General features: G+C 39.8%; 13 protein-coding genes and 1 long non-coding RNA gene across 22 annotated transcripts; 9 read left to right on the top strand and 5 right to left on the bottom strand.

Moving 5' to 3' along the window:
- Positions 1-26,963: 26,963 nt before the first annotated feature.
- On the bottom strand, positions 26,964-44,517 carry BMF (Bcl2 modifying factor). 2 transcript variants are annotated; one of them, XM_088536576.1, is made up of 4 exons: positions 44,509-44,517; positions 42,290-42,601; positions 41,173-41,336; positions 26,964-27,645 (listed from the first exon to the last, which is right to left on the bottom strand). In XM_088536576.1, the coding sequence occupies exons 2-4, from the start codon at positions 42,594-42,596 to the stop codon at positions 27,544-27,546; spliced, it is 573 nt and encodes a 190-aa protein (XP_088392702.1). In that variant the 5' UTR covers positions 42,597-42,601; positions 44,509-44,517; the 3' UTR covers positions 26,964-27,543. The 2 variants fall into 2 exon arrangements, with proteins under 2 accessions (XP_088392702.1, XP_088392701.1); XM_088536575.1 differs by lacking the exon at positions 44,509-44,517 and adding an exon at positions 43,567-43,771.
- Positions 44,518-124,788: 80,271 nt separating this feature from the next.
- GPHN (gephyrin) lies at positions 124,789-378,971 on the top strand. 8 transcript variants are annotated; one of them, XM_088536547.1, is made up of 27 exons: positions 124,789-124,909; positions 194,417-194,495; positions 218,437-218,494; positions 244,934-245,026; positions 271,150-271,244; positions 276,036-276,102; positions 284,153-284,425; positions 285,706-285,813; positions 291,365-291,499; positions 311,522-311,578; positions 313,610-313,681; positions 318,980-319,021; positions 334,040-334,102; positions 336,478-336,520; positions 341,126-341,263; positions 344,230-344,322; positions 345,901-345,956; positions 349,620-349,739; positions 352,271-352,329; positions 352,558-352,711; positions 353,592-353,713; positions 368,708-368,795; positions 370,847-370,920; positions 374,069-374,133; positions 375,034-375,137; positions 376,493-376,589; positions 378,004-378,971. In XM_088536547.1, the coding sequence occupies exons 1-27, from the start codon at positions 124,846-124,848 to the stop codon at positions 378,135-378,137; spliced, it is 2,553 nt and encodes an 850-aa protein (XP_088392673.1). In that variant the 5' UTR covers positions 124,789-124,845; the 3' UTR covers positions 378,138-378,971. The 8 variants fall into 8 exon arrangements, with proteins under 8 accessions (XP_088392673.1, XP_088392674.1, XP_088392676.1 ...); XM_088536548.1 differs by lacking the exon at positions 285,706-285,813; XM_088536550.1 differs by lacking the exons at positions 285,706-285,813; positions 313,610-313,681; positions 318,980-319,021.
- A 7,667-nt stretch (positions 378,972-386,638) lies between these two features.
- On the top strand, positions 386,639-403,777 carry GARIN2 (golgi associated RAB2 interactor family member 2). Its single transcript, XM_088536587.1, is given in 10 exon segments — positions 386,639-386,773; positions 388,121-388,323; positions 388,874-389,129; positions 391,309-391,553; positions 392,731-392,777; positions 394,639-394,667; positions 394,670-394,696; positions 400,084-400,180; positions 403,054-403,363; positions 403,456-403,777. Coding segments are annotated over 10 exon segments (1,671 nt in total).
- A 19,263-nt stretch (positions 403,778-423,040) lies between these two features.
- On the top strand, positions 423,041-452,989 carry PALS1 (protein associated with LIN7 1, MAGUK p55 family member). Its single transcript, XM_088536590.1, has 14 exons — positions 423,041-423,129; positions 429,043-429,556; positions 436,105-436,313; positions 441,008-441,085; positions 442,373-442,519; positions 443,115-443,276; positions 444,756-444,833; positions 445,657-445,840; positions 447,463-447,534; positions 447,955-448,026; positions 448,698-448,865; positions 449,245-449,447; positions 449,647-449,757; positions 451,323-452,989. Exons 2-14 carry the CDS (start codon positions 429,190-429,192, stop codon positions 451,497-451,499), a joined length of 2,028 nt encoding a protein of 675 aa, XP_088392716.1. The 5' UTR covers positions 423,041-423,129; positions 429,043-429,189; the 3' UTR covers positions 451,500-452,989.
- A 3,473-nt stretch (positions 452,990-456,462) lies between these two features.
- Positions 456,463-463,921, bottom strand: ATP6V1D (ATPase H+ transporting V1 subunit D). The gene is made up of 9 exons (XM_088536592.1): positions 463,808-463,921; positions 461,987-462,104; positions 461,265-461,344; positions 460,364-460,431; positions 459,671-459,715; positions 459,082-459,185; positions 458,616-458,682; positions 457,393-457,471; positions 456,463-456,741 (listed from the first exon to the last, which is right to left on the bottom strand). Exons 1-9 carry the CDS (start codon positions 463,846-463,848, stop codon positions 456,600-456,602), a joined length of 744 nt encoding a protein of 247 aa, XP_088392718.1. The 5' UTR covers positions 463,849-463,921; the 3' UTR covers positions 456,463-456,599.
- Positions 463,922-465,334: 1,413 nt separating this feature from the next.
- Positions 465,335-473,288, top strand: EIF2S1 (eukaryotic translation initiation factor 2 subunit alpha). Its single transcript, XM_010222834.2, has 7 exons — positions 465,335-465,598; positions 466,283-466,362; positions 467,102-467,253; positions 469,846-469,952; positions 471,790-471,887; positions 472,509-472,652; positions 472,967-473,288. The coding sequence occupies exons 1-7, from the start codon at positions 465,358-465,360 to the stop codon at positions 473,090-473,092; spliced, it is 948 nt and encodes a 315-aa protein (XP_010221136.1). The 5' UTR covers positions 465,335-465,357; the 3' UTR covers positions 473,093-473,288.
- Positions 473,289-477,165: 3,877 nt separating this feature from the next.
- PLEK2 (pleckstrin 2) lies at positions 477,166-484,710 on the top strand. Its single transcript, XM_010222824.2, has 9 exons — positions 477,166-477,271; positions 479,402-479,566; positions 480,179-480,360; positions 481,027-481,118; positions 481,223-481,410; positions 481,902-482,003; positions 482,361-482,444; positions 483,070-483,148; positions 484,296-484,710. Exons 1-9 carry the CDS (start codon positions 477,224-477,226, stop codon positions 484,421-484,423), a joined length of 1,068 nt encoding a protein of 355 aa, XP_010221126.1. The 5' UTR covers positions 477,166-477,223; the 3' UTR covers positions 484,424-484,710.
- Positions 484,711-485,875: 1,165 nt separating this feature from the next.
- On the bottom strand, positions 485,876-490,551 carry LOC104575542 (galectin-related protein A). The gene is made up of 5 exons (XM_010222883.2): positions 490,443-490,551; positions 487,892-487,980; positions 487,127-487,301; positions 486,568-486,752; positions 485,876-486,047 (listed from the first exon to the last, which is right to left on the bottom strand). The coding sequence occupies exons 1-4, from the start codon at positions 490,467-490,469 to the stop codon at positions 486,609-486,611; spliced, it is 435 nt and encodes a 144-aa protein (XP_010221185.2). The 5' UTR covers positions 490,470-490,551; the 3' UTR covers positions 485,876-486,047; positions 486,568-486,608.
- Positions 490,552-491,579: 1,028 nt separating this feature from the next.
- ZFYVE26 (zinc finger FYVE-type containing 26) lies at positions 491,580-528,985 on the top strand. The gene is given in 42 exon segments (XM_088536586.1): positions 491,580-491,764; positions 492,863-492,941; positions 493,415-493,504; positions 493,829-494,375; positions 495,326-495,456; positions 496,253-496,417; positions 497,090-497,178; positions 497,458-497,618; positions 498,559-498,765; positions 499,347-500,005; positions 500,290-500,341; positions 500,344-500,379; positions 501,016-501,084; positions 502,142-502,293; positions 503,542-503,740; positions 504,071-504,334; positions 504,518-504,637; positions 504,888-505,049; positions 505,592-505,819; positions 506,543-506,648; positions 506,971-507,710; positions 508,337-508,533; positions 509,413-509,517; positions 510,091-510,213; positions 511,558-511,734; positions 512,979-513,225; positions 514,014-514,112; positions 515,239-515,396; positions 516,280-516,449; positions 516,875-516,903; positions 518,922-519,049; positions 519,133-519,353; positions 519,949-520,096; positions 521,237-521,446; positions 522,221-522,436; positions 523,906-524,103; positions 524,431-524,633; positions 525,446-525,587; positions 526,120-526,179; positions 527,520-527,702; positions 528,125-528,169; positions 528,776-528,985. Coding segments are annotated over 42 exon segments (7,710 nt in total).
- A 4,103-nt stretch (positions 528,986-533,088) lies between these two features.
- Positions 533,089-541,652, bottom strand: LOC104575520 (retinol dehydrogenase 12). Its single transcript, XM_088536573.1, has 7 exons — positions 541,525-541,652; positions 540,267-540,385; positions 538,116-538,271; positions 537,423-537,527; positions 536,771-536,980; positions 535,729-535,918; positions 533,089-533,765 (listed from the first exon to the last, which is right to left on the bottom strand). Exons 1-7 carry the CDS (start codon positions 541,614-541,616, stop codon positions 533,663-533,665), a joined length of 975 nt encoding a protein of 324 aa, XP_088392699.1. The 5' UTR covers positions 541,617-541,652; the 3' UTR covers positions 533,089-533,662.
- A 406-nt stretch (positions 541,653-542,058) lies between these two features.
- VTI1B (vesicle transport through interaction with t-SNAREs 1B) lies at positions 542,059-551,169 on the top strand. Its single transcript, XM_088536537.1, has 6 exons — positions 542,059-542,222; positions 544,864-544,922; positions 545,978-546,169; positions 547,424-547,597; positions 549,930-549,991; positions 551,037-551,169. Exons 1-6 carry the CDS (start codon positions 542,108-542,110, stop codon positions 551,131-551,133), a joined length of 699 nt encoding a protein of 232 aa, XP_088392663.1. The 5' UTR covers positions 542,059-542,107; the 3' UTR covers positions 551,134-551,169.
- A 17-nt stretch (positions 551,170-551,186) lies between these two features.
- On the top strand, positions 551,187-551,878 carry LOC148591897 (uncharacterized). The gene is made up of 2 exons (XR_015913996.1): positions 551,187-551,306; positions 551,561-551,878. It is a non-coding gene; the product is annotated as an uncharacterized LOC148591897 (long non-coding RNA).
- On the bottom strand, positions 551,403-566,642 carry ARG2 (arginase 2). Its single transcript, XM_088536536.1, has 8 exons — positions 566,526-566,642; positions 566,346-566,418; positions 557,477-557,654; positions 556,477-556,636; positions 554,398-554,492; positions 554,153-554,257; positions 552,552-552,688; positions 551,403-551,737 (listed from the first exon to the last, which is right to left on the bottom strand). The coding sequence occupies exons 1-8, from the start codon at positions 566,640-566,642 to the stop codon at positions 551,520-551,522; spliced, it is 1,083 nt and encodes a 360-aa protein (XP_088392662.1). The 3' UTR covers positions 551,403-551,519.
- A 1,796-nt stretch (positions 566,643-568,438) lies between these two features.
- Positions 568,439-573,772, top strand: PIGH (phosphatidylinositol glycan anchor biosynthesis class H). Its single transcript, XM_088536593.1, has 4 exons — positions 568,439-568,615; positions 569,679-569,888; positions 570,668-570,751; positions 572,991-573,772. Exons 1-4 carry the CDS (start codon positions 568,439-568,441, stop codon positions 573,090-573,092), a joined length of 573 nt encoding a protein of 190 aa, XP_088392719.1. The 3' UTR covers positions 573,093-573,772.
- Positions 573,773-576,716: the final 2,944 nt, after the last annotated feature.

Below are 576,716 nucleotides of genomic sequence, written 5' to 3'. Positions count from 1 at the left end.
GCGACGGGCTCCTTCTCTGCTGTCGTAAAGCACACCAGAGCACACAGCTTGTCCTACGCCCTCTTACAACCGCCTGATCTCATCTAGCCCTCTGTAAAGTGCGGGTATAAAACCTACCTTAAAGATATGCTGAGGCTTAAATAATGCACAATTACAGGGCACTGCTGAGATCCTCAGAAGATTAAAGCCGTGGAAAATACTGCTATCAAAATAATGTGAAAGGAGCCTAGGTCTAGCGTGCTGACAAACGGGTGGAGCGGCTTGGGCGTAGCTGGCCACAGCCGGGAGTCGCCGGCCTGGGCAGCCCCGCGTGCCTGGCGCTCAGTTGGCTCACGTGTGCGTCAGCCCGTTCTGCTTCGCAGGCCGAGCCTCTGCACCAGCTGTTGCGGCCGCGATGGGAACAAGAGCCCCTTCACTGCCCAGCCGGAGTCTCGCCTAAGGCTGAGTGACCCTGGATAACGCTGAAGAAAATGGCTTGTTTACTCATTAAATGACCAACAAGGTGCCCCTGTCTGTCTCTGCTAGCATGCTATGTGCTGCTCAGCGAAGCAGAGATGCGGTCAGAGCACAGCCACCTTGTCAGGAGCTCAGGGCTGCAAGGCAGCACCACGAGAAGGGCACAAGAGCAGTGCAGTTACCAGCGGCGAGTTGTTCCCCAATTCACTCAATCTCTGTGAAACGTTTGCAGAAAGTCCATAGTGCGCAAGACGATGAAATGTGCACCTGTAAACGGACATAGCACAACACAATGTAAATTATGACTTTTCAGATGCACGCTCTCCTGCTACCTTCCCTGCTGCATCTCATCTTTGCATTTGATGAAAATATGGACAAAAAGATAGGTACAGATCACCTTTTATCCATTAGCAGGCCCCCGCTGACATAGCACGCACACTTTTTTGCACATCGCTACATATAGCCTTCCCAGTGAGCTAGACACAGCTTATGGCAGAGTGAAGTGGAGAGGCAGTGACCTTGCCCCCATGGACTAAAATTACATCCAGGTAGTGAGCAAGCTCTGGGCCCAGGTCCATATTTGCTTGTTTTTCCAGCAGGCTGCCAGGTCGTGCAGCTGCCCGCAGTGCATGCATGAGGCTGGGAAGCTCTGGCTGAGCCCGCAGGAAGGTTTCCGCCACCTAAGGTATATTTCTCAAACTGCTCAGCAGTGCACCCCAGACAACCTAAAGGTCTACATCATCACAGCAAAACTGGGGAACAATGTTGGCAATAATAAAATGGCCTTTTCTGATGGACATCACTTACTCTAAGCAGGCAACTCTGGCAGCGGTATTACATTATTAAATGACATTGGGCAAGTAGAAATGATTTGTGGGATGGATAAACTACCATACAGCCAGTGCTCTGGGGACAAAAAGTGAATTAATTTAGAAGAAAGCTGCCCTCAACCTTTTTCTGGGGTGCTGTGGCCAGGCAGGCCTGTGGCACCACTGGGGAGTCACTGAGCAGTGACTGACGGCCCCAGGCTGGGCTGCTGTGGTGGCAAGAGGGGGATAGATAGCTGCGGCAGAGAGGCTCCTCAGAGCCTGGACATCTTCCTTAACAGCTACTTTTTTTTTTTTTTTTTTTTTTTTAATGTAAGCTTTTATATTTCACGATCCATACCTCTGCACTTACAGCTTCTGGCAAGAAGCAGAAACATCAAAACGAAGTGAAGAGGGCTGTTTTCTGTGAGTTCCTGGTCAAATACGAATTGAGAACTACAGATAGCTTTTCCAGGACACTTCTAACCTGACTTTGCAAGTTCAAAGTGTTTGAGTGCAACTTCAGGTATCCATGCAAACTTTGGAGTGCTGCTCTGAGTGGAACCCCACTTTTCGTTGGTGCATGTCACACAGTTTGCTAAAAAGCCTGTGCAGTTGCAGCCGTGGGTCCCAATGGTGGTTTACCTCCTGCAGCTTGAAGGAGGCCAGCCAGGAACAGAGCAGGCTCACGCTGAAGGGAATCAGGACTGTGCTGCCTGTACACACCATCCAAGTACAATTCCTGCCATAGGGTTCTTTCAGGAAACTTTTTCTAGCATTAAGTGTTTCTAGGGTGAAATGCTTTGGGAACTGCCAAACCAAATGTCACTTAAACCTTTCTAAAACATAAGGACACACACAAAATAATAGCCCAGGAATCTTCAGATGATGTGGGAACAATTCTTGCTTGAAATGCAAACACAATTTTCTCTAACCTCAGTGTCATTATTCAGCATTTCTAAAGTAAATAATTTACAATAACAGAGGTGAAAAACTAACGGGTTTGTGTGGGATCAAGGTAAAAATGAATTTGGCAACATAAGGGAGATGAAAGGTAAATTACCATGAAAACAGGACGTCTTGATCCTACCTCTAAGAAAAAGCTGAATCCTTCACCACAAAACCTAGTCTGAGTCACTGTGTAATGAACTGAATGCTGTGCAGAGACGCTAAGCTCGGAGCTTTTTTCAGATAATAAAAACAGTGCTGATATTTTTATATTGAGTTAACAGTCCTGAAGAAGAGCCACAGAGCTGTGCTTTGCTGGTGCTCGTGCTGAAGGGTAGGAATAGATCTGAAGGGGAACAAAAACGATCTCTCTGCCAGCACTTGGGCCGCTGTGTGCTCCTAGTGGGTTACAAGGCCTGTTCGCAGGCCCAAGGAGGGGAGACACAGCCCCGCTTGCTCCTGGCCTTTGCCAGCTCCACTGACCCCAGAGAAGAGAGTGACGGCAGAGCCAAAATCTCAGCAGAGCTGCTCGTGGCGCGGGCTCCGTGGTGCAGCCCACATTGCACTGCTGGGGAAATGCATCCAAAGGCAGGAGCTGAACACCAGTGGGGCACTTCCAAGTCAGTAAGTGCCGCAGCACGGCAAGATGAGCCCTGAAGACAGCAGAAAGTCCCCCTGTCCACAGGGACCTCCGGGCAGCACTAGGGCTGCTGCTTCAGTACGTCTGGAAGGGGTTTTTACCAATGTTTTGCAAGGGTGTTTTGCCCTAGGAAGGAAAGGTAACTAAAGCCCCCATTGCCTGCCGGGCCAGGGCTGTGTGCAGACAGTTGGGCTGGGAGGCTGTCATCGCCCGTGTGTGGAAAGCGAAAGGGGGAGGCCTCTTGGAGAGCGCGCGCCTTTATTGCAGGCAGATATTACGGGAGATTGCGCCGTGGAGCACGTTCCAGGAGCAGGAGGCAGCTCAGCCCCAGAGCTTTTGATTCTTTTTGCAGCTGGAAACATGTCACAGCAGGATCCACGGCAGGTCCTAATGCTAGAAAACAACGGGAATAAATGTACTTTCTTGTACAAAAGCACCATGAAGGTGCTTTCAAATCAGGCCTTTCCCTTACATTGATAAAACGATAGGGACAGGATCAAGAGTGAATAGATGTGGCATGTAAAATAAACGTGAAATTCAGTAGTCAGTGAAGAGCCATTTAGTCGACATACATGAGCTGAGTTTGAAAGTATACCTCACCTTGCCCCCGTGTGAGCCTTTTCCTTATGCTTTGACCGGGCATTTTGAATGTTTCTGACCCACGTTTTCATACTTGCAGTCTTTCAGATACCTGCAAGCCCCCAGCGTACAGAGGAGCAGTGTGAGAGCCTGACTCCCTCACCTTGAACCTCCTTGGATGTGGTCAGCGGTGCAGGCAGCCGCTGGTGTGTGAAAGCCAGCATTTGCTGCGCTTTCAACCTCCACCCCCCATAGCCATTGAAATGTTGCTTTTGGCAGGGACCGGGGCACAGGGGAGGGACAATTACCACGAGCACTCATTGTTTGCAGAATGTTTTTCTTAATGCCTTAGGAAAAAAAAAAAAAAAAAGAGAGAGAGAGAGAGAGAAGGGTCAGGTTGGAAGGTCAGTCGACCTCTTTGTTTTCTTTGGAAAGAGAGATTCAAACCCTTCAGAAAATGTTTTATTAGCTCTTCTGAATTTCACTTTCCGCAGAGGTTTTCTCTCCAGGCAATGTTGTTTAGAGGCACCAGCAAGGAGTGTCCGCATTCATCAGGCTGGAGGTGATTTAAGGAGAAGGACAAAAAACTACAGCCTGGGTAATGGAAAGCAATTCCTTTCTTCAAATTTTGTTAGGGGAGAGTTAAAAAAAAAAAAAAAGACCAAAACAACACTTGCTGCAGAAGGAGGAGCTCAGGGAGTGAGTAAAGGGCTGAGGAGACTGTATGGGGTCAATTTTACGTCAGCCCAGGTCAGCATTCCCTGAAAGACTCCTCCATTCGACCCAATATCAGCTGTCTCATGCCAGGAGCCTTTGTGGCTCTCATTTATAGCTAACAAATGTTTGTATGACATGTCCAAACAAAGCTATGCTGCACACACTGGCCTTGGGGAGAGGTGCTGGTGCCACGGGCACCGCGCTCTGCCAAGGAAGCAGGCTGGCACCAAGCAAAGCTCCATGGCTCCCTTCCTCCATGGGGAAAATGTGGAAAACGTGGAAAATGAGATTTCTCTCCTTTGTAAAGGGCTTTGAGACCAACTGACAAAAGGCTCTTCAGAGCTGGAAACTGTTATTGTTTTCCCATTGGGGGCATTCAGCCCTGCACACATTTAGGATTCATCAGCAAGTGAAGATAAGAAATTACCATTTACTACATGAAATAAAAGATTGCATTCCCTTACGTTTAGTAACCTTACTGAACACTCTGTATTTGGTAAAGCATGTTTTTGAGGCAATCCAGGCAGTCCCATTCATGGAAAGCAGACTAAGAAATTTTGATTTTGTCCTGATTTTTATTTCCCCAGTTGCAGCCACTGTGATGTAGAAGCCCTGGGCTCCAAAGGGAGATGTTCCTGCAGCTTGGGCTTGTGCCACTGAGGCCGAGCTCACACCGCAGTCCTGCCACCCTGTGTGCAAGCAAAGAGTGGCCTAGCATAGAGGCTCCTTGCCTCAGAAGACGCTGGAAGAGACAGCATTTTTCATCCATACTTCCCGGGGGCAGCTGGCATTGCTTCCTCTCCACCTGTACCCTAGTAGGGAGGCAGGAGTTCGGAGCCAGGCCTGCCTCAGGCTCCTAACATGTTTATTGCGTGCAGAGGAGCTCTGAGCGGCAAATACTGGCATGCCCAAGCCTGGGAATGGCTCTGGGCAGGCGGGCGCCTCCGCGGAGCCCGGCCCATGCCGGCGAAGACGCCTGTCTGGCTCTTGGAAGCAGGACAAGTGTGTCAGCAGGGCGCCCGCGCTGCCCTCAGCCCCGCTGATGAGCCGCCCCGTTAAAGCTGCGGCAGCGCTCCCCGAACTTGGCTCGCGGGCTGCCCTCTCCAAGGCGGTAGTTGTGGTTGGGATCAGTTTCCTCCGCTAGGGGAGGACTCCTCTGAGCTGCCCACGGCCCTTTCTTATGTGCAGCTCTTTTCTTCAGGGCTCAGAGCGACCACCTCTGTGCAGCTGAGGAAGAGCCTCCCCAGGCAGTGGCACCAGTGTAGGCCGAGCGCTGGGCTCCCCTTCCTCAGAAGCCTCTTTAGGGCTCTCTGCCACCGACGCAAATCTGAGGGGGGCGGGTGGCACAAGCCCCTGGCTGAGCCCTCCTCGGGCCGCGCAGCCAGCGCGCGGGCAGCCCCGCAGCGCCCCGGCGCTGTTACCTAATCTCCAGCTGTGGGCCCCGCGCCGTGCCAAGTCTCCTTTGGCTCTGTCTAGTAATAATCGCTGCTGGAGGGCGGCCAGGGCCGCCTGCCAGTTCCAGTCACACTCGGCTAATGCGAGAGGCAGAGTTTATTAATTCATTGCCAAGGCCCATTGTCTGGGACACGGCCGGGCTGTTTATTTACTCCAATATGGTCTGTATTTACTCAGACAGAGCAAGCGAGGGGACTTTGTTTAACTTTGCAAGACCTTCTGCTGGAGGAGACATGTGACCTTATGCAGAACTGCAGATAAATGTTCAGTGCTCAGGAAGGGCTTTTTTCTTTTCTTTTTTTTTTTTAAAAAAGTGTGGCCTCAAATAACACCGGTAGCCAGTATTGACAAACTGTAGCTAAGTGTAATAAAGGAAAGGAAAACATAATAGCGCTCTCATTTGCAGTACATTCGCTAGTGTTTTGAAGATAAAAGGAGAAAAACAAGCACGCGCCCTGGACGTGAGGACACCCGATAGGGATCTGCAGCTCGGGGAAAGGGCTTTCTACGGAGCAAGCAGAGACGCGTTCCCTGCGGCGTCGTGCTCCCCACGGTATCGTCCTCCCTGCGGCATCGTGCTCCCAGCAGTGGCATCCCCGCTGCAGCATCGTCCTCCCTGCGGCATTGCACTCCCGGTGGCATCATCCCTCCCGTGGTATCATCCTCCCAGCCGCGGCAGCAGCTGGGCAGAGGCCTCCCCCGAGGACATGTGGGTGCCGGGTGGCAGCGCACAAGCTGCACTATGGGAGGGCACGCGAGGAGACCAGCTGCAAAGCCCTGTTTGCACCCAGGATGTGTCACTCAGGAGCTGTTTTTTTGTTTGTTGGGGTTTTTTTTGTTTGTTTTATTTTGTTTTTGGTTTTTTTTTCCAGCTGGTACTGCTATACCAGCATAACCACCGGGGTGCATTTCTGTAAAGGGATCTGCTGCTAATGCAATTTAAGCCAGTGATTAAATATTATGTTCTCTGCAACAATAAAACCTGTTTAAGAAAGTCTTGCCTTCTGGCCTTTGCTCTCACCTTCTTGCTGCTCTCCATCCTGCCCTCATTCGTAGTGACACCGTGCTGTGCCCTGGGGCTCTGCAAGGATCTCCGCTTAGGGGAAACAAAAACAGGCTACAGGTGTTATTCCCCCACAGCATGTAGGAGCTGCTGGCCTGGCTGAAGCAGCTCTGTCCCGGGGCAAAGGTACGCTGGGTTTACTCTGCTCAGACAGAGGCTATTGTGCTATTTTAATGTCCATTTTAATGCGGTGTTGTCATTTAGGGCTGGTTCGTGACAAGCATGTGCAGATGCACTCGGAGGTGCAGGTGGTTGTTTCTGGAGCTAGTCGAGTCGCGAGTGGGGCTGGGGAAAGCACCACGGCCTGAGGGCAATACACTCTTGTCCGGCTTATTTTAGGTCAGCTCCTCTCTGCTATTGTAACACGGTTTTGTATTTAATTTCCTGTGTTTGCAACTCAAGCCAACTTGCAGTGTTGCTGGTGCGAGTGTTTGTTTGGGTTTCTCTGAGGGCCTTTCTTTTGTTGGAAAGTGTGAGGATTTTAACATAGCTGTTAACACATCACTAAAAAGCCCATTCCTGTTTTCACAGGGTGGCTGCTGAAACACCCTCCTGCTTGCGGCTGGTGGCACCGGCTCCTGCCTCCTGGGGCCAGGGCTCTTAGGGCACTGGTCACATCCATCTGCCTCCGGCCCTAAGGGAGATTTTGCAGCCACTTTGGGTGCACCAGCATGGGAGACCTGCATTCCCAAGGGCAGCAGCAAGCCAGCAGTTCACAAGGGCATTTAGCTTAAGCAGGTGTGTTACAGATGTTACAGGATGGGGGGAGCAGGTTCTGCATCCCAAACCCTCAGCTGTGGCATTGGGCATCCAACCCAACACACCTCGCTGGCAGGTCAGGGCATTAGGCCCCTTCTGCGGGGTGTCTTCCACAGCCAAAAACAAGCATTTTCTTTGCAGTTATACACAGGGCTTAGATGTGTTTTCCCAAAACACCTAAAGTGAGAGGAGCAATTCTTAGAATGGGTAAAAACCTGGACTAGGCAGAGTCCAGTGCTTTTCCAAAGACCATTAGCATAGTCATGGTCCTTCAGAGAACTCATGCCAATGCTGTTAGTTTAACTAAGAAAGTGGTCTGGTGTTGACAGTGGAGGCCTAGGACTGGTATTTCTTAGTGGCCTATTCCAAGTAGCATGCAAAAAACTAGAGGATGTGTAATCTTGTGTTGATCATTGGGCTTCATTTGTGTATTTTATTAGTTAATTTTTAAACATGGACCTAGACCTCTGGATCCATTTTAAAATAATCCAAATTATAAATAAACAGACTGCCTAGCATGGCCTTGGAACAATAAATCAGGAGAAAAACAATTAAACACAACAGAAAAAAAAATTGGTCTTGAGAGAAAACAGACATTGAAAGAAGAAAAGGCACACTAACATATATCCTAGAGGGAGTGGTAAAAATAGCATGAGACTGAAAGAAAAAGAAGGAATGCTAAAGAAACTTCATGTTAAAAAAAAAAGATTGCACTCAGGCAATAAATCATCGTGTATTAGTGTGTGCATCTCTATTAGGCTTAACTGAAACAGATTGATCTTAGGGAAGAAAAAAAACGTCAATACACAGAGCAGCTCTTAATATTCACCTGCACTGCTTGTACATACAAGTGAGCACAGAGTGTAGCAAGAAGAGCCACGCACATCATGGTAAATATTATATGCAGCTCAACTCAAGATGCCTGTCTCTGCTGGGGAGGTGATGGCAGCCCCATCTGCAGCGTGCAACGGGCAGGATGGCCGGCTGCCAACCTGGGGCACCTTGGGGCGTCTGGTAGCCCATGCTGTTTGGTGGCTTTTCCTATGGCCACCTGATCTTTACTGATGAATTTGGGCAAGGGTGTTTTGTTCTCATTGCAGAAAACATATTTAGTGGTGCAGCAGACTGTAATAATTTTTTGCTACTCTGCTCACTTATGGACCTGAAATGTCACACCTGCACGCAGCCCCTCTACAGCAGTCTGCGCTCCTTCTTCTGAGAAATGCGGGAGATCTTTGAAATAATCTGTGCTAGGAAAAGCTGCTGGTTAATCCTCATTATTAAGAGCTTGATTTATGCTCTTCATATCACATCCTTTCCTATTTTAGGGTTGAACAGAGGTGTACAGAGGCATCTAGTTTTGCTTACTCACACTTTGTTCTTGTCCTCATTAGTGTTGCAGCGGATCCCATAGATCAGTTCCATGTAGCATCTGAAGGGCAAAGGCATTGCTTAGCTTTGCTCACTGGGGTGCAAGTGAAATCCCAGATAGCCCTTTCCCTTGTTAGCTGTGGTGTCCTGCCAACACAAACACCACTGTGCCACCAGCACACCGCCGCACCAGCGGCGGGGTGGTAAGAGCAGGCTGCCACCAACAGCTCTGAAGGGAGCTAAGCCACCATGGTCGCTGCTGAGATGCATGTGGTCACCACAGACGCGCTAACACCATGCCAAAATCTAGAGGTTTTGCTAGACCAGAACACATGGGATAGCTCCTTTCCCCTCTGCTTCCCCTGCCAGGACTGGCATTTTCAGAGTGTCCACCCAGCTCCTTGTAAAAGAGCATAAAGGACTTGCTTCTCTTGAGCAAAACGCACCTCGTGGCTGCTGCAGTCAACACCAGTGGGATTTGGTGTAGCACTGTCTGCAGGGCAGACTATGGCCCTGTGGCCACATGGGTCCTTGACCCGTTAAACTCATGTATCTTTCATCTAAGTGGGCTACACTACTATCCATTCCCTCACTTCTCCATCCCTTCCCCTCTCACAGAAAAAGGGCAAGTCCAGGTCTTCAGATACCTGCAGCAGCTAAGCACACCGTGTCCCAGAGCTCTAGGCTGGCCTCAGCGAACTGTTAAAATCTTCGTGGGGCATGGCCTGGATACAGCACATAACACATAGGCTTCACCCAGGACCCTAAAATAAGTACTCCTTCCTACTGATAGCACAAGGAACATACAGTCCTTGACAAGAGCAAGGGCGTCACTTGCGTATCTCCATCCCAGCTTCTCTGCATTGCAGAACAAGCCCTGCATCAGGCTCAGAAAGCAGGAGGGGGTTCAGGACCCTACTCCAGCTGCTAAGAGCTTGTCCTGGGAATTGTGAAGCCTTTCTGTGCGCTGACCCCATGGCTAAGCACACCTTGAAGCGTGTTCCCCTCCTCCCATTTCATTTCCTGCACCCGGCCCGCACTCACCTCAGGGGCTACCAGCACACCCGTGCTGCAGTTGGGTGTCTCCGCTCCCTGCCTGCAAAGGAGGAGGGGGTTTCTCCCAGCTCCAGATAAACAATGTGTCATCCCAACGATATCGCCTGTGGGAATGGCCATTTCATGTGAGCACCACACTGCTGTGCGTCGTGCCACACCTGACAGGGACGTGAAACAGCCATGGCCAGGATACCCCGTGGATTCCCCACACCCTGGGTATTCCACAAGCCCATGGCCAGGCTGCAAGCAGGGGCATTCCCTGCAGCAAGTGGGATGGAGACAGAGACATCTGTCTCCAGGTTGTCCCCAGGATAGAGGCAGTGCTTCAGCACCACAGTAATGGAAAGGGAATCGCTAGGAACTAGACCCCTTATTCTGAATGATGGCACGCAGTTGAAAGGCCAAAGCTTCAATTAAGGTATTTCTGCTGAATCCTTAGATTGGGTGAGATGAAACATGAGTTAAATATGGCTTATTTATCATAAAACGGCTTTGGGATCCCTCCTGCATTGCAGCACACCACAGAATAAATATAGTTAGCTTTCCTAAGCGTCCAGCCAACAGAATTGATAGGAGCAAAGACAGATTTCCCTACATGACACCTGCAACTCTGAGGCTACTGAGGAGCTTTGCAAGGGCCAGTAAGTGTGTACAGGGCATTGAGGGCTGTTTTCTTCTGAAAAGTAATGGCCTGCCCGTCCCAGCAGAGCACGGCATATTGGAACATCCCACAGCACGAATAGCAGCTACTCGCATCTCCAGTGTCATCACCTGTGACAGACTGCTGATCATATCGGAGTGTGTTTCCATGAGCCCCCCAGTGCAATGCATTTAACACGTTAAGTAATTAGAATGAGAGGCTTTGGCACAGGAGCCAGGGCTCTCAGACACACAAGGCATGCCTATCCTCTAGTCCGAAGGCATGTCCAAAGGTTTTGTGGATGTGCATGAGCTAGCTCTAATTAGCTACCTCATGGACTGATAATGCAGCACAGATTAACTGCTCAAATATTTACAGTTTTCAGGCCAGTTTCCATGCCATGCTCACTCCCACGTTGCTAGCTGGACTGCTTGTTCTAGCAGACCTGCCCAGAGGCTGTAGTCACACTTTGAAATCTGTCTACAACCTGTCAAGCTGTTCCCATAATATTTTTTTTTCCCCAAGCACACTCCATAAGGCCTTCGGGTGGAGTTTCCTGACCTGGGGCCACAGACAGGCTGGTGTCTGATGTTCTCCCACCTGATGGCTCTGCCTTTGCGAGGAGGCACTTGCTGAGACCGTGAGCACAACGTTCAGGGCGTTTGCAGATGTACACGAAGGCCAAGGGGTGGTGGATCAAACACCATCTGGCTGGTAGAACTGCTCTTATGTAGCTGGTTGAGTAGCTCTTACACTTCGGGGCGCTTAGTGAGGACACGGTGGCTGCTGGAGCATTCAGAGACCAAACCAGAATAATGAATAACTACTGCAGAGGGTTGAACCGGGAGCTCCGCGTGTGTTTAACAAGGTAATGTTTGGAAACAAGCAGCCCCTGGGAGCGCAGAAGGTTCAGCGGCTCCGCGTGGCAGGAAGGCCGTGAACCGCACCTGGCCGCCCAAGCAGAGGATGGAGCAAAGGCCACAGCGGCAGCGCGGCTCCTGCTGCTGGCGATGCAGCACCTGCTCTGCTGCGCCGCGCGGAGAGCGGGCAGCGCCGGGCCTTGTTCTTCCACATTGCCAACCACCTTTGCTAAGGTTGCCACTACGTCCGTTTTCTTGCACAGGCGGTGGGAAGCAGATATTTGCTGGGTCAGCTCTAGATCCCTGGCTCCTCTGAGCCTCTCGCTGGGCTACTTCTATTCTCCAAGAGCCTTCTGAATAACAGATACGGTTTCAAGCCAAAAGGGAATTACGCTGTCCAGGCAGCTGTGCTTTATTTGTGTCAAGGTGGGGGCACTAATGTGTATTTGGCCATTCAGAATCGCAATTCTTTCAACGTCTTCTAAATCTCAGCTTCATCATTCCTGCAGAAACAGTGTCTGGTAACTCTTCCAGCAGCTTAACTATTGAACTGCTGGAATTGGTCTCCCCTTTCCCTGCTTTTGGGTGTGCAGATTTCCCCCTCAATGAGTTAAAAAGTAAGCTTGCACATAATTCCCCCAACCCCAGGATCAATATGACAAAACAGACATTTTCACGTGATAACACACTTTGATGTTAAAAATTTTGGTGCAGGTTTACTTGCCTTTCAAAACTTGATGTTTCTATGCTGCTATCATTTCTCTGACTAATATTTCCTTCTGTTCTCTAAATTTTCTTTCCTTAAAGCCTTCGTTTTGTGACTCTGCCAAGTTGTCTATATTTTCTTAAATTCTCATTTCCTCTGGCACTCACTTCTTGCTTATGGTTACAGTAACTGAAAAAAAAAAAGAAAAAGAAAAAAGATTTTGCACTGAGCCCAATTTCCAGTCTGTAATCTTCAGTTTTAATATTGCTTTACCACCCTCTTTATTCTCATGTTTCTGCTTGCTGCAAGTTTACCTACTAGGTTTGGAAACCATTAATTCACTGCGCTTTCAGAGCAGCTCAAAAAGAATTAAAGCAGAAACATCCTGGTCTTACTGCTTTTATTATTTTCTGCTAGCTGTACTAAATCTGTGCTTTGCTTTGTTTAGCTTCAGATGTTGCTGGTTACCCAGTGGATCACATCTCTTCCCTCTTATGTCTTATTCTGTTGTTCACAGCATCAACATTTTAATGTTGCTCTATTCCTTACTTCCTTCCTTGCTCCACTCTAATAAAAGTTGGGGTTGGGGCATCATCAACACTTAAGGCTAATTTCTGCATTAGATGTAGAGATTTTTAGGAGCACTCATCACCTCTCAACATGCTGCTGAATTAGACATTCAGTGCACCAGGAAAGGCAGAAAGATATTTTGTGACTCAAAATTTTCTTGGGATGCAGGAGTATTCCCTGCTCATCTAGGAAGAGGCAGGAAACCAGCATTAGGGAAAACAAACAAACAAAAACCCCAAACCAAAACAACAACAGTAACAACAACAAAAATGAAGAAAGAAGCACTCCTTCCTTACAGGACACTGCAGTACTAACACCATGAATGAGGTGAACAATCAAAGATTTAATTTGTAATGGTAACAGGAGCATCAAAATCTGCCTTTAGTCCAAGAATCCCAGCACCCCTTTAGAAGGGCTCTGAACCTTCGCAACACTATGAAGAAACAAGTATTTTACTGTCATTATTTACATGGACCAAGTGAGTCATCAAGACGTTAGGGCCCAGACTTTCAAAACAAAGAGTTCATGCTTTGGGCATTGAGTTCTTCATGTGCTCACCATAATTGCAGACCTAATCACGGCAAGGAAACACGTCAGCAAGAGTCACGATTATGGGCGCTCCCATTTTCCTGAAAACCCCGTGCTGGTGCCACTGAGGGAGCAGGGACAAACCTGGGCGTTCAGCTCCCACTGGCCTCACAAATGATCTGCACTGCCCTAAGTCATTGAGCACTAAAGTCAAGATTTGTAGAAGGTCACTTTCACTTGTATCTGCCTCTTTCAACATACTAGAGAGAACAGTGAGCCTAATTGCAAACTTGAAGACTGGTTTCCCCGGACTATCCAGAGAGCCTGGGAAAAATAAGCATCAGGAAATGAGCAAGATGTCATCCTCGAGACCTTGGTGCAGTGAAGAGCAGGTGGCAAGAGGCTGCAGAGCACTACAGTCGGAACGAGACCTTGCGGCCCCTTTGAAACCGAAGCATGCGGGGAGGGTCCCTTTACTCTTGGTATCCTGTGGATTTACACTAGTGCTTGTTCCAGGGGGCTTGCTTTCCACCGCTCCATTTCCACAGCTAGTGGGAGAAGTAGTGCTCATAAAGCATGCTCTAGCTCTGTTTACTTGCTGTCAGAAAGCACTGCTTCTGTTAGGAAAGGCTGTCCTGACCAGTCACCTCCAGTCTTTTCAATAAGCTTTTCTGAGCAAGAAGTATTAAGAAACAGGCCTCAAAGCCAGAGGTGAATCAACGTGCTCTGTATAAATGTGAAGGACATGCGTTTTTGTTTTTTTTTTTTTTTTCTGTCTCCATTTTAGTATCTTTTGCTTCGGTGTGAAGGAGATGATTCTGGTATTTGGTTTTACATATATGTGTAATCTTGCTGACTTGGAATGTTTTAGAAAGAAGGAAACTCTGTGATCCAGGCAGGGAATTGCTTCTCAACATCATCTCCTCTCAGAGATGAAGCAGGAAATCCCCTTCGGGCTGGGTTAGGAGAAGATGGTCAAGCGCAAAGAGAAGACAAACATACCGGCAAAGACCCTCAGGATGAGTCCTTGACGAAGAGCTATTACTCTATATTACAATCCCAGGAGGTGCCCCTGGGTGCTGAAGTCCCTTGTGGAAGAGATGTCTCGTGGCTCTGGTGGTAGGAGCTATGGCTGCTGTGCAGGGCTCTTCCAGAGAAGGTCGAGTTTCTGGGACGTTCATGAGTCTTGATGGGGAGTGAAAGCTTTTGATAACTCTATAGGAACTTGGCCTCCGTACATTTTCCTCTCTCTCTGGATACAGTCTTGGCAGCTGCTCTGAGTCTATTTTAAACAAAACCAGTGATTTCTGGAGAGATGGAAAACACATGAAGGGCACAGTGAAAAACAAGCAGAGAACCTGACTGCAGGGTGGAGGGGAAGGGGAGCAATAATGATCGTGGCTTCCCCCTCCACTGGGGAGGCAGGAGGAAGCCCCCTTGGTGCACACCACAGCTCCGGGTCTCTCCCCGTGCTGCCAGCATGTCTCTTGCACACAACGGAGAGGTCTTCCCTAATCAGCTGCTCCCCTCTCGCTGGAGCCTTACGCAGTGTCCCTGGTAGTCCTGTAGGCCCCAGGGCTGCTGGCTGCAAGCGGTGGCGACTGCGACAGAAAAGGGGAGCAGGAGCCATGCAAAGTCCAGGCCTATGACACAAGCTCATGATACCACACCAAAAATATACTGTCTACATAGGGTGCAATTATGGTCAAAGCCATATAGTTGACCGAGGGCCAAGAAAGGGCTGTCAGTATGTGGGGAAAGAACCTGTAATTTATGTATGCTGAAATATTTTTTATCTAGATTTTGATCCAGAAGCCTCTTTTCCTGCTGAAAGCCTTGGTAACAAAGCCTTGCTTGCTCAGAGCATGTGGGATATCCTTGTGAACCCTTTAGTAATCTCCACTTAAGACATTTCATATGTGCGTCGTGGAGCCAGGGGGGCCTGCCCTTGGCAAGCAGACTGTGCAGAGCTATGTCCCTCCTGCCCCTGACATAACGTGCTCCCAGCTCCCTCCTCACGTGCCTGCTGTCCCGGTACAATTCAACCCAAGCTTGGACTGCCTAAAAATCCGTGCCCAGCTACACTTGGAGCAAGCAGTGTGTACAAGGGAGCCTGTAGGCTCAGCAGCGTGCATCTCTAACAAACAAAGATCTCACCTCCCTCTTTAGGTCCTGTTTATGCACTCCATATGAGCAACTCTGCTGATTACCTTACACCCTGCATACTGTTATTACATGCCGGGTAATCTCTGCTTGCACTGCAACCTCTCTGGGTCAGGGATGGTATCTTGACTTTGCTTTGGAAGGCACCCAGCTCACTCCCAAGCATTCAACAAGCAGTCAAGAAATGATTTAGATGGAGAAATAGAAACACAACTTGCCCAGGCTTGACAGAATTTCTTTATTGGATCCCTGTTCAAATCAAATTAGGCTGGCAATGACCAAAGTTAATGACTGTCTGGAGAGTGTTTGGTCATCCCCAAACCAGTTGTTTTGTTATTTCAGTGCAATTTTTTCAGGGGATGTCCACATTACAAAAAAACCTATCCCATCTGCTACTGGTTGGTATTCTTAGAGGCCATCCCAAAAGACAGATCAAGGACTGAATAAACATGAAAACTTTGGAGACAGGAGTAGATGATGGATAAGATATATTAGGGTTGGCAACACTATAACCTGCCCAAGTCTAAAAATCATGAGTCAGACTAAAAAGAAAACAAACACAGAGACTAGAAAAATCTTTAGAAATGCTTTTTCTTTTTTTTTCTGACTTCCCAGTCCCAGTCCTACCTGCCCACTTTGAGGGTCCTGGTCAGTTTGCTATCATGGCCGATGCTCCAGAATTTGTTGCAAATGCGATGGCTTTGCTGAAAGCCGAGCATCAGAAATCTCCGTGCTATTCTTGGCTCTGGGAGCAGATTGTGGTCTAGTGGTTACAAGCATCATGGCCAGCTGAAACACACCCATGTTTGGGTCATCTGCAAGACATGAACCACGAATGTCTTGTTATGAGAGCATGAATTTCCAACCTTAGGGCTAACAAATCAGATGCTAGTGTAGAAGTAGGAACAAGGTCAAATTGCTTCAAGAAGTTTTCTTGCTAAAGGGTGACAACATGGTTTGTAGAAGGTCCTAATTTGGCATTTCCTTTGAAAATGCCATGTAGCAAGTAGCTGAGACATAGCTTCATGTATGAGAGAGAAGGATTCAGTTCCAAGCTTTGCTTGGAGTGTTCTCAGTGTTTCTAGATGTAAAGTGCCTTGTTAACCTTCCAAACTCTTAATATGTGGCTCTGCTTACTAAAGGGTGTCATGGGCAGCATAGAGACCGTTAATGAAACAACTGCCTGACAAGACTCTGCCTGGGCCTTCCTCTTTTTTTCCTGGGCTGTGGAAAATTAGAGTTTTTTGTATCATCTTGAAAATTCCTGCAGCAAGGAACAAAACCACCTTCTTCAAGATGTCTGACAGCATGGGGGCAGCACAAGGAGGTCTGCACTTTAGCTGTCTGTGCCAGGTTGACCTGAAGATAAATAGAGATCTCCGTACTTTTTGCTGAGGTTCCAGCTCATTGCTAAATTAAAAAAAATATATTTAACACCAAAAAGGTAGCACACTTTTCCTTATGTGTTTTCAGAGCGCTAAAGACTCCAAAACAGGCATGTGATGACCCATTTTTAAACCCACTTAAGGCATGTTTTTACTCTTTACAGAGCACACATTTCTCCAGTTCCTCTGGTAAACATACAGAAAAGTGTTGAACCTTTCAGTATGGCCAGTTAATCACTAGTTGGCAAGATGAGGAAGTGCTCTGGACTTGTACCAACTCAAAAATACAAGACATTAGAAATCATATCTTATCACAGAGAAAGAAGTGCAGTGCACAGAAGTAATGTCCCTTTATAGACCCTGTGTCTATTTTGAGGCTGACAAAACACACTATTTCACACGATGTTGAATAAGTAGAAGCAGAGAGACATAAAGGGAAGTTAGCATCCTAACCTTGAACTCTGTGACACCCCACTTTTAGGCACCCAGCCACACGTCAACTCCAGCAGTCTGAACTGGGGGCCTGGGTGGTTCTTCAAGCAATGTAAGTGGTAGATGACTGAAAGCAGGGGCCTGAGGCTGGCATCCCGAGCAAGGAACCAGCTTGGAGAGCTGTTGAGGCGTTAAGAAAGTGAGGACAGGGTCCAGTGAAACATCTCATAGGATCTGAGTATCTCGCAAAGGAGTCTCTGTCAGCTCAGCGTTCAAAGACTTGACCCCACAAATCCAACTGATATCAAACTTTAACTGGAACTTGGCATTTGCATTCACCTCTCCTGCTTTTTCTAGTCTGAGACCAGAGAGAGTCATATTCACTCCCTTTTTTCTTACCTCTGACCCCCAAATATCCAAGTGTTAAAGCACTGGTAGAAGAAATTCAGAGAAGAGCAGTTGTATGTGCAGCTGTGTGCCTGGGAGCAGAGGACTAGGCTGGGATTCCTCCTGAACGCAGAACAGCAGCTCTGTCCGAGTGCTCACATCTGAGTTACTGGATGGCAGTAGGGAAAGATCTTACCACCCGTCATCCTTCTGGGTGACGGTCCCTAAATAAGCAGCCTGGGAATCCCAAAAGAGGCAGCTGGAGGAGGGCCTGCTTGCTCGCTCTCACAGGACATAGGCATGAGGTGTTTCCCGAGACGTTCAGCACTTTTGACACAATTTTAGGCATTTAGGGAACTGGAATGTGAAAAGCCCTTTCAGGATTAGGCAGCAGGTGAGTAAGACCGTGGATACAAACTCCAAGGTCAAAAGGGACAGCTAAGCACATAGGCCTCTTGCTGAATCTAGTTCTGTGTCTTACGTTACAAGTCAGCTTAAAAAACAGGAATAATAATCCCCTTCCCCATCTTCCTTGTTTCCCTGTTGCAACCATGATATTCAAGTGCCAGATGAGTTGGACAACTCCAAGCTCTCCTTTCCTTTAGCTACAGATCACAGTCCAGTGGGCTATTAGCAACAGCAGGTCACCTCTAACATGCCTGGGCTGGTCTGCAATGGGAACTCAAGCAGGGAGAAGGCCCAGGGACGAGGAAGGCTCTCCTTGCCCTCAGGGCCTGGACAAGAGGGCTGTTGTTCATGTTACGGATTCATACATAGGTTTTATAAAATGGTTTACAGAACTGCTTAGGGCCTTTTCAAAGCGCATGTGATTCGCTGCAGGGGGAGAGAAGGCAGTTGCTCCTGTGGGCGAGTGAGGCTACCTGAGGTAAAAGTACCTTGCCCGGGGATAAAGCATAAGAACTGCCCTTGCCAGGCCACCACAGGCAGGCAGGTAGGTGACTGGGCACTGCCAAAAGCCTCTGCTTACTGGAAAGTCCCCAGGGATAAGAGGTCTTGTTTCCCATCTCCTGACTGTCGCTGAACTCCTGTCAACCAGCCACGGATCAGGACCTGCACAGTGGCAGAAGGGCTTGATGCAATAGAGCCTGGCCTTGCCATGCCTTGATGGCCACAGAGACATACACCAGGGGACAGCGGCTCTTACTGCAGAGCTGCGCACAAATATGCTGAAGTCAAGAGAGTTTTTGCCAAGAAAGTCAACAAGCTCTGGAGTGCATTAGGTGTGGAAATGACTTTGGTATAGTCCCCTTGAAAAGCTTAGAAGTAGGGTAGGGGAATATAATTAAGAGAGAAAGAAGTTAGGAAAGATGTTGGGGAGAGACCTTTGGTCAGTGAGATTTATTAGGAGGCACCGCAGGCTCCCGAGGGAGAGAGCAGAAAGGCATTCACTGGGGATATTTAAAAATCAGAATAACGAAAGTGCCAGCTGAGATACTACAGGGGATATACTTGCTCTGGCAGGCAAAATGAACCCTGCAATTGCCAGATTATGACAGGAAAGGGCAAGCAGAGCAGGCGGCCACAGAGGGAAGAGCCGTGCACGTCCCCTCACTTGCTCGGCCTTCGGTGTCACCTGCTGAGGTGGCCAGGGGAGCGGAGCACCTCACGGAGAGCTACACCTCGCTCCCAGGCACGTTCTTCACCTGCTCCTATTTGCGCTGACTTCAGCCTGGCTGCTCGCTTCAGCTATTTACAAGAAAATTAACAAGTTGTTCCACATGATAAAATGTTAACTGTGTTCCTGTCCCTTTTCCTCCTGTTCCCAAGCTCCATCAGCTCCTACGTGGTCTGCTGGGTACAGCCATCTCCTATTTCAGACCTATCATCCTGACCAGCACCCGATAAAACTAAGAAATGTTAAAGTTAGCCCCAGGCACCGTATCTGTTCCCCTGCTGCCTCAGCTGGAGTTCAGATGGCCCAATACTTCAGTGGACTGTTGCAATGAATCATCTACAATAAATTAAGAAGGTGGTGAAGGAAAATGATTGAAACGAGATATTTCTTTGCAGAATCCCATTAGCCACTTCCGGCTATTTAATTTCGTTCATTTTTTTTTGCAAAAACTCATCATGCTATAAAAAGTCAAGTCTCATTGTTCACTCACTAAAAGCTAATTGTCTCCCCAAAACACGGCTTCATGGCTGCTGCTGTCGTGATTTGAACAGCAGACGTAAACAGGGTCATCTCCAGCCATAGTGGGTGGATGTTTAGTTTATAGCACTGAGGTTAAGAGTGAAAGCGTGTGACTAAGAGCAGAAAACAGAGAAGCCTTTGTATACATCAAGAGCCCTGAGGCAAAACACAGAGAAGGAGAATGCTGACACAGACTTTAATGGAGAAAGAAAAGAGTCCATTATAAATGGTACAGAGAACACAATTCATTTAAGAGAAATCAAGTTTTAAAGGACTTCTATAGGGGAATATGAATATTGACATCAGTGTGTTACGCCTGTCAGTCTCTTGTCTGATTCTGCGCCTGTGCTGGAGTGCTATGTCAGGTGGAAGTCAACCCACTGCAAGAAGTTATCATCGACTGTGCATTACATTCTTGTTGGGAGTAGGTGTCTTCTCACAAAAAACCTTTCAATGGAAACCAGCTATGCGCACAGTGAAGCATTTGCATCTCTTGCATTTTCACACCAATCTCCCAAAACACTCAAAAATTACTTTCAGGACACTTCTTTCGTAACTCCCCTCTTTCCATAAAAAGAAAAGGCTGGGGGCAAGGGGAAAGGAAAGAGGTTAAATTATTTCTGAATTATTCATCTTCAAAAGCACAATGAGAAAGCTGCTTGGGAAAGCTGCTTCCAAGTCACATATGTGACAGACCCAGCAGGCTTAGTGACCCACAGAGGAACAGGCCGAGTGCTTGAAAACATTTCCCAATCCATATGCTAGACTGGCTTCTAAACTTCAGCAGCCAGAGTCATGAAAATAGTGTGTTTTGTGCAGTAGCTTGCGCAACTGAAGACGTCCTCATCTTCCGAGTGCTTTATTATTTTTAACGAGACAGGCTGAGCAGTTCTTGACAAACATTTTCCCTTGAAGCAATAATCCTACTTAAACTTTTTACCTTGTCGCTATAGCAGGCTGCTAGAGAGTCACTTATGTTCTGTTAAAGGGCTGGCCATGTTATTATGTGAGGTGGGGGACATGCTGTGAATTCTCCTTCAGGTTGCCATAAAAGGCACCATAGCTGGACACAAACTCAGAATCCCACGTTAGTGAGCAAGCTGGTGAGGGCATAGGATTTCAAGAAGGAAACTCCTTCTCTGCACTTCATTCCTTAAGAGAACCAGTTTCTTTCAAACCAAAATAATTATATGTATTTAATGCCTCATATAACAGGAATGTTTCAGCTGTAATCTTTCATCCTGATGCCTAAACCTGACAATGTTTCTGGCCTGTGAAAGGTCAGATCAGAGACCTCAGTCTAATTTCCTAGGAGATGTCAGGAGAAGAAAAGCGGTCCATTAAACTCACTGTACACTCGCCTTGGTTTTCAGTAAGGTGCAGCATCTCCTGCTGCTTTGGCACATACTCCCGGAGTAGCTGTATGAACAGTTAAATTTTAAAAGCCCTTCTTTTCTTTGATACAAGAATTGCTACAATTTTGAGTGAGGGATTAATTAACCATAGGAAGATCAGGGAATTCGAGGCCAGCTCTCCCACCCATCTAAGTGAATCTCACTTCTGTCCCCTTATATCAGTGTGTTACAACAGGCTCTTTCATGGTCTCATGATACTGGCCAGGGGACACACTTTCCAGTAGACCTAATACAATGAAAAGAAAAACTGTCTTTTTCCCCCTGTGGTCTTAGATGCACATGTGGCTTTTCATACCACACACATCATGTGTTTTTGGAATGAAAGACCCTTTTGTAGCACGCACGCACCAGCAGAGGCAAGTTAACATCGAGTGGGATTGTTAACTCGCTTTCCTACAGACTCCACGTGAATATTGTACCAACAACATCACATGAGCAGTGCTCGCTGGGGAAAATGTGACCAACTATATTATAAATATTTTCTGATCTCCATTCCTGCTCACATCTCCATTCCTGCTTCTTTCCTACCTGGTTTAATTACTATTTCTTAATAGTGATATATTTTCTTTTTTTCCCCTGTACTAACTAGGACAGTAAAACTGAAGGACAGCCTGAAAATCATGCATCTTCCTATCACTTAGGATGGCCAAGACATTTTCAGTTTTGCACGTGATGGAGTCACTACCACTTCACATAGCCACCGTTGCCCACTGCCTTTAAGGCAGAAGCCCAGCAAGGACCGTATCTTCTTGGTAAGATCACCCAGTATCACTGTCTTTATCACGAAGGCCTGAGCACTCTGTACTTGCCCAGGCACAAGCGGGCATGACTCAAAGGTTACACTTCACACATGTGGAGGATAAAAAATGTTCAGTTCCCCGATCTGAAGCAGGAAGTCAACTGTACAGTACCACCTAGCAGCAGTCCTTTATCCAGGGGTGGGAATATTCTCGAAAGAGTATTTCATAACTCAAATGAACTATGCCCAAGGATAGCAGTCCAATCTGGAAGGAAAGTCTTTTCTTTGTGGCAGGGCTTGGAATTAGGGTGCACACTCAAGGATTTACTACATGTTTTCCAAATGGAACAACTAAAGCTGTATTGCTAATTTGGATGAACTCTAGAACTGGCTGGTTGTGGCAATGATCTCTATCCCTTAAAAAATAAAACGAACACACGCAAAGAATTTAACAATTTTATTAAAAATTGTACCAGTTATTAGAAAAAAAATCCAAGTATTAAAGTATTAAAAAGCACCAAAGAAAGAAAGCACAAAGCAAATATACTGTACAGATACAAAAGAGGAGCACTGCCCCGTCACCACTGGTACAGGCAGGAGTCCCGGAGGCACACACCCAGGATAAACAAAATGCTACATTCTCACTGGGTCTCAGTCCATGGCAAAGAAGGATGTGTGCACTTCAGGACTAATCCAGACAGAGATCTCGCAGGAGAGCATCGGGTCTAGGTCTGCAGCAGGACTGGGTAAGATACTAACTGTGGGAAAACTTTATTGAGGGTATGGAAAGTTCGTTAAGCAAATTCTACCTCTCCTCACCCCTTTGCTTTTCCAAAGGAAGGACTCCAAAGACAAAGTATCTCAGCAAAGTAGAAAAGTCACACAGGAGGGTGAGGCAGAAAATGTGAATCCACATTTTGTGGTATTCCCATCAGTACTTTTTATCTAGAAACATGGGAAACTGTACTATATCCTTGATACCACAGAAGGGAGAAGAAGAGAAGGTACATGATTAATTTTACTAAAGAAACACTCTAGATACCCAATATCCAATTTGGTATTTTCAACAGGCACACAACTCCCTTGGGGTGTTTTGAAAGTTCCCTGCTAGAAGTTTAACTTGTGACATTTATTTCAGACAGTGACTATGTCTTTACATCACACCAGTCTCTCTCCCCTTTTCATCAAAACTTCCTTCCAAAAGAGTCTGATCAAAACTAGAGCTGAGGAATGTGTGATGATGCTCTCCTGGAGCTGTGTCCACAAATCAGGGAGACTCCTTTAGATTTAAGAATAACTTTATACATGCAAAATTTTCATAATGTATTTTAAAAACAGTTTAAGAATCTACCCTTCCCACCCCTCCATTCCCCAAAGGCAGCAAAGAGTCTGAAGACAGAACTGAAACATGGCTTTAAAAAACAGCCCACAGACACTAGGTTTCACTTCCCAGAAACCAACTTCCAGCATGGGATTCACAGGAAGGGACCCTCCTTTCTGTGGCTATGGGGAGGGGGAGGCACATGGAAGAGAGAAGGGCTGGGGGTGTCAGACTGCATTCAGTTTAAAAACACCCACACAAACACACATCCACGCGTGCACACCCATATACACCCGCACACACACACGCACCCACAATTACATTCCAGTGCATTTGATGTGTTTGGTCTTTTCTGCTTGTCCTTGTGGAGAACTGGGCTGTGTGCCACCTGCGTGGACACACGCGAACCAAGGAAACAGAGAGAGCTGAAGAATTTAGGAACGGCAAAAGATTGTCCTGTGATCTCTTACCAATTCCTTGAGGTATTTCTTTGAAAAAAGGAAAAAAGAAAAAAAAAGAAAAAAAACAACAAGGCAACTGGTAGGCATTTCTGAAAATGACAGCCACAAATGCCAGTTTTGAAAGAGACTCATCTGAACAATGTTGCTGAAAATGCTTTTTGTCAAGCTCTGCTAATACTCCATAGTGCTTGGTCCATAAGCAGAGCTCCCACGAACACGAATGGGCGTCCCATGGTCCCTTTATTTAGAATCTCCCAGTAAATATTGCTGATAAGCAAGACCGCCACATTTCTGCACTCTTGCTCAGCGCCTAGCCTATCTGCTAGGAGCACTCCTTATATTTCCCTTTAAAAATACCCCCAATAGTTCACCATCCAGCATGTCCCAGTCTCACCGTTCCTAGAGCTTCAGTGGAGACATGGATCAGGACCAGTACAGGAGGATGGAATTCACTTGACAGAGTTGACAGACTCACATTGCAACAACTGCCTCAAGTAATTTTCCTTAAAAAAGAAGGGCCGGGTTCCTCTCCTCTATCCCCATGTTAATGCAGGGCTTCAAAGCAAAGGCTGATAGGGAAGTTTCTTTCTAGTAAGGCTTTTCTAATGAGAGTTTAGCCAACAAATATTTAATATCAAGCGGCTTGTGAAAGACAGACTTGGTACTATAAGAAAGTGGCTTGCAGTGGACTATGCAAACCCCATATAACCCAATAAACTCCTGGCAGCTGAGATGTGTGAGCGGTTATGCAGGATTTTGGTGCTGCCAGAGACCTTGGGAGAAGGAGAGCTACACACAGTCCCTACACAGATCCAACAGCAACCCCTTCCCGTGCTGATCCATTCTCTCCTCTGCCTTTGTTGTATCCTGCTGATGGCAATTTGCAGCAATCCCTGGGCAGTCACTTTGTGATTACTGGCTCAGCTTTCAAGAATTGCAGGAAACAAAAGTAAAACTAACTATTCCCTACTAGCACCAGGCTTACTGGATCCAGAGCTGGGTTCTGATAAAAGACACTTGACTGGTGGGAAATTGGGAAGCGATACAGAACCGAACTGTCACTGAGAATTCTCTTTCTCAAGGAAAGAGATCTGAGGTCTGGAGCTGTTTTGGAGATCTGGGAAAGGCGAGCTGGATACTTCAGCACTGCGAGTGTCAGCAGCAGCAGCTCAAGCTTTTCCGCAAGTAGGTGAGACTGTATGTCTGAAGCAGCTCCTTTGTCCCTAAGCGAATAACCAGCCTGCCCCTCAAAACCTACATGAAGCAGAATAAGCCTCTTGGGTCGACAGAGTCTATTTCCTTTCTCTAAGATAGGCAGATATGGAATAAAATTAAAATATACTATCAGTAGCTGCAAATCTCTGGCAACAGCAACCACCACACATATTGCAGGAAGTCAGTCTTTGTCTCAAATTAGCTCAATGTCTCCAGTGAAGTATTGTTGTTCACGGGGATTTTAACCTGAGACTTGGGAATGAGCAATTTCGAAAGTCTTTTGTTCCAGAGAGAATTATGGACTGGCAAAAATGTGTCTCCCCGTGAACCAAGTGATTTTGGTCAGGTAGTCAACATGACTGCAGAACAACTTCAGGTATTTATTTTAACAGGTTGAGGAAAGTCTTGTCCTAGATAGACTTGTAGGCCACAACACCAGCAACTGCCAAAGCCCAGCCTATCCTTCCAGCTTACATACCTACAGCACACACCAGGCCTTACCTGCACTTGGATTCAACCGGCCTGTTTGGCAGTCAAGTCAAGTGGGAAGGGAAGAGGGAAGCTCAGGTGGTTTTTAAGTGTCAGATGCACCTGCTGGATCTTTCCTACTTTGCAGGGCTGCTATGATGTGACTTGGATCTGCTGGTCTGTGATAGCACCTGAAAAAAGGGCCCTGCCAACCAGAAGGAAAGTACAAGCATCATCTCCCAGAGGATGCTGTGCTGGCAGACAGCCCTGCTGCATTTCTACCTGAGCTCCAGCAGTGCACTCCTGCCTCATTAACAGCCTCACTGTTAGCCACATGTTCTTCATTTGAAGAGTTATCTTCTTAATATCTAGCTTCCAAGAGGTCCCCAGCTCAGTGTCTGCTCACGCTACTCCTCAGTCTGTTCTTTAAATCCCTGCTCTCCAGCGATCAGCATTTACTCCAAGCAGAGGGTGCAAAGCAAGGTGTGGGAAGGCTGCTCTCTGTATGGTGAGAGAGGGGCTTCCACACTGCTACAGCAAAAGCAGCAACAGGTACCACTTGGGGTCCTCTGGGTAACTGTAGTGCACATGCTTAAAGAAATGGTACAAAGCCAAAAACAATTCTGCCCTCTCTCTCTAAAAAGCCCCTCCACCCCCCTGCTAAAACCCGAGCCCTAAAATATAACTCGAAATTCATTTATATGAATTCTCAATCATCCTGGACAAATGTATCACCCTAGCTCTAGCTAGAAAAATAACATAAGAGGGAAAAAAAAAGAGATTTTCTCACATTAGCCCTCATCACGCTGAAAGATGCCGAAAGTGGCTGTGAAGATAGGCAAATGAAAACCTGTTTCATAAATGAAATGAAAAGACCTGTTTCAGGGAGCTAAAGTACATTTTGCCACAGTAAAGTAGGATGCAAGTTGAGAGAACGGGGCTAGAAAAGAGGGAAAAAGTCCAAATATAACTGTGTTCAGCAAGTTGTTATCAAGACACTACAGTGCAATGATGAAATTATACAAAATAAAATATATATATATATAATAGATGTGTCCAAGTTGTTACTGGGTTTGTCAATTAACAATATTTAAGGCTGCACAGAAGTACTTCATTTGGTAGGTAATTCCCCTGTGCCGTTCTAATAGTGTCAGTCATACGGACAATCTTCTGAGCAGATGAAAAGCAAGAATTCTTAGAATTTGAAATAATATTACTGCTGCTAGTCAACAGGTGCTTACAGCAGCCTCCCAATATCATTTGATAGAGTGATGGACAGACTGCTGGTACAGTGTTTGTGTCAAACTAGTTGCTAATTGATTTCCCTGTAAAATCCTGAAGCAAATTATCAGATGCCTGGGACCTAAGCCTTCTTCACCAACCACTTTATAGTAATAGAAAAGAAACAAACAAAATAAACACCCATCATAAAACTAACAAAAACATATACATTAGCACTGCAGGAGAACGATGCTTGGGTCTTATTCCATGGTTTTCAGCTCCATGATGGCTCAGAGACGCAGCAGTCCCTGAACTGGAAGCAAACGGTTGCAGACACTGAGTAGCCACCAAGCAGGGTTTGGAAGAATCTCTTTATAGAAACAATTTTGTCTACTTAGGCAATGAGAAAGAACAGCCTCATGTGAGAGATCTGCAACTGGTATTCAATGGAAAGATTTAAGAGATCAAATTTCTTTGTGATTTTCTCTCACAAAAGATCCAAGAAAATAAGCAGTAACCCATGCAGAAAACAAGCAGCCTGCTGGATATAAGCTACTTGAATGTTACTGTCGCTAGAAGAACTTTGTTCATGGAGGAACCAAGCATCGCTATGCTGGAAGATACTCAAAGTACGTTTAGAGTCATCAGTCCCAGACATCCCTTTCTAACTAGCAGCCAAAATGACAAACTCCTGCACTTTGTTATTGACCAGCAGACAGCAGAGGAAGCCGTTAGCCTCACACCTGCCTCTCTTGCACAGAGGTCACCGGCGCGGGGAACCAGCAGCAAGCGTTACCAAACACACCCACATTCAACCTTTCCTTCAACAGTGTTGGACAAGAGCTCCCTGCCTCGCGAGGCAGCAAGCAGCAAAGAAGAGTCCATAAAAACCCCGAACTTGAAGGCGAGTAGAAGAGTTTCACAGAGTCCTCACATCCGGCCGGCGGTGTGCTTGTCTCTCCCCAAAACCAGTGTTTGTCCCGTGCTCCCTGCAGACTGGATGTGGCCTGAAGCAGGCGGGTGATGCTCACCTCTGCCCGGTGTGGTTCCTGTTCGCCTCCACGTTCAAGGCCAGGTTGTGTAGGAAGAGAAGGAGCTGCCACCACACTTGATTTCTGTTCTGCTGGTGCTGTTGGGGAGAACAGTTGAAACAAAGTTATTTATATTTCTAAAATTGCAACATACCACTTCTCTTTTCCAAAAACAACTCAGTTACACTTTTCAAGAGTAGACACTTTAATCCCATCAGCCTAGCAAGGGGGTGCACCGAGGGATGAGGGGAGAGAGGGAAATGATAAGTTCTTCAGAAATAATTGTAGCTCTAACATTACAAAAAGAAAAGAGCAGACCCTTTATGCATTGTGCACAAGAGGATTAAATTTTTTTTGCTTGTAGGATTTTGCAGAGTTTAGCCAAGTGCTGTTTTTAATCAGATTGGCTTCTGAGCCTTTCAAAAGCCCCAGCTGCATGAACAAACAACCTTTTTTTTTTTTTTTTTTTTTTTAAAGCCCCCCCCTTCACCCCAAAAGTTAAAAAAAAAAAGTTAAAAAAAAAGAAATATAACTGGTGATCCATCTGTAAGTGATTTGACACCGTGAAGGTCAAAGGGTTAATCTTCAATTTAAACCACACTGCTGAGACAGCAAAAGTCTGATTTCATCTAGCACAAGAAAACACATTCGTGCGCACACACACTCCCCCGCCCTCCCCCCACCACATTTTCCTTCCCAGCATCTCCAAGATAATACTGCCCTTTTTATAGCCACTTTTGACAGTAAGCCATAAATAATCAGCCTTGGAGCCCTTTCCTACTGACTGGAGCCAATTAAACCTTAAGCAAGAACATACTTGAAAACACACAAAAAACCCAAACCGAGAGGTTATTTCAGGTCCCATTGTCAAGGAAGAAACCCGGGAGTTGAGTTTCAGGGGGACAGCGGCCTGCATAATGCAGCTTTGGGCAGGAACACTGTCCCTCCTTTTGTTATAGGTAATCGCCTGGCTAAAAGGGGCTCCTGTTCTCCCCCACCTCCCCGCGCTTTAATGGCATCTCGCACAAACAGGTGGGTTTCTCTTCCCACTGCCCCTGCTGCGATACTATTTCACCCCAGGAACCAAGCCTCAATCAGAAGCCAGGCTCTGTTTTCTCATCCAAAATTCCGTATTTGCTAAGCAAATGATTTCACATCGTTTCTGAAACAAACCAAAACCAAAACAAACCAGCCCCAATTCCTCCCCGTCCCCTCTCAAGTCCCCAGCAGACGAGGAAAGAGAAGAGGCCTCCCAAGCACTCTGTCTCGGCGCACAGGAGTTCGCGACGGGGCGCTCAAGCACATTATGTGAACAAGGTGTTTCGACCTCGATTAGCCCAACAGGGCAGAACCACACAGTTATGAGGCGCTCTCTGTATAACCATAAATGTGATTCTGTGATAAATGAGGCAGAGGTGCGACCGTAGCTTGTATATTGGAGATAGGTCAGTGGAGAGCTCTCCAAATAACCGTCCCCAATAAACAACATATGATGCTCACACTTCAGCATAAGCAGGTCCGTGCTGTTTGAGTGTCAAGCACCCACAAGGCAGGGTGCAGAAAGCCTGCCAGAACTTGTGTCTTAGCAACTCTTCGTTCTTCTGACTCTCTAGACTTGAAAGTTGTCTTCTGGATTTAGAGCACTTCACACAGATCTAACCACACATCTCAACATCACTAAGCATAACCCACAGACAGGAACTCTAGAGACTCATATCTTTTATTTCAGAATATCCACTCCCTGGGTTCAAACTGCACTGATTTTCTATATGTTCCTAGGCTTATATAAGCACATATGCATGCATATAAGTATGTACATATACCTACATACAAACACATATGCAGAGCATTACTAGGTTTACATGTTAAAGTAGTCTTTTATAACCATTCTCTAGGTCTGGATTACGACAACCTAAATTGGTCTCAAAAAGCAAGATGTCTTTTTGTTTTGCTATTCACCTCTTAACCAGACGTTTCCTCCTTTGTCAAACTCCAGAGATTTTTCTCACCCTCCTCCTCAGAGCCACATTTCCAAACCTGCTTGAACACGCATGAGCAACCACAGTGGCCCAGTGGCATCTAGATACCAGGTTTTTCTCAAGCTATTACAGCTCAGACTCCTTAAATAGAGACCTGTGGGGTAGCACGTGAGCACACCACCTTCTCCTGGGCAGTGTCCAGAGCTAGCAAACCGTGCTGGAGAGTGCAGCGGACAAGCACGCTGCAGGTGGTGCTTTCACAGATTATTTCCTTCCACTCACAACCAAAATGGCAGCTAAGTGCCTTAAGGGGAACTAGTATCCAAGTGTAAAAGGGAATGTAAAAAGGCCTTTCCAAATTTTTATCAAAAAGATAAAATTGAAATCTATCACTGCCTCACTAGCGGCTCCTGTTCAACAGAAGCTCTCATGGGATTTTATATGAAGTGCTCCTTGGGGACAAACAAAGGGGATGCGCTAATCTGACTTATGACAAAATACGTATATGAAAAAGAAAGCCTGCATTAATATGCCACTTCATGCAGGAGGCTGTTTTGAGCTTCTCACTGTAAGAGATTTATAAATGTTCATCTCTGTCCTTCCCGCTCCTCACGTTTTCAAGGTCAATTTAGAAGCAAAAGATTACATGTGCTCTGTGTGATAGGTAAAGAAAGTCACGTTGAAAGAAAAAGGCAGAAGGATAGAGCTCCTCCTCCTGTGTTTTGCGGGGAGGAGAGGTTTTTGCTTTTGTTTTGTAAATAAGAGATTTGGATATCTTCTTCTGGAAGAGTCATGGACCTGCAAGAGACCCAGTGGGATGCAGTATCACAAGCACTAAGAAAACAAACTCTAGAGATATTTATTTTTCGTTTGAACTCTACTGTGGTTTTTTTTTTTTTTTTTTTTTCGCTTCTCCAGTTAAAAATGTTTCCCTGTATCTACCTGAGACCCTCAGTGAGATTTTTGTGCAAGGAAAAGCAGAACAGGAATTATTTCATCCCAGTTTCCTCTTTCTTATAAAAAGCATAAAGAAGATCTCAAATTATAGTATGGAGGACATGGATGTCATTAATTTTGTTTTCAAAAAATGGCAGCAGGAGGCAGTTAAATGGCAGGCTATAGGTAACTAGCAGGCCAAGAGCAGATTTCCAGGTTTTATTCCTAGATCACGGGGTTTCTGTTTTCCTGGGTGCATATTTAGCCAGCATCTCCTTCCTCTGGCTGTAGCTCCACAGGCACTCACTGGTCTGCACACTGAAAAGCCTGTTCTCATCATCGTCTCTTAACCGTAGTGTTGGAAAGCAAATGACAGCAACAAAACGATCCAGGCCAGAACCAATATGACAAAAACATTATCTTCACTACTGATCAGGTCATCCCGATCCATTTGATCCACATCATCCTGCAGTCAAACTGCTGCTTGTGCCAGCAAACCAGAAGAGCAATCTGCAAACGAGCCCTTGCCGGGCAGCCCATCTAGCAGGGCGCACAGGACCAGGGCTTCACTTCTGGGCTCCCCCGCTTTCCGAGACACTAACTCAGTGTGGGACAAGAGCCACAGAGTGGAAACAACAGATATTCTTCACAATGGAGACAGAGAAAACAGTTCACAGAAAGAACTATGCAAGCCCAAAGCAGTCCTTTTGGCAAGTTTCAGTAGCTTTTCCCTCCGTATGCCTCTGCTATGACCAATATCCTTTATATTATTTTATTTTATTGGGTGGTACAATTCAGCTGCCAGAGAGTATGGAAAACCAAGGGGAATGACTCCATGAACTCTCCATCTGATTTTTCAGATGTGATGAATTCCAAGTCAATTCTTGCTGTGTTCAGTGATTCAACCAGCATGACTGTTGTGGCCCAGTTTTATATTTTCCCTAAGCTTCACTATGTTGACTTACTCCTCACCAAAACATCTCAATTCTCAGCCTCAGTGTCGGTGAGTGAGTGTCAGAGGTGAATATTTTGCTATCTTCCTAAGATAGCAGCACAGTGAATATTTTCAACCTCCTTTCCAAGAAGGAAAAAAAGCCTCTTTGGCCCATTACCCTAAGTGTGACTAAAGCAGACTGGAGCTGTGAATACAGTAAGTCAACACAAAGCTGGAAACACATAAAACCATTTCCTATTGCAGCTGCTGCTTTTTAAAGGGGATATCCTTAAGAGACTCTGTGTCCAAGATGCTAGGATGAATGCTTCAGTGAGTCACTGGAAAGGCCGTTTTACAGGAAAAGTGTCCTATGAAACAACAGTACATTAACAAAGCCTATTCCATTAACTGTGCTGATAAAAGTCAAAATACTGGTAAATGAATGCATAAAGAAATAGCAATGACCCTGCTGGAAGCAAATGGAGGAGGAAAAAAACTGATCTGAACTTTATTCCCTCTCAATAATTAATATTCCCTCTAAATGTTTCACACCATAAGTAAGTATAAAGATACCTATCTGTCACAGATCACAGAGCACTCCAAATGTCAAAAGCATATTTAACGCCTAGCAAGCTCCTGAATGTGGTATTTTCAAGGAGATATTAGCAAAGGCAATATACACTTAGAGAAAAAGTTTGTCCCTTTGGCACAGCTCCTTGAATACTTGGGCATAAACGATTAGTAGATGAATAGAATTCACTCTGTACCTGGCAGAAGTGCTACAAATAATAAAAAATAAAGAACATGCTCATCATACAGGCCTACTGTATGTGGATGAGATATATTCCTATCACAAACACAGAAACTTGTACCTGTCACCTCTCTTAATTTCATGGGCAACTTCTGACCTGCTTCGTGGTATCCACACGTTAAGCGTCCTTATCCTATCACATCTTAAATGATCAAAATATGTCTGTAAATGGCAATACTGTAGCAAAAGAACAACACTGGCACATGTGCACATAAATGGCAATTCTTCCTTTAACGACCAATATAAGCATTAGCAATTGGTTGTTGGGATCTTACTTATTTACTGCAAGCAAAAACACTTGCAGACTGGGAGCAGTTGCTGACTCACTGTCGAAAGCCATTTTGGGTGCCAGGTGCCTGCAGGCACATTGTGCGACCATGAAACACACTCTCGAAGGGCTGGCAGAAGCCACAGCCCCCAGGGCACCCGAGGTCACACAGGGTGGCTCCAGATGGAGAAAGAAACACTCCCACGGGGCCACAGCAGGAGCAGCACGGAGCGTCCCCACGGGACAGCGGGCCCTGGGCGGCGCGCAGCTCCGCTGAGGGTGCCGGGCACGCGCCGGGCGCGCTCCGGGCTCATTCCGGGCGCGCTCCGGGCTCATTCCGGGCGCGCTCCGGGCTCGCTCTGGCAGGTGAGCCCTGGGCCGGGCTCCCGTGCTGGGAAAACAAAGTGCGTCCGCGCCGGTGCCTTCCTCTGCGGCCGGGCCTGCAGGAAGTGGAAGCAGACAGGCACCATGGCAACGGGCAGCTGACTTGCAACCTGGAGAGGGCAACTACCGGCCAGTACTTTCCCAGGCCCACAGCGCTTCCCCTATCCTACGCTCCGCAGGGCACGGGGAGTTGTTTTCCACTGGGGCGGGGGAGAAGGAGCGGAGGGTAAATACAAGCCTCGCATTTCCACACAACCGCACCTGCTTTTGCTTTCGACCCCCTCCCACGTCAGCACTGTGCCTGGGCAAGGCCCTCCTGGCACCATCGGCAGGGACGGATGAGGGTGCAGAAAAACAGATGCCCAGACCCCGCGAGGCTTCCGCCCCAGGGCTGTGGAGGGCCGGGCTGCCTCCCTGCCCGCGCTGCAGCGACCTCCCCGGCCGGCAGGAAGCAGAGGCAGATTTATTTACTCAGCACTTAAACTAACTGCGCGGGCGAAGGGGCAGCGCGGCCTCACAGCCTGCCCTGCTCCTAACTGGGCCACACGTGCCACAGGGACAGGCTGACCGGCACTGCTGCTCCCTTCCAGCCAGCAGCACCAATGCGGGGGTGCTCCCGAAGCCGGGAAACGCTCCTGAGTGATTAGAACGTACATTAACCACAAGCCGGAGGTAAAACTTCCAGGAGCTTTGCAGGAAAAATCCCAGGAGGGGAGCGCACGCACACGGGGGAAGGCAGAGGGCCCCGGCGCTGGCCGGCTCCGCGGGCAGGTGCAGCGCCGGAGCCCGCGGGCAAGGCAGCCTCTCGTCAGCAGTTCTGATGACTCAGAGGCTAAATTTAGCCGGCGATATAAACACGGCAGCCGCAGCGCAAACACTGCCCGGCAGGCCCGTTCTCACGCACGGCGCCGCAAGCGCGCTCGCCGCCGGCGCGCTCCTCGCTCTGCTCGCGGCGCGCGCGGACGCTGCTCGCTCGCGGCCCCGCGCCCACGCCGTGTGACCCGTTACATCAGAAGAGCTAATTAGGGCTCGTAGAAGTTGCCTCACTGCTTTTATTTTTAGCCTGTTGTTATTCTTTCTGCTGCCTGCCGTCCTCAAAGTTTCCTTTGCCATTGGCAAGGGGAGCTACCAAAAAAATAAAAATAAGACGCTATAAAAGGCTAGTGGGACATTCCTCCTCAAAGGCTGGGAACAAAGGAGGGCTCTGCAGTTCGGCACACGCTTTCCTGCCTTTCCACCCTAAAACTTAATTGCGCAAAATACAAACACACACACGCCTCTCCAGAAATAATCGCTCCAAACATCTCATCAGTCTCCGACAAGATGGCAGTATCTTAGCAAGATCAATCCATCCAAGCAGAGGACTGGAGGCCAAACGATTGGGTTCCCACCAGCAATCACTATGTGATCTCAGACAAGTTAAGACTTGTACTTCCTAGTCTCCATTGCTGTTTTATATATATATATATATATATATATGTACACACACATGTATATGTGTGTGTGTGTATATAAGTATAAAAATGGGATATTACTGCAATTGTTTCTTAACTGAATAACAGTTTCTCAACTGTGGCAAGGTGCTACAAGTAGAAAGCACATTGCCACTGTTCTAGCTAGCAGGGTGCTCCAGGACTCTAGGAAATGCAGCAGTCTATGAAACAGTGAGATTTTACAGGAGAAAAAAAAATAAGTACTCTAAGTTATTTATACCACTGAATGATATTGCAGGTAAAGTTAGAAATGTAGAGTATAATCAGTTCACCAATATCTCACTTGGTACTGTCCCAAATATATGTATATATAAATATATATAAAATACTGTGGAGAGTCTTTATATTTTAAGTTTGTAGCCCCTGCCCTAAAGCATTTCATTCCCTCATTTCCTGCCAAGTGAAGAATTCACAGCAGCCAGTTAGAGCAGCTCTCATGCCTCTCCTGACACCCACCAGGCTCCCTTATCCTCTGACCACTTCCTCTATCAGACCTGAGCAGGAAGCTTTGTTTTTTTAAAAATTACCCCCTATTTACTCCCTATTTTAGAGAGGCGATAAAGACATTGAAATCTTTTGTCTGCTGAAGGTGGTGAGAAAAAAAAATAGGCTAATAGAAAAGTTTTGTGGTTTTATTAAACAAATGCATAATGGTTGTACTGCGTCATATCTAGGTTCATTTAGCCCTGCCCCCAGCAGCAAGCAGCTCTGCGTTGCTGCCTCAGCTAAGCAAACACAGAGCAAGAATGTGCAAGAGCTCCCCCTAATACTCTTTCAGCATTTAGCATTAGGACTTCCTGAGCCAGACCGGGCTTCTACCTATTGAGTGACCCCTTCAAGAGTCAGAAACTTGTCCAGACTCCCCCTTAAAACCAGGTGAAGTGCTGGCATGCACAATATCCCATGGCAAGGAGTTTCACAGATTATCTACTGCACAAAAACGACCTCATTTAGACTGAGTTGGCTCCTACTAGCTTATATAGTTCTTATATCAGGAGAAATACTGAGTCTACCCACCTCCTTCAAGCCACATTTGATTTCTGTTTTCCGCCATATCCTCCTCACTTTGCATCTTTTGAGGCTTAAGAGTTCTAGCTCATTCATTCCTTTCTCACACAGAAGTTGCCCCTTCTTACATTTCTCTGAACATTTTCCAGTTTTATTGTAAAATTTTTGGAGGAAGGGAACCAGAACTGTGTTTAATGTTCAAAATATGGAAGATAGTTATGTCATTGAATAAATTATGCCACTGTCTGTGTTCTTGTTCTCCATTTCCTTGCAACGCTTCAAAGAATGTTGTTTCAGATCAGACTTGAAATTGGTCCAGGAAGTTTCTATTAATCTGTTTGTCAAGTTTGCTCCACAGCTAGCAGGACTTGGGAAAGATCAGACCAGTGGGTAGGCAAGGGGCAATAGGCCCCATGCCATTTTTAGGCATAAGAGAAGGTGCTTCCAAGCCACCTCTTCCTTCTGACAAACTATTTGCTATTTGTCAGAAATTGAAAGATCAAAGAAAACAAAAAATACATCTGTCTCCCCACTCCACTGCATGATCTTCTCAGCTTTCTATGAGCTCTATTCCTTGAGCCTGAGATCACAACTCCATAGTCCTGTAAGTACTTTGCTTTACATCTCTCCAACCTCATATCTACCCTATAATCCCTTGCCCTCCCGATCGGGCTTCCCAATCCATCCTCTGACCCATTTACAGAACTTAACCTGGTACTTTCTTCCTTGCCATACTCCTACATCCTCAGCCAGAAATTCAAGTCATGGGTCAACTGGCATCCCACAGACAGCAGAGCCAAACAGGAGATCCACTGCTTTGCACAGCAGCAGCTGGGTCTAGCAAACACCATCTAGCAGCAGAGATCTTGCTGTACTGCACTTACCAACTCAGGAAACAAGAGGATGAAAGCATTTAACAATTCTCAAAGAGGCTGCTAGTATGGGCAAAGCTAGGAGTTGCTGCTGTGAAAGGTTCAGCTGCAGGATAAATTGTGAATCTCTGCATATTACCTTTTTTTTTAGGGGGAAAAAAAAAGTTATCATAAAGTACCTTTTCCAATAAACCATTCCAGTTAAAAAGCTTTACCAAAAAATTCCCTGGATGTCCTGCGTGTCTCCCATGGAGAATGCTTGATGCATTTTGGGACAAACAACTCGCATGCAGTGCTGTGCACCCATTGCCCCACGCTGAGAACTCTTTGACAACACACACTGGCATTGTTGCATAAGCAGAAGCATCTCAGAGGAGATCTCAATAATTCTCATGAGATACACAGGGGAAAAAATATGCAAAATGCAACCAGTTTCACTTTCAGAGGAAAGTAACTTTTCCTCCCGGACATTTTCAGAGTCATTAACTTAAAGCAAATGGGTACATTTCTAGCAGGCCGCCTACACCTGATGTAAACACAGGCATTCAGAAACTGCATGCTACTTGGACCCATCATACAATGGCTGCAAGGGGCTTATTTGTTGAACAGAATAGGGAATTTCCCAAAACAAACAGTTTTCTATAGCTAGAGTCATGGTTACTTTTTGAGCATGGTCAGCATATCTAAATCAACTGCAGTATTCCTAATGTGCTGGAAAGGGGCTTTGTTGTTGTTTGTAATGCACTTATTTACTCAAGAAAGCTCCGCTCTGATTCAGCATCTGGTTCTTATTGAGCCTCAGCTTTTTTTAAACCAAGCTTTCCAGATGGGTTGACTGAAGCACAAGGAGGTCAAGAGACTTGTCTGAGGTCATACAGCAAGTCAGTGGCTCCGCTTGGACGCCAGCCCAGAACTGTTCAAGGCTACCACTCCTTAGCTCTTAAAGGGACAACATTATCCCCTGTGAAATGATCTTATCATTGCAAAGAGATCTGATAAAACTGGGCCCTCAAATTTGCAGCCTGCTTAGAGTTATTTCGAAAAAAAAAATCTGTAGTGTTTCAATGCCTTAACGGAGCAAGCTAAACTAAGAGGCGTGATACTAATGTACAGTCTGATTCTCCTCACTCATATATCCTATGTGCTCCTATAGGAGCTTTGCACTACAGCCACTGTTTAGTTCTCTATTCATGTCCCATCTAGCAGTATATCTGATCACAAAACACATTCTCAGTTCAGCACAAGTTAAAGCCCCCTCTCACAGCAAGGGAACTCGCATGCACTCAGAGCCTAAGGAGCAGCTCAAGCACTCGGCCCATGGTCTTGACACGTAGGGAAGAGGTAGCACGTTGCAGCTGACTGACCAGATACTGTAAACTCCGCTCCACCTCCCATAACCACAGAGCACATCTTTAAGATCAGCTGTAGGCTAGGACACAGCAAGCACTTCAGACAGAGAGCACAGAGCCCATGGCAAGCCCAGCCTTCTCCCCCTAGGCATACTTGTTCCAACTCAAGCACAATGTGGTTGGTACAAGGTTCTCCCTCGGGAAGTACAGTTGGGCTCCACCTTTGTTTTCTATGTGAATGGTGAGTAAAGTGTTGTGGAGAGAATACTACCTGTCAGTGTAGCTCCTGACAAGAGGTATTAAAGAGCTGGATGGCTCCCACATAGATGGGTCCCCCATATCATTCTGTGGAGCGCTTTGCAAAATGGACTAAGTGCTGCTTCACAATGCAGAGCTTTCCTCAAGTCTCTGCAATAGTAAACTCAGCACCTTAGAGATTACATCTGCAGAGCACTGGGGAAAGTTGCATTATTGTTCTAGCACTGTGCTAAGAATAAAAATGCCAGGTCTTAAGTTACTGTATTCTGTTTAATATATTAATAGGAAATGAAACCCTGAAAATTGTGTACATGCCAAAAGTAAGCATAGGTGCGGCCAACTTTCTTGTTCTTACGGATACATGCCCAAAAATCTTTTGTATGGCCAAGAACCACAAAATAAATACCACACAACTCAGGGAGCCCAGGGAAGAGATAACAGTGACTCTCCAGTGTTCCTGATGTGGGATGGGGTTAGACCAGGCGTGCAGCCTGGTCCAACGACAACTTGGTGATGTCAGACTCAGTAGCTACTGCCTGCTCTGTTCCTCTCAAAGCCAGGGATGTAGAGTAACTAGCAGCCTTAATGTCAATGTAGCCCTGCTGCTGCAGCAGGGCAGGTGCCATGCCTGAACTGCTGGAGAGCCTTGCAGAACTCCAGAACCATGTGAGGCAACTCTTGAGCTGGCTGGATGCATTAATCCAAAATTGTAAACCCTTCTGAACTCCAGCTGAAGGAGCACATACTCTTTCTATTCACAGGTTCCAACATAAAACGTTTTGCAGGCTCCAAAGAGGCAAAGCCTGGTGAGAACTGGGCTTGCTCTCTATCAGGACTTCACAAGACCACACTGGTGTGACTAACTTTGTGGTATTCTAAATCTGATTCCAGACACCACTCTGGAAAACAGTCGGTTTTGACCAAATGTTTGAGACAAGCTGGAATGGGGCACCAACTCTTGAGATTAGTTTCACAGCAAGACAAATGACAGCCCAGTTTTCCATGTCTCCAAGATTACCCTTTCCAAACCACAATGCATTGTAATCCAGTTCATGTGTCTCCAGGGGCAGACTGCTTCTTCAGCAACAAGCCGGGAAGAGTCACTGCACGCAGGACAGAGGGGCTTCTACACACGAGATCTATGCCAAAAGCCAAAGGAAATCCTCCATGTAGGGCTGGGTGGGAAGGGACCGGGCACAAGAACAAACCCCATGAGGAACAGTGCCTTGGACACCAATATGTGGCTCAGTATTCAGTTTCCCTGACAAACAAAAAAGAATCCCTTAACGGCTCCAAATGCCAAGGCCTATCCCAGGGTCAGGCTGTGGAGAACCACTGGCTGAACTATCCCATCGTTGGGTTAAATCCGATTTATTTATTTATTTAAAGGGCTGAATGGCCCCCCCTCCTTTACAACTTGCTGCTCTTCCAGTTCAAACAAAGCCAGGCGAGCTCCTCCTCTGCTGGCTGCCCAGCGGGGCAGCGCAGGCGTTTGCTTTTGTTTACTAACTCTCCCACATGCTTGGCTGACACGCGATTCGCCCGGCCCCGCAGCGCTGGCCACAGTCCTGCGCACGGTGCGCGGAGCCCCCACGGCACGCGCAGCCCGCGCCACAGCGGAGCCCCCACGAGGCCGTGGAGCCCCCACGGCACGCACAGTCCACCCGAGGCCATGCCACAGCGGAGCCCCCACAGCACATGCAGCCCGCGCCACAGCGGAGCCCCCACAGCACGCGCAGCCCGCACCACAGCGGAGCCCCCACAGCACGCGCAGCCTGCACGAGGCCGCAGAGCCCCCACAGCACACACACCTCGCCTGAGGCTGTGCCGCTGTGGAGAGCTGGAGCAAGGGCAGGTTTCTAGAGAGCATTTTTGGGGGGCATTCTTTGACGCTTTTCCCAGACATCAGATAGGTGCGTTCCCCACATGAAAGGGGTCAAGTTACAACCAGTTCCACAGCTTCACGTCAGGACTTCTCGCAGGAGGGTTAACCTTGCCTTTGTTGCGAAAATCTAGCTACACAGCGCACAACCTTCAGCTCTTGCTGGTGAAAAGGCAGCAGTGGGGAAAACCCCACTCAACTGAACACAACATATGCTAAAAAGCTTACGGGAGTCTGTTGTTTCTCAGGTTTGCAGAATGACATTCATAGCCCCAACAAGCTACATTTCTACAGATAAACTTTCTGCTACGGCTCCTTTAATCCCTCTGCTGCTTGAGGATACCCAGCAATCCCAGAGTCCCAGAACTGCCTCATCTCTTTCATGCCAAAGAGAGGACCAAAACCCTGCCGAGCACAAGCCATATTCTCCAACCAGGACAAGAGTTCCTCCCTTACCTTTGAGGAGGACTGCAACAGAGCCCATAGCTAATAGAGTGTCAAAGCCCAGAGCAACTCGCTTGGAGTGAGAGCTTTCTGTGACTTTCTGACATCAACGAGAGTGACAGCTTCTTCACAAACAAGTGGATACATCTCTCCTTGCTGGGTTTGCATAGAGTAGAGAAAGGGTTCCTTGAACTGCACTTTAACCTCCTCTGCCAAACTCTACACAAGTTGGGACTTCCATTTCTCCACTATACAACAGGGGAAGGAGGGCAAGGAAGGAAGAATCAGAGTTTTAAGGGTGTTGTTTTTGCTTTGTTTCTTTGAAAAGAACAGTTTCTTCTTTTTTAAAGAAAACAAAAACAAGATTCTGGAGTGTGGTTTTCAAACCTGATGGCATCTTACAGCTGTCTTTTGTTGTGAGGAAGTTAGTCAGAAGTCTGAGACACACTAACCAGGACTGTCTCAGAAAAGAGTTACTAGCCAGTCTTGCATGATCTAAATATACTTCTCAGCATTTCAGACTACTACCCATAGACAATATAGAGCATCAAAACAGACTCTAGGCTTTCTGCCATTGCCAAGATGAGAAGCTGAGATAAGTCAGAAAACGCCACTTGCACTACAGAAGAGAAGATGCTGAGAGTGAGGAGAGTAGAGAAGAGTAAGCACTGTGACAGAAAGCCAAGGGGAGAGTCCTGGAGAAAGCTTCAGCAATCCTGTCACTGATCAACTGCAAGAGCTGGAATAGCAAGCACAAATGTCAGATGGGATACTGTGCCAAGCAGTAAATGCAACCCCACATGTCCTCTTCCCTCTTTCCATCCATGTTTAGGAAGAGTCATCAGTCTAGCATAAACAAAATACACAGTGGCACTCCATACAATTTATTGCTGCCAGCAGTCTGCTGCCTCAGACGACAGCCTGCTTAGCTAACGCCTGGAGCCAGCCTTTTTCGAGCACGGCTCCGGGATAACTGACTCGCCACCTTCCCCCCAGAAACGCCCTACCCTCTGCATGTGGAGCCGGTGGAACTGGTCTGCAATGCACTGCAGCTTCCGTGCAATCTGCACCTCAGCACGGGCTTCCCGCTGGGCTTCCTGAGGCTCCTCTTGGAGGCGGGGATCCAATGCAAAGCCAACTGGAGGAACGTGTAAACGGTAACCAGCATTCCCTACAAAACAGGGGTACGAGGTGTCATTCTTCCAGCACAAAGAATAATCCTTCAGTACACTTCATGGAAGAAAGGACTGCACATGACCCTAGGTTTGTGACTCATGTAGAAGTCCAGCTTCTGAAGCCCAGCTTCTGAAGCTGAAAGATTGCTACGCACGCTAAGCATGCAGCAAATATTCACTCAGTTTTAAGTATCTTTATATTGATTAAATAGAGCATTTGTTTCTTCCCATAATCAAACAGCTGGCAAGATCTTACTCTCAGTTGTTTTTGCTTATTCATAGTTCAGCCAAGCACTGAGATTCTTTTTAATGACATTTTTATAGTTTTACAACATCTCTGTCTCAAGTAGTCTCCCATTAAATGTTGCTGTATCCTTTCTGTCAGACTTTCTCACTTTTCTGGCATTTAGTGGGACTGCTTTGAATTAAAGTTGAACTGGATACATAAAACTGAGTGGTGTCCCATCAGTTACTAGTAAAATACTGGACAGACATCCTACTTATCAAACAACCTTTATTCCAGGAAAGAACCTAAAAGCTGTCCCACTAAATGTAAACTTTTACATTTCCTTCTCTCCACTGAGATTTTCTAAGAGTCTTCTTATATGGAAGAGACAGCATAAGAGGTAAAGAAGATGTAGGCAAATGGCATGATACGAGGCATGACGAGCACTTAAATGTCTATCAGTAAAAAAAAAAAAAAAAAATGCAAGAGAATAGAACCAGAAAAGCATCAAAGACAGGAGAAGCAATGAGCAAGTGCCTGGTTCCTACAATGGGCAGGTAAGGGCTAGAAAGTATAAGCTGTGTTCCCCACGGAATAGGGCCACAGCAAAACAACAGGAATCCTTTAATTAAACATCCTAATGAAAGAATCTTGGCCTGAGCGGGGAAGTGCTAAATGGACAGTTTGCTTTCTGCGAAGCTGGTGACACTGGAGTGCTCTTACCATAGAAGAGTCTCCGGGGCTCTTCAGTGACTCCACAAGGCAACATAACATCCTGACTGGAAGAGGACGGGCTGAGTGTTTGAGTTGCCTTGTCCTGCTGCTCGGGATGCCTGCTACCGGGACCACAGCAGTGTGTGAGGGGGAATAGTTGAAACCTCCCCAGAAGGCAGCTGTTCTGTGTGAAAATGCCAGTTGCAGTCATCTCACCAGGCTGACCTGCAAGTCCAAAGTCATCAGAGTGAAACACGTCATCGTCCAGCCCATCCAGGCTAGAATAGTCCTCTTCCATGTAGTTGGGGCGATCCATTCCTCCTGCAATGAAAGGACATTTGAGGAAACAGCTAAGACACAACAGGAATGCAGCCCAGAAGAGAATGCCTTCCACTTCAACAGGAAAACACAGCCCTTTCTTCCATGCCCGTTTCCCTCCCAGCGCTGTCCATCCACACGAGCAGGAGAGGAGAGTGACTCAGTGATGAAGACCAGGACTTTGGGGGAAGTCCTGGAGTGCTGGGCCAGACAACACGGAAGTTACCGTGTGCCTAAGGCTGCCACTCCACAACTGGTCACGGTGCGGGAAGCAACCACCTACCGCAGCCCAGAGAAACTGGGAATACATTGTCCTAGAAACCAACCCCAGTCCCTCAGACTGAGCCGGTCCAAGGCTTCGGGATTTGTTTTGCTTTAGCCTGCTGCGTCTGAACTCTGCGGAATCCCATTCATTTTCCCCCCAATCCATTATTTATTGACGAAGCAAAGCTCTGTAATCACAAGGCTGCAATGCCAGCCTTTTAAGAAACCCTAATGGTTGCAAAACCCACAAGAGTCGGCAAAGCTGTTTCTGTCAAGCTCTCCAGAACTTTTTCCCCTGCTAAAGGGCCACATCTCCCTTCAGGTTCTCTTTTCTTCTCTCACCTCAAATAAGAAAATATCCCAAACTTGGCAACCCAATTGCTTCATCTCCCCTCTTACCTTAAAGTAAATCTGCATTATTGGTTCACCCTATTAGAAAAGAAAAAAAACTATTTGCTGGTATCAGTTTTTAAAGCAGGACAGCCAAAGTTGTCACTGCGAACTCTCCTGAGCTCTCTTACTGCACAAAATTGGACAAAAAAAATGATGGCGGAAAGAAGGAAAAAAACACCATCAACAAAACCACATCAAACCCTAAATCACAATTTCGGAGCTCTTTGCAAACATACAGTAATTAGAAGCAGATTTACAAAAAAAAAAAAAAAAAAAGAAAAAAAAAAGCCATGAGTCCCTTTACTTGTTACCTGTGCATCTAACCCAAATGGAAGACAGTCTCCTAAGAGATCCATCTCCAGGATTTCCACCCAGTTCCAAACAGGGCAGTGAAATTCAACTCTTCACGTCTCTTCCTTTGCTCTGGTTTGCGAGGCATTTAACAGAACGGAAGACTAGCGAGAGGAATTTCAGGCCTGAAGGAGACATCAACAACAGCTCGATGAGGTTGCGCGCGGCGCTCCCGGCGGTGCCCGCACGTGCGCCCAGGTGAGCGAGCTCGGCGCACCAGCGCGGGGCGGAGATGCGGGAACCGCTTGCGCGAGGCGCCAACCCCGGCACCGCAGCTAGTCAAGTTAGCGCCACTCGGCAGCTCGCTCCAGCCCCCGGGAAGAGCTTGCGGAACAGGACAGGGAGCAGCGGCTCCGCGGGACGACTCGGTGCTACCTCGGCATGCCCTTTCCCTCAGGGGCCGCAAGTTGCACAGAGGGGAGCGAGAGGCTTCTGCTGGAGCACTCGCACCTGACAGAAGGGCAGGGGGACAGCGCACGCTGCCCGTGCGCGTGTCACAGCCCCACGGGACACACGCAGCCATCGCGGCAAAGCAGCGACACGGACACGGGGCTGACAGCGGAGCACAGGGGCTTGGAAAGGGGGAAGTTGGGCTCTCCGGCGAGAGCCGCGCTTTACTCGGGGCTCCGGGGAACGACAGAGCAAGGATGCCAGAGGAAGCGTGGAGGAAAACTTACCCTGGACTTTAACTAACTCCTTCCCAGCCTCTCTCAGAGCCGCCGCAACCGAGACGCGGCCCCCCGGCGCGCCGGGAGCCCCGCGCGCCCGCGGCGCCCCCTCGCCCGGCGCCCGCGACAGCGGCCGCGCGCGCCCGGGCACCGAGGGCGCCGCTACCCCCCGCAGCCGGACACGGACACGCGCGTGGCTGCCCTGCCCGCCCCGCCGCCGCCGCCCGCACTCACCGCGAGGCGGGGCGGGCGGCGGGGCCGCCGGGAGCGGAGCCGGGCGCCCCGGGAGCGCAGCGGCCGCGGCGCCTCCTCGCCGCCAAACTGCGGCGGCGGCGCCGGGGCGCGCGAACAGCTGACGGGAGCCCCGCCCCGCCCGCGGCGTCACGGGCCCGCCCCGCCGCCCCCACCGCCCCCGGCCGCCCCCGCCAGCGGCGGCCAATGGCGCCGCGGGGACCGGGCGCGGAGCGGCGGGGGGGCCCGTGACCGCGGCGGGGGGGACGCGGAGCGCGGGCCAAGCCCGGCCCCGCCGCCGCCGCCTTGTTTATTGGCGACGGGGCCGGTGGAAACGGTGCCGCGCGGCGGGAGTCTCGGCGCCCGGAGCGTTGTCCGCCCCGCGGGGGGACACGCGGGGGAACCGAGCGCGGGAGAGCGCGGCCGGAGGCGCCGGGAGGGAAAGCGAGCCCCGCTGAGGGGGCTCCGCGGAATCGCGGACTCTGTGACACCTCCACCACGGATCTCTGTGGCGAAGGGGGTTGCTCTGTCCCGTTTCAGGTGGGAATGTGGAGGAGAAAGAAAATAAAAAAAACGCCCATTTTCATCTGTTAGTAGCCGGCGAGAGCGGTGGTGTGAGCAGAGGTTGCTTTCAGGCCCCGCAAGGCCACTCTTGGCCTGTCCCTGCTTACCTCGTAGTACCCCTGACCCACGGGGCAGGCAGGCGAGGGAGCTGGTTTAAAACTGACAGGAGACTCCAGCGACTGCTTGATATTTTCCAAAAACTCCTCTTACTTGTTAGCCTTAAATGACTCGGTAGGCTCCCTTGGTTTTTAAGAGCTGAATATTGCTGCCCTAGGGTCACGCAGCGCTCCACGGCGCCTTGTGCACGTGCCTGCGCGTGAGCCATGCGCGCAGCTACGCAGAGTAAACAAGGACAGGCTCCCACTAGCGCCTTCTACAAAGCCCGGGCGGTGGGAAGATTAAAAAGGGAAACAAAACCAAGGCTCGGGCTCCCAACAACAGCCCGCTATTGTTTTACCTGACTCTGCTGGTGTTTTTATTCCTAGGTTGCAGACTGCTTCCCGTATAATCAATAGCAATCCTCTGACTCGGGCGGCGCAGGAGCGAGCGCCCCGGCGCAGAACCGCGCTCCGGCGCACCGCGTTGTTTTTAAAGCCTGCGTAACAAGATCGCTTTAAAACCCAGCTGGCAGCTGAGTAATGTTAATTGCTGTCAAGTCTGCCACGCAGATATTGAGGTTTCTAACTCAGACGCAGGGAAGGGTTAGATTGGAAACCGATTACTGGTCAGGTGAGGCAAATGTGGCATAGCGTCTCCTGGCTGGGTTTTTGACGAGCCTCTCCAGTTAGAGGCTGCAGAGTCACTGTGATTGCCCGTGCGGCGTTCACAGGCGCCCCCAGAAGACCAACAACCCACTGACGTGGAGCCTCTCTAGAAACTTGCCTCTTTATGACTCTTGTTCCAGGGCTCACGTCTGCGCTTTTGAGGTGAGGGTTGAGCTTTTTCTATGCTAGGAGACCAGTGCATGTCTCACTTGCACATCAGTGTCAGCTGAGAAGGAAATAGAAGTGGTTTCTTTCATTTTCAGTAAACAGCTAAATCTGAAGTTACTTAAGCCTAGCTGTCCACTTTTGATAGTCCAGGGAGTGAGGAGTAAAAAGGAATGCTATGGGAAAAAAAAAAGCCATTCTGTATGTTCAAGATCTTCAAATCTGGGGACACTGATGGTCAGGCAATGGCAAAATGCCAGAGGGTTACTTCTGGTTTGATTGTGCATTGCTGTTAAAAAAAAAAAAAAAGAATGCACGACAATTCCAACAGCTTATGCTTTCCAGACTAAGTAATAATTGCCTGCTGGTTAGGCTCATTAACAATAAAAGCAATACCTGGTCAGCTTTGTTTTCATCCTGGTGAGTTGTGGTTGGGACTACACTTTATATCCCCAGAGGCTGCATTTGGGGAACTCCTACTGTGCAGAAAATGTATGGAAACTCCAATCTATGTATATAATCAGGCTGGATGGCAAAAGAGCTCAGGAAGGATATTTGTGCCTTTCAATGATTAAAAAAAAGATATGGCAGTGTTTCTAAGAGAGGGACTCAGAGGGATTCCTTGAGGAAATTAGACATTGTTAAGAAATGGCTCCGAGTAAATAGACCGAAACCAAGACAGAGACAGCGAGTCTGAAATGGAAAATTGTGAACTGAGGGCAAGTTATACTCTGACCCCTCTGCATTCTGCTGAGAGAGTTTCCATGCCAGCACAAGACAAGCCTCCTACCTGGGAACCGGAGCCCCAGGGACAGCGCCTCTGCCAGAGTTTTTTGCTCATTAATGTACTTTGATTCAAGAGATTCGTCTAAAATCATGTGCAGTGGTTTCCCAATGACATCCAAGGAGGGAGATACCGCACCAGCCCATAACCCTTATGCTAGCCTGCTGTCCTGCTCAAAAGACTGGTGAACAAAATTGCCTTTTTTATTTTGTTAGCCTCTCCATACATATCTCTGATGTATCTTCAAAACTATTTCTTCTTATTTTACTGATGAAATGCTGTTGTCAGCATTGTTCTGTAACTGAAGAATATATTGTAATCTTAGGTCTTGCAAGCTTCCCTGCCTGGGTGGGCTCCTGAGCCCCACACAGGGCCAACGATGACTTTTGTGGGGGTCAGTCTGTCTTAAAGCCCCACCTATTGGACCCAAAAGAGTGTGTCACGATCTCAGTTTTCATTTCTATTTTTCTAGCTCTCATGCTTGGAATAGGGAACTTGAGAGTAGCTTAATGGATCATAAAACAAAGTATAAACAAGGAAAACACTCTGCGTTGATTATGCTTATTTTGTTATCTTAAGAACAAGTTGCTGTTTTTTTTTCCAGGGGGCTCAATCCTTACTGAGTGCTTAGGTTAGGAAAATAACTGTATTCTGTCCTGACATCCGTCAGCAGAATTTACCAACGGTGTTCTGTCACCACAGAAACATTTTACCCTTGTATGAGGCAGAAAAAGCCCAGCTTGAATTTCAGGTTTTGACCCTCTTGCACATTCCTCGCACGAGCTAACCTTGCAGAGAAAGTTGGCCTTCACTGGGACCGAAGGGTTTGCTGCGTTCACCACGAGCTGCTGATAGGAAAAACTGCTGCATGTTATTCGAGAGCAGAATCACTTACTGAGAATATGTGAGCACTGAAAGGATGTTGCCGTTGGGCTTTTCTTCCAAAGGAAGCTAATTTTAGGGAGACTTGCTGGTGCTGGGATGGCTGCTGCTTTTTCTTTTCTTTCCTTTTTTTCTCCCCAGCTCATGGGAATGTCTTGGGCAAATGCTTTGTCCTCGGTCAGGGTGCAGCACTTGCTTTTTACTGCAAGCTCCAAAGACAGGAGTTTGCGTTTTCCGTTCAGTGCTTCTGTTCTCAATAATGCAAACTCACTGATGGCCTTGAAGGCCAATGGTTGAGTGAAACGCTAACAATTGGGGTCAAGGTGGGAACATTTGTGCATGTCACTGAACATGCTCTTCTATGATGGAGTCGTACTGATGCTTTCCTCCCTGCCTATTCGTTCTTTCCTTCCCCTCTTCCAACAAAGACTTTCTGTACAGTTTCACTTTCTGTAAGGAATTGTCCAATTCTTCAGAGACTTTACCCAGAACAGACTTTCTGCAGCATGGTAATGATTAAGGGAAAGTTCCCAGGAAGATTTCTCTTTCCTTCTATAAAAAACTCCCCAAACTGAGACCAGAAAAAGCATTTGTTCACATGCATTTTATTGGTAATGTTAAATTCACTCATTTTTTCTTGTCTCTGGCTTTCTTCCATTGGCTGTCTTTACCTTCTGATTTCATGCTTGCACACTCTGTTTTTTCCCATCTCACTTCATATGAGTTCGCTTCGACCTTTGTCACGTGTTCTCGATCCAATTCTACTCAGACATTTGACTCTGCTGTTGTGATTTCGTAAGGTGACTATACTAGATATTAAACTAAGATATGCATACAATGTTAACAGAGTTGGAGCCTTACTCTGTAAAGGCCTGATCTTGCCAAAGGAAGGCTGGTTTCAGAGGAGTAAAATCAGACTTGAAAATGCCAACTGCATTTTGAGTGTTGCTTGTAACAGACACTGAGGAAGCTCAGGGCTCCCCAGAAATACTCGAGGCCTTGCCAGATTAGGCCTCTGTTCTGTTTCAGTGCCTGGGGGGCTACTGTGCCACTAAGTGTCACAGCTACCTGGGGCCTGACACTGCACTCTTCACCTTGGCTGCATTAGGGTTTTTGATGCTCTGACTAGACATCTGTCAGAAAAGGCTGAAGTTGGAGTGATTCTTCTTTTGAAATAATGAGTTTAAAGTATCCAAGCGATACATTTTTATTAGTTTTTTTTAAAAAAATTCCACAGTCGATTTTTCCTTTTTTTTTTTTTTTTTTTTTTTCAGTTAACAGCAGTAATAAACCCTATCCTGGAGCAGATACACAGATTCTAAATTCCCTTCTTTTTGATTATTCCCAGTGCTACTCACAGGATATAAAATAGAGAAGTCTTTGCAGAATCAGGTCCTAATAAAATAAAATGCACGGCATATGGTCCCAGTAGAATAAAGATATATTATCATTCCCACCTTACAGAAGCAGAAAATCGTGTCAGTGCATTGCATGTTCTCTGTGCTGTTTCTCTAAGCATTTGCTATTGGCCCCTGTCAAAGACAGCACACTGGGCTGAGTGAACTCGCTTGGAACCTGAACAGTGTATTGCGTTTCTTTGGGTAACTGCTCAATGTTACTTCTTGAGATTTGACCTCAAAAACATTCATATTTGGATGGAAAATGGTGGAAAAATAGAGCTCGACTATCATAAATGTGAAGATAAAGCAGAGAAACTTGACCCCTGGTGCTGAGTGTTTATGTTTCCTACTGTAATATGGGACTTTTGGCGGTGTTCAGCACAGAGGAGCATTAAGTCCTAGGTGCAATAAAATTCAAACAAAGTAAGAAAGAAAAACTGGGAATACAACCAGAATTACCCAATTGTGCCAGTAATTCAAAAGGAACATCTAGTTCTCAAATCTGCCAGCTGCTTGACATTTTTATCTACTTCTTTAAGAAAATATAGAAAGAACATTGAAAGAGCTTTATATTGTTGTTCCAATCCCAAGTTTTCCTTCCAGTTTCAAGAAGAGCACACAAGATGTTAAATACTCAGCTCAGAGTACCTTTCAGGAGAGTTTCTGCCTTTAATAACTGAGTTTTAAGTTCAGATTCTCTTATTTTTGTATGTATCCTCTCTTTCACAGCCTGTAAGATATTCATAAAATACTTCTTGATGATTGTCTATTGTCTTCATTTACTGGTTTTAATAAAAACTCACATCTAAGCTTTTTTAATATAAGGCAAAAGTTAAAGATTGTTATGAAAGCAAGATAATCTGTTTCCATTGGCAGATACAGAAAAATTTCCACTTTATTTTTCCTGTATCCATTGTAAATGCATACATGCACACTCATTAGGGCTAAGATAAAAAAATGAAGACCAGATTCTTCTTCCAGTGAATTCAATGGCAAATCATCTAAAAATTCCTGTAAAACTAGGATGGAGAAACTTTACAGTTCTGGTAAAAAAAAGAAAGCAAACAACTTTCTTACAAATCTCAAAGCCTGGAAAATAAGTCTAAAAAGAAATGGCAAAAGAAACTTTACAACCTTCCTGAAGGAATGTTTGCACCCAACGATTCACAAGTTTATCCCCTGCTTATGAAAGCCCTTTTCCCACATGAGCCTGGGGAGGATAAGGAAAGAGCCTGGAAGACCAGGCAGTCTTGGGAAGAGGGTTTGCTTTGGGTTTGATTTCTGCATGTGCAGCTCAGCACTTCTTGTAGAGGGCACTTACAGGGAAACCCAACATTTTCAGTGCGATAGGTAACACACATCATAGCTCACCTGTTCTCCTCGGTGTAGTTGGATGCAGCTCTCCTAGCGCCAGGATGGCAGGAAAGCCGGCTCTGAGAAGCCACAGCCCGTTTGGTTCCTGTCCTCCTCTCCCCTTTTTAACAGCTGGTGTTTCCAAGAATGGAGTTGAAAGGCTGAGGCAGATTTTCATTTTTAATAACCGAGCTTCAGGTTCCCTGAGGGAAAATGTCCTCCATTGGAGGCAAGAAGGTCTTGTGTCACCCAAATTCTTTATTTATTAAAGAGATAGATGAGATCTTCTTACAAAACCACTGTAAAGACTCTCCTTAAATCTGGAGATTTAGTCCATCGCTGCTTTCTTACAGTTTTTTTTTTTTTTTTTTCATTTTTGTGGCCCCATCATGAAAATCCAGCAGGCCGCCTGCTGCTAGAAAGGCCAGAGAAATCACCTGAACTGCAGGGTGTGGGGAAATTAGAAAATGATGGTTGTATTCCTGGGTCTGCCAAGGACATAATAGTACAATAGAAGTCACTTAATTGCATTCTGGTTCAGGTTCTTCAGGTGTGCAAGGTGAATAATACTTGACTGAAAAACATACTGAGTTCCTTTCAAGAGCACCAGCAAATGACAAATATTATTTTTGTCCATTCTGTTAAAGGAAGATTAGCTTCCTTCAAATTTCCTTGCTGCCTGCTGCTGGGAGTGTACAAATACAGAGCAGATTTGACACAAGTGAAAAATTCATAATGGAACATGTGGAATCTGGACTGATTTTCAGTATTTGTTTCCAATTCTTTAAACAATCTGTTTTTGTGAAAAGAAAAATTAGGGGGCTGCTCACTTAAAATAAGGCAGCCTGGAACAAAAAAAAATAGCTGCTTTTTAGAGAAAGACACGAACATAATAGTTTCAAAAAATTCCATGGAAAAAGTTTGTAATTGAAAAATTGAACGCTTCATTTCAAGAACTACATTATTGGAATGTGTTAAACCCCAAAGGGTCATGTTCTCAAATGCCTGCATGTACCTTGGGTGCCAAAGTCTTGTCTGAGCATTGGCCCATATTTTAAAATCTTGCCCAGAATTTCTGGTTTGAGAGAAACCTAGTGATTTTTGTTTTTCTTTATGGGAGCAAAGACCCTTTGCAAAAAGAAAATGGGAAGGTCGAGAGCTGACTTGGTACCAATGAACCTGAAGCAATTAAAGCTTTTGTAGGGGTGTTTTGATGGGCAGCAGCTAACTGCTGGTTTCAGAGGAATCCCAGGCGAAGAAGGCAGAGAAAAGGAGAGAAACCAAAGCAGACAGAGCCATCCAGCTGGTGGAGAGCTTTGGATCCTACTTGGTGACTGTTAGTACAAGGTGAGGGAGACTTGCAGTGGCAAGAGCAAAGCAGCAATCTCTCCTGCTGCTTTTATGACTCATGTGTTTGTTCCCCTTTGGGGAAGTACCGTGGCTTCCCACTGGCCCTGCCAGGCCAGCACCTGACCTGACTCATCGCTGCCCTTCCCTGGGGACCAACCAGAAGGACTAGTTTGGTTAAATTAACTTTCATATTCTTCTTTCCCTTTCCTTCTCTCTTGCTACAATTTTTATGTTAGTTTTTCTTTCTCAGACCTCTATTTCCTATTGTTGTTTCTCTTCCTTTTCTTCATCTCTTCTGCTCCCCACTAGTTCCTTTTCTTTCTACCTGGAGACCCCCTGGTCTCCTTTTGCCTTTCTCTTACTCTCCTCTCAGGGCAGGGAACTGGGGGAACTCGTTCCCAGTACCACTGAGCCTTCATGACTGCAGTCGGTACTGGCTGCCACTGTTGTCAAAGCATTTTACCAGTGTATTGTTATGGTAATGGCGCAGGAAGGTAAGCCAGGGGCCTGTTTTATTGACAGGCAAGCTGAGACAGCTACCTTGTCTGCCCTTTTCTGATTCTGAGATGCTAGCTGGCCTCCCACTCAGGTCTAACAACTATGTCGTTTCTATCTGTGTTTTCCTTAAACATCTATTATTTCAGTATCTAATTCCTCATGCTAGCACCAGTTGCCACGCACAGGAGTGCCGAGAGGCTGGGTGGCAGCACCGAAAGGAGCTGGCATTCACTCCTGCTGCGTCCCTTTAAATGACCTCTGCCCAGTGCACACAGTGGGGCTGCCGGAGTTTCCCTCACAAGAACAGGTAATGCCACCTTTGCGGAGCCGTCTTGATAGCCCATGGACCCAGACTGCTGAGCCGTGTTATTGTGCAAGGGCTTTCCATAAAGCATCGTATTGTTCCCGAAGGGCGATCACAATGGAGGGATACAGCAGCAGCCGGGCCGGGCCCTGAGGGACGCCGGGCCCCACGAGCGCGCGCCGCTCGCCTTTGTGTCGCGCGGCTCTCCAGGAAGCCTCCAGAGCAGCAGCCCCAAAGAATGAGCAGCCTTATTCGATATTTCCTCCATTTCACTGTACCTGGGGAGCGACTACTGAGCAAAGGGGGGTGTTTCAGGGTAGGAGAAAGGTTATATCTCCTACCTTCCTGGGTATTGGCTCAGAGCTATAGCCGGAATATCCACTTTGGAAAGGGTATGCGATCCATACATATGTACAGATCCTCGAGTACAGCTGCAGAGCAGCCAGTTCTGCCAAAAGGGCCTGATCCTGAACTCCAAACTTCTGGCAAAATTAGTTGATCTGGGTATGCAGAGGCTTTCCAACCTCCAGTTCTTTGCTATGTGTCAGCCCTTTGGAGGGCTTTTTTTTTTTTTTTTTTTTAAAGAGTTAGATGAGAGCTCATGTTTAAGTGGAAGTAAAATTAGACTTAACACAAGCAGCAGCCAGACAAAAGGAGCGAAAGATCACTCGCAGTGAACCTTGGGGGAATCTTAGGCAAATCACGTTGTCCGTTTCAGGACTCAGAGTTTCTATTGCTAAAATGAAGATGTATTTCACACATCACCCTTATAACTTTGGGATTTGAAAACATATTAAAGAAGTGAAAAATACTAATATTGTGTTATTAGAACAGTGATTCATCTTTCTTTGAAACTGAACTCCAGATTATATGCTTGCTTACCTCATTTTTATGTCCATGTAACACTATCAGCTTAAAAGAAGTTCGTATTAATTTATGCTTACTGAAGACTTGAGGTCATGGGCTGAGGTTTTATCAATAAATACTGTGCCATAATAATGTCTAGTGTCTCAGTTTATTCATGTTACAAAATGCTGTCTTTCCTCCGCTAGTAAACTTCTTATGCAAATAGAAACCACCTAAATTCTAGCAGGATGTGAGAGTTTCTAATCTCAAATACTCTGTTGGCACGTGTTGCAAACCACCTGTATGTTCTTTTAGAAGTTTTTTCTTAAAATCCAGTGTTTTCTTCATGGTATTCCCAGATACAGGAGCACCCTACAAAAGATTTTGCATGTATTCATGTATTAATTTGGTATTAAAAATACCAAAACAAACAAAATCCATCCATGCTGATACACTAGCCTGAAAAGTTACATAAGATGAATTTGAATCCTTGGTGTTTGACTACTCAGGAAGAGCAAATCATTACTCTTTTTCTGAGTGCTTACACAAGAAGACTGACTAGATGAGTTACAGGAATAGAAATAGCATGGTCTTTGGCACCAAGAAAATATATCTTAAATAGAATACCCTTCAGCATGGAAAAGAGGGAATTTGGGGAAAAAAAAAGCTATGGAAAAAGTTTTTATTAAAAATCAATTGAAGTTATTGTCAGATGACCTTCCACAAAAAGGGCGAAGGCTCATTTTCTTTGCTTTAATTTGTCATGAACTCTTCTCAGCGTTTAGCAAACAGAGGTTTCAGAGAGGGCTGTCAATAATCGTTCGCAGTGAGAGGGATTGTTGGTGTCCCAAGAGCAAGTAGCCTGGAGTGGGGATCAGGGGGCTGGAAGGACCCCTGAGGGACGCTAAAGAAACAGCCACGCTACTTCACGGGCTGAAGGTGGGTTGGCCTGTGCCTGGTACAAATCTTCTAAATACGAGGAGCATGCTTACACGAGGGATAAACAGGATTTGTAAAAACAAATATAACTACAGGCAGACACATTAAGCCAAATACATTCCTAGTAAAACTCGCCTGGCTTGCACCACAGGGGTGAATTTGGCTCCACGTGTGACCTTATCTAAGACTAGAGCTGTGACATCTAATAAGTACATATATTAACACTGCATATACTTGGAGACTTTTATTTATAAATGGATTTGCAGACAAATACTTTCTGGTGTATAGAAGTTCAGATTCTCTGAATTTGCGTGCGTACGTGCCACATGGCACAATCTATACTCTCGGTCTGTGCCTATATATAGAAAGTAAATACATGCAGCAGGGCAGTGGGGGCAGGGGAGGCCTTGGCCCCGATCCATTACACCTGGCCTTTCTCGAAGACCATTAAAATTTCATGTTGTTTTCCTGCCGCGTCTCCCGCCGCCTTTGTTCCACTCAGGCCACCGCTGACCAGCCCGCTGCCTCCTGCGTGGGGCAGGGAGAAAGACAAGGGCCGGGGCTCGCATTTTGCTGCTCCTGCAACTTCTAATGAGCTGTCAGTCAGTGGCCTTGTTTCTGGGAGGCTTATCGGTGACTGCTGAGAGGGGCCGGCACCGGGGATGCAGGCGAGCGAGAAGCGAAGCCACCAACCGCACATTTAAAGTGCCTTTCGGCTTCACAACCAAGATTTCCCTCCAAATTATGGTCGTATTCAAGCTCTTACAGTAAAACACGTCACTCAGGATTGCAGCACACAAACAAACTGTTATTTTATTGTAAAGGAAGAGCAGTAATCTCTACACCTTATCAAAGTCATTGTGTAAACAGGACAAATTACCTTGCGTCAGACTGGCTTGCAGATCACCTTTTTTGGCAGAAAGAAAGGAAGCTTATTTCTAGAGATGAGTCAAAAGTGGAACCATGCTGCTAACCCACAGAAACTTGTGAGGGTGGATTAGAAAACATGATCTAGTTCTACTTTGGGTACATCTGTATAGTATTCGTAACTCAGCTGCATCACAAGACCGGAGGGAAAAGTGAAAGAAGCTGAGGTCTCTAGCAAGCTCTGAGCCAGCCTTACACAGCGTCACTGTAACAGTTCAGAGCCAGGGCTCTGTGGTTGCATTTGGACACAGCCCTCTCAGCTAAGGGTTGCAAAGCAGCCGCAGGCTGCCGGGGTCGGCACAGGCTGCGCGAGGGGGTCGCTGCCACATCGCTCCCCAGCTCGGGAGGCCCTGCAGACACGCAGAGCTATTTAACTTGAGAAGTCAAGACCTGGAGGGGTTTTCCTACTCACTCATTACATTTGATAAATTGTGAGGCCGACCTCCTTATTGTATCTTACCTGGCAACAGCTTTTTAACCCTTTTCATGTTTGTCCCTGAAGGAGAGAGAACTGAACTAAACGGAAGGCTCAGCAATTGACATTAACCAACAGCTTTGCCATATACCTAGATGAAGATGCTCATGCGGCTTCAATTTTGCAATGAGAAACACACTCTTATTTCAGAACAGCTGAAGAAGACAGACAAGCAAACTTTCTTTACAAGCTCTTGATATCATACTGTTCTGTAATTGTTTTGCATAATAATTTCCCTTGCTGAATCCAGGAAAATCCTGATTCTTTATTTCTTTGGCTTTGTAGAACATATCTTAGAAACCTTACTGCTTCCACCCAATCTCTCAAAAACCACAATATCTGATTTCATTGCTTTTAATGTATTTATTTCCCCAGCACCTCTCTGAGGTGGGGAAATACCCCACCTTTTCCTATGGGAGGAAAATGAGGCCAACAGAAGCCAAATGACTTGCCTGAGGTTGCATAGGACTGTGGCAGGTGAGGAACCATGTGAGCAAATCACTGGACCACTCCTACTTCACCACCCTTTACCCCTTTGCAAAAAGTCAACTGTCATACCATTCTGGCAATATTTTGCACCACTTCAGATTTTTATATCAACCAAGTCTAAAAGTCAGGATAGTCTGATAAGCAGCTGTACCATAATGTCAGATTATACTATTACATTGAGAGCCCCAAGATAGCTGGTGGTTTTGGCAGGCCAAGCTCCTGGGCCAATACTTCGTTGCAAACCATGGTGTGGAAGGAGAAAAGCTTGAAAGCAAAAGTCTCAATATGGAAATGCAAAAGTCAGATAGAATCATACACACTAACTGCAGTTTAAAACCGGAATTTTAAGGCAAACTCTTGCCTTTTTATGGACTTACTCATGATTTCTGGATACTTTGTGTTGCTAATACTGATATTCCCCTGTACAACCACCATGAAAACACTGTGTTTAAATTAGAGCGTCTTGAGATCAAGTCAAAACGGAGATGGGAAGAGACTTTCAGGTTCTGTGATCAGGTAATATATGAACATGAAGTGTTGCAAGTCTGTACTTTCTCTGCACATGCTAAGCAAGGCTTGGCTGGACACAGACTTGGAAAAGCAAGAAATTTGGGGAAAGTTGTCCTAAGAACTCAATTTTTCTTATACATCCTTTTGTTCAAAGTACAACTTCTCCGCAACGAGGTTGGAATAGACTTGAGAAGAGGCTTTGCACAACCAGACCAAGTAGAAAACAGAGGCGTTTTCACACACTCTTCATCCTCTGAGGCTCCTCTACACCACTGTTAATAGGCAGACCTTGTGTGGAGTTGTGAAGCAGATGTGCAGTACCAGGATTTAAGCACATTGCGCCTGTTTCTTGTCATCTACTTGGTGTGGAAGCCACCCACTAGCCGCTGAGCGGGAGCACACACCAGTTTCCTCTTTCAGCTGTTCTGTAGGAAAGTGGTTAGAATTGCTACATTTTGTGCCAAGCGCCGATGCAGTGTCAGATACATGCCCAAAGGGCCAGCTACACGTGTCCGCAGGAATGCCTACCCTTAGGAAGCGATTTCAGTCCACAAATCCCGACTCATACAGGCACCTGACTCAAGGCTACAGGTAGTGCTTAAGTCATGGCGAGGGGCAGGACTCCCCACATGCTTTCCCTGAACACAGCATCCCAGCTGCTGTGAGTCTTACTCCTGTGCGCTAGCTGGTCATCTAATTCAGGCAATGAACTCAGGGCTAAGGGCCCACACAAGAGCTGCAGAGATGCTTGGCAAAGTTAAGTCTTTAAAACTAATAAGGCTTAATAAGTCTTTGTGTATAAAAATGCACCGCTTTCAGCTAACGTATAGTTCCTGCTCTTCAGCAGGACAGAAGCATCTTACTGCTCTGAAAAAGTGCCAGCCATTACTGTTAGCTCTGGCATACACGATACCACTGAGTTATTTGTGTCTTACAAAGTTTTGTAGAATTTGAATACTGGAACGGGCAGATCTAATGTGCTGCTGACCTTATCTGACCTACCAGTCCACTGTAAAAAACCCCTGCATCCTTCCCCACACAAGTTATGGGTATTACAGGTTAGGGCAATGCAACCTTTCCAAATAGTTCTGGCTAAATCCCTTTGCATCCTTCAGCCCATCTTTCAAATCACATGCATGCAACAGCGGCAGGTCCTGCTTAAATAACTGATTATGTACAGGCACTATAGGGGTCATTCAGCTGTTGGGCCTTGTTTGCAACTAAGGCCCTAACAGCTGTTCCCCATTTCCAGCAAGGCAGAGGAATTTTCTGTGGGCAAAGTGTGGCCCTTGGGCTGCCAGTCAGACCACCCCACTTATCAGTGAAATCTGAGATGTTCTGAGACTACAATGGAAAATCCCTTTCTAAATGTCATCTCTAATTATTCTATTGCTTAATTCTTAGTAGTCCAGAAAGACTCTCTGTCTGACCATTCCTACATTTAGAAACCCCAGATGTCAACTGCCAGCTGTGTTGCTCAGAGCTGTCTGCTGCTCTTTGGGTGATGCCAGTTGTTGATCTTCTGAGATGTGTGAGCATTAGAGCAAAGCACTTAGGACAGTTCACAAGCAATGAACAGCATCCTCAGGCACAGACTTTGAACAGTTCTGTTTGGATTATCAGGGTCAAAGAAAGCAAATCCTGCAGCACAACAAAACAGCTGTACGGACACAAAGTCCTTCTGTTTTTAAAATAGAAAAAAAATGGATCCCAAGTTCCCCAAAACATGCGGGAAACACTTGGAGACTTGCCCTTATTTAGTTACCAAATCACTTGAAATGGTGCAAATTTCTCCCAATATATTTTATCAGAACGTTTTTTGGGACTGCCCCTCATACCTTACCAATTCAGGAGATTTCCTTTTTTGAAGAGCAGGATCAAGAACCACACTTGGAGTAAATACATGTCAGCTCTCAAGACCTTTGTCTGTGGTTAGAGGACAGCATGTCTTATTTAAAAGTGAGAGAGTCTATCTGAGGGGCAGATACCTCACCGCAGTCCCCGCGTGAATAATTGAAGTGGAATCTGGAATGCACACCGCCGCGCCGGGACTTCTGGAGACCACGTCTCATCGGAAGAACTGACTGTTACCGGAGAGGTAACGGAGAAGCCGCTGGCCGAAGCCTCTGGTGTCTCAGCCCGCTGTGGAAGAGACGCCAGGGTCAGACAGGGCACCCCTCGCAGCACAAAGTATACGGGATTTGAAAACTGGGCATCGGTCCAAGGCCTAAACACCAGCCCACAAAGAGATCCTTCAGAGATGCCAAGGGCAGCCAGAAGCTTGCCCCAAGGAAAGGATACCAGGATTGCTGAAACAGTGATGCCACGGGAGAGTTTAGAAATCTCTTATTCACTTCAGCACTGAGCATCCCTGAGCAAAGCTGTCTGATGGGCTATTAGAAGTGCTTGCATCCTTTTGCACTGCAGCTCTAACCTGTGACCTTTTCTATCTATTCACAAAGATTTAGATGACAATTGCCACTGAGAGAAAGATTTAAATCCTAATACAGTGATACGCTTCTGAGCTTAACTCTAATAACCTATTGACTACTTGTATTCTGTCAAGTCCATTCACTGAGACAAAATAGATACCAAATCTTTTCCAAGGCGTAGGATTATTTCACAAAACATAACGAGGTTCAACCTATTAAGAAAAGTTTCTATTTATTTATTTATTGCAAAATTTCTAATTCTCCATTCAAAGATAATGTCAATTAGAAACATCATACTTGCTAATTTTAAAAAGTGATACCAATTTTGCAATTTTTTTTTAATTTAACATGTACAAATTTTCATTTTGCTACCAACTCTGCTTAACTCTAAATGCAGTTTGCTAGCAGCCACTCCAGGCAGATGAAATAGCCAGAAATATTATACCTACTGAGCCCCAGACTGCTGCCTCTTGGGAACAGAGAAGAGTTTAATGGGATGGGGGAAAGCATTTGTAAGCTACAATTGTTGGGAAAGAGAATGGTTTACTTAGTTGCTTCTCAATGACATATCTTTCTGATATGTCATGAGGTGTTTCTAGGTTGCCCATCCCAAGTATCTGAGCTCCATCTCAACTGTCTGGAAGGTAGTAACAGAAAACTGCTATTTGATCTCATTCCTTTATCTAATCTCATCTATCAAGAGCATGCTCAGCAGGCTGGTATCTGAGCACCTCAGAGAAATTACACAAAGTCAACAACCTTTTTTGTATTGGAAAACAGCACTGCTTAACTTCAAGGAGATACAAGTGAGAACTGCGTGATTCAACTATGTGCACCCACAGGGAATGTGGTGAGGATGAGTAGAGGGGAGCATAAAAGAAGCTCCTCTTTCTATGGAAGTCTTCCAGCAGCCCCATCATCACTCATTGCCTATAACACAGTAGATACAATATTTGCACAGAACATGGAACAGACTTCTGTATGATGTTTAGCAGATGGGGAAAAGCAAATTACAGGTAAAATGTTGATCCCAGACCACTCAAGCAGATAGCAGAACAGCTGCAGGTCTTGGGCCTGAATCCAGGATAATAAATCCTCTGCACTGGACTTGAGGTAGCCTGTACTTGAGTTTAAGCCTCAGTGGACTCCCTTAACCCACAGGTTTACCACAGAGAACAACTGCTTGTCACCTCCTTTCATCCCCTTCCCTCCAAGTATAGTTAGCGAAAGCTCTATGGACCTCCATCTTACTAGGGTGTAGCACATGCCCACACCACAATATCCCAGGTTGAACGCACACTGGGAACGGGGAAGGTGGACTAGTTGCAGCTAGAAATCCTCAGCTAGCAACTTGGGTAAGCTTTGAAGCTGCCTTCAGGCTGAAAAGAGCAAAGATCCCAGGGAGTCTGAATTCTAGGACCTTATCTGATAAGGAGTACTTTCAGCAGCAGTATTGGCCAAAACAGTCCTCATGGACTGAGCAAGTGATCCTGGTTCTTCTTAAGGCATGCTGCCAGTAGAAGCTACATTGGGATAGCTAGAAAGGCAGCTCAGCAATAAGGACAAGCGGTTGAGGCTGTTTGCCACCAAAAGAAATGGCTGCCAATTTTTGCCAAAATCTAGTGCTTACATTTAAGCCCATATACTGATAAGACGGCTTGTTTCAGCTACTGTTGTTGAAGCTCCTAATACATGGCTTGCTGTTGCACAAGAAAGAAATTGCTCGTTAAGTAGATTCTAATAACTTCTACACTGCAAATTCATTTTAAAGTCAGTCCTGATAAATGTTTGCCTCTGGAGGAATAATAAAAGCCTTGATGGAAGCACTCATCATTACCTCTGTTAAGCACTCACAGTACTTAAAGAACGTAAAGTGGCTGAAGGCTTCTGTGCACCTTCAGGTCCACAGTTCACATCCTTTGTAAAACTTAACTGCCTTCCTGATCAGTCCTGCTCTGCAGTGTGCACCTTACTGCCTAACATGCTGTCAGTGCCAGCCGCAAGGACCTGGAGCCTATGCCACTAACTCAAGCCAGGCTGAACTAACGGTGCCTGGAATTAATAAGGGATCATGTGCCCAAGTTCTATAAATAAATGAAAGGGACAGAGTCATCTCTAGGAGCCTTGTCACCTTTTAGGCACTCATGCATACCTTAAGTGCACTGGGCCAGCACAACAGCTCAGGAACAAAATGAGCAATTAATTAAACAAATGTACGGTAATAGAGGTAATGGAGCAACTATCTACACAGTGGGAAGGCTTCCCAGAGCCACGTCACCTGATGAAAGGCTGTGCTAAGGGAGCAAGGAGGAAAGGAAAGAAGTGAGTTTTAAAAAGATCAGAAGTTGTGTGTGAAAACCAAGAATACCTACTTCTGTCCTCAGGGTACAGACATATTAAATCATCAAAGGATGGTGAAACTTCCAGTATGCCAGAGACGCCTTTGCACACGCTCTTAAAGAGTGAATTTCTGTTCTTTGTTAAAAGGGAGATAGTTGCATGGATGAGCTTTACTCCATGCTCAGGTGTCTCCTGTCAAATAGGGCCTACAGCAAAGCATGAGATGTTTTGTTCAAAAATTGGAATAGGCAATAGGAGCATCCTAGAGAAGTACAAGGACATCATGCTGTATGACTAAGAGCTTAATTTGTCTTCAAATAAAGTATCTCTAGGTATCATTCACTGACAACCAGTTCTAGTAGTTTCAGAAAAGCTCTGCAGGTCTCGCAGCCTAATATAAGGTGTGAGAAAACATTCACAAAGTCTTTCATTCTGAGATGAACAGCATTGACTCTGGAAGAAACACTGCAATACCAATTTCAAAAGCACTTAAGTCCCTCTAGCACTCTTAATTTGGCAGAAAAAGCCCTAATCTTTGAAATGTTCTAAGAATAATGTTTTAAGAATCCAGAACTGCTAAGTGCACTTCAAACATTTCTTCATGAAAAGTTGTTGATAACTGTTGGCTGAAATACTCAGAAGAGCACTAGTGTTAAGCAATTGTGTTAAAAACCAGCACTGGCCAGCAGCTCTAATACAAAAACACCTGAAACACTAAAATGAGCTGTGAATCTAACTCATTTCACGGTGTAGATCTGAGTACAGAACATGTGTGTATTTGTGCATATGTGGTCTTAAATAGATAGCCAAAACTAAGGAAATGTGTGATGAAACACAAAAGTTCCTAAAAATATCTGGCAAGAGGGAAAGTTAAAGAGTTAGTTTGTCTTGTAGTCTTCACCTACTGATAGGTGGATTAATGGTCAGTCTGCAAGGAAAACACTAAATAGCACCACTGGAAACTGATACAAGAGCAGAGTCTGATAAGCAGCAGACAGCGTACTGTCTGATAAGACAGAGTTTTATTCTCCTCTTATAGAAGTATCATTCCGAAATGATGCTCTTGACTTCAGTGGCATAAATCCTGAGCTGCAATGCTTTGACTCAGTGGACTAAGTCCCAAGGCATGGCATTAATATAGGATTTATTTCTTTGATCTAGTAGTAATAATGCGATGTTTACTAGAGCTGTCGAAAATCACTGGGCCGTATCTCCCATGATGGGATGTAACTAGGGTTTTGTGTTGTGCATTTGCCTCTTCAGCACAGGGGATCAAGAGAGTGTGAGAGAGCCAGATTAAAAACACAAACAGATACAGACACACTCTTCGAAATCAAAATGTTGTTTTCAGGTTTCCATGTAGGATATGGTTCCCTTGGATAACAGATTTCCCCCCACCACCACTTCCTCTGTTTTTCCAGTAATGAAATAAAACTAATCATCTCTTTTTGCTTCAGTAGTAACATACCTGTTTTGACAGTTTTCAGAGCCTTACCTAGTGCTTTATCAGTGCACAGCACAATTAGTTGACTGAATAGGGCATAGCTTATCACAAGGAGAGGCCTCCGCCCCAAGCACTGGGATGCATCGCATCACTCAGCTGCCTCTTTACTGATGGGAGAAGTTCAGCTTAGCCTAACACGCTGAGCAGAGGGAGCATCCTGGTATAGCAGTCTTCTCCATGTTTCACAACATCTTGAATATTCCTGGTGAACGCACAGCAAATTGCACAACTGCTACCCTTCATCTAAGGCTTCTAAAGGGAACATGTGTCTCTGATTTACCTTCGTTCTCACACACAAATTACTGCATGGGGGAGTAGCACGGGAAATAGGAGGCTAGACAGAAAAATTACAAAGCAGCCTTTGCTATGTCTAAAGAAGCCCTCTAAGGGAAAAATTATAAGAATGGTAGGAAAAAAATCAAGGAAGAAAGTTGCAATGTTGGATTAGGTACATGCAAAAGCAGGAAAAATGTTAGGGCAAGTCTTTGGACCTAAACATAAACAGCTGCCATAAACAGCTGTAGCTTCATTAAGTAGATGCAAGCAGGTTGATTTACACTATAGGGGATCTGTTATGGTTTTTAGTACCCTCATAATGAGCTGTATTTGTTGTTTTGGTAGTCCTAATACTTTGGCTTATTTTGGCTGCTGTGAAAGTTATTTTAATCATGAAGAGTAAGATTCAGTATTACCATCTGACATTGTCTTTTGAGCTGCAGAAAAGTACTTTTGAGGTCTGGCCTGGTAAAACACCTCAAGGCAGATCGGCATGTCTGCTTGAAAGACCTGTCTAGACTAGGAAAATGAACAGCACTTACAATGTGCTAATGAGTACATATTGCTTAACACATTTTAAAACACAGGAGAAGAGGAAGAAGGTGCCTGCTGAGAGTGTCATTCCTTCTGTAGCTAAGCTAGGCTCATGCCTTGCCCCTAAGAGCACAAGTCATGATCCCTCTTCCCTTCCTCCACACTGCTCCCTATCCTGTGTCCAGCTGTATGGTTCTGCTCCATGTTTTGCATCTGGTGACGCTTGCTAGACCTTTTCTATGAACCACTTCACTGAGCTGAGGAAGAAGCAGCCTGGATGTATGGACAGATACACAACCACTTTAATTTCACATAAACCACCATGGACTGCAGCCATGGACTGCAACTGCAACTGCTTCAAAAACTGTAAATTGGAATTAAAGCTATAAGTAACAGTTCCACTCTGTGGGACAATTTGTAGATACTTGATCAAAAGATAGTTCTTGTGCATAAAGTGTGACATTAGCCAACTGTGAAGACTCACTTCTACGGCCTGTTTTGGTGAGCCCCTGTGAGGGGTGCAACTCCTGACTGTTCATGGGTCACCCTGCTCAGCACATTTTATCCTCCTGCAGGTCACCCTCATCCTGCTTGGCCCATCTCCAGACAGCTTGAACTTTCTGCCACCCCTCTCCCTTCATGCTTCTCCCCTTCCGTTTGAGGGACCAAGAATCAGCACCTGTGGCTTTGCACTCCCTCTGAGCTTTGTGTTTGCTCCTCTCCCTTCCGGGCTTAAGTCTCTCTGCATCAGACCTGACTCTTTTTGGGCCCCTCACATTCACCTACTTCCGATCACTGTCCAACTCCTCCAGGAATTCGGATCCTCTCAGCTCCTGGCTCCTAGACTGTTGACACAGCTGTCTGTATTAATATGCTTCTTTCAGACGGATAAAAACTGATCAAGATTTGGCCCTTGGTGAATTTTTGTAAGGCACGTGGCCTATTTTTCATTATGGTAAGTGTTTGTTCTGTCCTTTGTGGGTTTGATAGGATCTCGCTTACTTGGATGCGCAGTGCTGTGCATTATGAGGGTGCCCTGTTCACTGTGGCCTAGCTATCTGTGTTCAAGCCCCCCTTTTTTTTTTTTTTTTTTGCTTGAATCAGAAAAGGAGGGGTATAAACACTTAGCCTGGGGCATGAGCTACTCGTTCAATATAAAGAGATTTAAGTAGAAGCAATGGGAGAAGGGAAGCAGGCTGAATATCAGGAAAAGCTCCTGCCAGCGAGACGTGTTTGGCTGTGAAATCTTCTCCCAGGGGAAAGAGGTCAAAGCCTCATTGTTTCGAAGTGGGGCTGGTCACAAGTGTTTTGGAGCAGCCGAGGGAGTGGTGGAGGTGACGAGAAGAGCAGCAGCTGTGCATGGCGGAGCGGCCCGTGCGGCAGGAAGTGGCTGGGTGGACAGGGAGAAGAAGCAGAAACAGGGGAGGCCCGCGGAGGAGCGGGGCACACACAGACACGGGCACAAGGGACACAACAAAAGGCCTAACAGGGGCACGGTGGGGAGCAGGGGACAAAGGGAGCAGAGAAAGCAAGGGAAGCGGAGAGGAACAGGCAGGACAGGAAGGAATGGTGGAAAACGCTAAGGGCAGCACTAAAGGAGTAAGTGGAGGGATGAATGACAATAACATGGTCTTTCTTTTGTGTGCTCAGGGGCTTTGGCTAAGCAAAGCTAAGAGATAAAGCACAGGAAAAGGACATCTTTTGGCAAGAGTTTTTTTTTTTTTAACAGATCGCTTGTCCTAGGACAGTTTCCATCTTTTTCTTGGTATAGGCTTGATATGAGCTGAAGGAGACTGTCAGTTTTAGTGTTGCACAATTTTTATTGCTACTTATTGTTTTATGTTCTGTTTTTTTATGGACTGTACAAAATTCCGCAAGTTAATGACACTTCATTCCTTTCACTGGAGTGAATTCCCCACCAAGCAAATCCTATTATATGAATTAGTTGAAATTCTTCAGGAATCCCTAGTACATCCTCTATTAAAAACTCACCATTAGTTACCTGGTGTTCCTTGACTTCTCAGAAATTCGTAGCTATCATCAAGGACATTCCCTTCAGCACAATTCCTTTGCCCGCAATAAAATCTTTCTCTCTCTTTCTCTCTCTGAAGGAGGCTGCTCATTTAATTTTGCTGAAGTTTGCTTCATAATTTCCACGTAGATCTGCAAAATCGAAAACAATTTATCACTTCAGTCTTGGCTAATCTGCCAGAAGCTTCACGTGCCTAACTTCTCCAAGAGATGAGAACACTGAGGAAAAAATACAGGGCCTTTCCCAGGACCAAGTGACATATCTCACAGCTAGAAATGCAGCACAGTCCTTTCAGGTTTTACCTGTGGTCCACATCTTGACTAGCCTTTTATATTTCCATAGCCCTGCTCAAAATGCTTATTTGCAATTCCTATAGGTTCTTTCAAGTGCCCATCTACAATATATCACATTAAATACAGGACTCACCAAGTTAATCTGATGGCTTTTTCTGATAACAGCATTAATTGCCGTCTCATTCTGCTTTTTATCTTCTTTGTTAATCCTTTCTCAGAAAGGGAGCCCTGCTTGGGTTGGGTTACTGAGTACGAACTGTTTGTTCTCCTTGTTTTTGTTGTTGTTTTGTTTTAATTGCCTTCAGAGGACTATTTTAAAAAAATACTCCAGGCGAAAGTACTAGCTGGTAAGTAGTTTTAAGATGAGGCCAGTACTATAATTTTATCTGGTACAGTGAGCAGGATCTTCACAGTAATGTACTTCATCTGCCAGTTTCATATCTAAGTTTTGTGATAGTTGAACCCAAGTGGAACCAGCCAAATGTAAATCTCTTGAAGCTACTGGAGGTTTTGTTTGTTTTGTTTTGTTTTTCCACTCCATGTTTACAGTAACTGAGATCATTATCTACTGCCACAGGTTGCATGCAGCATTCATGATTTTGAAGCGAGGGGAAAAATCTCAGTTTTGTTCAATGTGATGTTATGCTCTTGAGAACTGAGAGAAGCAGGACATGGAAATGAGACACTGTTTGCTGTCTCTAACTTAATTCAGCTTGATAAAAGTCACATTGGGGTAGTCACCATACATAATGCAAGGTTAGTCATTCTCTCTTAGATCCCAGAGAATAAATGTCCAAAGCAATTTCACAAATGGTCAGGGGAGGTAAGTTATATGTAAAAGACAAGAATTAGAAAGCAGAGTCACTTTTTCCTCTCTAGCTCTGAAACATTCATGCATATTAGAGTAGAGCAGCTTGTTTGGTTTCTGTGGAGCTGTGTACTTAGATCCTTTATACACCAGACCATTTTCCAGGGTTGCTACTTCAACCAAAGCCAACAGTGCCCCTCTGCGATGTGATCATGGTGTAGCATAGCACTTAATTTTAATTTATTTTTGCAGACAGCCCCAGGGAAATTCTGTTTGCTGTTCTATCATAGAAGGGCCCAAACAGAGAAAATAAGCAGGGGATGTCAAGAAGAAAAAGTAACCAAGCGCCATTCTGGAGAAAAGGATCTAAGCTTTCCTAGGTGATCTAGGATTTAATGTCACACAAAACCAAATGCTTGTGTTTCTTCTGCTCTCCAAATCTGGTGCTATCTTCTGCAAAGATATTGAACACACAGAATACATTTTTTGTTTAAATCCCAAGCCGAATAGCTATAAGATGCTGAATTCCAGATATAACTGCTTTCTCATGTTGGGTATGAAATTAATCAGTTTCATTAAGATACTCTGACTTTGTTGCTCAGCCTCCTCTCCACAAAAGAATGATCATCCAACTCCCTAGGTGTTGCAAGGAACATATATGGGGACACACCTCAAATCTGACAAATTCTTCCTTACAAGAATTTGAATTTGTAAGGTTTCTGTTAAAAGTTCCAGATTAGTCTTTTGTCTTTAATGTAAGACAGCCTTATAGACAGAGATTTTTTATTTATTCTCAGAACTGCCTGCAATAACCATTTTTAAAGGATTCAAGGATTAATATCAAATACTTTATTGCAAAACAAGTTTTATTCATGTTTGAATTCTAAGATATGCATTACATACATGCTTCATATCGATTCTAATTCCAGAAAAGAATCTATTTAAGCTTCTTTCCCCAGCATTTGCTTCATTCTGGTTGCCAAATCTGACCTAAAAGCCTCAGATTATTTTTCTGAACTTCACATTTTTACTGAAATAAAATACATCAGCTGCTTCAAATGCTATTTCTTAGTATTTTAGGTGTATGTATATATACACAGGTGATATCAAAGTATGTAATTACATAGAATATAAAAATGGGGATGATTGGCTAGAACTTCCAAACCATTCTACACATTTTATTTTTCTTTAAGGATTAAATTACACTATGAGTACAATGTTCTTTTTAAAGACTTACATTAGGGCAATGACCTGCAGTTCTGTACAGAGACATCTGCTAGTCTGTTAATGAATATAAACTATTTCAGTTTCTGTGGCATTATGATTCTTTGTGGTTATGTGACTAAAATTGCTGTCCTCATGTGACTCTCTAACCCATTGCAATTGTTGGTTGAAGAAAAAGCTGTACTATAGTATCACCTGGTGGCAAAAGAGGAAAATTCATAGTTATAATCCCAGTTGTTTGAAGGTAATTAATTGTTTTTCCTTAGAAGGTAAAATTCATGATTAAAAACTAAATGAACATGCTTTTCTCAGGATAAAGGACTCTTAATGAGAAAAATTAAAATTAAATATTAAAATAAAATTGTATCTATTCTTGTTTTCCATTTTCACACCATAGATCCTTTTCTTACCCAATACACCTTTCCATAAAGAGGCTGTAACTATCGCTTTAGTTTTCTGCATTAGACAGAAAAGCTTAGAGAAGTATTCCGTTAGCAACTTCTAAGCATCTAATATAGCTTGTGTTCTCATGTCACAAAATACTTGTCACAAAACATTCAATGGCATTTTCTCACAAGGTCCCAGTAGACAGGGAAAAAAATGGAAGAACAGATGCAATGCATTTCTGCCATTCTGAAGCCATGCAATATTTTCTAAAATGAGCGCTTGCAGTTTTACATAAAAATATTAGTCCTGGTCCAGATTCATAGGAACTTAGAAAGATAACTAGAGCTATATTTCTAGAGAGGAGTATAATAAAGAAGTAGAGGTACAATATAATGCAAATCATTCCTTACTCTGGAGAGGCAGTTCTCCAATTACTTAGAATGAGATCTTCAGAAACACTCAGCATAACTTTTTCTGTTCTCCTGAAAGTCAAACCTTCCATTCAGGTGATCAGAGCATTTCACTACACTTACTGCTGTTGGTAGTATTAAGAGTGGTTTAATACACTCTTGGCCATGAGAGACTAATCTCTTCTCATAGCAGGTTTTGCTTCCATGCAATGCTACAGATTTCACTTGAATTTCTTCTTTATTATGAATTTCCTCTTTATTATGAGGGCCTGTGGGAACAGGAACTTTTGTCAACTCACTTAGAAACAAAGTGCATTAAGCTCAGCATCTTCAGCTTAGTATTAAACTGAGAACTGAACTAATGCTCTCCTCAGAAATCAAGTGGCCTTAGTTCTTTATATATCAGTTACTGATGAGTTTTCCTCCCCTACCCCCATATCACCACAACCAGATGGATTTTATTTTGTTTACATCACCTTTGATGCCTTAGTTCCTCCTTTACTTTATCTCATAAATCCAATTGGACAAGCCTTGTGCAAGAGATGCATTGGGTTTATATGAGATCCCCTGAGGCCGTGGGGACAGGAAACTGCTATCTTTTGCTGTCAGCTGGGATTAGAGAGAGCATTTTACTATTTTCTTTGCTTTGCCTGCCCCTAAAGCAAATATCAATGGGGGACAGAAAGATATTTTAAGTCAAGCAGCCTGCTGGACTCAAATATATGGAATGGGGGTTCCAATTACAGCAACACATCACAAGCTGAGAGGGGCATCAACCTTAACCTGTATTATTATTATTTCATTTATAAAATGGAAGCAATATCTTGCAAGAGTAGAAACAAGTTGTAATCACTTCTATCTCGGAGAACTATTTCCATGGGAAATAATTACACCTATTATTTAATTCACAAGAATGACAATATGTTGTGAAATATGTTATCTACATCTTTGTTTAAAGCACTTCTTTGTATGCAAGGCTGAGATGTCTTCTGGGCACACTTCTGAAGTACTCATGTCCGCTACTTTATCAGACTCAAACTAACCTCATAAACATCCTTCTTGTAAGGCCTCCTGATTAAATGAAATCCTATGACTTGCTGAGCAGCATAAGATGTGGCTGAACACACACCAGCTGTGTTTATATTTATGCTTTGATCCATAAGTTGATAAGGAACCAAAATACTCATTAACTTCAATGAGCACTTCCCTTTCTTAGAAGGGCATAATCAAAGCCATGCACACTGTAGTTCAGATTTGTTCAAGTGCTTTTTATACATCTCTCTTCCATTCATAGTTTGAGTTCATCTACTTAATTCTTTTGCTCAAGTTCAGTGGTGAAGCTGTTACATTTTACTTGAAAAGAGTGTAAGTGGTAAGAAAATTATAGATGACATTTCTTTAGTAATATTCAGTAACCATAATCATCTAGGAATTAAATGTAGACTGCCCTACTCATGCACTGATCTTATGAAAAACATGTCATCTTAACTCATAAGACAGCTTGCATTGTGATGATATTCCCAACTTCAGTCTTTAACCCATCCTGAAATTGTTGCTTCTGCCATTTAGTACTTCAAGGGCAATGAAACTCCATAGCTTCTATAATGAGTTAGAGAAGAAGTGTGGCAGTGGGGTACTTTCTGGTTGCGCTGAAAAAGAAGCATTAGACTCTTCTTCCCTATTTTTCATGTTGGTGTCAGAGCAGAGCACTGAAAAATGATCAAGTTGAGCTATTACAGCTAGGAATGACAAACGAAAAGGAACCTAAACATTAAATATTTTTCGACTAGCTTTTACAGATCATATTGCAAATTGGTCAGCAGGAAAAGTCATTGTAAAAGCTACATCGTTTTCCAGTTTTTCAGCTTTAGCAAACTTAAGAGGAAAAAGCAGGACTTGTTGGAGCACTTGGCACATCCACAATCAGCATACCTAGTGATTTAACATAAGGGAAAATCTGATCTGTAAGAGATCAGCATCCACTCTAACAAATCCAAGACTCAAGTGAAGAAAACTGTTCTCTCCACGCTTGAAGAACACTTGCAGAGAATTGAGAAGCAGGTGAGCAAAGAGAACAAGCTGATGCAATGCTAAGCCAAAATGACCTACTTGTTACGCTGCACAGGGCTATGTTTCATCATGTGTTCGCATGCCCTGAATATCAATGCTAAATGTATTAGCCACTTACTATCAGCAAGGAGTCAAAGTAGTGCAGATTCAGCAATGATAGTGTTGAGCTGTAGTGACAGCAACGTATGATGAAACCTGCTGCAGGGGCCAATATATATATATATATAGGAAAGCAGGATAATTACAAAATGGAAAAAACACAGGGCCAGGAAGAAGCTCAAGGCAGGGAAATTACTATGAACACCACTTGGGGCAAGAAGCTCCTTTCCTGCACAGCTCTGACCAATTCCCTGTTGTCTTCTAGATCTCACTAAGTGTCCTGACCTTGCCTGCTGAGGAGCCTGCTGAGACCAGGTAGCTTAGGTGATCCACGTGAGCTCCATGACCAAGGCGCTCAAATGGTCTGGTCTTCTAAGTGGCTTGGTGTAAGGAGAAATGGGTGAGCGCAAAATTAACCTCCTTCTGTAAACTGAATACTTTGATCTGTCAATTGGTCACATACATACATCCTTAATGTATAGCTTCCATACCTCCTCCTCAGGTGTTTATTCTTCCAATCATTCCTACCTGTGAAGATTTTTAGCTTTAGGAAATTCAGAATACTGCTGCCTTGAGTTTTAGGTTGTACTGAACCAGTCACATAATCTTTGCTAGAAAAAAAAAAGTTTACAAAATGAGGTGGGCTCAGAATAAGATTATAGAAGAGTGAAGAGAATGAAAATGGTGCTTAGGGGATTAAAATGCATTTTAGCTAGATTTGTAGTAGCAGATGTGATGCAGTTTGTTCATCATCCAGCATACTTGTGGAAAGAGCATCCAGAGACTTCAATTCTGGCATAAATGACAATGAGTTAGAGATGTGATGCCTAGCCCAACTTGAATATGTATGGAGAAGGATGATTAATTTTTCATTACTTGAGTAAATCTGGATTCAGTCTGTAATATTAGTGTACCACCAGTTCAAACCCGAAGAAGAACCTATCTGCATATTTCTGATTAAGGCAATGTACTTCATCCTAAAAAAAAATTGGTGTACATTCTTATTTTTAGCAAAATTCCATTCTCATTATTAATTAGATAAGGGTTTAAGAGATTTGGAAACATTTACATGCACAAAACTCTAAAAAGTTTATTAAAAAAAATTACTGGTGCCTGAAACTTTCTAAATTTCCGGTGTTTCCAAGCAAGGGCAGCACGGGGCTGTCATTCAAGGACTGTGCTGATGCCCAAAGCATCCCTGGGCTCAGGTGCCTTGAGAAAGCCCCTCTGTTATGACCAGTGCTGTAACAGGAGGAAGAGGATCCTTTCTCCCGTCTGAAAGTCTAACCATGACACATGCTAAGGCATCTTTCACAACCAAAAACCAGAAATCTGTGCTGTCAAGCAACTAAATATGACATCACAACTACATCAGTCCGCAGCACGTACCTCTGCTGCCCACATATGACCTTGACAGATGGGCTGGGGTGTCACTGGAGCGGTTAGTTTGCATTTATTTGCCTTCCTCTTGCTCCTGGGGAAGGAGCAGTGGGCAATGGCTCCCCGGGGTGAGGGGTTTGCCCCAAGCTCCGCTCCCGCGCTCTGCGCCCGCTTCTGCAGCTAAAGGCGCCTCTGCGGGACAAGGAGGGATATTCTAACAGAGACAAATAAGGCACCGAATATATTCAAAATATGTATATTTCAATACATATATCTTCAAAACCCGCCTGTGCCATGTGCTCTAGGTGTCCCTGCTGGCGCAGGGAGGTTGGACTCGATGATCTCTAGAGGTCCCTTCCAACCTCAACCATTCTGTGATTCTGTGATATTTCTCCATCAGTCAGTAATGGTAAAGATATATACTGAGCATCATCTTGCCAAGTTGCCCAGGCACCCAGTTGCTCAATAAATGCAGGTTAGCATTTCCAATACTCGAATGAAATAAGCAACAAGTATGTACTATTTCCTTAAGAAATGTTCAGTGCATCTCAGCATTAGCAATGCATTGAGCAATATTGAAGCTGAAAGTAAGCATTTGGGCAGCAATGTATTAATATTTATTAATATTTTATTAATGAAATCAGATATTTGTATTCTTTTGGGAAAAAAATAATAATTTGGAGTCTATTTCCAGGATGCCTCAATAATGCATTTGAGAAAATAGCTGTTACATAGAGTAGACTAGTGGGAATATAGTAATTGCATTTTTATTATTGAACAGTGGGGGAGATATAAATCACAGATATACAATACACAGATATATAATTTACATCCCTTCATCAAAAATTTATATAAGTTAAAAATGACAACATTCCACTGTGTACTTGGTTTTTGAGTATTTATGAGAATCTATAACAGCAAGCCTGACTTCTTTAAAATTAACATTTTTTTTTTTTGTAGCATGGTTCTGGGTAGCAAATCTACATTTTAAATCTTTAGAAACTGCTTTAAATCCAGTCTTGTAAAAAAAATGTTTAGGTTCTTGTGGCACAGTAGACTGATTAAAGAAGTGGTTGCTATTGTAGCAGTATGACCACATGAGGGCATTTCACCGTTGTGAAATGCAGGGTAATAATGTCTCATGGCGCTACACTACTGCATAACAGACTTTTATTTTTACTTTTATCATCTTTTCTTGTCTTTTCCAGTCACACTGGAAATGCAATACCCTTGTTTGTTAATTAAATGCCATATTTTTATGGGTAGGTTCTTATCTAATAATTGGTTGCTCAAAGCCAATAAAATAAACGGTGGAAATTAAAGATGACCATCAATCTAAAATATATGGAGCTTGTTTTTGCTTAGAAAAGGAAGAAAGAAATGGAAGGCAAACAGTAAAAAGGATAGGAAATACCCGTGGCATAAATAAGATGATAAATTCGGGAGACAATGACAAAGAGTCATGGAAGAAGCATAACTACAGTGTTGATTTTCCTTAGTATCGTGTATGTCTTTAGATTGCCAGAGCCCACAAGAGCGGAGCTGAAGAGAAGTTCAGCAGGCAGCTTCATGTGGTGATCTTAAAGCTTCTCCTTTGAGCTCCTCTACCAGTTTTCATAGAGGCTTGGTTAGAAGCTGTGTTTTCCATGCAGATATGCAGGACTGTCTGGTCAAATTGTGGCTGACTGATCATTTCGTCTCCCCTCAAAAGTGCTTATTTCTTATTCTTCGTTTCTTTAAAGTGTTGGAAAAATGTATTACTATTTTAATTCTAATCATATGATATTCTGGAGCAACATTGCTTTGCTGGTGGAGAAGATGCCTTTTGTTGCTTCAGAAATAATTATCAGTATTGCTGATATCCATATGAGTTACAATTTTACAAGCAAATGCTATATGGTATTACGTGGAGAAGCAGAACTGGGTCACCTAGTCAGCATGTTTATAATCTAATTTAAAATGAGATTTTTGCTTAGTCGAGGGATTTTCCTCTGTGTCCTTACAGTGGAATAGTAGCCTTAAAAAGTCCTAGGCTGGTTACTGAAGCTGAGCAGAGGCAGGCAGTTAATTGGTTCTTGCTTCCCATCTCTTCTGAATTTCTTTCCCTCTCAGAGGAGGGGTGCAATCTAGAGGGAAGTGGATGCTTTACCTGACATTAGGTAGGGTTTTTGCAATCTGCAGTAGCAAGTTGGTGTGTTTTCCTCTCTCACTCACTCAATGTGGCCGCAAGATGGGGAAGGAGGGTCAAATACCGACTTAGGGAGACACTCAGGGTATATTAAGGGTTAAACACAACAGACTTCATGAAGGACTTACTTCTTACACTGCAAACTGCGTGGGGAGCCCTGGGAACCCCACGGAGGGGCTGCTGGTGGGAGCTGCTGGATGCACAGGAGGAAGGTGCAGGCAGGACTCACTGTGGTATATCCTGGGGGCCCCTTTTATCTGCAAGAGCTCTTATCTCAGCTTTGCAAAGCTGGAGTGGTTACTGCTTGCAAAGCAGCTGGAAATGGTTGGCAAAACAGATTATGCATGTCCTGCCCAGACCAGTTTTGGTTTGTTTCAAAAGAGCATCCTTGGGGGCTCCTCTCAGTGACTCTGTCAGTACCTGGGTCCTCTCCAGAGGCCCTGCAGGCATCCTGGCTGCGCTCAGGACCCGGGAGCAGCAGGAATGATGCTAGCTACCCTATACTAGCAGCGGTATTTCAGCAGTATTTACTTAAGCATATTGCTACTCAGCATCTTTCAGTAGAAAAACAAGGGACTTTTAGGGTCAGCCTAAATATAGCAAGCATGCTGAACAGAAAAAGAAAAAAAAGGTTACTGAAATCTATACTTGAAGGCATATGTCATCACATCTACATTATAATGAAGATGCACTTATACTAAATCAGATTTGCATATTCAACTTGAATTCTCAAATTTCCTAAGGTTTAAGGGCTTGACTTTGCAACCACAAAGTTATTTTAACATCGCTGCTTTTTAATTTAATGTTTAAAGTGAAACATGTAGGTAGATGGATACATATACATAAAGACATAAGCCAATTATTTGAATAAGGGACAAGAGATTCACATATTTCACTCTCTATCATCTGATCCAGTTTTCAGTTTTGGGAAGAGAACACTGTGCCTCTCCATGATGTGTTTATAGCTAAAAGATTATCTTGTCAGTGACAAGGGCTAAAAATTTTCTATTAAGTGAACAGAAATTCTGACTATGCTATGTGGGCTATTTAAATATCCCTAGTGCCTCATATGCAGCCTACGAGACCGAGCACTTGACATTTCTAATTCAGATCATTAATTCTGGGAGGAATCCTGCCTGCCAGAAGGAGGGTGTTCTGCTTTTGATGAAGTTCCTTTGAGCTATTGCTATAACAACATTTTGCAGCAAACAGGAACTTACTGTCTGTGCAAGCCTGTCCTATATCCTTCCTTGTATTGTGTGTCTCTTGTTAGGAAATACCTTACCATGAATCTTCACCTTCCCACTAAATTAAAAGAAAGAGCATTTCAAGATTCTGTCACCTGTTTATAACCCCCTTCAAAGTCAAAGCTGAGGAACTACTGTTCTGGATAAATCTTTCATTGCTGACATAAAGACAGTTCAGGTTTCTCAGCCAGCATTATGAGCAGGCCATTAATATGCAGCCTTCACCTTGGTGCAATCCCAGTCATCATCTGATCAGATGAAGGGAAGCTGTCAAAAGCCAGTTCATTTTCTAGCAGTCTATACCTGAAATCAGGTCAGTGACTTCACAGCCTGAGACATTTCTTCTTGTGTCCAAGAATTTAAGTTTGCTTTGGTTGCCAGTGTCTCCTGACAATCTTAATAAGGCTTAGTGCAGCACAGCTGCTCGGAATCTTCTTACCTCCTTTGCAAGCAAAATGCTGAATTTGCAGTTGCAGATGTTATAGCCTTCTCCAGAGGTGCAGCCTATGAAACTTCCTTTACAAAGAGCTTCTGATAAGACAGGAACCTTGTGGCAATCCTTACATGAAGTCTTTAAAGGTCATTTATGTGATTTCATGACTGTGTCAAAGTTGTCTAGTTAGTATTATGCCTCCAGCTAGATTAGCAGCCATAATGCCTTGCAAAGCAGGAGAAAACCTATCAGGAAATATTCTGTTAAAAGAAACAAACTAATAAGAGTGTAAAATTTCCTATGAGCTCTTACAAAACTTTCCAGTGCATTTTAAACGGTGCAAGGCAGAACTGCCAGAGATACATCATTCCCTTTCAGATACCTGGCAATAAATCAACTTCACCATAGCTTCAAGAACTAAAGGTATATCAGCTACTAGAACCTATAAAACTTGTCACATAAGATTCCTGATTTTCTTACTCAGCATACAAGTCTTACAAAAGGACTGCTTAGCAGACCAGCTCTGTAGTGTAGGATGAGGTAACTTGTTACATTACTTCTTATTTTTCCTCATTTGTGATGTTTAGCACAACGAAACCAGTCAGGAAGGTTTTATAGAAGGATACCTATAAACATTGATTCTGTTAAAACTATGCAAAACTTTGTGAACAAGCTATATAAGCTTTCTTCAGATGTGTGTGAAGGAAATAAACCTATATGTTATCACCTTCCTCTTCACAGAGGCAAAAGAAAGAGCAATACAAAATTTTGTCAAGGCCATGAGCACAGCAGGTTTTAATTGCCCTGATCAGCCTCAAATGGGGTCTCCACCCATACACAACCCACCCATTGGCCTTGGAGCTGCATTTAAGCTTGGGTTTTAGGGGCCTGTGTTTCTTGGTACTGTGTCTTTCTGACTGCTGGATCTTGTTTTTGCTGATCCCTGGACTGTAAGTGATTCTGACTGCCCTGGTTCTTCTCATTTGGGTATTGTCCCCTTCTCAGGGAGCTCCTGTCTTGATGTCACCTTTGTTCTGGGTTTGCATTTCCTGGGAAGAGCAGCCTGCTCTAGGCTGAGCTTTGTACCAAGATAGGCTTGACTTTCTGCTGTAAAAGATGAAGTAGTAGCTTTTGTACCGATTTCAGTCTTGGCTTCCCTGATGAAAAGGGAATACTTTGCGTGCATAACTGTGATGACTGCAAATGGATGGCAATTGTATGAAATATGGAAATGGTTGTTTAAGCCTAGATGTTATTCCACAGAAGGGAAGGAAGCTGCACAGGAGAGAGTGTGATGACTCCCTTACTGTTCTTTGTTATCCAAAATGAATTGGAAAATGCTTCTGACTGGCAGGTATGGCTGTTAAGGCAAGGAATACTTAAATATCTGGGAGTCATGTATGTGCCTTTATTTATCAATATATAGGATTACAAAATATATATAGGTCTTCCTATTCAGGAAGCAACAGAATGATTTGCATTGCAACCAAAACTGGCACATGTTTGCTTTGTTTGTGTTTTTTTGGTAAATTGCTAAGATGCTGTAATGTGTTTTTATGAGGACTTTACCTTACTGGTCAGTGGGTACAAGCTGAAATTTCTGACTAAGGGGTAGGTATCTTAAACTTTGTTAAACTTTGTGATTAGTTTTCTGTACCATTTAGTCTCCTTTTGATTATGAATTGATCTGTTTATTCTCTTCAGTAGTACTTTCTTTAAGCCTCTCTATTAGAATTTACTCTATTAACCTTTATATATAAAAAAATCCTGCAATCTGTTACCTATTCTTCAAATGCTGTTGCAGATGTTTTGTTTTCTCTGGTAATGTGTGAGTAGTAGCAAAGTAGATATACTTTACTACTATGCTATATGTAAGATATTGCTAGAATAAGTGGAAAACATTTGCAATACAGAGATAACACTCTGTACAGAGATAATAGTAAGATAATTTTAAAATTAATTTGTGCACCTTACCTCAGTAGCCTATATAGGCCAGATGGCAGTGAAGATGGGTGGTATCTTGATTAACTCATTTCAACTCATCTCCAAGTATAGTGTTTACACTACTTCAGTCAATGTAATTCTGTATAAAGGATCAGAGCTAGAAAATGGATTATCTTTCATGCATGTGTTACAGAAAAATAGGTCCATGCATTTGTGGAGCTCTGTGGCTTGTACAAGGAGGGATTTTCCTGTGGCTCTGCAACTAAAGTTGCTTTTTTTTAATGATGCTTTTAGACAGTCTTTAGCAATAATCTGCTCAGACTTTGTCTAATGGTCTGTTGAACTTTATTAGTTGTGTTGTCTGTAAAGCTAAAAACTTTTGGTGTTCTATCTTCTGTGAAAAGAACTTTTCTTGGTTTTTTTAGTAACTTCCAGTGGACATGAATACACTATGTTGAGTCTAATTTTTCTTTATTATAGTATTGTTTGATAGTCATGTTATCCCGATCCTGAACCATTTTTCATGTTTTCACTCTTTTTTTTGTAGTAGTAACAATGTCTCATTTATACTGGATAATCACCTATTTAGGCACTTCAGTTATTCTTGGTCTTATTTTGGTTTGTCACAGAGCCAAGTCCTGATTTTTCTCCTTTAATGAGAATTACATACAATCAATTCCTGCTGCCAGGTATAGAGCACTGAGTGGCAGTGACTACTTTCATTCTCCTTGTGCAGAAAGGTATTTACTTTGACCAATTGCTTTGTCATCAGAATATTTTCTTGAGAACAGTTTTAAGCCAGGCTGTTTATTACATTAGAAATTCTTGGCACCTTGAAATTGAAAGAAAGTCAATACACTTGAAAGATGCATGTTATTACAAGGCATGAATGTCATGGTGGCACAAAACCTGCTAAGGCTTCAGGAAAGTCCTGCAAATTTTTCTGCTGATGGACTACAGTTATAGGGCTCTTCTAGTAGAGGTTTGTCTCCTAGCTAAAAATTAGTTAAGACTACAAACACTATGTAGTAGTCAAAGGCTTAAGCAGGTGAGCTTTGTGAGGTCTGTACAGATGGTATAGCTTATCACAGTTCGTGCTCTCCAAGACTTTTACTAGCTCTAACCATGTCAGAATGCAATGCAGTGATGCTTCTCATGGGACACTTCCTGTGAATCCTCAAAATTGTTCCATGGGCCTCAAAGTCCTTCACTTCCTACTGCTGGCTTTCAGGTATTGTCTTTCAAGGTACTTTGGTATAAGAAATTTAAGCAGAAATTTAGCCTTAATTTCCAGTAGCAGAAATTTAAATAACCTCTAAAATTTCTTTGTGCATTTTCTATGAAAATAATTGGCTTTGAAATTAAATACTTCAGTCCTGATTAAAAAAATTGGGAATTAGATTTGCTGCATTAAACCTTTGACAAGTATCCATTCCCTGCAGCAGAACAGGAAAACTATTGGACGGAGAAATCCATCTGTGAATGGAGATAGTGATGGCACTAGTGCCTGTCTCCTGAGCAAATAAATCCCTAAATGTCATATGCTAATTGCCAAGGGTAGGATATGATTGTGGCTCATGTAGAGGTAGTATATAAGTGTGCCCACAGCACACTTGAGAGCCTTGGACAGATTGCTGTTCTTTGAGGTCCTTCAAGTGGAAGAGCTTGGCAGTAGGTACAGTGCTAAGACTTCAAGGAGATCAGATTTTTCACCTTCAGGTTAGTGGTCCTGCACTGCTAAGATGATGGAAAATCTGTTGGCAGAAAGGCATCAAACTAGAAAGGGAATAAAATGAATCAAACATGCCAACTGTGTATCATCTTGCACTAAAGCTATTCCTTTGAGGTCTCTGGTCTGACCAAGGCTATGGTGCTGGGAGATGTATTGGTTTAGCAAATGGACTTTTGGTTTATGCTGTCAGTGAAGACTGGTGCATCTACCGAACTCCAGATGATGGTATCTGGGGTGGGTTCAGTGCGTGGGGAACACATGGGTACAAATGATATAGCGAAGGACATGGCTCTAGATTCAAAATATAGGCTGCTAGAAATCTATAAAGACCAGGAAGCCTTGACAATACAATACGTGGAATCAGGCAGGAAAGTTAAAAATTAAGGTCTCTGAGAAAGATTTAAGACTAGTGGGAGCTTTGAGCCTAGATCAAGCTTGGCAGATAAGGTATCTAAACTGAAGTATAACAAAGCTGTTTTCATTTAAGATTTAAAAAAGCTATAGGGTATTTTCTTGATTGAAGCAGAGCAAAAGAGGTGTGAAAGTGTAATAAATCTGTGGGGCATGAAGTCCCATGTGCTGCCAGCAGAGATGTTGCCAGAAAGTTTGATGTCTGTTTGTACCACTTCTACAAAACTTCTTTTTCAAGCTTCTGGACCTGTGGTGTTGCCTATGGAAGTCGGAATGGATTTTCTCCATAGCTTCTGAAATGTTTGGGGTTTTTTGTGAAGTGCTGACAGTCTTAAGCTGATGTTCCTACTAGTAGTACATTTTTTTTTTCCTGGCGTTTGGCTCAAGCAGTTCCTTAAGCTTATTGAACTGAGAGATGGGAAAGATTTTCACAGGTCAGACTGGCAAGAAGCCCTTAGACATTTGCACCAGTTACTTATTTTGAAATATCTGTAGATAACAACCCTCCAAATGCAGTTTATCTGGCCCTTTAAGCAGTAGTTTAGGTTATATAACTGAACTTAAAACACTTTCTAGTCTGTAGAAACCTGACTGCCAAATTATGGCATTTCCATAGAAGTGGAAAGTGCTACTGTAATTTTCTTAAACAGCTTTTCTATAGCTGTGTCTAATGATATTTAATTTTAACTATATTTTTCCATTGTGCTAACAGCAGTTCACCTCAGAGCAGGGAGTTCTACTGTAAACAGTGCTCCAGGCAGCAGCTACCACTCAGAGCACCTCAGCTCCAGGCAGGGCCGTGTGACCCCTGTGTAAAACACCAGCAGATGGCAGGGCCTTGTTTACTTCAGCACTTCTGTGGCGGCTTCTGGCTGAGCTGCTGCTGTGGTTTGTCTGTACTTAAAATAATCAAAATGGGCATTAGGGAGTAACTGTTCTGTATAAGACTAGAGCTGTCCAAGCCCAGAGTCACCCCAGGAGCCAGTCCAAAATGTCCAAGAGTGCTAAACTTCCACTTGCAGGGAAGCTCTTAGCAGGAGTAGTGGATTCAGCAAATGCTTCTTGATGTGGAGTCTCTGCAGCAGTCTCATTCCTTGGTGTCTGCTTGCTGAGGAAGATTTTCCTTTAAATCTTGCTAAACAAGGATGAACACTGCCAACCTACCACTGAGAAGAAAAGAAGCTGAAATAACTAGGCACTATTACATATTTACCAATGGCATATTTGTGTCTTAATCTAACTGCAAGTGGATGCAAAGGTCTCCCTGGATCTCAGCAAACATGGCTGACCTCCCTACTAAACTGCAATAATAAAATAAAGCTGACCAATAGACCCAATGGAATAGCTTCAATTGGGATCTCATAAGCAACTAAGGAAGCTCCCAAATATTCCCAAAACTTGGTAATTAGAGGGAAGGGAGCTTCAGTAACAGCAGAGATTTGAAAATAGTTGGTAGGCTGCATTGTAATACAATAATTGTTTTCCTATTTTAGTGTCTATACTAAAATCTAGCCTTGTTTCTTAAAACAAAAGATCAAAGTAAATTTTAAAAAAGGAAAAGATCGCTTTTAGATATACCCCTTATTCTTTATATCCACTTGGCTTATCCTATTGATTTACACAAATATTCTCTTCCTTTGAGAACAAAAGCCATGTTTTACAGGTAGCTGTGGTATGGTAGGAAGCAAACATGGATCCTCATTCCTTACTGTGTACCTGACCTTCATTCTTAGGGTTCTAGAAAGATCAGATAGTCTGGTCTTCCATCTAAATTCCTCTGCAAGCTTTGGAACAACTACTGTAAAAGCCTATGTATAAGAACAATATGCCTTATTCTCCAGTTTGCAATGCTGTGTATTTGCTTAAAGCAATATGTTATCTATAAAACAGATCATCAAACTTAAGTCTCTTGTATATATTTTACTCATGTTGATCAGCCCCTTCTAACAAAAGCTTTTGTAGGAAAGCACAATGAAAGGATGAGAGGCAAGAGCCCCATTTGCATGGAGATGCTGAATAAATACAAAAACTTTGCAATGCAGATCAAATATTGCACTACAGGCCCAGAGAGGTTCAGCTGTGGATGAGGCCTTGAGCAGTATGAAAAATAGCCACGTTTGGAGTGAGGTGGAACATGACATCCAGAAGCCTTTTGACTGAAGTTGTTCTATGATCTATGATTCTATTTTGAAAGGAAAATTCAAGTAAATGGGTGGCAGGCAAAGCTAAAGAGGAAAATCCCTGGGACAGGCAAGGAAATGGAAGAGGACTGAGAAAGTGTGAGGAGGTTACATGAGGAAGTGGCAAAGAGCAGGAGCAGAAGGGGCTCACAGCTGCCAAAACAGCACTGTCCCCCAGAGCCTTGGGATAGCAGAGACATGGAGGAGCAGCTGGTCAGCTGGGAGGTGGCAGCCTTGGGCTCCCATTGCTGCTGCCTAGCCTGAGATTTCTGGCACCAGATTCCCTCCTGGTCTTCCAGCCAGCTTTCCTGACTGTCTCTGGCACCTGTCTTGGTGACCCTTTAATATACTTGTGCATTTCCTCTACCAGGCCATGTTCTCAGTCTTCCTTACTTTGGGAAGTGCTTAGAGACCTCAGCAACAGAAAATATTTTGTGTGAGCCTGCATTATTTTAACAGATTATACTTGGTGCAAAGTGGAAGTGAATTGACCTCCCTGTGCCCAGTTGTGCAGTAATAGCTTCTTTACTGAGAAATCCAGGTAATGGCTCATTTCTGTCAGATCTGGCATTCCAAGTACTGCAGCACTCCCAGATTTTTTTCTTAGGTAACTTTCAGGGTAACTTAAGTTACTCTCAGTAACTTAAGTAACCTGGCATTAGCTGTTACTGTAGCATGTTGAGTATCTTTTCCTCAAAACATCTGCTCAGCCATTTGTTCAAATTATTTTCCTAACCTGTTCACTTTTTTCTGTATGCCTTCTTTTTTTTATTTCAAGAGAAAGTATTACACATATACTACCCTTAAGTATTTGTGTTGTAGAACTGGTGCAGGTCAACCAATATGTAGAAAATAAGGTGCTTAGTAGAGGGCAAGAGTAGGAGTAGTGATTTTAGCTATGTGGTTTAGACCAGCTTTTGTCAGACTTGAAAGAAAACAGCTTTCAAAATGTAAGTTGAATGTCCATCAAATTCTTGGCTTTAGATGCTATCACACTTTAAGAGAATTTGGATTCAAACTGCATTTTAACCTGTTCCTGTTTCCATGAGCCACCAAAACTCTGATCTCAAATCAAAACTTGAATTCAAGTGCAGTTCAGGCCAGCAGACCAGCAATGGGATTTGTGTATCTGCACTTGGTGAGAAGCCATGTGCTGTTTCAGAAAGTCTCTGTTCACCAGAAATGGTTACCTGCAACAATATTTGCAATTCTTGTAGTGTACCAGATGGCCTGTGTCAGGCTCATCTGTGATTCTTGTCTTAGAAACTTATCCTGTGAACATCTTAGGGGATTTTCTTTCTTATTCCTGTGTCAGGTTGCTCTTTGGCTGATAGTTCAGCTCTTGGACTAACTCAAACTAATTCTATATATAGCATCCACACCAAGCAAAACAAATTCTAAATGCAGTCATTTAGAAAGAAATTCAAAACAACCATCCTACCTGTCTTGCTGTTTCCATCCCACAAATAGCTTTCAAAATATCTGTAGCAAAATGTACTAATTTGAGCTTTTCATCCAGAGAAGGAACTGCAATTTGAGAATAGGGAGGTCCCTTTTAAGAACTTTGAAAATGACAGGTAAAAAGCTGTACCCTGAAGTATATTCCTGTTCTCCTTTTTCTCTTCGCTTCATCTGAATGCGGTGTCTTTTGAGGCTGTTCCCAGCTATCCTGCTGTGCATCCTAATCAGGATAATAAATATACATATTTATTCACAAATAACCATACCAATACACCAGTCTGCAAAACTTGACTGCCAAGGTTTTTGAAAAGTTTCTTAGATCTCATTGTGTTTAATCACTCTTGCCCATACTGACAGGTGATTTCACAAGAATACATTCAAATCTTGCATTGCTACTGGGCACACTTGCCAATGTTTTCCTTCTTCAGAATTAAAGGAAACTGTCTGTTGAGAGACAGTGGAAGCTATTTCTGTTTCCTCTTGAGTGACTTGTTTTGATATTTGAAAAAAAACTTATTACTCTTCCTACTCAGTCAACTGACCTTCACAATGTAATAACCAATGTAGAGCAACCTCATCTAAATAAACTGCACTTTCTATCTTTGCTGGTTTAAAAGGCCTCAGTGCTGATTAGTTTTTGACTGGCAGCTGTTTGGTTTCTCAATTTCAGTAAAGGTTTGCTTTTTCAGGGGTCTTAGATTTTTATGGTTCACCTAATTGTGTACTAGTGGACCATCTAGCAGGAGAGTACTGAGGCTGTCAGGACTACTTGTTATACATAGATGCTAACAGTATTTTCTGTACTGGGTTGTACTGCTAGTCCCATGTAGGTTTCCAAGCATATCTTTAAAAATGTTGTGGGTTTTTTTTTGCTGCCTGTTCTGAATATTTCCATCAGAATAGCTACTTAAAGTGCAATTCTCACTGACTTTCAAAATGGAAACAAAGCAGAAACAATTGAGTCTGATTCCCTAAACATCCAGGCATCTAAACTTCAGGTTTTCTTTATGAATATCCTCTTTACTCACTAGCTTGGTAATAGAATGGTAAATAGCTTTGGACAGCTTCTCTATTTCTTTCTCCTTTTCTCTGTAGTTACATAGCTGAAAAAGGAATACAGTGGGAATGCTAGAGAGTCAACAGCAGTCTACAAATATGAGGGGAAAACACAGGGATGTGTTCTAGGGTAAGGAGACCTGTGGCAGGAGTGAATCCATGTGATGAACTAGGTGATGATGGCTGGAGTTATTTCAGTAGAGTTTTCTCACACTTCTCCTTTGCTATTTAGCCATCAGGGGGTAGCAGCTTGTCAAAGTTGCAGCATTCACTTGGTTTGTTATAAAAACATTAAATGCCAGCATTGGTTTCCCACTGGGGGTGAATGAAGTGTTCAGTAAACAAAATGTTCCCACCTAAGGCAAATTTTATATTATGTTGAGAGGTAACTGCCATTTCTCTTGCTGTCTTTCATCAGTTCACAGTATATTAAACAGTAAAGCTAGTAACAATTTACATAGCACCTTTCATCTTGAAGGATCCCAAAGGCTTTACAGGGATCACTTTCCTGCTATTGAAGTAACTCTTAAAAGCAGCTACCAATAATTGTAAATGCTATTGGTAGTATTAAAAGGTACTATTATGTAAAGGTACTATACAGTACTATTATAAATAGCACAGGACAGGAAATGGAGCAGAAACAAAAGTGCCAAGTCCAAAGTAAGCCAGAACATGGCTATATGCTTACTGAACAGGCTTTTCCTGTGGGTATAAGCTTACTTATAACCAGGATAGGTTATTCAGAGGACTTCTAACAGATCTGTCCAATCTAGATGCTTCAAAATTGTTCTAGAGAAATCCACACCTCAAACAAAAGTTCAGAGCACATAGTCCATGCTTTATGTATTCTGCCAGTAAGCTGCTTGCTTTGGTTTGCTTTGTCTTGGCTTTATGGTTCCAGGTAGTTGCTCTAGTTCAGGGTGTTGCCTAAGTAAATGATCAATCATGCTGTCAGGTGTGCTGTATAAAGGTTTTGTGCCTGAAATATGGTACTTCCCTTGCCCTAAATGCATTTTGATATAGGTAGGTTCATATAGCAATGCTAGTAAAATCAATAACATGTTCCAACTGGTAATAGGGGGTAGAGAAGCAACAAAGCTTACAAGGTGGCTGACTTAAAAATGCTTCAAACTTTTGTGTGTGCAAAGAATGAAGTACTTGTCTCTGTGCTGTTTGTAGAACCAGTTATTCTCTATCAGAAAGATGCTAAGTACTCATTAAAACTTTGCCACAACTGAACTGGCTGCTAAGTATTACTATGCTGTGCTACTCCAAGATGACTGAAGTCAAATCCCTGCTGCAAGCCTAAAGAATATCATGTTTTGAAAGAAATAACACCTGCAGTGTTGGAGATAGTGGGTGGGAAGCAGGAGGGATTCTGCAAGGTTCACAAACACCTTTCTGCTTAGATATTAACTTTCCTTTTTAAACTGGAAAAAAAGCATCCATAGCTTGCTGACTACTAGCAAAAACATACCTCTTCACTAAGGCGTTCTGGCTCAGTTTAGACTAGGTCTCTTGCTGTGGTGCAGAAACTTAAAGTACTGCTGCCATCTGCAGGGGCTCACTTGTTGTCATTTTCAGGCTTTGTTGAGCTTGCCAGAAAAACAGTTTTTTCCTGGGAACTTGCTCAGTGGGCATCATACTGTGGCCTGTGTGATGGAGTCTGTAATGATTGCCCTTGGGTCTGTGCTGCTCTCATGCAGGCCCAGAAGGCCCACACAGCTCTGAATTGAAACTTCAAAGGAACTGGACAACTTTGGGTCTCTACTTGGTGCAATACTTGGTAGCCTCATTACATTTTAGTCTATGCCCTGCTTTGTTTTGGTGCTACAGAATAGACTGCTGCTAGCTTTAAGCGAAAGCTTTGCAAGCCTTAGGGAGGTGGGGAATCCAAACTTCTGCTCTGTAATGAAAATTGTGGTTTCCTGTTAATGTGGAACCACACTGCTTCCCAACTTGATGTGAGTCTTGTACATGTTTGTGGGCTTGGACTCACATGTTCAGTTCAAAAGAAAACACTAGGTAAAGAATCTGAGTTAAGGCATGGAAAAGCTGACTGAAAGAGCAATATAGTATCTGGACACTTGTAAGAGATAATCGGGTTCCATGTGGACAGAAGGAATTATTTGTGTACGGCACCAGATGCGATCTCTGTATTGTCTGCCTAGGAAGAAAAGGAATATATCGACTGGAGTGTTGGGACTATGATGCTCCTAAGGCAGAGGGAGAGGTGTGGGCCTGAACAGAAAAGATTAAAGCAGCAATAGTGGGTATGGAGAGGATGGTGGACTCATGTAAATCAGTCATGTAGTTAGGTGTAGACCCTTAGGACCCTGGAACGAGGGAGAACTGTGCATAGTGTTCCTGGTACAGATGTACCTTCATATTCAGGAATATGAAGTTGGAGTCATGAAGTCTTTCAGATCCTGGGATTAGAGGCTAGCAGAACTTACCTGACAGTTTTTCTAGTAATTGATAACTGAAATGAAAATTCAGATCAAATGAGGGTGACTGAGGTTTAAGGTTTAAGTAAGGATGAAGACAGCTTCTGCTTCTGTCACAATTAACACTTTTGGATTTATATCTTTTGCTGCAGAAGAGGTTATAAAGAGGTTGCTGAGGTCCCATTTTTTTTCTCTGCTAAACAGCACTGAAGAAAAAAGAACTACTGACTCTGTCTAGACTTAAACTTGGCATCTAACCGATGATTGTTTCTTCCTTGAAGAGTTCAGTTTTAGGTTGCTTTCTGTCACTGCTTGATATTTTTGACAGGGTTCTGTCTACTGTACATTCAGTACAAGTTCACTTTCACATCAGATAATTAAGGCTTAGAATAGGCAGCAAAAGTTATTTCTCTGCATGAAGTGAAGATAAAATTAGAAAGCAATTCTCACCTTCAAATTTATTTCATAAGGGCTTGATTCTCAAAACAGCCTGACTTTATAAACAGTGGTTTGTGATTGTGATGAACTTTAGCTACAAGACTATTTGAAGGTAAAAAGCTTTAGAAACTAGTGCAGGAACAACCCCAGTTTTACACTTTGCAGTGTCTAGTGATTAAGTCACCAATTTTGAACCTGCTGAACAAATTGCATACCCCAGAGTCCTTCCCAGTAAACTGGGAGTAGGGACAGCAGAGTTCTGAAGTGATTGAAATAAGCCCCACAGCATCATGCCTTCATCTCAAAGGAGAAGTTCATGATTAAGTTACCTGGGTCCAAAGCAAGACTGGACTGGTTTTCATCTAACAGTTAAAGGTGAGCAGAGCACTGGTAGAGATGTATATTCTTACAGTTGTTTTATATACCTGCCTTGTGAATTTGCATGCCAGGATGAATATTTTGTAGTTGCACTCAGAATATAGAAATGCCTCAAAAGACTGTAGGTATTGAGCATTTGCCTAGGTCCTGCAGTCAGCAGGGCTTGGCCTTTACTCAAGTGTTATGTGAAGGTGCCTGGGGTTAATTCCCAAGTGGGAATAAAAGCTGCTAGAGTGCAACTGAAGCATGGCTTTCACTGTTCAGGTGGAATATGGGATAACTATACAAATTCAGGACTACTTCAGGATCAATGACAAACAATCTTTATCCCATAAAATGAAATTTATGGAGGATAAAGACCCAATTATGGATGGTCTTATCTGTCATGTAAAAAGGGATCATTGGTGATTCTTAGTCAAGAAGCCATATTTTTGTCATGCATTTACAATGTATGGTCTCCTACTTCCAGAAGATAGGGCTCTAGGGCATCACATTCTATTTTTTTTATCTGGAGGATATATGGCTCTTATCTGAGCAACCAAAGCAATACTCAGGGGCTTCTTCAATACTAAAGTACTTGTCTCTGCTAGTGCTGCTGCAGAAGAATTTTTTTTTTGCTCACAGGAAAAATGTATTCTTATCTATTTTACATATGTGTGTACATACATTTTAAGACCCTAGGCACCTGTATTAATCAGCAGAAAAAATAAGGTTCTAGAGATCTCAGAACAGAAAGAGCTGTTAAAGTCAGGGACTAGCTTCACTTGCTAGTTCCCTGGTAAATTCTTAACGGCATAAGCTGTCCCACAATATCAACAATCTTTGCCTTGGAAAAAAATCTAGGTAATGGGAAAATTGAAAGAAAATAGGGACTAAGAAAAATTTAGGTAAGCAGGACTGCAACAGCAGTGGCAGTTTTCCTGCACCTTGTTTTGAGTAGATGCCTCACTTTATAGGTGTTCTTACTAACTCTGAAGATTTATCCTTTCTAGGATAACTTTAAACTTGGTTTTGTTTTTCAACCTCTGCAAAACTACCCACTCTTTGAAAAACTAATGCATTCTGTTCATGCAGCCAAGATGCCAAATTAGCAAAGGTTTTTTTCCACAACTCTAGGATTGAGCCCTTGAGATTGCTAAGAAATCAGTGTGCCAGAGAACAGTGACTGGAGCTCTGCCAGCTTCTGTAAGGACCCTAGGGCAGATCAATGCTTCTAATCATGCCAAGTTCCACACCCAGATTTATGTTCCTTAAGTTTTGTCACCTTAAGAATTTTTTTACAGTATGCTGCCTACTGTGAACCTTGGAAATTGTTAATGGGGATTTAGGAATTACCCTCTCGATATGAGCAGTTCACCTGTAATCAGGACTTCTACGGACTGCTTCCTTGGAGCAGTACTATACCTTAGTAAGAATATACAAAAAGCTTTGCTTGTGTCTAACTGCAAGGAATAGCAACAGTAGGACACTTCATAAATTTGACCAAGCTTGTTTATGAAGTTCTTCAAAGGAGGAGGGGAAGGCAAGAAAAATGCAAATTTTTCATTACTTAAGTGCTATTTCAGTACTCTGTCTGGAAAAAAATGTGGCTACATAGACATATGTCAGCCACAGCCTAGATTATCTGAAATGGCTATGATGCTGCAGGTGTCTATGCTCCCATACAGCTACATGGAGATAAGATAGCAAAGTATGGAAATCCTGGGGATACCAGCTAAAGGGTGATGTTCAGTAGCATCATTGTCAAGTCTGTTAATGTCTGCAGTGCTGAACACTTGCTGTACTAGAGCAGCTGGCAATTTAGGACATGTGGAATGTGTCCATCAGGTTGTAACAGCCATCCAGAACTTGTGAAGTGGGAGAGCTGTTGTCTGTGTTCAGTTCTGTGGCAATTAGCAGCACAAAAACTTTGTTAGCCCCAATGGACACTCACATATGGGCTCCACAGAAAGTCCTAAAACTACAAGGTAGAGCCACCTCCGTGTACACTCAATGTGTGTAAAAAAGATGAAGGACTTCTATAGCCTTTCTTCTGACAGGGTTTGCAAATTAGACTTGCCATTAGTATTGCTAGAGCAGTCTTGTATTCAAATCGGGCCCTATTTCTGCCAATCTCCTGGTTAAATTGCTGCTGCTGAGTTGTCATGGACTTCCCCTCGAGCTTGGAAAGCACTGTCAGTTGGAAGGCAGCAGGCAAAAGGCACCACTATCTCGCAATAGGATTCCTTTAATCCTTGGCATTCCCTCACATGGTTGCTTGCTGCTTAATGAGCTGCTCCTAAGCATACAGCTAAATAGAGTTGTAAGGAACTGAAAGCTCTTGCTGCTTCAGCTGTTACTTTGGCAGAATTTTTCCATCAGTTTACCACCTTGGACAACATCTAAAATACATGCTGCTTTTCAGATGCTATTGAGTCCAGTCTGAAAATACAAGCAAAATGGTTTGAGACCAAATTTCAGCACAACCAGATACACCTCTGCCTAAGAACTAGACTTTGGAAGTTAAATCCATGTTAAATTTCAATTTAGCTTATATAAAACACCAAGTATCTGTAACATGATATACAAAATGATTTTATGCTCATTTTTTTCCCCCCTCTGTAAACCCTTCTGCTCTGGAGATCCTTCAGTTACAGCTGAGGGAGAACTGCCTGTGGGACAGCATGCCTTCTATCTTGCAGAAAAAGGACTGCAGAGAGTGATGGAAATAGGCTGAAAAAAATTCATTTCTCCAGCATGACATCTCTTAATTCCATCTCTGTGAAGTTACTAGGTGGTAGTTACTGGTCACTCAGGATGGATGACAAACTCCTTGTGCTGTGGAGATGCTTTTTCTTAAGGCCACCTATTCATGCCTGGCAATTTACTTGAATCAAATACCCAAGCAACTCTTCATTACCCACACCACTAGGTGCTTGATGTGTTCAGATATTTTAGGTGCTAAAGGATATATTAGAGTATGGGACTGAGCTACCTGGGTGGTTTTTTAGAGGGTTTACGCCTAGTGCTAGCTGAAAATCTGTTTGGTCTTGCTAGCTCTGACACAAGCCTAAAGTGCCTGTACTCAGGAGTAGGCTGTGGCTATAGCAGAGCTGTGTTTGCATGGCACTGTGCCTAAGCTAATGTGCTCTGTGGGCCCAAGCTGACTCTGCACAGTCAAATGTGCTATCTCTGAAGCTGTTAGTCTGCAACCCACGTAGAAGTCCATAGATAAGACACCTATTTCTGGTCTGTGCTGAACAGCTTGAATATCTGTTATAATATTCCACTACTTATGTCTGAGACCCCTAGTTGCTCTTGCTCTCCCACTCTTTTGACTGTTAGTTTATATAAGGAAGTAGAAAATAGAGAGCTACTTGTTCTGCTGTTATCCAGTTTTCATACCTTTCTGACAAACTCACCAGTTTCCAAGTTCAGCATTAGGTATCTCTTCCTTGCTCTGCAGAATTTCCTTGAGGTGTTCTGTTCTTTAAAAATCTCTGTTTTTCACAAATTGCCAGGTAGTAGTACCTGTTATTTGTTTAAGTGTTGCTAATAAGGCTTATAGCAGAATCAACAGAACTGCAGTACAACTGAGGTCAGAACCTGAACTTAGGGATCTCAGTTCTGTTTTTTCAAGCTTTCAGACTAGCAACTGTTTGCTTCCAAAAATATAGAAGCTGTATTTTTACCATCCATGTAGTTGGTACCAGCTGTCCAAGGAAAAACAACTCTCTCAAATTTTTGATCTATTTCAGGCAAACATAGTTTTTTTTCATGCTGGGCAGATTTCCCAACTTTTTAGTAGGTGAAATAATATTACAAATTTGCTCGTAAAACAGTAGCATAGTGTTATTTACAACATTATTTTCAAATGCAAATGACTGTCTGCAGCTGTGAAGTGGCTCCAGCTCTGAAATCACTTACTGCTTTCCTATCAACTGCAACACACATGCTTTTTTAGTAAATCCAAATGTTTATGCAAGTCCTAGGCCTAGTTTAATGAGCTGGGAAGGTTCCCAGTACATGGGTGCTAATGCTCATACTTGTTAATGATACAGCTCCATTTTCAGCAAATGTCAAGCCAATTCCATTTCTGTAGTCATCTCTGCTGGAAGAGTAAAATGAACAGCTTTGGCCTATACAACCTCAGGTTTACTGGCAAGATGAGCTGTGGATCTCATGCTTTTTGCCCTGTTCTGCTCTGACTGAACTTGAAGCATGTTTACTATGTACATTGCTTTTTGTATGTATCTTGTACATTACATATGTACCTACATGTTTTGTACATATGGCATGTACTCAATACATCCTGCCTAATCCAGAAAGAAGGGGGTGAGAGCAGGTTTCATGAATTGTTGTCATTTGTAGCCAGTTATCAGCTGCTCTGTTCCAGGAAGCACACAGGGACCTAGGTATGTGTGTACAGGTCACAAGCAGCAAGCTCAGTGTGGAGGGGAAGGAAAATCTGGGCATCCTGCCTAAACAATAGCAAGAAACAGGCTTGCACTGCCAGAAAAATTCATGTGCTCCCTATCCATGTCTCTGGTAACAGTGACAAAGAAAAATGGAACCGAAGGCCAGAACTGTTCTTGTAACTGCATGTGGGCATGAGCTTCTAAGCTAATGACCCTCAGCTGGGCAGAACAGATCTTGCAGCCCAATGGCTAAGTACAGAAAATAGCTTTTACTTTCCATGCTGCCTCCCAGAGGTAAGAGCAATTAATCCTAGTTACTGCTAGAAATAACGCTGCAAGGATGTGATCTACCCTAGGACAACAAAGAGGGTTTGCAAAGACAAGATCTCAATTGTATTCTCCTCCTAGGATGAGGTTATTGCTATGAGCTCCATGTCAAGCAAGAAGATGACAGGAGGATAGAGTTGGGAAACAGTTCCGGTATTGCCAGACTCAAGAGAACAAAGTTCCTTAGTCATATTGCAAAGAAATCAACTGTGTGCCTGCAAGTCAGAAGATGGAGTAAGCACAGTTAAGGATAAGAACAGTGCTTTCCTGATTTGTTTTTGACATGGTTTTATTCTGTACATGGAGGTATGTGGGATGCTTTGTGAAGATGTGTGTGATAAAGAATGAATTAGCATTTTCCACACACAGATGTATTCAGGAATCTGTTCAAATCAGTGTTTTCCTTAGTTACTATATTGATCCTGCTTCACATTCAGACTTCCCCTTCTCTTCACTGGGCTTCAACAGGCTGCCATGCTTCTTGGAGAGCCTCTAGGTCAACACAGGTTACAGGCCTTGTGTGCTGTGGATCCTGCCTCCTATTCTGCCTTCCTTACCTCACATGTTCCAGTGCAAGCTTTTCTGTTCACCTTCATTTGTCAAATTCCAAGCATAAACATTACTAGCCCAGTGCCATGGTCAGCTGTTGACTTATACAAATTATGAATGTGGCAATCTGCCTAATCAAAGTAGGTTCCTTTCCCATAGATGACACTCTCACAGCCAAATCTGGCCTTAGCTGTCTCTCTGCCCTCCCAGACTATTGTAGCTGATTGTTTCAGCACCTTCCATTTTCAAACTCTAATCTTGCAAGCTTGAGCTCATTCAAATGCCCTGCCCTATCCCACATCTCCCCTGGCAGCAGACTGTGTATGCAACCCTATGGCTAGCTTTAGCAGCACTGCAACACTCCCAAAACTTGTGTTCTTTCATCTTCTCAGACTTTGCAGAGTCAAATGCAAAGCTGCCCTAAACAACAGGGTAGAGGCACCTCTCCACCTTGAGCCTCAAAAGCCTCAATGCAAAGTTTTCACTGAGGAAACCCGATTTGTGAGACTTGCGCGCTGCGAGCGAGGTAGCCTAGCAACTGCCGTGCCTGCTGCTCCGCAGGGGCTCTGCTGACTCACCAGCTGAATCACGCAGGCCGGGCTGCCCTTGGCATCGGGGCGCGTGCGTGCGGCCCCTGCGCGTGCCCTGGGCACACTATATATAGCCACTTGGTCTCCCTCGGCACAGCTCACTGCTTGGTGATGTGTGCAGCCTCCAGAGGGTGAAATGAGGGTCTTCTCTTGCCCTCTGCTGAACATGTGCTACCATGGGTCCTGGGGCAATAATTAAAATGCTGCAGATGAGTAGATGCCATCCGCAAAGTTACTAACCTGAGAAGAACTCCCTGTTTCTGTTTCATTGCCAATAGCTGCTGCTGTTTGAGTCCTGTACAGATCAGACCAAGCACTATTAACTGCAGGCTCTTAGTTAAGAATAACTGACAATAGAGGTTTGTGAAATAATTTTACTAAAAATCTATAAAAGTTATCAAGAGTTTAAGCTGTAAGACGCAGGGGCAAGTGCTGCCTCAACTTAAAATATTCATGTTCATTTGGGATGTCTATTTTTCATCTTTTACCAGCTGCAAAAAAAAGATGCACGTCTGCCAGATGGGCTGGTGCTCTATGAGCACAACCAAGAGCTAGGGAAGTCCTGCAGTATAGGAGAGTTGCATGTATATTTTATTTTTATTTCTTTTTTTTCTTTGAGTTTTGTTCTACTTTTTGCTGTCTAATATTTCACCTATTTGTGACTTACATTTTTAATCTTCAGCTCAATCATATTTCTTAAACTATATGTATAGTCAATGGAGATATTTAAAATGCAGAGCTTGGTTCAGAATAGAAAGGATTAAAATAAAGGAACAGGAGGGTTAGGAGGTTAACTATGCTTCCTTGCTTTTCACTTGCTTCGTTTTGCAAATTTAACTTGCTGAGTGGCTTCTGTGTCTGTATACCCCGTGTCACTTATAGGTCCCAGTGTGTAACTGCTAACAAGCTGCATGCTAATTCAGGTGCCAGCCTTTTTCTTTTGACCTCGGTTTGTGTCTTGCTTAGAGGCTGATGGGAATGTCTGGAATATTTTCTCATCCACTTGGGAAATATGTGGGTGGTTCTTTCAGATTACAGACCTAAGCCTAACTGCAGTCAACCAAACTGCTGAGCATTGTCAAGCATTTGGATGGGATTGCCTCAGGACAAAATGAGCTAGGAAAATGCTGGAGTTCTAGTCTTTGAGTTTCTTGTATAGGAAAAAACAAAAAGGTATGGAAAAATAAAATTCATAACAATAGACTAAATTGCTAAAAGGAAACTATAGGTGTATATAAGAAAAATGAACTACTATGCATTTGTATTAGTCCTAGAAAGCAGTGTCTTGCCTAGAACCTTGGCCTTCAAAGCTGGATTTGAGCCAGCACTGGAAGACACAAACTGGGGCTGATAAAGTTGCATAAAATACCCATTGTTATATGAATAAATTGTGTATACTGAACAGTATAGATTAATCAGGAGAATTAGTTTTTGAATATTGGTTCCTCATAGATATTTTATGAATATAACATTCTTGCAAAGAGCGGTGAAGCTTAGGCTTAAGGATATAGAGAAACATTTTAGGAGAAGTTGTCTGTAAGAAGTCTGCTGTATTCTGTATCTACTAAATAAAACTAGCCACTAGCATAACTGCTTAAAAGGGTCATGGATGTCCTCTTAGAAAGACTCGATATTACTTGGTGTCTTCAGGTCCCCCCCTGGACAATTTGGGTGCATAAAATAGATTTCTGGTGAACTTCATGATTCATTCCTTATGAATAATCTGGTGGAGAAGATGATAATATGTAAGTAGGTAGATATATGAATAATGAATGATTGTGATGTTTTGTGCACCTCATTGTTGCCCTTTAAAGTTGTCTGTGTTGTGAAAACCTTTTTAGAGGGTAGGACTTTCTATTGTGTCTGCAAGATGATCAGAGCCAGATCCTTGACTAAGAGAAAATAAACCCTCTTCTGAGAGCAGAGGTTACTTAGTGTATAGCATCACTTCAGTTTTGTCTAAGTTGAATTTGAGTGGGTCCCTTTCCTCAAGAATGATCCTTTTCAGGCATTCTTGTGGCTGGTTAGGTTGGTTCCATTCTGGAAGAGTACAGGGGGATCATATTGGCAAAGAGCTGGCAGAGGTGGTTTTCTCCAGGAGGAGAATATGCAACTACAAGTATGTTATAGGAAGACATTTCTGCAGTTACAAAAATAAGCCAACCAGAAGAACTGAAATCATGAGTTTGTGCTTGGCAAAATGCACTGTTCTCCTGTAGAGGTAGATGCAGGTTGATTCATAAATGGATTTTTCTTTGAAATGATAAAATCCTCCTAGATGACAAGAAAAGGAAGTGAATGTGAGCTGAGAATGCCAGAAGAAATTTTGCTCAGGGATACACAATATTTAGCAACTCTACAATGGTGCTGATATTTGTCCACTGATGCTTTTGCTGACTATTTCTAATGTGAGATGGTAATTTGAGAATGTTGCACAAGGATAAAACTCATTCCTAATTCCCAAATGTTCTTCCATTTCGGGAATGCCTTTGACCTGGCATATTTCTCTCTGTTAAACTTTCATGGAAAATTAATCCTGTTTACTCTCTTCTCTGGCTTTCTTGCTGGTCCTTTCATCAGCAGGAATTTCAAGATGTTGTGAACTTCTGAAGAGTTGTGTTTCTTAATTGCACAGGGATAAATTAAATTAGCAGTGCTGGCCAGCAATAAACAGTTTGGGCACTGGAGAAGCAAGATGGTTCAATACACCAGTGTCCATTTTTCTACTGTGCCTTCAGGTAGAAAACCTTCCTTGATATGAATACCATCCGTCTGCATTTCCCATCTATAATCCCTAGGAACTAACCTGCTTTCAAACATTCAAGTTTGTTTAAAAAAAAAATCCACTAAATTATGAACAGCACAGCCTCTGCCCATGATCAATATTTAGAGAAGCTGCATCGAACCACTTTGTACTTCTCAAAGTACTCCTCTCAAGCACTTTATAAATAACTATATTACCCTCACAGCACTTGTAAGGAAAGAAATGTGGTGTTTGCAGATAGCCAGAAGCACAGGCACAGATGTGTTAGAGCCAACATTATCAAATGTGATTGTCCAAATAGAGCAATTTGAAGCCCTACTTATTTTAGTATTTAGTGTATGTATATCTCACCAACTTTAAAAGAACCAGAAGATGGTCTACAGGTTTGAAAAATAACTATTCTATTTAGCCATATAAATAGGTAAGCAAATGCCTAATTTTAAGCAATATATCTTTAGGTTTGATGTTTTTCACATGCATTGTAATTATAGAATAAATTCCAAGGACATATTTGATCAAAGGTTCTCATATGATTTAATGAAATACATTTCTTGGGAGTGAAACTATCTCTGGAGTGGACTGTAAAGCTACTTCACAGCCCATAGGAATTCTACACAACAGTCTGGAAAATAAAGTGAAAAAGGCTGTATTGAACTGAAACTGCAGGGAGCATCTAGGTCAGAAGAATGCAGTTACATTAGCTGATGGAGTAATGTTTTTTCAGACAAGTCCCATTAGGGATTCATTGGCGCTCAAACTATCAAGGTTTACTTTCCTCTGTAAAAATGAAGTTGCAGAGACTTGTAGTCACCAGCTGTATGTTCAAACTTGATTATTCACACTGTTTTTAATGGAAAATACATTCATAAGCTCCAAAGTAACTCTTGTGCTGAAATTGTATCACTCAAAAGATTAAGCAATACTGAAATAATGTAAAAGCTTTAATATTCATAAACTGTTCACAAGATATATAGCAAAAACATCTTCTAAATTAATTTGTGTGTATTTGAATTTGAGCAGAAAGCATTTTGAATGAATTACGTATCAAAAATCTCTATTTTGGATTATTGACAATCTCATTCTTGCAGAAAGTGTTGTGGAATTTAGTACAAGTATCAGCACCTCACTTGTGTATTTGATTTAAACTAAAACACTGGGTGATCTAAAGATCATTAAAATTCAAGCCTATCATTTTATACAGTTATCTATTGTTAATATCCTCTGGGAAGGGTAGTGCCCTAAATCCTATTCTAGGGAGAGAAGTGCTGCATGTTCTATGAGGAAGCAGATGTTTTCTTCTGTTTTGAAAAGCACTTGAACAGTGACACCCCAACTTAAATAGATATCCAAAACAGCTGAGACAAGATTCTTCATTGTGTGAAGTCTAGCTTTGGATAAAAGAGTGAACAGAACTGTGTATAGACTTCATACCTACTCAAACTATAGGATACTTCTGGTTTTGTAAAGTGACTTACTTGGTAATTATGATCTTCAGAGTATAAAATAAGACACTGTAAATAAACACTGAGTTTAAACAGGCTATGACTCCTGTTTCATTATACTGCTATATTATATTATTATATTATTATGACATTTTAGTAAATACATTCTCCCCCACAAAGCAGAGTGCTAAATTTCCCAAGAATATTTAATTTGCCTTTTTTTCATGTGTATCTGACACCCACAGATGCTGAAAGGGAATGTTACTGGCAGTTACTGTCTCGAACACTTTTGACTGGAGTACTGCCTATCAGCTGAGATCTCTCTGTATTCCTTAAGAAAAAATGAACTTCAGATTTGTGATAAAAATGGCATGTTTTAGATTAAAAAAAAAAATCTCTTCCATATGCTGTCTTTTGGAATGAAGTCAGAGGAGCCTACATCTTATTACATCAAATGTAGTCATTCACATCTGTCAATCATTCCAATGTTTTACTGTTGTAAACAGGCTAAATTTAGTGGGCTGCTTTGTTTTTTAAATATATGGATATTTTTATAGTTGGCAGATATTAAAATACAAGTAAAACAGGTATAATACCTGAGGGAAATATTTTAAGCATGCTGGCTGGTAGCTCTTTTAGTTCAGAGCATGTCATATAGGTGCCACCTAAGGCCTGAGGCCAAACTTTTCAATTTGGACAGTCAAAGCTCAAGTTAGGATTTCTGCTTCCATTTTGAGGCAGCACTATATAAATGTCAGACCTTGCAAGGTTCTGTATTGTGATGCTACTAGACAGGAGCAAAACCAGTTTAGTGATTTTGAGAATGAGAATGAAATGATTTCCTTTTGGGTCACAAAAAAATCTTAAATTTAAAAGCTAAACCTGCAGCATTCATTCTTTCTCACTTCTGGGCATTACAGTGTTGCACTTTCTGTTAATGCATGTCTAAATGAACTTGAAATAACCTCTGCTCTTCCAGTCCTAGTATGCTTCCTTGTTTCTGCTGAGCTGCTTCAGTTCTCAGCTGCTGCCTTTCTCTTACTGTGGTTCTGGACTCTCCCTGCTTGCTTCCTATTGCTTCTTTCTGTTATCCTTCTTTATTGTATAGTAGTTACTCTAATCATATTTCAGACTCTGATATTACTTTAATCTTAATTTTCAGTATCTTTCATTATTCAATGTTTGAGATGTCTTAAAGCTTTAGTTGTTAATTTAAGCAGTAGCTTCTTTATACCTGCTGTGTATTACAATAGGAATTAGCAGTAAAAATGTAGTGCTGAATTTGATTTCTATAGGTCAAGTCTGTCAGTTACCCTCATCTTAATGATGGGGCCTAAGCCCTCATCACTTTTTATGCTTGCATTTGTGCTAAACAAGATCTAAGTCTATTAGGAAATATAATTAGTAACACACATGTTTCACATCTGGATCTATAAATGCCAATGTAATACTTCATAGTAATGACGAACCAGTTTCTTTGTGAATCAGAATTTAAGAGACTTGAGAGTTTTAATCTATATTCTAGAACATTATTTCTTATTATTTATAATAGCATTTGAGTACAACTTCCTAAAATGCACAAGACTTATGATACCTTTTGGCTACATGTAGTGTTTGAGCTTCTGCAGACTACTACATACAAAAAAAAAAATCAAGTATATTGTAAGTGGAAGCTTCAAAGTTGGCAGAAAAATAAATGAGCAATACCCTGTATGCATATTCTCTCATTGATTTCAATTTAAAAGGACTACATACAAGACTATGACTAGATTCCCCTGTTAAAGTCCCGTAACACAACAGCCAAAGATGATAATTCAAGCTGCAAGGGAATACATGTCCTACCCAATAGCTGCATATTCAAGGCAGCAGAAGAGCCTAACCTCTAAAAGACAGCTGTGTAATAGAAGCAGACAGGTAGCATGCATAGGAACATAAAGACAAGGACTAAAAAAAAGAAAAAGCTTTTGCCATCAACTGACTTGACACAGGAGGGTCAAAAGAAATAAGGCTGATAAGAATACAGAAGACCAACAAGACAAGAAGGTAGCAAAGCATAGAAGCAAATCATTCTCCAACAGCAATAATACAAAGAGCAAATTAACCCTAAAATCACTGTACTTAATCCTTGAAAGAGAAGTCTGCATTAATAACTTCTGAATTTGGCACATCCAAGACTTTTGGAAAGGGTGCAAAATGCAGAATTGTCACAGCTTGCATGGAGTGTGCAGTAAGAAGCACAGGTTGCAAGAAAGGTTTGCAGTACAGGGTTGGAATAGGGTAAGTGTTAGCTTGTTTGCATCACTTTTGCAAATAGTTTATAACAATCTATTTGGTTTTATTAAGAGGAAGCTTTAACAAAATAAAGCATTTGAGTGAGTTTGGTTTTCTAGGACTGATCAGGATTTCAGAAAACTCAGGTGGAAGCTGATACACAGGTCCACTGGAGTAAGAAAAAATATAAATGTTGCAGTCACAATAAAGGAATAAAGCTGTCAATAGGCAGTAAAGTGGGGAAAAGGGAAAACGCATCATGAGAAATTAGAAATATTCATAAAAGATGTTTTCTGGCTAATGGCTATAATGCTAAGAAAGGAAATGACAAACAATTCGTAGTATAGAAACATGAGACTAGTCACAAAGCATGAACTACAGCAAAAAATGCTTTTCTTTCCCTTGTTGGGGATCTATTTTTTCAGGGCTTATGTAAAAATTTCCTTGTACCTGGAACCATATAACCATTGACCCAGTAAAACCCCGATGTTGGATCTGTAATAGCAATACCTGACTTGGCTTGAGAATTTTACTTCTGTTTTGGTTCTGAAAACTCTGAATCTGTGTTTTGTCATGTGTTATCCTTGTCCCTGCTAAAGACAAAGCTCACAGCTCTGCCTGTGTGTCAGCCTGCGGTTTAGGATACAAGGCAAGCATTGTAATTACCAAATTGGTTACTTCAGCACTCCTCAGCTTTTATTTTGTATGTGATTTAACAGCACTGTGTTGGTGGACTTGGATGCTGCTGGTTACTCCCTCTGGACCATTTGTGGACCCTTTCCCTACCCCTTTCCCTTTTATTAGCAAAGCACTGCTCTCATGGGCATAGATATTCAAGCTGATGATCCTGTGGAAAAGGTGTATTTTTGGTGGATATTCATTCAGATTTGCCCCATGCTCTGGCTGCCTGCATGGCTGTGTAAGAGCTAGTCCTGATTAAAAAAAAAAAAAAAAAAAAAAAAAAAAAGCAGGATATATATTTATATCAGGAAGGAACAGAGGGCAGAGCAGACCTTTGCTTGGTCCTCAGCAGGGTGTACTTGACAAACTACTATGAAGCCTCAGTGTTGAATAAGACTTTCTAAGTAAGCTTCTATGACTGCAAAGACAGAAGATAAGGGCTGTAAGTAATGCATAAATTATATTTATCAAAGAAAACAATTGAGCAAAAAGGATCCTCAAGGAGGATACAGGAACTGGATCCTCAAGTGAGCAGCACATAGAGCAGTTAAATGTAAAAGACTGGGGTTAAAACTCAGTGGTGTATATGCTTGCTTGTGCTGTCTTAATGTGCAAGATGGCTAGAAAGCCACTAAAAAGAATTTTCCAGTAAAGTTGTTGGACATTTTCTGCAAGACAAAGGTACTTGTTTCCATGACATTAACTAGGATTATATTTTTATGTAGAATTTAGAAAGTGACTTTAAAAGTTCTCCCTTGATATTGCCTATTTGAATGCAAAACTCTGAGATATTTTAGAAGAAATGGCTACTGGAAGTGACATTCATATTAATAGAATGTGATATTTAACCAAAGCGAAATTAATACACAAAGGATTTTGAAGGGATGTAGATGTATGGAAAATACATGGAGGACTGCTGGACATTTGAAGGGGGACAAAGTATATGTATATGTAGACAGGGGATTGTAGCCAGGAATCAGCGGATACCTAAGCATCCAGGAATACCAGTAATGTTATATATGGAGGGATTGCATAAGCTAATTCTTTTCTCACTGATTCTGATGTACTTTTCTTCTCACCACATCTTTCCCGTCTTTCCAGTTTTCAGCACTTTTTCAAGTATATCAACCATTTCCTCTAAATTCATCTGGTTGTGCCCATTCTTCTCCAGAATGGAGGGTTGTGGAATTCTTATGACCAGGGCTACCGGTTCACAAAAAGGCAACAGACACACTCTGTGCTATCTGTCCCTGTAAGGTATACCCTAGAACAAAGCAGAGAGATATGCCAATGTCACTTCTTAAGGAAGTACATCATTTGGGAATTGTGACTCAGCTTTTCTTTTGTTTTACATTATTCTTTCTTCCTCATGTTAATATAGAAAAAAATAATTCAAAATGAAAAAAGAATAATGTAAAACAAAATGGCCATATGGTATGCAGTGTAATAGAATAGTGCTTGTGTATTTTTGATTCACTTTATTTTTGAAAGTCTTACCCTCTTCCACTCAGGAATGAATTTAAAAACCTAAAAATAGATTGCATTCAGAATCTGAAATCCAGAGTTTATTTGCCACCAATGAAGTGAAAATAAAGTTACAGTATTCTAGTGATCTCCCTGTGTTGAACTGTGCTTTTTAAAACAGTATCACAGGTTCAGAGCCAGAATACTTTCAATGTTAGCACAAGTTTTGGTCCAATCTTTCCTACCCTTTCATGAGTTGAGAATTCAAAGACAAGATTTCTGAACCTGCTCTGTAAAACAATAAAATACCACAGGACACTCTTATTCCAAAAATGCCAACACCAGTAACAGCCTTACCTCAATAAGGGATGTATGGCAGCAAACATATAATGATGGTACTTTATTATCAGACTGTCACATCACAAATCACTGCCATTCATCAGGGAATGACAAAACTAGAGGAAAAACAAAATACAGAATACTTAAACATTACTGTTGCAAAGAACACACAGGCAGAATGTGAGGCCATGCTATAAAAGCAAATCCAATTATTGAGGAAATTTTTCATCTGTGTCCCAAAAATGTCATGTGGGGCTATTCTGCATCTTCTGCTATACACTTCTATACATGTCCTCAAAAACTGATGCATCTTTAAGGTTAAATAGATATACCCCTTCTTTGTTTAAAAGGACCATTAATTGGTCTTCTAGTCTATATTGGGTTGACTGTTTTGTTTTAATAGCATTCATTGAGCTCTGCTTTTAGATGAGAAAACTATATGCAGTGTTTAAAAAAAGTTTCAGAGATGATATACCACCATGAAGTGGGTGCTTGTAGAATTGTATTTTTTAATTGCCACCTTTCTTTTTATCAAGACTTCCAGGGGAAAAAAGACAAGATGTAAGGGAGCCAGTATAATTAACACAGCCTTCCATAGGGGCACATAGAGCTGTTTTAAGGGATTTGTTTAAACTACCTTTTTTTCCTTGAAAATAGAGAAAAAGATATTCACATGAGGACTCAGGCTGTATTGTAGTGAAGTGACAGACATTTCCTAAAAAGAAGCAGAAACAATTAATTTAAAAAGCTGGGAGAAACAGAGATGCAGTTTAGAGAATTGGTGCAATGCTAGGAATTTTTCCAATTTTAGTTGATAATTTGAAATCCAAGTGAAATAACAATTATTGCATTTTTATCAGAAAAAAATTGTCTTTGTTTCTGATGCGAACAATCCAGCCTGTATAAAAAGGTTCCTATAGTACAAAATTACAAGTATATTTAGTACAGCTAAGAATATTAATATTAGCAAAGAGGTCAAAGAGACTGAAATATGGAAGTTGAACTGTTTTGAAGTGGAAAATGGCATAAAAGATCCTATTTGAGTGACTATGTACCATAATGCACTTTATTTGCAGTTATAGTATTTGATCTTTACAATAGCCAATGGGGCCAATAACTTGAGCCATGTGAAAGAGATGCATTTTTGTAAAACTACATGTCTTCTGTGAGACATAAATAGAGAGAAGTCTTAAATTTTTGGGGGCCTTGTTGCTTTGGGGAGAAATTCAAGCTCAGGATTAAAAGCTCTTGTGTTTTCTTCTTCCTAATACAGCTACCAACCCATGTGTCTTTTGGTTAGTTATTACTAATTTTAACTTGTCACATGGTTTTTGCTATCCCTGAATAACTGTACCACTTTTAGTTATCTCAGAGGCCAGTGCAAATAACGCGATGTCTTTCTATCCCTAATGTTCCTATGTCACATAGGATTTGTAGCTTAAGGCAGAGTGGAATGAGGGCTAGAACCAGTTGGGTGACATATAGTAAATCCTTGGAAACTGTGTGCAACATGACCAAGTGACAGTGAGGCTGCCCCTGTCCTTCTCCCCTAGACCACAAGAAATGGCCCCCCAAATATTTTGCGTTTGTTGCAGAAAGCAGCAATGTCCTTAGACATTATGTGGGGCTTATAACTTGGTGTTATGTGAATTTATACCTTCTTTGTATACAAAAATTGATTTATTTTCATGAAATGTGATATATGGCAAATTTGATATATTGCATTGATAACTTGTATCAGTTACACAATGCCTTAATAGCCTAAATTTCAAGTAGACACAATATCATTGGTTCCCCTACTTGTTCTCTGTCTTGTCTAACCTAATATGCACACTATAACTAAATATGATTCCAAGGAGCACTGCAAACTTCACTCAAGATCACAGAGTATAAAGGTTTCTTTTCTCTTCATAGAGCCTTATAAGAATAATACAGGGTAGAATGAGTGATCTGGCATTCTCCTGTTTATGGGCCTGGCAGAAGAGACGGTGCAATGGCTCATGTTCCGTGTGAGCTTACTCTCACATGAAAAGCACAGGATTGAAAGGAACAGAAGTAAGAGAAACACTGATCCATCTTCACATAAAACGTTAGGTGTATGCAAATATTCTGCCAATACAGAGGTGATTCAGGGTTTGCAACACTGGCAAGAGTCAAGTGCAGGGCTGACTGTTCTCATCCAGCCAGACGTGGGATGTCACTTACTTTGGAGTTCTACCCTATAGACTGTATATTAGTAGATTGCACTAAGTTTGTTAGGCTGCCTTCCTTCATCCCTTGCATGCTGCCAGTCCTGTGGACAAGTCTGTTACCAGCCTATTCTGTTTCTGCTATTCAGGAATAAAACAATACACAGCAATTCCTTAACTTCCTGACCAGGACCACTGCTCATAAGTATTTCAAACAAGACTCAAAATTACTCACTAAAATTGTTTGCATGCATGATTATTATCTCTTTTCATGCAATAGGGTGATTGTTTTCAACTACTACTGGTGGTTGTTTTCATGTGTGCTTGCTTGATCTGCTCCTTGTCAACACTGCTCATAGAAATCAGAAGGCCAGTGATGTTACTAAACCTTACTTGACCTCTGAAAGTGTTCCTAGCGAGATCTTCACTTCTGCTTTGGGACTCTAACCCTTATGGAAAGGTGGATCTTGATTTTTAGCTTGAGAAAAAGCTACCAGAAAAAGTTGTCAGAATTCCACATGCTTCTTCTTTCATTTTTTCAAAGGCAAAGATAATTTCCATTAAAATGGATTTTCTACATCTTTATCTTATTTTAGTTTTCAGTTTTCCATAAGGTGGGAAGTTTAGCACTGCCGTTGTGCAGGTGCTTTCTCTGCACAGCAGCTTTCCAGTGGGCAGTAGCTGCTTTTAATGCAGAGGTGTTTAATCAATAATGGTGTCTCATACCCACTCAGTAATGTTTAGAGAAAATTACTTCCCTTTTAGGACCAGTCTTTGGTGAAACATAAATGGAAAACAAGCAATGGAGCTCTTGACCGTTTTATGAAATAGAAACCAGATGATTGCTGTATTTTTATTCAGCACATATCCTTTACTCTGACTTTTAAACAGCCACTGACATTTTAGCAATCCAGATGCTGCAGCTTTTAATCAATGATTCAGTACACAGCCCATGAGATGTGCCACAACACTTCAACAAGCAAGTTCTATCTCTCCATGGGGACAAAGGATCTGAGTTTGTGTCAGTCTCCTCTTGTCAGTTATAATTAACCATACATCCATTTACATACATAAATATTTATACACAAAGAGAAAACTTCCTAGTGCTTTATCAGATCTCTTTATCACCATGGGTTCTGACGACAGCAAAGCACAACTTGGTTTTAGAGAAGAAAAAAAAAAAAAAAAAAAAACCACTCATGGAGAATTTTGAATGTTCTCTTTATAGAAAAGAAATTTTAGCACAGATTTTAGATATTAAGTACCTACAGCTTCTGAGGCCACCTGGATATTGTGGATGCACGTATCTTGTTTTAAAACATCTTGACACTGTCTTAAGGTAGGTACAAGAAAAATAACTGACATTGTACAGAACCACAGAACTTTTAAGACTTTTGGATTTTTTGTCTCTTAAAAAGAACGAATTCATTGTGTCAGGCAGCAAGAGTGGCAGAGAAGGAAACTTATAATGGATTTTCAGAAACTACAGTACAGCCAATGTTATTGCATATTCTGTCCTTGGTGTGACCTGCTCAAGAAACTGACCAAATAGTTTATCTGCCACTAAGCCATTGGAAAAGCCCATGCAACTATTTTGCTTGGGGAAAAAAATGAGAACCATCTTTGACAGTTGCCTAGGTCACATATTTCTGCCTGAGTCCCCATACAGTCATCTAGGTAATTTGCATTTGTTTTCCAAGGCGTTGAAACCAGTATGTAGAAATGAAAGCTATTAAGAAATAATTATTTAAGGGCTTGGAAATGTGGTCTTGCTGTGAAGTGTGAACACTTCACCTGAAAAAAAAATGGAGTATGTTAGGAGTGTTCCTCTTGGAAAGAGAAGCTAAATAACTTGAACATGGCTGTTAAATTGAGGATCTTATTTAAATCTCTTGTTCATACTATTTGTTCATACTATAACTTCAACAACCATGACCACCCCAACACTATAAATAATCTTTGCTTTTTTATCATCAAAACTCCACGTTACTGCTGATGAGTTAGGTTTTGAGCAACTGAGCAAAGCAACTTGTAACAATTGCATCGTCTATTTTGCCAATGCATAATATGATTTCTACAGAAAGCTGGTAATTTAACAAGTTTAACAATGTTTGACAAGTCTTATACAAAATTTAGTAGACAGAGTTAGACTGCTAACGAGATTACAAATAAAAAAATACATGGTTTCCAATAAGAGATAATTTAAACTTAGAAAGGAAGGAAAATGTAATTGCCCTTAAGGCCAGAGCTAACAGCAAAACATGAAGTATCAATCTTTGTGTCCATGATAATCATTAGATTCTAAGGATGGGAACTCGAAGAGGGACAAGAAAAAAAAAAATGACTGAAAAATATATGAAGAGTAGCCCAGGAAATAATTCATTCCCTATGAATGGTTTTCTAGAACTGATATAAACATTCTATATGGCTGGAATGTTAAGAAAGGAGATAGCTTCCCTAGGGATTTCTTGGCTGTATTTGTAGTCTATTATAACACTTTTTGGTCTTCTATAGGATAGTAGTGCTATAAAAACAGGCTATTAGAAGCAGCACTAACAGAGAAATATTAGAGCTTTCAAAGGACTGAATGGGTTGGGGACTTGGTGCCACTGCTAGGCCTTTATATCCTCTCTTAGCAGTTATTTTAAATAATCATGCTGAACTTTTCCCAGGTTGCTTTTAATTCTGAGTGTCCTTTATTTCTTGAGAGGTTGACTATTAGCATAAAATCCCAGCCATTGCATTCTGAGATTTTTCTAGATGTCTTGATCTCCAAATTCTGGTGTGGGTAGTTACCAGTGTGCTATGTGCCAAAGCTCTGAAGCATAACATCATTCAGCCTTCTGCAGAAAAACATGCACCTGCCCCACTGAGCTGCTATTTGCAAGCAAGATGGGCTGTCAGTTTCCTAAAAATGTAGTCAAAGCCACATAGCTGTATACGAAACAGTTAATGATGACTGATATTTACATTGTAGACTTAAAAAAAAAAAATCAATTTCTCATGTTTTCAAATAATTTTGCAGTGACATAAAATGGGGTTCCAATTCAATGGACTGCTTGTCTTGGATGCAGTCATTTGATTACAGTTAGTGTTGCAGAATAAGATGCATTTCATCCCTTTGTGAAGTACAGCAGTCATCTCTCATGTGAAATAAACACAGCAACCTACTATTTTTTTTTTTCTGGAAAGCAGAAGCTATTTTTAAGAGATAAAAGGTAATAAAGGAGAATTCAGAGACAAATCCAAAAAGCAATCACAACATCTCTGATAAATGGACTTAGGTAAGCTGAAAACTAAGATGTGCAGCTGCCTAACTCTGCAGATGCACGGGCTCACCAGGGGCTGCTTTTTTTTAATCTGAGCATTACCGAGGCATCCATAATTCTGCTGTGCAGCATGACCAGAACTTTTCTCGTTCCAATAACCTGTTATCCAGGTCCTATCCAAGCTAGATTGGATCCGTTGCAATCTAGAAAGTACTTCCAGGAGCCCAATATAATAGGCATGCTTCTAGTATTCTTCACATGCATTCAGAGGATCAGCCCACATGTAGTGCAGAGGGGCACCTCTGTCTTATCAAAGCAGTGACAAACTGTCCACATTATGTTCAATCTGCAGATTCCACCTGTTAGAGAACTCCCTAACAATTCAGGTTACCCCTCCAGATCTGTTGCAGAGAGGAATATAAAAAGGAGGGCAAGTGAGAATGAGCATCTAGCCTAGCGGTGTGGTATGGCACAGGGAAGGGGAAAATATCTGCTGTGTTTTAGAAGTAAATAGCAATGGTTGCTGTATTAATTTAAATAATACTTGAAGGCATTTGAGTCTGGTATGCAGAGCTCCAGTAAAGAGTATGAGGAGATCTTTTATGGCCACAGGAGTCAAATCCCTTGAAGTTTAAAGGCATTATTCTCAAGAGAGTTTGCCCAAATTGTTGGTAGAACAACACACAAATTAATTCTGCTTCTTATACGAAAATTGTTAGTCTAATTTTGTTTAGATCATAGAGCCCTTTTACAAATGTCAGAGAGGAAGGTGCCTGCATGCACGCTTGCTGCACTAGAGGGAGTAGGAACCCCATCTCTGCCGGGGCAGCTTTACCCCACTCAGGCTGCTATAGAAAACAGGCTCTTTAGAGGCCATCAGAGCGATCAGGTTCCTGGTCACTGAAGACAGAACTGTGCAACAGAAACATTAATACAAATCAAAGCTGAAGCTCTATGTGGGGGAAAAAGGCTCCCCTAATTCTTGTATATTTTCCACTTTGAACACTGCTAGCTAGTTCAGAATATGTCTTTCATCAGAAGTCACCTGTATTTGTAATCATTTCCTCCTAATCCAGGATCCAGGTGCATGCTATTTATATGCCTCACTGATGTAGGGAATTCCTCACTTCACCATGATCCTGATCTTGCACCTCTGAACAAAATTAGTTTCCAATGTCAGCCACCCTCTGATTCACCTCTTTGTAGAGCAGACAGAGCACACCAGAAGCTTGTTACAAGCTGCTCTTCTAAAGATGAAAAAAAAAACTCACTAGATTGATAGTGTAGTCTGTTTCTGTCTATAAATTGCAGGAAAAATGACCTATGCCAGATCAGTAAAAGAGTTTTTTCTTAGCTGAGAGGCATGGTTTAATCGCTACTATAAAGCATTCTTATAGTTCCATCTAAAATGCTCTAACAAGGGTTTTTCTTAACAAAGGAAAAATCCATCAAAAGCCCTCAAGGAATCCATGAGAGATCACAATGTGTTCGTGTTCTTCCTTTGCTGCGCTAAGTGAATGGCTGCATCTGTAAAACTGTAAATGTTAAAAAGAGGAAGAGCGCAAGAAAAAGAAGGGGTAACTTATAAAAATACTGCTCATCTATTGCTGTGATAGGTGTAGAAGATTCTCCTATATCCTCAATAGGAAACAATATACTACAACCCAAAGAAGTAATATATATTGTTTATATTATATAAAACCAAAGTCAAAATTACTGTCCTGAAAAGATTCCCAGGTCTTCAGCCATGGTAGTCTCCTTCACAATTTCATTTTTCTGGATTTTAATCCTCTCCCTTTTTCTGCTTCCCTTTTAAGTCATGTTCTTGCTTCCTTCTTCAAACAAAAGATTGATATCAGAACTCTCCACTATCATTTTTTTTTTTTGCCATCTCTCAACCTCTCCCTTTACTCCAGTTTTCAGCTGTGGTTATCTGTCTTTTTTTCTTGCTCAGCCTTTTTACTGTCTGAGAGTTCCCTGTACTGTCCTTATTACTTACTTCCTTTCCTCTTGCTTATTCTTAACTCTCCTTTTCCTCTGGCTCTTTTCTTTCAACCTTCAATCATATCATAAGTTCTACTATTACAGAATAATCTTCTCTTTACTCCCACTATCTCTCCACTGCTCCCCATCTCCTTCTGTCTGTACACAAGGTATGTAATCTGTTTCCTCACTTTTAATTCTTCATAATCCATAACATTCTGCAAAAACTGAAAAAAAAAATAGTCCAGTAAGTTCAGAGATTCAAATCTTTGAAATCTTAAACAGTGGTCATCCCTTTCCAGGAAAGGGGATATGGCTATTGGAAAGCATCTAGCAAATTAAATTCCTCATAAAAATAAAAAACCTCTTGGAAAAGAATTTGATGCTTTTTGTGGTGCTGTATTGCACTTTAACAGAAACAAGCACTCATTCCACTGTGTTCCTTGCTCGTAACAGGAGAAAAAACATTCAGAAATAACTAATCTGTGTTATTTATAAGATAGGAGGAAAAGGACAACTTAAATCCCTTCAGTTCAAACTCTGATTTGGGAGCCCTCTCTCCTTTTAAAACCATAGGATATATTAAAAAAAAAAAACACCCATTTTTAAATATGTGACTTATTCTACTGCAGTAGTCTGTAGATGAGAGAAAGGAGCAGAAAAATATTTAAGTATTTCATGAATTCTGACATTCTTTATTTCTATGTCCTTGAATAAGTAACTTCTTTAGTGTTCCTTAGTTTTCTCAACTGTAAAATGAAACTAATATAGCTTGCCTACCCTTAGGATGACTGGAGAATGTGACAGCCCAGACACCTTTAGTTTCTCGGTTTGCGTACACCAGATCCTTTGTTTGCGGTGTATCAGAACTTGTGAGTTTAAGACTGCTAAACAAGTCATGCACAATCATGCATTGACATGCAGAGCAAAAATAAAAGATCTGTCAACCAACAGCTTTGTGAAAATGCTAAATGCTAAAGAAATACTGACTTTATTTTGATTTCAACCTTACTTTAAAATTTTCTTTTCCTCTTCGAGTACAGACAAAAAGTCTAAGACATTCCTTATAATCATCTAATCGTTAACCAAAGCACCCAGCTCTTTCTCCTTAATTGGTTGCAATTGACAAATGCACTTCTTAATAGCAGAAAATATGGCTGTTAGTGTCCAAATGTGTGACATTTTACTTTGCTCTACTGAATTTCTATTATCCAGTTCCCTTCCTGTGTGATATCCTGATCTTCCTATGAACTGGCATACTACCATACTGACTGCCGTTGTATCCACAGCAGACAGCATTGCTCCTGCTGCTGCATGCACACCTGTGATCCCAGGCACAGCTCCTGATATTGAGCACTGCTTCCTGCAGCCCTTTTATTCACACTGGTTCTCCTCCATCTACTTCCTCCCCAGGCTACTGTGAATAAGGTGGGAGAAAAGTGCAAGAGAAGTCTTAACCCCTCACCTACCAGAAGGAAGGATATAATCATTTCATTTCATTAATCTTGTAACCAACATTAGAATCAACTTTAGCCTTATGCCTACAGATTTCCACTACACTGCTGTTGGGCTCAGCAATCTCACCACTGCCCTAAAACTGTTTCTCAATAACTCACTGCGAGGATGGGACTGTTTTCTAAACATGGAAGGACCATTTGTGGGCTACTAATTTCCAGATTTTCAAGGTCTACTTCATAACTGTGTGCAATGAGCTAGCGCTGGCTCTATAGCAGTATATTCCTATTTCTAGTAAGCATGTATCATTCACTGCAAGTCAAGCGTACTGGACTCAAGTAGGTATATGATATAACAGTTTAATATTAGCAAGCACAGAATGTCTGCCATCATTGTAGACATGCAGGCAAGCACGCCTGTGGTGCTCTCCAGTATCAGCAAATTTGGCCACACAAGTGCTACTAGAACTCGTCCTCCATAATTCAGCCTGACTCCAGTAACAAAGTTTCAGCACAAAGTTAAACACAGAAAATTCCACTTAAACATAAGGAAAAAAAGTTGTTGTTGTTTTTGTTGTGATAGTGGTCATACACTAGAGCAGGTTTCCTAGAGAGGCCTTGGAGCCTCCATCCTTGGAGATACTCAAAACCCAGCTGGACACAACTTGCTTTGTTGGCCCTGCCTGAGCAGAGCAGCTGGACCAGATGATCTTCAGAGATGATCTTCCATCCCCAGCTAGTTTGTGATTCGAAGGGGCAGAAGATTTGAGTACAGCTGACAGGAGCCTTGCTGATTTAGGAAGGCAGATGGTGATTGCTCTGCTCAAAGGTGTAAAGAATCTCATTTTAGGATTTGAATTAAGGGAAAGTAAAGATGCTAAGGCCTTGCCAAGATCTTTAACTTTCAAGCTCTGTGAGGCAAAACAAATCTAAGGCTTGGGACCCATAATAAAAGAGATTAGAAAACCCACCACAAAGGAAAAGTGGGGTCTCAAGAGGGCAAGGGTTTAAAACAGAAAAGGTCAGAGGGACTGTATGCTGGGAGGACACAGCAACAGGGCAGCTTCATGTTACAGCAATAATTCACACAGAGTCCTTAGTTTAAAAATAACACCACTGTCACAAGGTTTAATTAGGAATAAAATTTCACCCTCGCTGCCAATGCAGGGGACAGTTCTCCTTCCTACCAACCACCCTTTTCTTTGTCTCGCCCCCGCCCCAATGATTGCAGTCATGAACTAGAGCAACTCTCTGATACAAAAGAATATTGAACTCTCAGAAGAAAAATACTAGTATTGTATGTATTGGTGCAGTTTGGTGGCTTCGATTTTGCCTTTGAACACACATTTGCTAGAGCCAATGCAAGAGAGGGGATGGGTTAAAACAACTGTGAAGGGTGGAAATAGCAGGATGATCCATTTTAACTGTACTCTCAATTGGAAGTGAGTGAAATTTATTAGACATGAAAAAGTGGATGTTATTTTAAATATTTTTGACTATGAGTGAGTTATTGGTGTAATCAGGCAGCTTGACTGCAGCGCTGCCACATACCCTGAAGGAATATGCTCTGCTCCACACCATGCAACAGAACCACTGACAATATCTACTGAAGACTCAGAGCTTCCCCGAAAACCCTAGGCAATGAAGGCCTCAAATGTACTTTCCAACTGTTGCAAATTTCAACTTTTCATTACAAAAAAAATGTCTTCCACAACAAAGAACAGGAATTTATGAATTGACACAAGTTGATGACAAAAAACTATCAATAACTCTGCGGTTACAATGAAGGAGTTCCAGATATTTGAAAATATTCCCTGAAATATATCCCCAGAAAAAGAATAATAAGCAACCTCTCCTAAATCTAAGTACAACAAAGAACTACACTGCATTCACATTTAAGAAAAGTGTAATACCAAATAGTGAGGTGGGAGCTTACAAATGTGGCTATGTTTAAATACTTTGTTCAAAGTTATATGTCAACTAGCTTTCTAGTTATTGGTGGAAAAGATGAGTGGAAAGGATGAGATCCCAATACGTCTGCAGAGGTTTTCCAGGTGGTTCCCAGAAAATTCTCTACTGGACCAGTCTACGAAGAGAAGTAAACACACTTCAAATAAAGAATTGTAGAAATTTCTGTCCTGAATATAGATAGGAAATGACTCTTCAGCTAAAATGAAGACCACTGTGTAAATGACAGAAGCAAAAAACAAATGATGAACATCAGGAGATCAGAATGTCTATCCTGTTTCCTGCTTTAAAATATTTTGTGACTTTGGGCAACTCACAGTTTCTAAATACGTCTACTGATACCAGCAGCTTCAAAGCCAAGGACTCATTTAAAGGATCGATGCTCAGTATCTCTTAAAATCATTCTTATTTTCAGGTGATCAACTTGCATCGAAAGTAATAATGGTTAGTGGAATATTTGACCATAGTTTCTTATTCCTTTGGTTCACAGTTTGTACAGTTACCGGTAATGAATATAAACCATTCTGGAGAATGCAGGAGAAAAGCTGGATGTCTTGCATATACACACACGTGGTTTTAGATGTGCATACCTCTGTGTAGAGATACTGTTTTAAATCAAAATGTCATTTGAGTCCTCAAAATAGTATTTCATAGTTCATGAAACTTCTGTTAAATAAAAAAATCAAGATGGTATTTTTGTGATAGTTGGGAGAAAAATATCTGGATTACTACTCAAGTTAAGTCACCTTTGAAATTAAGGACACTTGAAATCTGAGTAGAGTTTAAGAACAGCAAAGAAAGTAAAAGGACATCCTGCTCCTAGAACAAGTTTATTTGCTGTCTAGAACAAACTGGGAAATAAGCAACTGCTTATTCTAATATGGTCTATTATATTATTGCATAGTTAAAACAGAAATTGAAACTGACACTGCAGTTTCTTTGACTTGAGATGGGCAACGTAATAAAATATTCAGAGAGGTGCCCTTAGGGCAGATGAATTGTCCACTTATGAGCTATGCAAAGCAAAAATATACATATTTGAATAAAAAGAAATAGGGTTAAGAGCAGTTAACAGTAAACTAAAAGAGAAATGGTATTATCCAATACCAGTTTGTCATTGCTGATCTGTAATCGGTTAAGCTGTTTTATGGAAGAAAGGAAAACGGTTTATTCAATAGCCTAGAAAATGGATGTAAATCATAGATAAGTATATCCCCTAGTTTTGAATTTTGTACACAGAATATATGGGCTTTTGAGCTGTAGATTTTAAACACTGGTCTCATTTTTTTTTCAAGAATATCTTAATGCCATCTATTCTAAAGAGGATTACTGAAAAAATGGTGGAATAAAGTTGCCAAAACACTTGTTTTCTCATTCAAGTGATTTTGTAAAATGAGCAGCAGCCACTGGATGTATGTCAAACCAACATGTTACTCTCTAGATGAATAGTGCTTTTTACATTATAGCTGTGAACCCATACCTCAACGTGGGAGAACATTCATCCTCAAAAACACATGGGAACTAGACCCAAGGGAATAGTAAGATACAAGTGAATACAAGTATTATATAGGGAAACATTACAAAAACTGTATGTATACTAGATATTTATTCCACACTATTCGAGTATATAAACCTATAATTATATTCAGGATCTCCTATGTGCATAATTCTGGGTCTCAATACTAGATCTACATGATTTTTTTTAATCTGTTAAACTGTTTTAGCTAGAGGCATAATTTATGCATATATCTAAATCAAAATTATTTAAAAAGATCTGTTCTCTAGCATGGCCACATATACACTGGTACTAAAGAGTGTACGAGTGTAACTACTTCCTTCTCTTTCATGCAAATAAGCTATATGCACCTTTTAACTAGAGTGCATTGATCCATACTAGAAGATTGTACTTTTAACTATGTTGATAACTTTAAAATAGAATATTTTTGAGTGTAGAGAAAGACAAACTCTGATTATCCATGTGTCTTTCGGCCTATGATGTTTTAAGCTCCCTTGGTCCCACAGAGGTGACAGCTCAAGTAGTTCCTCTCAGAAGAGGCCCATCTTCTGGCCCTTAAAGATACCCATATTTTAGCCCAACTTGCGTTGGCTGATAGTGCAAGAACGCTGTTGAAAGCGAGGATTCTCTTTCCATGTAGTGAAGCTAGGTTTGTACATCCAGCCAGCAAAAAAGAAAAGGTTTACAAGATTTACAGTCAAGTGTAACAGCAAAAAGAGCTTAATCTTTGCCATCACAAAAGACCAGAAGAGATTGATTGGGAACAAGCAGCCCTTTTGTGAAGGGTTCGTACTGGGATTGTATATCCGCAAATAAGGAATCACATGACCTTCCCTTTATGGGGTACAAGTGGTTGGAAATAACTCAAGGTGCCAATTAAAAAACATAACTTCAAAAACATAGCGTCAATAATTTAAAAAATCTAAAATAAAGATTAGATTGTAAATTAAAAAATAGGAATGTGATAGTCACATGTAGGATTACTTAAAGCATGAGGCTGATGTGGGACACTTAAAAGCCTATTTCAGGAGCAGGCAGCTATAGGCAAATTTCAGGCAGATATATTTTCTACCTAAATCACATGCTGCAACTATTTGCAAAGTCTTATTTTTTAGAACAACTACTTAAGAAAACACTTGAGTAGGTAATATTTTGAGTAACTACCTGAAAAAGTACGGATAAAATTTCACCTAGAAGTAGAACTCATGCTATGATATAACAGCTCTACTACAAATATAGATATGTTCCTGTTACTTAAAAAGACAAATGGGACAATTATATGTACTCCCAGTAGCTTACCTACCCCAGAACAAACAAACAAACAAAAAGTACTGAACTTTAGAAAGTTTAGTTTTTTACATCCTAAAATTCCTGACCTTCTTCCTTTGCAAATCACATCCCTTTTAGCACGGAAGTTATCCGTCTAGTTAGCCAATACATTTGAAAAAGCAAATTAAGAAGGTGCTTAAATGGCATATGATCCTTAGTAATTACACTTGCTTTTTCAGAGATCATTTCCCTTTTAATGAAAATGTACGATAGCAGAGAACAATCTAAATTCCATGGAAGTCTGAAAAAGTGCAGCCCAACAAATAACACGCCTTCTGCATAATTTCCACATTATAGTTCAGTTCATTGCCTTGCTATTAGGTTATTTTTATTGTTTTGTTTTGTTTTTACATGACCTTTTTGTGACATGCTGGGAACCACTGCACTGGAATACTGACTTGCCAATACCTAACAGGCATCCTGAGCTCAAGTCTGAACGCTTTCCAGCTGCTAGGCCTGTATCCCACATGGGTGTAATGTGGGATACTGTGAACTCCCACGTCAGGTAAAGCTGGCTAACAGTTGCAGCCAGAGTATGTACCATACAGTGCTGCTCAGGTATACTTGCAGCATCAGCCCCAGCTAGTTTTGACATACAGCTCCTGCTTTATCATATGGGCCCGGATGACTTTTTCCCATCACATGACTTAACAGATTTGTCACCACGGGGAAGGGAGATAATTGGAGAAATCTCTATGTATTAGAGAGAAATATTAGAGATGATGATGATATTATACATGCAGCAATAGCCTTTTCTTCCTGACATGGTGAATATGTTCAGGAGAAAATTTCATTTGGAAAGTCATTCTGAACATAGATTTAGGTTAATGATAACAAAGGGCATGATTTTCAGCTATTGGAAAGAAGGTGTTTATCATCAGCCCTGGCAACTGTGGTTCTTAGAATGTTAATAGCACCTGCATTCACTGTAGCAAAATGCTTGGTGAATGAAAGTTAGGCTTTATTCAGACTGTGCTTCTCAAGGAAACAATCTGAAAATACAGAATAGGAAAGGGTGCCATGAAAATATACGAATGTCATTTATAATCTATACTGCAAGCTCTGTAATTAAAGTGTAAAAATAAGACCTTAAGGCCGAGGTCTCTCTTTCCCCAAGCGAGTACTTTAACTGTGCAAATAGTCAGTCACACTTGAGTATACACCCTCTGGCTTAAGAATATTTAATTATTTATTCAAAGTATTAAAACTGTGAACTTGAAAGCCTTAACCCATCAGGATAGCTGATAGGAAGCTCTCTAGCACTCTGAGAAGTGCAGTTCTAAACCCAGACTTCAGGCTAATATTTAACAAGAGTTCTGCAGCCCTTTTGCATTTCCAGGTGCCAGCTGAACGTCCTCTCCATGTTTGATTTTCTGCTGGGGTGAGACACAAGTGTAAACCCATACCGTGCTTCAGCAGGAGCCAAGGACACTGTGACCATGTCCTCAATCAAGTGGCCACAGTCCCCCAGCAGCCATGAGCAAATCAGTTTTAACAGCCTGAGTAGTTCTGCCCTCCCCTCCACTCCCTATAAAATAAGAATAGTAGCTTATCTTGCAGAAGTTGTCAGGATAAATAGATTGTGATATACTTGAGTACTATGACAATAACAGTTAGATTAGCATTTTGAATAGATAGTACAGAAGGACAGATGGAAGTTAAGCCTAAACAGGACTAGTGTGGTGTGGAAACAAAAATACAAAAAGAAAGGTCTTTTGCTGGAAAGCCTGATTTTCTATGTGTCCTTCTTATTAACAATAGACAAGGTAGATTTTTTTGTACTGACAACCTGACTATATTAGGAGTGCATGAAGAATCTTTTAATGTAAAGGAGTAACAAAGAGTTCTGGAACAAGACTAAATCAACTACCACTAAAATGAATCCAACAAATTTTGGTCTTTTCTAAAACAAAAAATATATTAAGCTCTAAAAATACACAGGATTCCCATTTGTCTTCCTGACTTTAATATGACTACGTACAATAGCTCATAAAAGTGCCATGTCATTTGGTGAGGTAATCTTTTAAGTGCATAGGTAATAAGCTTCATTTACTGAACTACAATGAAAAGATGTATAAACAGAAACAGTAAACACAGTACCAATTTTATTTCTGAGGAGCAGAAAAACAAGCAAACTCATAAAAAATGCACCAAGATTAAACCTTCTCACATCATCACTGACTAAGCACCAAAGATAGCATACAGTAGTAGTTTTTTAGACATAGTCTAAAAAAAAATACTTCCGCAGAAGGCACTGCTGCCTTCTTTTTATTGGAATTATATTTGTTATTATAGTTGCATAAATCTGAGGGCAGGGGAACCCTTTGAAACCAACTAGCAATTAGTTCAGAGCTCAAACACAATATTCTTCAATGCATGTTGGATATATTGCCTTCAGCTAAGTTGGCGGGAGTTTGAGCTGCACTTCTCTACATAGGATCCTTTTCTTCCTCAGGGCTTATAGGCACATTTTTAGAGGATATGTTCTAGTATTTTTAATGTTTCTTATTAAGAAAGATCAATTAACATAATAAGGTTTTCTGCAAAATGAACTTGCCATTTTCTCTATTTTAGCCATGATATATTTATTCTGATATACCAATTCTAAATTTACTAGTAGGTTCAAAACTAGGAGTCTTCCATATTCTTTTTTCTATCATCAGCCTTATTTAAAGTGATTTTGAAGTTGTATTTCTTGTTAATTGAAGCCAAGATTTCTTAAAGTTTTATTTCATCTCTTACCCAGAAACAAGAGAAAATACTGATAAAGGGAAATAATGTATGGAAAGAACTGATTCAGCTCATCAGAATTCTGAATTTAGTTCACATGAGATCCAAATCATTTTCCTGCTTTTCATATCCAAGTCCTTAATGAGGCAGTTTTGTCAAAGTGAAATTTCAAAAATAGAATGTTCCAGTAAGATATATTTTAAACCTATCTACTCTTTGTGTATGCTAAACTCATCGACTGCTTTTTAAAATACTATTTTGCAGCAAATGAAGCACAGACAATTGAATGTGTCAACACCGCTCATGTGGAGTCACACTAAAGATTCATTTATTTTTCTCAGGCATTCTTACTGGTAGTGAATCAACTGAACTGCAACAGTATTGCACATGTATCCCATAGTTCTTGGTTTGCGCTTAGGCTACTTGCTGGAGGGTTGTCAGGAAGGGCTGCAGTGACCCAGAAGAACTGACGATGGGGAGTGATGAGCTTCCCATTGCCTCTGCCTAAGCCCCTAGGGCTTCTCTTTGCCCACCACCATCTCCATATCATTCTGCAATAGTGGATCCCTTTGCGATGTTCTTCCCAAAAGACCTATCTTGGCAGATAAGAACAACAGCAGCAACATATCAGGTGTGTACTCTTCTGGGTGACACAGAGAAATAAGACTTGGAGGAAGTGCAGCAGAAATAGCTGAAGATGACTAGCTCAGTGGATGATGGACAATCAAAAGATAATCCTTTGCACAGGATCTGCAGGACCCCCACTGCTCATAAGGGAGAGATTCAAAACACTGGTACCAACCTGAGGGGATATCTCAGGTTGGATCTTCCCTTTTGGCACTTCTTGAATTCTTTCTGGCAAACTCTGGACAGAAATACCTACCTCTGAACACACTGGTCCCCCAGCCCTAGACAGGGATCTGCAGAACCTTCATTCTAAAACGCTTGGAACCATTTGTTCAACTGAGCTGCAAAACATCCTGTCCTGAAATCCTAGACACAGACGAGACAGACTGGCTAGATCTACTTTTTGTCTTAAACAGCTAGAAGATATCAATTTACTATGCCATTTTCCTGGACGGGGTGATGGGGAAGGAAGAATTTTTGCTTTTACAGTTTGAGCAAAGCATGAGAGAAGAAAAAGGGCTGGATTGGGTAGGAGTGAAGGGCTCGTGTTTGACACTGTCACAGAGCCACCAAAGTCATGCCATACAAGTTCAATAAACTTCCCTCTTGTCCGATGTTGCTGCTGAGAATATACCAGAGGTTATGTCCTTGTGCCATTTTGAAAGCTACAACACAACACCTAGCAGAATAGGAGGTGGCCGTGGGAGAGAGGCTGTGCACATGGATGTCTGTCAGGACCACATTTCCTTAGAAGTTGTCCACCCACCTGCCTTTGCTGCAAAACGTACATGCTGCAATTAGGCATCAATGAGCCAAGTTGTCATCTAGCTTGTTGCTGGGAGGAAGACTTAAGAGCTTCTCGCATTTTATAATCTTACAGATTTTGGGAGCCTCTTGCTCGATCAGCCAGCTCTGACTGTGTAAACATGGATGCAGCGAAAGGGCAATGCAGTTCTGGAAGTTTTTCTCCCTTTTCATGTACCATCTGTCCCTTGGCTACCAAAGGCTGCTCACTGTTATACAGTATATATACTTTAAGCAAACACATTTTGCCTCCCACTAATGGTTAAGGCTATCTCTGAAGCTGGGTTACTGCTCCAGATTGGAGTTTTAAACTGAGAAAGATTTCCCAGAAGGCTACTAAGAACAACGGTGTGGCAAGGATGGACTACAGTACAGCCCACCAGGACAGCCAGATACTTGCCTGTCTAACACAGCTAAGATGTGATGTATTTTTTGTCTTCTCTCCTAGATGCTTACTTAAGGGAAGGGACTGTTTAGAGAAATGACTTTTATCTTCCCTATTTACAGTGATGAATATTGTGATGTGTCAGTGGCTATATCAGTGGTTAGTTTATAATAAAGTCCTTTAGATTTATATACAGGAATAGAGTCTTTATCTCAATATGGATTATTAAAGCATATCAGAAAGTGATTGCGCATAATATGCTGAGTATAAACCAATAGTCGCACTAAAAAGTTTTGTATTCTAATGTCTCAAAACTTATATTTTTCTGACCATTTTTGGATTGGCATCAGTAAGCTGAAGATATAAGTTTGTCTTCTCTTACTGAATCACAACTCTCTTGACCTTACTTGAATTTGCACCAGTGGCATAGAGATAAAATGTTCTGAATTTCATTAATGATTCATTAAGGCAGCTATTTCATAACTTCAGCTGGAGCTGTACCAATGGCATCCAGATGAACAACTATGTCCCACTGTGATCCTGCTAGCCAACCAATTCAAAACAAAAAAAAACAGAGTTAAGAAATTAAATTCCCTCTCACTGCCAAAAATCAGACCTGCCTGATAACAAAATTGTCGCAATGATTTAGACACATTTTGCCCAATGACACTGGACACCTTTTCAAAGTATTTTCAAGTATCTTGCTCTGAAAACTTTCAATAATTTTGTAAATCATCCTTGCCCACAAAGTAATCAACTGAACAAAATGGTATCTTCCTTTAGTCTCAATAAACTCTCTCCTGTTTCCTTTATAAAGATTTCTGCAGGTAAGTAAGCATATCTTTCTGTACACTCGAACTATTTCACCTAAATGTGTCAATAAAATATGCCACTCTACAGTATTCATGAATTCAAGAGGAAAGTCAACTATGTCAGCCAGGAGACTTCATGGAACATAATGGCTAGAAGAGAGAGCTTAACCAGAGAGCAGTGCTTAATGGACAGTAACTGACATGCAAGAAAATGTAAACTGCTATTTCATGAGAGGTTACTCAGCTGAGTTATAATTTAGAACTAACATGATCAGAACAAACGGTTACTGTTGGTTGTGTATTGACTTTGACAAGGAAGATATGTCGTTCTCTGGACAGGCAACATGAACTCTGATATAGACCACCCATTCTCCCTGTTTGACTATTCTGAAGAAAATCTGACTGCGGAAAGCCACGCAGGTTACAGCCTTCTCTTGAGCTATTACAGTTTACACAGCAAAGCAGAAAACCTGCTGCATAGACTTGAACTTCCACTTGACTCAATCTTTTAAAATATTTGTAAACTTTTATTATTTCATTACATTCATACAAACCTTTACTATATTCTGTCCAAGAAAACCCACATATATCCCACTACTGGGCACTTGCACGTCAGTAATGTTGCCAGTGTATTTTAATTCTGCTCCTTCACAAGAGCAACAAATCAATAAGCTCCACAAAGATGCTGTGAGATGGTCTGAATAAACAATTCTGTTTTTAATGTAGGGTGTGAGAATCCTCTGCAGGAAGCTACAAAAATGTTATTTGACTGTATTTCAGATGATATCAGATATGTTAAAGAAAAAATCTTTTTGCTTTGTCTACAGCAGAACGTTCAACCCTTGGTGACTGAGCCCATGAGGGAACATCAGCATGAGCGCCAGGGAGGCAGTGTATCTTCAGTAACCAGGCTGTTTTTGGTGCAGGCTTACACCCACCCACATATGTTGTATTACACGATTGCATAACCAGTGATCTCTGGAGCCTCATTTCTCAGTCGCTATAGCTGCACACACTACAATTGCTCTGCCAGTATAAAAATACTGGTATCATATGCTGATGCACCATCCCACCAAAGTGCTACTAGTGTGACTTTTCCCATTACATATGCTATTTCTTCAAGCCTTTGTTTTTTTTGCACTAGTAATCCAGCAAAGAAAATTATATTCAAAAGAGGGAACTCCTGGATTGATTCATTAATGTCTATGCAAATTACAGATGCTTTCAATAATTGCTTGTTAGTACACAGTCAAAAGGGGAATAATCCACTGCCTGTTATCTGCTGTTTTCAAGGCAGTATTGAAATTGGACCTGGAATATCTGATAACATAAAAACAAGCTAGAGGCAGAGGGCTCGAACTTTGACCATGGGTTATCATCTGCAGTTGATCACGCTACTGATGAATGTGGAAGACACCTCTCTGCCAGTTTATTTGTGGAAAATGATTAAGAATATTTGCTTCCAAAGAGTTTCCCACATCATATACTGAAAAGCACAGTGAAATATGCTAAAGATACAATGTTGGCTTATCTTAATGGCTGTGCAACAAATGTTTTAAATTTCGAATTTCTAGGTTCAAGAGGATAGAGGATGCCTTCTTTCATGGCATCAGCCTCTTCTTGCGTGTCCCCTAAGTACAGCCTGGTCAAACAGAATGGTGAAAACATCATGATAGGGAAACCTTCCAATGTGGTCTTCAGGGGTCTTTTTAAACATACACGTTATACCTTTGTTAATCTAATATACATATACAGAATATTTCTAAATCATATGTCTACTTCTTACTGGTTAAACGCAAATATCATCTTAATGTATGCAGTATGTATTACTGCTGCAGTTATACCCTTAATATACACTATTACACCATTATTATCATAATGTAACCTGCATTGCATTTCCAACCCCAACAGTTGAACCAAGCAAACCTAACAGAAGTGTAAGGTCTCTGCATTTTAGTACAACCCTTCTGGGTGCAGGATAACAACTCCACATCAATGTAACTATAGTTCAGTTGGCTTGGGCAGCGCAAACTCATTATTTCCTACCCTAATATCTGGGAAAAGCTAAAATAAGGTCAGTGCTGTAGGATCAAGTTGGACCAAAGGAAATTTATGGAAGCGACAAGGAACGGAAGGGGCAAAAACACCCTGATGAGCCCTTGGGACTTTGAGGTTGTTAGGAAACAGGGGATTTGGGCACTTCTCCGCATTTCGGGTCCCGCTTTGCGAAAATCCTCCCGCCTCCTCACACGCTCGGCGCGCGCCGCCCCCAGGCCCGGCCGCGCCGCCGCGGGCCGCGCGCTCTCGGCGCTGGATTGGCGCTGCCTGTCCCGCGCGCGCGCGCGTAGCCGCGCCGCCCTCCGCGAGCGCCCCGCCCCCGAGCGCCGGCCCCGCCCCCCGGGCGCCGGCCCCGCCCCCCGGCGCCGGCCCCGCCCCCGCGCCGCGCCCGCACCGCCCCCCGCCCGGTGCCGTCAGTGCGGTGCGGCGCTGGGCAACATGGCGTCCGAGGGGATGATCCTAACGAACCACGACCACCAGATCCGCGTCGGCGTCCTCACAGGTAACGGCCGAGCCGCGCGGGGCCCGGCGCGGGGCGAGGCAGCCCCGGCGCCGCCGCGGCGGGACGGAGCGCGGCGGGAGCGGCGGGGAGGCCTCGGAGGCGGCGGGGCCTCCGCCAGGCACGGAGCCGCGGGCGCGGAGGCGCTCGGGGAGCGAGCGCGGCCTCGCGACCCCCCACGCTCCTCGCCGCGGGGGCACCGGCCCCTCCGCGCCGCCTCCCCGTGCGCTCCCCGCGCTCGCTGCGCGGATTTTGGGCGGTGGGGATGCGCGATGCCGCTGCTCGCCGCGCACCGAGGATCCTTCGGCCAACGCGGCCGAGAGCGGGGCCGCCGCCGCCGCTACGTGCGCGGCGGACGCCGGGGCTCCCCGCGGGCTCGCGCGGATCGCGGCCCGCCCGCCGCGCGGCCCCCAGCGCCCCGAGCGCCGCGGAGGCGCCCGCGGGCATCGCGGCGACCTCGCGCCCCGCGGGCAGCGGGAGCAGCGCGGCCGCGGGGCGCGCGGGGCGCGGGCGCTGTCCCTGAGCGCGGTGCTGAAGCGGCGCGAGGCGGCGGCGCGAGGCGGCGGCGCGCGGGCCTCGTGGGCGCGGGGCCGCCGGCAGAGCTGCGGGAGCGGGAGGTGCCGAAGTTAAAGCGGTGAGGAGCTCGCAGGAGGCTCTCTGAGGGTTTGTTGCAACTGTCTGTCTTGGGTTATTATTCTCCGTTGATCAGCAAGTTGTAAAAATCTCGTACGTGTGTTCCCAGAATGCAGTACCGGATATATCGTGGTGTTACCGCCACTTAAAGCCTGAATTCCATCATTTAGAATATGTAGGTTTGTATTTTGTACTATGGCAGTGTTAAACAGTCTTAGGCTGGACTAGCGGAGGGTTGGACTAGATGATCTCTAGAGGTCCCTTCTAACCTCAACCATTCTGTGATTCTCTGAAACACTTACACATTTGTATCAGAGATTCTAATTCCATTCTGAGTGTGGCCTCTTTTGTTTTTATATTTGGAAAGGAGAAGACCTGAACAGAGCAATATTAGCTTTTTCCCTTAATGCCATTATTTTGATCTACAAGCTAAAAATGTGCGAAGAATTTTCCCTTCTAATATGATAGAGGGCACTTAGATTTCTCATGATTTCAGTACCCCTTTTTGTCCAACCAGTGTTATATTTGTAGGCATGATACCAGTTTTGTATGCATGTGTTACTTAAATATCTTTTAATGTGTCAAGCTTCATTCTGTTTGGCTGTTCCTTTAGCCCTTGCAAAAGAATATTTGCACTTTGGGAGTTTTGACTCCCTAGTTGTTTCTCTAGCATTTACAGCTTTGGGAAGACAGTAAACTTAGTGTTCAGTCTTGTGTTTTTTTTCCTTTGTTCCCCCTCCCACCCCTCCCCGTAAAAATGAGCAATCATTTCTTGGCTAACTGATGAAATAATGAGTATAGAAAGAGGAAAGTTTCGTATAAGCACTGTTTTCTAGGTTTAGTCATTTACACAACTTCAGTAATCAGAAATTAGATAATTTAACATTTTATATCTTGTAATTATGATCATAACCATGTATTTGTTTTGTTATCAATTTATGCATATGGACATGTCAGCATAGACATATACTTTTAGGTTCTTTTTGGACTCTGTATACTCAGCTTAGAAAATATGGTTTGTGATAGTTTCATTCCAAATTAAAAGGAGTTAACTCTACAATAAGTTTAAATTCCCTCTGAATACTAAGCTGTATGTTCTTTTTTGTAACAAGGGAATTGATAAATTATGTGAGGGGTTGTTGGCTTTGCCTCTTTAAAGACTGAGGATTGCTCAAGAGTATATTGGTGATATGAAGTGAATACTATTAGATTTCACTGCATTCAGGTAGTTTTTTTTTTAAATAACTTATTGTAATTGGTTTTGCTTATAGTGGGCCTTTGCGTTTGTGTATATATTGCTACAGTTTCCTATTTTAAAATGTTCTTTTTTTTTTCTCATTTATAACAAATTAAGACAGATATAGCAGATTAGAAAAGCGGGAAAAAATAAGAGTTTGTTTACTGTTTCGTACCAAAGTGACATTTGTGTTTAAACACAAAATTATGCAAAATGCAGTGCTTTTTTTTCTTTTTTGAACATACTTGTTATCATCTCTTATATTCAACCTGTAAAAGTCTTTTAGTTTAGAGTCAATGAAAAGAATGAGGCCCATAATTAGAATTTTGTCTCACAGTGAAAGAACTGTCTTCCTCAAATCTGTAAAGTACTTGCAGATGCCATTCATGTTTATTTGAGTCTATTCAGAACGTCGTAGTGTTAAACTTATTTACAGAAATATGAAGAAATATGAACAATAACAGATTAATAAACTGTGAAAATGATTGTAGACTAGAGCATTATGTCTTATGCAAACAAAAAATCTTACTAGTTCATGGATAGACAACCGAGTCTTTGTGTATAATCATTTTAAGACATTTTGTAACTTGTGAAAAGAATGCAACTATGAAAATACTGTATTCAGTCCCAGTGTTTAATGAAGTGTTCACTTTAAAGATACTGTTGACTTAAGTGCCAAAATTCAGTTTTCTTTCTTTTACCATTGACATCTACTACAAACATGTGGATTATTAATAAAACTTCAGTGTCATGCTATCATGAGATTGTCTTCATGCTAAAACATACTTTAAAGTGATCCTTAAATGTCTCATTGGGAGATTTTTTTGGTTAGAGAATGAGCTACCATAGTTAGGTTGACAGTGGCTTAAGCTTTGCCATTTAGTAGTCTAGGTATTTTCCTTATTAAACAGAACTGTGGTAGGTGAAAGCGGAGAGGTGGAGAAAAGTGTCTAATTTTCTGCTAAAGTTTGCACTGTATGCATGCACATTCTCCCTCTCTGTGGTGCTCACCAGTGCAATCTTAAGTAAAATATTGATATTTGTGTGGAGTTATTCTCCTTTCCCTCTTTTTTTTTTTCTTTTCTTTCCCTCCCAAACATTTTGTGTTTGGGAAATCTCTCACAGGATGCTTGCTAATCAGTTATCATCAGGAGACTGAACCTGAATCGATTAGTACAAACTTTTGTAACACTGTAGTTGGCTGGGAAATAAAAGAAAATAGTGTGTGCAATGGCCAGAGATGGATCAGTGTTAGCCCATCCTTCACTGCTGTTGGCATTGGTAGAAGTCATAATCTGTGACCTTTGTTTTTAGGTGAGGGGCTAAGTGGCTCAAATAGCATTTGAGGTTTTCAGATCAGTTTGAGAATAGTAGTGAAAGCAGAAAACCTTAGCACTACTTTTGCTGCTGATACCATTTCCACAATTCTTAGACCATTTCATTTTGAGAAAAATCTTCTCTAGAACTATTCAGAGAGACTTTGGAGGCTCTCTTGGATTGGTTCTGTCTCTTATTTTGTTTTGTGCTTTTTCCTCACCAACCCCCTTTTCTTTGTCTTCTTTTGTTTTTTAACCTCTCTTTTGTGTTCAGTAAAAGTCTAGTATGTTGGGTTAAAACTTCATGTTTTGTTCTACTGAAGTTTCAGTGACAAGAGGATGGTTAGATTTTTTTTCAACTTACTCCTGATAGAAATTTGCCAAACCTTGGACTCCCTAATAAAACATTACTTTGTATTCCTCTTCTCTTAAAGGGGTCTGAAAAAACCATCACCTGAGAAAAGCAGCATTTTCTGTCTTTGCTCCTCTACTTTGATTGTTTTTATTTCTTTTGCAGAAAGCAATGTCGGATTCATTTTTCAGCATACTCATTTTCAGTATTGTCTAAAAGCTGGTGAAACAGCTTTTCCTGCATGAAACTTTTACAGTTTAAGGCAGTAAGAAGTTTTGGCAAAATGCAGTCCTTCACTGCGTGATTGATTTTTCAGCTACCTTATTCTTCCTATTTTTTCCCCTCTGCCCTTAAGTAAAAATTGAAACCTTTTGAATGTCAGTTACTGCTGTGGAATATGCAGCAAAGCAGTTAAAGACTTCTGAATGCTGAAGCTCAGACCTTGTTTGACTTCAGATCTCTTACAATTGTAATGTGAAAGGTATCAATATCTTTAGATGTGCGAGCCTCTTTAGTCCATCAAGATAACACAACACGTATCCATTATATCTGAATTTATTGATTTGTAGCAAGCATTCTTCTCAGATAGTCTGAGTGCTCTCTACTCAAACTTCCAAGCAAGGACAGTATCTGAGTAAGTCTGAAGTTCATTGATGTACATGCTTTGTAAAAATCTTTAAAAATTTTTGGTAACAAAATATTTAGGATGTCATTTTTGGTTTGTCAACCTGTTTACAAACAAGTATGGTGTTGGTCTCGGACTAAAAATTCATTTGCCCTTCTTTTGCTCTATGGACAACTCTTCCAGCGTTCTTCTTCACTTAAAGCCTGACATTTGCAAGATACTTTCTCAGTGATGATGTTACTCATAGTTTGGAAATATGTTAGAGATCATGGTAAACTTTCTCACTGAGGTGTAAGGGGAAGGCTAAGGACTGGCCTAAAGTTTGCAAGGACTTATTGTCAGATTATCTTGGCTGTCTGACTTGGTCTCTCAGAAACTACCTTGTAGGGGACACGCATCTTTCAAATATGGATCCAAGGCAGTCACTGTTCCTGGGCACCTCAGTTTTCTTCCAGAAGCGTAGTCAGGCAAGTCAGTGGTGGGAATGCATGAGCATTGCACTTCCATTCAGAGGAAAATGTTCTCGAGTGTGAGCAACGTTCACTTTCATCTTGCCTGAGTGTAAAGCTGTCATAACGTTGAGTTTATCCATAGATCTCCTTCTCTGCCATTTATAGCACTCAGCCTTCACAAAAACATTTCTTTCTCATTTTTGATACGGTTAGGATGATGAGCATTTATCTTTATTCATTGTGATCCATACCATTATCCATTTCCTTGTTATAAATTCATAGGGCTGAATAGGGACCTTTACCTGTTATGTAGTTAAAGAGGAAGAAAGTCTTGGATATATGTTTTGATTTTTTTTTTTAAATGCAGTGTAGAAAAAACAGGCTACTGGAATCTCATGGGTAAATGTCTATCTTGAAACTTATGAAATGGTCTATTTAGCTGTTGAGTAAGTTTTTCTTCACCAGTCTGTCTTGCCCAGCTGTGCCTGATCAGGCATTGCCAGCCCTTCTTAAAGGGTCATGCCCTTCCCCAGTGCTGATGTCACCTTGCCCCAGCTGTGCTTCTGGGTTAAGTGAGTGCTGCAAGGTGGGAGTGTGTCTGTGTGGAAGGAGGTGGCTCAACAGGGTGGGTTTCTGAGGTTGTGGCTAGTTCAGTGGCCTGGCCACTCAGCTGCCCAGTGCACAAGAGCTGCCCCCCATGAGCCTGAAGACAGCAGAGCGTGTCCCACCGGGGCGTAGGTGAGCTGGGACCACCACAGCCTTCCTTCTCTCTGGAAGCTGCTGCTTACGGCAGAGAGCCGTGCTGCTTGCATGCAAGAGCCAACTTCTTTCTCAAGCTACCAAAATAATGATTTTATTTTTTTTTTGTCATTTTTACTTAATGAAGTGTAATTTGGTCAAGTGATTTGCGCATATACTTTAAAAGCCTTTCTAATAGGCAAAAGTTTGTTGTGAAGTGCTTTTGTGAAGTGAGAGTGATTTTTTTTTTTTTCTGTCCTTCAAGTCAAAAAAAAATCTATATGGAAAAATATTTTTTTTCTTATAAAGTAACTGAAATGGCTATGCTGAAAGGTGTTTTGAAAGTGTTTTTTTTTATGGGCAAAAGTAGGTTTTGTGGTAATTTCTGGGAGCAAGACTGTGTAACTGCAGTATGTGGTAACTAAAAATGAGGACAAACTTTAGTTCTTGTTAGTTTTAGATGTTTGGATTAAATAAACCATTTGCATTTTCTTCCTTCATGTGGATGTAGTGATGCAGCTTTTTACCGGTTGTATTGAAATGGCCTTGTATGGGTATAGTCTTGTTTATGGCAGAGTATTTCTTGAAAGTTTAGCAGAATCTCTGAAAAAGGTGTTCTTGGAGAATAGAAAAATAATAGGCAGCATTATGTAAAATGAGAAGACAACAGACTTATATTTGGGGTTTTTATTATATAAAAGAGCATAACTTCTTTTTTTTTTTTTTTTAAATCATAAAAACAATTTAGCATAGAAGGTTGATGTTTACAGGAAATAGCAATGGCATTAAAAAGTGCTTGGAAAAACAGGCTGATTTAGGCAGTTACCTTAGAATATCTCCCTCTGCAAGAGAGATGCATGTGTGATGTGTCTTGTTTACTTGTTTCATTTTCTTATTAATATATACCTTAAATGTCAAGTAGGAAAAAATAGTAAAAGTTTCTAAGAATCATGTTCTTCTGTGTATGTTCTTCTGAACCCTGCAGAATGGGGGTCCGTACCTACCATTACAGGGTGGGTGAATGGTACTTTGTGGGGAATGCAATGCATTGCCTGCTCCTAGCAGTAGGAGATAAATGACAAAACTTCACTGGCTAACTTTGGTGATTTAGTGAATAGCTACGTGTTACAAAATTTGTTTTTGAGCAGGAAAGTGTGTGTGTGTGTTTGTGTATGCCAAGACCTGGAGTAACTGATTCGATGTCAGTTTATCACCGTATGCGAGTTAGTTACCCAATCTTGAATATTCATAATGAATTATATTTAATATTATTGACTTAATGCACAAGTTATATTAGTGGGCCAATACAGCAACATGTTCACTAATAAGTGCTGTATGACTATTTAACTGCAAATGTGGAAATCTTTGTTCTTAAAGAGTCAAATTCTAATTAAGTTATATCAATCATATAGCAGAGCAAAGAAGCCAAATGCACATGGATTTTGAAATTTAATGTATTTTGACTTTTTGAAGCACCTAATGCTTATTCTTATACCTTTCCTTTGTTATACTGTGTATTGCAGGGAAATTAAACTCTATGTGGAATTATTTTTACTTGAAAAAAAAAAAACTGCCTAGTATTTATTTTGACACTTGAATAATACGAGTTAATCAAATGGATGAACCAAACAGCTGATCTTTTTTTTTTTTTTTAAACTGTAATTCCTTAGGCATGTAGAAGAGTAATGTAATATTTCATGATCATTCAGTGAAATGTCTGTATATATGTTGAATTCTTATGTAGGATGCCTGTTTTCAAGATTTTATAAAATGTAGATAACATCTGTGGAAAATGTCATCTTGTTTTGAAACTTGACAGTTAAACTGCAAAAAAGGAGGATGGTTGAATAATAAAACACTTATTTCTCAGTATAATTTACTAATAATATTGTCACTTCAGGCAAACATTTAAAATTAGTCTGTCTTCACATGATAATAATTTACTTAGTAGTAGGGAGTAACCTGCTTTCTAGGTGAGGATTTGTTGAATTCATATTGTACCATCTAAAATTACCTGGCCCTTTTTCTTGGTTCAGGCACTTGGTTATTATCTGGTATAAATGCTTCATAAAAAAACATTTGATTATTTGTGTTAACAAGGAGGCATTTTTATGGTTCCTTTTCAGCAGGTGAATCTTGTCAAAGTTCTGAACAAAAGACAATTGTGACTTTTATTGGCAGTGTTAAAAACCTAAACCTCAGAAGTGATAATATTGGTACCCTATTTCCTCTATATTAAATGTGACTTTTGAAGACTCGGGTGGGAAACCTAGGTATGTGGGATTTTGGGGTTGGTTTGTTTTGCTTTGTGTGTGTATATATTTGAGATGTATGTTATGGGGGATTTAAGTTCACTTTGAAATCTTGAAGGTCCATGGATTTGCTTAGCTCCTTGGACATTCTTGAATTTTAAAAATACTAACATGCAGAAATATGTTTAGGTTGTACAGCTTTGGCTGCTACCATCTTTAGGAAAATCATTGTGGATTTTATGGCTGTGGTTGTTCAGAGAAGTATTAGTGGGTAAGTAGCAGTCGGCAAGATATCTCCTTATAGAAGGATGAGGGCTGCTGCCTTTTTTTTTTTTTTTTGTTGTTGTTGTTGTTGCAGACATCAATGTCAGCGTCGTGACTTGTTTCCAGGTGAGGGTGTTCCTGGGCAACAGGAAGAGCCCTGTAGCCTTCCGCAGTGATGGAAAGGCAAGACTCTACTCAGGACTTCTCACTCAGCAGGAAGCTGTATGGATGAAGAACAGCATACGTTCTGTGGGAATTAAAACAAGTTGCTGACAAGTATCCTGATCTAGAAGGGGAGGGTTCCTCTGATGCTTCACTGAATGGCAGAGTAGGCAGAGATTGCCATTAAACCAATAACATCCCCTTTTCTCCTGAGCAAGCTGCTTGAGAGGCTGCTAGACCACTTGGGAAGGGGTTGATAGCAAGGCCTGGGATGAAGTGTCACAAGTCTGCCAAGTCTTTAACCAGTGATTCCTGAATAGGCATTGAGCTATACGAGTGTGGCAATAGTAGGATTTTGGCAAACAGTTACTTGCAAATTAGATGTCCTGGGAAAGTCTGGATAGCAGTATATGTTTCTGGGGGTGGGGAAGAATTTAGACATTCAAAGAGATATTATGTTCCCACTCAAATGATTTTTTTTTTTTTTTCCCCTTATACTGAACATTAATGGTGCAGAGAGGTGTAAAGCTGGAGGGTTCCCAAAGGCTCATTTCTGAATCTTTATTTTGGAAAAGTATTTGGAAAAAGGGGCAAGGTGCCTAAAGAGAAGTACACATCTGGAAAGAAAAACTGTTGTTTCTATAACAAGCAGGAAAAGAAAGGAAGATGAATAGGCATTTCTCACTCCCTCTTTTTTTTAGCTTATTTTTTTCCATTTAGCTGTTTAAGGACTCGATAGAAGATGTTAGACCTAAAACAAGTAAGGTGTCAGAATAAGCTTTTTTGGGGGGGAGGGGGGATGGGGGGCAGGGGGTCAGGATGGGGAGAGAGGGAAAAGGAGCTTTAGGGTAAGTGTAATGAGGAGTAATGTTTTGAAACACATCTTTAAAAGGTAGTCCAGAGACTAAGAGCTTTATAGATAAATCTCAGAAAATGCCTGAGATGAAGCGGGGGGAGTGGTGACAGATGCTACTGTGTGTAGCGCTGTCTTGTTAAAAATTCAGCCCTGGTATTAAGATCTGATTTCATCCTTAAAAATATGAAAATTAGGAGAATGAGGACAAATGGTATGTAAAGGGTGTGGTGGTTTTTTTGTTGTGTGGTGTTTATTTATTTATTTATTTATTTCTGTAGTCTGTCTCTTTCCTGGCATCATGATTTCTTGAATGAATTCCTTCTCAGCTAATCTCTCATGATGTTCCTTTGCCTGGTGGTTGGATAACCTGTATCAGGGCAATGGAACTCCCAAGTCACTAGGTTTAGCTGAGTCTGTGCAATATAGATGTCAAAGTGAAAGTGGTTCTACTTACTATAAAATACGCTTGATGATAGGCTCTTCAATGATCCCTCCAATAGAACAGACTGAAAAGTCTATGTGGAATTTCCTTCCCTCCCAATCTCCCTTTGGAAGAGATTCCAAATCACTCCATGTGCCAACATTTCTATCTGCATTTATTTAGCAGAATAAGGAAAAGGGGAAACTAAGAAGAGATGCACAGAATAAAACAAGATGTAAGAGGCTGAGATTTTTTGAGAGAAATCTTCTCTTCTCTAACTCTTTTGAATAAATGTGCTGTCTGGCAGGCATGCAAGAAGGCAGATATAGGGCTATAAAAAGTTGGGAACAGCTATATTAAAGATAAGCTGAGGGTATTTGATTGAGCTGCTACAGAATCTAAGCAACAAAATTACAGACTCTTAGAAAACGCATGGATGAAGAAATGATAAACACATCTATGTTAATATGTAGCCCGAACAGCCACTCTGAATATTCAGCTGGGTTGTCTGCTAGGAAAATTTGTACCATATTTTTGTCAGGGATCTTTGTCTTCCTGCCTTCCCTCCATCTCGAGCTTCATTACTGGGAGTGTTCTCCTGGTGCAGCGTGCAGTCTTCTCTACCCGATTGCCTCCTCCTTAGAGCCTTGCAGGACTCTGTCCAGCCTTAGTCATTTCCCCCATGAAAAGTTACTCGTGGCTGTGACGGCTGCGGCCCGTGTGCTCCTGGCTGCCCTGCGCCCCTTTGTGCAGCTATGCAGTGAACCAGGCGGGCGCCGCAGCCGCTGTGACTTAACGCAGCAAAAAGACCTTCCAGCTGAATCTGTTGTGTGCTCTGGTTCAGCACAGATCTATGCAAATCCTTCTGCTCAGCAGGTGAATGGTGAGCAAGGCTGGCTTTTTTTTTTTTTTTTTTTTTTTTTAACAATGTTGTTGTTCTTTACTATTTTCCCTTTCTTTTTCCCTCCTCCAAATATGTTTATTTTGGTGGAGTTGCATGAAATAATTTAACTCAAATAAGGCTGTCTTGGAGAAACAGGGAAGGTGCTGTTGTGCTTTCTGTCCAGGCATGGTTCCCTCTCACCAACTGGTGTTACTGTGTCACCTCTTACTGTGTGTGAAACCAGCTGAACTTGTTCACCAGCAGAAAACTTTGTTGCTTTGTCAGGCCAGGTGCTTTGTCCATGGCATTTGCTAGTCTCACATGGTTCATGAGCAAAGACACTGTTTACACTGACCAGCAAGCAGGAAAGGGTGGGGAAGAGTTTTCCCATTATAGGAAAATATTAAGAGGAGAAATAAGGCAAGATCTCATTTCTCATTTTGCATGTGAACTTCTTTGATTCATGTGAACAGTAGCCAGGTGAGTGTGGAGGCTGTGCCAGATGCTTGTGCTTAATGAATAACTAAGTATTTGGAATACATTGCATATGTCTGGAAACCTAGGAAGGCTGGATAGTAGAGGTCTGTAGTATTAAAATTGGGAAGAGGCAAACAATATATTAAAGATTAACAGACAAATAAAGTTTGCTTTCTTTATATATACTAATGGTTAATAGTCAAAAATGTCTAGCAATTATTTTCTAAAAGTTACTATCTTGGCTAGAGATTAACCAAAGCAATTACACTCCTGCTAACTTACTAACTTCTGCTGTTTTAAGTGTAGAAAGCTCCAGTGATTGGGTGTTAGTGTGAATACTAGACACGTATGCCATAAACTTCATCACATTTGCCCAAAGGTGGCACTTCCACTTAGGATTATGATACAAACAAAAGTGAGTCTCTGCAAATGTAATAAACACCTGTCAGTCTTCAAGGTCTGGGAAGTTTGCACACAAGGAAAAGTTTACAATGAAATGTGCAGAATGAAAGCTTTGATTTGAAGTATGCTAGGGGAAAGAAAATGCATATTTACATGTTTTATGCATGCATGTGCACATATCTTAACCACACACATCTCATGGTATTAGATTCTTGCCAGATCTCATTTGCTACCTGTTCAAATGACTACAGGTCTTTGAGGCTAACATCTTTCTTAGCTTAGGTATAGTTTTTCTAAATATATCTTTCTCTGACCAAATAGCTAATAGGCCAACTCTGAGGGTGCTAACCTGGCACCTGGTGAGTGGTAATTGACATGCTGTTGACTGATGTTTGCTTTGCTGGGGAAGGCAGCTTTCTGTAGAGCAGCTGTTTGTCACCCGGGGGCCCTTCTGCCCTGCATGTCATCTTAATTGCTGAACAGAATCCTTATCTTTCTCTTGGATGGACTCGTAATGTGTTACCCATGCGAGCTAACTGGCACAACCAGCTACAGACATCAGCTAGCTGGCTGAGATGGACTTAGGGATTCTTGCCTCTGCCATTCTGTCACCCTATCTAAGAGAATAGCAAGGAGGATGGATAGTTTAGTTGTATAATTGTGGTCAGTGGAATCTGTGTATTCATGTAAGGCCAATTTTACTTAAAATTGGAAACCTGCAGGACCACAAGTTTGTCATGTTAGGCATTTCCATAGTCTCCGTGGATACTAAGTATGTTCTTTTGAGTCCAAATACAGTATTGGAGGTGAAGCTGACTTAATTCAGCCAGTGTCTTGTGAGCTGTGATGCAAGTGGCATCTTCAGCATTAATTAATTTTATAGTAGAAGTAAAGAGGGAATGTGGTTTAAAGTAGTGGAAAATACTAAAGACTACAGTTATGTAAAAAGTGATCCTAACATTAAAAAAGTCCTCCTTCTGGAAGCACAAATTAAAGATGAATTATAAAAACAGGAAAAAAAAAAAAAACAGGGAACTGGGAGGAAAAAACAAAGACTATGGAATACTGTTGATGGTGACGCTACATAAATGCAAAAGCATGTACTAAAGTATAGCCACTAGCAAAAAATGTAGAGATGGAGGTTATACAGATGAGACATAAAAGATGTGAGTGGAAAGCAGGCCAGCTAAACAGGGGAAAAGATTTTTGTGCTTATGGATTCATAATCATTAAGTGTCTTGGAGCATCCCATTCATTCCTTAACAAGGGCTAAATTAGAAAACCTTTTATAAAAAGATTTGTGAAATAAACTGAGTGGCAAAAGCTTTTAATTCTGTGTCTCTGCCTTTAATAATAGTAATAATAATAATAAAAAAAGAAAATCCTTACTGAGCCTTATTCAAAAAGCTGATAAATTTTGAATCCATTAGCATTTTTTGTGATAAATTCATCTCTTTGTTTTGTGAATGGTGAAACTCACCCAGCTAGGGAAGTAGTCCTGCATGTGAGCTTGTGTGCCAGTGAATGTATTTTTGCAGCTATATGGTGAACTAGACTGGGAGCTGATCCAGATGCAAATATTTTGCCAAGCTAGTTTAAAATCAATTTCTCTACCTTTACTGTGTGTAAATGTTTGTGCCCACACAGTGGAGATGGAAACAATTTGCTGTAAGTTGGAAGAAGATATGACTATTTTCTAGTAAGGATTAATGAGAAAAATCAGTCTTTGGCCAAGGCAGTGGCTTTCCTGTCAGGCTTTCAAAACTTGTGTTATGACTGCAGTGCATTTTTATTTAGTTGCTTCAGTTGGAAAAGTCGCAAGTTGGGAACTTGATCTGATCTGTTGTGAAAGAGCAAATCTCATGGCCTTTTGCACTAGTCCTAGTTCCCTGCTTGTGATTAGAGATCCAGTGGCCGGAGGCTACAGAGAGTGACAGAAAACTCATTTGTCTTCCATGCATGTGATCATGCTTGCAGAAGTATTTGTGTTTGCTCTGGAGATGGTTGTCTTTCTTGGGTACTAAACGATTGTTTTCCTGCTTTCCAAGTGATTGTGCTACTTAGTTGATTGCAGCATCAGTTTCCATTGTCCTAGTTTCTTTCTTTTAGGAGAACATTAGATTGCACTAATTTTCATTAATATTAGCTTGTTATCTACTGAGATTTCAGAGTTTGGTTATGGCTGCACAAAAGCTGTTAAGAGAAGAAGTTCTTCAAAGCAAAGACTCCCAAGGTTTTCAGCAGGTCCTCTGTCCTGTCCCCTCACCAGCTTTAAACAAAAATGCTCAAGCACACTGCTTTCTTAGTGCTTGTGGAAGAAGAAAGCATTAAATAATGAACTGACTCTTCCTGTAATAATGATGGAAGATACAGAAGTAAGGCTAACATTCCTTTGCTGACTCCTTGCCTAACCTCTCGTTTCTTTTTTGATACCTTCTGTTAGCTGCTTTTGTGGGGGGAAGCTAAGCCTTAGCACAGCCTGCTGTCAGCAAGCAATTCTTTAAAGCTTAGTGTTTCTCCTCTTTGATTCCCTGAATATCAGAGCAGCAATTTCCAACCTTTTAATAACTATCACTGCTTCTTGTGCCTTGTTCTCTAATACCCTCTGCTGCCTTTTGGTGTCCTCATACCAGGCTGCTGCTGGGGATGGCAGTGCTGGTGTCTAACTCGGGGTGGTTGTCATGTTGGGCTCTGTGTTGTGTCCTGGTTTTGATCAGCCTGAGAGGTGGACCGGTTTGTGTTGCCTTTGCCCGGGCCTTTGGTCAAATGGAACACCAGTGAGAGAATTTATAACTTGTTCCACTACTGTTTGCCCTGGTTGTTCGTGAGGAGAGGCATTTTGTAGATCTGTGCCAGGGAAGCAGTGTCCACACATCACTACTGTGCTGGGTTCTGATACATGACCTATAGGAAGAGGATTGACTTACAAGCAGCTGCTGTATTTTTTTTTTCCTTTTTTCTTTTTTTCTTTTTTTAATATTACGTGTGCACTGTTGGCTAACAGTTTTCCTAGAATTTGCAAATAGCATTGTAACTTCTCACACTAGTTAGCTTTTTATAAACACTTGGAGCCTTTGGAGATTCACCTACCTTTCCTCCATTGGAATCATAAGTGAAAATATAGCCACCATACTTTTACTCTTTCAAAGAGTTTCTTGATAGGTTTGGGGGGGGAAGAACCCTATTGCTTCAAATGTTACCTCCATTTAAGTTAATGTAATACGTATGAAATGTTTCTCTGGGCTGCAACATAGCTATCTAATGTCTGTTACTGTGCATGCATGTTAAGATGCAGGCTGAATTTTTAACCATGTTAAGTGAATGTAATTGAGGACCACTCTAACTTCCCAGGTGAGATCATTTGAGTAAGACCTTGGTTTAAAGCTATTGGAAAAGTCCATAGTACTAAATGCCCTGTTGAGTGATTTATTCAATGCTGGGTATAGTTTCAGACATTGGTTTGTGACTGATAGCTTTGCTTGCTGTATAAATCTGTATAAAGCTCGTCTGCCAGCATATGGCACTTTTGATTTATTCATTTTGCAGATTTCTCTTACCTGGGGATCTGTGAAGTATTTAAGTGTATAAAGGAAGTCCAGAAACATATGCCAGATAGACCATATGCTAAAAAGATGCCTTTTTAAATCTTTGAGGACAAGAACTATTATTATCATAGTATGTGAGGTTCTCAGATAGTTATATTACACATTTGTTGCTTATTTAACAATTACTTTAAAGGCCTAGTATAATGTCTATATTAGAGATCCCTAGAGGCCACGGTCAATCAGAGTAAAGTTAGGTGTCATATACATAATCTGTAAAAGTTCCTGCTTCAAAAGACTGTAGATTTTTTTTTTTTTAAATCAGTAGTTGAAAGATGCTCTTAGACTGTGCATAATATTCTTTTATTTGAGATTTTGAGTGTATTGAAAGAATGTTCTTTTATACTAAGTTCCTTAATGCTAAGTAACCAAAATCAACTGTCTTGAATCACTATTTGTGTGCAGCTTTGTTCTCAGGCTCATTCTCTCGGGTTGCCTGGAAGGTTTTAAATAGAATTCCTTAGTGTGGAGTTTCTTAGCTGGATAGCTGAGAGTCTGCGGATTCTTTCTTCTACAGTAAGCAAGGTTCTCTATCAATTCAGTCTGTTCAAATTATCTAACTTACAGAAGTGTCAATTAGTATATTAGAAATATAGAATATATACACTTGTAATTAACCATATGACATATGTAGTGATATATTTTGTCTTTATCTTAAATCTGAGGTTTTACTTTTGTTTGCATCCTGCCTTTCTCCAGAGAATAAGAGTTTGGGATAAGAGGTTGAACAGGCAAAGCTCCTTTAGTACGTTGAGTTTAATGTGACACTCAAAAGCAGGTTGCAGTCTCTGGTCGAATACTTGGGGTGTTGAAAGGAGCTGGTCAGCCTCACCTCAGGCCCTGGGAAGATGAAGAGCACCTGATCCAGGCTACCATTTCCAGACTTGTGAAGGATATGAAAGTTGTTAGGAATGTGACAGTAGCAGTAGAGTATGTTTTAAATACTCTTCACAATAGAATGTGGCTTCCTTTATTTGCTCTACCAAGTAGTGCTTTTAATAGCTGCATTCCTGGTCTTGCATTTCAGAAGTCAAAAAAAAAAAAAGTTTAATGGCTGAAGAGGTATCCAAATACTCTGAAAGTCTTTAGAAAAAGAGGCATAAATAGTCAATCAAATGAGTCTGTCTCATCACAGCCATGTCTCTTTTGGATCTAACCTCTCAGGTGTTACTTCAGGACCTTAAAATTAGGAGCTTGGACCATGCGGTGTAATGGAGAACAGGGTTCCCATTTTGCATATTTGACTATTGCATTTTGTTTCCTATTAGGGAGCAAGTAACAAAACAAAAATATTCCATGAAGCAGGGACTAGACCCAGGTCTCTTGTACTGGAGTATCCCAGCTGTTTGGTGACATTATGGCCCTTGCTGCTCATCATCCAAATGCCAGAGCATTTTAATTCTTTACTGGGTCAGGACCTAGGTTGGGTAGATTACCACACCTAAAGGCTGGAGGTAGACAATTATGTCTTAGGACATAAATGAATGCCTATTCATTTGGGCATTCACTGCCTTAATTGAATCCCTGGGGAGCCAACAGAGAATTAAATCCAAGTCCCCTCTGGGATACTTGTTGTACTTGATGGATCTATGTGGGAAGTTTTATGTTTGTAGCTTTCAGTTGTTCATGTTAAACATTGTTGTTTATGTTAAAACAAATATCTTCTTGAAAGAAAAACAAGTGACGCTTTCAGTTAATAGGGTTTCACGCTTCCTTGAGTTCTCTGTTGTAGTCTTATTCCTCATCCCTGCATAAGGGAAATAAACCTGATAGGATTTAAGATTTTTGACAGGCAGGTAAAAGTTTGGGAAAATTCTCCTTTTTTACATGACAATTAAAATACAAACTGTGATATCTATTCTTATCATAACTTTTCATGCTTTGCTACACAAATCTCAAGGTACTACTGAGAGTGTACTAGCTAACTACTTTACTATGTTTTAATGGATTTTTTTTTTTTTTTGTCCTCACTTTCTTGGTAGTGAAACTTCTGTGCAGAACAAAATTGACCTGAAATTACTCTGTCATTGTTGTGTGGTGTGGTGGGTGGTGGTGTGTTTGTTGTGGTGTGTTGTTGTTGGTTTTTTTTTTTTTTTTTTTTTTTTTTTTTTTTCCTGTGTGTGTGTGTGGTGGTGGTTTTGTGTGAAGCAAAACAGTCCTGAAAACCACAAGCAGTGCTGGTATGAGTCTGACCTTGTCTTACTAAAAGGTGCCTGCATCACAATTCCCTAATGAATTACAACATCCTCATGGCATGCATTCCCACTCAGATCTATTTTAAGCAATGACAGGAACACTTCTTATAATTAATTGCGTTCATAAAATACTGGAGTGAAGAAACTATACAGAGAAGATAACGGTGTTCTAGAGATCAAAGAGAACTAATGGAAAAGTAAAATAAAGAGGCTAACAGGAAAAAATGAAAATAATGATTTTTTTCCTGTCAGCGTTTGTCCATATAACAGATTTGTCACAAAAGAAATATATACAGATATATATAAATATATAGATAAATATATGACTTTTTCAAGGAAACGTGGCTCACTTGGTTAGGCAAAACTGTTTTAAGTTTAATGTTGCAATGACAGTAACAAATTGTAATGTGTGCCTTGGGAGGCCTTATTATCAAATCCTTTGTATACCACAGTATCTGATCCATTTGCTAAACGTGATCTTGTAACTCTGCAGTTTGTCAAGAGAATGTGGTTTATTTCGAGTACAGTTACTGTATGCTGCAGAGTAGCAATAATACAAGACAAAAAGACTAACAGCTAATATTTTAAGCTGGGAATCGTTAAATATTGTGGACATTCTAGAATATTTTCAACTTTTTTTTCTGCTGTTTTCCCGGAGGTTTCCCCTCCTCCAAAGAAAACTAATATCAGTGCACTATTATCATACCATTATTTTTCCCAGAATGGCTTGTGGGAAAGCAACAGAACTTGGGAAATGGAGTGCAGGGAGGTTATGTGTTTACCTCACTTAAGTTGCTTATTTTATATTAGGGAAGGGGAGGGAATTGGGAAGAGAAGGTTCATGGTTGCCAGAGAATATCATGTCATCTTAACTCCAAATCATGTAATGCAATTTTCCCCTTGAATTAGGAGTGAGATGAGCCTTTTAGAGGCATTTACAGTTTGTTTAGAAAAATGTTCCAGTATGTTTTTGGATTTGGCCTAGTTCAAAAATGCCAGATTTACTGTACTATGGTGGTTGTATGTATTCCTTTACTGATATGTCAGAACAAACCTAAAAAACCAACATCTCATGAGTTTTATGTATATATTAAATATAAAACCAAGCCATCACTACAGCTATGCCAAGAGTTTTGTGTAATGTCTTGTCAAATTTCTAGCTTTTGAGAGCTGTGGTACTGAGATTGTGGTCATGACAATGTAATTGTGAGAGCAGCATCTCGGGACTCTGCCTGTTGTTTTGTGAAGTATGAGGCTTTACTTTAGGATTAACTTCAGGTCTGCAACAAAGTAATAGATGAAGGAAAGGAGCCTTTGCAAAGGGGATTTGATTAAAAAAAGTAAAGAACCACAAACCTTATGTACAAGTAGGTGCATTTCATGGTGCATTTATGCTGCTTATAAAGGATGGATTTTCCTTCCCCTCCCAACTCCTGTCTGGACACAAAATCAGAAGTCGTTCTGACATTTTCGTTAATTTTCCTCTGTCTCCTGAGTTTCAGATCCTGTTGAAACTCATTTAAAAAACCCAACCAAAGCAAAAATTTTCTTAGAAGGTGTTTGCGACATTGAGGAGCAAAGTGCAGGATTGAGGCTTGGGATGTTCAGAGGGTGCTCTTTTCAGTTCCATGCACCTGATCTGCTTGTTGTCCTTTTGGCATTGCCCTTGGGGTGCCAAAGTCCAGTTGTAAGCATTCTGCAAGCTTAAAGGTAAGCTCTTGCAGCACAGTTTTGTGAGATTAAGAACTTTAAAATTAAATTAGCAATATTTGCTCAGCTGTCTCCACTCCTTAATGGGCCTATATAAGGGGATCAGGGTTTCTTTTATTGCAGTCCTGCTGTGCCCAAATTACCTTTGTTCACATTAGATATTTTAAAGGCTAGCTGTTTGTTCTTACTGTATGAGGGTTTTCCAGGTACTTGTATATTCTTTTTCAATTTTTTTATTTAAAATGCAACTATGTTTAACAGTAGGAAAAAAGGTGTGTGTGCTTTTTTGTTTGTTTTTTTGTTTGTTTGTTTTAACCTCAGATACTCTTTTTTTTGGGACACATTTGCGTAGTTTAAAATGCAGATACTGTCTCATTTGGTTGTATGAACAACATCAATCTCCTCTAGCATCATTTTTAGCTAACATTATGAAGTGATGGTAAGTAAAGCTGTTATATTTAGATTTTTAATGCAAACAAGAATACCAACTTCTTGTATGTGAGAATTAGTAAACAAATCTGTGCAAGTAATGGAAGAATGGCTGCCATTTCTGAAGCTATATGTCACCTTACTTGGGATAAGTAGTATATAGAATTAGGGGCATTTTGCAGTGTAGCAGTTCAGAGTCACAGACTGGTTGAGGTTGGAAGGGACCTCTTCCTGTCAGATATAAAGGAGCAGTCATGAAAAAGAAAAGATAAGAGGAAAAAAGGAAGCTTACCAAATTAGCACTTTTCGTATTTTAAATGCTTGATATTGTTTAAAATATTAGGGGAAATGTCTGTTGGGTTATCTGTAGTAGAAGGACCAGCATAGTAAAAATCAGATTGATGACATTGTTAATGAAAAACTGGTGAGTTTTGTGTCACTGGAATGCTGGAGTAGAAAGTTTGCCACTGCAAGGCTGACCTAGAGTAGGGAAGGCCATGCTTATTGGCTGGAGGGGAGAGTCGGGGATAGTGGAGTCATATTTGTATTTGATTTTGGGGTTATTTCTTTTTGGTTTAGTCAGATGTGCAAAAGTGCTTCAGTCCCAAAGAAATGTTTAAAGAGAGATTTAGAAGAAATTTTTGAGGGGACAATTCATGAAGTACTTTACATATACATAGAAATTTATGCTAGTTAAATCAAATGCATTCATGTAAGACTAAATGCATTTTGTTAGCTCAAGATAAACAGACTATTTTCATACTTTTAGCATAAATTGTGTTGAGAACTGTAATCTCTGGGTGCCTTCTCTTTAATGATTTGACAGTTTAAACATCATTCTGGGCTTATGACTCTATTAAAATGTTGATTTCTTCAATTGTTTAAGTTGTATTTGTATTGTATAAATTGTGTTGCTTGTGTGGGATAGTATTTGATTATATTGTGCAAATCTTCAGATATCTTTTAGAGGCATCTCTTATATCTGTACAAACTATTTCTATATTTGCTTCCTTCCAGTTGGAAGATATAGAATAACATGGTGCTATTGTCTGAGGTTCTTTGCTGTGTGTCTATGGGATATATGGAAGTGTTTTGAAGTTACGCGTGGAAACCCAGCTGTGGGGGTGCGTGGCTGGCCACTGGCCCCCCAGAGTGGTGCTCATATGTAGGTGTGTGGCCATGGCGTTAGCTGCTTCTGAGAACTCAGATGTCCTCTCCCTTCCTCTAAGGCAACCAAAAATGTAAAGGCTGGCATGTGAAACTTGAGGAGGAAAGAAGTCAGTAGTAATAAAAAGACATCATGCAAAAAGGGAAGATAGATCAGAGATGCTGTCAAGCTAAATGCAAAACTAAAATAAGGTGGGTCTGGAAAAAGACTGTGGAGAATAAACTTGCTAAAGGCATAATGGCTAATAATAGCCAGAGTTCATCTATGTCAGGAGTAGGAAGCCTGTCAGCCTATTGGTAAGGTGGTAGATGAGCAAGAATAAGGAGCACTTGAGGGAAATAAAGACATCATGTAAAAGATAAGCGGTGTTTGCAGCAGTGCTCAGGACAGAGGGAATGAGGGAGCTTTCTGTGCCCCCCTCCCCTTTTTCTCTTGCAAGGCATGAATCTCTAATTGAAGCATCAGAGCTTTTTTAGCAGGAGTCACCAAGTCTGAATGAGCAGACTTTGAAAGGAGATATTCACTGAAGAGGTCTGGTAGAACTGAAATCAGTAATTATAGCTGAATGCAGTTGTTAAGTGAAATGCTGAAATCGACTTTCAGATAATGGATGGAAGATATAGAATAAGGGGCTTTTTTGGGGGAGGAGGAGTGGAGAGCAGGGAAAGGGGTGGATATCGTTTTCTTTTTAAGAGAATGCTTGAGTGCATTGCAGCAACCATAGGGACGAGTAATATATATTAATGTATCTGCTAGTGTTTTGAGGAAGAGTCAAAATAGCTCTGAAAGATTAATTCTTTTCAGTCTTCTTGAGTTTTTTGTGCCTAATGATACTTTAGTAGGAGTTATTTGATATTGAAAATGCAAATTTACTATGTGCTTCAAAGAGCTCTTAAAGAAATTAAAGCATCCTGCAATAAGGAGGAAGGTTCTACCACTTTTTAATACCTGACTGATAATGAGAAAAGTGTAGGAGTAAATTGTCAGACTGTTCTGTAGAGGCATTTACCAACAGCATCATACAGGGATCCGCACTGGAAGCGTCATGACTTGAATAAGTAGGACAACACAAACCAGCTTCTCTGCTACTCACTGTTACTCATACTACATATAGTTGGAGACACAAATGAAATTATGAATTAGTAGTTTAATTATGCCTATCACTCCAGTGGCTTCAAAGTTAACCTATATTCAGATAAAATTTATGCTTTTAATCTCTGTAGGATCTCTACCTCGTAGTGATATACTTTGTCTATCAAAAAAGGTTTGCTTTCCACTTTAATTTTTATAAAAATTATGTAGAGAAATGAAAAGGCACACATTAACACACATCTAAAACAAATTTAGAAGTGCAGGAGCTTTGTGAAGACTTAGCACTTGCACATATTTCTGTTGTGAATTTTCCTATTAAATTGTACTTAGGCTGATACTTCTGGTGGGAGTGAATATGTGAGTCTTCACTGCTTTAGGTGAGAGGGCAGCAGGTGAGTGCAGTTGCTGTCCCTGCTGACAACCACACAAATGAGCATGTGCTCTGCATTTCATTTGTCTGGTCACACAGCAAGTTAACTGGAGTTCTAGGGCCAACAGCTTGTCTGTGTCTTAAACTATAAGTTGGCTTTTTTAGTTTGGTATTGTAACAGATGTGCATCTTCTGAACTGAGTCCAAATGCAGATACGTAATGCTGGCTTTGCACCACTCTTGCTGTGTTGTGGTTTTTTTTTTTTTTTTTTTTTTTTTTTTTTTTTAAGATAGTAAGCATTATATATAAGCTGTGAAAATCTTTCAGACATAAACTGCCTTAAAATGAGCTACTTCAAAACTCTTCATTTACCCAATGCAGTCTCACTTTTCTGCTACATATGTCTGATTTACCTAATAACCAATATGAACTAATTTCTCATGTGGCGTAGTTTTCATGTGGCTTTATTAAACCATGCTGCGTATGTATTGGTAACTTTTATATTCAATATTGGTGTTCATAACTCTTTATATTCAATCATCTTTAAAGTTAAAAGAACTTCCAGCTTTTAGAACTCTATTCATATAGACTATGAATAGACTATCAATAGTCTATATGAATAACTGGGTCGAAAATTGGAAGGAGCAAATGGCATGTCTGACTTCAGATTAGCTAGAGAAATAAAACCTGAGAAATGTGATCAGCAAGTAAAAGCTTGGATTTGAAAATAAAACTGTTCAGTGAAGGGAAAAGGAAGAACGGTCAGTGTGAGAATGGTGTGTGAGGATCTTAATGTAAAAAGTAGCATGTGCATCTCCGCGTCCTTTTGGCTTTTCTGGTAATGGCAGAGTCTGTGCCATACCTGACCTAAACATGAGATGCAGGTAAATAAAGCATCCAAGTTGGATGGACCTGTCAAGGCTGTTGTAGGTTGGTGTGTGCATGGGTTGGTCTCAGACTCAGTACAGGTTTTATGTGGTCTGAAATGACTGCAGATAAGTAATAACCTGGACTACAGTGTCTGTGTTACCTGTGCATGTGAGAACTCTAGGCCAGACTTTGGCTTGTCTAGTCAGTCTGGAAATCATTTTTTCATAGTATTGCATAGGAAAATTTGAGTCTTAACCACAGCAGGGTTTCACAGCATGTTGGCCATCTGTAAACACTGGCTCTTTGCCTTCTGCTACAAACTTCATCCTGTATTTGGCAAGGACGTAGAAGGGTTCAGTTTTATCTTCATTGAGTAGTAGAAATACTTGCCAGTTATAGATAGATAGAAGGGCTGGCACTATTCTTGAGACCTGTTCCCCTGCTCTCAAACTTGGCCTTGACATTTTTGGCAGTGTAAAATTCCCATACTGTATGTAACTGTCATTCTGCTGCACTTTGGTATGGTGGAAAAAAAAAATCAGAGTAGATATCAATTGTTCAATAGGCAACAGGCTTCAGTAGGTTCAAAGAAATACTTAATTTTTTTTTTAAATGAACTTGAACATTATGCTCTGCTGTACCATCAATTCAGATAACTTACCACTTTATGGTTTCCCTTCAAAGACAACAAAGTCAGCTTGGTTCTTATGCTATAAGAAATTTTGCAGGATGCCATCATAAATTTGCCAAGTCTCGGTAGTTTTGTGAAAGGCAACTGATGGGTCTTCGAGGAAAGAAGCAGCTTGCCATTATGTGTAAGAGACAAAGGGAGTTTATTTTCCTTTACAGCTTCTGTTAGAGGCTTGGGTTTTACTTTGCAATTTATTTGTCACTAACATGGTGTACTGCTACCACCTGTACTGCTATCCCCGATCTTTAATGCACAGTCGCATGGTCTAGAATATTTACAGTCAGTGAATCACCTGCACCCTCTTGACATCAGAAATGTGAGCACGTCTTATGGAAAGGGAATGCGGACACTAACCTGCTTGTGATGCTTTTTGTAAGACTTGTTTCAGGTTCTGTGCTCTACAGATAAGAGATTTGGGGTTAAAACAAACAAAACCTAAACCCTGTGTTCTGCTTATTCTGCTCTAATATTTCATAGTTAGTCTAAGAGATTATACCTGAAGAGAATCTTGGGAGATACCCATGTGTGAAATGTAAAACTTTTTCTCAGAGTGCTAAGCATGCTATTGGCTCGTTTTTGAAATATTTCATGAATATGTAGGCATTTTGCAAAGCCTTTGAATAAACTACTAAATATTACCAAGATAGCCTGAATGCTCCAAGACATAAAGGTATAATATGGTTTTTAAGAAAGAATCAATGGCAGTTTCACATCTCTACTGTTACATTCCTTAACTTTCTTACAGTTCTACAAGGCAGAACCACATGCTGCTTTCATTAATTTTTCAAGTTTTTCAGGGAAATGAGTGTCCTCATGATTCTTGATGTGTTGAATACTTCTGTGTTGTAAATGAGTTTTTCCTCTGCCAAAGCATAGCTTTATGCACTGGAAAAGACATTTTAAGGTCAATAGTTAAGAGTTGTCAGTGGAACTTTGTTAATGCTGTATCTCAAAATGTGCAACTGCAGGTTCTTGCAGAGCTCAAAACGACATGTCTAAAAGTGCTGTATAATGACTCCGAACAAGAGGAGAGTATCAGAGAAGCTTCTTGGCTCTTTAAAAACAAAACAAAACTTTGGACCACCATCAGCTACTAGAATTTTTCATAACTTGAGGGCAACGTCAGTCACGTGGGTTGACTTTTTAAGCCCCCTTAAGTGAATTCTATCTGGTCATCCAGCTACCCTAAGTATCCTTAAACTGCTGCTACATTACTGTTAGTTTCCCTGCTCTTTCCCAAACTGTGTTGATACTTGCAGTAATTTAGCAGCAGAAAGACACGTAATACTAAAGCTTTTTCTTTACCACCTTCCGCTAGGTTGTCTTCCCTTTTCCATCAGTGGAGGTTGAACTCCCTTTAGGACTAACAAGACCTTTAGAATCTTTTCTTGTGATCCTTTATCTTCTTCACTATGTTTAGCTCAAGGAGAGCTTTCACTTTTCTGATTTTTGTCACTGAGCATCTGGGCAATGTTTATACCCTCCTCCTTTCTCTTCTCTCTTTTCCACTTGGATGTTTCATTCTTGTATTTTGGTTCACTGAGGAGATAGCTCAAGTGGGTCTTCTGCCAGGATTTCTGGTCTTCCTGCAGGGTGAGATTAGTTATTTATGAGCTCTTTCTTTAAATATCATCCACCTCTCCTCAGGGCTCTTTTCCATCGTAACTGCTTCCTATGGAATTGTGCATAGCACTTTCCTGAATGAGCCTAAGTCCAGAGTCTGAAGTGGAAGGTCCTAACTTGCACAGTCATCTTCTGGACCTGGAGTGTTGTCCAGTAGTCACCTTAACCACAGCTGCCATCTGTGAATAAATTTACCACAAATTCTTCCTTGCTTGTGAGCAGCAGATCAAGCAGCTGTGTTGCCTCCAGTTGGCCCCTCTAGTATTTGCATTGGATCAGGAACAGTCTAGAAACCATCTGGATCTCTTCGCACAGTGCTGTGTCCTCCTAGTCCTGTTCTCTGAGTGGTTGAAATTCCTCATGAAGATGAGTTGCCAAAAGACTTCTGCTAGTTGTTTGCAGAAAGATTTACTTCTTTCCTCCTTCCTGCCAGACCCCTCACCACAGCATCCCCAGTATTACTTTACCTTCTGGTTTTGGCTTAGAGACTGTCTACAAGTGTTCCTCCAGTTTCGTGCTAGAAGTTTGTTCAGGGAAGGATCACATAACATGAAAATCTCTCCTCACTAGTCTTCCTAGACAGCCTGTGTCTATCTGACAGTCCAGCAGTTATGGGTGCTAGTAGCCCACTTGCCATTTGGCTGCTTGGAGTCTAATACAGAAGGGAAGAGTCACGTGTGAGGGAAGAGGGGCCCTGTGCCATATGGCAGCAAGCCAAAAGTACTTTGGCTTAAGTCAAACTGGCCCTTCTCATTTCCCTATTTCCATAGAGGTGGTTAATCAAAGTATTGTTTAGACTGTCTTGAAGGATATGCATTTTGGGACTGTGCTTAAGGAACCGAAGAGTTATAAAGTGCTTTCAGATATCTATCTACAAGGGCTTTTCTGTGTGTTTTATTGCTAAACCCTGAGTGCTGAGAAAGAATCTCCTTTAAGGAGCAGAAACCAGATGTAGCAGATCTCTAAATTATTCTCAAAACTTCATAGTTATGCTATTAGCACTATTTTTCTGAAGCCCCCTAAGGAGCTGTGTTGCACGCATATATCTCTGTCTATTGGTATCGGCACATTCCAGAGGTTTTTACTAAAACGCAGTAAAGTAGAATAAATTGTAGTTGTCTTAGAATTTGAGGGGTCTTTTGCTCTGTAAGCTGTGTTCACCTAGACAGGCTATATCAGTAGGACAAAATTCAAAAGCTGCGAATTTAAGAGTAGGATGGGGACTATTTGGAATTATATGAAAAAAGAGTTGTTCAGCAATAAAAGGCTGAAGATCTCTGGTTAAGAGAGCATCCTATCCCTAACTGTATGAACAAGGAAATATAAAATGGATATGGAAGGCGTCAGAGGGAGAAAATGTTTTCAGCGCATGTGGCATTAGTGAAACTGGATGTTGATGGTGGAGTTTTATCACAGTAGCAATTACCAAGCTTAAACTTTGTTGTTAATAAGTAAAATCAATATATTTATGCCTTTATCAATGTTCTTGGTTTCTCTGTTGGATATCATTTCAGAGAATCTTTAGAAATCAGTCTTTCTGAGAATGGTAAATGTGTGCTCTTGATTTCATCTTAAAAGCTTTAATTATCATGTCTAAGTGGAGATAAGCAATTCAGTAGTAAGTATTCCAGTTTTTAAATGTGACAAGTAACTATCTACCATGTAACAGTAGGGAACTGTATCTTTGTTTTCCAAAGTGAACTCTGCGTTCCTTATGTTCGTATTGCCTGTTCCTGTTCTCCTGTCCTTGTCTGAAGCGCCCACAGAAACTTTTGATGTGAGAACACCAGAAAATTTCAATGGACCAAACTGAAGCTTCTTTATTTTGTATTATTTGTCAGCAAAGGGCTGGAAGGTCTCAAAGGAATTTATTTTTCTCTCCATTTAAAAAAAAAAAAAAAAAAAACTGCTGTAGACTGTATCTCAGAGAAACAGTATTTATGTGGCCAGAACATGTAGTTCATGAAAGCTAAAAATGCTATCGTCATTCAGAAACACTGCTAAAAGTGCAGCTGCTTGGATCACTTCTCCCACAGAGCAGCTTCTTAAACATGACTTGTTAGTGACCACTATTAGTGGTCATCCTTTTCCTTTAATAAGTCTGAGCAGAATTTTTCCTTCCTTGCAATTCACTGCTTAAATCCCCCTGGAGAAAACATGTCTATCTTCCTGTGTGAGGAAAATATATACTTGCTCAACTGAAAAAATCTTTGTCCTAACAAGGAAGGCCACACATTATATAAACATATACACACACACACGCACGCAAGCCTTGAAGGAGAGGCTTTGAGAGTTTTAATTCCTGTTTTGAGAAGTGAAGGAAGAAAATGATTTGGGGGGAGTTAGTTTGCTTCAGTAGAGTTCCTAAATCCGCTGTAAACTAAACATGTTGTACTGCTGTGCTAGCTGGTGGTGCTTGCTGCTTACAAAAAGAGTGCCCAGTAGTCAGGTCTGAGTTTCAGGAGGATTTGAGGTGTTACGCTGCAGTTACAGATGTAATTACATTCATGATAAATGATATATAACCTCCCCCCCCCCCCCCCCATCAAATAGCTCTAGTCATTTTTGACACATTTCTAATGTCTCTTTGCTGTGTTTTGCCTCTGTCATTTGTGCCATCCTTGATGTTAGGGTATTCAGCTTCCCAGACCTGCCTTCTGCAGCAGAAACCCCTACAATAGTTTTCCCATTTCTAATGAGGGGAAAAAAGAGCAAGGTCAGGGCAGATAGCTTTCCCTCTTCCCTCCCCTTTACTGCTGGCTGGTCCAGATACTTTGCCTTTTCAGTAATTGGTAGGACAAAAATGGTGTCCTGGTCTGAGGACTTTGGAACTTTTCTAAAGGCAAAACCAGAGGCAGTGTGACTACTGGCTGTCAAGCTCTGGCAGAGCCTGCAACAGCCTTTGGTAGGTTCTCTGGCTTGCTCAGACTTTTTTTCTTTCTTTCTGAGTACCTGCAGTTTTTGCAGATGCTGCTTTTTATTATATAATATTCAAAGCAAGTAGAAGAGGGTTTGTTTATCCTGGAGATGTTACAATTAGAGCTTTCTATTCCAGGATCGTTTTCTAATGCCTGGTGTTACATCTTCACTAACATACGCAAAGCTCTAATTACAGATAGCAAATTAGGCTGCACAACCTGCAAACTGCTCCAGAGGCATGACTAATTTGTTAATGGAAATGCTACTAGAAACTGCACAACAGGGACATGAACCGGGCTCACTGAACACCAAATCGGTATTTCTGCTGTGAGTTTCCAAGTTTGCATGGCACCTTATGCAGAGTATATCCTGGGTCACTGAGTCTTATTTTAATAATAAATCCCGCTTCACACATCCCATAATAGGATAAAATAAGCCTTTGAACCCTATGTGGTTCTATAATTACAAAGATTATGGACCATTGCTTGTAGCTTGTACTACTTCTCTGAAGTGTGGTGGTATTGTGTGGTGTGGTTTTGTGTGTGTGGTTTTTTAATTTTTTTATTTTTTTTCTATGAAATTTGAGAGAGTTGCCTCAGAAAATACATTGGTGTTGTCAGGAGAGACTGAAACTGCAAGCTACAAAATTTGTTCCCTTTAGCAGCAATTGCTCTTCTCCCTCCCCACTGCTGGGTGTTTGCTCCCTTACCAAGGCTTCGCCCTTGTCTGCACTGGCACAGCAGTGTGTAGGAGCTGCAGTGTAAATTGAGTTAGTTTTCTGTTTCTGTTGTGGGTTTTCTTTTTTCTTTTCTCTTTTGCTCCGTGGCAGTGATCTGCTTATTGATTCAGTTTGCAATGTTGCTGCAGATGCCTTTCTTTTGGTACAGACAAAGGGACATTGAAGGTGGGAGTGAGAGGCTGGAATTTAAAACTCTTGTAGTCGACATTGCTACTAAACTGCAAATACTCAGTGCACTCATGAGTTCTTTGGCTTCGAAAGATGTTGCATTGAACTAACGAATAAAAGATCCTCTCCAGAAACCTGAATGTATGATAGTGCTTCTTTCCTGTGACCACCTGAGGAGACTTTATTTCTGCATGTCTCAGGAGAAAATGATTTAGGTTGTGGCCTGCATAGGTTTTGAAATGTTAAGTTCTTGTAGTTTCTCTGACCATCTTTAAATTCCTTAATGAACCGAACCTTGCATGTTTGGAGACATTAAAAGCACACGAAGAAGAGGGTGCCCTTGTTTGAATGCTGTTTTTTCTTCCAGCCAGCATAGTGGCCAACTTGGCAAAGCTGTTAGAAGCTACCTCTGTCCCTTGGATAGGGACAGACAACCTCACCGCGTTCCTCTTGTCTATGGTGTCTTCTGGTTCATACTTCTCTGTACATATTTGAGGAATATACCTGGGATTACTGTGTCCTAGTGATTGCTGGATTCCCTAAGTGACCCCTTGTTGGACAAATTTGTGCTTCCAGTGGTCCCTTATGCTTCCTTGGGAAGCGTGTGGCCACAGGAGCTGTAGGCTTGTGGCAGGGCTGCGTGCTGCCGGGGCGGAGGGCCCTGCGCGCACGCACACTTACAATGAGCAGCCTGCTCAGAAGCTGAGCTAACTTTTTAAAGGTTTCTTATGTTCCCTTGGGGAATGTTTAATACTTTTATTCCTTAATTTCAAGTGTTAAGGCTCAAGAAAACAGTAAATAAAAGGATGGAATAATTAGCTATATGTCGATGGAAATAGACATCAAAGTTGGGCTAGGTTATATTAAAGAAACTTGTTTACATATTAAGAAGATTATTTTCAACATACAACCTTGTTAAACCTAGTCTAATTACATGGTGTTTTTCCCCTCTTATTTGTGCAATGTAGGCACATAAAGTCTCTTAAGATGCTTTTAATTGGGAAGCCTTCACTATAGAATAATGTCATCTACTTCCTTGGTGATAGCGATTCCTGGGAACCATTTTGAATTGCGAGAGTTTCATAGTTTCTGTCAGGCTGTGTTTGTTACTATTAAAGCAAACCTCTCCCTTGTTTCTTCAGAGCATGTCCTATTGGATACAGGTCTCTAGCTCTGCTTGTCTGAGCTCCATCCAATGACTGATGTTTTTGAGGATGTATTACACGTAAGCCTGCAGGATCTGAGGGCTTTTAAGTCAAGAGCAAGCTAAGTCAATTTTGAATGAAACGGACTAAATACATTCCATAGTGTGTGTGTGTGTGGTTTTTTTTGTTTGTTTTTTGACACAGAGTTATCACCAGAAACTTAGCTTCAACACAGTTGTACAAAACCTTTAAAATACTTATTTCAATATTAATATTTAAGAAAGTCTGTCAACAAAATACTCCAGCAGCCTATACCTTCTCACTACTTCTCTTGGAAGCTTGTCTTGTTTTATTCGAGATATCTTCCTTCTATTGTGCTCCAGATCCACCTTTCAGATATGATTTCTTAGATGGATGTTTGAGAAGCTTTTCCATTTGCATTATTTCATTATGTTTCTTTCCAAAATATGTCTAATTCGGTCATTGCTTTGTTTTCATAAACTTTTCACATCATTATAATTTAAAGGTTCTTTTGATTTAGCAGAACTTGCTCTCTGAGGAGGAGAGAAATGAAGTCTTTATTCCTGAAGCCTATTAAAAGTACTAAGTTGCTCTTTGGCATCACTTTCTCTTCATTCCCCTTAATAGGGTTTCATCTATTGCCACTTTTTGGAATGGAAGACCTCAAGAGGAACTAGTATCCTTGCCCTCTGGCTGGGATTGAAGGAGGTTACAGGTCGGTTTTATTTTTCTTCTAGATGTTTATTTTCACAATTCTTTCTGAGCCTCTTGATCATTCTTCGCTACCTGACAGTAATCCTTAGGGTTTTTTTGTTCAAATAATCTATCTGCTGGAGCATTTTATCTTGTTGATTTATTTGGTTATGGTACATATTTCCATCGTTGCCGTACATAACAGGGGAGATGTTGTAGGAGGATGATGTTTTGTGCCAATCTGCCTGCAGGTCTGAAAGAGTCAGGGCCAGGTAGCCTATAGGATTGTCCCCAAAAATGTGAACAATGTTTTGAGTAGATAGGGCTACTTTATATATTTTTCTTTAATGTAATAGATGTTATGTTAGCAAGAACTTCTGAAATGCTCTCTTTTGAAGAAAGAGGCATCAGCATAGTTACTGCAGTAAATCTTTGCACCTATCTGAGACTTTGTCTTAATGTTTTTATTAAAACTTTGACTATATGTTAAGTACTATATAAGCTCTAGCTGTATTTTTAGTATTGCTGGTTGGTGGCCTGTGTGTATATTTAGAATGTGTTCTTAATTAGACTCTTTTTATCTAGTCTATGAGATAAAATATCCCAGGAAACTTTTGCCATCACAACTGTTTCTACGGAGATGAATTGTGATTCAGTGAATAAAATGTGAAATTCATGGTGAGTTGAGAAAGAGAACGGTTTTTATTCATTCTCACATCTTTCTGATTGGCATGATTATTGGGAAAGTGAAATCATGACTTGAACGGCAGCGTGTTAAAAACATTCAAATGATTCTGAGCCACTTCTTTCAGATTTGTCTTAAAATAGCTCAATATTTCAGAGCAAAATTGGTGTTCCTCCTAAGACAAATGTATAGTTCCAACAGCCTCTCTTCTCATCCTTGCTGGTGTGACTAAAATGCGACCTGCGGTACCCTTGTAAAAACAGTTGGGCCTCTCGTGAAGTTTGTCCTGGGCAGTGTCGATAATCCCTTTGGGGAGGGGGAGTGGAATCTAGGTAGGGAACTAGCAGGGGAATTTCAAGTTAGGTTTTGATGCATAGGAGAGGATGTGGTCATCCTCATTTCCATCCCTGTTCTTAGCCCATTTTGGTGTTTATGCAGTTTGGAAGGGCAGCCTGGTTGTCTCCAGACTGTCCACCATGTGGGTCGTGTCACACCTGCTAGCATCCAGCAGTCTGGGAAGGTTAGGAAATGGTGCTGGTAGGTGGCTTTGGAGATGGACAAGATAACTGATACACTAGTGCTGTGGAATATAACTGCTGAGCAACATTTTTCAGCTGTAGCTGTGATACCTACATCTCAACAAGAGACTAACAATGAAGTAAATCCCTCTGCCTGGCATAGTATATGTGTCTTGCTTGTTCTTTATTAATTTTGGTTGTTTCTATTGTAATGCTTTATATTTTTAGTAGTCATTGTAATAAGTTAAGCAATAATGGTATGCTTATTTGCATGACCTCCCCTCGTGCCTGAGTGGTGAAATTCAGTGATCATGGGGAAGCACTGTCTGCAATGTTTCCTATTTACTTCTGGAATAGCTTGTTTTCAAGCCTTTAAGCATTCCACCCGGATTGTAATGGAGTTGAAGTCAGTGTTGCTGTGCCAGATAGAAGGGAAAAGATAATCTCATAAATGCATAGTTTAGGATACAGCAATTGTATGGGGTGCATGCCCAGGGGCAGCTTGCAGGAGATCTGAGCGTGCCAGCAGCACTTTCTTTGCCTTGTGGCAGTTGTCAGCATTCACTCAATGCTGCACGTGGCTCTGAAAAAGAGCTGAAGTCGCTACTTGGCAAGCAAGAAGCCAAAACTTTCTGTGATTTCAGAGAACCTTCTGAGTCTTGTTCCAGGTAAGGAAATGGATGAAGGTTGCCAAGTAAAGGGAAGATCGGATCCCCCCTCAATCACAGGACATGGTTTTGGTTAAAACTCTTGGCTTTCAATGCCCTTCCTCCTGACAGGAGGATTTGTATTTCAAAGTATCCTTGTTTTAGTAGAACAAACTAAAATAAACAAAAAAGATATAGTTGTGTAGAACTTTGTGTACATACTTCAAGGAGAAAATTCAGGAAGCTACATCTTGAAGTTGGCAGATGTGGGGTCCTGCCATAGAAGTTCAGAAGCTTCCTCCCCCCCCCCCCCCATTCACATTGCTTAGAAAAACAAACTAAAACTTCCTTTATGCTTTGAGAGAACTTTTTTCATCTACAGCCAAACACTAGTCACCATTCAAGCTTTTTACATGTTTGCAGCAGTCATACCTCATATTAGCTTTGTGTCTTGTGTCTACTTAGATTTCTAGTAGCTCTCATGGTGAAAAACCCACCTCTTTTTAAAAATGCATTAATCCAGTCATGTTTGATACTCTGTTCAGGGCCTGGAACAAATTTTCAGTATTTTTGTTGTATAACTTAGTTGCTGAAAGATCACAACTCTGTCATAATTACAGAGAAAAGTTATCACACATCTGTAGAACTGTTTTTATGGAAAAAAACTTCATGATGGATCCTCTTCTGCTCCTGTCTCTCTGAGGATTGGTTATTAATAAAGCCAGGAGCCTTTGAGCTTGTAGCTCTTCATATTAACTCTTTTGTTTCAGAAATAATACTTACACCTAGTGTAACACTTGCTCCACTCGTTCTGTGTATGCCTAGAAAAAGCAAGACTGCAAATTGAACACAGAACTGCCATCAGGAGAACATGAGCCCTTGAAACGTATTTGCAGTGAGCGATCTTTCTAGCTTATTCACTTTATTAATGAGTAAATAATTGTTGAAGCAAGTTTGCACCTTTATTGTGTGTTGTGTACCTACAAGAGTAGTTGCTTCCAAGTTTTTTTTGCCATGCCATAAAACTAGGCTGTAGGAAATACATATGTCACGTGCATTCTTGGGCCTATGTGGAACTGGCTGGAGTTGGTTTGACAACTAGCAGGCTTGGGCTTAGTTTAAAAAAAAAAAAAAAAAAGTCATTAGACTTATTCATGTATTCTCTGCTGTGCAGAGAAGCACAATGACTTCAGAATAGAGCCTTCTTTAACTTTATTTCTCCCAAAATTGAGCTAAAATTTCACATAACCACCATCTGTCAGTAAGTGGCATATAATGAGTTTTCTTGTATTAAAACTTCATAGCAGCAAGGAAATAATGCCCACAGATTGTGGACATCAAGCAAATTCTCAAAATACATCATTGCAGGAGCGTTCTGTCATGTTTTTTTCTCTCCTTATATTCAGCGAGTTAGTATTATATCATTTCTTTTTTATCTTTTGTCAGCTTAGGGAATGCTCATCAAGTTCTATAGATTGGATCTGAAGTCCCTTTGTGATGCTCTAGTTATAGAGAAAGCAGTAAGACTTTGGTGACGGATCATCTCGGGAAAATTCCCCTACTACTGATGCAATCTATAGTAACTAAACCATTTTGCCCATTTCCTTTTATAGAGTAAAATTTTCTGTGTAGGCACCAGTGCAATTTGCAGATATAAGCGCCTGTAGGCGCAGCGCGTTTCCTAGCAGAGCGTGTCAATTGCTAGCTGCACTTTCTCCAATTCCTTGACAGGGATCTGTTGGCAAAAGTCTTTACTGTCAAACTGCTCTTAGTACCTAGTGTTTGAAATGCAACAACCTTTTGTCTTTTAGAGGAAAAATTACTTAATTGGTACTGTTTGTTATGGAAGCGTAAAGTTATATGATCTCCTTCACTCCTCGTTTCATATTTTCCCTTCCTCAGAGGTTACAAACAGCCATGTAATCTTAGGTTTACAGTTTACTTTGTACTTTTCCATACAGTATCTTTGTAAAAAACCAGGAGAAAAAAAAAATCCAAATATACTATTTCCCTCCTTCTGGAAGAAGAAGAAAAGGAGAGCTGGAGCTTGTTTCATTTCTGTTGTTCATTACATCATCCAAAATCAAATACCCAGCAAAACTTCATGAGCCAGTTGTTTAAGTATTTCAAGTTCTGAAAGAAATTCTGCAAAAAGAACCGTTCAAACTCTGGCCTCGCTTCTCTTAAATGTCAATATGATCAAAAAACAATTTTCTACTTTATGAATTGCTGTCTGTCACATTACTCTTGTGATTCTCTTCTACTTTCTTAGAATTCCTCCAGGTGATTTGTTGATCTTTTACTCCCCTGATTTGTAATGCCTTCTTTCAATTTTTTTTGAAAGTGTTTTTGGACAGTATTATTAATTTATTTCCAAATACTTGTACCTACTATCCTTATGCTCCTAGTTTTGAAAATATTTCACTATTGATGAACAGACTCCATCTAAATTAATAATCTGGTCTCCCCAGTATCTCCTTGTGACTGTCCAGTCATTGCTTGAAGTAGACACTTGTGGTTTTTATGTAGCAGACTGGGTAGTACTCCATTAAAGTGCTTTTGTTGCTAAGTAGCACAATTCACAAGTTAAGCAGAACCCAAGAGCTCATGTTCTACTTTTCTAGAATTGTAGCAAAAGTTTTCTAGCTAATGGTTGTAATTTTTGTAATACTCAGTAAAGCGTGGTAGTCGGCAGGCATTATACAGTTTAATGGTATAGAAAGCATAAAGTGTTTGTGAAGCATATCTCTGTTTATAAGCTAAGCCATCTCACTTGCATATTTTGTTTCTTAATATATTTGGGGATCTTACCTTTTTAGTTGTAGCTTATTTTGATACTGATGTTTGTGTTGTCTATGCCAACAGCATTTGTTTTTACTACTCTGCAGGGAGATTGTCTCAAACACCTTTGCTGTGTGAGTTTTTTGGGTTTGGTTTTCTCCTGCCAGTTATGCATTGGAGGAGAATCTAGTCACTGCCTTTACCTCAACTTCCTCTCCAAAAAGTGATAATGGAATTTAATAATCATGTTGGGAGGTGTCAAGTACTTCCCCATGACTTCTCCCTCATGTTACTGTTTGGTTTATTTTCCTGTCTCTATAGCCTAGCTTTACATATTGTATGTGAATGCTGGAAAAATAGCAATGCTTTTTGAAATATTTATTTCTGCGGAAGAAAAAGGCTTCCTATTCTTGGTTTAGCAGAGTCAGTGGGGAAAATATGTTGAAGGAACAGGGTTGCCTTGGTGCTACATGCTGCTTTGTCTTGGCTGTTCAGCGGGAATCCCAGCTGTGGGGTCTTCTCTGCCTGTGTCCCCACTGCCATGAGCTTCTGTGTGCTCATGTCATGGTCCTCAAGGCCCCAGTGCTCTAGTCTAGTTTCCTAAGACAACAGCTCAGGCTTCCATCTGACTTCAGATGTCTATTTTTGCTGCATTTGGAAAGTATATTTGCCTTGCTTATGTGAGAATTTCCATCCTAAATGTCACAGAACATGGTTGTTTATATAAATGATAAAAGAAAATGTAGCGCTCTGTTTAAGGCTGATTAATCATTCTTTCAGTGTGGTGTAAAAGTCCTGTCTTCTAGTTCTGTTTTTCTTGCTCCTTTGGACTATGACCACTTTATCATACTGTTTAGCGGTGTTTCCTTCTTGATGCAGGAAAGTGGTCTAGCTGGTATTTCCTGTGGCAGAGCCCTGAATGTGAGAACAGGCTCTGCAACCTCTTCTGCCTCTGCCTGGCTGCCTGTATCCAAGCTGCAGCTCTGCAACCTGGGATGAGGCTGCAGTGAGAGGGAGCTGCCTCCCTGCTGCCTCCAGCCCCTCCTGGCTGCAGAACTGCATTTCCACGGGTCCCTGTCTGTGGACTTGGCCCGGCCTTGTGCTGTGCTGATGTTGCCCTTGTTTTGCTCGGTTGGTCTCCTGGCCTGACCTCAGACCTGCATTGCTGCTCCAGACTTCTCTGGCAACTACTGAGCTGTGTCTTTCCTTGGCTCCGGTCACCAGACCCACTCTGCTCTTGCTTGACTGCTATGTGTCTGCCTCCTTTGGGGAGGCTGCTGCCCAGCCTGTGTTGTACGACCTCTCTTGCCACAAGAACCACGCACCATCAGGTAAAATGAGGATCCAGCATGCTCAAATCAAAGGGAATGATTCTGCATACACAGAATAATTTAACTATGGGACTTCTTGCTGCAGGCTGCTGTGGATGCTAAGTGTTCTTAATGCATCTTCAGTATCTTGTGTTTGCCACTGCGAGAAACAGGATCCTGTCAGGATTTGTCTGAGCCAGCAACAAGCGCTCTCATGTCCTTATATAAGGTTATTGAGATACCTGGGGAACAGTGATGGCATTGGTGATGTGGAGTGCTTGATCTGGCATTAAAGAAGTCGTAGAGAAGCTCTTACTGTCATTATCACACTATTTCTGGTACAGTTTATTTAGCAACAGCAATAAGACCTTTCTCCTGCAACTAACAGGTGATGATCCTTCACTCCCTTCAGTTTCTACACTGTGACAGATGAAGACATGACATGGAGCATTAACTCGGGAGCTGTTGCACATTCATCGGAGTTTCCTTGCAGTGCTTTCCTTTACAAGGTTTTCTACCAGTGCAATATTAAAATCCTCGCACTTTTTATTTAAAAATAAAGCATTAGTTAACCAGTTGCTGTCTACAGGAATGAGCATTCTTTTTCTTTTTTCTGCTCCTACAAATCTATTTGATTTATATGGTCAAACATTCAAACAGCAAGAACAAACCATAATAAAGATGATGGATCTAGAAAGGGAAAAGGAAGGCTTGAATCAAGATTCAGTTCTAGGTGAAGTGTGAAAGTCTTAAATCTTCTTGGAACACATTCCCAGTAAGGTAGCCTTTCATTTGAAAGACATGTTTTCCTTTTTCCTGCTTTTTTCCTTAGAGCCTTGTCCAGGAGAAACACTTGTATGCTGTTGATGTGCTGCCTACATGTAGTTGAACTTTAAAAGGAAATATATTAAATCTGTTTGGTGATTCAAGAGAGGAATGGTCCTCTTAAACTAGCATTTTAAGATGGATAAATGTAATTTTGCATACAGCATGGCTGTAACCATTTTGGTTTAAACAGCTGGAGTGTCTAGCTTACATGCAACACTTAAATAAATAGAATAAAATCTTAGCTACTGGTAAGATGCGAGTCTCACACATACCCTTTTTTCTTTCCCAGGCACTTCAGCGAATTTAAGAAAGGGGAGAAATATAATTCATTCTTGTAAGGAAACCTTTCTGTGTCTTTTCCTGTGTAGTAGGATATAGGTATATTGTACATTATGATCAGCATGCCTGAGAGCAGTAAGCTATTTTGAGGAATAAAGCTAATTTTTTTTAGATAAAGTTTTACAGTTTCTGAAGTAGATGCCTGCCTGTTTTGACACCCCTTTCTTCACCCCCCACTGCCCTTGTTTCTGAAATTGGCTGAATGACTGAGGCTGGTTAAACATCTTATTCCCATTTAAGATGGGCTCTGGGAAGAGAGTGGAAAGAACTGTAATCTGCCTGTCCTTTTCTGTTTTTTGTTTGTTTTTGTTTTGTTTTAATGGATCTCTCTTCCCACTATTAAGCAAGCTATTAAAAAAATAATAAAAATAAAATAAAATAAAATTTTCAGCTTTGATAAATGCTTATCGGTGATAACACCATGAAATTAGTTTTTTAAACTATGGTCTCTGGTGAAAGACTTAAATGTGAAGGTTGGGAGTTTCACTTTGAAAAGATGGAAGCTTGGAGAGTTGCGATGGTGGTGTGGGTGGAGGGGGAAGTCTTTGTGCTAAAATAAACAGCAAAGTCTGTTGAGCTGCAAAACTGTCCAATGGGGGAAAAAATAAAGTACTGTCTAGAGAAGCTAACTTTAATATAGATACTATTTTTCAGTAATGGTTCCTAAGACCTTAACTGAATACTAATAACATCATATATGTTGTAATTGAACTGTGCAACTTATATATAATTCCATAATTTAGCTCTGTGTTTCAATTTGAGTTAGTTTTCAGATATTTTATCCTTTGTATTAGACCATTTTATTTATGTATCTGGTTAGTCTCTAGTAACCTCTAATCTACTTTTGTTTAGATAATGTATTTAAATATCAAGTTTAGTTTTCACACTTACCAGAGTAATAGTTGTCTTCAAAAATTGTGGGTTTTAGGATTCTTTGCAGCCCAAATCAGCATTTTTCAAGTAGAAGTACTTAAGAGAACACATTCTTGTCATGCAGTTACAGAACAGAGCATCTTGAAGAATGACCTCTTGTTACCAATTTGGTCTAGCTTGACAGCCAGACTGCTGACACCTGGACAAGGCCTGTCAGTCAGCTATTGCTGGGAGTCTTACCCACACACAAGCAACAACTAGAAGGTCATTCATTTGCAGAGGGATTATGATATTTAACAACAGGGAACTCTTCAGCTTGATTCCCTTGCATAGTAGGGCACTTTATTTGTCAACTCTAGTAGTGCCTTTGTTAGCTAAATAGCAATGCTTTAATCACTTTTATTTGCTTACCCTTAATTAGTGTTTGCAGTTAATGAAAGTAATGCAGAACCAAGGATGCAAAAACAATTTAGGAGTGCCTCTGGGAAGAGGAGATCACATACAGCCCACTTGTGTGGGCTTGGTGGCCCTTTCCAAAGATACAGGGAAACAAAAAGGTTACTTGGAAGTTGACTGTTTCGCATGGGATAATCCATTGGTAAATTGGTGGATTTGGGGTCTCTTCAGCTCTTCTGCTAAGGATGTTTTGTAAAAGTGAGTAATAAATCCTCAAAAAGGGCACTTGAAGTTTAGTCTCCAGCATCTTGGTCAGTGTAGGAGTGAGCGCCATTAGTTAACCAATCTTAGTCTATGCCCCCGATGAGTATTTAACCCGCAGCACAAGTGTGATGTGTAGCTGTGATGCAAAAGTTAAATATGTTAGTTAGTTGATATCCCACTGTCCTAGTCTGAGAATAAAAAACATCATTATGTAAGCTCTTTTTGATTGAAAACAGAATGAGCATTTCCACACCAAATCTGCTCTCCAGTTTTCATCTACTTCATGATAGGCAGTTATTTCTAGGTAACAAATATCTTCCATTGCAGTTGAGAAAATCTAGGAAGAATTTATTCTTTTCCTGTGAAGGGGACCTCAGCTGTAGTTTCTGGTAGGTGGGAGGCTGTCACTTTCAAGCTGCCACCCCCCTCCTTGATCAGGTACAAAGCCAAGGGGAGGACTCTTCAGCTACATGTTTACATGAACTTAAGTATTTAAGTGGTAGTTGAGTGCTGGAAGTTAATAGGTCAACATGCAGAATTTTAGCATAGAGTCCAGGAGAAGGTAAATTTGACTAGAATTGCAGTATGAGGACACCCTGATCTAACACAATGGCAAAGATGTGTATTTCTTCCATTTCAACAGGGGCTTTCCTTCAGAAGAAGATTCCCTTCCCATGATTTCCATGATTTTTCCCATGAAAATGATTTTTTGATAATATTCTGAAAACAGCTTTGTTTAAATTTTAGAGGAATTGTGAGAATTCAAGGCTTCTGTAGGTGCAGACTTAAGTGTTTCTGGTTGGTGGGGGGTGGGCAGGAATCTCTCTGGTGCCTCAAAGAGGAAAGTTTTGCAACATTTGTTGCGTTTTTGAATATTTTTTTCAAGTGGGATACCTGTGAAATATTCTTTTAAAATTATATGAAGTTGAATATTAGAAATCTACGATAGAAGATTCTTAATGCCATGTAACAATAATATTTTCATAGTACTTTGATAGTATAAAGCATATGTTAATTAGAAAGAGTGGTTCCTGTTTTATCTGAAGCAGATGCAAGCTTGTGATTCACATCTGAGATTTTCTTCCATTTTTGGAAGGCTCAGCTTGTAACAGTTTGATATTTGAAACAATGTTCACAATTGCCATACAGAATTTTAGTAAAAGGGACTTTTTAGGTCATTTTTCTGTAACTTTTTTCAGTAGACTCTTTCAAATAAATGACTGTAGGGGGAAAAATATTTCTTGTTCTTTCTCTTTTTTTTCTTTCCAATATTATGAATATTTATTATGGTGTCCCTCAAAGTCATTCAAATCAAACCTACTTTGTCCTTACCTATCTAAAGGTTTGTATTACTCTTATAACTGGTGCTAATCAAAATCCAGTAATAAACTTCATATTTTAATCCATGTGCAAGTTTGTATAAAGTATGGTTGTCAGTATATATGACATATAAGATTTTATATATTTAAACCATGTAAGGTTTATATGTTTGTAGATAAAAATGAAATATATGAAACCTAAGAAACTACACTGCGGAAAAACTATGCACTGAAATTTGAATATTGCTATTTTTCTTCCCTATTAACTCACTAGTTCGTATCAGGGGACTTGTGGAAGGGTTCCATAGTGATTGCAGGTGGATTTTGAAAAGGTAAAAATAATTCTAAAATGGCAGAGTGACTCACAAATCCAGAAGAGGAATCTTGAGCAGGTGTGTGTGTTTTTTTTTTTTTTTTTTAAACAGCAACAACAAAAACAAAAAACCACAACAAAACTCTCTACTAATGTTCAATAATTTGGGGGAAAACAGGATGAAGGTTTGAATTGAAATGTAAGGGTCAACATGTGTTTATCACCACTTCAAAAATCCTCTCCTAACCTAAAGAGTAGGTCTTGCCTAACTTGGGTCTCCGCTTCCCTGGGCGGTGAGCAGCTTCATCTGACTCGGCAGAGAGCGGGAGTTGTCTGGAAATGCAGTCCTGAGATGAGTCCTCCTATCGTAGATGTAAGCATCTTTGGCCTAGTGCTAATCTATCTCTGTAACCCTTGGAATGGTGATGTCTTCATTGGGAATATCGCAAATAAATTGTTTGCTTCTGTTGTCCTAAGGGTGTGCTCAGGAGAAATTAAATGCCTTCTTTGTGAGACATCTTGATGTGGCAGTTCTTAAAGCAGAACTGTTGAACTGTTTTTGAAATATTTGCCCTTGTTGTTCAGTTCTCCAGGGTATGCACAAGATGAGAACAGAAACTGCAAAAAGTTGCTAGTTACAGTGGAGGAGCTGAGAAATAGAGGTCTCTCTGGAACAAAATCTGCTGATTACTGTTAAAAGTGGAGGTATTGAAGAAGATAATGGCAGAAATGTTTATGCCCTGAAGACATTTGTAGCAAAGGCTTTTAATTGGTGCTTTTATGATACAACTGTCTTTTTCAGGACATGGATAGGAATTTGGCAGTAGATAATAGATGTTTAGGAACCACATTGCTTTTTTTCTTAGCTATTCTTGTCTTAAACTCATACCTCTGCTCACACCTCTGCTGTGGGTTGCGAAGGGGAAATTTTTACCACGTCATGTCAAATTTGCAGAATTTTAAAGCAGAATTCAGCACAGATAATGTGAAAATGAATATTCACATTTTCTTCAGGAAAAAATGGAGTGACTATTTCTACAGAATATATAGAACATATATAGAACATAGAGCTCTTTGCACTATAAAGTGCACTTGATTCACATTTACGAGGTCAACATTTTAGGCAAAAAAGGTGATAATAGAAGAGATGTTTAAAATGCAATGTTGAGCCCATTCTCTAGTTTAAGCATATGAAACTTATCCCAGGAGTTTACTTTGGATTAGAGTAACAATTTTTTTCTGAATTGTCCAGTCTTGTAAGCTAGATAGCAGGGATATTTATTGGTCTGATTCTATTTTTCTGTTAAAATCAAGCTTAGTATTTATCTTTAGGAAAGAATGGAATTACTAGGTGTTTTAATGTGACTAAAGGGCAGTAGTCTTCAAGTATTAATGAAAAAATAGTTCAAAATGCGGGCAAAAAAGCATGAAATTTAGCATTGATTTCCCTTAAGTAGATTATGCTGAGGATAATTTTTAAGTAGACTGTATCTCTTTGGCTTTGGGGTATGTAGGTGTTGTTTTGTGTGTGTGTGTGTTGTTTTTTGTTGTTGTTGTTTTGTTTTTGTTTTCTTTTCTTTTCCTGCAAAGTGAATGTAAACTTAATATGGAAGATCTTCAGCCAAAAAGATGTCACTTCTGGAACTTAGTTAAATTGGTCAGGTTTAAACCACTGCCATTTACCCTGCAGAACTCCTTAGTTACTGTATCTTAGTTAATACAAAATGGTTAAATGCAAATTTGAAAGTTAATATCATAACTGAACATGGTTGATAGTACTTTACTTGTACTCTGGAAAACCATTAAGCATAGAATGGACAGTGGAAAATTGGAAGGACACCTGGGCAGTAGTGACTGGAAACCATCACTGAGGCAGAGGTCAGTGGATTATGCCAAAAAAAAAAAAAAAAGTGGATGCTCTTGGAGTGACATAGTAGAATTAGGTTAAGGTATTACAGTGTGCAGCGTGGTCTTATTGCAATACTTTTCTAGATATCCAGTGCATAAATTTCTTTTATCAGTTGAAATAAGCAAAGTGAAAATGTGCTAATTGTGAGGTAACTATAACTACTGGTGTGATGGGGCTATGAACAATGAACATGTAAAATTAAGTTGCTTCGAGCAACAAAAATAAAGGAAGGATTCAGGTAATTGTACAGGATGTTGGTGAAAATTTAAGCAATTATTCGGTTTAGAAGATCTAAGTTTCTGGAATATATTTCTAACATGAAATTGTTGAGCAAGGAAGTCCATGTCATTAAGTTGGAATTTGGCTTGTTGATGGGGAGTACATGTGGCCTGGGAATTTGTGATTATGGGAGACTGGCAGGAGGCTCCTTGTGTCCCAGTGATTCTGCAGTTGATAATTAACTCCCTCCCTTGTGTTTTATTTTTAAGCCTTGAGAAGCAGTCTCTGCTTCCAAGGTTGTAGCCATTTGCATTGGCCTGGTGTCTCAGAAGGGAAAAAGCCCAAAAATAAACAGTTGACACTTATGCTGAGCACGGTAATGGAAATCCTACTGCATTAGTATTTCCAAATTCCTTTCCAGGTTTCCTTCTGTGTAGATAGGCTGTGGAGCAGGAATCTGCCTAACCAAACACTGAATAAATTTGTGTAAACAATGAGATGCAGAAGTCTGACAGTGTATTTGATACTGGAATAACTTGTGAGAACAGGACAGAGACTGTTTAGGGAAAAGTAAACCACTCCATCAAGAGTGGTGGTTCTTTAGCTGCTGTAGGAGCCAGGTTAAGGGGAGGGGATTTTTCATTTGCTCAGGCAACACTCATCATTGTTGAGACAACTGTTTTCCATCTGTTCTGGAATGTCTGGGACAGACTGTGCGGCCTGGTCAGTTGATCTGTGCTGACAGCTGATGAGAGTTCCTGGGTGAGATTCTTTGGAATGGATCATTAAATGGTCAAACTAGATGATACAAAATGATACAGAATCAGAAATGACAGTGACTCCAAGTCCTATTCTGTAGAATCATTTATTTCAGAAGCAGCAGAGATAGGAGCTGTTCTTCAGCTATTGCCAAAACCCAGAATGTTTTTTTGCGGCATGTGAGTAACAGGCAGCTGACTTAGGATGACCATCAGAATACCAACTCCTGTTCCTTAGGAGGACAGTATGGGCACAGGAGAGCATTTTTTTTCACTGGAATAAGATAAGGTTTTAAGGCAAAGTCTGTTAGTGCTTTCCCTTTACTTCAGGACTGATTGAGTTTCTCAGTAGCATCTGTGAAATCTCTTTTAAATCAGAAATCCATTTTGTCCATGGTGCTGGGAGAAACATTTTTAACTACCTTTTTAGTCAGAAAATTTTCTCTTCCTGGACCTTCAGGAATTTGATCAAAATTGGTTTAGAAAGAGGATATCACTGGTGGCTGGTGACACAGAGTATGGTGGCCTTTCTGTGTACAGTTTTATATGCTTCCAGATGACAGGTTAAAACATCAGATATATTTGTGCTTAAGGTGGCAGCTCTTCATCTTGTTTCCATATTTTCTTTCTAAGAGTGGGTGATTATGTGACTCACTCTATTAAATGGAAATTGGTATCTTCCCTTGTTCAGATTTTCTGGCTATGCAAGAACATCCCTCTAGAAATGCACATCATGAGACTGAAAGAGTCAACTTAAATCCAGCAATTGGTCTCTAAAAATCCATAAAGCTCAAGTTCAAATTGGGGTATAACTCCTTGTGGGGAAGGAATAGAAATTGAGCACTAATGATTTGGACTGCTTGTGTATGATGACTGGGCTAGAACTGTTTGGGTGCCTGGTGTCCTCAAAGGTACTATCAAATTGCCTCTTGGAGAGGTGTAGAGTAGCAGCGACAGCCTAAAGACAGTCTACCTGATTTGACCTTAAAGAGACCAAATAGAGCTCCTCTACCACTTCTGAGAAGCTGGTAGTCCTCCTTAAATGCCCTCATTTAGGGGAAGGTTAGAGAATTAAAATTTCTGAGACTTGAAATACACAAGGAGGGTCTTGGCTGATGGGTTACCAAAGACAAACGAGTATGGCATGTGTGCTATGGTGGAAACTTTAAATATGGCCATGGGTTTTGGCATATTTCTGGTCATGATCTCCTTAGCTGAAGAAGACACAGGTGTAGATACTGGTCTATGCTGGATTTTTATGAGTGACTTTTGAGTTGCCATTCAGTGAGCAAAGCCTCTAGTCCAAGGAAAATGAAAATTACTCCTCAGTCTGGAAACCATTCATTTTCTGTTGTAGCATTACAAATAGATGGCACTAGTAAGAAAGTCTTCATGGTAACGTTACCAAGGCAAACATCACCTACAGCATGAGATCCTAGATAAATTTATGGGGCAGTTTATGGTGTAAATATTGGTTATCTGTGTTGCAGCAACACCTAGTGGTTCAAATGGAGATCAGGAGTGAACCTGGCACATGACCTGTGCTGGAAAAGCTTACATTGAAAACAGATAAAAGAGAAAGGGTTGAGTGGAGCCAAGGCAGAGAGCAGGGAAATGGCTCATCCACAGCAGAGGAGAGGTGGACCAAGAGAGACTTGAGTCACCTGGAGTGTCTAACTTCCTCCTTGTGCAGAACACTCTGGTCTGCAAGCAGCCCCCCTTGATAACTTACTACCTCTGGAAAATGGACTTCAGTAGAAGTATACATGTTTGCTTTAAGCCGTGGTCTGTGATCCTTGTAGTTTGGCTGGCTTTGGACAAGCATCTGAGCCCTGTTGCCATATGCTGCCCTATGAAATTGAGTGGGGCACTGAGAGGGTTACTCATCGCTCGCTGATGTGCAATGCTCCTTGCACTTGGCATCCTGAAGGCAGAACTTCATGGATCTCTGCTGTACATTAGGGAGCATCCAGGCTACATTATCTTCCAGACCTTCCCTTCCTGGAAGGGAATCTGTAAAGAGAGTTTAAGTGAAGTAGTATGATCTTCTTGAACTGGTCTCTCTTTTATGAACTTATTTATTTAAATAGGCAGTTCATAAGATAATATTTTTATTTCCATGGAAAGTTGGAATAGCTATTGGAGTTCTTGGGAAATAGGCTTGGCATTTTATTGCTGTCTTGACAATATTTTCTTTTCTGAAAGAAAGAAGAAAAAAGACAAGTGTGAGGAGAGTTCACTCATGATTCACCAGCCTTCTTGTTCAAACATTTATATCTCATCTTGTGCTACATTCAAGGTATATTTAAAAAAAAAAAGTGGGGAGAAATAAGATACAAATTCAACTTGCATTTCCATCCTTCATAATAAGAATTGTGTCTAGCACCTTCTTCTAAGGATATCCTCAATAAAAGAAATGGTATTTTCTGTTGAAATAACTTTGTGTGGTTAATGCCAAATGCCTGAAATAAATCACCTTTTTAGAAAGTTGACAGAACACCAATGGCTTTTAATACTACACTAGTAGTAGGTGTTTTTTTTATTTTTTATTTTTAAAAAAAAAGCATCTGAGAAATTACAGAAGTTCAACTACATCATGGAAGAAAATACATAACTTTGTCTTTCTACTTATGTTTCTCTTGTCAAGCTTCCTGCCCACTTGTTTGTCAGCTTTTTCATGCTCACCTTTTGCTTTCTGCTGAGCAGCAGCAGTGCATGACACATCAACAAGGATTCATCTGCTAGCTCTCCTATAGCCCTTGCCTTCTGTCTTACCATGTTTTCCTCTAACAGGCCAGCTTTTGCCATGCTGCCTATCATGATTTTAATTGTTCTGTTGGACTCTTATTTTCTTCTCCCTAACCTCTGTCTGCTTGCCTGTCTGTCTTTAGAGTGTGAGCTCCTTGGGGCATGGACCATCCTTTCTTGAATGTCTGGAAAACACTAGCACATTGTGGCTGCTACCATTAACACAAAATAATCTCTGGCAAGCAAAGAGTAAGAGGAAGACTGAGATGAATAACTGTCTGGAAGATGTGAACTTTGTTGGTGGAAATGCAGATGTGTTGGGTCAACACTTAAACTGTAGCAACATTTTGTGGCTTAAGGGCAGGAAGAAGAGCTCACTTTTGCTGAATTTAGCTTTAATAGCTGTGTCTTCTTCTGGGATGATTACTGAACATACGTATCTGAACTCATTTTCTCCTCTTGTTACTACTTGCTGAATCACTGACATATATAATGGAGCCAACTTTATGATAAGGAGAAAAATATATGCAGTGACATATTTAGATATCTTGGTTTTGCAAAAAAAAAAAAAAATGCATAACATGCTTCTTTTTTTCTTTAAGATCAAAATTCAGTCTTAGTGCATCCCCAGTGTAAATCCAAAAGGCATTTTTCTTTAGTTTGAAAAAAGTGTTAATTTCATTGCAATCAAACTTCTGTTTTTTACTGCAAACACTCTTCCACTCTCTCTTCAGAAAACTGAAATCCTTAAATGCACTACGGTGTGTATAAACTTGTAATACACCTGCAACTATTGCAACTACTGCCATTCAACAAACTTTTTGCACTTCTATTGCACTTTCTTTCCCGATAATTTGTATTCATATCCCATAAGAATGGGCATGCATGTGAGTGTATGAGAGGTTATGCATTATTTCAGGAAGAGGATTGAAAATATTGTAAGATGAAGTTAACTTTTTGTTCAATGAACTATATTAAATCTCCATTCTTATATAATCTTTTGCTACGTATTAAAAATAACTCGTGTATGGAAATGTCATTATTACATGATTTCTTTTTTACTTTAAACCTGAATTTAAATAGAATAAATAAAATGGCCTAAATTTGGTTGTGTGTGTGAAGAATAGAAGAGTCCTAATGCCATTCTTATGTTTGATTTGTATTTGAATTTTATAAAGTCTAAATTCTATAAAGTTTCTTGCTTTCTTTCAGTCCTATGAAGAACTAATATGTGCCAGTCCTTAAAAAAACAGTTAGGAACAGCATCCATTTTTAATAATAAATTTACATTACACGTTTTGGTTTTGCCAATGATGTTTCCAGATGGGTGTATTTAAAATGTGCTGTACTTATTTGTATTTACAGTAAATCTAAATTTTTTTAAAAAGGAAGACCTTTACTTGAGCAGTAACCAATTTATTATTAGTTGAATTTCATAGGCCACTTGTTTCCAGCCTTTGTTACCCAAATAACTTGCTCAGATAATTCCAGAGGCTCCTCTGATTCATCAGTTGACATGGGCTAGGACTGTTACCCTTACCGTTTAGGGAATTGGTATTACTATACACCAAAGATTCTTTTGGTTTAAATCAAAGGTGGTTGTTGTTGCTGGGTTTTCAAAGGCAAAACCAAGGTTTCAAAGACAAAACCATGTGTGTGAGCGCATGTGTGTAGGAGCTGATGGCAAAGAAAGCAAAGATTTTCATTATGAAGTACTAAAAACTATCGTGCAACTAAAACGATCAGACACACTCTTTTCTTTGTGTTTTCTTGGAGGTAGAAACATTGATTTAACTTTGTCAGTGATAATGCTGTGGCGGCCAAAACATGAATGTGATAAATTGCTTCTGTGGTTGTTTAATTGTTGAAACTTGTTTGAAAATCTTGAAAACAGTGCAACAGATGCCAAATCATTTTAAATGAACTTTTTAAGTGAACTTTTTAACCAAATCCTGGATTGATCTATTAGTTTTTCTGACTCTGCTCATATGCAGAGATGGACATTGGATGGTATGCTCAGTGTAATAAGCTATTGAAATATTTCAGTTTCTTTACCTGCCTAGGCCGAGATTTGCAGTGTTATATTGGGATTTTTAAAACTAGTGCATTTCTAGCTGTTGGTGTTGTGAAGAAAAGATTGACGTTTAAGACTTCAAAGGCTCAAAACTCAACAGGTAGGAACATTCTGTAATTAAGTTTAAAAGCAAAAAAGGAGGGGGGGAAGGAAGGGTCGAATTAAAGTGCTTGAGGACTGGGTCGTGAGTTTGAGGCTAGGATTCAATGCTATGGCTGATGTAAGCAGTCTGGTCTGTCTTGTGGGCACAAGCTGGACAACTTGGGCCAAGGATTTGCTCTAAAGCAGGCTCTTTAAAATTATTTTTAGGACAATTAGGAAGGGTGTACTTTGTGTACAGTAATTCTTGCAATTTTTCCTTGGTGTTGCTACATGTGAATACCTTAACTTTGTTCTTTGTTTCCCTGCAAGTTGTTCCAGGACAGTTACCAGTGGAGTTGAAACTTTATTCCAAATGGTTTATCCAATGTATTACTTTGCATTTAGTGTGAAAGGAATCAGTTTTCACTTCTGAACCAATCCTTTACCTTAAAAGCTTCATGTTTTTACTTCACTTGGGATTTGCCCAAGGGTTCTTGAGGTTTGTGTGACATTCGGAATTTTTAAGCAGATGGTAATATCCACTATCTGTTTGTGGGATGGAATGAACTTGAGTGGTCCTGAAGTGGTGGTATTATGGGGATACGATGAAGTAATAACCAAAAGATAAGTTGGAAACTGCTAGGCCTGTTTTTTCATACAAAATTCTTAAAAATACTGTACCGCTAGAAGTGTATTACCAAGATGTAACTTCTTTGTTTTCTGAAACATTCGTTAAGATAAGTGTTTGAATCCTTAGTCTGTTCTTAAGTAATCTTAAGTATAAACCTATAAAATTGGTTTGTGTGATTCATCTTAGAGCTGAATAGAGCAGTTATGTTGACTTCAGTGGGATAGTTCATGCAAGTGAAGATTATAAGTGTTGTCATTCATCCAGGGTATGAGTTAGAAAAACAGCTCAGATCTTATTTTGAGTAGGTATAGAAGGGAGAGTTTTTGTGCAAAAATAGCTTCTGGTGTTGATTTACCCATCTATCCACTTACATTTGCCTTTCCTATGCCTTTTCTCAGTATCTTCTTCCAGAAGTGTATTTTCAGAAACTGATGTATTTTTAGTGCTGCTGTCTGTCCCCTTTATTTTTTAATTCTGTATCTCTTCAATTATTAGGCACTTCTGGAGTGTCACAAATTGCTTCAGTGCTTAGAATTTAAGAGCCAAGTTGCTGAAGCAAGTATAGTCTGAGACAGCTGAGTTATCTTTCATTTAAATACAGGTACATCCATACCTGTTCAGCTTATTAAGCTGAGAATTAGTTGTCAAACTAGGAGTGTATGAGCTGCAACTTGTTCATTGATATAAATGATGAAAGATTTGGCCAGTGAGTCCTTCTAAAAATAAAAACTCAAATGTTTGTGTGGAGCTTTAAGTCCAAACTGTGCAGAGATTCTTGTGGCTGTGGTGAGCCCCACTGAAGAGAAAGGTCAGAACCAAGAGCTTTCTGCATGGCTGAAAGGTAGAGCTGGGACACAGCTGGGCTCTGAAAGGTTCAGAAATGAAAATGAGAGTAAATTGAAGTTTAAACTCTAATTTCTAAGATGTCTGCTACCACTGCAGTTCTTTGCATTGGTATAATATCTTCCTTTCTGAGGAATACACACAATAACCCCTTTTCGCTTTTCAAGGAAGAAATGTTACAAGTGATCCGTGAAATGTTGTTTAGTTCTGCATTTGATCATCCTAATGGAATAAAAATGAGTGAAAGTTGAAAACAATTTCAAGAGATTGCTTGGCTTGCAGTCATGCTCCACAACATTGTGCAGGAGTGAAACAAACAATGTAGCAGAGTAACATTGGCTCTAAGGTTTGTAGTTTAAAATAAAAAAGGCATATTTGCAATAATTTGCTTAAAAACCATCTACGTGCCAAGTGATTATATTTGAGACATACAGCTTAGAGTATAAGAATAGGAAACTTCTATTGCAAAATCATCTATTTCTTTCATCTTTGAATCTGTTATGGAGGGGGGGAAAAAGTCATAGATTCCCATATATTGTTGTACTATAGCTCTAGACTTGGACTTAACATTAGGGATTCTAGAATTCAAATTTGATTGCTAGTTTTGTTGTTTTTTTCTAATCTATTAGTACGAGAGCATTTGTGTGGGCACATTCATTATGCGAAGTCTGGCAGCTTTTAGAGGCAAAAACAGCCCAGTGTTCCTGGTCTTTCCTTTAGCTTCATACCTTGAGATAATTTTGCATTTGTCTTGTATTTTATTTTTGAGATTTTCACTGAACCTAGACTCCTTAAATAGATTTTAAATTAATATAATTCATAGTCTTCTAGAATATTATGGGAATGTAAAATGAGATGAAGAAACCTGGCTTCTAAAAGCTGTGTGTGCGCCTGTGTGTGTGCACCTGTGTAAGGGGTGGTAGTGTATGTATATATGCTCACACATATATCTGTCTGGAACAGGTTATTTTTAAGCTCTTTCTCAATTCAGATCCTACCTAAAAGGCAATAGCTCTGTAGACTATTTTTCTAATCACGTAACTTTCAACTATGGTATTGCATAAGTAACAGGAAAAGTGTTCCTTGAAAGATGGTATTTTCTCTCTTTTAGTGGTTCATGTCTATTTACTTTGAACTGTGCCTTTTGCAGCCTCCTTTGTAAATGAAGCATTTGTTCCATAATTCCTGAATGCTTCTGAACAATTCCTGCGTTAATTAGAAAAGGGAGGGGTATTAGAAAGCGTTAGAAAACCACCAGATTTGTAGCTCACTCTGCTGACTCTCAGGTATGCTGATAAAGCTGTATTCATGTTTAAATGATAGAATGTATACAAATGTATATACAGCTGTAATATATAAGTCTTAACCATTTTAAAGGTGTATTTGTTTGCAATAAAACATTTGCTAGGACCCTGGAAGAACAGATAGCATCAAAATAGCAAGATGACTTTTAGCAAATTGTATTTTATCTTTTAAGATAACAGAAATCAATAAGTTTCGGATAATATCCTGGGAATGTTATTCTAGTGCCTTTTGGGACTCGGGTTGTAATAATATTTTTGGTCGCAGATTTCACTTCTGTGAGGACTGAATCTCAAGTGTTAGCTGCACCAGCTTGTTTCTTGAAGGGCCTATAAATTCAGAAGCTCTCAATGGAGGTGTGACCTCTACTTTCAGAATCAGTGCTTTCAATTTTTTTGATGTACTTTTGATCCAAGTTTCTGTTATAATTAAACAAAAGTGTTGGTTCCTCCCTTCCCACCAGTATTTTGGTTTTTTGCCATACTGCTAAATGTTTCTGTCCCTCTGAAGAGCATTTTTATGCTGCAAACACTAACTCCATGTAGAATCACTGATGGTCTCCAAGCAGTCACCAAGAACTGAATAAATAACTTGAGCTGAAGATTTAACATAACAAACATAATTTTTAGAGTAGGTATGTTATGGAAAAGTTTGATATTGAGAGTAGCTGTTCACAACATGCAGCAGAAGAAACAGCTTCTCTAACTCTGGCTGTAAGGCGCAAGCATGATATGTTGGATTTAGAAATCTGTCTATTTTTCTCCATTGCTAGCTTAAGTGGTAACTTCAGACTTCCATTTTAACAGCAAAGAATTCAATGTTTTATGAATTCTCTTTTAACAAAGCACACTTCTTACTGTAACTTTTTATAGTTTATGGTTATAATAACTTCTTTAAAAATACTTTATATTCAGGGTAATCATGATAAGTTCTCCTTCCCACTTCATTCATTTGTTGGATTTAAACACTGCTGTGGTACAGGAAGATCTAACCAATCAATCTATATCAATTAATATAGCTATATATAAAGTGGTAAATAAAGCTAAACTATATGGCTTAAAGACTTTCTATGTGTACATAACTCAAAGAGAATGCATATGAGGGAAGATCTAATGACTGTTGAGTGCAAACCAGCCATATTTCATGTGTTTCACAGTTTAATTTTGCAGTGGATTGGTAATATGTTTATTGGGGAATTAAAAAGCCTCTTTCTCTACATTTTATTTCAGTCTTTGATTCTTATGGTCATTGGTAGACATCTAGTTCAAGGAGTTGTGACTATTCATTGCACCTACGTTCATCTAGACAAGCAGTGACTGAAATAGGTATTTCACATCTTCCCTTTTCTAGACTGTTTACCACAGTTGACAATTTGGAAAGACCTAGTGAACATCAAGCGCTGTTGAAATGTTGCTACTTCTGCTCCTCAAATACTACAGGGACAATATTTCAATCCTTGTAAATTATCTTATTATACATATTTTTTTGGGAAAAAAAAATCAAACTTGAGCCGCACTATTTCAGCAGTGTGTTTCGTTGATCCTCTTCTTTCTTTACCTTACATTTTTTGAAAATGCCAAGTTCCTTCTTCCTTGCAGGTTCTCCTTGAACTTGTTACTGCAGATTAGTAGCCCATTAGCTACAGTAGCTCTTGCAAGTGCAAACTCTTATTAGATCTAGGCGAATGTACAGCTGAGGTGGGATTACAGCAGACCAGTAGCTGCTTAAAACAGAACACAGGAAATATGGAGATATACAAGTTGGCTGTGGCAAACACTTTTGAGGAGCCTACTGCTGGAACAGAGATGTCCTTGTTTGGGGGTACACATACAGAACTGGTTAGATATGAGAATTCTCTGGATTTTACTGTGTTCCTTATACTGTTACCCGCTGTTGTAAGATGACTGTTGAATCCCCGTAGCTTTTGTAGAATTACCTACCTTTTGGCTCCATAACAGGATTGCATTAATTACAGAGCAGTTGGGCAAAAGCCCTTGCAGGCTGCTTAAAACATTTTAATAATGCAGGTAAGGTTGTGAGAAGCACTCACTCTTTTGTCTCATATTCTTCTCAGAAATAAATTCCCTTCCACCCTCCCATCAAATTCAGGGCCTTAGTCCCTTTAGCACCTTGAAGACCTTGAGTTCAGCAGCTGTAGTCTGTTGTTTGCACTTTGGAGGTGATATGTGTGGTCAGGAGCTGATTCTTTGACCCTGGGGCTTCTCTGTAAAGGCAACTTTGTGTGCAGGGGCAGGCTGGTCACTGGTGCTGGTCCAGGGCTGCAAAGCAGAATGCTAAATGAGGGGAGCAAACACGGACACCACTTTCTGTTCTGACTGGGAAGGGTTTTTCTTCCTTCTATAAAGAAGCTGAAGGACAAAGAGCAGTGCAGTCTGAAAAATACTTAAAACTTCATATATCTGCAGTAGGGGAAAAATAGAAATCTGGTTTCAGAGAGGAAGAATCTGAAGCAGCTCACTTTAGTTACTTTTGGAAGGTGACTAGATGTTACAGGAATTGAGGGTTTTTTCTTTTGGTTTCAGCTTAGAGTTGGTACTTGCTCTTTCCGTCTAGAGGAGTTGTTTAATGATTTCAGGTTCTCCGGGTGTCTCTTCACAGCACGCTGCCATCACCTTGCCTTTGGCCCTCAAGGCTGAGGAGCCTTCCAAAAATAATTGGGAAAGCCAGAAGCTGTCTCCTCGGCTCAGTGTTTCCTGTTAGCTGTGCTTAGCGGCACAATGTTGTTGTGTTTGTTCTGTGAACGGTGCTGGCCCCACGTGAGCCTCCTCTGGCAGGCGAGATCTGCTGGCTCCTGAAACCCGCAGCTCCCTGAAAACGCATGGGCTGGAGAATAAGGAGAAATGCTTTCCTTCCTTCCGAGAACTGATGTGCCATGGGAGTCAGAGGGGTAGGATAAGCATGTTTTTCTATAAGGCAAAGTGGGAATACTTTGCTGCAGGGAGGGGAAAAATCCTCCATGGTGAAACAATATGAGCTTATTTTGGGGGCTATATGACACAGCTGTCTGATCAGTTGAATCCTGAATTTTCCTGCTGGGTAAATTTAGGTTGCTATTTGTTGACACACCTGAGCTGTCTTGCCTGTGCGTCAGCCTCGCTAGCTCACGGGAAGGCCGCTCCGCAGGGCAGCCTCGCGGCTCTGCTCAGCCACGTCCCGGGGAGAGCGGCCACCCGGCTCGGGGCCTGCGGGAAGCCTAGGCCTTCCTGCAGGTTTGTTGGTCTTCTCTGCTTTTAGTTTTGCTTTGTTGGTAGGGAGCTTTTGCAGGTCTGTATATACCAATTTAGAGCTGCAGAGCACAGCAGTGCATAAATGTAACAACTGTTTTTAATGCTCTTTCTTTAAAAAATGGTAAGACTTTCATAATCCCAAGGAAAGCCCTCTCCTCTCTCAGTAGAATGTTTAATCTTGGTAAATTGCTAACATTTCAGAAGACATCTGTAAAAAGCTTTCAGAAAGTGTGCAGGGCTCATAACTGATTCTGCTTCAAACATACCTCTCTCTGGAGTTTGCCTCTCTTTGGGATTATGGGATAAAATTGACTGGTGGTGAAGCACCAAAGAGGATTGATGGGTCTAGACCTATGTGCCAGAGGAATTTTGTATTTAGCCACATGGAAATGTTTCTTTGAATAAATTATGTAATCTCTTCCATTCTCTACTGAAGCGATTATACTGATACTTTGAAAGCAGCCATTTTCTTTTACTTGTTTCTGATTCTTAATAAGAGAAAAATGGCTCTCTTTTCCCTCCTAAGAAGACATAAGGATGTGTATAGCCATCCCTTACCCAAACTTTCTGTAATAGAAATGCTCATGTTGTTAATATGTGGGAGTTCCCCAGTTTTGAGCAGTAGTCCTATCTCCAGGCAATTCAGACCATCACTGGCTATAGGATGAAGGATTCTTGGAGTATTTTTGTCGTTGGTCTGAGATTAAATGAAAACAATAGTCCTTTTCTGCTGCAGATAAATGTGTATCTATTTGTTAATTTTGCATGAGAACTGTGGTTGTTAGTCTTGGCCTCTAGTTGTAGTGCTAACTGGTATATGCAGAGACTTTTCCACTACCCCAGTGAAGAGCTGCTGAAACCCCTGTGCTCTTTGCTTATGAATGATGCTATATTAAAGACTTAGTAATTTAAAATAATCTTCATCATTTGTGTTGTTTATTAGTAATATTTTTTGTACCTTATAAAATAGATGCAAAAAGTATTTCAAGAGATGGATTTCTTAGGTTAAATAGTTTGGCAAGCCAAAGTCTTCAGTGTTGTGAATCCGAGTGGCTCTAAAGAGCAAACTTCCTGGGGGAAGCCCTGCAGGACAATTAGACCATAAGAAATTTTTTAAAAAAGCTAAAAGATGCTTCAGGAGAGCATGAACTTCAGGAACGTTAAAGTTTATGACCATTATAACCATTGAAGTGTGGTTTGTGAATTGCTATAGTAAGCACTTACTGGAAAGATGGAACAGAAACAACTTGGCCACTATTTATGGAAGGCAAGGTTGTTACTGCAGTAATAACTGCCACTTCCTGTTATCAGAGAGATACGGTTTATGAGGCACTGTGCAAATAACTTGTGCATCTAATCTACACTTAAAAAAAGTGGGGGAGGAAGTTGATAAACATTTTTTGCTTATGGTGGGGATAGTCTGCTAGGTAGACCTTTGAACTTGACGAAGTGCAGTGAGGTGGTCTCCGAAGGCAGAATGCTTTTGCAGACTTCTACAATGCTTTGGGGGAAGACCTGCTAGAACGTGTCTGATACAGCTCTTAAACTGCATCGATCTCATAAGTGTGAGCAAAGGCATTACTGTTAGGCTGATACAAGTAAGCAACACAAAACAACAAAAATAATTCCCTTTCTTAGGCAAAAGTAAATTTGAATTACTGAGATTTTATACAAAATCAGTTGCCTCCTGCATGAGGAGAGGCAGAAGCCCTGGCTCTATCTGCTTATTTGGGAATAAGACCAGAGCCTTTTGTCCTTGCAAATAAGAGAAGATTGAGTGTTTTGGTTTGGGAGACTTTTATTGATTTTTTTTTTTTTTTTGCATTGATTTGTTGCTTCTTGTGAATTTTTAAGGTCTCTAATTACAGAGATCATAGTGGGTCAAAAATCTAGTATACTTTTAAGAAGGTCATATGCGGTATTTTGGTTTAAATAATTTATTAAACACATTTTAGGAGTTTGTTAAACATTTCTTAACTAACAGTTATCACAGTAAATAAGCTATGCTTTAGAACTATAACTTTATAGTTTTCCTGTTACTTCTAGCACAATAGGTGCAGTAGTGAGATTGTGTAATGACTGTGTAAGAATCTAGAGAGACAGAGGAGGGAAGAAGTGAAAGCCAAAACCTTCAGCGAGTCACTGATATAAATGGAAGTGTAATCCAGGTTTTTTCTATTTTAGATTTCTAGTGTCTTGAGCTTATCAGAAAATTTACGCAATAAAACAGGAAAACAGAGTTCTCAAGTTCTACCTTATTACAGCACCCTGCTCTGACTCCCTCTTTTGTTCTCAATTTCTGGGTCAGCTTTTCTGTAGCCATCTGTTCACTTCCCAAAATAGCTCTGCTTGTCTGTCAGTTTAGAATTTTGCTTGTTATCTGTAATGCATTTTAACTTCCCTCTGAATGAAACTTATTTCAATACTGCTTTCTCTTTCAAAATATATTACTGTGCCTTCATATAATACATAATTTTACACCAACATTGAAGTTTGTGATTATGTCCCTATGTTTTGGGATATTGAACATTATGAAGAACCTGAGTTTTTCTGTGTTTTCTGTTCACTTGTTTTTGTTTTGTTCTAAGTATTTTGCCCTTACTTTGAAATTAATGACATACTAAGTCATAATTATGCTAGTTAACTGAAAAGCTGTTCCACACACAGTCACGCAGTAGGTAAATGCAGACCTGTGTGGGGTTCACAATCATCTAAGGCTGCCCCTCTTCACTTGCTGCCCCCAGCACTCCCATGCTCAAATGTTGAATAACTTGTCATCTTGGACATTTCCAGTTTCTGTAAAATTTGCTTGAAATTGAACATGAGGTCCAGAAAATATTTGGAAGGAAACCTGAGGTAAGGAGAAAGGGAGATGGGCACACAGAATGGAGGAATGAAAGGATGGTGTTCTAGTTTTCCTGCCTTAGGCAGATGTGCACTTCTTTACTGAAGAGTTGAGATACTGTTGAGGTTAGTGTGTATGTCTGGTAGTGACAATATTTCTGTGATAGCAATGCTTAAAGCTTTGTGTACTCTCTTAGTTTGTAAATGTTGATGCTTGGAAGACTCTAGCTGCCTATATTCTTACTCTTTAAAAAATTCTGTAGAGGATCAAAATGGCCTTTCTCAATGAACTGGCTAAGATGCCAATGTGGCCATGAGTCATTTAATAGTGATGGCATTAATGTTTTCTAACAAACTTGCAAACACTTTCTGGCAAGTAGGAAGGTGCTTGCCTCTATGGGGCACTTGGGCATATTACAGCAATTGGGTTTTTCAGGACACACATTTGTAACTGGATTTTGTTCCCCAAGCTTTCATTGGCGAAGTAGAGCAGACAGCCCAAATAACCCACAGTCCAGTGGCAAGACAAAATGAATGGTATTCTACATCACTGCCATGCAAATCTTCTGGTGTGGACTTTTTATTCATTTTATTTTCTTCTCTGCTATAAAGCCAAGTTGATTTTTGTCTTATTTGGTTAGATGAGCTGTGGCAGTCTGTCTGTGTCAGAACAGTTAAGACCAAATTCGGGGCAAAAATATAGAATGTTTCAAATTTCAAGCCTTTCAAGACAAAATGAGAAAGGAAGAAGAATTTAGTTGCTCTTAAGTGTGGTTTCATACATCACTTATGCACAACAGTTTTCTTGTGCCCTTGAATGGCCTCTAAACGTTGGTGTTGAGACCTGAGGAGCAGCTGCTTGTGGATAAGTGTGTTGAAACCGGGAGGAATCGACCAGAATAAGTGGTGGGGGACCCATCTTCCTGCAGCATCAGGAATGTCCTTCTCTTGCTCGTCTGCCCTCTCTGAACAGCAATGTGGGATAATCGTGCCTGAGAGGCCGGGAGGGTAGTGAGGCTGTCTCTCTGCACAGATAGCATGGACTGTAGCAACATATGAGGAAAGCTTGGGCATTTGTGTAGAACTTGGAAATTTAAAAATGTTATAGCTGTTTCTAAAAATATTGGGAAAATTAAACATGTTTCAGATATTAGGGTTATACTTAAGTGGTACAACTGAAATGTTGTTTTCATCCAGGGCAGGTTATTTTAAATCCATGCCCCAGGGGGTGTTTTGCACCTTTTTCTCAACCATCTTGTGCGGTCTGCTGCTAGAAATAGGCACTGCCTGCCTTCGTCACCAGGCTGAGCCACCATCATAGTATTTTGAGCAATTTGCAGACTTGAGAATTGGTTCAGGTGCCTGTGTCCTGGCACTGTTGAAGCAAGGAAAGGTTTGGCTGGGGCTGGGTACAGCTCTGCTGCTGTGGTTGTAGCCATTGCGCTGTGAATGCTCTTCTGTCCTGGGCCTCCTTGTACAGGCTGTAGGTATCAGCTGATTTCCGTGTTCATCTGCTACCTGCTTTGCTATCATCTAATGCAGAAGTCTGAAGTTTGACATAGCTTCGATATTAGGCTTTTCCCTGCTTACAATACTAGGCTGTGGCCCTGTTCTCCATATGATGCAACAGTGCAGTCTCCTTCCTCTATGGCTGTTTTACATTCCACAGGAAGAGGATAGGAAATGTGGCTGTGTTTTTTCCAGCTCCTTACTTATTTGGGGGCTGCCCCATTTCTTCGTTAGATTAAATTCTAGTTCTAAGCAACACATGCCTAAAAAGAACAGTGTTTGGTTATGGAAATCTATTCGTGCTGTGAGTCAATGAATGAGCAGGTGGAAATAGTTCTGCTGGAATGTTGTGTAGTCTTTTCCATGTTGAAATATGCAGCTAGTAAAGAAATTTCTGTCAGCAATCTATGACTGACTTGGTGTGCTCCACTAGAAAACTGCAGCAAAGTGTGTGTGGTTTTTTTTTTTTTTTTTTTTTTTAGCTGTTTTAAAAGATTATGTCCTTTCTATATCCTTTCTATGGAAACAAGAAGTTTATTTACCACGTAAGATAAATACAGCATGTGGTCAACAGGCTAAGATGTGTTTGATTTTAAATTCAGATAAAGTTGTGTCAGTGATTGAGACAAACTATATTGCATTGTTAATAGTCAAACTTGTGGTACATGGCAAATAGAAGCCAAGTCAAGAGATTAAATGAAAAAAATTACATTCTAGCATTACAGACAATACAATGGCCACTCTATGGCTTACAGTACGTAAAGCATCAAAATGTAACCCAGAGTTTTTTAAGGCAATGAACAAACAGTGTCTTATTTGGATATTGGATACATAGTTAGCCTTTTCTTGTTTTTCCTTTTTATATTTAGGGTAAAAAGGTACAAAATTTATGTAGTCTCAAAAAGATACATGAATTGGATATAGGCAACCCGATCCTTTTCCAGATTCTTTCATATTGTTGAATTGGTGTATATTTTTTTCTCTTTTTTTTTTTTCTTTTTCTTTTTTTTTTTTTACATTTTTATGTCATTCCAACAAAAACTGCACAAATGCATTAGTCAGCAAAATGGAAAGAACTTGAATGTTAACTCAGTAGAAATTATTTTTAATATACTGCAGATAATTTCTAACTACTAGGCTGAAGGTTTCTTCATTTAAGAGAAAATCAATGAATTCTGAGGCCATGACTCTAAAATCGACCCCAAACTGTACCGTAGGTTTCTTCATTCATAAAGCCCGATTAGTGTTTCATTGTCACATGCCCAAATTCTCCGTACATGCCACCGTTTTCATGGGCTGCACATTGCAGGCAGGGGCTGTTAGCAGATGCTCTTATTGAGACTGCCTAACACTTCCCTTCTGTAAAAGACTCTCTTCATTCCCCCTCTCTGCACCCGCCCCCACCCCCCAGTTGATGTTTTCCTTACATTGCCTCAGGCCAGATTATTTTTGGAAGTCCGTGCATGTGCGTGTCTATATATGTGTGTGTCCTATATATGTGTGTGTATAGGACACACACACATATATATATATAGGATGAGGAAGAACTAACAATTTGGTGCAGTGTTGAGTCACAAGGGTCCCTGGAGAGGACTGGCATGGGCCTTGGGTCTGTTGGTGTTCACAGATGGTCTAAAGACTTGCCTGAGCTACAGGTACCTTTGAGGCAGGGTTGTAATGCAGCTGTGGAAAACTTTCATTATGCAAGTATTTACATCAGGAAATGATTTTTTTTGTATGTACACGCCATTTTTTATGTGTTCTTCAGGAATTTCTTTGAATGAACAAAAATCACCTTTCAATGTATTTTACTGACTGTTTTCTCATGCCTTTCTCTCTGTCTTTTTTCCTTTTAACTACATGCTGCTCCAAGGAGACCGGGACTAGTTGATATTCCAGACTTCTTTTATCCACAGGATTGATCATTCCTAGATCCCATGAAGAATATTAGTGACCATCGATTTCTTCAGCAGCTTCATGGCTGCATTTAAAAAATATTATTATAAAGTCTTAGTTGCATCTACATTATTGTTGGCTGGTAGGATGACTTTGGCAGTAGAAAATTTCCCATCTTTCTGAATTATTGATCGTGACACAAGCACGTTATGTCTGTAATGTTATATCAAAGATAATTAATTCGATCAGGAAAAGCTTGTAGGCCCTCTTTGAATACAAGTGTGAAAAAGAGATGCTCTGCCATTAAATCTTCTGGGGAGTATATGTGAGGTTTCAGTAGGGTTTAGGCTATGGGCAAATGCCGACTGCTCTGTTTTGCTGGCCAGGAAATGCTGTTTGCCTTGCAGCTTGCTCTGCTGGTAAAAGATGTACCAGATACATGCACAACATTTGAGCCTGGCTAGCTACAGTGCACTAGGATAGATAACAGGGGTGCTTGTGCAATGTTTGATTTGTTTGTTTAGCACAAGACTATAGTGGCAGTAGTAGCAATGTGCTGCTCTCTGGTTTGGCGGTGGATTTTGTTTTTCCTTTTCTCTCTCTCTCTCTCTCTCTCTCTCTCTCTCTCTTTTTTTTTTTTTTTTTTTTTTTTTTTTTTTTTTTTTGCCAGTGGCTTTAGCTATCAGTTAGCATCAGTGAGATGTTATATAAGAGCCAATATCTAAAATATATTTTAAGACAGATTTATTCTTGCAAATCATCATATTTAGTGAGTTGGAAGAAAATCTTGGTTTTTTTTGTCCTTGGAATGTTGTTGTTTTAAAACATGGTTCAGTGATTAGATCTCTTCTCCTTATTCTTCCTCCTCCCACTTAAGGGTGTTGCAGATAAGCTTCGTCAGAAAATCCACATCAAAATACAGATGATAATGCAATCTGATGCGCGTCTTTGTTGTTCACGTTGTTATTTTTGTAGTGCGAAAGTGCTCACTGTGTTCAAATCTGTTCACAGCAGATTATGATGTGTTGATAATTCTATTCAAGGCAGCTTTGTTCTTTTGCATTCAAATCTTTTGCAACGTGAAGAGCAGGAATACTCTTTTCACCTGGTGAGATGTTAGAAAGTGAAACTATTTTAACACGGTTGTAAGCTGCTGTAAGGGTGGAATTTTAAAATATTTTAAAATATTTCCCTGGCTGGATCTATGTATCTCTATGGAACTGACTGTTTTATAGCCATGACCATCAGAACTGGTTTCTATGAGTTTTGTATTGAAGTGAAAGGGACAACCTTGGGAGCCTGGCAAAAACATTGTCTTTGTATACTCATTACACTGATGTCATGTTTATGCTAAATTTTTATGAATTTGAATTTTAATTGCAAAGGTACAGGATTGAATTCTTGGAATTGTTAGGGCTAATCCTAAGCTCTGTTACTAGCTTTCACTGACATTGCCATGCTCCTGTGGGGATTTTTTTCTGTTCTTTTCTTAGAAGGTAGCACGTAGAAATGAATAGGTGGGATGAATGGAGAACCTCCGAACCATTCCTTACACGAATGAGAACTTCTTAAATTGTTACATGCCAGATTGTGTTCTCTGTAGTTGTCTGAGATACATTATCCCCCTCATATTTTATATATTAGGTTAGTGAAAGGATTAAAAAGGGAAATGCATAGCAAGCAAAGAGTAGCCAAGAGAGCAGTCGCCAAGTTTACCATGTTCCTCCATAGCTTTTCATTGGTTTTGAACAGGCTTTCTGAATAATTTTTTTTTGCGTGCAAATTACATTACACTTGGAAAAAGCTGGAGTAACTATTTGTTATGGGGCACTGCATTATTTTTGAATCTATAGAAGAACCCTCTATTTGATGCCTTTCAACTCTGGTCTCCGCTCAGATAAACAGGTCACAATCGGTCCTCAGCTGGAAACAGGGAAGTGTTGGCTTAGCCGCATGTGTAGGGCAGGAGCTAGGGAGAGGGTCACCCTGTTGAGCTACTCTGGGCTGCTGTGTGTTACAGGTGCGGGACTCTTGGGTTTCCTAGGAGCTGCAGGATTTGGGAATGGAGGATGCAGTGAGGAGAGGAACAACTGTGAATAGGGAGTATCATTCTCCCACAGATGCCCAAGTGTCTTCCTTTGGTCCTGACAGTTGATTGATTTATTCGATTCATTGCCTGTAGAGACAAACTTATTAGACATGACAGGCTGTATAGGTTGTAAAGTCTTCTCCCATTTCTTTGCTTGCTGTAGGCTAAGAGTTAAATATTGCTGAAGACTTGAAATCAGCCAAGAGAGGGAACTAATGGCTAAGAATAGGCAGTCAAGTATCAGCATGACAAGATTATCTCCAGAGGATATAATTTTCTGTTTAGGGGGGAAAAAAGATGTTGTTGTACAAAATAGGGACAGCAGTGAGATGACAACATTTGTACACTGCAAAAATGTGTTTAAGAGTAGCAGAGGCTATGAGTCACTGAAAGGAGACAGAGCAAGTTAGGTAAGTAATATGATTATGAGAAAAATCGCATTTAGTTAGCTAAAACAAATGGGAAGAATAATCTAGGTTGCTTATCACATTAGCAATTCTAAATTGATTGCAAGTAATAAGTAATAAAAATTTGAGCATGGCTAAAATCCTGATAGTTCAAAAAGAATAAAGTAAGAATAGGATGTTAGGAAAGAGCTCCTTTCCCAGCCTACTTTAACGCATGGAGGAAGGGTGGTGGGAAAAAAACATCACACTGGAATTCTCATGACTGCAGTTGAGTGAGGGTTGTACTGAACTAAAAGGCACTCCCATCTACTGCTTTCCTAATAGGTTGACAAGGTACGATTAAAGTAAGCAAACTTTAGACTGATACAATAATTTTTCTTACAGAACTCAAAAATCTGTCTTTGAGATAATTGTTCTAAAATACCTGATGGTGAGAGCGCAGCAAGGTCCCAGAGCGCCAATGGGTCATCCCTGGCATTTTGCCCTGCAGCCAGGACTTGTGTTCACCAGAGAGTACTGAGTGGTGCAATACCAAAAGTCAGCTGTAAACACAAAGATATGGAATTGTAAAGCTTACTCCTGTTGTTTTCATAGTGTGTTTTTATGTCCTATATTTTTGCATTCTGTCTATTAGGTTTCATAAAGTACTGTATCTTAAGTCGTGTGCAAAACATGATTTTTAGAACCTAACATGAATTGAGATTGTAGTTTCAATATATTGGTTGAATGAGTCTACTTAGGTGATGGGCAGTAAAACTGCTAACATTTAGCTTTTTAACTCATTATTAGGTTTTTCACAGCTTGCTGAGATAAATTGGTCTGTTCCAACTTTCTAAAGTATTATTTTCAGGATCTTTCCAGTTTGAAGAAATGGCAAGAGACATTGGTTCACTTTTCAGTGTTACAAAAAGCCATTGAGAAAGGATATTTGGGAACTAAGGAGTCTTTGCAGTGTTAATGTGAAGTACCAGTTCTGTGGCAAATAGCCATTACTTGGCTGCCTAGAATAGGCAGTGTTCAAGACAAACCCACAATAGAAAAAACAGTTATAGGGAGAAAGTTAAAACCTCACTCTCTTTGAGTTAGGTTCAGAGGGGAAGGAGTAGAGTTTTTGTTTCATAAGACACATGTTTTTGGGTCACCCCTCTCTGCAGTAGAGGGATATCTGGCTCAAGTTGCCTGTTTCCCAGCCAGCTGCTTCCTTCTTCTCTGGATGAGAGTGGCAAAGAAAGGCTGATGCTCTTCTCCTTAACTACTTGGGAAAAGTCCCCATGGAAGATTGACATAACCACTCCAGCTATGCTGGAAGCTGGGTTAGAAGTCAATTAAATTAAATTCTTGTCAGTATCTCAGGATTAGGTATTTGCAGTCTGTTGCATGATTGTGTCCTCTCCTTCTGTGGCAACTTAGTAGAACTTGATTCCAGGAAAGAATCAGTGTCACTAAAATTGTCACCAGTGACATCGGGAAAGACAGCAGTGAAGAAAATAGAAACTTTCTTGAAAATCCTGTATTTTAGAACTTGTTCTTCTGTTTATAGGATCCAGTATCAGCACTTGTTCAGAGATAGGTATAGCTGAGTCTCTGATCTACTCCAGAGTAGCAGTTTATATTCTGAAAAGCTCTGTGCCACATTGGTGGAGCACTGTTAAAAAACAAACAAAAAACCACACCCCAGATTCCCACAGTTAGTGTTATTTTAAGCATATTGGCACATTAAACCTGTTAATAGTGCCCAACTTCTCCAATAATTTCACTTTAGGAGAAATGTAGGAATTCTGTTTCAATTATGGTTTGATTGCATTGCGAAGCCCTGGGAAGGGAGCAAGATCCTGTTAGGATTTTCTAGGACAGTGTCCTGTGGATATGACTGTAGTTCTTCCAAGACCTGGAGAGTGCTTCAAATGCCTTTGCACTGCTGCAAATCTGAACTAATAAATTCTGCTATGTTTGAGGTAGCACCATGTAAAGTGGGTTTACACCTATCTGTCTGGTGTCTCCTGACTTAAGCTTGTGTTGTGGTGCTTGGTAAAGCTTCATGAAGACTTGCATGGGACTCGGTTCTACTCCTGCCATAGCCAAGCTGGCACTGATGGTGTTAGGGTCTGGCTTCAGGAGGGCTCCTGAGCCCGGAGTAGGGCTCCCAAGCACTGTAAAGCAGTCTGTGCTGCATCTGGCAAAGGAAGAGCTACTGGAAACAGTGCATGAGAGCCTGTCTCAAAACTTGTCAACCCAGATTGACTCCATCCAGTTTGGCCTGTTACCTTGTGTGGCTGGTAATAAATAGTGTCAGCTATTTGACACGGGGGATGGTCAAGCTTGGAGTTGTTGCCTTCTGCTTTACAACAGGGATTTGGGTTTTCAGGGTATATCCAATGTAACATTTTTTTCTCCTTTTTTGCCATGTAATTTTGATTTTTGTTTGAACAGACTTTGACAGATTAGGTTGAGCTGTGGAGAAAATGGATCAAGTTCCTTGAGGGTACTAAGATCCTTAAATGCTAGTGATCTGTGTGTAGTTACCCGATTTCTTCTATATGAGGATGTATGAGAAATGAGTAGAAGAAAAAGAATTAGACACCGAGGCCCTTTGGAGTGTAGCTCAGATCTGAAGGATTTTTCAAGTATCGGAAAATTTGTGTGCATTTAGCTGTGCAACAGTAACAGAGGGGTAATGGTACGTGCCATGATGTGAAATGTGGTTTCCTAGATCATATCACCAACTGATCGTGCAGACCTTGGCACACAGATCTTTAATAAACTCTCTACACTATGGGGGCAGAGGAAAGGGAGAGGTCGCAGGAGGTGTTTGGCAGAAGAAACATGATGTTTGCAGATAGAGTGAATCTTAGGGAAATGGATAGTGCATTAATTCGGGTGACAAGGAATGAAATACAGGCTAGCACCTAGCATGGGCCCACCTTATCTTTAGAAGTGGTCTAGGTGACACTGATGACAAAATTGATTGGCACATGGTATAACCAAAAATCCATGAAAGCTGTAAAGCTGTGCCTGTGTAAATGCTGCAGAGTGCTTCAGGTGTTAGCCAATAAATTAAACGAGTTATTTTCCCAAACTAAATAACGCACAAGAAAACTAAGGCTTGGGATAAGATTTTGTTTATTATTTACAGTAATGAAAACTCTTAGGCTTCCCCTAAAGACATGAGGAAAGCTGAAAAGCAATTACAAGACCTCTTTGAAAAGACTGTCCTTTAAAAGTGTCTTTTTTTGTCATCTGCTGTAAATGGAGCTATTGGAACCTCTGATAGAACTAATAATTTCAGAGGTCCGTAAAAGAGGGGTTACTCTCAAAAGCATTAAAAACTTTAGTGCTTGCTTGCTCTTTTCCCCCATCCAAGAGTTTGTTAGTGTTCACAAGCAAGGAAGCTGCTCTTGAATGTGACTGTATTTGGGCAGGGAGCAGAAAAAAATGAATTTCCGATGAAAATGAATGACTCCAAGATGCATCTCCTGAAACACTTAGTGTTCTTGGCTCAAAAAATTAGGATCATTTTTAAAGGGAGGCAAACAGTTATAAGTCCTGATGCTTTTTCTCCAGGGATTTGAATGCCTTTCATGGCTTGGTGTTTTCTTTTTGAAGTGATGAGCAGGCAGTGTGACTAAGCCGAAGCCCAAGCTTGTTAGACATGAAATGGATAGATGGAAGTTTAGTACAGATTTTCTAGCTCAAGGCCACACACATAGTGCAAATTTGAATGGTAAATCATTAAAAGGCCTCACACACATTCATGTAGTGAATACACAGAATAAATGGCTCATTTAATTTGGGTTAAAAAGTGAGGATTTGGGGAGTGGGGAGGTGGTTAGAGGTTCACAGCCTTCAGAGAGGCTCTAACATAAATTTTGCAGCTTTAGCAACCAAAATGGAGACTTTCTTTGAGTCATCAAGAACAATTCTTCTGTTGTTTATTCTGGAAGTTGAGGGCCACCTTCTCCAGTTTCATCACTGTTCTTGCAGAAAGATGATTTATGAGGCAGTGTGGTTTTTGTCTCTTTATTTTTCTTTTTTTTTAATAGCAACATATATCCCTGCCCTGTGCAACATGCTCAAGGAATAGAAGGTACTGACGTTTACTGATGTGGCAGAGAAACACACGACCTCTCTTGAAGGTTGGGTGAGGAGAGGCTGTTTTTAGGCCTCGGGTGGATTGAAATAAAATTGAGTGCTGTTTGCTTGTGTGATGTGTGTGCCACACTGCTCAGAGCGGTGCTAGGATTGCGTCCCCTGGCCCGTGTTAACCTGGGTGCTGCACAGCCTGCCTGGTTGTTAGTACATGCTGCGAGATACTTGCTTGTTAACCCAGCAAGTGTTGCCACTTTGTAATTTTACTCTTGTGTCTCTTTTAAGTAGAAGGAAACGTAAGAGGGGAATGAAGAGAGAAGGAGACTTGAAAGATTGATAACAAGCTAATAGGAAAGGAACAGTAGTGTAGCAATGCAAGATTGTTTGAAGATACTGTTATACAAGTTAACTGAAAATTAGCAACCAGGCAAAGAGAAGGAGATTCAAGTCTTAGACTTAGTACTGCAGCTGAGGAAAAGGCATTTGGTAATGGCTGGTGCTTTTGTGTTAATGGCTTTGGATTAGCATTCATCCTCTCCCTTGGATGTCAAAGGGAATCTAGATTTATTATGGTGAGTGCGAATAGTACTGAGGGAACAAAGCGCACATTCCTAGGAAACCAGCTGGCATTAGTCCTGGCACTCATGGGCAAGCTATTTTCTTTGCTGGCAAAAGCATTTGGAGTGGCAGGCCCCCGAGTCCTCCTACTGTGCGGATCCATCGTGGGAAAGCCTGCGCGTGGCCACACAGGAAGGCACATGCTGCCCTTGGAGCAGCTGTGCTGAGCCGGGCCGCGCGTGTGGGAAGGTGCCGTGGGAAGCCCCAGGGTGCCCGGAGTCGTGCGGGGGCCTCGTGGTGCCAGGTGCCGCAGGTAGCTTCTGTTAAAGCTGAAGACCTGTGGTGACTGTCTCAAAGCAGGAGCTCTCTTGGGGACTGTGGCACACCGTATCTGTGTTTCAGCGCTCACCCGGGGCAAACAACAGTTGCTGTGAACATTTTCTGTGGCAGGTATGAAAAGTTTAGGGTAACTCTGGGCTACTAAAGTGCTGAAGTGCAAAGCAGATAAAGAGCAAGGAGCAGGGACACTTGCTTTTGCAGAGGGTTTTCCCTGCATTCTATTTTCTCCAGTGCAAGCGGATGCATGCCCCATTTTGGGCATGGAACAGGACACCTTCCCTCCTGAGCCTGCCCCTGGCTGGCCGAAGATGCCGCCAATGCCGTGAATTGCTCTTTATGTTGACTTCTGCCTTGTCACCACCTTGGTGTCCTTCATCAAGTTTGACGTACTTGGAAATAACTGCAGTTCCTTGGTGCTTGCGCTGACGTTCAAAGTCATTCATGCCAATGTTCCTTTCCTATCTAACTGACTATAGCAGTGTGTAAGAGAAATGAGCCCATGCGAGTGAGTGGAGTTCATGTGCTAAGAGCATTAGTAAAGAAAAAGAACTTGGCCTTTCAGATTCAAAACATGGTGTATGTCATGGTGTATCTCTGTTTTTATATAGTGAAGAAAATGAAAGCACATTAATACTCTTAAACTTCTGTAAAGTTATTTACTATAAAAATTGAAAAACTGTCATATAAATCTAGCTTTTTTATATACATTTTATAAATTAATTATAAGCTGTTTGAATAACTTGATTCTCCAAACTGTTTGCTTTGGCTGTTGCTTAGATTAAACATCTATCCTAACCCATGAACAATCTATGAGCTTAAATGTTAAATGTGTGCAATACCTGCTGTTGCTGAGTTTGTTTTTACTGATATCTCTGCATGCATAAGCATTCAGTGTTGAGTTTGAGATTTTCTGTAGCCACAGAAGGCTTAGAAATATTAAGGATAGTAGCTGAAACTGATTATTCCCATGTTATCTGTGATAAATTTTTATTCCATTCTACTGAATTAATTTAATCTGCAAATCAGCTAAAGCCTCATTCAAAAATCAGGATATTTATATGAATGGTCTTGTGAATGACACCAAATAAACATTATTACTTAACAAAACTGCATACTGTTCTTAAATTTCCACCTCTTTTGTTTCTCTGTTTTTTTTTTTTTTTTTTTTAATTTTATTTTTATTTTTTTAGTGAGTGACAGTTGCTTCAGGAACCTTGCCGAGGATCGTAGTGGAATTAACCTTAAAGATCTGGTCCAGGACCCTTCTTTGTGAGTATCTGGCTCTTTTTGCTAAGTAAAGAAAAACTTCTTCATGATATCCTTATGAGTAGCTTTGTAATTGCATAAAGATTTAGTATGATGAAGTGCACTTAGCGCTTTAGTGGGGGTATGCTTGCCAGGACACTATATTGCTTGCTAATACAGACAGATATGATTAAAACCACGTTGTGTTCTGCCTGCTTCTGTTCACAAACTGACACCCAGTGAGTACGTATAGTAAAATGTGACTTAGTACAAGAGCAGTCATTAGAGGTAATGGATTCTGCCTGCTGCTATTTCAATGGAGGAACTGCATGCAAAATGTTACCCGTCCTTGTTTAAGGTGCACTGCACAGACATTAGGAGATTAAACTTAATTTATTTAATTATCCTAATTTTTCGTGACCTATGGCTTTTTTTTTTTTTTTACAGCTGATATTTTGAACATTTATTTCTATCAGTAGTTCATGTGTTAATTCAAGTGTAGAGCAGATCTAATTTTTACATCATGGCAAGTCTGGTGGTCTTCCTTTTCAGCTGATTTTGTGCAGAAGCTCAGTATTAAAAAAAGTCTTATGAGCTCTGAGATGATTTTGAAATCATATCTAACTTGCATTGCTGTTTTTTAATTTGGAGTGTTTTTCCACTTGTGTTCTTCAGTTAACTTCAATACTGGTATAAAATGTTTTTGCTAGCATGGAGAAGCAAGCAAATATAGCATGTATTGCGGTGGAAAGAGAAGGGGGAGGCGGGGGGGGAAGAAAGTGCTTCTCTAACAAGAATGGTTGCACACCCCACAGCGAGTCTGTGTGATGAGCCTTTCTGATAACGGGGATAAATGTTTCAGTAGTTGTTGGAAAGCAGCAGAAAGTACAATATGCAAGTAAGTATAATCAACGCTTGAGGTTCACAGAATGAATGCGGTAGCAAATATTTCAGTAATGACTATGTAAATTTAAGTGTACAAATTGAGGCTATTTAAAAGAAATTAATTTTCAACCGAAACTTGCCTTTCTGGTGGCTTTTCCTTCTGAGAATTATTTATGCTGTTTTCAGCTGATAGTATGTTCCCAAGCATACAGTAAATACTGGTGATAAATCAGAAATGGTGTATTTATCATTTCTGGAGATTGCTTTCAAAAAGAATGAATTACATTTGCTATAGAATGATGATCTTCCTTGCCATTTACACAAAGTAGAGTAGTGAAAACTTGTAGTTTCTTCTCTTATCTCATCATTTATGTGAAGATTGTAATCCGTTAATGTAATCTACAGAAGTTAAATGGATTTCTGTTGCTTGTAGTGTAAGCAACTGCAGAGGAGTTCCTCTTCTATCATTTTGAAAGATTGAATAAAATCTTCAAACATCTGTTACTTCTCAAGGATTTTTCATGACGTGTCTGTTATATGACAGATTATAATGCAAGAAAAGTCTGTTTCTTTTGGCCTTGCGATAGGAAAGTATATACTTTGTTTTGTCTTCCTAAATTGATATGCTTGGAAATGTGGAATTTAGTGCTTATTGGGAGTGTGAGTTGGTGGTGTTTGTTTTTGGTGTGCGCGCGTGTGTGTGTGTGTGTTTTAAGTGCAACTGTGTGGGGAGCCTTAAGTAAGTCATGATCCAACATATATAGTTGTATTGTTCAGCTCAGCTTTTTGTTCCTGGCTCCCTAGGTGCTGTGGTTTCCAAATCCCTTACAATGCAAGACAAATGCAACACAACAATATGGGGCTAAAAACTGGCAGTGTTGATCAAGGAGGTGTTTTAATCATTTTGAGGTGGGGGGGGAGGAATAAAGTTTGATTTTATTTTTTCAAGGTATTCAGCTCTAATGTTACCTGAAAGAGCAGCATAACATTTGGTTTGTCCTCTTTCCAGTTTAATATTTACATTTTTGCAATGAGATTTACACGAGATTTTCTTCATGCCTATTTGATCTCTAAACAAACTTTTTCTCTTTGGGGGGAATCTAGTATTAGATATCAAGGTCATTTTATGTAAAAACTTTTGATGTTTTCTCTGTGAATGGCTCTGTCATTCTAAAGATATTCAACACATTCTAATGTATGACACTAATAAAATAATTTAAGACAGTTTGAGAATTTTTAGGCTAATTAGCATGTAAATATGCAATCAGTGTATACTTTTAACCGGAGTTCACATTTTCAGCAATTGATGGTTTAAAAGGTAGGAGTATAATAGACTAAACGGTAGCATCAAAAAAGTTTAAGCGTATTTTATAATAGAACAATATGATATATTCTTTGAAATGTGTTTTGAATATCGTCTATGTCTTGCGAATCTTAGCTTGTTGATACAGTTCCCGAGCTCCTTTGGAGTCTCTGTTTATCTCCATTGTAGACGGAACTTCTTTCATTATTGCAGAGAGCTATAAAACCAATGATTGTGTTCCAAGGTTGAAATCAGCACTGTAGGGTATTCTGATTAGTGTCTCTTTAATATCAGGTGTGCTTAGTTACCAGGAGATTGAAGCTGGTTTTAGTACCTGTGTATTGCAGAAAAGTTCTCTCGTACAAGCTGTTAGAATAAAGTGAAGTTTGAATTCCATTTGTCTCTGAACTGATAGAAGTAGTATTTTTGTCGCTGCCTTATATTACAAAATCAGAGGTCAAGAAGGTAGATGCTATTTCTGGAAGTAATTAAAAGATTTTTTTATAATCTCTCACTTAAGGACTGAAAATCAGTCTGCTGAAGGTGATGAAAGAAATTTTGAGAAGGTTTTTTTTTTTTTCCTTCCCCAAAACAAAAGCTATACTGTAGATTTGAAGACCTCATAGATGCAATACTAATGTGAAGGAAGCTAGTGAAGTCTAGCACTGAAATTATCATAGATGATCCTTTTTGAGTTTTGCTCATCATTTGGAAGTCACTAGTACATTCTTCCTTGGTAAAGATTATAAAACCCGTGTAGGTAATTATAGTAATAAGTAAATGAGAAAGTTAAGCCCAAGTATCTCATTAGAAGTCATTGCTTAATCCTTCATAAACTGTATAACTTTTGTGCAGCTTTTCTGGTTTTCTAGTGTCTGTTATATGTCAATGCATGGGCATATATATATGTATAATTTCCCTTCATTGCTGGTTACAATAAGTCAGAGCTGAGACAAAATCTTTCTCCTCTAATTCTGCCCACCGATGTCTTGTTTTGTTGCACCACTCAAGTGGGACTTTATACTAATTTTTTTCCCATTGTTTGACTGGATTACCATGTGTTTTCTTGAATAGCCATGTCTTAACTATTTCCCTTGCTTCTTGCTTATTATGCAGTGATCTTTGCAAGGACTCATAGTATTATCGTAGTACGAAGTATGTTTCTGTGCAAAGGCAGTACTCATGAGGAACAGAAGGGCAGTCTATTTTTAGTACAGCATCTAATGGAAAAGTTGTACATGGCAAACTTCCAGAGATCTGGCACCTTCCTAAAGTAATTGATCATGATGAGCCAGCTCTATTAAGCACTTCTTAAAGTTGTTATAAATACAGTTGGCCCCTTGCCATCTAGATGGATTTATGATTTGAACGAGACAACCATTATATACTTTGACTGCAGGCAGTTTGCAACTGCTTGCCAAATTTGTCATATACCCAACAAGATCATCTTGCTCAAAGACTGAGTCTACCCCATTTCTTAGCAAGCTATTCCATTTATTGGAGTTATTATTTAGTTATCAATTTGTATATGTTAATCCCAGTCTGGATTTATCTAACCACTGGAGACCTGTTTGTGCTACTCAGTTAAACTCTGGATGTACTTGCATACTGTGTTAAATAACTTCTAAAAAGGGCCTAAATATGGATCATAAGATTAAGCAGAGACTTGAAATAAATTCCACTCAAGGGGAAATTAAACAGACTAGAACTTTTCACGTAACAAGAGAAAATTTGTGATGGAGGTACGCAAAATGATTATCATGGGGGGGGGAAGGCAAAAAGACAATTACACATCTTTTCACCATTTAGAAACTGTGATAGGGAGAAAAAAAATCAGACATGAGGCTTAAAATGACTAAAGTCAAGTGTATTCAAGTGTAGCAGAACTGAATATTGCATAATTGATAAAAGATCCTGTGGAATTGTCAAGTATAAATAACTGATAGAAGAAAGGGTTGAGACTGATGGGACCCAGCAGCCATGAAGCTATGGCTCTTCTGTGTGATGATCTCCTTGCAGCTTCTAGCTCAATAAGCTCTGAAACTGAAGGTACTGATGCAGGCGGTGTGACCAGAAGACAACCCGTGCTCTGTATCATGAATTTACTCACTGGCATTTCTTGCTTCTCAACATCAGAACCAATGTATTGAGATGTAGGGACCTTTGGGCTGAGCTGGTGTGGCAGTTCCTATATTTGTTTTGCAGGAATAGTGATTTCATGAATAATGGAATCCATGTTCGCTTAGAACATTTTTTCCACAGGGTCAGCAAAGATTTGTCCTTGAAAGTAGAGCAGGCTTCTCTGACACGACTGAATTTAAATTTGGTAGCCCTAGTAATGGAAGCACAAAAGCCTCTCAGCAAGGGAGTTGTAATAATTTATTACACAGGAGAAACTTTCCTCTAATCTCACTCTTAAAAATGACTAAATGCTCTTCTGAAGCCTTCTTCCAGAAATCAATCCTGAGCTGACCTCCAGACATGAGACTTCTTGTAGGAGACAGGATAAATTTTGTCAAAGCTATAAATAATTGAAAGAGTCTCTTAATTAGGGAAGGCTTCTATGTAATTTGCCTATGTATTTGCAGTGTAGATTAAGTTGTCAGAGGAAATGGATGTTCTAGTACAGCAAAATTGTAATAGAGAACCTAGCCACAATGTGTACCTGGGGTGCACCTTCCTGAACTGCACAGCTGACGGGGCCTGGGCAGCTGGGCAATAGTCCTGGCACTGCTGCCTGGAGGTGTATTTGAGGCTTTACACAGCACTACACACTCTATTTGAATTCAAAGTCACTTTTGAATTAGAAAGAATTGTGCTGTGTTTATTGTGGGGGTGGATCTTCACAATATCTTTAGGGTTGTTCATCCTGTAGAATGTAGATGTATGCAGACAGTATAGGAAGTATAATGACCTCATGATAACTCTTGTATTGCTTTCAGGGTCCCTTTTTTCACTCTCCCTGCCTGTAACTTGAGTTTCACCGTGGATTCTCTTTCACTTGTTAGCATGGAAAAAGGGACAAAGTACATGAACAGCATAAGAGCATAACCACAACATAAGTATATTTTTTTTTATGGATGACATCCTTGAAGTTAAAAACTTGACACATCAAGGATTCAAAAATTACCCGAAGTCATGTTCTGCAGACAGGCATTTCAAAGAACCATGGTTATACTGCAACATTAAATGTTTCCCTTTAAACTTAATAATTCTATTTTAAGCCTTTTGCTCTTTCTTTAGTTACCACACATCTCTTCATACCTCCAATTTCATCCCCTGGAATTCTGGATTGAATATGTATGAAATCAGAAATTGAATTTTCTTTTGGTTGTTGGATTTTGGATACGAGAACACTTTCTAATAAATGATTTTTTTTGAGTTGGAATCGAACTGTCCCCATGAAATTTAATCTAGATGAGATTTTCAGAGGTGAATGTCATAGGGAATACAAGATGCTCTAGAGTATCATTTCACTGATGTGATTGAATTATATATTTAAAGGATGCATACACTGAGAGGTCTTTTCCTGCCACAGTGCCTTTTAATTTACTATTTTTTTCCTTGTCATTAAGATGCTGTACAATAAACACCCTGTAAATATGTGAAGCTATTCAGTAGGGAAAAGTTAAGCAAAAGAATAAATGATGACGAGACAATATATACCTAGAATGTTTCTTTTTTGTATTTTAACAAAGTTCTAAATGGCAAATCTTTTTTTTTTTTTTTTTTTTATATATACAGATATAAAAGCTATTGGGCTTTCCCCTTGCCTCCTTTTATTATCTGCATCCATTTTTTCCAAGGAATGCACTGAAAAGTACAAACCTACTTCAAAAGTAAGAATGTCTGCCATGGAGCTTTCTCTCTGCTCACATAAACTTTTCTGACAGAGCCTAGAGAGCCACTCACTGTGCACATAATCCTGTAAAAACATTAATATGCAATTGTATTTTCATATGCAGATAAAGAGAATAAAAGGCAATGTAATTTAAAGATTTTTACCCATGTTGTTTTGAGATGGAAATGAGTGTGGTAATCAAAACAGCTAACTTGCACATTTTGTTCTCAGAGCCCTAGTTGTGAGTGTATTGTACGCACATGCCCCAGGAAATTGCACTGTGCATGCTCTACCACACTTGCAGTGCTCTGAAAGTTAAGAGAACTTCCCTCCTTCTCCCCCTGCCATCATTCTCTCAAACAATAGTGTGCCAGATTAGAAGTTTATTTTCATCCAAGCCTGAATGAATTTCAGGGCAAAATGAAAGACCTCAGAAGTGTCATCCTATCATATTTCTGGTTTCTGTTCTAGGGTACAAGCCCTTAAGAAATTTTTGAGAAAAATCTACATGTTTTTACTTTTTCGTCATAAATATTTTTTTAAAAAAAACCTATTTTGTTTAATTAAAAAAATATGGCAGAGAAGTAAAGTTAAAACTGTAAGATAAAGCAATTTTTGCAAAATAAGCAACTAACCCTCAGAAAATGTTCATCCCCACAGTGGCGACCATCCAACCCCACCTACTCATGCATTCAGAGATGGATCATCTTGTATTTTGTGTGTATCAGCAATTGCAAATTTTCCTTTCCAGGCAAAAAATAGGCCCACCCAAATCATATAAAATGGAATCTGAAATTACTTTTTTAGCTATATTTATACCCTGTCTTGTAATGTCAGTTTTGAAGTTTTAGGAAAATTAATTGTATGCTATTCAGTACTCTGTGGATATAATTGGCTTTCAAATGCATTCTGTCTGGATCATTCAGCGCTGAATCTCTGCTGAAAATCAAGAATTCCCCAGCAAGAACACCAAGGAGAATAGTTAGTACATTTTTGCTGTTCATCCTCCTGGCGTAGGAATGATTGTGTCTGCCATGAGCCTTGGGCTGGCAGCTTTCAAGGGCAGCTCTGTATGTGGATGGCTAAAGCAGCAACCCTTTTGGCAGGGTGATTCTTATTGTTAATCGTAGCCTGTGAATTCCTTTTTCAGAGGTTTACGACATTAAAGATGCATCCTCAAGGAATTAATTTGTGACCAAAAGATAGGTTAGATGAAAGTCATATTCATGATCATATAGATGTACGTGTATTTCATGATCATATAGATATACCCATATGTATACTATACTTTTTTAAAAATATAGACATTAATAGTATATGAAGTATTCAAGATTGGGAGGCTTCACATTGCTTTATATTTTAAAAACTAATATGAAGACATTTACACAGATCCCTCAATTCTGCATTGTGAAAATTGTGAAATACGTTTTCAAAAAATCAGCCCTGTGAAACCTTCTCTTTCCCTTCTCTTTAGTTTGTTGGTAAGAATGAGAAGTATTTTTTCCTCTTTGCCTTCATGGCAGGGCAGATCATTTTGGAGATATTTGCGAGGCAAATGAAGATTCTCTTGAGTTTTTTTTTTTAACCCTGGTAGAAGATGACACTGAGCACAGAAATCCCAGGGTTAGCCTAGTGAGCAGTGTGCCCAGCTTGTTTTCCTCTGGGTCTCCCTTCAGGCTCCCATTTGCGGTTCCTGCGGTGCCACGTGGGCCTGGGCCTGACCCAGCCCTGCGGCCTGGCCCCGGCCTCGCGCTCTCAAGCCCTTCAATGTGTTCAGCCAGAGCATTGCCTGAGCTGCCCAAAAGGGCCTGATCCGTTTTTCTGCGGAGCCTGTGGGTACGTAGCTGGCTTAAGAGCTCTGCTACAGCGTAAAACTGTCCTTGCATCTAAACCTTTCCAGTCACCAGCTCTATTAGCTTCGATGTAATGCTCTTATTTTGATTGTGTATATAAAGGAAAAACCCTTATGTGAACTGTGCAGCAACTGCTGCATATCTGGATATGCCCAAGCTATTTTTAAAGCCGTGATGATAGCCGTGTGAATACAGCAGCAGAGCTCAGTGCAGTCTGAATGAGCAGCCAGCTTCTTGGGAAGGTTTTGTTCTGCTTTCAGTGTCCGAGCTTTTCACTAGCTTGCCAGCTTGGCTCAGGCCTGGCCGAGTTGGCAAGCTAATGTAAAGGCCTGTTGAGTAACAGGACAGACCACTGACACTTTGATGGTCAGGAAAACCTTTGCATGCTGTTCCAGAAGCATGCTGCTTCCAGAAGGGGTGCCCTATCCTTCAGGGCATCCCTTGATTATCCATTCCTGTGTGGAGAAATACAGCTGCTGTGTGGCTTGCAAAGAGCGGGCTAAATGAGATGCTTTGGAAAATGAATTCAAAGTTTGTTTATGAAACTGCAATGTTGCAGATTAATTTCAGATTTATTAGGTTTGAAAATATGCTTACTTAGCACTTTATTAGAATTCAGATCTGTGAGTGTTACAGGTAGAGTGTAGACTTCTTCTGAATCATCAAGTCAGAATTTAGAAATCATAAATTATGTATTTTTCTTTTGTCCTAAAATTCTGTGTGGAAAAAATATTGTGTAGTCATGTTTGATACATGCCAGAAAGAAATGTGATACTTAATTTTGTACTAATGTTCTTGAAAACCTTTCATAGAGGAACTTTTAAAATATTTACAATGCACAATTGTTTTAGTTTTAATTGAATTGCATGTTTTGGTGGAAAAACTTCTAGAGTCCTTGTTGATCCCTTTTTCTCTGCCAAGTGAGCACGAGCAAGGACGGAGGAGCTCTGAGCTGGCTGGTGGTGGGGTGGCTGCGCTCGGCCCAGCGCCGTTCTCCCTCCGTGCGGGGCTTGTGACTTGAGGCTCGGGCCACCCTAACTGGCATGGAGCTGGCTGTCATCTCATGTGGAGTGCTGGTGAAGCCCTCTCTGGAGGTAGACAGACCCCAAAACATGTCCTTTTCTATCTCGATGCATTTAGTAGCCTAATTATTAATAAAACCTTTGAGAAATAGGTAATAAACTTTAAAAAAAGAAGTAGCAAGCTTGCATTATAATGAATTCTTTAAGTGTTAGCCTTTAATTGTTGCTCAGGACGCTGCTAATGTTTTTAGTTACTTTCAGGAATTTCAGTGCAAAATTGTGGCGCAGACTAAACTGCTCTTTTCGAGAGAACTCTCCAATGCTATGCAAGCTTCCTGCAGTGTGTCTGCATCAGATCTTTATGGCTAGGTTTAAAAAGGGAACAGACTGGAAAAAATTGAGTGGGCTAGAGATATTTTATTCTGTGTTTGTGCTCATGCATGTTTCACTTCAGTTAGAACTGCACTGGGTGAAACTAAAATGGGCTGACTGGAACAGTGGGAGGGGAAAAAAAAAACATAAAAAAAGAGATGTCCAGCTTTAGAAGATGAAGGCATGAAAAGCTTATTGGTACTGAGCAGGAGAAAAATTTGAAGATCTCAGTTTGAAATGAGTTTTGGGCCAGAGTTGCTGGAACCAAGATCACAATGATGGGAATCATCTGATGTTTCCCTTGTATTTCTCCCTTTCCTACAGCAAAGCATGCTCATGTTGCATACTGCTTCCCCGTTTAGTGGATCTCCTTGCAGTTCCCTATGAGCCACTGACAACTGAAGAGTCATCTCTGGCATTTTGACATGTAGAGTGTCTTTAGCCTGATTTGGTTTTCATGACCTAACCCATCTTTGGCTAGGTATCCTGTTAAGATTTCAGCAAAAATCACCACTTATTTCTTAAGTTAGATGAGGTATGTGGGTGGCGGAAGTCATTTGCACAAGTTCTAATAATCTTGGAAACCAACAATGTACCTCTACTCACAGATTTACTAATCTACTAATCAGATTTACTAGTTGAAAGATCATAATCTTATGTTACCAACAGTATTTTTTTTTATTATTCCTGCTGAATCATTCAGTTTATCTTTTTATTCTCGCATACAGTTCATTTTACAAGTCAATATTTACTTTCATCTACTTGCTATGCTATCAGTGTAAACTCAACTTTGAATTTTAAAATCCACCTGCAGAGCGTCTGTCTTAATGATACCTATGGCCACACTGGATGCATTGTGTTCCCTTCTAAAGAATTGGTTCCTGTGGGAAAATAAAATAAAATAAAATAAAAGCTCAAATGTGAATTAACCAAAAGATGTGACAGATAACCATGGAGGGCACATTCTTTAGCTGTGATGTAATCAGCTTTGATTTTTCTCTTGCTTATAAACTCTGCAGGCTTCTGACACAAATATATTGTGCTTATTCCTTATAAGTAGTTTTGAATTTTCTTAGAGATGGATTTTAGACAAATTATAAGACAGGCTTACAGAGAGGGAAAGAATTGAGAGGGATGGTTCTTCAACTGAATATTTGCTTTTCCATGATTACAATGAAGGAATCTTAGATTTCATATATTTTAACATGAACAGAATCTAAGATTCATTGCGTGAGAAACCTTTAAGACATTTACTATAATTATTGTCTGGTTTATGCAGACCACTAGGTCTGCACTGCTAATGGCTTGTGTCAGCTCTGAGGAGCCCCGCTGCGTTAGAAGAAGTGCACGTTCTGCACAGCTTACGGTAGGGAGGTACTGCAGCCGGGAAACACGTCTGGACAGTTATCCAGGGCAGCAGGGTGCATCCATGAGCGTTTTGAGCCGGGTGACGTGGCTGGAGGAAATGGGAGCTAAAGCCTCGACTGCTGTTGCAAAGGGATAGCGCTGCTCTCTGTCCTGACTGAAATATTTTAAATGAAAATACAGCTGACAATACAGTTCATGTTAAGATAGCATAGTAAACTATACCCATGGTATTTTTTTTCTTCACGAAAAGAAAAAAAAATCTGGAAATTTCTGTTGTAAATGCGCTTTGGTCCACCTCCATTCTAGATCCATATTTGAGGTTTTAGGTGGAAGAGACTAGTTAGTATAGTTTTGTTTGATTTGATGGATATGTACTGTGCCTTCAGTTTGGTTTCTTGGCCTGGTGCTACTCACTTAGCTGTAAGCTTTTGATCAAAATTAAATCCAAAATAAAATCAAATATTTCAACAAGAATATAGAGCATAACAAAAATCATACCGCTTTACATCAAAAGTTCAAAAACTGTTATGAGTTGGAACCAGACTTGCTCCCCATGGAGTGCTGCAAGTACTGGCCGTTTTTTCTCGCTGCTCTCTTTTCCATTCTATCCATGACTTGGTTCCTTCAACTTGTGCTCCCTATTACTATGTTGTGTTTTCTATTTCATCTTCTCATCTCATACTTTCCTGTTTATTGTGCTGAAACAACTCCTCTGTGTTATGTAAAGTGAAAATAATCATACCTAATTTTATTTTCATTTTTTTTAAAATGACCTGTGTGCTTAAGACTTGACGTTCTCCTGATTTCTGCCTGGTCTTATAACTTTATGCTCATAATACACTGCCAATTTTATAACACTAAAGATAATGAAGGATCTTACATATGAAAGGCGTATTCAAAGATCATGAATGGCAACCAGAAATAATCAGATCTGTGCAGAGACTAGGACAGGTGGGGTCCACAGAAGATGTGCAGTCACAGCTGTGGGTTGCAAAGCCCTGGAATAAGTGCAGGCTCCTGTTAGCCTGGAACATAGGTTTTGAAGGCCCTGGATGTATGGAGATGTACTATAAAGCACTGAGTTTGTGTATGCAACAAAAACCTTCCACTCGAATGCTTTTCCTGGTAAAGTCACTAAGCAAAGTGACCCCACTTCTGTACATTAATTTGGAATGATAGAAGGGGAAGTAATTTTCTTTCTTCTCATACCTCTGTGAGAATTCATGAGTGTAAATGAGGAGAGGATATAACCTGCAGCATCTTAATGGTGCTGATGAAATGATGAAACCTGAAAAGAAAACAGGTCAGTTTGACTTTCAAATCCCCAAAGGAGTTTGGAGAGCAAGAGAGCAAACTTTTATGTGTAGTTATAATCTGAACAATTTTGAGCTTGGACTCACCAAGAAACAAACATTAAATCTAGAGTTTTTTAGATACATACATACGTAGATGGATTTTTTTTAAATAGCCAATTTGCTGCAGAGTGAATAAGCTCTTTATTTTTGGAGCTACGGGCTTCAGAGGATGGGTCCACCTGCAGATGTGGTCAGTCACGTTGGCAGAAGTGCTTCTGACTGAAGTAGAAGTTCAGCAGTAAGTTTATGCTCTGGTTTCTTTAACGTGGCCTTTTTTCTCTCTCGGTGTTATATGCATATGCATCTTAGGCATATGACCTCTGCTCTGCAGCTCCCACTTGCCATTCGCTGTCCTATTTGTACCTTGCACTGGCCGATAGCTAGGACATGTCTGCATGATGATCTCGTACAGGTTGGTTACTTCCAGGAGTGCACCCAGCCTCTGGTGTAACTGGCTTTCTGCAGGGGTTCCTAAGCTGTAGATCCACAGTAAAAGCAAACATTGATGCCAAAGCAGGTGACTACGTTCATAGGAACCATTTTAAAAAACATATAGAAAATGATAATTTTGTCATCCTTTGTAGTAAGTAAGTGAAAACAGAGTGAGGATGTTATCTTAAAAACCATAGTGTGGTAGGATCTGTATGATTTAACTACACTTGGCTGCTCGCGATTGCTCAGTGCAGGCGCCTTTACCTGTTTACAACTAAAATTGCCTTTAATTCTGATTTGAGTAAAGGCTTGAACCTCTACGTGCAGAACTGCATCAAAAGCTCTTTAACTTCCTTCCTCCTATGCTTCATGTTATCTAGGGCTAGTTATTATTGTGGTCAATTTTCATCAACTCCCATTGACCGCACCTACTACCCAGCTGCTCTGTGGAGTTAAGGGATACAATTTAGATAATTAAGTATTAGCCAAAGTAGCTTTTTTGCTTCGAAGGGGTATTTGCGAGTGATGAATTAATGTTAAAGTTGATCACATTGTTGACCTGAATATTTAGATTGTGAACAATGTTACTTCCTTTCTTTAAGTGTTTCATTTTTGTCATAATCTTACTTTTTGTTGAGGTTTATATTACCAATTCCTGAAATTTATAGTCACGGGGAAAGACAGTAGTAGTTTTTTCATTACCTGGTGTCTTCAGCAGCAGGCTCGCCCTTCCTAGGGAATGTGAGGAGCATTATTTTTCTGCCCTGCATCCCAATTCACACTTTGACCTTCAGACAGTTGTAATGGTTGCATTTGCAGAGATATGGGGAGAATCAAGTGCTCTTCTTGGATAGCAGCTTCAATTCAAACCACTGCAAGAAATGATGTTTTATGGAATTTCTCTCTGCCCACAGCCTAGTGCCTAATGCAAATCCCCACAAACCCAGTAAAGGGTCTTTGAGAAGCCACTATAATAGGCAACCTTTTACCAAGTGGAACCTGTCTTGATGTAAAGCGGTATCATCTCTGCTTATGTCTGCCACAGCAAAATGAATGGCAGCGGTTTCAGCTCGGTATGATCTGCAGGCGCCCCGGGGCTGAGGTCCTAGGATGTATTCTGCTGACATTATCTGCAGCGGTTCCTCTATCCGTTCTCTAAATGTCATCTGTTTTCTTCCCGCTCTAAATGTAAATGGTGCAGTGTAAAATCTAGATACTGCTGCAGCTCCTGATATTCATTTGGATTATTTCTGGCCTCTTCTGGGCTCATCTAACTACCTTTTAGTAGTTATTAGTATTACTTGCTATTAGTATTACTTGCTAAGACCGTATTCTCCCTCTTATATCAGTCCTTTTTATCTTTGCTTTTTGCAGGAAAAAGCTGAGGGAATGTGGAACCAGAATTCTAAAAATAAGTTTGGAAGGTACATTAAGGTGTATATATACCAGCATACACAGGGCTGCATTGATTACAGACAGATAGATCCTTGTCTGTTCCAAGTACACAGTCAGAATATAAAGAATTTATACTGCTGCCTGTGCTATAGCAGAACTTTACATTGCTACTTTAGGTATAACTTCTTTCTTGAAAAGAATTTGTTCTCAAAGATCAAATCTTTCAATATTTTAAAAGCTAAATCTTCTAGAAAAAAGGCTTCAAGGACTCCTAAGATACATTTTCTGAGATTCTTCGAAATTGTGGTCTGTGTAAGGTGTCTTTGAAAATACAAGCTGTATGCATATGGGCTGTACACATAAAATAGGATGAATCTGTGTGGTTTTCAAAATGTGTCAGAGTTGCTAATAGAACATGCCAACTGGAACCATGCCATTCTTTTATGCATCAAACACATGCTCTCTATATTTGTACATTTTTGGCAGATATTCCTTCAGAAAATATAAAATTAGAGTGGAATAGTAAGGTAAAGTTTGCTTATTCCTCACATTATGAGAGGTAGTATCCTCAGATATCTGAATGGAAGAAAATACCTTTTATTTTTTTCTCTAAATATCAAATCAGGATTTTTTTTATAGTCAAAGAAATAGACTTTATGAAATATTTTTGTCTAAATATGGTAATTATACTTAAGGTTGAATCTTTTTATTTCAGTAGAGCCTGAGTGTCTCTGCACGCGAGTTGATGTGTATTTGGGGCCATCGGTGCCTGCTGAGGCTGTGCCCATCACCGCAGCTCTGTGGCTGCAGGCGCGCAGCGTTGCAGCCTGGGGTTGGCTTTGCTCGTCCTTGTGCCCTTAGTGTCACGGCTCTGGATGTCCCGGCTGGATGATCAGCAGTGTTAGTGTCACTGGGGCTTGTCACCTGCCTCTTGGTACTTGCTGGGCAGGTATTTAGCTGCGCAGTATATGGCTGTTGTAGGGGTAAAGCAGAAGCCAACACATAAGGCATTAATTTTCCCTGGTATGGATCTGTGATAATAGTTAAGATTGGTTGTTTCAGATGCTTAGAAATATGTCCAAGCTCTTTGTGCTTTTTGCCAGTAGGACTGCAGGTTGAGTTTTTTCGTGCTTGTTCTCCAGTTCTTATGAAAATAATTTTTTAGCTAGAAAAGCGACCGCAGTGTGGGCATGCTGGGGATTGGGTGATCTCTCTTTGTTTTCAAATATTTTTGCAAACCCGGAGTTGTCATTTCTAAAGAGGCTGTTTTGTGACAGAGACTTACAAACAAAATTTCTGCTTTGGAAGAGATTTTCACCTGTCACTTATATTATTTTAATCTAGGAGAATTAACTGTGGCTCACCAGTATGGAATTTATATACATATATATATATATATATATATACATATATATATATATGCCAGCACTTGCACAGTTATTTACTTGTTTATTTTACAGAAACCTAAATTCCATAATTTACTGGAGCAGGAATGGAGGAAGAGATGGCAAGGATAGCAGGCAGCACGTTGGGGTTAGCCAGGATCTTATAGTCACCTAAAGAAGTCGGATAGTGTATGCCTTCTATCTAGCTTTTATTTTCACATTTAAAAGAACATTAGGTAAGGCTTATACCTATGGAAAGTTCCCCTATGTATCAAGAGGGATGAATTTTACATGGAGCTGTTTTATTAATATTCCATTCTGAGTCATTTAATTGATTTGATTAGTTAAATTAGCTGAACAGATTTATTTCTTTTTCCACACTACAAAACCAACAGCAAACCCTAAAAAAGCAGTTGAGTCTGGTCACTAAGTCTAAGCAAATTTTTTTTCCCATTTAGGCCCTACAGAGCCATACGTGTAAATATGCTGATGTATTAAAAAAAAATCTTGAGAAACACAAACACAAGATATTTTTCATATACGAGATTGTATACACTCTGGAGTCTGAGAGAGAAGTGAGGTTGTGAGACCTTTGGGAAAGGTGAAGTATTGTGAAGATTATTTTTGAGACATATTCAAGAACAAGAATATATAAGAATAATTAGAGATGCTGTAATTTTTGAGACATAAAGTTCATCCCATCCTTTTACAAATGCTGTAAGAAAGGGAAATGAATATGCATTTCCAATAATTTTTTTAGAATCCAAAATGCAGAAAGGAGAAAGCTTCATGAGAGAGCTGGCATTATAGTTTCATTTTGGGGCTTCAGTTTTTGATTTTTGTGCAAGGTCACAGTCCCCGTGACCTTGTACACGAGGCTTATATCTGTGTGATAGCCCCATGCATTTACTGTTTGCAACTTATAGTTAAGATTCTTTTAATTTCAGAATAGTGGATTAAAAAAAAAAAAAAAAAAAAAGTCTCTTAAAACATTCCTGTTACTCCCCAGGTTATGGAATGGTCAAATTATTTCTGTATATTCTCCACAGTTCTGTTTTTCTCACTTTGACTTATCCCACCCTAATCTTTTGATCATTACTGATATTTTTTTGGAATGAGTAAGTACTTTGCATGCTTACCTGTCTGATCATGGAATGGACAGTGATTGTGCTTTTCAGCCTATGTTCTACATTTCACTCCAGCTTATTCCCAAACATCAGAATTCCCTGTATTTCCATTACTTACTAGCTGTGTTTCTTATTAGCTGTAGGACAACTTATCTCCTAGAAGGAATTTTTTTTCCTTAAGATTCAGATAGGCTCTCATTACATGTGGGCATATAGATATCTACTGAAATGACAGAAGGGTCAGCAAAAATGGCCTTATTCCTCTATATAGGTTTCTAAAAAGTGTTAAGGTAATTTTTTAGTAGAAGCTTTCCTTTCCAGGCAGATCATTGAAATCCGTTATCATATTGCCTGAATCCTTTAATGTGCAGCGCCTTCCATCACTGACAAAAGGTCACTCTCAGGCACCCAAAAAAATTGCTTTCGGTTGAGGTTCATGAGGGTTTTGTGCCAAGCAATTGCCAGCAGGGTATGTGCAAACCCCCTGTATCTCTCCCTGGTCTGCGCTTGCAAGACAAAATGCAAATGGCCCTCATTAAAAATACTACTGTATACAGGGTTCTCAAGTCCTCAGCCTGTCAGCTAAATCCCAACATGGATATTAAAATATCTTTATTTGTCTAAATGGTGAAAGTTTGACTATTTTTATGTGAATCATTTTTGTCTGCCTCTGCATATTTTTTCTCTCAGGAAATTTAAGATCTTGCTCATGTTGTTTAATGAGCTGGCTGGTCAAGCATCTGATGCCCCGGTGGGAACTTTCAAAGTCACTGAGCACATTTTTCCTTAAATCTAGCTGACATTTCTGTCTGTTTGATTTAATGTATGATTTCCATAGTTAGATTACCAGTCCGATGGAGCATACCAAAATCATTCCTCTGTTCTGTAAATAAACATGCATCCGGCACAGAAGTGTTTTGTTGCTGCTGCTCTACATGGCAAGGCAGTTTGCAGATTTTAGTGGCATTTGGGAATGATTTAAAATGCTGTTTTATTTAGAAATTAAAAATGATACTTAATGAGAACTCAGAGTACAGAATTAGTCTTTGTGGTATTCTATTTTCAGTCAAGTTCAGAGGCTGGGCCTCTCCCTTGTGTTGTAATCTGTTGGAAGTACACTATTGTAAACCACAAAAAAGTGGTATTTCCTCTGAGGAAATATATATTTTAATGGTTAATTATTTATAGTTTTACTCTAGAGCCTACATTTTTTGATGTTGTTTCATGCACAAGTACTTAGTGTTCTGGATGCTAGATTGTCTGACAGAGTTAAATGCTGAAGTCTTAAAATAAATTTTTGAAGTTATAAATATCCACATTTTTTATACTGCAGTATTTTCTGCACAAAGATCTGAAAATGGTTGCAGTCTATGTGTCTCAGACCTATGAAGTCTGGAGATATTAATGGTAAGACTTTTAAACAATTATTAGTAAACCTGCTTAGTGAAACTTAAGACTTAGAGGTTTTGCTTCTCCTGGAAGTAAGTGCAACATTCTTCCTCCTTTTGCCTACAAAGTACCTCTCTCCAACCCGAGAGTGAAAGGTAGTACCACTGCACTGCTGAAAGGTCCATGGATTTTAAGAGTCCTCTTGATCCCCTTTCTTTTAGGGGGCAATGCCCGGCAAGCTTAGGTTTCTCTGGATTGCTGCCTTCCCCTTGCCCCTCCTGTGGGCAGTAAGGAAAATGCTAAGCATTTTCCAGAGGAGGCAGGCTTTTTATCCATCTCTTAGGTGACAGTAATAGCCCTAACTAGAATATTCGTGAAGCAGTGTCACATGTGGGTTTGTCCTATGCACACCTATATCAAAAATACTCTCTAGAAAACTATACTCAGCCTTGGACTGAAGTAGATTTTGGTAACTATATAGGAATTTCTTTTGTATTGGTACACTTTGTCATTACTGTTCAATTTCCTCAAAAAAAAAAGATCTGCTAGGAGGGGAGAGTGGCTCCTGGTCCTGTGATTGCTGAGCAATGTCCACACAGCCACTTTCCTGGGCTTTGAAATGTGCTGAGAATGAAGGCGTTTATTGCCTTGTTTCTCACTAACATGTAACAATTGAGCTGACAGTATGTTCCTACTGAGATTGCCTGAAAAGTTGGCCTATTCTAAATTATTTTTCTTTTCCTATAGAAAATTAGTTAAAAAAAAAAAAATCAAAGGGTGAAAGGGAAAAATCACCTTTTTTGCTCCCTTAAGAGTATAATGTTTTTAATATGTTTTTTTTCTTTTCAATTTGGGAAGCACTCTGAAGGCAGTGAAAAATATTTCCTTCTGCTCCTTTTAAAAACAGTGGTGAAACAGGGAATAAAAACTTTATAAGATTAGGTTGGTTTTATTTTTCCTCCATTTCCTCCCTTTGCCCCACCATCTTGCTCCCAGAGAGCTATTGATCTCAAGAGACTTGGGAGAATAAGAATATATATATCTGCAGTGATTTTGTCGCTTGTAGAGGCCTTGAGAAATAGGGGTTGAAATTAGCCTAAGGTTAGGAGAAAATTATTCAATTTATTAAAATTATTTATGAAATTAAAAGTAATTCTTTGAGCCCTTTTGAGGAAAAGAATTGTAAAAAGGCCTGCTCCTTGGCCGTGCAAGGCCCGCCGCGTGCCCCGTGCCGAGCGGCGCTGCGTCCCCGGGCGCTGCGCGGCGCAGGGCGGCAGCCCGGCACAGCCTGCCCTCTCACCACCTCGCTGCAGCCTGCTCTGGCGAGTCCTTAAAGGTCAGTAGAAGCTGGTATCAATTAAAGCAGCTTTCAGTCTGCTCTAATGTGCCTCGGTGGCTGGCTGGGAACAAAGTTACTTTGAAATGAAATTCTTGCTGCGTGTTTCCCTGGAAAATTGTGTGAAGCTGTAGCTGCGTGCGAGGAGCTGGGGCCTGGTGATCTGCAAATGCCTTGGGGGTTGAAGTTAAGTTTGCCCCGGTGGGTCAACTGCAGTCACGGGCCCTTGCCTCAACAGGGACTGAATCAGTCAAAAAGCAGAATACCGTTATGATAAGTAATAAATATACTGGGAAGAGGTCACAGGCAAAAGGTCGGCAAGGTTTTTGTGGGGGCTTCCTTTCCTCCAAAGAGAAGGCAATTCAGCGAGATGCCTAACGACAACTCGGTATCGTCTGGGCGGTGTGATCTCTCTGCAGAAAGATGAGCGTTAATTAAAGTGGCATTGGAGAGCGCGGGCAAGTGACAGCAGCCAGCCTGGGTGAGCAGCTATTTTTAGGCCGTTGACTCCATTGCGTTCAGCGTGACTCACTTATTAAGCTTAACAGATGAATCAATAGCTCAGCTTTTTATGGCAGAACTGTGTATAAAGACAGACTGTGTTCATGTCTTTGGTCAGAATTAAAATCATAGAAGCTGAACAGTATTGATTCAGTCTAAGCACTCCAAGTAAGTGTCTTACATATGCACATGAGATAATTATACCATAATAATAATAATAATATAGCGAATCTGTCTGCGCGCACACACACACATTTAGTAAATGGATTTCTGAAGAGAAAGCTAGGGGCTGATAAGGGCAGGGAAAATACAGTCAGAATTCCAGCTTCCAAAGATACAAAAAATAATTCGGTAAAAATGTTAACCCGGTACTCCAAATGTCTCTTTTAAAAATCAGAAATTTAATTTTGATTTTAGATGTGTGTTTCATGTTTCAATACTTTAAGTCTTAAAAGGATGGTATTAAAAAAAAGGAGAATTACTGCTTGTTAACATTTTTTTGAAATGGTTTAGTGTAACGATTACTGTTTACTTGGGGTCTTTTTTTTTTTTTTTTTTTTTTCCTCACGGTTTCTCTTCCACTTTATGAACAGCATGAGTTTAAGCAATAGCTCGTTAATTTCTGGCTCTCTTTGACATGTTTTCTCCTGGTTTTTAACTTTCCTTAACTTGAAAGAAATACAAGTTTTATCTCTTCAGTGGTATTCTGCTACTTAGTTGCTGAATAGTAAAGCTTCCATCTGTTCCAGTACAACTGTGTTGGCCTGGATTCAGATTATTTCCTATATTTTGCTAATTTCTTAGGTTGCTATAGGAACCTTATTTTTCAGCATTCTCCTAAGTCCTTTTTGTGAACTTCCTCTGAACCAAGTCTGTGTATTTTAAGTCACTCAGAGATGCACTTTAGTATATTTTCCCTGCCAAAAGATGCAGAGTTTGTATCCTTCCACAAACTCTTCTCCAACTAGTCAAAAAAGATTTATTATTTCCTAACTATTTTATTAAATATCCTTCTTACTTTTTCTGATTCTCACCTCAAAGGACTTTACAAGTTTAGCCCAGGACAATCTGTGGTTCTTTGCTTTATTGTGTCACTTCTGCTTTCTACATGTAGGAATAATTTCATTTATCTTCTAGAAAGGGACTAGAGAATTAGGAGAGTCTGTATCAGTTGCAGGATGTGATGCAGATTTTCCCTGATCTCTACAGAAGTCTGAATATGGTGCGTGAGATCTCTCAGAAATATTTTTATACTTGTGTAAAAAATAAATGCTAGCTAGTATTAATTTAAACTGATTTCACTATTAAATTGTTTGGCTTGCTATAGTGGAAGAATATTGCAGCTTAGAGGAGAAACAGTGTTAAGTTTCTGCTGATGAAGTTTGTGGCCATATTTTCAGTTTACTGTAAGTAGCTGGCTATATATTTGACTTTGCTCTTTGGTTGTGTGTTTATTGCAAGATGCCATTTATGTCCTAGGATACTGGATGTTACGTTGTTCAAATGGAGGAAAAAATAATAAAATCAAAAGGTGTGAATGATGAAGAGATCCTACCCAAGAATTGGGGCCTAGCTGAACTGAGTTCTGCCCTTTTAGCATGCTCTTTGCTGTATTATATTCAAGTGTACAAAACCTGCGGTAGTTACTGTGTGCTTGTACTACCTGATCCTCTGCCTCTCTGATTGCAGTGTAATCACTTATTTGAAACACTGTGATGAAAAGCTCAAAAAGTTAATAGAAAATCTTGGGGTAGTCTGTGAACAAAATCAACCTGCAAAGAGAGATTGCTCCCACGAAAATGAAAACAGTGTGTGCCAAGTGCAAGTGCTCGGCCACCCTGGTGTGTGCCCTTCTGCAGGTTCCTTCTGTAATTAAAAGCTGCTGTGTACCATGCGGTGATTGCTCTTATTTAAATTGTGAGCGTTCAGATCTAAGTTTTGCAAAATAAAAAGTGTTTTAGAAATACAAAGATTTTCTTAGATTGGGCATGCTGATTAATGCATTGAATTTTTGGCTTGGTTTCTTTTCTGCTGCCCTTCAGATGTACTCTTTTCTTACCGTTGATCACAGTGTTTTAGCTGTCCTCAGTAACTTTTGTGTGTGTGAGTGATGCTGTGTAGGCCTTTCTGTTTTGTGGGAGGTTTGTACTGACAATAGGGTGACACCAAACGGAACATTTTCTTTTGAGAACTTCTTACCGTGAGGCTGGAGTAGACTGGGTTGTATGATTTTTGAGTGAAGATTATACATTATGATCACAAACTAACAAAGTTAGTTTGCCAAGTGAATTATGCAGTGTAAGCATTTTGTGCATGAAAGTGTAACTAGTATTCTTCCAGAAAAAAAATACTGTTTAGTGTATGTGTATGTTATTGTTACACTGCTCATGGTTACCAAACAGGCAGCTTAAGTCTTTTGTTCTCATAGATGTATTAGTATATAATAAAAATAAAAATGTCACTCCTCACATATTGTATGTGTATGATCGTTAGAAGAGTTCATGCTGTGTTATCTGCATTTTCTTACCATGGTCTTATCTGCATTTTCTTACCATGTGGTAATCTGCTACGGTGGCTTGCCCTTTCCAGTAGTCAGTAGATGACATGAGGTGTAATGTGCTGCAATGAAGCAAGTGTAGGCTCAATTAAAAACTTTTCTTCAGTTCTGAGGCATTTATGGAAATGGATACTTATGTATCTTTGATTTGCTTCCAGTGTCACATTTGTTACCGCTTATGCAGGTAATCTGGGCTTTCAATCTGAAGATGTCAGTGTAGGATTGAACAGATAAACAGGCAGATATGATGATGTGAAGCCATAGGTGAGAAATTGCTTTATTAAATGGTGGGGGACCTTTCAAAGTATCTTTCACTTGGAAAAATAAAAAAAGTGACAACTGACACTTTCAGTGATGTTGTACATGCTGTTTTGTCACGGGAAAGATCCAGGAATGCACAAGCACTTTGGAAAGCACCGCTCTGGACTGCAGCCCTCTTGGCAGCTTTAAACTCGCAAAGCCTGTATGGAGAAAATGTTACCAATTAACAAAGCAGGAAACGGGAGCTTCCATTTCTGCTTTTGTCATCTAATTGTTTGTGGTAGATTTGGATCACATAATGCCTGCACCCTGCTGATATCTCGGGAATCCCAGTACCTCGGGATAGGACTCCAAGCAGCAGTGCGATGCAGAATGGACTTTCCCTGTGCAGAGACTTAATCTTCCACTAAATCCTTCAAACGGTTCATTTTTGACAGTGACTGACTGGCGGAGTCAGTCATAAAAAAAAAAAAATCATAACCCTTTTATGTTAGTCTTTTCTCTCCTTTTGAGGTTGAGTAAGCAGTATCTATAATAACTTCAAGATTGAATATAAGGAAATAAAACTGTGGAAGAAATGCTGACAATTGAAAGGGAAATAATGCAAATAATAGGGAGATGATGCAAATACACATTTGATAGCTGTCTACTGTTTTACAGTAGATAGTTTTCTATGTGAATTCCATTTCTATAGGACCTAGGAAATGACTAGTGTTGCTGTGCGGAGCCAGCAGGGAGGTCATTAATGCAGTTATATTTTTAGGTCTGAATTGTCACTATCAATGAGCCTGCCTCATAAAACAAAAGAAACCATGTTTGCATGTTTCTGGGAAAAATGTATTATTTGCCACCAAATACTTTATCGTACTTTACCACCAAATAGCATAGATGCTACTTGTTTGTCCAGTGTGAACTATTCTTTACCATAAACTTTTTTCAGGATGCAGATGAAATTGAAAAATACTTTTCAGGTAGAACAAAAAAGTTATTTTTTAACATGAATGCCAACCATTGCAAAGCATACACTTTCTACCTTTTTTTTTCTTTTTCTTTTTCTTTTTTTTTCAACCAATCATGAACCCCAGAGACTTCTCAAAAATGTGAGCGATAGCTTATTTGGTGGGTGAGGTGTGTACATGCACATGTGTGATTATAATTTTTGAAGTTCTAGGATTGTATTCAGATACATTTAAGACTGTGTAGCAGTTGAGTGAAGTACTAAACACAAAACACATCAGTCTTTAAATATTCAAGTTCATCCACAATAACAAAAAAAAATAGAATATGATGATTGATGGTGTTGATGTAATGAATAAAGTGACGGTAGTTCAATGTGATTGACCTAATTATTACCTTTCTGACTAGTTAAGAACACCTTATTTCTAATAATTATTCAAAATCATGCAAAGATGATTTTTGTTTAAAGGCGTTTTTTTTCTCTTCCTGTTATTTTGGGGTTTTTTTGTTTGTTTGTGTTACCTCTAAAAAGGTAAGAGGCCTTTTTGTGTTTAAGCTAGTTGTGATAGTATCGCTATGCTCTGCTTTTTGTTGATTTTGATAATATTTTCTTCTCCCAATTTTAGGTTGGGTGGGACTATAGCTGCATACAAGATAGTGCCAGATGAAATAGAAGAAATCAAGGTACAGTATTACTGCCTTTCAACACTGAATTTGTTTTTTGGGAGAACTACCAAAACATTTCATGAAAGAAGCTGTCTTATTTCTTGCTTTGAAATGCACAGAGTGCCTTTCCTTACTATCCTATTTGATGAATTCTGAAAAGAGAAATTGAGTGATTATAAGAGTGAATATCTGAGTTGATCAGTTAAATGGAACAATATCTAAATATCTAAAATGAAGAACTACTGTAACGATAAAAATAAACCTTTGTCCTTTCCATACATTTTAAGACCCTCCTTTATTTGATGAAGCACAATTTATGTATGTATTCATCTTGATATTTTCAAAGTCCTAATTATTTAAAACTCTTTTAGAAGTTCAATATTAAGTCCAAAGCTCTTAAAACTGTATGTTTTAAAATTAAAACTGAATTAGTAGTTTAAAAAAAAATAAAATTTTCCAACAGATTAAGTATATTTATCAATTATTAAATCTGACAGAGCCATTGCTATTATCTACCCTATTCTAATCTAGTAGTATCGTGGGAAGAACGGTGCTTAAGGAAAACTTCTAGTTCCCTATTTAGACTTTTTATAAGTAGTTTACCTTCAGACTAACATGACTTCAAGAGGATTTTTGAATGCCAAAATCTTATTTGATTCAAGGCATCTGTGTTTAGATACCTGAAAATAGATGCAGGACTACTGTAAACACTGAGTTACATTCTTGTTAAAATATATATATATATATAAATCGGCACCCTTTTGTTTCTGAAATCAAAAGTGCATCCAACTCTTTCAGTATTATCTCCGTCTTTAGAATTGATAAGTGGAAATCATTGCTACTTAAAAATATCCAAAGCTCTTTGGTTTTATAGAGTGACTGCAATAAATGCTGAACTTTTATCTTTAATGACACATTCATTATAGCAAAATTGACTTCAACTGAGTCCAGTCCTGCAAAGTACTTTAGCAATTTGTATCAGTTTTGTTCCTCAGTGAAGCAAAAGATTGGTGCTAACTGCAAGTTTGGTCTACATTTGTTAGCGTTTTCGGTGTAACAGGTTCTATATTTATGTGTTTATATTTGCAGTCAGTCTAACCTGTTATTGCTTTGCTCTTTATAACTATTTGATCTGATGCTCAGTTTCACATATTCACTTCTGACTGTTCAGGGAGCCAAAAATAGTGTAAAAAACTAGTAAATGAAAGTGGTTATATAATCGTCTGAACTGGACATGACTTAAAACCATGTGAAGTTGTGAACATTTCTTCCTCTTCAATTAACATACATTACATTGTAGGCAAATCTTGTGGTTGCTTCTAACTGCATCAGAATCAAAAATATCACTCTGCCACTACTAAAACCAATATTTATTTCCACATTCTGAAACCCAAGGACTCCTCTGTCTTGAATTGTAAGAGGAGCATGATCTATTAGGGTGGATACAATCTTTTGCCTTTGAAATCCAAAGGACAGAAAGATGGTTTTCAAAACGTATTACTATTGAGTAATATTTTCATGATATTCAGATTACAGTAGCAAAACAGTAAGAAATAAAGAACCATCAAAAACTGTAAACTATAATATTAGCAGAGAAAATGAAGCTGATATTTCTGTCTTCATTGTGCAAAGTGAGTTCATTGAACAGAGGAAAATGGAACTCCAGGGCATTAGAAATAAAAGCTTAACTAATTTTGGCATGATTGGTAATCGTGGGAATGTGTTTTTCTGCTAGCCTTAGGAAGAAGGCTTTTCAGTTTTTTCTTACTCAGTGTGGCGATTAGATACTTGAGATCCTGGGAATTGGTGAAAGAGTTAAGAACAGCCTTTGTTCATCTCAGTGTTGCCAGCATGTAAGTGTAGAGGGAAGATTCTGCTGTTCTAAGAGTTACTTCAAGTGTTTGGGAAAAAAAATCACCTGTTATATTTCTACTAGTTGTCTCATGTTGGGAAATGTGCTTTTTTAGGTTGTTATTGAAGTCAGCCCATTAAAAGATGCACCTTAAAAGATGTGTCTTTTCAAAGTTGTCCCTTCTTTTTCTGAAGCAGAGAGAATGAGAATTTTGTGTTTGAGGTTATGTAATACAAAAAATGTTATTCGTTCGAAATAAGGCACCTACTGCAAGATGCTAAGGCACAATAGCAGTGAGTAGAATTGACAAATCTGTAGTAAATGTGGAAAAGTATTATTCTGTGTCTGAATTAATGAGGCAACACAACTTGAAGGAAGTTGTTTTGAACAGCAGCTGCCAAGCAGGGAGACAGAGTATCCTTGCAGTAAAAGAGGCGGGGGAGTCTTAAATTTTGAAAAGCTTCTGCAATTAGAGTGGAAGAAGAGGAGAGAAGGACATGAAAGGGAGAACAAATGGCATTATTGGAATGTTACCTTTAGAGAGAGCAGAAGACAATCTTCCTCCGTGTTCAGAGATGTTTTGCCTCACAACTATCCCTTCACTATTTAAATACAGAATTTTAAGGTTTTTAATTTGTTGGAAATGCAAGGAAAAATATCTCCATTTCTAATATATGATTTATCTTGACAGATTGCTTAATTGAGTCCACAGGAGTTGGAATAATCCTAATGCTTTCATATAGGACAAACGAAGTATGCTTGCTTAAATGGCAAAGGAGGATAATTTTTCAGATGAAGAATGGTGATCATTATGACAAATAAATAAGTCTGATGGCATTTCCATATATTCTAGAAATAGAGCTTGAATAGCCTCTCTCACAGCTGAAAATAGTTCGTGGGAAAACAAGTTCACAAGCTAATTGGCAATATTTGCATGTTAGGTAGAATACTATTGTAAGCAGAGACTGTACCTGTGAGGTTGTGGGACATAAAAAAGGCAATACACCTTACTATAGCTGCCAGCTGCATAATATCATTAGATGGTTAATGAAATGTGTTTTTCTAAGCGTATTAATAATTTCAGAAATACCCTGTATAATGTATACATATGAAAATGTATTTGCCTATATTGCATAAACAGCTATTTTAAGTGTTTATAGTCTTTCTGCTCCAGAGTATTTAGAATATATTTGAACTTGTATCTGAATACATGTACATGGTTTTATTCTGCATAGATGTGTGCAAGCACATAAGTGGTTTGTGTGTCTAGAATATTGCCTGTGCATACGTATGCCTATTGCTATGCAGGAGGATGTTTGAGTGCTGGCTAATCAAAGCTGCCCATCCCGCTGATTCACTGGAATGTTCATAGATGTTTGAATTAGGAGAATTTTTTGACAGATGATAGCATACATCCTATGCTAAGGAGCCCCGAGGCACCTTATCAAGCTTATCAAATAAAGAATTGCCCTATTACAGTTTTTCAGCATCTACAGCAGTCTGAAATCAAGGGGAAAACAGCAGAAATACATTTACTTAGTTGTAGTTAAAGACTTGCAAGACAAAATACAATTTACAATTTAAAACTTACAAGTTGATGTTTGCCTTAAGCATAAAGCACAATTTATGATTGTTATCAGTGAGGGAAAGTTTGTATGATGTACATGTAGATCTTGTTAGATGTAAACATGATATCTTATAATTCATGATACTGTATTGCTCTTTTCGATTGTAGCATTCTGTCATTTCAAAGGAAATGCATGAGTGAAGGATAGCTTTTCTGGAAACCAGTCATTAATAGACTTCTGGAAATGTTTGTTTTGTTTGGATTTGCAGGTCTACAACAGAGATGAATGTAATTGTTCCTTTTTTTAAGTGTTTCTCCATATGCTTTTCTTCAAGAAGGGCTATGAGCATTTCACAGTTTCAAGACCAGGAATGAATTTGGCAGTGTCTGTTCAGTTCATAAAAGTAATGTGCACAGCAAATACATTACCACTGTATTTTGTTCTTGTAATACGTTTGGTCTGAGAAACATGTTCCAATGTAGAGAGTCAATTAAATTGTTACCTCCTCTAGTAGTGTAGTCAATTTTAGGGAATGTTTTGTCAGAAGTTGTTCTTGGTTGTAGTTTTGGTTGTAGTTTGCATTTTAAATTGTCGCAGAAGATGGGATTTTAGTCCTGTTGTCTGCCATTTCACACAGAAATATGCTTTATGTACCCTAAAGAACACCTGTAATTCTTTGGTATATAGCCTTTACATGAAAACACCTGTATGTGAAGTATTAAAAGCCACATTTAAGAATACAGACCTCCTTCTATGAATAATGATAAGGATAGTGTTCTTCAGAAATATGTTTTCTCTTAATAATGTAGTATATGAAAATCCTTCTCATGAAGAGATAGGGTTCCAAGACCTGGGGATGTTGCTCTCAAAACATTTTCATTTTGAGAAAGGAAGTCAAGCACCAGACTCCTCTGCTGTAGAAATCCAAGAGACAAAAGTTATAAGAAAGATGAGGTGAAAGAGGGAAGTAGCCAGAGGGCAAAAGGGACAGTTTGTCATCCTAGATGTTAATTTCTCTAGATGACTTAGGAATTCAGGAGATTTAAGCTCTTCTACGCAATTGTATTTATGAACATATTTGTGAGCAAAGTAAGTTTATTTCAATGTCGATTACTGACTGCATTGATACTGGACTCTGACATCAGAAAATATACTTATTTGAAATGACTGCAAATAAAAGTCTGTCCAGCTGATCCTTTGACTTTCCCTGAGATTTTCAGCTTTAGACATCATATATGCTAAATGCCTGCATGATACTGTATGTCAGAATATTTCCTGTATGCCCATAAGAATGGGACATGCAACTTATGTTAGTGCGGGGGCAAAGCTGAGGATCTTTCCTTTTGGCACTTAGTGTTAAAGAGGCTTATCTACTTTTTTGATTTGGAAGAAACACTACCAAATATGTGTGGATCACCCAAATTTCTTCACCTCTGTTTGTGATCAGCTGCTAATCGCTATTATGTCTACTCAGGTATCTCGAGTACTTTGTCTCTGCTCGTCTGGCAAGGACTCCAAATGCTTAAATGCTCTGGATATCAAAATGTACTCACTAACTTTTTGCTTGAGAATAGCAATTACCATTACTTGTTTTCCTACATCTTCTGTGTTGACATCTTCTTTTAGAGGCTCTGTGATCTTGGAGAACGTTTGGCCGCGGATGTCACAGAGGACACCACCTCTAGAAGGGAAAAGTCCTTTCCTCTTGGAGGCTGTGGGGAATATTGATAGTGTTGAGGCCCTGTTAGTAATTGCTGTTCTAATGCGAGAAGCATTTCTTATTTGCAAGGAAACACAATCTGAGACACAGACAGTAGTTGAAAAGAATAAAGTGTTTCCTGTAACCTAAATTAATAGCACTTTATGGTGCCTTTATCTCATGGATCGTGGATAGGGCTGGGTAAGAGCATGCCTTTTACAGGCATTGCCATGACTAGAATATGACTGTTTGTATGATCTTATATCTGCAGACCCATAATGTGTGCATGTGGTGAAGATAAAGTATTAGGAAGCACTGGTAAATAATATTAACTAATGGTAGATAGTACAACCTTTTAAAAATGCTCTTTTAAAAAACTGTTATGTGTTCTGAATGCTTGCAGTAGTCTTAATTGATTTAAAGATTAAATGATAAAAGATTTTAGAGTAACTAAACAGAATAATTTAGGTTTTGATATTTCAGCATCCTCATCTGTATCAAAGAAATGGTGCCTTGAACTCAAGGCTTGAAAGATGCTTTAAAGTAATGTGTCTTTTATTTTACTGTGAACTTGGATCTTGGATCCAAAAGTAGTTGACCCGGTGCTTTGCATATCCTGGAAGATAACAGCATGGAGAAGGGAAAGGCACGGAGGCTGTGAATTCCTTTAAGGTGAATTGCCATACCACTGTTATATGATCATCTTAATGGTATTATTATTTATGTCTCAAAGCAAATAGTTCTGTTGCTCTCCAGTGAAAAAGGAGTAAAAGATGAAGGTTAATTTGCAAGACATACCGGGACATTGCTGGGGTCTCAGGCTTTCCTGGTTGAGCAGGATGTCTGCACTGTTGTCCTTCAGCAGCGGGGGTTCATGTGCCATCCTATTTGCCTGCTAAGTCTTTCTCCACTAAATACATTAGAATTGGACAAATCCTCCTGTTTTCCAGCAAACTGTACGCCACCGAAAAACACTCCCCTCCTTGCTCTATGCCCAGGGTAACCGTTTTGTCCTGACATCCTGCTGCCTTGCGTTCACTTTCTGTCTCTGGTAAATGCAACTCTGCCAGGCAGGCCTAGGAGCAACTTTTTATTATCTCTGAGGTGTGCTCGAGTTCTCGTGTCCCGGCGCGCTGGGCGATGCTCTCTGTGGTGCTCCCTAGGCGAGCCGGCTCCAAAGGGGCTCTCATGCAGCGGCCGTGAGAGGAGAGATGTCCCTCAGCAGCTTCACTGAGCAGCAGATAGCTTTTAGCACAGCATATAAGGAAATCAAGTTTATAGTAAAGCTTATATAAAATGTTTATATAAAGCTTATATAAGAATGCTAAAAATAATTTTCCATCTGACCTATTTATATTAAGTTTTGTTTGTTTGTCTGCCATATAAGAGGGTATTCTGGTGACTCTTTTTTGATATCTGTCGAAGAAATGTGATGTTGTCCTATCATAGCTTTATTTTTCTTTTTATGATTGGCAGTATTAACAGGGTACCTACTGGAAAAATGATCAGTTATTTAAAAAGAAAGATATCCATAGATATTTACACATAATATCACAGTCAATTATAAACATTATTATATGTAGGGAAATGAAATATAACAGAGAATTAAAAAAATGTCCAACAACAGAAATACCTAATAGCGGAAAGCATTAACTTAGAGCTACTGAAGCTGATACCTTATCTGATTATAACACAACATCATCTTTTCATCACAAAGTGATTCAGTAGATTGTACTTTTGTGAAAAAGATTTGTAGCTGGTAGAATACAGATATTTCTGGTAGTGTGCTTTGTTTGCTTTTGTGTTAAATTTTATATCTAGATGCTTTTAAAATAAATAAATAAATAAATGGCTTGATTGAAAAAGCACGGTAGAGAGATACCAGAAATGACACATGCCTCCCTGTGATACGCAAGCATATAAAATTTGTATTAATGCAGTGATGCTTAGTACTTCAGTACATGATTACACCTAATTAAACTTCTCTGATTACAGTTTTTTGTGATGCCCTAATCCTATTAGTTAGCCAATCATGCATAAAATCCACTGCCTAAAAGGGAATAGGAAACATTATGTTTTTTAACAGAAGGCCAACAGAGAAGTTCTTTTGAGGAAATTTCAAAAGGAAATGGTGTAAAACAGTCTTTATAACAGACAGATGGGATGATGAACCATGTGGCTAGAGGCATTTTGTTTGTCCAGATGCTTTTTTTATTAGATGCACAAGATTTATCTAGATGAGATGTCATGTTGATGAGCTGTCTCTGAGAACAAATATAAAATGGAAAGCTTTCAGTGGATTTTTAATTTTTTTGAGCATGTTGGGCAAGTTGTTCATCTCATCTCTGACAATATAAGCAAAAGGCAGTGAAGTTAAAAATGCTCTCCTTAGCCTCAGTTTTGCTGTACCCCCATGTTAAGAACTGAGCATTTAATAACACAGACAATACTCAAGATAGTTAATGCACACCCATGTGTGTGCCGAGTAAAACAGTTGATGCTAGGAACCCAACACCCACATTATATTCCTAGTGGTATGTTTTATTTCTAACTACTACTAGTAAGGGTTTTTTTGAACTCCATGTCCCTTGACTGAAGTTAATGTCCATAGGATGTAGCACATGTACAGCTGAAGTTGATTTTACAAATGAGTTTTCTCTACAAGTGTAGCAGTTTATATGCTTTAAGACCACTTTGCAGTATGAATCAAAGTCCAGTAAGAGAGGACCATCAAAGATGCACTGCTGTTCTGAACTAACAGGCTAACAGAGGGACATCATCACCCTCCAGGACATCTCTTCTACTGTTAGCATAATCCATTAGGGTTACAAATAGTGTGGGATTCACAGTGTCATACTGCAACTACCACAGCAATACTCTGTCATCAGAGCTGTGAAATTATAGAGTGCACAGACATTGTGGAAGACAATCTCAGAAGAATGATAGCCCAGGCTGTTGAAATGATATAGAGGTCCAGGGAGCATCACAACAGTAAGTCATGAAACAGTGTCGCATTCTTTAACTGCTTTCTGGATTGCCCCATGCTAAATGCCCCATAGATAATAGAGCTCTTAAGAGGTGTTTTGAATTCTCTCATGCCTGTCATAGACAACTGAAAGGGCATTGTATTGCCCAGGATTCAGGATTTCATCTGAGGTATCTATAAAATTGCGATACAGTAACCTCAAATGTTAGCTGAATACATTAGGATCTATGTTATTCATAATAATTTTGAATACATGTTATTAAAGGGGTTCAGGAAGAATTTGCAAGAGGAAGCCTTTCTCACATTAAAGTTTGGCTATATTGTATTTCTTTAAAGTACGGAAGCTGAGGCAGGTATCTTGACAAGCTGAAACAAACTGGTCCTCTCAAGACTGTTGCTCTAACACCAGCGCACAGGAGAAAAACGATTTCCCAAGAACTTCTCCCATGTCTTCTGGATTAAAAAAAAAACCTTGTAGTGTTAATTAACACAGATAACTACCATATTTTTTCTGATTGTCTAGTTTGTGTTAGCCACAGTTTGTGGAATTACTTCTCTGTGGCTTTTAATTGAGGGCTTTGAGGGAATTGAGGGCTTTTAATTGATGCCTCGGGGTGGCAGTGGGAGTGCAGGGTGCGTGGCTATTGCCCAAATGAAATGGGTCCAGTCCTGTGCTTAAGGAAAGTAGGGTCAATATGGGCAAAAAGTCTCAGAGAACTATGCTTGTAACAAAAGCTAATTATTTCTGGCTACCAATAGCATTATATAATTTGCAGTAAAATAAGTACAATAACCAGAATACTTTCATAACAGAGTGCATTTGATGTAATGTAGTGTGGTCCAAGTTGGAATATTTGCTTTTCTGGAACATTTTTGCGCTCCCTAAGAAGTGTTGCCTATCTGGGCAAGAAGCATGATTTGTTTCAAGTTTAATGCTAATATAAGATTAAAATTTAATGTTTTTCTTTTTCAATGTTCCTGTCTCTGTGCTTTTGATATGTTCTTCCTCTGGACACCACAGTGATAAAATACCTAGCATTTTGATTTTATTTCCTGTGACAGTGGCTCTGTACCTTTGAATTATCAGTAGGGTTTTAGAAATGATGTGACTTAATCGTCCTTAGAGAAATGTACAAGAGAGAGAATGCCACTGAGTCATCAGAGTTCAGAAAAGGTGCAGTGGTTGCAGAGTTTTACTTTTAAAAATATTGTCTTTTAAAAACCTATACAAGGAATTTTAGGGCTGTTCTGTCAGAAATGTTTGCCTTCAGTTTCAGCTGTCTCCTCATGGTGACAAGACTAGACGGGATGTAAACATTGCAAAGGTAACGTATATTTGTTCTCCCTGTCTCTGCGTAGACTGGCATTTATTTCTCCTATTCCTTATCAACTGCTATGTTGCTGTAGTTATACTCTACCACAATATCCTTGTTTTTTTAGGACTGAATATTGTAACAGTTTCACTGTGTTGCTTCAGTAGTATGACGGCATAAACCTCTCTACTAAATGGAAATAGGCTGCTCTGCTGTAGAAATTCCTACCCTTCAGTACAGTCACTTCAAAGGTTTCTTTTTCAGTCACAAAGATGAAGGGGTCTTTGTAATTAAACGTTATTTGAAATAAGTGAAATTTCCCAAGTATTTATTGCTCTTCAAAATGAGCATGTGTATCTAAGGATGCCTTGTGAATGAAAGAGATTGACTTCAAGATGTCTTGAAATTCTCGTTCTTTGATAAAATAGCAAACAACAAATCTGTGTGTATTTGAGGCAAAGAGCGTGTTATGTGTTTTAAGCAAAACTTGTAGAAAGTAATGCAGTATATAAAGAGGTGGCATGTAAAACAAAGCTGGGAGTCATTTGGGATGCTAAGGTTAACACCTTAGGTTTATATAGTACCTTGTTGTTGTAAATAACAACTGACATAACATTTGTCTTCATAGTATTTTAAAGCAAAGATGCATAAGTTAGAAATTGGAGAACTGTAAAGAACTTGTTTATATACAAAAGCATGGAGTATCTCTAAATGTTGCGCAGAATTGTGAATGCTTCTTTAGGTGAGAAAACACAAGGGATAGTTGCACTTGAAAAGTAAGGTATTTATGCAGTGCTATGTTCTAAGTGTTGTTAAAGCTTTCACAGTGGTAGTGTCCTGAGTTGACTTCTGAGGGACCCAGCAAATGAAATGACCATTAGATACGCACAGATAAAGGGAAATTGTGTTTTTTTGTCTATGATTTTGTCTACTGAAAATGAGGACGGCCAGATGTTAACTTGCTAGTTATAATCTTCAATTCACTAAACAAAAAACGTGTTAGTCTGCCTAGCATTTTCATCATGATTAGTATTCTCTCTTTCTAAACATTCAAAGGCTAAAGTACATGAAACTCAAGTTTTCCAATATGTAAAGAATGAGATAGTAAAGGAGTCGTAGAGAAAAAAGAATGTTTTTATTTGTAACGTTAGTTTTAGGGTAGAATATGATATACTTCTCGTTCCATTAAAATACATATTCTGTCGCTGAAGTACTTATGATGCTATCTTGGGAGATATTTTGGAGCTAGGGTGAGAGGCTAAAAATGTTATTCCTACTAAAAATAACCCTATTTCTAGAGTTGGCCAGAAGTGAAAGCTAAAGCAGCAACTGAAAACTTAATGAATTACTAAATAATCTCTGACATTTAGAAAGAAATATTTACAATGGCTTGGAAATTTGCTTCATTTTTTTTAAGAGATGCTTGGTACTGATGCTCACAGCTCCAGCAGCAAAAATGATACATAGACAAGGTGTAAGATACTGTGAAATTCAAAGGATACAAATGTAAAAGCTTTTAGAATAATATTATATAGAGTTTGCAGATTCCTGGCAGACATGTTTTCAAACCACAAGCTTATAACTCTCAAGAGAACAGAAATTCCTTGGGATTTTTTTGTGTGTGTGTTTGTTGTTTGTTTTTGATCTTCAATTATCACAGGTGTTATCTTGCCTGTAGAGAGAATCCATATAGGAGAGAAAAGACTCTCAGTACTTGCAAGATAGCAGCATGTAGTAGAAAAACATTCTCCAACAGTGGTCACTGTTGAAACAAAAAGGAAATTCATGGTGTATCTCAGAGACATTATAAATGGAAGATTGCCTGGTCCTTAATTTCCAGAGGTTATTGCCCAGTTGCTCATAGATGAAATTGAGTGCATACTTTCTTACATACACTCATCCCGCCTACTCTGTGTTACTGAAAATACTCCATGGATGACTCTTCTGACTGTGTAGGCTCTTCATCACTCTCCAGCACTAAAGTGGCAATTGTTTCTACAAAGGGAAAGTAGTAGTCCAGAGGTAACATATACTGCATGCATCATCATCCTCAAATTAGAACGTGTGGGAGATGATACAAGTCTTAGAAAGGAGTAATACAATATTTTATTATTGAGATGCCTTGGTTTTAAGCTGCATTGAACACATAATTTAACATGTCCAGACATGAAAGTTTTGCAATTAAAAAAGCAGAAATTACTTAAACATTTTCATACAAGAGACCGTGTGTTAGAGCAATTGTATATAGTGCATGTAATACCCAGTCAAAAAGACTTACCATTTCTTATGCAACTTTTATTTATTTATTTATTTTTACAAAGAATATAAATAACTCAAGATTCTTTTAAAGGTTACCCTGTGTGTCTTTAAAGAACAAGCACTTCCTAGTCCAGAGGGCTTTCAGTGGTTTCACAACTCTGGAAATGACTCATGCTTGAGCAGAGGGACTTCTGTTCCTGAGAAGCAGTGGACATTTCAGGTGCATAAGCTCCCCTTTCTGTCTGATACAAGCATGGCAATAACAACAGGAATGCACTTGTTTTCACTAGAACCTGCAACTGCACCCCTCAAATGTTTCTGCAACTACTGGTTGTCCATGCTCATCCTTTTGGCAAAACGTTTGGAAGACAAAAAGTGTGTATGTTTTCTCTTTCGGCTCCCTTTCAGGAAAGATCAGAGGAGAGAGGCATTAGACGCCATCTACAGGAGGGGGATAAATAATTGTAATGCGCATATGTTTACTGTGACATTTAATCATATAATTTCCTTAGATTGTTATGGTATTTTAATATAAACTTCAGATAAACCAAGTGAAGGCAGTTTCAAAATAAGCTTAAGAAGTATCTTTTGAATAGTTATCTCAAGCATTAATCATGATGAAAAATAGCATAATAAAAGTTACGTGAGATTGAGAACTTGCATATAAGAATAGCTATACCACATAGCTGTTAATTTGCAACTCTTTAAGTAAAGTCTAGAGCAATCTTGACATCATTTTGGTTACTGCATATAAAATCCCTTGAAAGTACATGCTTGCAAAAAGTTAGAGTCTCCCAGTCAATTTAAAAATAGGAAAGAGCATCCAGGTAGTCTCAGTTTCTTCACTCTATTTTAAGTCATTAAGCAAGATATCCTTGTTTGGTTTGATGTTTGCAGCAGTACTCACTGTCTTAGTAAATAGTTGTCTTAACTGTAGTTAATATATAGTTAATATTCCCTGAGGGGAGACTTAGTTTTACGCATTCCAGGACTCCTTGTTTCTCATGTGTGGATCGTTACGCTCACCCATAACAGATGCTCTGTTTTCTCTATTGCTTTTGTGATGTAGTTGAACACATTAAAAATAGGTCCATCTTTGAAACTAGACATAGGAATTAGGACAAAGTTTAAAAAAAAAAAAAAAAAAAAAAGAGACCACCATTTATTTGAAGAAAAAGGAAGTTTTCAGGAAAGGAGGTAGAATTTGCATAGCCCAAGAAAAAAATGCCTCTGCAGCTACTTATTCCTCTCTTAGAAGCTAGTGCTATGTGTTTTTGTGGCTGCTGAAAAATATTCAACTTCATTATTTATAGGAGTACCAAAGCATGTTTCTTAGAAAAACTGTTTTCAGGAGTAAAAGGCAAAAGACTTCATTTGCTTTTACTGGAAAAAGGCACTTCAAGATCAGGTTCTTGTTCATCATGTCAGTCTTTATAAATCATTAATACCTGTTGAAGCACACTCTGTGAGAGTTTCACTTATCAATTAATAACAAATATCTTCACTGCCAGAGTCACTTAACTACTGCAGCCTTAATTCATTTGAGGTTAGGGGTTGGGAATGCTTGTATGGGCAATGTTTTAAGTGCAAGTGTTTCTTATTCCACAATTAGTAGTGGAATTCTAATGTCACAAAAATAAGCATTTTTAAGGATTGTTTTTCCTTTAGGAGAAAACATTGCCTATTTCTCCCATTCTCATTGTACCTATTAGTAAGTATTTCTTTTATGATTGTTAAATTTTAGCAAGTGCAGTTTGGCATATGTTTTTACAAAAATGAGAGATGGCAGGTGATTCTGTTTAGAATGATCCTTTCCAGTTCTTTTCATGTATTGCTTCAACGTTTATTCATGTCCTATCTATCCTTTATCATTTTGAAGTAAGTTTGAGGGAGATTTCTCCTGTGAAGAAAAGTGCTGTTGTTCCTTTTGCAGCAACTTTACCAGGTTAGGCAGACTTTTACCAAATTATCTGCACCTCAGTTCAGTATGATGCATAATATATAAATATTATGTATATATAATAAATGTGTGTATATACATATTTTAAAAACCATTTAACAAACTGGCAGCGTCTTTTCTGTATAGTAACAAATCTTTTTCAAGAATTTAGGACCTTAGAAACTCTGGAGATCACAGTGCAAGGAATTCTGCAGAAATGTCCGAAGTTGTTATTGAGATTTGCCATACTCTGAAAAAGGCATGTTTGGGTAACCTTAGTATCCTGGCAGATTTAGCTTCATTTACACCAGCTGCAGAGACAGTTGGAGCATGATTTTGAAATCTCTTTAGCATTTTGAATGTTTTTATTGCTACTCCAAGGAATTTGATTTTGAGGATATATCAAGAAAAAATAAACAGCTTTCAGCTTTTTTTTAAGAACGTTTCCACAGAGGATCTGACACTCTGTGGTCATTTCTAGGTAGCAAAAGGCTTTCTGCCTCAGATTGCTCCTGAGCGTAATGATCAGTTGAAATCTTTGATTGGAGTGGGACCAGCTAATGCTAAGATACCTTTGCAAGCACAACAGAAGCAGCAGAGAGCTCATCAAATTCTATGGCAACAGCATTCACCCAGTATCGTGTGTAATTGCTATGATTCTCTAGGCTTATAAAGAGAGCGCCCACTGAGCATACGTTAAATCTTGAAAATGTCTTTGCTTTGAAGAGAATGGCCTTTTTAATTTAAAAATTGGTTGTCTTATGTGCCAAAAGGTTCTCTCAATAGATGTTAGTTTTTGGATATTTATGTTGCAGAGTTTAGGAAGGAAAAAACAGTCTCCTAAACAACAAGACAGGCTATTATCAGGTCATATATATATATATATATATATGTATATGATTATGCTTTGTCTCTATAAGAAAAAGCAAGAGCTTCAAAGGAAAAGACTTTTTTTTCCTGTAACGATCAGAGTTGTTTGTTTGTCGTGGCCTTCAACAACAGTCAACCTATTATTTGCATTAAGAACTTTTATCGAATCTTAATGGGTTTTATCCTTTCCTTGTCCCTTTTAAGATCAATTTGTACAGTTTTCAAGATTACTCCTGATCAACATATCATGGTGCAGTGTGGTCTAACCAGTTTCAGAATACTCCAGTCTTTGAGTATTCACTTCCAAGTGCTCTCTCACATCTTTCTCTTCCATATCTATATATCCCCACACCAATAATGTATCAGGGCAGGGTGTTCATCCCTTGTCTACACTGGAGAAATAAAGGACACTGCTTAGTTATGGAAGAATTGATTTTTCTCTTGGTATTTTATGGTTTTCTAGAACCTAAATCTGGCATTGATTATTAGACTTGGAAAGCCATTTACTATCTAAAAATACTTTCTTTCTTCTCTGTCTTTGGCTGTGCTAGTAGTTATTCCTGTGGAAAAAAAAATGAATATCCCTGCGTACTCATATAGTGAGCCTATTTGGACAAGAACCCTTTCTCTATCAGGTGACACACAACGTTCTCTGCTCATAATTTTTTATCTTATACTAGAAAGTGGAGCACAGATAACTCCCATATAATTCATAATCAGGAGATAAGTTAATTTGATTGATGACCTGAGATACCTGAGATTTCACCATGGCAAAAGCTTCTCTGAAATGATCTAACAGTTCCAGGACAGTCACAGATCACTGTAAATTATTGTCTTCAGTTGTTAGGTCTCGCGGCCTGTACATGCACTGGATGTCCAAAAAGATTTTTAATTTTTGCATCCTAATTAGGCAGAATGCAATTTGGCAGTAATCATCCCTCAGCTGGTAGGATATTCCTGCAAATATTTTGCAATCTCATTAAATGGCTTCACTGTTTCGAAAAGTTGGTAGATGTTGCTACATAAAGTTGGAGGTCTGTTTTGTATTCCTGTATTAATGATCAGAGCACTGATTTGGGGTTACCATTGCAATTTGTCAGAGATAAGGAATAACTAAGGTCTCCCCAGGTCTGTTTTTGTATGTACTTTATAGTTAGCTAAATTAGACCTTCTCAAGGAGTAATTAGTTATATTCTACTAGGATACAGGCAGCTTACTCCTAAAGGACTATTCTTTTAGAGGGCACAGTGTTGTCTGTTCTTTGGAGTACTGCATGTGCTTCTGCTAAAATTCACTCATTGTTTTGGCATCTTACTCAGATGTCTGACTTGATAAAGCCATACCGCAATCTTGGGTTGATTAGACTTGCAATATGCTGCTTCTCCTTTTATAGGATATTGATTGTAAGTTAATAGGGTTGGAACACATGCAGAGAAATATTCATTAAAGACAGACTTGTTCTTTTTTGAGTAATCCCACTGTGTACATTCTGACTGTGGGTGTACTCATACCCTGCTGTGTGAGATTTCTTTAGCAATACTCCTACAGACTGTATTTCAGCTCTTCCCATACTCTTGCTCATGCATGGAGGGCAGACAATTTCAATACCTTTTTGGTAATGCAAACACAGCACTGCCTGAATTTAGTTGCCTATTTCATATCTGCAGAGTGGTTTGGGTCATTATCCTATGCTTTCTTTTTCTTTCCTGGTTAGATGTGCTGTCTCCTTTATTGCCTAACATCATTCTTCCTCCTATCAAGTCTGTTTTTAGTATTCTTATGAAATCTTTGCCTAACAGAAGGATAATACTCTTTTTTTTTTTCCATGGAGACATCTTGATGCAGGCCTAGAGCAGAGCATTCCACAGTGGCCATGTCCTTCTGCCCACGTTGAAGGGAATTTTTGTGCCATCTCAGATTTACAGAAACTGAATTTTTACACTTTTATGTTAAAAAAAAAAATACATTTTTAATGTAAAAAAAAATGTATTTTGAGATATTGCTCCCTTTATCATTCTTTTGCCAGTTTAGGAAATAGACCCAGGATACTTAGTAGATACTTAGTCATTTGAGTCACTAGTATTATCTCTGTTTTGCATGGTTTGGGGATTAATAATTTCAGTGCTTTTGTTGAGTCAGTTGAGAGCTCTCCCCGTATGTCTGCCAAAACTCTAATCATGGTGGTGATATCTCATTATTCTGGACCTTTTTGCTGTGTGAAATGGTGTGCAAGGTTCTTCATTTTCATCCTGAATCTTACTCGGAGAATGATGAAAGGCAGTTCAGCCACGATGTGGTAAACAAGCAGCAGAAATGAGAATCTCCTCCTTTGTCAGGAGGGGCTGAAATGGGAACCACTTCTTGGCAATTAATTTTCCAAGCTCTTTCAGCTCTTTACCAGCAATGTAAGCAGGATCACAACTTTGGGATCATTAATGGAAGATCAGTTCGTATGTTTGAGGAGTCTGTCATGAAGGGGGTTGGTTCACAATGGGCCTATTTGCCACCCACCATAACAGGAAGAATTATGACTTCTGTTTGAAAATGGACTAGAATCTACATTCCTCTCAGACATACTTCTCTTTCTATAGTTACCTTATATTCCTTTACGTGTTCTAAGTCTGCTATTGCTTAGAGAAATAAAACGTTTGATAGTTTCATCACGGTCACAGTAGTCTGGGTTTCAAGCTCTTTGTTCATTGTGAAACTTATTCTTCATCTGGTCAGGACCTGTAATCCCAGGTCATCCTGGTCTCAGGACCCTCCATGTCAAAAGGTGAATCATACTCTAGAGCAGTCCTTGCTTTTCTCCAGTGTAACATGAAGTTGTTATTTAGACCGGCATATTCTGTTAAGAAAGCAGTATTTTCAACGTGATGTGTTTGCTGCTGCCTTTTATCTTCCATGTTTTGATCCCAAGTTTTTCAGGTTATTTGCTATATCAATTTTTTTAAAAAATCCTTATAATTTGATGTAGGTCTCTGGTTGTTCTCTCTGGTTCAGTACTTTTGTGTTCTCACACTTCATTATTCATAGCTTCCTAAAATTACTGATCAGGATGTGCTGAACTGTTTATAACTGAAAAGACTTGAGGAAAACATAACTCATAGGATACTTTTGCCTTGGTGTTCTGAAATTCTTACTCTCTCTGCCTTTGTCTAGGAAGGTGGCACATCTGGTGACCATTTTCTCAATGACTGACAGGGGAAACTAAGGTCTATATAGCTGCCATTTCAGATACTCACTTTTTATAGAGTAGTTTTCCTTCATTCCTTCCAGTTTTCTTCCTGAAGCTGTGTCCAAGTTCTAGAGTAGCCAAACATATAGTCCTCTGGGACTCACCTCCAGGTCTTATGCCTCTTCCATTGAATTTTATACTTCACATACTTGATGTCACAAGGGTCCTAGCATTTCTTTACACAGATCAAGCTCTTTCAGTAAGCTTCAGTTTGTTTGCTTGTTTTACTGGGAACTCGAGAAGTTCAACTAACTTCGTTTGCACAATTGTTCTTTTGGCTTTCTGACTGTGTATGGACTTCAGCAAGAGGAACTTTCACCCATGGCCAAAATATGTTCTACTAGATTACTGTCAAACCTAGTGTCTGTAGTGCATGTTTGGACACTTGCATAGGTCCATCTTGAGTTCTATCTTTGCTGTTACCTATATTAGACCTGTAGTGTCCAGGATTTTTTCAGCTTTCAGTAGAGTGATGCTGTGGTGGTTGGTTGTGGGAGTCCTCAGACTCTCTTCTGGGTGGTAAAAGGCAAAGGTAACTGCTCAGAGTCACTGCTGGAATGTACATGCAGACTCAAAGAAGAAAGGTTACTTATCAGTAACCGATGTTCTTTGAGACCTATAGTCTGCATGTACATTAGTCTCCTACCTTCCTTTCCCCTCTTTCTGAATCTCTTTCAGGTATGGTTGTGCATTTAAGAGGAACTGAAGTGGTGGCGGATGCACTCTGCCCTAGATTTCATGCATCAAGCAGGCGGAGGGGAGGAGCTGGAACGCACCTCCCAAGATACCCCAAAGCAGGCCACGAGTTCACCCACTCTTAGAATGTATATATGGACTAAATATCTCAAAATGCACCAGCTATTGGTAGGTAAATGTTCTTTATTGCTTGTTTTTCCACATGTAAAACAATAGACTTAAAAAAAAAAATACAAAACTATTGCATTCATTGACTGTGGATGATGTGCATGAACAGTTAACACATGGGGAATTTATCCCAGAATCTGCATTGGACTAAAGCAGTTCCCTGTCTCTATCATGATTTCATGTATCTTGTCTTTGTTCCCCCCCCTTATCTAAAAACTTCTTTTTAGATATTTGAGTGATGATCACTCCAGTCACTTTGCTATTTCTGTGAAAACCATGCCAGAAAACAAAGTTGTGTAACTTGTAATAATATTAAAATTTAAAAATCAGTATTTTGCACAGTTGTAGATAAATATACATATAGTATGTAAGATTGTTTACAACTGGCAAATGAATCTAGAAACTGAACTGAGTTCTGTAGGAATCAATTATAATTTTATAATTGTATCACCGGTTTGTACAAATTCCTAGTTACAGAAAAACAAATATTTTAATTTAAACAATTTTCCCACAGCTGGGCTTCTTGTGTCTTTTGTTTTTTTTTAATTACAAAAGCTTCTTTGCAGTCATTTTTAATCTGTCCATTAAACAGGAAAAGTGATTGAAAAATAGAACCTGATTGGAATTAGAAATGTGGATTTTCTCTACGTGCAAATATAGAGTGCAAATATGCACATGGATATTCTGAGAGTACTTATTTTCAAGTATAACTTGCAAAGATATACAGGTTATCTGAGTGGAGGGCTGTCATGGCAATATGATTCTTACCTGTTTGTACTCAGAGTTGTCTGAGATGTATTGTGTTGGCTTATGCAACCCCCATGCTTTTTCTGGTTCCTTACCATTGCATCAGCTTAATGTTATTTTGACACCTCAAAAAGGTTGACAGCTGATATTCTGTGGCTTTGCCATTTCTATGTCTTTGGTAAAAATAGGAACTAGGATATCAAGGTTGAGTTATAGCCAGCAAAGAGGGTTGGCTGAATTGTTCTGATCTGTTGTGTGTAGGGTATATGCACTCTAGACGTGGATACACCATAGGTAAGATATTTTTAAGAACTCTAGTTATAGAAAGTTACTTTTGCGTAATGTCAAGCTGCTTTTTCATATACTGAAAAGGATATCCAAAGTAGGCAGTTTTAAACAACCTTAGATTAACACTAATGTATGCAAAGGGGTAGAAAATGTATGGAAAAAAAAAGCCATCTTTTTCTCGACGGTTAATATCAGGTTTATGGCTCCAAAACCAGTATTTATATATGGGGTTATCAAAAGGTTAATGACATTTTCATGTGCTGTTTTAAAAAAAGAAAGCCTTGAAGAAAGGACACCTTAGATTAACTATTATTAGCAGCTTTGTATTAGTTTAGTGTTTTTTCTTGCTCCCTTGTTCCCCTTTTATCTGAATTGCAATTGGTATTTTAGCTTGTTGATATAAGAATAATCAGAGGAATACATATTAGATCTTAAGATTCTCACTAAAGAGAGTAATACTGGCCAGGAGGAGTTAAGATTTTCTTTTATTAAATTTTTAATTAGTTTGAAATAAGTTCTGAAGAGACTGGATTTTTATTACTACTATAATATTTATGTTAGTACATATTCATATTTTAGAAAGAGGTTTTTTTGTGTTTGAAGAAACAAGCCACACTGAACTTCAGTGCTTTTGCTAACGTAGTTTCAATATGTGAAGATGTGCATGTGTGTATGTGCACATACATATATATATATGTATATACAAATGTAGCTGCTGAAATCTGAGTGGACAGGAAGGTTGATTCAAGAAATAGACATGTTTGGAAAATGCAATTTTAACTGTCTTCTGTCACTTCCTCCAGACACCTGAGGAAGCCTGTTCTACTGAAGCAACAGAGACTTTGCAGTGAATAGCTGTGATTTAAATAACTCCACATCTACTTCAGAAGGATCCTGGTGGTACTAACTGTAGATTAGATAGGATTTTTATGCAAAAGGAAACCAACAAATCTTGTGCCTTACTCAATATACAGACTTCTGTGCTGTCCCATTGTAGATTTTAATTCAGTAGAGTAAATCAGACAATTGAACCCAATTTGTCTTGTTTTACACTAAGACTAATGCCTCAAGCTAATTAACTAAATTACGAATCTCTCTTTTGTTTTTCTGAGAGGACAAGAATCACAAAAGTGAGGGTTTGAATATCTTATCCTGGTCTTGCATGTTTCAAGAAATACAGCAATGGGTTTCATTGCTTGTACCTTTCTCCAGCCTAACAGTTCAGAACATTGTGCTAATCTCAGCACTAAGAAAGCAAGTTACAGTGTTGGTTGCAGTTAGGAAAGCAAGAGCAATGTTGGTGCTCCCAATCCTGTGGACTTCAGTAAGACAGGTTTTTTTATTGTTGGTTTTTTTGTTTGTTTGTTTTTGTTTTTTGCTACTTTCATTTATCATTTGTATTGGAACACTGTTTAGAAAAATAAGTTTAAAATGACCATCCGTGAGAGTGTCTTCATAGCTTCTCGCTTTCAGAGAAGTTTTCAAGCAGTAAGGGAGAGTTTTTGAGCATATAGGATATATAGGATATAGGATTTTCAGAAGAAATGGGACAAAAAATATGAAATTAATTGCAAGAATTAGAGTAAGCCTTTGAAAGGTTTCCTTTTTGGCAGGAATTTAGGTCTTGCTTTTGTTTTGCTTTGTCTGTTCATATTCTTGCAAGATCCTCAGTACTTTAGTGACCAGTCATGGTCAGTTGGCAGAGAAAATTCAAACTCCTTTTAATAGTATTACAATATTACAAATATTATAGTATTAAGGTACAGTAAGTACCTAGGTAATTTCAAAGTTTTGTTTTTCTACTCTGCGTTTGTCCTGTGATGTGAATTTCTGACTCACAGTGGCCTGGCTCTCCTATGCTATAGTATCAGGGCTAAACTTTTGTGAGCTGAGGTTTGGAGTTAAGACAACATGACTAAGTAAAGTTTGTTGTGAGATCTTAGTTTGTCAAAACTGCCAGCATGCAAACTTCCTCTTCAGTGTATTTTTCCATAGTCTCATTCACTCGTAATTTCTCAGTTACAACGATCTCAGATCTTTCTATCTCAAATCTGGGTTTTTTTGCATAAACAAAAGAGCATGCTTCATAGTATAATATCAATGACTGGATGCCCACATCACCCTAAAAATGAAATCATTAATTACACATTTAGTGCTGCTCAGCTCCTTTATTGAAGTGAAGCAGAGACCACACACACACACACCCACGCACACAAGTCAAGGACAGTAATCGGGGAGCAGACCTATTGGCAACAGATGTTGCAGACAATTACTAGGCAAATTAACCCATAAACCTGAGTTATCTCCAAAGATCAAGAAATTGTTCCTTCCTTTCCCGAAAGGACCCCTTTATAATTTCCTGTTTGTTTCTCCTGTTCACTTACTTGCAGTGATTGGAGGACAGCAAACAAATGGTTTCATAAAGGGTATGCCAGCCATTGCCACGGCGCATTCCTTGACGAGGTTTCCCAGGTACCATTGGCAGGGGGAGACTTTTTACAAGAAAAGTAGCAATAAGAAACAGTTAAATGAAACATAACAAATGCTTAATGGTATGCGCAGATGGTCGTTAGAAAATCCTGCTAAATCTAAATTAAGTGAAAAGATATTTTCTATATTTTAAATCTTTCAGATCAAGACAAGGTGCTTTCTGAAAGATATGCTTGGGTCCTGGAGTTGTGACTTTCCCACTGTTCTGCCGCTCAGTCTAATGACAATTTTGTGTGTTGAACATTGATATGCCTACAATACCTCTATGAAACAAGTTTGAAGTGCTATAGTCATTGACCAAGTGGTGACAGGTCTCATTAGCCTAGTTGTGGTGCCGCAAGAACATTTGTACCATTTTTGCATTTATCTTTGTATGTCTTAACATGCCAATGCTTATTGGAACTTGCAAGTATACATCAACAGTAAACATAGGATCTTTGTGCTGTGCCACACAGTGTAGACATGCTTTCCTCGAGTTAATGGTCTTTACTGGCCTCAAGATCAGTGAATATGTATGTGAAAGATTAACTCAGTCAAAGAATGAGACAAGATTTCCTGCAATGGTAAAAACCAATAAAACGATCTTGAAAATTCAAGCAGATCATAAACAATGTTTCCAGTGAGCAATGTAATAACTGAAATAATTTCAGGTCTGGGCAATACATTGGAAGTCCAACAGTACTTCCAGGTTGTGGGGGAGGTTGAAGCCAGGTGACTGCTGTCATGTTCATAAATGCCTTAGAAAATGCAAGTAAGTAGAAAACTAAAGCACACATAAATCAAAAGGCTTTATATAGGGAATACTGTCAAAAATACCAAGCTTTTATAAGTCATGTCAACTGAACATACATGTGCCCATTTGTCAGCTGTGGTCTAAGAAGTGTCAATGGAGATCCTGGAAAATCCACTAGGTGAAAAATGCAAAACTAGTGCGGCTAAAAGAAAAATCAAAGAAAATAATGTTTGAATGTATACTTGTATGCTGTATACCTGGAAGAAGCAGCAAGAGATGGAATTAAAATGTATATTACATGGGCTTAATTATTTAAATGAAAGAGAAAATACCAAGAAATTGGATATAAAACAGGACACCAGATCTAATTCAAAGCTGAAGGAAACAACTTGATTGTTTTATTTCTATTCAGGAGAAAAAAAAATGCAATCAATACATTCCCTGTAGTACTACAGGAAAAGCTGAACGAGTTAGGATGACAGAAATAAAAATTTGTCCAGAGTAACCAACTCCAAATTGTTTTTTCCTTGTCTGTCTTGTCAATAGAAAATCAGTGAGAAAGCATGCTTTAGAATAATAATTATTACAGAAGAACAAGATATTTATTTGGTTGGGTTTTTTTTCTAAAGATCCATAGTGCTGTTTTATCTTGTTGTAATTTGATGGCAGATTTTAGAACTGGGTACTGTAGTTAATATAAATCAATGTAGTTGCAATGACTTGAATGGAATAAGTATTGGAATACATAATCTATAGACCCACTGTCTTGGGTTTTTTTTGTTAATTCTTGTCATTAGTGGAACAACAGAAGAAGAGATGGACACTCAACAGTTATTTGATGGAATTTTCTGTAGTTGAAGAGTTGCATTGTCATTACTTTATTTGTTTAACATCAGTAAAGGAATACTGCCAAATATTAAGCCTCTGGCCTAGAGGAGTTCTCACCTGAAGATAAAGCAAATCCAATCCTGTGCTAAGCCAATGGTGAATATAGCTGAACTGGTAGCAGCAGCAAAGTGAATATGTGTTGCCTTTTGTCCTTAATTGCTTGAGGTGGTAATTCTTTTTTTTAGATATTTAAAATGTAAATAAGAATATTCTAGAGGACGTAGTTTTAATGGAGAATGATACGTCAAAGTGGTTTTTAAGTTTTTGCAGCAGTTTCTTATTTTTCTCACTCCAAGTAATAGGACACTGTATACTAAACAAAGTCTGGCTTAACAGGTTAAATTAATTTAAAAAAAAAAAATCAGAAGTAATAACAAAAGACTCCTAACGTTTTGGGAACTGAATGAAAATGTCTGGCTCACTGTGTTCAAATTCAAGATTCTGTGAAAGCAGATGGATGGAGTGTTCAGAATCTATATTAGTATCTTCATACAAGCTTTTCCTTCACTATTTTGAAAAGTGAAAGCAAATAAGTTGAATATTGATCTCAAATTTTTTTTCTGTGGTTTTAAAAGATTTAACTGGTACCATTTACATTTCTAAAAATACAGTAAAACACAAACTTAGCACTTTATAATCACAGCTCTTATTACTGGAAATTGCTATTTCCTTAATATGGTAAGAACTTGAAAGAGAATTATATCCCTACCCAAGTACACTGAGGTATAACCATTTATTTTTTTCTTTACTGTTGGTTTTTTTATCATTCTATGTGCTATCAAGTGATATTACTTTTTGATGCCTTATTTTAACTGGAATATCACTGAACTGTAGCAAAACTAGACTTATGAAAGACTTATTTTCTCCCTGAAATCACCTGGAGCTTGACAAGATTTATTCTTTCTAAAGAATAAATGTACAGTTGTATATTTGCACATGTACAAATAATTAATTAAAAAGAAACAAGCACAAAATTTCCACTTCCTGTTTTATACTGACAGTTTTTGTGGGTTTTTTTAGTAAATGTAACATCAAACTCTTTCTTCATTGAAACTCCTCACAAGAATTCTCTGTAATTTTCTACTGTTGGAGGTCAAGACAAATATTTTTCTAAATGATGTAACAGCTTTGGGATGTCAGCTGTTGGAAAAAAAAATGCTGCTTATCTGTGTTAAAGAACTTCAAGATTTAAAATGTTTTGAACTGTTGCAATATAGATTTTCTTTATGCAAGCTAAAATAAAATTCAGACTTGATAGCTGTTTACTGATGTATGTGTTGGAGGCAGATAATGCACGTTGTTTTCTTTAGCTTATTTGAAATGTTCGTATAACCAGAATCATGGTAAGGTACAGCCCACACAACTGAACTACAAAGAATCTGCTGAAGATGAGATGGTTAGAATGACAGATGTAATTTCATTAAAGACAATAAAATAAATTCAAAAGCAGAGGGCATGAGTAAAGAGGAGGAGAAATAGACACAGAACCTTTGGCTGTGCAACTTCTTCAAGTAATTTTTGACTGTGTTCGCATCATGGGCCTTGCAGACAGACAGAAATTCATTTAACCTGCAATTTGGAACAGGCTGTATGTGTATGATTCTTTTTTAGCCAGAAGTTACACTGGCAGTGCTAAGCCTGCAGAACATACATCTGAGGATTAATGTAAATTGATAGTACGTGAAAAAATGTTGTGGACAGTTTTATGGCTATCAACAATATTTTATTTTTTTTCTAAATCTCAGCAAATACTCAGATCTCATTTTATGAGAGACATAATGAATTTTTCACAAACAGTTCTTTCCTTCCCCAATATAATACTGCAGAAGCATTCATGTTCTTTCACATTCTTCTGAAGAAAGGTCTATTTGCTAAAATAAGCATAGCTGTAAGAAAAAATAATTGCTCTGATTTCTGGAGATTGTTTTTCTACCGAGTAATACATGAGTATACTTCAGATAACACTTTAGCTAAATTTGAACTGCAAGCAGACACCCTTCTTATTATGCTTGCCCACAGTAGATATAGGAGATAAGTAGCCTGATAATACTGAAACTAAATATATATACTTATGTCAAATTTTTGTTCAGGTGAAATATTACTGTGCTATCTCACTGAATTTTACACAGCAGATCTGTTAAGCTTTCTCATTCCAGCTTTGGGACCAGTATACAGAATAGTATTGCAATGTAGTAGGGAATGTAGAAAAGATGATTTAAGATAAGAGGCAACTTCTGTGCTGCTTTTTCAGGTGTATTTTGGTGTCTTTTATTGGAGAGGCCTATAGGAGCATTGTACTTATTTTTCCGAGGCTGTTAAAAAAGTGAAGGACAGAAACCAAAATTACTGCAATAGGAATGAACCGTGTAAACCAAGCTGAATGGGTAAACACATTAGCATGTCCTGCTGCATTTTATGTATAATTCAGAATCAAAGTAAACTTTGAAGTAAGTAATGACTGAGAAATCTTAATTTTCTATTTCAGATCCAGAGATAGAGAATAGAATTTCTGTTTCTATTTCCAAAATTACTATGCCTGATACTTGAATTGGTTACAGTGGCTTAGAGTCTTTGAAAAAAAAAATGTGAGCGATTTTACAATTCCTTTGATTTATTATGTTTCTTCAGTCCTTTTTAAGACATTGTAAGCCTTGGGGTGTTTTTGAGATTGCTGTATTTCAGGTGTTATTGTCAGATCTGACAGCATTCCTGTTCTCTTTCAGGAGACGCTGATAGATTGGTGTGATGAAAAGGAGCTTAATTTGATTTTAACAACGGGAGGAACAGGGTTTGCACCACGAGATGTCACTCCAGAGGTGAGAGAGTCTTGGAATAAGAAAAATCTGCCTTTGATGTAGAAATGTACGGGAAGGGGCAGTGTTGGGTTGGGCGTTTTGTTTTGGAGGGGTAGGGAAGGGTTTGTATGACCTTAGTTTTCAATATGTTTGGACATTTCAGATGACACGCAGCTTAGGAGTAGTGAAAGCAATAGGAGGTACAGTGAATTACTGTGAGCTTGGATTTGAACCAAAAGGGCTTCCAGGCTACAATTTGATGTAGTATAATGGATTTCCAGTTTCCTCACAGAACAAAATACTAACAGTTATCTGGGCAATCTAGACTAGAATTGTAATACAGCAATGCTAAACAGAGCATCCATGTGTCTCTTGTGTAGAGCACAAGCAAAAGGGGAGCAAAAGAGATCCCAATGCAGGCTGCATTGAGAGCTGCTGCATGACAGGTTAGAGAGTGGGAGGTAGTTGGTGGGAGGAAAATATTCTCTGCAAAGCTGCTTATTACTTCATTTGACACCACATTGTCAAAAATGTTAACTAGGCACAGAGATGGAGGTAACCTGCATCAATAAAGGTTGAAAGGGAAGTTCAATTACGTTTTACTTATAAGGCACAGTAAGGTAAGAAAAAAGAAAGTAAACTGATGTGAACAACCTCACGGCCATGAGTTATATTATGAAATGACTTAATTATTGAAGTATTTTGGTGTTTATAGTCCCAAATGAGATTAATTTGAACTTTTAAAATAACTTGCTTTTGTCTTTTTATGTTCACTAAAAGACAGAATTCAGATTGAGTGGCTTAAGGGTATATTTCCATAATTTAACATAACTAGATTTCTTTTAAGTATTCTTACAGATTTTTAAATGCTTAGACTTTGTGTTGATTTCAGTTCGTTGTAATGCGTATAATGTTTTTTTCCTTTTACCTTCCGATGTGTTCTGTCAACCATAACTGCAGTTTAACTTGTTTTCATTAGGAATTTTTAGAATATTTTTAAATTTGTTTTACAGCATTTTAATAACTAAATAGAAAAGCAATGAAGACACTGCTATACACTATTTCAGGTGATGGTTAGCTTGTGTACTAGCACCCTTAAGAAGCTAAAATTTAAGAGTTAGCTTATCAGAGAATGGGACAGTATAAAAGAACTGTAATGTATAAGCTAGTGAAAACATATTTCCAGTTCATTCACTTTGCTAAAGCAACACAGAGTAACAACTGCATTGGTTTAATTGGTCTCTTTACTGTCAAACTACTTTAATGTCTTAGAAAGTTCTATTCCAGCACTGTGGGAAAGGAAGACGGAATACCCTTTTGCAAAGTGAAGTATAGGCAGGAGTGCCAGAGAATGCATTTCGGCCAGTGCCCCAAATTAGCTACAGATTCTCAAGCAGCACTGGCATTTCAGCCAAGAAATTAGTAATGAGAGCTTTACAATTAAATACCTAATACTTTCTCTATATTGGTTTGTCACTGATGCTCAAATTAAATACATGATAGGTTATGATGATTTGTCTGGTTATTTTGACATCAGTGTGACCCATTTGAAAATCTGTGAATTGAAGTTATTTTAGACTGTATAATAGTAGTACTTAGATATAGAAAGATATTAATAACTTGTACTGAATAAAAATATGTTGTTATTAAATATAATCAACATGTAAGAATTCTTTTTTTTCTGTGTATAACAGAATTAAATGCTTTACCTGTCAAGTTCTTCCTATGCTTTAAAAGAATATATAAATTTATGTATTAGTTTTTCAGAAAATTTATTCTGTTCTCAGTGACTAAATTTAGATCATGATGAAGAGATTGAATCACAGTTTTTAATAAAAAGTGTCAGTGATCTTTAACTGTTAAGGTTTATTCATTACCTTTGTAATAGCTTTCTAAAGCAGCAATTCAAAAAAAATAAAAAATGTCTAAGGGGAAGAAAATCAGTCTACCGGTACATGTTACAAGTTATATATTTGAATAAATATAAGCTTTGCTCTCATACTGTATTTCTTGTAAGTAAATGTAAGTAAGAAAATAAGTGAGAAAGAAAAGAAAATCCAGAATAGAAAAATTCCTTGTGTCAATATGAAATACTATCATAGCAAACTTTCAAGAAAACTTGGAAGTGGCTTTAGCATGTTGTGTAGAGGGTTTCTCTTCCATCATTACTGAACCGGTATCAAAATGATGGGATCATGACATTGTGCTATTGAGATGTCATCTTCAAGGCGTGATTTTAAAGAGAGTAATAAATGAGTATAGTACTGGAAGACACTTGGACTTTTTTCCTGAGAGTAGAATGCCAGTTTCACAGGTCAAATTTCGACTTGAATTATTCAATTCTGCTTCTCCTTCATCTTCCGCCACTTTGAATATCGTATTATTACAGTTATTTGAATGGTATATATGAACTTTTTCCCTTACAGTGGAATATGTGACTTGAGATGCTCACATGATCACATCTAATTTTCATTGCCTAAATTTAGAGTCCAGACTTAGTCAGTGGACAGGGAGAAGTTTTAAAATGAGTTATTTTGATTCACATTTTGAAGAGGAGGTTTTAGCTTTTCAGTTTAATTATGCAGTGTAAGTGTCTATGTATGTGATTAGAAGTGATGGAATGCATGCGGATAGATGTCTGAAAGAAATGGTATTGTAGATGTTTTAGTGAATGTTTTAAATGTTTATCTTATGATGGTCGTGATAGTTCTCATCTTGAGTAAAGTCAAATGCAGGCCTAACATTTAAACATAAAAGGCATTTTTTCCACATTTTTATTTTGAATATAATTTGTGGGGATAGAGTTAAATCCATATTGGGGAGATGCTCTTTAGATCCATACTGGAAATCCTTATACAGTGTGGTTGTTGAAATGTAAAGTGTTTAGTGCTAGGCAGTGATCAGGACCCACTTGTCTGTGGAACTTCTATTTTTTCTGTCTATGTGCAAACATTTTTCCATTACCCTCGTTTCCATTTTGCCATGCAATCATTATTTAGTAGGCAATTGCAAATTTACAGAATGTTAATGTTGTATATTATTTTTTTCTGAAGCTATTTAAACAATATGGTGACTGTTGAATAGGACATTGGGTATCCTTCTGATACAGAAATATTTTTTTTCCTCTGTCATTCAATACAATGAAAAAAGTAAAAAATCTTGTGTGGACAGGCACTCTGCGTAGTCATCTCTCTTCTGTCTTGTCCATTTTTACATTCATTCTTTTGAAAAATTGTGCATGCAAAAAACTCATTGGCCTTTCTCTTCTCAGCATTCTCTGACTCTTTCTTACTCTTCATCTACTGTAACGCAAGAGCTTTACTAGCCTCCATTAAAAAAAAATACTCTTATGTACTCAGAAAAAAATACAGTTTATTGTGTCTAGACTCATGTTATAATTCCTTGAGCCGTAAGTGTAGCAATGTATATTCCCTATTGTTTCAGTCATGCTGCAGATGATAGCCTTGAAATTTTAAGACAGGACTTTAGAATAAGCATGGAAGAGCTCTATTCCATCATGCAAAATCAGTCTTATCATCTCTCATGGTATTCCTTTCCTTTGCTCTGGAAAAATGAAGAATGCCCTTTTCAGGGCTTGCTGGTTACTTTTTTCTATATTTGTAGACTGTTCTAAAGTATTAGGATGTGTATGTGTTTAAATTTATTTTGACAACATATGTGTACCTGTTTATTCTTTCAGTAAAAACTAAGCTCCCTAGTGTATGAAAAAAATACGTTTCTCTGAATTCCCTCCAATTTGTCAGCGTTTCTATGAAAAATGCTCAAAATTAACAAAATATTCTAGCCAAACAAAAGCCATGTCTAAAGAGAAGAAAGTCCCTATTCTGCTGTGATACAAAGTTTTTGTATATTCAACTCAAATTACACCAGCATTTGCCTCATCATTATTAATTGCATATTTTCTATAACCTGGTTCTTCCCTGGGGTAATTTTCAATATTACTGTTTCCCAAGTTTCTCCTTAGAATTTAGTGTCTGTATTTCTTCAAACATATCTAAAATATTTGTTTTCTGAATTCCAAAATTCTAAATCCCATTTTATTTTGGTGCCTGTTGTAAGGGCACCCTTGAATCTCAAGTAGTCCTTAGATGGCCTCATGGTGTGTGAATGTTAGGTGCTCTTTCTGCATGCCTCATTCCCATTCAACTTTGGAGATGTTCAGGCAAGCGTACACCACAGGTACGTCGTGTTATAACCATACTCTTGACACCAAACCAGACATTCTCCACCAGGAAACCAAAACCTACTGAGCCGTTTCAAATAACGTCTTTCATTTCATGGTCTATACTTGAACTGGAATATGCAGTTCCTTTTATCCTCCCTGATTCAAACAACAGGGATTCAGACCATCCGGTTTTCTAATGGTGTTCCTTGGTGGAACCTGATGGTGTGCTCTAATAGAGTACACCTAATGGTGTGCTCTATGGAAAGAGTAGTCAAGAACTGGAACAGGCTACCCAGGGAAGTGATGGAGTAGCCATCCCTGGCAATGTTCAAGAAAAGTGTAGTTGAAGCACTTAAGGACATGATTTAACTGGTGTGGTGTTGAAGGACTCAATGGACTTGAAGGTCTTTTACAACCATTATGAATCTATATGGGGCTTCCTTTTCATTTTGATTTCTTTGTAAAGTTAGTACGTAGTAAAGGATGCTGTGTTTGTATGATGTCTGACCCTATAACTTCTCCCTGGACCCTTCAGAAACTCTTGTTTTCCAACTTTGGGGAAAATTCGGTTTCCAAGGAAGCTTACCTAAAGGGTCTAAGTTATGAAACTTACCTAGTATCTGGAGGCAGTAAATATGCTTAAATAGAGTAGCTTGCTCTATGACAGCCTACTACTATTAAGTTCTGTACTACCCTGCTAGGGACATTTATCAGCAACTCTGTAAGATATCTTTCCCCTGACACTTTTCGGTACGTTTAATTCATTTTTTTATCCAATCTACCTTATTTTTTTCAATTTAATAAGAGTTTGAAATAGTGTATTGAGGATTATAAAATATGTGCTGTATTTAGTCAATAATTCCTTAATGAAATTTAAAATCTCAGATTTGGAAGATTTTACTACAGCAGAATTAGTATACTTAGTTGCAGAATGTTTTTTTTCCCTGAATAACTGTTACCAGCTTCTTGAAAAAGTAGCAGTATACTGATTATTTGCAGTACACAGTACATTGTCACATTATAGGAGTGCCTTTTCTTGGGAAATTCCAGTTGGATTTAGCTGGGTTATGGAGTGCTTTCAAAGCACACTTTCTCTTTGCTTATATGAGTTTCTCAGGAAAAATTGATAGCATGCCAAAAACACTGAACAGTATGGTTGTGCTCTCATAACCCACAGTCATTGCCTGGTAATACCTCTGGGCTGCCAGGAGAGCTATATTGAGAGGGAGAGAAGCCAGATCCCATTTCAGCTCCATTTGCAGAAGTTACATAGAAAAATAGAAGGTGGGGGGAGAAACAGAGGAAGAAGTAAATATATGCAGAAGGAACATTCCTAAAGAACTCTGATTTTGAGAAATAGTCTTTCTGATTGAAAGAGGATTTTATAAAATTCTTGATATTCAGTGCACAAGCAACAGCTTTGAACTGACATCGTTGTCTCTGGATCTGGCTAATCTGCTGGATTGAAAAAGTGCATGTGTCTCAACTTGTTGCTCTATAGCCTTCCGGACATAGAGAAATAGAAAGATGGTGAATAGTAAGAAGGGAATAGGAATACAGAGTGTGCTTTTTCTCTGCATAGGGGATTGATGCATCTATGATAGGAAAGATGCATCATGTTCTGACATTCACTTTTTTGAAAGTTTCAGTTAACACGGTGGATATGGAGAAAGACCTGGGAACACTTGACAGATAGAAATTTTCTTTGAGATTTAAGCAACTCTGTTTTGTTTATGGTAGCATAGACTAGCAGCTATTGACTTAGTTTAAAGTACATTATTGTTTTCCCATGGAAATACCAAATCAGACACTAAGGACACTCAGCCTTCAGAAGAAAGGTTGATCAACAGCAGTTGATGATAGAGAAGTCCAGTAAGAAAATAGGTATAATAGAAGATTTTAATTGGGTTGGTTTGGATTTTTTTTTTTTTGAATGATGGGGGTTTAACCATTGGAATAAATTCCTCCCCCCCCCCCCCCCCCCCCCCCCCCCCGAAAAAAAAAGGACCTGTATTGTCTGTGCTTTTATCCTGTCAAATCAGAGCTGATTTTATTTGTGGAAGGTATGACCTATTACACACCTTACAGAAGCTATGGATGATGCAGTCATCCTGTGCAAAAGGCCAAAAAAGGTTCTACCCTTATGTTATGTGTCTGTTAAATGGTGTCTGAAAGATAATTTTAATCCAATGAATCCTGAAATTACTTTGTAAGCAATTGTTACCCAAGTCTGAAGGATTATATGAATCGTTTCTCTCTCCCTTTTCTGAAAATGCAGAAGTCTGATGATACTGCTGAAGGGTGCTGAAACAACTATCTATTATATTATTTTAATAGTTATTTGACCCTAGCATGTAAAGTAGGCTCATCATCATATCCTAAAAATAATATTAATAGAATTTCTGACAAGTAGTCCAATTGGGCTTTGCTTCGGAGGATCAAATTTTGACATGTTTCAGCTTTTTCAAAGACTTAGTAAACTTAATTCCGTTTCTGCTTTTTCAATATGTATGAAATTTTTGCATGCTGTTGGGGGAGGAAAAAAAAAAGAAAACAGTAAAACAAGAGACATGATTTGAATGTTTTATATAGCTTAAGAAATGAAACTTCTGTAACAAGCCAGGAAACCTCACTCTTATATTTTGCAATTAGGTTTTTCATTTCAAGATAATTTCAAAATGGAAGTGGAAAGAAGACTACATATTCCGTGGGCAGGCAAATGGTTCATCCCCTGGTGATCCCAAATTCCTCAAATAATACACCAAAAAGAGTAATACTTGTCACAGGAGTAAAAAGAAGTTTCTTTTTCTGTCAGCACTGGGTCTTCACTTCGAAGTGAAATGCCCACTTCATTCAGTAATGCCCGCATTTCATACAGACATGCCTCTGTCAGTTTTAATTAGCTGTCTTGGATATTTTTAGCACTGTAGCTGCAGCATTAGATACATTCTACAATCCTTTTGTTTTCTATTTCTTTAAGTTCAGTTATTCTAGCTACCTCTGATAATTAGTTATTTGGGTGTTAATTACTTTCTAGGCTGGTGAATGTGTTTTATATGGTATATAAAAATGTTAGTGGCAAAACCTATTTGAAAATCATCTCAACATCATGAAACTCAATGCAGTTAAGTCTAGAAATAATCTCTGGCTATAGAAATTATAATGACCACAATTAATACTAGAACGCAGAATTTAAGTGAAAATTCTTAACAATTGTAAGAATTAAAAATTCTTTAATTTCTTAAAATTCTGTAATTTTTCTATATAAAAACTAACCGTCTTGTGCCTCTCATGGTTGGAGAGTTTCCAATTTATTGTCCATCATCCACCAAAGCAGGCAAACTTTCAAAGCAGCAGAAAATAATATTTTCTGTATCTGTATGAGATCTGAAGTTGAGATTTAGCTTTGAAAACTGTATATCAGCAGCATCCTGAAGTGATCAGTATTTTGTCATGAGGGCAAACTTACTTCTCTGTTAGAAGCATATAGTATCCATTTCCAGATCCTTTTAATAATCTTATATTAATTGACAGTAAGTTACAGAGTTGTGCCCTGTCGCTCTATGTAGCAGGAAGTCGCATTTTCAAAGACTAGACCTATTCTATTTAACTCTTACAGATACGTATATTTTAAATCAAAGTGCACATTCTCCTATTACAAAACGTAATGATTACTACTATTAATCTGAAAAATACTCTTCCAAAAATGTCGGGAAAGCTGGTGTTTTAAACTTGAATAAGAAGAAGCCATAAAAACTGTGCTGTACATATGGTGAGTTGGTTATAAATTAGATATCACTTTCTTTCTTTTTTTAGTGCCTAATGAAATCTATGTCTCTCTCTGTATTCAAACATGTACTTACCTATATTTTACTTACTTTTTTGTTGCTTCTATTTTTTATGTCAAGATATCCAAAATTTAAAGATATTTTGATGAAATTCTTATCATATATTCTAACTGGGGGAGAATGCCAGAGGACTACTGGATAACTGGAATATTCAGCTTGGAACTTCTGGAATATCTTCCTTTTAAGCATTTCTAATTTTGCATTAGAGCACCTTGTCACAACAGATAACAGAACTGAATAAAATGAAACATTAAGGCAAAATAATCTTGAAAACATTGTCAGACCCATAATTGTGTAATCGTCACCCTTAATGTTGTTTTTATTTCTGGTCATGCTCTATCACAAAAACTTTAATAGAAGCTTGATATAAAGAAAATTAAAGCATAGACACATTAGAAAGGCTTCTATGTGAGGGCAGCTTAAGGAAATGACAACTGAAAAAAGGACAAATACTAATTTGTATTTAATATGCATCAGAAATGGAAATTGACTGATATTTCTCATGTTGCATCAGAATAGCAAAATGTCTCCCTATTAGAATAGTTTATTATTAAATCTAGTGCTTACTGAGAGGTAGAAAATTTCTCATTTGCTCCAGTATTTCTCGTTTGCCTGCTGTATAAGTGCAGGAGCACTTGCAGCCACTAATTGAAGAGAAAATAGAAGAGTCTTGGAAAGTAGCTGGCTTCTGCTTGTCATTTTAGGATTATAATTGTTCATTGCCTGCTTTGCTTAATTGCTGCTATATAGAACAGGGAAGCTTATTTAGCAAAATGCTAATTCATTGTGTGTTCTGTGAGAGAAGAAAAAACACAGCGATTGTGAGAAAACACAATTATTTTTGACTTGTCGCTTCATGCATATATTCCTTTTCCCAATTATTTTGTAATGAGAATACCCAAATTAATGAAGTGAGGTGCGTAGTCTAATGTTTATTTGTTATAGCTGTTTAAACTTTCTGTACATATCAAGTCCAGTTTTTCTTCTGGAAATGAAAGGTGTCTCATGGTCCACTGACATCAGTTTGTCTTACTTCATTTTCATTGAGCATCAAAAGATGTCCTTTTGGCGAAAGCAGATGCTAGCGATTTTGCTCTTGATGTGGTACAGCTATCTCTGGTTGTATTGTGGCTGCTGGCCGCAAAAATCCATGATTGGATACAACTGCAATTACTTGTTTCAAGTACCAATTTACTTTATGGTATTAATATGTACTGTAGTCAAGTCATTTAGTGTATGTTATTAGTGGCTAGCTTATGTCATTATTAATTATATAGCACAAATCTCTTGTTCTCCTCTGTCTAGATTTCCTCTTACTCTGTTCTAAGTCCAAGTAGCAGCATTTGATATGGAAGAAATTGCTCTTCTATGATCACAATTTGAAGGCATATTAGTCCCTATTATCCCTGTGCCATGCTCAGATTGCAAGAAGAGGAGTTAATACCCAGAAAATCTGCATAAATAATGATCCATCAGCTTATTATTGCCATATCGTTTCTTAAAAGCTTTATTACATATAGATACACAGCAGATTTGTAGGGACAGTGTTTCTATCACCAACCCAAATGCTAATTCAGCAATGCACAGTAGAACTAGTGTTTCCTTTCTGTGGCCGAGGTTCTCTACAGTTTGCAGAAGAGGGAAGAGCTGGGCTTTTGTTACATATTGTTACATTATCAAAGTGAAATGTAGGCTTTCAGTGTGACTGGAATAAATTAATGTGCAGATAAATGCACATAAAATGTGGACTTCTAAAAGAAATAGTGAAGCTTGGTTCCTGGTTGATTGACTTCTAGTGACTAAGATGCTGAATAAAAATACTCACGGCAGAAATGACAAATGAGTGAAATTACTGAATCTCATTACTGTGGGGATTTTCTCCGTTCTCACATTCTAGGACTGATTATGTGTTTCTGAAATAGAGCAGCAGCTAAGATTTCTGAAACACGGTTAATATGCTTAAAAAAACGTTAAATGTCAGAGAGTAGTAAAGGTAAAGAGAACAGTAGGTTCAAGGTAAAATAGTGGTGTTAAGTTTCATATTTTGCAACTGTTGCTGTAGAAGAAGATTACCCCACAAGACTCACCAGTCTAATTCTTTTAAAGTGTTGGTTTACCTAGGCCAACTTGAAACACCAACCTACACTAGTGATGAGTTATCAGTTAATTAACTTCTTCAGTTTATCTCTTAAATGGCCTGTATTGGCTCGCTGGTACTGCTTTTCACCTTCACAAGCTATTTTGGAGTGGATTTGGGAATGAGCTCACAAGATCATCCCTTTTCCCCTTTCATATACCTTCCACTAGAGGTAAGTGTGGTTTTGGGGAATAAGGGTGGGATGTTGTGAGATAAAAGTAATGTGGTCTTCTTAAATTTTCTTGGAAACATCAGTAAAGGCATGTAGCTGGGGATGGGCAAAGTTCAGTTGAATTCTTATTTTTTGCCCAAAGAGGTTACCCAGTCCTAAACTGACATGCTTTCTTTGAACTGGGAGTCAGAAATCCCTTTTCTCTTCTGTTTTTCTGCTGCAGAAATTCCCAACATTCCCATTATGTGGGCTCCAGAGAGGGGTAAGCAACATCTTCAATCCCACCCAATCATTTCCAAACTAATTCTTTGCTAGTACTTTTTTGCTTTTTTTAATCATCATCAGAAACAGTTTCCAAACACATTTTTCCCATTTGTTTGATTTTCTTGTGGATTCTCATATTTTTGTTTTATAGGAAGGTCCCATGGCCTCCCCAAGCACTAGGGCCAGACTCATCTGCTGTTTCCATTTGTGTGCTATTCTCTTGTGGATTTTCATGGTTCGCTCTATTGATCTTAATGGTATTACCAGAGGGTGAGCATCTGCATTCTTCAGGCTGTTTAATTCATGGTATCCTCAGTTGTTGGAAAAGCACTGTCACCCTGCTGGCCTGTCACTCTGTTGACAGACTTACGCTTCCTCCTTGCTGGCAGTTGCATCTGATTATTCCCGGGCATTGGTCTGCTGCTGCCTTACCTGCCTGAGGATGCCTGGCACTCGTTGCGCTCTCTCTGCGCGCTGCCCTTTTGGCACTGTCCTCCTGCAGCCTCGGCTCTTTGCCTGGTGGTCTGGCACTGCCTCTTGACCAGCTAATTGCTTGATAGTGACTTCCCGCTGCCCTGTCCATCTGCTGAACGGCACGTGTTGCCTACTTTGCGCCCGTCGTGTCTGATGGCACACGGGCACTGGCCTTCTGCCGCCCTGTGCCCGACTCCACCTTGAGTGCCTGCCATCAGCTGCCTGCTCAGTGCATCTGCTGCCACCGGGGAGCTGGTCTTCTGCTGCTTGGCACATCTGCTGCCCGCTCGGTACTGCTTTACAGGCTTGCTGAATGGCTGGCATTGCCCTCCTGCCTTTTCACCTGCTTCTTGGTTACACTGTCCCCTACCTGCTCTCTGAGTCTGCTTACTCACCGATACTTGCCCTTTTGCTGGCCTCTCCACTTGCTCTTATGCCTGGCGTTTCTATCATCCTGTCCTGCCCACCCGCCTAGATTTTATTTCTAAATATGCTCCAGTTTGAAAAATTACGAAGAAATGTAAGGAATTGGGAAAAGCTATTATCTGGCTCCTTCATGATCTGATTTAGTTCAACATACTAGGAAAAAGTTTATTGTCAATACCTGCATCCAGCTCTTCACAGAACTGCTCGATCCCTTTTTCCTCCTTACGAAAAGGGGTCCTGAATCTTAGTCCTTGCTTCCCATTATACCTCACTTGGTTAGGTGTATGGCTGTTCAGTAATATTTTATTCAGAATTAAATCCAGTACTAAAACACATCACAAATACTACCTACAGTAATTTTCACAGAATCCATGGAAGGTAGGTAATTAAAGAAAGAAACAAGATGTTGCTGAGGCTCAGAAAGATTAAGGGCTGAATGTAGAGCTATGCCCAGTAAACACAGTGGATGCAATGAGCTGAATAAGGAATTATACAAATCTCCTATTTAAAATATAAGGTTGCAGCTAATCCAGAAAAGACACTGAATCAGTGTAAAATTACCATACTGCAGCATGCCCTAATTGTTGTTTCCCAATCTATTGAGCCCTCTGTACAGGGAGGACATTCAACTGCCACTTTTATACCTTCTTTAGGATATTTTTTTTTTCACAAATTAAAATAAGGGTTGAGCTACATGTGTAAGGTCTATGGCAAGGGAATAAATCTTAGAATAGAAAGGAAAATTTCTTGCTTCTTTCATTTGAATGCAAATCACCTGACCTCCCTTGACTCAGCTCTTCCACAACTTCAGCTTCCTCACAGTGTTTTCTAGTAATGCTTTTGAATCCAGCACCAAGCAAGAACCATAATGAATATTCTGTCATGATGAACCTGTTAACTTCATAATAAAGCCTTCTTACGATTAAAATAGTTGTAACATTCTTCCAGTTTTGGGTTGTAATCCCTCCAGATATATGTTGTTGCTATTTTCAAGGACACCCTAAATATGCTAAATTATGCCTAGCTAGTATCTTACAGACAAGTCAGCATTTCTTAAATCATATGCCTCTTGTGCAAGACTAACTATGGAATATAAGAAATGCTCTATGAGATAGCAGTTTGCTCCCAGCACCAACTTCACACTGCGTGCAACGGTTCCCAGCATAGCAGACAATGTTCCAGATAAAAGCCAACAGGAATGTGCTCCCAGTTTTCACATGAACTTCTACGTATACCTAGATATCTTGTATCAAGTTCTGAAGAGCAGGCGAACATTAACCTTTACTCCTAGTAAAATATCCTAGACTCTTGTGTTGTCTCTTTTTCTCAGGATTTTCAACTCCGCCTTGCTTCTCCAAACATTTTTTTCACAACCTTACAGACTCTTAGAGGTAGTAGGCTGAGTCTCTCACTTCCCACCAGCTTCACACTATTGAGGCTTCTGGCAACTAGAATGGATCTGAATGGCAATTCTTTTCGCCGAGACTTAACTCTCCATTTTACTTTGCCTGTTTTGCTGCTTCCATAGGTTATTGTCTGAACTGAGAATGTGAAAAAAGTAGGAATATTTACTCTAGCACTGTAGGACTGCAGGACACATCTAGAGCTCACTTCTTATCCCAGCAATCATAAGGCATTTTTTGGCACATCATGTTAATTATTTTCTCTTAGAAAATGGCTTATTTTCACATGATGTTCGGGTTGTATAGACTTAGAGTGCAGAAGAACATGAGAAGCCCACTGACTGCAAATAGACCTGCTGTGCATTTTCTTGGTTGAACATTAGAGCTACTGGAAAATTGTTGTGGTGCTTTCCAGATGCTTTAGTGTAAGATATCCTGGAAAATCAGTTTTGTATCTGCAGTGGTCAAGTTATGGTACAAATATTTTGCTCAGCAGGAAGAAGACTGTATTAAATTGAAAGAATATGTAATAGATTTTAATCTATGAATTAATCATAATTTTATTGAAGAAGAAAAATTTGCACACAAACCCTGGGGAACAACATCTATCAAGATCTATCACTTATTAAACAAAATAATTGAAAATTATTCTATCATTTTGGTTTTTGTTAGACTATTTCTTTAATCTAACCTGTGCACTTTTCAATGAAAGAGGTTTGACATTAACTTCTGGAATACTCATGACGAGCTGTGAGACTTGTCAGCATGTAAAGTCTCTCTTTCTAAGATGACTACATTTCCTATTATCAGCCTAACCGTATCTCAGTTTTATTTCCTCTTCCTGGGCTCTTACGTATTATCTCTGATAGTTTAGTCAAAAACTTTTGCATTTCTAGTATTAGTAATTTCCAGTGTCTAAATCCTCCAAATTGTTTGTCAGGACAGCGTTTTTCACATATCCTCTTCTCACTTTAATGCATAGGATCACACAATCATAGAATGCTTAAGGTTGGAAGGGACCTCTAGAGATCATCTAGTCCAACCCCCCTGCACACGCAGGGTCACCTAGAGCACGTGGCACAGGACTGCGTCCAAGCGGGTTTTGAAGATCTCCAGAGAAGGAGACTCCACAACCTCTCTGGGCAGCCTGTTCCAGTGCTCTGTCACCCTCACTGTTAAGAAATTTTTCCTTAAGTTCATGCAGGCTTTAAATTTTATCTATTAAAAGTATTCCTTGTGATGATTTTCAGTATAGTAGCAACAAAATAGCTATTTTTTCTGTTGTTCCTGAATAACATACAATTTTTTGCTCTCAGAAAGAAAGATGAACTTAAACATGACCATTTTGTTACCCCTTGATTCCCAGAAGGGTATCCTTGATTGGTTACCAACTGATTCCACTGTTCTGATCCTCATAATCACTGATTTCAGTTTCAACTGTTTTTGTTTGCTTGTTTTTTTTGTTTTGTTTTGTTTTGAGAGTAATGTGTCCTACAGAGTAATTCAAATCCCATGGAATTCAAATTTTATTATATTTGTGTATATAATGGTCATATTTGTTTAACTTTTGGCATGGATGCCTCCGATGATATATGCAATTCTAAAGAAGATATATGCCTTTTAATTCACACATCAGCAGTGAAGAAAACTTCTGCGGTCACAATTTATGTAACAATTCTGTTGAAGGTATAGTAAGGCAGAGTAAATTGCAGTGAGACTGCTATTACCTGTTTAATTAGTGGTAAAAACCTTTTTCTTGGAAAAAAAAAATGGAGAGATGCATGTTCAAGGTAGATCTAAGAAGCAATGCTATACTGCTTTTATATGATTACTTTTTAGTATTACAATTTGTAACCCATGACTTTTTCTTTTGTTCTGCTGAATATATCTGGGAAAAAATAAACATGATATCCTCTGGGTTTCCTTTTCTTCATATGTTCTTTATTTGAGTACAGGTTAGAAAAAGATATTTACATTTTTCTAATACTGTGGTCAAAATGCAGTCTCTTTTTGATTTCTTGTTGAGACAATATCTGTGGCTTCAAGACAGTGAATTTCCTTGGTTAATATATTCCCAAATGTTAGACATAAAAAAAAGACCTACTTATCCATTCCTCAGTGAGTGCTGCAGAATTATTCCCCACAGTACATTTCTTTTGTTGTTTTGTCCAGATAGGTTTTAGAATTTCAATACATTCAAGTATCTTCATTTGCAAGATTGATAAAGCTCAGTAGATTTCATGCTTGGGAAATCTTATCTGGTATTGCATCTCAATTTTTGCTTAATTTAGTCTTTTATTGCTGTCCTATTATGCTGTAGCAACACTACATTTTTTCCACTTTTGCTGTTTGCTTTCATAAAATATTTTTAGAATGTAATTAGCCTTTTTTTAAAAAAAATATTTTTCTGTATAAACTGAAGGTTATAAAATAAGCTTCTATTGGGACTGTGACAATCCTCTATGTCCCTGAAGAAAGAGGTTTTGATGATTTTGAGGCTAATTGAGTGACACCTACATTTTAAGCTGTATTTTAGGGTTTGGGTTACTGTCTCCATTTCAACAGTGAAAAGCTCAATGGCTTAGTGCTATTTAATATGTATAATATCCTTCCTTCTTGGAGTTCTTTCTTAGAGCTTGTTTTTTTTCAAACAAAATTTTCTTTGCTTATCCAGTGGTAAACATAGTTGAGTGCATCCACAGAAATCCTAAAAAATAACGTGTCAATTTCTTCTACATTTCATGCAAGTTTTACTAAATTCTGATGTTCAATGTTTGTGTTTCCTGGAATGAGAAGATGAAAGACATGAAGTTTCTTTGGTTCCTTGGATTCTTTTTTGTCCTACTAATGTTGTTTCTGACATCATCTTAATGAGAAGCTGCTTTTAAATCACCTTTGCTCTTTGCAGGCAAGAGGCAGTCTGTAACTGTAGAGTTTTCTTTTCAGTGGATAGGCATAGGAAAAATGAATTTACTAACCTGGCTGGAACTCTTTTTTTTTTTTTTCCCCGCAATTGATAGCTTGCCATGTTTTTAACACAGGCTATTTTTCTCCAAATAAATATTGTATATTTGTCGTTTCTTTTTTCTACTCATTTTTTTTGGTTTAGTTTTAAAGAATAGACTGAATTAAACAGAAAAATATTGAGCGACTAAATTTATATGTTTATCGTATCTCTGTTATTCTGAAGTACTGTCTTTTTTATCCATTTACATTATGTTGAAATACTGCAATTTAAATTTTAAGTTAATCTGCCTGTTTAGACTTAAAATTTTAGGAGGTACTTCTCTGAATGAGAACCACATTGCTGTTACAGTGAGCGACTTGGCATTTAATGCAGGAGTCCAGATCTATCTAATCAGTCCAGTGTACAGAGGAAGGACTAAGTTTTTCCCTGTGCCTGTCTAAGACTATGTTCTGCCTTACCAGTTAGAAGCTTCAGCTTTCCGCAGTGATCACTGCTAGCATAAAAATAAATCTGCTTTCCATGCTTCCATGCTTAACGAACTATTCTTTTAAAGAAATGACAAAAAAGCTTTCTGCAAAATTTATTGCTGTCAGAAGTTAGGTCCAGATTGTCTCATGAAGTGTGTTTGGGGTAGGGCAAGGTTGGGATATGCTTAGATAGATAGTAATTATATTGCTGTAGCTATCTCAGTGAAGAGTTACCTACATGAAAATAAGAGGTTTCAGAGGTTTCAAAGTTAAGAACTGAGCAGTTAGGAGATGAAAGGATATTCATCTGTACAGTACAAATTTGCATTAATATGAAAGTATACAAAAGATTGGTACAGCTGAGAAGAGTTATTATGTGATGGAGCTGGTTTTGACTAGAATATGAAAGATATTATTGCATCTTTTAAACTGTAAAAAATTAGCTTTAGCCAAAATTTTAAATGGAATTCTTAACTGAGGTTAAGCTAGGGGAAAACATTTTTTATATGCTTTGTATTATTAGCTATGTAAAATATTAGTTAATAAAAACAAATTTCAGGGAAAAAGGTAGGCATATTATACTGATCATATGCTCCCTACTGCATCACTTTCAACCCAGCACTTTTTTCTTTTTAACAATGTTGCTTTTTTGGTAGGAGATGTACAGTCACTGTGCAGTTTTGAGAGCTCTAGTAAGAGATATGAATTATCTAGATTTTACTGTTTGCAGTATTAAAGTGAAAAGGGATTGCGTTAAAGATAATGGGCTGAAAGTGTTCCTGAATAATAGTGCTGTAAGACCGTCATGACCTTGTCCTAAGAGCATCAAATTCCATCTTCTCTTTACAAAATTTCTCATCTAGTTCTTTCCATGAGAATCTGTGAGGATTTAAAAAAAAAAATGATGATCTGTGCCAGGAATTAAATAATCCTGTATATAGTGAATTGCTTGACAGAAATGCATGGTTAAGTCACTTTGGTTTTTAGAGTCTGTTCAGTTAAATTGTTCAGTTCGACTGAGGGCGTCCTTCAGGTACATCTATATGAACAAGCTGCTTAGACTCTGAGGCATATATTCTGTTATTGGATCTCACTGAAGAATCATTTCAATGAGCTTTTAGGTTTTGGTAAAGCTGCCTTAAAGCTTTTGTTGTTAGACTTTACCATTTACCTTGGGAATAAGGATGCTGTGCAAGGGAATCTTCAGAGAAAGTGAAAAACTCTTTGCAATTCCTTGATATTGGAATTGGCATGATATGTTCTTGCAGAATTATCACTCAGTATTCCATCCTTTATAGTGTAGGTGTATTTGAGGAGGGATGGTTTGTTATTTTTCAATGGTACATTGACTGTCTTAGAGCCTTTGAAAGAGGTGCATGTGGAAGAAACTCCCATGAACATTCATAGGCAATATTCATATTTGACACAAGGTACCAAACTATAGGCAGTAATTACAGTAGACAGTGCTGCTGCTGGTCTCAAGAGAAAAAGGTTCCACATCTCAGCCTTGGTAACAAGTGGCTCATAGTTAAAGCATTGCAAAAGCTTTTATTTTGAGAATCAAACTGCAAATAAAGACTCAGTTCTTTCACTGTCGAACAGGCTGGGCAAATCCTCAGAGAAAGCAGCATATATTTCTGCTGACAGATTTGTGTTCTGTCTGTAGGGATGAGAGTCTCCAAAGAATGGGATCTTTTCACTTCAAGTGGTGTTAATATCACAACCGAGCAAAGGGGTGGGTTTGTTCCTCATATCCAATTTGTTCCTCACCATCTAATACATTTTTGACTGTGTAAGGAAACCCAAGTTGGCATTAATTCTGTATGAAATGAAGCAAACTTTACCCTGTCTCATTTTGGCGTAGATACATAATCAAAACAACAGTACACGTAATCAGAATGTAGGGTGTTTTATCTGAGAGAGAACTCTCTATTTATCAGAACACTGGCTAATTTTGTCATTGCTGCATTTATTGTAGAGTTCTTATTTACACATTAAGAACTTTAGCTCATTTCTAATGTATGATTGTGTGATATGCTGAGAACAAAGTCCACACTTTTTTCCAATTTCTTAATTTCTATAAAAGATATGATGAACAATGTAACTTATCTTCCATGGAACAGTTTGAGGTAATTGAGGGAAAAGTTAAAGCAAATAGTAACAGCAAATAAATAACATTTTAATAATTTTTCTGTAGTAGCAGAAATGTATCACCTTAGTTTTCCAGCAAATTTTCTGTTGTGCTATTTTTATCGAGCAACTAGGAATGCAGTTTAACATGAAATGGGGCTGAAATAGGGAGTATAGCAGTTTGTAAGTGAAAAATAGGACTGGAAAAGAAAATATCCATCTCACCCTTTTTTAGAATCAAGTATAGTGGGCTTGTTTCCAACTGTTATTTTAACATACTCATCCCCTTAACCTCTCCCCTTGTACAAATACACTGTCTTTTGACACTGACTTAACGCATCATCATCCAGCTGTAACATAGCATCTGGCGGGCTGCATAAATCTGCACAGAATCTAAATGCATTCCTCATAGCATAGAAAAGCATTTTGTAAGTGTTCTATGTGGTTGGTTAACTGTTTCTAAAAAGGATTGTTGTTTTAGTGAGCAGTGGTTGTTTAGGGTGAGCAGTATCATAAAATTAAGGTCAGTTTGTTTGGCTTAAATGTTTTTTTTTACAAATTTACTAGTGACTAATTAAAATTGCTGATTAAAATGTTTATTTACTATATTAAAAAAGTTTATCAAGCAAGATAAGAAATATAAGAAATTTGATTATTACTTTATTCATGGTTTTAATGAGAAATGCATATGGCTTTATTGTTCAGGTGCAATAATTTCGTTAACATTTCTATTAAGTGAATGAGGTCAGCGAATTTGTGTAAATCTGCTATAATCAGAGCTAATTCAAAACGTAGAAACCTACAGAGGTACTGACACAAGTTGCTTGTCCAAGTTTTGTTTTTCTACTGATTTCATTTAGCTTTTCAGGTTCACTGTGTATAAAAATGCAAAGCATCTTTCCTCAAATTCTTCGCGAGTTGTAAATAAAAATTAAACTGAGTATTACAAAGGAAATCTCTAGAGTAATTTGATTTCAACTGATGAAAAAAAGATCTTTCAGGAAGGCTATACATAGGCCTTTCTTGATTATGTAATACACTTCCTGATAATTCTTTGCTTAAAAAATAACGATATCATTAATCTCAGCTCTTGTAAATTAAATATATATATGGGTCTTGCAGAAGTCATTGAAGTGTTTTCAGAGGTACTGCAACCAAATATATATTTTTTCATTTTCATAAATTATGGTGGAAATCTCCTGACAGAACCATGTGCTGATATTGGTTTATAAATAAGAAGGATATCTGAGTCATCTCCAGCCTCCTCAGTCTTTAGATAATGATAAGTCGTATGAATAGTATGATGAATCCCACTGGAGAGAGTGAGTGAAAGGGAATTTGGAAGGGGCAGGGTACGAGCACAGAGAATCATGGATACAGTAAGAAAGAGAGCACAGAGAAGTAGGCTTTCTTTTTCTATATTTAATCAAATCTAACAGCAATCATTGTGACACTTGCTCCTCACGTAGATAAAATCTAGGGATCCCTGTCATTCCACAGTATTTGGGATCTTGCTGGCAGCAGAGCCGGTGCGGGCATGCTGAGAACGCAGGCAGACTTCAGATGAGCCAGAACTGTTACCATGGGAAGTGTCTTACGGATATGCGCAGGTATACCAGGTGGTGGGTTTCCGTTTTAGTTGTCTACATTAATAAGGGTTTCATCCATCTTTCACTGTATGTAGAGTTGATTTGAAAAAAAGAGGAAAGGGCACATGGAATTCTGTCATGTCATAAGGGAGTGTATACCAAGCTGGCCATTGAGAAGAGGGAGAAGGAGATGGAATAAGGCCCCTTATAATTTTAGACCTGTTTTGTTTTAGACAAAACAAAGTCATACAAGCTTGGAAGATCTCTCTGTGTATGTCACTATGCATATGACAGACACGGCAGCATTTGCCATCAAAAAGACATAACAAGAGCATCTGAATGGAGAATCACCAGACTCGGATTGATTCGGGTGTTGTTGTACACCCGAAAGGAGCCTGGGTGGTTACTGAATGAGGAGGAACAGGCTCCCATGATAGAACAGCACTGGCCTGGTATCCACGTAACACCAGTGGTCCATAGGGGCTTGTGGGCACTGATGTCAGGTGTTCTCCACTGCAGGAGGGTGACACAGCTGACACTATGTACAGGCCCACATCAAGTCAGTGATAATTACTCTTCAGGAAATGGTTACTCTCAGGCAATTACTTGTGAAATGCATGTGGCGTTGTGGAAGTTGTCTCTCAAATGTCCTAGGAGGGCAGGGAGGGATCTACCTGTGGGAGCCATCCTCTCCTGATGCAGAATATTGGGTGGAGGAAGGAAATTTCAAGGAAAGTTATCATGATGGTGAGACTTTGGGTCACTTAAATCTGATGCCCATTTAAAAGAATGGGTACTGAAAGAAGTGAATTGCTGCAATCTTTTGTTTCTTACTGTACTAGTAGAAAAAATAGGTACATTAATTTTTTAGGCTTGAAGTTCTAGTCTAGATCCTTCTAAACTCTTACTTCCTTCCCTGCAGAATACGGGTAGGGAAGTAGAGAATAAACTGAAATAGCTGACTTGTGAATATAAATTACAGGCATATGTGTTATCTCCAGCAGAGATGTACTGAGTAACCTTGAAGAAGGTATCTCAGCTCCAAGCTGAGGCAGTTTTTGTTCCTGATGTGTCCATCCCTTACACATCTCACTGAAAGACGTGACTGACATTTTTGTTGCATATTTGACTGGTCTATCCCTGGATTTCTTTGTCCAGTCATCTGAGGTTTGATAGCAGTCTGACATCTCTGTTGCAGGGGGAATATTGGAACTTGTTTGGTTAGGCCTTCCCAAGACTCCTGCTTTCAGCTCAAAATAGCTGTAATCCATTATCTATGCTAATTCTGTAGTCTGTAAAATATAAATTATAAGCAAATTTGCTCATTCATGACATAATTTGCATAAACTCTTACATATGGAGCACCACAGTATTTTGTAGCTTTATTATATGCTGTGCCGAGCCAGACTTGAATTTTTCCAACAGAAATATTTCTAACAGTCTATTTTGGTCATCTTAATTTAATCAAATTTATTATGACTTCCCAGTCTCATGTGTACATTTTAGTTGAAAACATAGATCTATATTAGCCTCACAGAACTGCTGAAAGGAATAAAAAATGCTGCAGATCATTACATAGTCTTAAGAGGTCCAACTTTGCCTTTGCGAATACCTGAAAGTGAAAGACAGGGAGGGAGGTTCTGAGCATTTGTAAAAGAGGAGTCGTAGGTTTCTTAATTAAATCAGTGTGCAGTGGGTGTACGCTGCCGAAGCTGCCTGCAAGGGCCTCCACAGGTTAGAGACTGAGCTGGCTGTATTTACGTGCAGGGCAGAGAAGGAAATGAAGCGGCAGAGGACTCTGCAGAAGCAATTGGCAGCGAGCCATCTGTTAAGCAACCACAGCTACATCAAAGATATCTAAAAATACCTCAGTTAGTTTGGACGCATAATGCCCTAACTCCAGTGAAAAGGCACTTTGAAAACAACCAAAACTGTGTTTGAAAAGATTTGGGGTTTATTCATATCACAATGAAATAGCTAAGAAAAATTGCTCTCATAGGCACTGTGATTAAATACTGGGTAAGTTTTGTGCAATAATTATTTAATTCTGTTAGTCTCTATTTATTCCACCACCTTCTCTTTGAAGTAGAAACTACTATTCGACTGCTTGCAATCCTGTTGCTTCCCAGCCTTACAGTGCCATCATATCCTGTCTCCTTTTCACTTCTCCTGAAATTTTTCCCTCATTTATTGTTCCTCCAAGCCACCTTTTTTCACTGGTTTCCATCCCACTCCATTCAATTGTCGTCGCTGCGCTCTTATCTGATTGCCCAGGTTTCCTCTCAGAGTCCTCAGTTCCATATGCTGCTTAGGCTTCCTTAGAGCTTCTCCCATTGCAACTGCAAGCCTCATCTGTCTCTAAACTCTAGATTGCCTCTCTTGCATTTCCTTGTCTTTCCTAACTTACACATTTATCTCCAAATGGAGATTCTATTCTGTGGAACATATGTCTTCCACCTGTACCTTGGCTCCATCTGTCTGTCTTGTACCACCACTGTAAGGGAGTAGGGAGCAAATAGGACAACTTGTTCGGTGTTGTTTTAATATTTCTTCCAAATTTACTTGAGTATTTTTCACACCTCATAAGCCTCAGGCTTGAGAAGTCAGTGTGTAGATGTAGTCCTGATGAAGGCATCAGTGTAAAGACGCTGAATGAAATCTCCTCATTTTCTTCCTTGTCCTACCTACGGAGTAGTGTCATCATCACTGGTGTGAGAGAGCCAGGAGCAACAGTCTTGATTTGTGATTCACTTTTGCAGAAATACTGTGGCATTTTTGCAACAGGCAAAAGCTGGCTCATGGTGAGAGAACCAAGAACCCTGTGGTAGCATTTTCCTACTTTGTTTCGTAGTTTCATCTCAAACAAGGAAAATTCATAAGCTTAGTGCCAGTAGTAATGAGATTATGGAGTGTCTTAAAATTTAAAAATATTAAATAATGTGGGACCTGAAATAAAAACATATTTATTTGTAGGCCTGTGAATCTGCCAGTCTGAAAACATCTGACTCTGTAAATGTTAAAATATTTCAGTCTTTAACTGTGATAAGTGTACTAAATCTCATGATTTTAGTACATTCATTATATTCTCCCTCTTGCACGGTGTCCCAAAACCCCAGTAGCCTCTAGTCCTGTCAAGTCAGCAAAGGAAAACTGTGACTCACTAGCATTGTAAGGGGCTAGCTTCAGGAAGTCACAAGCTTAGTGATTTATTTTTCATAACCATGGTTAAAAGTATCTAAAATTGCCCATGAAACAAAGTTTTAACAATCTTAACTCAGCCCTCTCTAGAGTACTGGTAAAATGTAAAGATACTGAGACACTATAAATCTTTAATAAATTGCATGCAGGTAAATATTAGCAGTTAAGTCATGAGGTGAACCCAAGTGAGGATAGGGCTTGACATTAGTCTCTCTGGGAAGAAGCATCAGAAAAGCTGGTGAACAGCACTTCAGTAAGCTGTTCGTGGAAACTAACACTTGATAGAGATGGATGCAAAGTATTTGCAAATCATTACAGCCCAGCTAGTTTTATTCTTTTATATAGATACACCTTTGTGTATATGCATCCGTATATATATTATAGAAATATATATGTTATGTAATTAAGAAAGTGCTGCTAGTGACATGGTGACTGCAGTTCCTATGCACTGCGCATTTTAAGATATGCATTAGTTAAGGACGTGCCAAGGCTGGATTCTCTGGTGGCTGATTTAAACAGCAGTTGTCACTGTGAAAGGTTTTTACGTAGCAGCAGCCATTTTGATTAAATCTATCTGGTTAGGCTGCAAATGTGAAAGCAGACAGTGCTCCCCAGTTTATAGAAGTCTGCCTGAAGTAATAAATGTAGACACGTATATTTTGGAAGAAATGTATTTAGAAGTGTATTTTGAGGGTTATACAGCTGTTTGGGCTTTCTGCCCTTTCAGATTTTGCTGCTGCTAAGTCTATACATTTTTAATAATCACATTGCCTGCTAGCAGTGACTTTTCGTGAAGGTCATTTTTCTTGTGAAGTTAGCAAATGGACATGAATTTCATTGAAGGACTCCCTGAGCTGCAAGATCATTGTTTATGGAACTCTTTTGCATCTTGTACTACCTTTGAAGCCTCTTCAGAATTTTAACTAATGATATCTTCAAAGTGTCACTGTGCTCAAGGGCAAAAGAAAAGAAATCTCAAATACGCTTTATACTTAAAACTAGTTTTGGATAGCTTTGAAGCATGGTATTAGCTGAAAATAAAAAGCATAGATATACACTCCCAGCATATGCACACACAAAATTCAGTGTGTTTTTCATTCTGTTTTTTCTTTCTACACCATTGCAATGCATTTTTCATCTATAGTACAAAAATCATCAGCTGTATTGACAGTCTTTGGAATTTTTATTATGCAATTGATAATATCTCAGCTTTTTGGCAATCTCCCTCTCTGGAGAGCTTTTAGTTTTAAATACATCCTACATTGTTTCTAGCCTGTTTCTTCTCATTTTCCTTTTGTGGTAATACAGACTGTAGGTTGCATTTATATGCTGTTTTGTTTCTGAATGGAAGATGGCAGATACTAAAACCCACGTGCTATGCTTGAATTAAGGGCAACTGATGGTCTCAGCCTTGAATTTAAGTTGTTTGGTAAAAGTCACAGCTGCTGCTTCCCACAACTGAGTATATGCTGAGTTTGCTTATAGTTAGTAGATCCAAGCCTTTTTTCTTGATAGTTGTGCCTGATGTTTGCTGATATATTTCTCTAAAGCATGTTAAATGTAAGTGGCAATATATGTTGTTATGGCCAGTGGAATAGATGCACTGATTTTTTTTGTTTGGTTGTTTGTTTTATTTCTTTCCGTAAAGTGTTCTAAGTATAGTGCTTTGCAGTTAGGACTCCTACATCCTTACAGTGATGTTATTGACTAACTCTGCCATTCTTCTTCTCTGTGTCTTTGTATTTCTATTTGTAAACTAGGTATTTACCAAAGTACACAGTACTGATTTATAAAGTAATCTTCTCCACAAGACCCTGTGTCTGTTTTTTCTTCCATTTTATTCTTTTACTGTATTAAACTGCCAGGAAAATTTAGCTTATTCGGAGATTCCTCAAGTTAAAGTAGTACTTTTCTGTTGTTCCTTTTGATTAGTTGTACCATCAAAGCATGGCCATTTGCTGGATATTTTACAATGGATTTCACAATTTTATGAGCTTTGCTAACATCTCAGTTGTGCTAAATAACTTAGAACTTTGATTTAGTGCCTGAATCAAGATCCAATGAACAGCTACAGCTGTGACAGGAGTGAGACAGCGGTGGGGATCGTAACCTTCCTCTGAAGTGTGAAGTTGGAACTAAAGTTAGAATTTGGGGGACTATAACACAGAATGCCTGCTTTCATTTGAGAATGTTTATGTTAGGAAGGAAGGACTTATGCATGTCCTTGGAAGATAATTTCCCAGGTGATTCTGTGTGCAAAAGGGACCAAAAGGACAAGAATTTCCAGACTCCGCTTGTCAGCCTTTTGATGCCCACTGCGCAGGCCACCAGCCTGTTTGGAATCGCTATTTTGCTGACGTGATCAAAAGGGAAGGCTTCGGCCTCTGCCCATTTCCATTACCGTTTTACTCTTTGCCTGCCTGCCTGCTACATGGGCTTCCCTTTGCAATTTTTTTCTTTTTTTTTTTGTGTGTCTTTTGCTCAAACTGATTCACTCTTCTCATCCCTGAGCAAATCTCAGCTGGAAAATGCAAGTGAGATCGAGGAGAAGGCGACAGCAACATTTAGTAGTCTCTTCGTATTAAATCTTCTCTCTGTTTACTTCCCATACTCTCTTCTGATAGAGCCATAATTTTTGTGGTGTTGATTAATGTTTCATACATATTTAGGGTCCTGACTTTAAAATTTCAATTAACAGTGTTTTGTCCCACTCCCTTTCCTTATTTTACAGCCAATAGAAAATTCTTTAAAAGCTTTCAGTATTAAGAATTTATCATGAACATCTTTGGAGTCTGAAACAAATAAAGGAGATATTCCTACCCCAGATTTAACTGTCCTGTTCATTTTTTTCACTCACTTTGCCATTTCATCTTTGATTACAGGCCACTAAAGAAGTAATAGAGAGAGAAGCCCCAGGGATGGCCCTGGCAATGTTGATGGGATCACTTAATGTTACACCTCTGGGCATGCTTTCTAGGTAAGAATATTTCTTTCAAAATATTAAATGAACTATTTCCTTAGAAATACTTGAGATAATGGAATAAGGAGGCAGAAAATAACTGATGACTGTCATTTTTCTCAAGGTTAGAAGTCTTAACTTCAGAGAAGTGGTCAAATTCCTGGAATGGTAATTGCACTCTCTGATTAAATTCCTGTTGGAGTTTCCATTAGGCACTGTATGCACCTGTATTTGCTTTGACAACCTATTTGTTTTATTGATGGATGCTGTTAAATAGCTGTATTTTCACATAGAGCTGTGGCATTTCAGTGGCGAGTGAAATATTCTTCAGTACATTGGTCATCAAGTATCAAAAGGCTTATTCTAGAAGAAAGAAAAAAAAGAGATAATACACATTTTGATGTTGCATTTTATTCCAGTACCAGTAAAAACTCCTTGATTAAGTTAAAAGGTATTTTATCCCATGATTTTAGATTTAATACTTTAACTCCTGAACTTTGTTATTTCTTTCATTATTTGTGCTTCTTTTCTCTTTTCTTAACTCTTGTTACCCTGTATTTCTTTCAGCAAATTCTGTTCATTGTATTTCTTGCAGATATTCAGTTATGCTTCATTTTGCTTATGATAGACTTAGTGTCTAAGTAGTGTCTTATGGCTTAGTGTCATAAGTTAATTTGTGCTTGCACATTGTTTCAAGGTAGCTAAAAGCTAATGACTTAGTTTTTCAATTTCTCATTGAATAATGGAGATACAACAACAAAATAATTATAGAAGTAATAAATGAAAAAGAAACTTGCAGATAGGTTATTTGTATTGAGGTGCTTGCATTTTTAATGAACATTTAGATTAGAGTTTTGGAGATTTGATAGAGTATTTGAAAACTTTTTGTAGTGTTTTGTGTGTGTTCAAGGGCTGTATTACTAAGTTAACATCTTTGGATTCTGTCCAAAGCAGCAAGTATTTGCAATTTTATATCAGGAAGAATATTTCATATCATAGTTTGCCTTTATCTGAAGGGAAAGGATAACAGGGAGTGCAGCAGCAAGGAAAGGAAAGGTTAATTCAGCAATTCTGATTAGGAGTAGGAGAGCTGTTTAGATGGTACTGCATAACCAAATTTGGTTTAGGGTTTGATCAGAGTGGATAGAAGGATGGTTGTAATGGTAGTGGAACCAGGATGCAGAATTGCATCCTCATTCTTCTGTACATAGAGCAAGAAAGTGTCCCGTAGTTTACAGCCACTTTCAGTAGTTATTGAAGAGAATGCCAGGAAATAACTTTCCTCTCAATCTATACTGAAAGCATTTTACAAAGATACTGCACGCAATCATATTAGACTTTCAAAACAATTTCCCTTCAAAAATCCATATTTCATCCCTCAAAGTAATCATCATACAAAACATTCATACTTGTATAACATTGTTAAGGTCATGCTTAAGTACACAAGTATTGCATAATTCCAGCATCATAGTTTCTTCTGCAATCTCAGTTCTATGCGATTGTACATATAGGGTTTTTTTTTTCCATCTTTTTTTAATAGAATTCTTCTGTAAGTGTTAAAGCTAGAGGGGACAAAAAAGCTTTCTTGGTTTTGATTGTCTTATGTGTACTGCTGTATTTTTTTTGCTGGTTTATATTTAGGATCTTCTCTGACTGCATACTCGCTTCCCCTGGAACTTAAACTACTCTTTAAACCCTGTAAATTGAGGTCACCTATTTATCCCCCTTTTACAATAAGAACTGAAACATACATTGATAGAGGTCAAAAACATGCATTAATTTTAGGTACACAATTTGAGAAGTATAGGCTTTGATTTTTCAGAATGCTTCATGTTAAATGTCACTTATTCCAAGCTTAGCTCTCATTAACTTCATTTTGACTCTTAAATAATCAGCACTTCCACAAATCAAACTTCAGTGTGTCAAGCTGAATGCACACAAGTGAGGAACAAGCAAGTACTTCTTATTTGTGAAAAGTTTCCTTAGGTGGCTTGTCCAGCAGTACACAGAAGTTCTCTGACAGAAAGAGTCTAGTTTTTGATTTTGCAGAGTAGCTTGCCAACCGTAAAGCCAGGCTTTCTGGTACTATATAAGTAACAGATGATATAAGTGTCTTACATGCAATCTTTACATTTTTTTATGAAACCACCATTGGTGACAGGCACATCTTGGGACTGAGACACGTATGCTGCATAAAAATATATGATTTAGCTTTAAAAAGTTATTGCACTAACTGCACATGAGTGAGACATTTAATGACATCAGGAAGTTTTAGTTCTAGACGTTCCTTCTCTTGCAGAAGATACTCTGCACCGTAGGTGTCATTCTTACAGATAATTTTGCATGTAAACCCTCGCGGTTTTAAAAGGCATCAAAAACAAAAGTTGCGTTATGAAGCATTAAGCTCCTATGAATCATTCAAATGGAAACATTACATCAAGCACATTGACTTTTATCACTTGAATTTACAGAAATTGTTACAGTTTATAGGTTGTCTTCCAGCATAGGTTATAGGACCAGCATTAGGAAGTGGTGCTTGCTGATGAACAGGAATAGTGTGACTGTCGTGTTTTGGATTCTGTTGTAAGGTCCAGCAGGGAATATCCTGGAGAATCATCGAAGTTTCTCTGTGTTTGCTGAGAGTTTCCTTTTCTTCTCTGTGGCTTTTGAACTGTCCTTGTCCTGAAATTATCTCTTCTCCTCATTTGATTCTTTATCCAACTCATCTCCTTTGCCATTTTGGTCTTTACTGCGGCTTTTAAACCCACTCCCTGATTCCTCACCCATATACTCAATTTTTCCCCATCACAGTTTCCTCCCTGCAAGGTTATGTACTTTTTCCAGATACATCTGACGATATACCTCTTTTTGTATCTCTGTATGTCTGTCTTCTTTTATCCACTGTTTTACTGCCCTCTATTTTTCATTCCATCCCTTTGTTTCTATCCCTATTCTTTTTCAGACTTTTCTTTCTCTCTCTCTCTCTCTTTTTTTTTTTTTTTTCCTCCTTCTCTGTGCTCTGTGTCACAAGGCTGAGGATAACAGGAAATACACAGCATCTCTCTCCCAAGTTACCCGGAGAGCAGGCACATCCTGCATTTTTTATGCTGAAAGCACGAACAGTATTTTTGCAAGCTATGCAGTTCTCACTCGTTTTTACTTTTTTCTGCATGTTCCTGAGCAATTTTGGCAGCTCCATTGCTGTTGTGAGCGACTAGATATACTTGTTACCAGTCGAAACTCTTTGCTTGTTGGAGAATGGCTGCTCTTTTAGTCCTTTTTATTACTGGTGACTGTCATTTAACTTATATTGCTCAAAATCATTTAAAGCCGAATAAAGAATTCAAAATGGACATTACTAAAGGAGTTACATGTCAAATACCACTATAAATTCTTCCCGTTTCCCTTATTTTGAATCTGTGATTAGTTACATCCTACGTTAGGGAACTTGCTGTCTATGCAGGTTTGTGCTCCCCAAGTCTCACCACGGTAGCAGTTCTTTAGCTTGTTCTCTTCCTCTTTATATTGCAGCAGCACAGACTTGCCTAGACTTCTGTCTTAACTCAGAGGTACTTTCTTGATTTGGAGGTGCATGTAAAAAGTAAATACAGGGAAAGAAAGGTGAGGGGTCAGGCAATAGTCAAGCTGACAGTTGACAATAAGATTTCTCTCCTGTTCAGACTGGCTTGACTGTGATATCAAACATTCATTTTTGTGTCACAGAGAAAACCCCCATGCTATTTAATTGTCAACACTATGACAGTTGTCACAAGAAATCTTGTAACCATACTAGAAAATGCCATACTGCCAAGCAATCCCAGCAAGGTAGCTGGGACCCTGCAAACAGTGCTCTTTGACTCAAATTTTTGGCAGCAGCCTATCAAGAAACTTATTTTTATTCCTTGTATTTTTCTTAGGCTTATTTTTTTATTTGCTATGGAGATGTTTACATAATTTCTCTCAAACTGTTCTTTCTATGCCTGTGTATTGTTTGTAGTTTTCTTCTTTTCTTATCCCCTCAATCCCAGTCCTGGGCATTTTGACCTCTGGTTCAACCTTAGTGAACAGTGCAGAAAAACAGGAGGCACTATTTCCAAATTTCAGACAAAATCTCTTACAAATCTGTTTTTTTTTTTGGTTATTCTTTTTAGCCTTTAGCTTAAAAAAAAAAAAGCCATAGAAAGTATAAGAGTAGCACAGTTCAGTGTGTGAGTATTTAAGTTCAGCCTTGCATCAAGACCAATGTAATGCACTAAAGACAAAAAGAATAGAATAAATAATTTACTGTTTTGATAGCTGGTTTATTTATTTATTTGTTTTGAATTGCATAAGCATTATTTTCGCTTAAGGATTACTTCTTTCTGTACCTTTCTCATGTTGCATCTTAAAAAGAGAGAAATTGGAGATATTGGATATATTGGAATTAATGCAACCGTTGTATCTTCGTATTTTTGCCTAGCGAGCCAATCAGCATTTGACATCATCAACCAGATTGCAAAGGAACCATGTCTTTTAACAAACAGGAAATAGATCAAGCAATGTATTTAAGTACAAGCAAGTAAACAATAGAATTAAGAGACCACAGATCTAAATAAGATGAAAATATTACCAATCTTTATATTGTCAATAGAATGTCAAAATATGTCAGCTTCATCTGATTCTTCTGAAGCTTTTCCTGAGTCTTTTTATAAGAATATGATCAGCAAGCATTCTCAGAAGTGCTGGTAAATAATGAAATTTCTTTCTTCATGTTTTTACAGTGGAGAAATTTCCCTGCAATAATTTAATTTTTTTCTTCTTTCTTTTCAGACCTGTATGTGGAATCAGAGGGAAAACTCTCATAATTAATCTGCCAGGTAGCAAGAAAGGATCACAGGTAAGAAGTGTTTATATTGATCTATTATTGAGGAGCTATCATAAGTACCTCTTGCTTTGAGTGATAGAAATTACCTATTACAGCAAATTTTACAAAAAGTAATTGAAATGCTTATTCATATAACTGAAAAGATCATCACTCTCACTCAGGGAGAATGCAATTCCAGTTTGATTGAGGGTGCTCTGGACAGGAGAGCATCACATATGGTGCAAGACTAAGAGCCTGCTTATAGTGCTCATGAAAAGGATCTAAGGGTGTCTTACACTTCCTCTTTCTTTCAGTCTATACCTGATCTCTGTTTATCTAACGCTTCAAGAATGCCTTCTTTTCCACACAGAAGTAAGAGAAAAGGCCTTCTGTATGACAAAACTTGCTGGAATATGAAGAGTACTCCCAATTTTGCTCAGAAAGATGGAAATTCAGAAGATTTTTAATAGTATAAGTTTTTTTTAATATTTGGTATAGGGATGTCAGACTTTACACTTTATGCGCTTTGTTTTTTCCTTGCATTCTTTCAGTAAGGTCAGGGAAATTAGACTCTGATTTTTTTGCATGCTTGCTTCTGGCAGTTTTATATTAGCAACACACGACATTTTAAGATTTAATTATTGCATAAAAGTAAGAATTCCTTTACAGATTTATTACTATTTATTGTTACTATTTATTATTATTTTTAAGAGAGTGTAAAATTGTAAAAATAAATATTGAAATGCAGAAAACATGCAGAGGAGAATTCAAAGTGAATGACATCCACTCAGTTTTTTATTTCTCCATCTCATAGAATCATAGAATGCTTAGGGTTGGAAGGGATCTCTAGAGGTCATCTAGTCCAACCCCCCTGCACACACAGGGTCACCTAGAGCACGTGGCACAGGACTGCAGGACTGCAAGTGGGTTTTGAAGATCTCCAGAGAAGGAGACTCCACAACCTCTCTGGGCAGCCTGTTCCAGTGCTCTGTCACCCTCACTGTTAAGAATTTTTTCCTTAAGTTCCTATGGAACTTTTGGTGCTTCAGTTTGTGGCCGTTTTCTCTAGTCCTATCAGTGGCCACCACTGAAAAGAGGCCAGCACCATCCTCTGCACTCCCTCCCTTGAGGTATTTATATACACTGATTAGATCCCCTCTCAGCCTTCTCTTCTCCAGGCTGAACAGGCCCAGCTCCCTCAGCCTCTCCTCACAGGGCAGATGTTCCAGGCCCCTGATCATCCTTGTGGCCCTGCGCTGGACTCTCTCCAGCAGCTCCACATCCCTCTTGTACTGTGGAGCCCAGAACTGGACACAATACTCCAGATGTGGCCTCACCAGGGCTGAGTAGAGGGGCAGGATCACCTCCCTCGACCTGCTGGAGACGCTCTTCTTAATGCAGCCCAGGATCCCATTGGCCTTCTTGGCCACGAGGGCACACTGCTCCCTCATGGTCAACTTATCATCCACCATGACACCCAGGTCCCTCTCCGCAGAGCTGCTCTCCAGAAGGTCGGTCCCCAGCCTGTACTGGTGTCTGGGGTTATTCCTGCCCAGGTGCAGAACCTTGCACTTGGCCTTGTTGAATTGCATGAGGTTTCTCACTGCCCAGTTGTCCAGTCTGTCCAGGTCCCTCTGGATGGCAGCGCAGCCCTCTGGGGTATCAGCTACTCCTCCCAGTTTGGTATCATCAGCAAACTTGCTGAGGGAGCACTCTGTGCCTTCATCCAGGTCACTGATGAATAAATTGAACAGGACTGGACCAAGGACTGACTCTGTCTCTGAAGAGTGGTCTTCTGAAACATACTCATACTTGGTATAGATGCAGTTTTTCAGTTGACATGGGAAAGTCTGCAACCTTTCCAGTGTGTGCAAATGTTATGTCACCTCCTTTTGTTTCCCTTAGTCCTGGGGCATGAGATTTTAAGGTAAAGCACATCAGCCATTATTGAAACTCATAGATCATTTTGCCATAGGAGCATTTCTCAGTTGCATGGCGCCTTTGCTTTTGACTAGTCCAATCCTAGTTTAGCTATGGTTGACAGAGACGATCAGTGCAAGAGGTACGTTTCTCACGTAGCTTTCTCTAGCGGTGCCTTCTCAACTTAACCGCCAGCATCCCACCAGTGTCTCGTGTAGTTTCACCTGAGATTCATGATCTGTCCTCATAAGCACCGCCACCTTCTTCTCACTTAACTGCCATCTATCCTCCTTTTGGAAATACACTGTCTATTTTTTAACTAGTCATGACTATATATCTTTCAGACGCTTGGTCCTCAACGCTGTAGACCTGCATCTGTGCAATACAGTTGCACTTTTGCTATTTGTCACTTTTTGCTAGGAATGTCACTACTGGGTAGTCACTTTCTTAGGATCCCTGTCATGCAGCTCCGCTATGCCAGGAAATAAGAGTATTTCCTAGCACTGGGAACCATGAAACATGTTGCAGAGAGTCATGGTAGTTCAGTAACTATGTTTTAGTGTAAAGGAGAAAATAATTAAAATAATTATAATTTATCTTTGTCTTAATAGAGATAAAAGCCTTGTATCAATAAATTCACATACAGAATGATAACTCTGGCCACTGCCATCTCAACTATTCAAGAATGATCATTAATACCTCTTGATTTTCCTAATACTAGTTTCCACATTGCCATGCAGTCATCCAACAGGAAATATTTATACTTTATATTGAGTGAGAACTTCTGTTGATACAAGATCTATTGCTGAATCTTTCAGCAGTTTAGGGGTTCTTCATCAAGGAGTATGGTAGCCCTTGTAAAATGTCAGGCGTTTTGTGAAAGAACAGAGGTGAGGGTGAATATCCAGATATTGCGTTAGGTACTTTGATAAAAAGGAATCAGGGAATGTGGAAAGATGATATATGTGCTGTCAAAGTGCAGCCAGGGTGCACAGAGATCGGAACTGCAGGGTGCAATGTGTACCATACTTGCCGCTCATCTGATGGGGTTTGACTTTGCTCTGTACCTGGATAACTGATTGTAAAAAAGCAAATAAAATGACAGTTCCATCCATATCTGTTACCATTCTCCAGCTTTTCAAAAGCCCTTCAAAATTAGCATCCAGAGGTTGCATCTCATTCCTAGCTTGTCTATAGAGTTCACCTGCATTGCATCAGTCTCTGTAGCAGCAGTCGTTCCTCTCTAAGAGGGAACTTAGGTAATACAAAACGTGATTTAGTGCCTAAACTTCATCTCTCCTCTCCATGGTGAAATATGGCCTAACACATGTCAGCATGGATGCTTGTGACATTTCTTGCCAGATTACATCTTCAAGTTTAGAAGCTTCACTTCAGACTTCCTTTTCCTGAAATATACAGCTCGCAGCCCTGAGGTAGGAATCACCTGACTCATCAGGTTATCTTTGATTCACCTTTTCAGTTCTCTTCAGAGAGGCCTCCTCACGTTAGGATGGAGTATTTACTTATGTAGTCTGACAAGCTTGCAGTAACCAGCCCTCCAGAAACTTCATGTCAATATTCTGGAATACAGATTAGTATGAAATACACAATGCTTTTTTTTGGTCTTACTTTATTTGGCAAATATCAAATGCAGTATGACTTCAGTATTCTAGTTCAACAAGCAAAATGTTGTAGTGTCTCATCATCTGCAAGGAAACAGTAGCTCTCAGAAATTGTACATGAAGTGATGCTGGCATCATCTGTGTTTGGGCTATTTTGAAAACAGTTTTCTTATTCCTAGACTAGGAAAGGGATAGTAAGGATACTTCAGTACTCACATTATAGGAGTTTCATATGTATCTTTCACTGTTAGTGTTAATTGAGGGTGTTTGTACAGTCATTTCCATGAGGAGAGTAGAAGAGATCTGGGACTGGCTGTTTGACATCTATTCGACAATATTATTTTAGAAGCTCTTCCTGAACATCTTCCTGGAGTGATGATTTAATTTTAATGTAGTTGAAAGGAAAAAAGCCTTTTCTACAGCAAAATATTTCTAGGGATGAGATTACAAGTAAACAGTTAGGAGGATTCTTTTAGAATTAATAAAACTAGATCTTTCTGGTGGTCTTTCTGTCCGTGTGGTTGGCTGATTGGTGCAGAAAATCAGCCTTCCTGATACGCATATTACTGAGCAGCAGAGCGGGCCAGAGAACCTGGTACGCAAACTGATGAGGCAGATCTCCATTGCTCATGACAACACAGTGACGTTGATAAAAGATGTCTTCACCTCTAGCATATAACAAATGCATACCTGAAAGTCTGTCTTCTGAAAATGTTACCCAATCCCAGAGTGCACAGTACTAACGCGGTGCTTGGCAGAGCAGTCCTGAAGTCACTGTTTGCTTTAAAAATGCAAAATTCTAGAGAAGTATGAAGTGTTTCTGTGCTGTCACCTGGAAGTAGAGGAAGAGATGTTTTTTAACGCTATTATTTTAAAGAATAATCACATTTTTTTAGATGCATTAACTGCATGTTTCACTTTTTGGAGTCTTCCATGATTCTGTAATTCCTTAGGAGTCTCTTTAAGAAATCTGATGAAATTCTGAAATTAAAGTGAAATTAAAATAGCATCAAAACATGCACGAAGCATGAAGGAGGGTAGGCCATGGATATACCTGCTTGAAAGTCTTCCAGTTATGGGTGGGAAGGCATATGTATGTACATGCATGAACCTACCAATGAGCTCCATGTCTCAGAGAACTGGTTTCCTGGTAAGTAGATTTCTTCTGAAGTCAGTACCTCTTTTGCTGAATAACTAAGGAGATAAGGCAGTCTACAGTCTCTGACCATTATTATAATGTTCAGAAGTACTCCTAGCACTAGTCACCTTCTGCCTTGAGGCATTCAGACAATGAGAGCCGATAAAGTTGTACGGAAGGGATAAGGAAAAGAAATGGAAAATGTTAATGAATATTTTAACAGTAGCTTGACATATAAGTAAAAAATAAAAAGATAATTCTGCTGGAAAGAAAAAATACATTGTATGTCTTCATTATATAAGCAAAATTTGTATGAGCACTTGATTATTTTTTGCTGTCTTGCTGATAATGTTTTGTCATAATTTATACTAATATAAAACATCTTAAGAGCTTGATGTTTCAGCAAAGACTTTTAGGGCATGTGTCAAAGTGAATTTTCCTTCGAAGCAGGATCTCAGGAACCCAAGCGTTGTTACCAGGAACTTCTCTCATTAGAATTCTCTCTTTTCTATGACTTGCTAATTTCTTTTACATCTCATTAATATAATAATCTAAGAAGCTTATGTGAAGCTATGAAATTGCATCAGTATATGATGAAGTACTAAATATTAATAGAAAGTGGTAGCAGTGTAAATGCTTCATATCAGGGATAGACACAAATACAATATATACTTTCCATTAAAATGTAAAGAGTTGCAGATCAGAATGGTGTGAACTGAATACGTAAAGTTTATTCCTTCTTCCTGTATAAATTTCTGCCTTTCTGTAAGTGACAAGTGCAAATTCGATTCTAAAAAGGAGAGGTGTATCCTGTTAGGACAAAAACTGTATTCTAATTGGAAGAGAAGGAAGTACTTCAATTGAAGTATGATTAATAACTGTTTGCTCATGCTTAGCTTTGATTGGAACATGACTATAAAAACTTCCCTTTCCAAAAGGGTTTAAATCCTACTGTGAATGAAATCATTAGGTACTGTCCAACACAGAATAAATATTATTGGAAATGGCATTGGTTTCAAAAGATCACAGACTAGAATTTTAAATTCTCAATTCACTTTGTAACCTTGCAAATAAGAACAATAAATAATTTATCACTAGTCAACTCCACCTGTTCCATGAAGTGAAAGTACTGGAGAGATCTCCCCTGTTCTATTCGTGTCACCATTTCTACTTCTATCACCTATTTGAAAAATCGACCTTGGCAAGCTCCCAATTTTACATAAGGCTGCTGGAACACAATCTCCAACACAACCCTCTGTACTCGAGAGTATTCAACCTTCTTAGTGTTACAAATTCGGTATGGCTGTGCTGTAGCCTTAGTATTGTGTTTGCAATCGTGATTCTGGGATTTTTGTGAATAATATTAAGTGTTCCCTCTTCAGAACAACTCTGTGCTCAATAGCATATCAGAAAAACAGAGGCACCTTCTTTGCAATGCTGGGAAGGAAAGATGTGGGTGATGACATATGTGTTTTCTCCAGAGTACGTTTGTGACATGTACCACTGAATGAAGCTTTATAAATACGTGTTTTTTTTTTTTTTTTTGTCTTACAAATCTATTTAATGCCATGAAAGACAGAAATGTGGTGTTACCAAATGCTCTTGAACATCATTGGATCTATGACAATTTGCATAATTGTACTAACAGTTGCCTAAAATAGCATGAGTTGAGAACTGAGCAATAGGCAGCCAGTGAAGGTTCATTTTGACAGCAGGGGCAGGGAACATTCTTCTCTAATGACTTAGTAAGTAATGTGTTTTTCCAATAACACTAGTAGTAGGAGAAGTTAGTGGAAAGATTGGGCTCTCTGTCCACCACTTCCTTAAGATCTACTTTCTTATTGATGAGTTGTTGATTGTGTACTTTAATTTTTTAGACCATTCTAAAAATAATACTCTTAATAAGAGGGCTCAGTTTTGGAGTTACATGAGGATCTGTATCTCATTATATTTACATTTTTATATAGATTCATTATATACAGCATTTTACACACATCTAGTTTATTCTATTTCTTCAGAGTGCCAACTTGAATGTTTAAAAATTTAAAAATCTTTTAAATCTTTAAATCTTTTAAATATTCTCTTAAAAATGCATTTGAAAGGTGGATTCTTAACTGGATGCTCTGGAGAAATGGAATGTGTGAGAGTCATGTTTTAACTTACAATGTGGCTAATGTGAATTCTAATAATTTCTGATAAACAGTTTACATGATCATTTTATGGAATATATGTATTAACAATATCTATCTCCTGAATGTATTTGATTATTTTCTGTACACTCCAAAATCCCAGATTCCATTTTAAAAAGTTTTTCTTTCCCATGGTTGGAATAAAACCCAAAATCAAGCAAGTGCAGCAGAAGCAATAATGTCAGCTTTTTCAGCTCCTGTTCCCTAGATGCACTGCCATGGCAATTCAGCGTTGTGGCCCCACCATCGTTTGGCAGTCATATAGCCTGTATATGTACTCTGCTCAAATAACATGTAGAAAACTACTGAGTGCCTGACACGGGCATGAGACACAGTGGTCAGAAATTGAAGCAGGGGAGCTTCTAAATACAACAGAATGTTCACTTTGAGGATAATGAAGCATTAGAACAAGTTGTCCAGAAAGGTTGTGAAGTCTTCGTTCTTGAAGCTTTTCAAGGCTTGACTTGACAAGTCCCCAGTCAACCCATTTGAATTAAGTATTGACCCCAGTCTGAGCATCTCAGGTGACATCCAGAGGTGGTTCTCAACTTGAAGGATCCTTTGATTCCGTGAAGTACTAGCAAACTTTTTTTTTTAATATTATAGGGAAATGAAAGGTTTAAAAATTACATTATTTAAGAATAGTTTTTTTGAGTTACATGAAATTAGTTAGTTTGTCATTCTTCCAGTTTATAGGATAAGTCCATGAATAAAAAAGTATACCATTATATAAAAGTGTAATTATGGAAACCCTTATGAATTCTCAAAATGTGAAAAGAACGTAATAGGAATGAGGTGAAGCTAATATCCCTGCAGGGATAAATTTATTTATTTATTTATTTATTTTTATCCTGCATTTCTGTAACATGCTGCCAGCTGCTGTGAACTGGCTTCTATATTATATATTCAGGAGATTTTAACTCTTGTTTTCCTTAATTTTATTACAATACTGGGTTGAAGTAGCTCTAGCTGTTGTACCAGTTAGTGGATTTAGATTAAAAAATAAAAAAATATTGCAGAGTCACTGGGTCAGGTTGTGGTTTTTTGTTTGTTTATTTTTTCCCTCAGTGAGCACAGGGTGTTTAGAGTTTTATTTAGAGTCAAGTAGAAAAATATATCTAAGTCACAAGCACCCCTTAAGAGCAAATCTGACACATCCCTATCTACTTCTGCAGGTAACTTCTCATAGTCGTTTCTCTTCTTGTTGTGCATAGGAATGCTTTCAGTTTATACTGCCAGCCCTACCTCACGCCATTGATCTTTTGCGGGATGCCATTGTAAAAGTAAAGGAGGTGCATGATGAACTTGAAGATCTACCTTCACCACCACCTCCTCTCTCTCCTCCTCCAACCACCAGCCCTCACAAGCAGACGGAGGACAAAGGAGTACAGTGTGAGGAAGAGGAGGAAGAGAAGAAGGATAGTGGAGTTGCGTCAACAGAGGACAGCTCCTCTTCACATATAACTGCAGCAGCCATTGCAGCTAAGGTGAGTCTGCCTTGTTTCGATAAAAGGCACTTTGGTTTCAATCTCAGGTGCTTTCCACTGGTATTTGTTTGCATATTAAAATTATATATTGATGTTGCTGTGCTAGAACTGATGTATTTTAAGTACGTTTTCTAGAAATGCAGCTTCATGAAAGTCTGTGAGTCTTGTTTTTTCAGCAGTCACAAATTTTGTGGAACATCATGTTTATTATCTTGACTATAATATCCATCTTTATTATGCAATGCAATGTGACAGATTTTTTTTTTTTTTTTATAGTTCAAAGTACCTGTATGCCTGAACAAGCAAAGTGTGGCATATTAAAGAATCACAGCAGAATTTCCTAAACCGAAGTATCCATTTTGAAAAGACAACATTGGTTTCTAAAAACAATGATAAAAAATATAGCAGAGAGTTAGCAGATTGAGTAAAAACTACCCAGACTACTATATTCCAATTTACATGTATGTGGAAGAGATGTGAAATTCTACCACAGAGCTAAGTGTCATTCCATTGCCTTAAAGTATATTGCTTTAACCGGCAGTTATAGGTCAATGTTACTGAAACCAAAATAACACATTTTAGACTATAAAATGGAAAAAAAAAAAAAAAAGACAAAACTTCAATTGACAATTACTTCAGTTAAAATGTTAATCATTTTTTCCAAAGAAATACTTTATTATTTGAAGCATTATATAATTTTTTACTTCTGTTTTATGCCTTTGGTTTGCAACTAGAAAGAAAATATAGTTCTATGTATTTGGAAAGGTTTTTCTTCCAAAATAATTTATTCTATATTTATTCTACAAGCTGTACTTTTAATTCCTACTATGGGAATTGAAAATCTAAATAACTCAGAATGGTAATAAACAACTTCTATATCAAAGCAGCAATAGTCTAACCCCAAAAATATGAAATCAAGTCTAACATTTTTGGGCATTTTCAAGACAGCTGCAACTGGAGATCATCTCCTCCTATGTAGAAAAACACAATTATGTATATCTTAAAGGAATGAATTAAGCTAATTATCACTAAACTTCAGTTTTTGTTGATGCAAATTTAAATTTATTTCTTTTAGTAGGGGCAAAGATGTATAGTCTGTGTGATTTTTTTTTTTTTTTTTTGAAGGCAGAAGCTACCTGGGATCTAAACTGGCTATGTTCATATGAGTTTGACATTTCAGTATCCCATTTGTTTTCACCTTGTTCCCTTTCGGTCATTTGCTTGTATAGTTTCGTGTTTTCCTGTCACTGTATTCATAGCTGTTATGTGTTGTGCATTAGAAGCATCCATCCTACACCAGTTCAGCTGTTATCATGGCAAAAGGTGAACAGCCCATTCCTGGTCTCATCAGTTATTGCCATCACGCAGCAGGCAGTGCAGAAGAACCGGTAAGATGCACCTGCAAGAGGCTTTTGCACTAACAGTATCTGAAGATATGCCTGCCTCCTATTCTAGTGTGTGAACAGACGGTGTTAGTTATTCTCTCCTAACAAATTGACAGCAGGGCTGTCTTTTAGAAAACCTACTACAGAAAATATTCGGTTTAAAATATAAAGCTAAACAGAGCAAAATTGGTAGTGCCAGTTTGCGTCATTTGGCTGCTGACATAATCAGTGCTTTAAAGCTTGTGCTTCTGAAAGGTTATCAGCTTTATCATCTAATATATCCATTTATTGAATATAATTAAAATAATATCCTAACACCATAACGTTAGAGCTGTGAAATTTTGGTAACTTCTTCCCTGCATTTGCCTTGCTTTGCCTTTTTTTTTTCCCCTCCCCCGATGGCTTCTATGTCAACATAATACACCGTTTCTACTGACACTCCATAATTCACTTTCATCACTTTTTAAAATTTCTCCTTTATTCTTCTATTCTGATTTAAAGTATTTTTTCTCAAAAACAGAAGAGAAGACTTGAGGAATCTGGATATAGTGGACTTTTATTGCAAGTTATTAAATTTCAGTGAAGAGTAGGGAACTATTTCAATGAGTAGCAGGAAAGAAATAGTAACTTCAGCTTTAGGTTGGTCCATACTCTGATATTGTAACCTGGAAGCTTTAACTCAGACTTCAACAAAATATTATACTTTCTTTTCCATCTCTCAAATGTTTAATCCAGATGTTAATTAAGACAGAATAATGTTCATAGTGACGTTAAGAATAAAACATAGTTTGTTGTATACGTAACTGTAGGTTAGAGAAACCTAAGGAAAGCAGTTGATCTAGAGACACATACCCTGTATGACTTGTTCAATGTCAACCAACAAACTGAAAGTAAATTGAGACAATGTCTCTAGTTATTGTTGACTAGAGGTTGCACTTCTTTTGCTCCTTAGGGTGATAAAAATTTAAGCCAGCAATCAGCTGGCATAGGGCAAGATAAATACTTCAGATGCAGTTGAATGGAAACTAGAATTGTCTCAGTCTTTTTATTTATTGTTCTGAAAGACAAAAAAAAATCTAGCCGTTTGCCTGTAGGGAATGAGGGCACTAGGTAATATCTGGATAACCAGAGTGGTCTTGCTATCATTTGCAAAAGGGATATTCTGTTTCCGTTGTGGGATCTTATATGAAAGAGGTAATGGACATACACAATTACATCAGGATGCATGCAACCTTTTATCCAAGGAGCAAGAAAAAGGTATCTTATTTTGAATATTTAAAATATTTTAGTTTTTTGCCATTATCAAAATCTAGTTTTTTTACAACAATGCCCTTAATCGTGGGTATTAAAGGGAAGTATTAAAAGTTGTAGTTGTATTAAAGTTATTCCAGCATGAAACCTAAGATCGTCACCCTTTCTATGTGTTTAACATATTTAAGGTGGAATCTCAAGAGAAAATAAGAACAGAGTTAAATGGTGCTTTTGATTACAGACTGTATAGTGTTTGCCTAATCAGACTATCCTTGTCTCTTTTCCTTCTATGTATACCACTTCCCTGGGATGCCATTTGCAGCAAACCAGAATATTTAAACTAGAGACTGCTTGAGCACTGTTTTTGGAGAAGATATCCCCAGCATTATATTACATAGTAATAAGAGCCTCTACTCGTTTCATAATTTATAGTGGAGATTGCAGTGCAGGTTACTTAGGTGAAGATTGTCTGAGGAATAGGGTTTTTTAAAACTTTAGTAGAAAAAGACTGGCGCAAAAACACTGTCAATTTAGAAACACAGCAGTAAAGCAGAAGGCACTCGTTCTAAAGCAGATTTTCCTCAAGATTACCCATAGATTCACACATGGAAATTTTAAGTGAAAATATTTCATTTTCCTAAGTCACAAATGTAAGGATCAAAAACAAAGGATCATGAGAAGAAGTATTAGCAGTTTGAGGAGCGAACATCGCAAATACTCATACACATTATCCTTTCAGACTTACACAGCTCATATTAATATGAGTAAGGGTAACTCTTTGCAAGAATACCTACTTGTAACAGTTAATATCTCCTAACAGATTGGAGTGTTATCTGTATTTCATGTAATCCTACATTCAATATGTTTTGGCTTTCTCACTGCAAAAGAAACCTGTGTTTAACTTTTGGGTACTAATGCCCATTTGCTGATGCATTTACTGTTTTTAACTTTTATAACAGTTAGTAACACACTGGGAACAAAATCTCTTTCCACACTACTACATTATAAACATGAGAAAGTTTTACCATGCATGGAGAGAAGAGGTTAAGATAGATTATGATCTACCAGGTACAGTCTAGTGTCAAGTAAAGCCTCTGTTATTCCTTTGGTTTCCTAACAGGAAGTCTTTCCCTGGCAAGCATGCCCTTAGGTGTCAGACATCAATTTTTGCACAGTCTTTGTTATTTTTTATTTATGTTTCTTGTCTTTTGAGCAGCGACTGTGGCCTTCTGAACCCTAGCAGAGTCAATGAGGGCTTTCAGAGCATGCTGCCAAAGGCCTGCGGCACTGGTGGCAGCTTTCCATTGCTCAGCACTTTCCCAGGGAGCAGGAGAGGGAGGTTAATAAAGTGAAAAGTCCTCTACCCTGGAAGGTTTAAAGCTGTGGTTAGTGGGCTGTTCCCGCTTCATGGGGCCATTATCAGCATCTGACTTTTAATGAAAAAATAGTGAAGTGTTACTACTGTTTGTTAAAGCTCATAAGTTTTGTTGACTATCAGAAGAAACCCTGAATGCTAACAGTGGCCTCTTAATTCATGAAGTATAGGGTAGTTGCTGAATTCAGCAGTGCTACACAAAACTATTTTCAGTTAATTCTTCTAAACAGCAGAGTTATGAACAGAAGTGTTGGACACTAAAGGTGTTGCTATGAGAATGCAAGGAAGCAAGCAGCAGTAATTCTCTCTGCTCTATGCATACAGTTAAAAAACAGAAGGGGGAGGGAGTCAAGATACAGGATTCATTCATCCTTATAGAGTTAAGGAAACTGATAATAGTAAAGTTTTGCGTGCGTGTGTAAAATTCTGTTCTGGAAAAATAACATCAAGTCAAGAAAAGCTTTATGGTAGTCAGTAAATAGAGGAAGGGATGGTTTTGCAAAAGTTTAGATGACCCCGACAATATGGCATTTAAAGTTACATGTTAGGATATATATATGCTAGCGAAGTGTTGTTACTGAGCATCTGCAGGTATCTGATAAACACAAGTGTACTGTTACAGAATAGCTAATGTTGGCAACCTGCTGTTCTGTTGAAGACAGTCTTAATTTGATTGCTTAGTAATTATGAAGTAAAACTAGTTAACAGTTTTATCCAACCTTACTCCTTTGAAATAAAATCCCTGTGCCACATACAGTGTGGACCCTTGGTATGAGCTGTTACCATCTCTAGATCCACTCCTGTTACTCCCCAATACTTGCTACACTAGATGTAATCATTATTTATAGATGGGAACCAAGGAAGCAAAAAAAAATCACATGAAAAGTAGTCTTTAATGATTTGATGCCTTAGAGTGAAACATTCTAACTGTACAATTAAACTGTACAGCTAATTATAAGAGAGGCCACAAAGCTGCCTTAATGTCCTGCTGTGGCCTTTAACGGGACAAATCAAGACTTAATATAGAGCATAAGATTCCCCACAAAAAAAAAAGGATGGCAGCATGAGTATTACATTGCTAAACAAGTAAAACAAATTAATTTTGCCTTAGTGTAATATCAATGACAATTTGCCTCCATTAACTGTTGCCAAGATTGTTCATTTCCTGTAGTAGATGTCAGAGATGATGGAACTTCTTCTGTGCTTGGAACTAGTTTGACATAATGTTTAGTAAGCAAAATCAGCAGAGCATTAAGAACATGCCATTTCATTCCTGGGATCAGCTGTCCTTTTCATTTTCCCCCCTCTTTGAGTACCATTCCTGCTTTGTCTTCACACTTCAATTTGGGATGACCTTTGTCACAGGAACTCTTGGAAAGAAGTATTTTCCAGTGCCTTCAGTTTGCCCTAAGGCCTTATTGGGAAGACTGCACAAATATGACCAAATACAAGAATGCAAGCCAGGTGCAGCATCTTGATTAAAAAATAACAAAACAAAACAAAAAAACACAGAACATCCTTACTAGAAAACAACCGAAGATGGTAGTTCACTTTCTTATGGGGGCTTCATTTCTTACTGCTTCTTAGTACCCATAACTGTTATGTCCCCCAGATATATTTATATGTTTTAGGTTTTTCTTTTGGAACTTTAACAGCAAGCTGAGCTAAGAATTTTTTACTGAGGTGAGAGATCTTAATATATGCGTATATATTCCTTTGAAGGTCTGAATTTGGACTTGTTTATTTTACTTTTTCTTTCTAATCTGTTGTGATAGAAGAGTAAATTGCAGGAAGAGTAGTCTGATACAGCAGCAATGCTCCCTCTGAAAAAAGAACAGGTTAAAATAAAATAAGGATAAGCCTGTGTAGGGTGTAAATTATAGCAGATTACTGGCTGCATTTTGGATTTCGTAACTAGTGTTAGAGATCAATTCTCCCACTTGAGGTATTTATCATTTTATAAAAAATATTAATACTTTAAACTGTCAATTCATTATAAAGGCAGTTTGGTATCTGCATGATACCAAATACTGCCCAATACTGCACTAATATGAAACAGCCAACTTACTAAGACTCAATATCTTAAAGCCAGGAAAAACTTAAATGCATTGTTTAACCTCTTTTCTTTGGGACTAGAGATAAAACAGAACCGAAGAGACAGAAGATAAAAAATGATAGCTCTATTTTTATTACTGAAAGTAATATATTATTGTAAATTGCTAAATTGTAAATAAATATACAGTATAAATAAATATACAGTGCCTTGAATACTCATAAAGATCTGTGACTGAAATTTCCATTTTAGAAATAGCTAGCCTTCAAATATATTATGGAAAAAAAATCAGATTTTTTTTTGTTGTTTTTAATAATATTAAACACAGGTGATGGCTTTGGATGATATTTTTATTATTATTATTATTTTTTGCCTGGACTGCCTTCAGAGAGGCCTACAGCTTTTACTAACATCAACTTTACCTAACGGAAGTTTTGTAGTAGAAATAAATTCTTTGATATAAGGAAAGAAGACTATTTTCTTAGTACATGATGTTTTTTCAGAGACTCTCAGAGGGGCCTAGTCAGTAGTTGGTTTTCTGTCTTCTGACTAAGAGTGGGAAGTCTGTTGCCCTCTAGGCCATAGCACAGGAGTCACTTGTGTGGGTCATAGCTCATTTTGAAGCAGACCTAATAGGAAAAACATTAATTTCTTATTCTTAATTTCCTAAACTTTAAGACTTTCCCATTTTCTGAGCTTCAGTTATATATTGCAATATAACTGATTCATATGGTGTTACTACTGCCAGCACAGAGTGTGAGGAAGAGTGCAGACTGAAGATCAGGATATTCTAAACAGCTTTAGATGTAAGCTTTTGACTAAGTTTTAAATACAGTATATTTTCGACTAATAATTCTCTCTCCCTTCATTTTAAGATTCCAGATTCCATTATCTCTCGTGGTGTTCAGGTGCTCCCACGTGATACAGCCTCCCTCAGCACTACCCCTTCAGAATCGCCTCGTGCCCAGGCCACTTCGCGTCTCTCCACTGCATCCTGCCCAACACCAAAAGTAAGTACATTTATGCCTTGCAAGCTCCATGCTCAGAAATAAAATTTAAGATTAATGTTTCCCTCTGCTGATGAAGGTTGTTTCGCATGCAAGGGATGTATTTTTCAAATAATAGATAAATGTAAGATAGTATAATTCCTTCCATATGTACTGTTGCACAATTTAGGATGTGGGTCTATGAACATGTTATGATTACTGAAGTTCCATGTTCTCTCTTGCATTATCAGTCATGAATTTCAGCATGAAATTGCTAATCCCCTGAATGTCTTTAATATCTCAGGGAATATAGATAATCCTGCCACTGAGTAACAGCATTCAGCAAGTAGTATTTTGTGAACAAAATATATGCGCAAATTTCTAGCCTGGGCTGGGGCAGTTCTGCCCCACTCTAGTACTAATGTATTTAAGACAGTTTCAAGTGAAATCATTTTGCACAAATGTAGATATTTGCTGCCTGACATTTGGAAACAACTCTAAATTGAGTAGAAAGAAAGTTTTAATGCCAACCTTGTGGGATTATTTTTCAGTTCTTACTGATTATGCTATGTCATTTAATCATTTAGATAAACTCTATGAGTGTGCTTTGTCAAACTTTAAATACATCAAAAACTAAGTGAATCAAACAGTGGCAAAACCTGTTATTTACTTTCAGCAGGACTGCTTTCAACAGAAGAACTCTCTGTCTGAATTCACTTTACGGGTTCATATCACAAAGATCTTTCCGTGGCACTAGATACTGACATATTAATAGATTTGTAGCAGATGGCAAACAATAATGTTCTTCCTCATCTATTTCATGATCCTTGAGGATTATTCTGCTTACTAAAGTGATTGTCAACATCTGCTGGTTCTTCTTACTTGCTACCTCATTCTTTTCTATCAGCAAGCAAGGTTTACTGGCAACCACCCATGGAAATGTTTTTATTTAGATGATGGAAACTTTTTATGCAATACTCACCTTCGTTACAACAAAATCAAAATTCTTACAGTGGGCAACATAAGTAAGCTTCATTTCATATATATATATATATATAAATATATATATATATATATTTGGTCTACTGAAGAGTTTCAGTGAATTCTCTCTGCAAGTGTTTCATTCGTTGGCTTAAAAAATGTCATCTGATGTCTTAAAATTAAAATCTTAAAGCATATTACATTAGAATCATCAGAGCAAGAGAGGAATTCAAAATAGAGAAACTACACTCACTTTTCTGCCTCTTAACAAAACAGAAGAGATCAAAGGAAAACAGACCAATGACAACATTAAAAAGAGCTATCTTTGCTAAGAAATAGCTCTAAATGAAGCCTGCATCTTTTAAGCAAGATACTACTGTGGTAAGGAGTAAAGCTTGTATGGGGTGAAGCAGAATGGACTCCTCTAGATTCTTCTCAAGGATTCAGAGATTAGAAAGAAACTACAAGAATTTTGAAACAGATTTAAAAATCTGAAGCTTTTCAAAGCTTTTCAACTTTGTCATTTCATGATATGCCACAATTTTCAGTTATAAATGCAGGATCAAATTTTGTACAAAACATGTGAAATGACACCACTATTATAACACAGGAATTGCCATGCAGGATCAGAGCAAGTCCAGCTTTTCTACAGTGTCTTCTAAAAGCAGGTGGTACAAGCTAGCTTAGAGAAAGACTTTAGAAAACCCAACTTTTAAGAGCTACAAAATAAACTTGAAGGGTAGTCTTGCCTGTTCCTATTATCTAGAAGTTGGATTTTACATAGAAGTATAAGCTCCTTGGCCGTTTAGGTCTTGTGTTGTTTTGCTTGTTACTTTAAAGGAAAACAAAACTCTATCCACTCTTGTTATCCTTATGTCCTTTCCTTTTTCATCCCCTCAAGTTCTCAAACTTTGCATGAAGTTTACAAGAGATATGGTTCATTCATATTCCTGAAGATTTTCAGTATGTCTAGGTGAATTCACTGATCTCATTATGTTTTTCCTTCTGGATCCTGGCTTTCTAATAACGCAATATGAATGTAATTTACCCTGGACTCCTTGCATCACACTATAGTGTGGATGAAGGTAAATGTAATGTAGTATCCAGTTGATATTCTAGATAATTTTCTTTAATTTGTAAATGTATATCTTTTTTAATATTCTCATGTTATGCTTTACAAACTCATTTCACAGCTCTTAATCATGTATATATGACCTGAAACATGAGAGAAATTTTCAGCAAAAAGCAATTTAAAGTTTTCTTTGATTATGCATTTTCCTTGGAGTTGTGGTCCAGCCAAAAAGCTAGAAGTTCTAGATGTCTGTGAACTACATATTCCAGTTTATTTCATTGCACGATTTTGTTACTGTATTTTTGTCTTAAATGTGCATAGCAGAAAATTGTGTGTCTCAGGAGGAAAAAAAAAAAAGAAAAAGAAAAAGAAAAAAAAACAGGTTGCTGCAGTGATGGGATCTATATTGAATGTATGGAAGTAGCAAGCTGCTAATGTATGAGTGTAATGGAGAGAAAGTGTAGGAGAGGGTGTTACTACTATTCCTCCTTCTCCTACTACTACTACTGCCACCACCACTGCTACCACTATTACCACTACCACCCTTGACTCGTCTGCTAGAAAAATTCGTTACCTTTTCACGACTTGATTTTGTGAAAATTAATGTTGCTTATACGTACACAAAGAGCATGTAGGCAGACATAAAATATGAAATATAATTTTAAATTTACAATAACTTTACATTTTGTCTTTCATATTTTCTAAAAATCTAACAAAGTAGTAAATGATATATAATGAGTTAAAACCTACAGATCTTGACTAGTCTTGAAAAGCTTAATTCTTTCATAAAAGAAGGAGTTATACTTTTCATTGTAAACACTTGTAAGGTCAGGACTTTTCAAGACAAATTTGTGCTGGGACTGCTCCATCTATCTTTAGGTACATCCTCAAAACTAAGTGACCTCAGTTGTTCTTTAAGCTTTTAATAAATCCCTATAGAGCCCCTTTCTTGTACTGTAAAAGGCATTTGGATTTTGAGCAAAGAGCTTTTAGACCGTATTCAGATACAAAGGCAATCTTAAGTTTTACTCAAGGGGAAATTGCGCTAACAGTCCAGCTTTCTTCAATCATTCATCCATAAAGTTGACCATGATTATAGCAGATATATTTTTACCATCTACGATATGCTTGTGACCCTCTTCAAATTTTACTACTTTCTCAACAGGTTGAATGAGTGTGATGAATGCCCATATGGCAAACATTAAACATGAGGGGCTCTCAGCTTTTTCTTGTTATTTTAATTATCTGCTCAAATTATGAGATCCTACAACAATTTTGTCTGTGTGCTTGGGTGGTGTTTCCATGATCTTAAATACAATGTTTTTTTCAAGTACAAAAGCAATAGGTTAATCAGTGTGAAATTCTTTCTGTGAATATAGAGAGATTTTATGATTGCTTTGTTTGACTTCTTTTGTTTCATTTTGTTTTTAACTTACAACATGTCATTTTAGACCTACTTCAGATAACTTAAAAGAATAACTTGAATACATACAAAGGAGTGAGTCAAACCTTCAAAATTCCTCATTTTCTACCCTTAAAAAGATGAAATTACTGTGAAAGAAAAGTATATCTCTCAAGTTCAAGTCTTTGCTTCTCCTATATTTAACAAGCATAATCAATATTTAATTTTTGTCAACGTCATGTGTCAAAGTGAAATGAAACAGATATGGAAGACTAAGCAGGATTTAAATTATCACCAGGAATACATTTCAATGACAAGAGATATTCACTTTGCACTTCACAAGATTATGATTCTCACTGATATTCTGTTTTTCTATTTTAATGTGCAAAGTTTCTTTCGGTGTTATCTTTGATAATGAGGAAACCTAAGAAAGCAGAGATAGTACTTATGAGAGGGACTCTTCTTCCATTTTACTACTTTGTTCCTGATATTTATATTCTGCTTAAGAAAAAGGATCTGTTTTCCTTACTTTACTTACTGGTTATCTGCTTCTTTCCAGCTATCCTTTTTTTGGTTTTAATGATACAGATGAAACCCTTACTGGTATTAAGTTACACGCTTACATGAATATAGATGTGATAAACAGGTTTTTACTAGATATAATAAAAAAGCATTATAGCTATTGGGCAGCTAAAATGAGTAAGCAAGGTTACATTTCAGAATTTTTTTAGATTCTAGCAAGTTACTTATCTAATCAGTCCACACCTGGATCCACTCCTTTTACTATAATGGAAATGTAATTCTGCTAGTTAATCACATCCTTCAGTCTTCTGTATCTTTCTCCTAATAAGAACTGTGTTATCATTAAATTTGAATTCCCTTAAAGATGTAATATTCCTTGTATAAAAATATCAAATGCTAGTAATTTTGATGTAAATGTTTCAATTGCAGAGGATTTCAGAAATAAAAAAGGTCAGGAAAATGGATTGAACTTTTAAAAATAGACTAGTGAAAATTAATTCTATGGCAAAAATATTTTATCGTCTAAACCATCTCACCATCTCTGGACATTCATACAGGTTTTCCACACTTAAAATGAGTTACAAATGTGCAACTAGAACTGGCTTTTTTTTTTTTCTCTCCATATTTTTAGTGGCTGTGCCTTTGAATATACAACTTCTGTGTGAAGTAATGACGTTAGATGGGAACAGATAAAATTGAGAATAACTTTGTCAATTATTTCGTTTGAAATTGAGGAAAGATCAAATTGCTTACCAGGAATTCTTATATCATAATAAGTTATTTTTTAGGACATGATTTGGAAATCATAGTTTTATCTATAATGTGAATATTTTGTGTACATTTGGTTAAGTAAATACATGCATTTGGTACTGTGATTTCTATTATTTCTTCTTAAGATGATCATCCAGATGAAAACAATATAACAAATGTAAATGCATAATAAAATTTGTAATGCTTGAAATACTTGCACAATCTTGGAGAAATATGAGCCCTAGAAATGTTCTGTTGCATTCAAGGAAAAGATTTCTGCCATGAACAGCAAAAAGTCCTTACCTAAATATTTCTAATGCGAGACATTCCTTTCAAGGTAAATACAGAACTGTACATCATTTTATACACGGCATTAACCTACCATTTGCTGCCTTTTTTTTCCCCCTAGATTATTCCATTGATTCTACTTAGAATCAAATGCTTATTTGGCATTTGTGGGACGTTCTAGAAATTAATCAAAGTGCAGTATTCACAATGAGACTGGCTAAATTTTGGTAGTATTCTGCAGAGCTCCACTAGATCTGCATTTCATTTTTTTTTTCATTTTCTACTTCTGTAATAGGTTGTCAGTGTTAATATTCTCTGTACGCAGGCAGAAGCAGTTATGTGTTTGTGTCAGAAGTGCTGCCTGAATGGATCAGGTTTTTTGTTTAGTTAAAGTGGTGAGCAGCAAAATGATATCCCTGCTCAGCTTTTGGCTTTCCTCTGTTTTATAGCTGCCAGGTGGTTGCATCCTAAGAATACATATCCAGCTTTAGGAATCTCAGCAAATTCAGTGATACTTAACTGTTTTGGCAAAAATTAAGTGCTAATACTGAGCAAATAATTTGTTTTTTTTTTTTTCCCATTGACATTCTATATATGCTGAACTCTGCAATTTATTCTTTTTTCTGCATGAATTTGAAGTTTTTATATGCTGTCATTTTTGCTGCCTGGGAACTTGATTAAATAAAGAGCAAGCGCTTTGCCAAAGCCATCTGCCAGTCATATAGGAGAGGAGTATGAAAAATTGAAAGGATATTTTGAATTTGTTAGGCTATCTAGGCAGATATCACACTCCAAGCACAGCAAGGGTTTCTCGCTTTTTCTTGTAAAACAGATAGCAACTTTTGGGCACCCATGCTTACCTAGGTAGTGATCTGATCTTGTTAGAAGTTCCAGTGTTTCAGAGATTGTTTCTGGGTATCATTTCCTTTTTTTTCATTTTTTCAGTGCACATACCAGGATAAATTAGATTTAATGAAAAGAGATAACAAAAGAATTCAAATTGGAGTAGAAAATAGCCATAGTTGTCTTAAGATGAGAAATACCACTTAGTAATGTGTGCCAGTCTCCAGTATCCTCTTAGGTTTTCCTCAACGTAGTGCAGCAGTGTTTCCCAAATCAATTACTAATCAGGATACTGGTATAATTTCCATATAACCATTGCCTTTTTTTCTCATTATTTCAGATGTTTAGTCCTGACAAGTCATGTGAACAGTTGAATCCAAACAAGTCTAATTTTTAGTTTAAATTCTGGTTAAGAATACTGATCGTTGTTATACAGAAACACTAAATGCCACAGCAAGGCATTGAACCTAAGAAAAAAGCAGCTTGATGTGCTTGGAATGTCACAAAACAAAACAAACAAAAAGCCTTGTAAATAATAAAAACAGAGTTTAATTCCATCTAAAAATGTTGAAAAATACAGTACTTCTTTTTTTGTTAATACCAAAATAGCTATGTCAGCAACTCTTTAGAAGGACAAAATAAAGATTTATGTCACCATATTTAAAGTGAATGTTAAATTTTAATAATCAATCGACTTTGTTTTATTTAACTGCATTTTTTCCTGAATACATGTTTTTCAAGTTGTACGAGCAGTGAACACAGTCTGTATTAAACAGAACAGTGCCAAAATCTGGCTCAATTCCTTGTCTCATGCTGAAGAACTGTTACAACAGGGCTCTTGAGGGATGTTAGAGCAGCTAGAAATTGGTTATATGTACAGAACAATTCTTGAATTCATAGAATCAGCTACTTTTCACACCCATTATATATGGAGACATACAAAGAGGCTCGCATGCCCAACATGTTTTCTGCATTTCTCATTTGTACTAATGAACTGAGGTTTTCCTAAGCTATAGATTACTATTTTTTGCTGAATCTAGAGAAATTTTGAAATGCCTCAGAAAGAAGCTCTCCAGTTTTTCCAGGCAAATATATATGTGTGCCTATATATATGTATCTAAATATATATTTCAAATAGTAACTTTTCTGCATTGGTATTCCTCCAGAAAAAATATTCTTTTGCAACAGACTTTTTAACTCAGAAGTGCATTTCATGAGTTCTGACCTACTTTTACTTATGCTGCAGCAACTTCTCAGTAGCTCCTTGAATTTCTTTTTCTATTAGCTTTGGGACCAAGACTTTTTATTACTCTGCTTTCTTCAAGTGCAAAATGGTAGTTTTTTTCAAATTCTGGTAATTTCAGGTTGGCATTACTTCAAGAAAAGGAAAGGTTATGTATCCTTCTCTCATTAGTTTCCTTATCCGCACTTTTTCTGCACCTATCCAAAATCTCAAATTTTAACTCTCTATTGATTTTTTTTTCAAACACCAGTGAAGTTATATCTGTCTTTCATTCAGCATCTCAATTTAGAAATGACTATGAAAGAATTGTTAGCTACGTTTTTATTATAGCAAAGTCCAAGTCTGGTCACTGACTCTTGTTAAGACTGTTTGCTATTTAACAGCCACTTTGATGTCTTGCTGGAGCTGGCCCCTTGGAGCAACATATACTTCCCTCTTCATGCATTTCTGTCTGTCTTTCTGATATATCAGTACTTGTTACCTATGCCAACTGATTTGTTTTAGTTTCTTCCTGAAATATAGATCAAGAATATAACTACCTTGCATGCTTTTGCTGAATTTTCATGAAGTCACATGCTAGGTTTGTAGGAGTTTGGTTTTCTTCTAGTATTTTTTTTCAGTGCCTCAGTCCCTTCTAATACTGTAATTTCCTGTAGCAGTCATTCCTACTGTAATCAGATCTTAATCCCACTCTTGTGTCTACATGCTCAAAGGCACCAAGATGTATGTCTGCCTGGTCTGGTCAGGATTCCGAGCAATGATTTGCAGGATGGGGCAAGTCTTCCACCACCTCCCTTGCTTTCTTGTTATGCTAGTATCCATAAGTTGGTGTTGGATGTGTCTTTTTCACACTTTAGGACCTAGCAGTGTTTAAGATTTTCCTTCTCCATCTGACTCCACTTCTTGAATCAAGTATTTATTCACTGTGCTTTGTTCTCTTTATCTAACCTTGTGTATTATCATGCCAAAACCATCTCTGAGTGGCTTAGTTCTTTTAGTCTGGGTGTGGAATGTCCCCTGTTTTAGGCTTTTGTTTCCCTGGTGGGTATGCTGAGAAGCTGCATGGCCTGCTGTGCTCTGAATGAATTTATAATCTATGTGCCATCAACACGTGTTGTGCTTGAATCTCTTCTGCTGTGCCTCCTGGTGCTTCCCCTCCCGTCAACCTTTCTTTATTTCTTCTTTCTCTCCATTCCTACTAATTTTAATATATCTAATTTGTAATATTTTTCAAAGAGTATTCTTAAGGTAAAGTCTATATTCATTTGCTCTAGAGTCAAGGTATTTGCCTCAAGTCCACAGTCTTGCCATTACACCATGCTTTCACAGATTGGCAGCATAATAATAATTATTGTATTCTATTTGGTGTGTGCATACAACCCATAGTGCTGTGAAAAGCAGTGGTGATCTAGCAGCAGCTACAGGTATGTGTTTGCAGGAGCAAAACTTGATATTCAGACCAAGAAAGCTATTTCAAGATGTGCTTGCTCATGTAATAAATGTATCATCTGAGGTAAACAATCATTGGTTCCATTCCAGAGGTAGGTAGCATCTACCTGATGCAAAAAGTGAGAGAGAAGCAATAATCTCAAGGACAGACATTGCTTTTTCATGTCTGATGTAAATATGTCTTCAGATATATCTTCAAGCTGTGGATTCTCTAGCAAGTATGATAGTCTCTCAGGTCCAGTTTCACCCTCAAAAAAACTTTTGGAAAATAGTGTAAAAGTAAAGGAAACTTCCTTGTTCATTGAATCGGATCTTCTGTTTCAGACTGGTAAACTAAAAATAGTTTCTTGTCTCCACTGCAGCCTCCAAGATACTTTTATAATTTCAGACTTCCCTCGGTCAGTTTATGCCACTATTGGGTTTTTAAATAGCTCTTTTCTCATTTGTGGATTGGTTCTTATAGATTTATAGAGGGGAGACAGAGAACCATTCAGTTTCATTTTTATAAATTAAGTCAAGATCCTTCATTTTTTCTATGTAAAACAGATTGTCTTAAGTCTTTTCTCATTTGTTCTAAATTTCACCTTCCTCAGAGTGATCGAAGTTAAATTAGATTTTATCCATGTATTGTACAATAGGTTCATCTTTGTCTTTTTTCATACTGATAAGCAAGGACCTTCATAACAAAGATGCACATTAGTTCAAAGTTTAAGTTCCAACCCATTTCTTCTACTGCAGTCTTCAAAGTTATAAGTAGATTATACCTGCTAATGAAATTGCTTCAAGATTGCATAATGTCGGTCTCCCAAATTCATCTGAGAGTACTCTTAAGTTTTTTTTTTATTGCCAAGAACATTGAAAATACTGGACAAAATCAGTCTCTACATTTGGAAGCTATATTCATAACTTTTCCATAGTCTGATTGTTGCTATTTAAGCAAAACATATTGTCATCTTCCACCCAGTTATTCCTTTGTCTGACCAACAAATGTTTTAATTTCTGTATGTTCCTATCCCACATTTTCTGTTTGTAAAAGCAACTACTTTATCAAAAGAAATACAGCTTTCTACTGATTCCTGTTCATTATCTTGCCTATCTTGTTTTCATACTGTGTATTATAATTTTAATTCAGATTTCAAACAAGGTATTATTTTTTCTACTCAATCACCTTTGATCTCTGCTCAATCTCAGATTTTTTTTTTTTTTTTTGGCAAGTCTAGAGAATTTTGTCTTTTGTTTTAAATTCCTTCACAAGGCGCGTTTGGTTCTTAACAGTTTCTAGCACACGCTTAGTTTTCCCTTTTTTTTGCTTTTAGGAAGCTGCCTGCCATAGTCCTAGTAACCTCCTTGGCATGGCTTTTTATTTTTCTCCATAAGAGAAAACAGAGTCAAAGGATTTCAAGAATCTATTTCAGCTGTCTGCCATCTCATGTTCAGTCAGAATGGTGGTTTGGCAAAAGCCTGATGAAAGGTGGTCATTTGTCTTCCTCACTAGATAATACTTTTGCCTGTTGAGGAGGAGAAGTGCATTTTTCAAGACGTCATATGTGGAGAGCTATTCACTTTGGATTTATTGCATCCCTATTAAAAATCTTTTTCGGATGAGATAACATCTATCTCCATGTAACCCAAGCAATTGGGGACTTTCATTGTATTGTACAACAGTGAAGTCATTCTTGGTCTCATGTGATAACAAATAGAACTCTTCAAGAAATTGGTTATTTGTCTGAAAGAAACACTGAGCCTGAATGCAAGTCTCTCATAAACATTTATGACAAAATTTGTGTCTCAGCATCTCCTCTTTTTTCATAGAACTTATGAGATATCTTCAAGACAGAGGCACAGACTATAAGTGAATTCTGAGAATTTTTTGTCGTACTCTTTTATATCAAGGTGTTGTTTCTAGTTCCTTTTTTGCCCAAGGAGACAGATGTTCTCTTTGCAAAAGCTGAGTTCTCTGAATCGTGTTACACTTACACTTTTAGGTCAGCACAGTGATCCATCTAATGAGAATAATCTTTCATCTATTTGTCTGTCGAAGGCAGAAAAGACATTTTCTTTTGGGCTTTTGCCTGAGAGAATGCTATTAAATTCCGAGAGTTTCCTTTCATTGCTTTCATTCACTTAGCAGATTCTTGCACTATATCTATCAGCCTTGTATTTGAATTGTTGCTATTTTTAACAAGTCTTTCCCTAGCATGTTTCTAGAAAAAAAATGTACTAAGGTACAATGTGCTTTTTCTTTAGCACTCTTCTGCGAAGTTCCTGTGTTCCCAGTTAGAAGAGAATATTTGTGCTACTTACTGTGTGGCTTAGTGTTATCGCTCATACCTATAGGTGTGTGTAATCTGCTTTCTGTGCCTCTGGCAGTTTGCAGTATATGCATAATCTTTTATCACAGCTGAGCCTAAGAACTGTAGACTCATACCAGAGGAACAGATGTGCTCTGTCAGTGCTGCTTCACTTGTTTCTTTAATGTGGTTCCACTTTACCTATTCTAAGTGCAATAAATAACAGTTTGGAACAACAACCAGCAGGCAGTGAGAGCAAGCGCTATAACAGATTTACCCAGAAATTCATCCAGAAAGGTTAGAAATCATTGTTACAATCCCTGTCATTCCAAATTGTAATGATTACTAAGCATAAACACCCAGTAACAGGCAATGAGAGAATAAAGATGATGGTTTTTAGAATCAAAGTGTCACAATCTGTTCTCCAGCCTTCTCATAAACAGTCATTCTAAATTTATTACTACAGTTGTTTCTCCTGTTAAATACAACTTTGTTTTATACTTACAATTCTAATTACCCTGTTTTTTCACAGTGTATGCTAGATGCCCTTTAGCCTATAGTTCATGTAAGCCTTAGGATTGTGCTTCTCCAATTCTGTATTCTGAATCTGTATGCAGAAATTGGTATTATGTGCTGAGTGCGGTGCCAGTGTTTGATGAAGTTCCTACACTGCCTTTTTGTTTAATAGAATATGAGTCTTATGCTATCGTCCCTGTTGTGATTTTGTGTATGCAGCAAGAAAATGGAGCAGGAACTGAAGAGCTCCAGGGAATTGTCTTGTTTTGAATCATCAGCAGTCTGTTTAACTAGTTCTGCTTGATTCTTGAAAACAGATAAGAAAATAGGGTTTTTTTTCCTCCTTCCTTAGTAAAATAGACAATAGCCACCCAAATCTTGAAAAAAAAATGTGATGACATGTTAAAATTTGAGAATGAAATTGGATGACTATGAAGGTGTTATTCCATCCACAGATACCTGAAGATGACGTATAAGAATGTGTTTAGATAATTACAATGACAATGATTCTAATGAATTCATATTTTTATTACATTCAAAATTTATCCATAGATGCCTTAAATAGATTATTTCTGCTTTGTTATAATGTTCACTGTTTAGGATCAGGGATGTGAAAACAAACATTCTCTATGTTTTGTTCACCATTTTGGTTATTTTTGGTAATTTTAAAAGACAAGGTATATAGTATCCTTTCAAAAAGAGCATTCAAGAAAAAAAGTTAGAGCAGGGATAGAATCTGATTTGTTCGGTAAGGCTTCAACAGCATACTTGTTTGTTTGAAAGAAAAGAAAGAGGTTGTTTATCTGTTTCTGATCATTCACATAGTGTTGCACATTTTTTTTGTCAAGAATTTCTCTAGGCATTTACTCATATTAAGATTAACTGAGGCCTGCATATACTTCAGTTAAAGAGTTTTTTATTTAAAGCAGCAACAGTGATAATTTTTGAATGAATTTAGGGGAAAATATATGAGAAAGTGGAGGCTTTTAGGCTGAGAAATTCAAAACATTTGTATTTGGAGTTGATTTCTCTCAAAAGGCTTTTGGAAACTGAGCTTGAGTGCCTTATATTAGATTTATGCAAAGCATCCCATAACAAAATGTAACAAGTTTGGCAAAATTTCAGACCAACTATTTGCAGTCTCAGATTTGCACCACTCAGACATTACAGTTTATTTGTTAAGACTGATTTTATTTTCTTTTAAAATGCACTGTTTTCTAAATAATCAGAAAATCTTTGAGCACTCAATTCTGTGCATTGGCCTGGCAATTCTCTGCAACACGTTGTTGGCTTCGCAAAGCTCACAGGCAGCCTCCTTGGACAAAGGGTTGATTCAAAGGTGCCGTCAGCGCGGACAAAGATTCCCAGGTTGTTGTTAGTGTCCAGCCACGGACGCTCATGTATTTAAGCTTCTGTAAACTGAACAGAATCTTTCTGCCTTATCTCCAGCTTCTGAGCTTATTCTCTGATCATTTGAACTGTGCCTTTCCAGGAGCTTCAGTGAGTACACTGCTTCCTAGTATCTTCACAAACCCTTCTCTTCTCTTTTACAGTTCAGGTCTTCAGGCATAGATGTGAGGAAATAGGCACGACAAATATTTTACCATTTTAAAAATGATAAATTTTTAAAATGATTGTCTTTCAAACATAGTACTGCTTAGTTAAAAGGATAAAGTAGAGGATATTACAGATCATTTGAAAACGTGCCATAAATACATGGGTCTTTAATAAGTTTTACGCCTCCCTTGAAAGCCTCTCTGACCCATCAGAAAGAAGGGTCTTGCCTTATAACACTCAGCCCTAATGCAGACTGCTCTACCTTAGTTTTGCTGCTAAAAGTGGTCAAAGTGAGCAAATATCTTCACTGCTTTACTTTATAACCTACCTTTCCCACCACTGGGTCACTTCCAAGTGACCTCATTGATGAGGCAGCTTTCAAAGTGACTACCCGGGTATCCTTGATAGGAGCTAGCTTACTGTCTAAAATGTTTAAAGAATGTTATCCTCCTTTTAAGTATGAGCCACTGTATATGTATTTCTAGCTTTAAGGACGTTGGTTCAACTAAGGGCAACAAGGCAAAAGAGCTGCATGCTTAGAACTGAATTGTCAGTTTGGGAAAGGTATGTACAAAGAATTCAAAACCTCATCACCTTGGACTTACCATGTGGGGTTTTTTTTTCTTTTTTTTTTTTTCTTTTTTTTCTTAAACATGAACTTCCCTGCTTGCCCAGATGGATTTCTGATAAATGCAACATGTATTTGGGTTTTCCAAAGCTCCAAATTTTGTTGTTGTTTGTGGGGGGAAAGCCAGAGAATAAATGATGCTCCAAGTGTGAGGACATGCTTGAAGTGGTGCTGAAGACAGAGAAGTGAAAGCACTGACTTGAGAAATGTGATGTAAGGGTTGAGTGGATAGGGCGAACTGGGACAAGGCAGTCCTGTGTGCCTAAAATGGCTTGGGAAACTTGGGCTGTGTGACAGGAGTGTTGTGCAACTGTAAGCTCCAGGCCAAGGTGGAGGCCTAGGTAACCCTTAGCTCCAGGCCTAAGGTAACCCTTAGTTTCTATATGTTCATGCATAGATGTCCATGTTAGAATTAAGTCTAAATTACTTGAACTTGTTCTAAATCGGTTTGCTTGGATAAGTAGTCGAGTCTGAGTAGCACACAGCTCTGAGCAAGCCAAAGCAACCTGCTGATTTCCAGCATTCCTTGAAAGCTGTGCAAGTCTATCTGCAATTCATACAATTCCAGCTGGACTGTGCGTGCCTCTGCCAAAAGTAGCCAATCTGCTCCATTGCTCATCTCTTACAACCTCTTCAAGACATGGCCAGCATAAACTCTGTGTCATTTGTTAAGTGCACACTGAAAATAAGGACCTGACCCTCATTTGCTCTGGGGTCTAGTGTAAATGAAATTTAGGATATTAAATCTCTAACAATAGTGAAAATGTAATGTAGGTATTTATTATAATCGATTTTGCCCTGGTTGTGCATTGTATCTGCCAACCTTTTGCTTTGAATTCTGACAATTGCATTTCACTAAAGTCAAGAGATGTTAGCGAAACAAGAAACATGTTGATATAAACATGTTACAAAAACGCCTGTATAAGGACATAGCTACATTATTGTTGCTGTCGCATCTGTTAGCCGAGCATTAACTGGTGATAACATGCTTGTGCTAAACTACAAGGCTGCAAAATACTGGCATTTGAGTGGTACCAGTGGTTCCTCTACATGCACTGTGTTAACTCCTTCTTCTGCACATGCATATATTCTGGTTCATTGATAATACTCCCTGTTTGTTTAGGAATCTCTGCCTGGCTAATGTTTGTGTGGTCTAAAACTACAGGAGTAAAAATTTCTTCAGATTAAAGTGTCTTTTTCACAAATGAATGCTATGAATGTAAAAGTTATGTATAAAGCATTTTTCACTAAGAAAGAAATTAATTTACTTTCAGAATTTGGACTTGTTGATCTCCTAAGGTCCCGTCCACACTTAACATTTTTGATATTAAAGTATGACAGAATGGTTAAATAACAATAGAAACTGTTTATTGGGTATATAGTACTGTTCTTATTAGAGAAGAAAATTGTAGTGGGAGTTCTGAATTTTCTGGCAATATTTTCCACAAGTAAGGGTTGTAGAAAGCACTGGCTGTATGGGTATTTTTTTAATATATCATTTGAATGTGGGAAGTTAGAGCATCCCACATGAAATGTATTAACAAGCACTATGACATTACTCCACTAATTAAAATGACTTCTTGACAGCTTCAGAATATTGACAATTTATTCCTTATTTCTAGTTGTGACTGTTCTTCAGTTTGTTCTGTCCCATGAATTTTGACAAACGTTGGAAAGAATCAGAACATCTTCCATCTTCATAAGATGTGAACCTTTGCATTCAATTCCCTTATTTGCTCCTGCCAGCATATCTCTTTTTTCTGTTCCTAGTCTACTGCTGTGAAACCACTGCTAGTTGGATTATAGTGCTTAGATATGTGTCTCTGTTGATAAGATCTTTAAGATCTTTTTAATGTTGTTTTTATATATTCACCTGCCTCTTCACTGAATCATACAACTTTTCATTGTGTTAACCTGGATTGGAGAACGGTTCATCCCATTGCTCCTTCTCTCTATTTTACCTTTGTCTCTTGAGTAGCACATGGTAAAAAAGGAAAAGTCACATTTGAAATCTATTGTGGAGTTCTCCTGAAGGAATTAGCCAAGCAATGAAAACAGGAACATCATATGCATAGTTTTGCTATAGATTTCCAAATCTGATGATTCCTTTCTTAACAAGATGTCCTGGGTTTTGAGATCACATTGTTACTGGAGGGGATTGTTGGCAGGTACAACTTGAAAAAAGTCTTTTCTCACAGCATATAGGAGCTTGTGAATGTCAGAGTTTCACAACCAGAAACTTTCTTTTAAAAGGTTTACACATGTTGTCTACATAAGTGTTTGTAGTGACATTGACAAAGATGGGGTGGGCAGGTCTCATGATTTAAAATTCAGTAGTGGATTCATACCATTTAACTTTACATACCTTAAAGGATTTAGGTTAGGAGCTTAAGGCAACTTCAGGTTATATAAATACCTTCAAGCAGTGACTGCAAGAAACTATGAGCATTTTTTGTCTTCTCCTGGAAAACGAAAACAAAAACAAATTAAAAACAGAAAATATTCACCCGGACAGTTGCCATGGATGTGTGGGTTAATGAATATGGCAAATGCAAAAACAATTATTTTCAGGTCATATGATGTAGTGAAGTATGAGAATTTTCTGCAAGTAGTATTAATTGTTTTCTCTATCCACCTTTCATCATTGAGCTCTGAGGGAATATGTTTTATGTTTTTCTTACATTCCCAAGACATAATCAGAATTTGGTTCATATGTTGTGTAGTATAATGTCTTGCTTCTGATAAATATGATTCTAAGGCTGCCTGACCAATGAATAAGGAAGGTAACATATTTTTAAACCATAAAAGTAAAGGATTTCCTTTGATAGGGTTGTATTTATTCTGTTTTGAAATTAAATGGTTTGATCCTATCAGAAGGGATTTACCAATATGAAATGTTCATGTATTTATCAGGATTTTGTAAGAGATCTGAAGGGACTTAGCCACTTGCTGAAAGTGGGTATAAATAAAAAACAGTTCTGAAAGCTTTAGATCCTTTAAAATTCACGCTTCTTTGTCAGAAGCAGAGAAGCTTTCATGTACCAAGAACAGGGTAGGTTATTAGGAAGAGGAAGGAGTCTAAGATGGATAGGGCTAAGTAACTCGGATCATTTGTTTTCTTCTGGAATTCTGCTTTTAAGTCCAGCTAATGACAGAAGTTAAGATTCTGTTCTTTCTTTATGACCTATGAGGAGGTCTGCTGGCTTATATACCAGACAGGTGTTTTTTAAATTCTTTTTCCGGAGCAAAATCAAGAGTGAAAGTAAACAGGCAAATTCCTCATAGTCTATGTTAGAAAGTAGTGAAGTAATGATGAAAGCACATACGAGATGTATGCTCATATGAAGTGCTTGTTCTGCGGTAATCTACTCTTTCATTTATCTTCTCTCAAGTCCATTAAGCATTGATGAGGACTCTTTGCTCTCTGTTGGTTTCCCTGCTCCCTGAGTTCACTTCCATTGGCTTCCCATGTCATTCTACTGAAGTTTGGACTCCATCTTATTCTTCAGGATTCAGAACAGACATCTGTGGCTAAACCTTAGCTATTAATTCCTACTGTTATTCCCTTGTGAGTAAAACAGGGATGACATTGTAATGCAACCTTAACTGCTGCTGCATTTTGCCCTGTGAGTCTCCAGCAACGTTCCTTTCAGAGACCTCCCTTCCTTCCTTATACTGAAAAGTTTCATTTAGCGTGTTCAGATTGTTCCAAAACCTGCATTTCTTTCAGCTAATATTTGGCAGTAACTACTTAGTGTTGCTTCTGCCTGTCTCATAATCAATATCACAACACATATAGCTTGTGTTGTGGTATAAAAGTAGTAGTAAGTAGAAATCATAAGGCCTCAGATGCCAAAATTTAATTGCATTTCATTGTTTGGGTTTTTGTTTGTTTGTTTGTTTTTTGTTAGTCCTGTGGTGAACTGTCATTTTCACTTTACAAATCAGTGATAGAAGAATCAAGAAACTGTCCTAGCTCACACAGATTCCTGACGGGTACAGATGCTTTTGACTTAACAACACGTAGACCCACAGTGTTTCTGCTCTGATCTTTCCCAGCTGCAAGTGTTCACACCTTCTCTATGACAGAGTTCTTGCATCAAGCTGAATGTTTGAAAAATGAGGAGTGTGTAATCCATGGCAATTTATCAAAATCCTCGTTTATCAACCAACTTCAACAGGAAGAATTTACCAGAAATAGGGATAAACCTGAATTCCTTTCTATGACATTTATCATGATGAAAAAAAAAAAGTTTTTCTATTCCTGCTGCACGTTGCTTTTTTTGTCAATATTCTGTCTATTTTCCAAAGAAATGTAGTCTAGTTTGTGCAATGTTCATATTGCTGTGATTCATACCTTGAGAAGCATCCAAACTGCATGCTGAATAGTGTAAGGTTCCCATAGAAAAGTTGTTGTCTTGGAAATTAACTGTGCCATAAATGTTAAGTAAGATTTGATTTTAGGCTATTTCCTTATATTTTAACTTTTCAAGCATTTATAATTAAACACTTGAAAATTACAAGTTGTGAGAAGAAAGAGTAAATGGCAATTTTATGCACTTGGTAATCTCATCCTCTTCTTGGACTGAATTCTAAACCATCAGCACAGCTTGAGCTGCTGCACTACCTACACTGGGAGTTATCAGAAAAAAAAATACCCTCAAGGGAATGCAACTTTTTCTGAAGGTTGTATGGTATGTATACATTTTTCTCAATATCCTGCTTCCACGTTGTTGTGTGGCATTACCAGCATTTTTTTCTTTCACTACATGTCGAATTTTTTAGAGAAAATTTGATAGGAAAAAAAGGTTTTAAATTAATATCACGAATTTGGATTCTACTTCAGTTTGCCTTATTGTTTGAACCAGGAGACTGCTCAAAGTGCCTTTGCTCTAATTCAGTTGTTCTCTTTTCAACCAAGGATCCCTTTTTTCTCTTGAGTCTTTTTTTAAATTTTGAATTAGGAAAAATAGAACAACTAGGTTATAACTGCATATACTTCAACTGACTTTCTGTTCTAAAGGAGACGCATTTAAGAATGACAGTTCGTTCTTGGTCAGAATACTAGAGTAGCTTGCAGGTTTGCTTGGAGTCCTACTATAATGATAATGTGGGCATTTCATTTGAGAGAGTTCAAAACAGATGCTATTCGCATGTGATAAGACTAGGGAAGGAAAGCAACAATTTCCTTAAAAGTCCAGTGGATTTTAGTAGTGTACATCCTGTCAGAAGTGAATATTTAGAATCTTAATATATTAATTCCATTATTTTTCTTGAAAATCTTGTGCAAGTTATTAAAAAATAAATAAATTGACCTTGTTTTGAATATGTTGTTCCCAGTTTTGCTGTTGGTCAGCTGGAATCAAGTGGTGGCAATATAAATTTTGCTTTTGCTATTATGTCCCAGGCCAGCATATAGTTGAATTTCCAAGGCCTATTCAGTCTTTGTCTTCCTTTCTGGGATTTCATAAAGGAATGACTGTTAAAACGATTTTAAAAGGATCCACTACATTTGGATGGGACTGATTCCATTTTACATAAAATATGGAACAACTGTCAGATAATAAAAAGTATCAGTTCAGTCTTGACTCAAATTACTAAGAAGGATATTCCTCAAGTTATTTTTCTTTTCTCTATATCAAATAACCTGACATAGGTGACAGCAGTAAAAAAAAAAAAAAAAAAAAAAAAGGAGGTTTTTACTGGAATTAGTAATTCTGAGAAGACCTCTTGTTGTAAATGAGTAATGTAAATGGTGTAAATGTAAACCTCATGTTTGTTATACATGCTGCTAGCAATACAAAGCCTTTAAAGCAGCTGTTTCAGTTGTTTCTTCCTTCCTCTGCATCATCCAGGAAAAGAATAAAACTTCATTAACAAAGGAAAAAGAATCAGGCAAGAGATGTTGCAAAATAAATTGTGTGCATATTTCATATTTAAGTAAAAATATAATGTTGGTCTGGCATTAAAATTTTCTGGTTGGGCAGCATAATTTTTTAACTGGGAATCTTGATAGCAATGGCTAAAATCTGTCAACCTGGGTCAATAGAAATCTGTATTGCGTTCTGTCAGGTATCAGCAGTGATACTTGTCAGGCTTGATGCTCACAGTAATAACATAGTGGGATCATGTGATTTGATGCAGATAGTAATTGTAGTAAAAGATACAGTTGTGGGATTTTGTTTTGTTTTGTTTTTTTTCTTTTGTCAGTTTAGGACTTCATTATTCTCCATATCCAAATCAGATAAGTAGCATGTATTCCTAAAATAATAATAATAAAAAAGATGAATTCAGCATGTAAAAATTATCAGTAAGGAAGTTTAAAATGACATGGTAAAGCATCGTTTATTCCGGAAATTGAAGTCTGTGTCCTTGTCCTCTAGAGATGTCTCAGAGAGTCAAATTGATGTCTTGCATGTACTGCTAACTGATTGTGTGGAAATTTTTTTAAGTTCACTTTTTCTTTATTCTTCTGTCTTTTTTACCCATCTTCCCCCATTGTAGCAAATTAGACGGCCGGATGAAAGCAAAGGAGTTGCTAGTAGAGTTGGATCCCTCAAAGTAAATATGTTTCTAACATTTATTTTGCAAGTTCTCTTCTATAGCCTACACTTTTCCTTTTGAAGGGGGAGGTGAGGGGAGGGAGGGAAGGGGCTTTTCCATTTCTCACCATTCCATCATTTTTATTTCAGTATTCTTACTGCTGTTGGGTCACATTTTGTTTGTTTCTGTGCTACACATAGAACAATCTGCTGAGGGCAAGCTGCCAACTAGTTAGCTTTAAATGTCATCGCAAATAAGAGACAGGAGCAGCCTTCTCAAAGTGGCTGTCATTTGGGGATCATGATTAAACCACTTCTCTGATCTGTGTTATCTGTTGTCACTTAACTGCCTGTTACACAGAGAAGTGACTTACTCATCTTCAGAGGACCGCTTCCCCCCTTGAAACAATTAAACTTTTAGAGTGCTCACGCATTTTGCATTTAATTCTGCAAAAGATCAGTAAAAGGAAGCTGACTGCTTTAGTGTCTAGCTAGCCTTTAATTCAGAAAAAAAAGGAAATAAAGAGGAAATGAGAGACCATGTGAGGCTAATAAGAGTGGAGCCACTGTTTTCTAACAACCAGTTCCAAGTCCTGCCTTTTTCATGTCTCCACTAACACACTCAGATATTTAGAGCGCTTAAGAGAACAGGCAGATTTCTAAATCTATACCCACTCATGAATAGTGTTGCACACTACTAAATGGTTAAAAACCCAGGAAATTCTCCAGCTTTGCCAAGACGCTGATCATGCGCCGTCTAGGCCATTCTGTTAAGATTCCGTCTCAACAGTTGCCTCTCTTTCAACCATTCAATTTTTCACCTTTTTTTTTCTACATTATTTCCTTTTTAGCACTTTCTCAAGCGCTAATTAATTATTTTATTCTGCACTTTCCTTGGCTTTCCTGCCTCCTTGATTTTTTTTGTTTACTCCTATATGTGTGCATATTGCCTTTGTTCCAGGACAAGCCATCCTCTCTGCTCTTGAACACTCCTCTACAGCTGCTCCTTGTGAAAATGTTATTTCACTGAGCATAAAGAAGGGGAGGGGAAGGATTAATTATGCACCACTTTGCAGTGATGGCACCATTTAAATTGACCTCAGTGTAGGAAAATAAGCCAGTTTCAATTTGATTATACAAGCCGTATCTAGAGGCACCTGTAGCATTCCTCACTGTCTGTGAGGCTTTAGCTTTTCATCTTGTGTTTTGGGAAGAGGTTTGAGAATATAAGAGCACCGTGTGTGATTGATGGACTGCTGTGTCTGTAGCAGACATTCAGTAGCACTGAATTCACACAGAGGAAAGCACAGGTGGCCACAGCTACTGCTGTGTTTTAAATGCTGTGCAGGTAATTATTATGACTTCCACGTTCTGCTGGGTCATCATATACAATTGTATGTGCATAGCGCAAATACATATGCAAGAGGTGTACTTTATTTAAGGGCTAGTATTCATCTATTATTTTTATGAATGTGACATCAGAATGAAAGTCACTAGTTTAAAAAACACTGGGGTTCAATTTTCTAATATTGACACCTATCTTAGGATTCCTGCTTCCTTCTCTGACTGCCCAAGATTTAATTTCGCTACCCAAAAAAGGTATTTAAAATCTGTTATGAATATCCATGTAGACAGTGGAAAATCTGAATTAAGATTTCTGTATGTTAAAATTCACTCCTAAAATATTATTTTAATGAAAAAAACCTATAACACTGCCTTGCCAATAGATAAATAATGTAGCCAATGTAGCCAATTCAGTAGCTTTAGTCTGTTCCTTGCTTTTTTTTATATCTATTTTTTCCTGTACTGAAAGAGCCATGTTAATCAAGCAAAAAAAAGCTTTGTATCCAGTTGCAGAGTTTACTGAGTATATATGTTTGTATTGTGCAGAGCACTTTGATGTCTTGAAATGTTTTGCCAAAGGCAGTGAGAAATGTGTTATGCTATGATTTGTTTAAAAAAGTAAAACAAAGAACGAAAGAAAAAAGAAAAAAAACGTGACAAGAGAACAGCTTGCTTTTTCAATTCATTTTCTGATGTTTACATGTAGCTCCATCGAAAGCTGGAGGAGCTCAGAGATCACCTAGAAGGCAATGTCAAAGGATGCTCTCTCCGAGTAAATGTACGATTTCACTCGGTGATCTGTTTTTTTTTAAAACTTCCGCTGGCTGGTAACACCAAATCTGATTAGTTTGTCTGCTCATCCCCATCTTTTTTCCTTTCTTCTCTTTCTCCCTTTGTGTTTTCCTTCTTCTCTAGCTGGGGTTTCATTTTAATGTGTATGAGAAACCTGACCTAATTGAGAGGCTTTGTTTAAAATTAACATTTTAATGAATGTTAATCAAACTTTGGCTTTAATACCAGCTAAAGCAAATCCCTTTCCAAAACTAAAGTTGCATATCTAACATTTTCCTGAATATTAAAGTTAGGAAGAAATAAAATAAATACCTCTAAAGAATAGCCATATATATTCTGTCTGTGACTGATACCTTAACTGAAAACTGATCTGATCTAGGGTAATCCAGAAGCACATAGGCTCACAACTGCCTCTTTACCTTTAATGTTTTGGATCCTTATGTTATCTCATAAGATAGCTTAATATTTGTTTGGATGCCAGCTATGCAAATTTTAACAGATTCGTATAATACAAAAATTCTGTGGCATGTTTCCCGTATGTTGTATTTGTGCTTTAAAGAAAAACAAAATCATGTGGAGAGAAGAAAAAATAAAAAAAGTATTAAGAGTTAGCATATCAGTCATGACTCCTCTGTAAGATTATCCCTTTTTTACAGAAATCTTTTAGAAAGCAGTATATGCAGACAACAGTACCTCATATTTGAGTTTTCTTCATAAAGTAAGATCAGTCTTTCGGCAATTAATTCTCTGGAACTCAGAGTTTAAGCTGTATAATGTGATGTGCAATAAAAGTTAGAAGGAAGAGTTTTCAGCATAATAAAAGCAAAAGTTAATAACTGCATTTATCCCTTTGAATAGTCATTCAGTGAAGACTCAAAATAATTTGAGCCATGTCTTGTTTATATCTCCCATACGCTGTGATTGTTACCATTATTCTCAGCACAATCATTTTAATATGTAATCTGCTATGGTTATCTAGTGAAAGTTAATGATTTGATAATCTTTACCCTATTTGCATGCTTTGTCATACATATCCAGCTCTAAGTCTGACTTAAAGTTGAATTCTGCTCACTCTCAAATAGAAGTCACTGCACTTGTAATCTTTTGCAGGCCAGATGCAAGAAAGCTGAGGTGCTAATATCCTGCAGCTTTCTATCCAATCTGTTGCTGAAGAGATCATTTCAATGGCAAATTTCTTTAACAATCAAGTTTTTGGGAGAATATACTAAGTGATGCTTTTCATTTGGTGACATGCTATACTTACTAGTTAGAATCAAGGCAGAGACAGACCTTTATTTTAGATCCTCACCCTTAAAATCGTGCTTTAGTACTGGTGAATAAATGTAAAGGCAGGAAAAAAAAATTCACCATGAAACTTCGTACTACAGAAAGTGTTCTAGACACACATTCTCACACAGAATCCTACATGGGGAGAGGTTTAGAATGAAAAACTTACACAGAGTAATTGACATGAAATTGTTCTGTTCCTCAAAGTCGCTTTTGCTGTTCTGTCATGGTCATACTCTACACAAGACAAAGCAAGCAAGGAGGTCAGACTGTGAACTAAAAAATGTTGGATATGTTCATATGCACTTTAAATTTCTGAAGACAATCATGACACATCACAAGTATAATATCACATAGCTAAAATCTCCTTGTTTTGACTGCTAGTCTGATCCATGCTATAAAAATGGACATTGTGGATAAGGCAGCATTTTTAAAAAGAAGATACAAATGGCATATCAAATAGTAGCACAAAGCTGTATTAAGTGATGGTTTTTTGGAAAGAAAATAATAAGGGATCTGTTAATAGCTCATCTTTGAAATAACTTGCATGTGTTCCATGATGTTTTTGGAAAGGGGTTTAAATGAAAGTTGTTAATACTACTTTTGTGGCAATTGTTTTGAGTGGTATGGGAGGGGGAACATGAAGTAACTGATGGCCAGCCCCATAAGGGAAATTTAAATGTTATTGCACAATTGTGCATATTATTTAAGGTGGAACCTTTGTTTCAGAGTGAGTTCCAAAGAGAATAAATCAATAGTAATACCTAATTCTTTACAAAGAAAATATTCCTAAACTGAAATGTTTGCCTGTTTCTTCTTGAGATCTTCACTCAACTTCCTTGTAGATATTCTACTTCTTTTCTAGGCTTAATTCTTTGATCATTCCAAATTACCTGTGTTTGAAGCTAAAATTAATTATTGTTTGGAAAATTAGTAAGTAAAATTAATTTTAAATGCGAGTTTAAATTTTGCAGAAACATATTATGAAAAGTCCGTCAGAAAAGCGTAAGTCTACACATAAAAATATCTAAACAAAATTTCCAAGTAACAATGTGAAACAATTTCTTTATGATTCTTAACCAATGTAATTCCATGTCAAAGGTTCTGGTTTTGGCCAAGAACAATATCAGATTCTCAGATGGTGTAAATGGGCATAATTCTTTTAATACAGTGGGGAATTTCTGAGATAGAGAATATGGTACCTTAACTTTAAAATTCCTAGGGGAAAAAAAAGCGGAGTTGTACATTTGAATATAGCTTAAATGTTAGCAGGGAACAAGCTTCTTGAAAAGAAATGGGTAGGGATTGTCAGGCAGCATACTTAATAAGAGCTGCCCCTTCTTCCCAAATGGAAGAAACAGTCAAAAGATGACTGGAGTTCACAAAGGACAGCAAATTGCAAGCAGTGTAAGCAATAATTTGCAGAATCATCAGCAGCACTTAGTAAAATAAGAAACATATTGATACTTAATTTTAATATTACAGAAGCAGTGCACTTAAGGAATGCAGACATCACACAGATGTTCAAAAATAGAGACCAGTTAGAAAGAAAGCAATGATGTAGAAAGGGTGTGGAAACATTAACCATGTGGCAGGTGCTGCAGCCTCACTGCATGAGTCTGTTGGAAATAACTGAAAGAAACAGCAGTCAGTGCGTGGATGAGTGTGCGTTGTAAGAATAGGAACTTGATAAATCCTTTCCTGAAGACCATTTTGAAACCAAAACACTTGAGCCATAGGTTTGATTTCATCATTATGAGGAAGTATCCCAAGTAAATTGACAGTCTATACATGTGTGAATAAGAAAAAAAAAAAAAGAAAATAAAGTGTGAATAACAAAAGAAATAGTATTGAAACAAAAAAAAATGTGTGTGTATTTAAGAACAGAGAGAAATTCAACATACAGGTATTTTAGTGGAAAGAGTATTATCATTTGCTTGTTGTAGCTGGGACTTCATGAATATGAAGAAAGTAAGAAGTGATTTAAAATATTTAAATACTAGGAGAAATAAGACTGATAAGAAATGATAATTTTAGGTTAGATATTAATGAAAGTATGGATAAGTATGGTAGCAATCTCACCGTAGTAGATGTCCAAGAAAAAAAGTTCACAATGCTTTAGCTTTAAGTATATCTCTTGTAAGTTAGTGTAGAGAAAATAAAGGATGAATCCAATTATTTCAAGTTTTTTTGGATAAGCTTCCAAACTCTCTCGTTGCTGTTCCCATTTATTTAGTTGCTGATATGTCTTTGACACGTCTTGCTTTAAATCCATTCTCTAGATCCTCACCTGCCAAGTTGAAACTAGTGAATTTTCTTTTTCTATGCTACTATAAGACAAAACATGGGGAAAATAGTGGTAGTTAATGATGACAATCTTGATTAGAGGTGCATCTGTAAGTCTTAGATGGATATCAGAACATCATTCAGATGTCCTTGGTAATATTATCTAGTTAGAGCAATTTATACAGAATGCCAGAGCAAAAAAAATCTTCTTAGTGACAGCATTATAAATTTTGTGCCCATAAAAAACAGATCTATAGATGTATTATATACATCTATTATCTATTATATATATCTGTGCATCTATATCTCTTATATACATCTATAGATGTATTATATATGAAGACATAAATGATCACAAATAGGAATGTAGAATTTTCCTGTAAGTGATATTTGTGATTTTAGTGAAGAGTTATGAAATACATATGTCTGAAATGGAAGAACGTTCATGGGTGACTTTGAGTGGCATCTTCTCTGCTCAGTCCATCATAATACTTAAGTCAGGAATCAATCACTTACAATTTTTGTGAAAATAATTGAGAGGTTCAGTTTAACATTATTGCATCTGAAGTATTGTACAGTGCTGGTTTTTTGTTTGTTTTTTTAAGTCTAAGGGAATTTTGCATAGAATTCTGATGATTCATTCTTCCACCTTCAGAAAAAAAGATCAAGAGGAGTTTTATAATGTATTTATAGGAACCATGTCTTTTATTTCATTTATTAGGGTGTTTTTCATCTTCACAACTGGTTGTCATCAGATCATTAGTAGACTAACATAAGCTAAGGAAGAAAAAACTAAACTGAGATTAATCTTTGTAGTTGAAATATGAAACATGTTCAGCCACAGAAAAGATTTTCAAAATCAATTAAAGAAAATCCTGTAAATAACTGGAAACTCTTAATTTTTAAAAATTTTGAACTTATCTCTGATCTAGGAATGATTTACTAGTCCAGAGAAAGTGGATGACTTCTCTGAACAAAGTGTTCCCTAAACAATCATATTGTTGTGTTCTGTTGTGTTATTGCATTAAAAAAAACGCACACTTTTAAGTTCAGAGCAACTTCTATCAGTAAAGCTGTAATGTTCCCAATGAAGTTGTACCTGTGCTGATAGATGCTGCTGCTGCCAATAAGCAGGGTCCCACAGGAATCCCAACCCTTTATATTATTGAGAGACATAACATGTAGAGTTCTTTTGGCCTCTACCTGGTCATGAGTAATTTAGTCTTTACAAGTTTTTTGAAGATTAAAGAAAAAAAAATCGTTATCAAAATGCTAGTTCTAGACATCTAAAAATAGACACAGGGAAGAATAGGGCCTTTAATATGTTTTCACATTCTATATTTTGCAGTTATAATAAAACTAATAGTGTTAGAAGAAAGAGATTAGTAAGCTTCTTTGTAGAATGCCTCGTTATCCTAAGATTAGTTTTCTCCTCACAATGCCAGTTTTCTAGAAGAATAGACTGACACTTTTCTTCATATTCATCATTAGTTTTGACTATTTAACCAGTCCAAAAACGTTTTTCTTTTAAGAAGCTTCCACCTTAAAAAGCCAAAATTTGGAGATTCTGAAATAGCCGGTCTTGGAAACTTAATGAACCCCCTACTACTATCTCAGTGCTGGAGCCACCTTTATAGAAAACCTTCTGAGACCCTTACTGTGCCACCATTTCTTTTTTAACAATGTTTTCTTTTCCCCGCTGCACCACCAGGCTCGGCTTCCTTCGTGTTCATCCACCTATAGTGTTTCTGAGGTATACTTGCACGTGTTCTCCACACAGTTGACCTGCTTGCCCATCACACTTCTTTTGATTTTATTTACTTTTTTTTTTTTTTTTTCATTTTTTGCCTTGCACTGTGCACAAGTGGGGAGAAATCAGCTGTGGAGGATATTTCTGCATGATCGCCCTGCAGCCATGTTCAGCGTGGTTTTAAAATCGCCCTGTTAGTCTTTTGTTACATAGCAGATGCTACATAACATAGAAGCATAAATTATGGAATGTGAACTTGACTAATTCTCTCTTACATTAAAATGAGAATACTTTCATAATGGGCTTACAGATGACCACACTACAAGATGCCTCACCAGTCTTGTCTGAGCTATTGTAGCTAGAAAGGCTCTGTAGAAGGGGCTGTCACATTATGATTACTAATCTGCTTGCTAGATACAGGATGCTTATCTGAAAAACCTTATTATTTCCTAAAAGTCTGGCTTGGGTTATTATCTGCCAGATACTGATAGAACCATAGTGAGCAAAGTTCTAGACCTAATATTAAATTGAAAATTAGCTTCCATGTATATGAACTTGGTATCCAAATGAAACTCACTTTCCAAAAATGATGTTGCTTGTTGGTTTAACCCATAGCAATGCTGTTCTGGATTTTAAAATATGGTTTGTTTAGTTGACCATGCTCACAGTCACACTTGCAGGTAATATGCATGTGCCTACTACATGAAATTCTGCTTCATATAACCAAATCTTACTAAAAAGATGCAGATCTTACTGAAAAATACCACTATTGGAAGTTCTATGAAATACATACACATGCCAAAAAGTGAAGGTAACCCTGAGACTTCTAGACTTAAAGGCAAATTTCAGGCAAATGGGATTTTAGAGAGTCTAAACAAGCAGCTGGGGTGAAGTGGGAGGAGATAGGTTCTTATGTGATGCTCTGTGTTTGCACATTGGGCTCATTCACATTAGTTATGTTTATTCTTTTATATAAAGGTGCTCTTGCTTCACTCAGTTAATGAGCATCATACAAAATGCAGACATAAAGAGCTCACCTAAACCATCACGCTGTCCCTGAGCAGGATTAACTGTATGTAAGTATGTCATATTGGTGTATGTCTAATTTGTCCTCAAGAAACTTCAACCAATCAAGCAATCAGGCCTATCATTTCTTTATCCTTTTTAATACAAACAGAAAAGCTAATAAAGAAGTTTTTAAGGATAATTACCAGATTTTATGCCGAAGACAAATAATTGCTTGTGGCTCTGCCAGGAGATTGTTTTAAAGTTGTTTTAAAGATAATCTACAATATATCCTTAAGGTATCTGATATGTATTCTACTTTTTTTTTTCTTGCTTCATTGTTTTAACAGTGAAAGTATCACTGTTTTTATCATAGTTCTCAATATCATATTATATTCTTACACATAGAAAGACACAGAGTTTTTCTAAGCAATATAGGAAGCATGAAATTAAATTTAGTTCTTGCATATGAAAAGCAGAGGCCATCCCTATTTGATCAACCCTTCTTCTGAAAGATCTGTGTGAATTTAATTTAAAAAAAATAGATCTAGATCCCCAGGCATTTCAGCTTGATGTTTTCCACAAATCCCACTCTTGGAGTTCTCATCAGCAAAAATGGTGAACTTACTCTTTTGCGTATGAAGTAAATAAGCCAGAGAAAGGAGAACTAGACTCTTCTTGCATTACCTGCAGCTCTGGCCATTTGTTCCTTTTGCCTTCTGGAAGGATGACTTTTCACTGAAGGGGGTGGAAGCCAGAGGGTTACCTTAGTGGGGAGGCAAGTATGTATGGCTTTCCTGTTCACTCAGATTCCAAAAACTATTTTGTCTTTTCCATAGCTGTCAGATTTTTGTAGTGACTAGTGGGCTTGGAATAAGTAGAGCCTATCTCAACAGAAAAAGAAAATTAGAGGCTAAAGTGTTTCGTGAACTCTGTCCACCAAGGAAGTCTGGGATTTGTAGTAAAGTCTGCTAGCTGAAGTGTTAGGGTGCCAATGTGGGAGTATGCAAGCAGTTTGTCCTTAATTTTCTGTCCAAAGAGAAGATGTTTATCTCTTAAAAACAAGGATAATCTGACTGCCTAGTGAGCCAGATCATGTGATGTAGCTAAAAAAAAAAAAAAACACTTTTTTTCCAACTGATCACAATTCCATGATTTTGAAATGCACTGTGTTAGATCCAGATTAACTGCTTTTAAACTGCAAACTCAAAGTGTATAAAAAAAAATGATTCATTCTTTGGGGGCAGGAGAACACTATCTGTTTTGAGCTAAAATCTAAAGGAGTATCAGTCAAAACTGAAGATTTTTGTGGCAGCTTCAGGTATTTGCAGAGGCTAGGAGGACATTCTGTGGACTCATGAAGAATGCACAGCATAATTTCTAACCTTGTAAGTGTCTGCACATTCAGAAATACAGATTAAAATCAGGATGCAAGTGCAGCAATAATCAATGTCACCTGTTGTTATTCTGGAAAATGGGAAGGGGTGCTATAGGTAAAAAACCTGACTTCTAAATATGGTAGAATTTATTCCAAAATAATGTTCATTGAAGCTCTAAAAGGCTGTTATTTGGTTGAATCAAGGAGAAGAAAGGAATAATGTTAACTATATTGGATAGCATATCCCGGTCAAAAAAGAAGGAACGCTTCCTAATGCCTAAACATATTTCTGCAATTGCTACTGCAAGAAAATGTTTTTATTATCTATTCAAAGTTCAAAGCTTCTTAATTTTGTATGGCCGGTCATCATCCATACGGCTTTGGACCTTCAGAGAATGCCACTTTTTATAAGAAATTTCTGAAATCTATTTTTCAGAAATAGTCAATGTCAGTTCATCTTGAGAAATGTAATTATTACTTTAGTTTTTGAGAAAAGCTTTAGAATTGGATGAGTTGGTAATATTTGAACAAAAAATATCAAAAAGGCAAATAACTATAGTATCAGAGAACTTTTGAAGCTGTTACATACAAGATCTTATTTGAAATTTCACCAGATCTCCCATTAGAAGACAAACTTGGATCTGTACATTCACCACTGTGAAGAATTTGAGGTTAAGTTTACTTCTTTCCTAGAAAACATTCTTGTAGAGTCCATTTACAATCTCAGAGTCTAAAATTAAAGAAACATTTTTTTCACCTGATTCTCTTTATTGTCATCAGTTCCCAGACCCGGTAAAACCGTGGGCATGGTCAACTAAAGGCTGTTGGTGAGGAATAAGCAAAAAGTGTTTTAAAACTTTTGTTTAGCTATAGCCCTTTTTACATTTTATTCAAGTCCAGGTATTGTCCAGGTCTTTCTTTTCTCTACAGTTCAGTCAACACCATAACAATTCTACTTGCCTAGAGTAAAATAGAAGTTCTGTCTCTCTGGTTGCACTTGAGTCAAATAACAACAAGCTTTTTTAGGAGATGGTTCCCTTGTGGCAAGAAAAATAGATCTTTAATGCTCTAAAATTGCAAAATATGAATTATAAAATAGAAATTCATTTCCTCTTCAAACTTAGCAATGTACAATAAGGTCTTTCCCTCTTTTATGAAAATAGTTTAGCTTCTAAAGCTTTTGTAAATGATGCCTCTATTTTTTATAAATATTCATAGAATCATAGAATCATAGAATGCTTAGGGTTGGGAGGGACCTCTAGAGATCATCTAGTCCAACCCCCCTGCACACGCAGGGTCACCTAGAGCACGTGGCACAGGACTGCATCCAAGCGGGTTTGGAAGATCTCCAGAGAAGGAGACTCTACAACCTCTCTGGGCAGCCTGTTCCAGTGCTCTGTCACCCTCACTGTTAAGAAATTTTTCCTTAAGTTCCTATGGAATTTTTGATGTTTCAGTTTCCGGCCATTTCCTCTAGTCCTATCAGTGGCCACCACTGAAAAGAGACCATCCCCGTCCTCTGAAAATATTAGTAGGAGTATTTGATTTTCTGTGAGTGGAAATATACTTATTAGCAATGATGCTGACTCGGCAGTTGTGCAATATAGTATGTGTGTAATAAATACATAATTGACTCATTATCCAGTTGTTACAGAGCTTAGTAATCTTTTTCAAAATAGCTGTAGTTCACTTACTTAATTAGACCAGATTGACTTCACTTATGCTTTATCTTAAAAGTACTGTAAAAAATTTAAAATAACTGACCAACAGAGGGAAGTCAGAAGTCTGCTAATTTATAAAACTACGCTTAGGTATGCAATGAACCCTTTTTTTTTTTTTTTTTTTTTTTTTAATCTTCATTTGTATCTCCAAGTTTGGATTATCAGCATCAAATCTCTCTCCCTTCCTTTCTCTCCCTTTCCTCTGCTTCTGCACGTGCTATGTGTTTGGCTGAAAGTGTAATGAAGGAAACCAGCTGATCGGCTTGTTGCAAGTATAGGGGCAGAGCAACGTCCATCACGGAGCTCTCCCCTGCTTTCCAAAAGCAGAAAGTAAAACATGGGCATGAAAAATTAGTTGCAGAGAGGTAGGCACTGAATAGTATAGCATGTCATCTGTTTTATTTAAGATTGTTGATAGGTTGGCGCATGGTGTCTTGTGTAATGAGATATCTACAAATTTTTGTGTTAGCTTTCGCTCACAGAAAAAAGATTACTCCCATAAACATAGTTTTAGAATATGTAATGGCTGCGTACTGATAACAGGATTTGATTGTAAATTTAGATTTGTTAATAAAATACTATTGACTAGTTGATCTGTTGACTTCATGACTTCAAAAGCTCATTCAGTCAGAGACTGAAGGAAGATTTTAAAATGCTCCAGATTAAAGTATAGTTATCTGTAGTATACATTACACAGTATTGTAAAAACTGAATCTAATTCTTTAAAACTTAAGCAAGATAAGAGATTGTTCCTCCTTCTAGTTAGACCAGTCTGAAAGGAACACAATGCCACAATACTGAAAACTGCAAGCCCAATTTTCAGGCACTTGCCATCAGCATAGACTCCAGAATTCAATTTAAATTACGGGTTGTTAAATTTGAGGATATCTACACTGCACTGCACAACTGGTTTGTATATGTGTGGACCTCTTACATCTCAAAGGCATAGGGGCCTGCATTTGATACTGAGAGTCAAGAGCATCCTCTATGTGTGCACAGCAAGTCCTACATTTTGATTTTGTTGCATTTCTGCAAATTCTACATCCAGGGTTTACAGAAGGCTTTGCTGGCTCTCCTGCATTAAGAAGTTACACCAGCTTTCTTAAACCTAGTGTAGGAATTTTTTTCCTGTGACAATTCCTTACACTTTGTAGTTCTTTTTTTGAATTACATATTTTTTCCTTTTTATGCCTCCAAATATTTTCCCCTGTATTACTATCAAGTAGTTCAATTAATACAAGTTTTACAGTTATTTTCTTTTGAAATTATAGCTTAAAACTTTCTGGCAGTAGTTTTCCAGATACTAAGTTTCACAGAGCGAATTCAGTAGTGATAATTGCCAGTGTAGCTAGTAACTGAAAAAGTTGTATCTTCTATTATTAGCGTTAGAGAATGCTTTGATATCAGTACTGGCTTTCTAATTATGCAAATATTTTAATAGAAAGGAAAATCCTAAGTGTATACCCACATACAATATCTGAAACTCAGAATTGTTAAAGTTATGTTTCTGTCACTGTTTCTAAAGATTAATAGAGTAACAACTATAGAAGTATGAAAGTAGTTTAAATGGATCAGATATACAGAAGGTATGGTGTTTTCTTATTGAAGAGATTACCAGGAAAATTACTAGTTTTGTACTCAGTTTTTATGGCCCAGGTCTGTACGTTATTTTGTGTATTATATTCAAATTTGAACATACCTACACACGAGAGCATGCCTACAGCTCGGAACTGAATGAACACGGCAAAGCCACTAGCCAGTTGAGTTTTGCATGATTTTATTGCTACAATGTAGTATTGCTTCTCTTTGCTTTATATTTGCAGTTGTTAAACAGTAAGTTTTTAAGTAAGATTAAAATTTGTAAATTTTTATCTTTCAGATGACAGGAAGAGATCAGAGTTAGGTTCAGCCACTTGTCAATTCCCATTTAAAGATGCATTTTTTTCTATTGCATTTTGCTTTGCTAGTAGTAGCATTGACCTCTGGAAAAAAAAAAAAAAAAGGAAAAAAAATTCTAACTTTGAGAGATATATGGTTTCTTCAATGCATGTTAAAATGCAAAACTATGAAAAGTCAGTGATCTTGTGTCCTAATCCAGAGAAAATAGCTTTAATAGTTATCTTCATTAGTAGCTGAGCAAAAAATCCTCTATAGATAAAATAAAATATAGATAAAATCCTCTATTCTCCTGCCAGTATATAGAGAGATTTTTACTATAAGAACAGATGTTGTATAAAGTAAGGCATTTGTGACAGTTCATGAATGAAAGTATGGCAAAATGTCAAATGTCATTGGTAAGGGGATTGCATCATTGAAGTTATTTCATCAAGGTACATGTGAATAACTTCACTGAATGCTGTCTCCATTGTCTACAATAAAATTCACTTGAATTTTTTCATTTAAAAAAAATCTGTTACTGTATTTGCACTTTTTAATATAATATAGTTCAGTTTACAAACGTCTGTATCCCAAATTACATCCATCAGCAACTCATACGCTGAAAATAGAAGCAAAATTTTACCTAGTCCTACTGCTTCTCTGCTCACAGTCCTACCTTGTGACTTCTGTCAAGTAAAATATCATGTAAAATGTTTGCCATTGTTGTTTTGTTCTCTTCTAATAAACTCAGGCCAAACATTAGGGTTTTCTGTTGTTGATTTTTTTTTTTTTTTTTTTTTTTACATAGAACTATTTCATATTCAGGGAAGTGGTAAAATCTGGGATTTTAAAGGCATCATTTCCTGTTAAAGGTTTTGGCTTAAACTCTCATCTTTTCATCTTACCCAAAGCATAGTAGTTTTTGTTGATTTTGATTTTGGTGAAACTGCATTTGGTGCCAACTCTGCATTTAGCAAGCAGAGAATAAATAAAATTGAAGTTACTGAAGGATAGGCGCTAAAAAAAGAATGATAAAATCACAGATATATTTCAGATAATGTTATATAAAGTTTGTATCTTAGAATTAAGTAATTCAGAAATAACTCTGCACCCTCCTCCATTTTAAATTCTCAAGTTCATTGCCTTTTTTTTTTTTTCCTTCTTTTTCTTTAAAAAGTGAGACCTGCCTTGTGCTACAGAGATGTAATCCATTATGAACTTTCTGAAACAAATTAGGTCAGGTCAGGGAATTATGAGTATCATTTTTGTTTTTGTTGGTTATAGTTTAAGCTTGTGTATATAACGTGCATTTGCATTTCCCAGTGTTGTTTTTCCAGGATGTTGTTCTCAGCCTGGTTGCTGCCCCTTGCAGCCCGCACTGCCCCCTTCCAAACAACCCCAAAGGAATCTGGGTTTTGAGGCAGCTTTGGAGGGTCAAAGGTGAAGCCTAAATGCATTCGAATTTCTGCTGGCTTTCAAGTAGAAATTGCCAACTTACCAGAAACAGTGTGGTTCTCAGCAGAGCTTGAGTCCAGCCTCTCCTTTCCACAGTTTATGAATGCGCTGATATAATTATTTCTCCATGATGATATTGATATTCACTTTAACAATTCTCCTCACAGGAATTTAGTTTTCTGCCTCCATGGGTAACCCAGCTCTTCATACAGGAAATTCTCAATACTTCTCATTTATTGCTCAGATAGATTCACAGACTGAAGCTTTATTTTTCCCTGCAGTAGCTGCCCCCAAGTTGAATCTTAATATTAAAAAGTTTTATTCATTTTTGTATTTAAGAGTAAATAAGTTGAGATTTTGTTTGAGTGCTGTACATCAATGACTGTAACAAACACATTACCTGTATTTACTAGCTTTTTTCTCTTACCTGAAGGCTTCAGATATGATGCTTCAAGATCAGTTGAAAAATTTAAGTTTAAACAACGTTCATTGACATAAATTCTTTAACATAAAAAGCATCATGGTGTTCTATGTATCCGTGAGGAATATGCTTCTTTTCCAGTGCAAAGATACTTTGATTCCGTATCAACATGTAACCCCAAAAATTAAATTTACACATTGGGTAAATCTAATCTTCATTAAAGACATTCATAAAAGTATGCTGTCAATTTAAAAGTAACTAGTTCCTTGCCAGACATTCCTAGTGACCATGCTAATCTAGGTAGAAATCCTTCCTTTGGAAAAAAATGTGAAAGGCTCATACTCACCACAGCTCTCAGTGTTAGCACTATTCACTTAGTGTGCAGGACAGAGCATATAGTTTGTGGTACTCTGATACAGTTAGAGGAGCCAGGTAGAAATAAAAAAAAAAGAGAGAGAGATTTTAACGATAGGAAAATATACAAGTCTTATTTCTGTTCTTGCAAGCCATATACTGCGGTGGTGATGCACTTCTTGCACTTAACAGATCAGCAAGTTAAAAATTTTGTGTACAGATAGCCTAAGAACACATTCTAGCATGCTGTAGCCATAGACTGAGGTTCTTTCAGGCACCAGAGGCGATCAAGACCCAGTGATCCAGGGAACCTGCTTTGATCTTCCTCGTTTCTGTCAAATGACGGAAGAGGCCACAGGGAAGAAGAAGAAAGTAGCAAGTCAGCCAGGAAGAAAGGGATACATGCTAAGTGTCATTACTACCACACAATCCTCCTGCCTCTTCATACAGATATTCAGTGATTTCCTTTGATTTACATACATAAACACCAAATCCAGACGTGTCTGTTAGGACCTGTCTCATTCTACCCAATTTCAGACAGGTTTTCCTGCAATGTATTCCCAGCTCTATGTAAATGTGTATTTACGTACATCTTTTTGTGATAAACCTGTAAAAATCATGATATCGTGCTTTTATGACTTTTGTAGTGCCTTTTGGGTTTTTTTTGACAGCCAAAAGGCATGAGGTTTACAGCCATGAACTATAAACTCTATCTGTGCAAAAAAAGACTTTATGAATGTAGAAAAATTAGACAGACAATGTCCTCTGAGTGGAGGCACAGTTAGATAAAGGAAAGCTCTGATTTCTGTTCATACAGCACACATACGCAAGTGAAATGAGTGGCATTCTGTGCAAATTCTCTGATTGAATCACATGGAGAACAATATGTTTTGTTCATGCTCATATAATTGAAAAGTAGTCTAGCCATTCCTTTAGACTGCTCATAACTATTAAAATGTCAAAACCAATGCTGTCCATTTTTTGACGAGTTTAGCCTGAAGATTGAGTGGTGCCTTGATTAGTAACTCTTAAAGTTTATTGTTGGTTTTGCTGTTACTGTTTTTCACATGCTCATTCTTTTTTAGCTTAAAGATATGAAGAATGTCACCTCTGTAATCAACATCTAGGAGGATAGAAATGCATGAAACCATTATAGTAAGCATGAAATATGGCTCTTAGGCTTTTTTGAAAATTAAAATTTGATTCAAAATCCTTGGAAGATCATAGGAAAGATGCTTGTTTAGTTCCCCATTAGTTCCCCATTCAGGGTAGAGTTTAGGTATTGTTTAGTAAGTAAAACATAAATCAGTTATCCAGCAGGCAAGGTAAAAAGAAATAGCTGCATCATGTCTGAAGTAGAAGCCCTACTGAAAAACAATATATAATGAAATTAGAGACTGTCACATAATGCCTAGATTTTTAAGGAAAGCTAAGATTTGTACAGATAACACCACTCTGATATTTCCTAACAGACAAGTGTTTCACTTAACCTTAATAATGTTACGTGACTATACTCGGATAAAGAATTTATTTTAAAATTCATGAAATCTTTTGAAATGTAATTTCAAGCATCACACTCCTGAGGAAATGTAGTTTCCATTTCTTGCAATGTTTTGGGAATGTGTTTATTTTCATGCTGCATTTAAATTGACTGATGCTGGGGTCAAGGAAGAAAAATATGAAAGTAGTTGAAATTTACTTTGAAAGCAAAATACTTGGAAAGTAATATAAATTAAACCTATTTTAAGATGTTAATCGTATTAATGTATGCCAGGGATCAGAGTAATATATTCTTTGCTTGAGGACAATCATTTATATACGTCAGTCTGGTATTTTCAGTCTCTCTGAAAGACAGCAGCTTAAAAAGCCTGTTGAACTGGAATAGACAAGGAGTTGAAAAGGTCTTAAGAGTGGCCAGGCAGGAAATAATTCAGACACCTAACACATACTCCTAAGGCCAAGTGAGTCATTAATCAACTTGCCAGGTTGTGAGATGGTACAAATAGGAGACTGACCCACAGCATAAGAGATACACAATGTACAGACTTCTCAAAGCTCCACTCCAGGCGTTTCAAATTAAATAATTAAGGAGGAGTTATATCTAAGGAACAATGTTGCACATTGAGCACAACGTATTGCTCTCGATTACTCTTTTTCCCATGGCTGGCTATATTCAGCATGAAGCCAGCAAGAGTTAAACGTGTAGAACATATGCATTCACACAGGAATTCGTACAGGTATTTAAATTCTTCCTCCTCTCGTTTTACTGCTTTTAGCAAAGAATTGTTTAGTTTATGAGCTTTATTAGTAACAGGTATGTGTGTGGCAGTTGATCTACAGTAATTAATATCATCACTGTTATCTGGAGAGAATAGAGGTCACACATTTCCAGACTTTTTTCCTCCCAAAGAATGCCCCAAACAGAAGATCATTTCCAGGGCATTTGGGGCTTTTTAAACATTTTCATTTAAACCTACAAAAGATCCCATTCACAGCTAATAATAGTAGTAGTAGAATTTTCAATTTTTCCTACGTGCCAGGAAAAAAAAAAAAAGGACTACTGGACTACTCCAGGATTTTTAAAACATCTTTTTTGGTTCTCTGATTAGTTATTTAAGTAAGATTATATCAAAATGAAGTCTGATTAGATTCACTTGCTTTAGTAATATACACGTATTTATATTTACTAAAAATATATTTGAAAGGCCTCAAGGAGGAATAAGACTGCCCATTTCCTGTTGTTTTTTCCACTCTTCTCGCCTTGCAGGTGAATTACTATATATAGTGTCTAGTTTTACAGGACAGCAGGGGAAGTATGTGATCATGTTTCTCTCATCTATCTCCATCTATCTGGGTAAAAGGAATTTCTGGATTTCTTTTTTTAAAAAGCACTTCCTTTCATCTTTTTATTCTCAACTACTAAATTTATGTAGCTACCTTGCTTTCCCATTAGCTTTCTGACCTGGCCTTTCTGGTTTACTGTTTTGTCTCCTTTCTTGTTTTAAAGGGTTTTTTATATGTAGCATGGTGGTTCTTGTCTTATCATTGTGAAGTGTTTAGCTTGCACTTCAGATGGATGTGTAAGATTTTGTTTGGACCCTCTTTTAAGAATAAACACTTATTTTCCATTGCTGGGCAAGGTCTGTTTAAGTTGAGAAGCTATGAATAATCAGCATCTCTGCTGTTTCCCAGAACACTGTCCCTTGTGTCCTTTAGTTTTACTTTGTTCCAAATATTGATTTTTTTTTTTTTTTTACTTCTGTTTCTGTAAAAGGAAGGAATTCAGCCCTCCTGAATCTACGTTATATTCATCCATCCTTCTCAGCTGTCCTGCTTGGATAGCAGTTAAGTTGAAGCATAATCTGACCGCAAAATTCAGTGTCTGTTTTCATAGTCTACTGGAAAAAAATGATTAAATATATTTTCATGTTAAAGGATAGATGTCTAGAAAAATAAAAGTCAGGAAAAGTCAGGAAAGTCAGGAAATAAAACTCAATACTATGTGGGTAAGTGCATAAAGGCATATTTTGGATTTGAAGATTAGTTTTGTTTAGAGTCCAGTCAACTAAATACAACAGTTACTAAGCAGCTAAAATCTACTCCTAAAATATTTTTTATTTTTGGAAAGTCTGTATTTCTTAAGAATAGTTTTTGTTTTTCTTTTTTATTTCAGTGCAGGTTTTTTATTCTTTAGATATTCTTAAGCATAAAGAGTTTACAGTCATCATTTCTAACTATGAATAACTTGGAAATGCATCAGATAGGATTTACCAAACTAAACATAGTCATGCACAGTAGAGACATCTATGTCTAAGCCAACTTTGCAGACTGCACTTGCAGTCAATAGAGAAAACAGGCCATCTTAGGTGCAATTCATTTTGCCAGATGAATAGTGCCCTAGAAGTACTTCCTTGTTCCCTCTGATTCCAGGTGAGTAATTCCATATGTAGAAAATGACATTATTTGTATCTGAAGTGAGGTGAACCCCACCAACAGCGTTGCTCCTTTTAAGAAATGTGCTAGTGTGTTTGCTTCTGTAAAATTCCTTGAGTTCACATTCTTCTCCCTTTAAGAGCTGTTCTCAGTTGTGAAGTTTTTTTTTAAAAAAAAGGGAGGGAGGGAGAAAGAGAAGGAAAATTCTCTCTAGTTTTGGGCTGAGTTTTGTCCTAATTTAGGTGGTGATTAAGCATATTCTTAAGACATATGCATCTCAGTTTAAGAGCACTCTTTTGAATGCATTCCAGAAATAGAAAGATGCCGTCTCTTAATAGGATTATTTAATCCTGAAGTATTTTCTTAAAAAGGGTTTTAAAGAGACAATTCTAGGCATACTTTTTCTGTGAAATTTTTTAAACAACCTTATTTTTATGTTGCATATCACTTCAACGCAAGCAATTGCTATTTTCTCCATACTTCAGATAAGATTTAAAGCAACCTTATTAATTAATGCTTTCATTACATTTTTCAATCCTTTTGTAGTTTGGCTTGTAGTAATAGGCCAAAATTAATTAATTAGTATTGCTTGCAGTGTTGCTACTCAGGTTTGAGACATTATTAGTTATGATTTAATTTTATGTATTTAGATGCAGATATTGATATTTATTGCATTGTTAGAAAGGAAGGAATGTTTTAGGAAGGAGTGTTTAATTGAATTAGAAGTATTTACCTGAGGTATTAGGGGGCTGTATTGTACTGTTGGTTGTTATATAATGTATCTGTTTTATAAGGGTGGAAAAATGAGGAAAAAAGCAGCAACATTGTGCTTTCCCAGACCATGCAGAGTAAATTGTATTCACATTACAGCTGGAGTTTCAAGGAGAGGTGATATGAGTAGTACACTTTCCCGCAGGCAGTAACCTGTAATATGGGCAACACCTCATAAATAAATTTGGCGTTTATGAGACAGAGGATATAGTTCTCCAATTGGAAACTGCTGCTATGCTTTGCATATCCTGCTTCCTTCATTACAGCTTGGCGAGCCCATTCCCTTTCCTGTATCTTAGTCCTTTGTGTCGATATATGTGTTTGGGTTTCTGCTGGTGGTTCCACGTTCTGCATGCTTCCCTCAAAGCGGAGCAATGCGCTGTCCCATGAATGACCAACATTATGGGCAAGGCTCCCACAGTCTGTGCTCCTGAGAAACTGGTTCCTTCTGTTGGTGATAAATCATGTGTTGATGTTCTTGTTCTGAATTGTTCTTCATGTTGTAAACTTGGGTTGAAATGTCCTCCCATAAGAGTTAGCTTTTCATATTGGGCTGGAAACTCTTCATCTTTGTGTAGCAGTTTGTTTTATTATAACCAATGGCTTTTAATTGTACCTCCCATAATGAAGAGCTGACTTAATACTCTGTGCTAATCTTGTTATGACTTATAAAAGGTAAGTAGTTTCTCTAACCGTTCCTAAAGATCAAGGTAAAGTGTTAAAGGATTTTTATTTTAGTGTTCTTTTCTCTTTATTTTTCACGTTAATTTTTCACTTACAGCATGAGCTTTTCTTTGTGTCTTTTTCTGTTTTTCTTGTAAAGATTTTTTTTTTGTGCACACTATTATTTGCAGAAAAACATATCAAGGAGATTTAAATACATCCAACTTATTACAGTCAGTGATTTCATTTCTCAGACCAATCATGACTGATAGATGGAAATTGTCAGCGGATCTCTCAATTTTACCATTCCCTTAGTTCTTTTTTTTTTTAAATACTTTATTTCACAATCTCTTTAATGCTTCAGCCTATGGGAGAAAGCGTACTTGGCATTTCAGCACAATTAAATTGTATCTTAAAAAACATAAAATCCAGTTTCCTTAAGAAACAGTAATCTGAATTGAATGTTTTGAGTTTGATTACATTCTGCCTGGACTACACAGGGAAATGGTACTGAACGATAGCCCACTGTATCTGTTGCCAAGGTACACCGTGAGCCAACAAGCTCTGGACCTGAGCAGTGAATAAAGAAACTCTCCCTTTCCCAGGAAAGGAGAGACAGCCACAGGTTATTGTTTCTGAAACAACCCGCGAGCAAGAGGAATTACAATAATCGTAGTGATCGTTTGTCCCAGTCAGTCCTGGTACTGTATGTGGTATAATACGGAATCTTTACTTTGCAGTAGCTGTGAAAGGAATGCAGGCTTTTTGTAAATGTCAAAAAATAGCAAAATTTACAAATCATGAAATATGATAAAATGCACCTACAGCACATGACTCCATTTCTACGAAGCTCTATTACAGCTAAAACTGTATGTGTTAGAAAACTAGTGGGTTTCATTTGAAATCATATTTTAATGCAGTTTTGTTTCAAAATAGCATTTAGGATATAAATATACAATTCATATTAAATGAATTGAAGTATTATTTGATAATTAATGCTGATATCAGTTATGTTAAATCCTGGTTTGTATTCTGCAGCTGTGGGCATAGTTTGGGAAACAGCCAAGTCTAGCTGCTCAAGCCTTTTATTTCAATCTCATGGATTCCTCTTCCACAGCTGCTTTTAAAAACTGTGGCAAGCAAATTATTTCCCATACTGCATATGTTGCCCTTCAGGTGAGTGATAAACTGCAAACCTTAGGCCGGTTGTAAGAAGCCAAAAAGCAAAATTAACTTTGTCACTAAAGTCCTCTGTGTGCACAGAATTAAAAAAATGACCTGGGCGAGGCTGTGTGTGAAGCCAGCTGTCTTTTGTTTCCATTGCCATTTGGACATTGTAAGAGCAAAACGTTGTCAGCACGTTTTTTTATATTAGAAGATTTGATCTGCAAATCTCAGCTGCTCTGTTCATTATAAATCTCTTGTTTTTGTCCATACACTAGCTGCACTATAGGTTGGAAGGGCTTAAAGATGAACTCAGGAGGAATAGAGGCTACAACTCGAGAGTAACTATTACTGCTCAAAGGAGCTATTTTCCATTCGCAAACATTGCTTTGCGCTATGGGTTTGGGCTCCTTCTGTTCCTCCACTTTGTTGAAGACTCTCTCTTGACTTCCATTTTACTTCTTCAGCACTGTCTTTGTCTGCTAACATTTTTCCTCTTTCTCTAGTAGCTTTTCTCTGTGTCCTTTGGATTGCTTATTTTACTTAGTTTGTTTTAGTAGATTGTTTCTGAATGTTTGTGTTTTGTATTTTTTGTTTTTGCCTTTTTTTTTTTCCTTTAGGACTATGTTATCTCACTGAGTTTCATTCCACAGTTTGCTAAATTGCTTGGTTATTTTGCAGCAGGCCCATTCCTCGTTTTCTCTTTTCATACGGTTTTCAGTGAGAAATAAGAGAGCCTCTTCCATTTTAAACAGAAGTCTACACACGTAGGCCCATGTCTCCTTTTGCATTCACTGTCTTTTGGCTTGCCACATGCCATCTTGCTTTTCTCCTTCTCTCTGTCTCTCTTTCTCACTGAGCCCCTCTCTCTTTTGTGCCTCCCTCCATATCATTAAACCATCTTTTGGTCCAGAATTGTCCTTTGGTGAATTATAGATAAATATTTTCTTCTTCCAAAGAGAGTTTATGTCATTCCTCTAAAAATGAAAAAAAAAAAAAAAAAAACAACAACTCTGGGCCAAATTTGGGCATCATTAATATCTCATTGGAAGTTTTATTGTATGGTATTTTTGGTGGGAAGGGGGAGGTGGATTTTTTTGTTTTTTGGGTTTTTTTTTAAACAACATTCTTTTCAGGGAAGGACACCATAACTCACTCTAAGTTGCAACATTACTTTCCATGAATTATTCCATTACTATAAATAGACTGTGTTACGCTATAGAATCCAATTTTTTATGTGAATATACATTTGGGGCAAGCTGCTGTGGAATGGAAGAAAGAGGTTTAGAAATTGGTTCATTTCAGACTTCAGGGACTGCTCTTCTACGAAGGTGGCCTTTGAGGGATAGACTGTGTATCATAACTGTCAGATCATACATATTTACTTTCCATGCATTTGTTCTGTAACTACAAATCCGAGCTGAATTCTGAAAGATAATTCCTTCTCTTTCTCAGCAGAGACAAATGTTCTCTGCAAGGGAAATTACACCCTCTGTGTCACCTGTGCTATTCCACTTCTTTAGCTGCATCTACATAATTTTATTGTATTAGTCATCTCACTGAAATATAGCAATATAACTGTGAATGATGTACAAAAGAGGAGGACTCAGTTCATCCTCTCTTAGGGGGTTGTCTTCCAGAGAAGTTTCCTTTAGCTGGTGACGGCAATTTCAGCCACAAGAAAAAGCTTTTTGCTGTAGTGTGACCAGTTCAATCAGGTGACATGTCCTAAAACAGACTTCTTTTCAGGTTAGTGCATCTACTAGCTTGCAACTTCACTGTCCTGTGCAATGTGGTGTCATTCCAAACTTGAGAAGAATTAACAAGAAACGGTGCTTCAATAAAGATGCAGCTTAAACTTGTTTTGTCCACAAGCCTGATAACCTCCAAAACCATTTTTTTTAATATATATACTAAAGGGACAGAACTCTAAAAGCAAGTGCTAACTAGAATATTAGACAAAAGAGAGTCCTCCGCTGGAGTGAAACTAATAAATCTGGAATAGCACAGGGGTAGCCAAGCACCTAGGAAGAGGATTCGTTGAGAAGGCAGTTGCCATTCTGACGTGGTTACTTTCTAAAGTAAAAGCGCACTATAAAATTAATGCCAAACCTTGCATTTCTTTTAGCCAAACTGAAACAATAGAGTAAATTTACCTGGCTTTAGCCAGGAGCTGTTTATACAACTGTGAGCTGTTTATAGAGTTAGGAAGTAGGATTATTAAATATCTTAAGAAGCAATGTAATCTATATTTAATATATTTTGAATATGTTTAAATTCTTTCTATAATACCTGAAAATTTCAGCAACAGAGTTTTAAAGCACGTCATGAAAAGACAATTATATTAGTATTTTGTCTATAAACTTAGGTTCAGAGTTATGGTAATCGTAATTATATGAGCAAATATGAAGCTTTTATATAAAACTGGAGTTTAACAAATAATTTGAAACAGTGTGTTCTTTGATTTTACTCTTATTACCCTGTCCTTAGGCCATCTTGTTTATTGTTAGGAGATTTTTAAATTGTTTATTCTGGACTCTGACCATCAGCTATTACTCTTCTGCATAAATATTTTAATCTTGTGTAGAGTATGCAAGAATGATGCTGAAAATATGTGAAGCCTCTGTCTTAGATCCCAGGAGCTTGCCCATTATATCTCTGTATTTTGCTTGCTTGTTAACTTCAGTAGCTCACAAGCTCTGTTCTCTCTCTGCAGGTCCAGTCCAGGTGCAGCAGCAAGGAGAATATCCTCAGAGCAAGTGAGTGCTGAAACTTTCTGGCTTTACTGTGATTAAAAATAAATAAATAAATAAATAACAAGACTGCTATTGTAGAGAGAAAAGAAGGCAGCAAATTATAATTAAGTGAGAGGGGGAGGAGAGGGCTGCGATGCAAGTGGGTTTGCGGAAGAAATTTAAGAACTTGAGACAGTGAAATTCACTCCAAAGAGGAAATATGTGAACACTACAAGATACTTATATTTATATTAATTGATGGTTACCTTTTAATTTCTCTTTCCAAGTTGTTCTAATGACACAAAGGCCCATGTTGGGGTGTTGGTGTGTTGATTTAAATGGTAGCGTGTGTGCAAATCTTGTCAACACTGAAAGATAATGAAAATGGAAATTGTCAGGTTGAATATATATGGTTTTTATTTTCAAACTTAAGCATGCACGATGTTATGAAATCAAACCAAGAACTGTAAAGGTTAAAATTTGAGGTTCAATCTACATTATTTGATCCACGTATGTTTTATAATTTGCTAAATCCCTTTCAGTTTTATCTGAATGTTTTGTAGTCTAAAAATTGTTCTGCCATTGATATATAATAACCTGCATAGCAAGTTATTTTGGTGATCAGACAGATGGCTGTCTTGAATTTTCCACCTTGTACCATCAATTGACTTTAATGCTGAAGGATTGTTTGGTCATATAGAATGCTGTGTCATGTAAAGAGCAATTTTTAGAGCCATCTGACATTTGTGAAATATAGTTGGTAAGGTCTCAAGAGTTGTTTAATGTATAGTTACTATATAGTAACTATAGTCACTATAAGTTTAGCTTATGGCAAAAAAATGTATCTCTTCATAGTTCAGAATTAAAAAATAACATTTTTTTCTTTTTGTCTCCATGTCTATTTGAATAGATGATACAGCTAAAAGCAGATTTAGCATTTGTTTCTAAGAAGAAATAGCGATAGAGAAGGATTAGGAGTTACATGAGCTTCCTTCTTTCTTCCTGTGGGAATTTACATTATTCATTCTAGTGCAAAAACTCCATTTTTGACTATGTATTTTCTTGGCTTGGCTTGCAGAAATAATAGGTGTCACTTTTGATGTTGGAACAGTGTTGTCAGGGATCCGTAAATTTTACCTATTTGCAAACAGAGTGCGTTGAAGAAGGGATTTCCTACTAGATTTTAACGGAAACCTTGAACACTTGCTCATCAAGCAAATGACAAGTATTAGACACAGAGCTACAGCTTGGGAGGTAGTCCTTTGGGCACTGTTCAGAGATGGGCCTCTGAATGATTCTTTAGCATTTTAAGAGTTAAAACAGGGCAAATGTTAATTTTTGAACTGGCTAACAAAGAATTTCAGAAAGCAAGGAAAAACAAAAATCTTTTCCAGAATTGCTGAGAAAGACTGTATTGCTAGTAAAGAATCTATAGAGACAAAATTCTTTCTAAAAATAAACATAGTTTATGTAGTTAAATCTATATAGCTATATAGGATGACTTTAAAAAAGCATTGCTTATAAAGGATTATATAGTACCATAAACCATGTTTTACTATGGTTTACTAGTAGACACTAGAGAGGAACGATATGGTGGAGGAGTTTCAAATCAGTTTTGCTTTGCATGTTACCAGAACAACTAGTATCACCATTCTCTTTGAAAAGTTATTAATCTATACATCTCAGGATGGTAGAACATAGAAGAAACTCCCTTGATTTTCTCATTCCAAGATCTGAAGGGATGAAGAAAAATCATCTTTCTACCTTGTAACCTGGTAATGTTTGGAGTGTCAGGAGAGCCTACACTTGGGGAGGACACCGAAGAACCATTTCCCTGAGTATAATCACATTTGAAACATATTGCAACTTCCTTTGGTGGCATGTGCTACTTTTAAATTACATACACTACATAAAATCATGCAGGAAGACATCTGCCAGGTATCTACAAGTACGAACAGGAACTACTTTGAAAATCCCACTCAGAGGACCACACCTTGCTTTTCTTTCCAGGGAGAAATCACATACTGCACCTTGACTTTGAGTAAGGGTTAACAGGGAAAAGTAGGAATGTATATGGGCATCCTTGGTAGAGATGCTCATTACTCTGCAGTAATTAATGTCATTATTCTGGATCTTTCTTCAAAGCATTTAATCATGTGGCGTTTCAGCAGCTGGAAACAATTATAGACAATTTCTAGTGTTACATAACATCATGATAACGAAAAGTCAATTTATGTCAATATATGCAGCCAACTCTTGCAGCTCAACACACTGGGTTTTGAAATCCTGGCTATATTTTTGCTGAAAACTAGCTTCAACTCAGATGAGCTATAAATATTCCCAAGAGTTTATCATTTAGACTGAAGGTGTATTGCAGGCTTTTAAAAAGCCAGTGTGCATCAGCAAGAGTTCAAGATGTTATGCTGGTAAAGATGTACATAAATGTCCTTTCCTGTTTTTAACTATGCACTTCCCTTCTTATTGCTCAAGTTTAAAGATTCTTATTTAGTGACACAACAGCCAGAACTAATGGCTGTAGCATAAATGTTGTTTGCTGCCTCACGCTTCCACCAGCTTTCCCTGCTCTACCATGTTTCTTTCTAGTGTCTTCCTTCCTCTTTCTAAGCTTTCTTTTTAAGACAAAAAAAATTATTTTATACAACTAGGAAAAAAACTTTTAGCATGTGTTGTATGGAGTCTACTGCAGTTATTACATTGCCTCTAGGCAGGGTGTCTCTCAGTGACATGCATGCACAGAAAAGTCAGGGAAATTCGACAGCATCCTTGTCCTTGTGAAGGTGCTAGCATAATACAGTTATAATAATGACAGACACATATTAGCTTGCGAATAATGTTTCTGTTGCTAAATCCAGAAAAATATTTTTTCCACTAGATGGATGCTGAGTTTAAACTGCGTAGAGCCAAATGAAATCAAGCATTTTCAATAATTTAGGATGTAAGATGGCTGTGAGAGTTGCAGACAGCCTTAGTATTGCCAAGAAACTCTCCTGAGAATGTCTCATGCCTGTAGCCAGGCATTAGATCTTACAATGCTTTAGTTTGTTGCCTGTGTAATTTGGGAAGGTGCACCTGAGTGCTCTTACTATTTTTTAGAGATATTTTATTTAGACTTCTTACTACATTTGACACTGCACGAAAGCAGTTTGTATCAAGGTCCCTATTGCACTCTTGATAATCAAAGTTCTGTGAGCTTCATTTTCATTTTATACCTTATTCTGTTTTCTTACAGCCACACTGTGCATGCTTCTTGTATGCATGGGTGTTGAGATAGGACTTTTCCTGCCAGTGCAGGCAGCTGGAATTCTTGTCAAGGATCTCATGTTGTATTTTTAGAACATCATCCACTTTGGCTTTCGTATGCATATACATCCAATGCATTCTTGATCCTGGCAAATCCATTAAAGATATTTATGTAAATACAATTTTCCTAACCTTTTGGTTTGTATGCATTATCATTTATGTGTTATCGCATGAGTCCTCTCTTTTCCGTTGCTTCTCTTCACATTCAAAGTCCTTCAGAGTTTGTTATCCCCAGAGTTACTCACACTCATAGAATATCAGGAAATCAAGCATGTAGCCAGTCATAGTTTTCAATGGCTTGATTTTCGAACAACTTTTTTCAAATTGTCACCCTTTTTTTTTTTTTAACTTGGAAAAAGTAAACTTCCATTAATCTGTCTTACTATTGTCGTTCAAATTACGATGTAAACATTACTTTGCTGTGGTGGCTACAAAATCCTGACAATGACTAGGCCGCCCATTAGCTAGAAGCCCTCTCCATCATTGCGCTTGCTGTCCCATGATCTTGTTGTGCTCCCTTCTACCCTGCCTTCAAAATTATTGACTGGAACATTATCAACAACTACTTCAAGATACCAGCTTTTATATGCTGGCAATGCTGATGTCTTCTCTGTTTATTTTTCACCATCTGTATCTGATACTCATCTTATTGAGGCTTAGTCATAGCTAGGAAAGAAGTGTGGTTTGTTTTTAAGGTGGGGTATGCAGACATAGTTCAGAAACTTTTATGTATTGTTAGAATCAAAGCTATGGCATATTACAGTTCTCTCCAAGGACCTTATTGTAGCTTTTGAATGGGAGAGGGATTGAAGGAATACTTAACTCAGTGGAACTCATTATGTCTAGGGTCTGAATGTCAAGTGTAGCTACTCATCAGAAGGCTATAGAAGCCATCAAGGAAGGACAGAATGAGTGAATGAATTGTCCTGAGCACCAGGTAGATCGTAGAAGTGAGTCAGTCTCAGGTGATGAGCCACAGTGTCAAGTGCTGCATTGCCAGTGAAGGGTTTCTGTTTCTGATTAACTGATTCTTTTATTCTCATCGAGACTTCTGTCATATTTTTCAGAACAAGTAAGAATATGAACTTTTGTGAACTTTTTCAATTATCAATTGTATTTTAAGTCTCCCTTTTGATTCTAACTGAATACCATACCATCCTACTTTCTGACATAAATACTTAGTAGCAATAAGTAGCTTGAATTAATTTATCTGTAAAGGCCAGGTGCATTTCAGTAAAGTGGTTTAAATGAACATTGCTCTGTGTGTCAACACACTATAAACTGGTCTAAAACTATCTCACTTTGCAGGTCACAGTGCTGTTGACATTACCAAGGTAGCAAGAAGACACCGCATGTCTCCCTTCCCTTTGACATCTATGGACAAGGCCTTCATCACAGTTCTGGAGATGACCCCGGTGCTTGGAACAGAAATCATCAATTACAGAGGTACTTTTACATATAGCTGGATTCTTTGTATGAATCTCACAGCTCGCTTCAGCCCTTGGTCTTCTAATAATTTTTGTGAAATGTTTGAGATGTACATAAATGCATCTGCTCATAGGCTGGGGAATATGCAACAAGGCAAAAACTTAAAAAGCAGAGTTTGCCTTCAGTGCTTGATTTAACGTTGGACATGTATAGATGTTGCCTGGCTCCATTTTGTGTTATAAACAATCACTCAGTTCTCTCACTGTGGGAGATTCTTACTACCCCTCTTTCAATCTGAAATTAATGCTCTAATCAAAGTTATTATTGATTATAGATCACTTTGCTCCATGTCTGTGGAGTGGAATAGATGACTCAAGAACATTTCTCAAAAGTTTTAATGCCTTGCACATTGAAGCTTTTGGTCCTGTTATTCCTTGGATCCTTGTTTCTTTCTGATTTTTTTCTGAGTTTCTTGTAGAAGATTGCTTGCATAGTGAGTAATGCAAGTAAGGAATATTGGTCTCATAGTGTAACACTGCTGCCATGCAACACCATGCTCTTTATTGCTGCAAATATACAGTTTGAAATCTGCTGCCTTTCTTAATATTAAGAGCATACATTCATCACTTGCAGTCCAGGAATATTGCTTTTTTAATTTTTTGTCTTGAATTCTATTCATGTTTTTTGTGTGAAAAAGGCTTTGTTGTGAGCTTAGGCCTGAGAACTGGGCAATTTTTCCAATCTAGTCCAAGAGCCATGTAACTTCTGCAGAAGTTGAATGTGTTTCTGTGCTCTTTATTAATTGTGAACTAGGTGGCCATTTTGATAGCATTGCTTTTTCATATCACGTTGACGTGCTATCAGGACAAAACTTATGAAATAGAAGTAAACCCTTGGCCTCTAGTACAACTCCTGTACTCACTACTTAATTCCCATACCAGTACCCTGAGAGATCAAAATTCTTTACAGAACTTAACCAGTTTCACCAACTGAGCTCAAGAAAAGGTAATACCCACATCTGAAAATAGAATTTCATGCAATTCTCCCTTTCAAGTTCAAATCAAAAACCTAGAAGCATAGGAAGGAGACACTAAAACATTTAAGAACATCTTTTTTGAATTACATTTAATCAAAAAGGTTAAATTGTATGCTTTTAAAATAATCGTTCAAAAAAGAGAGTAAATGTTTCAGATTGTTCTTTAATGGCTGACTTGCTTCACTTTAAATGCCTAAGGCTTCAGCAAGTAAGTCTCTTTTGTTTTCCCTTATTGAAATTCACTCCAGCTACTGGCTGGCCATTTGATCACTTTGAATATTACATGGCAGAATGCCAGGAACATACTGTCCAACTTTGCTGTAATTGGTGTGATTTTGCATGCAGACAGGAAGTAAAATGAAGACACAACATGCCTGCTAAAATTAGAAACTGGCTTTTCTCTGCTATAATTAAAATGTCTGTGTCTTTTCAGTGCAAGCATTCAAGCTTTCAGTGAGCTTTCTGATAACGTGTCTTCTGTCTTATCACATGGCAGTGTCAATAGCCGTCACAAAGATGTTTTTCTACTTGCTTTCCTTAAAGGTTTTACCAGCATTTTCATGGTATTACCTATGACAAAATACAGCATAAATATTTGCTCCAAGTTAAAATTTGATACATTTGGATGCAAGTACATTGATGTTATAGTTATTATAATTAATTACTAGCTAAATTATTGTACTAATCAGTAAAGCATAGTTTCCCTTAGAGTTTCACTTAAGTGAAGCTGAAAATTTTCAAATCCACCAGGTGCTGTTTTTAACCAAACTTGTACACTTAGTGTGCACAGCTGAGTCTTCTGCCAGTATATCTGTTAGTATATCCACAATCACTTATATTTTCCTGTCTATCTGTAAAACAAAAACCATACCTAATGTCTTTTCTGGCATGTCTAAAAGTTCATAATCTATAAAATATATATCCACACAAATTCTCCTAACAATATTACCAATGCATACCTTCATTCCTTCATCGGGATGTGACATCTTTCTGTGCCACGATGCACCTTAAAAGTGGTGGCATCAATCTTCCAATGAGCTTCCCGTTTTCTCCTTAGACATATTGGAATCAAGCTGCTCTCAGTAGCTCTGGCCTATGTGCCCTTTCCTAGTCCATCTAGTCAGGTACATAATAAATGTTCTTCCTCACCGTCCCACCACCTGGATGGATAAGGTACAAATTTCCACTTTGTTTCACATCATAAGAAGACAAAAGGAAGCTCTTGCTGGCACCGTTAAAGTAGGCCAGAAGGTGAAGTTCCTCAGGTCAGCCTCTACAGGGAGGCAGAGTCAAGTTGCAGCTCATTGTTACAGATGCTAAGAGAACGGATAGAATATGTTTGAAACGGCTGTTAAAAATATTTCAAATGTTTACAGTGTGAATTTCCATAAATAATGCTGACACGTATGTTCACTACCTCTCCACTGAACAAGATTGTTGTCATCACTTAGGCAAAGCTAATCTATTGCAAAACTTCGGTGTTAATTTATGGAGTCATGTCCATCACTGCAGTCTTCTGGGCTCAGTCCATCAACTTTCATCTTTTCACAGAGAATTCAGTTTTTGAATGTTATTTTACAAAATTCTTAAAAATCAAAACTTTTTTTAAAGTTTAAAAGTACAAAATAAGTGTTCCTGTATTTTTGAGAGGTTTCAGGATATGGAAATACTGTTCTGTCTGACACTACTACCTCTGAGTTTAGATACTTGGCATTCTATTTCACTGCAACCAGAAACACAAAGTCATTGATCCAATCTTTCATCTGTACTTTCAGATTCCAGTCCTTGTTTGGTTTAAATACTGATTCTGACAAACATCAAAAACCTGGGCAACCTATTCTTGAGTATGAGTACATGATGTATTTCATCTGTCAGATTGCGTTGCTGTCATTTTCCTCCTTCTCACTAGCTTTACTGACATGAAGCTTTTCTCTCTTTCCCTTTATAGATGGAATGGGCAGAGTCCTTGCTCAAGATGTGTATGCAAAAGATAATCTACCACCATTTCCCGCATCAGTAAAGGATGGCTATGCTGTCAGAGGTAAGCACACTTTGTAGACATGCAGTGTCTGTAAAACCATAAAACCACTTTCTAGCATATTATTAGTTCACTTCAATATTCCATGTGCCAGAAGTACTTGTATTTTGCATCCAGTTGCTAATATTTTGCCTCAGATTTGATTCACATCATTGCTAAAGTGACTGTTATGTAGAACTCAACTGTCCTGAAGGAAGACAGCAAAGTTTAATTCAGATCTTTTAAATGGATATGTGTGTGCTGTGCACATCCAAGTGTGCTCCTAGACATGCACCTGAGCTGCAACGGCATTTCATAGAAAGAGAAAGAATTCAGAAGACTAACATGAGAATATCTGCCTCAGAGTGACAGTTTCTTCTCTGTTGTTAATGTGATCAAAAATTTCCTACATCTGCTATTTGGTTGAGCTGTCACAGTTCCAGCTTCCTATTTATGAATTATTTTATGATTGTATTAGACCATTTTTGAAAATATATACGAGACTGTACTCTTATGAAGGCATCTCAAAAGAAAAACTCATACTTTAAAATATTTCAGTAACGTGGCTATAATGAGCAAGCAGTGAGCTGTTTCCTGGGAGACTTGAATCCATCTTCTGTTTTGCCACTAGATGCTGCATGAGTTTGAGTAAGATGCTTCCCTATTCATCCATTTTTCCATTTGTAGAATAGGATTAATGATATTTACTGCAGATACCTATGGAGGAAAAGCAATATATAAGAATAAACATTATTACTACTAGTCATGTCATTATGGTAGAAGTTGAATCATTGTAACACAGTTCTGAAATCTGGAGCATGATAGCCAGTTTTCTCTTGGGGACATTAAAGTGTCATTTTTGTTACTGGCAGTCGAAACAATGGAAGGCAACTTGCCATCAAACAGACTGTCTGCTAGCTCAGGCAATGGAAATAGACCAATAGGCTCACTTGGACTTGATGTAAAAATAAAATCCCACATCTGCAAGATGGGGATGACTGCAGCTGTCCATTATCTGTGCATGTGAGAGAAAGGCACACTAAAATACTTAGTAACAGCAGCAAGGGAGTGCAGACCTAGCCAGAAGAATATGTGCAATATAATGCTGAGATGAGCTGGGGAGCTTTGAATAGAAAGCTGGCTGAAAAGGGCTTTGGGGACAGGAGACTGGTCTCTTACAATGTGATTCCTGCAGAGGAAATCAAAAGTGCAGTCTTAGTAAAGATGCAGCATTACTTCAGAATAGTAATGAACTCTATCATCAACCTCTTACCCACCCAGAATCAACCCACAAGACCCTTATTTGGATTCAAACAGACAAATTCAAACAAGAACGTTGTTATTGTTCATTATTCTCTGAACAATTTTTGTTAAAAGGTACTATAGAAGACGTAATTTTCAAAATACTAAACACAACTGAAAAAAACCTTAGAAATGTTGTCAAAAATTCTGTAATCTTTAGTGTGGTGTCCAAGTCAGTTCAACTGACACTGAAGAACTGAATCCTAGATTCTGGTTCTCCTGTTCTTAGTTTTCTTACTACGTCATTTATTTTGGTTCAGCCTAATTATCATCTTTACCATTTGTACTGTCACGTTACAGCTGCTGATGGCCCAGGGGATCGTTTCATCATAGGGGAATCCCAGGCCGGTGAGCAGGTGAGTGCAATCTCTTTTTGCTTTTTAATGTGCTTTTTGTTGTAAGAATTTGCTTTTTATTTTTACAAGCATTTCTTGCGCTCCAAAACCTATTATTCTTGAAGGTGGCTTGAAGTAGGGCACAGCTGTATCTAGCCTCCTTCTGTGTACCTTGGGATGTGATTTCAAAAAGTGAGGTAGTGAGGTTGCATAAGGAACTATCTAGAAAATCCCCAAATACTTCAAAGCTGATATGTCCTATTGGTTTGCATACAGTAGTGGTCTGCCCTAGCACGGTGTCAGAGGACACAAGGTTTCCAGTAGCATCACAACTTATATGGAAAAAAGCAAGAATTAACCACTTTTTGCTGATGGATTTTAAAAGGGGTATCAGCCTAGCCAGTGTTTGCACAAACTGCTTGGATATTTCACACTGATACCTGCAAACCAGCATGTGGGAATTCTGTGAGTCTTCAAAGATAGTTAATGATTAGAGGTCTTGAGAAAGCCTGGCACCAGTTTGCAGAGAATTTTGAGCTGCCTTTTCCTGCTTAGTATTGCTCTTTTTCTGTTCCTTAAATCAACCGTGTGTTTGCGTACCCTGACAGATAGGTGGACTGAGGTAGAGATGCATCCACGACCGATTTCTGCTATATGAAACACTTTCTTCTGACTTGCTGTCAAACTCAAGTATACATTTGGTAAAATTCCTGCACTAATTCAGGGGTGACAGAAAAAAATCTGTTACCTCCAATCAGTTCATATTATTCTGCCAACTGAATATACTAGCAACTGAATTATACCTGCTACCTCCTGTTTAGGAGAGCATGAGTTAATCCAGAATGTTTAGATATTTCAAATCCCAGTTTGTAATTCTATCCAAAAGATCTTGTATGCAAAATCATGCACAAATGGGATAAGTCGAAGGCAAAAGAACAGATTGATCCATTTTAGTAAGGATTGTATAGGGTGACCACTTTGACTGCTAACCACAAAAACATCAAGTGAAACAGTTGCATGTCAATAGTTGCTTTAGGTTTTTAGAAGTATTACCAGTAGCAGTGTTGTTCCATTTTTTGTTTTGGTTTTGTTTTTAAACTGGAATTGAACTACCTGTAAAACTATAAAGGACATTTTATTTGACTGATCACAGTAGCCAATGAGAAACATTAAATAATTTTTGCTCTAGCTACTATCCACTTTCATGAATTATACTTTGGTGGCATAGATATCTTCTCAATATTGATGTTTATGTGAATTCAGATAAATGAATTTAATATCCAAAATATGTAAAATTATTTCCAATACTTTAAAATTTTAAATTAATCAATTCAGCATTATTTTAACATACCTTGGATTCTCTAGTCTTTTGGGCTATATTTTCAAACATTAGTCCAGAATCCAGATGATGGTCCACAGGTCTGAGGGTCCTGATCAGTTAGCAGCTTTTTAGAAATGATGGAAGTGCAAATGGGAGATCTCTTTTCTCCTAGAGAACTCTAGAGCTCTCAAATGTATCTACATGGACAGAGTACTGGGAATGGGAAACCTCTCTGACAAGGAACAGAAACTGGGGGGACAGAGTGAGAAGAATTAGCTTTATGCTTCTGGAAATATGAGTGGCAAGTATGAAAAATTAGTCTGTCAACCTCTGCATAAGTGATCACAGGTTCTTTCTTAGGCCAACGCATCTTTGTGTTCCATCTCCTGCCCAAGAAATGATTTATAGCTCTAGAGGTCTCCTCAGTCTCATTTCTCCCTTCAGTCACTCTCAGCAGCAACATACTGCTTTTCACATTACAGACCAATTAACTGAATGATTCGCAGCAGGGAGCTGAAGATAGGTTTAGATTTGATTCATCCTATAGCAAAAAAGGATCTTATGTAACTACCACTGAGAGAGGAACAAAATGGGACTGAGAATTACAAGAAGACCATATAACCAAGTTGGAAATTTCTGTATCAATTTTTAAAATACATATTATTTTCTGATTTCTATTTCCAGATCATTGTGTTTGTGTTCACAGCCACTTTTACTGTGCATTGAAGAAAACTTTCAGACACTGCTTGGAGAGGTTGGGGCATATCTAAGAGCACTAGTCAAGGGCCATCAACACTGCCTGTCAAAAACTGACTTGTCTGGAGCAATGATTTTCTTCATATGAACTTGCATTAGCTGAGGCTTGGAATTTCCTAAAAGATTTTTTAGAGAGGCTTGTGATTAATCAGCTGTAGTATAGGGTGAATACAGTCACCCCTCTGATACCTTGAGCCATTTTACAGAAAGGAGCTTGCATGTGTCACTGCAAACCATAATCCTGTAGCCTGGTTCATAGGTGAAAGGAAGGATTCCTGAGATGTGGGATATGCTGTCTGGAATATTTCTGCTCTTTATTGATTAACTAGTATAAAATAGATTATCAGTGGTGAAGGCAAAGGATAGAACCCCAAACTGCCATAATACAGGTACGTGGGAGATCTTAAAGCCCTTTAAAAAAACTTATGTTAAATAATTGTACATTGATATGCTTTCTGAGAAGCAATTTTTTATTGATCTTGCTAGTCTCTAGCCTAGAAGATAGCAGTCATGCAGATTTATATACAGATCTGATAGAAATCATTTGTTCAGAAAGATGATCTGATCAGTTTATCACAGGACAAAAAGGAAAATATATAAACAACACAACTAAGTCTAAAAACAAAAGATACTATACCATAATTTTGTTTAAATGCTTTACATCATTACCCCTTAAAAAAAAAAACGACATTTAGTACTAAATTCTAAAAGCACAGACATTTACAGCATATGTTATCACCATAGGCACTGACTTCTGTCAGAGTCCTAGACATCTTATATTCTTTGTACAATAGAGAGACCTTTTTGGCTCCTGAGACCAAAAAAACCTGCATTCTAAATGGAGAAAATTTTAATGCCGTACGTCTATTCTTTAAACTTGCTGCTAGGGGACATCGTGTTGTTTGTCATGTTCTGCTATTTTTCTGTGCTTTGTACTGTGTCTGCTGAAACTCTGGCATGTATGGTGACGTTACATGTAGGGCATTGCATATTTTAGGCTTTGTTAAACAGATCCTCGCAAAGATAGCTGTGATGTACTTTGGTTTATGCTGTTGAGCTGTTGCATAAAACATGGAAATCTGCTTAAAAATGAAGCAAATAGTTATGTTACCTTACGTACAATCTTCTCTCTTTTTTTAGTATGCAATGTAGTGCTAGTGAAATAGAACAGAAACCCAGCCAGACCAAAACAAAGTTCATCCCTGGGGAACAGTATATGCTACGTGAAAAGTATTTATGTACAGAGATGCAGCACAAAATTTTTGCTCATGTAAGCATCTCCAGAGTCCCCAGCTCAGTTTCCTGACAGTTCTTTTTCTGAGCCAAGCAGAGTGTCAGTGTATTCCTCCTTCTGAAAGCTGTTCTTGTGATATGAATCTACTTAACGGGGAAAATATTAAGCCATGTGACCTAACAAGCAATTGCCCAAGCCTAATCATACCTAATTACAGCCTAATTGCAACTACAAATATCACTGGTAGTACATCAAGAGTCATGGCACACAGAAGAATTTAATCTTTCAAATTATCTCTGCAATGTTCAAATGACTGGAGATTTTTTTTTTTTAAAGTAAATTCATTTTTGTTTGTTTTTTTATTATTTTTCAGCCAACTCAGACTGTGATGCCTGGTCAGGTAATGCGAGTTACAACAGGTGCTCCAATTCCATGTGGTGCTGATGCAGTGGTGCAAGTGGAGGATACAGAACTTATCAGGGAATCAGATGATGTAAGTGACTCATGAAGACTCGAAGTGCTTTTGTGTGCAACAGCATGTGGCTCATGGTACAACCCCATCAGTATGGAAAATATTTTCCTACAGAAATGGTGATCTCAGAAGTTTAAGGGTGTTCACATCTACCCCTAGTTTCAATACTACCCACTGCTCAGCCTGACGTGACTGTACCACAGAACTTCCTGTCCTGACCTTGATTTTCTCATCTCAGTTGTTGAATACCCGCAGGAAACTCTTTGGGGGCACAATGGTGTGGAAAGGGAATGTTTCGTGGGGGTGCATGGTAAGAATCCAATTTGAGAGTATAGCATATTCACATTTTACAATACGCAGTAGTGACAATCAGACATTTTGTTTGCCTCTTTTCTGCTGAGTTCACATTTAATAGCAGAGCAATTTCTTCATTATGCTTATTGCAGATGGTCCTAAAACTCAGCAAGCTGAGGATCTTCAAAGTTCTCCTAAACTCAGGTTCAAGTAAAAAGGAAACAGATTTTCTTAAATGACTCAGAATGATAGTTAGAAATATTATAGTGGAATACAATAGAATAGAAATATATATTTACATTATAATATAAAATATATATTTTGATACTACTTTTAATTATTTTTGTGTGACCTATGGTCAGACTGACTCCATTGCTCCTAAACGTGATTTTTCCATTTTCAGGTTTTGTTTCAGATTGTCCACTTCATCTTTGGAGAAGTAATATTGGAAAGATCCTTTATGCTTGTAACTCAAAGCAAGGGGATTTCCTAACAACTTATTGCCATAGCAGTTGGGTGGCTGAATGGTGACACACTGTTGTTACAAAGTCTTCCTCTGCACTGCATGTGGAGGATTTGTGAGAATGTATCTTGCATAAGTATCTTGTCAAAAATATATATTTTTAGAATCAGGGCTTTTATTGCATAACAATTGTTTTATTGCGTAACAAGGGAAGTGGGTACCCTCAAAATTCTTTTAAGTCATAACTTTGACCTGTGTGATCCTTAAAACAGAAAAAAATTACTTAATTTAAAACCTCTGAAAACTAGGAAATGGATAAGCTGCATATTCCTCCAAAATATAGCCTTAACTCTGTTTAATTTGAGCATTTTTTCTAGCATACCTGTAAATCATATTAGCAGTCTACCTTGCAGTTGCTGAGGAATACTACAGAAAAATATATGTAGTACATGTAGTACTGACTGTGTGTGTACATTGTCTTAGTGAAATAAAATGTGTTTTTTGTGGGTTTTTTTTGTTTGTTTTTTGATGAAGCACAGGAGCTGCTTATAGACAGCTGTATCCCAAAGAGGCCATTCTAGGCTTTCTAAGCATCGTCCTGTTCAGGCATACATCATAATCTGTTATTCCCTATCGCTTCTCTGAGTGACTCTCTTCCTGTTTTCCACTTTTGGTGTGCATGTTTTCCTCTGCATCTGAGAACAGGTTATTTTGCTATGTGCTTTAAACTCTGAATTTCTTAGCCTCCATCTGCCTTCCACAGCATCCTGCCAAAGTATAGTTAGTTCAGTCTAGTTAGCATGTTATTTTCTTATTCTTTTTAATGCCTGATTGACCACATATTTCAGGAATGTTTTTGTGTTTAGAACTTCTCCAAGATTGGGATTTAGCTGAGATGAACACTCTGACATGTGAAATATGCTCTTCTGAAGGCACAAAGAGTGCCTTTTAAAAGGAGCTCCTTGACCTCTAGTTGTGGTAGCAGTACTTGAATATCATAGCAGGGCTTCCTCGGATGACCCCAGAACTCACAGGTCTGCCAGGTCTGAAAGGACTGGTCAGCAGACAGGATGATTGTCATCAGCTTGATAATGTGATCAATCAGAACAAAAGATAGATACTACATCAAGATCGAGCTTCAATAAGTCAATGCAAATGCTGACTGACAACCATCAGAGTAAACCACTCCACCATAGTTCAAAATATATCAGTACAAAGCAAGAATGCTTCCCAATATACAACAAATGGAAGATGTTATCAGAATAATGCTGTATCTCCCTGTAAACCCTCCTTCTAACCACCACGATTTATTTGTCATTCCAAAAGCATTCGGGGATATCCACCAATTCCATAAATAACAATCTCTGTATATTTTCTGTTGTCCACAGTCACACATATTCTGTCAGAGTAATGCTCTTTTCAAACTGCCATCTCTGAAATTGTTCAAGTAGATCAGATTGGCTGAGGTTAGGAGAAAGAATCCGTTTGGTATACCAGGTCAACATACAAACGCAGAAAAGATACATAAACACAGGAGTCTCATAAAAGGAAGGTAAAACTATTAATTCAGTGCTGGTCCTTCACTTACAACCTCCTCAAAGAAATCATTCTTACAACTTTCTTCAGGCTTAGCACACATGTATTACAGTCCTGATGCACAAATGGGGAGCACAGTGCTGAGGGCCGAACCACAACGTTGCAGTACTGTGAGCTGTGTAGACTTCGGAGAAATGAACTCTGATAAATCTTGTTTGAATAACCCAGCTGACCTTACCTGCTCTTCTTGTTTCTACAGGGCACTGAAGAACTAGAGGTTCGAATCCTGGTGCAGGCCCGACCAGGCCAAGATATCAGGTCTGTAAACAGCCTACTTTATAAACAATTAAATATATCTGTAAGGAATAGAAAAGTTACTGATTTTTTTATAGTCATTGTTTGACCAAAAATAGTACTGACGTTTTGACAGTCTGACTAACGAACCTCCTCAGATATTCCTCACCTTGAGTCAGATCAATCAAGGAAAGGTACTTTCAATCTCATTCTGGTTTTCTTTCCTTTTTTTTTCTGTACTATGATTTTTAGACCTATAGGACATGACATTAAGAGAGGTGAATGTGTGCTGGCTAAAGGAACCCACATGGGTCCATCGGAGATTGGCCTCTTAGCAACTGTTGGCGTAACAGAAGTAGAAGTTAACAAGTTTCCAGTGGTCGCAGTCATGTCAACAGGGAACGAGGTAAGAAAAATACTCGTAGAATCAAGGTGTGAATTACTGTTTCTTCTGTAGGATGGGAAAAGTGTTTTGAACAGTGACTTCAACCTTGTTTCCAGGTAGATTGGCCAATTGCAGATGAACTTATGATGACGTGAGCTTTTTTTGATGGTGATCAGCCCATAATCAAGTTACTGTGTTTACTCTTTCACAGGGTTGTTGATCCTTGCTCTCTCATGTCTCACAGATTTTATTTGCCAAAATTTTGATAATGTACCCAAACTTGTGCCAGCTGTTTTCTCCCTGCCAGCATAAGGCAGAACCTGTTGGGGGGTCATTACTGAAATGAACTCAACCTGCCAGTCACTGCTGATAGAGTAATTCCTCTTGAACAGCAGTCCTCTGTAGCTATTCTGCAATTCGGAATTATCTGCAGTTACACTGGCAAATGCTGTGCTGTAGTACTATGTGCCTTCCTGGAATCTTATATGCAGCTTGTCATCAGTGCCAAAAGAACTTCTCTTGAGATATCACACCTGATCATGCCTTTGTGAAGAGATACATCTTAAAATTTGATACTAAAAACCCTAATTGTCAAGTCTAAGATAATCTAATAAAATCTTTTACAGAGAAAACTATCTTGATGTTAGGCAGAGGTTTTTGATAGCACACGTTGAAATCCAGACAATCACCTATTGCTGCAACCGTATACCACCATCTTATTCCTTTTTGTAAACACATGCCTTACTAACATGTCTTAATTAGTTTAAATTCACAGAATCACTTTATATGTGAGAGATGTCAGTCTAAGAATGTCATATTCATTCTGAAGAATAACATTTTCACTTGTGTAAAGACACAGTACTCTGAGGAGACTTGACTGATAATATACGTGGTTTTACAGCTACTGAATCCTGAAGATGACCTCTTACCAGGAAAGATTCGAGACAGTAACCGTTCAACTCTTCTAGCTACAATCCAAGAACACGGCTATCCAACAATCAACTTGGGAATTGTGGGAGATAAGTAAGTACCACATGTTAGTAAAGATGTCACTTTATGTTCATACAGGGCACTTAATGGCATCTGTGGAACAAAATACCAGAGAAACTGTCATTTGTTTTAAGTGACACAGTGTTGTGACAGAGCATATTTTGGAGAAAGAAAATGCGTTTTTAGAGAATTAAATGCCTTTTTAGAGAATTAAATAAGTCTATTCTAATATTAAGAGGAATCATTTGATAAGATTGTTTTTATTGACTGTTGTTTGTCTAGTTTTGTCTTCTGTTTATTGAAACAACTGCTAATTGCATTATACTGCTTTAGCATTACCACAAACACAGTATCTAATTCCTGTAAGGACCCTCTTCTGTGGAGACGTTTCTAAAAGAACAGTGCTTTTTTTTTTTTTTTCTCTGATCCAATGAAGAGGGAAGGAAAGTTTCTTTTGGAGTTTATTCTGGATATTAAAATTAATTTAAAGTATAAAATTTTGTCAGATTTTGGGAAAGGCCCCATTGTTGGTTGTTGCTGACCATTTCCAGAAATATGCTGAAGTATTTTAAAAAATCACTTTTTTCTCTTCTTTTACTGATCTCTATTTTGATTACTGCAAAGCAGTACCCTGTAATCAGTCTTTCTGTTCATCTGACAGTGATTGCTCCTTGTTTCCCACTGGTAGTAAAGCCACATCTCCTGTTGAGATTCTCTTGGATAAATGATTGAGGTGTTTAGTCTTTTATCCTTTGCAAGACTGTGCAATTCCAGTCATCAGGGGTTTGAGTTTCTCAGCATTAGATTTCTCCTCAAATTACTGAGCCTCAGAGTCTTTGAACTGTCTTTCTTGTTTCTCATTGGGGTACCAGACCATCTGATAGGCTTTGAGGAGTTCACCTTCACCTGTCCGAGAAGAAGGAATTCATTGTGGCTAGGTAAAAGTAAGGCCGGGCAAGAAAGAAGAAAAAAGGAAAAGACTCTCTTTTAGCACCCATATTTCATGTTGGTTGATAGCCTTAAGTAAACAAGAAAGTGTCAGCACCAAAGTGTCTGTTTGCATATATCAAAGCCTCAGATTTTTGAAGAATTTAGATATTGTTAGATTATAAATAAAGAAGTCTCACAAGAATTACTTGTCAGAAGCAGACTTGGAACTCTTTATCAGTGTTGGTGTCAAAATATTTTCTAAACATTTTAACTCCATCACTCTCGTGTCTAAGACTGCTCTCAAACATTTTTCTACATGGAAAAGATACACAGAATCTCACAGGTGATCCTGCCATAAAAAAAGGCACCACATCTGCATGATGAGATTATAGGAGTCAAAGTTTTATCCCATGTCCTTCTCAGTAGCCTTGAGTTAAAGTGCTTGGGGTAATGCTTGGGATAAAGGAATGGAGACGCACAGGAAGCCCCAAGGACTCTTCTGTTCAGCAAGAGGATAATCATCTCTGTAACAGGTACAGGTACATGTGAATGCAGACACACACATTTCTCAATATTAAGAAGGACCTCATTTTTTTTTATTTTAGAAAGTGACTCTCATGTGGTGTGTTTTAGGCTAGCATGGAGTGGTCTTGACCAGTAGTTACAGTACAGTATACACCAATACTTATGATCACTAACTAGGGTCTCTAGGAATCATGACAGAATTCCCATGCAGAAGGACATGGTTAGTGCTAGGAACAGCTCATCAGCTCATTTCAAAATCATTCTTTTCTAATGCAGGATCCAATGCAGAAACATCGCTAGCTTGGCAGAAAGGATATGAATTGGCCAGTGGTTTTACAGGATTTGATACAAATTGAATTATGGCTGCAGGAGATACAACTGTATTCAAAGCATTCATATATGAAATGTGGCACAGCAACCACAGTGTGTCTTAACGGAAGGGAACCTTTGTGGATGCTCTCATTCCATTCATGGGCACAGTGTATCTGTGCAGATAAGCTCTCAGAAATGGATAGGAAACAATTTTAATGGCATATAATTAGATCCAAATTAATTCTTTAACTTTTCTGGCACAAATATATCTTGCAGCATCTTTTTTTACTTGTTGGATGTTTACTGAAAAACAGACTGGAAGTACATGCATCAGTACATGCATGGACAAGTGTTTGCAGCTTTGATTTCAGTTATGAGAGATTGTCTTAGCAAACGTGATAGGAGATCTTCTTTAAACTTTTTCATGCTTGAGAAGTTATTTTTGCAGAGGTACTTACTTCAGCTTGTAAATTAGAATTAATCAATCTCCAATTCTAGAGTGATTTTTACACTTTGCAATAAGTTTTAAGAGAATAATTTTGTTCTGTCCCAGACACAGGGATTCTATCTCAACAGGTCTTCTGCCATTCTTCTCACATTCATGTACCCAACTTTGCTATTTACAACCAAAGAAATCTGCGTTTCTGTATTGATTATAAAGGAAATCTGAGTAGGCAAATTAATTTGATGAAAAGTATGATATTATTCCATTACGTAATAATTATTGAGCATATGTTACCCTTACGGATATTTCAGTACATACCCTTCTGACTAAAATGACTGTTTTCATGGAGTACCATGGCATTTGATCCCAGGTCTTACCAGAGACACCTTATGTAGAGCACAGATTTGAAGTTTTAGTTAACATGTTTATAGAAAAGGTAAGCAAACTCTCAGTATCTGTTAAATGGTTTACTTGGGTTAAACCATAGATTATGCATCTTTGTGTGTGCTTGTGTATATGTGCAGTTTTGTTTGTATATGTAATATGTGTGCAGACAGTGAAAAAAGGGAGTTTTTATATGCCTGCAATGCTCATGCATGTAGTAGAAATACTAGCAAAGGATACTTTTTAGAAGCTTCGAAAGCTTGTGATTGTTTATTTGAAGACCTCTCTGTGAAATATTTTTCTCCCCCCCATATTTTACATTTTGGAGATTCTATTATTATCTCTTTTATTTATTTGTTTTGTTTTGTGTATACATTTTACTTTTAATAGATTGTTATCACATTTACTGAGAGTATCACTTCCTCTACAATCTAAAAACTGACTGGTGTTTGAGCAAGTTGTCAATAGGGAGCATAATATAGTGTAGCTACTTCTGTCGTGCATCAAGTTTTTTAAAAAGCATGGAAATTCTGTCAGTCACATATAAAGAGCTAAAGCTAAAGTGTGAAATTCTTTTAGAATCGTATTTGCAAAGACAAAGCCATAGGTAAGTATTCCTGTTTTTCATTTCAATATATGAATCATGCATATGTAAGAAAACAACTTGCCCAGGTGAAACAGATGCACAGTGGCAGCTGCTGCAAATTTAACAATTTCTGAGATTGTCATTGTTTATTTCCATTCTCATAAATTCTACATAGGATTCAATATTCAAAATTAAAAATAGCTACTCCGAAACATACAGAAAAATCCTATTATTTAAATCCCAGAAGTAAGCAATAGAAGAAAACAACAAACCTGGAAAATTCCATAAAGCTAAATTTATAGCTGGCTAAAAGCCGAAATTTTCTCTATTTGTTTTAGCAGATGAAAAACAAGCATACCTCTGAGGCAGAAAGGGTAGATATTTCTAAAGCATAACTCCAAACACAGGAAAACAATACAAAACCTGAAAAAGAAGAAGTCTTCTGCTTTAGTTCTTGCTGTTTTGTCTTGCGTCTTTGTCTGAATCACAGAATCATTTCTTGCTAAAAAAAAAATACATTTTTTTAATTGGTCAGTTGAAACTATGTCACTTTTTACTTGTATAGGAAGATCAAGTAAGAAATGCTTCTAGTTTAATTCCCTTTGCTTATGGAGTTGTTTGGTTCTTTGGAAGCCATTGCTTAAAATAAATAGTTACATCTCTGTTCTGAGTTGTAGACCTCTGTTAACTTAGTTATCAGGATATCTTTGTCTGTGGATTTCATTTGTGTGGTTCTTTATATCCATTGTTTACCAAAGCTGTGAAATTTAGCCCTGGCAAAACGTGCTATAAAAGTGGGCACCTGTTTTAGAAAACCATTTTTAGCTATTTTCCTCCTATTGGAGGCTCTTCTATTAAGCTTGCTAATGAGTTTTGATTGTATGATGAATTCAGTTCCCTTCTCTGTTTTCTACCTTTTGTTTACGTGAGTGCATTTACCCCTGCTGTAGTTTCTTTCCCCTATTGTTCTATTTTCCTTATCATTTTTCACAGACACAGATGTATGACATTAGCTGCTTACAGCTATATTTTTATTTATGAACCTGTAGTTTCACAACAGAGAGAGAAAGAAACTTCTCAATTTTGAGACACTTTAGAAAAATCACATTATCTGCTCAATTGCTTTAAATGTTGATCAGAGTAGCTATAAATTCAGCAGCATTCTAACTTACTTTTGCGTTGTGTTACAAATCAGCATATGAGAATGTTTTCACCTTAGAAGTAATTATTTTCTCACTTATGTGCCTCTCTTTTTTGATACAGTTTGACATAAAGCTCCCAATAGACAAGTAAGCCCATTAAAAATCATGCCTGCTGTTGTGACGACATTACTTTATGATATCTCTAAAATAAAGACTTTGTTAGGCTTCCTTCATATTTCGGAAGGAATACTAAGACCTGATTCATTCAGGGATTTAGCCTGCTTGAGTTTTATGTTTGCCATCCAAATAGAGGTTTAAATCTTCTGTAGTTGTGTGGGTTGTATATAATTACCAGTATTACAAATCCAGTGGAACATTTGGAATGGAAGGCGAATAATGGAGAAATCGTTCTAATTCTAAACTCTTATGCAGTGTCAGTTGACGTATATCATCACATGAGTTATAGACAGAATTTAGCCACAGAATCTTAGCATCAGTTTAATGCCCAACCTAGCTACAATCAAGTGTATTGTAAAAAATAGTTATAAATATCTTCTAGTAAATTACTGCAAGAAGAGGTCTGTTAGAGGAAAGGCAGGAATTCAAATGCTGCGGTATTAGTTTTTATAAAAAAGGCTTCAGTTCTAGATCTGCTTAGTGATGGTGTCATAAAGTTTGATCATAGCCTAATGAATCCAGGAACATGGGGTTTGAAGGTGGTTGAGACAGAGAGGTCCTGCCTTTCATCATGCCTTTCATCATCAAAGAATTTTCTCCTTTCTAAGTATAAATGTTAGCTATCTGTCACAACTATTTGATGATCTGTAGGGCAAACCTTACTTCAGATATATTGTCATATGTGACAAGGCATCTCAATTAATGCACGTACTGGGATCTGAAAGCCCAAAGAGAAATCTGAGTCAAACCAGAGTTGAGAAATAAAAGACATTCTAAAATTGGGCAGTACATGTCCCAGAAGGTCTTTGATCCCAGTAGGAAACTGCCCACGAGGGTAAAATTTCAAGCTGTGAAGCTGACCAGTGCAGCTGTTCGGCATTCTCATAACTGTCCTTAACAGCAAATCCTCTCAAATAGCATTTGTAAGTTGTATAAGTTATTTTTGGCATTACATTTGTCTTCGGTATTGGATCATGGTGTCGAGGTCTGAGATTCCCAGGACAAGAAAACATTAGTAAATTATATAAAATTAAGAGCACAATCACTAAGGGTGTTTTTTTAAGGTGGTTGAGAAACAGGCCATATACTTCAATAGTGTAAGAGCTCAAGCTGTTTAGTTCATCAAGATACGGTTAACAGGATGACTTTATTATATTCCACTCTGACTGAGCTACAGGCTGAATAGACTTTGATGTAAGTTTCCAAGAAGCAATTGTTGTGTAATTACGATAATCAAGTTCAAACTGGAAATAAAGCAAAATTTTAATAGTCAAAGTAATTAGTCATTAGGAAACTGTAACAAATGCTTTGCTAGATACTAATTTCAAATCAAGATTGGATATTAATTTGAATGCAATCTGTAGTTCAAACAGAAGCAAGTTCTTGGAGACTCCCAAGCCCAGCCAAACAAAATTATCAAATTGGTTTCATCTAGTCTCAAATCATCTCTTAAATCTTATTTCCTATCCACAGTAAGTGTAACAAAGTTTTCAAGAGAATTTAATTATTTTTTATCTTATGTTGATGGGCAACATACAGCAGAATCACAAATATTGACAAAATTAGCTACGAACAAAGCAACAGCGATCTGTAAAGACAAAATGGCAATCAGAGCCTTGGCTACATTAATATGTTTAAAAAAAAAAAAAGTGAATTTGAACCTCTTTGGAAAAGGCAACAAGATCCTTTCAATTTTCTTACAATAAGTAAGGAAATGTGCTGGGTTGTTTACTCACACCTGTAGTTCCAGTCTGCCTTCTTGGAGAAGACCATTGTGAGAGCTGGAGTATTCTTGAGAGTTTAGGAACTTGCCAGAAAAGTTATTCATTTTTAAGACTACTGTTCTTAATGTATTTAACTGGACTAGAAGCCAGAAATTGGATGTCTTTTGTATATCCCTTCCTGAGATACAGTTACCTTACACCAAGAAATGAAGACCGACTTTGTCCTCTGGCAATGAGTAGACGAAATGATGACTGAAACCATTTTCAAAATGTGGCCATCCTAGGAAATCTGTCAGAGACATCTAAATTTATAACTTCAATAGTTTAGTATTTCTCTTTTAGTGTGAATGCATAGCAGTATTACATAATGAGTCCTCCCATCGTGTTCCATAATCAAACAACATCTGTGTGTGCTCAGAAAAGATCTTTGTAAAGACAGACTGCCGCTGTCATGTGCTTTTGCAGGATCAACTGAGCCTGGACTGGGTTTTGGGGATGGGAGGGTTGATTTACTTCTCCAAACAGCTGAAGAAGAAAGGGCTCAAGAACCCTTGCATAATGACTGTTCATGACTGGGTCCATTTTAACCTTGAACATTTTAAGTATGTGGGAGCAAAATGTTTTAATGGGGGCCTTCTCCAGAATTTTTCTAATTATCTGTGGTCCTCCTCCCAAAATCTCAGGATGTTTGACACACACCATTTTGCTTTGTCTGGAAGTCACGAGTGAAGAAGTTTCTCCGTAGTCTGCAAGAAAAGCTGAGCTACACTTCATGGGCATGCCCAGCTGGGCCTAAATGCTTCCATAACTTTATTTTTCATCCTTGTGAGAAACTTGTCTAAATAACAGAAATGTGTGCTCTTATACTCCCTTTCTGTCCTGTTGGCTGGTCTTATGGAAAGGAAGCATTTCCCATGATATTTTGAATATCCTGAGCCACTAAGGGGGACACAGCTGGGCACAGAGCATTCCTTTATCCCCACGAGCCTCTCTTCTTCCCTGGCTCTTTATTACACCCGTTCTGCTTCCTTTACCCTCAGGAAGCCAGATGTTTTTAAAGAAGAAGGGACACAGAGCTTCCAGAACACTGCGGAGACAGGCCTACCAGATTGGTGAGCACCATTTTAAAACGCGTGGGACGTTGAGGCACATGCATGCTCACAGGCAGGCTCAGCTAGATGTCTGTCAGGGCTGGATGCAGAGCTCTGGGTAGGGACTCTCCAGGGTTTGTTGTGAGGTTGCGAATGATATTTCGTTCTGTCCAGACAGATTTTAGATAACACAATCAGGTTCCATGTTTCTCTTTCTACTCCTTCTGTTCACTTAGTTTTAATAAAATATAGTTTACGTATAGAATTCGCATTATGTCTTAATAGGCAAAAATAGCTATCCTATTGCATCTGATATTTTGTTAAAAAAAAAAAAAAGTGTCTGCTTTAAGACATAGCTGATGACAAGGAAAGGTTTTAGAAGGCCTTTCCTATTTTCTCTTGGAGAGAGATTTTTTTTTCAAGTGACTTTTTTTTCAAGTCGTGAAAGGTGACACTTTTCAGAGAAAGCCTTTATTTTGAAGCATTTCCTGTTTATTGTGCTTCTACCTACAGTAGAGACATCCCTCCTGCAATTCAACAGCAGTTACACTGTTTACAATGAGGATGAATTTAGCTCTTGCACTCTTACATAAAACCGAAACTATAGCAAAATGATGATAAGCTTAGAAACTCTTTGATAACTATACCAGGCCATCACATGTCAGATTCTGTGATACTTGCTACTTTTTTAAGCATTTAGCACTAGTTATATGAATTGGAATATTTTACTTTCATTTCATACTTTACATGTGATGGATGCCAGTATAAGCCAGCACTGTTATATTCTTGCATAAGTGCTCTGAAAGAGAAATAACTGCAGCACTGTGTTTTCCCTTTCAACCTACGAGTGCAGTTACCTTTACTGATATGAGCAATTTGCTTGACATTGATTACTGTATTGTGTAGTGTAATCTTCAGTCAGGTTATTTCAACCCAAATGCAATTGCTGAATACTTTCCACTTCAAAAGTGCTTTTTTTAGTGAATCTATGTAGACTAAAAAGGAGAAATGCAATCAAACCAATGATCTTTACCACAGAATGCTCATCCAACTTCCTGGAAAAACTAAACAATGTCTGGTAAGTATTGGGAAAGAACTCCTAAGGTTCTTTGTCTTCAGCCAATAAAAGGGCCAGGGAAATGAACAGAAAAGAGCACTTCTCAGGTTCCCTCTTATATTCAGTGGATACACACTAGGCATGGTTTAGCATTAATATTGGTGGTGTCACAAGCCTCTAAGCATCATGCTTTTGTCTCCAGACACAGGAGAAATAAACACTGAGAACAGGTTGCCCTAAAAATAAACTGAATCCTTTGACCTTTCCATTTACTCCAAGGCAGACAAAACCAAAGTGCCCACTGAGTAGTACAGCAGCAGAGCACCTGAAGTCCACTGCCATCAAACCTTTGTTCCTGTGAAATATTCAGTTTCAATATTGAGGAAAAAAATCACCACAGTTCATAAGTAAATGCTTGCAGGTGAAAGTACTCAAGCAGCAGACAAGAATGTGATACCAGTAAAACCAGATCAAGACCCAGCTATCAGCAGCCTAATGCCTTCATAAGGGAATGTGCTAGTCAGTGCCTAAGTACCTGGCTTCTACAGTGTAAGGCCTTTTCCTGTTGTACTCTGACTGTTACCTTCATTTCTAACATCTCTAATCTTTTATCATTGTAGCATATATGCTCGGGGAGTCTTCCGAACAGTTCATGAAGACAGCAAAGACATTAGATAATTCTAATTCTCGTAGAAACTTCAACAGAAGAATTGAGCTCCAATTTTAAGATCATAAATGTGAATGTAAAAAAGATTGTTACGGAAAATAGTGTTCTTACTTGCAGCAGCATCAATCAAAATCAATCAAAAGGAGCAGAGAAAAGCAACAGAGACAGATTTGTTCATGTTGCTTATAGCCAAAAAAATACATGAATTTAAAAAACATTCATTCAAAAGCTACTATAAGTTTTCCATATTCATTTATTTTCATTCATTCAAAAGGTACTATAATTTTCTAGCATTACTCACAATCTAACCTGTTTTTTTAAAGGAGTGTTATTGCAGCTGTTCAAAGTGACACAGAAGGTAGAAGAAATGAGGAATGCCCATATATTCCTAGAAATATCAAAATCCGAACAGCTTCAGTAAGCTTTAGAAAAGCTTACTGGCCAAAACATTCAAAATACACTCTATATAAGTTGGTTTGCAGTTGGCTAAATCTAATATGACAATTGTTCATTATTCTGCATCCTACAAATTACCGATTTGCAAAACATTCTGCTCAGCCATGATGACAAAGTCCTAAGTAGATGACAGACTTGGTCTTTATGCGCAGCTGCATCCATCTATTGATTCTGAGATGTCACCTCAACTGAAGGAAGAAGTGAGGTTTAATCCTAAAGTGTCAAACCCATATGTGTCTTTCCTCAAACAAAAATGTTACTGAGCTTGATGAGATCTCTTTCTGAGTATGATGCGTATGGTTTGCTGATTTTTTTTTTTTTACCTCTATATTCTTTTTGTTTTGAAGGTATTTCATCATTTTTCTGACTTTGAACTAGAGACTTTGTGGAGATCTTTGCATATAAAGGGAATTCTGAACAGACCTTTGCATCTTTGTAAATATCTTTTCTTCTTCTGGGAGATATGTTTATCAGAGAATAGGCCTAAGACAACACAGAACTGGCATGAACCACTCTCCTCAGGTCATGTGGATGTGGCTTCTCTGGGCACCTGCAGACTCCGTGCAGCCTTTCAAATATTATAGTTGGCTGCTGTGGTTTAGAGGAGCAGCCGATCTGCTGTATTTTCTTTAGTGTGACTGGTATAGAAAAACAGCTAGCACCTCTGTTTTTGCTGTGCACCCCCATGTACACACACTAACCTTAGACACATCCAGGAGCTTAAAATTCCTCTGAATCTGCAGAATAGGAGGAGTACTTATTTCAACATATATTTTTCAAATAAAGCAACAGTGGTCAAGAAAGCTCTGCTTCTGTAGTCACAAAAGACACTTCTGCATGCATCTGGTGCATATATATCTTACTGTATCTCTGCCAAATATGTTTGTAAAGCACCTGTCACCATAAGTTTAAAGTGCTAATTGTAATGGTTTGCATGCATGACTTTTGCAAGTATTGAGGTTTATAAAAGCCTGGGCTGGTGCATAAGTTAGTAGTACAGTCACGAGTGTCTTTATTAGTCACTCAACAATAATAGCTCTACAGGCCAATGTACAATGATAAGGACAAGAAATAATTGTCAAATAATAAGGTTAATTTGAATGAATGCACTACTGTGGCAAAGAGCATGGTGGAAATGGTCCTGGAAATTGGTAATGAAATACTGATTTTGCTCTGTGATAATGACTTGGTAATTCATTCCTAGCTAAATGTTCCAGTTCAGTGTTATAGGGATCATTCATTTCATTGCAGAGTGGTAGGTGATGCTGTGTGCCATTTGTTCTTAATTTGTTTTCCAATCTAAATGATAAAACCGAACAGCTTAACTGGTTGTATCTCAAACTGCTGGTGTAAGGGGGTTGCATCACAGAAGAGGTTGCCAGTGTTATAACGGACACTAAAACACAACAGGATCAGCAGAAACAAATTAACAAAAAGTGATTTCTAATTGAAAGCAAGAGGAAAATATGCTAACATTTAGGATATTTTAAAATGGCCCTTTTACTGCGTAAAGAATTATTTGGTCTTGACAGAGATATAAAGAACAAAAAAAAAACCTCTTAAAATCTAGTGTCTATTCTGATGATGCTTTCAGGCTTTAAAGTTCCTATATATCTTTTCAGTTCAAAGAAAACTCAGTAATCAAGTGGTGCATAACTGTTTTCCACAAATTAGCCTGGATAATCAGAATTTTTGTGAACGTGGAAGGAGTTCCTGTTCTTGTATATTGCCATCCATCAAGCCTGCTCGTCAAATTAATAAAACCAAATGGCCTATCAACTGCAATGTGTGCATCTGCTTACTGGATTCTATACTTGCTGCTGCCAGCTTAAAACGTGACACCATCAGTCTAATTTCCAAATCATATTTTTCATTCTGCTCTATAGAACAGAATGAAGAAGGTCAGGAAATAGAGGTAGTAAAATGGATACTGTGTGTATCAAACTGGCACACATAGCAGAGAATATCAAGATACCCTTAAAAGCATATGGCCTCTTTATGCACAGCATTATGTCTGCAGCTTCAAAATAATCCACGCAATGCTTGTATGGACACAATATGTTGGACGTGAGGATTTCTAATATTGAGAGAAAGTTTGGATTTGGGTTTAACTGCCTATTTGAACAGTTTCATAAAGTGTGTGTACTCCTTATACAGCAGATTTTCATAGTTTTATTTACAGAAAAGGCTATGATGTAGTCTGGAACTGACAGAAAAAAAAAATTAACCAATGTTGCGCATGTTAGAAAAGCACACTTTCTTCCCTTGCACAATGTCATTCTGACTTTGAAAACCACCAAATGAAACAGAGTAATTTTGCCTTGTAGAAATGAGACTTCCCATCAAAATCTCCTTTACCTTGTTTAAAATGTTCACCGTTATATTTGAACACCTATTATGGTTCTGTCTGTGAAGAAAAAAATCCCAGATGAGTATAATCACAAGACCTTTGTAAGGATTTGTCATGGTAAATCAGACATTAGGTCTAGTAAATCCAGTCTCCTGCCCCGAGCCCCAGTGGCCAGGATTTCAGAATAAAGCCTCAGTTTTGTACGTGCCTAGACACCAAGTGTTATTTCTCAGCTTCATGGTGATTTGTCATAGACCTTTTGTCCTGTTATGCTCAGATGCCAACATTATTTTGTGTGTTCCCTCAGAATGCTAATAGTCTTCAGATATTCATTCCCTTTCCCTGTTAGTCCCAGGGAGAAGCTGCTCATTGTCATGCAGCAAATGAAACAAGAAGTAATATCTGTTTTCTGATTATATCAAGTAGGTGATTATATGCATTTTGAATGTTAACTCTTCACCTAAAATCTACTGAAAGAAAGGAAAATGTTTGCTGCTCTGTTGATTGAAGATTACAGTAGCTGATTTGTATTGGGAAAATGCTTTGTACTAATAGCAGAATAAGTTAAATTACCAGCCTCAAGTAGGTAGTAGAGTATAATGTATATAAGGTATAGCATAGAGAAATAATTAGATAGGCTTGAGTGACAGAAGGAGGTGTGCCAGATATGGCAAAAGAGAAAAGCCTTTGCAAAGACAAGGAATGTTATTCTGGGGTGGAGGGGAAGCCTCTTTTCTTGAGAATAGCAACACAGCTAGCATAAACATTCAGTTTCTAATAGTAAGTATTATTTTCATCCTATCTTTCATTCTGTAGGAATTGAAAGCATATTGCAACTATCTAAAGAGCATATGCAGTGCTATAGATTGGATAATGTTTCAGTGGTATGATTTTTAAATATCTTACATTATACGTTTGGTAAAGAGAGAGATACATTATATAGGTCATCCTACTGAAAATATTAACACACCAAGGTAATCTTCAACTCCCAACATGGCATATAACAAATAAATTATCTGTATTAATTAAATGAGAAACTGTTCCAGTGGTATGCTAATATAAAACAGTTAAAAAAGAGTGACTTACTGCCCTCAGAAACAAAGTTGTGAATTCAGCCTTCCCCTGGTTTGAGTTTTGTTCTTTTATTCTTTTATTTTTGGTAAGTAATTTTACTATATATATAATAAACAAAAGCACTTACATTTCTTTAGGTAACTTAACAATGAATTACAGTCTCATTTGCTTTTTAATGTTCTTTCTATCATTCTCAAACAACAACCAAAGACAAACTTGGTAATCCAGAATTAGGATATCCTCAAGCAGGTGGTCTTGCTACCTAGGAATAACTTTTATATATTTAAGTCAGATAAAATGAAACAGCCTGAGAGCAAGCTCCAAATGAAGATCCTCAATTACATCACCACCCAGTGAGAAAAATATACTGGTAGCAGTCTTGGTCTAGTACTGTCAGCATGAGTATCTGGCTCTTGAAGCCTTTGGGCGACCTATATCCAGCTGTGTAATGAATGTATGCTGCTTGCTACACTCATTGGCAAGGATTTAGGAATACCTGAATGCTGGGAGAGTTTTTCTAGGACAATCTTAATAATAATCTTAAGCCACATCTTATTAGATACAGACCACTACTTAGTGCATCAATATCAAGCAATTAAGATGTTAACAGTGTCCAAGAACAGAGTTGCTTCTTTCTTCTTGCCTTCAAAAACTTGTAAAACCTTGTGCTGATTTTTGGATAAAATTTTCTTGATAATTCAGAAGGGACAGCTGAGAAAATGTGTCTGTTCTCCAAAAAACAGAAGGTGAGACTGTTTTGCCTGTATTTTAAATTTTCCCCCCAAATTGAGTTCAGCCATTCAGTATAGGCCACTTAGAGTATCCAAGAAACTCATTACCCTGAATAATTTGCTCGTTAAGACTTTACTGAAATCATAAAGGCACATGTCACAATCCGCACAGCCACTGCTTCCTTAAAAAGAATGACAATATTTAGTTAATTTAATTATTTAATTAGAGCCTGCAGCCTCCATCATGGCACTAGCAATCTGCTCCTCCTTCTGCTTCAGTTTGTTGCCTACTTGTTATAAAGCAATATGACCTAAAGAGTGCAGGTAACCTCAACCAAAACGGAGGAATCTTGCAGGAAAAGCACGCCGCGTGATACCAAAGAACATGCTGCATCAGCCACTGGCAATAGGACAGAATACATATAAATACATACGTTATTTCCAATTCCAAGAAGGAATACGGCCCCATGAAGAAAGACTTGAAGATCTTTAGGAAAAAAGATATTGTTGAAGGAATATGGCATATAGTCATATAAATTAATCAGCTTATGGTCAGTTCACAAATGTTAAAAACACTATATGTATTTAGTATCTTGCAAGATCCTTTCACCTTCTCATGCAGCTTTTCTTATCAAGTTTCTTCAGTGCATGCTTTTAGGTTAACACTACTGTTAGGTAGATGATGACTGCTTCAAAATTGTAATTCTAGTGTAGGTTAAAAAAAAAAAGTCACAGTGAAATATACCCAATTTCTATCCTCCTCCTTCCCAGAGTTATACTTTTTGCATGAGGGAGCATCACAACTACTATTGCACTGTTTCTTGTGTTTTTCCAAGATGAAGAGGATGTACAGCTGGCTTGGCTGCAGAGTCCTCTAATGGAAGAGATAAAGGGTTTGCTCTCACTTTTCACTGATGGAAGCTTTCAGTGGAGTCTGACCCCCATTTTTGCACATTTCCAATAAGTTAAATAGCACTTCAGTCTGCTTGGTGTCAAAGAACTTCCCTGGGCTGGGCCCCCTTAGGTAGCCCTGTCAGTTCATCTCATGATATATGTTGCTATCTACTCTGCAAGTCACACACTTTCATGCACCTGTATTGCTACTCTTTGGTTCCAGTATAAAACATCCCACTGTTCCTGTCAAGAAGATCTTAGAGCAAAGGATGTCAGACTGTGTGGTATTCACTTAATGGGTTTGCAGTTCTTGAGCGTAACAGAGCAGTGTGAAGGAAAAGATCCTGTATTATTGTAGAGTTCTAAGTGTTTACTATATGTGGGTATATATATGTCTGTGTGGGTGCGTGTATACACACAGACACATACTGTAATTCATAACTGTACCACTCATGTACTTGCCTTTTTTTTTTTCCCTGTAGCCCGGATGATTTACTGAATGCACTGAATGAGGGTATCAGCCGCGCCGACGTGATCATTACATCAGGAGGTGTATCTATGGGAGAAAAGGTATGCTAAATTTGTCTACAGCTTGCTAGAATATGTAAGAATTTCAAGCCAGAGTCCATCATCACAGCTACTACCTTTGTATTAATGCTTATTAAAAAGAGATCTTACTTTTTAATTTAAGAAGTGACTCTGAGTTAATTTTTAAAAGTCTTCAATGCCATCCTCATTTCCGTTGCACAGTAGAAAAACAGGAGAACATGGAAGAATCCAGTTCTTGATGTGAATGCTTTGCAGATGTGTTTTTTGTTTAAGGAACAAATTTTGTAGTTGTGGTGACAAAGGTATTTGGTTAATAGCACATGAAAGCAACAGACTTCTTTTTACTCTCAGAGTAGGTTAAATGAAGATAAACTAAAGCTACTTTGAAAGTACTATGAGGAGCAACTGAGTATATAAATGGTTCTCTCTTACTCAGCAGATCTGTTTGCTGAATGTGCTAGGGCTATATCTGTTACAGAAATAGTTTTATCACATTTTACTCCTGCCTACAGAGGCAATGCCTACGAGACGCAGTGAGCTGATATATTTGCCTTTTGAATCATTAACAGAATTGTTGATTGAATTCCCGTTGGTAATCCCTGTGACAAATCATCAAAGAAAATAGGGATACACAGATGCTGGTGGGGCGTAAATGAACCTGCAGGACATTTATTAATCATGACTTATGCGAAGGAAAACTCAGATTACTTTTTGATCCCAAGCTGAATCTGTGAGTTTGGCAGGTAAAAGAAACATCTCTCCTTTTATAACTAACAGATACTAAAGACAGTCACTAGAAGATGACAAGCATGAGCGCTGTTTTTGTCCCTTTTCTGAGTAGAAAACATTGTTGGATATATCATGAAAATAGATAACTAGTTAAACCAATGACGAACACTTTCAATTCCTCTAATATCCTTGGTGTTACTAGAAAAATAATAAGGATAAGTGCTGGTGCTTAGTTTGGGGAGGTGGTGATGAAGTACAGACACTGGATCACTAGGAAGCGAGTAGACTGCTGAATTGTCAAACAGGCATTTATGCATTTTGGCTAAATCCGAGGCTTTATAAGTAGACTCTGTATTCCACTGGCAGTTCTCCTTCTGAGCTTTCAACACTTCTAGTGAAATATCCTTGAACATGCAAATATTAAAAAGCAAATAAAAAGGGGGTTACTACACTGCATCACTACAATCAATAGGTAAGCATTTAAATTTATGGTGGTCCAATAATAGCGATACTTTTCAAGTATTCGAACAACAACAAAAAAAGAACGGGGATGGATGGGAAAACTGCAAAGGAGCTTCGGATACAGTGTTCTGAGAGTCTCTCTTGGGAGATGATTATTATGCTCTGTCTTAAGTCTCACTAAACACAGCAGACAGGATACTACATCTTGGTAGTACTCGAGCATAGCAATTTTTAGTAAAGATGAAAACGTAAGTCCAGTTTGGGGGTTTTTAACAGTTGGATCGATTGTTTTCAAGCAGGACATTTCACTGGAATGTGCAAGCCACCCACAGTTTTTCTGTTCTAAGAAACTTAGGACAGTTAAACCCAACCACTGTTAGATCATGTCCTCCAAAAATTACAATAATAAGAGTATCCTATAAAATTCTGTTTTTAACAGCAGAACCTAAATTTCAAAAGCTATAGGAGATCTCTAACTTTGTACAGATTGCTTCTTTGGTAAAAGATAAATAACTTGATGATTTTAAGTCTTAACTTTGAATTATAAAGGTTTTTTTCCTCCTCTTTGGCATAACCAATATTTTAGGAATAGGTAATTGTGGGGAACTTTAAGATTCTGATGCTGCAGTTAAATTTATGTATGTTACTGTGTCCTCATGGAGACAGGTTTGGCACTTAAAATGAATCTGCTATTTACGTCTTTTTTTTTTTTTTTGAAAATATTTTTTTCAAATACTGGAAATTCCCCACTGGACTATAGCACTTTCAGGATTTGACAAGTCTTTCCTCTCTACTTGATATTAATTGATTGCTTTGAATACTTAAATGGTGTAAGACACTTTGATGTTACTTAATCAGTTTTCTCTTTCCATTTTAAACAGGATTATCTTAAACAGGTGCTGGACATCGATCTTCACGCACAGATTCACTTTGGCAGAGTTTTTATGAAACCAGGGTAAGAAATCTTTTTAATTAAGTAGCATCAGTGGAGTCTATTTTCTGGCCGAATATGCTATATAATGTTTCAGTGGATACCAGGCTTTAAAATGCACTGTAAATCTCACACATGCACATATATAAAACCACATATGCATAGTTGGATATAAATAGACGTATAGAGAGATATAGGGAAATAATTACTCTTATTCAGAATAATCTTGGATCTTTGTAGGTAAAACTAACTTGAACAGAGGGATGACTTTTGATCAGTAATAGATATCTTTCTGATAACTGTTGCAAATCAGAGGGGAGGAAAATCGTCATACTGCAGACACATCCACAATCCTGGCTATGATCACTGAGCTCAGACACTGACAAGTAACAGGGAATTATAAAGACATTTAAGTGCTGATTTGACAAGCATTTTGTTTCACTTCAAAGTTTACATAACTCAAATTGATGTAAACAAGCAATTTCTTGAGAAAGGTGGAATGACAAATAATTTATAAGGTTTTTTTTAATTATTATTTGACTTGTTAAACACAAGGATTTTATAGGAAACTCAATGTTTTGTGCTTGGTTTATCTCAGAAAACAGTGCTTCGGTATTGGTTTGCTGTAGCACGGCTAATTAATCTGTCAAGGCATGTGCTTTGTGGAGACAATAAAGATTACATCTAATGAGAATAGTGACTTCTTTTTCACAAATACAGGAGGGGAGAGTTTCCACAGCCCTGTCTCACTCTGTCTCATGTTGCGCAGTCCAATAACTGAACCCCGAATGCAACTTGAAAGTGATTCCCTCTAGCCCATAGTAGTTCCCATGGCGGAGAGCAGAAAATGGGTGTTTTCTGGGGAAACAGACCAAGGCTCTGAGTAGCTGTGGATGCACCCCAGGAAAGGGCTGCCTGAGCACTGGCGCTTGTGCTGCGGCTCCCACCACCTCCTGTCTGTGAAGGGAACAGGGGAGCTGCAGAAACGTTCCCTCCCGCGTGGGCCCTGCGCAGCCCAGCGCTAGAAGTTGTTCTGCTGCTGCCATCGGTGTAGGGAAGTCCCAGAGCTGGGGCCTGCAGTCCAGATTCTAACGCTGCCAAAATGGATAACCTGATGGAGGAAATTCAGAGCATTACGTTCTGGTTCTGGCTTATCTGAAAGCTAAGGGAACGCCTTCTTCTGGTGATCCTCCTGCAGACTTGGAACAGCAAGCTCCTAACAACTATCCATACAAACCTTGAGAAACCTTGTTTTTCTCAGGTACACCATTTTTATTTTAGGCCATTGGAAAGATTTCTCACTATTATAAAAACATTTGGTCATCTAAGCTCACTGAGAACTTAAGCACCCTCATTTTCTTTGACTGTACTACAGGAGCAAATACTCTGTCTCATGTGTTAGTTTATTAAGGTTATTATTATATTACACTTTTATTATATCTTATTTTATTATGTTCTTAAAAGACCTTAGATTTTACTAGAGCTTTGATTGCTATATTAGGAAAAATCACCAAGGATAAGTTCCAATAGCCAAGCAAGATCAGAATTTGGTTTGTGTGCCTGTGTTTTGATAAGCCGTATCAGTGCAGTGTGATTCCTGGGATTTACCATTCCTCCACTTGATCTGAAAGCTGCTGAACTAATGCAGGATGATAGCCTATCAAGGAGCAATGTCAGAGTGAAGTACTAGAAGACAGTACCAGTAATTCTGTAGAAAATTCATAGGGGAATTCAGAGTTTCGGGTAAATATGAATTAGCACTTACATTTGTCATACCTCAGTTTGTGAACTGGATATAGCATGCTGTAGTTTGGAGGTCCAGCTCACAGTTCTCATCATTTTAACACAGACACTTCAAACACCAGCTGTGCCTGGTAAAATATGATCTTGATTAGTCCTAGCAGATAGAAAATTAAATAGTAATGATGACAAGTGTGATGTATCTGCTAAGTATTCCAGACCAGGGGATAGTCATTTGCTCGAGATGAAACTGAGGAACTCAGTCTAATCATTGCTCCCATGAGGTATCCTTTAATGTCTAAAATAATGAAAAGTTTTAAAAGGTGCATAGAAAATATTTTTAATGGATAAGTCCCTTTTTTTAGACAGCTATATTCCTATCACAGCACTGCCCTGTTTGTATAACTAATAGCTGGGATAACTAAAGACTTAAAGCACTAAAGACCGCCCCAGAGAGGCTCTGGAAGAGAGGGAGAGCTCTTCCCTCATACACCGAGGTCTTCCCTGGCAGCAGCTCTGAGTCTGTCCTCTGCAGGAGATCCAGCAGGAGCCACTGGCGCTTCTGAAATACTGCGCGAGTGTCACTGCTGCTGTAGACACTGCAGTAAGGGAGGATAAAGTCTCTATATGCTGCAAAAAAAAACTTTAGAGAACCCTATATTAAAAAAAAATAAATGGAACTGTATAATTTTGATACTACCCCTCTCAGCTTCTAGCACAAAGACAACATTTGTATTTTGGAGCATTAGTTTGTCTGCTGTTAGTGATGTTTCCTCATCAGAAGCAAGATCCTCAGCTTGCAACTTCACAATTGAATACCAAGAAAAACTAGTTGTTCTGTCAGGTAATCACAAGCAGAGGATTATGGCTCCAGTATGGAATAAGCAGCAGGTGCTCGTGAGCTGCCAAGAAAGAGAGATCCTGTTTTGTTTTGCTTTGTTTACAAATCCTTTAAATAAAATGAGCTTAAACACAGGTAGAAAATATCTGAGCTAGTCACAGAGCAGTTTATAAATAGAATGATAGGTGATTATTTTGTCTAAGCTCTGCAAGAAAAGCATTTATGATAATAAGAATAAAAGTAACTGAGAGTTATGGGGTTATGTGTCAAGGAGATGCGAGAGAAGTTGTGATGCGAAAAAAGAAAGGGCAGGATATGAAGGGAGAAGAGAGATAAATAATGCTGGAGATAAGAGAAGATGCCCTGGATATGAATATCAACTTTCTAAATTCCTCAGCGCAATCTAGGATAATTGTGATGCTGCAATCCATGAGTAGAGAAGGCAATGAGGATAAAAAAAAAGAAAAAAGGAAAGCAATAAACTCCACATTATGTAATGTGTGAAAAAAATGCCTTGAGTTTACCTGTGCACTAAAAGGTATGTTCAGTCAAAGTCCAATGTAGATACTAAATAGTTTTCTTTTTCCATAGCCTGCCCACAACTTTTGCAACTCTGGATATTGATGGTGTAAGAAAAATAATCTTCGCACTCCCGGGTAAGACATTTTGGGATGATTTTTGTTTCTATGCCCAGATAACAGCAAACATGATAAAACAGTGGCATTTCACAATGCCCATGCCTGGGACTGGCACCCCTAGGATGGGAAGCAGTAAGATTTTCCCACAAATTTCTAAAGGAGAGTGATGCACTAAAGATTTCTTACCCCATCCTGAGCATTGCTGTATTATAGGGTGTAGATTTTTTTCCATCAATTTTCCACCAATTTCCTTCTTTTTGTAAATGATACTATAGAGCAGGGTTTTTCTGCAATTTCCTCCTCCTTCCAAATAGGTACACTGTGCAGGCAGGTCAGTATGTCCCTCCTGAAGTACTGAAAATGGAGACAAAACAGAGAATCCAAGAAGGTTTGGGTTTTTTTTGTTTTTTGGGGTTTTTTTTTTCAGAATTAAGGGGTTTTTTAAATCCCGCTCGCTCTGTTGAGCCAAGAGAGGGCAGTGTTGCTTCAGCTCCTGAGCACGGGGTCGCTTTGAAAAGGCACTGGCTTCAGAGCAGCTGTTTGTGGGGACTCTGGCCACAAGCCTCCCACTTCCTAAGCCAGGAGGGTCCTTTTTTCTTCATATTGCCCTGGATTTGTTTGGTTTTCTGACTACACGAGGGCTCCTGTTCCTGATAATCTGGTGTTTTTTAGGTCTCCAGTGTTTTTCCTCTCTTGTGTTGGTTGTTGTGCTTTGTTTGAGGAGATAGATGAACGGAGCATCACGTAGCTCTGAGCAGTTGCACATTGTCACATCCCACTGCAGGCTTAGGTGCCACGTGGCCTGCACCAAGCAGGAAAACCTTTTCTGACTCCTTTAGAGTGTAATTGTTAGAAAAACCCACCATTTCCTTGGGCATCGTGTGAGGGAGTCACCTCCAACTGCTCTTTGCTCAACAGGCAACCCTGTGTCCGCTGTTGTCACCTGCAATCTCTTCGTCGTTCCTGCACTGAGGAAAATGCAGGGTATCCTGGATCCTCGGCCCACCATTATCAAAGCCAGGGTAAGAAACAGGGGCTGTACTTAAAAACTTTTGTCCTGGTGTTGAATAAAACATCAGGACAATGTCATGGTTGGACCTGATCTTGAAGGTCTTTTCCAACCCTAGTGATTCTGTACTGATTCCATGATGCTGAAGATTTCTGTTTGAGCTCTGAAAAGCTGTCCCCTTTGGGGAATCTCAACCTCAGGCCAATTTTGACAAGTGGAAAGAAGTTCACAGTAAAGAAAAGTGCATTCTGGGTCTCGGTTAATGTTAATATTCAGTCCCATAATTTCTGACAGTTAGATGGCGAGCTAATGACCCAAGATGTACATGTACCCAGGCAGCAATCTTCTGATCAGTCAGGCAGGACACTTTGCTGTATAAAAGTCCTGTGGCAAAGAATATGCAGCGTGCCTAAATATCTAGGGAATACCAGGAGAGTCAGGTAGTTCTGCATGACCAGGTAGGAACTATAAACTTCTAAACTTGTGCTTGTGCCAGTTCTTGAGCTGACTGTTTGATGGAGGAATCCACATGATCCCCACTCCAAGCAACACAAGTCCCTTATGCTATTCATTCTACCCGGAGAAGAAATCCTGGATATACCAAAAGTATTTCTTGTAGTTTCAAGGCATGTTGTTGTAATGTTATTTTCCTAGTTTTCTTTCAAGAAAAGTACCAAAGAACAGACCTCCTGTTACAATTTTCCTACCATTCTTGGCTGTACTCACACTTCTGTCTTACTGCTTGTCCCTTGTGTCTCTCTTTCACACTTCTTCAGCAGTCAAAATTCTTCTTTATCTCACAGCTAAAATATTCTAAAACAGACAGTGACTGACAGTGTTTCAGTCTTGGTGCTGCCCAGTATGACCCTCACTTTTGTATGAATTTTCATATATGCTTCCCATAAATCTCAGTATAAGCCACTGCACATATTTCTTTTCATTTCAAGGGCTGAGCATTTCCCTTCTGTCCAGGCTAGCAGGGTTTTGAAAGTGAATAAAAGTTTTATCTTTTTGCAAGTGTCATCCTGAGACCAGAAACTATAAAGCTTTTGTTTCAGAGAGATATAGTCTTTAAACTCTCAGAAAAGAGACTTTAGAATTTTCAACTTAACCCTTGCACTCTCCAACATATTCTTTGATATTATAATATCAAAATTAAAATTCCCTTAAATACTACAATCTCTTCCTCCTAGAGCCTCTGACCTTGTCCTCCACACTCTCTGACCTTGAAATATAAAAGAAAAAACTGTTGAGAAAAAAAAATAAATATATAATAAACAGATAATGTAATAATAACAATAATAATTCCATTATATTAGTAAAATGCAAATGCATGACATCTTCATCCTTTCTTTGCTTCTTCTACAGTTATCATGTGATGTAAAATTGGACCCCCGCCCAGAATACCATCGGTGCATACTGACTTGGCATCACCAAGAACCACTACCTTGGGCACAGAGTACAGGTTAGTCCTCAGTCACATCGACAAACTCTTCCACCTTCCTGCACAAATGCTTTCAAGCAACCAAGCACATGCACATGTATTTTCATACATGCTTCTTTAGACAGACTGATTCACTGACAAACTTGTGCACCCGCATACACGTACAGTAGCATAAAACTTACCCATGATATGACTCACCAACTTAATCATTAAAGCTCTACCTGGATAACTTGCCTTTATATTCACCCACACAAAAACACATCTGTATGCCTGCCTAGGTACACACACTCCTTTTTACACGCTTTCATCCAGGCTTATTTGCACTCACGCACAGGCACGTTTGCTTACTTTTACTCTTGCGCAGGTACTAAACAAACACAAGTTGGGGCCCAAGTAAGAACAATTCAAATAAGTGCAATTCTATCTGAACTGGAAAAGTATAAGAAATAGCAGAGGCAATGTCTGTTCTTTTAAGTACATTAAGTTCTTTATTAGTTGTGTTTGCCATCTAGAGATACTTCTGGATACTCAGCTGCAGTTGAGGTAAATAATATTTTGAGTACTTTTTCCACCTGCATGCTGCTACAAGATTGACTGTGATTGCTCAAGATATTCAGGACCTTAAACCACTAATTGACTTTTGGACACATCCAGATTGTTCAATACAAGGCATTACAAGCAAGTCTTCATAGAAGACATGTTGGCCCAACATGCATCTTGCTGTTGACGTAGACAAAATTCTTACCATTGATATGCAAGGTCCTTCAATCTCTGGTATTTCGCAGTTGTGATTCAAAGTGTTATCTTTACTTAGAAATGTTCAACTCATTTTTTGTCTTGTGCACCATTCTTTTCTTTACTCAGTCAAGATCGTCTGGAATGATTTCCTTGTCAATATAAAAGTTAGAAAACCAACAAAGGCCATTACTTTTTTATTGCATTTTCATTTTTTGTCAGTACTACTAAGATGATATTGTTTATCCTCGGGACCTGTTATAAAGCACAATGTCCCAAAGAAATCCAATCTTTTAACTGGTGCATTAAAAAATATTCTACCTTGTCCTGGGTTTTGCTTTTGTACAGTCTGAATTAAATGTACAAATTGAAAAATAAACTATTTTTGATAAGATTAGAAATTCCAATGGAAAAACAATTTACTATGCAAAGATATAGAAGCATGGACAAAAGTCTGAGTGGGGAAAATGTGAAAAGCTGGCTAGGAAAGTAATCAGAGATTTTGAGAACCTGAACAATGAGCATCTGACTAATTTTCTACATAGTTCTCTGTTTCCATCCCGTAGCCTTTGATCCCAGCGCTATGAAAAAGTAGCAACATGAATATCTCCGTAAAAGCAGCCTATTTCCCTCCTGTTGTGTTGCAGCATTTGGAAGAAATTGAAAAATTAACTGAAATTTTTCTTTCCCTCTCCTGTAGGGAATCAGATGAGTAGTCGTCTGATGAGTATGCGCAGTGCCAATGGACTGTTGATGCTACCTCCAAAGACAGAGCAGTATGTGGAGCTTCACAAGGGGGAGGTGGTGGATGTCATGGTCATTGGAAGGCTATGATGTCACCAGCAGGAGCGAAGCTTTGATGCATGTCCACATATCATTGACTGTATCCTGTAATATGCAACGGCACAGCTAGTTTTTCTGATTTGGATAAAAGTTGATCAGTATAGTCAACATCTTGAACTATATTTCAAATGGAATTTAAATAATACCTTTTAAAAAAAAAAACTTTAAAAGCAAATCTTAACAAAGAAATTTATTCTGATTATATCAAAGCAACTTTTTCCTTTCCTTGCAATTGCTTTGTGTGTTCAATGCTAGTTCTAATAGCGGTAGCTTTTAGTAGACAGCAGTAGGTGCCTGCAGAACTTGTGTTTTTTCTCATCTTTAAGATACAACTACTTATGCTCTTAAAACAAGGCTGTCTGCTTATTTATACTAGCGTAGACAACACTTGGATTTCCCTTATTAGTATGCTTCATAACCACTTCACAGAGAGCTTCTGCTTGTTCTTTATCTTGTATCTCGTGTTGATGTGCACAGTGCCAAAAGCAGAGTGGCTGCCCTGGGAACCCCGTGAAGCCCCGAGGTTCTCCCACCTCGCTGCGCGTTCAGGGATCTCTCTTGTCCCAGCAGCCACCCAGCTCAGTACTCTTGGGCAGTAACTGGATACCTTTTATTTCAACAAACAAACAAAAAATTGCTTCCTTAAGTGCTGACAGCCTTTTTAACCAATACATTTAAAAATGTACAGAATTAAAAACTAAAAAAAAAAAATCAAAGACTGATCTTGTACAGATATTAGTGTTACCAGCATTCATGTGGAAATTAAATGAGCAAAGAATAAAACTAATGTTAAACAACTCTGTACCATAACATTTTCTGTAATGATATTGAAACTTAAATGAATAAAAAAAATCCTCAATCATTATTTAAAAATTCACCTGTTTAGCCTTGTTGTTTGAACCAAAAAAAAATGTGTTTTAAGGCGGGTGTTTGGGATGGGGAAAGAACAGGAAGGAAGTGGAACAGGAAGTGTAATGTATTGCTTTGGTAATTCCACATCTCTCCTGGGATTCACACCATATCAGCACCCTGTAGCACCTCCCTTCTTGCTCTGTGGGCCATTTGCTGTCCCACCAACTCCACTCATGAAGTCAGAGGACAGGGACTGAGTTCTGGATTCAGGTCCTGAACGCTGCAGTGGAGCAGATCCGTAGGTCCGTGCTGGCTGCAGACAGCACCCCCAGGGCTGGTTTTAAGACAGAATTATTTGCCTGGCATCAGCCTCGACACAAGGAACACAGGCCAGCACAAAGGCAGAGGCAGGTGAGCAAACACTGCACAACAGCGACTACTCCTTCAGAAAAATCTTATCACAGTTGTCATCCATATTTCTTTGTTCTATATTGCAAGTCAATTTTTGTAAAATGAAGGTAATGGTTCTGTGAAGTGGCAGGCTGGTATCAGACTAAATTCATGAATGCCTCTATTTACTATATGAGTAGTGCAGACCACAGAGGTAGCGAGAGACTGATGTCTCAGAGCAATGTAGAAGAGCAACACTCTTCATTATAATCTAAGTTAATACATAGCTAGTCATTACTACAGGCAAATGTCAGGCAGCATATGCAAAGAAAATTATAAATTCATAAAGGACGCTTGTAACAACAATCTGAGGAAAGATTATTGATACAGGCAGAGATGGTAGACAAAGATAAAATGAGAGAGAGATGTGACAAAACCTGAGCATGAGTGTCTTGGGTCTGTTTTACATTAAAACTATTACCCAGTTTGGATGGGGCTGAGAGCAGCATTAGAGCTGTGCTGGGTACTGCATCTGGGTCCACTGAAGCCGTATCTCAGCACCTTGCCACTTAACCACTGTCAGAATGAAGAAAGCATTTAGAAAGCATTAGCACTTTTTTTTTTCCAGATAAAAATCCTATCACATACCTTATTAATTGCTCGAGTCACTGTACTGTCTTTAGTAATGCCTGGAGTCAAGTGTTGGAAGTTTTATGCAAGCAAGCAAGCTTTGCAGTTTCTGAGACACGCACACAGCAAAGCCAAGTGTTAACACTGAAAGCAACAGCCAAATGCACTTGGAGAAGCATCTGTGGGAGCAATTTAACTTTAAATCATAATTACAACTAGGCCTTGATTGTCAGACCTAAAATTTGCTGTCTGAAGAATTGACCATGGCTATTACATAATGAATAGCTGATTTCAAATCACTCTTATATTGGACACTCCTAAAACACTATTTAACAGAAGGTAGAAGCTTCAGAAAAGAAATCAAGGACAGATGGATCAGACTCCTCTTCAAGTATGTGGTTGCTTTGGTTCAAATATTGAAACTTGTGAATGGAAATATTTTAAGGACTATTTTCACTATTTTTGTTTGTTGAGTTAAAGCTTCAGCACTATCAAAATAAATAGTAACAACCAGAAACAACACCATCAATGACCGAAGAATGAGGCTGGTTTTCCAATGTTTGTTTTCTCCTTTTTACATATTTTTTTCAGCACCTATCCATGGAGATAATCATGGCTAGAAACATACACTGTGGTCCTTCAAAGCCCTGGCGTAACCCCACACTGATCTGCAAATCCTACAGTGGGTCCTGGTGCTCTACCTGGGTATCCCGACAAGCTGGGACCAGAACCTTGATCACACCCCAGCATGTGAAATCTTATACAGAAATTGGCCATAATCAACCAGCCAAAAAGACCGGCCCTTACCAAGTACTAGTTTCAAAACTTTAATTACAGAAATCATAACCTTAATTCTATCTTGATATTAAAATATGCTAAACATCACATAAGACAGATGAACTGTCTTTGATCTCCTTAGGTAACTATTAGAGAGCTTTAGGGCTCAAGAGATCACTAATTAACGTGGAGTCTGTAGCCTTTTTGATTCTTGGGCTGCAGGATTGAATTTAAAACATGTTTACATAATGGATACAGCTTTGAGGTGATATGCAACTGGGATCATTCCGTAGACTCCCTCTTCGCCTTGCCGCTCCTGCAGTGTCTTTTTGGAGCGAAGTCCTGAAGAAGCGCCGCTTGCCTCACGGCCTGTAAGGGTGGTCCTCAGGCCAAGGCAGCCTGCGCACAGGCTGCGCTGACCGCAGAGCTGCCCCCGCGCTGGCTGTATCTGCCACGTCCTTCCATTGGCCTCGGTTCCCAACGTGCCAAGGCCACAGGAGCGCGGGCCGCCTCGCGCAGCACCACAAGGTGCGGGCCGGCCTGGTACAACGCTACGGCCGCAGGTGGCACTCGAGGAGCTGCCCTGAGTCCCGCTCCAGCTGGAGCCCTGTGTCAGCGCTTGCTGGAACTGTGTCTGGAGGCTGAGACTTCATGATGGTGCAACCTATTCCACAGCTGGTTTGGACATCAGAGCCAGGCTAAAATGACCCAGTTCCGGCACATCCTATGACTCTCTGTTATGCTCTGATTCTCCTCAGAAACAGCACCATCATGTGGACTGCATATGGGGTTCTGTGTTGGACAAGAGAATTACACATTAAAACACAATAGCTGTGATTTTTCACATGACAGCAGCAGGATGTTTTCAGATACCTCTATTTGCCATTTGGAAATACAAGACAAAGTAAGGGGAAAGGTCAGATACAAAAAGGAAGAAATACTGGACCACACTGAAGATACATCTCTCAGGAAGCATATAGAGAGGTTCATCAGCAATCAAGACTGTTCTAGGAGAAATGGACAAGTGGTCAAAGTTGCAGCTATTTGGGAAGAAAAAAGGATTTGTAGTGAGCAGAGCAATTGCAGTTGCTGCTGACAGCGAACGCAGCAGTCTGTGTTGAATAGATATGTAACAAGGACATGTACCCAGAGCAGCATTTGGTAAATTGTGGTTAAGGACATTGTGGCTAGGGCCCTCCATCTCACAATAAGAAATGTTATATCCAATAATTACAAATACTGAAAGGTTTGGCAGCTCCACCCAAAGCCAGCCATGCTCAAAAGATAAAATCCAACGTCTCCACCACTTCTGTACTGCATGCCAACAGCTTAAGCTCTATATCAGAGCCAAGTGAAAAATAAAATCCACATTTGTATGCTTCTTTAATGTTTCCTTTATGGCTATTTCTTCTATTTTCTATATTGTTCAAGCTTGCTGCTAGTTTTCTAGTATATCCCTGCCTCCAGCCGGAAAGGTGAGTTCACTTGTGGGATATAAAGTCAGGGGAAGGAAAAGCTTGTCATTTTTGCAGATGATACTGCTTCCTGATGCACTGCGAGTTGCATGTTTTTCTGAAAGGGCTTGGTGACTCATATTCAGCATTAGATCAAGACTTGTTCTGTGCATTCATGCCGTGCTGCACATAAGCTGACAAAGCTCCTGGAATATGAAGCATTCAAAGGGGCCCTGCGGAGAATATTTCTAGCTGTCAGACTGGCCTGGCTCGGGTTACCTGCTCCATCTCAGCACCAGCTATGCAGCTTGAGCTGCCTCCTTGCAGAGAGCATTGCACAGCCAGCCTTGTTCCAGTGCAAGGATTTCCGCGTTTGCTTTGCATGGAGCCGGTTTGGATTTAAAATTGCAGACTGCCAACCTCATTGTTGCAGAGTTGATTGGCAAGCAAAACTGTTTGTATACCCCACTAACTGCAGAGTTAATCTGAACACCTGAGAAAGCAAATGCACTGTCCCGACCGTGGCAACCGGTGATTCGATACTAGAAGTCACTAAGAAAAATGTAAGAGGAGATGAGACTTTTCTGGAAGATAAACCCATGCACAAACTACACTATAGGCAATGGCAGAATAAGATCTCCAAAACCTGATTTACACACGTTGTAGATAGATAGAAGCAGTGCTAGATTATCAGGGTCATACCCTGGTGCATTTGTTTCTGTAAAAACAGAAGTCTTGTTCAGCTGAGCGAATAGCTGAGTGAATGGTGAAAATATTTTTAGACCTGTAGATCAGGTCCAAGAGAACCTGAAACAAGATGAAATTTTCTGACCAAAATAAAATCAGAAATGTAAGGCCACCAAAGCAAAGAATACTGACACGTTACCAGCCAGTGGCACAACAAGCCACCGTCCCACCAGACGGACAAGTATGCAAAGGGGTCTTCAGCGGAACGTACCATTATGCTCGTGCTGATTTTATTGTGCTCGAGCAGGTCCAGGAGCGTACCCTTACCAAGAAGGGAAGACCAGCAAGACCTGGGATGAGTTCCTACCACCGGCAAGTTCACAGTAAAGACTGGTGGGAAACCAAGTGAACTGGAGCCCATGAGGACTCTGAATGTTTGCTTGTGTTGTGCTGTTGGCTGTCTGGAAACACGGCCTATCAGTGCTTTGGGCTTAGAATTAGATAGCTGAGCAACATTAAAGGTAGGAATAATGATAAGGAAAATGGCCTGAGAGCTGTTTATCCACCAGTGCTTCAGGAGAGGAGAGGTGTACATACAGATGCAATGCTACTCGAACCCATTAAAGGTAGTTAGTTGGCACCATATTTCCATCAGTGTATTTCTGTAATTTACTCCCTACTGGTGAAACCCAATCAATTTGCTCAGCATGCTATGAAAAGTCAGCGAGCAGAGCAGAAGACAGGGCTTAATATACTCTTGGCAGCCTGCACTGCTAAGGAGTCACTCTGCTGCCTCCTCTATCAGCTGGAGCTTTTTCAAAGAGATGGCGGCTAGGGGTAGATTAAACCAAAACTAACAATTTATTTTGATACATGAGGGAAAAAAAAAAAAAAAAAGCCCCTATAAATTTTGTCTTGAAAACTGATAGTAGCCCAAGAGTCAGATGGCAACAGGATGGAGTCATGAACTATGAGTGTGCCAGAGACACCTGAACTACCTAGTATTGCCTATGCCAGAACATGCACATGGCACAACAGAGTCATGATACAAGAATGTTAGCTTAGTGTTATTATTCTGCACTGCGAAAGTTCTGCTGGCTCTACTGCTTCCTCATACAATCTTATACTCTCCTCCTCTGATATCTTAACCCTGCACGGTCCAAACAAGTGCGTGCAGTGCTGCTCGCTGTGTGAATTCCTGTGCCAGACTGGATCAGAAATGTCTCACCCGGCAGAGAGAGCAGGAAGCATTCCTGCTGGACATAACTATTTCAGTGCATAGTATTATCAGCCTAGAAACTCCTCTGTATGGGCCTTATCTAAGCAATGTGGCCGTGCGCCCGCACAAAGGAGGCTGTGTGTCTGCAGAGGAGTACGGTGGTTCTTCAGGCCGTTTCTCTCAGTCAGACAACGTAATCCCCATTTTGCAGTATTGATTCCACCGCAACCAGCTTGCTGCTCAGCCATGGTCTGAGCCCTTATCTACGCACCAGGCTGCATTGGAAGCAGTAGCGCTATTACATAATACACTGAAAAAGCAGGGCAAATTCTGTTGTTACGTGTGATGGTGACATCCCTGCCTGAGCAAAAAAGCTGCTCTGGAGAAACAGTGTACAGAGAGGAGCTATAAGTTACAAAACAGAGCAAGACACATGAGTACAAGCTCCAGTTTACATTGGCTCATTAGCACTCAGGATGTTGAGTGCACCAACACGCCTTAATTACCCTGAGCTGAATTATCCTCACCTGAAACTGAAACCCACCCCCACATCCTGGCTCTGGGAGCTGCGTTTAGGCTCAGTCTGGGGTTTGCAGTACTGGTCTGAGCTATGTTATAGATGTACCTGTCTCTAACCCTCTCTGCTGGATGGACTTCTGGGGCCTATGTTTGTAGCCTTGCCTGTGGCCCAGGATGGCACTGCTCCTCCCTGCACTCCCGGGAAGTCCTTGGATTCCCTGGGCTGTCAGTGGACGCTGTCAGCAGCACCCCGCTCTGGTGGGTATGCGCCAATCGCACACGCTGCAAGGCCACGTGCTGCCCGGAGAGGGCACTGCCTCACTGCAGTCATGGCGGGCGCTCGGCCTCTACTTCTTCACGGAGAAAAAACACTCTTGCTTTATCCCTGGCAGCCTGCGGGGAGCTGCCTACACCCACGCAAGAATCTGTAATGTTATCTTGTCCTTGATGTGTTCATGTCCCGTGTGAATCCACACAACTTGTAACCATTTATGGTTATGACCTGGTGGAGAAATGCAGCCGCTGCTGGGCCCGGACCAAACCGCGTATTGTGATGCCGGCAGTGACGGGGCCGAGCTCCGTCAATCCGGCTCTTATGATGAAAGCTGCCACCCTCCTCGCTGGCGTTCCCGCATCACCTCTCTGCATATCACCACGCTTCAAGGAAACGCAGGGAGCCGGGATCACTGAGAACTTGCCTCATGTTGCCGATCATGGGCTTCTAGCGCCGGGAGCGTTCCTGTGGGCTCCTCGGAGCGGGCTAGCGCGCTCCTGTCCTCTGTTTTCCCCAATATACTCCTCTAAGACATGGATTTGCCAGTGTGAAACAAGGTAGGAACTGGAAGTAAAAATCCAGCACATCGATTTCTGTAAATAAGCCAGAGGCAGGATGTTTCTATTCTTTTTGGCATTCTGCCACTTACTGAGCAGACTCAAATGAATCATTTAACTTTTGTTTCTACTTGGGATAATAGCGATCAGCAGTTCAACAAAGATTTATGAAACGTAATTAATGAGGAGTCTTGGGTTTTTATTTTTTCCTCGGTAGGTCTATCAGTAGTATGCTATTCTCTAACCTTTGCGTTAGTCACCTTGGTCAGCTGCTGGAGTTTCTACTCTAGAGCACCCCAAACTTCTGCCATCTTCTTCAATCCTGACAAAAAACCTTTGTGATCAGAGAAGCACAAAAATAGTCGTTCCCCTTGCTGTCACCCCAGACTAGCACTGAGTACAGCCCAAGGGTTTCCATCACAATTTGACAAGTATGTCACTGTATTCACATAATAATGCAGCTCAGCAGCAGCAAAAAATGCAAGGTTACTTATAAGCAATAAAGACATACAGGAGTATGGAACAGCACATGCAGACTAGTCTTTATTTCACTCTTTAGCTCACTTTTTTATTGTACTTCTATGTCACTAATTTTGTGTAAGTTTCACCCATTAACTATCAGGGTTTATTCTTAGGGCTATCCCAATAGAGATTTTGAGGTAAGAGGTGGGAAAAATGCCAAAGGGCAGCTAAAGTAAGTGATATAGGACAACTGAGGGAGGGAAACATAATCTTTTAGTCACTTTTTATGTTTGTTTTGTCTGAGGAACAAATCTACATTTCATCAGTTCCTCAAGCATCACCTCTGCTTTTAAAGCATTGGTTCATTAGGGTTTCATACCTATCGTAATGGCCTGAGTTTATGATCAGAAAGATACTTGGACCCTTTGCTTAGAGACCACTTGCTAAAAGAGGAGTGAAGAACTGTGGAAAGCCGTATTAAGTTACTCTTTGTGCTTCAGACCGCTCATTAAACGTGTGTTTTTTTGGAGGAGGCTCTGTTCATTAATAGTACAATAAATGTAAGCAAGAAGGATTGTGGGTTTTTTCTTTTCATAATCTTCAGTTTTTCCAATGTATGTGTTTTTCTCTGTTTAACTTGTAAACATATTCTTGTTTTGTGAATAGGCAAAATGAGTAGCAAGTTTGATTTTAAGAGCCTCACTTCAAGCCAGACATCCCCTATGGGTGATCTTCAGAGAGTCCTTAGCCAAGGAGAATATGCCCCTTTGACCGCTGCTCCCATGTTTGAAAGCAAGTTTGTCCAGGTAAAAAGTCACTCAAATTAAATTATTTGGCATGCATAAGATGAAATTGCTTGAAGAGATTTTTTTTTTTTGGTCTCCCTCAACTTGACAGGTGTATTCATTCATTTATTCCCCCTACTCTCTTTCTTCATTCTTTCATATACACATATCCACTTACAAATATAATTGGTTTCCTGTCTCCTACAGACCATTCTGTTCTTGCTTTACAAAGGCTGGTCCAGAAATCCTGCAACAGCAAAGGGCAGTCAGCTTTCCCCACACTACCCCTGGCTCCCTCCTTTTTATATCCTTTAATATCCCTGCCTGTCACTTACAATACAAACCACAGAACCTGCATGACCTTGGCAACAACCTGAATTCCTGTAATCTTATCCTCACAATGTATCTAAAGCCGATGGAGTTTATTTACATGGTATGCCTGACCAATGTTTTTTATAGGATTTCATTACCTTGCTTTGTGATAATTGCAATTGCAGAAGTCTTGATAAATTTGATCTTGCACTGTAGATATACGTGCAGAATGATGATTAGCAAACTGTCTCTATTTTCAAGGTACTGAATGATTTTATCCTCTAGTTTATTTATCAGGCCTCACTTGCTGTCAAGGCAGTAGCTGGCCTAATCAGTAAGCCCCAGAAAACAGCACCATCCCCCACTTGCTTACACCACAATAATAATTTTTAAAAAGAAAAAAAAAGGCCTTTCTTTTTTTTTCCATACTCTCTCCCACAGTTGGGAGGATTTTTCGCTAGATATTCACAAATCTAACGCACTGTCCTCCCTCAAATTCTTTCTTGGAGGACAATTCCTCTGATTTCCTCCCTTACCAAGAATAAACCATGATGATGGTAGGGCATTTCATCTTCATTTAAGTATGGTTCTATAATACTTTTCAACTTATTCTCCTCTCCTTACATTTTCTCATATCTGTGTGTTGCACATAAATTGCCCAGGACCTTTTTCCATTCTGTGCTCCTGGTTCATAACCAGGGCTCACAACTATCATGTTAATATTGACAAGGGCAAAAATTCAGCAGAACAGAGTGCTGCGTCCATCGTGTTTGCACTAAGAGAAATTAAAGATGCTGGTAGCTAAGCGCTCTCTTACCTCAGGAGTCAGGTACCTAGTGATGGGGGCTACACAAGGCAAGGGATTTCCTGGCCACTTTTTCTTTTCATTCACACATTTTCCCCTCATTATTCCGCTTTCTCCTCTCTCCTTACCAACCCATTACATAAGCTGCAGGAATCCCAGGCTAAGCCACAAAATGTACTGGTATATTCTCAGTGTGTGATCTCGTGGCTAACGACAGGATTTGGGGTTTTTGTTGTTGTTTTGTTTTACAGATTAATCGAAGAGGGGAACCCATTTATGTCCACAACCGACCCAACTGCGTGACCGTAGGTATCTGCAGCGCCAGCCCCAGCTCGCTCACACCCAGCGTGATGCTGCTAGCACATGAGGTGCCCGAATCCCTGCCAGAAAGTGCACCAAACTTCTGCAAATTGTCAGAGGAGTCAATGCACACAGAACAGCTCGCACTCACCAGGTGAGTTAGCACTGAGAAGGGCTAAATCATTCCTTGAAGAATAAATAAGAAATATAAATGTGCTACCACTTTTCATACGAGGTTTTCTTTCCTTTACGGGTCAGTTCATTAACAGACTTCACAGTAGGATCACTTAAGCTTAAGTACACACTCTTTGGCCCAGCCCTGATCACCATTTCAGAGTAAAGCTACCCACATGTGTATAGACAGATGATGACTGGGAATGTCTAACAAATAATTTTGTAAATATGTCAATGCTGAAAACTTCTAGTAAGGGTATGAAGGCTCATCAGGGAATATCCCAGGGAAATAAAGACATTGTAAAGAAACAAATTTCCTCTGCATCACTTCTATGAACTGCTGCTCAATATTTCTTCTATAATCAGATAGAGGCACTTATGAAAAGTGTCCAAATCCACTCAGGAATTCTTTCTGTTACATTCTCTCACCTACGGTCTTACTTCAGGTCTGACAGACACATTATCTTCTTTGAAAGGAGTCTCCACTTATGTTTTTACCATGATCTTCCTTTTTTTTTTTTTTTTTTTAGGTTTTTCCCTTTGAAGTTTGTAAAGCTCTCTGTCCACAGCCAAGACAAGCATCACCTCAAGTTAAAGTTAGTAAATGGCCGTTCCTACTATCTGGAGCTCTGTGCCCCACCAGACCAGCAGCAGCATCTATTCCAGCAGTGGTTACAGCTCATCTCTCTCCTGAGATCCCCAGAAAATACCGAGGTCAATGTATTATATGAGAATTTTAGCACAAGCCAAGAGAAAACTCACAGCCCAAACAACCTGTTGGAAAATGTGAGTCTTTGACAAAGCTGAAAAAACAGAAGGTATCGCCTACTTGTGTCAGCATTCCTTACTATGTCTCAAGTCAAACCTTTTGTGTCCGTTGAAGGAGCTGCAGACCTGCTTGCCAAAATAGTTCGCCTGCTGTAAATTCTCTAGAGAATTTCATGGGCATGCAGGTTCCTGGGTACATGTAGTCTCGGTGATCTTTTTTTTGAAAATGAAGAAATTACTTCTTATTGCTCAGTGTTTAGTTTTTGCTTGTATAGGAGGTAGCAGACTTCTATGTTCTTGAATGACTGTTTTCTGCTGGATTCCACAACCTGCTGAGAAAAGGCAGAGGAGAGACATAGCACAGCTGACTCTTGTGCAGGGACTCAGAGCTAATAAGCAAGGAGGGCTAAAGTATTTGATCCAAAGGACAAAAAAGGTAGAAAATATTTGAATGAAATACAGTAGACAGTCAGAGTGGAAGAAGACAGTTGTTCGGTGTAACTAAGAGAGAAACAAGAAGCAGAGAGACCTGAAATGCCTCAGGAGGTCCTGAAGAGCAAACACACACACACACAAATTCAACAAAAGCACAGGAGGGATTACCTTAGAGCTGCACTTATAAAGGAGCTTGGCTGGTTAGTGATGCTGAGGAACACAGTATCTAAAGTTATCTATCTCCCACGCTTTTTGTCAGCGCAGACATTTCTTAACTGTACTTATTTCTTCCTCAATCCAATGCACTTTTTAGCCAGACAGAGGGATGTCCCTAGAGAGGAGGAAAATGCACAATCAAATAACCAATGCTGTGCTGCACATGCCACTACCTTTTCACCACACTCAACAGCTCCCATCCCTTCCCTTGCCATGGGAGCAGAAAGAGAGAGAGACACTTTGTCCGTTTAGTGCAGAAAAGTGGCAAGGAAACTAGAAAAAATACTATATTGGTGAGAGGAGAATTATGTCTATAAAAATCAGTGATGAGCTAGAGACGTTCAAAGAGAAGGGAAAAAGTTACACATTCAGATTAGTTTTGCAATAAGTATTGAACATGAATTGAATATGTGGCTGAAGAATCTGCATAGCCATGTCCCACAGCCATACTGGATAAATCAAGAATACATGGGTTGTTAAAGCATAGGATTTATAAAATTTCTCACTTGATAATTTTCCTGCTACAACTATCCCTTCACAGCCATCTTTTGGCCAGGAGGAAGTGTATTCTGCTTTTTCTCTTACCAAAGGTCAAAGTTCAGATCCTTTCACAGCCTTCTTGGCACAAGAGGATCTGATATGAGTTAGGTTCTGTGCATGGAAGATGTTACTACTGCCTTGATATGCTACAAAACATAATTCCTAAAATCCTAGGAACTATATTTTCCTAGACAAAGATCTAGAATATCTGTTCTTCTTTGCAGGAGACATGTGTTGTTAGCATTACATGTTTAACTTTTTCCAGCTGTGTCCATGTTTCAATGCCTTGAAGAGTTGAGTTGAGTTTTTCACTAACTGAATAGTTTCCTCACTATTGAGTTTTCTACTAACTTTTCATAAATTTGGAATTTCCTTTGCACAATTACTTCTCTGCTCTCTTCTTGTTTAGAGAGAAAGCTCACTCTGCATTTGCAAGAAGTACAGGTTCCCCTGCCTCAGCTACCTGAAAGCAAGAAATTTAAAAGGATTTTAGTAGGGACCAGTATCAAAATCAGGACAAGAAGCAGAGCAAAGATCTCATATAGTAGCTTATGGACATGAGCAAAAAAAAAGGCGGGGGGGAGGGAGTAACTTGGAAAAGGAATCATCATCATGAATCAGAAACAGAGAACTAGAAGGCGAAGCCACAAACAGATCTCAGAAGTTAAGCTTTGGGGTCTGTTATTCCTTGATGGGCTGCATAGCTGTAGGCCCATAATCACTAGCAATCTGATATGTAGGAATATTTCCACTGGTGGTAGTTTCTGTTCTAGACAGATAATATTATTTTTTCCTATGGATCGTCCATCTGGCAACATTTTATAGCAGAATATTCAGCATATAGGGGAATAACATATAAAAAATGATTTTCTGATCTCATCACAAAGTTGCAGTTATGCTGATAAGCTCTGAGCACAGCCCTCTATCTCTCTTTTTTTTTCCCTCTTTTTTTCTTTTATTTTGTCCATTGCTACTCTGTCTATTAACCTTTCATTTTTCCTTCAAGAAGAACAACACACAAGATGTCCCTAGCCCAAAAACAGAGGAAGAAAAAAGTAGTATAAAAACCTCCTCCAAGCAAGATCCCCTCTCAGGTATAGTGGAGCCCAATGAAGAGAGCAGAAGGAAAGAGGTATCTTTCCACAGCTCCCTGAAACCAACCAGGCAAGGAAGCACCATGGAGTCAAAGGATAAAGGTCATCTGGATAGAAAGAAAAGCAAAAGCAAAAGCACAGACAAGAGGAAAGCCAGGTAGGTGTAGCTGGGAAATTATTTTGATATAGCTGATTTTTGCTGCTGGACTTTGAAGACTGACATATGTTGCATTTTTGAGCAATAAAATGCATGCACTGGCATTTCTGGGCAATAAGGCTTCAGGTTCTCAGTCCTTCATGTGTCTCGAAGGACCATTTCCGATGCTGTCTTCCCAAGATACGCAGTCAGACTGGTAAGCAAAAGGGCATGAATTTTCAGTGATTTCCACGGGCAGTGCTCTCCCTGAATGAAGAAGAATCTTTACAAGGGCAACTCTGAGAATGATGCCCACTGACTGATTAACTGGAGGTGGACTATCCTGCCTACTTTTTGCAACTGTCAGCTGTATCAAAGTGCCCTGAAAATTTCTTTCTCTCTTCTGCTACTCATCCTGTAAGTGCCAGTACAATTCAGAGTGTAAGACTTAATTTTCATAATGTGAAGTCTAACTATAGCTTTCAAAGGCAGAGCAGTAGCAGGTTCCTCAGATCCCTCTGTGACAGTGAAGCCAGATTCAATTCAGCAGAAGCTGATGGTAAGACGGTGCCTTTGCCACACGAGTCTGCTGTGGGAAAGGTGCCACTCTGAGCCAACATGAAAGGGGATCTCACCTGCCTCATCTATGAAGGAATTGCACAGCATGGAGCAGACTGTGATTCCTTTCTGTGCACAGTGAGCTAAATGGCGTGGCACCAGAGCTGTCTTTTCTGTATAGCCTTCACAGCTATATCCTACTCGTGCCAAAAAAGAACAGATTTTCATTGGTGGTGTTGCACAATTAAATAAAGGTTAGGTGGTAAAAGGAAAGAAAAACTAACTGCTACTTACATGAGCAAAATATAAGCATACAACTGTGGGACACCTGAGAACAAGACTTCAGTATAATTGCTTTTCAAGCCACATTTGACACAAATGATGAGTTCAGATGTGTGTTATTTAAGCTCAGTTTATAGCATTCAAATATCTCTGCATGTTAGTGTGCCAGCATTCCAATGCCATGACTGCTACGCACATTGAGCAAGACATGTTTCTTACTGTAGGCAGGCAGAGTTTTTAAAATAGTATCTATATAACGCCAATCCTAGTCAGTAATTACATTATTAGGATAAGTTTAGGTCTCATTTTGTAGTCAATGGCATCATGTTAAATCCTTAACGTTTTTGTTTGTTTTTAGGACAAGTGCAAAGAAGCAAAAAAGTGAAAAAAAACTGCAGACTTCAGGTATGACAGAAATTTTCTGCACATTTACTCATTTCCGCATTGCTGTTCTCTACTGCAACAGTAGATAAGAGAAGCTGAAACTTTGAGTTGTGAGATCTTTAAAACTAATATTTCCGTGTCTGTATTGCCAAAAGATTGACACTTGTAGGGCCATATGATAAGGTACCATGTGATCAAGCCCCACCTTTCAGAGTTCAGTGTCAGGTTGCAAAGAGATATTGTTGACCCATACCTCTTCTTCCAGGGTGCAAAACGTAGAGCACTTTATGCCCCCTACTTTGTGTCTAAACTTGCCATCATTCTGTGTGCAGGTGAACTGGTCTCGTGAATAAAAACTTCTGCAATCTTCCTCCATGTACTTCTCTGTCTTGCCAAGTCAAAAAAGTCTGAATGAACTCCTGGCCTATCAACTTCTTGGGTTTTTTTTTTTTCTGTGTTTGTGAACATGATGCTACTGTGTCCTCCTCTTGGTTCTTGGCCTGCGGGCTGCATGCAATTTATCTTCCTGTTTGCTAGCTGGCAATCTTAGTTATCTACAAAGACTGAAAGGAAGTCTTTTGTTTTAATACATAACCTCATTTAAGTATTTTTCTCAATTTTTATTCCTATGTGCATCTCTCTCTCATCCACTTATAGGCGCTTGTCTATCTGCCCAAAAATCTTGTTGCAGCTCTCTCTGCCTCTACTTTGGTATATGAATCATTTCTAATATCTCATTGTTATGTTCTTTTTTTCCCTTTCGCTCTCTCTCTCTCTCTCTCTTCCTCTTTGACCAGTTCTTCATTAAGAAAAAGGGGGATGGCCGGGGAGCAAGGGGTTACTAGGCTATAAACTAGCTCATATTCCAAAACCTACTTCATCTCTCCACATAATGTGGAGACAAATGACAACAAAGTATTTAGATTTAATCAGCAGTAACAAAGTGCACAGTCCTAGATTTACTGTTTTTTAAAAAAAAAAAAATCATTTCTTGCATTTTAAAACCTTCTATCTGCTCGGACTCAGTGCTACAATTTGGTGCTTTTAGCAATTTTACTGTATAAACTGTAATAACAGAGAAGTAGTGAAGCAATCAGAACTGACCTCCTTCATATATTTTCCTACCATAGACACACATCTATAAGGTCATTCAGGGGAAAAAAAATAAAAAGCTGTGTTGCCAAGCCCAGCATGAGAACTTGCTGCATTGAGGGATAGGGGCTTCAGGGCACTCCTGTTTATTGCAGTCATTTCTCCTCTAGCATTTTGTCTCTATTTGCTATTCTATAAAAATGATTACTTTAGGTATTTATTTTTGTAGTAATGTTTTTGCAGAATATTTTTCACAGGAATAAAAAGTAGCTGACTGTATTTCCCATCTTTTTTTTTCTCTCCTTTTTTCTATTACCACCTTTGCCTCTTTCCCTTTATCTGTTTCTTTCCTCAGTAGTTTACAGTTTTTCAGCTTTCCCTCTCATGAGCTTTCCTGTTCCTTCTCTCTAGCTCTAGATAATTCTTTCTCTCACCCACCAACCCTATTCTATGCTTCTTCCTCTTCTTTAAGCTCCTCTTTCCTCCAAATATGTATTATTCCTCTGTGCAAATCTCTTGCCCACTTTTCCTTATTCTCTCCCAATCCGCATTCTACCCCCAAGTCCTGAATTTGCCACACTGAGGCAAAGGCAGCAGCTGTTCATCCAAAAAACAGTTAAGGATGTAAGAATAGTAAGGAAAGCTGAAAATCCATTGCCTTTGGTCTCTGTCTCCTCCTTTACAGTTCTTTGTTTCTCTTCTCTGTACTGTTCTCTCTTTTGATTCCCTTTCCCTTTGATTCTCTGCTTTCCTGTGCTGCTTTCCTCATTTTCATCATGTTCCTTTACAGGAAATCTAAAGAGTGGCAATAAATCAGGTATAGTCTGCTGCAAGTAATATTCCAGGTGGTTAGTCAGAGAGAAGGAACAAAAGAAAATAAAGCAAAGCATCTTGGATACCAAATGCAGTTGGGACAGGGAACAGAAGAAAAAATCGCCCTGCAGACTTCAGCTCTGTTCATAACCTTCTACTATTGTGAAATTAACTGTTACAGAAACACAAACTCTGTACTCATCTGGTGGTTAATTCACAACTAACAACATCAAATAAACTCGTTTTGGTCCATGAGAATGGGATCTACATTTTGCAGTGACTTATACTTGGGCATGATATGGCCCTGTGTGGGAGCAATGGTGTCACTGATTGAATTAACAGTATTATTCCAGCAGTACCCAAGAGCTGATGGGACGTGCCCGCCGAGAGAGTGAATCACCTTTCCTTATGCTATTTAATAGCAGTCATCCTAGGGATTGTTCATGCTACCCTTTCTCTGTTCAGTCCAGAATGTAGAAGAATTTTATTTATTTATTTATTTAGAGAATAGCCTTGTTCCAGCCTAACTAATTAACTTTGTGTTTTTTTTTTTTTTTTTTTTTTTTTTTTTTTTTTTGTTCTTTCCTCCCTACCTCATCCCTGTGCTAGTTTGGCACTTCGGACCTTTCTGACACTATACAAAATTTGTAGCAGTTGGTGCAAGAGCCTTTTCTACAGTTCTGCAATCTGATACAGGCACCTTTATCTCTCTGCCTACTGTGAAAAAGCAGCAGAGGTTCTAAAACAGCTATAGATTGTTGAAATAAGAGCTAGTTGCCAAAACAAGAATGGAATTCCTAGATATGCAGTCTGGTTGTATGTTGTCTTCTACTGCTCTTGATACTTGCAGCTTGAAAATTTCTGTGTAGTTTTACGGTAGGTGCAATATTTTACTCAAGGTTTGAAGCAAAAGTTCTGCATAAACGTAGCTAAGCAAGCGACAGGGAGGACTCGGTGGGCTTTTTTTCCAAAAGAACACAGACTTCCAAAGAGATGGTGTTTCTTGAGAATCCTAAGTTAAGAGACTACTCCTCTGAAGGCAGCCCATGTATAATCGAATTGCAATCTGGGATGCCATAGAAAAAAAAAAAAAAAAGGTAAGTAAGTTCCAATTCAACAAAACCATGACTGAGAGTGGAATTCAATATAACTGAATACAACTATTCAATATTACTGAAAAATCCAATGTATTTTTTATTGTGAAAAAAAACTCATGAAAAGAACAAATTGGCAACTAGTGACAAGGAGGAAACTTTAAGGCAGTCCCAGAGGACATTTTCTGCTTGAGGATCAGCATGTTGTTGAATGTTTATGAAGTGCTTTCGTGTACATGGACAAATGTAAAATACTGTAGAGAGAGGCAGTAGAGAGACTGCCTGCTGGTGCGTACAGTCAGTGACATTATCATTTACCCACTGAAAGTGGAGAGAATAAAATTAAGAGGGTGGCACACTGGAAAATTCATATAGAATATATATAGAGAGAGAATATATATAGAGAGAGTGAATACTATTAAACAAAGTATACTGCATTCAAAAGCTGTTTGCACTAATCAAGTTACAATTGTTTCACTAACCCAGATGTAATAACTATAATTTCATACCAAGGTATGCTGCATCTATTGGGCAATCCAAAATACTGTAAATCAAAGATTTAACCTTCATTTTAAAAAAAAGCATGTCTGAAGGAGTATTGCACATTACCTGTGATGATCAAGAGAAATCTATTTTGCATCCAAACAACCTATTAATGCATAAGTTAAATGCATAAGTTAAAATCAATGAAAGGGATCAGACATCGAGGCAGATTTTGAGAAAAGTGACTTTCAGATGAGAAGCAAAACAGTCTCCTCAATTCTCAGAGCTGCATTGTATTTAAGTGAAGGTATTTGCCCCGACTATGCATATTCGTAACAACAACAATTAAAAAAAAAAAAAAAAAAAAAAAACGGCTAATTAGCCAGGATAGAAGGACTGACAAACCCCTTTCCACCAAGGCTTAGTTTATGCTGTGATCAATGGGTCGGAGATGTCTGCTAAAGCTCATGGCAGCAACGTGACACTTGAATGTTTACAATCCTTAAGCACCGTGTTTCTCTTCATTGACCGAACAGGCAGGTGGAGGCCTTTAGCTGTAGAAACCAGAGTCAGTCAGAACAAGGTATTGTGCTGCCCAAAATAGTCACTCTTACACACACATAACCTATCCCAACCATTGAAGGACCTTGAAGAGACATGTCGTGACAAAGGACTCCTGCACTGTGAACTGCAACTCTTGTTCCACCTCAGCTCATTGGAATGCAACCTGAAATGCTCTTAGTCAATATAGCAAGGAGAAGCAACTTGAAAGTATTGTATTTCCCAGGCTACGTTGTTGAGAAGAAGGCTGAACTGAGTCTTCAAATTGCAAATGCAGTAAAATGCATCCTAATTGCTGCGCCTGGGGCAAACTAAAGTAACTCAGCATGGATGCTTGCTGGGTTATATACAAAAACAATCTTATAGTGGGCTGATTTAGAAGGCTGGTACGCAGTGTCGACTCAATGAGCCAATACAGTCTGCTAGCTCCTCTGCAAGAAAAACAGCCGCTGGGAGATTGACAGGACTCAGGAACTGAAGATCATGCAAACAATAGATCTACCAAATGTAAAGTATGTGTTTGACTGCACCTTTTAGGAAACTCTGCAAAGCAGAGTAGAATTCAAGCAATATATTCCCAAAAAAAGTATAAATGATCTCATTCCCTCTTGCAATCTTCTATCAAGATTTATGAAGACTGTGTAGAGTTTGCACTGCAGCACACAGATTTATACAAGCGTAATGAACATTATCCGTGTAGCTCCCCAAAGGTATATGGAAATGGTTCGTATGTTAGTATCAAACCTTTTCTTTTTTTCCTTAAAGGTGGTTGTGTAGCTGATATTGTTTTATTGAGGAAGGTAATTAAGATTAGTGGCTTTGCTTATGATAACATCTGGCAAGTGTATTTTGGTACATAAATCAAACATCTATCTGAAGTGTACTTTGTTTGCCCAAGGGGTGGTAATGGAAATCTCTTAGCATCTTATAGACATAAAAAATGCATGGTATGGAATTATGCTGGGATCTGTATGAGCATGTAGGAGGCGACTGGATCCATTCCTTAATTTCACCTGTACCATGATACTCCAAATTTAGCATACAATGAAGGTTTTTTTTTTTTCTATCTGTGTACAAATGCTACAGCCACCTATATGTCCATATTTGTGTCAGAAGTTAAAGATTCTTGGTTAAGACTGGATATCTAAATTCTGCTACTGTTCTGGCATCTGGCAGTTGAGCTGACTGATAATAAAGAAATACAGACTCCAAGAGGTGCAAAATGTTTTAGTTTCAGATCACAAATTCTCAGCAAGAGAGATCATCATTTTCATCGCTCATCAGGTCAGCTGATAAGTAATGAAACACATGTGTGAAGACTAGGAGGAAATGCTATAAAATTATGCATGCTCACAAATCAAAATAACTTTAAACCGGGCTAACTATCATGTCTAGATCAATAACATTATTATTCACATTAATGAGTTTCATAGTTTATCTCAGAAGATTCTGTCTACCATTCCTGGAGTCATAAGCACAACTCATTATTTTCTACTAGTATGTTTCCTGCAGAGAAAAAAAAATATTGGGCTCCTTTACTTTTAATTTCAGAATATTTCCAGTTTAGCTGGCATGACTATGCAGATTTTAGAATTCAAATTAACTACCCCAATTGCTTATAATCTACTGAAAGCAAGCTCAAAAAGCAGGGGAAAAATCAAAGGATGATTTTAGAAAGAATCTTTTTGAAACTGATCCTCCCTCAAAGAAATGTTATATTCAGATATCCAAGAAAATTTTGAAAATATTTTCAGTTTTAAATAGAAAGAGAAAGATTGGGCATATCTCAGAAAAAAAAGCAAGTCATACTTGCAAAGAGAAATTTATTTAGAAATGTGTTTGTTGGTGCTCAAAGCAGAGAGTAGTAATTGTACTGCCACCTTACAAGACCATATTGCACAGCTCTGATAATGCTGAAAGAAACATTACACAAAAACAAACAAGAAAAACTTGAGCAGAGGCAGCGCAGAGAATAGCAGTAAATCTTTTTGTGATATTGTAACAGAGATGCACTAGCTGAAAAACTACATCAAAGCAAAAGTAATAAAAAAATCAGTGTGCAAGATTATCTCAGTGAAGATTTAGAAAAAGGGGATAAGAATTATAGTGTTGTTTACATGTCTTACAGTAGCTTACAGTGTCTTATGGATGTCTCACTGTACATCTAATTTGCTTTCCATGATAAAATTTAATACTTTTTTAATAAAATATGCAAACAATATACTTTACTTTTAGCATACTTTTGACTGATAAATATGTAAAGCATAAGCTTTACAGGGCAACATCATCAGATAGGAGGTATCATCATTAACATAATTACCACTCCTAAGCTGTTTTTCAGGAAAGATTATCATACCTGAAGAGAATTTAAAAACCACAAATGTCTAATTTCATTAGGATTTACCATGTAAGTATTTTACGTACATGGTACCAACTCTTAAAATTCCTCCTGCCGGTTCTTCCCCTGTTTTGTCACAGATCTGTGAGTTATTTCATATGTCTGTATTCATTTACAAACACATTTACATACATTTCAAAAACAAAGCAAGTAGATTGTCAAGTAAAGCCAGTAAAAAGTATCTGCAAGTCGACAGTATGCTGGCTTGGTCTGAAATCCAAATAAAAGGTTGTCTTGACTTCAGGCTGAAGACACATCCAGCCTCAAAACAGCAAGTCAAGAATGGGTACAGATACGAATTAATAATTGCAACAAATAGCAAAGCATGAGAATGTTTTCTAGAGAGACTAACTACCTATGTTAGAGCTTCATAAACTTGTTCAAGATCAAACCACAAAGAGAGAGTTGCACAGAGGAAGGCACACACAGAGGATTCAGAAACAGTATCGAAAAGACAGAGGGGCAGGGAATATAAACGGAATAAGGTGCACAGAGAAGGAAGAACAACAGGGCAAGGAAGTACAAAAAGCACCAGACTGACCAGGGTAATCACTAATTTGGATATAAATAGGGGAACAATGGAAAAGTTCAAAGATTGCCAGGCTATCAGATAAATTTGCCAGGCAAGAAAGATTATTTTTATTACCCATCTCTTTTTCGAGCTAAACACAATTCTCCATACTCTGCCATGAGCATTCCCACTTCCAGCTCCATTTTCGGGCACTTATTTTCAGGAAAAAAAATCTCTGTGTCTGGGCTTAAGACCCCTAATTGAGAGCTAAGTAATTCCTTCAAACTTGAGATCTCTCTTCTGAAGACTTTTTCTACAATTGAACTTCTGCTGGGCTTATGAACCGATTCGTAAACCCTGTGACCTTCCTTGGAGCTGTGCCAAGTGAGACAGAGAGTAACGAAAGCCGAAGGAGAAGATGTTTCAGCCAACCAGCTGAATATAAATGTGAAAAGGGGTAACTGGATGGAAAGTAAAGGACAGTTCTAGGTGCTTAAGGAGGGAAAACATGACCATCCTGAGTCCTTCATATTTGTTGTGCTAGTTCAAGGAAGGCTGAAATGAAGTTTGATTACTAATTTCAAATTTCAGGGTTTCTGCTGCTGGATTTTGGGGACCAAGAGAGATGCTTATTTCTTACTTATACATTATTTAGCTTCTCCACTCTTCTTTGAAACACTAAATACTGGATGGAGCTGGTTCTGCATATGCACTAGCCGACGTGTCCTGCTTACATGCCCAGGGTTAAACTGATTGCTAGATCTGTGACCAGGAGATTGTTGTAAATGAAATTGGACAGGCCTCTGTGGAACATTTTCATGTAATATAGAGAGGATAGGCAGAAGTCTGAGAAAGCAGAAGCTTGCTTTCATTAAAACTCAGTTAATTGGGACGTTGACATGGCAGAGAAAAAAATCCACGAGAAGCTCTTCTCTCAAATTAGAGAGAAAAAAAGAACACAGTTTCTCAAAATTGTGCAAGAATAAAAGATCAAAAGGGAAAGGGTAATGAAGATAATGAAAAAAATCAGAAAGGTCAAGAAAGAGTATGGAGTACAGACCCTGACATCAGGTAGGCAGGAATTCTTTAGAGATTGCATTAAAACTATTTTGGCAAACAAGGGAGATGACACCAGTTTGGATGGGATCCAAGATGAAGTTGGAAGAGAAAGTACATCTGCTGTAGAATGCATGTCCAGTGAGCTTAGAGATAAAGAGTTTAGAGATAAAGGGGAAGAGAGGGCAGAAAGATGGGGGGATTGGTTCTCCTCCAGCCTTTGCTGACAAGAGCTTCGCCGCCACTCTGGTTCTGCCGACTTCGCGTTCACTTTTGCATCAGTCCTGGACTCTAAAACATAAATTAAGTGATGCAGTGATATAGAAGGGAATTTCTACTTAATCCTTCTGTGATTTTTCGTATTCCCTCCAGAGGGCGATGGTTTCAAAGAAAACAGTCGATCCCTATGTTGGTCTCATGACTCAACCTCACTGTCAGAAAAAAATGACTGATAATAAAGCCATTAGGAAGGGCATTTCTGAAATCAAAATGCTCAGGTTCCAAACTCATGAAGGACCTCAACTGTGTATTTCTTTTCAGTTCCTTTCCACCAGAAGATAATAATTGAAATCTTTGAAGAAGAAGGTATAGAACAGCAGAGGCATTACTTTTGTAAGTAACTTAGATCCTCATACCAAATATTAGTCAGTTAAGACTTTCCCAATCATCTTTCCATTTCCTTCCTCATCCTCCCACTTCTCCTCTTTCCTTGTATCTATTGTTACTGCTTTGTTATTTCAAATAATGCTTTGCTAATTCAAACTGAAATGTTGATTTTTCTCACAGCACTGTGTTCTCCAGCACACCAAGAAACAGCACCCCCAAGGCAGAATGAACTAGCACTTAGATCTGTTCTTTTAAATTGCCATCACAGAGATTAAAGGAAAAGGTTATTTGGCTCGTTGGAAATAATGATGCTGATACTGTGCTTTATTGTGAGATCTCTTCAGATATGACAGTTCCTTGGTCTGACAGAAGATTTTAATCTCTTGGGTAGAAATAGCCAAGCCTGCCTCATTCAAGCATCTTATGAATGGATTTGCCAGCTGGGCAAAGGCTAATATTAGGGTTTGTGAAAGCCAGTGGGAGGAGATTGGTTACCAAAGAAACAAACTGATCTTTAAGCAGCTATATTGAAGAGATCCCAAGCTCAGTCTTAACCTGGTCTGGCAACCCTTGGAAAGGATTAAAACTTTAGTTACAAATATAAGGTTAAGTACAAAAGAGAGAAAGACAAAAGCTAGAACTGGTGAAGCCTTCTCTGATCTATGACAAACTGCGTAACATTTTGAAGAAAACTACTTTGTTTAAAAATGGCCTTTGGGTAACATGCCCCCTAAAAGCACTGGGACCACTGCGATAGACAAGAAATGCTGTTGGATGAGAGAAGTTGTAATCAGAACTTTTTAGTCTGTTCACATCCTTCTTGGATATAGAAAAGACAGTATGCAGTGACCAGTTAGGATGAGGATGACACCTCTGAGCAGCCAGCTGCTACACCAAGACATTTTCTGTAGGCATTGTAGCTTCTAAGCAAGAATCAGATTTCGAGGAAGGCTTTTTTTGGTTCTCTGGTCCCTTCCCTTTCCCCCTGTATTCATATTTCTTGTAATGCTCTGCTTTTTCCGCTCATGCTCACTTGATTCCAAGCCCCTTGTTACTGGACAAGGTTCGAGTTTAAGTAGTTGATTCTCTACAGTGAAAAAAAAAAAAAGGCTTTGCTGCTCTGAAAGGCTCTAATGGAGTGCGAGACGCAGGGTGGAAAGGTGCGAGGGCTTCCCCTGCAAGTCGCTGGGCACATCGACGGTAGCTCAACTGGCCATTTTATACGCCCAGGAAAGATAACCATGGGCTCCGGTTCCGTGATTTAAGCGATGAAAGAGAATGTGAAACAGGGTATAGGGTCGAATTATAGGAAGTTAAAAGCCTGGATTTCATGCTTGAAAATGATTCATTTATAAATGGTTAAACTGAAGCTAGAAGAGGTGGGAAAAAAAATCACTTTAACAGCTTTTTAGGGGTCTAGGAAATCCTCTTTTTCTGCCCTTTTTCTGCCCAACTAGCTGTCTTGGCAAAGTCAAGTTACTTCAGATTCTTGTATTTAATACCTCAGGTAACAGTCCAGGCAGGCTACCTTAAAAAAAAAAAAAAGTAGGGGCGGGGGGTAGGAAAGCAGTTTTTAGTGTTAAGTCAAACTAAAATGTACCACTGAAGAGGTAGTTCCTCGCTCCTGTAAAACAACCATGGCCTGGTAAAGCCGCCTTTAATGGCCTCTTTCCTCCACCACAGAGACTGTGCCCGGCTCCTCTCTGGGCCTGAGCCTCTCGCCACTCTTCCAAAGGATAAACATTATGCCCCTGCGGGACACAGCGAGCAGGGGGGTCGGGAGGCGTCGCCGGGGCACGCATCGCCTCGCTGGCTGTGCGCCCGCCGCGGGACACCACGACGGCGACCGTTGGGCCACGACGGCGACCGTTGGCCGCGACCGTCTGGCCACGCCCCCTCCTCCCACCGCGCCTCGCCTCCTCAGGCGGCCGGGCGGGGCGGGGCGGGGCGCGGCGCGGCGGGGGGCGTGTCCCCGCGGCGCGTACGTGCGTCGGTGGGGGGCGTGGCGGCGGCGCGGCCGGCGCTGGGAGCGGGCACGGGCGCGGGGCCGGGGCCGGCTCGGACGCGACGGTGGCGGCTGCCCAGCCCGTGTATCCGCGGGGACGTGCGCGCGGCGACGGCGGCGGCGGAGCGCGGCGGCAGGACGGTGAGTGCAGCCCCCGCTCCAGCGGGCGGGCGGGCGGGCGAGCGAGGGAGCGAGCAACAGGTCTTGCGGGCTGCCCGCGCCGCCCCGGGGCCCTGGCCGCGCAGGCCTGCGGCGCTCGGGGCCGCCCTGGCGGCTGCAGGTGCCGCCGCCGCGGAGCGCGTGGGGCCGGCGGGCCTTGCGGGGGGGAGCTCCGGTCTTCCGGGGGCGCTCGGCGGAGGCGGCGCAACAAAGAGCGGCCGGCGGCAGCGACAACAGCGGTAAGGTCTGCCCCGAGTAATGCCGTGAATTGGGGGCCTCGGAGGGGAGGCAGCTCTCCGGGAAAAGGACAGGGAAAAACAACCCCCAGACGGAGCGCTCAGCGCTATGAAAAGGGGGAAGACTCAGCTTGGAGTCTCTGTCTGGGAAATTTGGGTATAAACTGACTGTTGCACTCACTTACCAGGACAAAATACTCGTGTTCTGCATAACTGGGCTGTAGTCGAGCTTTTGAAACGGTGACCGGGGTTTTTCTTCAAGTGCTGCTGCTTTGGTGCATGGCTCCAGGGCCTCAGAGGGGCCAGGGTGCCCCTTTGGAGGATTGAGGTGTTTTCCCTGAATTTTCTAAGAATAGGGTGCCTTTGATGTGCCTCTGATTAGGCATCCACACCTACGATCTTTTCTTTTAATCTGTCATCTGAATTTTCACAAATGCTGCTGCTTTTTTCTTTCATCATAATCGTCTTAGAACTCTAGTTGCAGAATTAAATATCCATTGCTTTGGAGTGTAGCTGTCTGTTATACACGTATAAACTGATTTCTAACCTACTGGGATCCAAAAGCCCTCTTTATTTGACATGCTAAAGTGTTAACTAATGATTAATAGTGTAGATGGTTTAACAAGATATCAAATATTTATATTGCAGCACTTTGTGAACCAGGGTACTAGGATGTTAAATTTAATTAGCGTTGTTAATATATGATCACTCCTTTCAAAGGAGTTCTTTCAAACTTTGCCTCCTGCCAGTGCATGTCGTGTTTCCTCACAATGTCTGGAATAGCTATGGGTAGTAATTTTTGTTCCATAGAAATCAAATGATGATAAAGATGATCATTTTACTTGAATTTTATTGAATTTCTTTTTACAAGATATAGACTTGTTTTGAAAAGTTAATGAAAATATTTTTTCAGTAAACTGATGTAACCTTTTTAGGAGTTTGCAGGATTTGGCTGGGCCATTGAGGGGTGCCAACCCTCTTTCGTTACCACAGCAGCATGTGAGGCAGAAGCAGTAAAAATGTAATGTAGAGGTCAGCATTCATACCAAGGCTTATGGACATGTAAAACTTAATGTAGCCTGAAGTTCTTATGTATCCATATTTTTTTCCCCGTGCAAATAACTACATTTTCATAACACTTCTTTGCTACTTTTTAATTAAAATCTCTTCCTACCATTTCAAGTTGTAGCCTTTTAAAAATCCTGGGGCATTTGTAGATGTGAATTCTCTTATGATGTCTTCTGAAAGACTGAGGCTTAACATGAAATAGTAACAGTTGTAACTACCTGTCTCAGCTATTCAGTTTTGTTGATTTGTACTTCTGATTAAATACATTTCTATTAGAACATTAGGCTTTTAGAATTCTGAAGGCTAAGAATTCAAGCAGTCTGCTGCTGCTTAGAAAAAGAAGTAATCGGTGTCTGTGTTCATATTTAAGATTCTTAAGCTGTAGCATCTGGCCATTAAAAAAAGAGAAATCTTTAATGTGACAAGTAGTGGTGTAGACTTAGTATTATGGCATTCAGAGCACCAAAGTAATTATTACTTTGTTCATTCATCAGAAAACCTCAAAATGTCTCTTAAATATTTATTTAATGCTGTTGGTTTCTTAATGGGCAAAGTGAGACATTTGCATATTTGAAAAGATTTGCTGGTACATTCATGATAGAAAACTCACCTGATGGAAACATGGCCTATTCTGTGATTTTAAAATCGATTTACTGGCAGCCTACTGAAGTGCTTTATTCAACACGGCAATTCTGGCGAACAAGTGTTTTATGTTTGGTATCTTCCTCTCTGTGCCTCTAACATAACTATGTGGTGAAATGCTTTAGAAGTAGCTCAGATCCAAGTATGGAGCAGAATTCTAAGCATATAAGTTATTTATATGTCAGGATATTTTTAAGTAAGCCTTACAAAGTAAGCATAAATTAAGCATACCTATTGTTAGGCATTTGTTTTATACTCCCAAGGATGTCTAATTGCATACTAATAAAAACACTGTAACTCTAAAAATATATGTCAGTTGAATGAGAAGACGAGCAGAGGTAAGGTTAGTGACACACAAATGATTTGGATAAGGAATGACTCTAATCTTTAAAGCAGTAGACAAAGATGGGGGCAATCCTGCATACTTTTTTTCTGCAGAAGAATTATGTGATGTTGCCTCTCTAACAAATAGTTTGAATACTTTTCCAGGATGTTGAAGTTCAGGTTCAGATTGCTCTACTTCTGGTGGGAATGTGAAATCTACACCCGGGTGTTTGGATGTGAGGCATTTCCAAACATGGGAGAGTTTCATTCCTGAGGAGTGATATTCCATTTGGGGCAGGAGCAGGCAAGGTATGTAGCCCAGGGGCCAGCTGGGGGGCAAAATGATCAGTACAGATCGATGATTTGCACCCGGCTCTGCTGCACATGGGCCAAGTGTTGAATGAGTAAGAGGAAAGGAATATTTTTGTTGTTCTTGTGTGGAGTTAAATCTGGGAGTTTAAGTCTCTGTTACTTCTCTCTTTGTTTCTTTTTGGCTGAATTGGCCATTTGCCACTCATGTTTAGTTTTAGACATTGAACAGCATCTATAACTTAATCTTTTCAGTGCATAAGGGAGCTTGGTTGCTCATCTGAGGGTGGTGTAGTCTAGTAAGTGGCAAGACATTTACATTCTCTTGTGGATCTAGTTCCACTTACAAGATGAGGAATAAGGAGATACAAAAATGTAATTGTTTCAACATACCTATAATTACTATCTGCTATATGAGGATCACTGCAATGCATTATGTTTCCTTAAGTGATTTGCCTATTGCGTTATGTATCAGTTATGGTAGGCCATAATTATCTTATAAACAAAAATGATGAGTAAGAATTGAAGCAACTTTCTTTTAACATTTTTAGTACTTCATTTTGCCTCAACTCTTTCACTTTCTGCATTTCTTCTCTAGATTTAGAGGAAAGGTTTGCTAAAAAGTATGTGTGACAGTGTTGTCAAGCTAGCTTGTAGACAAATATGTTAGAAAACAAACTATGAATTTCATCCTTGTATTGCCCTAAGGTTCATATTATGGGCGAGCAGTGGGAAAGTACTGGTTTATTTGAGTGTAAAAGAGGAGTCAAAAGGCTCTCAAATGTTTTTCAGAAAATAAATTTATTACAACTGCGGCTGATTTCTGGGAAGGGTATTTTAAGGGATAGAAGAGTAAAATGGTCCTTTACAAAAGCTGTTAGCAGTGCTCAAGTATTTCATAGAAAATATTTTTGCATCTAAAGACCACACTTGAGTATTAACATCAAGTGCTGTGTTAAAAGTCACTGTGAATTGCCTCTTTTTAATAAGGTTTTCAGTGATACCTTTATGCTCTCCAGAGTGGTGAATTCAGCAAAACTAAAAACCTTCGATAAGGAGGAAGTGCTGGTGCAACCTCAGCAACTGCTCTTTGACCTGGCAGTAGCTACGGGGAGGTGTCTGTATGCATTCCCGCTCTGTTTCCAGGGACAAGTATGCATTTTAAAGTCAGGAAGGAGAGTAGAAAATAAGTACTGATTTAGGCACCAGTAGTATTGTCGTGATTTCTCATGAAGTTCTGATAACAAACATTTTGTCCTCAAAGTGGGAGGAGGGCATGTGTATTAGTGCCTGAAAGAGGTGCTTCTCATTTCAGTAGCATGTTATGAAGAATGGCATGGATTTGTATACAACCATGTTGTTAGCAGTGTGACAGCAATACGAGTGGCTTGCATTTACTGAGGGATATATGAAAGAGTAACAAAACTTAAAATGTTCATCTTGTTCAAGGTTGAAAGACTGATAAAATGCAAATAGAATGATGCTTTAGTAAAATTTAGTTCAGAGAAAAGAAATTATTTCATTTGATGTTTCTCACTGCTTGTGTTCCCATGATCTTACTCACAGTTTGGGTGATGGAGATCAGCTGATCAGCTCTCATCTCAGTCAGTATTCAAGAATATAACCATGTTTTCTGTTAACTGGGACGAGCTCTGTAGTCAAATCCATGGAAGGTAGTATGCCTTGACAACTCCTTTTCACAAAATTACAGAATAGTCAAGCTTGGGAAGAACCTCTCTAGATCATGTAGTCCAACCACCCTGTTCAAGCAGGGTCATCTAGATCACATTCCACAGGATCATGACCAGGTAGGTTTTGAGTATCTCCAGCAAAGGAGATTCCTCAGCCTTGCTGGGTAACCTACTCAGGGGGTCTATCACCCTCACAGTCAGGTAGTTTTTCTCATGTTCAGATGAAACTTCCTGTACTTGCATTTGTGCCTGTTGCCTCTTGTCCTATCACTGGGCACCACTGAAAATAGTGTAGTCCCCTCCTTTCCTATATGTTATTTGGAGGCTGGTGTGGCAGAGGGAAGCATCTTTTCTTCATGATGGTTATGGTACTGAGCTGTTAAATTCTTCAACACGGAAGATCAGATCAGGATAACACTTTCTTTAAAATATGGTGCCTAAAGCTAAGGGCTTGACCTTAACATCAAATCAGGTAACGGCCCTCAAAGTCCTGGCTGAATACTTGTGGTTAGCCTGGTTTATCTTGCTTTATCAAATTACTGTTGATTTATCTGCTACTGTTAATCAAAATTGAGACAGGTTATGTGTGGAGATAGACTAATCGTGGATTAATACAGTGCACGTCAGCTGTCTTAAGAAAATCAAAGCTGCTTTTGTAGAAGAGCATTTAACGGGTTGTGCTGAACAGAAGTGCAAGTGTTTTACTGGCAAAAAGGATGTGACACTATTTCCTATGGTGAATATGTCCTGTTTCCTAAATGTTCTCCCATCTCTGAGGTCAAAACTTGTGCTTTGGGCTAGGCATCCTTAGGTTTTCAAACCGCAGAGCATTAGCACTGTATTATTCTGTATTGATTTGACTTCATGGGTATGTATGTCTTCGTTTTCTGAGAGTGAATTACTCTTTTTCCAGTGTTTGAAAGGATATATGATGTCAGCAGATAAACTGAGTCCTGTCTCCCCTGTTAGTGGGAGAATATAGTGTTACTGGATGTCACGTGCTTTTCACAGCATTAGCTCCTGTAGGATCGAGCGGTGAAAGAAGTGCTTAGTGCTACCATGCAGTTATATTTACATCATCTTTAAACAGTATTAAAAATTCTCAAATGCAGGAAAGAAGGAACATGAGTGGTCATTGAAGTGGATATAGGTATTTAAAAGTTGTTGTTGCAGGATAATGTGTTCTAAATTTGTAACCTAATTACTTATAGAAATAAGATAAAAGCTGATCAGCTTGGCATTGTCTTCCTGGGCTGAGTAAAGAAGTGACTTATGAGACCAGCAGTATTTACGGTTTGGTTTTGACCAAACCAGAATCGTCTGTTTCACAGTTCACTTCTTTTTTCAAAAGTTGCTAAAATGCTTCTTGAGCTTCAAACTCTTGTTAGATTAGTGGACTACATTTTTTTTTCCCTACTGTATTATCACTTTTTGATTCCCACCCTCCACCCCTCCCCCATTTTTATCATATTCATTGAGTGTGTTCTGTGTTTTTTCTCTCAAGACTTTGACTCCTGTGATACAATCTCTTCCTGGCACATGTTTCTTCCAGGTGTTAGGATGAGTACTGGCTACAACTACTAGAGTGTAGTACTTGTGTTCTGGGAGGAAAAATGGCTGTCGGGGCTTCTAGAGCCTGATAGACACTTTCTGCCTTTTAGCTGGCTTAGATTTTTTTCTCCATTGCCTCAGCAAATAAGACAAAAAGAAAGGAAGTGGGATTGCAAAGAAAGCTAAGAATCTGAAAAACATATGTCATTTGTCCTTTCAGAAGAAAAAATCCAAAGGGTAGTTCTAAGATAACTGAACAGGAGAAAAGCTGTTCGAGAGAGGTTATTTTGACATATATGGTAGGTCATTTCTTTCTTTAACCTTTTGCCATTTTTCAGTTAAGGAGAAGTCAAAATGAATTGCAGCTGAGAGCTATTTCTCTCTGACTAAAGAATAAACCCTGTACTCTGTATCTCTGCCTTTAGTTGTGTGATGCTTTAAGGCAGTAGTTAAGATTTATTTTGCCCTATTCCTTATGAAATAATTGTTATAAATTATTTCTACTTTCATATCAGTGTCTTTTTTTTTTTTTTTTTTTTTTTTTTTTTTTAGACTAGCAAATCTATAACTATGACTGTTAGGGAGTAATCCTATGATTGATTTGAATAGGTAGGTTGTATCGTTTTTCCTTGGATCGATCTTGTTTTAGTGTGACCTTTTTGTATCTTTTCTGCTAGGTTTTTTGCAGCATTTCTGTAGCTCACTTTCTCACATTCTGTACTTCTGCAGACATTCAAACATGGATCTTAGAGCTGACATTCTCTAAAGAGACAAGATGGATAATAGTGGGAAGGAAACAAAGGTTATGTATTGGATTGCACCACTCCTACACTCTCAAATCTTATGACCTTTTGCTTTCTCTTTTCTATCCTATTACTGTATAGCATCTTAAAGTTGGATTGGCCTGTAAAGTAGTACCTATACTTAGCATTTCTTTCCTTCTGCACTGCCGTCATGCACTGTATTCTTTAGGTCTTATGATGCTCTTGTTCTCTTACCTCAGCACTGATGTATTCAAAGTTACCCCTTCTATTTCAGTGTGAATTTTCTATGCAAGAATGAAGTTGAACAGGAATACTGTTTTTTATGATCATGATATTAATGATGACTGTTATCTAGTAGTATGGAAAGGAGAGTAGTCCAGTACCAGTAGCTCCAAAAGTAATTTTTGGCAAGTGAGTAATGGGGTTATTACATATCTATGAAGTGTAATAGAATTGGAGGAGTTTCTTAGTTTCTGTAGAACTGGTGAGAACAGATTTTTCTTAGAAAATTATTTTTAACTGTAGTATCTGTTTGCTATACTTTTATCTAGTGTGAGTGACAGCTGGAAAGCCAACCAAGTGTTGACTGTATCAGCAAAGACATTGAGAAGATGACAGAAAATACCGTATTGTTGCTGTGCGAAACTGTCTTACTCTTGTGTGCAGTTCAGATCTCTACATCTAAGGAGGTAGGCAGCAGTAGAATCAAAGTGCAGCAAAAATATCCAAGGGAATGGAGCCCTTAGAAGATACTAAAAGACTGGAACTTCTCAGTTTGAAGAGAAGGCTAGACAGAAATATGATGAGGGTTTCAGGAAAAAGTCAAGACTCCAAGGCTGTGGAGCTTGCAAACGCAGGGTGCAGTTGTTTAATGTCTACTGTCCTTAATTCATCTAATGTCTTTAATTCAACAGTTGTGGATGCTTGGGGGAATACAGGTTATCCTCAAACAGCGTATCTGGTAGCCTCTGACAGAATTCCGGGCTTGGGAGACCACTGGTCTGAGTGACCCTGTAGGTCATTTCTCATATTCTTACTCTAATTGTGCAGAAGCCAGATTTTACTTCTTACTGAAATTTGCTCTCAAAAATGTTACCACATTTACCTGTTGTCAGGTAAATGCCAGAATATGCCATCCAGATACTGTACTACACTAGACTAGAAGCATGTAACAAGCTAGTCAAAAAGAAGGGAGGAACTAAAAAGCTGGGAAGCCCTAGCAAGGGAGGGTAATAAAAGCTCAGGCTCAGTTGAAAATCTTGATCTGTCCACTGAGGCAGTCAGGACACCGCTGTGAACTCCTCTCTGCAAAAATAGCATATTTGGTGTCATCACTGGGATTCCAGCAGCTCAGTTTTGATGAATGGACAGGTGAGGCTGTTACAAATACAGTTTCATGATATTGCATTTAGGGTTTATTTGCTGTACCTGTTTGGAAAGGAAAAGTGATCTTAAAACTTAAAAGTTCGGTTTAAAGTGGTGGGAGAGGATAGTCTGCAGAAGCAAAGTGTACACACTTTTTTTTTTTTTTTGAAGCTTTGCATATGTTTTCCATAGCTAATCAGTGGTGTTTCCTAATTTATAAATACTGAATGTTTGGTCTTAATGAGTAAGTGCTAGGGTGATAACCACACAGTGCACTCTTAAAGATTTTCATTTAATGGAAAGTATAAAATGTGAAACACCACCTCTCTAGTAGTAAAGTATTAAATATTTGCTTTTTTTTTTTTTTTTTAATTTAACAACTTGAGTTGCAAACTTGAATTTATGTGTACTTGTTCCTCTAAGTTGCTTTCTGAATCCTATTGGTGAGAACTTCATACAATTTCTCCTCTTGTCAATATTTCTAAAGTATTTTCTATACAAATATTTGATGAATGCAGCTGCATACCTAAGTGGCTGTAGCAAATGTAGACTAGTTTTGTGTTCTAAGTGCACACTCTTATTGGATCTTAGAAAAATATTTAACATTGTTCTACTGTTCCTTCTAGTGCTGCTTCTGACCACTGTAGATGGGACTCTGTGATAATTAACATTCCATGCAAAACCTCATTTTTTTTTTCTTAGAGCTACTTTAAAGCTGAGTGTTTAGGCTTTAAGGTACATAATATGACTAAGTGGAGCCTGTTAATTACTAATCCTTTAAGTTTACATTATGCTTTTGACACTGCTCTTGTGAGAGCAATTTTTTGTTGCTGTTTGGATGGGTTTGTGATGAGTGGTGCATCTGATTCTACTTATCAAAAAAAACCAAGGTTGTTGGTGATATACAAGTCAATTTTCACCCTTTCCTGTTCACCTCCTCTCATCTAGTTCATCACTTACAGAATTGTCAGAAAAGTACTTGTTTCTCTGTCATTTCAGTGTGGTGTGTGAAGGAGAGGGCCAAACTAAGGTTTGGGTCCCAGCACTGAAGTAGCCGAGGTGTCAGTACACATTTATTCCTGCCAACCCTGCTTTGGGGATCAGTGACTTCTGACCTGGAGTTGGGCAGAGTCTACAGCCAAGGATAGTAACTTAATCTGCTGCAACAAGATTTTCTAGAGCTTGTCTATCAACATCTTTAAATTAATCTTTCATCCCTTCAGCTCAGCCTATTTTTCAGACTTATTTTCTTCTTTACTTGAAAAAGATCGTGCAAAGAAATAACAATTGGCCTGGTATCCTATAATGACTTTTTGCAAGGACCTCCATTTCTAACTTCTGACTTGTGCTTGGGGGTTAATAGCTTTCTCCAAGTATATTATTGCTGTACGTACAGCATTTTAGGTGTTAAGGATTAACATATGGTTATATTAATATATTCTTACAGTTGTATTCCTGAAAACTTTTATTTAATAGTTGCAATTTGCTTCAATTTCTGGATTTAAAAATATACCGAGCAGAAAGGCATTACCTTAACTCAGTGTACATAACCAGAGCATGGGCAGAACCAAACTCAAAATAGAGGCATTGGTAATAGGAGATATTGATAATAGATTTATCTAAAACAAATTGTCTTGTGAATAGGAACCACTTGAATGCGCTTTTAAAGTTTACAGGAGCAAGGAAAAAGTGTATTCATTGATTTAATTTGTTAAAACCTAAAATTCACTTGTAAAACATTCCTGTTTATGTTCAGAATTCCAGAATTGGTCTTGAGACATGGTGGATGAATATCTACAATGCTTTTTAGTCAGTGGGGATATGGTATGTTCTGGTTTCAGTACTTGAAAATTGTTAGGTAAAATTTTATTGGAACTTGCATACAGCTGTGAATATTAACTAAATATCTGGAAATACAAATCTTGTCGTAAGTATAAAGATAACAGATTTTTCTCTGGAGTAAGTAAATATTTTTCTTTTTAATTTAATATAGGAGCTGGCTTTAGACTGACACTACTTCCTGAATAGATAAGTACCTTCCCATGGATAGGTCAAATGAAAAAGCACATTCAAACTCAGAATTCCTGCAAGTGGTGGGTGAGGTCTGTCCATTTGCACCCCAAACCATGGGACACCTAAATATTCCTAGTTTTGCTCTATTATTTTCTGAAGAATGTTCTCTATAAAAAAAAAAATTGTTTTTGCAGGCATTTTACCGTGGTAGAACAAAATTCTATTCTGCTCGTACTGCTGAACTGATGTGCTTTTTCAGGGATTGGACAACGTTGAGACTCTAGTAAAAGACAACTCCTCTCAAAGACTTTCTTAAATAAAATCTAGTGTCTATATTTACTAAAATCTAGTGAGTGTATATGTCAGAAGGACAAAAGGATTGCAATTCCCTAGACTTTACTTTGGAAACTGAAGGCAGTATCATAGGTACTGAGGTTCCTGGGTGACATATTTGTTGTTTCCACTGAGAATCACTACTGCCTGCTCCATTCGTTATTCTCAGCTTTTCAAATGAGCTTGAGGGATAAGCTGACCTAAATTGCATCATAATTTGAGGTGACAAATACGATGTAGTGGCTAGTGAGTAATCTGTATCCCAACTAGTTCTTTGCTATTTTCTAAGGTGTTGTCGGTAAGAAACAATGATAAAACTGTCAGGACTGAGAAAAGATCAGGCATACCAGCTTTGAATTGCCTCACTAACCCAGTTGGTTGATTTGGCACTGAAGATTAAACCCAGTGACCTCCCTTGCAGCCAATTACTCTGAGTAATTGGTACATGAGCAATGTTGCTGTGCTTGTTCGAGTGGCCAGTCTTTGTTAATTTGAAAAATACACATATTTGGAAAAAAAAAGCTGTTTATCAGGCTGCAAGCAAAATGCTAAAGTTGCTGAGGTGTTCTTGATGTGTTTGAGAAAAGTCTGTGTGTGGTTTTTTCAGTTTTGTATTTTCTACTGAAAAAATCTCGAGATCAAGAAAACAGGGCGAGAACCTGTCTTCTCACATTGCAAGTTTAGAAAGCAAAATCTTGTTACATGCACTGTGTGATTAAAAAAGGTTTCAAGTGCTCAGAGGGCTGGGAGGAGGGAAAGTCGCATGCAAACGGCTAATAACAAACCCCTGTGTAAGGTGTTAGAACAGTCATGGAGGTGCTTTTTTTTCAGTTTATTTCCATGTAAGGTACTTCTGCTGTTCAGCCCTAGCCCTCCTGGGTTAGTATTTGTAGATTTTTAGACAATACAATTTATTATAGTGACTTCATTGTTCAAGCTGTCTTGGCCTTCTTGGAGGATGAGTATTGCACCATATCTTTATTATTATCTTCATTTGAATACCAGGCTTAGGTAAGCTCTAAAATATGAAGACTCACTTTTGTACCTCTGACTGTAAAATACAGGACCCCAGTGTTTGCCATTACTTTTTGAGCCTTCCTACTATAATGCAAATAAGATATTTATAAAAATGATTTTAGATGAAGATGTAAAGACTGTGAAGTCTTTTTTTATTGGGGTTTTAAAATGTATTTTATTTTTTAGCCATTGTCCTGAGCGGTACTTAGAAAACTGTGCTAGAAAAATTCTATTAATTGTCCTGCATTCAGGTCAGACCTCTTGATTATACTCAACTGCCCATTTTTTAGAGTTTCTTTTTACTCATTCATTATGAAAAGAATTACAGTAGTCTGAGGTCCTCCCTTACCCTTTCTAGTGAATTAGGAAATGAGGGGAGACAACAGTATTGCCCTATCAATATAATGTAGCTACTTGCAGTGTGTTCTTAGTTTTTCAGATGTTTGAATCCTTTTGTGTCTTATGCTCAATAAAAACTTGAAGTTATGACTTTAAGTTAGTAACTTATTTTGTAAGCAAACCAGTTCTTTCTTACCAAACATTCTATTTTTTTTTTTAAGTGATCAGTTTAACTTCTGTAGGCAGAAGTTAATTTTCTTATTTTACATATAAAAAGGCATGTAAAATAAGGTTTTTTTAATTTCTTTTATTTCATGTGAAAGCGTTGATGCATCTCTAGTAACTCACATTGCTCGTATTCAGATTTTTTTTCTCTTAAAAGGTGAAGGTGTGTTTGTTTTTTTTTTTTGCATAAAAGAAAAATGAAACTCTATAAATAATCTTGCTTGATCTTTTTAGAGAGCAGTTTATTTTTACTAAAAAGGATCAGGCATTTTCGTATAATGTGATCTAATATTTCTATTAAAATTGTTAGCAGACTTTCTAATATATTTTTATATAAGTCTCTGTACAGGACTGCCCTGCCTTTTATTCCTGAAGTATTAGTAAAAGTTATTCCATCCTACTAGCAACTGATTATTTAAAACAGTCAGAGGTAATTCAGGTAAATGTAAAGAAAATGCTATTTAAACTGTAGCTTTTCTCACTGAATTATATTATTGGGTTGATCAATTCTAATTGATTTTTAATTCACACTTTATCCAAAGTGCCAAACTTCCCATTTGGAAATGGGTGTCAGAAGTCCTAATCCAAGTAGATATGTTTGGATGCATTTGTGAAGTTGTTCTCTGAGAAAGCAAGTTGTTCTCATTGGCATCTTGGCTTTATCTGACATACAGGGTAGGCAAACTTCTTAATTTCTCTTTCAACCTCTGGGTGTTTCTTTCTTCCTTTGTTTGAAATCTTTGCTGCTAATCACCCAGGACTTTTTGGAGTGTTTCTGGCTTTTGTTTGTTCTTTCACTTGAGAATGCTTGCACTTGAGTTTCTTGTATTGACTTTGTCTAATTTCCTATGCATAAATTGACTCATCTACCCCTGATAAGAGGTAGTACTGCTTTTTGCAAATCTGTAACTCATCATAAATTGCAACTGTATTGCAGGAGTAGATGAAGTTATTATTTTACACGTAGATGATCTAACTTTACAACTGTTTGTTACTGGCAGTGGGAGGTTTCTTTCTACTGCCTTTTTATTGCACTAGTTTCACTTGTGGAGGGTGAGGCAGGGGCTTCAGAGTAATAGGAGAACTGTCTCTATTCTGCAAAATCGTATCCTCAGCTTAAGTGAGAAGAGTGGCTGTAATTGAGACTGTCATGAGTCATGGGTATCTGCACAGGCTTAGAGGAGAGTGCTCTGTGCTTCATGTTAGACTGCTCCAGTGCATTGGGGGAATATCCTGCTGTGAAATCTTCAGAAAGTATGTTTAGAAAACTAAATTCAAAAAACAAAACTGCTATACAAGAAAAAGGTAAGGTATTATTGAGGTTTGCTGAGCAGAAGCAAGGAGACATAACTAGAGTCCTTGATGAAGACACTGCAAATGTGTAATATGACAATATTAAGATCCAGTTGAATTTTCAATAAAAGTTACTATTTCTTAGGGTAACTACACTGAAGACTTGAGAGTAGGTAGCTGTGCTGTCATTGCCACTGTGAAATGTTAGTGTGGCCAAAACCAAGTTTTGAATGCAAAATTTCCTGTTTTTTTCTATGACTTGCAGGGGAGGTGTATCAGGCTTTGTCAAAAATTCTACTTCCATAACCCGTTCAACTTAACTTTCATTGTGTATCTTATATGTGAGTCAGGGAAAGGACAGAGGTAGTTTCCAGGGCAGCATATCAGAATAGTGATATTGGCACTGTGCCCTGTACCCAGTTAGAATTTTTGCTGTCTTGGTTTTGTCATCCTAGTCTTACCCTTTGGCAGTGAATCCTGCTTAAGAAGAAGAAGGAGGTGGTGGTTTAGAGTGATTCAGCTTTCCTAATGGATTGATTATTGAGTGAAAATTTACCTGAATTTCTCCATTCATCAGCTTTTGTTCACACCATTTAGTCTTAGACTCCTTTTTTCATCTTTCATTTGTACCTTTTTATGGAAAAAAAAAAAGTGGATCCATCATCACTCTCTAGAATACTACAATCAGGCTCTAGCTAGTGGTGTTCTCTGGAGCAATAATTTTATGTATCAACACCTGGTTTTGCTGCAGGGCAAGACTGCTGAGGATCTGTGTGGAAGTGAGCCTGTTCAGGGATAAAAGTATTGAGAATGTGTTTTCTGTCAGGATCAGTGGTGAAGACATGATGGTGACTGAGGGGGAGGTAGGGCCTGAGGGTAACAGGGGGAGTAGCACTAAGGCTAACCAGAGGAAGTAGGCCCGAGAGTAAACAGAGGGTAGCACTGAGGGTAAAGAGGAGGTGTACCGATTTACCTTCAGTCCCCCTGTTTACCCTCATTCCTACTCCCCCTGTTTACCCCTGGTGCTTCTCTCCCTCTTTAAACTCGGGCCTACTCCCCCTGTTTACACTATGTGCTGCTCCTCTTGTTTACCCTCGGGTCTACTTTCCTACTAGTTTACAGGGGGAAGTGCTACTGGGGGGGGCATAGGCCCAAGGGCAGACAGGGGGAGTAGGCCTGAGTTTAAAGGCGGGGAGTAGCATTGACTGTAAACAGGGAGAGCAGCACTGAGGGTAAAGAGGGGTGTAGGCCGGAGGGTAAATAAGTTGACTGGGCTTGAGGGTAAAGTAGGGTTAAAAATGCACGTTATAAGTGATAAAATTATCAGCATCTTGTAGAGTATTTAAAGTTTTAGAGGTTACAAAGAAATGCCCTTAATTTGCTTTACATTTCTCCAAAGTTTTTTCAGTATTTTTGTGAAATATTATTGAAAGGAGATAGAATTATTTTGAGTTTTGCAATTGGAAGGAAAACATGGTCCTTGTTTAGGACATCGCCTGCAGTAGTTGAGAGCTGTTGCTGTCCCTACTTCATAGGGAGGTTATTTCTGTCCATACCATCCAGATGTTTGTCCTTATGGTTGATCATGGTTTTCCTTGCAAGCAGGGGCCCACCTAGTGCCTTCACCTCCCTGTTTATTTCTTCTTGTTCTCTTCCCACTGCTTTTTGGTGTTATTTTTCTGTATTCAGCTCTCTCATTCAATCAGTTTATCTCAGAAAGAAAAGAAAGTGTGTAGGCCCATTCCAGAGTACTGCTGTTTGATTCTTCTTGTTTCAATTATTTTTGAATTTTTTAGGTATTCGTAACATTTGTTTTAAGCAGTATTTTGATATGTAGAAGGCACAAAAAGTCAAACTATAAGCAATCTTGACAAGTATTGCCCTGATTATTTACTGAAAGGGAGTAGGGTGAGGGTAAAGAATGATTTGGAGATCTTCAAAACCCACCCGGACGTGACCCTGTGCCATGTGCTCTGAACGTCCCTGTTTGAGCAGGGGTCTTGGACTAGATGATCTCTAGAGGTCCCTTCCAATCTCAACCATTGTGTGATTCTTTGATTCTGCGGATGTTAGCCTCTACGGCAAATTTGGGTAAAGATTTTTTTCTTTGGATAACTTTGCTTCCCAGAGTACTTCAGTATTGGGTAGTGTTACTAATCCTTATCTGTTTAGTCCCTGTATGAGAGGGCAGCATCCAAGAATGTAATTTTGCTGAAGGGACACAAAGCACTCCTTAAACTCTGAAGTTTGTGTTTTTAGCATACATAAAAATATTAATTTAAGAATACCTTATGCCCGGAGTGTTGCCATTCTTTTTTTATTCAGAGGATTAATATGGTAAAACCTGTTAAGGACTCATTTTCTCAAGGCTTTTTTCTTTAACCCAAAGTAGAACTGCCAAATATGCAGCTTACATTCTTAGATAAGCTTAATTATGGGAATTTTGGCTCTTTGGTTTTGAATTTAATAGTGGTTTATGTTCAGTTGGATGGTATCCGCATGTACTTATAAAGATTAAGCTTCTAATAGGTTTGTTCCAAAGGGATCAATACTCTGACTCTTCAGGAATTAAGCTGAGCAGTGATTACTGAAGACACTGCCACCTAAAGTGGCTCTATATTGACTTTGTTTTAAGTTTATCAGCAGGATTATTTTTGTGAACACTGAATTCTTACTTTCTAAATTGGCTTTGGGGGTTTGAGGAGGTTCTGTTTTGTTGTTGTTTTTTGTTTTTAAAGAGATTGAAGCTGTGTTGGTGTAACACACAAACATGTTTACATTGTTGGTATGTAGAACTTGTACAAATGCAATCTCCTGGTATTTAAGGGATTGGGTGTGTAATTGATTCCTCTGAGTATTGCTCAATAACTTTTTTCAAATATACTCTTAATATTTAGTGCCCTTTATGTGTTGGTATACAGCTTGCTTCATTGATGCAGAGAGATCCTGTGTTCCTGACTTGGAGCCATTCTTTCCTTCTTTACATTTTCCCAATCTGAAAATTGCTCAGATCTAACAATGGCACCCAGAGGAAAACTGAGTATAGTTTCTTTGCCCTAGCAAAAGAGATGGGCTATGAAAGTGCTTTTATTCTCGTATATGGTTTATATTGTATGTAATAGTGCTTTTATATTCTTGTGTATGGTTTGTGGAAGTGTTTCTATCGGGGCTTTATCTCAATTTGTCTACTTGTTAAAACTAGGCTCAAGAGTTCGTTTACATTTAGAAGAGGGGGAGAAAAAAAGAACTTTTTCAGAATACAAAAAGCCTCAAATTTTGGCTTTTGTGAAGTCTTCATGCATTTTTTTATTATGAAGTCTAATAATGAAGATTATTTAGAGCCTTTTGTTTCTTACAGTGGAATTTTGCTAATTCTTTCTCTAAAAAATATTTTTACAGGCTTTTCTCATGATCTGCTACTAGGTGGTATAAATTTGTCATCTTGTCATCTTTAGAGCATGGCCAAAAAAAAAGAAACAGGCACGTAATGTAGGTAGTCTTTGTTAGCAAGGTTTCTGTCTGCCTTCGCTGATGCCACATCTAGGCATAGTAACAACACTGAAAGGAGCATCGCAGACAAAACTGCACCATTCAAGGCATGGCTAGCCTGCCCTGCTTGGGACATTTTACAGGAAAAAAGCAAGTAATTTTCCTTAGAAAAGAGAGGAACCTAGGGGTTTGTGGTTATGAAGTGAAAATATTTCCCAGGATAACCTGTGAATTTCATGCAGCAAGTTGTTTGTGATTTTACCCGTTCTGTCACCTTATCTCAGATCAGTGTGGAGATTTAAAAAAAAAAAAAAAAAGTGTTGTGGCATCGCAGACCTGGAGGTCTTAAACATCTTGCATAATTTTCCAGTGCATAACTTGACGATCATAGTAAAAAAAACACTCAGATGAAGTCTTGTTGTTCAGAGTTTGTGGTGCATGTGTGGCTGAGCCCTGGAATATCATTAGCTGTACAGATGTGTATTTTCTGTTCTACACTTCAGAATGTTGATGTTCTGAACTCTGTGTTTTGTCATCAGGAAAAGAATGTCAAAAAAACTTACTTTCTAATTCTTTTTTCAGGTAACTGAGTAATATGCTGACAGGCCTACTAAGGTTAAAGCATTAAAGGCAGCTTACTGTGCTGTCACCCATTCAGATAGCAGTGCCCAAAAAGTTGGACAGACAGTCCTGAGAGGGCAGCCTTGTAATGGAGGGTAGCGCGTGGTCTGTGTTACATAATAGAGACCTTCTGGTGGTCTTTGTGTTTGCAAGGCTCATAGCTCAGTCGTTACAGTTGAACACCTTGGTCCCTCTATCTTGGCTCTTTGAAGATTGATACTTTAGGTAGTTACAAATTTGTAACGTGTTTTTATGAAATTTGGGATAAAATCCTTCAGGGAATATCTGTCTTTGCCTTTTCTTCAAATGATATTTCAGAATGTGATTGCCAGATTCACTAGGTACTAGGGACGAAATTTTTCTTTCTCTGGAGTATTATATATATGACTATATATATATATATAATGTTTTATATATATATATATAGTTTTTGTATGGTGAAGCAGTACCAAGCACTGACATCAAAAATAAGGGTTCAAAAAAAAGGTGGGAGAGGACAGGGATTAGAGTAAGACGAGGGCACAGAAGTCCAGAATGGAATGTATACAAAAAAAAGCTCACTAGAGAGCTAAAATAGCACCAGCACTTTTAATTTTATGGGGAATATGGCCCCAGTTTTAAACAAGAGAAGGCATGTTTACTTTATGGACAATGAAATCTGAAGTCTTAACTGTCTGGGGAAAGGTGATAAGAAATGACCGTCTTGTTATGGTGCTTCTGGCTGTCCTCTGAGATCTGTTAACAGACCCTGGAATTCTAGGAATTTCTTTACTCCTCATTTGTTATGCTCTAAGGATTTCTAAAAACTTGGAGTAAATGCGAAGTCAAGGTAGTTCATTCTTTCTTTCACTGTTCTACAATCTCTTTATTGCAGCTGCTAAAAATCTGTATTTCCTGCTCTCTAAAATACACGCAAACCATACAAAAGTTTCTTGCAGAGCAGAGTTTGATGGTGTTAAAAACATCCTCAAAGCAGTCTATTCAAATGTATGCGTAGTTGTGGCCTATTGCTCTGAACGCCGGAGGATGGTGTGACCAGTTGTAAATACACTTTATTTTGGGGTGCTGGGCTAGTTGATTCTGTAGGCTTCGTCACTTCCACGGGCTGCTCCTTGAAAAGGGTTGTTTCTTGCTTGCTTTTTCCTGTAGCTGCTGTGGAGATTCCCCTCTGCTGTGGGTGGGAACCAGCCCTGAAGAGCTGTTGTAAGTGATCAGAAGGGGTTAAACTAGCTAGGAGTTTGCCAGTGACACAGGACAGCAAAATAGAAACCAAAGGCAAATAATATTTTGTTGGATGTAGAAATGATCTTGGCAGAAGTCTAAGCTTTCTGTCTAGATGCATCTTGATGCCTCCTTCTGGTGTGTTCCTTCTGTCATTGCTGCCCCATTAAACATCTAGTCACCTCAGCTGAAAGTTTTCACCTCTCATGTCTCTATTTGGTGTAAAAATTACAAAGTAAACAATGCAGATGTATAAGATGTATAATAATTAAAACAAAGGCAACTGTCACCATATAAATGAGTGTGTTTACTGTTTATGTTGTCAGTGATTGTTCTTTATTTTGGTTAAACTGGGAAGTATTTTAATTATTAGTGTAACTGAGACAAAAGTTATTTATACCACAGTGGAAGGTCAGAGTTGTTAAGATTGAAGCTCCTTGTTCAGTGGTTTTGCCTGGCCTGCGCTATTGCTTTTAACAGGTTAGTATCTCAGAAGTGAGCTACTTTAATCAAAGATTGTTGCTAAGAGCGCATGCCAGATGTGTGGGTGTTTTTTTTTTTTTTTTTTTTTTTTTTTTTTTTTTTTTTACAGGGATTAAGAATTTAGATAAGATTTAAGTGCTTTTCCCCTTCTCATTTGTGAATGCTATATCTTTTTGAAAAATCACCTGCTTCATTTCTGGATGTTTGGATTTCACTTATTTGAAATGGTATCAGTTTCTGTAGACAAAAGATAGTGAAAAAAGGCTTAATAAAAGTAATGTGCTGTGATGCAACCTGTGTATCTCAAACTCGTTTCACTCACCTGAATTTCTGAGATTTTGAGTCTTTTCAAATGATTGATGTAGAGAAGAGCTACTCCTCTTGCATGCTGCTCTTCAGAGGCTTTGTTGGCATCGTTCCTGCTACTTACAGTGAAGTGCTAGTCACCCAGTGATTGCCCTCCATGCAGCTCCCCCCAGAAAGGTGGTTTTGGACTCCTGGTTTGAGTAATCGTCTCTGCTTCCAGCAGGCTGGAAGAGCGGCTGCCGCTGTCTGGAAACTGCAGGAGAAGTGGCGGAGGGGCCTGAGCGGAGGCATCGCTCACGCATGAGGTAAGTCCTTGGGCGCTGGGCACGAACTCTGTGGGAGCTGACAAAGCCATCACCATGGGGACGGCGGCCTGCTGCCCGGAAAGCTGCTGGAATGCTAAGCTGGAATGCTAAATTGGAGCGCTAAGCTGGGCTCAGCGAGGAGCTCCAGCTGCTGCCCAAGGGGCAGCCCAGGGAGAACATCACCCACGTGCCCCACCGGGCACCTCATCTCCTAGATCACGCACTTGGCAGTGAATCAGTTCTGATAGCAAGAGCAGGGAATAGCAGTTAGAAATCTGGCATTTCCCCTTGAACTTTGAGGCACCAAAACTTGTTTACCCAAGCTCCCAGGCCTGTCGCACTAGATTAACTGAATTTACCTTGCCTCTTCTAGAAACATAGCTAGTAGCCCAGCTTGTGACAAGAAGTTGCAACAATGGCTGAAATGAGCATGAAATGTTATATTAAAGAGAAAATTTAAGTATCTTACTGCAGAAGCACAGGAGCACTGCTTTTTAAAACAGGTTAAAATCCACTCTTGTCTGCCAGATGCACATGAACAGTGTAATTAATGTATACACATACATCGATATAGTATATGACAAGAAACTACAAATGTATCTTGCATATATTTTTACTGCAAAGGTACAATTGCTGAAGAGAGCAATATATTGAATTGATTTGTGCAGCTGTTGGATGATAGGATTTTTATGGTCTTGCTGTTTCACCTTTTTGGCAGGAAATACTTTGTTCATATCTGTTCTCTAACTCATAAATCTTTTCAGGTTGCTAGCAAAGGCAAACTGGCTGGTACTTGAGCTGTGATTCTCTTGATTGCTGTCATTGAATCCACAGACAAGCAGCCTAATAAAACTGAATGCATGTCTTAAAATAGACTACAGTTCTTAAATACAGTTCTTAAATACGCGTGGTACAAAAATGAATTTACGATTTCCCAGTCTTTGCATGTCATCCAGTTGGTTTATGCAGTTTTTGAAAAAGGAATCTAATCCTGCTTTCTGAATTTTCAGTTTCACACATTTCTCTGCACTTTAATGTTCCCAGTTAAGTCTTATTACTCCTAAACAAATACAAGTTAGAAGCCATGCTGAACATTATGCTCTTTTTAAGAGTTTAGGTGTTTTTGTTGTTGATCCACAGATCTCACACTTCGAAGTGAGAATGGAATGTTAAAACCTCTTGGCACACTGAAAGCTCTTTGAAATACATGTTGAACTGAGTTACTGTGCTTGACAGCTTTGCTAATGAGAACTGGTCTGAAATGATTAGAAGTAAGAGTCAGATGGGTATGAAAGGAAACGTTTTCTTCTGATCCTAAGACTATGCTGATGGCATCTAATTAGAAGAAATCATATCAAGTGCTGTAGACTGTGGTAAGAAAAAAAAAGTCACTGTCCTAAATGTATCCCAAAGTTAAGATAGTGGTGTGTGTAGGTTTTTTTGTTTTTGTTTGTGTTTTTTTTTTAAACTGTAGGATTTTTGAAATTAAGTAATGGTACCAAGAAGTCATAGGTCTTGTAACTTTAAACTGTTTTTGAAAACGTTGAAGTTTTCCAGGTACTACGAATTGTTTCAGTTACTTTCTATTAAACTTCCTGTCGGATATCTATCTATTTTTTTTTTTCTCCTGTAAACTCCAGTTCTTAATTCTTATCCACTGGACGTTAATTTTTTTTTCCTGTGAAGATTTATTTGTATGTTGAAGAAACAAACAGATGATGCATTGAAAGCTGGATTTTGTTTTTTTTTTTTTTTTTTTTTTTGATGCTGTGAGCTTTCGTTTATGGCATTGCTAGGAACATTACTTCATGATAGCTTATGATTATGGTATTGCTTTTTGATGACCTAAGTGTTGCTTAGAGGTTTGAAGCAGTAAGTAAAATAACCAGCAGATCCACCAGTAGATAAGCTATTAATAATACATAGTAGGGATCTCTAGCATAGTAATGTCATCATAATTTAGACATTCAGAAGCATCTAGGATGTGATTTAATCAAACTATTTTAATGCACATCATCCTACTCCTACTCTCCTAATTTGTTTCTGAGTTTTTTAATAAACCTCATCTGTTTTAGTATCATCACTCTCAGCTGGTGATAGACTCCTTTGCATTCTGCCTGATGTTAAATATGTATTGCTTCTGCTCATGATGTGTTTACAGATGTAGGTTTGGCTTTCTTAAAGTGAACCAAAATTAATGGCATTCAGTTGGACCTGAGCACTGAAATTCCTTGCAGTCATTAAGAATTTGTCACTTTACTGAGTTCTAAAAAGGGAACTATCAAATCTAATCCTAGTTGTAGCACTGGAAGAATTCTAAACACCATCAAAATATAACACACAACCTCAGCCTCAAGAAAATGTCATTTTTACTCTTTCAAAGCTGCTGAAATAAGACATTTAACTTTACAGGATGTATTTGCTGAAGTAGTTAGGATTGCTGTATGCAGCAGGTTCTGGAAAGCAAGTGAGAACTTAAAACATCTTATAGCACTTGCCTTCTGTCCCTTCCAGTATATCTGTCTTGCACAGTAACATTTATATATGGTTTTTATCTTTGTTCATTGTGTTAAAGACTGCTGGAGAGGTGCTGGAAACCTGGCCTAGGGATCAGTATGAAGAGTAATGCATAGCTTGTGAAGTAGTTTTAGGTGGAATTAGTTGGAATGATAGGAATAGTTAGCAAGACATCAGCCATGGTTCTTTAATTCTGCAGTTTTGAGCTTGCTTTGGAAGTATGGCTTGTTTGCTGATCATAGCTGCTTCACAGAGAACTTTTGGTATGATGCCTGATGATGATCAGGGTAGTTAAAATGCTCAATATCAATAGCTGTGTTTATATGAGCAGTTTGTATGAACCCCTCCTCTGCGAAGGGTAAAGGAGACTTTCACATGTGCTGTCCAGCACCATATTGATCAAACTTGTGGCATGTAGTTGGGCAGAAGACAATCATAAATCATGCTTGTTTAGAAAGATCCAGTTGTTATGTGGCAACACTGATAGTAGCAGTTCAGAGGGGGACACGGAAAGCTGCAATTTAGCCCTATAGACAGACAGATATCTTAATTTTTAAATTGCTTGAGGGCTGTTACAGGGAAGAGCTCTACAGCTGATCTGAAGGTTTCTTCCTTGTGTGCTTATTTGGTTCATTGGAACTGGACAGTAGCATTATTTTCAAGCCTGATGCAGATAAGGGTTTGAGATGTCAGAAGCAGACTTCATAAAGCCAAAGTCTATTATCACAAGTTCTTTGATTACTGGAAGTTATTCCAGCATTCCACACTTGCAACATCCCCCCCCCCCCCTTTTTTTTTTTTTAATAGATTATCATCTAGTTATAGTTGGGAGGAGGTGTTTTGAGGTGGTTGTGTTTGAGAGTTAGTTTTGGTTTGTTTTTGGAACCTCAGATTCCAGACTGTCCAATAGCAATCTTTCATATCATCTTTGGGGGATTCTGAGTATGATTATTTTGTCAACACTACATATTGCTTGCCTTAGACATCTCTCTGGGATACTGAAATCACTTTCTATTTTAAATATCTACAATACTCTCTAAACTTTGATGCCAATTTCCTAAGTATTGCTGTTAATATAGTGTGACTGCAGATAAGTTTGTCAGCTTTAAGTTTATTACTTAACAGACCTAGGTAATTTGGACCTTACTGGAAGTGAGCAACGTGTGTTACAGACCACTTAAATATCTCGGTTACTGTGAAGAATATGCATACTACTTGCATCTTGTAGACATTTACCCTGAAAATATAAGGAGCAATATTACAGTTGTATCAGATTCTGTTTTTTTCCTTGCAGTCTTCAGTGCTTATGCACAGATTAAATGAGTCTAACATTTTTTATTCTATATAAGATATGTCTGTTTTGTTGCATCTTCTGACTTAATGTCAAAACAAACTCTGCTTTAGATACCTAGAACTTATATAGCTAATACTGTAGCTAGTGGCTACATTTGAAAGAGGAAATGTAGCCAATCACACTTAAAATATTTTTGACCAGTTATTAAATTAAAAACTACATTTTTAAGTACAGGTTCTTTCTTTTTACTGACATACTTAGCTTACACATTAATCTTAATTACAATGGCTTCTTCAAAGTCACTTTTTACTCTTTAGGTATCTTTAGACAGTGCTTTTGGCCTAGTGCTGAGTAAGTGAACATCATATCGGTGCTTTTTGCAGTTTTGTTTTACGAGTGAGACTTTCTTTTGTTTAGAAGGATAATTCTGCAGTTGCCTTTACAGAAGGAGTCCCTTTTCTGTAGATCATTTTGCTAAATTGTTGTCTGCCTTTCTCTAAATTTCAGAGACCCCTTTTTCTGCTACAGTGCTTTCTATAAAACCCTTTCCAAATATGTTTGTCTTATGCTTTCTTTAGAACACTTTTTTTTTTTTTTTACTTAGGCAATGTTTGGCAATTGTACAGGTCGCAGTTTGCTATGCAGGTTTTGATGGCTTTTTTGTGTGTATTTTTTTTTTCCCTCTGCACGTGGGAACTGTAAATACTGAAATAATTTTGCATATCAATGCTTTTGGGAAAAACAATTGGGTATCATGTAAAGCGAGGAGAAGAAAGGCAACTTTGACATAGAAATGCTTAAATATTTACTTTGTGGAAAATCTCGGCAAAGGGATCTTTAGTAGTGACTAAATAGAGGGGGAAAATAAAGATGAAATCCGTTATGGTGTTGTATTTATCTGCATACTACTCTTTATTACAATGAAAAACTGTTCTTGCTCAGAATTGCAGACTGGCAAGAACTTGTGTAGGAGTTCTTGTTGCTGCTCCTCTAATACTGTACTATTGATATTTAATTTTCAGCTTAATTACATCTGCAGCCTTCCTTTCTTCCTCCAAATGCAAACATTTTCTTTAAGAAAGGAAAAATGCTTTTTTTTGGTACTTGCTGTATTTCTGTAAAATATAACTGAGGTGTTTATTTCTTTTCAATCAGTAACTAAAAGAAAGGTGTTTAAAAGCTCTTAAAATAGTAAGTGTAGTTGGCAATACTGTGATTATCATGCACAACTGTTTATATTAATTTTACGTCCTTTTAAGTGGATGTATTAGTGGACATATATTTTATTGGAAGTAACGTGTGTCATTGAACGGGTGATAGAGAAGACTAAAAGAAAAGGTCAATGTAGCATAGGACACTTATGCTCTACATGTTGTGTTTAAGGGGTGAGCAGTTGTATTTTGCGGGATATGCGAAACCATAACAGTGTGGAATGCCCCTGCTTGACTCTGAACATTTATTAGTTTTCATTCTAAAATATGTACATGTAGTCACACACATGCACACACAAAGATGTTTTTAGTCTTTTTAATTCTTCTAGTCGATACTTTGCACTTTAATATGTATCTATAAAGCAGCTGCTAACCAGAGCTCTCCAGCTGGTGTCCTAGATCAGTCTGCTGTTAAATGTGGGAAGCGATGTTTGTATGAAGATGCCTCAACTTACGAACAATAAATGCAGACGTTTGTAACTTCTTATAAACAAGATATTCACAAGAAGTTTAAAAGTTACACTCAAGTACTCCTACTTAGTATTTGTAGGATCATAAGCATAGCTCACGTTGTAGCTTTAAGAATGAAAGGATAAATTAAAACAGAGTGGAGATTTTGAGGAAACTGCTGAGTTGCAATTGTTAAGTGAATTTTTTTACTGCTTTGACCTGGAAATTTTAATCGTTAGTTTAATGGAGGAATATTCTAACACTGGCACATGAAGTTTTCCAAGAAATGTTATTAAGATCTGTGTGGGTGTAACTCTACTAAGAACTGTAAGAAGCTCTATGTAAACGTGGAGGGGAAAGTGCCAGTGTTCTTAAAGCTGCAGATCTTACGTGTTTGCTTCTTACTGCACTTAGTAAATTCCTTTGCATATCTTTCACTAGATTTCCTTCCTGGATGTTACTTCAACTGTATTGTGATGGAGGGGAAATGATTTTGAAGTTATAATGGATTTTATATCACATCATAACGAAAACTGGCCTTTTAGCACTATCTGTGTGTGAAGAGAATAAGCATAACTACAAATAACCATGACAACTTCTCATATGAATGGACACATCACAGAAGATTCTGACAGTGAAGCAAAAAATGTGGATCTTGCATGTCCTGAGGAACCTCAAAAGCACAGAGAAATGGCTGTTGATTGCCCTGGGGATTTGGGCTCCAGGATGATGCCCATGCGGCGAAGCGCTCAGCTTGAGCGAATTCGGCAGCAGCAGGAGGACATGAGGCGCAGGCGGGAAGAAGAGGGAAAGAAACAAGAACTGGACCTTACTGCTTCTATGAGGCTTAAGAAACTGGCACAAATCCCTCCTAAAACTGGAATAGATAATCCAATATTTGACACAGAAGAAGGAATTATTTTGGAGAGCCCTCATTGTACTGTGAAGACACTAGGTGGGTAGAATACATTGAGCATATTAATAGAGAAAATACTTAATTGAATATTGATATTATATTAAGCCTCTAAAAAACGTTTTAGCTAATTCTATTCAGATTTGAAATCTTCTCTTTTGCATTGGTTTTCTTTCATTTAGCATCAGGCAGTGTGCCCAGCAACGACAACATATAAAAGATTAATAAATTAATCAGATATCTCCATCCTCTTAGGGTGGGGAAATCTGTGTAAGTACAGTCTATTCCTATTATGTGTTTTGCAGAGCATACCAGAATATGTAATGAATAAACACTTGCTGTCCTTTAAATTCAAGGTGTTCGAGTTTAAGGCTTTCAAGTGAAGCCTGCTGTTGATTTCTTCTCATCTTGGCTGCATTAACAAATGTTGCCTTTTTGCTTAATGTATTGCTATTGATAATGAAGGTAATCTTATCTTGCCTCTTAACATGGAGCTAGAGACATTGCTGAAAATGTTTGAAATAACTTAGTAGTTTTAAGCAAATAGATTCTGAAGTCCTTCATTTTGTAACTTTTACTAAACTTCAGTAGAAAACTGAACCCATTTATAAGCAGAAGTGTTCATCTAAAATGCAGTGGTACTGCAGTGAAAGAGGTGCTGGACTGAGAGTCCAGTTCACTTTTTAAAATCTGTACCTGTTTTAAGATCGACACTGCTTTAAAAGGTGGGCTTTTTGTTTGTTTTAGGGTAGAGATCATACTTAAAATCCTTGTTGTATTCTTTTCTGATGGCTGGTATTTGAGAAGACAGAATGAAAAATAGCTATCAATTTGCTGCTTCTTTGTGTGTCTCTCTCCATATGAACTTCATATGAAGAGATTCTTCATACTGCTCTTACAAATCTCTTTATGATGGATAAATTCTGTACTTAATTTTATGAAGTTACATATTGAGCAAGAAAAGGATGCATGAATTTGTGAAATTCTCTTTATAGAACCCAAAGCAGAAGATGAAAAGAGTGATAGTAGACAGTAGAGGCTACTTCTGCTGGAACCTGCTAAGCCATGATGCCTAACAGTTCTGAAGGCTTGCTAAGCAAGGAATTTCCTGGAATTTGGAGATGTGGTGGAGGGGAAAGCAAGTCGCTTGGAATTAGTGGAATTAGAAAGATGAGGCTAAGTTTCATGGCAGAGATGCTGAGAACTGAGGGGGAGAGCTAGGTGGAAACAAAAATGCCAAGAAGCTAGGCATGAAAGCCATCAGAAAGAAATAGATGGAGTGAGGAGTAAGGGGCTGGCAAGCTTGAGAAGAGTGAGGAGCAGGAGTAGACCAAAGCTCTTCGAACAGGGAAGACCTCAGTGGGAACTGTGGTGAGGAGGAGAGGCGATTTAAAAAAAAAAAAAAAATCTTATCAATGTGGGAAAGAAACAGGAGCAGGTTATGAGGAAAGATGACAGTTTGTCAGAGAAAGCAGAAGCTTTTGTGAAAAGCTGCAAGAGGGTTGAGCAGGAAGAACTGGAGGAAGCAGAAACTGGTGTGAATGGAAACGGATTGAAAAAGGATGTTTGTAGGGGGAAAAGCACAAAATGCTAGAGCCAAGAATTTAGCGGTGTGTGTGGAAGGACATCGATTAGGAAAAGAGCAATGAGGAGAATGTGTTAGAAGATGCCTCTTAAGGCAAAATGATTGTGTTCGCTATGACTAACAACTTATTTTTGTAACCAGAAACTTGGATTCTTGTTATTTTGCTTCAGCACGTGTAAAAACATAGTAGTAAGTTACATGTTAAATTACACCTAAAGCTATTCATTTAAGTGTTCAGATACCATAAAAATGAAAAGAACTAATGATGTCTTTGTCTCTACTCTGAAGTGCAGTAAATGGACCTAAATGTATGCGTGATGATCAAAGTATTGACTAGCTGCTAATAGAATATGATCAGTCCTATAAAATAAGAAGCCATCAACTTTAGGGAATTTAAAAATACAATTAGACTAAATCATAATATAGCTGTGTATGCACTAGACAGCTGAATTAGGGCTTCACTGGCATCTATTTCAATCTAAAAAGCCAAGATGCAGTGCTGAGAGGCATACGAAGGCAATAGTGTTTGACAAGGAAGTAACGCCAAATAAAACTTGGATGAAAACAGACTACATCTAAGAGTAGAAGACAAAAATGTACATGTTAGCAATTAAACCTCCCCCTTTTTTAGTATAAAATAAACAATTTCTGTTCAGCTCTTAATGCTATCAGAAATGGAGTTGTAATTTTGTTTTAAATTTAACAAAATGCTCCTACAGAAACTTGGCACCCTCTAAACCTTTTCTCCGCTACTGTGCATGCTCTTTTGTCAACTTTATGGATTAATCATTTTAACAACTGGTACTTCTGAGTTTAAAAAGATTTGATTCTGAAAGCTATCTTGTTCCTGTTTAGTACTGGAACCAGTGAAGTCAGTTTATAAATACGTATACTTTTTGAAAAGCTGTATATACAGCTTTTAAGATTTGCAAGCTCATGACTGCCTCAAAATAATAACTGTTAGCATGTGAAGCATTTTACTCTTTCTCTCTTTGGTTATACTGGATTTTTGAAGTTTGTTGCTCCTGACTCTTTCTACTTCTGTCAGAGAAAGTTATTGCTCACTTTCACAGATCTCTAAACTTTCTTATGAAAACCCTAAATAATTCTTGACAAGTGTTAGTGAATGATAGTTAGTATGTAAAAGATGTTAAACTACCATTAAGTGATGTTAAAAAAAAAGCTTTGTAGTAATTTTAAATAATCTTTAAAGAGCTTCTAATAAAATATGGGTTAAAATAGGAATGTTGACCTGGTTGTCTTCAGTTTTCAAGTAGTACTGTTTCAAGGGTGCTTTGGCACGTAATTGCCAAGCCTTTAATCTTTTCAGCTTAAAACAGCAATGGGATAGATTAAACAAATTGGATTTTATTTATAAAAATAAATCAGGACACTTAATTAAGACACTCAAATGGCATGTTTATTGTCAAAACAGAACATGTTTTAAACAGCTGACCTAATAGAAATAATTTTCAGACCACCTGGGACATGTCCATATAAGTCACACTTTTTCACATCAGTAGACTTTTCTGTAGGTGTAGAAAATACCTCGGTCTTTTCAGGTTATTCAGCTAATTTAATAAAAACGAGTAACTGACATTTCAAGTAAATGAACCTGTTATTTGTGACTATAATGAAAAACTTCCTTTCTTAGGCAGGTTCCACCCTCCTCCTTTTTGTAATATTTAGTTTTTGGTGTTTTCTATTTACACTTTAAATAAGTACTGTAAATTATTATAAATAACTTATGTATATACATTCTTTAGCACAAAAGCTTAGCCCTGTCAGTCAAACAGCATATGGAACATTATATGCTAGTGTTAGCATATGCTGATATGGTCCACAAACAACTTGGAATTAATATATTGATGGTGATATATAATGAAGCCAGTTCTCTTATTTGCTGTTCAGAACTTTTTTGTTTAAAGTGCCAGAAAACACTGCTTCCTTTTCCTCCTTTGCCTGTAGCCTGCTAAATTGTGACCGTGCCCTCCCCTGCAGTGATGTGTCTTCTCCCTCGCCAGACTTTTGATTAATACAGATATTAGAGCACTCGGTCCCGTTCCATGCCATTTCATAGCTTAATGGGAAATGACTGCAACGTGTCCTGTAAATGAAGACTTTGTAAAACAAAATAGTTGATGGCTGATTGATCAGGGATATAAAGTGGACTGCGTCTGCAAAAGAGCCCTCACTTTTTTTCTGTGAGTAAATGCAGATGTTAAGCCATTTACTGAACTTTTCTCCTCTCCCTTTCCCTTTTCAATAGGAAGTATGGGGGTTGTATTGGTACCTGGTGTTTATTAAAAAGATAAGTAAACGTACCTAACTCTCAATTTAATCTGATTTAGAAGGTAAAAATACAAACCCAGCGAATACGCATGCTTTAAGGGTGTGTTCTATTTTTTTAATCGAACAAGTAACTTTAGGAATGAGTGTCTGTCTGTGGGAATATTTAATTTCACTCCATCCAAGCGTTGTTTTTCTTTTAAAACCTTGATTGAAGGAAGGGTCTTTGCTCTTATTTTGTCTGTGTGTGCAGCATCAGTTTGTATAGGGTTTTACATTCAGCATAGATGAAGATTTACTGTAGAGGGGCACTAAATGGGGAGGAGTGGTTTGTGTAGTAAAGGCAAGAAAAAGAAGCAGCAAAGTGCTGAAGAGATACCTGTAGAGGCATCTAGAAAGTTGATGGACATCCAAGCTTCTGTGTCATGTATATTTTATCTTATGTAGAATTAGAAAGAAATCTGTGCTTATTTATATATCCATATATATGTATTTCAATTCTCAGATATATGCTTCAGGCAAAATTGAAAAATCTTTTTTTTAATTACATATAGGGAGTAGAAGTAGTCAGATTCTCCGCTAATGTTTCACTGTTCTTTGAAACTGCTCACAATAACAAATACCAGAATTTGGTGCTTCTTGTTTTTCTGGACAGGTATTTGTGCAAATCTAATGCACAGTAGCCTCTGACTTTTATCCACTATGTTTCTTTTTGTTTACTTTTTTGTATGTTTTGTTCTTAATGCTTGAAAATAGTACATGTCCCCACTCTGAGGAGAAACAGTTCCTGAGTTGCTTTGGTAATCTGCATGCCCTACTATGCAAGACACTTAGCAGGTGACAACATCCTATTTAGTTAAGAGTCTTGTAGACTGTTCTTCACTCTTCTCTCCAAACTTAGTCTGCCATCACTGCGTGGCGCAAGTACATTTTGCTCACTCTTTCCTAAAGTAGAGTTTTCATCACACAGTCGTGGCAGACACTGAGCTTAATTCCCACGTTCCTAGTTGTACTGCACTTCCCTTCCAGAATGTCGCCCACAGCCTGCGCCTGAGTTTCAGTGCAGCTTCTGCCCTGCCTTTTTCCTTGTTGGTGACAGGGAGGAGCCTTTGACCCGTGCTGGGGAGGAATAGCTCAACTATGTGTGGAATGGTTTGGGGTGTGCTCCTTTAATTGTCCTGCAGTGCAAAAGGCAACAGCAGTAGCTCTACTGGATTGTTGCTCTCCTTCCCTTAATTATGCAGAAGGCTGACCTGCTAACTTAAAAGGAAAACATTTATATAAATATGTTTTATCTGAAATTTAAAATATTTAACTTTGTTAAAATGTGCTGTTAGGCTTGTGCCATTTGATTGGCCAGTCCTAATCTTGTGCTCAATAGGCTTGAGTCTTGCCTTAGGTTAGGTATACTGATGAGTTTGGGTTAAAAATGGGCAAATGAAGCTCCTTGAGAAAATGTCGCTATGCTCGAGGTTCATATCTATTGCAGTTTAAATCAGCTGACATCTTGATGGCATTCCACTTTTAATAAATATTACTTAGCTCGTAATGGGGAGGTGGAGATGGCTGCTGGAACTGAGAAGTGATTCTCAGAGCTGATACTTGATACCAATTAGTGAGACTGACTTCAAAATCAACTGAAAGTTTTAAAATTTGGAATTATTTTCTCTGTTCATTTTTAAAGATTGCCTGGATTCATAATTCTCGTTGATTTGAAGCTACTGAAATAAGATTGCTGAAAAACCTCTCTTGTCTGAGTGGTTCTGTTGGGAAAATTTGAGTTTTGGACAATGTGTGAGGCTACATACATTATTTTTGTTCAAAGTATTCATTAGTTTTGTTTGGTCTACTTGGGGATTTTTTTTAACCTCTATTTGTACAGAGGGTATACATATGCTTCATATTCCTTGTTTTAGATAGCTTGTCAAGCTTTTAATGTTAAGAAGTGACATAATTTGCAGAAAATTCTTGTTGGATTTAAAGCTAAATTAGCCAACAATCTTTAAAAAGCACTCCCAAAGCATTGAATTATCTTCTGAAATTGAGTGTTGTGTATATGTGGTATTCCACAAAAATGTAGAAACCAGTTATTGAAATATTTTTAATGTTTTATGGTCCAAGTAGAACTAATAACGTAATAAGACACGTACTTTCTTCTGATATAGAGGACTTCCACAACTCTGATCATAGAGATTTTTCTTTCATCTTTACCTTTTTTATTTTAAATGTGATAAGATTGTTCATAACTTGACATTTAAAAGTTGAGTATAGTTTACTTGCCAAACACTGGGTAAGCTACAGGTAAGCTATAGATAGTTGGAACATAAGGTAAATAAACATGGGAAGGTATATTTGCAGTAGCACTCTTTGTGAATATATTGTGCATCAAGAGTAGTTCAGTGGTTATTTTCACATTGCAAAATTCATCCCTCTTTCACAGTTAGTTATACATTGCTGTGATAAGGAACTTAACTTTAAATGGTGTCAGCTATTTATTTCTTCTGCTTACACTAACTTGTGCTCTTTGTTTTGATTCTGATCCTGTTCTACTAATGAAATTCAGGACGATAACAGATAACTAATGAATCTGTATGCATCATTGCTGATTTAAAAACTAAACAGGGGGAAAAATGGTATAAATATTATTATGAACATTGTGTAGCTATTAGCCTTTGTGAACTGTTACCTTATTTGTATTTTGTTGTTTTCTACCTAGAAGTGGAAGAACTGTTAACTTCTCTTAAGCATATCCAGCATATTTTGGTAGACCCTCAGAGCCAAGAGGATATTTCTCTCATTTTACAACTTGTTCAAAATACTGATTTTCAGAATGCATTTAAGATACACAATGCTGTTACAGTGCACATGAACAAAGCCAGCCCTCCATATCCTCTTATCTCCAATGCCCAAGAACTAGCACAAGAGGTATGTACAGTATGTATCTCTGTGATATATTTGAAAGCTATTATCATAGCTGTTGAAGTATTTACTTGTCAAGCTTGTGTGAATTACTGCACGTTACATATAAAATGGATTATACTAGTCACTGATTGCTGTATCTGTTTTTTCTCCAGACTTCCAAATAATAACCAGAGAAATATTTTGGGGATAAGAATTTCCTTTATAGTGTAGGTAGATCTGTAGTATGTAAAAGGCACTGTGTTTACATACAGGAAAGAAGAGCAGTTACTCGTAGCACTTCTTGTCCACTTCACAACTGACTTAGAGTTCACTGTGGGCATTCCTCTGAGTAAGCCATGGTTCCTAAATTGGAAGGACTCTCTGAAAATACAGCTGTACTGGAAACAAGCATTTTGCTTTAAAGTGCACACTGGATCACTTAGAACTTTATTTCAATATTTTGATCACTGCTGTGATGGTCAAAATAGATTTAATTTTGTGGTCTGACGAAAGACTGCTTTCTTTAAGCCAGATAAATCTTTTAGAAATCACTAAAATATACATCTGGAGTTAATCTTTCCTATGAGATGTTAATGGAAAAAAAGTTCAAAAAGTTAACTGCTTTCATTGAGCCTTACTCGCTTTTGAATATGGTTGAACAACCGCTGTGGCTCTATAAGCAGGAGCGAGTAGCTGTTTCCAGGGACCTTGTCAGATGGGAGCTGTTGTGAGGAGTTTGAGCTCTCTCTGCTCTCCCTAGTTGCAGGTAGACCCTGCCACTTTAAAGGAGCCTGCAAGGCGTTTGCTCTGTGCTTGTGCCTGGTGGCAGTAGGGCTCCCTACCTTCCATCCTCTATGGCCAAAGGCATGTATGACAATAAATTGAGACTACGCCTCCATGCACGTGCATGTTTGTTAACTTTAACTTTACCAGTATCATCCGAAGCATCTCACGATGTAGCTTTTAGCGAAAGCAGGCCCAGAGGCTGGGTAAGTGCGCTGGCAGTTAGTGCACAGTGAACCAGACTCAACTACGTAGAACTGGCTCAGGTGAGGGTATCGAAGCCAGTGTGCAGGCGTTCTGCAGCTGCGGTGAGGCCCAGCGGTTATCTTCTCTTTGGAATCTGCCTTCCTCATCACGTTGGCCTGCTTTGGGGCTTTATTCTGATAGAAGCCACTGTTGGAATTCCATTTAAATATAGGGCTTTGTGGGTCTATGTATTACTAAATCTGCTTTCCTTCATGGGTATGATGTCTTCTTTTTCATTGCTTAAGGGGAAGCTTCCAAGAAGAAAACATGCCTTCCAGCTCTATATTATTCTTGTAAGGCCAGATCATCTGTTGATTTCTATAGTGTAATATAGCAAAGTGTTATTAGTGTAAAAAATTGAGGTCTGTTTTCAGAGTTTCATATTCATTCCTGCTGTCTTTCATAGCCCTCAGTTTCCATTTAAAAACAAACGAAAAAACCCACTCTTGTAGGTTTTTTGTTTGTTTTAGCTAGATTCCTAAATACTAAAATCAGAAGGTAGCATAAAGCTAATTCTGCATCTTTTGATAGCCCTCCATGAAGAAATACTTCCCTATAATCCAAACTTGTTTTAAACCTATTGAATTCTGTCCCCCCACACCCCGCGAAGGCTATAGCGTAAAAGGCAGACATATTCTTGCGGTCTTTCTGATTTCACCTTCCTCATCCCACTCTTGCTGTTTGGCCTTGAGATTTCTAAAAAGGCAATATGTTGAATACTCGCGTTCCCTATTCAGATGTATCTTCTGAATTCTCGGTAATTCAGCTTTTGATGTATGTAACCTACTTATATTTTGCAGCATCCTGAAATGGTTTCCTTGGAAATTTAGGACAAATTGATTGACAGAATTGTCTTGAGTTACTTTCCTGCATCCCATCCCATTTCTCCTGGCATTGTCTCAACAGGAGATCTTAGGCTCTTTTTTTTCAGATTATTTCTTCTTTTAGGAAAGGCTTCTCCTTTTATTATGGTAGCAAGATGGACAGAAATTATTTTTGACTAAGAAAGTTGTTTTTTTTCCTCTGGGCAAGTCTCTGTAGCTTGCATGTCTAGCTATTTTTTCCCAATCACGGGAAAAAGTGATGTGGGGAAGCAGCTTTTTTGTTTATTATTGCTGAATGTAGGCATGAGTTGCTCCCCCAGAGAGTGGTTGGGTCGGATACTGTCCGTTTTAACAAACGTAGGCAATTAAATTAGAACATTACTTTTGAGAGGAAGCTTGTAAGAGTGCTAAACTCACTAGAATGCATATGTGTATCTTGTTTAATGATTTTACAATCATATACAGGTAAAGAACAACATGATTTTTGCAGTTGCCAGGTTCTAAACAGTCAATACTTTCTCATGCCTCCAAATTGTGGTTTGTATAATGAAGTCATACTAATGGCTTCTTTGAAACTGGTTTGAAGTAAAATTAATGTAATAAGACCTAGACGACAGGCTTAAGTAATTACTTTTACCACACACTCAATGTGGACTGCCTGTGCCATTAGCTTAGTGTGTCAGCATGTAGTGTCCGGAGTCAGCTGGAATTCTGCTTTCTTCATCCACCAGAACTTGTGGATTTTGTTACTGCCAATGACAAAAGGAGTCTGATATGCTGCAATGTGAATGTAATGCTGTGTGTGGACTGCAGCTTTTTTAGCTCTGTAACAAAAAAATGTAATAAGTAAATAGTACGCTTAATTCACCCTTTCTGCTTTTTAACAGAAAGATATTAAAGGTTTGAATAACGTAATTTTACTGAGCAGAAACTTGACTTGAATAACAGATCCTTGCTGCGAATGACTGTTTGAGCCAGGTTGCTAGGCATGGAAAAATAAAGAATGAGAAGATGCGGCTCCTGGTGGTGCATTCGTAAGAAAAATCCCACTGGTTTTAGCAGTGACTGCTAGAAACTTGGAAGTAGAAAGATACCAGGAGGAGTAAGCTAGGGACCTCAGTGGCTTGTTGTAATTGCTTGCCTTTATTTCAGGCCATTTCCCACGTGCATCATGTAGCAGCTACGAAAATGTTGTTCTTAAAATAGCATTCTATTCTACCATTCTTCGTGGTTCTTCTGCAAAGTAATTTTTTTGTTTCCTATATATAACTACAAAGTTTTAATAGATTTGATTCCGAGAGATTTAACAGCAAATGTGAGTGCTCTGACCCAAATCTGCAAAATGCCTTGCTTACGGAAAGACATTTTCTTCTGTTCCAAGTTTCTTTCATAATAGGTTTTTCTGTAAAAGTCCATCAAAATTTGCTTAAGCAAGGCTTTAAAACTACTTCTTGGGGCTTCTCCGTGAAAATACTGTAAAGTCTCTTTAAAGAGAGAGACCTTAAATAAACCTCTTTCAAGCTCTTCTGTACAGAAGAGTTCTGTTAAACAGTGAGGAAGAGTTGCTTTTAGGGAAACAGAGCACTCTGAAGGATATATCTGCCAAAGGACATCCCAATGTCATCTTGCTGCTTATAGAAGCTGTTCATTCAGTGACTTCTCATGGAGTTTCAAAGTATCTTTGCTCTGTTTTCAGTACTGTAGTCTGGTAGCATCCCAGAGAGGTTTTAGTATTTCTACAGATGAGTTTTATCAGGGTAGAGGCTCTTGAAATCTTTTGACTTTAATATAGCCCACAAAAATATAATTAGTTTTTCTCTTCCTGAATCTGTCACATGGCCTCATGTTTAAGAGATTTAGTTATATATAAAAATGATTTCCGTCTTATAAAAGGCTCTGGTATGTATAATCTATTTCTGTTGCCTCTGGATCCATTAGTGTTTTTGCATGTGTATGCATTTGGTGCAAATTAGATCTATAAGGATAAGGGCTATGAAAAGTCAATCTTGCCTTTGCATATACCTCACTTCCCTGCTTTACAACTGGATTCTCTGCTTTTGGTCTTCTCTTAAAGTGTGCTGGGATTTTCTGCTATTTGAGAGAGATGCTGGCAGGGCATCTTTTGTAACAGAATGAGAATGCAAATCATTTTTTGGCACCTGGAGTTGCTTAAGCACAAGACAATCCATTTATTAACATGGATTATTTTAGAAACAGCCAGAGAAACCTGGTTTCCTGCGGTCCTGGTATTTTGGCGTCATGCTGTGAGGCAGGGGGCTTGGCATGGGTGGTAGGAACCTGTCTGGAAATCTTTCACTTTTGCTGTTGGTAGCTTATCTTTACCCAAACTCTTACCGTCTTTTAGGCAGAAAGAAGTCTAGCCGCACTAGTGAGTAATTAGGCTAAAACCTGGCATATGCAAATAGACTTCACTGTGACTGATTTCACTCTCTACTTTATACAGAGGTGTTTTTTTTATATCTTTTTGCCATATCTTTTGTAATAGCTAAGCTCTGTGTTAGTCTCTGCAGTTGACAAATCTGCATGAAATCTTGGATACCGGTTTTTTACTCTGTAGAGAATTACTGAGACAAGACATGCTCGAGTCGTTCTGTAGTCGTCTCATTGCATGTGCATCGGATTAAGTTTAATGAGCCGGGATAACAATTACATGGGCATCCTTTTACTGTGTAAAATGAATAACTGCAATTAGGACTTTGTACTTGGCCTGTGGGGGTCTTTTGGATTTGCTTCTGGGAGTGGTTTGTTTTTTAGGTTTTTTGGATTATTTGGATGGGGTTTTGTGATTTTGTTTGTTTTGTTTGCTTGATAGAGTAAGGGCTTTATGACCTATTTTCTCCTTAGGTGCAGAGTGTTTTGAAACCCAGTCACCACAAAGATGGGCAGGAGCTTAATGCTTTGCTGAATGCCCCTCACATGCAGGTAAAGCAGCAGGAGATGTTTTATTTATTAGATATGTTTCTTAATGTTCTCTTCAGTCTATTTTATATTTTTGCAAATATCTTGGGCCAGTTTGGGAGAAGATCCTGTTCTTAATCTCTGGCAAAGCTTGAATATTCCTCTAGGGTGAGAAGTTTTTAATGTCTTACAACTAATGGAAAGTTGTACTAACATGTAGTATATGATTGTATTCAGCCCCTGCTATAATTTATAGTCACAACTGAGTAATTTTAATGTGAACAAGTTCCCATTAGGTCATTGGGGTTGGGATGATACATCAGCTGCTTTGCAACAACTACTTATATATGTTTTCTTTTTTTCCTTTAGTGAAAACTGTTTCACACTTGGCATTAAGGTGCACAAAGGAAATTTTGTCCTGTGGGCAAAGTGTAAATTCCTAAGTTATTTTTTCTACAATAACTTTTTATGTCGTTTACATAGTTTACATAGTAAGACAATTTCCTAGTTTTTTGATTGTATTTCTTTTTTCTTACATAGGAATCTTTAAGCACAGTCACAGTTGTGTTTATTTTTATATTTTCTGCAATCTTGAAGCAAACTTTGGCATGCGTGTATAGTAGATACTACATGTCCCAAAGAATTTGCAGTCTGAGAGTTGCCAAGTAATCTCTTGCTTTGCTTCAGTGCTTCATTTTGAAACCCTTTGAGCACCATATTTTGAACAAGTTCTGTATTATGGGAGTCAAAGTTTTGCCTAAGTATTGCAAGAACTTTGGAAATTTGGGGTTGTTTCTAAAATTAAATCCGAAGTTTTGGTGGAGTTATAATTGCAGCTTCATGTACCTGCAGTTATAATAAAAGTCAACTTGTTCAGATGCTTTTGGTTCCTTTCTCCCTGGCTTTGCAGAATGGTACAAGTGGGTGTGTGATTTCTGTAGGTTTGAAAGGTACATCTCATATGAGCAGACATTGCATTATTCTGCAGGCTTATTGTTTTACAGCGATGTTTTCAAAGATACCTCAGGTCTTTTGTGATAACAGTAAAACTTCAGTAAATTAATAGTTAAAATTATGGCCTGCAGCTCTAGAAGTGATTGGATTCTGCAGCTATATACAGTATGGAACTCTGATAACGTGTTTAAAATTATAGCTGTATACAAATGCATAATTGTGATAAATTTTGAGTCACTTTGCAATTTTCTGTAACCTGCAAAGATTTATGTAGCTATAGAATTTCACTGAACGTTGTACCATTTTTATATAGATACAAAATTTTTTTTCAACTGAACTGCTTTTGTTTGACACTAGGCGCTCTTACTGGCTCATGATAAGGTTGCAGAGCAAGAAATGCAACCAGAGCCAGTAACAGACGAGAAGATTTATGAGAATGTTGGCCTGTATGGAGGGGAGACGGTTAAAATAGTTCGGATTGAGAAAGCTCGAGATATTCCACTGGTATGTATTAATACTCAGAATTGTATGCGAAACAGGCAAGTGCTTGTCCTTTGCAGATTGCAATGAAAACTTTCATTTGAATGTGGAGGCAATGTTTAACTCATAAACCTTCCCCCCCCACTCCTGCAATGAGAAATGTTTCTAGATAATTAACTTCTATGTACTTTGATATCAGCACTTGACATAATACCGTTTATAGTCCATGCAACTGTTATGAATATGAGTTTGGATGGGACTTCTTGATTGAAGACAATGTCCAAGTTCTGCTGAAGTGGAGTTTGTATCCTTGTGACAGCTGCTGAAGACTTTTTAACAGCTCTTTCCTTTTTCGTTTTTTGTCTTTCAAACAAGTGGTTATTTTCTGTAGAAAAACTGCTTAAAATAGAATTTTGCATGCAACACATGCAAACAGGTGGGTTGGGTTTTTTTGGTTGTTTTCTTACCTAATGATTAAGTACAGCATTAGGTATATGCATCCAAGCTCTTGTATTCTCTTTCAACATAGAAATCTATCTCCACTAGCTTGGAGTATATACTAGAGATGTCCTTGAGTTTCGTATGTGTAATAAATTCAGATTTTGTTGCCACTGTACAGGGTGCTACCGTTCGCAATGAAATGGATTCTGTCATCATTAGTCGAATAGTCAAAGGAGGCGCCGCAGAGAAGAGCGGGCTGTTACACGAAGGGGATGAAGTTCTAGAGATCAATGGCATTGAGATTCGTGGAAAAGATGTTAATGAAGTTTTTGACTTACTGGTAAGCCACGCAGTACTTTGCTGTGCGATAAATACTCATTTCATAAGACTGAAGCCTGATGGTTCAGCTTGTCATTTGCTGTCCTATTTAACTTGTTTTTAAATAATGCTTTCATTCCAATGGCTAATACATATAGGGGAGCATTTTAACTTCCCTTTCTGATGCAAAATAAAATAGTAGTAAGCAGAAACCTACCTGCAAAAATGAGGCCTACAAATTTGGAAGAATCAAGGTGTCCTCTTGATTTGATTGTTGTTGTTCTCTTAGATCTGAAAGATTTCTCTTCTGTTAACAGCACTTTTGTCTAGGATTTTACCAGCATACATGTCTTCCATTTCTGTTTACTATATTATTGGCTCTTATGAAAAAATACACATTAGATTAAAAGCTACTAGGCTAAATTACAGGAGAAGGTGTCATCAGGTGCTGTTGGTACAGAACTGCTATCTCGAAGGCCTTGTGATGTAGGATGCTAGAAACTGGAAATTACCATTTTTGTAAAGTCATAGCAACTAAGTCTTATGCTTCTGAAGAGTTTCCTGTCTGTTTAGTAGATAATTCAACTCTGGCAGTGCTAGTTTAGAGTTATTTTCTGTGGAGTTTGCTCTGTTCTTGAGCAGCTCCTGCAAGCTAGAGTTACTGAATAAAAGATTAAAAACCATAATATATTAACATTAAAGCAAACTACTTGACTAAAATTCTATAATTTCTTAAAAGTTTTTACATGTAGATTTTTTATTTTATGATGTGATGTTGAGGTTTTAAAAATCAGTCTCAAATATTTCAGTCCCCAGGAGAATACTTTTAATAGATAGAAATTACTTAATTTTTTTTGCTTCATCCTTTGCTAGTAAAATGATAATGAATTGCACATGACTAGCCAAGACTATCTAGACCATCAGTACAGATTCCATTACAGAGCTATGACTGAGTATTGTGGGGTTTGCTTTCTTGGAGCCTGTTCATGTTATGCTCAATTATTTCTGTTTTTCTTTTTTTTGAGCCTTAGGCCTGAACTTTGCGTGATACATGTGTGCATTTTGGTTTTGTGCAACCTGAATTATATATATGGTTCATGGAATGGTGTGTATAAAATGAGACTTATCTAGGCCACTTCAGAGTTGGTGCTTGTTTTTTATTACATCTTTATATGCTTGTGTGTATACACATGTGTTGCATACAAGAGTTTTCTCTTTAAAATCTTCCATGCTTTTCCTCCAAGCATAGACTCACTTGCTGATATTTGGTACAAAATAAGAGTAAACAGTCTTCCAGTTGCAAGTGCCCCATTTCTTATAGGGATAGCTTATGCATAATGAAGAATTCCAGGCTTTTTATCTGTGTGTCAGCATCGGCTGGCTTTTTGATGCAGCATTTTCCAAACATGCTATTTATTAGAATTCTTAATCTTGAGCCAGATTTTGATACTCCATACTGAAGAACTTTTTTTTTTTTTTTTTTCCTCTCCCCTCCCCTCAGGCTGACATGCATGGTACTCTGACTTTTGTATTGATTCCCAGTCAACAGAGCAAACCACCTCCTGCGAAGGAGACAGTTGTAAGTAGCTTTAAGTTTTGAGTTTCAGATGCGTGCTACTTTTGCTCTTCTATGAGTCACATTAGGTGGTGGAACCAAAAAAAAAAAAAAAAAGGTAATTTAAATCACTGGACTAGTATCTGAATTAGTTAATAAAAGTGATTGAAGGATGTAAGCTAAAATTTATACTATTTTTTTTAACTCAGTTTCTTAAAGATTTAAAAAAAAATACAAAAGCAGAACAGTCTGTGCTTCTGAAATTCTCTTTTGAAATAACCTACTGTGTGTGTGCTTAATAAATAAAAATTTTATTGGTTGAACTTCCATTTTTGCTTGAACTTGAAAATATGCTTTGGGAGGGAAATTTTTAACAGCAATTTGTTCAATATCTTGTTGGCTAATGTTTTTCTTTAGATAGCTTTAACGGTTTTATATAAATCTCCGTGCAATGTGTATCAAAAACTTTCACCTAGAATCCTAAAGAATGGGTTTCAATACACTTGCTGATTACTCTTAAAAATGAGAATGCCTGATAAGTTCTTAATGCAAAAAGTTTAAATTAGTAGCTTGCTTATTGTTTTCCTTCTGAAGAAGTGAGTAAACTACATACTTTATACTTTGGGGTTAAATTCAGGCAGTCACCTCCAAACTAGCACAACTCTTTCCTGTGGCAAATGTATCTAATTATTCCATTCCATTATGTCCTATATGCCACGTAAAATCACCATTCTATGGGATCTTGGAGTTTTGATGTATTAGAGTTCCAGTGCAGTCACAGGAAGATGGGGTGTAACTCTTCAGAAGCAGCAGTTTTCCCTCTGTTTTTCCTTTTGTTCTTCCGCAGATACATGTGAAAGCACATTTTGACTATGATCCCTCTGATGACCCCTACGTCCCTTGCCGAGAGTTAGGCCTGTCCTTTCAGAAAGGAGATATACTGCATGTGATCAGCCAAGAAGATCCCAACTGGTGGCAGGCCTACAGGGACGGAGATGAAGACAATCAGCCCCTGGCAGGCCTTATCCCCGGTAAGCAAAGTTTTAGCAAAAGCTTCACAGATGATTGTCCCTATAGCTGTCATGGGCAATAATTAGTTTTCAAAAACCCATATACTTTGACTACCTTAGGCATCTGTGGCTTTCAACCTGCTACAGCAGAGCACAGAATTAGTTGCATAATTGACTCACTCCAGTTGAGCTTCAGTTGGCAATAGCATAAACTAGGATCCCTCTGTATAGATATTAAACAGAAAATCTTCTCTTTCCTCTGCAACAGTTCCCTCTGCTGGCTACTGCAAAAACATAAACCTGTTTGTTCTGTTAGATGACAGCACCTGATGGGTTATTCAGTATTTCAGCTAGGGTATTTTTGTAAACCTATCTCTTTAGGTAATAATTTCTCTGCATGTGTTTGCTCAGGAAAGAGCTTTAGTTGATTTGCCATGCTTTTCTAGTTGCTGGAGGCTTTTGGGAAACTGGGTTTTCAGAAATCAGAGTCGGTATATAATTTCTGTATCCATTATGAACTTCATATCAGTCCATTAAAGATTTGGCTACCTATTAAAAATAGTGGATGGAAAAAAAAACTTTAGAAATACTGTGAAGTATGACATTATTTTATGGCACTGGAATAAGATAAGAACATTGATGTTAAATATAGGCTAATCTCTTTGAGGCTAATGTTCAAAAGATTTTGTATAAAATAGAACACATCTAATATCTAAAAATAATTAGGAAGTCGCATCCTCATAACTTGAAAACCTGAAAATACTGGAATGATTACATTTCCAAACAAGACAGTCCAGAGTAGTTTGAATGCCCTGCAACTCTTGAGTGATGCAGTTCCTGAGTAATAAACAAACAGGTTTCTCAGCAACTTTAACCTTTTGCAAGTATTTCTGTTGGATTTCTTTGAAGAGCTGAATTCTTCTTTCCAAAATTCACAAAAATCAAGTAATACTGGGAAGGGAATATGTGTTTACTGCTCACTAGTAATACTGCATTGTTACTTATGTTCACCCAAGGAAAGTGATATGCAAGCAATATAAAAACATCAAAGAAAACACAAAAATATCCTTGCTAATGATGCCAAGGCTATTTGATTTATTTGACAATAAATATAGAACTTAAGAAGGAATGCTAAATATAAAGGCAACTTGGGCAAGTTGGGAAGTATGCTCCCAGAACCACTGGAAATTTAACTGTAACTGTCATCTGATGTAGGTAGTACTACTGAGACAACACAGCTAGTGTTGTGTAAATATGGGTAACACCACTACCAACTATCCTTAGTGTCAGAGGATATTACTAGTGTGATGCATAAGCCATGCAGACTTGTTTTACTGTTTGCTGTTGAAGCTTGGACTCCATTTTTTTAATTTTCTGAGATTTTTTTCTACTAAAATATTAAAAATATCTATGAGAATTTTGCATCTTCTGTATGGTCATCTTCTGTTTTTTCCCCAGTGAGTTTCTTTTGCATCTTGTATGTTATTAAACTCTTTGGAGATTTGAAAACATAGGAAAAAAGTAAAATGAATAGGTCATTAAAATAAAATAAGATATTATATATACAATTTTAGTTATAGATTGAAGTGATTTTTAATCATTAACTTTTATTTTACCTTTCTTTTTCTTACTAATGCATTAAGGAAAAAGTTTTCAACAGCAGAGGGAAGCAATGAAGCAAACCATAGAAGAAGACAAGGAGCCAGAGAAATCAGGTTGGATATACATTTTCCAAGAAGAAATTTTCTGTAAAACATGTGCTAATTAGAGAGCTTTCTGGAACCTTGTTTACATAGAGAATTATAGAAAATTCTCATGCTTCTTTATAATATAGATAGGATGTTTCTTTGAAATTCTTCATGTAAATGCAGATCTGATCTGTGTTAGTTTCAATGATATACAATATAATGGAGGTTATGTGGGAGAGTTTGAGAAGTTTTTTTTCTCAAAAAATGATACCTACCATGACGTGCAGCGTTTGCTTTATTACTCAGACCTGTAATGAACTAAAGAATATGATGCCTTCTCAAATTTTTTTGGGGAAAAAAAATCCATTTTAAAAATCCAGGTAATGGACAGGATAGGGAGGTTTTTACTGTCCAGATAATTAATTGTGTTGATTTTATTTTTGTTAGGAAAACTCTGGTGTGCGAAGAAGAATAAAAAGAAACGGAAAAAGGTTTTATACAATGCAAATAAAAATGATGGTAAGCGACATCTTTTACACAATGTGTTCACTTGTAACAACTGTAGAAGATTCTAGAAATAGTTAGTCCTGTGAACAGAATGTTGAAATTCAGGATGTAATATTGCAAGAATTGTCTTATGATGATCCGTGTTTGTTCTGTAAAGACATTTAGTGCCTTTAATAAAGACCAGATGATACAGATAGAAAAATAAATAGCTTTGGGGGCATTGAAGGTCTCACAATTTTACAATTATGAAATACTTTATTATGGTATTGGAAAATCGTTATGCTCTTCATGATTATATCTAGTAGATGGACAATTTGTTCACACTAAGTTGTGTAGGCTGTTAAAACTGTACTCTTAAAGTACATTGGATTTGGGTTGGTGGTTGTTCAGCACAAAGTGTTGTTTTCATCCCAGAAACTTGCTCTCTTGTTAAGAGGGTTGTTTCTTTAGCTTATACTATGGCTTATACCAGTAAGAACTGGAAGGATGTGCCCCTTCCCCAGAAGGGAGAAAGAATATCTTGTTTTACTGGGCAGCCCCAAGTGATAATTTTCTGAGGTTTTCTGGCTTTCATTGTCTGCAAATAGATGCTGGGAAGAAAGATGGGAGCTTTGTTGAACTAATTACCATAGGCACCTAGCAATAACGTGTATTGCCTTTTTTAATGTTTTTTTGTTCTCAAGATTATGATAACGAGGAAATACTGACGTATGAGGAAATGTCCCTGTATCATCAGCCGGCTAATAGGAAACGGCCCATCGTTCTGATCGGCCCCCAGAGCTGCGGCCAGACGGAGCTGCGGCAGAGGCTGCTGCACAGCGAGGTGGATCGCTTCGCCTCCGCCGTCCCGCGTGAGTGTGGCTGCCCGGGCCCTGCGCCGCCCGCACGCGCTTCCTCGTGCGCCCGCACGCTCGCTAGCGTCTGGGGAGGCGTGGAGTGGCGTGTAGGTACTGCTGGAGAAACGACAGGTCCAGGCTTGTGTAGCAAAAAAAAAAAAAAAAAAAAAAAAAAAAAAAAAAATTTCTAGATTAATTTTTAAAAGAAGAAAAAATTTAACTTCAGTATTTGGCAGACTAATCTGTTCAAGAATGTTTTTTGGTGAAAATAATACCTGCATTTCTTACTGGGTATTTCAGATACCTTTTTTGCTTTATTAGCACTATTTCTCCTTGCAGATCTACAGGAGCTGCATCACTGCCTTGATTTCTTTTTGTTTGCTCTTGTTTGTAGATACTACTCGGAGCAGGCGAGAGAATGAAGTAGCTGGAAGGGATTACCATTTCATTTCCCGACAGGCGTTTGAGAATGACATAGCTGCAGGGAAGTTCATTGAATATGGAGAGTTTGAGAAGAACCTCTATGGTACTAGCATAGACTCGGTGCGGCAGGTGATCAACTCTGGCAAGATATGCCTTTTAAATCTCCATACCCAGGTATGGCAGGAGCTGTTGCCTATTGTCTTTATTCCAGTTAATAATATATCAACAGCAGTATTGTACCATTAGAATTACCTTAGTAGTCTTTTGATGGAATATATAATCAGTTATACTATTTGAGCAATATATCATTATACTACCATTTTGTGAGTGAAACTTGTTAACTGTTCTACACTTAAACCCTATTTTTCTGCAGTCACTGAAGACGCTGCGCAATTCAGACTTGAAGCCATATATTGTATTCATTGCACCACCTTCCCAAGAAAGATTACGTGCTCTATTGGCCAAAGAAGGGAAAAATCCAAAGGTAACATCTGACATTTCTTCTGAAACTCATCTATTAGTTGACAGCTCTCAGTAAACATTTGTATGCTATTTTTTGGATTTATGGAGTGTTAAAGGTACTTAAACTACACAGGAAGTGCTGTGGTTTAGAGCTGTCCTTTCCAGATTGGAAGGGAGAGGTTTAGTATACTTTTTCCTAACCTAATAGGTGTGATATACCAGAACAAACACAACCACTAATTCAGTAATTCTGGGGCACAGTGACTCTCTTTAGTTGCAGAGTCAGTTGTGGTTCCTTCATTTGGTCACAAAAGTAAAACCCTTTATTTCAAAACTTGGGAAATCCCATTTCATTGTCTTCCACTAACTATAAGGGAAATTCTAGGGACTACATGTTTCTTTCCCATTTTGAGAGCATGTTTGCCCTTGAAAAATACTTTCTTAAAATATATTCTAAAATTAAACTGTTCAGATAAAGTTATTCTGATGTTTGATCCCAGAGGATCATTCCTCATGCATCAATGTGAATAGTGTCAGTATCTCAGTTTTTTTACTTCAGATTTGATTAAATAAACAGTTCTGTAGGATGTAATTGAAATCCAGAGATTAAACAAGGGTCTCTGAAAAATCAGAAAAGATCCTTATTTGCCTGAGAAATCAGAAAAGATCCTTATTTGCCTGTAGGATACAAAGCATGTGTTGCTGGGATAACAAAAGATACTGATCTTTTTTTTTTTTTTTTTTTTTTTTTTTTTTTTCTGAAAAACATGTGCCCGCAGGGGGAGCATTTTGCCTCATATATCATACCCAAATATATTTCTTTATATGAACAGAGCAATAAGATAAGCTGCAGAAGATAAAACCAAACATGCTTTTAGAAACCAGTTTAGAAACCCTAAAGCAAAATCATCGAGGTCTACTTCTTCCTTAGGATCTTTTATCTACATGGGCAATATTCCTGGTGCTATTTTTCCCCTTTCAACTTTTTTCCTTTGGTGTTATTTACTGATGCTATAGTGGTTCTGTTGACTCGAATGGTGTGGTTCTCATTGTGGTTCTCATTGTTTGGCTTCGGTTATTCTTTCCTTTATGCTTCTTTGGGGTAAAAATATTTTAATGAAAGTTTTTGGTCTTGGCTGTCTTAGCAGAGCCACATTGTCTTTTCTGCACCATTCAAACTTTCTTCCGTGTTATTTTTGACATCTTCAGTCACTTTGGAAGACAGGGAGCTTAACAATGTAACTTATTTTCTAGAAATGTGATGTAAGCACAGCAGTAAGATGTGTGTTACAGAATAAGCAGCAATGTGTCTACCTCGTTCACATCAGTCTGAGACGATTATTTCCTGGGTTGTAGTTAAGGCAAATCAGACGTGATTGGTGATGATGCCAAAAAGTAGAGATGTCTTCAGTGTCCCTGGCTTTCAAATATGCATCATGGTTAAATGATCTCAGAAATCTTTCCATAGCCAAAACCGACGAAACCATGAAAGCTTGCGTAAATGACCTGGGCAGAGGTGTTACCTTCTCTCTCCCATTGTTAGGGAGGAGCCTGACACGCACAGAGTAACTCTGGTTTTGTTTTCAGCCAGAAGAATTGAGAGAAATCATCGAGAAGACGAGGGAGATGGAACAGAACAACGGCCACTACTTTGATACAGCAATTGTGAATTCTGATCTCGATAAGGCCTATCAGGAGTTGCTTCGGTTAATTAACAAACTCGACACAGAACCCCAGTGGGTGCCCTCCACGTGGCTGCGGTGAAAGAGGACAGTTCCAGGGGACAAATGGACTCCTCCCTCACAGTCTTTCCGAGGAGATTGTGTGTAGGTCCGCCCAATTCTAACAGTAGATGGGAGTGTGAGCTCTAGACCTTGGTGGCTACTTAAATACTTTGCCGGTGACATTGTGTATTACTGAAAAAGAAAAAAAAACCCACTAATCGGCTAGTGAGCTGATTTAACTAATTTAAAGATTGTCTGAGTTTTCTTTCTCTGTGGTCTAAAAATGGAGACGTTTAAGTCAGTACTAAATTCTAAAGCTTTAGATAGATTTTTTTTTTTCTAGTAACTACTTTTATACATACATACACCCTATTTTTAACCTAGATTCACCCTTATAAAATTAAAGATTTTAAGTATGTGCATGTCCGTGTGTGTGTATAGAGTCCATGTTGTCACATAGTTATAAATATTAATGTTATTTAACACTTAACTTAATGACTTTGTGGGACATGATGGTAGTTCAGGAGTATAATTTTATAGATCATTGGGCAGAGAAATAATCTACGTATGAAATGACAGAGAAATCTTTCCTGGTATAAAAATGTACAAAATGAAGATGCCGCTCTGGTCTGGAGCTGCCCTGTGAGGCTTGAGTTTATTTTTTAATTCTAAAAAACATTCCACTTTCTTATAGCACTGTAATTGGAAAATATGTGTAATGTAAATATTTCAATCCTTGGGTCTTTTTAGTCAAACTTTGTAAGTCAGTTATTGACTGCACATTAATTTTAGATCCAAAGATGAATATTATATTGATCTTTAGATGTGATATTTTTATGGAATTTTCATGAAAACTGACTGATTGGAGCCACTGTTATTCACAGATATGTAGAGATATTTAAAAAGGCAAAGGTTCTATTTTTTATGAAAAATACGTAGTTATAAAACATACTGATTAAGTATCAACGAATTTTCTCATGTTTTATAACAAATAAATGGAATGATGTGCTGAATATGGGAAGAGCATGGTGGTGGGAATGGTTCTCTTTGGAAATGGCTCTAATGGGTAGCTAACTGGAATTAAAATAGCTGAATGTACCTACTGTATTGTAAACTAGTATTTTAATTCACCAGCAATGTATTGTCCTGCATTTGCTCAGTACTGCAGTAAAAGTTGGTGTAAAACACTGGCAAGTGATGGAGAAGCCACAAAATAGGAGAATATATGGAATTATTAAGCAAAGTGAACAAAAAAAAACTTGAAACAAGTAAACAGAGGGCAATGTAGGTCTGTATCCTAGCATGTGCTGCAAAGCAGGTGATGAAATTTCTGCATCCTCAGATGATTACCTGAGCTGTGAAGGTTTAACTGCTAAAGCTCTGCAGCTGCAGCAGGGCTGTTGCTGTCACTGCAACTCAATAGTGTCATCTTGGCTGGTTTGCTAGTGGGGAGCACAAAGAACATTGAATGTGAATGTCTCTGTCAACTTTAGCCATAGCATTTCCTTGTTCCTACAGGTGAAACACTGGAGTTATGTCATTGTGTAGTTCACTCCTGTTTAGAGCTGATGGATAAAAAGGTTTTTGACTTTTTCCATACTGTTTTGCATATATTCTTCAGGTTTTCATGGAATAAACACATATCCATTGTTGACTACACAAAGTATAGAGCAAATATAAAGAAGTTACGTCAGATCACTTTCCTAGTTAGTGGACTAAGTGCTGCTTTGAAAAATGAAAGTGTAGAGTGCATTCCAGTCCTGTTATAGCAAAATTATTTGCTGGTATAATTGTTTTTAGGGGAAAAAAAAAGCCTAGTTACTTTGGCTAGGTAGTGACCCTTTGGAAAGAAAAAGTTTTGGAATCTCTTATCTTTGGTTTATTTAAGCATTAGAAATAATTCAGTAGTTCTCTATCTGTTGGCCTAAGGACTGGGGATTCAAAATAATGCCTTTTTGCCTCACATTGCAGGCATGTTTTCACTTTAATCCTGACTTTTGCTTTGACAGCTACACCATTCGGTTATGTTGAGTAGTCAGTGTAGCAGTGATGACAGAACATCAGCTCTGCCCTCCCCTGCCCCTTTGATAATTGTAGGTGCGTTAGGCTTTGTTAGACAAGAAGGTGGAAAGCAGTAAAATGTGGTAAGCTAGGCAGCTGTTGCCCAAATTCTTCCAGTCCCAATCAGCATTAAGATACTTGCCCTATCCCATTGTATATTCAGTGTTTATACACCGTGTCAGTAGCACTAATCATACCATTATTGCATTGGGCTAATTTTGGTTCCCCCCCTCCATGTTACTGAAATTGTTATACAAATGAGCTTTTGAATGTAGACTTAAAAGAATGTTGTATTAGGTTCAGCTCTGCTCTTAGACACACAGTCTACACTGACATCCATGTAGGGAGGTGCTATAGTTTCCATGATAATGTATAGCCAGTGTCATTTTGTCTTCAGCTGAAAAGCTTGAGCAGCACTGAGAAATGTACCAGGCTGTCCATCTGTCACCAGTTTGGACCTGGAACTACCTTGTATTTAGTTTAAAAATAAACAAACAGGAAGGCAGAACTCTTTCTTAGGAAGCCTGTGTTAATTCCCTTGAAGAGAATATGCAGTCTTCGCCCCTCAACATTATCACAGGCTTATAGTGAGCTGTACCAGACCTGAAAGGAGGGTATCGGTATTTTTACCAGTCCAGATTTAATGAAAAATAAACCCATTAGCTGAATTACATTGAAGAATTTTTGAATGTAAAAATATGTGGCTTTTTAAACTATAAAATGGGGGTTTAATGCCTTAAACAATTAAGGTAACTTTATGGAGAAACTGTGGTTAGCCCCACATTGTACTTTTATACATGTACCTGCACTCTGTATCTTTGAGACATCATGAACTGCACACTAATGTAAAAATGTAAAATATTTCTAGATCTAAAATAAATCACTGTACAATTTTATTTCTTGTAGTGGCTTTTGGAGTCTTCTTCCTACTGTGTTCCTGAATGTGTGAAAAGTGCTCTCAGACTTTGACTGACCCATCTGTGGGATGTTCTCTATACCTCTTGAATGTATAGTGTCAAAAAGGCACAAAACATACTCCCCAAACTTAGTTTCTCCCCAATGTTGTCTTACTCTAATTTTCTTGTACTTAATCACTATTTCTTCTCAAATCCACTGACATCTTCCCTTCACTCCAAACTCCAGGACTTTATCAGTAACACCTTCCAGGATCTACCTGCGAATCACCTGCCCTGATGAGATCCATTTGCCGATGGACATGCCTGCCATCTTGTTGCAAGAAGCCAGAAAAGATCACCTGTCAGAATTAAAATGCTCCAGATCACTGTAAGTTTTGAAGAGACTTCTAAAATTCTCTCGCTTTGTTGACTTGGGATCCTTTTGTATTTTACTCCATTTTTAAACAATCTTCAGTTAAGTTGTGCACCATCTAAGATACATGATCAATTGCTGCCTGTAGAAGGAGGATAGTGTTACATTTGTGCTTTTAGTCCAACAAGTTGCAAAAAACATTGCTGAAAAAACAGAAACACCCTTCTCTAGGCTAAGGCTACAATGAAGGTCAGAATTCATAGGAGCCCTTCTGCCTCAGGCTTTATGGTTCTCTTAGACAGCACAAAACCTATTACTACTAGCACATCTTTCTCCAGCAACTAAGAGCAGCATCTTCCAGGGGTTGACTAAACAAGTCAGTTCAGTGTAGTACAACCAGAAACTACTGATTAAGGATGACTCTGATGACCACTAATCAAAAAAAAAATCCCCTTACGAAGTAGCAGTGCACATCTTGTTCTACTAGTTAAAGATCCTTTTTTTTTTTTCCATCACTAGAACAAGGATTTGCGAATACATCCTCTCCCTTATTTCTCTTAGTTGAAGGAGGATTTGCGGGGAGGAAGGTTAAGCATTTCCGTCACACCCCGTGTCATTAAATCTTGTTGCTGTTGAGGAAAGTCTTTGGTAGAACATATATGGAGGCAGGAAATAATGTTAGATGGGAGCTCAATACAAATCAAAAGCAGAGGGCTATTTTTTTCAAGAGCCTGTAATTCTACAAGCAAGTCTGGATTTATTATTCAGCTGTGGTGTCAAAAGAGGAAAGAGATGCTTCATGTGATAATTGAAAGACTGTGAAATGTGTTGCAGAAAGGTCCTCAGCCACTGTCATAGACTCCTCTTAATCAGCCCAGAACTGCAGCACAAATGGACTTGAAGTTTGATCCTGCTCTGCTTGCCTACATCCTTGTTGCAATGATGATTTCAGGATGGCTCAGCAGAGGTTCGTATGTGGCAGAGAAGCATCACTTCTGCTGGTCTCCTCTCCAGCAAGGTAAAATTTAAGTGAATGTGGATACAGCCTGTAAAGGGATGTCCAGAGCAGCATTTGTGCAGTTCCTAAGCTGGGGGCAGGGGAAGTAGCATTATTTTGAAATAAACACTACAATTTCAAAGCATTTAAGACCACCATCCTTTAGCAAGTTGGTCCAGATGCCAGACACTTAACACATGAAACTTTTACTTGTTTCTAGCACAGACAGTACACAAGTTGGCAAAACTTCTATTTAAAACCATAGGCGTTTTAGGCCAATGGTAACATCGTGCAACAGAAATCATGTAAGACTGTGGATTTCATCAATGGGTTAGAAAATGTAGTGGCTTATGCTCGCATTCGACTTCAGACTGTGGTGACATGTGCTTTAAGTAACTTTTAACATTAATCTTTCGGCAGCAAAAGCTTTGTGTGCATCTCCCTCCCCAAATAAAAGAACTACTGTTATAAGGAGAAGAATTAGAACGGAATCTGATTAGGGAAATCCAGAGCCCTCCTACAAAAGGAACAAGTGTGGACACTCATTCCCACCATGTAAGAAAACTTGAAGAATGCAAGAAGTCTCATGCTAGCCTCTACTAAAACGGCAATACAGGGCTTTCCTAGTAGTAAAGCACCTGCAGCCACATTCAGATTTCTAATCTCCCAGGAGAAATCCACAGTCAAGTCCACGCAGATTTATACAGTAACTGAGAAGCCACATAAACATCACTGAGGCAACATGTCCAGTTATAGTGCAATTGGACACTGTCTTCCGGGTACCCCACCTCCCTCTACAACACTTGTGCCGGGCTACTCAAAGAGGAGGTCTTCATCCTTCTCCTCCATTAAGAGGTTGGCAGGTTCACGTTCCCCACCAGCAGCTCTCCGCAGCTCCCGTTCTTTCTCAGATTTTTCTTTCAGCACCTTTTTCTTTTCCTGTATCTTCTTTAACCTGTGAACAGCACATGATTTATCAGTGAAAAAACTATGATGTTTTCATAAAACAGATTAGCATCAAAGATGCAGTACAAGGTGGAGAAGATAAAGCTGCTTGAAGCAGTTCCAAAGGAATTGAAGATCCTGTAACAAATTGTTCTTATGCCTAGCTGCTCCAACTGGGAAAACAAATCTAACTCTTTTAAAATCTAACTCTATTACATAAACTCTTTTTTTTTCATCCAAACTCCACATCTTGACCCTAAAAACTGAATTACGCTATTCTGCTTTTCCTGAATGATTAGGATGATTAGGATAAAGATGATTCTTTAATCAATGTGTCAGGTTTGAAATTTTCACTTCAGGAAGCCTGAAACACTTCCCTTTGTGGAAGAAATGTCCTTAAAGCACCTGCATGTGCTATGTCCCATCCTCTAGCCCCATGATAAAGACTACAAGGCACAATCAAGTAGAAGGGATCTGTTATTAAGTTTGAGAAAAGTAATTTCAGATCTCCAAGTGCCCAGCTCTGGGAATTCAATGCAGAGCAAGAACCAGATCATTTTTGACGGTGTTCACTGATGTATTTGGTGAGCATCCCTCTTAGCTCAAACTGTTCAGAATGTAATTAAGAAGAGACCATCTTTGTTTTGTTTTTGGTACTTGCCTGTAAAATTCCTCCCGTTCTCTTTCATCCAGTTCTGTGATGATGTAAGAAAGAGTACGCTCAATCCTGGGAATAATCACTAAAATATATATATAAAAATAAGGAACATGTTAAGCTGCTGTTACATTAGCCTGGAAATTGTTTAATACACTGCAGGGACTATTATTTAAAGTTTCTAATTTTAAAAAGTCATGATAGTTGAGCTGGACTTGAATGGAAACTACCTTTTTCCATCCCAATTGTCAGCAACTTCTGCTTAATATACAGTACTTTTACCCACTGCATTCTGCTCTAATTCATTTAAAAAAGCCTTCACATCCAGCTGGGATGAAAGAAATATTCACGTAAACCAGCCCAAGGGAAGATTAAACCAAGCTCTAGCACTGGAGCTGGGCACAGGTGAAGGCTACGTGCCAGAAACTGCCTTTTCAAATGGGAAAGCTGGTATAAACACCACCAAAGTTCGAAAGGCTGCAGAGGAAGTTTCTCCACTGTTAATTTTTTGAGTGATAATCACAGAAAAAGCCTGCAGGTTCAAAGGAGTAAGTCTACAGAAAACAGTATCAAAAAGGGCAGTTTAGAAGCTGTGTACATGCAAATATGATTAAATTCCAGCTGTCAACAAGTTGAGAAGGAACTTGAAATAATCAAAGCACCCTCATTACCACAGTGAAAGTAGCCACAACAGTATTGGGCATGGGCAGTACTTAAGAAATTTAAAGAAAAATTTGCAAACAGGAGCAGGAAGGATAAGGAATTTGGATCAAAGATACACATTCTCTGGTGTTTATCAGGATTGCTCTCTTTCCTATAACCTGAACTTAGCCAAGACTGTTTTCCAGATGCCTACTCTGCCATCCCATCCAAAAGCAAAAAGTCTGGGCTCTAGGCTGGACACCACAATTCAGTTTCAAAAGGTGCAACCCTAGGAAACGTTACAAAAATAGCCATTGGAATATTTTTACATGTAACATCCCTTATTTCTAGTCAATAGACTTGACAAGGTAAGTCAAAGATGCCTGGCAGACAGTCCAGAATACACATTTTTTAAGTCTTTATACTCAGTACAACTTCAGTCCTTTCTCATGTTTGCATACTCATTTATCTCTGTGCAAGGGGAAAGCAGTTAAAAGAGCAGCAGCTTTCAGGACTCTGTTCTCTGTGCCGTAAGGAGAGTCAAAACTACTACACTCAAAAATACTGCTAACAGAGCAAATACTCACCATGTTCAATTGCATTCACACGTCTGTTTGTTATTTTAATGGCTTCATCCAAAGTAACAAAGGATGTCTGATGGAAAGATATTCAATAATTAATACCTAACAAAAAACTCAGTGTTTTCATTGATACTACAAACAAAATGGGCAAAATTCTTGATGGGAGCGGAATTGTTTCTGCTAATGCCATTGCTCTTACTAATAACAGATTGCATCTGAATACTGCACATTGGCTGTTAAAAATCTACTATATCCAATACTAACCCACAAAGACTTTCTTCTTTTCATTCTTGACTAAATAAATCAGTGAAGCTCTAATATGATAGAAGGTCTGCAACTTTGTACTATGATAGACTAAAGGATTATAGTGCAGCTGAAGGCATTAGGCTGCAATCACTGATACTACTTTACTTCATTTATGAACTGCGAAACTAGAGATCCCTTCTCCCCATTTTTCTTTCTTCCCATCAACCTGTAAGGAGGCCAGCTCCACAAGCAGCTCCACAGCTTTGGCATAGTTCCTCTTCAGCTTGGCCAGCTGCTCTCCACCCCTAGCCAAACCAGTCAGCTCATAACCTGGAAAAAATATCCAACAAGAACTGTTGCTAATGCCATTATGGTGCTTCCTTACCAGCTTAAACACAGGATTTACAACCTACAGTGATACAACATGGACTGTTGTATCAGCGACTGATAAGGTAAAGTCTCTGCCCATTAATCTCTCTATATGGTGGTTTATGTAAAAATGTTGGATTTTTGCATGTCCACAATAAGATCTGTCAGTCCTAAAAAAACCTCCTACTTAACCTTAAAAAAAATCATGATCAAGACCAATCTTTCTCTAATTTGAAAAACACACTGATTTAACGAATTGAAATCCACTGCAGCCCCTAGTAACAAGTCCTTAAGTCACAGGAATATGGGTGAAGTATCACAGAGGAAAGACATAGTACTGCACCCACACTGTAAACTGACTTATCAGCAAGGCATAACTATTTTTCCATCAGCATAGAATAGTTATAAGCACCTATAAGATAAAAAATATTCATTTTTGTACTTACTGTCCCCTCCTTCCTGGTAATGCTCAAAAACTGGCAAGGTTACACCTAGCAAAGGCAAAAAAATAGTCAAGACACAGTGTGTTATTTATTTATTAAGTGTAATTCACCTTTCTCCCATTTGTGTCTAATGTATTACATGAGCTCAGAAGTTTTGTTTTCAAAGTCTTCACATATAGAATGGAAAGATTAAGTCATGCTGGTTCTACTATTTTTATGGAAATTCAGAACCATATCACTTCACATCACATTGAGATGTAGGCACATAAAAATATCAGGAGAGTAAATTCAATTTTACTGTGTTTCTGTTTAGCAATGTTTTCCCTATGCTTAGGAAATGCTTTAAGCATATGGTTTTAATTTATCTTTCTTGATTTTTTAAAAACACAATTCTTGCTATTTAATTTCCTGGTGTTATTTTTTAAATATTTAATTTACAGGCTTTTTTTAGTGCCCAAGAAAGAAAAAAAAGCACAACAGAATTTATGCTTTATTTGATCTAGATCAAATTTGAACTGCAGTTTACATGCCTCATAAAATGAAATGTGTGACTCAAGTCACACATTATAAGTGTTGCGACCATTAGATGAGTAAGAGATATGAAGAGGAGAGTGTGCTTGGAAACACTATGGAATATATCAGTCTACTCCCTCACATCCATCAAAAGTCAAAGCACCCATAGTCTGGAACAGTCACCTGCTACGTTGTCTTTTTTAGCTCTGATCTTGACTTGAGCTTTGTTCACATTTTGGATCACAGTGGTACTGTAAGAAAGAAAATGTTTATCTTAATTGGGAAGATTAAAGTGGTCCATTAATTCACATATACAAAGTGAAGTAGTATTGCCATAAAGATTTGGAGATAATTTCCAGCTCTGTTTTTGGAGCACAGCCTTCAAAGCTAACACAGATCATATGACATGAGTTTCCAAGAATGTTAAAAGCAGCAGAGTCTGTGAAGTGGTATTTTAGAAACATCTTTGACCAAGTATACAAAGCCTATCTGAAAAATTGCTAGTTATCTGACAAATTGCTTCAAAATATTTTAATAACAATAACTGTAATAAACCCGTAAGATCCTACTCCCAAGAACAGCAAAGGAATTGCAAGGTTAAAAGGCAAACCAAAGCTGAAACATGGAAGAGTTTGTGCATATTTGTTCTTTCAGAACACTAATAACTTTGTTTATTCACTAACTACCAAAATAGCAAACAAGTTTCTACAAAAATTTGCCTTGAAGGATTCTGGAGTATCTTAGTGTCTTCCCACAACAGGTCACTGTAGCAAACAAGATTTGTTTTCTCTCATTAGCACTAGTGAGACAAGAGGTCAGGATCCTGCGCATAAGTTCACAAAAAAGAAAAAATATAAATAGTCTTGATTATGCTATATACCTTTGTTTCCTTATATACTGGTTGCTTTTTGCAAATGGAATCTATCTTCTCAAATCAAAGATCTGTGTGCAATTTATGTGTAATTTCTGTTAGTCTTTCTGCTCTTTTTGAAGTGTATTTTTTCTTCCAAATGAGAGATCAGCAGTGTGTTGAACACCCTTCCCCATGTGTGGGGTTCCCACAGGTAAGCTCAGCAATGCTCACCTGAAATCTCCAGCTGTGAACTTTGCCTCAGCCAGGGAAAAGGCAGCTTCTCTCATCACCTCACCCATCAGCAACTTAGTCTGGAAAGAGGGAGAGGAAGGAGGAGGTAACAAATATAAGGCCTTTTGCTCCTTCTGCAGGATAAATGCTTTTAATTAAAAGCATCAAGAATATAATACAGAATTTAAGAAAGAAAAAATCCTATATCTCAAGCTAACTCTCAAACCAGAAATCCTTGATAACGGAAGAAATTCCATCTGGATGCAACTTCTAGTCTCTACCTCCTGGTGTTCCCAGTCATGTAGGAAATGTGTATGTGCAGTGTCCTCTCAAGCAACAGAGACAGTACCACAGAATGCATTAAATCCCCTCCTGCGCTGTCCACTCCTACTCCACCCTGACATAAAAAAATCTCCTGTGATGTAGAAGATGCATTAAGGAACTCTAGACATAAAAGAAAACAGAGACTAGCACTGGTTGGAAAGAGGTGAAGAATATTAAGTGTTATATAATTCCAGTACCATTACTGCCAGGAAAAGGTACTTCTGCTGACGTGTCCTCAGTAGCCTCATTTACAAAACACAGGTTATCCACAAAGTTGTCCTCTGTTCCATACTACCTTATGAAGTTATCAGGATGCTCCCATATCTTACAACTAACTGACGGATAACAGAACTTTTAAACAGAGTGAGCCCTATACAGGAAAATATTAGTTTACCTACCTCAATGATTTTCTTAAGGATCTGCCTGAATCGAAGTGTCAAAGCATCAGATTTTTTCTTCAAGAGGTTACGACCAGTTTGGGCTCCTTTCAAACGGGCTTTCATGACGGTCTGAGCCCTGTTAAGCACAGGAAGAAATAAAGAAGTCCCACATTGTCCAAAGGGATAAGGAAAAAGTGAAAACAATTTCAGACATGGACATGATTCAAACTATGAAGCAACTAAGAAAAATCAATATGCAGTAAGTCAGGGTGGGCAATTCAGGAAAGAATTCTAATTTTGCATTGAAAATGAAGGAAACATATCCTCCCCATCAATGACAATTACAAAGCTAATGTCTGTAAAGGTGAATATCATGAAAAAATGACAAGTTATTTTTCAGCTTTTTCATAATAGGAAATAAGAATTTTCCTTTTTCCTGATGACGACTACCCCTAACAAACCATTCTGGTGACTATTTGGGAAGTGAAGGATCCCTGCTTCCCTCTGCTGATGTGAAGTATGTTTGAGTATTTTTTTGATTTATGTTAACTAAATTGGCAGTAGTTATAGCACAAAAGCAGTTAAGTGTTAGTTTAAGCTACTGCTTTGTTCACACAGCTACTAAACACCAAGGACAACACTCAGGACAACTCTATGTAAGAAGTGGCCTGCACACTTCCTCTCTGACCTTGGAAAAAATTAATTAAGATTCTGCCTTTATTTCCCCCGCTTTACAGTGCATATTATGAGAATAACATCTACAAGATGCTTATAACTGGAAAAAGACGAGTCTTTTCTAAATGCTCAGGATAAAAAGAAGCAAGGTCAAGGAACAGGAAGGCAGTTTTGTTTTCCTAACAAACTGGCACCATCTCTGGGACAGCAGCACCTTGTGCCAACCTGTTCGCTCTGTTCACACCCGCCAGGGACTGGCTCAGTTTCACCCCGAGCCAGATCCCATGGGTCTGGTGAATGCATTAAACAAAGCCGTGTTTACTGTAAAGAAGACAGAGCAGTTTCTGAAAGTGATCATGGCCAGTGCTGGAGCGGTTCATAGGAACAAAACATTTCAAAAAGATATAAAGGAGAAAAAGGAACAATTATGAAAGTTCTGTTTTGCCAGTTAATAAATAGATGAATTCCAGAGATAAATGTGCTTTATTTCATTGCCCTAACTTAGTTCCTTAACAAAATATCAGCCACCTTATTGGTCTAACACCTCCTTTGAGAGAGAGGCCTGTAAGTTTTAAGCCGTTGCACATGACCAGCTCGCGACAGGGATGCACAAGCCTGCAAAGCCACAGCTCGGGCGCCAACCGCTTTTACATGAGACCTGAAACAGCTTTTGGGGCAAAGTCCTTCTACCCCGGGCAGCTCTGGAGAGAGGCAGAACAGCATTATTGCAATAGCCGTTTTAGCACAGTATCAATTTCAAGCGTTGCCGTTTGCTCGGGCGCTGGCTGCTTTCCATCTCGGGAGACATCTAACTTCATGACGAATGGTCTGCTGCAAGAACCTGGAAAATTACGACCGCCGCCGTCCGAGTTCCTCTATTTCCTTAACTCCTGCTGAGCCGCCCCCGCGCGCGGTGGTACCGCAGCGGCCTCCGCTATTTGGGGCAGAAGCCGCGCTCTGCCCTGCGGCCCTGTCCTTACGCGCGCACCGTTACAATTTGCCTCCTCGCATAAGGAGGCCCCGAGGGGCTCCTGGCACCGGTGACAGCCCCTGTGCCGAGAGAGGCCGCGCCGGAGGGCGGCCGGGAGCCCCGCCGGGCCCAGCCGTGACCGTTGGCGCGGCCGTTGGCGCCCACGCCGGGGGCGCACGACACGGGACACTCACATCCGCGAGGGGAAGATCTCGATGCGGTCCTTGCCCGACATGGTGGCGGTGGCGGTGCCGGGCGGGCGCCGCTCCTGCCGCCGCGCCGCGCGCTCACGTGACGCCGCAGCCGCCCGGCCCGGCCGGGAGACGCCCGGATGGCACCGCCCCGGGCCGCCCCCGGCACCGCCCCCGGGCCGCCCCGTCGGTCACGCGCGCGCCGGCGGGGCGGGACGGCGGCGTCTCGCGAGACAGAGCGCGGCGGGGCGGGGCGGGGCGGGGCGAGACGGCGGCGGCTGCGCGGGGCCGGTGCGAGGCGAGGCGGGAGCCGGGCGAGTGCGGCACGCGGCGGCGCCAACGGGCACCGGGACCCCCCTCACGGCGGCAGGTAACGGCGCCCCCAGCCCGCGACCCGGCGTGGGGTCCCTGAGGCCCCGGGAGTCGCTGCCTCCCCGCTGCGGCTGCCGGGCCGAGCCCTGCTCGTGGGCCGCGGGCTGAGGCCGAGCCCGGCCCGGGCCCGTCCGTGTGGAGCGCCTCGCGGAGCGGGGGTAACGCGCTGGGCCGGGTGCCGCGGGCCGCGAGGTGCGGCCACAGCCCGGCGGAGCTCGTGTGTCGGGTCGTGGTGGGGCGCGAGAGGGGCCGGCGGCGGCTTCCTGCGGAGAGGCAGCGATCAGTGCGCCGGCCTCCCCGCCGCTGCGAGCCTAGGGAGCGCCTTGCGTTATATATTTGTGTGCGTGTACATGTATATTACACGAATACATAAATAGATACATATATGAATTCTATTCATTTTTTTTTCTTCCTAAGTAGCTGTATGTTCGGTGGGAGTGAGTTTGTTTTGTTTTCCTTTTTTATATATATATATTCTGGAGATATTCAGTGCCCCTTTCATAGTGATATGGTTCATTCTGTCTGCTCTTCTGCTGTCTTTGCATCCTCTGAAAAGTGGCCCATGAAGCTATGAACCACTCTCTCTTTAGAGAATTAATCAAAAGATCTTGAGTTTAGAATATAGTTTTCTGGAGCATAGAGATAGATGGAGCCTCTTCCTTCTCAGGAGAAGCTTTACTGTGCTTGTCGTTTCCTCAGCACTTCATGTGCTGTCCTGTGATGCGCTTGGAGATACCCTTTTAGCACCGCAGACTTCTCTACTGTGTGCTTCTGCTGCTGGAATCTGGCTTACAGTTTGCATGGTGTTACAAACTCAGGTGGCTGAAGAGTGCGGTACCTCCCTTCCACCACATGAAGTCTCTCCTGTATTCTGCAATATGCATCATATGGCAGTCAAGTGGCTAATAACTAGGTAGCAAGTTCTTTTTGCTTTAATTCAAAACATGATCATCTTAGCCAGACCAGTGGTAATATTAAAATACCAAAACTAATTTATCTCAGTGCTTATGAAAACCTAATTCTAAAAGAGCTCTCCTAAAGTAATGTTGCACTTTCTTGTTCCAAAGAGTTTGTTCTTTTCTATTGTTACCAGTCCTTGCTGCATTTTAGTACATTTTGGGATAAATTAGTGGTGTACCATGAAATAAGTCACTTTTGTTTCTTTCTGCACAACTTACAGAATGCCTGGACTAAGCTGTAGATTCTACCAACACAAATTTCCAGAGGTGGAAGATGTAGTGATGGTCAATGTTCGGTCCATTGCGGAAATGGGAGCTTATGTCAGCCTGCTGGAATACAACAACATCGAAGGCATGATCCTCCTTAGTGAGCTCTCCAGGAGACGTATCCGTTCCATAAACAAACTCATCCGCATCGGAAGGAACGAATGTGTCGTGGTCATAAGAGTTGACAAAGAGAAAGGTATTCTGGGCTATTATGAGCAATACCAAGCTTGAAGTCATAAGTAGAAATGCATATGAGCTGGGCAGCTAGGTATTCTTTTGTTTTCACTTGGGGTTTTTAGTTTAGGGCATCCAAACAAAATAGAGCATAATCTTACCATCTACTTTTGAGCATTCTTCTGCATATTCTTTGAAATTTAGGTTAATGAAGGCCAGTCACCCTAGTGTGAAGTGAGATTTTTTTTCTTTTGATTTCATTGTAGCTTCCCTGAATCTTGTGAGAAGACTGACTCCTATCTGAGATAGTGGGGAAAAAAAAATTCTAAATAATGAACATTTGGAGCTCTCAGTGCATTCTGTGCCCTAAGGCTTCAACCCTGACTATAAAATGTATGGTAGTTATGTGATGATTGTATGATATGCATACTGTAGAAGGCTAAAATTTGAGATTTATAATAAAGCCTTAAATTTGTTTCTTGTCTTCTGGGTATTTGAATCTTTGGTTTTAAAGTTTCTTCATATATCTTTTATATATAGAACCTGTCTTTTTTTTAGAAAAGTTCAGTGACATATTTAAAATCTATATCCCCGTTCTTTTATGCTTTTTGTCTTGAAGCAACTTTTAGATATGTTTTTTTGTTATTTTGAGAGTAAAGTTTGCATAATCCTAATGCTTTCAAAATATTTTTTTTTCTTCTGATAGGTTATATTGACTTGTCAAAAAGAAGAGTTTCTCCAGAGGAAGCAATCAAATGTGAAGACAAATTCACAAAATCAAAGACTGTGAGTTGTTTTGTGATCTTAAGACCTTGTGGTTTTTCTCAGCTGGTTTCTTAAACAACAAAAATGCACAGGCATGAGTTAATGAGAACATACATTGTTTTCCTTACCATATGTGCTCTAATATTCCTTTACCCATGCATGTACACAATCAGTTCATCTGTCCATGAATGCTCTGGTAAACTGCTGCTGGATTCGTGGATGGACAAGTGGTTGACTGAAAACTTAGGATGTAAAGGGTGATATTTTAATGATCAGAGATGCAAATACAGGTGCTGGTTTAGGATGCTATGGACAACCATCATTGAAAAAAGAACTTGCATTTGGTGTGCAAGTTTTGTGCTACTTAAAGAAATATTTGCCATTGAGTATTACTTTTTTATATAACTTTTTTCTTCCTATACAATAAAATACTGTATTTAACAGTTCATTATAATTTTCTGCTTTATAATGTACAGTAAAGGTTCCAGTGCTATGTTTGATGCACTGTAAACCCCTAGAGCTTGGTATGTAATTTATTGCTGAGTATAGAGGAAGATTTGTATTGCAACATCCTACAAAAACATCCCTTTTTTCACTTATTTTTGTTTATTTGGATCAACAATTTTGCTTTCGGACTTTAATCTGAAGGACTCAATTATGTGTGGCATAAGCTCATAGTAAGAGTTAGTTGTTATTTGAGTTGGAATAAGACGTTCTCATTTCTCCTTATTTATTTATTTTTGATCTGTTCATGTTCAAGGTTTACAGCATTCTTCGCCATGTTGCTGAAGTCTTGGAATACACTAAGGACGAGCAGCTTGAGAGTCTGTTCCAGAGAACTGCCTGGGTATTCGATGACAAGTACAAAAGACCAGGATATGGTGCTTATGATGCATTCAAGCACGCAGTCTCGTAAGGACACTTTTTTACTTCTAGGAATTTACTTTGTCATTGTAGAGAAGTACTTCCTATGCCAGATCCCTTACAGTGTTCACTTCTTCAAAGTCAGTATGTAGCGTGTGCTGATGGAGTGAGCTTAGTCAGCTTGTATTTCATCCCTCCATTTGCTTATTGTAGGGTTCTCTGACTATTCAAGTGGCATTCCTCAGAAAAGAAGAGGTACTGACCTTGGTTTCTGTGTCAGAATTCGCCTGTTCTTAGTCTCAAGCAGATATTTTCATGCTTATCTAGCTCTGTGCCTGAAGATATTTCTACCCACAGCTAACTGCCATTCTTCCTCTCCTACAAGCTGTATTTTTCTTTTCTAAAGACTATCACAAGTTGGCTTGTAACTTCTCAAACCAACACTTCCAAACTTGAAAAACAGAGTGGAATTATTAATCTAATAATGGAATTGTGAACAGAAAGACTTGGAAACTGTGACAGGAGGAAGCATGCACTGATACGAATTGCCTCTTAACTGTTTATGAAGTCCAGTATTTTGGTTTGCTTTCTGAATTATTAAGCCATTTGCTTTCCTGCTAAAGTTTCGCAAAAAGCTAAATTGGCAATCCAAAAATAGATTTCTCAAATCTTTCTAATTTTTCACTTTTCTATTATGTAAACCCATAGGAGATTAACTTCATTCTAACACTAGGTGGCAATGATAGGATTTTCACAGAATCACAGAATGCTTAAGGTTGGAAGGGACCTCTAGAGATCATCTAGTCCAACCACCCTGCTCCAGCAGGGACACCTGGAGCATGTGGCACAGGGTGGCATCCAGGTGGGTTTTGAAGATCTGAAGATTTTAATACCAGTCTTCTAAAATCATTTCTGTTTTGAGGAGAGAAATAACTTAATCCTGAGTTCTCTTCCACAGAAGACAACTTCCCTTCTAATGAAAGTAAATTTACTGATAAAGGACTAATCTGGGCATGCTGCTGTGGAAAGGACTGCAGATCATTCTCTAACTGATAAATATTTAGTTAAACAACTGAATACTAAAGGACCAAAGGCTGTACTTATACAGCCTTTTAATCTTCAGAAGAAGTACTGAACACACAATCCATGCATTCCTCAATTTGCTCTTCAGATTGGAGCATAAAATTTTGAGGTTGGCTGTTTTAAAAATACATTCCATCAGTAATACTTTATATTTCTGGCAATGGACAGCACTTTTATTTATCCCCTTTGTGCTGTTGTGTTAAGCTGCCAAGAGAGAGCAGGACTGTGCCTTCATAAGGTCCCTGAAGTACCGGCTGAAAACATGTCATGTCTGCTGATAACTATGAATTTTACTTGCTGTTTCTTTTCTTACTACTGAGGCTTAATGTTTTGGGGATTCAAACAGCAGGATCATATGGCGAAATTTTTAAATATATTTACACTCTACTAAATAAAAAAATAACAGTATTTACTTGTTGAATGTGCAGCGTAAAGTTTTAATTGGAGGACTTGACTGAATAAATGAAGAAACAGAATTTTCCTGTCCAGTAAATAAAACATCTCTGCCATATAAGGTCATATTTTTCAGTGTATATACACATCATATTTTTGGATTCTGTTTGGCTATCCCTTATGTATATTCAGTATGTAAAATTGCAAAAGATGGTGTTTTATTAGTAGCAAAGACCAGTCTCTAAAAGTGCCTCTGTTTTTTGGGGCATCTTGGCTTTTGTTTAACTGCCAGCAGTAGCATACATGGTTTGGTGTCATGTTGCAGAGAACTATAAATCCTGTCTTTGAAAAATGTAATCAGGACCTTTCTTCTGTCAGGCAACACAGTTTGAACATTCAGAAACTTTTGTTGGGGCAAAACTGAATATCAGCTACGAGGCTAACAGGGAAAACTTTTGTGAGGTGCTTTTTGGTCATGCTCTTTGTTTCAGGGGTATTTTTGGATAAAAGTAATGCACACAATTTTATTTTAGAACAAGAACTGCTGCTTTCAAATGATTAAGCAGTAGAGGAAATTGCCTCTGTGATCTCTGAATTTGAAGCTGGTAGCTTGTGATCTGGAAAACTTACATCATTTAGCCAGGATTAACCAGCTGGTGCATGTCTGTCTGTGGTTCCGTTACTGTTAAAAAGGAGTAAAGAATAACATGGAATGAACATAGGTTATTTTATAGAAGGACAAAATTCACGCCTTTGATTAAAATGCTAAAGTAATTCAGAAACGTCAGATTCATCGTGGACTTGTTTTCATGCAGTATGTGCTTATCTTCACTTTGGGTGAAATACCAAAGAACTAGTTATGTTTCTCACTCTGCCTATAATTTGCATAGGGGGCTGGATAGAGGTTATACTTTTTTTTAATCATTTAAACTGTTCATTCAAGGAACAGACTGCATGAATGGTTTGCTTTGCTGATAAATGCTTCAATGGAAAAAGGTTTTGCAAATAGAGGCCTTTCATTTCTTCCATTCTTTAAATGGACTCTTAACCAGTATCTCTGATTTATTTGCCAGGATTATGCATAAGAATAATAAAATGTTATCACAAGGTGATATTGCTACTCCGATTTGTACAACTTCTGTAACATTACTTTGTTTGGTTCAGAGACCCTGCAATCCTGGATAGTCTAGATCTGACAGAAGAAGAGAGGCGTGTGTTGATTGACAATATTAACAGACGTCTGACACCACAAGCTGTCAAAATCCGAGCTGGTGAGTTCATTTTGGATGTTCGTTTAACAGGTGTTGGCATGAATGTCAAGTTAGTTACTGTATCTTGTAAGCTATAAATTCACCTAAACCTTGCAGCCAGTGGTGTTTGTATTAGCACAAAACTGCTCTTCCAGAAGACATCATAATCAAGAAAATGCTTGCCAAATGCTTGTATGGTTCCTGTCAAATATTCCAGGGCGTTCTGTTTGGCTCTCCTCCCCCTCCCCTACCAATTGCAGATTCTTTGGGATACAAAGTAGTTGTCATAATACATGATGTAGTCTTGATACCAAGCAATTTAAATATTTCATAGTATTTACTGAATCCAAAACATTCTTTAACCTTTTTGCATTGTTGAATGCAAAGTATTGAATTCTGTGGTTCCCTGACAGGATGACTGGTCTTCATTGGCATGACTAGGAGTATAAAAACATCAGTGGGTGAAAACAGTTCTGAGTTTGGGTTCTGGGTATATTCCCAGTGGTTGACTGCAAAGCATCCAACAAGATATATTATCTTAAGCCCAGCACCTCACTAATGTGCTCATACAGTTTGAGCTGTTTTGTCTCTTGCTAGCACAGTGTGGGCAGAGAAAGTGTGCGTCTGTCTGCACTGCTTATGAAGATGTACTTGGAAAATGTTAAGTGTGGTCTAGCAGCCACATAACTGAACAGGCTTAAAAGCACACTGGCCATCAACCAGATCAGGATAGCAGAGCTGTGTTTGTGCCTGGAGTAAGAAACTGCCCCGTCTCTGCTAGTGTATTTTGATGAGCATTAGCACTTAATTCTGTGGAAAGGAGGGAAAAAAAAAGAGAATCTATAACCATGTGACAGGGAAATGAAGAAAAGAATGCAAAAAGTAAGGTAATTAAAAGTGCTTCTGTCTATTATTGCAGTAATAGGCCCCATATTGATTAAAATAGATTTCAAATATGGAAGTACAATTTGACAGCCACAGAGCCTGACCTTGCTAAAATAAATATCATCTGATTAGTTTTGAAAATAAAATTACTTGAAGAATATATTCTTCTATTTAGTATATCTTGCCTGTTTGATTCAAATTCTCTAAGCCGCTTTTAATTTTGTCTGCAGAGGAGATGGGGACACTTTCAGTTGGCTAATAGCCTCATCACGAGGCTGATGAGATTCGTTCTTTTCTGTGAATTTACCTGTGATAGCTGAGAATTAGAAGGTTATTGTGAGTCACTTGGAGTGAGACTAATCCTTATGTGTATATTAAACCTTTGCAGTATTGCTACATAGTCAAACAAACCTTCCTTTTGACTAATCAGGAAATAACAGGCACAGCCAACACCATGAGTGTGTGACTTCGGTTTCAAAAACTTATAAAAATATAGATTAATTATTTGAAGTATGTAATAATAAAATTTAATCTCAATCTCTCCCACAGAGAATTGCTCCTAACATGATGCCTCTGATATGTTTTGATAGAATTCCTTGTTTTTTGTGGTTGCACACTTTCCAAAATTTAGCTTTTCTGAATAATTCTTTCATCTTATTTTCATTTTACTGCTTTTATATCTTCTCTCTATAAAATACAACTTTATTCCTCTTGGATTTATTGGGGAATGTGAAAGGCAGAGTGCATAAGGGTGTATTATTTCATGTTCTGTATTTTTAAAGCATAGTGTAAAATATTATTCATCTAGAGAATTTATTAAGGCTATTAAGATTATCAAGTTACTAATTTTGTAGATGGAGATACTTCTGCAGTTCTGGAATGTGCTAAAGCTTCACTAAAAAGCTTTCACGTTTATGCAACCTTTGATAGCTTTATACCTGTGAGTTTTGTTATTTGTATTTGTCTGTCTTAGACATTGAGGTTGCCTGTTACGGCTATGAAGGCATCGATGCAGTGAAAGAAGCTTTGAGAGCAGGCTTGAACTGTTCCACGGAGAACATGCCCATTAAAGTAAGTGTCCATCTTCATAGTAAAACCACAAGCAAAGTTGTCTGCTTCCCCCAGTTGCTATTAACCTGCAATTGCAACTGCTGCAGTCAGGTGGCTGAAGCCAGGAAGTTGTTCACACGTTTCTTGTCTCTTCTATATGACACGCGTGTAACACGTCACTTCCGCCACGTAATGGCAGTTGGTACTATGACTCACCTCTGGCTTCCCAAGTTCAAGAAGTTGTGTTTATTCTAAGTTGTCTTAGAAAAACACATACTGCTTATCACAGTCATAATTATATTTGCAAAATTATGTGATGAGGCACTTTACTGATCTGCAAGGTATTTCCTGCACTTCACATTATATATAAATCTGTTATATTCTACACATATTTTTCTAAATAAATATGCTATATAAAAATAACTCTTTTCAATGTGAGAAATTTGTTGGGCTGTCAGAAACTGTTATTTTAATCCATTTATGCTTCTGGAAAGGTTTTTATAACGGCAATATGTTCTTCTGGATTATAAATTCAGAACAATGTTGCTCACTTTTGGGCTTTTTGGTTTTGTGGGGTTTTTTGTTTTGTTGTTGTTACTGAGTTTACTTTTTTGCTTCTTATTCCTGCATACAATGTGATAGATTAATCTGATAGCTCCTCCTCGTTATGTGATGACCACTACAACGCTGGAGAGAACCGAAGGGCTCTCTGTTCTGAATCAAGCCATGGCCGTCATTAAAGAAAAAATCGAGGAGAAGAGAGGTGTCTTCACTGTGCAGATGGAAGTAAGAACACATTGCATTCTGAAGCATGTCTGTGTCCCCTCTTTCTCCCCCCTTCTGCCAATAGTTTTAGAATAGAGCAAGATGAGTAGTGCTAGAAAGCATTTTAGCAAAACAATATTATGAAACTAAATAAACTGGAACTTCTCCTTTGGTAAACAAATGGCCAAACTTTCTAATTTTTCTGTTTCTATTGCATGACTTTATTTAACTTCTTGCTCTTTATGTAGAATCAGAGAAACCAACTTTTTTTTTCCTTCTTTCAACCTAAAAAAAATAATGTTTGCTGATGACTTTTTTTGTTGTTTTTTCCACAGCCAAAGGTGGTTACTGACACAGATGAGACTGAGCTTGCAAGGCAGCTGGAAAGACTGGAAAGGGAAAATGCTGAAGTAGATGGGGATGATGATGCTGAGGAAATGGAAGCCAAAACTGAAGACTAAATTTTGTGGAATACTTAGAAGAGAGAGAGCATATGAAAAATTAGACATCCCACTGCAAGCACCCTGGACCAAATGTTTCCAGTATTGAAAACTTCAAAAGCAAATATATCAAGTATTTTACTGTTATAAAACAAGAACAATATATGAAATTCTCTCCTAAACAACATTTGCTCTCATGCAGCAACTTACGCAAATTGAGTCAAAGGAAGGTGCTAGGCTGCATTCAAGACTCAAGCCTCAAGGCCAGAGAGGGGCTACAGACCCAAACTTACCACTTCCATTTGTAACAATTCCAAATTTAATACTACAGCTCAGTGCATCTGTGAGATCTGTGAGTGCATTTCTAGATCACAAAAAACAGGCAAGGTGAACAGTTATATACAGAATGTATTCAAGCAAATATTCAATAAATTTCTGGGCTATATAACTCTTTTTCTTTCTTGTTACATGAAATAGTATCATTCTAAAACCTGACAGAGCATGATTAGTGCATGATTGGCCTTTAAAATGGAAAATACCTGAATGTGTCATCACAAAATATACAAACAAATCTTTTATTCTTTCTCAAGTTACTATCTTAGAAGTTATGAGCAACAGCCTTGTCATGATGTGAAATTTTATCTCTACCAGATGCTTGCTGCTGATAATTTCACTGCTGCTAATTTCAGTTTTCCATTTATCAGCTCTTTTGAACAATTATATTCCACATTTGCCCATTCCTCAAAATAATTAATTCAACACATATGTGGTACTCTGACAAAGAGAAAGGGGTGTAAAAATTGAAGTTTCCCATGCCCTCTACACCAGAATCGCATAGCAAAGCAATGTCTTGAAGAGGAGCGACTCCCGCCCTTTAAGTGAAGGGTGTAGCCAAGCTGTTGTGGCTGGAGTCTTCTCTCAGAGTTAGTGGGTTAGTAGGTGACTGTCATTTCTATCAGTAACTTAGGCAAAAGGTGCTAAGCTTGTTCAGTAACTACAGGAACTCTTCTAGCTTGAGCCTCATCCACTGCTATGCGCTGTTGTGTGTCAGTTCTGAGTGTCTGGAAAAAATGACGGAGGAGGTGAGGCTGGTAATGAAGCAGCTTAAGGTAAATGCATTTTAATCACTCGGCAGCCTGGCAGATGAACATCCTTCTGTTTCCTGGGCAAATTCTTACCAAGAAGAAGAAACCACTGGGTATTCCTTATGTAGGAGGAGAGGGGAAGAAGGAAGGAGCTTCAAGGTGGCTTCTTTGAGGCTTCTTAGCTAGCTAAATCCTGAAGTTAGTGCCGAATCTGTGAAACCTGTGCTGGGCCTTGGTGTGCTGCAGTGGCTGTCAGGTCAGTGGCTGACGTAGTGTTGCTTAAAACTCTTCAGAATTTTGTGTTTTGAGGATTCCTTTTATCTCAATAGATCTATTTTGAATGTTTGGACAAGTGTTTAGCCCCATGCTTAAAACAAGTGTTGGGATGGGTAAGCGGTCCTGTGACTATCTCTGTAGAGGCAGAGGTTACTGTAGGTCCAGTAACTACCTCTGTGGGAGGGAGTGGATTCCTGCTCTTCGTTAGCAACTTAACCATTCACTAACTTGCAGTTGCAAGGCTAACAGCTCCGCTCATACTTGTGTAGTCAACTAAAGGGAAAACTGCAGGCAGTTCTGTGGACAGAGCTTGGCTTGGAGTCTCCTCCTTTGGAGATCTTCAAAACCTACCTGGATACCACCCTGTGCCACATGCTCTAGGTGTCCCTGCTTGAGCAGGAGGTTGGACTAGATGATCTCTAGAGGTCCCCTCCAACCTCACCCATTCTGTGATAAATCAATTAAATTCCATATCCCGGACTAATTTGCTAAGATTAACAGCTTGAAAACAGTTTAACTTTCCAGAGCTCCCCAGATCTCAGTGTGTTTAGGAGTGCATCATTCTTCAGAGGAGACCCCTCAAGGCCGGAACCTGCCTTCCCAGCATGTGCACTAGTCCCACAGCCCCGATCTGCCAACCCGCTGTCCCCACATGCTCTGTCAGAATGAGATCTTCATGTGCTTCCTCCCCAGGGGCAATAACCATAGGGACAATTTGTTAGCCTTGAATGACCTCTGCAGAATGAGAAAGGAGGAGGAATGTGTGTGTGGTGTGTGTGTGTGTGTGTGTGCGCGTGCACACAGTATATCTGTTGAAAGCATGGAAGAAATAAAATGATTCCAGACTTAAAAAAAGTAGTCAATAGAGAAGCAATCCTATTCCTGGGCTGTTTCTTTAATAAACCTCATTTCTTAGGCAACTTTTGTAGAGTGAGGTCCCCTTCTGCCTCGCTGCTCAGCAGCAGTTTGACAGCGCAGTTCTTCCCCGCTCGCGGCAGCTTTGCCGAGGCGCATCTCGAGGTTGTGGGTGGTCTGCACGTTGGAGAGCGAGAGCGCGCTCCGGTCCTCCGCAGGGACGCGTTCTTGTGCAAGTCTGAGATCACTGCCTGAGCGAGAGCCCCTGCAAGCTTCTGCGTGTCCTCACTAGCATGAAGTTATGCTACCCACCTGGTTAGGAGCTGCCTGCAGTAGCAAGTTGAATGGCGAAGTCAAACCTCAAATACCGTGTGCTGGAGGACTGTGTTCGCGGAGTTTTTTTTATATAAAGAGCTGGGAAATGAGCACAGTAGTTGCATTTTGCCTACTTAGATCTGCTGCATTTTCCTTTGATGCAGCATTGCTAATCTACTTGTGGACCTGCTCTTGTGAATATTTCACATATTATTATTAGCTCTTTCCTAAAGTTCAATGTTGGTGAGGCAGTGCTGGTATGTAGAGGGAAGCATTTAATTCTGATTTACAGAACATGTGGTGAGCTGAAATTACTGTTTTATTTTTCTACTGGCTACATCCTTTTTTCCTCAAGATGCTGCTTCTGAGTACATACTTTTATTTATACAGGCTTGTGTGCCTTCTTCAGTGCCTTTCTCTCCCTCCTTCCACATGAAGTCAGAAAAGTAGCATAAAGTGTGTTTGTTCCTTTTCCTCAGTACTTGAAAGCGTGACCAGTAATTTGATCCCACATACAAAGACTGAGGGGAGATGCTTGAGTCAACTTGTCTGACGGACTCTGAACTCTCCGCATAGCAACAAGAGCTCTTGTTTACTCGTTATCCTCCACATCGTGTTTCTTACCAGTCTGTGGCTTTAGCCACAAATATCGCCTTACTTTTGATACAAGTCAGGAAACGCTAAGAGTATGGGCAAGGCTCTGAACAACAGCTCTGCCTGAAATGCTGTTGGTTCCACTGGCTTATTTCATGGAGACCCAACAAAAGGGATTTATTATGGCTAAAATTTCCAAAAATGAATGACTGAAGGCTACTAATCTTGGGCACAAAAAAAGGCACTTGTGTTTCAGCGGTTCTCAGTAGTTTCAAGCAATCACTACAGGGTGTTTCTGTTTTTCTGAAAGCATTAGCAGCTTTTAGGAACATAAACTGCTTTCATGTGGATTTAGGTTCCTAGGTTTAAGCAGGCATATTTGAATCTCATGGCTTTTATCTCCAGGGGCCACTGAAAGTGGAGTGGGGTTTGGGGTTTTGGTGCTTTGGGCTTTTTTAGGTAACATACATTTCTGTCAAACAAAAATATATTTTAAGTCTTGTGAATTCCCCCTTTAATCATTCTGCTTTACACTGAGGGTGGTGTGTTCTGTAGTGCCCCATAGGGTCTGCTTAATACAGGAGAACTTTCTTGCTGTGTAGCTGAGCGGCCTGAAGGTTTGACGGATTCAGTTTTATACCTCTGCTCCCCCCGTTCCCATGTGAGATATGTGTCTGATCTGATTTGTCATCGTGGGGCTGCTGCTTCTGTCGGCTTGCTCACCCGGCGGTGCTTTGTTACCGTACTGAATTCTGTCTAAGTCTTTTGAAATCCTCCCTGAACTTCCCTTGTTTTACTTCCCTGAGGGCAGGTGCTGTATCAGAGCCAGTTCAATGTTTAACTAATGTCTCATAAGTGGGATGAAAGGCAGAAGAAAAAAAAAAAAAATCCAGGCGAGTACGTCACAGCTGAGGAGGAGGGTGGTGGGGAAAAATGAGCTTTTTTAACCCGCTTGTGCACACAGGGACGGGCTGCAAGGGCTGGGACGTGTCTCAGTGGCGCTGGGCTCCCCTGCGCGCTGGCTACGATGCAGGAGGCCAGCGGGGTGCTCAAGGAGGGCTTCCTCGTCAAGAGGGTAAGTGCTCTCCAAACCTGGAAGGTAAAACACGGTGCCTGGCTTCGTTCCTGTGATTCTGCTTGCGGCCGGGCTTGCGGCGCGGTCAGGCCGTCGGGGAGAAACCTCCGAGGTGGCGAGTGGTGCTGGGGGCTGAATTCCAGAGTGGCAGGTGCTGACTACCCGTATACCGGTTTCCCTGCCCCGGTCTTTGCCCAGAGGAAAGTGGATTAGCCATGACAGTGAGTCACTGGAGAGGCAATATGTCTGCAGAGCAACCTGGGCCCCATGTCTGTAAAGAGCCCATAAAAATGCCTGGCAAGGGACCACGTGGCACCAGTGGAAGCGGCCATGGGAGGACGGCTAGAGGGAAGGTGTTCTGAAGGTCTCTGTTCGCTCTGTGCCTTCTGCAGGGCCCAGCAGAGCAGGGTTGCTCAGTTCACATGAGGGTGTGGCAAACGGCATCCTCTGAGGGGAGCAGAACAATCCTAACTGTAGAAACGTGTTTGCAATAAATAACTCCTTTCTTCTATACCCTTCACACTCATCCATGAGAAATTTTCAGTCAAAACATGGAGAAAACAACAACAAGATTTCAGCCTTTCCCACCACCTGTCCCCATAGGACCAGGCATAACCGGGACTAAAGAGTACAACTTAACTGATGGCATAAACTGCTTCTAGTGCCAAGATGCTGTCTTTTAACACCAGTGACTAATGTGGTCTTTAAGTGCACTCAAAAAACATTATTACAAGGGTAGCTCATAGCTCCACCATGCCTGGTGAAATGCTTCTCCTGTGACATGGCAGCGCTAGCACAGAACTAACCCTGGCCAGGAGCAATCTGCCCAGGCGGCCCCACGTGGAGCCAGGTGAGCAGAACAGCCCCAAGTAAACTCTGCAAGAGACAGGAAAAGGTTAAATATAAGTTACCATCTTCTGGAACAGAAAGAAACTCCAAGGGGGAAAAGAAAAGAGTCACCATGAAGAGTGTATTCAGAGAAAAAGCAGCCAATGGCCCTCACAGCAGGTGAGGAAGACGGTGAGGAAAATGAAGAGAATGAGATCAAGCTAGATAAACTGTATTTAGCATAGACTAGAAGACATTAGATTTAAAGTGACCTGGGTTTAATTGAACTTGACGGCCCCAACTTTTCTTGGAAACTGCTGTTTTCCCCCCTTGCTGACGGAGAACTAATGAGCTTTGCTTCCTACCACAGCCGGACCCTGCACGTTCGTCCTTCCCGCTGCCCCCACCCTCCTCCAGGTGTCAAGGCTGCCTGCCGAGCGCCTCGCTGCCGCCTGCGGTGCCCCGTCATCCGCAGCAGCGCCCGGCAGCGCCCGGGCCGGCGGGGCAGGGCAGGAGCAGGCCTGTCGGTGCCAGCCCCGCTCGGCGAGTCCTGCCCTACAGCCGGGCGGAAAACAGCTGGAGGCTGGCGTTATTTACCGAGCAGGGGAAAAAAGGGATTTTCTTGTATTCTGGTATAATCTAGGGGACATTTGACTGTTCACGGCTTTCCTTTAGTCTTTTGCCATTAGAGACAAAAAACGGGGGCCTGGGGAATTTTGATCCAAGGAGACTAGAGGCAGGTGTGATAGAAATAACCCCTGACAGCGGTATGAGGGGAGGCGATGGAAAGCCAAGGGTTGCAGCAAAGTGCTCCCGAGTCCATTTGGCACCTGCAGCCACACCAAAAAGACAGAGAGGGAGACTTTTGTGGAGGCATCCATCACTATCCAGAGCCCACGGGGAACAGGAGTTGCTCTGCAGGAGCTGCTGAGCGTGCTGATGGCCTCCCAGGTTCCAGGTTTGCCTCCCTCCGGCCCAGTGCTGCCACGTGGTAGGGGCTCGCCCCAACACGGCTTTTTAAGATCCTTCCCCTGAGCTTTTGCAGGAAAACTTCTTGTCAGCAGAGGTGATATCCTGCTGGAGAAAGAGCACAGCGTCTTTCTGTTCTTGCTGCGTGATTTTATATTGATGTCACTTTGGTATTTCTTACTGAAATGTGTATGACAGAGAGCGGGGGACCACAGTGACTCCTTACAATCTTATTCGTCCAGTTTCCTGTTAGTCTGTGGTGTTTGCATGAAAAAGAAAATACAGTCATTTCTCTAATGTTAAGAACAGCTATGTGGATTTCTTTCCCTCTAGGGACATATTGTTCACAACTGGAAGGTGAGATGGTTCGTCCTGCTTCAGGATAAGCTGCTGTACTATAAACTTGAAGGAGGCAAGAAAGAGCCTTCTCCAAAGGGCAGGATCCTTTTGGATGGCTGCACCATTACTTGTCCATGCCTGGAATATGAGAACAGACCGGTATGACTGGAGAAAGATATCCCTGCTAAATGACACCGCTCTATAAGCTCTCTCTAGTCCTCGGGTTGGGAGTCCTTCTCCTTCTCCAGTGGGACTTTGCTGCTGTGGAAATACTTTTAGCATGCGGAGTCTGCAGAGGAAAGTGCCTCCCTTGTTGCTCTGGTCACTGGCTGGTACCAGCAGCACAGACTTCACCTAAACAGGGCGCAAGGGGATAGCTCTGTAAATTGCTCACTATTTAGGCACTTCTCTTGGCAGAATGAGCCTAGGGAGAATTTTTAGCTGTTGAGAGACTGGAGAAGGCCTGGATGTGAAAAGCTCTACTGCCAGTAGCAGACTCCTATGTAACCCAGTGTCTGGGCAGTCTGCTCTCCTGAGTACCTCTGGCTCCGTGCATGTTCACTGTGTTTGGAACTAGCAAAGCAAAGATTGGGAAAAAAAAGAAAGGAAAACAACAAGTAGCAGAGTCCTTGAGGCCACACACTGCTTGGTCCTGCCCGGTGGGATGGCATACCCTTCCCTCACTTGACCCACCTGACTAGGGCTAAAAGAAGCAAAATGTGAATGGTATTAGCTAAACATTGTGGTTGCTTTATGTTTCTCTCTCCACAGCTGCTTATTAAACTGAAGACAAAAACCAACACAGACTATTTCCTTGAGTGTTGTTCCAGAGAGGAGCGAGACTCCTGGGCTTTGGACATTACCGGAGCTATTCATGCTGGCCACCCCGTGCAGGTGCAAGAGCTTCACAGGATGAAGAACTCCTTCAAGCTGCTGGCGAATATCAGCCTCCAGTAAGTATAAATGCCCTCTCCTCCTGCTACTGCTGCAGCCTGTGAAGCGCCCGAGCTGGGGGACAGAAAGGCTCAGGGGAAGCTCCTCACTGCCCAGACCACCTCGCTCATGGTCCTGGTTTTTCCCAGGTGTGGGGATGTGCTTTTTCCTGACCATCGTTGTGTTCTGGGTGCACAGCTCTGCAGCTGGCCTGAGGCTGTCTTAGTGCTGCTTGCAGCGGTGTTGCCATCAGGGCAATACCTCAGCTCCAGGGGTGCAACATCAAGGAGAGGCTCATGGGTGACTGTTGGCGCTGCGCTGGTGAGCGTTCAGCGCTGATAGCCAAAATCCAGGCAAGGATTTTCAGGGCACATGATGCTAAACTAGAGGAAACTGAGAACTGACTAAGGAAGAGGTGAATCTGAGCTGAGTTGAGGAGATCCAGATCAGGTGAAGTGCTTTGGAATGAGACATGCTTAGTGAGGCATCTTGCTTAGCACTCTGCGCTGGAAGAATTGAGCTGTCCTATTCCATACTCAGGAGGAAGCTTCAGGAGAGTCCCGAGGCTGTCCCTGTTAGTTAGATTATGTTAGTAATCACTGACATTTCAGTCACTGACAGAAGTACATGACAGTTTCTGCCTGTTTTTCCCTTCAGGTAACACTCTCCTCCCTACTCTTTTGCAGCCACATAGTGGACAAAATGCACGATAACAGCAGTGGAATTAAGCTGACCCCCAACATGGAGCAAGGCAACAGATACAAAGAGACCTTTACAGGTACATGTGCTGCAGACAAGCACTTCCACCCACCCGATGTGCCACGTTGCAGCCTTGCCATGCAAGAGCTCGTTGTCTTGGTCTGAGCTGCCTTCTCCCTGCAGGTTCTGCCGTGGTGGACTGGCTGATCTCCAACAGCTTTGCTGTGTCACGGTTCGAGGCCGTCACCTTGGCCTCCATGCTGATGGAGGAGAACTTCATCAGGCCCGTGGGAGCCCGCAGCATCGAGGCCACGCGTTACAGCGACCTGTCGGAGCAGTTCCTCGACGACTCCACCGCGTTGTACATGTTTGTGAGTGATAGAACTGCCAGTGGAGGCATCTGCTGTGCCCTTGGTCTGGCACTTGGTTTTGGGCCATGGTAAAGCAGACGCACATAACATGCACGTGCATGTGGTGAAAAAAGCATTAAAGGAGAAGCTCTGGGATTTTAATATTAGAAGGCTTGTACCTTTGCTGGAGACAGATAACTACATGGATATGGAGGGACCTATGGATTAGGTAAGCAGGTATTAAAAGAGGTGTGGCCTTCAGCCCTGCTATGTCTGCATTTAATGGGCACCATGCTGTAGCTCTGCTATGTCAAGGCCACCGTGCATGGGTAGGGGTAATTCATTGCTTGTAAATCTCAGAACTGCTGACCTGGGCACCAGGGCTAGACTAGTCTTCTTTCAGAAAAGAAATGAGCTAAAAACAGCTCCAGGGAAGATAAAATAGAGTGCAAGTTTGCATTTAGAAGTATGTTTAGATTATTTAAGTGTTGCTATCTTTTCTCCATTTGTAGGCTGAGAGCTATAAGAAAAAGATCAGTTCCAAGGAAGACCTGCAGTTTAACGTCAGTGAATTAAGTGGCACAATTGTGAAGCAAGGCTATTTAGTGAAACAGGTAAATATAGTCCATGAACCTTCACTGTGAAAGAAGAAATATGACAGCTGTTAAGGCTGCATGGAGAAAAAATGGGGGTTATAGGACCATTGCTGGAAAATTATGGCCGACAGAGAAGAGAGAACTTTCTTGTCAACTTTGCTATTAGATATAATATAGTGAAGAGGATCTAGTCATAAAGTGATGAAGGATGCTAAGCATAAAACTCTGGGAGTTGTAAAGATGTCAGAAAAGATTTTTCCCTGTTGGCTCCAAACCTCTAATTTTAACACCCATTTAGGATTCCCCTGCAGTCTGCAGAAAAAAATGGCCACTGCAGCATTTACTAGTGGTAACTTCAATTCTTCCATGTTACAGGGGCACAAGAGGAAAAACTGGAAGGTGAGGAGATTTGTTTTGAGAGCTGACCCTGCTTTCTTGCACTACTATGACCCCACAAAGGTAGGTGAGTGGAGAAGTGGCCTTCTCAAAAACACTCTTACATAATCATAATAGTAATAATAATATGCAATTATGCTGTAAATGTTGTTTATGTCATCCAAATCAGAATAGTTAAAAGAGCCTGAAGAGCTGCTTCATCTTTTCCTTGCCACTTTCTTTGTGGTCTCTTTTCTTCATTGCAACTCCCCCTTTTAATGCTGTAAACTCAAACTGCAGAGCTTGGAGATCAGGCAAGAGAACTGACCTGCTAGTGATAACAGTCAGATTTTTTTCTCATGCAGGCTCAGGGAAAAGCGGTAAGCTAAAAACTGCTAGAAATATTTCTTTTTAGAATATGTAAATATGTTATTGATAAAATGGTACAGACATTTTAAATACATAATTTTTATACTACCTCTGTGCTTTTAATCAATCTCCACCATTCCCAGCACCCTCAAAGAAATCTCTGAGACTGGGGGAAAATTATATTGAACTTAATCACGTGTCCTAACTGACTTCTCCTGTGACTTGGTTTAGATCCAGAAAAACTGGCATTACCTCTCCCCTTTCGTAAAAACAATTGATCTGCCCTGGAAAATAAGTCTGTATTTTTTACAGATAAGCTTCATTTCCATTTTATTTGCAGGAAGAAAACAGGCCAGTGGGAGGATTTTCTCTTCGTGGCTGCCTCGTCTCAGCTCTGGAGGACAACGGAGTCCCCACGGGTAAGCACAAGCCTCCAGACTTGCCTGCGTCCAAATTCCTACCCTAGCAGAACCATTCTGAGGGGTAGGATCACGTGTGTACCCAAGTGAGCTCTCCTTTCCTCTCACATGTCCGTCACGGGAGGAGGCAGCCCACTGAAAAGCCCCATACTGCTAGGCTGTCCCACGCCAGCTGGGAACTTTTACACTTATTTCTTCATATCTTGAACGTTTAGAGTTATTTCTACATATCTTGAGTGTTCCCCTTTTTCTGGGCCTTTCTCAGTCAGATGACCTCTGAGATTGTCTCAAGACACTGATTAATATTACAGAGTTAACAGTCAAAGAGGAAATGTCTTGGTTTTAGATGTTGTTGAACCCAACACCCAGAGGGATCCCCTGATGCCATCCTTTTTTTCTGTTCTACTTATGCCTTTACTTTTTTTTTTTTTGATCTGCTACAATCAAAACATAGGACAGAATAAAAAATAATCGTATTAAAAAATCAAAACAAGAAAGCCAGTTCTGCTAGTGTATGTGCTTGCCTTCACATTTGTCTGGAACCTCAGCCTCACAAATAAGTGTTTTTGCTGTTAAAAGATTTTTTTTATTATAGTAATATATGTAGTTTTGCAGGGTGTATATGTAGAAAGAGCATTAAAGATTGTGAGTTTATTACAGTAGCCCAAAGGAACATCTTTCTAAAGAAATGTCTTTAAGAGTTGGTTTCCTTTTCCCCTTCCTAAGCAATAAATATTCCCTGAAAAACATACAGAAGTGGGGTTGGCGAGGGAGAGAGATGACACAGCAGTAAGAAGGACAGCTTCCTGCTAAAGGGAGCAAGGAACAAGTCTAATCTACTTCAGGAACTGTTAGAGAGTTCATCTCTCTGTTGCATGACTCCAGTAAGATTCCCTATCTAAACAGCACATGTTTTACTTACGGTGCATAACACACAGTAGTTCATCCAGTCTTTAAGAGGGTTCTGTACTACGTCTTTATAATGCAGAAGGGGAATCAGACATATGGGCTTTAGATGTCCTATCCATAATGAAACAAATAGATCTGCTTCTACTACGTTAAAATTCCTCTCGAGGAGACTTCGTATCTGCTGAAAAGCAGCCCTCCGTGTACTCTCCTGATCTGTCACATTTCTCTTTTCCTGCAGGAGTGAAGGGGAATGTGCAAGGCAACCTCTTCAAAATCATCACCAAAAATGACATCCATTATTATATCCAGGCCAGCTGCAAAGCAGAGCGAGTGCAATGGATTGAGGCCATCAAACCTCTGACATGAGTCAGGCGGACTCCATGACAAGCGGGAAGTCACATCTGTGACCAGGTTTCCTGCTTTCTTTGTCTGGGAGTGTTGTTTTTTTCTCTTAGACTTGTTTTGATAGTTGTATTACCAGAGCACAGAAGTCATGTCAATCCAGAGTAAAAGTTAACCAGCAAAAATTTACCATCTAACCGAGAGACAAAGAACAACAGGTTCATACAGACAAATGGGAATTTACAAGGAAAGAATGAGATAGAATATTCCAAGATGGAAGAAAATATCCTTTTGTACAAGTATGGAGTTTACATCTGCAGATCCAGACTATGTTTTTACCTAAGGCAGAAAAGTGTTGCTCATTTCCCCTTATAAAAGGGCTCATAAACTTAGCCCAGGCTGAGTGAACGGAGGTATGTGAACTGGCTCAGAGCTGTGAAAGGTTCTGGTTTCCGAGGCTGCCTCTCTTGGAAGCACCATGAAAAATCCTGTGTGAATTCCAGTCTAGCTACCAAGATACCGCTCTTGTGAAACAACCCGCAGGTCCGTCTGGCCATCCATCTGCTCTGGTATCTGGTTCTTTGTCACGTCAGAGAAGATCAGAGAGGCCCCCACTCTGACATACATTTTTTTTTCTTGTCTGGGCAATGGCTCATAGCACTACCTGGTCCTGAGTGCTGCTCTGTCCGAGCCGACCGGCCGTAGCAGTTCCAGACAATGGCTGGTGCTGAGTGTGTTGGAACAAATCACTCAGCCATGAGAGCAAGACTTTTCTTTCTGATTGTCCCCATAAACCCATTCCTGCGTTGCGCCGCGAGGACTGAGAGCTTTCATAGCAGTTCTACTGATTGTTGTCTCTATTTTATATCATTAAACTTTGCATTGTTTTTCTAGCAAACTTGACTCTGATATTATATTGTTATTATTAAACGTTATAAAAGTTCAGTGTATTTGAATCCACTATGCTCTTTTAATTTTCTCAGAGAGTAGTTTGGGGTACGTGAAAATAATGGTTTCATATAACCTAAGCTTAGATTAGTATGAAAACTCAAGACATCTTCGACAGTGACAGAGAATTGAATGGAATTTAGTAAGATGGCTAAAATACCCTAACAGGATGCCCATTTTTTTATAAAATTCCTCATATTACCTGAGAACCTGTGCCTGACAGCCAGGCTCTGCAAAATCTTCTAGAAGAAGCCCTCTGAAACCAATGTGCTATGTATCTTCCCTGAAATCACAGAGAAATCTGATAGGCCCCTACCCACAGAAGGACTTATTTGCAGATTTGTTGTCCTCCAAGTTCTGTCCAGAAAAAAAAGGAAAAGCCTCTTTACGTAGAGATATTCTCCTTTTGCCTGTTTTCTTACCAACCAGTTATGAAAGAGCCAAAGACAGCAGTCATGATATATAAATGTATTATAATAGCCACATATTCAGGAATCTTTTGTAAATCTACATCAGTAAAATATCAACATAACACTCACATGCAGTGAAATATTTAAGAGTAAATACAGAAGCTTGCCAGTGCAGATCCATTTTTAATGAGAAACAAGAACAAGCAATGTAGCTACAGATACCACTGCTGATCCAGAGAAGACTGTGAAATCCACAGCTGTGGAGACCTTTCAGCTCATGTGAACTCTACCTGCAAGAGACAAGGATGATGGTGAGGCATTTACTGCTCTGTCCTGGGAGGCATAGATAACTAACTGTGCTGAGTGATCAGGGCTTCCAGGAAGAACATTTTTCTCCTGCTAATGCAAACCCTGCTGGGGGCCCATCAGACTCCTTCGCTCATTTACAAGGAGATCTCCAACCTTTCTTCTCTCAATACCACCACCTGTGTGCTGCTCAGTTCCAGTCACAAGAGTAACAGCTATGCTATCTCTGGGAGGCCTGACAGCAGCAGCTGGCATGGCTGGGGGCATGGTGGGGAGAAGTTCATAAGAACAGGAGATAGCACAGAGCATCACAGACCTCAAGTTGAGAAGCTGTGAGATCTCTGCAAAGGCCTTCTGATTTACCTGGACCAGCCACAGCCCTGCCATTGCTCAGTGTGCGTGAGAAAAGAAGAAAAAAGTGTATGTTTCAAACACACCAGCAAGTGAAACAGACACAGTCCCCAGGAGAGAAAGCAAAAACATTTCCCAGGCAGAAGAAAGTACATTTGTCTTTGTCCCCTGATGATACTGAGGATGTCTTTTTATCAAGCCACTTTGGTAAGCTTGATGTCCCCTGTGATCTGCAGAGCTTTCACGAAGTTCAGGGCCTGAATGCGGTGAGTGAAATCACAGAACTGTCGTCCATCAACTAAGACCCGAATTTGCTGGTGTTCACACAAGAGCTCCATCTGCAATGGAAGAACAACAAGGGAAGGTACCAGAAACCAGCAGCAGTGATTTTGCTAGCATGGTCTTAGAACCCCGTGTGATCAGGATATCAAAGCACAAGGCCTACAGATTTTTCTCTGGCATCTCTAAATTAACAACTTCTGCTGAGATAATACTGTAAAATTCCTTACAGTGAACTCTCTTGGTAAAACTAGAAAAGAAATCGTTCTCCCCCATCAGGGCTGTTGATGAAGCATGAATGGTTCTCTCAGTGCCGTACCAGACCAGTATGCCAGGCTCGTTAATGTAGCAATTTCAATAGATAGAAATCTGTTATGATGTATGCACCCTTTCTGCCTTTGTCCCACCCTGATCAGAGCACCTCCCAAATTACCTTAAATGTGTCACCTGCTGTAAATGGGAAGTAGGGAATATTTTTCTCTTCTCTTCCCCATTTCCCACCAATTCGTGCATTTCGGGTGATGGATTTGTCACTGAAATTGACTGTAAGTAACAGCCCAACATCCTTGTTTGCATCCACTGGATCACAGAGCAGAGACACTACAAAGCTGAAAAAAACAGTTCGGTGACTAGGTCTGTGAGAAATGTAAAAGAACAGAGGAAACATGGCAAATGCATGGAGAATGCACTTGTGGGTGAGCCAAATGGGTGAGCCATAAAGGAGGCTATGGAAAAAAATCTGTTAAGAGAAGAAATCTCTTCTGCAGTGGAAGCACAGGCATTGATAGCAGTAAAGGCAGAAAATGTCATGATAGCATAGGTGCTGTCATCTGGAATGAACACAGCAGTGGAGCTGCACTGTCTGTGCCAAATCCAAATGTTTTTGCTGTGCAGAATTAAATGGGGTTGCCACGAGTTCTGAATTACATCAGCTCCTGAAAGAGCAATGCTCATAAACTCCCCACAGTGTTCACAAGATCAAGGCAAGGAGCAGAAAATGCGGCAACAGCAGTACGAGAGCCTGAGCAGTGTATTCCTTCTTAAATTTTAATCTCACTCTAAAAGCAGCAAAAGGAAACAGAACCATAAATTATGAATCTGTATGACTTTCCTCCTCCTCAAGAAACCATTTGAATTTAAAAGGCAGGTATGTTACAGTGTATGAAGTGACGGGACATCACAGAAGCCCTTCACCTACCTCTTGGGGTTGGAATGCACCATCCCTATGACAGTGATTTTCATGGCTGGTCTCAGTCCACCTTTAATTTCCCCCATGTATTGCTCCACCTGTGGGGAACAGTGAAAACATGCTGGGGTAGTTTACAGCTTGCTTAAACTACCTTTAGCAACTGCTTTGGTTCCCTCCTAAAGTTCTCTTTTCACAGGTAAAAAGGATTTTAAAATAATTTTTATATTTTTAGTCCAAATTTCGTTCATTCTGGTAATAGAGGTGAGACATAACCAAAATGACTGATAGCAACAAGGTGACTAACTTGATAGGGCTGTAAACTGTGACAGGCAGTGTCTGACGAAAGACTGGCATGGCTAAGATGACTGGCTGCTGTCAGCACTGTATGTGACTGATATGCATGATTAATTAATGTGACAGCACACCTCATGCGGCTCCCTAAACAGGTACCACAAACTTACAATGATTGGCACCACTGGCTAAGTTAAGAGTAAGCACTTCAAACACTGAAGCTGCTCCGGTAAATGAGATCAAGGAGGTGATGTGACTCATGCTTCAAGAGAGTGACACATCTCGGATTTCCCAGTAACTGCTATTATGATCTAAGGACAATAAATCTGGTCATGATGCTCCCCACAGAAGATCAAGAGCTTTGTGGCAGGATGATGCAGAGCAGCAACCATGTATAAACTTACTCTGCCAACTCAAATTTGTTAACAGATTTTGATTGATTAACTTGATATCAGCCGACATATATTGGGCAAGGTAGTACCTGACTTTTGTCAAAAGGACATAAATCCAGTATAAACTCTGCAATTCAGCTAATTTGACAGAAACATAACATGTGCTCTCCTCAGATCCCAGTCACTGGACTGGGTATTTAATATAGATCATTTTCATTGCCCACCTTTAGTTCAACCTACTTCCTTATATTTAGCCAGGAGTAATATCCCTTCTTTCTATTTATCAGAGTTAGTAACTTTAAGTAACTTTAAAAATATCATTTTTAAAGCAGAAGAAGAATTCTCAGTAGATCCACTTTTATTCTGTTTACAGAGAACGGTAGCTGAAAAATCCACCAGAATAACAGAGCTACATTTACTTGTTCCAAGTAATTCTCTGACTATTTCAAGGGTCAGTAAGGAAACTAATAGATGAGAAGCTTAATATAGACAAACAACATAGAGACCTTAGAAATGAATAATAGGATGTTTTGAGAATTCATTTTCACAAAATGATATGACAATGTAAATGCCAAACTACTATGTTGTAACATGTAATCACTCCATGAGTATACTCACTCAGCCAGAAGTTGCTATAAACACTGTTTCTAGCAATTTGTATTTGCAGCTCTCCAAGTGAATGCACAGCAGACACTACTTTAAATAAAAAACACTTTATCTTTCCAGTGTTCCAAAGTAAAAATTCAGACTTTTTTTCACTAAAGATCTGACCAAACTATACGATTTCATAGTTTGACCTTTAAAAACATTACATTATTGTGGACTTCTGATCACAGTTAAGATTACTTTTATTCAAGTATAACTTGCTGTATTTCATACATTATTTAATTCAGGTGATTGGAAAATATGACAAATGTTAGCTTTTTCTTTTATAAAGCCATGCTTAATAAGAAGGAGAAAATGTGTAAATTATTGATTGTCAGCTTGCATAATGAGCATGGAAATTACAGATGAAAAAGTCTCTCCTACACTTTGCTTTCTAATTCCAACATACTAGTTAGAACTTCTGCTGAAAACACCATCCATAATTTATCTTCCCTCCTTGCTTTTTACATTCAGCTACCTTTACAAAACTATAGACATTAATAAACCTGTAATTCCGAAGAACATGACTGTAGGAAGACATAAGTGAAAACAATCCCTTCAGAACTGCAGCAATAGTAGTACTTGTGCAGGTGACTCCAGTAGGTTGGCTTAGAAATTTGTAAGAAAAGAAACGCATCAGTCATTCAAGATACCTTACGTGAGGGCATAGCTTCTCAAGTAAGAAGTCTGACTAAAGAGATAGTTTAAATTAGATGAACCAGCTGGAGAGGGCAACAAGACCACAGGACGAACCAGCTCCCACATGGTGACAGGAGATGGTTGTCTCCCCCGGCGCTCCTTGCTAGCCTGCACAGGAGGCAAGACATGAAATAACACCCGAGCCTGAGGTGGCCGAGAAGCGGTGCCGGCACACTCTCACAGTAAGAGCAGTCACCAAGTGTGTACGGTTAAGGTATCAGAGTTCAATGTGTGCAATGGTGAATGTATGGTTTCTACACTTAAAACTCTTCCAGCACGGCCAAAATAAATTCAGAGGCAGGGTTGTATGTGGGCCATTTCTTGGCTGATTTTGAGTGGACATGGTAGAGGAAAACTACTCAAGATGCTACATGAGTTAGGAGAGTTAAGGATAAAGTCGCTGCAGGATCTTATATCGTTCAGAGGTGAGCTGAGAAACTCCTAGCCGTTTTGTCCTTTCACCACACACCTGTGCATCACCCCCTCCCCGTATTTTCCATGTAAAAGCCAGTTGGATTCATCTGTTCACTTACTTGGGCACCCCTGTCATTCTCCATCATCCCTCCTCTGCCTGGCACTTGCCCCCGCCGCAAGAGTCCCAGGAGAGAGACCTCTCTGTTTGGCGCCTTAGAGGGAAAGAAGAAAACAAACAAAAAGCCCGGAATAAAGGGAGGATGTGGGGAGAGGGGGCCTTATCTCTGCCGAACACCACCCAGACACCACCCTGCCAAGCAGCTGAGTCACCCTCCTCCTTCTCCCGCCTCCCTCTGTCCTTGGCAGCCACCAAAAGGACACAAGGATGCAGGGAATAACATGGTCCGGGGTCCTGCCATCCAGGCAGGCCCAACGCCTCTCTGCACAGGCCACCTGCGGGCCGCAGGTCAGGACGCTCTGCATGGAGGATCTCCATTTTGTGTCAGATCTGCACACATGGATTTACATGGAGCATGTGCATAGTGTGTGTGCATGTGTATGCATGCTCATGTACAAAATACTGTGTACTGTACACATGAATGGGTAACCAAATTAAGTTTTATTAAATCTATTTGGATAGTACTTGTACCCTCAAAGGGGCTAAAAACATTATATATATAAAAAATATACATATTTATAAAAAATAGAACATATTTATATAAAATAGAACATATTTATATAAAATAGAATGCATTATATGTACGTTTATTTATAAGTATATAAAAGTACATATATTTACATAAATAAGTAGGCACATATGTACCACCCCCAAGGCAGATCCTCTCTCTGCACGGGTGCGTGCACGCGGGCAGGTCTGCACAGACACCCCGAGGAGAGCCCCGCGCTGCCGCCTCAGCCCCTCCTTCCACACCGCCCCGCTCGCGGCGCGGGGGCGGAGCCCGCGCGCATGAGGGGGCGGGGCTCTCAACGAGAGCCAATCAGAGACTGAGGGGCGGAGCTGCCCGGAGCTGCCCAGGCGCGACGGCGGCGTCAGGCGCCCCAAAGAAAGATGGCGACTTGTTTACGCGCCGCCGCGGCCGGCCAATGGGCGCGCGCCCGCGCGGTCAGCTGAGCGGCCGCTCCAGATGGCGGCGGCGCGGGGCGGCGCGGCGGGCTGGGGTTTCCCTCACACGTTCCCGGGGGGAAGCGCTCGGTGAGGCCGCGCTCCGGCCCGGCTGCTCCGCGGCCGCAGGAAGATGCACCCCTTCGGCCGGGAGGAAGCGGCCTCCCTGGAGCGGCTCGCGGGCTTCTTCCGCGAGTGCGTGCGGCGCGGGCGCTGGGAGCTGGCGCGGGCCTGCGTGCCCCAGCTGCGCCGCGCGCCCGGCCGCCGCGCCGCGGAGCACGCGCTGCTCGCGCTGGTCGCGCGGCCGCTGCCCGCCAGGTAAGCGCGTGAGGCGGCCCCTTCCCGCCGTGCCGGGGGAGCCTGCCCCGCCGCGTGCTCAGGCGCGGTGCTGCCCCCCAAACGCGCACCGTAGTCGTAGGAAGGATCTTCCTCTGGAAAGACTCCAGGGTTTTAAAACTTTTTTTAAAAAAAGTCAAAATGCTATTATTTCTTATTTCTCACATGCTGGATTTTAAAACAGTTGTTTTTTGTTAATTTGCTTGTTGCTAGTTAGCTTTGATCTCTGCTTTTTGAGGCAGCTACAAATGAAGTGTGATTTTTTCCAGCTTTTCGGGGAAGATTAATGTTGCTCCCTGTTTCCAAAAATGATAATTAACACTTCTCATTAACGTTTATGCAACGTTTAGTAATGCCTTTAAGACACAGATAATGCGAGCAGCACTTAAAAGGAGGCTGGGGGAAGTTGTGCACATGGTTTGATGAATATTGTGAATGACCACGTGAGACACAAGTCTTTATGATCTCTTTTGGCCTTGCTATTTGTGCTATGCATGGAAAGACGCTGCGAAGTCAATACCAAATATGTTCTTTAACAGCATAGACTTTAGGTTGAGTGTAAATGTACTGAAGCAGACGAAAAGCTGATGGAAATTAGAGGTATTCTTTAATGGGTGCAATAGTTCACTTTTAGTTTGGATGTAGAACTCCATTTTTGCTTTTGTGAGCTAAAGGCTTGTTTGTTTTCGGGGTTAGAACTAGAAGCGAGCAAATAGCAGTGTTTGACAACCACTTGGGTTTCAGAGAAATCTGCTGAACTGTCCAGAGTGCTCTATGGACTGAACTTTAGACCAGAAGTGAATTCCAGTTGTTTTGAAGCAAAAAGCTATGGCAGTAGTAGTGGTGCTTAGCCCATCTAAAAACAGTTATTTACATAGCAGAAAATACCAGTTTAACATATAAATAGTACCAGTGTTCTGTCTCTCTGCATCTTCTTCTTTGACTCTTCTTTAAAGACTTGGTCATCTTTATATTTATCATACCTGAGGAAATGTAAAGATCAAAATGAGCTCTGACTGTTTTGGGGGGTGGGGAGCGATGCTGTATGTAATTCATGATATGTGTTTATTAATTCCTTAGATGTGAGCAGAGCTGCAGCCCTCGAAGAGCTGCGTGGCTGTGGCTTCTTGTGCTGGAAAAATGGCTTGCCTGTGATCAGGTACAGGAGTTTCGAGTGGAAAATAGTCTAGTTGCCTATTTAAAATTGTGTGTTCTCTTACTGTTCATGCGAGATGATTCTTGAGGTAGTCTGAGAGGTGCATGGGATGGGTTTTGCTTTTGTTTTTAACAAAGATGTCAATAAACAACTGTTAATTTTCACAACGTGCTTTCCTTTCTGCATGCTCTGAAGAAAAATCACCCTCTTAAGAAAGATGCCTCTAACTGATGGGATTATAATTCCTGAGGAAGTGACAGTTGTCTCCATTTCCAGATTTATGGTTAGATGGAATCCCCTGGTGCAGGAGCAGAATCTAAATGTGGAATAGTCTTTAACTGAGAATTAGATACCTTCAGAGAGAGATTTCAGTCTGCCTTCAGTCTGATAATTAAATAGCTAAAATCAGGTTTACTTGTTAATATAAATAAGTAAAGGTAGATTAACTTTCTCCCTATTTTCTTATGTTACCTCAGAAAACTGTTCCAGTTGCTCTCCAGAGAGAAACTGAATTTTTATTGCTCTTGGAAGAACTACAGAGAGATATCTCTGAGGAAGTTCTAAAAGTGAGTGCTGTCTTACTTCCTCTCATCAATTTTTCAGTGTCCAGCTTCTCTTAATCAGCTGTCTGTATGAATTGTGGTACTTGCTTAAGAGCACACGGCTTATATTTTAGTTGTGTATTACAGAATTCTTCATATTTTGTTGTATGTCTACTATTTTAGAGAGGATATTGGACAAGATAGACCAGCGTTGTTGCTTCCTAAGCAATCCGATGTTTTCAAATGGATTTATCTGGTTGCCTTCAAGTTTCTCATGTTTTTCAACATACTTATTTCATGTTATTTTACAAAGTCCAAAAGGCTTACTGTTCCACTCTTCCCTTCCAGGAGCTGTTTGAAGCATTTGAGTGCACCCTAGAGACGCGTACCGCAGATCGGGCAAGAAAAGATGGCCATTCTCACAGGTTCAGTTTGGGTGCTGTTTCAGCTCTCCGGAAGCTTTTGCTGCGAGCTCCCCAGAAGGCACAAGCCCTGCTGGAGTTCCTCTGCGGGGAACAAGGCGCGCACAACTCCTCGCTCCAGCAGTATTCCTGTCTGCAAAATATCTTTGTTGACTTTCTTCGCGAATCCTTAAAATCTCTGCAGAGGCTTCAGTGCAATTCTGAGATTCCAGCAGAACTGGATCAAAGAGAACTAGTAGATACAGTTTATGGTGCTCTTACTATGATGAATTTTGATCTGGAACATCAGACTGATGAAATTCGGCAACTCTTCAGGGAGCTCTTGGATGCGTGTTGGGCTGAAGGGAGCCCGCTGCGGGAGGAGAAGTTACTAAGCTGCATGCTGAGGAAGCGGAGCTACAGCCTGTTAAACATGTATAGCAGTGTTCTTGTAGACAGAACAAGAGAAAGATTTCTGGTGTCAAAATCAAAAGGTTTGTTTCACTTTTGTCTGGTACATTCAGTTGAAGAGCTCAGTTGAAGCGGGGTGGCAAGCAGTGCCCATGGTCTTGTTGGGAAAGCAGCAGGTGAGTGTGCAAGGAAGGAAGGGCTAGAATACCTGCTTGCTTCTGCTTGCCTCTGTGCATGTAGGTGTGAGCCAGTGGGGTTTGTATCCTCTGTCTTCCAAAGGTTCCCTTCGCTCCTAGGAATCGCTGAAGGAAAGTTGAGAGCAGTGAAGCCCAGTGGGCTCTAGCACTCTTGACCATAGCTGCAGATAGTGCCCTCTTGTGGGGGAAGAGAAATGGAGATACTGGGAGCGAGTGAATTTTCACTGGCGCAGGTCAGACAAGTCCCTGTCCTGAGCAAACTATTGCTGGGGCCTGCAGAGCAGCTTAGTGTCCCAGTACAGAAGTGAGGGTTTAAGGTACATGATGACCCACAGAAGAGGAAGAAGTGCAGAGTGATTTTTCTCTGTAATGTTGCACACTGAGCAGACCTCTGCTAGTGTGGCAGCTCTTTGCATTAATGTTTTTTTTTGACTTTGCAGCCAGAATAACCTTTTTGCTCATTTGTAGCTCAAAGGAAAATTTGTGCATTTTGGATTGGGTTTGGGCTCAGTCCAAACTGTTGGGTTTACTGGTTATCAAATAATCCTAGTGATTGGATACTATGTTAGGAGCAGTCTGTCTTTGACACTAGGACTCAATCTCCAGCTTACAGTGCCTTCACCCCATCTGCCCTGTTTCCTTTTCCTTCTGTGTTTCTCTGACCGGATTTCTCATTACCTGATCATAGTATCTATGAGTTTTATCTAGTAGGGTATAACAGCTGGTTATTATTTGAGAGAATGTTAACTGTTACTTAGTTTAAATTAACAGTGATTATGCTTCTTTGAAATGCACCCCTCTGTACTAAAAGATAATCTTATTCTGATGTGTTTCAGGCTCATCTGAGCAGCTGGATACAGAGAGAGCAGTGATGACTCTGTTCTCAGATCCCAAAGAGGCTGCTTCTTGGAAGACTGCCTACTTCTATTGCTTGAGCAGCAGTAAGCACTTTCTGGAGCAGATTCTGGTATGGCCATAAAATGTTTAAGAGAGAACCCAGTGGTAGCTAACATCAGTCCCTATATTCCAAATACCTTGGTGACTTCCAAGGACATTTTGTATTCTGATTATTGACCAGGAGACATGACTTCCAGGAACAAGGAGTTAACTGATGATAACTCCCGTTAATTTAGCTGTATGATGGACTCAAAACATTCAGTGAAATTTTGGAAAAGCTCCCCTGCATTCAGTCTTGAGGATTTACGAAGTACCATGTTCTGTCTGCAGTTTTGTCAGCTGTTTCCTGTTGATTTATCCCATGACCTTGGACTAGACACTTTGGTTTTGTGAAGTTGGTAGACTTCAGGCAGGGAAGCTCTTCAAAGGGTTTGCAAGGTGAAAGTAATATTTGTAAAGAGCTTGAAGATCTGGTGAAAACCTTTCCATACAGATTAAATTATCTGAATGTATTTACACAGAGAAAATAAGCAGAATCCTGGCAGGCAGCCACCGATGTGAATTTTAAAATTGAACTTGGCTCCATTTTTAGGTTAAGCTACTGATACAAGATTCTTAGATAAAGCCTTCAATAGAGATTTAATCAGAAAGGAACTAATGATAGTGTTGTGAGGGAATGTGAGTCAGTTTTGTAGCAAATATTTGGAGTAACCAGATGGCTTGTAGACTATGAGCTTGGGAAACTTGCAAATGCAGAATGTTACCCTTTTTGCCAAGCTAATGCTGAAGCAGTTTCTTGCTTGCATAAACTGCTAGATTCATAACTGTGTTTTAGAGTGATAATTACTCTCCCTTTTGTTTTCTAGGTGACTGCTTTAACCTTACTGAAAAGAGAAGACTTCTCAGGCCTGAACAGTTTACTGAGGAGGGAATTCAACCCTCTCAGTCGCCTTTTGATATTGCTAGGATGGACTCACTGTCGTAGCTTGGAATCCGCAAAAGCATTGCTGTGGACTCTTCACAAAACTCAGGTAAGCTGCAGCAAAGGCAAGTGGCAATGTTGTGCTCCCAGTCTGAATTCAGTTAAAGCAGTTTGCTTATATTCACTTTTCCCTGTTTTTTTTTTGGGGGGGGGGGAGAAACTAATCTGAATTCAGCAGTGGGTGAGCTAAAAATCTTCTGTGAGCATTCCCGGATTAAAATCAACTATGACACAAATAACAAGGTCTGAAAGATCCACCTTGTTTGGAAGTCTTTCTCTTGGCAGAAGTGGAAGTGAATATCTTGGTCTAGTTTTTAACAGGCAGTCATCTGCTACAGAAAAGCACATGGAAAAGGAAAATGAGTATCTACTACCCAGTACAGCATTTTGTATAGTGAACTATTGCTTGTAGGAGTTAAACTCTGAACTAGCATTAGTAAGCATTAGTTGTCTTTTTGAAAGCTAAATTTGAACAGGAATGTAGCTGTCTTCCTGTGGTCTGGAGGTATGTCATGTATTGGCTGATCAACTTGGTTCATTCAAATAGTCCTTGCTTGCTGTCTTTAACAAATCTGACAGGTTTCTGCACTTAAAATTACCCTATGGTTGAAGAGTCTTATAAACATCTCATATGTGAAACAGACTTGGTTCTGTTGTTATGCTTGTCTAGAGATTTTTTTTTTTTTTAAAAAGAGAATGTTTTATTTGTTCTTTTGATTAGGATCTGTGCAATGATTTGGTGTTAAAAGATTTCTGTGATGGACTCTGGGCTCAAGTGGAAGTTCTTGAATGGTGCATACAGCAAAACAGGTAAAATAATTCTTTCCTAACTGTCTTGCCAAAGCTGTCTATTATTCTGTGTTACAAGTGCAAATAGAAAGTGTATTCTTTCTGTGAATCTGTGCTAATTGGTTCCTAGCAACTGCATATCACAAGTTCTTGAAATTGCTTCCTGGATGTTGGTTATGTTATTTTTTTAGTTCTTTTTAACTGCAGTAATTCAGTTGAATGAGAGTTAGCATGAAAGAACTTTAAACACGACCGAGAGGCCTGAGTCTGTGTCACCTTTTTGTTTGTTCTCTCTTGCAGTATTACTATCCCAAAGAAGGTTCTTCTGCACCACCTGCATAGTCTAGATTGCCACACTGCAGTATATTCTCTTCATCACCTCACTAATCTACTGGCACTGAATGAAGATGATATAATTGAGCTTCTTCAAAAGGTTCCTTCTAGAGACCAACAGATGCAGGGTAAATGTGTAGGATTGTGAGAGCACAGGAATATCTATGATCTGTCCAGGAATATCTGTGATCTGTCAAAGTGTGTGCTGCTCAATGCTTCTGTCAGGAAGAATCTGTTCTTCTCACCTGCTTTTGTAAATAGGGAAGATACCATTTATAGCCTTTAAAATGAAATAGCCTTTTCAAGATGGTAACAAAACTTTGCACATACTTTTTACCAGACTGATGTAGGGGGAAAAATGACATCTTTCTTTTGCTTAAAACTGACTTAATTTTAAAATTATCATGCATGCTTTCCATTATCATGTATTTTATAATACCTGTAACTTGAAAAGTTAAGTGTGAGTTTTGGATTTCAGCCAACAGTGCACTTACCTTTCAAAGCAGTGGACAAAGTCTGATGAAACTGATGATATCTGCTACTAGTGTCATGTCTTACTTTTTAAAACACATTATTTTCTTCTGATTAAAAAGCCTTAGTTTATTTTAATATTACAATCTCTAAGTTTTATCCTTAGGCAGGCTGTCTTTACATCCTTCTTTCCTCATTTCTCTCTTCCTCCTACCCTCCAGTTCAGTTCTTAAAATAACTGTTCAAACTCCGCTTAAACCCTTCCACAAGGGAGGCAAAACTATTACACTGATGATCTCATGCAAGTTTATCTCTTCTAATATCTCCAGCAAGTCTATACTACACATTAGCATAGAGCTCCCGGTGAATTACAGCCTATGTAGGCTCTGAGCAGGACTCATATTTAGCTGTTTCTTCAGTTCTAACTGTTACATACATCATAGTTTCCACCATTGCTGCTGTTTAGAGTGGCAGTGACAGCAAAGAGCAGACTTCAGACTGTGTGCTCTGTTTGCCTCTCTTTTTTTTTTTTTTTTTTTTTTCTCTCTTTTCTTTGGGGAGTTTGAAATGAATTCACACCCTTCATTTCCTCCCCAGCAGCGCCGGTTCCAAACGTGCTGAGTCAGCGGCGCAACGTGGCGCTGCTGCGGGCGTTCTGCGCCATGAAGTACGCGATCTACGCGCTCTGCGTGAGCGCGCACCGGCGCGCCAGCTGCACGGACTGCGTGCGCGGCCTCCTCCGTGGTGGCCCTGAAGACCCAACTTCTCCCGGGGAAGCGGCAGGGGATGGGCCTACCTTCTCAGGTTCAATACCTTCTCTTTCTCCATTTGCTGGGCTCTAAAGTGGCATTCAGTGTTAGGTCAGTAGTACTCCCTGCACACACGGACTGGTTTTATGCAGAGGGCAATGACAGACAAGTCTCTCGGCATTTGTGAGGTGCATTTACCTTCAGTAATTGTAGATATGGATAAGCTATCTGCTTTGTCCTAAAGCATTTAAGGTAATTGAATTTAAACTACAATTTAAAACTGTATTAAATAAACAGTGCGAGAAGAAAGTGGTATTAGATATAGGATAGTTGCAGCAATCATGCTTTTGTTAGAGCTCATAACTTCCTAGGGCCAAAACTAATTTAATGGTTAAAATGGGTATAGTCTGAATTTATATATTCTCGCACAGTGCAACTACTGAGAGGAAGTCAGCCCACAGGCCTTTTAAATGTAAAACACTGTACGCTATGGTACTTGATTTGTAGAGAAATGATCAACTCTGAAACCCTCGAGTAGTTCCCTATTCTAGGATTTTCTTGGAGGGCAGAGGTGTGAAGGAAGATGTCCTGGAAAATATTGTAAGCATTCTTTATTTTTGTTTTTTACATACACAGATTGCTCATCAGTCTTTCCCCAATATCTTGTGAAATGTCAGCAGTTCTTAAGGAGTGTTCCTGCTCCCCTGCGCCTGGAACTTCTGGAGAACATCTTCTCCTTGCTTTTTGTTTCCTATAGTGACCTTCACACAGAGAATCTCCAACCTGAGGACTATGCAGAGGATGATGATCTTGACAAGAAGAGTTCTACTGTGAGTGTAGAAGGCAGTACTAGTCGACAGTCTTCCACTTCAGAAAGTCCACAGCACCAAATAGAGGCTGACAAGAAATTAGAGAGGCACCTGCTAGATGCTCAGAGAGTGCACTCAGATACTCAGGCTTTTTCTGACTCAGAGCTGAGCAGCAAAAGCTGTAAATCTTCTCAGCAGAGCTACCTGGATCTGAAACACTTCACCAGTGGTGTCACTGGATTTTTAGTGGATGATGTGGCCATGGATGCCTTCCTCACGTTGCTCCTCAACCACCTGGAAGAAATTCAGAGTTCACTCCCATGGGACTCCAGTAATGTCCTTCGTGAAGAGCTGGAGCTTGTCGAGTGCTTGAATCTTTCTGCAAGCAGAGAAAGTTTTGGGAATCGTGTATTGCAGTTTTCCAAATACCTTTCCGAAGCTCACTGGCGATACAAAGTGGTGATGAGTAACAGAAATGCAGGTAGGGTTCTTGTTAGGGTGCTTTCTCATGGGATTGATACTCTTCTGTTACAGCTCTCCAGGCAATGCTCTCGACTAAAATCCCTGAGCATACCAGTGAAGGGGCACATTTTGGTGGATGCAGCCTTTAAGCTGAGATCAAGCATGTTTGCTTTGTTTGGATCTGTTTGCCATCAGAGCTCTGCCTGTGCAGATGTACAGGCACACTTTACAAGCTAGGCAAATATCTGTGTTTATGTCCTGTCCAGCTACTTGGTAATGTTCTTGTTTTTATATTTATCTTTTCATAGAAACATCAGCTTGCAGCATCCAGACGATATTCCTCTTTAAGCAGATGCTCCAGCTAAGGAAGCGAAGTAGATCGCAAAGGTGCAAGACAGGTGGGTTGAAAAAAATGACTTAAGACATCTATGAAGTGCACATCATGTTGCTAAGTTCTCATACTGGAATGCAGCATCTAGATTTACTGGACAGAAAAGAGCAAATGAAATTTGCTTCCTTTAGCTAACTGGTTTGAAGCATCATAATCCAGTTCTACTTCGATTGATGCTTTCCTAAAGTTTACTTCTACAACTAAAAGATGACGCATTTTAAATGAGTTAAGGAAATAAGATCTTTAATATGTAACTACTTGTCATATTTTTATTCACATCACTGCAGTATCCAAGATAGGTATTTACAGGAACCGTTGTGACTTAAATTATCACTTCACCCCTTTTCTATGTAGTTTTTTTAAAGAAGGCTAGTTTTGGAGTTGGATATTTCCAAATAGGATGCTTTAAAGTTTCTAACATTAATCACTGATAGACAAGAGACTTTGATGAGGTGGCCCAGAATATTCTCCAAATAAGTGTGGTTTTTTTGCATTTTTGCATAGACTTCAGTGATGGCTCATTTGTGAGGTGCTCTCGAAGATCTCTTGCAATTGCCTTATCTGTTATTTGTAGTAAACTGTGATTACCTTGTCTGGTCAAAGTGTGCTTCATGTGCTGTTTTTGATTTGTTTTTCAATTTAGGGAAAGAGGGAACTTCCAGTCCGTTGTTAGAAACCACAAGTAGCGAGCTAAGCACCACCAGCACCTCAGGTATTAAGCCGCAAAACAGTGTTTTGTTGAAATGTCAATGAAGTTACTTGCTTCACTGGTGAATTACTACTCTGTGCAGGACAGAATTAAAACTCTTTGCTTCTTAGAGCTCCCATCTTCCTCTCCAAAAAAAGAGTGTTTGTTTGTTTGTTTGTTTGTTTTTTTCAGTGTCTTTTCAGAAAATCATCAAAAGATAATAGATCGGTAGTTGACCAATGCAAAACTTTCTTAAGCTCGAAAGAACATGCGGAATAGTGCAGTTATTTTTATCAGATGAGGCATACCAGAAAAGAGTTACATAGAATATGATTTTTTTAATGAAAAATATAAAAATGTGTATGTAATATATAAAAAATATATATTTCTAATCCTATTAAACTTGCCAGCTAAGTTTTTTCCTTTGTTGTACATAAACATGACGATTCAGCTGAAACCACCTACCACAAAGATTGTGCTGAGCAAGGGCTGTTATGGAGGTTTGAACTCAGTCTTCACAGCTGAGATTGTGAAAGGCTGTATTGGTGCAAGTTGTGCTAACGCTCGATCTGAACCGATCGCAGATATCTTTTAAAATTGACTTGCATCTTGTTCTCACGTTCATGATGACTTTTTTTGCTTTGTGCTTTTTTAATTGTGGGTTTTGTCTGGCTGCAGCTGGTTGGCTGTTGTTCTGGGATTAATTGTATAATTGCAGGACAAGGGCTCATTACCAGTCTCTGTCTTGGACTCTGAGGAATGAGCAAACCTGTCTTAAATTTTTCATTTCTTTGGTTCAGTACTTGAGACCCCTCCATCTATCAATATTGAACCAGTGCCCTCGCAAAGCATCTCACAAAGCATTATGTAGTTGCTAAGAAGATGAGAGGCAAAATGAAAATTCTGACCAAATAGTCAAATCTTACGGGAATTTTTAACAAGGGGTTTATATTGTCTGTTTCATGCTAAAACTTTGTAACTCTGCTCCTATATCTTTGTGTTAAATATGAGAAGTACTGTTATCTGATAATTGGCTATTATCTGATGAAATGTTCTCCAAATTCATTCCCTTATCTTGCAGAGGGAAGTACCAATAATGTGTCTGGCTGGAGTGATTTGGAAAGTAGGATGAGACCACAGCAGCAAAACTCCCTGATTCCTATGATGCTTTCCCCACCAGAATCACTCCTAGTTTCTTGTGTTTTGAGAGGAAATTTCATAGAAGCCCATCAGGTAAATGAGCTGCATATCTTTTGTGCTACTCTAAAATCTAATTTGGTATTGGCGTTTGTTGTTGTGACAGCTAATGAAGTTTATGCTCCTTTTGTATTAGCAAACATAGGGCTAAAGCATCTGCTTGAAGTGAAAAAGTGACTTAAGCAGTGAAAATATATGAAAGGAACAGAGATATTCTAAGATGACACTGCAACAAGGCTATTGTGGTGTCTTTTTTTTTTTTTTTCTCCCCCTCAATTGTATAAAAATAGCTTCTCTGAACCTGGCTTTTCCAAGCATGGAAATATTTGATCAGAGCTGACTAAGCTTAGTGAATCTACTGAGTGAAAGAGAAGGTTAAGAGCTCTTATGAAGTCTTTTGAAGAAGCTGCATCTGAGCTGCTTCCTGTAGTTAGTGAATCAAAACCATGACTCTGCCACTTTTAAGCTCAGTGGTAACATGCAAATATATTCCCTATCCAAAGTGGTGAGTACAGTTATTTAAGGAAGGTGTGCTGGGGCTAAATTTATGGCACTGAAAGTAGGCAAAAAGACTCGTAATTTCCAGCCTGCATACCTGTAATTCTTTGCTCCCACAGTTTTGCATACCTTTCTGTATGTGGCTTTTGGGCTGATGCTCTGAAAATTCGTCTGCATCTTGAAATTTGTCAGCAATGCTCTGTGATAACAGTAACCTGGCTGAGTTTGAGATAATACTATCAGAGCAGTTGGTATCACTTACGCATTGCAAGCAGCAGTTGATTCCCCTGCTCACTAGTTCTCTTTGACTGCAAGTGTTACTACTTCATCCTTTCCTTACTTATAGGCCCAAGAAATAACTATATTGCTTTGTTGCTCTGATATTCAGTATCTCTGGTGATAAAGAATTCTAGTTTGGCTTGCCTTCTACTGTTAGTTTGATATTGGGAACTTGTATGATTATGCTTATCTGCTGCCTTTAAATATTTAGAAGGCATTCCTGGATGAATAAGAACTTGTTAGTTATTTTGGACATGCAGCTTGCTAGATTTTTTTCATTACCTGATATATTGAAATCTTGAAGCATAGTTCTGAAAGATATGCAGATTAATTCAAATCTCATCTTGTAATACATAATAGTCTAGCTTTCTAAAATAGTTGAAAATGGTCTCTAAGGCACTGGTCTCCAGTCCCTCTAAACTCCTGAGGGGAGAAATTGCCATTTCGGCTCCCTGTTTCCGTGTACGTAATTTTCAATTTCAGTAGCTATGTTGCTGTCCTTGAAAGGTGGCTTTGATGTTTAATCTGGAGAGTTCATCTTGCTACGGTGAGTTGGTTTTCATGGAGCGCTACCAAGAGGTGGTACGAGAGATGGCCAGAGTGGAGCACAACATTGAGAATCAAACATCAGATGGCACTGGAGGCATCCGGAAATCGGGCAGTGGCCGTTCAACACTCCAGGCTATTGGAAATGCAGCAGCAGCTGGTAAGGACTGGATTTCTTTAGTTCTTTTCATCAAAGGTGAAGTGGAAAATAGGGAAAAAAAACTTAAATACATTTTTGAACAACTGCCACACTTATTGAATGCAGTAAGTGGGTCATCTTTGACTTGGAAAGAAATGGAGAATGCTGGCAGTTGCTCTTGAGCCCTATTGGATTAGTTTGAACACTATACAGGAATCAGTCCAGGGAGCAGACCACGTACTGAATGACATTCTTAAAAGATTTAAATCTTTTATCATGAATCATGAATATGATTTTCTAAGATGAATATCCCATTTAATTAGTGATGGTGTGTTTTGCTTCCTTATGTAGGCATGGTATTTTATTCCATCTCGGATGTTACTGATAAATTGCTTGCAACTTCTGGAAGTCTTGCCCCAACTCTCCAAGAAAACTTCTGGACCAGCAGCCTGCAGCTCGATCATACTGATCCTCTGTGGGAAGTCCTTGAGGACCTCAGTCCTTCAGCAATGGCAGCATTTGACTTGGCTTGTACTCAGTGCCATCTTTGGAAGACTTGTAAGCAGCTTTTGGAAACAGCAGAAAGAAAACTGTACAGTAGCTTTGAAACTCGGGGTAAGCTTTTGATTTTTCTGTTCATCAATAGGGGCGTGGGGGTGGAAGATGCCTTTATATGCTGTGCTGTCTGTGCAAATATCTGAGTCTTGCTGAAATTCCATTTTACGCTTGCTTACGAGTTTCTCCCTTTTTCCACTTCCTAACTTTAATTTTTCTTCCTCTGTCCAATGCCTTTTCTAGGCCACAGACTGGACTTTGTTTTACTGAATCCTGAAGGTCTAAAAGGTTTTCCAGCAGTTCTTCAGCAAATCAGTAAAATTCTCAACTATTTCTGCACGTCACAAGGGCAGTCCAAGTCAGGTAATGTGCTTAGCTGGTAAAATCTTCTGTTTGAGTGTACTTATTTCAAATTCTTGTCTTCTGTTGAGAAGGAAAATTTAACTTTTTGGAGGCTTTGTATTTAAAACAATAGCAATTTTGAATCAACTGTGAACAACTCTGATTTTGACCAACTAGTTGTGTTATAATTGTTAGTTAGGTCTTTTTCTGTGCAGAGATACTTCATTTTTTGTGTAGCTGTTCGTTCTTTCTTTCTTTCTTTCATTTGTAGATATCTCAGATGAGAAAAGTAGTCCTTTTCGATACAGTATTGTAGACCTTCTGCAGGCTTGCTACCCCGCCTTGACTGAAGAGAGCATTACTAATGAGATTGTTTTATCCCAAAATCTCGACCAAGTTCTAAAAGCACTGACCCGTATTGAACATTCTGTTGGTGAGTTAATTTTGTGATCATGAAGACTACCAAATGCATCTAAACTTTGTGGTTTGTCCTGTGTGGTGTAGTGTTTTGGATTTTTTTTTTGTTGTTGTTGTTCTTTTTAAGGTCTGAAACTGAAGTCTATGGGTGCAATCAAAAAAAAAAAAAACTAGCAAAAATACTCTTTTATGTATGCATATATATTAAATCACGAATATAAGATATAAACTCGAGCATTTTTATGAAGGCTAAAACTGGGATTTTCTTCTTCCTGTTGCCTTTTCCTTTGTTTTTTATAGTCAACAGCTGTGTCTCAATAAGTTTGTGGTAACACCTCACAAGTAGATATATTTCAGGCTTTTCTAAGCTTGAAAGAGACAAGGTTACCAGTTTTGATGAACTGTTGATTTATGCTGTGGTGAAATGTCTATGGTTTCAAATAAATTTGAATACTCAGACTGCAGGCTGTAATTGTAGGGAGGAAATTTAAGCTAAACATCTCTGTCTTTTTGGCATTTAATTCTAACTTGAATCTGCATCTTTTTCTCTTAAACCAGACTCTAAAGGGAGCCTGCTTAGCAGCTTGGTAGAACAGGCCTCTCTGAAACCTTTGGAACTGGAGAAACACCCGGTTTGGAATCAAACGCAGCTCCTGCTGAAATCTGTTGATCAGTACATCCAAACCACGCCAGAGAGCAACACAAAGACAAACTTTCTGAAGACCTTCTTTGACTATGTTACTACACTGGCTACTGTTGTATTGCGAAGCCTGAATGCAGACCTAGGTAGGTGGCTTCTGCAGGAAAGCCTGAGCTGACCATAGGTGAAGTTACCCAGACTGCACAGTCTGGCCTGCTGCTGAGGGGTAGCAGTGTAGAAATGGATCCTTGCCAAAACTCTCAAATATGCATAGTCAGATTTTCTTCTGATTTCTGCTAATTATTATATTGTTTTTTTTTTTTTTTTTTACTAGTATTTATTTCTTAGTGCCCAGGTCAGGGTTTTATTCATTTTTGAAAGTACCTATAGTTTTGTGTATGTAGCTTATTTGTTTGCTTTTTACTTCACCATCTCCTTTGCTTACTTGGAGCTGATTAGGGAAGGGACTCTTTAATCCCTATCCAGAGAATTCTCAAAAGTATTACTGTACGTGTTCCCACTGCAAATACATGCTTTGATTTAAAGGTTGAAGTAAAAATGCTAAATCAAATATACTTAGATCTCCCTTAAAAGCCAATGACACTCCATAAAGCGCTCTGTTCTGGTAATGCCTCTAGTAAAGTGTGAGCCAATGATGCAAAGTTTGAAAAGCATATCATAAATGCCTTGTAGTTTGCTCTGGTTTTTACCTCACTTAAGTGAATACGGACCTTTGAATGTGAGCAAAGAAGCTTCATAAGATTCAGGCTTTTAAAAAAACTGTGCTTCTAAAACAAGACTTGGTTGGTGTATTCAGCTAATGTTTTTTTTTCTTATATAAATGTTCTGTTTTGCTCTAATTTTTAAAGATCCATCTGCAGAAGTGAAAGTGGGGAATCCTTTTTTACTGTTACAGCAGAGTCCATCTCACCTGCTCTCCCAACTTGTGTTTGAGAAACAAGTTCATCCTGACAGGTTGGTGCTTTTCATATCCTTATCTAGGTTGGTTTAATGTCAGAGAGTTTGGACCTCAACCAAGATGGAAATCTTCTGTGATTGCTTAGCAGTAAGTTCTACTTCTTTAAAGGAATGGCAGCATAAGGTCTGAATCACCATTCTTGTGCTATATAAATTCTCTCATACAGGGTAGTAGGATTTGGATTCTTCCACTGTATGTACCTCTGAAGGCTATAAGGGGTTTGTGTTTGTAGAATGCCTGGAAGCTTTATGAAAGCAGTTAACTGTAAAGTACTGTTCCTGTGCTTTGGGTAAGCCGGTTCTGTTTTCAATCCTGCAGGCTTGCTACCCTTTTGGCTAAAGAAGATTTGAACTTGAATGTGCAGCAAGTTATTGTTAACTGTTGTTGTGAGCCGCTCTCCTTGTGCAGTGCAAGACAAAACAACCAGAAAATATGCCTTCTGGCAAACATAAGAAACCTAGCACACCTCTATGCCTGCAACTGCTTGCCAGATGTTGAAATACCCATCCACAGTCCTGAAAGAGCCTCTGATGGGGCCTGCACACTGATCCCATCCTCCGTGGCTGACTTGAACCAGAACACACTCACTGCCTCCTCCCTGGACTTCCTAAAGTCTCAGTCAAGGCTCATGGCCACAGTGGCATGTTTAAGTGCAACTAGCGTACAGGAAACTCCCAGATCCAGTTTATCATGGATGGAATTTTGGGGCAAACGGGAGATGCCACTAGGTATGGAACAGATTTCCAGGGAGTGCGAGGCCTTGTTGAAGGAATTCTCATTCCTGGAGCGATTTCTTCTTATGATGTTTGAGCCACTTCGAAATCCGCAGGAGGAGGGCAGCAGTTTGGCCAGTGTCCTCTGTGGCAAGGCACACATGTCCCTGGTTCTCCTAGGATTGCATTCCTCCACAGCTGTTGAGGTGCTAATGGCGGTCTTGGAAAAATCACTTGCAGCAAAGGATTGGGCCAGAGCTCTAGAGGTCTTGGATCTGTACAGCCAGGGTATGGAGGAGCTGGCCAGTGTGAAGGATGCTGTGCTGAGCTGTGCGGCTGCTGACGGTAAGAAGCATTATGTGGGGTGGGGGAGTTGTATCTTATTCTTTCTTGTGAAGAGTACAGTTGGGTACAGGAGGTTGAAAGGAGGGGCATAATTGGTGGTGAAATACAAAGAATAATCCCTTCCCTTTCTCCATCATAAACGTAATTTTGCTGATGGTGTGATTTCTGTGCTACAAATGAGTAAATCTTGACACTAAACTTGGTTTAGGGAAAAAAAAAAAAAAAAAAGTACCACAGAACTTAGATGGATCTGTGATATTGCTTATTTGTGAAGAGCAAATGCCCCTGGAGATGTTAATTATAGTTCTCTTAAGGGAACATCTCTAGCAGTGTTACTGTTCTCCCTTCAAGGGATATATGTATGATGTATCCTGTGAAAGGAGGAGCTGCTGGGAGTCTGAAGACCATATGTGTCCCATTCTGACTTTGACAGCTTCCTGCAAGTATGCTTGGGATAAGTCTAGCGTGGGTTTTCAGCAGTTGTACTGTGGGTTGTTTTTTTTTTTTTTTTTTTCCTTCCCCTCTTGGTGAGGTCACTCAGTGCAGATAAGGGTTTTCTCTTTTAAACCATAGAAACTGGGCTTCAAACTGGTCGTTTATGTTCTCCTCACATACTTTTCCCACAGGTAAAGATGGTTGGCAGTACTTGTTCCCAGTAAAAGATGCAACACTTAGGAGTAGGCTGGCTCTGCGCTGTCTAGACACATGGCCCCTTGATGCCTGTTTGGAAATCCTGTCTTATTGTGCCTCAGATTTGGACATAACTGATGAACTAAAATCCACTCTGCAGAGCAAGAAGAAAGAACTGCAGGTTTATCAGAAGGTACAAAGTTGTTCCGAGTAACCAGTAAGACAAGCAGGTAACAGAGAGTATGCATGCTCTTAAAAACTGTAGATTCCTTTTTCAATGTAATTGTTTTTCAAGTCTTTCATTCAAAATGGATTATGTTTTCAGTGCTGTTTAGTACTGGATTTAATATCCAGTTAATGCTCCCCCTGCATCCTTCATAACTTTTCTACTCACCTGTTAGACTTCAGGTTTGCAAACAGATCTAAACTTTTGCGTGGCACCACTCTTCTCCCTCTCCCCCCTCCCTTCCAAATTATTTGTTCTTCCAATATGTACAAATGCAAGAATCTCTGGAAGCTTCCCGTGGCAGCTCATCGTTTTATAAGAGCAGAGATGTGTCTAGGCAAGGTTTATGGAATAAATGCCCCAGTAGAAGCATTTGATTTACAATACAGGCACCCAATTGCAGTGTAATGTAGGTACCTAAGATAAGTCAGACTAACTGGCCAAAAGTTTAACACATTTTGCTTGGTCTGGCTTTTCAGACTGAGCAATCATGAATTCTGTCTGGGATCGGTTCTGCTAGCTTATGTCAGGAGTTACGTCAGGTATATCACTGGTACAGCAGTGCTAACAATGTCTACGGTATCTTAGTCTTTTAGTAACTTTGCCTTAGAAATCTGTTTGCACAAAGGCGCTCATAGAGCAACACATCTGAAAAACTCCTGTGTTTCTTCTTGGGGTAGAAGTGCATTTCATCGTTCCAAAAGGCAGGTGGAGATAAACGAGGGGGCTCATTTTTGACTTTCTTGGTATGAGGAAACTCAGAATGTGATCAGTTTGGCCATTTTCTTAGGCTTAATGGTTAATGTGGATACTTTCTAAAACTTACGCTATACTAATTGTTTTCAGATAATGAATTTGCAAAATGAACCACTGTGGAGCGATTGGCAGGATCTGAAAAGAGCCTGCACTGATGATCCTCAAACCATCATGGATATCATTCTGAAGGCAAAGGTTAGGCATCCTCATGTGAATGCTGTTGAACTAGAATGCGTTACCGTTTGAATTGGCAAATTTTGATGACGTATTTTAAAACCCTGGTCAAAAAATTACCTTACAAAGAAGAAATTCTTTATTCAGTTCTATGCTGCAGAAACAGATGCAAATATGTATTTCACGTCAAGATTACATGACAAGTCTCCAGTAACTCTTGTTCTGAAATGCTGCCTCTTCTTTGTTCTTAGAATTTTAAAATCTTTAGTAGTATGGCTTTTGGCATGATACAGGCTTAATTACTTCAGAAGTGTCAATACCTAGGTCCCAGGTAGTCATAGCTGGCTTGAGAAGTGGATGTCTAGAAAGATACCTTGCCTCTAGGGAGATAGGAGTGTTCTCAATGCAGCCTGTGGCTGTGGCAAAACAAAAGCTCTTCTCTTTCTCATTGTCATTTTTAATTATTTACATTATTTACAGAGAACCTAAGCTACAGAATATCTTGAGAAGTTGATCAGAGCTTTGAAAGAAACAGCTTCATTTCAGGAAGTTGGATTTTTATTTGTGGTTTTTGTTTTTCCTTTTTTTTTCCAGGATTATGAGTTGTGTGAGGAATGGGGCCACTTGTATCCTGTCCCAAGAGAAAATTTAATAAGCTTTCACCAAGAACACCTTCTCCATTTACTGGAGATGGGAGACATGGAAAAAGCCTTGAAGGTAACAGCGGAACTCTCTCGGCATCACATCTAAAGGTCAAATTAGCAGAGAACAAGACATCCAAACTTTTAGTTAACATGAATTGCTCATATCAAAGGCATGATGGGAGAGGGAAGCAGAGCCACCCTCTTCATTATAAGCATGCAAGATAACATGCAATGTTGCCTAGGTCAATGTTGCATGATGAGGTCTTCCGTTTTCTCTAACTTAATGTCAGCAACTACTTTTGAGATGCATTTTGGAGCTCTTGTAGCTCTCATCCCCAACAGCTCAAACTATAAGGTAGAACATTCCAGAGACTTGAGGCCAGTCTCAAGCAGTGCTTTTGTTTAACAGTTTATGTGAGGTTTTTAACTAGTACTGTGTTTTATCCTACAGTTGTGAGGGCTTCACATTGTTTCCCGAAATGCTGGTATTTTTTTTTCTGAGTATTAAGAATAATATCAGAAGATGAGACTTGCCCATGTTTTGTCTTTTGTTCTGTCTGTGTATTGCATGTTGGCAAATTGATCATTAGGTTTTATAGTAACTGTTTTCTTTGGCTTATGGGCATTTTTCCCACCTCCTCCTTTAAAGGATGCCAATTGCTTAGAGCCCTGTTTTTCACCCAGTCAATTTAAGTGAAAATACATCTTGTCAATCTAGCTTTGGGATGAAAATGTGTAAATGCCTTCATGGTCATTCTAATTAAATAGAAATGTGGAGCTCCTTTTTATTTGAGAAATCATAAGGGAATATTTTTGTGCTGTTTAAGCAGAAGAATCAGGAAGTGAAAGTTATAACAAAAATTGGTCAAGTAGACATCAGTGCCTGGTGTAAATTTATCTGGTTTAGTAATTAGGAGGGCACTGCAAATAATGGAGAGAGGGAAATAGAAGTTAAAGGCTGGTTTAGACAGTGTAGGCATTAGAGTACTTTGCAGAGTACTTTCTCATTGATGCATCTGCTGTTTCATTGTTCACTTAATTTTTCCTTGCTTTAATTTTAAATCTATTATAAATATATTCTAATTAGAGCAGTTAGGCAAGGAATGATCTAAGTGAATGACCTAAATCAGTTCTATAAAATTTATATATATTATTTATAAATAATATTTATTATATATTGTATACTATATGTATTATTATTATATATAATATATAAAATATATATTCTACATAATAAATATATATTATATAATAATAATACAATTTTATATGTATATATTTAAAAATAGGCTATTGCAAATTAAATAAAATGCCTGTAGGACCATCACAGGCCAATAATCTGTCATGGGCCATGTGATTTAAGGAGTTCCTTCCAAGAATGTACACGGAACACACTGCGTTTTGTCTGTATTTGTAGCTCTTGCAAAGAATAGAAGACCCTGATATTTGCCTTGCCATCAGTGAGCAGTCTCTTGATCAGCGCCCCAGCTTGGCGGCCTCTCACTTCCTGGCCGATTACCTCACGACTCACTTCTACGGGAACCTGACAGCTGCTCGCCATAATGAAATCCAGGCTCTCTACATGGGGTCGAAAGTGAGTAAAACTGCGGCATTGTGAGATTTACAGCATTGTATAATTCTATAAGTATTTGCCAGCAAATCTTTACCAGAGCCTTCTTATTGTGCGGGTCCTCAGTTCGTGAGTCCTGTCCCTACCTTTGCCGCAAATACCAAAGGAAGGAGGAGATGGTTTAAAAGTAGACTTTCCCTTCCCCATCTTTGTAGTTCCTGTATTCTGAGGCGATTGCAGCTCCCAGTGTGAACAGAGCATTCTTGTGTCTGTTTCAACTGTGCGGAATGAAGGATCATACAGTCCAGAGGAAGGAAATTATATTATACAGTGTTTATAAGGACAGTTGCTATCTTTAAGTGAAAAAGGTAGCATCCTGAACTTATTCTCGTGTTACAAACACCAGGTATCCTCCAATGCTACCACTACAGAGGGAACTCTGTAGTAGTATGGATAAATATATGTCCATTTGTATAATGGTTTTTTGACACTTAGATATTCTTCTAAGGATCTCCCACATACCTTCTAAAAGTGGGCAATATTTCTCTTTCTGGCTATTACCTTTACAGAAGTCATATCAGACTTAGTCATACAAAAGGCTCTGTTCCACCTGGGAATAAATGCATTAAGCAATAGAATGCATATGGAAACAAAATGCAGTGCGTTACATAATAGGCCCTTCTTTTAGGACTACAAATAGCAGGTTGTTCCAGTGCTTGGTGCAACAATTTTGTTTCATTTCCTGTTTGTTTATTGCTCCTCTTGGAGGACTTGATGTTAACTTGGGAAGTGTCTATATCAGCTGATCATCTTTTGGAGAACTGCTGTTATTTTCTTCTTTCTATGCTTCCTGAAATGGTGGATGTAGTGAAGAGACAAGAGGGAAAAAAATAAGGATTGGGCCAATGTTTATTTAGTAGATTTATTTTAGTAGGAGAATGTGTTCTACCCTGCTAGAACACTGCTGTCACAGGGTCACAGAATGCTTTCCCTTTCTCAGCTTTTTTCTCTCCCCCTCTGAAATGAGGCACTGTTCTATAGACGTGAAACAAGTCAGGTAGAAGCCAAGTGATTTGTCTAAATCTACTCAGTAATTCTGAAACAGAACTAGGAATAGGCCCAGGAAATCCCATCTGCATTTCTTAGCCTCTAAGTGTTATTCCATTCCTTACATCATAAGCAGTTCTGCTAGTTCCTTATCTTTGCTCTTAAAAAAAAAAACCCAGATTTGGGGATGTATAATCTTAATTTTTTTTTAATTGTCCCAGGTGTTGCTGACTCTACCCGAGCTCTACCGTGTTAACTACTTCCACCTCTCCTCCAGGCCACTGCTCATGCTGGAGCAGCTCCTCATGAATATGAAAGTGGACTGGGTAGCTGTGGCTGTGCAGACACTACACCAGCTCTTAGCTGGACAGGAAATTGGTTTTGCTGTAGAAGATATTGATAACTTGCTCTCCAAGTATGCAGAAAAAGCCCTTGACTTCCCTTTCGCATTAAAAGAAAAGAGATCAGGTATCTGACCTTGAAAATGTTGGTTTTGCCCTTGGGAATGAAGGGCAAGTTTTCCCCCAAATCATCTCACCAATTGCGCCCATAGCATTTTGAGACGAGTCTCTCCCTCCAATCCAAGACATGTCCTTGACTTTCTTGTAATGATCCTAGGCTTGTAAACTTAAGGATCAACAGCTCTGAAAGTTTCTCAGCCTTTACTCTCTTGCTCCTTTTCAGGGTCTCCTTTCTTCTATGTACTGTGCAATTTCATTTGATTTCTGTGTAATATAAAATAACAGCCAACTTCAGCAGTTCTAACGCCCTTCACTCAGCTGCATCTCCCCTAGAATCAAATAGGGGCTTAATCTTTAATACTATTTCCTCCTTCCAGATCTCTGTACCTTTTTATATAAGGACTTTTGAACTTCTGGTTCTATTAATTACACATGCACAGCTCCCTCTCCTGTTTTACCAGCCCCTTCTAGCCCCCATGCTAGCTTCAGTTCTCCTGGGCTTAACTCACTGTGGTAATTTTAGAACCTGAAGAGCAGAGGGTGCTGCAGATCAAGTTTGGTGCTTTTGCTGACCATGTGCACACATGCATTTTCTTTCATGAGGAGTAGCCCACAGTTCCTCCTGAAATGTGAATCATTGTGGGCTAAGCTTCATGAACGATGTAATAATTTGTTACATAGCTAATCCTGTTTTGTACTAACATTTTTATGTGCTGCTGTGAATGGCCTCTTCTAATCTTCCTAAACATGATTTAGATATATGACCAATGTTACTTATTTTTTCCTCTGTCCTAGATTCTGTCATACGTATCCAAGAGAGTCTCAGTCAAATATTGGAGTGTGAAGCACTGTCTAAATCAGCATCACCAGAACCATCTTATGCCAGCTTTAGTGGTAAGATTTGAGGTCTCAATGCTATTTTATTTCAACATATTTTTACTTTTCTTTATTCCCCGCTTGTGTCTGAACTCTGCCTTCTGCCATTTAATAGTAGCTTTGGTCATATTTAGGACAGGTTAGTAGGTCTCTGCAGTTGGGTACTTTGGGCCCAGTTAAAAGAAAACTTGACAGGAGTTAAGGGTGAAGTGTGTGGCTTTGTTTTGGCCTTTGGTAGGTATCTGCAAAGCACCTGAAGAGTGATGAATCAGAACCAGAGCTCCACAGTGGTGTCTTGATCCTACAGTTCAGGTTTCTGAGCTATTCTCTAGTTTCATATTCTGCATATGTGAGGTGATGATGGAGTCTTGGATCTGTCTGCGCAGCTCTTCCGTCTCTCATGATAGCCAGGACATAGTTTGTATGCCAGCTAATTGTCACCACACTGTTACAAAACCTGGATATTGTCCTCTAGTGTTCCTCTGCAATCCAGTAGCTACTTGGATGAATGTAAGTTAGCTTTTTTGGAATGGAGTGGTGTGTGTTTGTATGTCTAGTATCACTGTGTACAGGAGGTGTCTCGCAGAGCTGCAGGAGGATTTGAACCTTTCAGTTAGCCTGAAGTGTATCGTACAAACTAAGAGCCTATTTAGTGCTATAAATCTGAGACCCTAAATGCCTTGATGGTAACATCAAAGATGCCAAAGGCCACAGACTTGCAAATTCCTACCTCTTTGAATTGATTTGCCCACTTTAGATTGTGATGGGGAGCAGAACAGGGAAGGATATGCAATCGCTAGTCATGGTGTAACTCTTCTGAGATGCTAAAGAAAAGACAGTCTTTGTGCATGTTAGTCTGCCTGTACTGGATATCCTTAAAATTATATTTTATGCCATCCTATATATTTGGTATCCATATGTCTGTGTGGTTTTTTATTTTTTTCCTAATCTCTGCTTATGATACAAGAACAGATGTTGACAAGACCTAGTCTTAGACATCTAAAGTTTTAATCACAAATGTCTGTTAATAAATAAGCAGCAAGTCAGATAACCTTAATAAGTTTGTAATACTTTATGTTCTTCAAGACTCTATTATAAACAGCTAAAATTCCATTCTGTGCTTGTCTTTCTGGGGTCTTTTAAGGCATTACTACGTCTGCAAGTTCCAGAGATAGAAGCCTGCAGCAGAATTTGCCTCCTCAAGAATTTGTACCACCTGAGAAGCCACCGCCAAAACAGCAATGGATACCCGATGACACTGAAATGATCTGTATGGTCTGCAAAACTGAACGCTTTACTATGGTAAGGAACAGAGATTAAGTACAGGCATTTCTAGAATTGTGATCCTAATGTGAATGCTTGCTCAGATTCTGTTTCTTAAGAGCTCCTGGCTACTTCAGCAAGTTTGCCTATGTCAGCGTAGGTTTGCTAAGACTCACCCTGTTTAACCATTAGTTTCTGTTTAGATCAATTAATGAGACAAATGGCAGCAGTGGCGACAGTGTTAACTCTGCACAGAGTCTCAGAGACCTCTCCGTGAGGCTCCCGTGAGAACATGGAGATTGGCAGTGGCAGTGGCACAGGGCTGTCTAACTGACTGTGCTGGCTGCTATGAATAACATGAGCATAACATAAGTCACCTTGCGCGTACACAGGAGAGTCAACTTTGTTGTTTACGCTTTTCTACAACTGGTGTTGTATGAAGTACTCAAATGCAGTAGTACTGTTAAGGAAAAAATTAGTTGTGAGTTCTGTATATGTTTGACAATCTGTTTTATATTGCTTACAAACAGCACTACTTTCTCAAAGCTATGTTGCTTTTGAATTTTGAAATAAATAAGATGTTGTCAGAAAGACTGTCCACAGCTTTAAACTTTTTCAGGAGATCTAAATTGATCACTGATCTAAATATGATCAAAATTGGAACAATTGGAAAGTCTAACACTGCAACAAGCTTATCAGTTGTTCTGTGTTTTGTTTTTTTTGCATTTTTTTTTCTATTGTTATATCCTGCCCAAAATGGAATTGTGGCAGTGAGAAGCCATCGTCGTAGTTCCAACAGGCCTTATCGTTTGCGCTGTTGGCTTGTTTTGAATGTAGTAAGTTTACTCCTACACAGAGGCAGATAGAGGAGGGAATTTTATTTGGTTCTTTCAGCTGCTTGTCCATGGCCTCTTGTGCTTAGTTCAACAGGCGTCATCACTGCAGGCGCTGTGGCAGGCTAGTGTGCAGCTCTTGCTCCACCAAGAAAATGGCAGTAGAAGCTTGCAGAGAAAATCCAGCTCGTGTATGTGACCAATGCTATAGTTTCTACAATAGGGAACATCCACCTGGCTCTGTACAAGACACAAGCATGTAAGTCCTTTCAGTCTAGCTCTTTGTAATAGTTGAGTACATCAATTAATCGCTTAAGAATTGAATACTTTGGTGCCAAACATTCAGAACAAAATAATTATAATAAGCATTCGAGTTGCTGGCAGTTCAAGCAAGTTAATGATTATGTAGTTTTTGAAATTGAAACTGTGCCCTTAGTGAAAGACCTAGCTGTGATGAGTGAGAGACTTTTTTTTAGTTGCTTTCAGGTGAGAACTGGAGTGAAATTCACAGTGCATAGGTTAGGTCAGCTGGTGAAAAACACAACTGTAAAGAGTGGGCTTTATGCTCTGGGGAAGGTTGGGGTGAGCAGTGTTCTGAAATGGCTAGCTATGTTGTTTCTTCTTAAAATTACATTTTTCCCTGTGTCCTGGAACAGGCGTGATGTTTCTCTCTTTCTATTACAGCACAAAAGAAGATCAGGACCAAGTGGAAGGTGAGGAATGGAGTAATGTTAAACTTTAGTTGCACTTAAAGTGCCTGATTACTAGTATAACTTGGGATAGGAACCTGCCACATCTACATGTAGAAAAAGGGTCATAAGTCTCCATTTTAAAAATACCACTATTCTCATATGAACAATCTGAAATAGGACATTCTGAATTTCTGTAAATATAAATTATGATTTGGGAGAGGTGTCAGAGCCAATACTGAACAAGCTGGGTGGGTTTAAAGGCAGCCACTGAAAACAGCAGTGGGAGAATGCACTTTGCCTAGTGGAAGCAGTCACTGAAAGGCTGGGCTGAGAGGAGAAATTATCCCAGTGTAGAGCAGTGCTGGGAGCTGCTCTTTCCAAGAACTGTGGCAGTACGTGGTAGAATAGCACTGCCCTGTGTGGAGGTGACTGATATCAGTGCTGGCTGGGGGAAACACAAAATGAGGCTCCTCTGGTGGGTCTGGCTGTATCCCAAATCCCAACTGCTTTGCTGGCTGTGTGGAAATGTCTCTCCCTCGTGCCCCATCATTTTCCCCATCAAATATCATGACATTTTGGGAGGAGCAATAAAGTTCTATTGAATTTGTCAGCCATTTTCCTCAGCCATTTTCCCTTGAGCTGTTTTTCCTTTTTCTTTGTTAGTCTGGTCTTAGGGAGGTGACTGAGCAAATGCTTGCTTAAAAAAATAATTTCCCATGCTGACATAACACTCTGGCAAACCCCAGCCATTGTTACTCGAGGTAAGGCTAGTATCCACGTGAAACATGGTGCAGAGCTTGCACAGCAAGTACAAGCACAGCACAGAGCTCCTCAGGCTGAAGAGGGAGAGTGTTCTATGCTGCTGCTTTTCCCATTTCTCTGATGGGAATATGAAGAAGTCTTATCTAAAGTTTTCAAGTCTGTTTCTTTCTTTCTTTCTTTTTTCTTTTCTTGTTTTGTTTTCTTTTCCCCACCCTTGTTTCTTTCATTCACTCTAAAAATTTTTTTAGTTACTCATCACTGGAACAATGTATGTTTGTTTGTTTGTTTTTGTTTGTTTTTTAAGAAATTTAGAACAGTGAATTTTCTGCCCCCCCCTTTTTTTCTAACAGAAAAGCAGGGTTTTTTTTTTCTTTTTTTTCAATTCTTAATTTTCCAGGAAGAAATTTCCATTTTTCAGCCCTGAAAAGTTGTTTGTTCCTTTTTTGCTAGGAACCACAATCATTAGCATCAGAGGGCTTCTGCCTTCTAACTGCTCTTGGATGACAGACATGATTTCATTTGTAACTACTGTCTGTTTTAGTGGAATAAGTTGCAGCTCAGATTCCAAGTAGAATGAAGAAAACAAATTAGTTATTGAAATAATCTCTTTCTGCCTACCCATTCTGTGCATTATCCATTACACTATTTTGGTGTGAGAACAGATTTCAAACTTAGATTTTCTTAGTCTTAGGAGGAGAGAGAAACTTTTCACAGGAATTATTTATTTGATTCATTCGATCAAAGCAAAGTTTCTGTACTGTTACTTCATGTGAAAACTTAACCTACGGAGTTAGCTTCTTGTCACCCTTTATCTGAAAGCAGTACGTTTGAATGACCTTCATTCTAAAAAGAAGGCAATTGGGTCCATGAAGCCTTTCTTTTGACAACTGGTGCTTCAGTTTCCCTTTTGAGCTGTAACCCATAGCTCATTTATTTCCACATCCTTCTTGATCAGAAATATTTAATCCTTGGGATGATGGAAGACTTAGAGGAGGTTGCTGTGTTTGATATCCCATTGAATAAGGTTTGGGTAATGATCTGAAACTATATTGTTGGAGCCATTTCTTACTGAGCAGGTAATGTGAGCATCTTTTGATGCAGCTTGACGGTCTGCTGAGGAATGGAAATATTTCAGTAGTTTTGTGCAAGACGTGAGGCTAATGAGAATTGGCACAGTGGAGGGATTGTAGGGAACTGCTTTAGAGTGTTGGATAGCTCTGAATGATGTTCCCTCAGATAGGTTTGTTGCTTCTTGTGTGATGCTTCTGTCTTTTCAGCCACAGAAATATCTACTAACAAATACGCCACAGTGGTGCAAATTCCTGAGACAACTGAGCTTGAGTGGATTATTTCCCTGAATGAAGAGGAAAATGAAATTGTACGCAGTGAATTTTACTATGAGCAGGTGAGATCTGGAGAAAGACAGTCCAGACAGTTCCCTAAATCATTACCTCAGCACTCACGTTCATTTTTCTTCTCCACTGTCAGGCTCCCAGCTCTTCCTTATGTATTGCCATCCTCGGTCTGCACAGTGATAGTGTGGTGTGTGGCCACCAGCTGATAGAGCACTGCTGCAAACTGTCTCAAGGGCTGACTAACCCGGAGGTGGATGCAGGACTGCTTATGGACATCATGAAACAATTGCTTTTCAGTGCCAAAATGATGTTTGTAAAAGCTGGAAGGAGCCAGGATCTAGCTCTCTGTGACAGGTGATTTATCAGATGTTCATTAGGCTGCGCCAAGGTCCTCTCAGGACTCTTAACCCTTTTATACAAAGGAGTGGCGAAGGAGGGTTTTTTTGTGATTGTAGCGTGGGCATTTTAAGCAACAAGAGAAGTTCAGGGCATGACACGAAAGCTCAAATAATACAAGTTCAAGTCTGTGTGTGGCTACATAGAAATTACTGTTAAAATCCTCAGAGTAGGGAGAGAGAATTCATACTGACTGGGTAAATCTGTTTTCATCCGCTTTTTGCAGGTAGGCTTTAAAACCCACACTTGCAGAGAGCTAGCATATTATTTGTTCCTCAAGCTCTGTGTACTGGAGCTTGCAATGCCAGGTGCAGTGCATAAGCTTTCCACATGCTAGTTCAGTTTGGTGATGCTGGCTATCAGTGCTCCCCTGAATGAAGTGAAATGGCAAAAACTAGCCTAAATAAGACAGTATGGGAACAGACCAAGCTGGTGTGCTAGCGATTAGGAACTGCTGTTCAGAGTTGTCTTCGGTATAAAATTCTTGAAGACTCTTAGTATGAATGATAGCAGTGATAGTGCTTTTATCTGTTTAACCTCTGTTTTCTCCTAGCTATATCAGCAAAGTGGATGTGTTGAATATTTTGGTTACTGCTGCCTACCGTCCTGTGCCATCTTTGGATCAGATTCTTCTCCCTGCAGCAGTAACAAGACTAAGAAATCGTCTTTTGGAAGCAGAGTATTATCAACTAGCTATAGAGGTAAGGACAGTAGCGGGATGCAAATGCTAGTAATTATTCTGTAGTGACTCCCCCACCTCCCCCCAGCCCTCCTGAGTTCAGCTGGATATCATGTATGAAATGGACGATGTTTAGGCTATTACAGATGGGGATTAAGCTTTTATGCAATGAAGAAAACCTTTTCTGAACACTGGAGAAAAAAAAAAAAAAAACTGAGAGGAAAGACACCTTCTGCTGTGGAGCAGGCTGCTGAGGGAAAGAATAGGCACTGCTACAGTTAAAATTGGAATAAACAAACTGCGAGGGGGTTGCTACATGGAGGAATTTTTAGCACATCCTTTGTGGCAGGACTTAATCTGCAACTTGTGTGTTTGATTTCATTTGTCTTTAATACTGCAGCAGATATTATTCAAGCAGCTTTTCCAAGCATTTTCTTAGAATACAGCTATGGTGGGTTATTTATCTATGAGAGCTCATCTAGTGTGTTCTATTTTTTTATCCTCCTCCTCCTCTCAGTAGGCTATTGAAATAAGCCTCTGTTTATGGCATTGAAATTTGTTAGGAAGAGGATTATGGTGCCACAAACAGGATTAGTATTTTTAAAGGGAAATAAACAGCAGAAATAGGTCATCTATTTGAGTTGAAAATAAAACAAAATAAAAATTAATTATCTTAAAGGCAGCTGATATACTAAAGAAATTCAGAAATAGAAATGTGCAGTAATTCACAAAGTATCAATATTTCTATGGAGAGAAGTTCTGCTGCTGTTTTTAAACCACAAACCTGATTAGTTCTTCTTTGTAAAAATCACTTGCTTTATAAGAAACCTGTTGCTGATGTGAAAAAAATGTCATGAGTTTTAAAACTGTTGAACTGAAACGTCCTGGACACATGGTTGATTAAACTTGAACAACAACAAAAAATTCTTCTGCCTTTGCAGGTCACGAGTGTTTCAGTAGTTGGCATTTAGTGCCAGTAACTTAGGAATAGTCAGTCAATATGGGGTGTTTTGTTTAGCTTTTTTTTTTTTTTTTTTTTTTTTTTATCAGGAAATGTCTTGAAGGAAATGAAAGGTCATATTCTCTGTGTGCACATCCCTTTGTCCTATGTTCTATATGGGAACCATATGTTACATTATTGATAAATGGTTTTTGAACCTAGGTTTCTACAAAATCCGGGTTGGATCCAAGTGGAGCATGGCATGCCTGGGGCATGGCTTGCCTTAAAGCTGGAAATTTAAGTTCAGCAAGAGAGAAGTTCAGCCGATGCCTAAAGCCACCTGTGGATCTAAACCAGCTGAACTATGGTTCAAGGTTGATCCAAGAAGTGATACAGTATCTGGAGTCCACAGTGAAGCCCATACACATTGTGGTGAGTGCCCTATGTTCTCTGTAAAAGGCTACATAGCAAAGTTTTTCAAGTATTGGTGCTTTAAAACCATGCAGCAGTGTATGTTATAATATTGAGTATCATGTTTCTCCTTTTTGTCATGATTATGCATCACAAACTGAATCATGTTGAGAAGTTCATTGGCAGTGAGTTGATGGATGATATCTGGCTCTGTCAGAATTTTCTCAGTAACTTGGCGTGTACTCTGTGGAGGAGAAAAAACTGCTACTGATACAGATTGGGGAAACTGAACTCCATCCAACCTTGTAGGAATCCAAAGGGAAAATGACAAATGCAAAGAATGTTGTCTCACTTACCTTTGCTTGGTAGAAAGCACTATTACGTGCCTTTGGATTAGCTCAGGAAGGTCTGATTAGGAACCAAAATAAAAGACTTTTAAGGCTAAATTGCAAAATTGCATTGACTAAAGAACTTTAGTAATAAACATTTTAGGAGAATAAGAAAGCCATTTTGGACAGCTTGTTGAAAGTAGAGCTTATTTTAAATAAAGAAGCTGCCTGTCTATCCTTGGAGGCAGAGCCATGCCAGCCAAAGCTACATTAAACATCTGTTGGTAGCAGTGTTTAATTCTAGTATTTATAAAGAGCATGCTAGGGATTCAAATCTATAAAACCATGCTTTAAAAAAAAAAAGGCTAGGTGACAAGATCTAATAGAAAAGAATGCCAAAGAACTTTTGCAGAGAAGGTTTTCCTGTTGGTCGTTATCTGTTACTGATTTTCTGCTTTGACAGCAGGATGATGACTACTTTGCCACGCTCAGGGAACTTGAAGCAACACTGAGAACAAGAAGTCTGTCTCTGGAGCTCGTGTGCGAGGGGAAGATTCAGCACAACAGTTACTACCAGGAGTGCTTGTTCTACCTTCACAGTTACGGCACTAATCTAGCAATAATAAGCTTTTACATGAGGCATGACTGTATGCGAGAAGCACTGCTCCACTTGCTAAATAAGGTGAGTAATCTAATTTGCAATCTTCTAAAGTGGAATTTGAAAAATACAGCTGGGAGTGCTTCACAATCAGTCTAAAGTGGCAATGAGTGTTTTACAGTATTCTGGGTAGTTTTCTGCACCTGAGTTTGGAGGTCCTCAGAATTATTGCATACACTGTCCAGTGGCTAAAAAGAAATTAATGTCATGAAAAAATAACTTTCATCTAGTTAAGCTTTTGTACTTGTGGAGTGCTCTTTGGTTGCTTTTTACTATCTCTTTAGATTGGAAATAATTCTTACTGAGATATACTGCTTGAAATGCCTAATTCTGCTATCTTCAGTCTGCTAATTAGGTAGGAAATTATTTAAGTGGTTTTGGTGGCTTTGCTTTCTTTTTATATCATCAGCCATTCTAAGCTTATAGTCTCATCTGCTTATCAAATTTGCTTTTCAAATGTGTCCTTTTTATCACAGAATCACATAATGGTTGAGGTTGGAAGGGGCCTCTAGAGATCATCTAGTCCAACCCCCTGCTCCAGCAGGGACACCCAGAGCACGTGGCACAGGGTGGCATCCAGGCGGGTTTGAAGATCTCCAGAGAAGGAGCCTCTACAACCTCTCTGGGCAGCCCATCAGTTTAGATATACCTTTAAAAGAAGCTGAATGATTTTTACAATCCTATCAGAAAGGAAGGGTTGTTGGTTTAGGACCATGATGTGCTAGGTCACACATTACAATCTTTCTTCAGACAATTTTGCAGTTGGGTGTTTGATGAAAACATTTTTATATATACAGGCTTTATGTAGCTTATATCTTACTGTAGAGTTAAAAAATAAAAAGATTAAACAATTTCATATCATGTGTTTTAAATTTTTTTAGTGCAGGTTGTGTGATCACACATGTTTCTATCCTTATTAATACATGGTGTTGTGTTTGCAAGAAAACTGGCCAGGAGTTCAAGGGAAGTGGCTATCCCTGTCTGTTCTGTGCTGTAAGATTTTGTCGGAAGGATTGTGTCCAGTTTTGGGCGCTCCAGAATAAGACCAGCATAGACAAACCAGAGCAAGTTGTGTGGAAGGCAGCTGAGGTGGTTGTGTATTGGGTCACATGATACATGAGCTGGGTTTGTTCAGCCTGAGGAGAAGGCTGAGAGATCTGTTTGCTGCCAAGTTCATCTGAAGTGTATGCAGTAAAAGAACAAGAGATGGTGGGCACAGCTGGCAGCAAGAGAAATTCCAACCAGATGGCCCAGGCATGGGAGGCCCAGGGGAGTTAGAGAATCTCTCTCCTTGGAGATTGTCTGGACTCAGGTCCTAAGCAACATGCCCTGATTACTCTGAGTGGAAGTTCTAGGCCTGTGGAAATTCTTTCCAACCTGTATTATCTGTTGACTGTATGACCTGTGTCACTTGATGCTCCTTTACATTATAAGAGGCAAATCTAGGTGCCACAGCTGGTTTGTTTCTAACTACCTTTCTGATATTTGTGTAGGAATCCCCAGCTGAGGTGTTCATTGAAGGGATCTTCATTCCAAGTTATGAAAGTGGAAAACTGCATATGTTGGAGAACTTACTAGAAACCATTGATCCGGGATTGGAGAGCTGGGGTTCCTACTTGATTGCAGCCTGCAAACACTTGCAGAGAAAGAACTATTACCATATCCTATATGAGCTGCAACAGTTCATGAAGGTAAGATGAGTGAATAGTCAACCCACTCTGAAATACTGAATATTGTCAGACTTCAGGTTATTGACTTAGGTGTTTTTTGAAGTGGTGTACATCAGAATGATGGGAAGTAGATTATTGCTACTTTTCAATTCTTAGAAAGTTTGAGCCTGACTGAAGCTGACCAGCTATGCATTGCTACTGTGAGTGTGATGCATTGCCATAGCTTAACTGCTGCTTTAAAGATAATAGAGCACCACCGTCTTTGTGCCAATACCTTAGTACTGGCAAAGGACTAATGAAGGCAGTTTATTTCAGTCCTCCTTAAAGTATTCTGGCTATTTCTTCTAGGATCATGTCCGTGCTGCCATGACCTGCATTAGGTTTTTTACTCACGGAGCAAAGTCTTACACAGAACTGGGAGGCAAACAGGCGTGGCTCCTGAAGATCAAGGATCACCTCAAAGTCTACCTGCAAGAGGTCTCGAGAAGTTCAGGGAGGAAAAAAGTGGTATTCACCTTCCGGAAAAAAATGTCCGCTACAGATGTGTCAAGGTATCTATAGACAGGAAGCTAGGTTACAAGAAAGAGGGCAAGTTGACACTTTTTTTTTTTTTTTTTTTTCTTTGGTGGTTGTGATCAAAGTTGGTTTAAGGCAACACCTGTGAGCTGTGTGTGACCCAAATCTGGCTTTATCTAGTTGCAAATGTAGGATTCCTGTTACCACACTCTGCCCCTCACCTAACCCAAAAGATGAAGATAAGCCATTGTTTTTCCTGAACATACCAGCCTGTGTATCATGCACCTTCCTTTAGTTAATAAATAAATAAAGGGAAAAAAAAAACCTACAAAAACAGTAATATTGAGCTAGTTAAGCTTGCTAAAATTATAATTAAACTACATGTGAATTACAAGAGCTAGACTTAACTAAATCTCTTCATGTTTCAAAGCTGAACTGTAAGTTTAGCCAGATCTCCTGTGCCTCGTCTCTTAATTTCTTGCTTTTACCTAGTAAGAGTTGTTTTGTTTGTTTGTTTTTAAGGCTAGACTCCCAACTTAAGTAGGGAAATATGTGTGAAAAGGTGGAAAAGAGGGAGTAGATACCTGTATTTGGGATCCGTATTGTCTGGCTTACTCTGTAGGTTAATATTTACATGTGCTCACCTACACGCATCTGAAAAGTACCTCATGGCCGCGGACTAGGTTGCCCCAAAGGCAGAGTCAAGAGCAAACAAAATAATTACTGTTTTGAAGAGTGTGTATATGTGTCTTATTTGAAAAGGTGTTCTAGAAAGTAGTATGTTCACACAATTAATAATTGGCACTTCCTCTATTTCAAAATAAAGCATTCTTTCCCCTTTATCCAGGCACATCAATACAGTTGAGTTGCAAATGGAAGTAACAAAGTTCCTGCATCAATGTGAGAGCTCAGGAACCTCTCAAATGACAGATCCTTCCCTGCCTACACTCTTTGGAAACAATAACATGAAAATGGATGTTGCTTGCAAGGTACTTGCTGCTACTTCAAATATAGCTCTTATTTTTCATAATCAGCACCAATTCATGAGGAGGTTGAAATGCTTCACACTTGGAGGAGCTTCTGGTACTATTCATGGGCAGCTTCCTTCTGTGTGTATGCAGTTTGTGGGAAAAACTGTCTTATTTTATTTTTTCTCAAAACAGCTGAGAACTTGGAGCTGCTCTGCTCAAAGAAATGAAAGTTTCAGAGGCAAAAGATACCAATGCTAATAGTAATGTGTCTGTTTCTCTGTTGTGCATCTTACTGTGCTTTGAAGCAAGGCAATCAATGCTGGTTTTGATACCTTTGCTGAATTCAGCTCGGCCTCACCTTTAACTTACTCAGTGTTTCCCAGTGAATCAGTGTGTGTCAATATTTGCTCTGCCTCATGACTTCTCTTTTGGCAAATCTACTGCTTTCAGACCAAATTCAGAACTGGGAGCTACACTGCTATTACTTAGCTGCATGTACCAGAAAAAGGAATATGCATCCTGAAGCTTGAATGATGCCTCTCTCTTTCAGGTCATGCTTGAAGGAAAAAACATTGAGGAGGGATTTGGGATTGCATTCAGAGTCCTTCAGGTATGGAAAAACTGATATTCTTGTTACAAAAGATAAACCCCTACAAACAGCAATCATTTAAGTAAAAGACCAAAGGCCTTTTAATTCCTAAAAGAGAAAAGATCTTGCGAGAGGTCATCAGTTAAGTCTTAAACTGTCCTTGTGTTTGGAGGAACGTGTTTTGGGTCAAGCAATTAAGATTTTGCTTCAGCAGGATACAGGTAATAGTCTCACAAGGGAATCGAGTATGGCTTTTATTTTGCCTTGCAGCTTGTTCAGTGGCTTGTGTTGGCAAAACACAATCACAGATAGAAGCTGAGAGCTTTGACTTGGCTGTCACGAACTGCAGAAACTTGCTTGCAAAGATGAAGTGAATAAATAAGGCCTGGGCTATTTCCATACTCCTCCCCTGGCTGGGAGAGCCAAGCTACTTAATTGAAAGCTGCCTTTGGAGGCCTGTCCTTCCTCATGTCTGTGTTGACGCTGAGGTGCTTGTCAGTCATGGCACATTAGCCTCTAACCTTTTTGTGCCAATACAACCAAACATTAGGAGTTGCTGAAAATATTCCTTCAAGCAGAGCAGTGTGGAGTTGCCTCCCATGTGGGACAGAGGTGTCAAGGTCACTTCTGGACAGAGGGGGCTCACTGCAGAAAGTGCCTGTCACCTTGCTGCCTGCTGCGTTTTTGACTGAGGCAGGTCATGCTGCTTCTGGCAAGTATGGATGTAGAGGGCAGCACTACACTTTGGAGTAAGATATGGAGAGCCTTAGTAAAAGAGCATTTCTTAGCGCAAGAACAGTCATTGCCCACTCTGTAAAAATGGAATAGCAAGTCCAGCTCACCAGCACCACCTCTGCTTCCTTCCCTTGGTTTCTTTCCCTTCCGTACTCATGACAGCGTCAGTCCCAAGTTTTGCTGCTTCCTCCCTGCTCTGGGAGGTGTGCTGTGGCCCGGTGACTCCCAGGGTGTCCGAGGGATGGCTGCCACTGGAGCGGGCTGGGAGACCCGAACAGGAGCCCTAGGGGTGAGGGGGAGGCGAGGAGGGGTCTGCCTTGTGCGGAGCCTCTGCCTGGGAGAGGTGATGAGCCAGAAGCTGAACTGCCGTGCGCCACCCCAGAAAGGGAGAAGGTAACAGCGCGCCCGCTCTTGAGCAAAAGTGGATTTTATTGGTCTGGTTATGGAGAAGCTTTGAGCCAGTTCTGAGCTATGGCCACTGGGAAAATACAGGCCCCCAAAACAGCTTTAGCTTTTTGGAGCATGCTGTGATACCCTGTCTTAAGCAGAGATACTCTGCTGCACAGATCCTGCAGGAACGTGATGAGGGCCTTCACTGTGTTGCTCTGATGTTCCAACACCTTTAGGACTTCCAACTGGAGGCTACGGAAGTGTACAGCAAAGTGGCCAAGCAGCTGGTGAAGCAGCAGAAGTACAGCGAGATCCGGCAGCTCCTCAAATGTGTCAACGAGTCTGGAGCTGCGGCCAAAAACGATGGGGATAACATCATCCTAAACTGTCTAAGCGAGTCCAAGAACATTCCTGCTGAGGTAATGCTCTCCTGCGGTGTCTCCATTTAGAAATATAACAGGATACAGAAACTGTCCAGAGGTTGCCCTTCTAGCACCTCCTTCAAATCTTCTGGCCCTGTGCCACATGCATTGCTTAAAGCTGGGGGTGCTCTGGGTCCTTTGTCTAAAGTTAGTTAACTCTGAAAAGCAGCAGTAAGGAACCACTGCATGCCCCAGCTGTCCAAAGGAGTACCTGTAACGTGGGGAGAACCTTTGCCCAGCAGGATCCTGCAATGCTCTTGCCTGGGGTGGAGGCATTCCCTTCCACCAAGCTTCCCTGGCAGAGAGGGGTTTGTGGAGAGAAAAATTTCCTGTCTTCATAGGGAACAATTGTAAGAGGAAGGGTTTGGAAACTGTAGTTGTCCTAAGTATGAACACCTTTTTCCTTTTCTTTGATGCAGGATCTTGATAATCTGATTCAGGATATGGACAGTGATGAAAACAAAGTAAGTAAAAGCACAGTTAAAGCAAATGCTTTAATATCAGCCTGTCAAACCACTGGAGAGTTCCAGGTAAATATGTGGACTCCAGATGTGTGTTTGTAGGTGGTGAGGCTGTGGCTCTTAGAGCGTGTGGATCCCCACAGATCACGTGAGGGATCAGTGGCGTAGCTAGGTATTATCCTCTGTCCTGCTCCAAGTAATAAAAGTAAATGTTTTACGCAGATTGAAAAAATAGCCCTTTAATTCTGCACTTGTACAGGGTTTATTGCTGGCAGGTGCGTCCTTTTCAAGGACGAAGCTGTAGATGAAGATGACTCATCTAGAATCTTTGAAATGAGAGTAGGAAAATTAATGCACAAAAGATTCCTGATGTTGATTCCCTAGGGATATTGTAAAGGAGTTCCCATAAGAGACAGAGCCTTAAAATACATCAATTTATCTCTTCCAGTGAAATCTGCTCCATGGTGCATTCTGCTCCATAACAAGTTGGCTGTGTCTTAAACGACAAGCTTCTGTGCTACACTTTTCCAGGGAACTTGTTCTTGAGCTTGTTGCAAGTTCCGTTCCTGCAGCCTTCTAACAAAGCTGCCTCGGCCCTTTGTGTTTCAGATCCAGGCCTACCTGATGTGCAACAAGCTGCGCTCAGCCTACCTGGTGTCGGTGCGGCAGGAGGCGGCGCGCGCGGTGCAGCTGGTGCAGCACGTGCGGCAGCTGGCGCAGCGCGGCGGCGACGACATCGTGCAGGCCATCTGCGCCCAGTGGCTCCTGGGCCACCAGCCCCGGGCCAGAGGCCGGCAGGCCCAGGGCAGCAGGAAGTAGCCGCTCTGGCAGCCTCCAGGAAGGGCCGGCTCCCACAGCTCGAGGCGGGCAGCCCTGCGATCCCTTGGTGAAAGGGGCATCTCGGAGCGCGCTGGTGGCCAGCGGAAGCTGCTGATGTTCCTCTGGCTGAAAGGAAGGGAACTAAGGTACAAGTGCCAGTAGTGCCAGTGCTTCTTGCTACCTCAGGGTGTTTTCTGGCCTTTCTTTCTGTGTGTGTGTGTGCGTGTGTGCGTGCGTGTGTGTGTGGAGACTTTCAAACTGAACAAACAAAACTTTTTAGCTTTATGGAAGAAGGAACTCATGTATTTTAGAAAGACAATGATCTTTTTGTTACGGTTCTTAATTTTAACCCATAAAACCTACAAAAAGAGGCTGGTAACATCATATCAGTTTGATGTAGCCTAGAAAATATATATATATATATATATATTTATATATATATATATATATTTTTATATATATATATATATATTTATATATATAAAAAAATGTATGTGTGTATGTATGTGTGTATATATATACACATACATACACACATACATTTTTTTATACATTTTTTTGGTTATGAGTTTCCCTGTAAAATTTCTGAAGATTGGAGATCTTTTATAGCAGCTGAAGCAAAAAGGTGATTTTTTTTTTCCCTTTTTTTTTTTTTTTTAAAGCCTCTATACAAACTTTTACTCTTCTTTTTTTCCTTCCCATTAGTGCAGTGTGCTCAATTTCTCTAGCTGTTTTGAAAAGGTAGAAACTGGTTCTTCTAGGCAGGTTTCTACTTACCAGTTGCACTATCTGACATATACATGGCACTTAAGCCCTTAATGGAGAGATGAAGCTGAAAGGGGATATCCAGGAAAGGGGGAATACAAAAGGGAAATAATCTTTTAAAATGATTACAACCAGCCTACCTCTCTCTTCTCTGTGATGTATCAAATAAATCGTTTTGATGCAGGCTTATCATTGAACAGTTGCCAATAAACTTCCACAATTTCACATCAGATACAGTGGAAACCATGGAAAGATACAACTCTGCTAAAATTGAGCAAGCAGTTTGTATCCCAGTCATAAAGGGGTCGATGGCTTTGTTTTCTTTTTTCTTAGCACAATACTTCTGTCCTGTGAGGCACATAGAGCACCAGACTGAATTTTTGTTAATTGGACATAAACTGTACAGATGAATATATTGCCTGACTTCGCTCTGGAGTGTGTAAGAGCAGGTGAAAATGAAGTATTCTGTAGCTCAAGGTAGCTTTTGCACTGATTTTTTTTTTTCTTGTGTGTGGATGTTTACTGTGACTGGAAATAGATGAGTAGTGGTAGGTTTATTTGGTTTTGTGAAAAAACAGGCATCTTTGTGTAGCTGTGTTCAGGGATGCTGGGAGAGGTGGCTGTTTGTGCAACCACAAATATTGGGGCATGAGAAATGGGTGTAAGCATAGAGTAGCAGGTTTTTGTTTTGTTTTGCCTTGTTTGTTTTGTAAGGGTGGAGGATAAACTAAGAGTATGTGTTTGCAGTCTACATGTACTTTAGTACAAGAGATGGGAAAAGTAGTAGAGTGTTTGTAATGTTAAACTGCTGTCTACTTTCTACAAAAAAAAGTTTCTGAAGTGTAACATAACTGTAAATAGTTTTAATACATAAGGTAATTAGACTGTCAGAAAGGGCCTTGCAGTCTCCCCACCTTCACTGTCATGACAGAAGTGACATTGTGGAGATGCGGAGGACTCGCTTCATCTCCTCGGAGTGAGGTGCAGGGACGTGCACATCTGGGCAGTGGTGCTTCCCGCGCGGCCGTGGGGCTCAGCACGGCACGGAGCAGCCGGAAAGGGCCACATTTAGCTCTTGGAATTTGCCAGCCACAGCTTTGCACCATCTCATTAGTGAGCAGGACTCATGAAAGCTGCTTTTGTGGTCTTGGCCAAGCTGACCTAGCTTTTTCATCAGATTACAGCTGTTAGGCTAATCCTAAAACGTGACACTATCCATGTCTTCAATCACTTCCAAATCTCTAATTTCCAGGAGGGTGGGAGGGCTTCTACTGTTTTAGGTATCCAGCTAGGCACTGCTCCACTCTGTGTTTCTGCTCCAGTCCTTCACAGCTGTACGTGGCATGAAGAGAGAAAGTGAGTGTGGAGCTTGCCCTGCAGAGCAGTCAGTTCTGTGCCTGCCTTTCTCTTTGACCTTTTTGCACTGTACTTTTGCACTTTATACAGTGTTAGTTGTAGTTTAATAGTTCAAAACCTGGACCTCTAGGCACCTTTCTCCTACCAGCAGAACTGGAATTCTGATCCTGACTAACTGCCTTGTGTCATGATAGTGCAAATATCAATGGGTTTAGAAATGTTCCGCATCAAAAATGAATTCAATACTGCCAGTTAAAAAGAACTCCTATATTAATTACCAAGATTTGTTTACAATGCATAAATACATAAATAAAGTACTATCAGTGAAGATCTCTTAACATAGTTTCTGTTTTTTGGGTTTTTTTTTCCCTGTGTCTACATAGCTGGGGTTTTCTTTCTAGGTCCATGTTTTGCTTTTTTTTGCTGTGCTCAGCTGAGGGAAGGGAAAGAAGTCTCCCTGTGGTTCAAAAATATGTCTCTTTGCAACAGTATATTCAATATTTAAAGCTGTTGGAGTATCACATTTTAGCTCACTTGCCATTTATTTCATCCTAAAAGCTTATAAATGCACTCTCACAGGCCCCTAATCTTCTTCAGAGGGCTTTACAAGTTAATCTGACTCTCTGATACGGCCTCTTTTTGAGGCAGCTAAATGAGCTTAAGTTGCCTCATTTTACAGCTCACCTTTAGCAAGGATAGATAATTTGCCCAAGGTCAAAAAGGAAGAGTGTGTGCATGTGTGTCTGGAAATATGCTGCTAGCTGCCTTCTGTTAGATCTACAGACCTTTGAGAAAATTGTTGACCGTCAGGATAAAAGTGTTTGGGCCAGAGACACTGGTTTTCTTCTTTTTTCTTTTTTTTTTTTTTCTCCCTCCCCTCATTGCTCTTAAACCCTTTTCAAGATGAGTGTTAAACAGTGCCACAGCAAAGCGTGCAGTGCAGGTGCCTGATATCATTTATTGCTCCTGCTTAGTCGTGGATTTTGCCCTACCTTCAAGGTTTCAAGGTGCAACATAAGGGAGGAAACAGAGTGTGATAAAGAGAAATATGCCAGGACTTAATGCAACACAAACTGTGTTCCTTACAAGGGTAAGGCAGGTGCATAGAGCAACAGCACCAACTGACTACTTCAACATTACAGAAGGAAGAGTGGGTATCCTGCTCTAAAAAGAAAATGGCTTTATTGAGTATTGCTCAGAATTAGCTCAGCACTGAGCTGCATGGAAACCTTCAAGCAGAATTAACAATGAAAATAGTATCTGTTTTCTAAAACTGCTGCTTTGTCACAGTGGAATGCTTATGTTGCTTGCTTCCCCCCGCCTGCCCCCGAAGGGGAAGATAATCCTGTGAGCGCTTGTTTCTAGCCGCATAGGTCTTTCAAAGATCTGATTACTGGTCTCTCTGTAGCAGTTTGAACCAAAGTCAGGAGCCCAAGAGCTCAGTTCAAGGGGAACAGCGACCTGAGTGTGTAGGAGTCCCCAAACTGCCCTTCAAGCATACGGCTGCTGCCTGCTTCTGCATGGCCAGCCTAGTTGCCTGACAGCTAAGCTCCCCTAGCAAGCATGGTGCTGATCCCTGCTTTAACTGCTCAGCTCCAGCTACCTTCCTGCTGCAGCAGCTGTCAGTTAAAGTTGAAAGCTCAAAGGAAGTTTTGTTGTTTGGTTAAAGCTCTTTCAGTCTAGTTGAAGTGTTCTTTACTCATTCTGCTCTCTTGTACTTCTGGGGTCTGAAGTCATTTGAAGTGCAGCTGGTGAGTTTGCTGTGACAATTTTTACATTGTCTTTGCTTAATGCTTCAAAGCAGCAATGCTGTTTTTTTGAGGCAAGTTTTCTTGCTTAAGCAGGGTTGCAGCATTTAACCTCCCCTCAGCTGCACCAAAACCATGGTCCTCAGCCCCCTAGTCACTTAGGCCAGCCAGTAGTTACCGGTGGCCATGCTGCTGCAGTAGCTATGGGCCAGCTTCTCGCAGAGCCTCTTTGGAACAATACATAATTTCAGTTACAAACTTTAACTAATGCTTGGCACGAAAAGGCCAGCACCTGTTTCTATGGCCTAGAGAGCATTTGTATTGCATAGAATTGCCAGAAACCTTAACCCTCTAAAAAGTACTTCTGTCAGTCAAATACTAGGAATTGAGAATTTATGGTCCTACCTTACTATTATTACTCCTGTGGACAAAAACAAAAACACCACCACCATAAAAGAAAAAAAATCTCACAGGGGAAGTCTTTGTTGATTCATAATCTAAAAATGAGACTGCAACTCCCATTTCTATTCTAGAGCTGGAGCACAATTAGCACCTGGCTATAGAATGTCAAGTATATATAAGTAATATCTGAATTTGTGCTCTTAAGTCTCCAGCTAGGAAAGGGGCTGCTTACTAATCTCACTCCTTAAGCATAGTATTCCAGAAATTCATACTCAGTTGTGTCCATGGAACCATCAGGGCATGTGGAAGGGCCAAAGTTCTTGTCTTGGGCTCTCTCAGCAGTGTTCCTCCCAGGAAGAGAAGCATCACCACAGTCAGGCATATACATGCTTGAGCCCTGCACTGCTCAGTCCCACTGGATGCCTAGGAGCTCACAGCTCACACTCCAGAGCTGCTTTGCTGTCTCATCATCCCGACCTCGGGGAGATACATATGCTGGCTGGCAATCGCTGTAAGGGAAACAATAAAAAATAATGTATATGTACATAGATGGATAAAGTCAACTATCTCTGTCAGCATTAGAATAGGCGGTAGTAATGAGAGAGGAGCTGCTTTTTGTCACCTTAAAACCAAGTGCAGTTAAGGGTGTGAGGATGGGAGGATAATTAGCAGATGAGCTTGGGAAAAGCCACCTTGGGAAGGCTTCCTTTCTACCTGCCTAGGGAAGGGGAATCTTCCCTGACAGTACCTGGAACTGGCTTTGCATTTGTTTATAGCTGCTAAAAAGAATTATAAGTGCTAGCCAAGCTTATTCAAAATCAGCTTTTCCAGCAAGCACTGCAAAAAAACCACTTGTACAGCCCTTTATTCAAAACTATTTATCAAATTTAATTCATTCCATTCCATTGCCATTCACCAAAGGCAGAGGATGCCTGCCCCAGGATGGCAATACTGTAATAGCCATGTAGAGTTTTATCTTATGCCTTTTTCTTCTCTCCTCTGTATGCGATCTGGAACAAGGATAGTGCATTCTTATCCTACTAGTTGTATGCTGCAAATGAGCAGCTCCCTCATCAGAGGGAGCTACATTGCTGCTATTTCTAACTTTTCTGGACTCGGCCGAGCATAGTGGCTGTGTGTACCATATTGCACAGCCTGTGGTGATCCCCGAGAGACTGGGGGGGCTTTGCCTGGCTTGCTGTAGCAGATAAGGATTTTTTTTATGTTTTATACTGATGCTTTATATTCTATTGCCTGGAAAGTATTTTAGGCCAGTCCACTGTAAAGCCAGGTACATTTGTGAATTAGTGTTTCAGCTATTTGTTTCTAAGTCCACAACTGTTTCTTCTATGATGAAGTTAAAACCTACATACATTTTCTGTTCTCCAGCACATGAATGCTCTGTTTATAAGATGGGAGAGACAATCATGCAGGGAAGATTAAGGCACCTATTTATATACTCAAGTCTGATTAGCTCCAAGTGAAGATCAGACAAAGCCATTACAGAGAATAATCTGGTCACTTAGCACAAGAGAGGAAAGCTCTGCAAAGAAGTTCAGGCTCCCACAGTATCTGTGCTAAAAACAAGGCAACAACCAAGAAAAACAGATTTCCATATTTGCTTCCCAGCAGTGGGACTGTTACGCTGCTCTCACATGTGCTTGTCGGCTTCCTATGAGGCTTGATGAAGCTCTTTAAAGGGCACTTTCATCATGACTTGGAACTGCTCTGGGTTCTAATTTTTGTCAGGGAGTGATTATGAAGGGGAGAAAAAAAAAAGATAAAAGAAAAAACAAAAAAGGGATTTGTAGTGGGAGTTAGAAAAGACAATTTGCAGACCAGAGTGATGAGCTTTCCCTGAGGAGCCTCCCAGCTCGTGCATCTTACTCTGAAGGATCAAATCATTTTGTTATATGCCTAGCTCTAAAACTTAGACTGAAAAATCTTTCCCATAGGAGCAAAAGCACCCATTTTTGCTCCTCTCAATAACCTTGACCACATCTGGACTCCCTGGAAGGAATTAAATCAAGCATCCCAACTGCCTGTGAGTGGATGGGCTTTCTCCTCCAACAAGCTAAAATTACAGAGAAAACCAACCTGCTCTTCCCCATGGTTGACTCCAGTGCCTTCATTAACTAAACAGCTCTACTGGGGTGGTCAGCCCCAGTTTGAAGCAGAGAGAATGAGAGCGCAGAGCCTGTGACAGTCTCTCCTGCATTTCCTCTCCTAGCATGGTGGGGACTGCTACTGCCTGAGGTGTTGCACAGCTCGGGGGTTCCTGGGAACACAGCGCTGCTTGGAACAGACCTGGAAGGAGTAGGGCCCATATTTCTATCACCTTCAGCTATTTGGGTGACCTATTGCAGTCCCCTCTGCAGTAAAGAATCGCACTAATACTTACTTTCCCACTCAAGCAAGGTTGCTTTCCCATTATCTCCACAACTTCACATCATATCAGCAACTTCTACCCACCTGAAATACTGTCCTGTCACCGAGTCTAGCTCCTCTGCCACTGCACAGTACACACTGGTCTGTGCCCCTTCGCGGGGAGTCTTCAGGAAGAAGGAGAACGCCTTCCAGAGCCACGTCATTAGGAAGGAGTGCCGCACCAGCTCGGAACAGACAGAGCCAGGGTGCAGAGAGTTTGCTGTGACTTTAGTACCTGCGGAAAAAACGATTCGGGACAAATCAGCCTCCATCAGGCTTGCCTCATACAAAACGGTAACATCCTCTTTGCCTCAGAAAATACTCAATAGCTTAAAAGGAGAAGTCCAAGCATGGATATTGGGAGAGCTAATGAAGTCCTCACTGCTTGCTGGAGTTTCCCCCACTCCTTTCCAAAACCACAGAGTTACTAGAAGTCTTCGCAAAACAACTTGCTAGAAGACCTGAATGCAAAAATAGCAGCAGTTTCCAGCAGGCTTGAGAGAAACAGATCTTTTTTATTTACTGTATTTCCTAGAGAAAACACTGATTCTGTTTTAGTAAAATTAATACTACTTAATTTGGTATATGAAATATACCTGAATAATATTGCTGTGACAGAGATGCTGTGACTAATTTAAGAGGGTCTGCCTAGTCCTATGCTTCTGTTTTACTGCTCTTCAACATTGAAGACAGCTGAGAATGCCATAGCTCTTCCTTATAGACTGCACTTGTCAAACATTATGTTCAGTTCTAAGTCCCTTCAGCTTCTACCCCACAAGCCAGTTGTGTGCTCAAATGCAGTTACCTTTTGGACAAGCATCAAAGAAAAGTAAAATCTGTTCAACTGTGCAAATCTAATGAGCTACTCTGCCTGGTTGCTGAAAAGATGATTACTGCTTTATTTCTCCTAGGTCCACAGAGAGCAGCTATTTTTCTTCCTGAATGAACCAGCTACCAGTGACCTTTGCTCAACCAGTTCATTTTTTTCATCCAATTTCTAGACTTCTTTTTAATCCCCACCCCCCCCCCTCATACACAGTGCTCAAAACACAAGCAACAAAACAGCCCTCTCCGCTGGGTGACTTGCCTTGCAGGCGCCTCGCCAGCTCCCGCGTGAAGAGCACGTTAGCCAGCTTGCTGTGGCAGTAGGCAAGGCCGCGGTTGTAGCTCTTCTCTCCATGAAGGTCATGGAAGCGGATGCGGCCCCCGTGATGAGCCAGGGAGGACACGTTCACTATACGGGCTGGGGCAGACTGCTTGAGACGCTCCAGCAAGAGGAAGGTCAAGAGAAAGTGACCTTAAGGAAGAGAGGAAAAGTTAGGATATTTCACCTTTTCTGGTCTTTCCCTGCTGGCATTTCCAAGTGTTTTCAACATGCTGTTTGCATGCTATAGCTAACTACTACCATCACCTCGAGCCCAGGAGAAAGGCGGCATACTCAGTCAACAGCTCAGCTTTCATGGGACCATTAAATTCTGCTCCTCAGCTTCTAAAGCTTGGAGCTATCACATATTTCACGTGCCCCAGCTGCTATCTAGAGATTAGAAACCAAACCCACAATAAGGAAATACACTGCATTACTCCTTCCAATGACATGTCAGTCTTGAGGAAACTAGCTTCTATCTCCAGAGATCTAGATCAGGTCTTCAATACTTTACCAGAAAGGAAGAATGAGGAAGAGAAAAATCCAGAAGCAGAATCCCCTTTGACATTTTACCACTTGACTCCAAGGGTCTTACCGAGGTGATTGACTCCCAGGTGCATCTCAAAGCCATCAGCTGTCTTGGAGTAAGGGCAAAGCATCACTCCAGCATTGTTAATAAGGATATGGAGTTCCTTCTCCTCTGCGAGAAAGAACGGACACCATTCAACCAGACAACAGAGACAAAAGACAGTTACAAAACCCCTGCTTGAGTTGCAGCCATATTTCCTTAGTAAAATCAGAACAAGCCTCCTACCACAGACTACTTCATGGCCTCTGACAAGCCCCTGCTGTCAACCCATGGTACCAACGTGGTACAGGATATGCACGCCAGGAACTGGCATCTGCCGTAATCCACTGGCATCAGAACAGAACCCCCTCCTCTTGTCTGGCTCTGTCAATAGCTCTGGAGGGTAGAATTGGCCTCCAGGGCAGCCGCATTTTTCTGCCCTTGCCCAGAATGGAGTTGTCACACACAAAAATTCAATTTGTGGCAAACAAGGTCCATATAGTGAAGGGGAAGATATTTTCATACACAAATCCAGCAGCGGGCATCACTTGCACGACACCCTCAGCTTCTACCCTTAAAATCCCTGTGGAATACACAACATCACCCAGCAAGTTAACAGCAGGTATGGAAACAGAGCTCTTCCAGACCCCTCCTCACTCTGAAGAGCAGAAAGTGGTTCTTGACATATTTCCATTGAAAAGAAGGATGTAGGGGCTGTACCTGCTAGAACATTATCAGCAAACTCCCGGATGGACTTTGTATCAGCCAAGTCCAGTTTTTTCACAATGACCTGCTGGTTCCCTGTTTCAGCACGGATTTCATTTGCTGCAGCTTCTCCCTTGGCTATGTCTCTGCAGGCAAGAATCACCCTGGCACCTGCAAGAGGGAAAGACGCAGGAGCACAGGCTGAGACCACTGGGAGCGGACTGGAGGATCAGGGCTCTGGCAAGCCTGCCCAGAGCACCTACAAACAATTCGTTAGCTTAGGGAACTGGTATCAACCCATATGTTGCAAGCTCTAGTGCAGACCAGAGTCATCCTTGGGCCAGGAAAATGCACACTGGAAATGCTTCTATCCAGCTTTTTCCAGGTCAAGCATGTGTACTGGTATGACTGGGCTGTAAACTGTGCCTATGATGCCAGTGTCAGTCCACACACACACCTACTTGGACCCTGCTAGGTTATGTGGTAAAAGCTCATCTTCAAAAGCACAAAGAGGCACCAAAGGACAATGGCAACTGAGGGAACCCAAGTAACACCTTGTCTGGCTGCTCCCAGGCCCATCTCAGGTTCTTCTCCACAAGCACAGAGGCACAGTGGAAAACAGAGGAACCCAAATCACTTCCTCAGAGAACCAACTCCCTGTCCTGCTCCTCCCAGGACAGCATCTACCCTCTATGATGAGTCGACCAGTGGAAGTGACCTGGGTACATGTGTGGATCTCTAAGGGGGAGACCACAGGGAGAGCTGGCTACCCAGAGGGGCTGGGGAGTCCTGGACAACTGCCAGGGAAATTGTAGCAGCTGGGGTTGATTGGGAAACCCATGTGTGTGCACTCTCTCTCTCAAAACGGCAAGAACACAGGAGCGCTTGGCTATTGTGGGAACCAGGGAATTCTGGCCAACTGACAGCGACTGAGGAGTCTGAGGGTGTTGACTGGGAGAGAGGGGTAGGGAACACAAGACCCTAAAATTGACTGGAAGGAGTCCAGTCCCTATGACCAGGGAGACCATAGGGGTCAAGACGCACACATATGCGTGTGTAGATCTAGGGCTGAGGCCCCTGGAAAAGAAAGGTGTAGGACTGGATGGACTGACTACATGTGCAAGGTTAGCTACTGTACACACCTACAGCGTATGTGTGTGTGGGCACAAGTGAGGGCTCTGTACTGGCAAGTGGAGGGGGGGGCTGCAGACTTCACAGGCTAGTATGTCCAGGTGCCAAGAACTGGGGTGACTGGGGATCAGGAATGGCCTGAGTGTCTAAGCCCAGCTGCTGGAGGGATCCACATGCTGTGTACGTGTCCTACTAATGGGCCTTCCTCCTGAGCAGCCCAAGGCAGGAACAGGATGAGGCTGCTGTTCCTGCTTGTGTGGTGCTGCGTGTTGGATCAACTCCTCTTGGAGCTGATCTATGCGGCCAACCTTGTGTATCCATGTTCTAAATACATGTTTGTGTGAGTGCCTGCTAGGAGTATGTTCGCAGCCTTGCTACTGTTTGGACATGGAACTGCACCAACCTCACCCCATTCGCTGACCTTCTTGCCTTGAAGACCTCAGCCAGAACAGTTTCTTAGCCAATTACAAACAGGTAGGTTAATCCCTACACCTGCCACCCAAAAAGCATTTAAGCCAATTTAGCCTGAAACAAGAATAACGAAAAATACACACTAGTGAAACTAAGCCATTTCCCAGCTTCTTACAGTTGCAGCTCAGTGATACCAAGGACTTCCCCCGTCCTCTCAGAAGGGTTGTAGTGCAGAGATTTCTCATGTCACAAGACACATTTTCAGAGTTAAAGCAATGAAAACAGTTGAGAAACTCAGGACTTGTGACTCAGTGGTTTCACACTCTGGAAAAGCAACATTTGGGCTCCTCTCTAATATGTAAGTGTGCCCAACACTCTTACTAACCTCAAACGCTGTTCAGACCCATGCACCAGTCACTTATCAGCACACATTAGTTAAAAGCACCATTATATCTTGTAACTGGGCTTTTCTCTAAGAAGGATAGCTAGGCGCTATCCATTGGATTTCCAACTCCATAGATGAAACTGCAAGGTAATCCTCCTTAGATGTAGAAAAAGGACTGCAGACACACACACACACAGCAATTACAAGCAGATGCCTGCTGGCATAGGGCAGTGACTTGCCTCTTCGTGCAAGGTCTCTGGCTGTCTCCTTCCCAATGCCTGTGTTGGCTCCTGTGATTATTACCACCTTCCCATCTAGTTTAGCCGTTGACTTACACTGTCCTCCAGCAACATACCTCCTGGAGGAGAAGAAAACAAGAACAAGAGGGTAACACAGAAAGATCCAAGGGTCAGATTTTTCTGGTTATGAGGCTCAGCCTTATCACTTATGGCTCTTGGGTTGGCTCTGCCCCAGAAGCTGGCCCAATCACTGCATTCAGAACAGCGAGGCAAATCTTTTACGGGCCGGGCAAATCCCGCGGTTCCCAGGCAGGTCCCTGCCATTCCCAACCGTCATCTCAACGGCCACCCCCACCGCCGGCCGGGGCAGAGACGGCGGGCGGCACCGGCCGCGCCGTTACCTCAAGTGGAGCCACGGCTCCCCATTGGCTGCCGCCGTGGGCCCTCCGGCGGCTCAGCCAATGGGCGCGGGCGAGGCGGTGGTCCCGCCCTCGCAAGCCACCGCGCGGCCACCGCCGTCCCGGGGCCGCCGGACTCCGGAACGGGCGGCGACTCCGCGCCCGGGAGATTCCGCAGTTTTCCAGCGGCCAGAGCTTGGGGGGAAAAGGAGACCGCTGGGAGCAACGAGAGCTGCCTCCCTAGGGGCGGAACGGGCGACGAGCCTGCTTGCTGCTCGCGGTTCTGGCGTTTTATTGTCCCTCTCCCCGCGGCTCGGCGAGGGGAAAGCTGAGCTGAGGGCTCGCAGTACCCCGAGCCCAGCGCACCCCTGAGAGGGTTTCCGATACATCAGCTTTCAGGCGCGGGAGCTAGAGAAGTTCAAGTGACGCTTTAGCCCAGCGAGGAAAAAAAAAACCCTTTTACTTACTGTTAATAAAAAAAATAAATAAATAAGTAAAGAAGAAAAACGAAATCCTGAGGGGGAAGAAGACTCCAATAACCAGGAGGCTTTAACAGCATTTTTCTTGCCAGACACCGAAGGTGCTACTGAAGAACGGATGCGCCTCTGTATTGCCTGCGCGGCCGCTGAGCGAATAGCTTTTGTTATCACCATCATCATTACTGTTACCGAGCGGAGATGCCTCGCCACGGAAAGCGTCCGCGCACAGCGGCTCAGGCAGAGCAGGCTGCGACCCCCGCACGAGGCTGGCAGCTACAGAGCCACAGCGGGTGCGTTACCCGGCGCCTCGAGATAACGGCACAGGCACCCGCACCGCTCCCGGCCCCGCACGGAGGGGCAGCGCCGGCTCCGCAGACCCACCTGATGTAGGGGGCTGCCGCGAGCAGGAGCAGCGGCAGCGACACCACCGTCCCCAGCAGGGCGCCCCAGCAGCCGAGCGCCGCCGCCTCCATCGCCACCGCCGCCGGTCTGCACCGGCCGGCGAGCGCGAGGCCCCGCCCGCTCCCCCGCCCGCTCCCCCGCCCGCTCCCCCGCCCGCTCCCCCGCCCGCTCCCCCGCCCCCCTACTCCGCGCGCGAGGCACGCCGGGAGTTGTAGTCCCCGCGGCACGCCGGGAGCGGTAGTCATTAGCCATGTAGCCACAGTCAGCTGAGGCCCCTGGCTTGGGGTGCCCGGCGCGGCGCCTGACGCGACCCGCGGCCGTTTGCGGCTGGCGGCTGCCCCCTGTGCCGCCGCCGCAGCTCTCACCGGGCGAGTGGCGACCGCGCTCCGCAGGGAGCAGCCTAGTGGGGGCGCTGCCTACTGGGCCGCCCTCTCCGTGCGGCTTTACGGTCGGGCCGCGCCCCGGCGTGCCCGGCGGTGCGACGTTGCGGGGGAAGGTCCTGCGCGTGGGGAGGAAGCGGCAGGTGCCGCGGTAACGGCGGCGGGACGAGGGGGCTGTGGTCATGGCGAGTCGGGGCTCGGGCTCCTCGGAGCACCTGGAGCGGCTGCACGAGATCTTCCGCGGGCTGCACGGAGACCTGCGGGCCGTGCCCGAGCGGCTGCGGGGCAGCGCGGCCGGTGAGCGAGAGGGCGGGGCGGCCGTTAACGTCGCCGGGGGAGGGGCGGTAACGGCGGCCAACGGCCACGGGGTTAAAGCTGCCCGGCGAGGCCCATCTCAGGGTGGCTCTCCGATCATTTCTTGGGCTCTGCTCCCTTCCTGAGAAAGGAAGAGGGATGCGGTGCGGCGAGGAGAGCCCTCTGCCTGCCGGCGGTCCCGGTTTCCCCGGCGCAACCTGCCCTGCATGAGACCCGCCGGGATAGCGACCCCTCGGTATCCTGGCCGGCTGCCAGCGGGTGGGAGAAGGCGTGGAGGTGGCCACCGTGCTCCACGATGCCTCAGTCTCGTCATCCCCCCAACCACCTAATCCTGTGTGCTTAGGTGTCAGATCATAAACCCGGAAAAGCAAATAGGTATGCTTGGGCTGTACCACTCTGCATCCTAGATAACTCATGCTGCAGAAAACTCGGGCTGTCCTTTTAATGATGAGTTAGCCCCAGGGTCACAGTCCTCGCTATTAAGGTCCCAGAAAAATTTGCATGAGAAGAACGATCAAAACTGCAGATTCCAGCTGTCAAATTTGTTGCAATTCATCACCAGTCAACAAGAATGTAAAATGTGACCCTCCCCTTGAAGCATGGCCTTTGAACCTGAAGGTTGATTGCATACATTTTTGGGAGATGGTTTTATGGGAGGGTGACTGTCTCTGTTGCCTTGAAATGCTGAATTTGTCTCAGACTGTAAGGAAAGGAGTGGGAAAATACTGTGCTTATTGCACCACTCTTGAATTTAGAACATGAGTAAACTTTACTTTGTTTTGCAAACCAGAACAAAAAGTAGAGGAATAGAACTGTAGAACAAGAAGTAGAGAAATAGAAGTTCTTGATAGGACAGCTTCACTTCCTTGTAGAAAGGAGAGTGGTTAATAGTTTTGGTAAAGTGGAGAGCTGTCAAGACTCCATAAAGCTGTAATGGTTGTGAGGAAAGAAAAAGAAGAAAAACCCACGGTATTTACAATAAAGTTTTTGCAATGCTTGTATATTTTTCAACAGATTACAAATAGTTACCAACTGATTATTTCAGACATGCTATGAAATTTTCATGTGATCTTATTATTTAAATCTGTTGCTGGAATGAAAACAATACTCTGAAAAGAATTTGCGAGAGACTGAGATACGTGAGGAATTTTGCTATCAGGTGGGGGGCGTGCTGCCCTGCTACTGTGCTTTGTCTGCTCCCAGTGCATCAGGGGAGGGTGTGTGTGTGTCTATCGAATATCTCGTCCTGAGAACTTTGGGAGGCAATAAAGGAAATTTTAGATACTCCTTTTAAGATGTCCAGCATGTTCTCAAAACTCTAGGGAAGGTGATACTTAGTCCTTTGGTAGCCATCAAGGGACGCAGTTGGGGAATGTTGTTCCATTCTCTATCAGCAAGATAACAAATTCCTTCATCTAGAAACCTTTTCCCTTTTCACAGACTTTCATTTCTTTGGCTGCTTGTTTTTGCAAGTGCAGTGTCTTATTATTCCACTTGGGGACACATCAAGAAGGTGCTTTTTCACTGCTGCCTCAGTTATCAAATTAGTTTGAGATTGCAACTGAGAGTTGTTGAGACTACTATTGAGAGTTTAGTGCTTTAAAAACTGCTTTTCATGCAGAGGAACACATTAACAAAATTTATTTATAAGGTCAGGGTTTCATTTCTTTTCTACAATAGTGTTTTTATAACTTCGTCTAAACAATATAATCAGAATAGATAAGTTTTACCAACATGATTGTCTGCATGTTTTGCTACCCAAGGTTTTACTTAAGACTGCATCACTCTGTCTTGAGAGAGAGATGAATTAAGCAATTGTATATTTATTAGATTTCTGATAGAATTTAATATTTACTGTGCAGTAAGTTAGAAGACTCTTCTGGTGGTCTGTCTTCTTCCATTTCCTGCAAAAGCTTACAAAACATTTATTTTTCCTCCTTTGAGATATTTGGTGTTTTAGAAGTCTACATCTCTGATACTGTTTTTGTTCATCTTGGATATTAGAGAGGTGTGAGATCTGGAGCTTATTTATTTATTTATTTATTTATTTATTTTTAAACAGATGCAAACTATATCTTAAGATTTTGTTTAAAAGGTGTAACAGTACTGAAAGGCAAGTCTTTGGCTTCCAAAGCCCCAGCTAGGAGTGTGTTAGCACATCTGTGTCTACCTAGTGACTGTCTCTAACAATTAGGATGTTTAGCTTTGGTGGTGAGTCAGTCAAAACACTGACTCATCTCAGAAGAGGGAAGCATTTGGGCACTAATGTGGGAACTGATCTGATACCTTTGTGGCATCTTTAATTTCAAAGGGCTCCAAGCTGAATCTGCTTTCTGCATAACTTCACTAGGTTACTGCCAGAAGGCAGAATACTGTATCTGCTGGAAACTTCAGGGATTGTTTGGGAATGTAGCTTCAATAAAGACTCCTTTTGTCCACGCAAGATAGTGGCCAGCTAGTGGAAGGGTGATACCTCCTACCCTCAACCTGTTTAAGTTGTCATAAGAACACGCTGGTAAATTTTGGACTGGAGTCTCAGTAGCCAGCTTCCCTGTCCATAGTCAGTCAAGTTGTGTTGTATTTTACTTGCAGCTTATCTAACGTGCTACTTCTTCTTCAACAGAGGAGAGAAAAAAACTAGTTCGAGAATTTGATGAGAAACAGCGTGAAGCAAATGAAACAGTAAGTTTAAGTCTAGATTTGTGGCCTCTGTGACTGGTTGAAACAGTGATGACTTAAAAAGGGCAATACTTACAAATTTTACCATCATCAGATACTTATGCTGGCAAGGAAATATTGGGGAATATTTTTCATCTGTTTCATCTGTTCGTCTGATCGATGTGTCCATTGGCCAGGACTCTGTGTGCATACGTATCCACACACACATATATGTATATCTGCACACACACGCACATGCACGTTTATTCGTTTATTTATTATGCTCAATTTGTATACTGCTTTTCTCTGTTGAGTAATAGAGTGATAGCAGTGCAGATAAATTGTTAGAGAGGATAGGGAGCACTACCAAAAGCAGGGAATGAATTTTTGTTCTGTCTTTTTTTCTGCTGCCTTTATTTTATGGCAGTCTTGACCCATCTTATCTTTCTGTAATTATGTGATGGTTAAATACATGGACCTTGTATATTTGAAGCTTCCATTGTATAAAGCAGTAGAAAGACACTGGCTTCACAGAGAGCAGAATGCAAAAATACACATGCCTTGTCTTTTTAGGTAAGATATTATGGGTTAAACTTCATTCATCGTTAATGAAATACTTGTTAGCAGCCTAACATACCTTTTAATTGGCGAGTATTGTGTTTTCTGTTTGTTTTATTACAGCAATTGCACCTTCTCATGGTGTGTAAGGGGTAGCAGTCATATGGGGGGAGAGCTATAAATCAGACTGCGGATGGTGCCAATAACATGGCAAATTGTGAGATATTGAAGGATGTGAAGTTAAAACTTAGTATTTTTGAGATTTATTTTTAATATCAATAGAAAGTTGTACAAGAGACTGCAAATCTGACATAAATGTATCCACGTGGGCTGAGTAACATTAAGCAGAATGGAATACTTTATGGCAGGTAAGGGATATGTGGTTTGGGGTTGATTTTCCCCACCACCACCACCTCCAGGTCCTATAAAAATTCTCTCCTTCACCAGTGAGTTGCGAATATGGCTGTTGGTAAGAATAAATGTGGTACTTTAGACAATGAACATGTGTTCTTTCATTACAGCTGCGGGAGATGGAAGAGGAACTGAAATACGCTCCTCTGCCTTTCCGCAACCAAATGATGAGCAAAATCCGGGCTTACAGAAGAGACCTCTCCATGTTCCAGAGAGAGATGAGAAGTACAGATTTGGGATTGGGCCCTGGAAGTCAAGGAGATACAAAATATGGAATCTTCTCCACAGAAAATGAACAGAGTGTGAGCATTAGATATAAATTGTATTTAAAGTTCTGGAATTGCTAGCAAAAAGAATTCCAGGTGTATTTTTTATAATGTTTCTACTTTAATTCACTTAGCTTCCGTGCTTGCAAAATTCCCTATATATCTCTCTGCATGTAAAATGAATATCTCAGAGAGAAGAAGTATCTAGAACTCATAAGAGAGCTTTTTTGTTCTAAAATAATGATTTACTGAAATAACATTATCACTCCTAGAGTATCATCTGGTTAATATTTTATAGGGCATATTACAAAAAAGAATATTAGAGGCTGCCTGCACATGCTGAAATGCTTTTATTTAATCATTCACTTGCAGCCCTAAATGCCCAGAAGTAATGCTGTGGCTGATTTTAATCTTAGTTTCTAAAATTAACCATGTGTGTGACTTGCATGCACCATATAGGTTCTCTGGTAGAATTCTCTTTTAAGCAATCGTAGTTTAAAACACGTAAAGACAATGAAGAAGCCATTTAGTATCACTTTGTTCATGGATATGCTACTACAGTGCAAGACATACAGCAGTTTCTTTGCTTACTGCCAGATTTGCTTATATGTGTCTGCGTTACCGAGACTGAATTTGCTTGCCATCTGCAAAGGCAAGTGCTGGGATCTATAAAGAAATTAGTGTAGATGGGGTTGCTTTATTTGTTGTCCTTAAATAAGGAAGCACTGGGGGGAGGATCTCTCATTAATGTCTCAGTCCACAGGAGTTAGGTAAATTTTTCCATTGAATTCCTCTTCTGTAGTAACTGAGAGGAGGATCACAGAATCATAGAATGCTTAATGTTGGAAGGGACCTCTAGAGATCATCTAGTCCAACTCCCCTGCACACGCAGGGTCACCTAGAGCACATGGTACAGGACTCATCCAAGCGGGTTTGGAAGATCTCCAGAGAAGGAGACTGCGCAACCTCTCTAAGCATGGTAGATTAGACTTTTTGAATTTTAAGAAAATACTTTATTTTGAGCTTCCTTATGGCTTCAAGGTCAGCAACCACTTTTTAATCCTTTAGCTGAAGCTAGTGCCATGAAGAGAGAATCTTTGTTACTTAGCAGTCCATCTGCTAGTGCCATTTGTTCATAATACTTTTTACTGTGTAAACTCTTTATGATCTCCCCAGCAACCAGTTGTGAATCCGCAAATAAGACAGAGTCGCTCTTAGCTTTTGAATGTGCCAGAAACCTAGTGCATCTGTGTTTCGGTGTGTAATGGCTGGGAACGCTTTGTTTTTCAGACTCACGTGCAGTCACAGAGAGTGCTGCTTCTGCAGGGGACAGACAGCCTGAACCGGGCCACGCAGAGCATTGAGCGCTCTCACCGCATCGCTGCCGAGACGGACCAGATCGGCACGGATATAATAGAAGAGCTTGGGGAGCAGCGGGAGCAGCTGGAGCGCACCAAGAGCAGAGTAAGTGAGGAAGCAGCAGGCGCTGTGTGGGAGCAACCTGATATTGGCTTTGTGGGGACTGTGTGCCAGTAATTACTGCTGGAGACCTCCCTGGACATGGGGGTTGCTGTTGTTAGAGTCCAAATCCAGGCTGTCACATTTCTGCACCGGGCTCTTAAAAGGAGAATAAACGCTAAGGAGGTGCCCAAGGCATGATGGCCAAATGTCTCCAACAGTGTCTGTGTGTGGCGGAGTGCTTAGACTTACCTACTGCTGCTGTTTATCTGTAGCTTTCAAGGGGTGGGCATCACAAAACTGGCATCTGAACACCAGCACTGTGAGTTTTCACCACTCTGCCCTAGTAATAGCCCAGCTGCTTCTGTGGTGTATAATCAATATGATATGATAGTTCCCATACCATGGGACATCTCACAGGAGTGAAATCCACAAACCAGACATCCAGTAAAATGTGTAAAAGCCTGGGTTTGGTGATGAAGAGGAATGCAGGCTTGTAGACTGCTAAGGGAAGGAGATTTTGGCTATCCCAAGGCAGTTTGAATTCTCATAGTTATAAGTACTGGCCACTAGGAGAGGACTGCAGAAATGAACTAGCTATTTTGATTATTAACTTAAAGCTCTAATGGCTTAAATTGTTTTAAATTGTGCAAAACTTAGATGTCAGATCATAAAGTGTTTCTTTTGAGTAAACTATTGTTGTAGAGATGTGTTGCTCTGAAGTGATTAATTCACAGCTTTTTGTGTTGAATTAGCTCACTGAATGAGAAAAAGGTGTTTTCTAGTGCTTGGATTTCACCCCAAGGAGATCCATTTTCAAAAACGAACCATGTTCTGGGTATTCCTGCTCATTATTCATGTTCATGGCCATTATCAGCAACAAAGTTTCGCTTGTTCGGGTTGGGCCCCTGGCTAATGAAGGCAAAAATCCCTTAGAGATTTACACCTGGAAGCATATGCCAAAGCTAGAGTAATATTTATGGTGAAGTACGAACAGCAGCAGAGTCCAGCTCACTCTTGCTGGATTTTGTTGGCTTCCTAGAGATACTGAGAGCGCGTTAACACCAGAAGTGACAGCAGGGGGCTGCTCCATGTTGCTGCCCCTGCTGCTTGGCAGGCTTGGCTGTTACCTGCTTACGGTGTTAAAATCAAATAGCTCAATCATCTTGGCAGTGCTTTGCCTTTTTTTTTTTTGGTTATTGTTCTAATCAGTGACATAAGATGTTTGCTATTGATCCTTTATCTTCTTCTCTGACTCTGCAACTGTTTAAGTAAAAAAGAGGTCAATTTTTACTGCTAGCACAACTCTATAATCTTCTTGGCCACAATTAAAAATTCTATATCAATGCCTTGAGGTCCTGTTCTCAACACAGCTATGAAGATATTCTTGTTAAAAATGAAAGTCCAAATTTAGCTTATTTGTTGTTAGAATGGCTTAAAGTATACAGACTCTTTTCCTTCTGATTCTTTCATAGCAAAGATCCCAAATCCGGCATGCTTTGTGTAGCCTTGCTAGTTTTCTTCCAAACTTGGCCCGGCATCTCTCAATGCCAAATAAGCAAACACCTACAGGGCCAGTTTTGCAGTTGGGGGCAGTAGCCTAAACGAACAGGGCATTTTGGCAGTGCGTGTCTTGTGTGCTGTAATGGTAAATGTCCTGACTTCCCTTGAAGCTTTGGGAGGGGACTGGCCCAGTCTTCCATGGAGAGCTTCAGTGACCACCCCTCGGGAGTCCCCAGGCTGGCTCTGAGATAGATAGCGGCTATTTGAGTTGTCCACAAGCTACCCTAATCACTTCTTTCTGGATAGCTGCCTGACAAGGCATTTCTGAGCGCTACAGAACTGAGATGAGTTAGCTGTTAACAGTTTGCAGGTGAAGTCTAATGGCTCACTTAGACTGACCCCTGCAAAATGCTTCTTTGCTAGAAACCAAATATTACTTCAAGAAGTTCTAGAAGTGCCCTAGGGAGGAACATGGGGATATCATTTTTCTTCTGGTACTAGTAATTTGAATAATGAATGAAATAAACATTTAATGAACTAATACCAGCTATCCAGTATTTCTAGGGTAGCTATGGGGAGAGAGAGTGATGCTGAAGTACATGTCCTTTTTTTTGTATGTGTAGGATAGTATCTGACATCTTATTCCTTTCTTAATAATGAGACAGCTCTCCAGCTCTGTTGTACCTGGAGAATAATGTTGCCTCTGCATTTTGAGACTATATGGTTAGCCTTGAATCTGTTGTTAATTGCAGGATTTCAATACCAATTGCTTGCAGGTGCATCTTTACAGAGTTCCTGTGTATTTATTTACCTGGTAACTTTTCTTTCTTTTTAGTTGGTGAATACAAGCGAGAACTTAAGCAAGAGTCGTAAGATTCTGCGTACTATGTCAAGGAGGTGAGTGGTATGACTGGCTTGTACCAGAGCAGTTACTCTGGGTAGTATAATTGCCTACCAATTTAAGGCAAAAACAGGGAGTACAGAGCCAATTGGAGCTGCAGGAAGGTTTTGTGGTGTGTGTAAACAGGGCAGAGCAAGAGCAGAGGGTAATTCATGTTTTCTCCTCTCTAGTAATTGCTTGCTGAAATGCATGATAGTCACACACTACTGAATTGGTGCTGCTCATTTAGGATAAGATTGCGTAGTTGTGTAGCATGATGAATTGTTCGAGGAGGATTTGGACATAAGCAAGTTATAGAGCATTGCTAAAATATGGTCATGTCTCATGAAACGCTTTGTTACGAAGGTCAGAAGTTGTGCCACAAATCACTAGAGCATTAAATCATTCAGCTGCCCAATGACACAGACAAATCTGTTTAGCCTCCAGTAATGCTGTAGGGCAGCTAGTGTCATACAAGAGACTCTGAGCTTGATCATAGACTAGTTTGTTGATGAGGTCTTGGCTGCTTGAGTGTCCCTATCTTTACTTAACTATTATGGTTTGAATACCTTTATAAACCAGTAGATGGAGAAGTGAGTTTCAAGTATGTACTTTTACCTTAGCAACCTTTACTGTATAGCTTTTGTTAAGAGAAGTTATGATAATGTGTAATTTCCAATATAAAAGATCCATTATTATGATGCATTTATTATTTAGAAGTTGTATAGTTTTACTTCAGCTCTTACAGTCACGAGTAGAAGCACCACAGTGTGGGTTTTGGCACAAGGAGTTCAACTCCCATTTCCCTTTTTGCTTACTTGAATTGTTAGGCACATTATTATTAGAGCAGTTTGATATACCTTCTTGTACTTAGCAGGGGGAAACAGGACTGCTGCCAGTGAAGTGGAATGGTTAAGCAGATTTTCCCGCAAAACAGCAGACAAAACAATGACCCTGCCCCATCCTGCCTGTTAACAGCTATTCCAGAAGTGCCTCCTGATCTTATTGAAGGTAACAGGATGATCTTTTATTTATTTATTTATTTATTTATTTTTCATCTAGAGTAACCACAAATAAATTATTGCTGGCAGTCATCATCATCTTGGAACTAGCCATCCTGGGAGGTGTGGTCTACTACAAATTCTTTCGCAGCAGATGAATTTTCATGGCTGAAACGAATGAAGGGCTTTTTGTGCTGCTGTGCCCCCGTTTCCTGGGGCTGTCCAAGACTGGAACTGTCTCGTGCAACAGTGTGTTCAGATGAAACTGTACTAACTCTAGAGACACTGAGTGGGAGTAAAAGGAAACTGCACAGAGAGACTTGAAATACTGGTAAGAATAATAAGAAGGTAATGAACGTTTTATTATCTCAGTTTGTATATACGTAACTAAATGAATAAAACTGGGTACATAATACAGTAGCACCGATCAAGTGGAAAAGCTAGTTTATTTAAAAAGTGAGATGGTACAGTATTCATCAAGTGTTGACAGTCAATCTAGTCACTCAAGTGCCTCAGCCGAGCGCTTTAATGTCCAAGGTACCCATCACTGTGGGCTCTTAATCCTCACTTGCTCTTCTCTGTCAGATTCATCCGGAGAGCTGGGGGTGGGGAGCTCATCGAAAGCAGTGTGGGCCCCCTCCCTGGTCTGCCCAAAGCAGGCCGCTATCACGTCCACCGCAAGCCTAGCCGTGGCGTTCACCTCCTCCGGAGAAGCGCCGAGCAGGGGGTTGACTTCGACCATGTCCACAGCAGAAAGCATTCCTGGGAAAAGAATTTGCACTGTGTTATTACAGAACAGGGAAGAAGCCAGAAATGTCTATTTCACTTTTTGTAGCAAGTCTGATATCTGAACTTGTGACCTGCTTTACCCATTTTTGAAGAGTAAAAACTGCTTTCAAGCAAGGGTTGTCGTTCTTGGACACAATTTTGTGGTTGGCTTTGGTTGGTTCTTTCCTACATTGTCACTGCATCACTCATCCAGGCTTTTAGTATTCATGGAAACCAAATCTGATGCTCCAACTGCAATTACAAAAGGACCACCCCCCCTTTCTATTTTTTTAAAAATCTTATCTTTGTCCAGTCCCCAAATTAGAGCATATAAAATAGTTTTACATACTATTTTTTGCCATTCCACCTTTGAATTTACTGAGGTCTTTTTTCTCCCTCTTCTTCCTATCATAACTTCTATTACAAAGAATTCCTTGTTTAAACATATTAAGTGATGTCTCCATGGCATAAGGAGGAAGCTCCTAAATATTAAGCCACCTGTGGTAGCCTTAGTGAAAGCTCCATTTGCGAGCCTTGTAGCTCTAGACTGGACCTCCAAAATGTTTATCTGTGTCTGCATCCACTGCCCCTCTTTTCATCTGGCCTCATGCATTTAGAAAAAGTTGATGGTACAGTTACTTTAGCATGAATTGTTAATATTGAATGTATGTTAATAATGAAGATAACTTCATTTACCAAGTATTGTCCAGTTGGACATTCTCCCCTCTCCCCCGTTGAAGTTTAAGCTGATTTTTCAGTCACTTAGCTTAGGTGACATTCATATTATTACCTAGTTATGGAGTCCTACCTGTGTTGTGTATTTCCTCAGTGATGTACATGCCTTCTCTGTAAGTCAGACCACCCAGAACAGGAGTCCCGGTTGCTGGAGCCAGTGAGGGATCAAAAGCATCAATGTCAAAACTGAGGTGAATTGGTCTCTGTCGCCTGGAGAGAAAAAAGAACAACAACAAAAAAAGCAAACTCAAAACCTTTAACTTTGTCTATATGCCTTTTTCCATCCAGGTTGATCAGCAAAGTAACATCACACTCCAAGCTGCTAAGTGCCCCACCTTTGGAAAAGGATTTTTAAAAAATCCTTGAAGACTGAAATACGTGTTAGCTCAGAACTTTCTTCACTGTATGCTGAGAAAGAGGAAGTTTGTCTTTCCGATTTCATTGAGCTCAGACCCGACTTGCTGAGGCAGCAGAACTCTAGTTGTGACCCTTCTTCCCGAGACTGGTGTCCCGAGCTGGAGCAAGGTAGAGAGGCTGCACTGTAATCTAGCTGCCTCCCTCCTCTTGAAGGGAACTCAGGATAAATGACTGAAACATTGATCTGCCTGACACCTGAAAGGGGGAAGCACCAAGCTTGAGAATTTAATAGTTATCAACATGAGTGGGGCATTCTGTGTTTTTTTCCAGGACAGTAGTTGAAGGCTCTCTCCAAGCTCTGCCATATAAATCTAGCTGATAAAATAGGAAGGGATGAGCTCAGACTTAAAAGGTCACTACTTCCTGCATGAAGCCTGGCAACCCAGGAGAGCTTAACAAACAGGACAGTACTTGTCGCCCACACGAGTTACTAACGTGGTAGACTTTGTACTTCCCAATTACTACAGATGGATGAGCAACTTATTACCTGGCAGAGCTTCAGTTAAGAAAGAGGAGCACAGCTTTAGACCCAACAGTAGCAACAACCAGCATCCTTACAGGACTGTTCTAGCCTGGGGTTAGTTACTCTTACTGGCCCTGCTCCTCTCCCTGGGGCCAAGTCCTTACAGCATGATCTGCTCCCTGACCTGGTTCAGCAAACTTGAGCAAAGCAAAGGCACACACTTGAGCAGAGCATGTGTCACAGGACAGGATATGTGAGCATAGTCTGAGGGAGAATTGCTCCCCAAATGCTCCTACCTCAGGAGCTAGTGAGCTACTGAGAGCCGAATTCAAGCTCCTGACAGTAGCTATAGATCTTTTCAAAGGGATAATTTGTACACCCTGCATTCAGGGTTGAGTCAGCACCTTGTAAAACTGAAGCAAGTTGCATGATGCCTTAGGAAGTAGGACAACTCATCTAAACCACAACTGTACTGACTAATGTAACTTATAGCTCTTTGCCAATCCCTGTGAACTGACTCCATTTCAAGTTGCAGAAATCATGAAAATCAGTGCTGAGGCATGACTGTTTCCTGGGCACATTCACAGTTGTGCAAGGATCACTGGTCAGCTGCTTTCCATCAAAAATGGCCTTCATTTAAACACCTTTCAGAAAAGTAGATACTCATTCTTAAAAAGTAGCAAGAGGTGGAGAGGGGGTTTGGATCCATAAGGAGTAAAGATTTGCTGCAAGGTCACTAATCAGCTTATGCGTTATCTTTATGAAACAGCTTCTTTTCATCCATAGTTAGTTACCTGCCCATGAGTTGCTCAAACGTCCTTTCCATAACTTTTTGAATTCCAAGGCGATCGATTTCCCTCATGGAGAAATATTGGATGTCATAGTTCTTCAAAATATAACTATTAAAGAAAATATGTATTACAAAAATCACTCATTACTGGCCTAAACTTAAATCTAAGAACCTTCCGGCACAGCCAGATGTGGGTAGAAACCTGGGATTTCAGAGTTTGCAAAATTCCTCTGGTTTAAATGAACTTACTATTCAGCAGGATCCACATCCCTCAAGCCAATGTACACAATATCAGATGCTGAAAGACAGGGCTTTAGCCAGGAGAAGCCAGGGAGTTGTGGCATCTGCAAGCAAAGTATTGGATTAGTTTAATGACATATTTAGTAATAATTTAATAACATAATTAACAAAACTGTGTTTAGTACTTCCCTCAAAACTTTGTGCTTATTTGTAATAACCTTTCTCTAACCTAGAGAGAAGAGAGAGTCCCTCACTTGAGGGTTTGGTTTCCATCCATGCCAATGACATACCATTTTTTTCTGAGTTAAAGGAGGAAGTTTTTAATTCTACCACATTTTCCGGTTTGGGAGAGGGGAGTGGGCCTAGAAAGCAGAGATGCACAAATGCTGGGTAGTTAGCTTCAGAGCAGATGTTATTAAGTAGTACGAAACTAGATACCCAGACCTAGATCGCTTACACAGATTTATTGGTGATGCTCAGTAACTTATCCAGTGCCTATGCAGAAAGCTAAAGACCAACCAGTCTCTAGAGCAATTTTCAAGGCATCTATGTCTTTGTAGAATCACTAAAGTCACTAATAAATCACTAAATGAATCACTAAAAGGTCATGCAGAGGGCACACAAAAGCAGAGGTTAAAGGTGGATCAGTTTAAAGTAGGAGAAACAAAAAGCATGACAAGAAGTTGGACCTCTAGACCAGGTTTCATGACAAAGAAGGTTTAGCTGTAGCAATTTAGACAACGTTAGTAGGACAGCAAAAGAAAGATGCTGAGTTGCAGTAAGTTCAACTTTGGTAGTAACATAGCTAAACTATGCAATTTTGGCCAAATCCTTCAGTAAGTTGCTCAAGAGAAAGACCTTCGAATGGAACTGAGGATTATCACTTTGAGTGGCTGTATAAAACAACTTGCTGAAGAGGGAAAGATCTTCTTTGCATGTGGTGATGTAGGGTTCTGTTCTTTTAGGTAATAGTAGTTTTATCTAACCCACAATTTCTTCAATTTTTTTTTGTCTTTTCACCACTAGAGTCCCCTCAGCAGAGAAGTGGGTTCTGTGGCCCAGTATGATCCACCCACTTTAACTCACAGGGAAGCAGCTAGAGATGCCAAAGCTTTTGCTATCATCCTGCTGGATCCTGGGGATGCTTTAGGAAGTCCCACTCATTTTGCATTACTTGGGAAATGCTATGTTGTCAGAGACCATGCAAGGATTTATGAAAGCAGAGCTATTTAAAAGCACCAAAAAAGCAACCAGGAATTCATTCTATGGATTTGCAGGCGACCTGGAGGAAATTTATCCAGTGATATCAATCTTGCTATAACAGGTATTAGTGCAGTAGTATCCTCAATTGCCATGAGGACTTTGGACACTGATGGAGCTTGCTCAGAAGGGGTACTGCCCTCAGCAGGATTCCCCCCCTCCTCCCCCCCCCACGATTTATCCAACAGTACAGAACTCCAAAGGGAATGATAAAGGCCTTAGGCCTACCTATTATGTAACACCGTGACAGTAGCAGAACCTGGCTACGCATAGTCCGCGTGCCGTGGTATGCAGTTCCCATAGAGAATTTGACTCTTCCAGAGGCAGAGTCTTATCTGTTCAGAAGCACTCTGTAAGCAGGGACAGCTGTTCTGATTTGTAATATTTGACAGAAAGACCAACACTAGAGCAGTCGGTGAGGTGAGGCGACACGAGATCAGTCCCTATCGTGCTCCAAGGTTGCCAGAAGCCCTAGTGCCAAGCTCAGCAGAAGGGTGTGCAGGCGCCGGCGGGTGCCGCTCGGCGCGGGGGAGGCTCCCTCAGCAGGGCTGCTGCCATTGCGCGGTCCCCTGCGCACTGCAGGAGCGGCACCGCGGGCAGCCTTCTGCTGAGCCGCTGCTTCCTGTGCAGCACAGGAGGACGCCAGCAAGAAAGGCTTTTTCTTGTTTCTATAGGTACTCACACACACAAATATTATGGATTATTACATGTACTTCAATTAGAAGAGTAAGTCTCCCTTTGCAGCAGGATAAGAAAGCACCTCACGCCAGAAAGGCAGTAGTGTCCTGAGGATGTCAGCGCAGGCTAACTGTACAGCAAGCCACTTACTTTATCCTGGAGTTCTCTCAAGAGAAATGAGACTGGTTGCCCATGGAGGTTTCCAGACTGACTTGTGAGAGGGGTGTTGATGTCGGCGTGCGCATCCACCCAGATCACGCCAAGGTGCGGGCACTGCCGCGCATGGCCGCTGATGGACCCAACTGCCAAGCTGCAAGTACAGTAGGAAAGTCTTCAGTTCATGTGCAAAATATTTTGTGTTCAGAACAAATATGGGGAGCAAAGGGAGTCCCTGCAGCTACACTTACCAGCACTGTTGTATTTAAAATGTATTGGACATCGGTGACAATGATCATAGAAGGCACCTCTGCCACCCTGTTTCCAGGCCACCACAAGTAACTCTAGAGGACTATATTAGTCCTGGGAGATGGGACTAATGCAGTCTCTCTCTCTGCAGTTACCCTTTCATTTTCATCTTTTCTGAGTGATCTCTCAGAAAAATCTAATATGCTCACTCATCAATGGCATTATTCACCTGCTTTTGACTCCACTCATGCAACAAGATAGTCTTCCATGCGCCACCTTCTTTGTCCTGTTCTCAGGCCAAAGGTTAGTGAGAAAAAAGTAAAGCAGAATCATGCATTGTAGGGTCTCCTAAAAACAGCCTGTGGGCAGGCATTACAAACCTATCCTAGAAGTTGTCAGCATGAGAGTTAAGTTGCAAAAAGAGCCAAATCACTAAACATTTAGCAGTAAAGAAACTGCAACAGCAGTTCCTAAGGGATCTGATCACACGAACTTCCCCAAAGAAGTTCACTTACTTCTATGTCTGCAGGTAACAGGAGCCTGGAATTTGGTAGTGCTATGTCTGAATGTCAGGGTTTTATACTCACCTTCTATAGTTCATCCTCCAGGCCCAGCAATAAAAACAAAAAGCACAGGAATGTAGTACCACGGGAACAACCCAAAGCTGCTCTCACTGCCCTCCTGATTTGATTTAGCCAAGTGATGCCCCCTTTGCAGTGTGCAGCAGAGTGGCGGTTCAGCTCACCTGTGGTCACCTCCTATGGTCACGCAGCTGTGTCCAGCAGCCACAGCGCGGCTCACGGCGTCGGCCACCACCTGGCTGGCTAAGCCCACTGAGCGGGGGTACGAAACCAGGTTGTTGTAGAGCTCATCGTTGGGAACCTGCGTGAAGCTCAAGTCTCCAGAGTCATATACTTGGCATCCTGGAAACAAAGCAGCAAGTGAAGATACTAAACAAGTGTCTGAAGAGACTTTCAAAATACATTCTCCTCAGAAGTTCTGTCAGGCAACCAGGAAGGACATTTATCTGACACGTGCATGTCCCTGCAAAAAAACACCTCTCAGCTTTACCAATTCGAGAGCTTAATATTCTCACTTTAATTTAGCAATGAGATAGGCCAATGTCTAAAGATCACCTTGAAAAACAATTATTTATTGGCAAGTTTTCCACTGAAAAAAAAGGTCTGTATCCCTATCTTCCTTCCAATCAGCCAAAAGTATGCAGCCTTAAATGGGTGCAGTTGCCCAAACACACCCAGGCCCTAGTCAATCAAATTGCCAGAATTTGAACAGTTACTTTTCATCAACTCTGATGCTGCATTGCCCTGACTCCAACCTGCTTTAAGACCCCGTTGTTGCCCATTATAGATTAGTTGGCTGTTGAAAGATGACAACGTTCTAAGACCTTGCCATCCTAAAATGTATTTCTAGCTACTTATCCCAAAGATGAGTCACTTACAGGTAGGAAACAAGGGAACTTTTTAATAAATAATAAACTCTCATTTTTCTCCGTGCTGTTTTTAATTCCAAGGGGTTTAGACTGGTGAACATAAGGTAAAAGGTTGTGAAAATTAGGTTGCTGGGAAATGGACAAGTGTGTGTTCTACAGCAGTTACAGGTGGCCATACATCAGGGTATTTGCTAGGAGAGACCCGGCAGCTGGGCACAGCTACTTGACAATGATTAAATAAGTGTGATGCCAGCTGCTCAGCACAAAGTGGGGCATCTCCCACAGCCAGCTAAGGCAATAAGATGGAGCAGGACCCCCTGCTTTACAGGTGACAACACGGGCACAGAACTGCAGCTGTTCTCCCTACTTAGCAGCCTCTGCACAGCAGCCCTGGAGGTTTGAGCCTGTTGTAGTTAATGCCCTCAGCTCTACCTGCTATCCAGTGCAGCCACTACATTTTGCCCTGCTTCATTTCTGCTGCACAGCTTCAGAAAAAGAGTTGTGAGCTTGAGATACCATTCAATGAATGGTAAGGATCTCCCCTTTCTTATTTGTAACTGCCTGGCAGAGTGCTATGCACTGCTGCTCCTTTTTCAGGATTATTTAAAAGGACTGATGAAAAAGGGAGTGTTGCTAGAAAACAAGTACTGGAAATGAGACTTCACCAATCAGGCATGGAATCAGCAGGCAGCAAGAGCTTTGGAGGAAGCTCCCCAGATTAATACAGTTTTCCACATCCCTTTGATCTAAGGCTCTGGCAGCTGTGGAGAATGCAGCCAAACAGGTGTGTTCAAATACCTTAAACACACCAGGACAGCACATTGTACACTGCAGTGGAGGAAAGGGCTGCCCCTTCTGCTTCTGTCTGCCAACCGCCCCATCTTTCACAGCTCTTTGAGGAAAAGGGCAGAATGTATTTTAGGAATGGCAGCTGGGTACCAGGGAGTGACATATAACTTATTCTTTGTGTTGTTTCTTTGTGTTGTTCTAAAAACCAGCCAAGCCTGGCAGATTTTAAGAAATATGTGGGGAGTATTGCTCATGTTTCAGATCTTTTTTCCTTCTTTACCCAGTCCCCTTTCCAGTCCCTGCCTATAAGGCAATAAGAATGTGTACAGTTTGCAAATAAAAATAAAGCCATGTGTTCCTATGATCACTGTGGGTCTCATACAGCACATATGTCAGAGATGGACAGATGGACTCACTGCTGAATTCCACAATTCTGGGATCCTGTCCACCTTTGGATAAACAGCACTCCTCCATCTCCGATATTAAAATGCCTCTCTACTGTCTCTTTTATAAAAAGCCTAATCTCCATCAAAGTCAGCAGGTGCTTCAGCTTTTGTAACCAACTACAAAAGCTTTGTTGTTGTTGCTCAGCTAGAGTGCCTATCCCCTGGGGCAGCTCCTTCCTCAGTTGTGATGCCTTCTTATGTAGGCCCACTGCTTTTATGTAGGAGATGGCTCAAGTTTTCTCTGGACACAACATGGATGTGTGCAGCAATCTTTGCCATGGTTACGCAATTAAAATATAAGCAGTCACTCAAAAACAGGTACTAATCCAATCCTAAAGCCTAAAAAAAATCCTCTATTTTTAATATGCCTGGAATTAAGTAATCCCAGGGCAAAAGAAAAACTTAATGAATAGATAGAACAAAAATATTTACCATGCATGCACAAAACTTGGGTCCTGATTAAGGGCATGCGTCCATACACCAACCAACATGTAGGTTGTAGTGCTTACTGAGCAGTGAAGTAAAAGAATGTCAGTCAAATCTATAGGACGTGTATAGTCACTTCTTAGCTTCTCTTTCTTTAAAGAGAGTCAGATATTAGCACATGTATTCTGCCTCCTGGTATGTATCTTTTTTTCCTTAAGGAAATTATAAAACTTTCCTCAACTACATTTTGCTACCCAGTTTAGAAATGCCTAACTAACTTAGATGGATAAGCTGCACTATAGTACATCTAGGAGTCCCTAACATTTCTTTAGCCACTAGTCAAAGATTTATAATCAACCATCCCAAACATAAGCATTTTTTGTTTTCTGGGATCCTTCATAATTTTAAAAATACACACTAATGGCTATAAACAACCTAAGTCAGCACAGAGATCTAAAGAGAAGAACATATATGGGTCTTTTCATGCACAACAGCTGCAAGTTTTTAAAAGTGGAGGACTGTGGGGATAAATGGAGAAGGCAGCTTCCTCACAGCCACTGCAGCATGACACCCATCACGATGTTTGTCTGGACTAGTGAGCAGCACCAGGACACCTTCTTTAGGGATCAGAGACTTGTTCAGCCAGGCTGAGCCTCACAAGCAGGCTGTAAAAAAAGAAATTCACCACAACGCTGGGTGGCAAACAGCAAATTCGTCACATTTGTGACCTAACCAGCAGCAGCAGTTGCATCAAATGAAACAGTTTCCTTTTTGCAACCTCTCCAGCTGTTTAGAATTGCCCAACAAGCATTTTTCTTTCAATCAGTTGAATTCTTCTGTGAACATCACATAGGAAAACAACATCAGTAGAAGGGATAGGACCTCTAATTGCCCAGACTTTCTCCTTCCCAAAGTTTCAGAAACAACTTCATAAATGCTGCCTCCTCCCTACTAGTCTTTGCATCCAGCTTTATACATACCTTGGGAAAACACCTTTATACATACCTCACCTCCATGCTCATTTTATGGTAAGAAACACTTATCAAACTATGTTTCTTTAAGAAAAGGAGGCAGAGGGGGAAGAACAAAAACCTTCAGCCATTGAACCAAGCTGAAATATTTTTAAAATTTGTTTTTAATATGAAACATTCCCAATTTGGCAAGCTTTTTTGAGCAAGCACATGAGAGTCACATAAGCATTCAGCCAGCATAGCAAGGGATCAAGGGCAGTCACTCAGACTGGATGGGGATGGATAGCAACCCAGACAACTGCAATATAACCTATATCCGTTAAAAGAAATTCAAGTTTTTAGTAATTAGGAGCCTATATTTTATTTAGAAAAAGACATCAATGCAAAACAAGGACAGATTTAAGAGTTCCCTGCACATGTTTTTCAAATAAGCTATAAAGGTGGCACTTACTTAGTGACACTTCCAGCTGGGCTGCAAGCTGCATGGTGATGCTGCCTTCCTGCCCTCTTGGGAGGAGCAGAGCTTATTTGCTCAGCTTCCCCTGCAGGCAGCAGTCACTGCAGTGAGTAATTGACCTACGCAGATTTAGGGAAAATGTTCAAAATGTTCTTCTGTAAAAGCAGCTGACTCAAGAGCTCTGGGGCATAACTGGAAAAAACATTTAAGGGGCAGCAGGGAACCCATCCTCTTCTGCTGGGACAGTGCTCCCAAGACAGAAGCAGCAGATAGAGAAGGAGAGGCAGCTTTCAAAAGCCAATCCCAGGGCCATGCTACTGAAATTGGCTATAGTCTCCCAAGGGGCAGACAGGCATTGCATCAAAAGCACATGGAACAGCAGAGGAGTGATTTCCTGACACTTCTTGTTTAACACTGGATGTTTGTAACCTCAGAGGTAAAAATAATAATTTAATGAGAAAATTAAACTTTTCCTCTTCTAGTTTTCTAAATCTTGCTGGACTGCTTCACAAGGAAGTTGCAAATGCCACTGGTACTACACCTCATTTCATATTATGAATTATATGAACCCATTCAGACAAAACCATGGCTGCTGCCTGTTCAGGGGAACCACCTTCTCGCATTGCAGCCTGCATGGTGAATCACTGCAGGTAGAGAGGCTTTTCGGGAGGCAAGGAGAATTATGAGCAGTCTTGAGAGACAGTTCACATTTAGTTTCTGCGCACAAAACAAGGGGCTACACGCCATTACCAGTGGGCTCACACACTGGTGCTGGCTTCCATTTTACTCATGTCTCTGAGAAAGGATTAAAAAGGTCGCATGGCAGCAGACAAGGGAATCATTCATTATGACCAGTGCAAACTGGAGCCTGTTTTAAGAGTTTTAATCCACCAGATCTACCAGGAGAGAAAAAAAATATAAAAATGTTGAAAGCAACTATACAAACAAGGGCATACTCTGTTCTGTACAGATATGAAACTAGACCAGCAAGGACCCCAATAAAGAGACAGATTTCAGCAGTCTAGTTGAATCATAACCTAACTGCTTTGAGACTTATCACACAATATTGCTTTAAATATGTCCACTGAGAAGAAAAAAAACACATTCCTTTTCGGTGTGGATTAATAGTTTAACAGGTTTCTGCTGGTTCAAAAACTTCACATCTCAGTGGTTCAAAATAACAATCCTGTCCTGGTATTTAAAAAAAAAAAAAAAAAACACACACACACACACACGCACACTCCAATTGCTATTCTAGGCCTGGTTCTCAAGGCTATCTTGGGCAAGCAATAGTTTTCTGACCCCAAACCAAGCAGCCACCTCATTTCCATGTGGTGGTTATGTTATGAAACCCAGTGTGCTTGACCTCAGGAGGTCTCCACAAACGTCACCCTCAGGTGTTGGGAAACATTTGCCTCCAGGCTTGCATCAGACTGGGAGATGGTGAAGCTGCAGTTACGCTCTGTCCCTCTCCTGACAAGCGCCAGCACAACTTGTCTTCATTTACAGTTCCAATTATCTTTAAGTAAACTTAACCCCAAAACAGCGTGTTTCTGACAACAACAACAAAAATGTAAGTAAGTGGGCCTCACAGACACATCAGAAAAGCTCTCAACAGTAAGCACCTCATCTTTTTAACTATTAGACAAGTAATTAGTTATTCCACAGAGGTAAGTCTTGAGAACGAGAGGGCAGAATATATCAGAGCTTATTGAGGTTTGAATGACAAATCCAGATTTTTGGCACTTGACCGGGGTACCCATATCCCAGCTTTTCACAATATAATTTTACAGCCTTCTATCCTTTATCACATTCACATAAGCACATACCTGTCATAGGTATCTTGGGCTTATGAGGCTACAATAAAATACAGGGTTAAAGTTTTGAACAAGAAAGTAAGGAAGATTCCAAGCACTGCAAGACAGTTCAATAATTCAGTTCACTTTCTGAATTTTCCCTCTCATCTTTGCACCCCTCCCCACTCACTCCTCTCCTTGAACACTATTTATAACAAGAAATAAAACAGCATGTGACCTGAACTGATTCCAATCCAGAGATGGATGAATTTGTGCTATCAGCAAATAAATTTAGCCATGTACTGATTTTATAATATAGTCAAGAATGACTAGCATCGTTAGTAAAAATATAAGAAATATAGGGGACTAAAACATTATGATTTTAATTTGATCACATTCTCTGCTTAATCCACAACAAACAGCAGGGACAAGGAATTCCTACTTTACAGAACTACATATACCTCCTCTCTCCTATAAATTAGGCAAAATTCATCTGCCACCTATTACCCCCACCTTCCACCCACCAACGCCTCCACATACTGCAACTATTTCTCTTTACTGTCACAACAATACATGGCCCTGCAAAGCTTTGCATCCTCTCCTTCCCCGAATCAGGCAGCTAGAAATGTGTTTTTATTGAACATTCGTATTTCTCTGTCAGAATGGCAGAATCTCCATTCTGGAGGGGTGCTGATATTTTAGCTTCCCTTAGGATAATAATCAGAAAAACAGAGTAGCAGCCCAGGACCCTGCAGTAGGGCCAAAGAACAGCAGTTAAGATTGAAAGAAAGTTTTCTGTTCTTCTCTCTAAGAGATCAGTGAAAGCAAGATACAAGAAAGGGACAGAAGAAGAAACCAAAGGTCTGCCATTCTCTTTAATGGAAGCAGAAAATAGAAATTTAAGTCATTAAATCAGGCATGTGACCACATGGAAAGCCATGTGGTTCCTTGATATTCAGAGTAACAGAGTACATATACTTAAAGGCCCAAAACAGAGGGCTGGAATGCAACATGTGCATCTTAGCATCTTGAGACTTCCAAGGGGAAGGGACTGAGGGGAAGGCTCTGAAGGGACATCAGAGCATCTTTATCTTATACAAGTCAAATTGAATTTGAAACTATAATAGGAAAATAAATAAAATTTACAATGTCGGGCAAACAGTGGATTCTAATTACCAGAAATCTCTTCTACTTGAAAGCACTAAGTAGAATTTTGTGTAAGAGTTGCTGTCGATTCATAATTTCAATTCCTAAGCACACTACCTCCTCCTTCCATCTAGACTCTTACACTGCACAGAATCTGCCCTTGATCTTCCGCAGGGAAGCATCACCTCCACAGCTGGCCCCATGCCCAGCTACAAGCTTGCACTGACAAGGACAAACAGCACAGTCATGTTTATAGTGCTCTCACATTCCCATGGACTCCCCCAGGACTGCTCCTCTCTCCATCCCCCTCAAAAAAAAGAAAATAAACAAAAAATCCAAATTATGGACACAAATGCTTCAAAAATAGTCAATACTAGAGAAAAGAGGATCTGTATCTTAGATAAATCTGAGATTAAATTTAGTTTTTAGAGGACCCTGTTACTTGTGGATAAATATCACAGATAATCATAGAGTCATTATGGTTGGAAGAGACCTTCAAGATCGAGTCCAACTGCAAGGCCTTCGAGAGCCTGCCTGCTAAACCCTGTCCCCAAATGCCTCATCTACACGTTTCTTGAACATTGCCAGGGCCGGTGACGCCACTACTTCCCTGGGCAGCCTGTTCCAATGCTTGACTACTCTTTCCTTGTAGGAATTCTTCCTAATGTCTAACCTGAACCTCTCCTGCCATAACTTCCCTGCAAAAGGCCAGGTTTCTTAGAAAGAAATATTTATGTTAAAAGAATTAATAAGATTTAAATTGATAACAATACGGAGAATAGTAGTGTACCTTCTCTGATACAAGATAAACAAGGCTCTTAGTGTTAGAAGGATAGAAGACAAAAAAAGCAGCTGAACTTCTACTGCCAAATCGGCTTACCACAGGAGACCAAGCAATGGAATTACTGGCACATTAATGCAAGCAAAGCCATCTTGCAGGGACAGTTATCCTGCTAGAGAAGAAAAATAAATAGCCCCTAAAAAGACAATTGTTGGTTAAGTTTCCATGAACAACAGATGTGAACTCAAAAGGCTACACAGTATTTTCCTCCTCAACCTAACACCCAGCCCTCAAGCAGATTGTCTTTGCAGCATAAACAGCTCGCCTGCACATGCTGAAGACCATCATTATTTCAAGATGGGCTTTCCCAGCAGATTCTGTTATAACCCATGTGCCATGGGAGCCTTTCCTAAGGGGCTGCAGCTTCCACTGAGCTGGTTGCAGACCGGCCCATTTCAGCTGCTGAGCCATAAGGATGGAGGATGTGCCCACAGGGCTGTCCAGAGCAGTACCTTCTGTTTAAAGTGGACTGCATTAAATTTCAGAATACATTTGCTACAGAGCTATTAGCAGTAATCTTTCCTCTACCTGCCCCTGAATTCCACAGGACTGACCACACACAGCAGGTAACTTACATCCCCTTTCCGCAGTCCATCTCTACGCTCCATCCTTACCACACAGTTTAATTTATAAAGCTTTGCTTTATAAATTAAAGTTTCTCCCTGTAAAAATTCAGCTTTACAGGCTTTTTATGTAATGTCTTGTTCCTAATAACTGTGATTTTTTCTCCAGTTCTTGGCCTGTAGAAGTGACAGAGGGGAGAAACCAAAACACAAACAAGCCCATCGATTTTTTTCTCTTGACAATAAAAGACAACAATAGCAAGAGTTAAGAGACGATCCTTTCCATTCGGACCATGCTATTGCTAAGCGCTTTCGAAGCAAAACCCCAGACAAAGCCTCACAGAGCTGCGCTCTCCAGAAAATTCTGAGCTCTGCCGTTGGGAAGCATGCGACTCTTGAGAGGGAGTTAAACAGCCCCTATTTGATGGGGTAATCGATAGCAGAGGGGAAGGAGCAGCGCGCCCGGGGAAGCCGGCGGCGCGGGGGAAGGCGCTCCCGGGGCGCAGAGGCCGGGCCCGAGGCGAGGCCGCCGCCGGGGGCACCGCGAGACCCCGCCGCTTTGTCCCGCGCTTCCCGCCGCATCGCGCCCCCCGCGCCGCCATCCCCGCCGCGGCCCGCGCCGCTTCCCCCGGGCACGCTGGGCTTCCCCACGAGGCGCCCCACGAGAGGCGAGAGCCCCGCCAGTCCCCGCCGCCGCCGCGGCCCCTTCCCGCCTCGTGGGGTGCTCACCGAGCCCGGCCAGCCGCTCCACCAGCCCTGCGGCGCGCAGGGCAGCGGGGCCGTGGTCCACGCCGCGCCGCTTCTGCCAGACAAAGAAACGGGGTGGGGAGAGAGAGGAGAAGCGCGTTATGGAGCATCGTGGAGCGCGGCGGCGGAGCTGCCGCAGCCCCCCGGCCCCGCGGCGCCCACCTGCCCCCGTGAGAGGGGCGCGCCCAGCAGCGCCACGGAGTGCGCCGCCTTGGGCAGCTGCAGCGCCGCGTCCGCCTGCTTGCGGAGGAGCCGCGCGAAGCTGCTGCGCAGCGACATGGTGCGGAGCCGCGCCGCGATGCCGGCCGCCGCCGCCGCGCCGCTCCTCTTAACGAGCTCCAGCGCCGCCGCAGCGCCGCGGGAGCGGGCGGGCCCGCGCGGCCGCCGCCCCCGCCCCCGCCCCGCGCACACCCCCGCGCCGCCCGGCCAACGGCGGCGCGCGCGCGCGGAGGTGTGTCCCGCCCCGGCCAACGGCCGCGTAACGGCCAGGGGCCGCTCCCGCCGCGGGTTCCGCCGCGGGCCGCCTCCGGTAGCGGGTGCCGGGGGAGCTCTGGGCGAAACACCGCTCGCCTGGCCCCGCTCGCTGAGCCCGCCGCCGCCGCGAGGCGCCCGCTGCCGGGCCTAGGCGGGCAGAGGCGCGTGCGGATGGAGAGATGCGCTGCAACGCTCCTGCTGCGCTGTGCTGGAGAGATACAGCGCTGCGGCTGTGCTCTTGGGTTCACAGCCTTGGCAAAGCACTAAAAAAAGTCACCTCTTCACCCCTTTCACTCGAGGTGTCTTGCTCCAAGACAGCCCGCTAGCTGGGAGCTCTCGAGCTCTTCACCAGGTATCTTAAGGACAGCAAATTCAATAAATGCCCCAAAGCAAATCAGCCACGCCATGTTACCCCCCTGTGGCAAGACACCACAGTTCTTACACTGACACATCCACATATGAGTATGTGTTTGGAGGAAAGGCCAGTGACATTATAACCAGCTGAGATTAGAGATGACTCAAAGACAAGGCAGGGTCAAACCAGGGCTTGCTGGTATCAGGAAAGCAAAATCTACACACGTGTTTTTGCATTTTCCTGTTCCTTCAAGATGCCTAAGCCATCTCCTCCCCTCCCTAGGCCCAGTGGCTTTTCATTTCCCACTCATGAGTCCCTGGCCACAATGAGTCTCCCAGTCGCCCATCATTGGCCTGTTTTCCCTCCGTGTGGCTTTTTATTCCTTTACCCTCTACTTTGTTTTTAAACTTCCACCCTCTCTGCAAGGCTCTGCTATCCCCTTTCCACCCCACACTTGTCAGCTGGCTCCGGTTCTCTCTTGGCCACCTCATCTACCCTCACGTCACCCCCGTGTTACGACACAGCCCCGGACGCACCACGTGTGCCCGTCCCTCGTGCAGCACCCCCTGCGCCCCTCATCTCAGCTGGGATCTCAGCAGTGAACCCCCCCATCCCTTGAGCCCCCATCCCTTTTCCCTTAGCAGATTGCTTTACTATCCTTACAGGAACAACCTAATGGGTTTATACCCAGCAACCACCCAAGGGCTTGGAGGACACCGCAGATGAAATGAGCTGCCGGCACAGAGATGGCTCCTGCAATTGAAGCCCAGGGGCTGGAGGGGGAAGCAAATGCAGAGGAAGCAGAAAAAAAAATCTCATATAAAGATTCATTAAAGCCCTTGGACACCAAGCCAAGTCTCCAACTCATTACATTTTGATAACATCTTGCAGTTAAGATGGCAGAGAACCAGAGAACACCACTTTAGCCTGCAAAAACACCAGGCTGCTTTCAGTTGGGCGCCTGCGGTTATGGGTGGCACGGACACGCAGGGGCAGACTTCTTTGTTTTGCTTCGTTGTTGCACACTGGAGCCAGGCGGAGCTGCGCAAGGTGCCGCGGCCGTTTCACCGCCCCGCTGAGAGCTCGAGGGGCCCGGCAGGAAACGCGACCGGAGCAGGCGGGCCCCGCGCCTCTCGCCGCCCCGCCCCGCGCCCGCCGCTCGCCGGAAGTGACGGGCCCCGGCGCGGCACGGCACGGCGCGGCACGGTGCGGCGCGGCGCGCGGGCGCTGCGGGCCGCGGCGGCGCATGGCGGAGCGGCGGTTCCGCGCCGTGAGCGGGGCGCCCCTGGCGCTGCGGCGCCGCCAGCACAGCGCCTCCTGCCGGGAGCTGGCGGTGCGCGCGCCGCGCCTGCAGCTGCGCGCGCTCAGCGCCCTCACCTCCGCCGTGTGGCTGGCGGCCTACGGGCTCTTCGCGCTCTGCGAGGTAGCGGGCGGGCGGGGAGGTGGCGCCCGCCCTGCTCGGTTGGCCGGGCTGGCGGTGACGGCCCTGTCACCCACGGGCTCGCGTGCAGGCAGGGGCCCCGAGGGAGCAGGGCCGCTGGCGTCTGTCTTGTCCCATGCTCACGGTTATCTCCCACCGCCAGCTACCAGCAGCCGCCTCCCTGCTTGGCCCTTAAGCCCGTGCTTAACTGGCTACAGTGCTCCCCCACTGCCAGGAAAGGAGATGTGAATGGCCTCAGCTTCCCCGGGGCCATCAGCACTGTAACTCGCCACTGATTCCACCCTGGTTTGGAGGAGTCTGCCATCCCTTCTGCTCGAGGGGTGTCATGGCTTGTGTGCGGTGCACAGTGGGAGGGCCAGGCAGCTCTGGCCCTTTTGGAAGTTTTAGTCCCAGAAATAGGTTTTGGGCTGAGGACATTTGGAAGGTGCTGCCAGGCCTTCAGGTGACTTGCTCTTGGCTGTAGTTTCATGAGTTATGTGTTATTTTATGCAACGGCTGGCAGCCCCAAGTTGCAGCATGCAGGAGACGGTTTGTTCTCAGGCACAGCTCAGGAGAAAGGAAACCTTCTGTGGAAGGGAGATGAGGTTCGAACAAGTTCAGACTCATAGTTTATTAGAAAATTTGAATCTCCTAAGTCCTAGTTTGGTGCTTTTTCTAAAATAGTAAGGATTTAACAGGACTTTTCTGTTAGGCTGACATCTCCTCTGCAGACACTTGTATGACATGCAGTCTCCTCTGATGGTCCTTGCTAGTTTGGATTGAGTTTCCCACACTAAATTTGGAAGTGGATGAAGTTCTGCTGCTTAACTCAGTTTCAGCTCCCGATTGTTTCAGAGATCATACTATGGAGAGTTCTGTTTGGCAATTTAAACCTCATCAACCAGCCCAGTGAATGCCCTGCATGTATAGGAGACTCTACGCACTTAAAGCTCCCACACAACTGTAGCCTTAATGTTGTGGTTTACTCTGCAGCACTGCTTCATATAAAGCCATGTTCACTTAGCTGCATGCCTGGAGCTCTGTCTTTGCTTGATTCGTGTTACAGAACAGTATGGTGCTTTCTGCTGCCATCTTCATCACGTTGATTGGCCTGATCGTGTATCTGCACTTCGTGAAGGTTGACCAGGAGTCTCTGCTCATCATCGGCTCCCTCGGCATTCAGGTGACTTCGTCCTACGCTTCGGGCAAGGAGAGCACAACCTTCATCGAGATGAGTCAAGTGAAGGATGTGGTCATCAATGAAGCCATCCACATGGTAATTGTACACGGGCTTTCTTCATGTGTAACTGCAGGCACTCCTGCATCCAGTCTGTTTTCATGGGCTTGGCTTAGCTGACTCTTCTTGTTAAGTGAAGGGCAAAAAAATTATGTACTTGACTGTGTAGTGAAAATGTATATGTTTGACTGTGGCCTGGGGTGATAGGGACAGGGCATATGCATTGTTCTTATATAGGCATTGCTGCATATGCTGCCGGGGGAGGGAGGGTCACAGCTCCCAGCAGAAAGGCTGAAGCAGATAGCTGAGAGAGATAACAGTTTTATATGGCACCCATAAAAGCACCAGAGCTGATTTATCAGCAGATCTATCAGTCATAGTCCCAAAGGCTTATCTGTAAGAAATGTGCTCTTTCTGAAGATAATTTCGGACACCAGTCAGTCTGTGAGGGAAAGACAATCCTGCACATTAAAATATTTTGATTGTGGATAAAATTAATTGATATCTTTCTGATAGCAAACTCCTTTAGCTGAAATAGTATATTTAGTATAACACAAACAGGAGTTTATTACTCAACACATTTAGTATAACACAAGCAGGAGTAACAGAGTGATTTTAAGCTTCTTTATGCATAATTTTCTACCAAAAATACCCTGTTTGCTCTATTAAAACACTGCTGTGTCTGCTGATTTATGTTTAGAAAATATCAAATGCTTCCTACAGGCCAGTTTAGTTAAAATGGGTCTTCTTTCTTCAATAACTGCATGTTCTCTGACAGAATTCTCAAACTATGCTGATTTTGCCTTTTTATCTTTTAGCAAAAAGTTATTTACTACCTGTGCATCCTTATCCGGGACCCTCAGGATCCTCAGGGAGTGTCTGAGGTTGTGCCACTCTTTCAGGTGAGTCTAACTAACTGAATTGTGAAGAAACTAAGTTTGATTTGCATATGTACCAGATATCTTGATGTAGTCTCTTTTTTTCCACTACAAGCAGTCAAATTACAACTGTACTTGTTCTTCCTGGCTGAGCCTTCAGGTTGGTTCTTACAGCACTTTGTAGCAGGTGGGGCCAGAAGTCTCACAGAACTAAGTGCTGCAGATGCGGGATCTCATCTGTCCTGCATTCGAGGAATAGGGAATTGTGTAAATTTGAACCCAACCAAAAGCTTGCATGAAAAGCTTTGTCTTTGGCTCACGTAGGATAATAAAGACTGGTACAGCTTTCTGTGTGTAGTTTCATGCTCTGTGTTACCACCAGGACTACAGTACTGTGCTGGAGCTGATTTTTGTCTCTGTCAGTGTGCCAGAAGTGCTCATGGCATTTCCTTGGCATTAGAGCAAGTTCCTCTTTCTCACCGATTGACAAAGATCACAGTACAAGCTGTGAAAGATTTGCTTAATGTATAATAACTTGTTTGTGTTGTTACCTTCTCTTGTCTAACCTTTCTTGTCTTCCACTAACCTGTTCTGACTGCTCATAATCCCATCTTTGGGATGGGGTTTCTTTCTGCCTGAGCTTGGATAACACAACAATACCTTGATCCATGAGTGATGGCAAGCAAGCAAGCCCAATGTACCTCCCATAGACTGCAGATAATGTTTTCAGCCCTCTCTGTCCTTCTATATTCCCTTGCTGCTCCTGAATATCAGCTTGAAATCTGCATATAATTTAAGAGCAGATTTAGCCTTCAGCTAAACGCTTTGAGGTACAAATTTTACGGATCACTGATACTTGCTGCCGACTTGGTCCCACAATCCTAAAGGCATTTTGTAATAATAAGATAAATGAAATAGTTAAAGGAGTAAAACAGATTTTCTGGAAGACTACAACTAATATATTACAGAAAGCTGCACTCAGGAACCTTGTTTTAGCTATACAAGCTCTTTGGCAGCTTCATGGGGGCTGCTTGACATATTTATTTATTCATTCATTCATTCATTTGTTTTCTTCTTGCTCAACTCTGAACAGTGTATGCCTTCCATGGAAATATCTTGATATTGGTTGATTTGACCAGCAAACAAGATACGGAAAGAGCTGCCTCAATTTGAAATTCATTACCCGCCAGTAATTCTCACTTTTAAAGTGCAACTTAGCATGTTACTTAGTTTTGAGGGAGCAGTAATTAGTAACTCTGTTGCAACTTATTCATTGGGCGTTTGTTATTCTTCAAAAGTTATGTTAGTCTTCAGAAACACCATTTACCGTGTCACTGAGCCCAGGAACCCTTCTGCTGAAGTGACCTCTTGCTCTTTTAAGTAACATTTGCAAGAAGAGGCATTTGATGGCTTTACAGAGCAGTTTTGTTTTGGGAGCTCAAAAGTCACCATAGGGACTGAGTCACCAAGCAGGTCAAATATGGGATGGAGCAACTTGCACCTCTTTGCTGGTTTTGATCTGGTCCAGGTCAGAAGAGATGGAAAGTCATTACACTTTGACCACTATTCCCTGTTTGCGTGAAATGAATTGATGTATTCAGTTAATCTTCTGTTGTCCTCTCATTGCTGGTACTAGCAGAGGCCAAGGGCCAGGAGTCCAAACTCCCTGCTCCGAAGGTGGATTTTTGAAGGTAGAAGTCATGGTGGTCATGAGAATGGAAGGATGGTGCAGTAGTATGTGGAAAGCTGCTCTTTTGTAGGTAAATAGAGGTAGTACAGTCTACTCATAGGATAAGGGGTTCAAAGATGGGGATTTCTTCGTTATGTTCTCATTGTGAACACGGAAAGGGGAGGATTTTTTCATTTGGTGAGTGACTTAGGCTAAATGCCGAATGGTGCTGTGCGTTCTGACCCAACAGCCTTAGGGACTAGCATTTTTCCTCAGAGCAGGTATAGCTTGTGTAGCAGCTTTACCTTCGCCTCCAGGCTACATCAAACACCTCCTGGGCTTTGCTGGACTATTTCTCAGTGAATGTGTAAAAGGAAATTCCCTGTTGACTCTGTTGAGATAATAAAGCTAATCAGCTACAGCTGCCTGGCTGTTGCATTCCTTCTGCGTGCATACTCTGACAGTCAGCTATGTCAGCTCTCTGCACATTCCTGGCTCTGCCTGACAGATCGCACCGGGTGGAAAGTTGAAGCTTTCCGGTGCCTTTGCAACCATTTCAGAGCCTGATTCTCTGTTGCTTGACTTGCGTTCTAGAGCTCCAAGCCACGTCTGGACTGCTTGGTGGAAGTGTACAAAAGTTGTCAAGAAATCCTGGCGCAGAGGGAGATGCCTCCACAGTCAAGTGAAGTGAAATAAATAAATAAATAAATAAGATGGAAAACTTGCAGCAGAATTTGGAGACACATGTAGAAAACCAAGCAAAGCTGACCTGTGGCATTTTCTTTTAAGTTACTAAGAAGAATGTGGTGCTACAGAAGAATGATGTTAAGGCTGAAGGCCTGCACAGACTCACAGAGCTGCTAATGAAAATGTCATTTCAAGTGCACGATTGGTCCTTGCTCTTAGATATCACAGAATGAATTTCTGTGAAGACAAGTGAGTAGAACTTTTTAAAGAGTTGGACAGAAAAAGCCTTTCCAGAAAAGGCCTTTCCAGGCAAGAATTAAGGGGGGATATGACAAGGGATAGGGGTCATAAACATGCATTGAATGTGTGTTCTTTAGTGGGTCTGAAAATTCTGACAAATAACACAATGTAACCTTGACCAGCCTGCCAAAAATGTGCAATTTTATGAGTTTCTTAACCTTCTGTTTGGAAAAAAAAGGATCTACCACTCTAGAAGATGAAAGCTGAGGGATGGCCTAGGATGGCAACTTCCTCTGATTCACAGGGGGATTTCAGAAAGAGAACAATAGAAAACTAAAACAAACTGTAACATTCAATTACATTTGCTAAAATGTCTATTGTTCATTAATTGCCCTAGGCATATGCGTACCTATGTTGTTTAAGACGGTGAGAATGACTGTATGAATAAAGCTATGTTGCTATACGTTCTAGGGAGCAACTTTATGTTGGAAAGATTTTTCCTTACTGATAACCTAAAAGTTATGGTAACTTTACACGGCATTTTTCTCTTCCTTTTTTCCCCCTGACATTGCAGCAGTACAGTTGAGGCAATTCAGAATGTCTTCAGGATCAGAGCTAGACCAGCAAGCCGGCAGTAGCCTGAGGGTTACGCTTCATTCGTATACAGTGCCCCCTATTACAGGTGCAGTCTACATAAGCTAGAAGTAAAACAGTTTGTGCCTCATCATGCAATACTGTAGAGAGGTGATTTTTGGACTGTTTCATGAAGTTTTAAAGACAAAGGTTATCACAGAAGTGCATTCTTGTCGTCAGAAATGCAGCAGCTTTGCGATGTACCACTCTTCTGTGTGGTCTTGGCTAGGTTACACACAAATCTTTTAACGATGGAGTCAGGAGGCCGGTGGGGCTCTCTGCAATCACGGAGCTGCAGGCTGAGCAGCGCGCGCTTAGCCCTGGGGAGGCCGAGTTGGCCATTAACAGCAGCCGCAAGCCCCGGGGGTGCCACTGCATCAATGATTGCAGAGGGCTCTGCCTGGAGCACCGCGTTGCTCCGGAGGCTGCTCCCTCGGGCAGAGAGGAGCCCAGCTCCAGCTCCCGCGCCATCCTAGCAACGCTCCAGCAGCGGCAGAGAGGAGTCAGACGAGGGCAGGTTTGCGCCCCCGGCTACCAAACCTCATCTCTGCACGCAAACGTCCTCAGGGCTGTTCTGGCTTTTAAAATAATAACATGTTTCAAGCTAAGAATAAATACAACTTCAGTCATGATACCTGCCTTTTATTAAGAACAAACGTAAATCTCATATAAATCCCAGCCAGCCTTTTGCATACACACAGCAGTTAGGAAAACAAAGGCATTTGTCGTCACATTCTACGCTTTAGAAATAGTCCAGTCATTGTCAAAAGCATTGATTAAAATAAAAATTTTCTCTACCAATCATACAAAACAGATATCTACAGAGTTTTATTTTTAAAGACAGGTAGGCTATAAACAGGAGGTATATGTGCACCTAGCAGAGTGGGTTGGTCCCTCAAGTAACTCAAGTATTGGTGAATATTTCTAAAAAATAAAGAGGCAGAAAGAATTCATGTGCCACACCTGTGTATTTAAAGTGCAGTTATGTCAGAACATACCCAGCTCGTGACAGCTGCTGTGCATTCTACACGCCAGCTTCCTCTGGGCTCCCAGAGAAGCGTTAGTGCTGGCAGGCAAGGGCAGCCTCCCGAGGGGACAGCAGGGACTTTGCTGCCGTGGGCATCCTCAGCACTGAGTCAGCTCGTTGTGCCCCCCTTCCTGCCAGCTACAGGCCGCAGGATCCTGAGGAGCTGCTTGCTGCTGTGCGAGCAGGAATAAGGTTCGCCTTATTCAAGCTCAACATCTGTCCCAAGATTATTAAGAGAGAGAATGCATGCGTGTGAGAGGGGCAAACCATGCTACTCACCACTATATCACCAGCCTTCTCAAAATTGTGGCTGTTTTTTGGCTCAGAAAACTTCTGCCCTTTACAAAAGCTTAAAGGAATGGTCTCTAAATTCATGAGGAGGGGATAGATTGCAATATGTGCAAAGCAAGTCTCTGTTTAAATAATTTTTTCCTGATTTATGGCTACTAAAAGTGCTTCCATAATCCAGCTTTTTTTTTTTTTTTTTGGTGATATTCTTTTGTATGTTATACAGAAGCTGAGAACAGTGAGCAGAATTACACCAACTGCGCCTGTCCCATGCTCTTCTCTCTTAATTTATGCCTATGCACCCACTACACCGTTAAACAAAAACTTTTTGAAGCATCAGCATGAGTAGGATATTTCAGGCCTGGTGGCAAGTACAAGGAAGTAAACACACGGGTATGGTTGGTTTGTTCATTTGTGCGTGGCTTTAGTTTGCTATTGCTGAATTCTTTATAATGGTTGGATTCACACTGTTTTCATGTGGGAAAGTTGCCCATGCATGCAAAATTAGTATGAAGTCCTCTTTAGAAAAAGGGCAATTTTTCTTCCTTCTGTTGTCAGAAGGCTTATGAAAACATCAGAATTCAGTCAAAGAGATGTTCAGAAAGATTGGCTGCTTTTCTTTTTAATTGTTCAAAATTCATTAGGCTTTCTTCAAAAAGACAAAGGCTCATAAAATATTTAGGAAAGGGAAGGACAGTACATGCGGATAGACAGTTGCTGGCTACCTCCTCCTTGCTTGGGTAGCACGAAGGAAGCAGGAGTCTGAAAGGAGCAACTTTGGAAGAGTGTGGCTGGCAGAGCCGAGGTGTGTGTGGGCAGGGGATAGCTGTGCCAGGTGCTGAAAAACAAGATGTACCAACATTGCCTGCCTGCCTTTGAGATCAGGTGTGGTTTCAAACACAGCCCGAAACACAACAGTGATTAACAGAACAAGTCTTAGAAAGTGCTTGTCTGCTGCTGGGCTTGGAGGCACTCAGCCCTGCAGCAGCAGAGATCCAGTCTTCATCCATGCTGGGACAGCGTCACCTCCTGAAATACATCAGTGCTGCGAGAGCCAGGGCATCATCCAACTGTGCCAGCCCCAGGCGCCCCAAGTCCTCAGCATGGACCAAAGCCAGGTTTCCACCTTTAGTTAACTAAGGTGGAAATTAAGTGCTACTAAACTCTTATTCCAGACTCCCTTTCAGTTTTAAAATAATCCTCGACTCAAACCAAGGTGGTTCTTGTCAATTTAGTGCCTCATCCCTCAGGAAAGCTTGTTCTTCCTTTCGCTTATGTCTGGAGCAAGGACTAAGAAAGATTCTGGGCCTTTGAATTTGCGCACCACCTTGGGGGAGGAGGAAGAGCTCTAAGGAAATACAAAACTGTAGCCTTGGTTGTGCCGAGCCGTGGCACAAATACACACAATTAGTGTAGGTGTCTGTAAAAAGACTGTCTGTATTTTG

The sequence above is a fragment of the Tinamus guttatus genome, unplaced genomic scaffold, assembly GCF_059628265.1.
Source record: "Tinamus guttatus ecotype Peru unplaced genomic scaffold, ASM5962826v1 Tinamus_guttatus_pri_ptg000676l, whole genome shotgun sequence".
In the NCBI taxonomy this organism is placed as follows: Eukaryota; Metazoa; Chordata; class Aves; order Tinamiformes; family Tinamidae; genus Tinamus; species Tinamus guttatus.
The sequence above is the reverse complement of the archived record's forward strand: the minus strand, read 5'-3'. Positions and strand labels throughout refer to the sequence as shown.

Coding starts and splice junctions, on each gene's coding strand:
- LOC104575520 (XM_088536573.1), bottom strand. CDS start 541,616: ATGGAGGCGGCGGCGCTCGGCTGCTGGGGCGCCCTGCTGGGGACGGTG. Junction 540,386..541,524: donor GCGGCAGCCCCCTACATCAG/GTGGGTCTGCGG, acceptor CTTCTCCTCCAG/GAGGTATGTTGCTGGAGGAC. Junction 538,272..540,266: donor CAGAGACCTTGCACGAAGAG/GCAAGTCACTGC, acceptor TCCCTCTTGCAG/GTGCCAGGGTGATTCTTGCC.
- ATP6V1D (XM_088536592.1), bottom strand. CDS start 463,848: ATGTCGGGCAAGGACCGCATCGAGATCTTCCCCTCGCGGAT. Junction 459,186..459,670: donor TTACCAGGAAGGAGGGGACA/GTAAGTACAAAA, acceptor TATTTTTTCCAG/GTTATGAGCTGACTGGTTTG. Junction 458,683..459,081: donor TGGAGCTGGCCTCCTTACAG/GTTGATGGGAAG, acceptor TCTTTCCATCAG/ACATCCTTTGTTACTTTGGA.
- BMF (XM_088536576.1), bottom strand. CDS start 42,596: ATGGATCGCCCCAACTACATGGAAGAGGACTATTCTAGCCTGGATGGG. Junction 41,337..42,289: donor GCCCCGGAGACTCTTCTATG/GTAAGAGCACTC, acceptor CCTGTTTTGTAG/GGAATGCTGGTTACCGTTTA. Junction 27,646..41,172: donor ACCGGCTCCACATGCAGAGG/GTAGGGCGTTTC, acceptor TCTCCCCAACAG/CACCAGCAGAACAGAAATCA.
- PIGH (XM_088536593.1), top strand. CDS start 568,439: ATGGCGGAGCGGCGGTTCCGCGCCGTGAGCGGGGCGCCCCTGGCGCTG. Junction 568,616..569,678: donor GGCTCTTCGCGCTCTGCGAG/GTAGCGGGCGGG, acceptor TTCGTGTTACAG/AACAGTATGGTGCTTTCTGC. Junction 570,752..572,990: donor AGGTTGTGCCACTCTTTCAG/GTGAGTCTAACT, acceptor CTTGCGTTCTAG/AGCTCCAAGCCACGTCTGGA.
- LOC104575542 (XM_010222883.2), bottom strand. CDS start 490,469: ATGATGGAGAATGACAGGGGTGCCCAA. Junction 487,981..490,442: donor AGAATGACAGGGGTGCCCAA/GTAAGTGAACAG, acceptor TGTTCCCCACAG/GTGGAGCAATACATGGGGGA. Junction 487,302..487,891: donor GTGCATTCCAACCCCAAGAG/GTAGGTGAAGGG, acceptor TGTTTTTTTCAG/CTTTGTAGTGTCTCTGCTCT.
- GPHN (XM_088536547.1), top strand. CDS start 124,846: ATGGCGTCCGAGGGGATGATCCTAACGAACCACGACCACCAGATCCGC. Junction 319,022..334,039: donor CCACCTATAGTGTTTCTGAG/GTATACTTGCAC, acceptor TCCATACACTAG/CTGCACTATAGGTTGGAAGG. Junction 334,103..336,477: donor ATAGAGGCTACAACTCGAGA/GTAACTATTACT, acceptor CTCTCTCTGCAG/GTCCAGTCCAGGTGCAGCAG.
- EIF2S1 (XM_010222834.2), top strand. CDS start 465,358: ATGCCTGGACTAAGCTGTAGATTCTACCAACACAAATTTCCAGAGGTG. Junction 465,599..466,282: donor AAGAGTTGACAAAGAGAAAG/GTATTCTGGGCT, acceptor TTCTTCTGATAG/GTTATATTGACTTGTCAAAA. Junction 466,363..467,101: donor AATTCACAAAATCAAAGACT/GTGAGTTGTTTT, acceptor TTCATGTTCAAG/GTTTACAGCATTCTTCGCCA.
- VTI1B (XM_088536537.1), top strand. CDS start 542,108: ATGGCGAGTCGGGGCTCGGGCTCCTCGGAGCACCTGGAGCGGCTGCAC. Junction 544,923..545,977: donor AGCGTGAAGCAAATGAAACA/GTAAGTTTAAGT, acceptor CTTTCATTACAG/CTGCGGGAGATGGAAGAGGA. Junction 546,170..547,423: donor CCACAGAAAATGAACAGAGT/GTGAGCATTAGA, acceptor TTTGTTTTTCAG/ACTCACGTGCAGTCACAGAG.
- PLEK2 (XM_010222824.2), top strand. CDS start 477,224: ATGCAGGAGGCCAGCGGGGTGCTCAAGGAGGGCTTCCTCGTCAAGAGG. Junction 480,361..481,026: donor CTGGCGAATATCAGCCTCCA/GTAAGTATAAAT, acceptor ACTCTTTTGCAG/CCACATAGTGGACAAAATGC. Junction 482,004..482,360: donor AAGGCTATTTAGTGAAACAG/GTAAATATAGTC, acceptor TCCATGTTACAG/GGGCACAAGAGGAAAAACTG.
- PALS1 (XM_088536590.1), top strand. CDS start 429,190: ATGACAACTTCTCATATGAATGGACACATCACAGAAGATTCTGACAGT. Junction 443,277..444,755: donor ATGAAGTTTTTGACTTACTG/GTAAGCCACGCA, acceptor CCCTCCCCTCAG/GCTGACATGCATGGTACTCT. Junction 447,535..447,954: donor CAAGGAGCCAGAGAAATCAG/GTTGGATATACA, acceptor TATTTTTGTTAG/GAAAACTCTGGTGTGCGAAG.
- ARG2 (XM_088536536.1), bottom strand. CDS start 566,642: ATGTCGCTGCGCAGCAGCTTCGCGCGGCTCCTCCGCAAGCAGGCGGAC. Junction 556,637..557,476: donor ACCATAGGAGGTGACCACAG/GTGAGCTGAACC, acceptor CTGTACTTGCAG/CTTGGCAGTTGGGTCCATCA. Junction 552,689..554,152: donor TTTGAGCAACTCATGGGCAG/GTAACTAACTAT, acceptor TTTTCTCTCCAG/GCGACAGAGACCAATTCACC.